Genomic DNA, 501975 nt, shown 5'->3' with positions numbered 1-501975 from the left:
ACTTGTGTAACCCGAGTACTTTACCTTAGTTAATTAAATTGGTATATAGGTACTAAAAACCAAACATGTAGGAACCTCATTAATGGTAACTTCGATCAGCGAATTGATTCAATTGAATCGAGTGGTTGAAGATATATAATTATGTGTACAAGAAAATGTTGCAAGAAATGTACAACGCACTTTGTTTTTTAGTGCGTTGAAGTCTATTCAAGGGCGCATACATTTTCACAAAACACTTCCCTAGAAAGGCTCTCTCTTCATTGTAGTAAAAGGAATACACAAGTGTCGAAGACTCGTTTTATAAAACTAAATAAAAGAGAATCGTATATTGTATATACCAACGTAAAGTTTTATGTTAAACGATTTAATGAAAAATTCAATGGCTATCGAAGGCAAATTCAATACCACTACCAAAAATACCTAACACTAGATTTATTTCTACACGGGTTAGGTAGCGGTGGTGCGAAAAACACGATCACTAGTGAATCGATATGGAAACTACTGATTCATTAATAGAACAACACTAATTTTACTATATATGTACGATTATAATAAACACAATACATAGAAGGTAAAACAAAAATATTTGAAGAAGGCTAAAGTAGAAAACATATATTTGTTAAAAAAAGCTTTCAGTATTTTTGAATAAATCATTCACATCAAATAGTTTACGACACTCAACTATCATTCAACTTATTTTTTTATTTGTTTGTGTACATACCATAAAATCATTTTTTTTAAAGATTAAACCTCTGAAGAACATTATTAATTAAGAACATTATTTGTAAAGTCGGCAATCAAATAATGAAAACGGTGTAATATTATTATAGTACCTATCTTGAACTGGAAACGTCCAAAACTAACAAAAATATTGTACTATCAGAAAAAAATAACACTAAACACGTGTAACAATCAGAAAAAAATATTGACGTGAGCGGAACTTAGTATACAGCACCCATACTTGAGGCTGTAGGTGTATCCTCACATTATATATGTTTCCTACTATGTATATTTATTAACTTCTTATCTCAAAGCGATACCGAATATTTTGATTTTGCTCCTGTGAGAAAGTTGCTTTTTCTTTTTTTAATCATATTTGTCTTCATTTCAACCAATGGTACTGCTAAAAAAATAGGTACCGTAAAATCAGGTAACTAATAGTCCTTAACTATGGTCCATTTTTTAACGTTGGTTCTTAACGAGCCATTATCATTTGCACTCGTTACATTTAGTTTGGAGCTTAGGTACACAAAATGCTCTTTCTATACAGGGTGTTTGGTAGATCGTTTGCCAAATTAAAACGGCAGATAGGTTGAGTCATTTGGTATCTATTTAAACAACACTACCATTATTGTATGTTACAAATACTCAAAAAAAGCTATTGCTTGTCCATTGTGTAAAATAATGTTTACCTATTTTGAATAGGTAATAAATATGTTTTACAAATTTTTAGGTGTAAGTAGTAAGTAGGCTCGCATAATTGAATTGCATGTGTGTGTAACTACACGTGTCGTTTTTTTTCATATAGGTACATAGATATCGTGTTAATAACAGCCGATATGTTATGTTAAATCATGACCGAACGTGCTCGAAGCATCAAGTTGCTAACAACATCCTGGTAAGATTTCATATTAACAAGAATATCACCAGCAAATAAAATTTTATTTCCTTGTGGATTGGATGCGCAGGTACTTTGCATTGCATTTAAATTTCAACGCAACGGCATCCGGGAGCCAATCGGTTTATTTTTAGTTATTTAGGTGCGTGCACATTTCACTTTGGTACAATTTGAAATTTTGAATTATTATAGTAAACAGTCGAAATATTTAATTAGATTTTTTTTATTTAGTTTGTACAGCTTATCTTGTAAATTTCATCTGGCAATATTTATTTAAGTATAAAAAAAAAGAACCAGTAGTATAGTGTTCCAGAGTTTAAAAAAAAATCATTTATAGGTAATTATACTAAATTATTAGAAAGTTAGGTCAACGCCTACGAGAGAAAAGCGGCGACCCCAGGTCCGGCGCATTTTTAATCCAGCGTATTTCGTGCAAAGAGGAAACGCCAGCAGCGTGCTAGGTACATTTAGCCGGGTACCTATGGCCTAATAGCATATAATACCCTTAAATTTTATATTTACCTAGTTATAAGTTTGTAAATTTCTGTACCTATTTACATTTCATTTAGTAATAAAATTATACTATTTATTCATTGTAGCGTATACAATGCAGGTAGGTAAGTTGTACATACATACATATAATATTAAAAAAATGTTGTACAATATATATTTTATATTTAGAAAGGTGTACTTTTCTCAAGCCTAACTGACACTGGTCAGATTTGCCTTGAAGTAATATCCAATATCATATTATCCTAAATTTTTACTACGGTCCTTAGGTACCTATCAGCAACAATTAATTTGACCAACTACGAGTAATACTAGTATTCACAAGTAATACAATGTTTTAGGTGCTTGAGAAATATACGTAGTACCGACTGTTTTTGCATCCATCGCAAAACAATCGCAGTGCAGACAATGGACGTACAGTCTGCTGCAATGAATTAATGGAAAGCCATTATTCCCTTTCAACTAGATACACTAAGAGTAATCGATTCCAAATAAAAACAACTTAAACCATTCATTCCTGTCGAATTAAATTGACGTAAATTCAAAGTCGTGATTATTTCGACCTCATTCACACGAATGTCATTTTTTTAAACCATAGAATGCAGACAATAATTAGCTACGTATAGGTATTAAGTTAGCAGACGGACGACCGGTAATTTGTCAAGTCACACAAAAACAATTATGAACACCAAAAAAGTCGACGATATGATTCACATTGCAAATATTCGAATACCTACAGTCTGAAGCGGGATTCGACTTTGTTTTTTGACATCGAATGTTGTGACGTGGCCCTGGTATTCCCAAATTGGCGATATAACCACTTCAACTTTTTATGATTTAATGCATTTTAAATAGCAAAACTTAGATTGTGCGGGTAATATCCCCAATCGTATTGCCAGTTACCACTTCTTTGCTATAAGGAGGTGCTAACAGTGCGTCAGCTAAAGATTTTATTGAGGATGTTTTGATTTCAGAACAGAAGCATGTTATGTGATGTGACGTCGTAGTAAAAATAAACGAAACCAAAACCACTCACTGGCACATGAGATATTACAAAATCATTAGTATCTACATGTTCTTTCTTTAATTAGCTCAACAAATGTCTCGTCGTTTATACTCGTAACGTTTAAATTCAGCTCATTACTAGGAATGCGTGGGCTTTATTTCCTCGCTATCCCTAAAAACAGTCCATTCATCAAATGAGGCGAGTGTTTATTTGGCAAATGAGAACTGACCAATAGCAGTAGGTCGCAAATTGCGAATTAAGTTTACTGTAATTTCGAACCTTCAGTGCACGTATCAAGGACGAATTCCGAATGGGTTTTTTTACGAGATGGGAGATTGCGAAGATCGTCCCTGAATTAGTTCTACAATACGTTTAGACTGGCGCTGGCGGTATGCGTGCGTAGGAGTCCCATTCAACTTTTCCACTAGCCGGACACTTGCACACAGAGTAACTTATACAGATGATCCACTAGTCAAAGTACCTATTGCTTCTAGTCTACATGCGTGTGTAGGTACTCTATGCTACTGGCCAAAAATTTCTTACTAGAGGGAGGAAAGATAAAGGAGGAGGACAAGAAAGAAAATTGCTCTTCTATTTCCAAGTACCTACCTGTAGTATATGTTGCCTAAATTCATAGTAGAAATTATGATATTCGTGTCAAATAGCGACCGCTGCTCGGCAGTGCAGTAGATACTTAGATAGTAGCATCAGTAGCATGCTTGGTCCATAACCTATTAAAAATATATCTCGAACCTTATTTATAAATAGAAATTTATTACATAAGATTAATACATTTCAATTAAAGTCAGTACAATATATTACAATATATGATCGCCAGTTCTAACTACGTAGTAGTACCTACTTAGTACGTATACAGTCAAGAATTCCTATGTCTAACTTAAGTTATTTATGAGTTGACATGTGTTATATGCAATTAAATAAAACATAAAACCGGTAGGTACTATTTTTTCAACATCATGAGCTATTACAGATATAACGTATACCGGGTGTGGCCTGTAATATGAGCAAAAAATTTAACTGTAGGCTGTACTCCTCGTACTGACCAACATTTGTTCAGCGACTTTTAAAAATAGCTTGTCTTTTGATTTTTAATACACTTTAAAGTTTATTCCAAGACGCAATGTATTGCGAATTTTGTTTTATTTAAGGCTTGACAAGCAACGTCAATCACAATGATATGGCGTGGCGATGGCGTCCATTGAAGATAATATTTATTTTGTATGAAAAATAGCGAGTCTAAATACTTCATAATATTTAAAAGTTGTTGAACAAATGTGTCACCGTTTGAGGAGTATAATCTATGTTTTAATTATTTGCTCATGTTACAGGCCACACCCGGTATAATATTCTAAATAACAACTGAATCAGACATCATCGAGAAATAAAAAAAAATTAGATGAGACTCGTACATAATACGATTATCTTATCTGACAAAGATTTGATGCAGTGGCAAATTATATCGATGAGATTATGCATAGTAGGTAGGTGGCGGAGTTTATTTTCTAAAACAAAAGCCAAACGGATAGTGTCGCGGTCCCCGTTCGCCATAAACTAGCCAATACCGGCCATTAACAAATTCCAAGAGACTTAAACAGCACAAATATGCGGGCGAGCAAGCCATGCCAAGAATTTCGTCGATTCGACTTTACATAGCACTTGTTTACCTCGCAGCTATTTTCGAACTGTCTTTGCTACAATATTGCACAGAAAGTGGTATCAGCCTGGGTTTTCCTTGGGAAATAAGTCGTTTCAATGTACGAAGGTATTGTATCGGCCCAGTGGGTTGGTTGGTACCGTTAATTTGTGAACACCCTACCCTAACTGGATCGCGCTACAATCACCGCAACAGCTAAGCGTACCTACGCGCCGATAAGATATTCAATAGTAAAAAGGGCCTACCGCGAACCACCTTCGACGTGTTGCCTCTCTGTCGCACTTATAAATTCGTACGTACGTGTGACAGGGAGGCAACACGTCGAACGTGGTTCGCGGTAAGGCCTCAAATGGCGAGATGGCGACGCCTCATTTCGTATGCAATTGTAAGGCTTGCCAATGACATCCCTGATAAAACTAAGTCATCCTAAAGTAGTATAATTGTACTTGTTTGTCAAATTTATTAAAACATAAAAGGCATAGATTTAGATTTTAGATAATAACTAGGTACATAAGTAGTATGTATAATCGCAAAAACTATGTGAAAACTGTGTAATTCTATCGCGAAGCGACACTATTAATTTTTTCCTGTCAATATATTTTCAGAATACCGCCTGATATTCAAAGAAACTGATTTATATTTTATCTTTATTCATATACGTATATTCAATGTACAAAATTAAGCGTACATATAAATTGTAATACTCAACTTAGGTACCTACTTACCATACCACCAAAAAATTACTCAGTAAGTAGGTACGTAACCATTTCGGAGTTTTGCACACGTACAAAGTAAAAGCCTTTTCTATTTTGAATTGAGTATGTGGGCATTCATAGCACTCCCCATTAATGCCTCCAGCCAGGCTCTTCGTAAATTTCCCAACGAATAGATATAGAATCTGGAGCTCGTGAGAGGCAATTTGAATAACTTTGCGCGGAAATTACGACTTTGTTTATCATGGTTCCTCTACACGATGGGCCAACGCCGGCCATTCCAAGGGACGCTGCCATGCGGTAGAATGAGATAGCAATATCACTTGCTCCCTCTAACGCATAAATGCGTCCCTTGGAGTGGCCGGCGTTGGCCCATCGTGTAGAGGAGCCATCAAAGTCGCTTAGCGCGTCCATATTAGCGTAGTGTGCAATGCACGTACATGTATGTATGTAGGTATTCAACGGAGGTTATGGCGGTTTCATTTAAACAAACATAAAACTGGAGTTTAATTACCTATTTTAGTACCCTACTAATTTGAGTAGAGTTCTAAAAATGGACCCCAAAAACAAGAAACAGGGTAAACTAAATAAAAACCGTAAGAACCGATTTTATTGCGCTAATCAATTAGAGATACCTAAGTACATACTAAAATTCCCATTATATTCGATTTCATGTGTTTGCAGAAAAAAAAGGTTTTATTTATAACAAAACTTTTTTCTGCAAAGGCGATCACTGCGGCTGTCCGAGTCCCCATAAAAGTTGAAGCTAAAATGCCCTTTGCCGAATCCTATGTTTTCTTATATGTATATGTATTAGGTACCTCATATAAATGAATGAGTCAAATGAGCAATGCCGAGGTTTTGACTAGAGACTATACCTGGTATGGGGTTTTTCAAAAAAGGAGATACAGGTTTTTAAAGGGTCGGCAACGCGCATGTAGCACCCCTGTAGGCGTTCATAAGCTACGGTGACCACTTACTATCAGGCGGGCCATATGCTTATTTGCCACCAACGTGGTATTGAAAACATTGGAAATTAATATTGAAAAGATAGTGGTGGACAGTGAGGTAAGTGAGTTTGTTAATGATAACACGTAACCTACCCTACTTATTATTAGCAATTAGGCTCACTTTTTTAAATAGGTCAATTAAATCAAGGAAAAATATAGAGCCATAAAAATGCCAAATAAATACGCCCTTTTGCTTGTATATTTTTAATACCTTATAGCATTTAATAAACTGGAGTCACCTTTATGAGCTTACCCCTCTGCCGAAAACCTTGCACAGTTGTGCAAGCTTTTGTATGGACTGACGTTTATCTGACGTTACACATTTGCACATTTGACATGCCTCCTTCGCAAAAATTGGCAGACTATTTTGTACAGAAAATTACAACCAAGGCGTGTCCAGTTACTAAATGCTCTAAGATTTTTACGCGCTTCGCCGGTTTTTTTTTGGTATCATACTTTTGAACAAACATCATGCATTATAAAAAAAGTATAAAAACAATAAAAAATCCTTATAGCATATAAATACAGCTCCACCTCGCTATCACAATGACATAACGTTCACATTAAAGTCATGAAGCGTTCGTTTTAACGTTTTGTTTATTTAATGGCAGCGTGTAATGCACTCAAGAGGTAATTAATATGACAAGAACGAACGTAAAAAGGATTTAGTATTAGTATTCCATGTTATCTATTACGCATTTAGCGGTGATTAACTCTAATTTAGATGGCACACAAATGACCCACCTTTCCGTTAAAAAAACTAAACGATTTTAGATGTTGGGTTTCGAGATTTTTATGACTCTATTTAGGAGAGGAAGCGCTCGTATTGTTAAAACAATACACTCTTTTTTTGGTCGTGTAAAAATTAATGGCCATCTTTACCTTTCAGTGTCACATGGGCGTAAGGTGAAAAATGTATTCAGTATTCATTATTTTTTTATTTTCAATAGTTCTTGTAGTAACGAAACGGCCAAGCCACATATTTTGACTAAGGTGTAGAGTTTGTGAAGTTAGGTTTTAGAGAGTTCGAAGCTTGGTTCTACAAGAGATCTGATAACTTTTCGTCAGTGCGAGCTTTATGCTTTCGTCTTGGCAACATTTTGCATGAAAATGTTTTTGGTAGGATATATATTCGTCTCTTTACTTCGTCAGCAGAATGCTCTGCTATAATAAGAACTAGCCCTACACAAGTTCTAATCACTGACCCTTATGAAATTTATTAAATATAAGTTTTTCTCAGAATAATACGATTAATAAGTAGCTAGTTAAAAAGCACCGTATACATTTTGATTTGACGCTGACTGGACTATAGCCCTGAGTTCTAGAAAATAACAAATATTGATCAGTTTTGTTTCTCAAATGATGAGTAGGCGGCATTCAAGTAGTCGCATATCGATGAAAGACATGACATTGTAAACATCTTTGATATGAATGCGGATATTGCGGATACCGTGGGCGCGGATATGTATAATTAAACAGACTAATGCTATTCACGACACGTGTAACAATAATAAGTAGTTCGGCAGCACGTTTCGATTCGGTAGATCCCTCAAAGGGATAAGTTCGCCTTTGTACTTCTTACTAATTTTATGTTATTTTTAATGTCTTTTTGTACAGTAAAGAGTTCACTACTACTACTACCTACTACTACCATTCCGTACACAGGACAGAGCGTTCAGAATTTATATGAGAAGTATTTATTTCACCTTTATTTTTAGGTTTTGTTTTAATCGCTTCCTTAAAATCGTGAGTACCTAAAGACCGCTTTGAAATCGGCTCTCAGGAACATCTAACACGCGGTAGTTAACATCCGCATCCGGGCAACACGGTAGCAGCTATATGCTCCATGTAAACAGAGCAGACGTTCATCAATCGCGTCTGTAGAAAAACGCGCAGACGCGCGGGCGACGCAAAAACCAGCCCGGCCGACACGGATGTGCGCACGAGTAAAAAACTAGTTGCATCCACTCGCCGGGGTTGCCAGCCGGCCGGCTCGGAAACTTGCCGGTTTACAAGCGTTTCATAGAGTCGGACCACTGTAAGTTTTAATGCCAAGTGCTGCGTTAAGTATGGAGCTTATAAAGATATACATATACTGGCTTTCCATGCTTCATCTGCAATACGGACCTTTTCACCAGAATGTCTATTGGAATTTCAGATGGCAATGTCCTTATTGCAATTGAAGCATTAAGCTCCCTTCTATGAGGGAGCCACATATGCATTCTTACTGACAAGTCTGTGCAATATTAGCGTGGTCAGAGTCAAATCCTGTCCACGCGACGAGCTACTATAGATTTAGTAATTTGCTATATTTTAATTGTAAATAACATAAATGAGCCACATAATTATATTTAAGAAATGTTAGATAAATTCAGGTCTGACAAATAATAATTAGAAATCAATTCTGTTGTATTAATTTAAATCTTTTCGGGAAGTCCTTATTTAGGGAACTTATTATGCAGCGCCACTTGCACCATTCCACTAACCCGGGGTTAACCAGTTAAACCTGGAATTACCATGGTTACCAGTACAATTTGACACTGGCTTAACCGCTTAACCCCAGGTTAGTGGGATGGTGAGTCCCAGGCAAGTGGCCTTAAGGATTTTTCTAATGTAAACCTGGTAACCCTATTCCCACTGAGCGCGGCGCGCCGGACGCCGGCCGGTCCCAGGCGTCCGCGTGGCGTAAGAATTACTACATCTAACCATATCTATACAATACAGGATTTTGTAGCCGTTCATTCACAAACCATCTACTATCTATAGCTGCAAGAGTCGCGGAGGTGGGTGCCAACTCGCGTTTTTAAAATATTTGTGTCTTATACAAATTGCCGGCAGCTACTAGCCAGCTGTAAAAATGTATCTTTGAATAAATATTTTACGTTTCAGATATGTTGTGGTCAAAAAATTTGATATTTCATGATATATTTTAGAATTGACCACTTCATGGTTAGGTAAGGTTTGACTTCTTCATAATGTGGGCAACCGATAACTTCATAAATAAATGGCCACAAGATTTAGCCACGACATATACCTACATCAATTCCTCGATGAAATAAAATTAATCTGAGATATAAAACTAATACGTTATATACATACTTACTTACACAGGTACAGGGAAATCAGAAACTATGATGGGTACCTAGATACACAGGTATTAGGTACACTTTTTGTTATGATTCACAAGAGTGATTTTATAATTCAGATAAACTGCGTTTAGAGACTTAAAAGCTCGTAATTCAGGTCAGGGAATCAAACCCCATCAAAACTGTCAAGTAGTTGAAATGAAACTGATGTAATCAGTTATTACGAAAATTAGTGTTAGCTGTAAAATAAAACTATAGGGACTGGAACCAAACCTGAACTTTATAAGATATTTAGGGAAATAAATGACCTTTAACTAAAACCTACTGGGTTTTTAGTGCTGTTACCTCGAGTGGTTTCTTTGCCGGTTTAATCGTGAATTTAGTCTCGTTACTTTCGCTTCAATACATTCAATTGCCGGAGGGAGCATAAATTTTGCACGGTAGCTACGTTTCGTTTACATTCTACTGCAGTTCAAGTTAGACCCTTCACAAGGCTTTGGGAACTAACGGCTTTAAGACGTAGACGTGCTTTGACACTAAGTTACCACTTACCATACAATAAAAGAGACATTAATGTACCGTGTCCGTGTAGGTTCATAATAGTATGTAAAAAGGTATGTAAATATATAGGAATATTTATTTGCTAAGTACGAGTATTTACTTGAATACAAGGAACCCGTAAATAGAAGGTAGGGTGTAGCTTGTAGAAACGTATTTTAAAAGTTAGTGAGTTTGTTAACAATATAATAAAAGTTTATGATAATAAACATTTTAAACAATAACATATGAAGTCGTATAAAATAATTACATGTAGATTGTCTTTTGATCTATCTTAAATATATTAAAAAAAACTGTAGGTATACTTTAGTGGGTTTTATGATTTTTATCTGTAACCTTGGTACTTCACATATTTTGCTTTATTTACTCGTTATCCTCTTTTGTAATTCCAGTCAAATCTATTCTTATTGGTCGAATGTCATACACCGTTCAATGCCATTATTCAATTTTAATTTCCATTATTGAAAAAAAAATTGTTACTTAATTGATCGTAATTTAAAGTTTTGTGAATCTTTATTTGTGAAATACCTTTTTTTTTTTGAAATACCTAATTGAACCATAATGTCTTTACAATATGCTTTGCTGATTGGCTGGTTTGGTATATCATTTATGTATTACATATCATGGATGAAGTTTTAATCAACGAGTGTTAAGGGTTCGTTCAATAAAGTACATTTCAACCGTCATCACTACCTACTCATCGAATTCATTCTGACAAAACCAAATCAATTAACATGCGGTGTTTTATACTCATACTTCCCAAGGTCACCTTCTAGCTCCAACATCGGTCAACTCAATATCATCATAATATTGCACTGTCACCAGTCTTTGTATATGTAAGTACAAATACCAAATTTCCAAGATTATACTAATTATCATACGTACTTACTAACTAACATAACACGGCAATTTCATTAAAATTTTGAAAAATGGGCACCTTATGTACTTAGGTACCTAATACTTAACTTACTCCTCTGGCGCAGCGACCCAAAGTGTGTCTTGGCCTCCAACACGACTGATGCTCGTCACTGATCCCGGTCCTGTGCCGGGACTGGCGAGAAACGGCCTTGTCGAGGACTAATTTGAGGTTTTATATGTTGTTTATACTTTTTATACATTTTGTATATGTTTTTATGATATTTTGTTTTACCTTGTTTTTAGATCAGTTGTCATTAAATGCTATGGTGAAAGCCCAGCTTTTTCGTTGCTCCCGATTCGAAACCAAGTCGAGTTTGTCGAAGTGTAAATTGTCCTGGATTTCGGGACAGGCCTTATGTAATAACTAATACTTATTTGTTACTTATTGAATTCTTGTTAGGTTAGGTTAGTGGTGGCGAGATGGCCAATCTCATCTCGCCACCTGGTAATGACTCAGCAAGTTTAATTGCGATAAACAGTTTTTTACAATAGGTACGGTATTTATAGCGCAAGTTTTTGCGTTCATAGACGAGTCAATAGTCTCCCATCACCCAAGACTAACTTCCTCTAACTCTTTGTATGTGTTCAAAGCAATGAGTCGGTCACACGACCCGTCTGTTTGTCGTTCGCCGTTTCTTGGATACAACGGTGTAGTGACTATTTACCAAACATATTTACTAAATCATTTCTCTGTACGAGCATGTGAAATACAGCGGCCACTTTCTGACGGAGGTGAATTAGACTTGCAGGCCAATTCGAACGTACACTGACATCAAAACGGTATTTAAATGATGTCATTTAGTTATCTTGCCCGCGCCAATAGAATGACATCATTTAGATGTCATTCTGATATCAGTGTACCTACATTCGAATTGGCCTGTCGATCTACCATCCATGCACATGCAGCAAATACAGAATTTGTCCAAAAGAGTCCAAATAGGATTATAAATTTGGCCATAACATGGAAAAAAAATTGCGATGTATTGCCACCGGCTAAAAATTATAATTTACAAGATTGATCACAGTAGGTACAGTTAAATTGGCAAGTAGCAAAAACCCTTCACGTTATACGTAGCAGATAAATGACTATAAGTAGATATATGTATTAAATAAAATTTAAGTCAACATGTGGTAATTTTAAAAAGAACGTAGTGATGCAAACTTATTTACAAAACAACTTAAAGTGACATTCCATTTCCAACTGCAGCTGCAATACTGTTCATTTTACTATGGAAATTGACAATGACAGCGACGCGTTTCCATAGTAAAATGAACAGTATTGCAGCTGCAGTTGGAAATGGAATGTCACTCTTATACTGCAAAACGTAATTCAAGACCAAAAAAAGTGAGACAATGTTGCCATTGCAATAATTTGTTTGTAAAATTGTAAATTCCTTTTGATAAATAATCACGCTAAGATAATTTATTCATTAGTAATTTTACTCCTACTATTTAAAAAAGTACTTTTATTTATTTATTTGTACATAAATACAAGACGCGCTAGTAAAAAAGTGGCAACATTTCTTACTTTTTTTGGTCTTGAATTACGTTTTGCAGTATAAGTCCTATTTAAACTGCATTAAAATTAATCTGAACATGCTCATGACCCAAAACTTTATTCCCGACAGGCCATGGAACCATGTCATTATTTTGCCTCATAAATTATTAATAACAATCGTTTGGTTTCTATTAATTGCCACTAGCTGATCTAAATCTTCATCGATGTTGTTTATTACCTCCAAAATTGTGCCTCGAGGAACAATTTGATCACATTACTGAGTTATGGGAGCAAAAACTAGCCGATTTACATAATATTATTAAGTTAGTTATGCGGACATGACAGAGTTTTTTCCGTGTATTACATATATATATATATAAATAGGCACAGTACCTATATTGATGTAGAGTTTATGCAGAAAAATATAGGACAGGTATTTATAACAGTATGTATAAGTATGTATAAACCGAGTTTTTATTCCGTTCCGTTAACTTCGGGGTATGGTTAAGTACGTTTAATAAAACTAAAGGGCATAGTTAATTTAAAAAAAAATTTTTTTTTTTGCTTTTTTTTAATAATTAAGTTTAAAAAGTAATTAAATGTAGCATATAGCGTTGTTGTAATACGGACATTAAATTTAACTCAACCAAACAACTGAAATCTGTGACATATCAATATCATTTCAAACATCGATCGACCGAGATTGTACTTAAGTTTAGTAGCAAATGTATGAACTCGTTCTAAACACTAATCAATATGTAAACCGGCCTTAAGGCAAGTGTACACGCTTGTAGAGGCCTTACAAGAAAAAAATAAATTATTGATTATCTGCGAAATGGAGTTAATTAGAATATCGGTGTCTTTGGGAAAGTTACTTGATTTAAGCTCAAAAATGCACCCTTGACATTAAAGGAAATTAAAAAAAAACACGGTGTATATTGTACATGTCGTGGCCACACGCTCATGCTTCACCTACCTACTTGTTTCCGAATATTTAATAGAATTAAGATCGATATGTGTAAAATGGACAAGTCTAAATTGTAGACTTATTAAACAAAAGCGGCTGCAAATATGCCTCCATATTTGCAGCCGCTTTTGTAAAAATATAAAAATATAAATAATATAATAAAATGAACAAAATTTCTAATTCCTTTCCTCCTTTCATAGATTTGAGCTTGTTAATAACACACTGGCAGGCAACAAAAAGTAGGAATCCAGGCAAAAAGCCCCGTGTTATCAAATCAGGCTGTGTATTGTGCAATGCAATGGCTTGCGGCACGGAAGCGATTCATACGCTTATGAGAACCAGTGTAACTGTGACCTTAAGGTGTGTAAAACCTTTGGAATCTTAAAATGTACTTAGGGCTTGTGCACAAATCACGCGAGGTTCGATGGGGGCAGGGGGGGTAACGAAAAAATCACGATAGATCACGTTGGGGGAGGGGGGTATAAGGAAACCTCACGTGTATTTTTCTACAGTGAACGAAACTAAGAAAAAAAACCTACCACATGAGTAGAATATTTTCTCTCGGTCGGTTTTTTTCGGTTTCTTCACTCTGCACTTCAAAATAGCCAGTATATTTAACGAAAATAGAAAAATAACCAAGATTTTCTATACAATACTATATATCTTAAAATTAGGTCGAATGAAAAAATTTCAAAAAATATACGTGAGGTTGTGTGGGGGGAGGGGGTAGCCAAAAACCTCACTAAATATCACCAAGGGGAAGGGGGGTAAAAAAGTAGCCGAAAACACCTCGCGTTATTTGTGCACAACCCCTTATACTGGTCTTTTCAAATTTTAAACTAAGTTGCGCTCGGTGCGTGATTGACTGAACGCCACGCGCGCTCGCCGATTTTTTGTACGTGCATATTTCGTGAACAGAGGGCCTACTGCGAACCACGTTCGATGTGTTGCCTCCCTGTCACACTTACGTACGAGTTTACAAGTGCGATAGAGAGGCAACACGTCGAACGTGGTTCGCGGTGGGCCCTCTGCTCCGGTTGAGGATCTTGTGGCACAGATACCTACTGAATACATGAATCATTGGCTGATTGTTGCTAGGCAGAGTTTTTCTATGGACGATATGACTAGATATCCTTTTGAGTAATAAATATAATATTATAGGTAACTTGTTTACACTGTTAATATATTTCACAATAGTTACTGTACAATCATTCTACAAACAACGTATCTACGTCACGTAACGTATCTACGTCACGTAACGTATCTACGTCACGTAACGTATCTACGTCAAATCATGGGATTAGTTGTCAAAGCGGACCCCAGGCTCCCATGAGCCGTGGCAAAATGCCGGGATAACGCGAGGAAGAAGAAGAAGAAGTTACTGTACAATCATTATAGGTTATAGGTGAATCATGCATCATAGTTTATAAGTATAACTATGAGTATATAGAGGATGATTTTGTTTAGGGATCAGGTGCTAGGTAACTAGAGGGTTCCATTGGAATTACGTAGCATTTTCCGTAGTCGGCGTAGGCGTTGCCAAAGACGTCAAAACGAATCATGCCGACGCAAAACATGAACATCATCAGTGCCATGAGAAATGAAAACGCACCGATCTGTTTTATTACGTTGTGTGTAAGTGTATAAGTGCATGCAAAAAATAAGCAAGCAAGCCTAATTGGCCAACATGTAACGTTGTAAATATGTAAAATACAACAAAAAAACAGCCCAAGCCGAAAACTTCATATGAAATGTGTTAGCTCTACAATAGTTAGATTATTTTAGAAAGCATGTAACACTATGGTTCGATTATTTTAGAAAGCATGTAACTCATATAATACTAGCAACTGAGGACTTGTCTTTAATTTTGCAAAATAATATTTTTAGAGAATTTAATAAAGGTACCCTTATTATGCCCCGATTTTGCCTAATGAAACAAGTAAGTATAGGTATGTTAGTATGTTAAGATATATATACCGGGTGTGGCCTGTAACATGAGCAAATAATTAAAACATAGATTGTACTCCTCAAACGGTGACACTTTTGTTATACAACTTTTAAAAATTATGAAGTATTTTGACTCTCTATTTTTCATACAAAATAAATATTATCTTCAATGGACGCCATCACCACGCCATATCATTATGATTGACGTTGCTTGTCACGCCTTAAACATAACAAAATTCGCAATACATTGCGTCTTAGAATAAACTTTAAAGTGTATTAAAAATCAAACCACAACTTATTTTTAAAAGTCGCTGAACAAATGTTGGTCAGTATGAGGAGTACAGCCTACAGTTTAATTTTTTGCTCATAAGTATTACATGCCACACCCGGTATGTAAGGACTCATTTCAGTAGATACTCAGCAGACTAAAACAAACAGTCCCTGACAAACCCTGTCAAATCATCGCAAAATTGATGTGGATTCGAATAATGACCGTGAACGGCGTGAACAAATGTCGGATGTTTACTCACCACGGCTACAACCTCAATTAGGAATGCACCAAAGTTCTTAAAAGTATAATAATTAGGACTATATTCGTTTAATTCGCGCTGTGGATATACTGGCGGAGCGCGTCTAGACGCGATGACATAATGATGTCTGTCGCACGCACGCTGTGCATCATGCATCGGCATACCTGCCTGTCTGACTGAACCCACGAGCCCACATCGCGGCACGCACCAGAGACAAACGAATATAAACCTTAACCTCGAGAGCGAAGGCTCATTTTATACTCGTCACTGTTTATTGTTTCTTTTTAAAATATTCCAGCCAAATTTTAACACATCATATATATTAACTTTGAAATTGGAAACAGACTAAAAAGTTACACTCGTAAAGGCATACAATGTTTTAAAGTTTTTCTGTAACAATAAAGTTATCCACTCATATATATGTATGTGCCAGCTAAAATTGGCAAAATGAAACGTTCATGGGATCTTTTCGAAATTTGGACGCTGTAGGTACGGTCTAAAGTATTAGCTTATGACCCATTTCGTACCTTGTCACAGTGACAATCAATATGAAAGTCGCTAGAGACCTCATACTATTGTCGCTGTGATACTGATAAGGTAGGGAGACTAGGTCGCAATAGCGCGCGTTTGTTAGTTCAAGTTACGAGCTAACAAACGCACACTGTTGCGACCTAGTTTCTAGTTAATAGATTCCAAAAAATCGACGATGTCACAACTCTCCTCTGTCACAACTAACCTCGGTCTCCCCTACAAAATGGGTCATAAATTAAAACTTTCGACTTTACCTCCAAGTCCGTAAGTCATTAGAAATTGTGTCTTATGGTGACATTAATTCGGATGTCAACTACTGGTGCATTACTGTTGTAATCCAATATTATAGCGGCGGCGATGATACCGCCGCGCGCCGGGCCGCCGCAGTGTGTCACACCACTCACACCAGTAATGCAGCTGCAGTACATCTGCATGTCACCTTTAAAATCACCATGCTACATATGTGCAGTCGGTCGGTATCGTCATTCACTGTAAGGTCCCTACCTTTTAGCTGAAAGTGTAAATAAAAACCGGTCCGGTGTAATCAAGCCTATAAAAGCGCCTGCGATGTCCCACTTTATACATAATAAGCGGCCTTTTTTCACTATGTTTCTTTTCAGCTTTATACATAAATCTCTTAGGTACCTAATATTTGAATTTATTACATATTTTTAAAATAATCTAAAGTTATCTATTAAAAGAGTTGATTAGGTTGGATGCAGCCAGCGTAGGTGTAGTTCCATCTTCCAAAATCCCCAGTTTAAAAACCAACTAGCTGTAAGTACTGCAGACATGAAATCACAGTGTATGAGGGCATTTGTTTGCGAACATGATATCTGGGTACTGTTTCGGTAATTGGCATTGGGCAGCAGAGCCTAGGCAGACTCTCGTCTAGACAGCCGTTGCGAGATCACGTTTCAGCGTCGAACATGCTAAGTGCACGTCTAGCCGGCACCGATACAATACACGGATGTAGGGTGTTGAGAAGTGGCCGAAAATGTAGATTGTAGACATGTTAATTTATTTTTCTCAAAAATGGACGGCAAAGTGGACTTTGCCATCTAAAAAATAGGTCGCGAAGCGCGGAGTTTATGGTCAGTCAAAAATTAAAAAGTTAAAAACATTGCAGTCTCGATTTTAGGACTGCAATGTTGCATACAAATTCCATTATTTGTCGAGTTTCAAACTTTTTAAAAGTTGTAATGGCCATATCAAATGAAGGCACAGGCCCATTAAACAGCCAAACAGATGGTTAGTACCGCGACTATTTAGCTGTCTCAAATAGGTTGGCGTATTTTCGGCAGAAAAATACACTTCTATTTTTTTATAAAAAAAAAAAAAATGGTGGCAAGGGCTTTGTTCTGTGAAAATATATACGTAAGAATGTTGCTTTTGTAAAATATTTCTATGATATTTATATTTCTTGCACCATTTTTGAGAAAAGCACTATATATGACTCGGCTGGAAGGCTACTTGCTGGCTTCGGATTCAATTAAACGGACTCCCAAGGTCGTCCGTTTAAAACGAATCCTCAGCCTGCAAGTAGCTACTTCCGAGCCTCGACAATAATGTACTATTGTGGCTATGTGGCTGGTGTTCTCACGTGCCGTCAATGTGCGCGGGGGTTCACCGTAAAGATCAGCTACGTCAGCCGTATTCGGGCGCACGAGCGCCGAGCTAACTAGGAGTCGAAGTGGTCGCCTTGGTCGAAACCGGCCGGAAGGATCATGATGATCAATTTATTTTGAGTTAGTGACAGTATGATGTGTTAGGTGACGTACATAATTTGAGGAAAGATTTTGTTACCACTACACCTTATAAAACAAAGTCCCCCGCCGCGTCTGTCTGTTTGTATGTTCGCGATAAACTCAAAAACTTCGGATTTTTGTGCAGTTTCCACATATCAATAGTGATTCTTAAGAAAGGTTTAGGTGTATAATTTGTTAAGATTTTGTGTAAGGAGGCGTAAGATCTCAATAGAATTTGTAAAGTCATTGAAACTCGAGGGTCATTCTTAAACCTTCCGGGAGGCCCGGGAACGCTCCTGGTCAAAAAAGGCCAAACTTTTAAAACATTATCTACTTATTCGAAATTGGTAGAGACTAAGAGACCATGTGCGAGGTATGTAATACAAGTTTGATAAACCTGTACAATATATCCATAGGAGTATAATGAAGGCATTTCCAGCGCATAGCACGTTCAAGACAGTCTCGACCGTACATAGAGACAGTACCACAAGCATATAGGCCTAGACAGCACACAAAGGCCTCTGATTGCTGAGACAGTTAAGCGACACAACACCGTGACGAATGATCGTAATTACATAGCAATTGAATACACATAACGTCGGGTGACAAGCAAAAGTCATTAAGTACTATCAAAAAATTAAAGTGACAATGCACTTTATTACACTTGTAACACGGTTTATAGTCCAATAATTTGAATAGTGTTAGTTAGTGACTTTTGCTTGTCACCCGACGATAATGGGGTATCGAGAATTGCCTTTTTTACGCACTAACATTGAAATGACCTAGGTAGCCTAATGAGGATTGTATGAAAGTCATGCGGTTCTGGGAAACGTTAAATCATGCTTGCATTGATAGAAATACGGAAAATGTTTGACTTTAACAATACCTACCTCCGGTTACATCGTAATCGATCATGATGACATGATATACAATCAGAATGTACCTAAATAGTAAAAAAACTTGCTCAGAACGGGTTCGACGAAAGGGATAGAGTCCCTACTACTACAGAGTCGGGGTGGCCGACGTATATTCAGGGTGGCCAAAAAAGTAGTGCATTCCCGTTGCCAAGGAGGTTTTGAGATTACACTGAGCACTATGGGACCTAATGCCCTCCCTTAGAAAATGGACCAGCCAAAATGTATGAAACAGCCAAATTTTTTTTCGCGATTTCGGGGTTGGTCCCATAGTAAGACTAAGACTTATAATCCCAAAACCTCCCTTGCAACAGGAATGCACTTATTTTTTTGCCACCCTGTAATTAAAATATCTTTTAGGTATACTGGGTACCTACCTACCAGGAGCAGCATATTCAAGCAAGTTTGCACGTTCAAGGTTTATGAGACTACAGGAACACAAATGACTACCTGGAAATTATAATTTTATATCATATCAAGAGATCACACGTTCGATTTAATCTTTAACACATTCATAAGTCCATTAACATTATCTTCAATGAGACCGTCTGTGGATTTTATAATAAAAACTTTACGGGCGCACAAATAACTGCCGACTAAACAGTCTGGGCTATAACCGCGATAATCGAAGTTCGCAAATTGCGGGGATCTTTCTCTTTTACTCCAATGACGGCGTAATTAGAGTGACAGAGAAAAATCCCCGCAATTTGTGAATTTCGGTTTTCGCGGTAGCCCCTCTGGTGCAGACATTGAGCAGGTGCCCGGCTGACCTCTGGGGCTGTGTCTAACATCGACAGGAGTAAACAACTTTATGGTCATACGACTTATACCTACCTACGTTTGCATCCTTTATTTATAGAGCAGGATGTTATTTTGGGTGAATTAATTAAAGTGGTAGGTAAAATAGAACTAAAACTGACAGCAGTATAGGATTTTACTACAATATATTTGTTTACAAGAGGATAGTGGAAGATCGCTTCTCCAAACAAACGTGGTCCTCATTTTCCTCCCGACGTTGACATTATCGAAAAAAAAATGCTTAATTTGATGTGTATTAATTATAGCTATGCCCCTTCGTGTAACTTTTTTCGATATTTTCATTTTTATAAAAGTTAGAGGCAAAAACTTACAAAATACATTTTTTAAGAGCTCCTAACCCTAACTCTTATTGATGCGAAATGCAGACATAGCGTAGACGGACTCTATTTGACATTTCTTTTTTTACAGCCTTTGGCACGAAGCCGGACTTGGTCATGACACATGCCTAATAACAACGTACAGTCACCTGCAATAATATGTTTCACAACGAAGGCCGCAAAAATATCTGACACGATCTTATTTGTAGAGCCATAAAAACGTGTCACATATTGTTGCGGCCTTCGAAGAGTAACATATTATTGCAGGTGACTGTACCGCACTACAGAATAAATAATAGTTGGTACTTATCCGGGACTACTGCTTGTGAATTGTTCCAATATTCTCTTAAGTATATAATTCTCAATATTGAATCCCTTCAATCTAGCTAGGATAAGATAATAAAGTAAAGGTGTGATGTCTATAGGCGAAACATACATTAAACATGATTCCCGTTAGCTTGCTTTGCACACTTGTCAGCTAGCCATGCATATTTACTAGGTAGCTATGCGAGATTTCAAAGTCCGTGCTAAATATTCATATCATATGGTAGAACGGTAACCTCACATCTCACTCTTGTCCGTAAAATACAATTTTAACGTTAACTAATACTGTTAATAATCGCGATTCGATCCCCTGATAATCTGGCGTGGGATGCGAAAATATCGATTAAGAAACCGTACTAAAAACTAAATATACATACAGCTCCAGAAATAGCAACACTCTAAATATAAATATTATTAGGACTCAAACACAAACAGCTCAGTAATCCCAAATATAATTTCAACAAACAGATAATTGACTTTATTGCACTGACAAAATATTAAATTACATAAATTACTAAAAGACATAAATAGATGTTCCTATTTACTAAACTAAAACTAACTACAATTAAAATAACTATAACTAAAAATTAAAAAAACAAACACATATATGTAAGTAGTACCAAATTAGAGTGGTCCCAAAATGCATTCACATTGATACCAGACTAAAAATAGTCTATAATTAAGACCGAAACACACGGATCTGGCTTCCGTTTCCCCAGACAGTCCTGCAATTAGGCACCGATGCAACAGGTGAGTCAAGGTCGCGGGGCAGACGGCGGAACGCGCCCCGGGCGAGCTACTCGCTTAGCTATGCCCAATTCAGACAATACTCTTCGCTTTATCAAAGATTAATTGATTGTGTAAATGTAAAGTATAAGAATAAAGTCGTGCCCCCGGGTTGGGTGTCGATGAGACACATAACTGCATACCTTATTGAAACTATATATATTTAGCCAATATCTGGACTCGTAACAAATGTTTAAAATCCCATCAATATGTAAAAACATATTAAATGTGAAGTGAGAGCCAAGTTCAATAGAATTCTTGATTTCGCCGGATAAATAATTGAAGTTCTATAGTTCAGGATTTGAGTTGGCTTTTACCTCCAGCTTACAATTCCTAAAAAAACACTTAGGCACTAAATATACACGTCTCTCTGAAATTTCCAAAAACAAATGATAATACCTACTAGAAGCTTTTTTTTGGCTGGCTGTTTTCTTAAATATGCGAAAACTGGGATGCTCAGATCAGTCTAAAATTAGAAAGGAGACGAGCTGACTCGATTGTCTATGCGATGTAACACGATCCTGCGAAAATTTTAATTGGCTCATAGTCCATGGGTTCAAAAACTATGAAGTACTTTCCTCCAATCATAATAGGCGGGGAATAAATATACATATGCAAATGCCTTCTTATATTTGTAATAGAACTTTATAGTGCGATGGTGACCTTTCGTGCATTCATGTCGCTTGTCATTTCAGAGACAGTCCCTAATTACAAAGAATCCTTCTTCGATGCAATAATTTTCAAATACATTTAGCGCGAGCCGGAGCCAGACGACCTTCGGATAGAAAGTCGCCCGACTGGACAGTGTGGACACAGCTGGTTGCCCCTTGCTCCTGATATAAAAAATAATTTTGCTACAGAATGGATCCCTGGACTGTATTGCATATTGTAGCAAGTAAAGGTCAGTGCGACCCCGGCAGGTGGCGCCTCCGCCGGGCATTAGTTATGCGCTGGCGGCCGTCTGCGCGGCTTCCTGGCTGTATTCCCATCGCAAAGGTGACCCGTTTTCTTTCACCCTGACATTCGAACATGGGTCTTCAACTTTCGTTGGAACATAGCGTCAGTGTCATCTGCGGCGAACGTTTAGGTTTTCCAGCCTTATACATACTCCAACGCACTAAATGCTGCAGCGCGCTTTTCCACCCCGAATCGTAGGCGAAGTCATGATATGTCCAAGGAAAAAGTCTCTTGACAACATAGTCTTGACTCACGACTTGCGAGCAGTGTGGTGCACTCCTTACCATACCTACAGCATAGCGGAATACAAAGCCTTGGCTGTGCCCACAAAATGCAGCAGTTTATTTATTTAAGGTTCATATGCATGGATTCGTACTACTACTAACAACGGTGTTGCTTGAGCATTCATTCGACCAGACCATTCAGATTCAGTTTTTAAGCAGTTTCGGAGAGTTCTTCGACGAACGCTAGTAGGTGCTAGTAGCTGGCATCTTTCTCACTCAACGAATAAGCGTTGCGATTCAGCAAGGAAATGCTGCCAGCATCTTCGGCACTATGCCTCAGGGGCCATATTAAGATTTCGATTTTTAGTTTTTTATTAGATTTTGTCTTATAACATATATAATATCACTATTTCTTCTGTTTACGAGATTGATCAAATCTATCAACACCTTTACACATATGTACACTGGATAGCATGAGGCAGTCCCTCGGCGAGAAATAGGAATAGCCCCGCACCCTCACAGTTAACACGGCTTAATGGTTGGTGGTTTTTGCACGTCAGGTGCTTGTCTGGCCCTGGCTTTAAGGATTCCGAGGGTTATTATGAAACAATAACGTGGATATTTTGGTTTTTGGCAATTATCGGCCGACCGAAGGAGTCTTATAGCCATCAAAATGTGCAAATTGCATTTAGACTGTTTTATTTTAGAAAATTTTGTTTCTGTAGGTACTTACTTATATCTTTAGTAAATACTACCCCACCATGCATAACAGCCATTGAAAACCAGGTAGGTATTGAAATGGTTTCTTTTTTCGCGAAAATATGGTAATTTGTAATTATTGGTGTCATATCATAAGAGTTATTGTTTAGGTAGTCATGGAGGGGCATTTTAAGTAAACACAGTTGTTGATTTTAGTTAAAATTAGCAAAAATAAGTTTGCCAACAAAGAGATTAAGCGATAGACAAGATTAGGATTGTTACAATTGCTGTACGGGGGGGACAGAAAACCTATCATACTTAAGATTATGGCCCCGATTCGGATTTTGAAATAGACATCTATTAGATATCTTTTAGACATCACCAAGATACGATAACGATATGTTTAAGATCTAACCTGTCAAATTTGACATTTGTGCGATTCTTGAACAATTTCCTCAGGATATGACTTAGAGATCCAATTCACATCTAATAGATATCTTACTCTATCCAACGTAAAAGTGACATTGGATGCCCAAATTGCGCTGCAAAAGAGAACTAGTTGATATCTAACCTATAACGTATCTAGAATGGATCTATTACGTGTCGTCTCTTGTGAATATCTTGAAGTTCGAATACGGCAGTATAAGATTAGTTAACACACAGAAATGGCAACATGACTTTAAGCATTGCTCTATAGAAGTAGTATTAAAAGTCCGAGACCGCATGGCTCCCAAGCTCTTATTACGTGCGTTGTTACCGCACCACCGCAAACCTGGCTTTTTAGAGTTCCGTGTCAGGAGGAACCACCATTCCCACTACCAGTGTCTGAGGGGCTACCGCGAAGACCGAAATTCTCAAATTGCGGGGATCTTATTCTTTCCAATGAAGGCGTAATAAGAGTGACAGAGAAAAATGCCCGCAATTTGCGAACTTCGATTTTCGCTTTTATATAGCCCTGGTCAGATAGATCTCAAATACACACGGGTGAAATCACAGCGGCTTAACCAAGGTGACAATAGGTAATCGTAAACGGCAATCAAAAATTCAAAATGTATCAATATGTTGTCTAGGTAGGTAATGCATATTCAAATTGGCCTGTAAGTATATTGGCCCATCTCTACCGGCAATGCTTGTAGGAAGGGGTTTGGAGCGAGACATTGTACTTAATACAATACAAATCACCCAATTTAAAATTAGACTAAAATATATTCAGAATTCCATAAGCTATCGAATCCCACACACGCCTGTTTAGTCATTCTGTGTATTAGGATCGGCGCGTGACCACCGGTATGGAAAGCCGCCGTTTCCGGCGCTAATGACAAGGCTGCCAGGAAAGTGTACGTTCTTGGAAGCACTTTTACTTGTTTTTAGCACTGTACGTACACTAGCCTATGGTGAGACGCCAACTATAGTTCGTCTTTTTTAGCATTAGAAAGAACTTGCAAGAAGGTAAGCGATCTTGACATGTCTTTTAATTGAAAAACGCTTGTTAAAAATCAAAAACTATGACTTATGAAAGCAGAAGAATATAAATGATCGTATTAGATTCATTATTCATCATTTCTCTTAGGCTAGGGTTTTTATAATATGAATATAAAAGTAAAATATAAAAACACTTACAAAACAATAAAAAATACATATAAACACATTATAAAAAACCTAACCTAGGGTGCCGCCAGCAGCGGGGCAAGGCCCAAGCTACCGGTGGTCAGGGCTGCAGAGAGAGGAACCGACGTACTATCCGCGCCGTGTCCAAGATCACCGCAGATTCATTATTGTTACATATTCGCCGTAAGTTATTTTTAGTTAAAATGTGTTTTTCAATTAAAAGACACATCAAGATTGTTTACCTTATTTCTAATGCTAAAAAAAACGAACTATAGTTTTGATGATACATTGCGAACTTACAAGTCTTTTATGCCAATTTCCTACCATCTTGAATATTTTACAAACAACGAAACGACAGAAAAATGATATCTAACTACCGAGCCCGCTCAAAGTACAAATGACAATCGATTGAGAAATGGGAACTGCAGAGAACATGCGACCCGGACATACGAAAGCATTAATGCCTAAGCTGAAATGGAGACCTTCGCTAACGCTTAATAATTCAGCCTATATACGTCCCACTGCTGGACACAGGCCTCCTCACATGCGCGAGAGGGTTTGGGCTATAGCCCCCACGCTAGCCCAATGCGGATTGGGGACTTCACATACACCTTTAAATTTCTTCGCAGATGTATGCAGGTTTCCTTCACCGAGAAGCTAGTGGTAAATATCAAAAGATATTTCGTAGGTACATAAGTTCCGAAAAATTCATTGGTACGAGTTCATACTCATCCCAGGCCATCCAGGCATCCAGGCTGGCTCATGCCAGGATTTCAACCCGCGACCTCCGGATTGAAAGTCGGGTCGGGCGTCATATCCACTTAGCCACCACCGCTAACGCTTATTCAATTAGAATTGCTTGCGGAACCTAACCACAATCGAGTTTTTTTAATTTAATACACTCTTAATTGTTAAGTGACTTACGGACGGACAGACAGACAGACATAATAAAACTAATACCTATAGGCCTGTCGTTTTTGCTATTTTGTGTACGGAATCCTAAATAGCGATTACTCTGAAAAGAAATACACAAGAATCAATTGTAATTGTATCGAAATGACAAACAATTCATTTAATGACGGATGCTAGCATAAGAAACTTAAGTAGAAAATTACAGTAATCGTACATGCATTTGCATGTTTTTTCTTAGTTTCTACGAATGCTGCATACGATAGGGATATGCAGTCCATTTGCAAACTTTACTGGGTAATTCTATCAACTTTATTACTTTAGCATCTAAATTCTAAGCTATCAACCAGGCAACCTCCATGTCTTAAGTATTCAGACATAAATTGGGTCATGTTTAGACATCACCTACCTCACCGTCCTCAGTTTATTGCTCAAACATACAATTTCTTCAACAATTACATACATAGTTACACCTGAGACTAGGGGCCTGTTTCATGAAAGTTCCTAGCTTGAAGTACAGTTATCACACGGGATTGTTATGCCATTTAGGGTTCTTGCTAAATTGAAAATTCTACTAGTATAGCGCAAGAATCGCCGAGCGTGATGGTACAAAGGAAACCCCATTATAGTAAAAGAGATTAAGAGACATCCGCTGGAACTATAAGTTAGAAGCTTTCATAAAACGGAGTCCAGCAGAAGCAGCGTTTAAATTAACTCATTCTGAATCCATCACCTTGGAGTTCACTATTTATGCTTCACACCGTCATCGTAAATCTCGAGAATGGCACTAATATTGACACCTAATAACAGCTGCTGGTACCTGTCAGCCAATAAGCCTGTTGTCAAGATCCATTTGCCTCCTAAACACTCGGTAAAATCACTCATGCGTGGGTTTGTATTGACAGCAAAATTACCGAGCGCGAAGCCGCGTTTGCACTGCATTTTGCTGTTTCTAGAAAACGTAATGGAGACCGGAGTCTGTATCATTTACTCAGTTCTGCGAGTTAGATTAATTATTACCTTTCAAGCAACAAGACAGCTGGCTAATGCCGAGTTTCCTCAATTTACCTCAATTATTATTTTTATACAGTACTAAGAATAAATCATTAAGTGCCGCTGGCCATGGGCAACTTTTGTCGCCGAGTCGGCATTTCGTTTTCTTTCATTAGGGAGGATTAAATAATATTTCATAAATTATAGTAATAAAATATAGTTTATTACCTTAAGTTAAATTGGATAGTAACAGAGCAACCTTCTTTAAGTAAGTCATTCGGAATTAACTACATAGTTTAGAACTGGTAGCTATTCTATTTATTCTTTCGCTCGACGTTAAAACTACGAGTAATCTTTTAAATGGTATTAGGTATAACATAAAATATCAATAAATACTTAATTACATTTTTACAGCATACGTGCGACCGTGCGTGTTAACATTTTATAGTACAATTATGTAGCATAAATTCGATATCACTTTTTCATTTTTGACAAAGTAACTAATACACAAAGTATTACAGTTACTTTGTCAGAAATCCACAAACAGGATATATCCAGTTCAATACTGGATTTAATTGCATTGTATTGAAATTTATTCGACTGCAACCACTTTTAAGAGCACCAATAATAAGTTATTCATCATCCCCGTCATCTTCCTCTGGGTCTTGGAAGGCTTTAGCGGGAGGTTGAAGCATCTTTGTCTTGGCAGCCAGCCTCAACGTGGAGGCGCCGAGGAGGTTCTTAGGAACGAACTTGGGGATTAGTGAAGGGGCAGCGGCGGCCCCCGTGCCCAGGCCGGATGTACCCTCGTTGCAAACCAGGGGAATCTGAAACAAAGAAATAAATATAGTTTGTCTGGTAGAGAATGTCATGTGGTATTAAATTAAGTCGGCCTTTTGACACTGTATATTTTTTACTGTGCGATTCAGTTTAAATAAATGAATAGTTAACAATATTGAAATAGATATTTAAGCTTATTCTAGTTTACATAAATCTTTGTATTTACTGTCAGAAAGTTTAATTAAAGTAATACTAATTCAAATACATTGATATAACGAATAGGTAGGTGGGATTCGTTAGGCGATATTGGAGTGCTGATAAAATAATTATTTAGATTTTGGTACTTTTTTAATAAAATGCCCCTGAATTGTTCTGGCGTGAGATGTCAAAGTACCCTTCAAGTTCTCCAGGTTTATATATGTACATATATATTTTCTTATACTCGTACTTGCCAACTCGGACTTGCCAATGTCACAGACCCGTGGGTGATATATTTGGATATATATGCATTTGTTTGTAGTAATTAAAAACTTCGATCGATTTCATCCTACTGTTTCCCATAGCTAACAGTTTGCTATCGTTACAGAGTACATGATCACTAGACCGTAAAAGGCAGGTAACTACGCGCCCATTACGTCTAACGACAGACAGACAGACAATGTGTTATTACCCAGTGTTTCATTGTCTAGCCGGGTGAACAGCCTAGACGGACGGAAGTCCAGATTTCCTGTGCCGTAGAAGATGCTCTTGCGCCGGCTTTGTGAAATAGTAAAAAGGTCCTAAGTGTGACTGTGCTTGGACGAGTATTACCCCTTTTTATTACGGGAGCATAGTGATCTATGAGGCCAATGGCACGGATCAAAACAAGTCCATGTAGGGACTGTCCAATGCCGGCTAGACTATTTTTTGTGCGTCGGCCGTTTGGCGACAGTGATTGTGAATGGGTCCCGTGTAGTTGCTTAGTCATTCGCACATTTCAGCCTTTAAATAGAATATTGACGATAACTTGTTTGTAAGGATGAGCGTCTTAGAATACCTATCTTTCTTCAATCCATAAACTCTGGTTATAATTTAATGGATCCCCTCATACTTATGTATCATCGATACTGCCCTAATTAAATATTGAAAATAGCTTTGACAAATTATCTACTTACCGATTGACGGGATAAAATTATGTATTACAAATTTTATTTAGTAAGTAGGTACTGTATCAAGTACCAACCACCCTCATGCTAGGTCAACCTTGTGAGGATTGGAACTTGCATTCTGATCTTGCAGTTGCAATGATTCAAGAAACGTACCTACACGACCTACACTACACTTATATTGGCATGCTAAAAACATGCTAAGAATAAGTCAGTCATGTGCACTAAGTGTTCTAGAGTATTGTAAATATTTATCACAACTATATTTACACATAATTTTAACCCGTTTTAACCGTTTTTGACGGAAAGGCAAAGAACAGAACTTAAAAATAAGCTTGAGGGTTCCAGGGAAAAATTTAATTAATTTTTCAATTCACATTATATATACAGTATACGTATATGTAGTAATGTTTCTACTTCAAAGTAAACATATCCAAATATTTAAATAAATATATTATAAGTATTAAATGGACTCTTATCGGTTTCCTTTGAACTCTTCACTTTTATTTTTATTGTAAATTTAATTTACATGAAGCGCCTGCTTTAGTTATTGTTATCTCTTAATCGTCGATATTTTAATAATACCAATTATCGATTCGAGCACGGTCATCCTTAAAGTACATTTGGTCCCCGTATTTTATACTGGAGGCCAATTCAAACGTATAATTTGATACCTAAATGATATAATTTACTTATCATTCCCGCGTGCATTTCGTTCGTACAATATCCGTAGGGTGCGTTATAGAGTAAATTTTTAATTGAGATGAGCAATTAAAAATCTATAAAGCAAAATACAAAGTTTGAGGAACCTTTCCTATTCCTTCGACAGCACTTCAGTACCCCGGCCGCACAGGCTTTAGTTTAGGTTAGTTTTCGCTCATGTCGTCTCGGATATTGCTGAATATGCACTGAATGCATCGACACCATACTCACCCATATCGGAGACGACATGAGCGAAAATCGATTTCAAGAAGACTTCATTCGCTGGCCGTTAGACTATAAGGCACAAATAAAATAAAATATACATATATGTATAAATATAAATAATATATTTTTTATAAATATAAATATCTAATAACTATAACGCACCTTACACGTATTGGCACGAGCGAGGCGTACGGGCGAGTGATAGAAAATAACACCATTTAGATATCAAAATGAAAAGTCTGAATTGGTCTCCTGATCATAACGAATTTGTATTCACGTTGAATCATATTCATTACCATACTAGTCAGGCGCCTAAATTCCTCAAGACATTTTTTTTCCTTATAACGTCAATGACTTTTTGTCGTTTCCTAAAACACATATAGCAAACGATCATATTTTTTCTCTGAATACTCGTCATCGTTATAAAAAAAGATTTTTGCTCTTTAGATAACTCTAAAGAGCAAAAAACGTTCTTTTGAATTTTGTAAATTGATTTTAAACTCTTTAATATTTTTAGTATGTACATAAATTTCAAATTAAAAATATATATATTTTGCTAATCTGCGGAATAATAACGTACTAGGCAATCAGTGCTAACCCGTTAGACTAACTTGCGCATATTTTGCATGCAATTAATGTTCTCACCCTCAGCGCGACAATAAATACTTAGGTAATATCAATATTAATATTACCCAAGTAATATTAATTAGGCTTACGCGAGTGCAGTGCAGCCCAACAATCGCTACTGCTCTTGTGTTAATACAAAAACTAATCGGCCTCACCTCTCCACACTTGATGATTCATCGCCAGTCGAGGTTTCGTCCACATATATTACGAGAATTCATACTTAATATGGGCTTAAAGACAGTTGTTGGTCGTAAAGAGAGCCGTAATGAAGCGATGCTCTGCGCAGGCGCGCGATGCAGTTTAGATAGCCGGTCGCGCGCTGCCAAACGGCACGGTACATTTTTCAAACTTAAAACGTTCGCATAAATCATTTAATAGTATTAAACAATCAATATTTCAATCTTACAGAGTGATTTATATTTAAATGACATGAAAAGTGTTTTAAAGTGAATAAGCTTTTGTAAGTTATGTATCTTTCTTTTGGTATAATTTTACGACACGATACATAACATCCAGAGCCAACAAGAGTGGTCATTTCTCCATACAAACGTACTCGACTGTTTCCTCCGTGGGTTTTGATGCTTAAGCAATATTTTTTTCAACACAGATTAATATTGTCAATATCTGTGTCGGACCGTTTTGCTTTTTTTGATATTTTTGTTTTTTTAAGCGCTAGAGCCCTTCAAAAATGGCCAAAATGGCCTAATTGACTATGCCGGAATGAGAGGCGTAGTATTCAAAACTGATATCAATTAGCCAAAAAAGCAAAACGGTCCGACACAGATAATTTTATAATCATTTAGATTTCCAAGTTTGGTTAGGATTGGTTAAGTTTTGGAGGAGAAAACAGTCGAGTACGAAACCTCGATATTTAAGATTTTTACGCAGGATTTTTCGCCTTGTCCTTTTCGCACTAGTTTTAGGAGCCGCTTCCGTTAGCGAGACGGGTATATTTACCTTAAATATTTAAAACTCAGCTCCTGTTTCGTCTTAAGGCAAGTTACTGTAAGGTCCTCGTAGAACATTAATTTGTGCCTCCGCCTTTTTTCCTAAATGTCATGTATAAATATATAGTAAACACCTAAAAATCTGTATATTTATCAGTGTTTTTGTGAACAAGGATATCCGTAGGTGGCCTACATGTGCGCACAATACAACTACCGTACCAAGTTGTTACATAGTAAGAACGCAAAAAATCTTTAGATATAAGTACGCAAGCATCGAAGAGAAGTCGCTTAAGTCAGCATCCAGGTGTTTGTTAATACGCGACTCGGACCAAACAATGACAACATGACGAGACGAGATCGTCTCACAAGTGCAGATGCACTTAAGATACCAGCTGATGTACAACGTGAAATTTAAATTAAAACTCTTATTTGCATGCCGGTACTAACTAGATGTGTATGGAGACGGTACCTACATGAAATGTTATGCTTTGTTTTTCCAACCTTACCGTCCGTACAGTATAGAAAGTAATATAAATTGTTCATAGAGCAATTCCATTATGGTTTTATAATGACATCCGTCCCCCAAGTTATAACACTTTGCAAGACTATAGGTACAACATAAGGCCTTTTCTCCAAATGTGACAGATCACGTTGCTTAATTTACAAACATATTAAGTGTTTGTAAGAGTGTCTGACTTTTGAAATAAATTAGAATGGTACCAGAAACTGCTGAGAGCTTAAACTACTATAACCTGTAACCAGAACGAACACTGTGTGTATCAATATATTATCTATTTATCAATAAAAATTGTATTTATTAATACTTTTTATCAAGACTAACTGCGTTTAGCTTCAGGCAAGACGGCATAAGGTGATATTTTTTCTTCAATTCGTTCCTCGTAGGCGATTACGTTCGTTAATGCGACCCATTTTCAAAAATACTAAGAAACTGTATATGTAGATAATTACGACAATTTATTAAATTGCGATACCGGTCGTGAGTTTCGCGAATTCACCATGACTAATAAAGTCCTTTGAGTCCACTTATTAATATTAGTAACGTATCTTGATCAAGGCGTCTCCGAGATCTGACGTAGGCATTTTGACTCTCATCTTTTACGAGTATCTGTTACGAATAAAGGAACGCAAATTCCACATTGTTTTTCACACCTCGTGACACTTATGGGCGTTTTTAGAATTAGAGTCCGTCACGTAATGGAATTCCACACACCAAAAAAAAATTTTTTTTGACTAAAAATGGGTTGAATTAAATCTACTATTTATATATTTTATGAAAATGTTACTTTCTTTCTATATAAATTATTTATATTCCTAATAAATCACTTTAAACTGAATGACAGCGAATGTGACGATCCATTACGTTACAAGTTTTAGGCAGGTTTTAAGTGAACCAGTTTTTATTTATTGAAATACAAAACAATATTAATTTTCTAAAAACGAATAACACCTGCAATACTAAGTATTACAATAAAGTTATTTAAAGAAGTCTTTCCAATACGTCACATTTTTCGTTTTAATTGTTGCTTTGCAATCATTTTGTTCTAAAAAACGTAAGGTAAAGGTATTATAAAAAGTTGTTTTTAATAATTATCATATATTATTCTTGCAAATGAGATCGAAATCAGTATCAATTATCCTAAAAATTAATATAAATTCTAATAAAATCAATCACAGCCACAGTAGGACAAAGTGACGTTATGGACCATAATATCGCGTTTAGGAACTACACGAAGGGTTTACATGTGCGGAAAATAGCTACTTAATTTAATACCTACTTAATGTTGTACTAAATTAAATAATTTAGTAATTAATACCTATTATTATAGTTTAACTTAACAGATTTTGAAATTTCCTGCAGTAATTATGCTTTCGACTGCAGCAGTATTGCAGCACGATAATACTGCCGACTGCATTACTGCTACAAAATCAAAATAGATGTTGGTGCCCAGTTTTTTGACATTTGCAGTTAGCAGTATTGTCGTACTGCAATACTGCTGCAGTCGAAAGCATAACCTGCGCCTGCCAGCGTTTCTTAGGTCGAGCCGCCACTGGTGCTAAGTAATTACTAGTAGGTCGAGTAGTTAGAAGAATATAGCTAGAATAAAATTATTTGTGTGTTTTTAATATCACTCTACCTACTATATTTTGGCAACTTAAACTGACGGCATGTAAACCGTGCATTTTCATTCCATACGTCACGTTTTTTTGTTCCACTAATACATCACGTAACGTTTTGGATGTGACGTAGGCATGCCGGTTGGTTAATAAAGCGAAATAGCGGTCTGATCGTTTGAATTTTCTTAATTATAATTATTTGATATCATACAACACATAATAATCTAACGTAATTCATAAATATTTAGTCAATAATTGACTCCTTATCTTCAGTTTAATTCAGTTCGTTGTGGAAAACAAATTTCTGCACATCGTGACGCTCAACCTACACTAGCTTTTTTCGAGCCCAATTGCCTTGTAAAACCTAAACACCGGGTAATTATAGGAACATAATGTTACGATCATGTAAAAATCCGTATGATATTAGTAGATTTTTGCTACTAAGTTGGTAAAAACTCCGTGACGTTGGTGGAAATTTCCACTACGTCGATATTGAAGGACAACAATAAATTAAACTTTAATGCATATTTTTACTTTAGGTGCTAAAAAATAAGGTTTTTAATAGATTTTGGCTGGTACGATCTTATCACACAACAACCAGGTTCGGGCCTAGAAGGAGGCAGATATATAATATTTGGATCCAAAGTATGCAAAGTGTGCATGGGACACTCAAAAATCATCTCCCTTTCTTCAGTTTTTGTACATTTTCTTTACTTTAAAGTACCATTTAATCAGTTTTTTTACCATAAATACTCAGATAATAAATCACTTTACAATTTTTGTATACGTGTAGTACACTTTAAAACAGTATTTGACGGTAAAAAAGTATACCAAAGTCGTAGGACAGTGATATTTTACCCAAATATTTTTTTCCGAAAACGCCCTTATTTATTTATTTAAACTTTATTGCACAGTAAAAATTTTTACAAAAGGCGAACTTAATGCCAGAAGGCATTCTCTACCAGTTAACCCTCGGGCCAAACATTGACATTGTAAGTCTTGTCTATTTTATGACTATTAACAGCAGTAAATACTTGTTCTAAAGAGACAGTCCTCAGATGACATAGCAATCAATAAAAATGTTTAGTCAAAACTGCTCAATGTTTAGTTCTCACACATACTTGACATACCAATTAAAGCCATTTTTGACAAATGCAAGTAAAGGGGCCCACAGATTACCAGTTCGCCGGACGATATCAGTCTGTCAGTTGTTCGGAGCTGTCAAATTTTACTTTTAACTGACAGGCCGATATCGTCCGGCGTTATCGGTAACAACAGGCACCTTCTGGGCGAGCTCGCTCCATCGTAGGCCACGTCTACGCCTCGGCTAGTCTGTGGCCATGAGTAAGCCCATTCATAATAATAATAAAAAAACGTTTTAATTTCTATAATCTAAGCTTATTGCTCTCAAGCTTGCACTCGTAATATAATGTGCAAGTTACAGTTTACTACGTATATCAACATGATAACCACTTATGAACCTAAGACCATACAACTTTAAGGTATAGAAAGGTAATCCTGAAAGCTTTTGTACTGAGTTATATGGAGATTATTCCAAAAAGCACATTTGTAGGCTTACCAACGCGCGCGCATGCGATTTCAAAACTGATATGTTTTAGTAAAATGGTCAGATTCGAGAATATTCAAGCAAATCACTAGGCGTAGTGTAATAAACAGGTTCCGTACTACTTCAGAAAATCTCTTTTTCTTACGCTAAATATTTCGAAAGTGTTTCGCAGAGCTCGGGAGTCAGTAAGACCTCTTAATTATTATAATAATATGTACTTTAAGCACGACAAGTCACATATCAATCACATAACATAAGACAGAAATGAGAACAAAAGGGTAACGAAAAATATACTAAAAAAGGTCACTAATTTGTAGCATAGCATGTTAAACTGCGGCCACCATGTGACATCAGAACATCTTCGTATATGGAATAATATTGCATTGGTATTTCAGCTCAATCAATTACTGATTAGAACCACATAAATATATAGGTTATATAAGTTTGGATTTATAAGATATTCATCCAACAAATATAAACGAATAAATATGTAAAATATATAATACAGTTAAGCTAAACCGTATAAAATAGAAATAAAGAGAAAACAGACATTTAAAAACAGGAATGTGCATTTTATGAAGCAGGCAAAATACGCCAGGAAGGCATTACTTAGCCTGGTTATAGAACCCTAAAAATGCAATAAACTTTGGCACAAGTTCGCGTGGTGTCGCCACATCAGCATGCGAATTGCCATCAGTTTAATGCTGAACGAGTGGTCACTGCTTACTGCAGTTAATATACAAAGGGACTTAAGAGTTAAAAGTTACAGTTGTCCGTGAAAACATGTATACAAGTCTACGCCTAATTACTTTGACCTAAAGATTAAAATTGTTCGGATTGTTTAACTGATGTAAAGACATGCCTTTAATGCAACACGGCACTCGATGCATTTTGAATGTCGGATATTCAAATATAGTGCACTGCACTGAATGATTGCAGTCACGATTCTAATGAGGCGCTGCACAAAGAATTACATTTGAGTCCCGTGGCGACTTATTTACGTGGTAAGCTTGCTTTTCGAATTGGAACTATGAATAACAATCACGGGACACGTGTTCTAAGCTTCATTTGACACAGGTTTCGAGGTGACTTGACTACAAAGTAGAGGGTGCTGTCTTAATTTCCCGGGAATCTTATAGTAACAAAAGAACAGGTACTGATGACTTCATCAGCTTCATCTCGGTTCTCCAGGTTATGTGTTTAAATTAACATCTAGGTACATTCCAAACTTTAACAGAGTAAAGTAGGTATACCAGTTAGGTACAGGTAGACCAAAATGTCCATTTTAAATTTGTTTCTCTGGAACACAATTCACCTCAAACACAAGTCACCTAAGCAAGAACTGATCCAATACTTGACAATTCAAATTCAGTAGAAAGTTTATATTCGGAAAAGGCGAGGCGTAAAATTGTATTTTATTTAAACATAAAAATATTCCAGGTAAACAATAAAGAGCTAGATAATCCCAAAACGAGCGGTCAGTCCATTTGCACGGCCGTATCGGGCTGTTTACGCATTAAACCTTTACAGTATAGATAAAGAGACCACTAAAGTATGGATTTAAATGGAGCAACCTTACCCTTGGTTCTTTTCAGGAGATGGATTTAAAGTAGAGGTGATAGAGAGAAGGATGGCGATAAGCGAAAGCGATTAACTACCCGATTCGAACTTCATGATACGTCAATGAATAGATCTAGAAACGATATGGATTAGATGTGTCAGTGTCAAAAGTGACTTTATTGTTTGAAGAACTGTCGCACTGACATATCTAATCCAAATCGTTTTTAATTGACGTATATTAAATTTCGAATCCGGCCATCGGTGTCTATTAATTACCTAGAATATTTAACCCTTAAATGCATGAATTTTTCTTTTTGCCCGAAATTAATATATGTGTTACGTAATTGTTTGCCGATTGTGGGAAAAATGGTAAAAAAAATATAACATCGATTTTCACTGCGAAATCAGTGTTAGAAGTTGCATAGGCTAATTCATATTTATGTAAATATATAGTTATCAGGAAGAGATATATGAAAAATCTTACTACTACCAGAAAGATACACTATTTTAGATACACCTATGATAAAGTTTATAAATATAAAATAATTAATAACCCCAAAAAAACGTCCAAAATCACATACTTACTAAAAATCATCAAACTCTATTTTCATATTTTCCGACATTTCGTCTTAAAACGAATGTAATTTTTATAAATTAAAATATTGTGTTAATTTAAGTAAAAAATCAGAAAATGGATTGGTTTTACTATTGAAATAATATATAGGAATAAATAGATTTTATCTAATTATGTATAAAATTAGATATTTTTGTATACGCTGCATCGTACACCATGCATTTAAGGGTAAGTAGGTAACTTTTGGAAGATTACTGAGGCAGTAAATAGTTCAATTTTAGTGTTAATCATTAGGGATCAGCCTCGTATTGACGCTTGTTCTATTCCTTTTTTTATTACTATCATTAAAAAAATAGGTACAATTGTTCATAGCATTTTTTGGAAAATTCGCGTTTTTGTTCTAGACAGACTCATAAGAACGTAATTATAGGTGGGTAATTAGTTAACTTTCTCAGAATATGAAGTTTGATCAATAAGTAAACAAAAATTATATTATTTTACCTATTAAAAACACTATTATTTATACATATAAGTATTGTGATCTAAACAAAATCCTTACTTTATCCGCACCTTTACGAGTATAGGGCGTCGCACCTTCGTTTCGCAGACCAAATGGCCCCGACTCGCTCGCCATTTAGAAACGGTAAAATATTCATATTGTCCATGTTTGCGGCATTTAAAAACAGTAAAATACATAAGTAAGTACGTTTATACGACATACTCGCTGTTTAAAAACAGTAAAACGTGAATATTACATTTCATGTCATCGCCACTCAGGAATAAAATTCAAAACATTGTACCTATATTTTATTGTTTTTCACACTTAAATGGCTTACAGTCGAGTAAAAATACATGTAATTTTTAAATACATGTAAATGTAAGTACCTATAGTCATTCAGAAAAATGCGAGGATTCTTATGGAGAAAGACTTAGGATAATATTCAATATAAGTACTTAGTCGTTTGGAGACGTAATTGAATAAACGTGTACGCATTCATATCGGCACTACTTTGGAAAAAAAAACTCGTACCTTGTTCTGTCAATCAAAATAATGTGGTATCTATGTATGGAATACACAGAGTTACTGCCTTTAAAAACTTCGAGTAGGTAGCAGTGTGAGATACGAGATTTTTTCAAATTAGTGCAGATATTGAAGTTTTTTAGAAACGAAAAAAAAATATTTCTAGAGTGAGATCAAGCTAAGTTGGCAGCGATTTTGATAGTACAGACTGTGCAAGTGTTATTTTAAACGCCAAATTTCTGTTAAAATATGACGCTAAATAACACTTGCACAGCCTGTGCTATTCAAATCGCTGCTTAGCTTGGTCCAGGTCTAGGTACCTACATTTCGAATAGAGAAAAATGTAGCAACTATTACTTGGCTAAGGCTTTTGCTTGCTTCTTGACACCAGGAGCAACAACAATTAGTTACACTTACCGTATTGTGTGGATTTTGCGGTTAACAAAATCAGCAAAAAAAACATTTTTGATATAAGCTTTTATCGCTTACTGTAATCTTTTTTCCACAGGCAATTAATACCTACTCAATCCGACAATTCTAATAACCCCAAACAGTATTTTAAGTTGCGTTGTTTTGTCACAGAGTTAGAATGACCTAATGCACCGAAAAAAGCTTCATTGCTAACCCGGAAGTGGGTCAAATTTAACTTGCTAGATTTGACTAAAGACAGACATCCAGACAGATAACGGGACAGGTGGTTTCACGTAAATAAAAATTTGTAAAAATTATAAAGGGGCCCACAGATTACCAGTTTGCCGGACGATATCAGCCTGTCAGTTGTTCGGAACTGTCACCCTTTGCGATTAACTGACAGGCTGATATCGTCCGCGCGAACTGGTAATCTGTGGGCCCCTTAAGGGTAGGTACCTATAAGGTATAACAGCAGATTATTAGTGAAAGATGGAGATGGAGTACTATTTGTAAAGGATTTTGTCTCATTTACCTATTCAATATCCGTTAATAGACTGTTGTTGCTCCGGACAAGATTGCTTAAGCCAGTGAAATTCGCTACACAATAAATCAAGCAAAGCCCATAGTGCATGCATGAAAGGAATGCAAGCAAAGCATGCAGCGGGTGTGGTCATTGCAATTTGCATCCCGCCGTCTACAGCCGCATCAATCTCCGAGTATAATTCAAATATACTTACCCGAGTTACGAAAATGGTGAGGTAACAGTGTTTAGTATGTATGTATGTATGTGGGAATGGCTGTCTTTAGATCATAAGTAGAAGGATTTTGACGTATAGCTTTGCAGGCTTTTTTAAAAACAAATGACAAGTGTTTCGTGCTGGAGCATTCCTAGGAGACTAAAATGCGGAACATTATTAAATATTTTGCTATTCCCATTAGCTTTTCTCTTCGCTCTTCTGATAGAAAAAATACATTGCTGATGATGGAATCATCAAATCATCATACTTAAGTTGGATAAGTTACATAGCTGATATTTATAGCCATAAGCAGACATAGGAATCCGCGGGGCAAATTGTGAATTAATACTTTATGTTTGGCACTTATGGTACTAATTACAACAAAATTTAGGCTGGTTTAAAACGGTTAAGCAATTAAAAACAAATTTTTAACTATTTTGTTGTATTTAGTACCACAAGTGCACAAACAAAAAGTCTTAATTCACAATTTGCCCCGCAGATTCCTATGTTCCTATGTCTGGCCATAAGTCTTTTGTATTTATTTAACTATCCGAAATATTTCTATTTGTATATCCGCAATTTCAAAAACTTTCAGTCGGCACCTTAGTATCCGACGTTTCGTTACAATACAAAGTAGTGCATTATTTATGGGTTCTCTCAGCATAGCATTTACGCACTCGATAAATGCATGTTTGCAAATTGCGACTAATTTCAAACTAAACGGAACAGTTGCATAAAACGAATGCGACAATTAAATAGACGTCAAATAATATGTAATGTACACGTTTAAGAAGCTGGCACTTAGTAATACGGTTCAAATTGCTCACAATAAATTAGATGTTACATTAGTGTCAGATTTATGTATACAATCGTGCACCTTACTCCGTTGAAATATAGAAAAAACTGTATACTTATTTAAAAGCATGAGTATGCTAAATAAATTATATGTTGTAGAAACTCCAGACGAGGTAATGTAATACCTCCTTTGACGCGAGATCGGGTTTGCGTCTGGGATGCCCGCAACATTGTAACAAAATTACATTATAAGAAACTTGGTGTGTTACTAAGAGGGAAACCGCAGAGAATAAGCGGTAGCTATGAACATAAATTATACTCGATATAAGTACCCAGTACACATAGAAATGATAAATGATACCGTACAGCATCTCACCAAAATTTCTTAAGTAATTTTTTTGTTACATAGCACATATATATAAAAATAACAATTACAGTCGTTACAAGTGAGGCAAAGAGCTGGAGCCCGTTTCTCAAAAGTCTTTAACTTGTAATACAGTCAGCAGCAGAAGTCGCTATACACTCCAGGTGCTCAAAGAGAGGTAAACGTTTAAACTGTCAAAAAGTTGTTGACTGTAATGGTAGTATTTACTTGTGAGCGCTCAACGTGTCACAAATATGTTAACAGTCGCTATTCATTAATTTCTACACTTACAACAAGTCATTGGTACCTTAGCTGTCAAAAAACCAATGGTATCTAAGCGGTCAACGTGTCAAATATATCTGAACAATATGGAAAAATAGACTTTAAAGCATATAAGTATGGTCGAATATTGAATGAAAGATAGCCATGCTAATTTCAGGTAAAGCGTTTTGACAATCATCGAAAGCAGTACAGTCTTGTCATCACATACATCTATCTCACGTTTTGCCCTTCAACCATTTGACAGGAGCCTCTCGGTCAACTTACTGCAAACTATTTCTTTTAACAGAATCGTCAAGACGAATGACACATAGCAAAAGCTAACTGAAGCTGAATTTAGAGCCAATTGTCAAGGCACGTTGTGGGCTCAGTAACAGGCGTTTGCTTTTCAAAGCAGAGACCGCGGGTTCAAATCTCAGTGGTACGCACCTAGAGATCACAGCTTTTTATTTTTTTTTTGGTTTCATTTCTATTATTAATTTGTGTCTTCTGGTTTTATGTTAATTTCGCATTAGTTTATATAATTTTTGAAGATATGTCAGATGTAGCCTAATATGTACGACTTTCTATCAGGACTTTGTAGGTTTGAACCCGCAGTAAGCGTTACTTAGATTACTCCTGTGCGGAATGCCATTTGATATTTACTGCTAGGTTGGATATGTTTAACACCTTTGACCCGTGCTCCTCACGTGGGGCCACGGCTAGCCTCTATTACAAAGCCATAAAGTTTACATGTCAGATTGGGACAGTGAACGTGTTACGTTTCAATTCAATTATTTTCTCCTTCGTTATTTGATTCGGGGGATAAAACACAAAAAAAGAAAAAAACTGGGCAAGTGCGAGTCGGACTCGCGCACAAAGGGTTCCGTACCATAATGCAAAAAAGGCAAAAAGAAACGGTCACCCATCCAAGTACTGACCCCGCCCGACGTTGCTTAACTTCGGTCAAAAATCGCGTTCGTTGTATGGGAGCCCCACTTAAATCTTTATTTTATTCTGTTTTTAGTATTTGTTGTTATAGCGGCAACGGAAATACATCATCTGTGAAAATTTGAACTGTCTAGCTATCACGGTTCGTGAGATACAGCCTGGTGACAGACGGACGGACGGTCGGATGGATGGACGGACGGACGGACAGCAGAGCTGAGTCTTAGTAATAGGGTCCCGTTTTACCCTTTGGGTACGGAACCCTAAAAATGCTGGTCTCTTCGAAAACTTACTAAATTAAATTAAAGGACATGAAAACAATGCATTTTATTAATTTTAGACATCATGTTTCATAGTAACATTTATTGCTTAAGACCTACACAATCGATATCTAAATAGAAATAGTCTTAGTTTTATTTTTCAAAACGTTCAGGGTTCGATTCCCGAGCTGAGTACACATTTTTTTTAAATGTATGAATGCAGTATTTCGTGTTACTAAAATCGATGACATGATTCCTAAGAAGAGATCGGTGTATAATCTTATTATATATATAGTATCAGATTTTCCCATACTGGCCGATCTAAATGGGCCACCCTGTATAGTATATTTTAGTACAATAAGCGGGCTAAATAAATATATTAACATAGGTATATAATATGCTCTAAGGTTTGGAAGAACAGCCGCATATGACAGTTAAAATAAAAAAAACCGATCATTCTCGTAGAACCTACTTATTTATTGTCTAAGTTTGACACTTAACGATAAAATACTTCTTTAAGAAAGGAGGTGTCAATTCGTAGTGCTACAGTATTTATTTTAAAGTTAAACAGATAAAATGTTGATGCTTAGTTACCATTGAAATAACAACTGCTTAGCAACTGGTGGCACCCTGGCTGCTGACGTACGTGATTGGCAGTGCGTGTAGGTATTAATGACAGCAGCTTGAATTTGAGTGCTTAGTTACCACTGACGTTTTAACCGTTATTGTCATTATGATTAAATAAGGGTGTATGTGTTAAAGAAAAACTCAGATGTTAAGGTATATGTGACGAACTGAAAGCCTACGTGAAAATGACAACTTAGATGTCCTTATTTTTGTGACGATTGAAGTGTATATGTTTTCTTGGACACCTTGCCCGCTCAGGTATATCTGCTGCTGACTGTACAAGCGGATGTCACTTTTTGACAGCTTTTGTTAGAAAGGGACTTCCACTTTTGATAAACAGGGCACTGATAACGAAAAGAGCTGATAACCTTGAAACCAGTCAACAATTTTCATCTAAACATTTCACATCCTCAATCGAGACGTCAACACCATTCGACAAAATAAAATATTATACAACTGTGATCTAAAATGCTAAAGACATAACTGTAGGGTTTTTGGTATTTAACATACTTAACTTGTTTTTAAAGTTAAGGGTAGTTTGAAATTAAAGACTGTTATTGGTTGGGTATAAAAACAAACGACACTCGGCCGACGGCTCTCAGTTGTTTTGGAGTCGTGGTAGCGGTTGCAATAAGACGAGATTATTGTGAATTTGAACAAGACAAGAAAATAAATGGATAAATATTATCTTCAAGGCTGTTGTTATTTTACATAACAGTCATAACACCACTCTTTTTGCATAGAAATTTTGTTTAATTTACGTCGAAACCAGTAGTATAGTCTATCATTGTGTGGCAGTACCATTACGAGGATGTAAAATACCGCACCTAATGAAGTGTTCAAGTCCTAAATGCGGTTTAGCTCAAATTGAGCGCTCTGCCCGAGCTACGTACGAGTTTACAGGCTTGCGGTAAGCTGAGCAGCTATTAATGAAACCTCCGATTTTGACTTAAGGAAATGCAACAATAAAGGCCTGTGCACACCGGCTGCGTGTGCGTGACGTGCACGTGCGCGTGCGGCGTTGTAGTATACAGGTCCTTATGAGAGACGGCACACCGCTTGCGTGACGTGTGTGTGTGCGGCTCCAACATTTTAGCGCACGCGCACGTGCACGTCACCATTATTCAAGAGCGCCGACTTATGAGAGTTATGATGAGCATGGACCTTATTCTATTTGAACGATTTTACGATTGGTATTGCATTAATTAGCAAAATGGGGAATAGATTGCTATTACAATCGTAAAAAAATAAACGTTTTACATTACCAGGTGCTGAAAAAAAGCCTGCCAAAAAAGAACTATACGACTAAAACCATGAGTTTAACACTGATATATTCGATAGCGTAATTTATTTTCTACGGATCTCGCTCGTACTCGCATATTAGTGCGAGCAAGATGTATAGAATTTAATTACCTACGCATATAAAAGTGGAAGCAGCGCAGCGGCTCGGCAATTAAAAACCTCAGTGGTAAGTTAAAATTAAATAGGCAAGACAACCGTTTCGACAGTGTGCCCATGTTTTAAGCCCAACTTTCCTGTCGTTTGAAACAACACTGTTGTAAGTTTCGTCTAGAGATGCAAAGTTTTTAAGTCCTTCAGCTTAAAAAAGACATTAATTTAAATTCTACTTGCACCATTCCACTAACCCGGGTTAACCGGTTAAACCTGCATTACCATGGTTACCAGTACAATTTGACACTGGATTAACGGTGTAACCGCTTAACCCCGTGTTAGTGGGATGGTGCAAGTGTTACTTAAGTAAAATCTACAATACTCGTATCACATCGGCTATAAGCCTGGCATATTACACGTAAGTGTAGGCTGGCCACAGGCGACAGTGACAAGACGGCCGGATGGGCAATTTTGACTGCCTGCTACCCCATATCACACCCCAGCTCATCAATGCAATAACAACTTTACCTCACAATAAACAAGGTTGCCTTTCCAATAACTCCCTTTAAAATACGAGAACATGACTGAAGGCACGATTTGTGAAACTCACAGTTGTTAAGGCAACATTGTTGCAAACTGAAGTACGCCAAGTAATACCACTTCCCCAGTTCAAAATTGTATGTATCTTCAAAATATTTGAAACAGAAAAAGGGACTCTGTTACTAACGATTTAGGGGTGGTTTTGATAAATAATAAATATTAATAACATAACAGTAAAGAAGTCACGCTGCGATATTTCTCATTACATTAAAATTATGGATTTCATTTCATGCCATGATGCCAGGGATCCAGAGCGACGGAAATTTAATACATGTAGGTAAGCATTAAACCAAAAGCATACAAAATTCAGTCAGGACGTTTGTTTAAAATATTTGTATGAGACTGGGGATTTAAATTAAAAGGTATTTTGTTCTAAATCCTGCGAAAGACAACCAAAATATTGTTTTTAGTCAAAATGCGACTGCTTCATAAAGTAATTGTATCAACGAACATAAATGCCTTTTAAGGTGAGGTATGCCCGGGGAAAATTTTCAGATTCTGTCAAATTACCCCATTTCACACACAAGCACGCGTCACGCACACTACCTCACTTTACCGGGACAGGTCAGTGACCCATCCTGTTTTTTTTAAGATGCAAATGAGAGTATTTTGAGTTTCGTCTTAACCACTAGCCTCCTTTGAGGAAGAGAAACTCTAAAAAAGTTCCATTGAAAGAAGGAAGACAAAACAATATATTTTATCTTGTTCTCCTTGTCTGTTCATGTCACATGTGACGTACTTGGGTCTCTATTGTTTCCCAAATAGTTTTAAGTCATAATGTATTGTTTGTCCGAATTTTCGTTAGTCATAATTGGTTTTTCTCAGAAACGCGTAACTTTTCAGGATTGCCATAAAACAAACCTAACCTAACCTAACCTATCTATAGAATAACCTTAGGAAAATCCTGAAAAGTTAACGGTTTCAGTTTTATGACTAACGATAATATGACGAACAATACATTATGGCTTAAAACTTTATGGGAAACAAAGGGACCCCGACGTACTTAAATGTAAATTAACTAAATAATCGAATTCATTAGATACTCGAACTAAATAAACCGAATAAATACAGAAGTCGTCAAATGAAAAACGTTATTTAGGTACTACTCTAATCAATAGGGCTTTCGATAAGGCACAAATCAATTCAATGACAATTTCATTAAAATCATACTTATGTGTATTCCGATGATGTTATTATTATATAACTTACCTTAGCTTAGCTTCAGTTTGTATATATTTAGTTATACTACCTAGCTACTAAGAAAAAATTGCATGCTTCTTCAAGTGAAATGTAGGGGAGAGCGGGGACAAAAGTAACTGCGGGTGGAAAGTAACTATTGCTCTGTAGGTTTATCTAATAGACAAAATACCACTCCGCTGCTATTAAGTGATAGACAGTGGTGCCCCCTTCACTCAGTCAGCGCATTCAGTCGAAACGGTCGCCACGTGCTATTAGGTTGTGTGAGAGGACGCAACGTGATTTTTCGAATCTAAAGTACGTTTTTTGACTTTTAGTTATTTGATGTTTATGTTGTATTAAAATTCATACATTTTCTGAATATTTGCATATCCCCTAGAGTGGCATTGTCTGGCTCCCAGTCTCTATGGTGGCGGGGAGCCGGGAGACGGACAGTCATAACAAGCCGTTGAATGGCGGCGCCTCAGATTTAACGGTGGCTTGAGGTTGAGTGGCGCGGCCAATTTAGAAAAATATACGTCTAGTGGCGTGGCCTCCATGGGTGGTCATCGCGAATTTGGCGTGTGTTAGAAATATGACCATTTCTTTAAAAATATGTATGAATGATATTAATTATGTATCATTGAATTCAGCATAAAATGGCTTATTTGATTGTATACCAATGAATTTCATTATATTTATGTGAATTATGCTGGACTTGATCAAATCTCATAATACCAATTTTTTTTTCTTTCATGTATAAAAATACGTATAATTAGGAAATAAAACAATTGATTGTAGAAAAAGCAGCCTTTATGACAAAACATTACATTTAACACGATTCACACAGTTTATTTCACTTTTTATCACTGCGTATTCCATTTGTATACCTTTGTAAGGACAATGTTTTTAGCAAATTAATTTCTGGTTTCTAAATGTTCGCGGCTCGAGAGTCGGGTTCCGTAACTCAAAAAGAAAAAACGGAACCCTTACAGGATCACTCGTGCGTCTGTCTATCCGTTTGTCACAGCCAATTTGCTCCAAAACTACTGGACCAATTAAGTTGAAATTTGGTATACATATGGAAGTCTGCTACCCAAAGACGGACATGTAATATAAACAAATGAATTTTAAGTATAGGCGGCTATTTTAAGGGGAATATGAGTAAATTAGAAAACCAAGTTTTGCAAACCATATCGTGTTACATAATAAAAGGGCTTATTTTGAGGATCTATATATTTTTTTTATAATTTTATATGAAACAGTTTAAAAGTTATTTAAGAAAATAGGCAAAAAATGACCGTCCCCCCCTCCCTCTTATCTCCGATAAAATTGGGTCTAAAATTTTGAAAAAAAATACACAACCTTCTACCTCTAGATGACAGGAAAACCTATTAGAAATCTAGAGTCCAGCGTGAGTCGGACTTAAGAAAAAAAACGCGGTTGGGCTGTTTTAGGGACACAGCCGCAATTGTTTACGTGAAACTGAAACGTGGTGCGGACAGCTAGTGCGAAGGTCGATGGCCAAGCTCTGCGTTGGGCCGAAGGCCTGAAGCATCCGAGAGAGCCCATACAACCATTTCCAGTCGCCGTTACGACGCGGTGTAGACACATCTTGTGTCGACACCGTCTGTTTCGGTCACAATTCCAGTCGCAGAGTCGTCGCCGTGTCGACACAGTTACCAGAAATGGGGAAGGGTCGACACATGACACAAAGTGACATAAAGTGTGGTCGCCGTGTGCACACATTGTTTCGAGTTTGCGACTACTTTATGCCAATATCATTCGTTCATTCGTTCATTTTGTTCCTGTCAAATGGAAACTGTCAGATGGAAAAATTGTTAAATAAAAATAAGTGACATTAATACGCCATCTCTAAAACGGATTACAAGACGTAATTATATATTGTTTGCATTTATATTACAATAGGACTAAAATTATAATGGGGAATTAAACTGCTCGAGTGATTTGATAAACTAAGTGTAATATAATCAACGCGCCACCACATTGTTTTAGTTTAGCCGGAAATGAAATTGTTTACTTCTCAGTGCCTGTGTTCATAACCATATTATTTGATGCATTTTTAGTACTTCGATGCGTATACTATACTTAAATAACAGAAGTAACGCTTTACATACTACGAAACTTGTTAATTATGATGTATAAATATGGTTTAAGACTGAGAAATATTGCAGTCACAAAGTAGTCGCAAATGTTTCGACTTTGTGTCGACTCTGTGTAGACACATGACACGCGCTGTCAAAAGTAATAACAAAGTTACTGGATTTGCAAAATGGCTCCTTGTGTTCATTTGTTTTCAGATATTCTCAAAGTGTAAAAATGCCGTGGTCAGAGATGGGACTTAATAGATTAACTGTTTATTCGACTAATTAATGGAATAAAAAAAGTTCATCCTCAACTTTTAATCGCAATTAGTTTAGTCGACCTATAGATAGAAATTGAATTAATCTGAATATTAATCGAATAAATCTCGGTTGGAAGTTGACAGGGGGGCATTTTTGTACGTAAAAATAATAGAATAATAGAAATGTCTTGCATGCAGATGGTAGCCAAACACTTTGTCATAAAAGTCGAGATGGGTGTCGTTTTATACGTTTTAGGGGGCCCCAATTTTGAAAATGATCACCATTTTGGAATCCAAAATGGCGGCCATGCACTATGTCATAAGAGTCGTCATGGATGTCGTTTTATAGGTTTTGGGGGGCGCAGATTTAGAAAATGATGACCATTTTGAAATCCAAAATGGCGGCCATGCACTATGTCATAAAAGTCGTCATGGGTGTCGTTTTATAGGTTTTGGGGGGCGCAGATTTAGAAAACGATGACCATTTTGAAATCCAAAATGGCGGCCATGCACTATGTCATAAAAGTCGTCATGGATGTCGTTTTAGAGGTTTTAGGGGACGCAGATTTCGAATATGATGGCCATTCCAAGGCGGCCATGCACTATGTCATAAAAGTTGTCATGCGTGTCGTTTTATAGGTTTTAGGGGGCCCTGATTTCGAAAATGATGACCATTTAGGAATCCAAAATGGCGGCCATGCAATATGTCATAAAAGTCGTCATGGCTGTCGTTTTATAGGTTTTAGGGAGCGCAGATTTCGAAAATAATAACTATTTTGGAATCCAATATGGCGGCCATGCACTATGTTAAAAGTCGACATGGATGTCGTTGTATTGGTCATGGTCATCATTTTCGAAATCTGCTCTTCCTAACACCTATAAATCAACATCTATGACGGCTTATATGAAAAAGTGCACGGCAGACATCTTGGAATCCAAAATGGTCATCATTTTCGAATTCTGCGCCCCCCAAAACCTATAAAACGACACCCATGACGACTTTTATGACATAGTGCATGGCCGCCATTTTGGATTTCAAAATGGTCATCATTTTCTAAATCTGCGCCCCCCAAAACCTATAAAACGACATCCATGACGACTTTTATGACAAAATACGTAGCCGCCATCTTGGATTATAAAATGATCATCGTTTTCGAATTCTGCACTCCCTAAAACCTATAAATCGACATCCGTGACGACGCAAGTTATCTTTATTTTCAGATCTAACAAATTGCTACAGAATACAAAGGACAAAAAAAGGAGCGAGGAGGTAATGAAACAAGCAAAAATACAGATGATTCCTCAACGCAATTGGATGCTTCTTAAATTGTGTCCAGATTTTTTTGTCATAAAAGTTTTTATTTTTCACATATTACTCTCACAAGTTCCGTGATATTTCGACCTTGTAATTTTTTAAGTAAATGTTTTTGTTTATCTATGAGAATCTCACTAGAATAATATAATCAAGGTATGTTTATATTTGATGATTGAAATAGTAACGCGAAAAAAAAATATATTTGTGTCTTATATTCCTGCCGAAGACTTTTATTTTTCCTTTTCCTTATACACAAGTTTGGCCAAGTAATAAGAATTTAGGGCTCTCAATTTTATTTTGACTTCTACAACAGTAAAGCTACGAGGCCATGTTTGGTATCGTTTTCGTATAAATTCGCAGTACCAAATTTAGTTATGGTATCACATTGACACCATTCCAAAGTAAAAACATATAAACTTATTAAAATACTTTCTTTTAAACTCCTCTTCACGCTTAAACTGCTGAACAGTTTTAATTTAAATTAAGTAGGTACACATATATTTTGAGTCCCGAGACAGGACATAATAAGTTATCTCAAAAATCATCTTTTAAAGGTGTGAAATGAGGTGTAGGGGGGAATTCAGAATTGACTTCTTAAAGTTAATACTGTTTAAGTTTAGGTTTGAAGTCATGTTTTTTTTATCATTTTTAACTAAATCAAAGATGTAGACCATCCCAAATTTCATATAAATCGGTTCAGCGGTTATTGATTTCCCGTACAAATTTCCACGCCACTTTTCACACCTTCAAAAGATGATTTTGGTTATAAGATCTATCCTATGTCCTGTTCCGGGACGCAAACTATTTCTATACCAAATTTCAACGAAATCGGTTCAGCGGTTAAGCGTCAAAAGGAGTTTTAAAAAAACCGGCCAAGTGCGAGTCGGACCCGCGTGTTAAGGGTTCCGTACATTAAGTCCGACTCGCGCTTGACTGCACATTTCTAATAGGTTTTCCTGTCATCTATAGGTAAAGAACTATTTTGTGTATTCAGACGGACAGACATACAGACGTACGAGTAATCCTATAAGTTTTTTTGCTTTTGAGGTACGGAACCCTAAAAAGATTTTTTTTAATTTTGTGGAATGGTGTCAATGTGATACCTTAAATGGATTCAGCAACCCAGATTTATACAAAAACGATACCATACACGGCCTAGCACCTTCACTGATGTAGATATATGAAGATAAAATTCAGAGCCCTAAATAAACTTTCAAGAGCGGATATCTCAAAAACTATTCAACATATCGAAAAAATTGACTGAATAAACTTGTAACAAAACTTAAACTTGTGGAAATTAACTTTCATTTTGTATAAATGGCCATGTCGCTAAGATGCATAGTTTCCGAGATATAATCGAAAAACCGGAAAATGGGACCTTCAAACAAAGCCCCCTCTCTTCCTCCCGCTCAAGGGCTACGGCCGGGGACTTTTGATATGTTCACCTCCTAACTTGCCCAAACCAAGTTACAGAGTCAAAAATTGTGTTCCGAGCATTTCCCTCTACAACTTTTTGGAGCATTCGTTGGCTGACCTAAGTAGCTTATTGCATTTCTTTAAAAACTTTTCTGTAAAAGGTTGACGGGTGTTGGGTGTTTATATGGTTTTGGTCAATTATTATCATTTGCATCGCCCATGATGACTTACTAGAATTACTTACGAGCACACGAGACACTAATAGTAGTTTGACAAACCTTGGTTTTCAAGAGGTATTTTATATTGACATTTGCTGTCACAAATTTGCTGTCAGATTTAGTCGCAAACCGCACGCAAAGTGCACACAAATGTGTCGACACCTTGTTACGGAAAAGTGTACACACGGCGACGACACTTTGTTTCGAAACAATTCTAGACACATTGTGTGGACTCTGTTACGACACATCTGACATTTAGTTACCACTTTGATGATTCTGCGACTGGAATGGTTATATGGGAGGTGCACCTCCACGCAAGGTCGAAGCATGAGCTTTAGGAGGTTAGTGCTCAAACAGAACAAATAATTGGTTTAAGTACGAGTAACTAAGTGAGAAGGCTGAACTGCCGTATATCGCGACCATCGAATTTCGCAAATTGCGGGGATTTTTCTTTTACACCAATGAAACCGTAGGTAATTAGAGTGACAAAGAGAAATGCCAGCAATTTGCGAACTTCGATTGCCGCGGTTATAGCCCTGTTATCTTGAATTAACAGAGATACGCCTAACAATGAAAAAAAAATGTAGGCACTATGCTTAACATAATACTTGAACAAAAAAAAATGGGTAACTAACTATCCTAAGATAGCCAGCCGTGTGTGGACGAATTGAATAAATAGTTGAATGTACTTAAGAACTTCGCTTTGCTCGCTCGTTCAAAAATGTGTGCAGTACTGAACCCTTGGGACGCGAGTTCGACTCACACTTGACCGGTTTTTATTTTGATTTGATATGTCATATTATATTAAATTACAGCCCACTGTGTCTTGTTACTTTTGACCCACAACGTGTTACTTTCTGCACGCCAACGGGGTCATTAGTAACAAAAGACGATTTTTTTAAAACAAAATACACAATTATAATGTTAGTCAAGACGTTAATGTACAGAACATGCACTGACGTTATATAGTTATATACGAGTATGACTACATTAAACTCATCAAAATAATAATGGTTAACCAGAAACTAAGGTCAAAGTACATAGTGTTACGTTTCTCCCCGCTCTACCCTACGCATCCAAAATTACTGTCCACCTATGTTCATCACTATATTTTTTGCAAATAAATATATCTTTTTTTAATCAATAAATAAAGTCCTGGCAGGGTGGAAATTTCATTTTGGCGGATTCTTTCTCTCTGCATCTGACTGTACCTACAGCTATTACGGCATTTTTTTGGTAAACTTACGGTTATATGTTCAGACTCTGAATCTCTATAGTTAATATTTAAGATATATGGACATATCGGTATCGGCATATTTAAGATATATGGTCCTTGAACTACGTCCAAAGAGAGGTATGGGAATGGGAACTGAGAATGACATCTCGCTTTGTGTGGTAGGGCACAGCACAGCGGATGTCATTCCAGATCTAGAGCAGAGCTCAACCTTACAGAAATCTGCAGCCAAATAACACTAGCACTAGACCCTACTCATAGTGTCCTTCCTGCCGGTGAGTATGGTTGCCAGTTATCAACGAGGGGTGCGGAGTGTTAGACTCGGCAACGCGCATGGAGTTGCAGGCATCCAAAGGCTACGAAGATTGCTTATCATCAGACGGGCCGTATGCTTGTTTGTCATCGACGAGGTATAAAATTAAATATGCACAGAATATCATTGAACGAAAAACTTTGTTTTATTTTATAGTAAATTAGTATAACACTCGATACATAGGCAATTAGGCAATCACAAACCAGGCACCGCAGTGGTTTTGGGCTGTAAGCCTCGTAGGCCAGTATGTATAATGTATATCTCGGCCTCACAAGCCGCAAAAACTCGCTGAGGCTAGACCATAGCCGTTTATTTATTCTTGATTTCATGAAGGTTTGCAGAACAGCACGTAACCGCATTATACATCTATCTTAGACGGACCTCACAACAACAAAATAGGTGTACCACTGCACGATTTTCAAGTAGTACACGAAATATTTACATAATGTTCCGTATTAATAGGTAATATTTGAAGATCAAAAGTTCTCTAACATAAATACAAGATCACAACATTGTCATCACAGTTCATTGACGTTGACGTACAAAAGTACGTCAAATAGGTATGCAATATTAATACCAGCATAATGAAAATTAATTCCAATCAATAAGTATGAGTCTTCAAACTTTTTTCATTCTAAGCCGGGTTTCAAGGAGCAAATTACTTAAATGATATTGGAATCGTATTGTTTTAAGATAGTTTACTGCGTTTTTCAACCATTATGCCCCAACAAATCAAATCTAAGATGAGACTCGAGCTCCATGTGATGATAATTATTTACCCTGTTTTTTTAAATACTATTTGTCTACTGGTATACTTTTTCGTATATGTATATGACTTAATGTCGAAATAAATGCGAAAACCAACTGTCATTTTAATTAAATTCGCGATACGTGTGCTTTGATCCGAGCCCAGCGGGCATCTGATCAAAGAAGTTGCGTGCACGGAACCGCTGATATCATATTTTCGAACTTATTTAGTGAATGTGAAATTAAAAAAAAAAGTAATCCTGGTAGTCGTTCAAGCATACAATTGCGCGTACATAGAAGCAGTTTTCATATTTCTATCTTTTGTGCACAAATTGTTACGAATCTTTAAAGTCCGTTTTAGACCTATGTTCGTGATCGTTTTCTATCGAGCAAAAGTCAAAAACTTAGGATTCTAATCACTCCACTCACTAGAAAAAGCCCTCAAGTTTGCTAATTGAATGTATGGCAGCCGTATTGTGATCCAAAAAAGAGCTACGGCTTTTAAAAAACTCCGTTTTCTGAACTCACTGCACCTTAAGAATAATCTAGCCAAAATTGTAGGTCATATAATTCGAAGTGCAGGGAGTTATTGTTGAAATAAATGTAGGTATTGAAAGTTGTAAAACAGTTTGTAAGGTAAGGTGAGTGTCAAATGTTGACACAGCTCTCGCACAAGCCCGGAATGTGCTTGAACAACTACTGCCAATGCCAACACTAAGGGATAGGTAGTGCAAGCTACTGCACTGTGCATATTGTGTACATTATGTGCGCTATGTAGGTACATATGTATATGTATTATCGATCTCTAGATCTTATCTCTGGGAAAACACGCATTTTTGAGTTTTTATATGTTTTCCGAGCAAAGCTCGGTCTCCCAGGTACTGTACAGTCGACGTCAAAGATATGTTTACACTTTTCGCCTTATTACAAAGGAGTAAGGTCAAAAGTGTAAACATATCTTTGAAGTCGACTGTACAAAATACGAGGAAAGGGCGTTTTGATTCACCAGGAATTTGCGATCTCGAAGTGATTCACCAGGAAATAGTAAACTCCAAGTATTTCGTCCAAGAACCGCCAGCCAGCCTAATCCGCGAACTCAACGGTGAAACATTCTAAACTCGTTCACGGAAATCCTAAAGCTCTAAAAATTAGTGATGGACCATTCACAGGAATGAGTAAATATTCCTATATATTTGCGATAACAAAATTCCTGGCGCAAGGGAATATTAGCGATACTTTAATTGATAAATATAGAGGATATTCAACAAAATGATACCCTTATAGTGGCTCTTTTCATTCTTATTATTAATAAAATTTAATTACAAGCAATCATAGTACCCTCATCTCTTTAGATGACAGAGTTAATAAGATGGTTTAGGTCGAAATCATAGCATAATGACTTTAGGGAAACGTCAACATCAAAACCTCAATGAACCATGAGATAGCAATTTGCGGTATTCTAACATGGAATACCGCCTTGTTAGGAATTATTTCTGGGAATAAAGGGATTCTCGTATAAGTGAGACTATTCCTGGGCTTAAACTAATAACGCATAGACAGATAGTCCCCATACGGTGAACCTGTCAAAAGTGAAGCCGAAACACGATGGATGTGTGCGTGCGACGCTCGTGTTTTACGCTCAGCAAACACACACATATATACAAAATATGTTGCCAGTATTCATTTACATCTCTCAAAGTAGGGGATTTTTAACAACATCCTCACTTGGTTATTAATAATTAGGAAGTGTGTAGATTCGATTTTGTAGCAAAAGCTTTTTGTTTATTTTGGGATTTATTGCATTTCTGTACTTTGTGAAATAAGGTTTAAATAAATAGCTGATAAGTTTTTACTATTTTATTTTTATTCAAAAAAATAAAAGTGCATAAAATAATAAGAATACATTTATATATGACAGAGCATATTCGACTGTGTTTAGTCGGTTTCCAATGTTTCCATATTGCGTCATTCCGATTTAGTCTAATTTTTTTCCTTCCATCTCGCAGACAGCAGATCAGTCAGAAAACTGAAACGAACATTACACATAATAAAAATAAGAAAAAAACTAAGTACCTAAATAATTAACTTAATTATAATTTTCTACAATTATACAATGAAATTCAATTGAGCGTATTTATTTTAGAATGTAGACGTCATGTCCCATTTGGAGGAAAAAATATTCACTACACTGGCAACATTTAGAAGAAATGGCAGCTGACGAAAATTTGGATTTTTGTATTTACGATTATGTAAAAATATCACTTTAAACTCGGTACTTACGCGTGAAATGTAATATCGGGCGGTTTGTTTTTATTATATGATGTGTTGTGACACCCATTCACTGTACAAACAACCATTTTTCCTGTAGTTTTTGATTTTTAAACGGGAGGTGTACACACACCGATTTGACTTTGAGTACTGCGACGGCCGTTCGAATACGACGATACGAGTGTGACGAGACGTCGCACTTGAAATGGCTTCACTGGGGGTGTACGGACTAGGGATCTATGCCTTATAAATCTATGTTCCTGGGAACCAAAGGCTATTCATGGAAAGGAGTATTCCCAAGGAACATCACTAGCACTAATAAAAGTGAAATTCGAGGAAAGTCGAAGAGTTACATACAAGGAAACGTCTGAATCTTGAGTCATCCATAAACGCTGGCATAGCAATTTGTTGACGTAAGCCTGGCCGAGACTAGGGGCCCGATTCGGATTTTGAAATAGATATCTATTAGATATCTTTTAGACATCACCAAGATACGATAACGATATGTTTAAGATCTAACCTGTCAAATTTGACATTTGCGCGATTCTGGAGATACGCTTGAACCATTTCCACAGGATATGACTTATAGATCCAATTCACATCTAATAGATAATATATCTTACTCTATCTAACGTAAAAGTGACATTGGTTGCCCGAATTGCGCTGCAAAAGAGATCTAGTTGATATCTAAACTATAACGTATCTAGAATGGATCTAGTGCGTGTCGTTTCTTGTGAATATCTTGAAGTTCGAATACGGCAGTAGGTGATAAATGCAGCCTTTAGGCCAAAAAGTTGGCATGTTACGATACCTAGAAATGGCTATTTTAATACTTAAGCTTTAGTAGTAGAACTAAAAGTGAACGGTTTTTAAGCAATACACAGCTAGTACAACTGGTGTCAAAAATGTAATAAAAATCCTCTCGAAATAAGATAAGACGGTTCTAATTTAGTTTAACTAGAGTCATATTACAAATACTTCTAAGTAGTTCTATATAAGGTGTGTTTAAGTTTACTAGAGATTAGTTTCCAGATGGTTTACTCCTTTAAGTGTTACTAAGAGCGCTAACTATCGCTTAATGTGCGGAGCGAACATGTAGAAGCTACATGGATTTGGGCAGAAGCAGTACATTTAGATTATTTTTTTAAGACAGCAAACATACATACTGACTGTGATTATTCTACTAGTGTCGCTTACAAATGCTTAGGTACTATTTTAATAGGTGCTTCAGAAAATACTAGAAGAAATGCATATTTTTGAGCTGGTGAGATTAATCAATAAATTATTAACTACCCTATTGATCCGAAGGTCAAAACGTCAATCACTACTAAGCCGCCAAATCTAAGAGGATAAATTATTGCTATCAGAGTTGCTATAAGATACTCTAGTGACAGATGCATTTTTATTGATCCAAAGTCCAAACAAAAATTAGCATTGGTGCACAAATAACAGACAGACCAAAACGATACCTTCAAGTCAAATCAATCAATCCGAAATCGACCATAAATTTCAATCTAAACTACGTTTGTGCTCGTTAAAACTTGCTTTATGAACAATGACAGGGAATTCGAAATATTTTGACTTCGCCATTCTATTGCTTTATCGCAAATCTTGCAAGATCTAACGTGTCATCATGGACCATAGATATATATCTAATGTAAATAACCAAAAAACTACTTCACGTGATCGCGTCATGCTTTTTTGCTCTTTCTTCCTCTGCAGTCTGCACGTTTTCTATACTAGAGATCCGATTTTAGAAGGTCTAATCTTTCTCATTTATTGTACCTATAGTCTAGCTCAAATCAAATGTTAATACAATTTTAAGTAACGTCTTGGTCCATCAATACCTGGGTATCCACTGAACGATCCTGATGCTCGTTCTGAATGGACGCGACAAGAGGACGATGCAATCAGGGGTCGGTGTAGGTACCTGACACATCCGTACATACATACCCACTATACCCAGGTATCCAGAACTTTCCATAATGAATCGCGGATCACCAATTCAGCAACAAAATATCCTTGACATTGACGGGAAATACTTCAATAAAAACTGCTTCACATGCGACGTCTACGAGCATTTAGATATGTATCTACGTCCCAGACCGACCATCCCCGTAATCTAGCATAAATATAGCGATACATAAATCTCAAGCCCATCTAAATACCGCTGGAGCCGTCTAATCTCGGGCATGTAGCGTTCTCCATAAATAACTAATATCGGCTTAGCGCCTTAATGATGCATAATGCTGCGTTCCTTCCTGACCACGTTGGCTGTTGCTTTAGTTGCGTGAGCGCATGCGAGTCGGGTTCTGGAGCAAACCAAAGTAACATAATCTTAACCTCTAGCCGCCCATACGTGAAACCTTGCCAAGCAAAATGAAATTTTATTTTGTCAACTCAAAGTTCAAATTAGAATGGACAGGAGACCTTTATATAGGTCTCTGGGCGGCTAGAGGTTAAGAGAGGGTTTTTGATGTCATGATACTCTGGTTTGCTTAGATATCAACGGTTTAATTTTCAATTGTTTTGAACCCGATGTGATTTTGCGACATTTTTTTTATTTCATCGCATTAAATAGTTGTGTTGAAAATATTGACGCGAGAAAGTGTTGTAAAATTGTTAACACGAAAATGGCCAGCCCCATTTCGTTTAAAAATATGGTTGCCAGGTTAAGGTCTTATGAGTCTTATCCTAACGATCTTACTTAGCTATTGAACAAACGAGAACTAAAACCTAGTACCTTACGAACCTCACAGTACTAGGTAATCGCTAGGTAATTCCTGCGAGAGTAAGAAATAGACCTATCTGACATGAGAAAGCTTCCTCCCGCTTTTGCAGTACCTACTGAGACTATGACCGAGTTACTTGAGCCATCGCCTCTCCAATGATCAGTAAGCAATCGTAATCACATGGCTCTGCTTATTGGCGAATGAAATATGACGTGCAAAAGGTTGCAACAATGTAGTCGGGCGTCCCGCGGCCCTCCGCTGACACCCGACAAATGACTAAATTGCCTCTCAACCAATAACGGTACGATACTTTATGTGAGAATATTATACAGGTTTATTCTGGAACGTATTGAAATTACATTAAAAATGTATTGGTTGCGTTGCGTGAGCTAGATCGAAGTCCGAATCCAAATCAGCGAGCGCGAACACTGATAATGTGAGGTAGGTACGGCTCCTGCCGGCTGCATTCGGCGTCCTCTAAGAACCCGTGCCGTGGTCCACTTATCAGACTTATCATATATAAGAATTGCCCTAGATGTGAATAGCACAATTTTTTAAAGAAGTAATTAAGGTGCATTGGGGTAATTTCGAAAGCGGAATAATTTTGATAATGACAAATATTTATAAAACCACTTAAGAAGCACTTTATAATTTAGCAACACACTACTGTAACGCTTACCAAGGCTTTATCTCTTTATCTTTTGCTGTAGTAGAAAGTGCTAAGCTATAATATATGTTTGCCATTTTCATAATTATCCCGCTATCGAAGTTATTAGGGTAACTTCAATAACGGGCACCTTACACCTTCCAAGTCTTCCAGCACACAGGATAAACTAGGCCTTATTGGGATTAGCCCGGTATCCTCGCGATTTCTATTTCATAATGCGACTGTTAAATATCAAGTGACATTTCTTACATAAGCTCGAATCAAGCCGCACGCTTCGCTGATAGTCTACCAGTGCGAAGTACTGATAGTTAATTAGTCATCATCATCATCATCATCATTCTAGCCTTCAGTCGCCCACTGCTGAGCATAGGCCTCTCTTCGTGTACGCCACTTATCCCGTCTTATTACTTAATTAGTCATAATGCAGTTGATCAGATAGGTGTACCTCAATGTATGAATTTTAACAAGTCGACTCAATTTAACAAGAACGTCTAATGAGTCATGATCGTGATTCTCGTGGCCCTTTTTGAGTGGTGAGCTGATGAGTGAAAAGGCCTCTAGTCCCAGCCTAGGTATGAAAAATCAAAAGCACGTATTGCCATTTTGTTTCAATAATGTATTCTTCTCTAATCGAGTGTCTACAGTAAAGTCAAACTTCTATAACCCAATTCAAATTTCGACTCAAGTACAAGATTCAAATGTAAGGGACTGAGGAATACAGGCACTTGACTTGAGAAATTTGTAACTTCAATTTATGTTAAATTGGTTTTATATTGGTACCTAGTGAATTTCTGTTCCCAAAAAACAAGCTCTGAGATTTCACCACGCATTCAATATAGTAAATTAGTTTCGCATATCTGAAAATCTTTTATCATTTGTTTAATTTTGTAACTTTTTTTTGATGCCCCGTCATTCCCGGCACATACCGCATTATTGCATGTAATGGTATATCAGAGGGTTTCAATAGCCCTCAATGGTGATGCTGATTTCTATACAGTGACAAGAGAATGGTGAGAGCCGACATTCGCTGATTGCGGAACGATTATCGTGCACAATGAAAACGCGAACGATAGGAAACATTACATTTTATTACTTGTAAAGATACGGTGCCTGCGTCGGACTGTTGCGGGTTGCAGTTAAATAGTAGATCCGAATGGATTTCACGAGGCGTAATGGGGAGAATGGTTACGTGCATTCGTGCCAATCATTCATAGATATCGATACGTTCTATAGGCATAATGCTTTTGTATCAGGCTTGCATTCATAGAAGCGGCTGGTACAGTCACCTGCAATAATATGTTACTCTTCGAAGGCCGCAAAAATATGTGACACGCTCTTGTGGCTCTACAAATAAGATCGTGTCAGATATTTTTGCGGCATTCGTTGTGTAACATATTATTGCAGGTAACTGTACAAACCTATATAGGTTGTCAGCATATTTGTCATTTAAATACAAACTTCAGCAGGTGCAAACTCCCGACGTTTGGGGTACTCCTTTGTCAATTAGTCAACATAGTCATATTTAAATAGGTAATTATTACTCACAGACCTACACTTTCGTAGACTCTACAAATCTCAATCATCACTATTTAAATTGCTTACAATCTATAGTTTTAACAATTACAAATACAGACTTAATTTCTTGAGGAGTTAAATATCCTATCTTTGATTCAAGACTTGGATGTGGATTCAAAAATCGTAACATAGGATGCTCTGTCATTTTAATATAGACATGTCGCTGGTAATCGAATTTCACGGATGCTCCTCTACTGCTACCTATAGAATCATTAACAACGAAGTCGAAATTCATAAATTACTGAATTTATATATACCCGGGGGGTATATAATGGCAACCGTTGATATCTCTAAACCCTTATTCGCTCCTAACTAAACTACAGCATTACCTCAAATCCGAAGTATAGTGATGACTAACTACCATAATCCCTTACCTAATTGGAAAACAAAATATCAAATTCGCCCTTGTTCCTTGAAATTAAAACTCAAAATTCGATGATTTTTAAAACCTGTAGTTACGAAGTTTCGAAAGCATATGCAACGCACGCCCTAAGCGTCACCGCCTGAGCACAAATTAATGACAGGCCATCATATCTCCGAGCCTAATGCGAGCCGCCACAGAAAAAAACGAGTACGCAAATTGTTTTAAATGGGCAGGTACAGATTCACCTTCTTCTCTGTATTCTGAAAAACCTTAAGCCAAAGTGACAGAGTCGATTTTCGCTTGGCTGGCATCAACATACGTTTGCTGGGCTGCAGACGGCTGACCTACAGACAGCCTGTTATTGCCAAAAACGAAAAAGCCTTTTTGAGCTTTTACGATTTCGTGGCAAGGTTAACGATTCGTCTGGACTAATTAGTCATGTCAAGAGCGGAGGGACTGCAATTAATTTTGTAGGTTTTGCCAATATTGAAGATGATAAATGGCTTTATACGAGTCGCCACGATGAGATATGCTCCAAGAGCAAGCCTATATGCAATAAAAGTCCTTGGCTTTATGTCAGAATAGAAACGCATACAAATATTTGTATACACGCATATACGTAGATCTGTACATTAAGAATTTTAGATATACGTTTATATTTTACATTCAGCTCCGATGTGTGGCTTACGCAAGCATTTATTAATATTACTAACATAACCACAGAATAAATAATAGTACTAGGTGCAGAAGACTCACTCTCTAACAAAACGCGTCTGTTACGATTAGCACAGATATGGCCGCTAGGAGGCGACAGCGCCACGCGAGGCTTATGGCTTTCCCTAAAATTGGGGCGGAATGGATGTACTTTTAGCTACCTGTAGCAAAGCGACGAAATCGCGGAGTGAGCCACGCCTGACATAACAAAGGGCACGGAATTATTGTCAAATATTTTTGCTGAACCGACATTGTAACTTTCTCGAATAGGGGGCTGTCCAAAAATTACGTCATCGATTTAGATATCGCCCCTGGATATCTCGAAGCCACGAAATGTGTTAATAAATTTCAACTGTAAAGAATTCCCGTACCCGTCGATTTTAAATCGATTTGAGTAGTTGGTTGGTGATGTCAGTCTAGTCACCCGATTAAAATGGAATGACTTTTTATGCCATGTTATGGCATGTACAGAGATGGTAGATTGGTTTCTGACCGTTTTGACCCCATGCGGCGACAAATACATACATCCTAAACCTAAAGTTTTACGATTACATTGATCTAAATCACAAGAGACTTTTGGTAAGAATAATGTCGTTGTGTACTCACCGGCTCGGTGTCTCCTTGGCTGTCCTTCCCGAGCCCCTCGCCCTTCGACCATCCCATCTTCTCCAGTAACTTGAAGCCTTTGTTTTCGGGAGCTATAAACCTGTAACAACGGCTTATTTAAACAACTTTGTCGCTCGAAAATAGGGTTCTTTCCTTCATAATTTTCGTAAAATTGGTAATGAAATCTGCGGCGCTAACTCTGCGGCGAATATTTCAATCATACACTAGTCATATTTTTCATACATGTCTTAGAGGGCCACTCAGTGACATAGCGTTCTTTTTTGGTCGTTTTTACTCAAAACAGAGCGAAGACAGTTTATTTATTTAGGGCGAAATATTGTTTATTGTGTGCATAAAAACTAATTCATTTATCTCAAACACGGATTCGATTGATTTTGTTGTGTTTTTGTAGAGGTATACGTTTATTACTAAAACATACGTGAAAATATAATCATATCTAAATAATAAAATCTTAAAACGGAACGGAACCCTCAAACGCATGAAATGCCGCATTTCTTTCTTTAAAAATCTTAGTACGTAACTTAATTTTGCAACCAAGTAACCAGACACCGTTTTGCTTTATTTGGTAAGCTAATTTTGGACGGTGTAGGTATACAAGCATGCACATATACGTAGGTTTTTAGGATTCCTTACTTTTGCAACGGGGAAACGGAATTATCTGCATATCTATCTAGAAAAAAAGTATCTGGCACGATTGATTTTATGTAACTGACGAATGATTTTAACTGTAAGCTGTACGGAACAAAACTTTGTTTAACATAGTTGAAGAATATTATCCTTGATACACAACTTAATACAAAATGCGGCACACAACTGTATTTTTTTTTGTGAGACATTGTTTTTCTTTTTAAATCGATAATCCTTGTGATTCTGAGTTTCTGAGTAAAAATAACCCAAAAGCTCATGGTTTTCAAAAAAAGTAAATGGCACACTTAAGTGAAAATTCCCATGAGTAAATATAATTTAATTTCTAAGTTAAGGCCCATTTACTGTCTTCAAGGAACCCTATGTTCCCAATCAGAATTCAATCTTGATCTTATTTTTTATCTCAGAAATGATTCCTCAATTACGCACCGAATCAAAAAGCCATTAGTGCGTCTACGTCTGCGTCATGTTGGGCATTTATTTTGTAATGCAGAGTCCTGCTGATATTTCCATGTTAGCTCGCGGAGACGATGATATTTTACATTTTAGCCTTGTTTTTGAGTCAACGACTCTTAAGCGATTTATAACAGCCTGGCGAATATGGACGTTATTTTACTGCCTTAATTTTTTTCTGCATTTACACCACAAGAGATTATTCCACAGTTAAAATATAGTCTCTAAATGCACAGCGTTTTAATACAAGGATCTTTATACTGTAAGTATGTATAACTACTACACAATAAAATGTGCTGAAAAATATTGCAGAAGCTTTAAGTTAATGTTGAACAATATTTTAAGCTTTGAGGACAACTCATAAGTCATGTTTGATCAAAAATTTTACTACTTAAGCGCCTGGCGTCTGTTGGCTCGTTGCGTGGATGACATTCGAAAAATCTCGGGGCACTTTCGGATGAGACTAGCCCAGGACCGGGATAAGTGGCGTACACGAAGAAAGGCCTATGCTCAGCAGTGGGCGACTGAAGGCTAAATAATATATTATGATGATGATGACTACTTAAGCACAATCCTGTCAGAGAATTTTCCCAACGTTCCACACAAAAAGACACTTGGCGACCGTTCTTGCATTCTAATAAGGTTTATGATGACGCGTCATGTATAAAATAGGCTTGGCGTTCAAAAGTTAATGCGAAATGTACTATATATCTATATACTTGGAATGTGAGAGGATCTGAAGAGGGCGTTCTTGGTACGACCGACTGGTAGCCGTCCGGTGGGTCGGGACAGGTGGCACGCTCTCGTTTCGGAGGCCAAGATTCTCTTTGGATCGCTGAGCCAAAATAGTTATATACTTACGTATCCAAATCGGCACTCTGCGTTTTCTCAGAATGATGCGAGGATCCAACTTTGTCTCTCCTCTCCTTCGCCCTGTCGTTGTAGGCAGTTTCTTCTATAGCTAAAGGCTTGGGCGCGTATTTGTTCTTGAGCCGTGCCAGTTCCAACTGGTGCTGTTTCTGAACGCTACACGTTCGGGTGTAAGCGGCTTTCTTCTCTTTTTCTTGGGCTGTAAGGTAGAATTCAGTTTAGCACTAGTTTTATTTTATTTTAAGGATAGCGTGTAGTATTTTAGATGGAATTTAAACCTTGATAATATGGGTAAACGGTTAAATCTTCAATGTGCATTTTACGTATTTTATGGGCGTCGCGTATAAAATGTTAAACAAAGGGTTAAAAAGGTACCTTTTTGAAGTTTTTAATACTTACTTTCCATGACGAGACCGGGTTCGCAATGCCCGCAAGTATCGATTCCAGGGTGTATGTGGCACAGCAATTTGGTTTCACCCAGTTGTAGAGTACTCCCATGCATTACCTAAAAATATTGTTGCTTTTAAGCAAAAATGAATGTCTAACATTTGACTGAGTTTAAAATGAAGTAAATTAATGTAGATTTCATTTTTCTTTCAGGAGGGTCCAGATTTGGAAAATATTATTTACACTCAATTTACAATAGCATGCTACTATATATCGTAGGTACTACGTAAGTGGCAAAAACTACTCTTGGGTATTCCATGAGTAGTTTTTTAAGGTCTCTATCTCACTCGAACATACGCGGCTTAGTCTCTAACGGAGCAAAAATTTACTATATTATTAGTATATTTTCTTGTAATCCACTTCAGTGACTTCTAGGCAAATATTCAAGGTTCTACTTTTCTCAGAGCTCTTAATAATATCACAGCCAAATTCACGAAGTTAAATCTCCAAAATAATTGCTAAAATTCGACAGATCAAAACAACTATCATACTCACTTCAACTGGCTCGCTAACAATTTGGCTCTCCGATATCCTCACGCCGTTGAGCGTGGTTCCATTCTTAGATCCTAGATCTGTAACTGTGTACGCCCTTCTGTTTATGTCGTATTTGATGTCCAGGTGATTCTGTAACGAATACAAAGATTGTATTGTATTGTAGTACGGGCGATTTTCCGCAACTCGACGTCTTGCGCCTATTTTGCGTGAATACAAAGATATTGATGTCGAGAATTTACTTTAGGTTCCTGCTAAAGTTATACCAAGAAAAATGTGCAACGATTTTACTAGCATACGCAGTGAAAATGTTATTTATTTATACGTCATAAATTTTTTCATAGAATTCAAACTTCTAAAGCGCTGGTGGCCTAGCGGTAAGAGCGTGCGACTTTCAATCCGGAGGTCGCGGGTTCAAACCCCGGCTCGTACCAATGAGTTTTTCGGAACTTATGTACGAAATATCATTTGATATTTGCCAGTCGCTTTTCGGTGAAGGAAAACATCGTGAGGAAACCGGACTAATCCCAATAAGGCCTAGTTTCCCCTCTGGGTTGGAAGGTCAGATGGCAGTCGCTTTCGTAAAAACTAGTGCCTACGTCAAATCATGGGATTAGTTGTCAAGCGGACCCCAGGCTCCTATGTGAGCCGTGGCAAAATGCCGGGATAACGCGAGGAAGAAGAAGAAGTATAAATAAATAACATTTGCACTGCGTATGCTATCAAAATCGTTGCAGACTTATATTGGTCTAACTTTAGCGTTAAATGGGTGTATGGGATATTTAGAAAGGAGATTCAAGACGAATATTGGGATAAATACATTGCTGGTAATTTAAATGGGTCAATACGGCCGAATCCATTGCTGGTATTTTAAATGGACTGTTGGACACAGTAGGTAGATTGACCCAATTTTGACAGAACAGTACAAACTCGCGTCAGCTCTTATAAATCAACCTGTACGTTTATTTATTATAGGTACATACCCTCGAAACATTGTAATCTTCTATAAGGATAGTATGAGTGCTGCCCTCTCTGCCGACAGTGCCGCCATCTTTGGTGACCAGGAACAACGTTCCCACCTTCAGCTTGGGCAGGTTTGTCTCTCGCACGATCACGCGCATGGAGGGCGGGTGATGCTTAGCGATCGAATCTGATCAAAAAAAGATGTATGTTATAACTACTCATAGACTAGGTACATATAGACGATTCCGTTCGGATCTTAATATGTTCCTACACAGAAAACCATGTAAATTGGTCGATCGACCAATCATATTATTCCGTAGACACAAAATGTTGTACGGTTTCTACCTCATTGGCTGAATGATAGATTTACTGCTTGGTTTTGTTAGTATGTTAACCGAAATTTAAAATAGTACCAATAAATGTACAGTCAGGTAGGTGCATAGCAGTTTATATGCAAAAGTGTTAAGCGAATATTATTGCTGACTGGCATAGACTAGGAATCCTCCAGACTGAGCATAGTCGCGCTACCCCCTCTGCCACGCATACGGTAATTTTACTCCATGTTCGAGTCGAAAGTGTCTTTGTGTGACGTCCGTGTCTTTGAACGGACCAATCACGGCACGGGACTTCGCTCACCTCGTCCCGCGCACCCCCGCATTATTGGCATCATCGGTTGCATTAAATAATTGCTCTAAACTTGGTCTAGAGGATTCCTAGTCTATGCTGACTGGACATAAATATGAGTAGATTCATATTTTTTTCTGGTTTTCGTTCATTTGTCGACATAAATGACAATTTAAAGAAACAAAAGGTAAATATTTTCTTAGCGTCAAACCAAATTGTTCAAAAATAATTAAAATACCTACATGATTTACCAACTTTATCTTGAAAGGATATTTCCTACTCTATTTTATTCAAGAAAAGCATAATAACGGTATCGTTTTGGGTCGTCCCATTCGTTTTTCGTCAAGTTCTTAAATTAGTCTTATTTTGCTTTCGTCACCTATTCTACATTCATCACAATCGTCGGTGGCTTTCAAAGTAGAATGAGTGACGAAAGCAGAACAGGACTAATATAAGAACTTGACGAAAAACGAATGGGACGACCTAAGACGATACCATAATAAAATAACACCTCCACGCCACACTTTATATTATTAATTTACCATCATCATTGCTAATAGTAGACATGCTACCAACTGAATCATCAGATTCAACTTCTTCCTCCTCCATTTTGTCCTCTTTTTCATCCTCCGAATCGCTGCATTCCCCCTCTTCTAGATCTTGACTATCCTCTGTCTTCTTTTCCGCGTTTTCCTTGATATCAGCATCATCAAATATGTCACCTTTCTCAGGTGATTCTTTTTCTTTACCAATTGCATTTTCATCTGCATTAGCTTTATTTTCAGATTCTTTGATATCACTGTCACCATTTAAAACTTTCTTATTCTTCTTTCTTCGCTTAGCTTTGCTTCCTTCCTCTTCTTTCCCCTGTAATACAATATTGACTTTGGTATTTGGTAGTTACTTTTTATCATTGAATTACCTAAGGCGGTTTGGGCTCGGAGTGAAACCTGGGATAGATTTTTCGTCAGGTTATCAATATCAGCTTCTTCGCGTTGTCTTGCCTGCAAAAGAAATTATAAGCTATAGATTACATTGACTACACTGACTAAGGTTTATTTAATATTCACTATAGATGAAAAACTTCGGAACACATTAAGAGGCATTCCTCATTAGTACTAACTTAAGCAGTTAATTAATATGGTAAAAAATAGAAGTTATATGAAATTTTATTAAATGTGTTATGCTAACTATGTTTATGTGAGCTTGGTCAACTATTTAAGTAGGTAGTGGGTGCGCTACGTGTACACGCACACTCCCTTAATTTAGCCCTATATAAGCTTTTACATTATGTTATTCTAGACATTATAGATTGATACTCCAAGCAAGTCCTTCATTCAACGTCCCACCTCACATGGCGACCCTGCGCAAGTCCACACTGGCGGCGCCAGCCAGAGGACGAAATCCAGCAAATAGAGGGAAATATTAAAACAAAATCAAAGTAAATATTTAAGTAACCTTCTTGAGTTTCCGAGCCTTTCTCTTCTCATGGGCTTCATACTCAGGGTTGACAATCTTGCTTCGGTCAGGATAGGAGTGGAATTCAAATGTTTGTTTATCTTCTGAGTAGCGATAATAGCATCCTGTGTCAGGATGGTAATATAGACCAAGGTCCTGGAAGTAAAAAAAATATACTGATAGCATGGGGCCATATATCAAAAATCATTTGCGTTTATATGTGTGCACGGCACGTCTGTACACGCGTCATTGTGTATGTATGGGTAAGTCGCTTTACTGAGAGGAAGCCAGATTCATGTCGCGGCCAGTCGCGGGGCGAGGTAATGCGAGTCGGGGCGGGGCAGTGTAGTTTACTACAAGCAGAAGTCTCATCTTTTCAAATAGAGTTCAAATAGACAATTTTCCGGGTATTAGGATATAGATGACCATGAAACAGCGGCAAATTATTTTTCGGTAAATTTTAAGAAAATATAATCAATTGTATGGGAATTCTTACTGAAGACATACGTTACGAAATACGAAAGCCATCACACCCAAAAAAAATCACAAGGTAAGATCACACTGCTAAACGCTAAACTATATCCTCTGTACTGGTAAGTGGTTGACAAAACAACACAAAAATGATGTTGATGGGTGTTTTCTAAAATAAATATTGAAAACCTGATTATTTCAAATCTGGACATTTTTGGGCTCATATTACTCGGAATCAACAGCATTATCGATCTTATTATTAGTAAAAAAAAGCCCCAAAATGTCCATTCCATTACGTCACGATTTAGTGTGAAATTTTTTTTCACTTGTATGTGCGTGACATAGTGGAATGTACAATTTTCATACATATTTATGGGACAATTTTTTTATCATCAGGATTGAATATGCTAATGATTCTGAGTTTAAAGAACCCAAAACACCAGGATCTGTGAGAATCAGGTTTTCAATATTTATTTTAGAAAACGCCCGGTATACCAACTGAAAGGATGTGTCTGCAATGTTACTCATTCATGTTTACAAATTAGATTCGGTTATTAGTATACTTACGGCACTATAATAATACCCAGTCTTATAATCATAGTACATTCCTGCCGACTCCACAAACACCATCCCAGACTGCTGCATGGCACTCTGTGCTGCTTCTTTCACCTGCTCCGCTATGCTCTTCTCATTCTCTTCACTATTCAAACTCCAACCACTATTTTTCTCACTGGTAACATTAGAATTTTCTGTAACTGAATTTTCTCCATCTTTTATATCTTGATTTTCATTTATTTTATTTTCTAATTTATCTCTTTGGAGTTGGTCTGTTTGTGTAAAGACATTCTGGTATTTGATGTTGTCAGCTTGTTTGAAGTCAGAATTATTATTGGTTGAAGGAATGTCTTGGATGTTGTCATTTTCGCTATCTTCAGTCTGTGTGCTTGCATTAATAGTTGTGGTTGTGGAATGGATCTGAAATTACAAAATTGCTTTACAGTCAAAGTCAATAGTTTGTAACTCTTTATGTAATTAAAGTATAAACATTGACATTGTTAAATAAATATTTGAAAGTACACAAGAAAGAATTTTTTAATACTCTAGAAATCACCTGTACGTAGGGTTGCCAGGTCAAAAGGCGCTATTTTCGGGAAAAAATATCAAGTTTTCGGGATTTTGGGACTTAAGTCGGGAAAAAAGAAACATTCAAATTAAAGTAATTGTATTAAAAACAATGATATATTACATCATTGGCACTACATCAGCTGCTCTGCCCAATCCCTCACTTCGGAACTTGAAATTGTTTTTTAATGTGAGGCTGTTGTTGAGTGAAGCTGTTTTTCGGGACAGTTTTCACGTTGTCGGGAATCGGGAACACATGCTAGAAATCGGGAGAATCCCGCCAAATCCCGACCATCTGGCAACCCTACCTGTACGCCGTTTTTTGTTATATTTTTATGATATAACTACCTGTGTGGATGTTTTTTTTATAAATACCTAATTAAGTTTAGGTATTTAAGGTAATGACTGATAAGACAGAGAACATGTTTAGGTATCAAGCAAGCACTAGTAAGGTTACATACCTGATATTTCAATTGTTGCTTCATCACTTTGATAAGCCGTGTTTTTTTCCTTATTTTGTGCCTCATTTTCAACACTAATTTAAATATTTTGGGTCTGAATTTCAGAGATAACCGGAGACTTCGTAAGTTGAAGGAATTTTTATGCATTGTTGTTTTTGCCTCATTATTAAGGTCTTTGATTTCCATTTTTCTAAAGGAAGATGTGCGTGGAGAGTTAGTTAGGTAATTTTCAATAAACCTTAGTTATCCTAAAAACTTAGTTATTTATTTATTATTGAGTAAATTTAATAGTAATGACTATTTTTTACAACGATAGACACAAGCAAAGCAAATCGTGAATGACAATTAGGTATTTTGACATTTGACAGTACAAAATGGTTTACGGAGGTAGCTATTCATAAAATAAATTCTGCCGTACCATGATGGACACGGTCTACCGCGAACCGTTCCGTAATGCCGGCTACATACGTAACGATAAATCGTTGCGATAAAACTGTGCAGTCCGACTGTGCAGATAAATCGAACCGTGTGTATGACAAATCGTTGTCGATTATCGTAACGATTTGTCATACACACGGTTCGAGGTTTGAGGAAACTTTGAGGTTTGTGCATTACGGCTCCTCTACACGATGGGCAGCGCCGGCCACTCCAAGGGACGCAGCCTTGCGGTAGAATGAGATACCAATATCACTTGCTCCCTCTAAAGTCTAACGCATAAATGCGTCCCTTGGATTGGCCGGCGCTGGTCCATCGTGTAAAGGAGCCATTACGCATTTTGGCATTAAGCCCCCTCCAGACTATGTGCGTGAATCGCGGGCGAAGCCGCGAACGCGAGTGTGGAGTCGATTTCGCTGTCTGCGAAAATCGACGCCACACTTGCGTTCGCGGCTTCGCGCACGAGTGTGGAGGGGGCTTTACTCACACAGACTTCATTGTGTTGAAAGGGTTAACCCTTTTCCAAGCATAGTACGATATGGACCACATGCGTGTCAATAACTTTTCAACCTTAGTCTTCCTATTTATGGTTCAAATTAGATTGAACTCACGCAAAAATCCACTTGTCTTCAAAGTAATCAAGAAAACATTTATTTGGAATGTATTTGGATGTTTTTGGTAAACCGTGGGTAAACCTAAGTTGGAGCGGCCTCTGGAAAAGCGTTAAGGCATCAAATGCAATAACACTACCAATCGTATTTGTAGAAAATTTATTACAATACTTATTCTGTGTCTGAACACTGATGAGTTTGATGACTGATATAATTCATATTTAGCATACATTAGAGATTACCAATTAGGAATGTCATTTATTTGAAACACATAAAACAATCAAATGATAAACTCTGAATATTACTCTCCAGAATACTTATAGATTTTAGAAACTTGGCAATCAATTATACTGAAACACACCCAACTAGTCAGTAGAAAAAGGCGCGAAATTCAAATTTTCTATAGCAAGTCAATAGCACCTACCTACATTTTTTAAATTTGCCGCCTTGTTCTACCGACAACGCCGCTGTGCCAGAGTATAAATAAGTATAACTCAAAGAAATCTTTAGACAAATATACATTTTATCTTTTAGATTTTTACACTATTGTAGTCTCGATACTCACAATTTGTTTTCTATGCATGAAGTATCTGCTATTTCAATTAAAAAATGTATTTGACGATGCACGATACTTCTATTCACTTCAAATATAACGACTGTTATTTTAGTAATGGTGATAGTCTGATAGTACTGTAATAACTGAAAATTTGTTACTACTATTATACTACCTATATAACACTAATTTGAAGTACATAGCAACTTCAGTGTTTTTTTTATTAAAGTACAGAATACAGGCGGCCTAGCCAAGGTGACGATCGCTATCGCTTCGCCATCGAATCGCTTTGTGTCTCTCTATCACTCTTCCATATTAGTGTGACAGTGACAGTTGCGTTTCGTTCACTACGGAGCGTTAGCAATTGGCATGTTGGCTACGGGGCCAGATATGCACTTCCTACTTAAATAATTATTATACATACTAATATTTACTAGTTACTAGTATTTTACATTGCGATTTTTATACCATAGTAGTTTAACGAGTTACCAATGCTAATGAATAGAAATATACAAAAAAATATTTTAAGATAACGTATTTACTGACTATCTTTAAGCAAATTAAAGTACTTGGAGCAACACACTTAACTTTTATCATTGCAATAAAGTTTACGTTAAGAATGATCAGTAAACTGTGTTGACGATGGTAGGTACGTTTATAAATCACAATATTTTATCCAATTACAGCTTGGCAAAAAAGAGTAGAAATTAAAAAGTGGCAACACTGTAGCGTCGTCCCTTTCAAACCAATATATATAAGAAAACGGGACGACGCTACAGTGTTGCCACTTTTTAATTTCTACTCTTTTTTGCCAAGCTGTAATTGGATAAAATATTGTGATTTATAAACGTACCTACCATCGTCAATCACATATTCACAGTAACTCACATATTACTTGAGAGAATATAACATCCATCCGCAAATTGGTTGATATTCTTTATAAATACTATGAATGATACACTCCTAGAAGTAACTTTGTGCTAAGTATAACTTTACATATGAATGTCTGCATAATGAAATGTTGAATATGGGGAAGAAAAATGGAAGTACAGATATTTCTTTGTCATAATAATAATTTCTTCTGCTTTAATACACAATTTACAATAATGATACGACAGGTATGTGAAAAACGGCTCGTAATGGTATAAAGAACAATAGGTTTTTGTTTTAAACTATACTAGCTCCGCACGGGTTTAACAAATTATACACAAACCTTCCCCAAGAATCACTCTATCGATGGGTGAAAACCGCATGATTTAGTTTATCGCGAACATACAAACACACAAACAGACGCGGGGGACTTTGTTTTATAAGGTGTAGGTAGTGATTATAACTCCTATAGCCAGCCATGCTATTTAGAAATGGACAACGTTAAAAGAATTCACCATTCTATCGGCTTTTTATTCTATCAGCCATGTCTAGCCTCTATTACAGAGCCTACGGAATAATTCATATTTCCGACTTTGAATTAAACAAACCATGTTCGTTTCTCGCAAAACTTTCGTAAGCAAAAACTTCGTTGCCATGAAACAGCATATGACAAAAACACATTAAACAATTTGTTCTGAAATACTCTTATTTACAATGCCAATCGGCCGAACCAGATCAAAGCCTATAGGTCAGCGGTTCTTAACCTTTTTCTATCCACGGACCCCTAGGAAATAAAGCACATGTCCAAGGACCCCTTAATAAAAAAAACAGCAATATAATTCAGACCGGTGAGAATAGGTGAGACTGCGGCGGACCCCTGTACGTACATATACTAGTAGAAGAGCCGGCCGCAAATTTTCTAACCGACTTGATACCACGATGAAATACACAATGGGAAACCATAAAAGTGATGCTAAGTCCGAATTCGATAGTCTGCCACGGCGGAACTTGCCGAAAGTACGAAAAAGAAGGCCACTTCCGGTGCGAAAAAAGGGGGCTGATTTAACCCATCTGATACCGAAATAATAATTATGGCAGCAGTTAGAAATTTACATGTAGACACATAAAAGCGAAGTCTGCCAGTATTTTTTTAGCCGGAAGTGCTTGGCAGACGCTCTCAAAGGTGGCCAACGGGACCCCTAATTTAACCCATCTGATACCACCATGAAACCAATTCCAGTCGGTAGGTATGAACCCTCATGTCAGGAATATATAAGTCTGCCAAGGCTATTCCTGCCGAAACACCTTGGCAGACGAGATTATGTAAGCAAGGTCGGCATCGGTTACCCTACACTAACCCATCTGATACCACCATGAAACCAATTCCAGTCAGTAGGTACGAACCCCCATTTTAGGAATATATAAGTCTGCCAAGGTTTTTCCTGCCGAAACACCTTGGCAGACGAGATTATAAGCAAGATGACCATCGGTTACCGTACACTAACCCATCTGATACCGCCATGAAACCAATTCCAGTCGGTAGGTATGAACCCTCATTTCAGGAATATATAAGTCTGCCAAGGCTTTTCCTGCCGTAACACCATGGCAGACGAGATTATGTAAGCAAGGTCGGCATCGGTTACCCTACACTAACCCATCTGATACCACCATGAAACCAATTCCAGTCGGTAGGTATGAACCCCCATTTTAGAAATATATAAGTCTGCCAAGTTTTTCCTGCCGAAACACCTTGACAGACGAGATTATAAGCAAGATGACCATCGGTTACCGTACACTAACCCATCTGATACCACCATGAAACCAATTCTAGTCGGTAGGTATGAACCCTCATTTCAGGAATTTATAAGTCTGCCAAGGCCTTTCCTGCCGAAACACCTTGACAGACGAGATTATGTAAGCAGCATCCGCATCCGAGGGATCCGTATTTTGGAAATATACAGATTACGGACATTATTAATAGCTGTAGGCTTATTTATTACTTTATGATTATACATATTTGTATATTATTATGTTATTAATAAAATATATTTATAATTTATTAAACCTAAACTTAATACATTGGGAATTCATTACCTGCTTACGGCAGTAGTAGGGATTAGTGGGTGAGTTCTGGCTCACTGAGCCAGACCAACAGTCCCTCCCCCTTTTTTCCCTCGTTGAGGCCCTGCAACCTTGCCTTGAACCCAAACTAATGTCATTGTAGCTCGAATCTAACCTAATCTATTTTTATTGCTTTTAAAATATTTCAATTATCTACTTTTGCAAAATTAAATGTTGTAATCTCTTTTTCGCAAAATGGAATTTTAATGTGACTTTAATGTATGTGCACTGTGCAGTCTACTTAGTAATTGGGTTTAAAGATATAAAAACACACATTTTATTTCCTATCCTAAGTATCCTATCCTAAGTTTATTCAAATAATATTCTGAACATATATAGTAACATCATTACTTATTCTGTGTACAGTGGAGAAAACGAATGAAATCATGCAATTTGATTTTGCTATTTTTAAATAAAGAGTAACCAAACAGTATTTTCCACAGTTGTTGGTAATGATACCATCTCTTACAATTTCTCTTCATGAACATTTTATGATACCTAACCTTCCAGTTTTCGCCCGAATTAATCAAAAAATTCACCAACACCATACCACCAACACCACCAACCAAACAAACACCACCACACCAACCAAATAGAAAACGGGTCCGTGTCCGAATTCGCGATCTCGAGTCCGGGTCCGCGTCCGGGTCCAGGTTCAGGTAGAAGTCGAATTCAAAATCTTGCTTGTTTTGCCAGTGGGGTAACTTGCTTAACAATCAATTAGAAAAAGACAAGTCGTCGAGGAGTTACGTTCTGATCACCACCAGCAATACCACTTCATCAAATGCCACTGTTCTTAATGTAAATCCTTGTTTGCCTGATGAAAATACAAGAGTCACTATACAATGCCATTCAGATTTGTAGAGTTCCCTCGATTCCTTATCTATCCCATCATTAGAACTTGAGCTTGACGAAAATATGACTTAAAAACCTAACGTGCTTAACAAACATAACGAAGAGGACAAATCCTCAAACATGAGCTATGCGTCGTTGAAGAGTTCCATTCTGATCATCATCACCAGTTTCACTTCATCAAATGTCACAATTTTGAATGTAAATGCTTGGTTTGTTTATAAAAACACCAGTATCACTATATGTTAGGGTGGTTCAAAAAACATTTTTTTTTCCTAAGGGGCCCTTATTTAGTTTCGTAATTTGTCCCAACTACAAGGGGGTGCTTCACCACGTTAAAATTTTGTATGTTGTTTGAAACCCAAAAAATAGAGTATTATTGTTCAGAATTTTATTTAAATATCTGGTTTCACACTATTTGCACATGTGATGTATAAGTTTTGAAGTAGAAAAAGATTTTCTTTCAAAATTATATCTTTTAAATCACACTTTCAAATAATGTGAAAACTACTACTTACATAAAAATCTAAAAAATAGTAACTTATTTTTTTTGGATTTCATACAATTTGTCAAATTTCTAAGTGTTTGAGCACCCCCTTGTAGTTAAGATAAGATTACAAACTTGGTGTATTTTGTCAACATAATAAATGTAACAAAATAAGGGGGTGCCGCTTCTTCTAGCTAGAGTTTGAATTTTTCCCATACAAACGTGAACCACCCTACTACTATATGCAGCACAACGTCCGGAGTGGCGCAGGCTGGTGCATGACAAAGTGCGCGATTTCGAGAAGCAACGTAAAGTTGACCTCGACACTAAACGCGATGATCTGAAAGCGCGCCAGCCTGCTTCCATTCACTACCACTATGTGGCTGGTGTTCTCACGTGCCCTCAATGTGCGCGGAGGTTCACCTCCAAGATCGGCTATGTCAGCCATATTCGGGCGCACGAGCGCCGAGCTAACTAGGAGTCGAAGTGGTCGCCATGGTCGAAATCGGCCGGAAGGATCATCATCATCATTTCATTCACCTAGAAGATTTGAAGAGTGCCCTCGATTCCTCATAAATCTCACCATCAGAACTGGGTTTTGACAAAGACGGAACCAATCTGTATGTATATACTTACAAGTTACAACTCAACTAAAAAAATAATTTTCAAAATGGATCCCGAAATGACGGAGATATCAAACATTAAAAAAACCGAATTAATACCTCCTTTTTAGGGTTCCGTAGCCAAATGGCAAAAAACGGAACTCTTATAGATTTGTCATGTCTGTCTGTGCGTCTGTCCGTCCGTATGTCACAGCCACTTTTTTCCGAAACTATAAGAACTGTTGAAACTTGGTAAGTAGATGTATTCTGTGAAACGCATTAAGATTTTAACACAAAAATAGAAAAAAAAACCGGGCAAGTGCGAGTCGGACTCGCGCACGAAGGGTTCCGTACCATAATGCAAAAAAAAAAAACAAAAAAAAAAGCAAAATCAAAAACAATCACCCATCCAAGAACTGACCCCTCCCGACGTTGCTTAACTTTGGTCAAAAATCACGTTTGTTGTATGGGAGCCCCATGTAAATCTTTATTTTATTCTGTTTTCAGTATTTGTTGTTATAGCGGCAACAGAAATACATCATCTGTGAAAATTTCAACTGTCTAGCTATCACGGTTCGTGAGATACAGCCTGGTGACAGACGGACGGACGGACGGACGGACGGACAGCGAAGTCTTAGTAATAGGGTCCCGTTTTACCCTTTGGGTACGGAACCCTAAAAACAATAAAGTTTGGGGGTCCCCCATACTTAGAACTGAAACTTAAAATTTTTTTTCATTAAACCCATACGTGTGGGGTATCTATGGATAGGTCTTCAAAACAAAAATGATATTGAGGTTTGTAATTTATTTTTTTTCTAAACTGAATAGTTTGCGCGAGAGACACTTCCAAAGTGGTAAATTGTGTGCACCCCCCCCCCCCCTTCTTCAACTTCTAAAATAAGAGAATGACAAAACTAAAAAATATATATGATGTACATTATCATGCAAACTTCCACCGAAAATTGGTTTGAACGAGATCTAGTAGGTAGTTTTTTTTTTAATCGTCATAAATCGTAAACCGCAATTTTGTTATGTTACTTGCTGCTACGGAACCCTTCATGGGCGAGTCCGACTCACACTTGGCCGCTTTTTGGGTTTGCTTTATTATTGAAGTGAAAACTTCTTTAGCGGCGCTGAGCACTTTTTAAGGTGGGGAAAAAATGATAAACTCGAGTCGAGACAGCGTAACGCGTAACACGCTGACGTCATGGGTGACGGACAATTTTCATCATCATCATCTCAGCCATAAGACGTCCGCTGCTGAACATAGGCCTCCCCCTTGGACCTCCATTCGTACCGGTTGGAAGCGACCCGCATCCAGCGTCTTCCGGCGGCCTTAACAAGGTCGTCCGTCCATCTTGTGGGTGGACGCCCTACGCTGCGCTTGCTAGTCCGTGGTCTCCACTCGAGCACTTTTCGACCCCATCGGCCATCTTCTCTGCGCGCAATGTGGCCTGCCCATTGCCACTTCAGCTTGCTAATCCGGTGGGCTGTGTCGGTAACTTTAGTTCGTCTACGGATCTCCTCATTTCTGATTCGATCACGGAGAGAAACTCCGAGCATAGCCCTCTCCATAGCTCGTTGAGCGACTTTGAATTTTGAGATGAGGCCGATAGTGAAAAACTACGTTTCGGAGCCGTAAGTCATCACTGATAACACACATTGATTAAAGACTTTCGTCTTAAGGCACTGAGGTATGTCGGACAAAAAGACCAAAAAGACATTACGTAGTTTCCCGAACGCTGCCCTACCGAGTTGGATTCGGCGGTTAACCTCCTTCTCGAAGTTGGACCTACCTAATTGGACTACTTGTCCTAGGTAGATGTACGAGTCAACTACTTCGAGTACCGAGTTCCCAACAGAGACTGGGATGGGCACAACATTGGCATTTGACATAAGTTTCGTCTTGTCTTGTCCATGTTCATTTTCAAGCCCACCCGTTGTGAAACTCGGTTGAGGTCATCGACCATCATGCTGAGTTCCTCCATCGACTTTGCCTTACTTACGCTTTACTACGATATCGTCGGCAAACCAAAGGTGAGTGATGTATTCGCCGTTGATGTTGATGCCAAGTCCTTGCCATTCCAGGTGCTTGAAGGCGTCTTCCATTACGGCAGTATACAGTTTCGGAGAGATAACGTCTCCCTGCCTTACACCTCTTTGCAATAGAATCGCCTTCGCACTCTGCTCCTGACTCGGACCGACATGGTGGCGTAACTATACAAACACTTCAACACTTCGATGTACCGATAGTCAATATTGCATAGCTGAAGAGACTCAAGCAGTCTAGAGGCTAGTTTAGATCTCGTTCAAACCAATTTTCGGTGGAAGTTTGCATGATAATGTACATCATATATATTTTTTAGTTTTGTCATTCTCTTATTTTAGAAATTAAAGGGGGGGGGGGGTGCACACAATTTACCACTTTGAAAGTGTCTCTCGCGCAAACTATTCAGTTTAGAAAACAATTATATTAGAAACCTCAATATCATTTTTGAAGACCTATCCATAGATGGGTGGCTTCCAACTTCCAACCGGTACGAATGGAGGTCCAAAGGGGAGGCCTATGTTCAGCAGTGGACGTCTTATGGCTGAGATGATGATGATGATGATGATGATCCATAGATACCCCACACGTATGGGTTTCATGAAAAAGAAATTTTAAGTTTCAGTTCTAATGGGTATGGGGGACCCCCAAAATTTATTGTATTTTTTTTCTATTTTTGTGTTAAAATCTTAATGCGGTTCACAGAATACATCTACTAACCAAGTTTAAACAGTTCTTATAGTTTCGGAAAAAAGTGGCTGTGACATACGGACGGACAGACACAGACAGACAGACAGACATGACGAATCTATAAGAGTTCCGTTTTTTGCCATTTGACTACGAAACCCTAAAAAGGAGGTATTAATTCGGTTTTTTTTAATGTTTGATATCTCCGTCATTTCGGGATCGATTTTGAAAATTATTTTTTTAGTTGAGTTGTAACTTGTAAGTATATACATACAGATTGGTTCCGTCTTTGTCAAAACCCAGTTCTGATGGTGAGATTAAGGAGGAATCGAGGGCACTCTTCAAATCTTGTAGGTATACATATAGTAGTAGGGTGGTTCACGTTTGTATTGGAAAAATTCAAACTCTAGCTAGAAGAAGCGGCACCCCCTTATTTTGTTACACTTATTATGTTGACAAAATACACCAAGTTTGTAATCTTATCTTAACTACCAGGGGGTGCTCAAACACTTAGAAATTTTCAAATTGTATGAAATCCAAAAAAATTAAGTTACTATTTTTTAGATTTTTATGTAAGTAGTAGTTTTCACATTATTTGAAAGTGTGATTTAAAAGATATAATTTTGAAAGAAAATGTTTTTCTACTTCAAAACTTATACATCACATGTGCAAATAGTGTGAAATCAGATATTTAAATAAAATTCTGAATAATAAATACTCTATTTTTTGGGTTTCAAACAACATACAAAATTTTAACGTGGTGAAGCACCCCCTTGTAGTTGGGATAAATTACGAAACTAAATAAGGGCCCCTCAGGAAAAAAAATGATTTTTGAACCACCCTAAAATATAGTGATACTGGTGTTTTTATAAACAAACCAAGCATTTAGCAAGTGAAACTGCTGATGATGATCAGAATGGAACTCTTCAACGACGCATAGCTCATGTTTGGGGATTTGTCCTCTTCGTTATGTTTGTTAAGCACGTTCGGTTTTTAAGTCATATTTTCGTCAAGCTCAAGTTCTAATGATGGGATAGATAAGGAATCGAGGGAACTCTACAAATCTGAATGGCATTGTATAGTGACTCTTGTATTTTCATCAGGCAAACAAGGATTTACATTAAGAACAGTGGCATTTGATGAAGTGGTATTGCTGGTGGTGATCAGAACGGAACTCCTCGACGACTTTTTCTAATTGATTGCTAAGCAAGTTACCCTACTGGCAAAACAAGCAAGATTTTGAATTCAACTTCTACCTGAACCTGGACCCGGACGCGGACCCGGACGCGGACCCGGACTCGAGATCGCGAATTCGGACACGGACCCGTTTTCTATTTGGTTGGTGTAGTGGTGTTTGTTTGGTTGGTGGTGTTGGTGGTGTGGTGTTGGTGAATTTTTTGATTAATTCGGGCGAAAACTGGAAGGTTAGGTATCATAAAATGTTCATGAAGAGAAATTGTAAGAGATGGTATCATTACCAACAACTGTGGAAAATACTGTTTGGTTACTCTTTATTTAAAAATAGCAAAATCAAATTGCATGATTTCATTCGTTTTCTCCACTGTACACAGAATAAGTAATGATGTTACTATATATGTTCAGAATATTATTTGAATAAACTTAGGATAGGATACTTAGGATAGGAAATAAAATGTGTGTTTTTATATCTTTAAACCCAATTACTAAGTAGACTGCACAGTGCACATACATTAAAGTCACATTAAAATTCCATTTTGCGAAAAAGAGATTACAACATTTAATTTTGCAAAAGTAGATAATTGAAATATTTTAAAAGCAATAAAAATAGATTAGGTTAGATTCGAGCTACAATGACATTAGTTTGGGTTCAAGGCAAGGTTGCAGGGCCTCAACAAGGGAAAAAAGGGGGAGGGACTGTTGGTCTGGCTCAGTGAGCCAGAACTCACCCACTAATCCCTACTACTGCCGTAAGCAGGTAATGAATTCCCAATGTATTAAGTTTAGGTTTAATAAATTATAAATATATTTTATTAATAACATAATAATATACAAATATGTATAATCATAAAGTAATAAATAAGCCTACAGCTATTAATAATGTCCGTAATCTGTATATTTCCAAAATACGGATCCCTCGGATGCGGATGCTGCTTACATAATCTCGTCTGTCAAGGTGTTTCGGCAGGAAAGGCCTTGGCAGACTTATAAATTCCTGAAATGAGGGTTCATACCTACCGACTAGAATTGGTTTCATGGTGGTATCAGATGGGTTAGTGTACGGTAACCGATGGTCATCTTGCTTATAATCTCGTCTGTCAAGGTGTTTCGGCAGGAAAAACCTTGGCAGACTTATATATTTCTAAAATGGGGGTTCATACCTACCGACTGGAATTGGTTTCATGGTGGTATCAGATGGGTTAGTGTAGGGTAACCGATGCCGACCTTGCTTACATAATCTCGTCTGCCATGGTGTTACGGCAGGAAAAGCCTTGGCAGACTTATATATTCCTGAAATGAGGGTTCATACCTACCGACTGGAATTGGTTTCATGGCGGTATCAGATGGGTTAGTGTACGGTAACCGATGGTCATCTTGCTTATAATCTCGTCTGCCAAGGTGTTTCGGCAGGAAAAACCTTGGCAGACTTATATATTCCTAAAATGGGGGTTCGTACCTACTGACTGGAATTGGTTTCATGGTGGTATCAGATGGGTTAGTGTAGGGTAACCGATGCCGACCTTGCTTACATAATCTCGTCTGCCAAGGTGTTTCGGCAGGAATAGCCTTGGCAGACTTATATATTCCTGACATGAGGGTTCATACCTACCGACTGGAATTGGTTTCATGGTGGTATCAGATGGGTTAAATTAGGGGTCCCGTTGGCCACCTTTGAGAGCGTCTGCCAAGCACTTCCGGCTAAAAAAATACTGGCAGACTTCGCTTTTATGTGTCTACATGTAAATTTCTAACTGCTGCCATAATTATTATTTCGGTATCAGATGGGTTAAATCAGCCCCCTTTTTTCGCACCGGAAGTGGCCTTCTTTTTCGTACTTTCGGCAAGTTCCGCCGTGGCAGACTATCGAATTCGGACTTAGCATCACTTTTATGGTTTCCCATTGTGTATTTCATCGTGGTATCAAGTCGGTTAGAAAATTTGCGGCCGGCTCTTCTACTATACTATACCCCAGGGGTCCGCGGACCACAGGTTAAGAAACACTGCTATAGGTCTAACATGTGTTGAGCTGGATAGTAAAGTTTTGGGCTGACAACCGTAATGTGTCGAGCCCTGTTCATCACTTATTAAAATACGTGTTGCATTCACAATGACTTAATACTTACAAATTACCACACCATATCACATCACTCACTGTATCTATAACTAGTTTATCCCTCTTATCAGTCAGAGTCTTCAACATCTTGCTGCATAGTTGTTCTTGTGAACAGTTCTAAAGTCAGAGCGCTAAGGAACATGGGTATGGACCTGTGGTGGTGTAGATGTAACTCGACCAGGTCTTCCAATGTTGCCGAATAGTCTGTGTGCACCATCTCGATTCCGTCGTCGCATAGAGTAAATGTTAGATATTCTTCTGCAGATTCGGCGTACATGTTAGATATTCTGAAAAGTAAACAGAAAAATTGAGTCAGTCAAAGCAACAAGAAAGCCCCACCCCAAATTATAACTGGTCGACACGGTACCGTATGGGTCTCGACTGTCAATATTATCACAGAATAAATAATAGTACTAGGTACGGTGTACCCTTGTTTTGCCGACAAACTTTTCATCGAATATTATTTCATCGACAACGATTCATCGAAACGTTAGTACTAGTAATATTGTTTGGAGTTATTATGTTGCATATACTATTTATTTCAATTTTTCTTACTGCGTAGAAATACTATTCTACGAATATTAATTGATCGCTGATTCGTTTCAAATTATTTCAATTGGCATAACTACTAAACAATGTAATTCATTTGTTCGACGTATTACTTTAATACATTTTTATATGTCGTACTACACTTTTATATACATATTTTTCTGTTGTAATAATTTTAGATTTACGTTAGGTTAGAACTGCGACCCCACACAGAATTGAACGGCTATCAAAGTCGGTTTAGGTTAGGTTAGAACTGCGGCCCCACACAGAAACGAACGGCTTTCAAAGTGGGTTTAGGTTAGGTTAGAACTGTGACCCCAAACAGAAACGAACGGCTTTCAAAGTCGGTTTAGGTTAGGTTAGAACTGTGACCCAACACAGAAACGAACGGTTTTCAAAGTAGGTTTAGGTTAGGTTAGAACTGCGACCCACACAGAAACGAATGGCTTTCAAAGTCGATTTAGGTTAGGTTAGAACTGCGACCTCACACAGAAACAAACGGCTTTCAAAGTAGGTTTAGGTTAGGTTAGAACTGTGACCCCACACAGAAACAAACGGCTTTCAAAGTAGGTTTAGGTTAGGTTAGAACTGTGACCCCACACAGAAACGAACGGCTATCAAAGTAGGTTTAGGTTAGGTTAGAACTGTGACCCCACACAGACACGAACGGGTTTCAAAGTAGGTTTAGATTATGCTAAAACCCTACCCGCGATCTGCGACCCTATACAGTAATAAACGGCTATAATCGCACAGAGTGAGTCGACTGACGTGACTGCTTTTAGTTTAGTTTCGATAACGAAATATTACAAATTGAAATAATTTTACGCGTGATAAATTTTATTAAATATAAACCAAAATGAAATAAGAAAACCCGTAAAGAAATACCACGATATAAACTATATTTAAAATAACTCAAGTACCAATTAAAAGTCCCCGATTTAAATTTACTAGTATCGATTCTTCGACGCAATAACTTGTCGATGAAATGAAAATACTTGAAGCGTTGTCTTCGAAATAAAATTCGATGAAATGTCTGTCGGCAATTCAAGGGTAAACCACTAGGTACAGAAGACTCACTCTCTAACAAAGCGCGTCTGTTACGATCACCACAGATATGGCCGCTATGTGGCGACAGCGCCACGCGCGGCTTATGGCAAACCCCAAAATTGGGGCCGAACGGATGCACTTTTAGCTACCTGTAGCAAAGCGACGGAATCGCGGAGTGAGTCACGCCTGATATTATCGAGACACTCCCGAAGCATCCAGTATCTCCGTAATTGTAAAAGCATATTTTGTGTCCTCAAACGCCGATCCGCGTACAAGGAAACTATTCGACAAAAAATCCCGGCACATTATCTATAATCCAGTAAGACTCGACTAATTCCGTTTTTATATTTTGTACATTTTATAATAGATATGTGGATGAAGGTTGCAGTAGTGGGGCATCCATGGATTCCCATCGGCTTGCCTATTTACGACAACTTCACCTTACCCTACAAGTGACAGAGAAAAAAAATGTGACCGCCACAGGTAAGGTAGAATAAATAACTATGGAACGCCCCAGTATCACAGTAGTATGGTGATACTAGGGCGCTCCACGGGTTACTTACTTACTTACTGCTGTGGCGCAACGACCCGAAGTGGATCTTGGCCTCCGACACCAAAGACCTTGCTACTCTGTCCAAAGCCGTTTCTGTCCAGTCGACGGCGCCGAGTTCGCTAAAGTCTTTCTGCACTTCGTCTCTCCAGCGGTACCAGTCATCCAGATGGCCTTCGGCCACTTGGACCAGAGTACGCCCTCCAGACTGCGCGATCTTCCCCCATCCGGACTACGTGCCCGAGCCATCGGAGACTAGCTCCACGGCTAGGCTCTAGGGTTCTGGCGGTAGGGCTCCACGGGTTAATACAGTGGTTAATTAAGCAGTGTCACTTGCCTATAATTCTTATGTCCAGTCCTGTCGACCTTGTAGCCCAGCAACATGTAGCACACGTCCCTGTACTCTTGCGCCGATGACATGAATTCTTCTTTCATTCTGAAACATACATGATCACTACAATTAATACTTGGTTCATACCTAGATGAACCATAGATTATTCATAGAAATAACAAAAAAAAAATACTGACATTAATTTGGGCCTATTTCTCGTTTCCATCTGTCCAATGGGGTTGGCAACTGTCAAAGGTTTGCATAGATGGCGCCATCATAGCTTGCCCCTTTTTCTATGAGATTTGGCTTAAAAGGCTGGCATCCAGGGTATTAAAAAAAACAAAAAATTGACACAATTCCAGGGATTGACAGGGCAAGGCGGCAAGCTATGATGGCTGAAAACTTCGACCGGCCAACCCCATATCTTGGTCCAATGTCTGTGCTTCACGCATCAAGACACATTGGAGAAAGAAATTGGATAGGTAGAATACCACCCTTGTATCGACAAAAATTGCTTTTGACGTAGTTTTGGCTTTTAAAATTCTAAGAGAGGGGCTGCGCTGGTGCGTTGCGTTGCGTCGCGTCGTCGCCCGTAGGGCTTTTATATTATACTTATTTATAGATAGTTATAGTATAATTTTTTTAAGCTTATTTGATGGTCTATGTTTATTTTATAAATATTTATAGACCGACCGCTTAAATGAGTCCTCGCTTGCGCGGTACGGGGGCGACGGGGTAGGACGACTAAGGACGACGGGGAAGGTTCGGGCGCCTTACGCCTGCCGCCCGCACCCTGTCGCCGTCGCCCCTGTATCGCGCAGGCGAGGACTCATTTAAGCGGTCGGGCTATAGTTGTATAATATGTAAATAAATTATTGGGCATGTCATAAAAAATATATGCAAAATGTGACAGCGTCGACACTGCGACGAATCAACGCAAGGCAACGCAACGTACCCGGAGCCGGTGGGCCTACCGCGAACCACGTTCGACGTGTTGCCTCCCTGTCACACTTACGTACGAATTTACAAGTGCACCAGAGAGGCAACACGTCGAACGTGGTTCGCGGTAGGCCCTCGGGCCCAAAACCGTTTTTTCCATCATGTTGTCAACTTTCGAAAACATGACAAATAAGAACCCAATTCCTATTGACCTCGTGGGACCCGGTCACTTAATACATAAAGAATAGGGTGGTTCAAAAAACATTTTTTTTTATTTTCCGACGGGGCACCCCCTTATTTTGTTACACTTATTATGCTGATAAAATACACCAAGTTTCGTAATTTTATCTCAACTACAAGAGGGTGCTCAACCACTTTGAAAATTTTGTATGTTGTATGAAAACAAAAAAAAACAAGTATTTATTATTCAGAAATTTATTTAAGTATCTTTTGACATTATTTGCACATGTTATTTATAAGTTTTTAAGTAGAAAAACATTTTTAATTCTATTTTTTATAATTTTTCAAAAGTAAGATTTTTAGAATTTCACCTAAAAAAATCATACAACTTTGAAACATTTCAAAGTGTTTGAGCACCCCCTTGTAGTTGAGATAAGATTATAAAACTTGGCATATTTAGTCAACAGAACAAGTGTAACAAAATGAGAGGGTGCCACTTCTTCCAGCTAGAGTTTGATTTTTTCCCATACAAACGTGAACCACCAATAAAGAATCTAAGAGCTATGTAATATTCTAAGACGTGGGGCCACACGAAGCCAAATACAAATGATTAATACTAAAATGTTAAACAGAATACATTTAACAATTAAAAGAGTACATAATATGCCATTCAATACATTTTTACGCAAAATTATGGTAGGTATATTCAATGCAGCTACAAGCAAGTATTAAAGATTATAAAGTAGTTCTAAGTTACATAGTAATTTAGTAGGTAGCGGGTAATTACGTGATTAATAACTGTAGAGTAATTATTCCATAGCTTTACCTGTAAAAGTGCAGTGTCTTTTGAATATAAAATTACCCGCTAAGAACTAAAAGATGTCAATATTTTGAAGTCAAATTCTATTGTGGAAACCAGATAAACTTATAATCCCTTTGTTAAGACAAGTAATAGTGTATTACAACACAAGTGCGAAAAGTAGGAAATTCGCAACGAGTGGCGATAAATTGAAACATGACCGAAGGGAGTGTTTTAAATCGACATACGTTGCGAATTACCTTTTCGCACGTGTATTGTACAACGTTTTACAGTACACATGGCCCTTTAAATTTTTGACATAGGCACGTATTGTCCTTAATCCCGCCCTAGAGGGCGGTAAAGTAGCACCATATGTACTTTAAATTAATATACAATAATGTTTCCGCACTTCAGTAGTTTTCATGCTTTCATGCTAGATTTGATGTTATAGAAAGAGATATCGCAAAATCTATCACCATTGTTCTAAATACAGTAGAGTCCGGTTAGTACGACTCCGCATATAACAACCAACCACTTATAACGACGTAAGTATAGGCACTTGTTTGGTTTTAGTACAAGCTACTATGAAAGCACAACCGTTTATAACGACTCCGCTTATAACGACCGATCGCTTTTAACGACGGAAATTGACTCAAAATCCGTCCGTCAAGTCCGATTACAACGACGAGCGACGTAGTTTTTACAAATAAATTGTTGGTAAGAAGCTTACTCCGTCCCGCGCACCCAACTCTCCTCCCCCTTTTGCATATTGGGAGCAAGATGAAATAGATAGTCATGCGACTTTTCGTAATCTTGCAAATTAATAAAACAATTCCCATTATTCGATTGAGCTTAAACTTCACACACATAATAAAAAAAATAAGATTAATAAGATATAATTATGTAAGTTGGGTGACAATGCAATATTTTGGTAGGTACCTTCGAGCTGATCTGTCGATGGACACAGGAGGTGGCCACAGGAACTACGTGATAAAACAACGTCATCTTGATTAGATCCCCAAGAATTACGACTTTTTATTTTACGGGATTCGAGTAATTTGCGGATGACGAGTGAGTACTACGCGTACCTTGATGAAAAGTGGCTTCTTCTAAACACGCAAGTCTCTCCATTTAAGACAAGGTGTCGTAATACTAACGTAAATATATATTTTAAAAGAAATGTTTCATTTCTTTGATTGTCGCATAAGTATTAATAAATACAAAATGATGTAATTAATTTGATTAAAAAATAAATTAAAATTGGCGGCTCGTTTTGTACGACGTCCGGTTAGTACGACGTAATATCAGCGGTCCCTTGAATGTCGTTATAACCGGACTCTACTGTATTTATATGTGCTGTCAATAACAAAGATTCAGGAAAATTACTGTGGCGCATAATCTAAAATAACTAGAGGGCCAAGCTAAATAAAGTAAACATGAACTTAAAATTAAGAAGATATAAGTACATATAGGGAGCAATTCTACGTTTGTATTTATGCAAGTACCGTTATTATCCGCCGTCTCAGGCAGATCGGCATCGCTCCTGCCGACGTCGATAAAAAAAACAGTATTTATATGCGCCTTTTGTGTTTTTATATAGTTAATAACTACTTTCGCTTTAAAACAGCGGTCGGCAACCTGCGGCCCGCGGGCCGCATGCGGCTCGTGAAACTGTCACTTGCGGCCCGAGTGCCGCCTTGGCTATTTTGTATGTAATAGTGACAAACGACAATGTCTCATAAAGTCATAAATATCAACAAAGTCCGGCCCGCGTCCACTTCGTTAACTGCTACGTGGCCCTCGGCTGCTAAAAGGTTGCCGACCGCTGCTTTAAAATAACAAGTATTATTAATATTCATTCTCTTCATTTGTAGATATCTAACCTCTAGCTAATATTTTGCCTGCGATCAAACGTGAAAGTGCCATTACCATAATAATATGGGACACAGTAAAAACTTCACTTCTTCTACACTTCACTCAGTAATTAAAAAGGCGCGAATGTATATGAATAAAACCACAGAATAAATTATAGTACTACCGTACAGAAAGGACACTTCCTACAAAACCGAAGTTTGACAGCCATTCAGGGACGAATCATGCTATCCCTTTCTAATGTATGGCACTATCCCTTTCGGCTATTTAGGGTTGTCAAATTTCAAGTCACTATCTTATCTGTGGTCGTGCACGCAAAAGGACGTCAAGTGGTGCCAACCCTAATAATTGCTGAGCGGAACGGAGCCGAGTTTACCCGAAGTCGGGAGTGTCTCCCCACTGATAAAACATACCTCTGCAGTTTAATTTGGCTGTTCTCAAGTTGCTGCCTCAACTGTGCCAGCTCCTCAGGGTTGCCGCGCGACCCGCCTTCGCGTAGAGCTGCCTTTAACTTCTTTATCTGAACCAAAGACGATTCACGAGTTAGTAATGCAAAAAATAAGACGCTTTCGCTGGAGATCTCACTTTAACATTAGATTTACGACATCGTTTAACAACAACAAGCTGAAATCTATCTTTATCACGCGTCAAAAAAAAAATTACTGATAGTGAAAAATATAAAAAGCCGGACAAGTGCGAGTCGGACTCGCCCACCGAGGGTTCCGTACTTTTTAGTTTTTGTTGTTATAGTGGCAACAGAAATACATCATCTGTGAAAATTTCAACTGTCTATCACGGTTCATGAGATATAGCCTGGTGACAGACAGACGGACAGTGGAGTCTTAGTAATAGGGTCTCGTTTTTACCCTTTGGGTACGGTACCCTAAAAACGTAATGTATAAGGCACCGCTTTACAAATAAACAGTAAGTTTATCAAATCGTACCTCTTCATTGGCTGCCTCTAAGTCACCCTGCACTTGTTTATGCGCTATGGCGGCTGGATTATCAGCCAAGTGTATCACCTGAAACAATATATATAACATTTTACTTGTACATATATATATTGCCCGTAAAACCGATGGCCGTTGGGGCGGAAAGGTTCTCGAGTGGCGACCATGTACCGGAAGGCGCAGCGACTTTCAATCCGAAGGTCGCGGGTTCAAAACCCGGCTCGTACTCAATGAGTTTTTCGGAACTTAAGTATGTACAAAATATCATTTGATATTTACCAGTCGCTTTTCGGTGAAGGAAAACATCGTGAGGAAACCGGACTAATCCCAACAAGGCCCTAGCTTCTCCTTTGGGTTGGAAGGTCAGATGGCTGTCGCTTTAGTAAAAACTAGTGCCTACGCCAATTCTCGGAATTAGTTGCAAAGCGAACCCCAAATTTCCCATGAGCCGTGGCAAAAAGCCAGGATAACGCGAGGAAGATGATGATATTTATCTTTGTATACGTTATTTATCAAAGAATAACGCTCACATCGGCTCCATTCCACTACCACCGTATGTAGGGGGAGGGGGGAATGTTACCTTAGTGGAGGGAACGTTCAGCCGCTCGAGCTGCGCCTGCAGGTTGTCGCGCTGCGCGCGCAGCTTGCCGGCGTCGCGCCGCGCCGCCTCCGCCTCGTCGCGCCACTTGCTCACTTCGGCTCGGAGCCCTTCCACCACTGTAGCAAAATGGGAATATATATCATATAATGACATGAGAAAAAAAAGCCAGGAAGTATCATGCGCTGGAAAATTATATCGTGAAGGGACAAATCAAGTGAACTATAGATTGAGAAGTTTTGGAGGATTATTCCGTATCCGGGAAGTCGTTCATATTTGTAACATATGGATGACGCTGACGACTGTGACGGGGTTGGGAGCAGGGCTTGTTAACGTTACCAATTCACATTATAAAGTAACGTTACTTAACGTTAAAATCATAAAAATACCTTATTACCGGTAGTAAATAGTAACGATACTTGATAACTTAACATTATTATAACGTTAGCTAGTTAACGTTAATTTTACCGGTAATTTTACTTTTTATTGCAGGGCTTGTTAACGTTACCCAATTCACATTATAAACTAACGTTACCAAACTAACGTTAACACTATCATTCATAAAGCTGATATTTGCTTGTAATTTCATACACAATATTAAGGCCAGTAGACCTTATTGACCATAAATACGGCAGGGCTTCTGGCAAATTGAAATAGAATCAGTCAAAATACATTAAAGATAATTATGTACGTTAGTAAAACTCAACTTTAATTCTAGTAGTTAGAGTTCATAGTCTTTTGTCATTATTCTTTATGTTTATCAAATGAAAGAGGTGGTATTCTACTTGTTTAAGATCTTTGTCCAATATGCATTGTGTCTCACTCTCTCATTAAGCAAAATGTGAGACGCAAATACACATTGGACCGATATTGGACAGATAGAATACCACCCGGCTGTGTCGGAATATATATATGCCAAAATAAGGAGGTTACAAAACGTCATAAATTAGTTTGTTAAATATGATGGTATAGCTAATTCGTTACTTGGTCGGTTTATATTAGGTACAGGCGTATTTGATATAATATACGTCAAGATTATATAGATTGGATAATGTCTAGATTTATTTTGTGAAATATGGAGGTTTTGCTGAAATGTAATTTAGTCGGATTATATTAAATCACCTATTTATTGATGTTACTGCTTGCTTGTAAATTGATTCAATTAAAGATAATTATGTAGGTACCTACGTTAGTAAAACTCAACTTTAATGCTAGTAGTTAGAGTTCATAGTCTTTTGTCATTATTCTTTATGTTAATCTAGAATGGTGAAACTTAAATTCATATTTGAGACATTATTACATGCTTCGAGCAACACCGGCTTCCGACACGTCGGAAGGGAGGGGCCCAAGCGATATCTCGCCGTACAAATCTTTCTGCCATTTTTCGCGGGGGGAAAGGTGCACACAGTCGCATTTCGCATACACTTACATACAAAATCCAATCTGTAATGACGACACAAATACATAGAAAATTGCACACGTCAAAGACAAATCTTGCAAACCTCGATCTCTTTTTGTGTACGGACGAGTGACTAGTGTCACAACACGCACACTAACACATTTTCGTATACACCCTTATTTAATCACAATGACAATAACGGTTAAAAAGTCAGTGGTAACTAAGCAATCAAATTCAAGCTGCTGTCATTAATACCTACACGCACTGCCAATCACGTACGTCAGCAGCCAGGGTGCCACCAGTTGCTAAGCAGTTGTTATTTCAATGGTAACTAAGCATCAACATTTTATCTGTTTAACTTTAAAATAAATACTGTAGCACTACGAATTGACACCTCCTTTCTTAAATAAGTATTTTATCGTTAAGTGTCAAACTTATACAATAAATAAGTAGGTTCTACTAGAATGATCGGTTTTTTTATTTTAACTGTCATATGCAGCTGTTCTTCCAAACCGTTGATCATATTATATATCTATGTTAATATATTTATTTAGCCCACTTATTGTAGTAAAATATACTATACAGGGTGGCCCATTTAGATCGGCCAGTATGGGAAAATCTGATACTATACGATATACACCGATCTCTTCTTAGGAATCATGTCATCGATTTTAGTAACACGAAAAACTGCATTCATACATTAAAAAAATGTGTACTCAGCTCGGGAATCGAACCCCGAACGTTTTGAAAAATAAAACTAAGACTATTTCTATTTAGATATCGATTGTGTAGGTCTTAAGCAATAAATGTTACTATGAAACATGATGTCTGAAATTAATAAAATGCATTGTTTTCATATCCTTTAATTTAATTTAGTCAGTTTTCGAAGAGACCAGCATTTTTAGAGTTCCGTACCCAAAGGGTAAAACGGGACCCTATTACTAAGACTCTGCTGTCCGTCCGTCTGTCCATCGACATCCGTCCGTCCGTCCGTCTGTCACCAGGCTGTATCTCAGGAACCGTGATAGCTAGACAGTTCAAATTTTCACAAATGATGTATTTCTGTTGACGCTATTATAAGTAACAAGAAATACTAAAAACAGAATAAAATAAAGATTTAAGTGGGGCTCCCATACAACAAACGTGATTTTTGAGTAGTAAATATCAAATGGAATTCCGCACAGGAGTAATCTAAGTAACGCCCACTGCGGGTTCAAACCTACAACGTCCCGATAGAAAGTCGTACATACGCTACATGTGCCATTATCTTCAAAAATTATATAAACTAATGCGAAATTAACATAAAACCAGAAGACGCAAATTAATAATAGAAATGAAATCCAAAAAAAAAAAACAAAAAGCTGTAATCTCTAGGTGCGTACGACTGAGATTTGAACCCGCGGTCTCTGCTTTGAAAAGCAAACGCCTGTTACTGAGACCACGACGTGCCTTGACAATTGGCTCTAAATTCGGCTTCAGTTAGCTTTTGCTATGTGTCATTCGTCTTGACGATTCTGTTAAAAGAAATAGTTTGCAGTAAGTTGACCGAGAGGCTCCTGTCAAATGGTTGAAGGGCAAAACGTGAGATAGATGTATGTGATGACAAGACTGTACTGCTTTCGATGATTGTCAAAACGCTTTACCTGAAATTAGCATGGCTATCTTTTATTCAATATTCGACCATCCTTGTATGCTTTAAAGTCTATTTTTCCATATTGTTCAGATATATTTGACACGTTGACCGCTTAGATACCATTGGTTTTTTGACAGTTAAGGTATCAATGACTTGTTGTAAGTGTAGAAATTAATGAATAGCGACTGTTAACATATTTGTGACACGTTGAGCGCTCACAAGTAAATACTACCATGACAGTCAACAACTTTTTGACAGTTTAAACGTTTACCTCTCTTTGAGCACCTGGAGTGTATAGCGAATTCTGCTGCTGACTGAACATTCGCTCGATTGTCAACGATGATGTTGATGACATCTATCAGTGAATCTAACGGTAAATAAGCAGCTGTTAACGTTACCTACTAACGTTAACAATGGTGTATCGATACCTTTGACTAACGTTAGCACATCTGCTAACGTTACCATTTTGTTACCGGTAAAGAGTAGTATAACTAACGGTACCTGGTTTAACGTTAGTTACAACTTAACGTTAAATATGTCACCTTGTGGTAACGATACCAACTTTTTAACGGTATTTAAAGCCCTGGTTGGGAGTGTGGCGAGTCACTAACGAAATTTAAAAGAGTGGGATAGAACAAGTAATCGTCACAAAGGTACACCAATTCGTCACAGTCTTGTATAGTTTTTTTTTTTCATATAGCTTGGATGTGATGACAGCGGTCATCCCTTATGCATTTTTAAGTTATCAGGCACACGAGATCGTATGTTATGTGAAGGCCGCGCTGGAATGTGTCTCACCTGTGGCGTGCGCGGTCTGGTCGTGCATGTTGAGCAGGTCGCGGTAGCCCTGCAGCGCGCGCTCGAGCTGCTCCACGCGCGCGGACAGCAGCGCCGCGCTGCCCGTGCCCGCCTCGCCCGTCAGCGTCACCGTCAGCTCCTTCTCGTAGCAGTCTAGCTGTTGTCTGAACAACAATCATTTCAGGATTTTAGAACACTGATGTAATGAGCTTTAGACGGTCCACGCGACGGTGGGTGAGATTGAGCAAATGCGAATAAGGGACACAGACACTGTTCGTAGTGCACGCGCGCCTTAAGCCCCGTCTCCATATTGCGCGGCAAACCATCGAACATTGGCTTGCGCGGCAGCCGCGCGCAATGGATGCCGGGCTGCCGCGCGAGCTTTCGAGTTGGTTCGCGAGCGAGCCCTGTATCCATTGCGCGCGGCTGCCGCGCGAGCCAATGTTGGTTTGCTGCGCAATATGGAGACGAGGCTTTAAAGATCGGTTTTCATAGGATAGCGGTGCCGTCATATAGCGGCCGTCTCCATACTAAAAAATACGGCTAAATATGGATGTCGTAGTATTTGTATGGAGACGGCCGCCATATGACGGTACCGCTATCCTAGGAAACCAGAGCATTAGCGAATCTTTCGCAAACACAAGTGTTCGGCAAAGTGTCACTTTTTAATATCAAGCCATTGAAAGAGACGAATACCATATCCGTACCGAACTGGCAAATGCGCCGCTCGCGCAATAAGTGCGAACCACTTGTACAAATCGCTCTTTTTGCTAGCGACGCATTCGCTACATCTGGACTGGACGCAATTTGAACATTAAAAACGGATATTCTTCTTCTTAACGTGTGAAGGGATCATAACTAGACAATTTTACCAAAAGGGCGCGCTGGAATGTGCCAGAAACTAAGATATTGGCAAAAACGGATACCTATTAACCCCCTTATTCATAAACGTTTACTAAAGTTAACAAGCCAATAATAATCGTTTGTCCCTTTCCGACGTATTGGTATGATGGAAAGGGACAAACGATTATTATCGGCTTGTCAACTTTAGTAAACGTTTATGAATTAGGGGGTAAGTGATTAAGTTAAAATTAAATAAAATAAAAAATCTTAACATGGAAGGTAGTGGTAAGGGTAATTACCTGTAACTGTCTCTTTCTCTGGTGACAAGTAGCAGCCGTTTCTGCAGCCTATGGATGAGGCTTTCTTGCGTCTTGCGGACGGTCATCAGGTCGTTCAACTTCGTAGTCGCCTTGTCTCTCTCGTACTTCAGAGTTGCTACATCCTGTTGTATGCAGAATTCTGATAATAAGTATCAAGATTGACAAAATAGGTATTGTATACGTACGTAAGGGCTGGTTTACACATTGGTTAGTGTTAAGTGAGAGTTCACACATTGGCTACTTGTGTTTAGTAGCAAATGTATGTACTCGCACTCAACACTAAGCAATGTAAGGAAAAAAGTGAGTAATTCTTACCCAGTTACGAAGGAAGATTATTGGAATAATGCAAGGAATTCAAATTTAAAATGATAACATACCTCAGTGACCTGCGCCAGCTGCGACTGCGCCTGCGACTGGCCGGCCACGGCGGACAGCTGGCCGGCCAGCGCCGCGTCCAGCGCCGAGCGCAGCGCGCGCGCTGTCTCTGCGCCGTGAGCGCGCCCCGCGGCGCGCCACTCCGCCAGGGACGCTTCTACTGACGCTAGCTTCACCTGCCATCAACAAGACTAGTATATTATACAATCGTGATATAATAGAGAGCTTTTCAGTCGAGTACCGTGTGTTGCTGAGTGGCCTAAGTAGATAAGAGATTGAAAAGGTTAATTATATCACGATTGTATACAATACTTTTTCTAAGATTCAACTAAAATTAGTTTTTCTACTATAAAACCTAAATAATTAAACAAAATTAGATACGTATCTTTGCAGATAAAAATTTAGTACAAAAGACATCAACGCGTTTTTTATTTTTTAAATAGTAGCGCGTTGATGTCTTTTCCTCTAGACCGCCGCGGCCACACTACAGTTAAATAAAGCGTTTCGAAAGAAGTCATTATAGTTGAGTTGGGAACCCAAAGAGAAAAGTATGCGATTACAGTATGGTAAACGAAGTCTTAATTCAACCATTAAAGTCGATGAGGTAAAAAAACGTTAAATGTACAAAGCTCAATGCAAATGTCCCTGCAGTAATAGTTGGCAAAACCATGCTTATTCAAACAAGACAAACCTTAGCCTCATGCAGCTCCTGCTGGGCCGGCTGCAGAGCCTCAACTCTGCTGGTCAGCTGATGCACCTGCTCTTCAAGCAGCATCTTGTTACCGATGGTATCGCGCAGGGAGCGTTCCGCCGCGCGCAGCCGAGCAACTTCTTTTTCTAATTCAGCCATGTTGCTTAGCCGTTTTTGCGCCGTCTGAAATGTAGCTGAGGTTAGAAGGATGGTGTTAAGCAAAAATGTGTCAACCCATATTAATTTTTCAATAAAATTTCAACTTTAAGCGTCAGTTTTTTGAGTCGACATCTTATTGCAAAATTAATGTGGGTTGACACATTTTTGCTAAACACCATCCAGAAATGGTCAATCGAATGTTTATTCTAATGAGACTTACAGTGAAATATAAATAGACTGTGTTATAATGAGATGACTGTAACTGTGTCATTCAAGACAAATGTAACTTTTTAAAATATTTGCGGATCTAAATAAATATGTGTGAAATTACATGGAAAAAATTTACACGACAAAACACCTACAGGAACTGAAGAAAGGCCTAATTTACGGACCAATATATGCATATTTATACAGTGATGTTATTGTTTTAAATTACATGTGTTTAAATATAATCATAAAGAAATTCTATTCTATTTCAAACTAAACAATTATTTAAATTTAACTTTACAGCTAGGTGTATAAGATCCTACAAATATTAGTGTCAAAAATTACTCTAAAATACCTTAGCCTGTTGCTGCCAATCCTTATAAGAGTCCTTCTCATACTGCAGCTCTTTCAGCTTGCTATTGGCCTGTTGCAACTCAAATGTCTGCTTCTCCAACTGGGTCCGGAGATTGGTGCACTGCTCCGCCCGGCTGGTCTGTTTGGCTAGCTCTTTCTTTAACATTTCTACTTCAGCCTGGGCACCTTCTAAGGCCTGTGAAAATGGTACAATGTAGTTATTGATCAGTTTAACATTTCAATAATTAATATTAAATTTAAATGATTTAAAATTAATAACAATGGGGAGAACCAAAGTTGTCGACATAGCTCAGAGAATTGCCAGGCTTAAATGGCAGTGGGCGGGCCACATTGCTTGCAGAACCGATGGCCGATGGGGCAGTAAGGTTCTCAAGTGGCATACCAGATGATGCAGTGTGGAAAGGCCCCAAACTAGATGAACGGACAATCTGGTTCAATTTGTGGGAAACCATTGGCCGAGGGCAGCGAATAACCATTCGCTGTGGAGATCCTTGCGGGAGGCCTATGTCCATCAGTGGACGACTTTTGGCTGATATGATAAACAATTATTTAACAGCAAAATTACTGAGAGTAACGTGTAACGCATTTACAAATAATGCCATTAAAGACCTTAATTTAAAGTTTTACCTGCAACAGTTCATCCATGTCTTTTTTCATTTCCGAGACCTGGTCCTTGTTGCTCACATTGGCCTCCAGCAGCTTGTCTTTCAGCTCCGCTATATACCTCTGGAGCTCTCCTTTCTCTAATTCCCATTTTGCTTTGCACTCCTTGTGTTCTTTCACTGTCTGAAAGTGAAGAAAACAAAATATGTTTTAGCTACAACACCCTACCTCAGAACACTGATATGTGATCGGTAGGAATATATGATAGTCTGTTCGGAAAGAGAAGATTTGTGGAATGTATGGGGCCCAATACATTCCACGGTTCTTCTCTTTCCGCACAGACTCTACTACCAATTTTTTATACATATTATTTGGGTTTTACAGTAAAAAAACGAGGATTTTGGCAGATTAAAAAAATTTATAAGACCTTAACACATTCACTGCCAGCAACCCGCTTGGCAGGTTCTCGGTTTGTAACTTTGTAGGCACTCTTTGCTACATCAGGGGTGTGAAACTCTTGACTTCGGCCAAACTCAGCTCAGCTCGTCAGCATTGCTTTTGTTTTGTAGCAAGTTTCTTTTCTGTATGGCAGTACTATTATTTATTCTGTGGCTATTATTGTGGTCCCCTATTAATGGCTATGCTTGAAGAATGTTGCTCATGCTGGCACTGAATGTGTTAATAACTTGGTACTTTTTATGAACACCCTATTCTCCATAATTTTATATTATACAATTGTTTTGTAAGTTAATATAATATGGCTCATAAAAAATACTCACTTCACACAACTCATCCTTTAACTCCTGCTCCCGTCTTCTGATAGTGTTTAGGCGGTCCTCCATGTCAGACAAAGCCCTTTCATCCCTTTTATGTTGTTCCATCAGTGAGGCCTTCTCCTCTTCAAATAGAATCTGCATCTCTTTGCGAATTGTATGCTGATGGTTCACTCGGGCTTCCAGCTTTGTTATCTGTAGTTTAATGGGACTAAGTATATGTACACTTGCCATTATGTATATACAATTGCTATAAATAGACTTGTGCCTGCTCAGTCACTACAGAGAGCACTCCACTCTCGGTCAATCAGTCAAACTAACTAGTAGTCTTTTAGTTCCTTTAGTTCAGACAGTTCAGTTAGGTTGTTGAGCGCGGGGAATGAATTGGTTTTTTACAATCTTTGGTAACTGAACTGATATTAAAAGTTAAAACACCTTAACACAATAAAATAATCAAATATGTAAAAAACTATTTCCTATTTTACAGGTTTAGGAGTATCACGTCGTTCATTGTCAACCGTTTCGTTCCATCCATTTACCTCAGTCAAGCGCTCTTCAATCCCACTGAATTAAAGAACCTAAAAACCAATTTAAGAGTCATATCTAGATCTCGATCCCCTTTGAACGTGTGGTACCTCGACGACGGGACTCTGGGGGGTAGGCCGGAGGAGGTCGAACAGGACCTGCTTGTGCTTCTTCCACTTTTTCGAGAGCTGGGGCTCGAAGTGAACTCCGGTAAATGTGAGTTTTTTCCTTGCAGTGCCAACTCACAGCCTTCTTTCTCTTTGTTTTCTGCCCTACTCCCTGGCCTCAAGGAGTTATCTACCCAGAATTTTAACCTTTTGGGTTCCCCGATGTTCCCCGCAGCTATACCTGAAGCCTTCAAGGTGAGAGAGCAGCTTCTTAAGTCCGCTGGTGAGAGGCTGAAAAAGCTCTCGGCTCATGTGGCACTTACTTTGCTAAGGTCCTGCTTTGCCGTTCCCAAGGTGATGTACTTTCTGCGTACTGTACCTACCTGGCTGCACCCCGGCCATATGGACTCGTTCGACCTGGTGGTGAAGGAGTGTGCTGAGGGTGTGCTGAATGTCTCTCTAAATCCAGACCAGTGGGACTTGGCTTCGTTGCCTATACGGAGTGGCGGAATTGGCATACGGCGCGTGCGGGATGTGTGTCTTCCGGCTTTCCTGGCGTCGGCGGCGGGGGCCGTGGACCTTGTCACTAAGATTTTATCGTTAGATGGTGGCAAGGCAGAAATACCTTTCGCTTCCGATGCGTTGTCGGCCTGGGAGGCTCTCAACCCGGGTGCGTCAGTGCCTGAACAACCGTTCCGTCAGCGCTTGTGGGACGAGGTCGGGATTAAGCGTTTGTTCGACTGCCTTTTAGGCAAAGCTTCTGGTGCGGAAAGAGCCAGACTGAACGCGGCTTCGGCGCCAGAATCTGGGGCTTGGCTGCACGCCCTTCCCTCCCCGAACTTAGGCACCCTGCTCGACGACGACTCGTTGCGGGTGGCCGTTGCTCTTCGTCTGGGCTGCGATGTTTGTCAACCACATCTATGCATCTGCGGGTCCATGGTGGAGAGTAACGGGCACCACGCTTTGAGCTGTTGCCGATGCGCGGGGAGGTTCCCACGCCACCACGCGTTGAACGACATTGTTCGAAGGGCGCTGGTTTCAGCTAATGTCCCGTGTGTGCTGGAGCCGCCGGGCCTCAGTCGGTCAGATGGCAAAAGGCCGGACGGTTTGACTCTGGTGCCGTGGGAGAAAGGAAAGTGCCTTTTGTGGGACGCCACCTGCGTCAGCACATTTGCCGCCACGCACCTTGGCCGCACTGTGAGGTCGGCAGGTGCAGCCGCTGAGCAGGCGGCGTCCCTTAAGAGGGACAAGTACTCGGGGTTAACGAACTACTTGTTCGTTCCCTTGGCTGTGGAGACATCGGGGTGTTGGTGCGCGGAGGCGAAAACCTTTCTCGGGGAGCTGGGGCGTCGCCTGCGGCAGAGGGGTCTCGACCCCCGCTCCGGGTTGTTCCTGGCGCAGAGGTTGTCCATCGCGGTTCAACGCGGTAACGCGGCAAGTGTGATGGGCACCTTTGCGCCGGGGGCAATGCGGGGTGGGTTGTTTGAATAGTTTTTTAGGTTAGTTTAAGTTTAGGTTTAGATGTAATTTATAGTTTTAGATTTAGTAGTTTTTAAGTGAAATTAATGTTTATTAAATTTATATGTTGTGTTTATAATTTAGTATATGTATAACAAACAAGTAGATAATATTACATCGGAATATCCATTTCCTCATCAATAATCAAATATACCTAATAAATAAATAATCATTTCGAAATTTAAGAGTGTGCAAAAGGATTTAGTTCCTTTCGGTGCTTCACGGGATTTCATTCTTAACTCTTTCTTAGTTCATGACCAACTCAAGCCTAGCTAAAAATGTGATTATAAGAAGTTGCAACTGTAAACATGTAGTACAACCCATTTAAATAAGTACCTGAGCCTTGGCTGCTATCAAGTCTATCTTCATCCTCTTAGCTTCCCATGGTGACGGAGGAACTGACGTAGAGCTGTCGGTACGCTGACGCTTATCAGGTGTGGCTTCTGCAACGCTCATACTGGACTTCCTTTTACCCATCGACAATAGGTTAGACAAGCCTGTAAACAAAACATAATTTAACTAAATCCTTTACAAATAAACGATCTATACATCTAACTAACAATACCTTCTTTAATAGATTGATTACTATCCGTGAAGTTCATTTTTGTAGACGCCGACAACTTCTCTTTTGGAGGATCGGTGTTTATCACGCGCCTGAACGGCTCCAACACATCTTGGTAAAGAGACATATCGCCTTCTTTAGCCATTTTAGCTAATTATGTGATAAATCTAACGAAGAGAATTTGTTAGAACATCATTAAGATTATTAAGCACAAAATAAAATCACGATACGCTACTCCGCGCCGAGCCAATTTTTCCTTTTTTTTTAACGCGTGCCACAGACTACAAAATACAACATATAAATGAGTGAATGATTGAATGGAATGCTAGTGGTGTACACGGGTTTCGATATTGGTTTCGTCGTTCATAATCGATTAGTCGTCCGTATATGAAATCACCGCAACCAAATCAGCATTTTAACCAGTGACTTAAACAATCGTGAAACAATGTAAATTTGACATTTCTTTTGATTTTGACATTTTGACAAACATACCAAAACATTGTTTGGGTCGGAGATGTTTTTCGAATATAAGGGCATGGATTTCAAGATTTTAATCTGAATAATCTTATGAAGGCTATTAAATTTTATTCATACTATACTTGATTGAGAAAAATTGCTGAAAAATGGATATTCAAGAAGATTACTTTTGCAGCTACGAAGATTTCGAGGTTACCTTTTCTATTAAACTTTTTAATTCTTTAAAATCCTTAAATTTTCCATAAAAACCTAATGAAATATGTTAAAAATCAGGTTCACAGGTTAATGATTGACGATGAGCCTCGAACGCGTGCCTATCAGAAAGCTATATTGGACAACAAAGCCTACTTCAAAGACAAAGTTGTTATGGATGTGGGATGCGGAACTGGAATCCTTTCAATATTCTGTGCCCAAGCTGGCGCGAAGAAAGTATATGCTGTTGAAGCAAGCAGTCTTGCTAATGTAGCCAAGGACATTGTTAAGGAGAATAAGTTTGAAGAAGTTATTGAGGTAATACATTTTTCATAATTTAACATAAGCTATGCTGTACTTACCAATTGAATTTAAACTACGATTGAGCAGTACGGCTATTTACCCTGAACACCGCCGGCTAGCATGTTAAGAATGGTTTTGATCAAGCCTCTGCTGATAAACAAACATTGGGATGGTCCCCCACTAATCAGTGGTAATCACTGTAGAACATTTTCATGTCCAGATTTTGGCATAATGAAAAATCAGTATAAATATTTTTTTATGTGAAATATCAATGACTACCATCAAGCAATCTGTTATTCACTGATTGTTGCCTGTCACCATTTTTTTTATTTCTTACTTACCTTTTATGTGTTAGTTTTGATGACTATAACCAGGGGTGCGAAACTCGGCTCCGCTCGGCTCAGCATTGCTCCAAGCAATTATTAGGGTTGGAACCTTGACTTCCTTTTGCGTGCACGACCACAGATAAGATAATCACTTAATTTTTAACAACCCTAAATAGCCGAAAGGGATGGTGCCATATATTAGAAAGAGACAGCATGATTCGACCCTGAACCGCTGTAAAACTTCGTTTTTGTAGGAAGTGTCCTTTCTGTACAGTAGTACTATTCATTATTATGTCCTATAACCCCATTTAACAATTCCAGGTAATACACAGTAAAGTGGAAGATGTAATTCTACCCAACAACATCAAGGTAGATGCCCTGGTATCTGAGTGGATGGGCTTCTACCTACTGCATGAGGGCATGCTGGATTCCGTGCTTTTTGCCAGACACAAGTTCTTGAAAGAGGGTGGGGAGATGTTTCCGGAGACTGCTACTATTTATGTAGCTCCATGTAGGTAAGGCAGTATGGAATACATTCATCTTTCAATGGGGTTGGCCGGCCGAAGACTGACTTGAAGTATTTAGCAGATGGTGCCAGCATAGCTTGCCCTTTCAACCCCTAGAATTGGATTTTTTAATGGGGTTTTATGCCCTGGAGGTCAGCCCTTTAAGCCAAATCTCATAGAAACAGGGGCAAGCTCTAATGGTGCCATCTATGCAAACCTTTGACAGTTGCCAACCCCATTGGTTCATATTTTGATAAATCTATTAGAGATAAGGATTTTTTACTTTTAATGTAATCTAAATATATTACAAAAATCTTCAAATCTTTTTAAGACTAAATAGTTAATTTTGTTTGTTTTTGTGACTTAACTACTTACTATTGGTTCTAGGGTTAGACTATCAGTAGAAATAGTGAGCATTAAGTTCCTAATTTGATCCAAGAAAAACATTTCAGTGTTAAATCATTGTACCAAAAATGGGACAATGTGTATGGAGTCTCCATGTCAGCATTTGGCAAGCAGCTCCGAGCAAGCAAGTGCAACAAGCCAGAAATCCTGACCATTGGAGCTGATGAGCTCCTGGGGGAGGAGGTGGCTATGGCCTGGATCAATTTGAAGGAAGACATGCCTGAAGACTTGGATTCTTACAGCATACAGCATGTTGTAGGTATGTCTGCAGAATAAAGTAATGTATATTTTGTACACTTTTACTGTTTTTTTTCTACAAAATACGCAGAGTTGTTGGCCCTAACTGTACAGTCAAGTTTACAAAAACAACTTTACAAGCCAATGTTCTAAAAATACGTTATTGTCGAGGCTCAGAAGTAGCTACTTGCTGGCTCAGGATTCATTTTCGTTATAAACGGACTACCTTGGGAGTCTGTTTAATTGAATTGGAGGCAGCAGCCTTCCAGCCGAGTCATAATTATAGTGCTTTTCTCAAAAATGATTTGCACCACCTTATTGTCAGTGTCTTAGGGTGGTATTCCATCTGTCCAATGTTACTGCGTCTCACTCCATTAACCCTTTGTATGTCTAAGCACTGATCAGTGCGAACAAATTTAAACCTATTGTATTAAATAAAGGATTCTAATTCGTGCGCACTGATCATCAGTGCTTAGATAGATGAAAGGTTAACCAAATAAAATACAAATTGGACAAAGTAATTGGACAGGTGGAATACCACCCATAGAGATAGAGGTGTGTAAATATATTTTCTCAAACATGCAATGAAATATTGATGTTATGTTCCTTATAATAGGCTGCGAAGTATGACGTTTCAGGTGCGGCTAGGACAAAAGGTCGTTAATGGAATTTCATACACATCTTGCAGGCCTAGGCCGGCAAAGTCCTCTTTTTTAATTTTCATTTCACAGATATTTGTGACACAGCATCGTGGCATTCATCCATTAAAAAAAACTAGAGGCAGTATTTGCTTTATGGTTCGTAATGACACTCTGCCACTACGCGTATAAAAAAAAAAACAAAAAACAATGTTTGCTATAATTTGCAGTTTTATTTGTATAAAATCAACATGAACTTAATAAATAATACATTCTATAATTTTATAATTTTAAATTATAAATTTAACTACACAAATAAAAACATTTAAAATATTTAATCTAAACGTTAGCGGTAAAAAGGTCTACTCAAACACGCGTAGATATATTTTTTAAATTGTAATGGAGGTAAAGTTGAAAAATATTCATTCTGTTTTATTGGATTTATGGTGCGTTGTTGATTTATTGACTTTAATATGAGTTCCGACGAAATAATGAAATTAATATTAATTGTAATCGTAGGTGTTGGAATTGGCAGCGTAAGCAGAATTGATTTTAAATAAATAACCGCGCCAAGTCAAAGACGAAGTATGTATATGGTTGCTTATGGCAATTTTATTATTTGAGAAACTAAGAAAAACGGCTTACAGTTTATTAGAAACAGTTTTGTGGCATATTTTAAATGAATGTAACTACAAATTCGTCAACACTGTGGAAATTATACTTATTTACTCCATGCGTAAAGCAACGATGTATGTGAAACATGATATCAACATGAAAGACTATGTAAACTTATGTGACGAAAACGACAGTCAGACGGATACAAGGCGAAAAAATCAAAGATACATGAAAATATACGGGTAGTAAAAATACACGACTCGTGTAAAACATACGCGTGATAATGATATAGGTACGTGTTGGTTATATTTTGGGTGTAGTTTACTTTTAGTTTTTTCTATAAATAAAACTTGGGTTTCGTGGATTTTTTATTTTATTTATTTCATTGCATGTTTGAGAAAAGCACTATACATACCTCGGCGGGAAATGGGGTTGCCCGCGCTCAGACCTATCCGGCCTCGCTTCGCTCAGCCGTCTATATGTCTTCGGCCGGCAACCCCTTTCGTCCCGGCCTCTGTAGTAATGTACTATTATGGAACATTGGCTTGTTAAAATGTTTGTGAACTCACCTGTACCTTTTTTATTCTAATAAATTAATAATTGATATGTAATCTTTACAGCGGCTAACAAAGCAGGTTCCTACCAAGGCATCTGCGTCTGGTTTGACTGCACATTCCCCGAGCTATCCAGCGAGGTTGGAAGGGAAGTTCTAAGCACCAGTCCCTCAAGCCCAGAGACGCATTGGAAGCAGACCGTTATTGTGCTGCCGGATCAACAGGAGGTGGAGGCTGCAGAGCCTATTGCGTTTCAGTTGGATATGAATAGGGACCAGTTGAATGGGAGAAGGTCAGTGAAATATTCGGTACTTTACTCTGTATCTTTAGGTATTTAAATAAAAGTAAACAAAATCTACCCTCAAATGGCTCCTTAAGCTAGTTATCAAAAAAATAAAGTAACAATGCACTTTATTAAACTTGTAACACGGTTTATTGTCCAATAATTTCAATGGTGTTAGTTAGTGACTTTTGCTTTAGCAGTACGATTGGCCAATGGTTACCTAAGTCCATCATTATTTTGTACCAATTTTGTACTAAACTGACAGATTGGGTGGACAAATTGGGGTAATGTGATTAAGTGGCTACCCCAAAACATGACGCCGTTATTACGACGTTGCTATCTACTTTAGCTGTCTAATTATCACATTATCACCTACAATATTTTGCCCTAGTCATTGAAGTGTATAGTTGCACTTCTAAGGTTCTAAGTATTCCTTGGCCAAAAGCAAACCCAATTAATAATCATTCCCATTATTACAGATACAATCTCCAGCTGACAATGCAAGACCCCAACGAGGTGGAACACCCCCTGCCATGCTCCTGTGACATGACCAAATGCATCCTGATAAAGACATTCATGAAACAGTCTGAACAACAGGCTGCGGAAGCCAAGGCGTCTGATGGTTTAGTGGAAGAGGATATAGAAGATGATATGGAGGCGGGAGATAGCTGAAATAAAAAGGTTTTGTTATAAATACTTTTTTATTTTAGTAACAGTTACAACCACATTATTTCTTAACTTTATAACTGTAGATAATGACATTAATGACTAATCCCCTTATTCATAAACGTTTACTAAAGTTAACAAGCCGATAATAATCGTTTGTCCCTTTCCGACGTATTAGTATGATGGAAAGGGACAAACGATTATTATCGGCTTGTCAACTTTAGTAAATGTTTATGAATAAGGGTAAGGTTCGCCCGGATCTGACGAATGCGCTATACGCCTACGTATTACAAAGACGCACGCGAGCAAATAGCTCGCTAATGGTTCGCCAAGGGCACATTCGCCAGATCTGCACGCACGTTTAGAACGCCAAGTTGGGCACAGAATATAGTGCATAATTATTTTCCATCGTATTTTCACGGAAACGTACGAACGTGTCTTGCTATTTCAGTCAGTCTCGGTACAAAAAGTACTGAGGTTGACTGAAGTAGCATGACAAATACGAACGTTTCCGAGAAAATACGATGGAAAACAAATATGCACCACATCTGTATGTACGTAAATCATTAGCGTTAAACAAGTCAGAGAATTAATACATTCAATATTTGGCAGTAATATGGCAGTGTTACTATTTACTAGCATCTAGTTTTGAGTTCAGTACCATCATTCCTCATATAATCCCAAGTCCCCAATCCGCATTGGGCTAGCGTGCCGAAATACCGAAGCCCTCTCGCGCATAAGAGGAGGCCTGTGCTCAGCAGTGGGACGTATATAGGCTGAAATGATGATGAATGATGATTCCTCATATTAGTTGTCTCCACGCCATTCCTAAGCAGATGCATATTTTTCGACCATATTGCGAATCGAATGTTAAGTCGAGTATTTGTAATCATGAGTCCAATTTGTTATTAAGCTGTTGGTGTATAATATATAGCCTATTATGTTCAGAATGTTCGGATATAATTATCGTAGCATATTGGTGAGAGACTGCGTGAGCTGCGCCTCTCCGCTTATCCACCGGTTGTAATCCAGACGCATCAGTAGACGAGCTAGGTAAATGCCGCAAGGCCGGTCTCGCAGCGACAGGAGAAGTTGCATTAGTTGCTTCACTAATTTGTTGAATCTGAAATTAAAGAAGAATACCATATAGCTACTTCCGCATATTTGATAACCGCAAATAAATAAATAAAAAATAAATAATTTAGCCTATATACGTCCCACTGCTGGGCACAGGCCTCCTCTCAAGCACGAGAGGATTTGGGCTATAGTCCCCACGCTAGCCCAATGCGGATTGGGGACTTCACATACGCCTTTGAATTTCTTCGCAGATGTATGCAGGTTTCCTCACGATGTTTTCCTTCACCGAAAAGCTAGTGGTAAATATCATATGATATTTCGTACATAAGTTCCGAAAAACTTATACTCGCAAAATTGAGTCTACCCAAAATTGATCCGCACAGCAGTTTCAGAGAGATTTCCTTTCGTAAACGCTTCAGCAGGGACTTCTTCAAAAAAAGGAGTGTACAACATCAATTTGACACCAAAGCTTTCTGAGCCGAATGGTAACCGATTACCATTAGACATGTGTACATGGTCTGTATACTCTGTATACTACTAAGACCCACTTGCACCATCTCCCTAGCCCGGGGTTAAGCGGTTTAACCGTCAACCCAGCGTCAAATTGTACTGGTAACCATAGTTACTCCAGGTTTAACCGGTTAACCCCGGGTTAGTGGAATGGTGCAAGTGAGTCTTAAAGGTATAAAAATGCTCTATACTATGTACCTCTCAGAGTATCCCCTGATGTAATAGTCCTCAGATTCTCTATCAGTAACAGAATTGCTCATGCTGCAGAAGGAATGGCACAGTTTGAGCAGCTCCATAATGTTGCAGAAGACGGGGTTGTTGATGGAGTCTGTTGACTCGGAGCCGGAGTACTCGCTGTTGGTTGACTGTAACAAGTTTTAAATGAGGTTGGCCGGTGGAAGTTTTTAGCAGATGGCGCCATCATAGCTTGCCCTGTCAATCCCTACAATTATGTAAAATTTTTGTTTTTTTACCCTGGATGCCAGCCCTTTAAGCCAAATCTCATAGAAAAAGGGGCAAGCTATGATGGCGCCATCTATGCAAACCTTTGACAGTTGCCAACCCCATTGATCAAAAATTGCGATATAATCTCAAGGAGGAGACAGTCTTGTACGTCGGTACTAAATAGTCTGGTGGTGATCGGTGGTGGCAATACGATCCAAAAGGGAAGTCCTATAATTTTACTTTTGAACATTGTAAAAACGTTAAATAAGACACGGAAGTAATAGGGGGTATTACTGCAATGTTCTGCCGCCAAAGTGCAGTACTAAGCTAGCTAGTAAACCATAGAGTAACTTATACATTCTGTGCCTTAAACTGGTTTTTGACAAGTTTTCACAGACAATAAAATATGACCTTGATGCATTGGGAAACGCGAAAATCGAAATTTAGTTATCCGCCTCTTTATCGCTCGAATATGCAAGAGTGATAGAGAGGTTAGATCACAAAACCTCGATTCTCTCGCGGTAGACCCCCAGATTGTGATGGATTGTGGAAGTAGCGCCCCCTACGCAGAGTTTCGCCTAATATTCCCTGTTGTCAAAAACGCTAGCGCATTCCTCAGCATCTAGAATCGTTAATCGGTATCGTCTTGGGTGGTCCCATCCGTTTTTCGTCAAGTTCTTAAATTAGTCCTATTCTGCTTTCGTCACTCATTCTATATTGAAAGCCACCGACGATTGTGATGAATGTAGAATGGGTGACGAAAACAGAATAGGACTAACTTAAGAACTTGACGAAAAACGAATGGGACGACCCAAGACGGTTCTTCTTGACAGAGTTTTAAAGAAGAAGATTAGACTTACAGAAGTAATCGTCAAGAAGGACTGGCTCAACACATCGGCGAGGAATATCGCGTGAGCCTTCCTCAGCTTCTCAAAGTCGTTGGTCTTGGTGACGGCGTCCATGAGTTTGGAGTAGGACGTGTCCAACACGTCGGCCTGCATGTAGTGCTGCAGGTTGTTTATGAGGAACATCAGCTTGTTGTGGAGCTGGCACATGGCGAAACTATAAAAAATAAGCGATTTTGACTTATTCCACAGAATAAATAATAGTACTAGGTATAGAAGACTCACTCTAACAAAACGCGACTGTTACGATCAGGACAGGTATGGCCGCTAGGTGGCGACAGCGCCACGCGCGGCTTATGGCTAGCCACCAAAATTGGTGTGGAACAGATGTACTTTTAGCTACCTGTAGCAAAGCGACGAAATCGCGGAGTGAGCCACTTATTCACAGTGTTAGTAATGGTACTTGCCATAACTGTTCCAAATTTTAGGTACGTACATCAAACGGTCTTTGAGAAAAACGCATTTTACCGATTTGCAAGACCGAAGTGATCCCATAAGATCACCGTGAACATTTTTGTGCGGTGCTCTTAAAATGGATTGTATTCTGTGCTAAGTCTTTCATTCTCACGTAATGAGACTATGAGACAGCTCGAAACATCGTGAAGGTGTATCCAGATATATCGAAGTTTTAGATGAGTTGCTATTGTATTTTAACCGAACGAGCGAAACGAGGCTTTAGGCGTAACTGGGGGTGTACACCGTGTACATTTCATGTTTGTAACTCGAAATTTTATATATTCTTTAATCAATATTCGTAAAATTTGGTAGTGTACGTAGTCTGGATAAATACAATTATTAAATTTGAGTATGAGAAGGACCGGCCAGGGGGTTAAGGAGTTAGATGGATCAAAATATAAAGTAACTCGAGGTAAACTAATACTAGTTTTAGGGCCAGTTGCACCAACCACATTTCACAGACTGATCAACGTCAGCCGGCGCGCCCCGGCGCGCCACTATGAAACATTCCATACATAAAAATTTTGCGAACTCTTTAACGATACGAACAGTTTGGTGCAACCGACCCTTAATGTATGATGTTGATGGATGGAAAGCGGACGGTAGACCCTAAAAACGATCGATGGATTGTGTGAAAGAGGATATAAGAAAGAAAGGAGTAAGTGTTGAGGTGACGAAAGACATGAGAATGGAAGAGAAAAATACGTTGTGCCAACCCCACATAACGTACAACACAAAACGACAAGGATAGGAAGGAGGATATGAAGGGAAAAGAAGAAATCCTTACTTTGAAGACTGCTTATAAGTCTTCCACAGCGAGTGTAGATCGTGCTGCGTCTTCTTAATCCTCAGCAGCAAACGAAACATGTCGTTGTACCGTGCCAGCACTTCAGGGGTGAAGAGCAAATGTAAAGGCCACTTGAAGTCGTACTTCAGGATTAAGCTGGACCAACCGTCTGCGGCTGCAAAGCAAAATTATTGTGAATTCAATCGCGATCTACTGCGTGGTTAAGAACCTTGCTCTCCAAAGAGAATACATTTATTTATTGCCACAACACAACATATTACATATAGAAAAGAAGACATACAGACATAAAAAAAACATTTTGGACGCTAAAATTGGACCCCCACTCAGCATAATGCCGCGGTAATCCGTGGCCGTGGATTTCAATGGGAAACGGTTCGGATTTTGCTGATTTAAAGTACCTACCCGTATTACTATGTGACAGATAGCTGACTGGCCAGCGGCGACAAAACGACTATCGAAAAAATACGTTCATACAGATTACATATACAGGGTGTTTGGTACATCGTTTGCCAAATTAAAACGGCAGATAGGTTGAGTCATTTGCTATCTTCCCAGGCCTAGTAATTTTTAAATTTGCGCTAATCTTTTTTTCAGTTCTATGGCAGTTTTTCGTAAATTTCAAATTTTTACTTGAGCAGTAGTAAAAAAAACATGGCCAATTTTTTTTTCTAGACATGAGCAGATAGCAAATGACTCAACCTATCTGCCGTTTAATTTGGCAAACGATGTACCAAACACCCTGTATAGATCGTTTATCACTTCTGCGTGAATGTTACCGAAGAGAAAACGCTCGTGAAGAAATAATATCATTGGTACTCATAAAGTAAACCAACTACTAACTAGTTAAGAGCCACAAAACCAGAAAAATTACCTGAATAAGATTCTTCTGTCACTGTAGAATTTACAGACGTGTTCGGCTTCACGTATGGCAGTTCAAAGCTGAACTTTTCAATGTCCGCACTGTTGCTTAGAAACACGGATCTCGCTGCCAATTGAAATGCATGGTTCATATCTGTAATCAAAATAATAGTTAATATTAATATAAGCTTTTGCCAATAAGTAATATCTTATTTATTGCTGTTGTAGTTTTTACCACATGGAACTAATACTCATCGAGACAATTCTAAAAACCCCTAACACAATTAGCTTGCGTTGTTTCACCACAGGGTTCCTGTGGTCACCTCCTGTCTCCATCATCTGATCATCTCAATGTAGGGTTGCCAGATGGTCGGGATTTGGCGGGATTCTCCCGATTTTTAGCATGTGTTCCCGATTCCCGACAAAGTATAAACTGTCCCGAAAACCAGCTTCACGTTATAAAACAATAATTTCAAGTTCCGAACTATCCTCGAGCTGACGTAGTGCCAATAATGTAAAATATCGTTGTTTTTAATACAATTACTTTAATTTGAATGTATTTTTTTTCCCGACTTAAGTCCCAAAATCCCGAAAAATTGATATTGTTTCCCGATAATAGCGCCTTTCGATCTGGCAACCCTATCTCAATGGTACCATAATATTGCATTGTCACTCGACTTACATAGTTATATGTACATGCAAAATTTTCATCTCAATCGGATGTCGAGAAGTGGGTCTAATAGTTTAGCTTCCAAGATTTGTCCCACACTAATTACCTAACAAACCGACTAACATATATACATAGCTACTAACAGGGCAACTAAATAAAAGCTGGTAAAATATACAATACAATTATATACAGGTTGGCCAAAAAAATAGTGCATTCCCGTTGCCATGGAGGTTTTGGAATCATACTGCTGAGCAACTTTTAATAAAAGACCAATCCCGAAATCGCGAAAAAAGAATTTGGCTGTTTCATAAATTTTGTCTGGTCCATTTTCTATGGGAGGGTAATTTTTTTTTCACCATTTCGTGGTGAGTCCCATTGTAAAAGGTGCTCAGTATAATCCCAAAACCTCCCTGATGAGGCTGATGACAAACGGGGATGCACTTATTTTTTGGTCAACCTGTATATAATTGATTTGTGCTCAGCTAACGAGCTCAGCTAGCTCAGTTAATTTTTGAAATAGTAAAATCACGTCACCGTTTTATGACGTCATCTGCTGGAGAAATGCCACCAACATGATCAGGAGTAGGACAGATAGTGCTTTATTCTCATCAAACTAACAGGGTTTACCCTATTTTAAAGGTGATATTTACCTCTGATGATGGCCGATCGTGTCGAAAAGTGAGTGGAGACCACGGACTAGCAAGCGCAGCGTAGGACGTCCACCCACAAGATGGACAGACGACCTAAGGTCGCCGGAAAACGCTGGATGCGGGTCGCTTCCAACCGGTACGGATGGCTCTCCAAGGAGTAAGCCTATGTTCAGCATTGGACGTCTTATGGCTGAGATGATGAAGATGATTTACCTCTAGTTCCAGTTCGAGTTGTAGGTTTCTCTAACATATGCGCAGTGAGCCGTAACAGTTCCAGGAACAGCTCTCCTCTGCCTAACAGGTAGAAATCCTTCATCAGTCGCAGCTCGTGGATCAACTGTGCCTCTTCCACGGCTACTGTCCAAAGGTGCTGAAAATAAGTTCATTTAATATTGAATCAAGGATATCGTTCTGTACTCAATGACTTGGCGTTACTATTATACCAGGGTGACTAAAAAATAACTGCATTCCCGTTGCCAGAAAGGTTTTGGGATTATACTGAGCAACTTTTACTACGGGACCAACCCCGAAATCAGATTTCATAGTAGCTTCACTCAATATTTGCTCGCGACCCACCAATGGGTCGCCCATAGTTTGGGAAATGCTGATCTAACCTTAGTAACACACTCGTTAATCTCCCTCACTACATTTCTTAGGTTATAGATCTCAAATAATTCAGGATCTTTAAATTTCTGTAATTTCTCATGGAATTCCGCTTCTTTATCTTCCCAAATTGTAAACCTATAAAAAAAGGAAACTTTAATTGTCATGTTTAAATAGCTCAAAATATTATACATTTTACCTTTTTATTTTGTTAAATTACCTTCTTGAATCTCCAAACTTTTTTAAAGATAGCATTGGCCGGGTTTTCATTGAAGTACCCTTTTTCATCTTTTGCGGATCAAAACCAAATAAAATTATGGTTTTACCGATAAATAGTATTTCTTGAGCGAGGGAAAGTGGCATAAAATGGGGTATCATTTTAGGGTTTAATATGAAGCCACAGTCCAGAGAGGCATCCTGCAACTGCAATTATACTAATTTAAACAAAAAATACCTATTAAATTACATCATAACCATTATTCCAAAGAGAGTGTATAAGGGAGAACACAGACTTAAGGGAGTATAAGGGAAAAGTAGAAGCAGGAATTGGAAGAGGTAGACCTCAGCAGACTTTCTCTGATCAGATCGGGGAAATCCTGAAGAAAGGCCAGGTCAAGAGCACCCTAAACCGGCGAGCGTGTATGAGGAATGTTATGAAAGTGAAGGAAACAAACTGAGAGATGTCAGGATCGTAGCAAGTGGAAATCAGTGGTCTCTGCCTACCCCTCCAGAAAATAGGCGTGAATATAATAAATAATAAATAAATAAATAATAAATAAATGTATGTATGGTATGTAATAACAATAACCATTATTTTTAAATTGCCATAATACATAAGTAAAAAATAGAAAGTGATCCAAGTACTCAAGTACTTACACTGTTCAAAAGAGTCTTATCAGTATTAGAGCTTGATGGAGTGGTGGACAGAAAAGTGTCAGAAGTCTCATCTCTACTGCATATGATTATAAACTCTTGGTAGGGATCTCTTAGTTCTCCATACAACAGCCAGGTGCAAAGTTGATTCATGAATACATTGTTTATGTATGCAAATATTCTGAAAAAAAAAAACAGTTATACAGTAATGTTAAACACAAAAGTATGAAGGTGTTGTTGTTTGGATTATGTAGTCATGTTGAAAAAAAAAAGCTTAGAATCAGTGGCGGATTTGCAGTATTTGCCGCTCTAGGTCCCCGCCCAGTACCGTCTCTACCATAACGGCACACGGGGCCTGTACCCAGGGCCCCCTTCATCAGGGGGCAATGAAGGACAGACAGTAACTGTATATTTCATTACCCATAATAAATAGAGCGAGCGCAAATCTGCCACTGCTTAGAATACATATATGTACTTACTTAATTATAGCATCATGAACCATTTCATTGCCATTCAATATATACTGATGAGTCAAACTCAAAATCTGGCATCCATTCAGTCTTCTTTCCTTAATAGTAGAGATCAGTCTGTTCAAAGTATTGAAGAGGCCCTGGTATTTTTCAACATAACTATAGACAAATGACAACGTGTAGGTATGGTTCCCCATCACTAGTCCTTCCACTTCAAGAAGAGTTTTCTTGTAGGATTGGAGCACTTCAGTGATGCCCTCACTCAAAGCTTGAGCGTAAAGACCTGTTGTACGGGAAGAGGCTGAAAAACAACAGTACATTACGATACACATGTGAAAAGTAGGAAATTCGCAATGAGTAGCAATAAATTGAAACACAACCAAAGGAAGTTACAAATTACCTTTTCACATGTGTATTGTACAACATTTAACAGTATGTATGACCCTTTAAATTTTTGACATACACATATTGTCCTTCATTCCGCCCTAGGGAAGTAAAGTAGCACCATATGTACTGTAAAGCCTTGTCTGGAGACGACGCTTAGAATTATTTCAAGCTCGTAATTCTGGTTTGTAAACCTACATCACCAGGTGAGTCAACAACTCCACACAGAACAAGCTACCTCACTAGAAAATTTTGTAGCAAAACAGCTCTGTGCGGTTTCTTGGTCAAGTCTTGTCTACACAGACCAAGTCATATCATATTTATTCATCAACAATACAAAATTGTGTTTGAAATGCTCAAAGTTGTATGGATCTGCCTATTATTATAATTATTGAGTTAGTAAACTTACAGTTTTTAAAAATGAAACATCCAATGCATACCTGAATGTGATTTTCTACAATGAAAACTCATGCTATCCACAAAGATTTGGATCCTGTGATGGCTCTTTGCAATTTCGCATATCCTATGGTAGACATCTGAATCTCCTTGATTGGCATAATGCTGACATTTGGCTGTCTGAAGTAATATTAATTTAACGTACAGTATTTACATTACTTTATCAGATAATTAATAATTATTATAGTTTAAATACAAGGATGACTTTTACCTCTTCTGTTACTTCAGAACAATCCCACAAAACTAAAAGAGCGTCGTGAATCATGTTGGATTTAAAGATTTCAGGCATAGGAAACTATCTTAATAATTTGAAACTAAGAAATAATAATATTTTGTCTAAGAATATCTAAACTTTAAATTAAATTATTTAACAGTTTTATCCTTTAGTTTAGCAGGTTGGGTTGACAGTTGACACTGACAGCTTGTTGTTGACTAGTGAGGTACACAGATTGTACGAATACTATCGTGTACAAAGAATGAATTTTGAACAATCGACTGTTTGCAACCGATTTATTACTGGCCAACACATATGATAAAAAATATACATCAATCACTCAATTCATTTGGCTGAATGAATGAAATGAACAAAATCAGCGTGCAGCGACCTGCGCCCGCGCCGCCCTACCGCAACCCGCTTGCTATCCCATCCCACTACCTGGATTTGTACCTTGGGGTTATTTTATAACTGAAATTAAGTATTTTTACTGACTCTAAATGTTTGTTCAATAATATTCGTAAGATGGCCGAGGTTTGTAGGCTCGGTAGTTATAATTCACAAAGAAAAACTGTTAACGACCAAGAAGAAAATGTTTGTTTATTAAATGTTTTGTGTGTGTTTATATCGTTGGTAACCATACTTGCCGATTTGACTACAGGTGCGTAGACAACACTTGTTCATGAACAGTTCTTAAATTAAATCGTTTAAGTAAAATACTGATTATAAAACCGAATTTTATTTTCAGATGTATTGGTTTTTGTTGAATATTGCAAAAGTGGATATCCATACTGGGCACTGACGACTTTAATTTTTATTGTTGCGCCTAATATTATGATAAACGTTTTTTCATTGAGATGGTTTGTCATTGATCAAAAGTCCGGCATAAGACATTGGATCAGTCATGGATTTCTAGTGGGATTGTTAGAAAGGTAAATAAGCAAAATATTTTTAAACGATAATTGAATAGATACAATATCTTACAAGTTTTATGTTTCAGGTACATTATTTTCATGCACAAAGTGTTTGAATGCAAAAATGTGGATTCAATAAAAGCACTAAAGCTATTTACTCAAATAAATGATCTCAATTTATTGCATTTCTTATATGTTTTTATCGGAACTATTCCACAAATTATTTTACAAGTTTACGGAATTGTTACATTAAATGAAAACTATCATACAAAAGGTAAACATTTTGTGTTAAATGGCTGTCGTGGAATTGAAAATATTTTACGTAAGTAATTAAAACGTAATTTTTGACCTTTCAGCATTTGCCCTTTGTGCGTCGATTGCATCAGTAGTATGGGGATGCGCGAATTACATTTACGGGCTTTCATGGTTTGGCAGTGAAAAATTCCAATGGACTGCATTTTTTCTGAAACTTGTTTGGCATTTTGGGATGCTTATCAGTCGGATTGCCGGTATTATATTATTTACCATTATCTTTGGTATATGGACATTAGTGCCTTTAGGTATGTTTTATTCTAATACTTTATTTTATGGATTTAAAACTTAATACACTACCATGTTCGGGTATGACTAATATAACCATTCTTAATTTTTAGGCCTTCACTGGTCTGCTATGACCTTTTGGATTGTAACACAAAAAACTACGTTTTGTCCCAATAAACTAGAGGAAACGTTCTATAATGTCATAATGGGGCTCGTATATTGCTTCTGTTATATTAATTTACGAGAAGGGCATACGAGATATCGCCTGATGATGTTCTACACCTTAATGGTGACACAAAATTTCGGAAGTTTATTTTTGTATGTGTTGATATCTGACTCGGAAAGGCAAAAGAAACCCTGGTCTATTGCAACTTCTACATGTGTGATTGCAGGTACTATAATAGGTAAGACAAAATTGTACATATTTGGAGAAAGGAACTACTTCGGAATCAAATCTTGTTACAAGTTTTAGAATATCATTTTTAATAAACCAAAATTGTATTGTAAGATTTGTAAGAAGTATGTAGTAAAATTAAAAAAAAAATGACGTGTTTATACGGACAACAAAATTATAATAAATTATCTTGAAAAATCGGTATTGTAAAACTATGCGCAGAAATCTTCACGCATAAGTCAAAGCTTTTTTTATAAATAAGCTGTTTTTGTTTTCAGGCATGTGCGCTATGATATTCTATTATAGATATTTTCATTCTAAAGGACCTATACCATGGAAAAACGATAGCAACGATATTGAGTTAAATAATAAAGTCACAACAGCTATGGAAAATAAAAGAAATAACAACAAAGGTTTAAATTACGTTAGGTCCTTCAAAAGCTCTCAAAAGATAAAAGTTACTGAAGAAACTTCTGAGAGGTACAAACATGTATATTTTTTCTAATCAAACTAAAGTAAGGTTACCTACTAATGCACAGACTAAAGAAATTCGCTCTCTTTCATAGTGGTGGGACATAAGTATGATAGGTGATTATGACTTGTATTTGTATCTTAATAAGGATCTTCCATTTTTCAGGAAGAATTGCGCTCAAGTACAACCAAGCGACATTGACAATGCTGATAAAAAGTTTCTACTAGACCATTGGATTGCAAGGTCCGGAACTCCAACCTTTACATCAGCTCCAGTTGGTGATAATAGTATAGATGTTTCTAGCGTAGAATTTCATACCGTGGAAAACACTCCTCAAACAGTTAGCAAAGAAGACAATAACTTATACGAAAGGGGTAGGGTAAAAACTCTAGTTAAAAAAGGAAAAGGAGCACAAGTGTTGGATCCAAGTGAGTTGACATCAAAGATATCTGCGTTTGAAAATATAGAAAGCTCTATAGATATTATCACTGCAAGTAACCTTAATTTACAAAAACGTCGTGGAATTTGTTCATCTGATGAATTAAGAGATGATTTGACAAATGAAAATTTGGGTGTGTGTGAAATGGTTAATGGAGATTTTATAAAAACCTCTAAACCAGAACATGGGTCTGAATTTAGTCACGATACTGATGGTTCTAATAAGAAGACATCCTCCGATTCAATAGACATGGATTTGGATTTGAGTTTCAGTGATATTAATAGTTCAGATATAAACACTTTTAACGAAAATATCGTTCAAAAGTTGTGCTTAAGTGCTTTGAGAAATATAAAGGTTGGCAATCAAGATGCTGATATTGAAAATATACAAAGGATTGCTTTAGATATTTTAAAAGAAATGTACACTCGAAAAGGTAAAAACAAGAAAGTTATGAGCTGTGAGTCGTTCCCTTCGAAACAACGTGATTTAGATACACCAACTGAAATATTGTCTGTCCATGATTATGAAAATATATGTGCCGTTAATATAGCACGTGAAGCGTGGGGCCTAAGATCTTGGAATGGATATTCGGATATAGAAAATTGGCTTCACGACGGCAGTGTATTTAGAGATAGAAGACGTGATACATTAACTTCTGGAAGTTCCGAAATTAGTAGTTGTATATCTCAAGATTTAAAAACAGCAATTTTAGCGGCGCCACCTTTCCCGAAAAAAGCTCCTACCTACTCCAATGTCTTTGTCAAGTTTGACCCAAATAACCAAGAAGAATACGTTGATTCGATCATTTGCCAAACTAACGATGACACTTTTCTTGCCAAACCATGTATGGTTGACACTGGGAAAGATTATTTAGAACCAATTTTGGAAGAGTTAGATGATTTAGGTGATTTAGATCCATCAAGCAAAAAGAGGCTTAATTCAGAAAGTTCCTTAGTAGCGACTATAGATGAAATACGAAAAGCGACAATTGCCAATTCGCCTAGAAATCTATATCACAATCGGAAAGATCTACATTGGTACTCTCCTGACGAGGATGACTCTTGTAAAATGGAATGTAATCTTAAAAAAGCGTTGTGGAAAGAACCATCCAAGTTTGATTCAAGTAACATAATGGAATCTCTACCAGAAAAAGAAAATATTCTTAATGATTTCCATGACTCCAAATTTGATTTACATAAAAAAGGATTAAATTGTACTATGACATCATCGTCGGATACTTCTTCTCTGGAACATACTGTTAATGGTCGGAGAAATGCTAGAATCCGGCAAAAGACAAATGTGAGCAATCTTAAAACACAGTACAAAAGAAATTCTATAAAACCTGATCAAACTCTTCAAGATTTGTCAAATAAGGACATTGACTTGCTATGGCAACTGGTTACGGATAATTCCATGCCACTTAGTTCTACGGAAGACCTAGCTTCGGGAAGATTAACATCTTCATTACAATCACTAATACAAAAAGACACATCCACATCAAATGTAGATTTACCACCTTCTAAAATGATGAACATGAAAAAAAACTTAAGAAGTAAACCCAGACGTAAATTTTCCATTCTTAGAGAAAAGTTTGAACCAAAATTAAACATACATTCTGACGAAGAATCTTTATTTCATTCTTCAGAAAAAATATCTGCATCAGCCGAGTCAGTTGTAGTAAGAAATAGACTTGATACTAGCAACGAAAACATCGAAAGTATACCAGAAGATAAAATAAATAATGTAGTATCTACTGAAGCTAATAATTCAGAACCATTTAGATCCGATTTGATAATGTCGGGAACTATGAAGGAAAAAAGATCTTTGTTTATGAAGCAAGTGCTGAGCCCTCCTAAATTTAATACAAAATTAAAACATAAGGTTTAATCAAGCGAAATGGCAAATTTTACATTTGCTACTTTACCGCCCTTGTGTGGTAATTGGCACAATACGTGCATATATCGAAAATGTAAAGGGTCATAGGTACTGTAAAACGTGTTGTACAATGCACGTGCGAAATGGTAATTCGCAACTCGTGTCGATTTAAAGAACTCCCTTCGCTCGTGTTTCAATTTATCGTCACTCATTGCGAATTTCTTACTTTTCGCACTGTATCGTAATGTATTCGGTGTGACAACAGATTGAAGTCATTTATAACACAGATCTCATCTTTGGTGTAGTCAATCTATTTCAATTGCATATGTCCATTAAATGTAATTATAAGCCTGCTTCAGACTTACTGTGCGTGAATAGAAAGCGATGATAGTAAAATTGTCGCCTTGTCGCAAAAATGTTCGGATAGAACTGCCTCATTCAGGTACAGTATACACGGTGTAACATGAGGAAACCGAATAATTTTATCAGTGTATTCCTGATCATATTTAGAGACAAAAATGTCCTATAAACTTTTTTGAAATTCGCCTAGTCTCAGAGATAATATTAATAAAAAAAAACAAGTTTTTATTGTTACATAGTGCAAAAGGCCTTTTTGATGGTGATGTTGCTGCTATGGGACGTAGTCTAAATATCTTTATTGATATATGTAAAAAAGTGACAAGTAACACTTTGCAAAAAGTAGGTTTTACGAAAAAAATATGTAAAAATCAATTTTAAGTGACAAGTTTACCAATAACATTTATTTTTATGTACAAATACACTCAAAAATTGAAAAAACAAAACAAAAAAATTTTTTTGGCGTAATTGACCTAAACTCATATTACAATTTTTCCTTCTTTTGACCTCAGAAATGCGTGGTTAATATTATTCGGTTTCCTCATGTTACATCGTATGTACATAGTTAGTAGGGTGGTCTTATTTAGTCGATTTTAAATTTTTCTACTAGACAACCGCTTAACGTAGCGTCTACTACTGAAAAAAAAATTATGGCGTATTGTGTAATAATTATTTGAAAAAGTGATTCAAAAAGACAAAACTTATAACTGTGATTTGAGTGCCTTCTTTTAAACTTCAGCCAGTATTACTTTTTTTTACTCATGAATAATATACGTAATGAATTTTTTTATTACAGTTTTATATTGAAACAAGTAGTTTTATTGTCTTTTGGTATATCGATAGCCCTCTTTTTGTTTCCACCTATCCTCCAATTTTGTTTACACAACATGACTGCTTCTGGGTCAGTTATTTTAAACAAGAGGAAAAAACATCAGAGACGATATAAAATATAAGATTTATTAAAAAGAAACATATTTTGTTGGATTTGGATAGCGTTATTTTATAACACTTTAAATGCTAACAATAATAAATAATTATGTCAATCAATGACACTAGCAGCCAATATCACATGTTCTTAATTTAATACCTATTAGATGAAACAACCATTACTAATAATCTTACGTGACCTTAAGGATGTAATCTAATATGCACTGTCTCACTTGATCTCTATCTGACCTAATGTGCAGTTAAGTATATAAATTTAATTTTGTTGTATTAAATTAAACTCTAATAGCATATATATTTCAGTTTATATTAATATGGTCATAATTGATATCAAGCGATTAAGTAGTCTTTAACATTATTTTGTCATATACTTGGTATATTTTTTTAAATTTTGGAACAGCGATACAAACAGTGAGTCGTAAGCTAAAAGCCCCAAAATTACAAACGTAGACAAAAATAAATAAATTAATATAAAAATATACCTATTGAACTAAACTAAGCTGTCAAAGTGAACTGATTTCAGCGGTATACATTATTATTATCTAATTTGAAATAACTTATACATATTTCATGGATAACGTGTTGAATAAATTAAGCAGCTTATCTCTTTTTTTTTATGAGTATGACAAATGATTCACGATTCACTCCTGCTTTACAAGTCGGTCGTCATAACTGGAACCGTAAGCATGCGTATACGGTGAGCATTGCAATTTTTACATAGAATGTGATCATCAAGTGGATAGCACCCACGTCCTTCAGCCTCTGAAGACAGTAAGAGCCCACAATCTTCACATCGGTAGCATCGAACATGAAAACTGCGATCAAGTGCAACAACACGAACAGTTTCTTCTTGACCTTCTTCGGGCATTATTGGTAGTTCGCAAACACAACACCGTGGGGCAAATTTCTTATGAAAATCTTCAATACAATGAATTTGATTCATTGCATCAACTGTAAATGGAATGCCATCAAGACTCTTACCACATACTACACATGTAAAGCAAGTGGGGTGATACGGCTTGCCTGTTGCCCTTAAAATCCTGTCTAGGATTGGTTTAGTACACACGGAACATTTTTCCAGAGTTTCATAATAATCTGTTTCGCAAAATGGGTGGCCTTCAACGGCATAAAAAGGTTTTCCTTGCAGATTTGTATTACAACGATAGCAACTAAAACACTGGACATGATACATATTACCCATAGCTGTGCATCCCGAACTCTCACCGACTACTTTACCGTCGCATTTTATGCAAATACCAAAAACATCCAAATCCTGACTGTCGGATATAGACTGTACTAACATGTTTGTTAGGGCGTCAACTTCCTCTTCCTTGGGAAGCGGAGATTTTCCAGGAGTTGGTACATTATTTCGATAGTTATGGAACGTGTTCTGTCCCGAAAGACTGCTGTGTGGACGCGGATTTATAGGTTCATATATGGCGTACTCATTTGATCCTTGTGACGCACTATAGTCACCAAATTCATTTTGATAAATAGGCGGATAATTTTGCCTTTCCTGGTTATAATTCAAATTTGCTGTAGCCCGAACTAATTCACTGTAGTTTGAGCTGACTGGAGATGGAGGAGGCAAGTATTCTTCATGACTGTGAAGTGGTGGTGGAGGTGGCGGCGGCGGAAGACTGTCATTGTTATTTCGGTATGGTGGCAGGTTACTGTATGTCGTGTTATAAGTTTGCGGTGTATTGTGACTGAAGGAAACACTAGGCACATTCGAATGGCTTACATTAGCATAATCGGCTGCTGTCAAATGCATATTGCCGAGACTTTGAGTTTGAGTAGCAGCATTATTGTTCAGTACCGGTGATATTTTAGTAGAATATGATGGCTCACGTAGGGTGCTGACGACAGCACTGCGAGGGACTTGAGGTTGAGCTTTCTTTTTTGGCGGCACTACTGGTGGGATTTTTTTCCCCTTACTAATAGAACTGAATTCCTTATTCGTCATTTGTAAGTCGGCTAATTGTTTTTCAAGTGCATCAATGTTATCAAGGCGTGACATTCTTGCTTAATACCACCTGTGGCCTATTTTATAAAGCTACAAGTTACAATTTACAAGCGGAAGTCTCGTTCTAACACATAGGGTTAGAAAGAGACTTCGGCTTGTAAATTGTAACTTGTAGCTTTATAAAATGGGCCACTGGCCTGATTAGATTAACACATCACTGACTTTAAGTTAACTTGATAGGAAATTTCCTCTTTAAAAAAAAAATAATTTCACTACACGTTCAACTCTTAGTACAATTTCAATAACTGTTAACGGAGCTTATATTTTTGCAAATACATTGACGAAAACTTGTAACACCTAATAAAATTAGATCTCGGGCTTCTAATTTTGTTAAAATACAGAAACGGAGAACTCTGTAGTCTCTAAAGAACTAAAGTCAATGACACAATAAAGAGAATGTTTCGTGTCATGAATCATCACCTGTATGTCGCAATGTTTAGTTCGTCGGTGTATATCAATAAAATCGATGTTTTATTACGTTAATTAAAATTAAACATTATTTTTTGCATGATGGTGTTTTATTTTCTTTAAATCAATAAATAAAATCAATGGCACAAAAAAATACGAGTATTAAAAAAAAAATCGATTGCTAAATGTAGGGTAGATTGAATCGATTGGTAAACTTGAAATTACAACACTAGGTGTCAAAATAAAACCATTCATTTAGTTCGTTCATTTCATACCATCATGATCATTCGAATCATTGAAATCATTCCATGTTTTATGGAGAAGTTAAAAAGCGTGTGTTTGCGTTTATAATAAATAAATTAGATTACTTACGTATCCGTAGTTAAAACTGATATCTTATAATATTTTAATTCGTGTGTTCGTAATTTGTGTTCTGTTTTAGTAAATCACCACCATGTCTATGCAGTGTCAGTTATGGATGGGCAGTGTAAGTTCAAGTACTTTGCCATTTATTTCATGCCGGTTTTAACATGATAAACTTATAAAAAAAAGTGGTGTTACTTAACATATATTAACTAAATCAACATTATTGAAATTGTTACATTACCTCTCCATAGAACAGAGGTGCAGTGAAAGTTGTTATCATTACGATTTATATTTTAAATGTTTTTTTTGTTTTTTAGTTGGAACCGAATATGACAGAAAGCTTTATTGTAGCAGCTTTTCATCGTATGGGCCAGCGCCCGCTAACAGTGAAGGTTATGAGGAACAAGTTTACAGGAGAGCCTGCTGGTTATGCATTTGTGCATTTTCAGGTATGCCTATGAATTTCTTTGTTTGATTGCTGATGTTGAAATGAAAAAAAGAACCTAAAACCACATTTTAGGAAAGAAATTAATCCTAGAACTACACAATCAAACCAGAAAACTTAGTTAAAATCGGTGTTGGAGGTACAGCGCTTGCACTGTTATGTAGTCTCGGTACAGACATATATGTTGGAAACTCACCTTTACATTATTACAGCATTTTACAGCCCTCTGATTCTCTAAAAAATTCAAATAAAATAGTGTTGTATTGTTTTCTAACAAATTAAAGCATAATCTTATCCAAATATAGATTGCCTTTCAATATTTTCAGACGGATGAGGAAGCTATAGACGCAATGCACAAACTGAACGGCAAACCCATCCCCGGAACATTCCCAGTGGTCCGCTTCAGGCTAAACACAGCATCTCGCGAGGCCCGGGCTAACATGCAATCGGAGAGAGAATTCTCTGTGTGGGTTGGGGACTTAAGTTCTGATGTTGATGACTACTCGCTTTACAGGATTTTTGCTTCAAAGTACTCTTCTATCAAAACTGCAAAAGGTATACTTTGATATGTTTTTTTTATTAAGTAATTTGTTAAGGCAATCGACAGTGGCATAGCTAGTCGTGGGTGAAGCGGGCCGTCGCCAATGGCCCTCGCGCCCCTAGGGGGACCTCGGGCGAGGCCCCTTCGGGCACTGTGAAAGAAAAGGGCCTCGCAGATGCAACTACCTCACTGCTTGATTAGTTCACGCTACGCCACTGGCAATTGATGTTACACATACAGGAAAAACTGGAGGGGAAATTCAAAGAAATTATTTCTGAATTTTACACTATTATTTTTCAGTAATACTGGACAGTTCAGGTTACACAAAAGGCTACGGTTTCGTAAGATTCGGAAGCGAGGAAGAACAACGTAATGCCTTATACGCCATGAACGGATACACAGGTCTCGGTACTAAGCCATTGAAAATCTGCACCGCAGTGCCCAAGCCTAAAGGGGCTCCTACTGGACAGAACCAATCTGCTCCCAATGCTGCAAACGCCCCCTACAACAGCGGGACGGTATGTTTAACATTTATATTTTAACCTTTTGACCACCACACATTAAAACAATGGAATCCGGGAAAAGCCAAAGACAATGCTGCTAATAAATTGTAAATTTCAAGTACACTCAAATCTCACAAGAGAAAAAGGATTTAGCATTTAACAAAGCTTGGTAAAAAAACTCCCCATGGAAAAAAAATATGTACAATATATTTTAAAGGACTGATTTTCATATTTCACCAGATATAAAATGTGTGTTTTTTAACAAAACCATCACATTGTGTACCTACTTGTCAGTTGATTGAATATTTGGCATTGGCACGTAATTACAAAAAAAACATTTACTTATCATTTAATATTGATTGAGAAATTCGTATCAGAAGTATCAATAACTTTAGATAATGTGTTATACATATCCTGGAGGTCAAAAGGTTAATTATAGCTTGCTTTGCGATATTTATACAATTTTTTTTCTTGCTAGAATGTGAATGAGCTTGAGAGTTTGCTGTTGCATATAGCGCTACGCTGAGGAATGCTCGAGCCACACTAGAGTCTGTGCGAAAAGAGAAGAGTCGTAGAATGTATTGTGTCCCATACATTTCACGACTCTTCTCTATCACAGACTCTAGACATAGTGATATAGCTATGTATCAACTTGCTATAAATGCTACTTAAGCATTGTGCTCACTTCATAGCAGTTGTTTGAGATGCTTATTTCATTATTGATTTTAATTGCTATACAGTTTAAAAAATGTTTTAATTACACGTAGTGTGCCTGATGTCCACAGAAGCAAAGTTTAAAATAGATCGCGTTAATTTAAAGAAGATTTTATTTTTATTTATTCTAATGTATAAATTTACTTATTACATAGGCAAGAATTTAATGAAACGGATGCGGTATGAATATTAATTAATATTAAGATGTTTAAAATAATATGTTCTGAAGTATATGGTGCTTTATGGGGCCATATGTAACATAACTCAATTGACAAAATGTGTAGTGCATGACAACCATTGACAACCTCATTACTGTGAAGGGCCGTACCAAGTCCGTACAGCGTCATATAAGTACTTCAGCGGTCAAATTCGCTTACAATATTTTCCTCTATTTGTTATACTGTGGACTTAGATATGTAATGGCTCCTCTACACGATGGGCCAGCGCCGGCCACTCCTAGGGACGCAGCCATGCAGTAGAATGAGATAGCAATATCACTTGCTCCCTCTAACGCATAAATGCGTCCCTTGGAGTGGCCGGCGCTGGCACATCATGTAGAGGAGCCATAAGTTAATGTTAGTGAAGTTGCAGTTAGGATAGAAGTAAACCGTTGTCTTTAAAATGTTACTAAGTCCCAAACGCTGGTTGTCATTGAAAATCGATCACTAGCTGTATTGTCATACAGCTCATTTTGCAATGAACCCTACAGATCGATGTGACCACGCTCACCGTGCAGGCACAATCGTACGCACACCGCTCGGAGCCCGATCATAATCGTGGCTACGATTCCCCTGTGAGACCTTACAATAGTTACAATTCGAAGTTTCTATTTTATTATTGCCATTAGTAGTAGATTTTCATTAATTTATAGAATAACTTTAAAGAATATAGACTAGAATGTCGTATTGTAGATACCTACTTTAAAAAGAACTGGTCATACATAGATTTAGGATAGGATAGTTAATACTCTGTTCCTTATAGTATGGACGGGCATGAATATTGACACAAACAAAAAAAAAACGAATTCAGGAGCAGGCGAGTAAATTTCGACTTAAAATCACGACTAGAATTGCATTAGATTAGATATTCGTAGACTAGCATTTAACCTAACTCCATCATTAGTATTAGTATCCATACTAATCTCGTCTCCGGCAAGCTAAAACTCAATTTTCGTTTGCCTAGACGTATCATTTTCATTAGCTATAGCTGCGTATGCCTAACATAACTGTTTGAGGCTTCAATACAGCGCTTCTAATGCTATATAGAATTAGACATTGACGGTGTATTGACGAGCAGTTATGATTATAGGAGTACAACCAATATTATGATCCGTCAGCCTATTGGCAAAATTACTCAGCGTGGTCTGGCTACTATGGGCAGGGCGACCAGAGCGCCGCGGTCGCGCCGGCGGCGCCGGTCGCGGACGCCTCCGCCACCGCGGCTGCGGCGCAGGCGGCCAAGACGCAGAATGACGATTTGCAACTTGTTGGTGAGTATTTCTAAAGTGATATTTAGAATTAGACCCCCAGTTATGGTAGCGGCCAGGGTATTAGCGTGGTCAGGGGTCATTGTCTGTCATCGTGGCACTCTTTGGGGGAGGCCTTATATGTCCAGCAGTGGACATCCTCTGGCTGATATGATTATGATTTAAAATTAGAAAGAGTATCATTTTTATTTTCATGGTTCTTCTATTTGTCATAAAATATGTTCGCGATAAAAGATAAAATGTGTGTCCTAAAATAAATTCTCAAACCGGCCAGCGGCTTCATTTGTTAATCCGTGGCCTTACTCTTCCTAATTCTGCTTGTAAATTCATACGTAAGTGTGACAGGGAGGCAACACATGTGAACGTGGTTCTCGGTAGGCCCTCTGAATATCATAGCTGATTTTATACTACGGCTACAAGCTATGACGTTACCGATGTTTTCGTTTTAAACTATACATATGTTTTTAGAGTAGGAGTGAATGTTTTTTTTTACTTTAATTATTTGAGCGTAATCAGTGTAATCACGTCCCCTACAGTTCTAAGCTGGTAACGGAATGCGCTGTAACCGTTTCCCTTGAATTATACTTACGCCTTAGTTAAGTGATATTCCTCATTACCTGTCATTACTAACGTGCAGCAAAACTTGTCTGTGACGCCTTACGTGACGCGCCAAATACGATTACGAGTACTGTCACAAGGGGGCGTTGCATTGCATTGTTTTCTATGTTACTCCTCACCGTTATCTAAAAATTCTACATTTCCAGAGCACAAGAAGACCATAGACATAGACGAGCTAAACCAAGAGTTCCTGGAGCCCGAGCTGTCGCTGTGGGACGGCCTGGAGTCCTCGCAGTGGTTCCCCAACGAGATAGTAGAGGCGCACTGATTCTAGTCTTCAGACCTGTTTTATATAAACTATTACTCTGATAATCGTAGCCACAGGGCGGACACGCCATACATCAAAAATCATTTGCGTTTATACGTGTGCGCGGCACGTTTATACATGCGTCATTGCGTATGTGTGGGTAAGTCGCTTTACTGAGAGGACGCCAAAAGTCCGCCAGATTCATGGCGCGGCCAGTCGCGGGGCGAGGTAATGCGAGTCGGGGCGGGGCGGTGCGTGGCCGTTCTGTATGATAATACTATTACTTATTGTGTCGTAGCAGATGTTAATGAGATAATAATCAAACAATGAGCTTTATTTTGAAGATAACACCGAGTCAGAGCGTTTCCTAAAAGGACAACAAACAAACAAGATCATATACAAAAGTTGTTGAAAGTTGAGCAGATCCTGAAGCGAATTGATAACTCGACCATATAAGTCAAACGGGATTGTCACCTTATTCAGCTGCCAGAATAACGCCACGATAGGATTTTCTAGATTTGCGTGTAATAAAATGATTCTGAAAAGGTCGAATGAAAAATGAGTACATTTACAAAATTAAAATGTCATGTTATTTGTCTCGGGAATTTGGAAAACCGCTATGTTATTATCAGACTAATTTTTTTATATGGAATAGGTGTCAGGGGCAGAAAGTCTTGGTCAACACAGGCCATGATCGCTTTTTACTAGTGATCCAAACGACTCTAGCCCTGTGAGCTCTTTTTTTAGGGCTCGCCTCATCTCTTGACGCCTAAAAGCCTATTTTACTAATTAAATAAAAAAGGCTTTTAGCCTTTTAGGCGTCAAGAGATGAGGCGAGCCCTAAAAAAGAGCTCACAGGGCTCGAGTCTTTTGGATCACTACTTTTTATCGGTCAAGTGATCTGGGCTTTCTGGACAGTCTGCCGCTGGTAGTATAAGTGACATATTAAGGCTGTAATTACTAATTATTATATTAATAAATAATGTATAAGTTAAACTGTGTTTCTTTTGACATAACTGGTTTCAAACAAGGGTTTGTATTTTGTACGCATGAAACTGGGAATTTACTCGCAGAAGAACGTAAAACAACGAAATTAGGTATCAATAATTTATGTACTTAAAAAAGATACAATAACAGGTAAACGTTTTACACATATAATAATAGTTAACACTATCTGACACTATCAACAGTTGCCATTATGAAATGCATAACTTACATTATGTAATATTTACATCATCATCAGTTTTATCATACATTGAAGCTATATAATTCCTAGATTATTGGGTAAAATTATCATTATGCGACGTCCTGGAGTCTGCAGTACTGCGCCACACAGCATAACTACTGTTATGTACAGTCAGCAATCAATCAAGCAAAAATCAGTCAGCAGTCAATTCGAGCATTTTGCATACAAACTTCGACGTTTACCTTTTCGCCGCAGCTGACTGTACCTGGCGCGTCGAATGATGGATCATCATCTTAACCCTTACGTCAAACGGCGCATCCTTTTGCCGTGCCACTGACGCCACGGGGGTAAAATTTAGTTTTGTGAATAAAGAATGCCAACCTAAAAGTGGGATGTTTTTCAGTACATTTTCATCAAAAAACGATCGGCGTCAAATGCCGTCTTTGGCGCCGTTGTCACGATGTTGCGTTGACGTCAATTGCCGTCTGTGGCGTTCAAAAGGTTAAGTCGTCCAAATCTCTTTGTTGGGCTTAATTTAAAAATAATACATATTTTTAAGAATTATATAAATGTTGCATTTCTAAATAAATTATTGAGCTATTTAAAAAAAAGAACAAGGTGTTTAAATGATTTGAACACTTCTGTTGCTGGCTGCAAGTACAGATATGAATTATCTCCTGTCATGTAGGTATCTGTTTCATATTATACAAAAAGATCTCATGTCTTTCCTAGCTAGGACCAAATAAAAATGGTAAAATGAACATTAGCAATAAAATCAAATTGCATGATAATATTCCTTGCATTCGGCACTATTCGGTAGGTAATATTTAAAGTTAAAACATGATCACGATTCCGTGTACACAAAATGTTATAAATAGTTAAAAGCAAACAAATTAAAACTTAATACTAAAGCTGCGTAATAGTATACGAACTGTGTCTCTGTCTCTTATAAGGGCTCGGATTCACTTGTATAACACTAGTTACATTACTAGCACTGGTTCTACTATCCGCACTGGCTACACTAGCAGGTGACAACAGGGGTGACGAAGCCGACGACACGTTGCTTCTAGGCGTACCTTTCTTCACATAGCCCATGACAGAATTAAGTAGATTAGGCGGTAAGGCTACTGGAGTTAACTGGCCCGCGCCACGGGAGATATAAGTCTGTAGCATCTTCTTTGTGGGTGATTTTGGATCGTTCACTGTTAGGACCACTAATGAGCCCGCCTCGATGTTTGGAGGTACTTGTGATGTTGGCGGGTCTTTGGCGACGTTGGTGAGAGGTGGCATTGTCGGGGTGTTTTTTAACTGACTGTCCTGGTTGGGGGTGGCGGTCGGGTCGGGAGTTTTGCGTTTTCTGCGCGGTTTTGAGGCGAGCGCGTGCTGGATAAAGTCGTCGGCGGTGGTGAGCTCGCGAGGTGCGGGTTCCGGAACTATTTCTAGAGCTTTTGCTCCACGACCTGGAAGAATAAATTAGGGTTAGTAGGTAGTTTTTTGATTAAACCAAAAACAGATTGTACTAATACAAACTACTATAACTATCCTTCGGTACGGTAGACCAATCACGGATCTGCTTTGCTAGAGCTTAACTTGCTCAACAAACATAATGAAGAGGACAAATCGCCAAACGTGAACTACGCGTCGTTGAAGAGTTCCGTTCTGATCATCATCAGCAGTTCCACTTCATCAAATGTCACTTTGAATGTATATGCTTTGATTTATTGATAAATACACAAAAATCACTATATGTATGCCTTTAATATTTGAGGAGTTCCGTCGATTCCTCATGCATTCCATCATCAGAACTGGATTTTGACAAAAACGGGACCAATTTGTATGCATATACATACAATAAAAAAAATTACAAAATCGGTCCAGTAATGATGGAGATATGGAGTAACAAACAAAAAAAACATACAACCGAATTGATAACCTCCTCCTTTTGAGATTTGGAAGTCGGTTAAAAAACAAGTACGCATCAATTCTTGAGATTAGAAACCGGCTGTTTCTCTGACACGCAAGTCCCGGTACATTAGACTATACACTCACTGTTCCTGACGCGCATGTGTTGCAAGGCCCTTGTTCGCTCCCGCTGCGCTCTCCTCGCCGCTTGCAGTTGTTCTCTCTCGGCCTCGGCACGGCGCGCGGCGGCCTCGCGTTCCCGTGAGAATACGTCTTCGAGGCCTACGGCGTCCCAGGCTGTTTGCGAGCGCAACGCTTTGTCTACCTGCGCGCCGTTCAGTCTTTCTTCTTTTTTGAACTGAAAGAAATGGTTTAAACTTATAAAACTGATTTGCCTTTAGGGTATATTGAGGGGGTTATAATACGTTTACTCACACCGCTCTATGACCTCCAGGGCCGTCTAAAAACTATGCTGGGGCCCTGGGGATGAGGGCTCTGGGCACGGGCCCCGTGTGCCCTAATGGTAAAGACGGTACTGATAGTATAGAAGAAACAACAAAACATATCCTCCTACACTGTAAACAGATAGAAGTATACAGGAACCAATACCTAGGGACTCCACGCACACTGAAGGAGGCAGATAGCAACCTGAAGACACTGCTAGGTTTTATGGAGTAGCTGGGGTGGCTAGAGTAGTGCAACCTCGTTTTTACGCAAAATAGGCACAATGGTTGTCGATTTGCGGAAAATGCCCAGTATAACTAACTAACGGTACTGATAGATTTATCCAAGATTACTCACTTTTATCTTAAGATCTCTCCTATTCCTGTCAGGAAACAGCGGCGCCATGAGCGTGAAGTCTGTCCCAACAGCAGCGAGCGCTCGATAAAAGCGTACGGTCTCGGCCTCGCTCCAGTCCGCCGTGCGCGCCGAGCGCGAGTAGCGCCCGCCGCCGCCGCCCCACGCGCCCTCGCGGACCACTGATGATGATAGCTTGCGGTTGCTGTCGGTTTGTTTGATAACCTGCGAGTGAAAATAGAAGTTAATAGGTATAACGTCAATATATAATAAACATCAACTGACGCGCGCGGATACAGCCCAATATGAACCTTCGTGCAATTCGACAAGGTTCATAATGACGCGCACGATAATCGTGGGATTCAAAGGGATAAAATGGTTTCGAGTTAGAAATTCGACGGAATTTAGACGCAGATAGAAATCTGTAGAAAGACCGAGCAATTTTATTGAAATAAGTATCACAATTTTCAATAAAATTTCAGGCTGTGTTTTCCAGTTGGCTAACTACTAAACCAACACCATCTGTTAAAGGGCAAATCTGACTACTTCATCTGTTAGAGTAGCATTTCCAAACTTTCTATCCGGGTCCTATAATAGCAATTCGAGTATGAAAGGATGTTTGCATTGGCAGTAATACTAAACTAATTACTTCTACCCACCCCAAACTAACATGAGTTAGAGGATATCGCCATTGGTCGTTCTAGTCTCACCAACTCTGATCATCCAATATGATCTCCCCATTAGGGCACAGTCTCAGTTTATTCTACAGGACGGGAGTAGCGTCCGGCAGTGGGTCGTCCGGATCATCCGGACCATCTACAGGCGCTTGTTGAAACATGTCTGTACTCACCAAGCTCTGTTCATCCAACATGATCTCCCCGTTAGGTCCCAGTTTGATCTGTGGTACTGGCGCGGCGTCTGCTGGCGGGTCGTCTGGATCATCCGGATCTTCTTCGACGGGCGCTTTCTTCCTCTCTTCTTCGTCCTTCTGGTTGGCCTCTTTGGCTTTCAGCTCATCTTGGTCTGGGCTGTAAGAATTTGCATTTTTTCTAATGAGCATTTAACAATATGTTTCCTCCCTCCTTGTGTCGTAATCCTCAGTGATGAGGGTCGTGACCTCCCTTCTGAATCACCTTCTCTCTCACAATCTTCTCCATCTAACAATATGTAGGCATGTTTATATCCATTTAAATAGACAACATTATACAATGTCATAATAATTAAATGGGCCAAAAGCCAAGCTGGTACAAGATCCACTTAGTTTTAAAAATGTACTCATAGTACTTCCGAATCGACTAATACTTGGGATTGAAGCAACCTACATATCGGTCTAAGAAGAGATCAAGATACTTATTTAATTTTAATCAAGTGAATATTATTTTTTGCACATTACACATGTTTAGAATTTTGTGAGATCCGAATTGTAACGTAATTCTTATTGTGTAACAGCTGGATTTTATAATATTGAACGAAGGGTACCCGGTACTAAACCCAAGACAGGCGTGGCTCACTCCGCGATTTCGTCGCTTTGCTACAGATAGCTACAAGTACATCCGTCTCACACCAATTTTGGTGGCTAGCTATGGCGGCTTATGAGCCGCGCTTGGCGCTGTCGCCACCTAGCGGTCATATCTGTCCTAATCGTAACAGACGCGTTTTGTTAGAGAGTGAATCTTCTATACCTAGTACTATTATTTATTCTGTGCCCAAGGGTAAATACTTACACAATGGGGTTGGTGGTGGGGTTGTAGAATATGAGGTCGTACATGGTGAGCGCGTCTCGCTTCACCGGGTCCCGCCGTCTGCGCATCGCGGCGATGCGGCGCGACATCTCTTGACGACGGCATCTATCAAGCCAAATACATTAATTCAAGTTGAATGTTAACGATTAACCCCCTTATTCATAAACGTTTACTAAAATTGACAAACTGATAATAATCGTTTGTCCCTTTCCAACATACCAATACGTCGGAAAGGGACAAACGATTATTATCGGCTTCTCAACTTTAGTAAACGTTTATGAATAAGGGGGTAAAAATTTGGTCAATTATTATCTGGTAATTTTGATATATCTAGCCATATACTGGAGTCAGTTATGTAACGCTGCCATACATGACCCAAAAAAATTTTATTAAGCTATGAGCTTCATCACATCTGATATTTGAGTAATTCTAAGCATTTCTAGCGTGAAGTGGGGGGGAGGGTGGGGTACAAAGACGGCCGCCATCCGTCATCTTTAAAAAAAATCTACTCTGATCCTGGTGGGTACTAGGGCAAGTTTGGTATCATTTTCGTATAAACCAAAGACGTAGAATTCATTGCTGATATTTGTTTTTTCAATTTCATAGTAATTTTACAAGAAAAACGTAAAAAGGTGAAAAATTTGGTTGGAGATTTTTGCTACGCGGAGCCGAAACTACAAAAGATAGAAAGTTGAAATTTGCACACTAGATTACATTTATAAAGTGTACAAGAGATAAGAAGCGATTTTGAGAAATTCAACCCCTAAGGGGGTTAAAAAGGGGATGAAAGTTTGTATGGGGTTCAAGTTTTATTTTAAGCTAGGAATTTGAAACTTCGTAAAACGATATATTATTAAAATACAAGAAAACTAATTTCAGCGTTTTTGAAAATTCATCCCCTAAGGTGGTGAAAAAGGAGTTGAAAGTTTGTATGGATATCAAAAAAAATTTCGAACGCGGGACTTGAATCTTTGTATTTGGGGATATTATTAAAAGACAGGAAAAGTAATTTCAGCGTTTTGTAAAATTCATCCCCTAACAGGGTTAAAAAGGGGTTGAAAGTTTGAATCCATTACAAATCCGAGTAGACACACATTTCTTATTGGCTCCCAGGCTTGAAATGCTTAGAATTACTCAAGGAACATATGTGATGAAGCTCATAGCTTAATAAAAATTTTTTGGGTCAACTTTATAACTGCTTCCGCTAATACTCTGGGAGGTGGATACAGCTAAAAGTCACACTGAACAACTTACAACTTAGCAAATATGATTCCAACCTAGAAATCACGGAAAATATAGAAAACATTCACATTCATTAAAAGTTATTCAGTATTGCCGTCACATTCACCCATAACATTACGGCTATATAACAAAAAAATATATTATACGATACAGTAAATTGTTAATCATTTTAAGAATGCCTTATAATTGATGTACAGTTGCCTCCAGAAACTCGCGAACTAAATTGACAGGTCAATGTGCACAAATGATACCACAGTTTGGCCAGTGTTGTTCATATCGATATTTTAAAAAAAGTTTGAATTAGTGAATGTCGGTATTTCCAAAATTGTGCAATTTTATAGTACCTAATAGAGACAAGGATATTGAATAAACATATTGTAATTAAATACATATTTTATTATATTTATTTTGTTTTATTTGTTAGGAAAACTTACAGCTAGAGTAACAATTAAGTTGTAGGTGATAACATAGAAAAAGTGATTTTGGCTCAAAATACAAAAAAGGCCGGCCCAGACGGGGAAATATTTCGTATAATGTGATTAATTTCTCTTTTAATTCGAGTGGTGTGGACGCAAAAATTAAATCGCCTCGGTATCCCTATGGCTTCGATTGTGAAGACCAGTTCCTAAACTGGACGTTTAAGTTGACAATTAGGTCAAGATTTATAGATGGTCAAGCAAATCTTGTCAGTAGACAAAGGCGCGAAATTCAAATTTACTTTGAGACGATATCCCTTCGCGCCTTCATTTTTCAAATTTGCCGCCTTTTTCTACTGACAAGATCTGCTTGACCAAGTATAAATAATTATGGATCAATCTCATCTACCGGCCACATGTATAAAATTAAATCACCAATTTTAGATTTATGGCGACAACCGAGCTCTTGAAATAAAGAACGGCAAGTTGTTGCACACTAACATGACACTGAAATTTGTCAGTTTCTCATCCGCACCTCCTGATTTGATTGGTAACGACACAATCTTACAATCGAATTAACCACTTTTCTCGTCAAATTCATATTAATCGATATCGTTTGTGACCCCTTTATAATTATGACATGGGTAGTAAGTGCAATATTTTACTTATCGATATCATTTTATCGACATATACCCGTGACTATTTTTTCTTTGCTATTCCTGGTATCATTTTATTTGTCAAACTCATGTCAATTTAGTTCGCGAGTTTATGGAGGCGACCTTAGGTATTAACAGGATCTTTGTCATTGCAGTCATCATCATCATCTCAGCCATAAGACGTCCTCTGCTGAACATAGGACTCCCCCTTATTCATTGCAGTAGGTAAAGTTTACTAATCATCACATCACAGTGGACAACGGTACAAACTCTTTAGCCCTTACTTAGTAACATGGCGCTCTTTAAGCGGCGATGCGGGCGGCGGCGCTGTGAGCTGGCTCACACCTGAGCACACAGAATCGTTCCGAACGCGGCTGACCTCCCTGGAACAATACAAACAGCTGTAAACCATCTTTATGTTTAGCCATAGTGTTTGTTATGTGATGCAATGGCATTGTATGGAGTTGCGGAATAATCGAATGAAAGGACTTTTCAAATAAACAGATGTCTAGTAGGCAAAGGTAAGGTTATTCCACTAGAGTAAATTATGGTAAGTAAATTATTAACCTAAGTTACTTAACCTTATACTAAGGTATAAGCACAGATTATATAATAGTTATGTATAAGGTTAAGTAACTTAGGCCGCGATTTAAAATTACAACTATTAAATACATAATATTATTTATTTATTAAAACTTTATTGCATAAAATATATACAATAATGTACAAATGGCGGACTTAATGCGAAATTGCATTCTCTACCAGTCAACCATAGGGCCAAACAGAGATACCTACAATTGGTGCAGACTATTATGTAGTTTGGTACTTATAAGAATTTTGAAATAATTCCTTGTGATCCAGCAATGAAAGCATAGGTACCACAAGATTTGTGTCTAAAAATTTAAAGGTTTAGCTAAACAGTATTATACCAAAGGGTGTTTAAGAATTCTCAGAAAAGTCTAAATAGATTACTGATATTAGGATGACTTACCTATTAGGTAAGGAATGCAGGGTACTATGCGAAGTGTGGGAGTCGTGTCGTTGCCGTGTCGGCACCGTCATCGGCGCGCCGCTGTTGAGCAGCGCTCGTCTACTCTCGTCCTCAGACTCACTCGCACTACCCTAAAACAATTATAGTCTAGCTAGTGTCTAAAGTACATTACATCTATGTGTACAACTGTGAAGAAATTTATCATATTGAGAAATCCCATTCCGCTTTGGGATAGGACAAACCCTGTTGTACAAGACTCAGTATCATCACTCAGAAATTGGAGGTAATTGTTAATTGTTAGCTAGAGAACTACTTTAAAATTAGCACAATCTCTATCTTGGCAGTTATGGCAGGCAGTAACCCTGATTTTAAGTTCATGCATTGAAAGTTTAATACAGTGTAAACTCTATACAACAACATTCAAGGGACCAGTGTAAACATATAACGACACCCAAGGGACCAGACGTTTTTTGATGTTATATAGAGAGTTTTCGTTATATAGAGAGAAATGGCGCTGGATCGGACACGTACTCCTTAGGCCGGACAGCCATCTGGCCAAGCAGGGTCTCCGCTGGCATGCAGCCGGCAGTAGGCGGTTGGGGAGGCCTTGTAGTACGTGGAGGCGATCAGTTGAGAAAGAGGCTGGCTCAACTGGACTCGGCTGGAAAGAGCTGGAAGTACCTAGCCGCTCAAGATCGTGACAAATGGAGGATTCTTCTGCGAGCCCTATGTCCCTAATGAGAGATAACAGGAATGCATCATCATAATCTGAGAGAGAGGAAAAACAACTATAGCCGACAAATTTCGTTGTTATAGGGCGACGTATATCGAGTGACGTTATATGGAGTTTACATTGATTTTGAATTTTAATTTTACATACCTGTATACTATTCCTCCTATGTGGTGCGAGTCTAGGCGCAGGTCGAAGCTTAGGACGCACTTTGCTTGGAGATGGTAGAGGAACTATCGGATCAAACAGCACTTGAGCATTTTCTGATATGATCTCATTCTTCAGCAAATCTAGAGGTTTGGGTGCACTGCGGGTTGGTTGCAGCGGAATGATACCATCCATGCCTGTTTCGTCTGTGATGCTCTCGGGAATGCTAGGTGGGTTGTAATCTGGAAATACATGATTTATAGAAAATTACTTATACATACTAATTGATATCCTACATGCAAATAGTTATATTCCATGTTTTTGGTGCAATATTTAGTTTACTTATAATGAACACTACCTACCTAATCATTTATGTGTGTGCCGCTGTGTGGTGATCAATCATGGGTTTTGAATAGGGCATGCTCCCGGGAATTCCCGAGACTGATTTTTCTCGAGAATTCCCGGGAACGGGCACTTTCAGCCAGTATCGGAACTGGAGACAAAATTCCCGGGAAAATATCGAAATTTCGGGAAATTTATAAATGTTATGTTATATCGATTTATGTCTAATTGCGAATTGGCTACAAGCCAAAATTATGTTGTACATATATATATATATATATATATATATATATATATATACATATAACAACAAAGTATTGTTTTAGGAAAAAATATATATAATATACATATATATATATTATATATATTTTTTCCTAAAACAATACTTTGTTCAACAGAGCAATGGTATATGAGTACGTTTTCTTCGACTGGTTACATTTGTAACAGATTAAGATCCAGTTTAAGTGACAGAGTTTAGATGCGATCAGTTATTTACCGTCAGTGTGATCTGTCCAATTCACAAAAAAGGCTCGAAAAAGAGATGCTCAAACTATCGAGGAGTCGCTTTACTCACTACAGCGTACAAAGTTTTGTCCAACGTACTGCTCAAGAGGCTGGAACCATATTCTGAAAGAATCCTTGGGGATTACCAATGTGGTTTCCGCAGAAACCGCAGCACGACGGACCAGATTTTCTTGCTCAAAGAGATTATGAAGAAGTGGGAGTACGCCCAAAGCGTTCACTCTTTGTTTTTGGACTTCACTAAGGCCTATGACAGCATAGATAGGGACGCTCCGTATGCCATTCTTGTAAATTTTAATATCCCTAGAAAACTAGTAGTACAGCAACAAAAGAGTGTAGGATGCGTGTCAGGGTAGGCGGTGAGCTGACCGAGGAATTCAAGGTGATGACCGGTCTAAAGCAGGGAGATGCCTTATCACCCATGCTCTTCAACTTAGCCCTTGAACATGTTGTCCGAAAAGTGTTAACGTTGGACATAAGGCTGGAATTGAGCGGCAAGCACGAAGTGATAGGGTACGCGGACGACCTGGCTCTATTAGCGGAAAGCCGCGATGAAGTAGTACAGGCAGCCAGTGTCTTCGAGCGAGAGGCCCCTAGGATAGGTCACAGGATTAACCAATCAAAAACTGAATACAAGAAGCGCTACAAAAATACATGAGTTCAGCGCGGAAGTCTCCATGTTGGGGGTAGGAGGAGATCAATATTCGCATTTAAAACGCCATGCGATGCAGCGCAGTCCTCCATAAAGTGTTGATGTCCAGGCTTCTCAGCAGAAATACCAATCCTTATGTATGGGTGCGAGGCCTGAACACTAACACAAAAAGAGGAAAGTCAGCTCCTGGTAGCGGAAAGAAAGATCTCTCGCATGATCCTGGGACCTATCAAAAGAGACAACGGCACGTGGAGGATACGGGAGAACCCCGAAATCGAGGAGTTAGTGGCTGGACCCAATATCATCGGCGAAACGAAATTCCACAGACTTCGCTGGTTCGGTCACCTATTAAGAATAGGAGAGGATCGGGCTACCAAGAGGGCATACCTGGGAAGACCGACTAGTGGCCGCCCGGTAGGTCGGCCCAAGTACCACTGGGGAGACAGTGTGGAAGCAGATCTGCGTCAGCTTTAAGCCGATAATTGGCAGGAAACGGCGCAGGATCGGGAAAAGTGGCGTGCTTTCGTTTCGGAGGCCAAGACCCTCTTTGGGTTGCTGAGCCGTATTAGTTAGGTACTTAGTTAGTTGATTCTTAGAAAACGTCTGAATTTGAATATTGACATTATAGATAGGTATATTTTAGTCGAAATATCAACCGTTAAGTATGATTTAGTTTAAAAACTAATAGAAATATTAACTAATCATTTGGTTATAATATTTTCAATCAAAATGTTAACTTTATTAATTTTCCCGAAATTTCCCGAATTCCCGGGAATTCTCGGAACTGGTCCTGACCCAATCCCGGGAAATTTGAAACCTTTCCCGAGACTGACATTGCATGCTCTAGTTTTGAACTATAGCTGTTTAGTAATGAGCAAAAAAAATTGTTTTAAAAAAAATGACTAAAAATTCAATCATGAGCCTTACAACTAAAAACCTCTCAACAACTAAAAGACCGAACTACTTTGTTTGACCAATTGACTGAGAGTGGAGCACTCTCTGTAGTGACTAAGCAGGCACAAGCCTATTGACAACTTATCACTGAATTTGAATTTAGTTTATCGAAGATACATATATATGACATAATGATACTTGTAATTTTAGATTCATCCATACCTTCTGTAGTTTCAAGCTTCTGTATAACATTCTTATGAACCACTTTTTCCATTGCATTAGGAACCACATTATTTTGTTTTTCGGTAGCATCCGGATTGCTTTGAACACAGTTTGGAGAATCAAGTCTCTCGAATGTGACCTCGGTAATTATTGAAGATATTCTGGGTTGCGGAGAGTTCCTGACTGGTGATGGCACAGCTTTTCTAGCAGGGCTGGTCCATCGCAATGGTGAGGCAAACGTGTTTGAACACTGTCGTGATATTGAGGTGATAACAGGCACTTTTTCACTGCGTTTTGGAGTTCTTATAACATCTGGCGTTGGTAAGCTTTGAGGAGGCGGTGATAGAATGGGCTCTGCATGTTTTGGAGTATCTGTTTTAGATTGTTCTTGCGGCGGTTGCACAGGCGAAGCAATTTTATTCGCGGGAGTTTTTATTTTAGCAGGTTCATCTAGTAAAGCCTGTGGTCGTGGTGTTTTTGGACTTTTAACAGGCTTTTCATCTTTAAATTTGCTATCCGCATTTTTTCGCCTCACCGGTAGCGAAGCTACGGCTTTTATTCTAGCTCTTCGTGTAGACATTGCGAATCTTTGTAAGCACTTTTGTTACTGTGTTATAACCTTTTTGTGTTTGATACCGTGCATTTAATTTATTTTGTATAATCACTATTAAGAAATTACACTGTATGTATCAAAAACTTTTTCTTGTAAAAGCGCATGCTTGATTGAAGGCAGCTAGAATCTTGATTCGACTCGGCTGACAGCCAGTATGCATTGGCATTGAAGCCTTTGAGTGAAAGAAGTGACATGTGATGTGACAGCGCATCGCATTATCGTTTCGCGTTTCGAACATGCAATAGATAGTAATATGTAAGTTAATGTAATTTTCTTTATTAATTATGATCGTTTTGTATTTTATTTAAATAAGATTCTTTTTTACAGTATAATCATAGTTAAATCCATAACCAGTAAATGAAATATGGTCAGAAAATTATATCATACATAGCAACACTATGCAATAGTGGCTGAATAAGAAATAGTTCATTATAGTACTTTTGCTACTCCCCTCTAGATGGCGCTACAAGCTGCAACCAAAATCAAACTAGAGATTGCTAGAGAGTAGAGTCATCGCAAAGATAATTTGAAATAGAGGAATATTGTCAAAGTAAATTATGTAGTCGGTACATTTACTGCCATCTTTTGAAACAAATTATTAAAACTTTTAGATCGCATTTTGACTTTGATCCTTATTTTTTCACTGATATGTGTTAAATTTGTTAGATCGCACTACTAAGCGAAACAGAGCCAGCGGGAAGTGTAGGGGGCAGCACCTGATTAGAAGCGTGAATTGTTTTTACTTTCGATCTTTCAAAGACGGTAGACCCTCCAACACGCACGGCCTCTATACCACAAAACAGATAGGTACAGAAATCAATCTACATACAAAGCGCGCTCGAGCAACGCACACATAGACACTGCTCACGGACACGATATCTCGGACCAGTTGGGACCAGTGCGAGCGCGAGTGCCATCCGCTTGAGACACGCGTCTGTGAACTTTTTTGTGCAATAATGGAGAAACAAAACAAAAAGTTATTATAACTGTACAGTGGACGGTTGTTTAAATTCAACATTAAACGGTGAATTGTCGTTTTTTAAGCTACCAGTGGTTTCAGAGATAATGCGTATGCGAATTTATTACATTGTACATGAGAATGCGAATTTATTACACTTAAAAATATATCGTGTATTTCGCCAATCTCGGAATCATCGCAAGATATTTTCTGTGGCAAATTTGTAATATAACAATAAAATTAAAATACCTATTTGAGTTATTAATGTTATTATTAATTTATATTTCCATACTTCCCGTTTCATTCTCAACAATAAATCAAACAACTAAATACGAGATACGATATGATTAGATACGAGTGCCACTACCACGATAGTTTTTTGTGCATAAGTCATAGTTCGCAACAATCGCAACCCTAGAGCGACCGCCGAGCGTAGGTATGAAAAGTAAAGTACATACATGTGATTGACTTCTGTACTTATCTATTTTGTGTCTATACTTACATTGGTCAGACAAAAGTAAAATAATAAAGAACGATGTAATAATTAACGCGCAACGTTAGATTTCTCGGATGGCAAGAGTTTATTGCTGCTTACAGTGCTACTTACTCTGCAATGTAAACTATTTTAACGCCATCTCTCGCCAACTTTGGGTACCTACTTACATTCGTAAATAAGACTTGTTTTTGATTTAGCTGAAAAAGGTTTTTGTAATGAAAAACGTACACAGTTTTCTTCATTCTTTAATGCATTTTTTCTCTAATTTTCTTGACAGCGATGAGCACTTTTGGTGAAAATAGTTAGGTACCAGAAATCAGTAAATATACGTACGTATAATAATATGTGGGTATTAAAATAACAGTTTGGATTTAAAATAATTATGTATAACTTCTCTTTTATACAGTAAGGTAGCTCAACTTCACAATAAAAATAGATCTCTTCTATAAAATTTATAATCATTTACAAAAGCAGTAATAATGCCAGTTAAAACAACAGTTAAATGCTCTGGGAATAAAACGCAATATTTATACTCTTTTAGTTAAATTGACAGATATTCACTCTGCTAAGACCAATTGTATAAATATCTTACGAGTACAAAGTAGGTATCTATTGGTGTTAGTCGCCAAAATGAGACCTAGGCTGCGTTCTACAAGTAAGCTACTGCGCATTGGTTCGTCATTCATTATCTATATTTTGGCTAAAAAGTCAACATTTGCAAAACCGTCTTTACAAATTGTCATGACACTATAAGAATAGTCAACGACGTTACTTTCCGAAGTGCGCCCTCCAGCGTTCGGCTCGATCTACCCGCTCCTACGATATGTTGCATTTGTATTACTAATTATTGGGACTCTTAAACATATCATTAACTTAGAAGCGGCCACATTAAGTTGCGTCTAGATAGCGTTAATGAAACCACTACGTAAATGTAATAACGCTAAAGTGATCGTTGTCAGCAAAAAAACAGCGTCCAAGTTCTAAGCAATTCCTAGAGTTCCACGTACTTACAATTCACAATAAAAGGGACTTTGCGTGTTCTCATTGGGCGATTAAACACACTATCCAGTCCCGTTACTATCGCTGGGAGCTGTCGCGTTGCTAAAGTCGCCAAATATGATCACGCGCGAAGAAAGCAAGCGCTTGTGCCAGAATATCGTTGTATTTTATTGGTTGGCAAACATGACAGTAAGCGCCCACTTCTAAGCCCTTTTGTTGTGATTATCAAATTGCCTATTATCAGAGGCAAATAAATAAAAAAGACTGATAATCTCAATATAAAATCGGATGCCCAAAATGGCAGATGGCACCACTTTGCGCAACGCCATCTATTCAGCTCACTGAGAGATTGCGATAGTCAGATCAATTTTAACTTTTATGCCTGAACCTTTTGCAAGTGGCACCATCTACAATATCTACATCAATGATGTGGCACCCGACTTCAGTCTTCAATATTTGTTGATTTTTGCTTGTACTGTTACACAAGTTAAGTCTATTTGAACTACCTACGCAACTGGTGCCGATGGGTCGCAGAGCCGGCGGCTGGGTGGCGCAGCAGCTTTCGCTGCTCTACGAATATCACAAAACGTAGTTCAATCGAATTTGTTATCGCTCCGGCCTACTTACTTCTACGAAATGATCTCTATCGATAATAAATTATTTACCCTAGAAGTAATAAAAACAAGTTGTGAAGTGCGAAGGCATTGCGCCGGCGACGGCCGCGGCGCGCCGGGAGCGACTACGGGCCCGCTCTTGAAAGGAACTGTTGCAATTGAGATACTTGGAGATTTCCATTTGATATATTACCTAGATGTTATGCTCGGGGGCATAAAAAGTATCTACGATGAAAGTTGCCCAAAACTTGTATTTTATGATTGTATTAAGTCTGTATCTTTAAGGTATTTAAAAAAAGAGTAAACAAAATCTACCCTCATATGGCTTCTTAAGCCAGTTGAGGGTAGATGAAAACATTACATGAAATAATGTAGGTTAAAGTCAGGTCGTTCAGTGACAGATCCAGGCGATTTTGTATTTGGTTGGTTAACCCTAAATGTTATATAGTCAGACCGTAAAAAGTCTGCAGCGATTTTGATAGCCCACGCAGTGCAAGTGTTATTTTAAACGTCAAACTTCTATGAAATTATGACGTATCCATAACACTAACACTGTGTGGGCTATCAAATCCGCTGCAGACTTTGTTTGGTGTGACTCTAACTACCCGAAAATTTACAAATTGTTTGTTTAATTTTATTTAATTAGGTACCTAAAGATAAAGATGTATTTAGACATTTTGCCGATATCCGCTTCTATTGAGGCAGTATAGCAATATCTGTTCCTGATACGGCGTCTTAGAGTTCTTACTTTACATTATACGAGTCCATCCAATATACGAGTGGTATGGTTAGTCGCTGTTAGTGAACAGTAATGTCTTCGAAGTTTTTCTTTGCGATGATTGAAATAAATAGTGCCTATTTATTATTGCGTTACGCAACAATAAGTAGTTATTGTATCTATGTAAGTACTAATGAATTATTTATATAAAAACCACGACCGCAATTAATCACAAAATATTTCTTTGTGTTCGATCAGTGTGTCAATGCTACAATAACAGTGCGTATTATTGAAAAAAAGATAACAAAAAGTGGCGACATCCAAGTGCAGCATTGCAAAGGGACTTCCAAGATCACTACTGTTTTTAGTCAGAAAGGCTTATGGTTGTTGAAGCGGTTAATCAATACTTATGGTGGTATTACGCAAGCGGCGATCATACCGCGTGACGCGTAACGCACAAATTAAAGGTTGCCGAATGCTGTCGATTAGCAATGAAGGCGATTAAAAGGTGTCTTTATTGTCCTCCCTGGCTAAGCACTCAAGTCCGGGCCCGAAGTGCGGCGTCGCGATCGCACCGAATAATTGACTGGGCCGCCGCTCGGCGCTCCCGTCCCACCCCTCCGGTCCTCCCTCAAAACAAACCGCGCTAAAGGCGAATCCTCGGTAATACAATATTTACATAAAGAAAGGATCTCGAAAATATCCGAAGCGCTACTGATTCACCTCTAATTAGGAAACCGAGAGAATTGTCTTGCGCTAATTATATCGATTATCGGTAGATATGACTACTTATAATTAAAATGAAGAAAGCAAAGTGTGTGCTTATTGGAATCGCGCGTGAGGCTCCGAGGCTTCCGAAGCCCGCAAGACTTCTGCGGCCCTCCGGTCGTTTCGTGAGCTATTTATATTTATAAACAACTTCAAATCCTATATAATCATCTCCGAATCGTGAACAACAAGAACGTTTTATACACTTTGAACGTTCGCTTTCCACCGTATATTCGGCATCCGTCAACAATAGAGGTCTATTTTATACGTCAACAAAGCATAAAATAGTGATATCTTTACATCTCAGTCTAGTCTATATAATTATTTTCTCTTTTAATGGCAAGGTATCTCTATAAAGATTCAATAGTATCATTCTTCAATATATAACAGGTATATCTATACAATCGGAATACGTCGCGTATTTGCCGATTCCTCACAGCGTCAATGATATAAAATTTAACCTAAATTATAACACAGGAGAATTAAGTATAAGATCACAAAATGAGATTCAGCGGGCGGCGCCTCGCGGGCGCGCCCGGCGAAGTCGCAGCTATAATACTCGTGTCTACGCTACAACTAGCGAGTGTCGGCTCGCACTAAGCCTAGTATTGCTATCGGTCGGCGCTCGGCGGCCCGCGGGCCCCTAGCAGACGGTGCGGCGTCAGGGCGCTATGCCGGCGTCGGACTTGTGGAAGGCGGCGGAGGCGGACGTGAGCTGCGTCTGCTGCGCGGAGCTGAAGTCGTGCTCGGACTTGGGCCGCGGCAACGCCGCCGCCACGCCCAGGCCGGGCAGCGCCACGCCCGCCATGCGGCACGACGCCGCCTGCAGCGGCTGCAATGCCAGCCCCAGCGAGCGCTCCGACAGCCGCGCCACGCTGTCGTCCGACAGGCTGACGTGCTCGGCCTCGGCCGCCAGCGCGTTCACCACCGCGTTGATCGTGTTCCCCTCCGACGTGGTGTCGTCCTCGCGGTGCGCGACGAGGTTGGGGTTCTTGCCGATCTTGTTGAGCCGCTCGGCGGCCACGCTCTCCATCGTGCGCCGCATGAGCGGGTACTGGTCGAGCACGGCGTTGAAGTGGTCCACGGACAGCGAGAACAGGTTGCAGTATGTTTCCGCGCGGACGGACGCCACCCGCCGCGCGTTGGTCAGCAAACAGATCTCCCCGAAGTATGACCCGTCGGAAAGGCTTGTTGCTACTTCGCCGTTCGCCATTACTATATCTACTATTCCTTCTTGTATGAAGTACATCTTGTTTCCAATTGTTCCTTCTTTTATGATGATATCGCCTGAAATAGAAAATCAAAGAGGTTAAGTAAAGAAATACGAGTATGTCTCAGTAATATAAGTTACTCTATGGAGTATACAGCTATTTAGTGTCAAATTGACATGTGACGGGCGTAAATTTCTTTTTCAAAGTCATTTTAACATAATATGTTTAGATATATAATGAATAGGTATTATATTGTATAGAAAAATATTTGCTAAGGTGCTATCTTTAAATTACCCAAGGCAAATTACCTTGAAAACCTATTTGGCTTTTGAAAATTTATTACACAATACACATTGTGATTTTATTTTGTGACAAGTGCAGTGAGGGTATCTAATATCTTTTCATTCTAAAATAAAATGTATTAAAATTCTAGTACACATTTTACTGGGTGTGTTATGTGTCTTCGTGAGAGATCTGTGTTCTTCGTGAGTGGTTCCAAAGGATTCGAGACATTAATTGCAAAATGGGTAAGGTAAGTCCGAACTACGGCAATGTTTCACGTAAGCGTGTAGGAGAGACGCTAAAAGCTTTCGTCCTTACCAGGTTGGAAGACTTCGTAACGTAGCTTAGTGACGACGTCGGACACGAAGTTGGAATCTGCGTTTGCGAAGAAGGGCACAGAGGCCACCAATGATCTGCAGTTGTAGTTGATTACGTCTTCTCGGAGCTTCTCGCTCAGTTCGCCAAGAATCACCTCCTCGTCGAAGAACTTGCCCTGATACCGGTGCTCGAAGTATTCCGTGATGCGCTGTCTCATCTCACGCGGCAATTTTCGGTAAGCCATGTATTCTTCTACTTGTTTCACCTGAAATTTAAAAGGAAAAAAATTAGAGATAGCACTAAGACTACCTATTATGTACCCATACCGAATATATGACGTCTCACGAAACATCGTATTCGTCATCCCTTGCAGTTGATTTGCAGAAGCACAGTGCGTTAAATCCAAAGATACACTCACAGGCTTCACACGATATAAATGGTGCATTTTATCTCATGCTATTTTTATGCCCTTACTACGAATCTCGGCGTTCTTTTGCCGAATGCTTCTTCATTATATTTTTCTTGCGTTACAACTATCAGGTAGCTACGTCACGTTAATTTTGGTATTGTTCTTTCCGAGGTTCGCAGCAAGTCAGGGATTAGTATAATAGCACCAATAAGATCTAATAAGTGCAAGTATAGAATAATTATCCCTGTATCATAAAAAAGTATATATTAATATAAATAGAAATGAAAATGAAATTGTTAGAAAGACCCTTGGAAAGAAAACTGTTTTGAACACCCGTTAATGATATTATTTATGATATGATGAATTGATTATTTATAACACCAGTTACAGCGGTATATAGGTAGGTATGTGGTGGATAAATGCGAGTGTGACCTGAGTTAGACTAACTATATAATTATCGAGAATAGTCTGTATAACGACATTGACACACGAACATCTACTCGGTACTCACGTCTAATCTCTGAAACAGGCAATGGAGGGTTTAGTAACTGGCAATGGTAATGTTGCAAGGAATTGCAGGATGGTATCATTTTAAACATGAACGGTTTTGTGAGTTAACTATATAGTATTAATTACATCATGGGCATACATTAAGAAAATGCGAATTTAAATGAAATTAAACTAGTTTTTAGTTCAACACAGCATTAACTGTAGGTGTTCATAACGGTTTCAAGTTTCCATAGCGCAGGGACTTTAGGTTCCAAATCTGTAAGGAAGAAAGAGAGTAAAGAGTAGCAGTTAGTATCAGTTTTAAGAAATACCTTTTCTCTGTATTGTCTGCGGGAAGAGTCGAGGGACTGGATGAGATTGGTGGCGTGGCCGAGGAAGAGAGCGTAGCAGGTGGCGCCCGAGATCATGGACAGCATCGTGAGCCACATGTCGGTAAGTGACTGCGGCGGGAACCGTCCGTACCCGATGCACAGCATGTGTGACATGGCCTTAAACAGTGCCCACGAGTACTGTTCTAGCCAGAATGAATCCTGCATGACAGACATGAACAAGCGGTGATTACTAAAATCTTAGCAAAATGTTTATTGACAGTAAAAATAGAAGCTGTAGTATTTGTTACCTGCAATTCGTTTATTGCAACCCAAGAGTTCGCCGGGAACCCTTGCAACATAGGAACCAGGAATTGAAGGCATCCGGACCAGTGGCCGATCAACAACATCATGCAGATTAAGTTGAATATCCGCATGAACACCGATGCCATGTTGAGGAACTGCAAAGAGAACAGAAAGATCAACGTTGTTCCACAAGTCAGCTTCGCCTCTAAAGGAAGCCGTGCGGACTGCGCGCGACAATGACGCCCGAGGTCAAGCATCGCGATGATTCTCTACCGATGAATTCGTAAAATAGTAGTGAGAAATAAAGTATGATCGCGTGAGACGATTTGTGTCGAGCTCGCATGCGTGAGGAGGCAGTCAGGAGGTCGCGCGGCCGTGGCCGCCGCACGGTCGCGAGACCCCTGCTGCCTCGCCGCCTCGCGCGTCCGCCCGCGCGGCCGCCGGCGGGACAGGGTCGGAAACAGAAACGTAAGAGAGGAAGCGAAGCGAACGCAGCGGACTAGGGCGCCGGGCGGCGCCGGCAGCATGCTAAGCGGGCGAACGAGCACATGCGCGCCGGCTCGTGCCGACCCTGGTTACCTTGAAGATCAGATTGCTTTTGGTGTGACCCTTCTTTTTGGCAACGTCGGAGCTGAGACGTCCCCTTCGTTCCGTGCGCTTTTTTTGAAGATTCTGCAAGATCTAGAAAACAAGCGAGAAACACAAGATAGTAGGAAGAGAGCCAGGCGCGCCCGGCGTGAGCGCGGATAGGTTTGGCGGGCAAGGTAGACGCGGAATAGCGGGCGGAGCGGGGCGGGGTACTAGACGCGTGCGGGTAGCAGCGGACGCGGGGCACATACAGGATGCACTAACACCGAGACGAACAGGACGCGGGCTAGGCCCCTATGCTAGCTAGGGGACGGGAGGGCCACGGCATGCAGAAGGCACAGCAGCACCTGCGTGACGAGGTCGCGCGAGCCGGTGCTCTCGGCGTCGCTCGGCGCGGCGCGCGGCTGCGGAGCGGGGCTCATCTGCACACAACACCGTCACTGCGAGGACGCCAGTCTGCCTCCACCCTCCCCGTGCCTACTCCACTTCTCTCTGAATCTCCGCTTGGAAACCAATACCCGTATCCTCGAGCTTGTGACGTCGCAACAGATTTTGGACTGGTCTTTATGGTCTTTATTGTTGCAGCCCAATTCATGGTACTTATGAATTCAATAAATTAGAATAATCGATATATTGATTTTGGCTGTTCTGGTTTAACACTATGCAAGCATGTTTCTATAGGTAATATTTATGTTTTACTTTTCATTTTTGTTTAATTTTGCCAAGTAAAAGTTGGAGTGTTTTAGTATGTCCAATTGTTCATACAATACAGGTGATATCGTTTCTGTGGTTTTATTAAAAAAGCTCTAGTTTTATTTATTAGCTTTATGGGAGCTACATCTATTAGGTCGCGTATTCGGCGTCAGCGCATCTTCTAGAGGCTCCGGAAAAGCGGCAACAAAAATGTATGAAAAGTATCGCAAATAATATTGTCATGTTGGCGAGCGATGGACGGGGATCGTCGACGGATGCTCGGGGCGCGGGCGGGGCGCGGGGCGCGGCGGGGCCGGGGCTCGGGCGCGAAGAAGTGAGAGAATAGACGTCACGAGTGAGAGCGTGCTCAGGCAGAAAGAAGCTTGCAGAGAAGCAGAAGAGAAGTGCAGAGCGGGACGTGGGGCTTACATACAGTGGGGGGGCGGGATCGATGGTATAATACAGGATTACAACACTCCATTTACTTGGGACCACTACTGGCTAGAAAATTTTAAAATGTTACTCATTAACACATTATAATTATATCTGTGCATTTTAACCAAATCGTTAATTATTATACATTTTTATATTATACATTCTTAATCCTGAATTAGGCTTGCATTAGGCTGTTTAGTTATGTCGTGTTAGTAAATGTGAGCGTAATGTGTCAGAGCAGTGTTAGTAGGTAAGTGGTAGAAAGTAGGCGACCCATACGAGTGCGTGTGGATCAGTAGAGATGATGGCTTACATATACTTCCTCCCATTGCGAGACATAGCGGACCAGCCTGGACAGCCGCAGCAGCCGCACCAGGGACAGCAGCTTGGCTAACCGGAGTATCCTTAGTGCACGACCCGCGTGAAGAATTTGAAAGCTTTCACTAAAGTCCTGTCAACACAACCAAAATAATTCAAATGCCAGTATTATTGCAGGGTGCCCGAAAGATTTTAACAGAATCTTAGGGGCACCCAGGAAACCACTAGTTGGCAACGTTCTTTATACAGTTTGAAGTGTAGAAGACATGCAGCTTTGCTGATATTGAAAGAGTAAGTATCAGCCAAAAAAAAGTGCTGAAGCATAACAACGAACATGTCATGTTACAGTTAAGGTTTGTTAATTTACATTCAAAGTTGCAGGGGACGTCTGATGGGCATTAGTGGAGGGCATCATTCTGCTCATTTACACGAATTTGTTAGTTAATATAACATAGATGGTGCGATAGTTCAAGAATAATATTTGTTTATTAGAAAGGTGACTTTGACACACTTTCAAAGTGTCCTATTGTTAACAAACAGTATTTAAAAGGGAATGTTTTAAGCAAGGTGTTAGGGTCAAATATCGATCAATATAGCTCATTTACCTAATGAGCTTCACAGTCTTGTTCAAAACTACTTTATTAAAGAGAAGAATTGAAAGAAGTGTTTATTTTTACAATTCGGTCGTGTTGTTATGAAATAAAAATAATTCAGCCATATTTATTTACTCGAACAAAATACGAAAACTACAATTTAACAGTAACTTGATATATAGGAATACTAGTCCAAAACACTGAAAACATGCTGTGTATGAAAAAAGGCATGTAGGTATAAAAATAAAATGTTATACCTAGTAGTAATAGGAAAAGAGAAAATGGCGTGCATGGTACCATTAATAATTGTATTTGAAGTAGGCAGAAATATTGTCAAAAGTATAATTATAGTATAGGTACAGGTACAATAGAATTTTTAAAAGTGCGCAGTTAGAAAATGTAATATATAACCAGCCAGTGCACTGTTCGAAATTGCTGATTTTTAAAGAAGGATTCCATAACCAATAGAAAAGGATTGAGTATCCCATACGATCCAAGGAATGTCAAGATAAACCAGACCACCTAATAGGACGAAGAGTAGAAATGCTTCAGACAGGAAATCATATGGGTTACCAATGATGCGTGCAGACAATATAAAGGTGTGGACAATATTGAAAATATGAAGAAACATGTAGTTGGTACTGAATCTATAGTGATTCCATCAAACCTTTATTGTTCTGTTAAACCTTAAAACGAGATATTATAAATCGAAACACGGTGTCGCCTTGGAAGCTCTCGTGGCAGTTGGGCAAGGTCACAATGAGAAACAAATATCGAAACAACAAAACTAAAAAATTCTAATGGAACAAATGCTGAAACAGAATATCAAAACAACATAAAAGACAGTTTAAAACTACAGTAATAAGAACAACACGGCCAAATTGCAACGTACGTTTACCTGATTGAAGATCAAGAATATATAATCTAGTGGTATACTAGAGATGAGGTCAAGGAAGAACCATGTCCTCAAATAGTGCTTCGCTATTAACTTGGGATCTAATATCACTTGTTCTGCATTATCTTGCTGCATTATTCCTGAAATAGAACAAAAAGCAATCTTTGGAATATGCTTAACATAACTTGAATAGTTTCAAGAAGAAGATATTTGTCTCAAAAGTTCGTCCTCTACAAAGCTCTTTAAATTGCTGTTTGATTTAATCTATGATTTATTTCACTGTTCTTATTCCAGCTAACAAAACAGTGTCAAATGATATCGAGCTATTGAAAAACCTTAATCGTAATAAGTAATAGCAAGATTGTATAAAAATGATTATTTACCTGTCCTAAAATTAACAACGATATCTATAAGGAAAATTGTGTCCGAGAGACAGTTGAAGGCTATCCAGCGCGTGCTGAGGTCGTCGTTGAAGAAAGAGATGGCGACGGGCAGGATGATCAGGTTGGCCACCAGGAGCAGCAGCATACACAGGTCCCAGTAGAATCTGAAGACAAACAAAATATACTTGATTATAAAGATTACAGAAAACTACTATTGGTAGACTTCGCTCACTACACTATGTTAGCCTAGCCCACCTATCCGGATGCATGCGATAGACGTGGCCAGCCTAATCCCATTTGAGCCTGACGGTTTTGACATTGGTTTTGGATTGGCATTGGAGCCTGGTTGGTCGGCAGTGTCGGCACCAAGTGGATGCCGACTAAGAAACGTGGGCGGGGCAGGCCCAGGCGGAGATGGCGGGACGATTTTGACGCCTTCCTTAACAACTGGCCGGAGGAAACGCTAAATCGGGAGTGATGGAGAAGCAGGGTAGAGGCCTTTGCCCAGCAGTGGGACACACAAATATGCTAAGGAAAAAAACCGACTAAGTGCGAGTCGGACTCGCAAACGAAGGGTTCCGTACCATTATCTATAAAAACGGTCACCCATCCCCGCCCGACGTTGATTAAATTCGGTCAAAAATCACGTTTGTTGTATGGGAGTCCCACTTAAATCTTTATTTTATTCTGTATTTGTTGTTATAGCGGCAACAGAAATATATCATCTGTGAAAATTTCAGCTGTCTAGCTATCACAGATCACGAGATACAGCCTGGTGACAGACGGACGGACAGCGGAGTCTTAGTAATAGGGTCCCGTTTTTACCCTTGGGTTACGGAACCCTAAAAAAAGGTGTAGCAAACGTAATGTGATTGAACGATTAATCGACTTACTCAACTTGGGTATATTTTGGCAGTTCAATGCATTTTGAGTGGAGCCAAAACCAACAAAGTATGAGTAAGTATCTATGTGGAATTTGAATTATTCCTCATAAGATATTCTAAAGTTTGTCAATAAACTTTCAGCGATGACGGCTCAAGTTTCATGGTGACATAGTTTATATGCGAATTTGAACAAGAGATATTTTCGAACAGTATTATATAGGTACATACATCAACCTATAACTTACTTATCGTTTTAAGTAAAACAGTAATCATGACTAGGTGTTTACATATTATTCATATTTACATGACAAACATCCATGTTGTGATTTGATAATGATTTATACATAAACTTGGATGGTTAAGCGCAATTTTTTTAGGAACGCGTCACGCTTAATTTCTTTATAGATAGGTACTTACCATTAGCCAGACATTTTTTTTGAGGAAATGGTAAAAAGGACTCGTGTTTGTGGTGCAATTTTTATTAATTACTAGTATCATCATTTCTTCAAACAAAAACGTCACTTTTGACACTTGTTTGACACTGACATATCTAATCCATATCGTTTGAATGTCTAGTATTTGACGTATCTCATTGTTCGAATACGGCTGATAGTAAAGATAAGTCTTCAATATTTCATATCTAGTGAATATCTTATCCATTTCCCGAATCGCGGCGCCAATCGCCATAAGGTACCTTTTGCAGTGGAAGGTCACATATCTTTACTATTTCATATCTAGGAGTCTCTAATTCATTTCCCGAATCGAACCGTAAGAAAGCGCAGAAATTGAAATTGATCGAAGTGACATTTTATCAATATTTTGACATTTTTCTATTAATTAACATTATTAACTTTGATTACTGAAGCAGTGTACTTGTATGCATAAGTACACATATTTATTCAATTTAATGTTCTAATATTTATTTTCATTTAATCAAATGGTTATTGTTATATTATATTTTGATTTAATAATTATTTCTTTTTAATTTCAATTAATTTATTTATCTCTAATTATATTTAACATGTGTAACAAAATGACATTGTATAGCATTATAGAGCATAACACTAACAATAGTTTATAAGTCATAGTCGTAAGTACTAACAAAAATGATCTCATAGTTGGTCCCTAAATAAATGATAGTTGAAATTGTAATATTTTTATGTCTGCTCTGGATTTGCGATAGGTACTACTTCAGGTAGAGGTAAACATTATTGTTGTAAGTCGAGGCAGTAACGCATGTCGGTACAATGCTACAATGCTCAGCGCTACAAAGACACAATGAACACAAAATGATCTCATCGGTCATTTTATTTGATTACACGATTTGTGATCTGACTCAGAGTGCAAAACTGCAACTTGCATGTGGCTTTTTGTTTTCGATACAGTATTAAAGTACCATTTTTTTCTGAAGCAATATTTATGAAATAGATATGATCATTATAGGTTTAGTATATTATAGACTTTAAGATGTATGTACCTATGCAATTTGACTCGATATTTGTAAAATCAAAAAAGATGAAGCTACTTAGTCGTATTTTTGCTTCACTTTTTAGCAGGTCGGCTTTATGGAACTAGGTGTCTAGACTAGCCTTAAATATTCTTTAGGATATGTTTAATGTTTACCCTTTGCTTAGTACTTTTAGTAAGTAGCCACTGGGGTCGAATTCCTTATGATTTTATCTGTTACCCATAGAGGCCATAGAATTACATGTGTGAGTATTTCTGAGAGAGTCTGTGAGTAACTAATTATATTTATAGTATAAATAATAAAACCTTTCAACCCTTTCATGTGTATCTAATCGTGCGATTGTTTTGCTTTAAAAACCGTAGGTAGTTTTTTCTCTAATGCCGCTTAAGTCTAAATAGGTATGTAAGTTTATTGTTTCACCATTTCGCCAAATCGCAAAAGTGTGCCTTTAATTTGCAACAATGAGCCGGAAATATCTGCACAATATGTCAGTGACGACTGACGACTGAAGTACCTACTTACTTTGTAACCTTTTCGACTTTCTTCAACATTTTACGAGGGAAAATGAATCTTAAATGTACCTTTATTTTTATCCGTAACATTGCCGTTTCGTAAATCATACACAACGTCAGTCAATTATAAAAAGGGAGCGAAGGGAGCACCGAGCACCAATTGTAATAAAGTAAGATAAAGACGTGATTAAATGGATTTTAAAATTCATAAGTTATTTGAGTTATTTCCCAAATGGCGTGCTTTTTGCATTTGACTATTTCAAATGGAAGCTATTTATGTGGCGTGAAATTCAACGAATGCGCCTTGCGGGAGTCGTTTATACGAATGGTTAACGTAGGCAGAAAATTTACCTAAGTTGTCTATTTCTAGTACATATTTTGTAGGGAATTTTAATTAAATCTGACTCCATACTATTTCTTTTAACGAAAACCTACAATTCCTGATATAAAAATAAATCGAAAAAGTACCCTGATGGCTTGTATTGTGAACCTAGTTGGTATAAGTTTTACTTATGTACCTAAATAAATCATCTCAGCACATTGTGTTTAGTAGGAATCCAAAGCACTGTTTGATCAGAAATTTCAAATACCTAACTGCATTATCTATTTTAGCATGTTTTGAATAAGTTATTACCTACTTGCAAAGTGATGTCAAAATTAACTATTCTACGGTTCTACCCCTATAAACTTTGGACTAGTTTACGAGTTTCTAACCATCCTCGGCTATTATCATCTTGATAACTAAGTAGACCTGTAATGTGTATTTCAACACTTGGTCATATGGGTCTGTGCCAAGCTACACACTATTTTTGGCACGACCCACCCTAAAATCATTGTGTGGGCCAATGGAGTGTCTTGCAACTCATTTTAAGCTTAGAGTATTTTTTATGAAAAGCAGACAATGTTAGAAAGAATGTTACACACGTCATGAAGACATCATAAATAAACAAAAAGGAACTTCTCATAGTGTAGAATCATAATTCGTTCGTTATACCTATGTACAGTAGCAAAAATAATAAGTATCGCCTTAAATGAAATACTCACGGAAAAGTTTTTGCAAGCTTCAGTAATCTACTAGAAACATACAGCCTGGCAAAAAAGAGTAGAAATTAAAAAGTAGCAACACTGTAGTGTCGTCCCGTTCTCTTATATTAATTGATTTGAAAGGGACAACACTACAGTGTTGGCACTTTTTAATTTTTACTCTTTTTTGCTATTGCCTCTATTACGAGTATGTATAAAAAATTAAAAAAAATTCACGCGGAATTCACGCGGGATTTTACACCCAAAAAGCTTCCTTTGCATTAAGATTGCATCTAAAGTAATCAATTTCATTATTTGATAGTTATCGTCACTTTGTAGCTGGTAATCCAAAAGGGTCAGTATCGATATGCGTAGTGTGGGTAACGTAATAGAAATATGAATTTAAAAACATTTATAAATTACTGCTTGAAAATGGCTCTAATGATTTCAATTGAGCTTATAAAATGGGTGAGAGGGTACGGGGTCGACAGTTGATCGAGCTTGGTGAAAAATATAGCATTGTTTGTTTATGTACAGGTGTGGTCGGAAGATAGTGGATAGCATAATGTAAATAAAACATAAAAGCGGTACAATGGAACTCTTCAATGTATAACGATGCTGACTGACTGCCAAAGCAGCCAACGACAAAGCGCGCGAAATTGTACGTTTGTACGGCCATGACATATAGTCGTACAATTTCGCCGTATAATTGTATATATATGAGATGGCGCCCAAATGTTTCAGCGACTAACATTTCTCCCGTTTTATGGGCGAAGTTGAATGCAATTTTCATTTTTTTTATCAGCAAATGTAGCATTGGTGCGTTTGCAGTTTTTGAGAATATTTTCGGCAATACTTAGATTAAAAGATACTAAAGACGAACCCACAGTTACGCGCCAGATAATAAAATTGGTCTATTAATATAACTATCAAATTCAATCTATACTTACCTTGATATTTGGATGTCATGTTCACATACTTAGTACCTACACACCTACTAAATTAGTAATTTATGACTGGTCCCTACTAGTTAATAATACATAGTTGTAGTAGAGGTTGTAAAACTCGATAGCTCGTTCGGGTGAGGCAGTAAAGTATCGGATAGGTTATAGCTGCATTGAATTCGGGCGCTGGCCGCTGTTCTCTACAGCTAAAACAACAATGTGAGCTTAAGTACTATTTTTACTTTTATTACATAAAAATAGGTTTGTTTAAGGCTATACAACTTAGTATGTTTTGAAGTAAAACAATCAAAGTGTTAAGATTTTTTGTATCTTTTTTTTAAATAAATTATGGTGGCAAAACTACACTTTTTGATTGCAAATGCAGAGCTGCTATAAAGATTTAGCTTGGTCCTATAACTCTGAATTGTATGTTGTTCTATGAATCTTTGATTTGACATTTCTGCCAATAAAAAGTTATATCCGCGGTATAATACTCCATTGACTCGATGCTAAAAAAACCGGGCAAGTGCGAGTCGGACTCGCGCACGAAGGGTTCCGTACCATGATGCAAAAAAAGCAAAAAAAAAGCAAAAAAAAAAACGGTCACCCATCCAAGTACTGACCCCTCCCGACGTTGCTTAACTTTGGTCAAAAATCACGTTTGTTGTATGGGAGCCCCATTTAAATCTTTATTTTATTCTGTTTTTAGTATTTGTTGTTATAGCGGCAACAGAAATACATCATCTGTGAAAATTTCAACTGTCTAGCTATCACGGTTCGTGAGATACAGCCTGGTGACAGACGGACGGACGGACGGACGGACGGACGGACGGACGGACAGCGAAGTCTTAGTAATAGGGTCCCGTTTTACCCTTTGGGTACGGAACCCTAAAAAACATGATTGATAATTTTCATTTACGTCAAGTACCTAACACTACCTTCACCGTCTGATAACTGTGTCAACTTGTCATGTCATGAAATCTCACTTTAAAAATTAGATCAATGAAACATGTTTTAAACCTAAACTTTACCTTGTACCTACTGAGTAGCCACAATCTTACCGTTAAAAAAGTTGCTTTGTAATTAATACCTACCTACTAGGTACCTTTATATAATACCGTATAGACCATCAAAACATATTTGCAAATTGTTAATCACATTAACACTATTATTATTGCACCGTAGAGAATAAAATCATTCGAGCCATAGAGCGGACGATCAAATCACAACAAACATACGAGTAAATGGTCATTGCTTTAATTAACCTTAATTCGATGCACTTATTAGGTACCTATTGCGCTGCATTTAAATTGCTCAATAACGTACAATACCTACATGTAACTCACGGAATGTTTATTACAAATTACTGCTCTATTATAAAGATTTACATAAGTTTTTTTTTATCGGCGATTGGCCCTAGTCACACCAAGTTTTTTTCGGGGGGTGATGCGACATAGGAAGACGCGAAGATTTATAATTTAGAAGACGCGATTTAGCTTCCAATATAGCATTTCTTTCAGAGCACCTAAAATGTTCTCAGAATTTGAACGTTAAATAACGTTTATCTCAGAACGTTTTATCTCAGTTCACATACCTATATTATGTTTTCGGTGTGTATTGTTTAAAAAACAATTGATTAAGTTAGCTATATCCGGTTTGTCACGTTCTGTTGCAGCTGCAAAGATTTAATCGTATTAAAAGTCTTTTCTTAAATCTGTTAAATTTCGTCTACGGGTCGAAGAAAGATAAGACCTCTCAGCGCTTTTCTTGCAACAATGCTTAAATCTTCCGTGAGATCCTTCGAACAACAATTAAAACCCGTTTTATAGGTCATACGGAGACTTAGTCGGTGCTATTTTGTCATTTTGTCTGCTGCTTACTGCCCTGCTGTAACTATGGATTTGAACTTAAAGGGGCCCACTGATTAACAGTCCGCCGGACGGTATCGACCTGTCAGTTGTTCGGAACTGTCAAAATTTGTTCTAACTGACAGGCCGATACCGTCCGGCGGACTGTTAATCAGTGGGCCCCTTAAAGGGTATTAATAATCGAATAAAGACTAGAAACTCTGTGCGGAAAAAGATTGGAATTGGAATTGGAAAGATTGGAAAAGTATTGGAATATAAGGGCCTGTACATTCTATGACTCTTCTTTTTTCGCACAGAGTCTAAGGCTGTAATGTAGCGCTTAATATGGAGAGGTACGGTAGTTCACTGTTAAAAAAACGGTCTACAGTGGTATCCAGCATAAAGCCCTATTTAGACGATGCGAGAACTCGCATGCGAGTTGTATTACATTGCGGTTTTTGATCGGTCGGTTGAATTGGACGTAACCAACAATCCGCAATGTAACTAAAATCGAATGCGAATGCGCGCGCCGTCTAAATCAGCCCTAAATAAAATTGAGTAAACGAGGTTTCTTTATCAACTAATACATATTCACAATTGACTGTAGTATGTAGTATGTATAACTAGAGGCCGACTAGGAATGTCGTTTAGTATGTTTGAAACCGGTCATCTCAGGTAATACCCATACCTAATCACAGCGTAGTGCTCTATAGAGTGCTAATACGCTGTGGCACTGAATAAATACGCTGTACAGAAGACTCACTCTCTAACAAAACGCGTCTGTTACGATCAGATATGGCCGCTATAGGTGGCGACAGCGCCATGCGCGGCTTATGGCTAGCCACCAAAATTGCAAAGCGACGAAATCGCGGAGTGAACCACGCCTAGCTGTGGTACAATCGGCTCAATACTTACTTGTAAAGTAATGCCTATTAGTCGTTGGAAAACTTATACAACATTATTTTGTTTGTCGAATTCTTGGAATCGAAATCATTTCTCTCCGCATTCAAATTAATTTTCATATGCTACGGCTGATACGGCTAGTATACGTCGTGAACAGAGTTAACTTAAAAGTATAAGTATAGATAATACTCGTAGTTCTAACACCGACCGAAGCATCACATAAAAAAAAGTGTATTCCGAACGAAAAGAAAACCAGTGTGTCGCTTTACTGCGAAACGATACCGGTCGTTAAAGATTATTACAGGCGTTAAACCTGAAAGAATTTTTAAAACACGTAATTGTCCATTCCGGGAATCGTTAACGGGAATAGTTCATTTCGAGATGAGTCGTTAAAATGCGCTATCGGTAATTAAGGATTTTAAGTAGTTGGTCACCAAAAGATTGCTATAAAAATAACCTATTAAGGGAATTAAGGATCTGGGGAATAGGGGTACTAGTAAATACTCGTATTATCACTTATCAGCTCTTTGGGTATTTAATAACTATTGATATAATAATACTAATAAAGTTTAAAACAGCTATGATATTTATGCCTTTTTGATTTCAGAAATACTAACTTTATTCAGTTAAAAAAGTTTAATTAATAAAGCAGCAGACTTTTCCTTAGACTGAAAATAAAAGCATAATGAAGAATGAATAAAACCGGCCAAGTCCGAGTCGGACTCGCGCACGAAGGATTTCGTTCCATTACGCAGAAAACGGCAAAAAATCACGTTTATTGTATGGGAACTATTTGTTGTTATAGCGGCAACAGGAATACATTATCTGTGAAAACTGCCTAGCTATCGCGGAAATACAGTCTAGTACAGACAGACAGACGGACAGCGGAGTCTTAGTAATAAGTCCCGTTTTTACCCTTTGGGTACGTAACCCTAAAAAGAAATATTTCACAATTAACTGCGCGTCTTGAACAGAGTAACGCATATTCTTTTATTTCTCTTAGGAAATTATGTTAACAAGACTAAATTTAGGAATTGCTTTTAGGAAGAGCTTTTTGTGATGCAAATGGACTTAACTCTGATTAAATCTAATCATGTATCTGAATTTCCGCGCAGCTGCTCTCATTTCACGTAATTAATATTAACACATCATCTCCATATATTATTAGGCAGATATCGATCGCTTAGTTCCACAGAGCTGTATTTTATACGTTACGTACTGTCAAAATAGGCCTTATTTAATGCAAGGTAAAGTTCATATTTAAGTGTAAATTTATGAAGAGATAGGTGGTTGTGAAAGTGATAAGTTAATATCCGGGTCGCATGTGTCGGATGCTGTATCAAGATCATATGCATTTGTGCAGTGACCCGCTATCAGTATCAGTAATGATGCAACTGTAGTATGACGTCTGTCTGCTTGCGGTGTAGTGTTTAGTGGCTTACGCCACCGTACACTAATCGCCACTGGTTTTGACTGGTATGTTTAAATGAAGCATGGGAGCGTGATTCTCATTACTGCAACTATGTATGTGTAAATAGTTTAAAGTTAACCCTTTAGCGGACCGTTGCATTGTTACGTTATTCATTATCATCACGCAACATATATAACAGATTTCCGATTTATGATTAACAGTGATCGGGGATTTCTATGCCACACCGCGGGATATCAAGTCGAAATGGTAATATGGATACGCCGCTTGGCCCGCGATAGGAATTAAACTGTTCGAAAAGTAAACGCTATTTCGGTGTTGGTAATTCGTTTATAAAATAAAGGACTGTAAAAAAACGGTGTTGGTTATGATTTAAAGAAAAAATATTATTCAAAAAAATATTAAGTTATACAAACATGTTCTTATAAGTACATATAATAATTTAAGTAAAACATTTTTAAAAAACCGTACATATGTACGTACGTATTTCTATTTTAACAGTTATGTCGGGATGTTGTTTGTCATTAAGACACGTGGTATTTTTGCACTTAATAATATAATGAGTGCAAAAAGCAGCTGCAGTGCGGTTTGTATTTACAATGTCATTCTACGGTGCTAATAATTAGTAGATAAGATAAGCGTTTGAAGAAGTGATTCAGTCGGCTTAGATAATGCATGATTAATTGATTAACAGTAACATGCCAAAACACTCCTATATCGCACACGAATCCCGGAATCCCGCGGCATATCCATACTAGCATAATGATTGAGGTCATTCACCCCAAGTGGCATAGAAATCCCCGATCACTGATGATTAAGTAATTACTTGAATCGAAAAATCATATTCTTTTCCAAGGCTTTAACTTTCAGGCTTTTGCGTGAGAAGTATTAGACAACATGACATCGAAAATCAAAAAAGTACTATTTTTACACAATTACACATCTCAATCTCATTTCATTTACAATTAGTCCATTAATTGTCATACATACATACATACATAGTTAAGGTTATAGGTTCCAAGTAATAGACAATTTGTGTTACCTATACGATTGTAGCGAACGTACACGGGTATCGGCGTTATTTCACCAGCTCGGGTCTCACATATAGCACATTAAACTTAGTTTGTCAGTTGCCCGTCTGTTTCCCGCCCGATTATCAGTCTGACGCGGCGGTAAACTCGTAAACGTCAGTTAAAATTAACCTTCCGTACTTGGCAGTCAAGTTCACTTTTTAATCGTATTTAATGCGCCTTAGTGTAATTTTAACCTTGAACCATTCTGAAATAATGACCTAGCCGTATTATTTATATTGAAATTTACGAATACCTAATCTCTAGATGAATAAAAGTAAAATACCTCTTTTACTATAGGTATATTTTAAAAAGGCGGTCTATTGGTTACCGAAACAAGTGACTGGCAGGATAAAATATTCGTGAGTTAACTTCAAGATTTCAAGAAATCAATCAAATTTATATGTTGGAATTTTTTTATGTTATTGGTATATTTAAGAGACACTATGAATGTATTTTTATATTAATTTAATGCAGGTAGGTATTGTATTTCAAAACTAAGTAGTATTTTGTTACTATTTAGTAACGAAATGCTTTTGTCCGCAATCCGCTTATTAAACAAGAAACTATCCTCAGCTATTCGTCTTAAGTAAATCTGCTTTGTTTCGTTCCTTTTGTGACCGCTGTATTCATCGCGAGCGCTGGCCAGCATTATGCACGGCGGTAACTAAGTCGGTATTGTGCGGTCATAATAAGCACAATTTATACAAAGCTTTGTGTAATGTTGCACTTCGCATAAAGGGTGATGCAGCATAGTGATTTACATTATGCTGTAAACAACTGGTATTATTCGCTGTTACACCGTTTAACAAAGCTGATTCAAACCGACATTTCAATGATCGAACGAAAGCCTGGACCGTGTAATTTGGATTTATTTTATTTTATACGAGGGACAATATTTGTTTGCATCTGTGGTACATAAAACTTGGTTGATCGTAAATATCTTCCCAGTAGGTGGTAGAATAATAGTTTTTCAGAATTGGGTGTGTATTAATATAAAATTTATTTTCTTATCATTTCTATATTTCGTGTAGTAGATTTTCAGCATTATTACCTCCCACGGCCAGACCATTGAATGTCAAGGCGGTTTCTCCTGACCTTTTCTACGGGCCTGCGAAATTGATGTCAGAATATGCAAATTTCGATTACAGGCTCTAAAAATATCTTTTTCTATTCAACGGTCTGATGCATAATTTTACGTGACAGTGATAGGCAGATATTGATGAATACTGTAAATGTATGTCAAATAATAATTATACGCTTCTTTGTCACTCAAGCAACTCGAGCAAAACAAAAAGTTCTGCATTTGTTACTGAACCGCAGACAACTGTTTATTTCAGATAAGCGGTAGACAACATGTAAGTAATCCGATGCGGAGACCAGACATCTTGTATCTCTTCCAAAAAAACCAGACGCTCTATTGGCATTAATCTTTCTTTGTAGCTTTCTATCATTTAGCATAGATGTAATGTAGTACTTGTATTCTACGTCTTAAGGTGCCGTAGGTTCAGAGAGTGGAGTTTTTGAAAAATAGTAGTGTTGTATTCGGTTGCCTAAAATTTAATTAGCAAACTTCACGCCTTTCTCTTGTAATTTTTTCAATTCGAAACCTGATTATTTGACTTTTGCGAGGAAAATAAAAAACACAACCAACAAAACATACCTAAAATTTGGGAAAAGAGTTGAGACGAGACGGCATACGATATGGACATGTAACGATTGAAATACTGGCTTGCACGCTAAGAAAATGAGCTTTTAAAACAATGTCGGCGAAAGAGATTCGCAGTGTAGTCACCAGTGAAATTAAATAGGGGTATTTGAAGGGATATATTATTATGTATAGGGTATAGGTACCTAAGACTAAAGGGGCCCACTGATTACCAGTCCGCCTGCAGTCTCTGGCCTTATCGGGCGACCTGCCGTCCTAGACCAATAACGTCCACAAACATAAGCGATTATTGCCGGCCGGCAATGGTCTGCTGCCACCTCTGCGACTACAGACGAGTCGTCATTTTCCCACCGTACGGCCGCCTGCCGGCAATAGTCTGATATAATTTTGACAGATCCCTACAAATTGACAGTTCGCCGGACGATGTTAGCCTGTCAGTTAACCGCAGCAGGCCACACATTAACAGTTCTATTTCAGATTTTGGACTGACGGCTATTCGGACTACGGCTCGTCGATTCCGGTCAGCGTCGACAGATATCTGCCGGACAGTCCGTGGCCTGCAGGCCAATTTACACACACATTATCAGATAGCCGGCCGGTGGCCTGTTGGCCGTCATCTGTTGTCAGTCGAGAGCCTTCAGTTTCGTGTTTTTCAACTAGTTTAATTTTTTCCTCAAAATGGACTGTCGACGTCAAAGATAATGTTTACACTTTTGGACCTTATTCCTTTGTAATAAGGCAAAAAATGTAAACCTATATTTTACTACTACAGTGAAACCTGGTTAATTGGTTACTTGGATAAATGGAAAACCTCAATAGTTGCAACCAAAGCTCTGGTTCTGGTCCTTTGGAACCAAAGGTCCTCTATAATTGAAATTATGAAACTTTTTTAGTTATTTTATTAGTTACATGAAATTTGATTTTGATGTTTTTCTTATGTTTGCCTACGTAATTAAACAGATTGCATAAAGTAGTTACCTACTCTATAATTGTAACAGTTCCATTGTTTGGTCCTATTTATTATTTCTACTAGTAAAATAGGATGTACTTTAAATATTTATTTATTTCATTATTTCATACTTTATTGCACAAAACAAGTTAAAGGTACAAAAGGTGGACTTAATGTTTTAAGTTATTCTTTACCAGTCAATTACTGGCCCAACCAGAAACTATTTTACAAGCTTTTATTACCTAACTGACTTTCAAATCTGAGAAGGACGAAGGTTATCAATAGGGAATATTACGCGTAACTCTGCGTAGGGGGCGCCAGACCGTTAAAGAAACGAAATACTACCAGAAAAAGGTGACGAAGTGGATTACTATATCTGGTGATGTACGTAATTTTTTTGTTTGATTTCTTGTAAATTATAAAAATCTATTACAAGGTATCAAACAAAAAAATCACTCGTAAACCGCCCAAGTGGACCTAATATTATGTAGAAAAGGTTTTAAAGAGTAGAATGAATAAAACAAAAACATAACAGTAAAGTATTTTCATTTCTTTCAATTTGGTATACAAAGATAGCACCTAAATAAGAGCCTGTGTAAGTAAAAGTAGGTTGAATCCACCGCTTGCAGCTTCTAACTCCATATCCTTTTTTTGTAATAATTGTCAAATAGTAGGAGAATTGCAGGTAGGTAATATCGCCACGCCACGCTCTGTAACGCCGAACACAGTTTGCTCCAGATATTCTTTTAACTTAAAACGGAATGAATTAATGTTGTCATAATTCGGATCCACCTTGTAGCTGAAGAATTTCAGGCATAGATCTTATCTCTTGTCTAAGCAGGTACTTCGGTTAGGTTAGGTGAGGTATCTCCATACTTGCGCTAGTGTTCCTACCACGTGTCTTTATAGCGTACTTTATAGAATCAAATCGCACAATTTTTGCAGAATGTCAGTCATGAAAAAAATCAGAATTGTGATATTATGTTTTCGATTTTCTTATAAAGGTATTTTTCATAGCTAGTCTTTTCATTGCTAGCTGCCGTGAACGCCAACGATGGTATACCTCCCGGCGTTATCTTGAGAACTATAAAAATTTTAACCAGTGTTTTAGGTAATATTGGGAGGCTGATTTCCCTATTTGAATCTTTCAATGCTTGCTCCTTTTTTTCTCGGTTACACTTCCAGCAATCAATAATCATGTCTGTATTTTCGAATATATAAGCCACGCAAATACAATATGTCACATTTAAAATTAATAGAGAAAAAATAAGGTTTATGTTATAATTCTCTTTACGACATTTATTTTTGACTGACAGTAAACAACAGTTGCGAGGTAACAACATGATAAATAAAGAAAAGTCTTGACAAACTAGATACATGCAACCTTCGCATTGTTGTATTCAGGCCTTAAAATTGTATAAATTTTATACTGACATCTGGTGACGTAGTTTGCACATTCGGAATAATTTTATTTCAATTTGACAGAAGCCCTACCGTATTTAAGATTAATAAGGTCTACTGGCCGTAAATTGTGTATGAAATTACAAGCAAATATCAGCCTCAAAGAATTAAGTATTGGATCCGTGATGTTCGAAGACAAAAAGTCGTATGCTTATATTGCTTATTAGGGACTATGAACTCTTAAGTATTAGGAATAAAATAGAATTTACTAATGCTGTAACGTGTGTCGATCGCCGGCCGGCTACCTCATCATGTGTGTTTGACTGGACTCGAGGCCACGGACTGTCCGGCGAATATCTGTCGGCGCTGACTGGAATCGTCAGGTGGCCACACACGATCAGTTCGTGTAAGTCGTCAGGCCGAAAACTGACAGAAAACTGTTAGTGTGTGGCCTTTTGCGGTCAACTGACAGGCTGATATCGTCCGGCGGACTGGTAATCAGTGGGCCCCTTAAGACAAAGTTAAGTTTCAAATAAAGCCAATCTATGTTACATGAAACTTAGCTTTCATCCGCTAAAGGCTAACAGTAGGGTTTAAACCCTACCAAAGTCGCACAAGTTAGTCAAACTACTCAAACTCTTGTAAAGTGACCTGGGAGGATTATCTCAACTTTGTTACGTCCAACCTAAAATAACATACTTGTATGTCAATTGAGGCAAGAAAGAGTATAATTAATAATTTCTTAATTAATAAGTTTTCGTCTGATGTAACGTACCTACCCGAATTCCAATTTATTTAAGAGGAGTGTACAATTTACTTATAACATTTTAAAATAATGTCAAGCTTAACACATATATTTTTGTATGTGCTTTAATCAAATGAAGTGGAAAAGTTACACTTATTCAAAGTTCTGTAAGCAAGTAGCTTCAATAAAGCTTTCAGCAAATCACTACTACGAAGGGAAATGAAGTGGTTTAGTATGGACTTAGAAATATATCATTTTTATGATTTACACGAGCGATGGCTTTGTGGAATATTAATAGAAATTTGATTGAAAACTGGACCTTATGAAGGTATAGGTACTTTTGCGACCTACCTCGTTTCCTACAATGGCTTTATTTCAGACCGCCAGTTGTTTTATTCAATGATTCACTTGCTTTGTGTATTTGAAATTCAGGTTCACGGTGAAATTGTATCACGAAATTCAGTTTCGACTTTTTATTATTTCGTATTCGGATAATTTGTTTACATGTTTGTTTGCTTTCAGATTTGAAAGGTACTAATTCATTCAAGCTTGCGAAATTGAGTTACTTTATTTGAACAAAACTTTTTACTACATAGGAAAATGTTATTTATTGTAGTTTGTGTACAGAGATGTAGATAAAAAACAGATCCGATTCTGCAGGTTATTTTCCGTTTTATGTAAGTAGTTTTGTATATTTTTTAACAAACTCGCTAATCTCAAATATTTATCATCAGATTAGCTACCTGCTCATCAAAGGTTTTGAATTATAGGAATAGGTACCCGTATATTCTGAGAAAGTTCTTAGTCCCGGCAGGCTTTATCACGTTTTCGAGGGTCCTTCTTTAGCGGAGTGTCTCCATGATCAAAAGACAGCCGCAAGCCGTCTAACGTTAGCTGCCTGTAATGACGTTGACTCGATGGTTTGTGAAATGAAATGAAATTTATTTGACACGTCATATATAAATTTTGGTTGTTCTTCTATTCTATGTATTGTCCTGCCTGTATTTATTTTGTGTGATTATAAAATACCTAATATAAAAAAAATATATGTGAAGAGACAAATTCTTTTTTGCATTTTTCCTCGCTCGTGATTCCACTTCCTCGGGATTATAAATTAGCACTCGTAGTGATAACTAACTTTGCTCTCTAGTTACACGAATTACTAATTACTCTGATTACATTTATTCAATTCAATTCAATTCATTTATTTAATTCAGACATACATATCCATAAAATTGTTAGTAATTACATATTTACAAGACTTATCAAGACTTATTTATTTATGTATATCTGTGCAGTTTTTATATAAAACATACAAAGGAAGATTCAGAAACAACCGGCTACTTTATTACTCAATGCAGTGGAAAATTTACACGGATAGAAATTATTTGCCATCCGCCCCGGGCGCTCTGAACTAGTTTGCTTGCTTTTAAAATGTAAACTTGAATTCTCAATTTGATCGCAGCAAGCCTTTCATAGATAAAGGCTCCTTCTAAATACGTAGATAAAAAAAAAAAAGCAAGCCTTTCGTTTTGTACTGCTTACATTTCCTGTGCGGTCGGTAACGTTATAATTTCTAGTGCTATAATTTCTATTTGGATATTATTGAAAGCTTTCAAGAAGATTTCTGGCAGCTGACGAGTCACGTCATATTCCGGTATCTAGAAACTTTTGCCAAAAACATCGAGTATTGTAAAATCTGAACGGCAGAGAAGGCAAAAATTGTTCAACGTGTTCGGGTGAGCTCGAGGGCCTCGGTCGAGTGGGCAGACACTCGAGCCAGGGTTGTCCGGCTCGGTCGCCACCTGAACGTGTCCCGGACGCCTTTTTACAGCGCCTCAGGTCTAGCTCTTTGTTCAAACATTTACGAAAAACTCAAGTGTATTTGAAACATTGATTCGAAAAGTTAAGAGAAACTGCCTTTGAAATTCTATTTACGGTAAAGTACGTGCTTATGCTTCGATGCATTTTCCTTTAACGGAAAGTTAACTTTTAGTGGCCGCGGCACATTTCGCAAACACTAATTGATTACGGGCGCGCAATGTGAATGCGAAATGGAAATGTGGGCACAATTTTAAATCCTGTATGTATACAGGTAATTTTATTTCGAAGGCTGCAGCGGAAAAATCGGTTAAATAAATTGTGACAAATTGACAGTACAAATTTGCTTAGTGACTGTCCCTAGTTTGACGACTTTGAGCAATTTGTCACACACATTAACTTGTGTTCGTGACTTGCGATTTAGAGAGAACTCGTTAAAAATGGAATAAGGTAACTATAACGGAAACGGCTTGTATTTTGCGCTAAAAGCAATGAAGCGAACGATACGCGAAAATCTTTTATACTCTATTTAGTCAGTTAACGGCTTAACGTACAATATTCACAAAGTGGGAAATATACCTAGTTATTAGATTATATAATTCTTTATTCTAAAATGTAAAGTCTCAATAATCACACACTTATCAAATTAAAACTACGACGAGTAAACCTAATTATTTTAACTTACGGGGTCTACATATATCTACCTACATATTTATTTGCATTTTTATAAAATATTTCAGTAAAATGGTTTATCATAGCATTATCATACACCCTCCAACCCGATGGGAAATACACAGAATCACAGAAAATACGTATTTAGCTATTGTTAAAACGCGTACAAATAAATGAATTCACTCGCCTTAAGGGCATTTTGTAGGGCGATAAGCAAGAGTAATGGCCGAATAGGCTCTCTGAGTAGCGTGTGAGAAATGGATTGAAAATGGGAGAGAAAATAACTTGGTGCTTACGTCATGGTACTTTATCTTTTCCCTGGTTACTTGAGTCTGACCACATAAAGAGTTGGTATGTCGGTATTACTACAAGACAGTATGCCTTACCTACATTATTTTAGCAAGATGACACACCTACATATTTTGATGTCTGCACTTGATATCAAATACAATACAGATTAAAATCCAAGACCGAAATGGTATTTCAAAATAATTCATAATAGTTAATATCACTTAGAATGTTAATTACGTTTTGTCCAATATTTTTGTACAAGTGCTTATTTTCTTTATTTATTTTTCATCTTAAGTTAGGTTGTTTATAACTTGAATATAAAAGTAAAATACAAAAGCACATAAAAAATCAATAAAAACTACCTACATATAAACACATTATAAAAAACCTAACCTAGGGTGCCGCCGGCAGCGGGGCAGGGCCCAAGCTGCCGGTGATCAGGGCCGCAGAGTGAGGAATCGACGTACTATATAAGTGCTTATTATTCTTATTAACAGCAAAGACGCTTGCAAAACTTTTCCACACAGTTTTACGATATCCTAAGCCGAGAAGTATTTATTAGGATTAGGTAGCTATATGTATAATAGGTACATACCACCTACATCTAAAAACATCTGACTAGTATGAAGTAAAAACGTAATTGACATTCCTCTCACGTAAAACGAGGTGTTACAAAATTTTATGTCATACGTTCTCAAAATTCGATCGATCGTTAGGCAATTCTACGAAATTGGAATTATTCAAAACACATACTTTACAATGGAATCTTACGTGTCGAGCAAACGTTCATCATATCTATTTGTCCGCGGCTTGCGAACGGCTTAATTTATATTCTGGATTCAGTCCACGACTTTGGTCTAGCGAGTACAGGGTGGTACCAAGTTATGACTAGCTTAGAATGGTGGCATTAGAAATGATTACGTTGGGTACGATACTTATATGTGAGTTATATGTTATAAGTAAAATTCCGCAAATTTTGGCGCATTCTTGATGATATGCACGAACGCATCAATTTCCATTGGATTGCGTTACATAATTTCACAGACCTTAGTAATAGGTAATTATTTAGAAACTCTACAAATCGTTATCTAACCTTCTGTGGTAATCAAGTTAACCACAATGTAATGAATAATAAAGGTACAGATTTAAAAGAGTCGCTAGAAAAATTGCGCCAACCTCCGCTGTGGCTTACCGGATTTAGTCAACAACAGAATCCGGCACATATGTATGGATGATGCACCGCCGTTCTATTCGTATTTAATCCGCTTATAAGTTTATGCCGAATGAGTGGACACGAGTAATTGCAGACAGTAAATTCATTCAGTCCAATCGATGGCCATAAATTTTGATCAGATCATGAATTCAATTTCTGCTTTATTGCATGACATAGTTACATTAATAATTATAAATCTCAGTTTAAGGAAACGTTTTTCATACCCTTTTGGGGTCCATGAGGTACCTACTTGTATAAATGTTGTAACACCTCTTGTTTTTACCATGGTGCAATAGGTAAATGATTGATTTATATATAATTTTGATGACAGTTGTCGGATATTATTTGTTAGGCTATCTGTGTTTCTAGTTAGTTGTCTCAACTCTGCTTTCTTTGACTTGATGACGATAGCCATTAGTCAAGAAAACGAATAGAGAGAATCTATTAATTGCTTATTATAATTTCTCATAGTAAGCAATTAACTGATTTTTTCTACTCGTGACCTTGCTGGTTGCTTCATTTAATATTGCCGCCCCTTTTTTGCGAGAAGGTCAATGCAGAAAGGATACTTCTAATGTCATGGTAAATCGACTGTACCTTGTAGTTATGTCGCAGTACGGTCTACCTCAAAAGTGTGTGTGTATATAGATGTTCTCTCTTATTACAGTGAAATAAGGCACTAAACACATGTTATTGAGATCGAGTCATCGAGTCATATCTCATATAATATGATATATATATCACACAAGCACTAAGCAGGGCCATGGATTTAATTACTTATTCCCATTTCACTAAGTAAGATCACAAATTAGAAAGTATTGTTTTGGCCTTTATCATTATAAATTTCTTTAAGGCTATAGATATTTGCAGATTATTTTCTAACCACAGTAAAGCAAATCATAACCCTCCTTTTGCGTTGCCGTAGTCGGGTAAAAAAGGCTATCATTTTAGCAGTCTTAACATCATCATCTTCCTAGCGCTGTCTCGGCATTTTTTGCTTTACTTACGCTATTACATTATACAAATTTACAATTCCAAATCGACATGATTGATGCGATCAATGCACGCTACTTACCCACTGCCGTATTCGAACTTCAAGATATTCACAAGAGACGACACGTACTAGATCCATTCTAGATACGTTATAGTTTAGATATCAACTAGTTGGTTCTCTTTTGCAGCGCAATTCGGGCAACCAATGTCACTTTTACGTTAGATAGAGTAAGATATATATTAGATGTGAATTGGATATCTAAGTCGTATCCTGTGGAAATCGTTCAAGACTATCTCCAGAATCGCGCAAATGTCAAATTTGACAGGTTAGATCTTAAACATATCGTTATCGTATCTTGATGATGTCTAAAAGATATCTAATAGATGTCTATTTCAAAATCCGAATCGGGCCCCTAGACTAATGTTGTAGGTGTATAAATAGTGCCTGTAATGCCTGAAGCCTCATGCGGCTGTTTCATGAATTTCGGGTCGCTGCGCTGGTCACAAACGCGTGCCGTGCGAATTACACTCACGTTCATGATTTACTTATACCGAATTGGATTTATTAGCACAATGGAATTGGGTCAAACAAACTTAAATTTATAATTTATCCTTTTTGTTCCCGAAAGTTAAGATGATGAATAAAATGCCTACAATTTTTATAGAGGAAAAAACTAATTCGGGAGTTGCGAATGACTCATTCATTATCTAAGGAGCGGGTTGGAAGTGGTACGTTTCGACAATGGGGAGTCCAAGTGGCGGTACTTCTAATAAATACATTATCTTTTTACATTCATAGTAGGTACCTATAGGTTTTTTCTTTGTTAGCCTATGTGTGTGTCCCGTCCCACTACTGGGCAAAGGCCTCCCCTCTCCCTTTCCAATCCTCCTTTCACTGAGCAAGATCCCGCCAGTCCCGTTGGAATGCATCCAACTGCCGTATTCGAACTTCAAGATATTCACAAGTGACGACACGTACTAGATCCATTCTAGATACGTTATAGTTTAGATATCAACTAGTTCTCTTTTGCAGCGCAATTCGGGCAACCAATGTCACTTTTACGTTAGATAGAGTAAGAGATTAGATGTGAACTGGATCACTAAGTCATATCCTGTGGAAATCGTTCAAGAGTTTATCCAGAATCGCGCAAATGTCAAATTTGACAGGTTAGATCTTAAACATATCGTTATCGTATCTTGGCGATGTCTAAAAGATATCTAATAGATGTCTATCTCTTTCTCGGTCTGCCTCTGCCACGACTACCCTGCGGATGCCAGCTAGTGGCTATTTTGGCCCATCTATCATCATGCATCCGGCAGACATGTCTAGCCCAGTCCCACTTAGCCTGGCGGTCTTCACACCAACATCGACGACTCAGGTTTTGGAGCGAATCTACTCGTATACGAAGTTGTTAAAACTACTGTATTCTCGTAAGTGGGCAATTTTTGCTGTTTTGAATTTGGAACATTCTTTTATTTCTTATATGTGACGTTCCACGGCAAACGGCTGGCGCTTACGTCGCATAGCGCGGCAATAATATTGGAACGGCGTTATTAATAGCGTAAGCGCTAACCGCCATAACCGCGATACCTTTTGCAGTGGAACGTCACATATGAGTTCAAAACTCGAATTTATTTTGTACTTGTACAAGTACCCGTGTACTTGTACGTACGACCTCTGTACGGGTACCTATATTTCTACAGGGTTCACATCGGATAACTGATTACTATTTAATTTTAGCTCGAGAGTACACGACTAAGTGTCGGTCACCCCATTTCATTCATTCATCGACCTGGCACGACTTGCACGAGTGTACACAAATAACGTGTTAAAATATTTCTGTTGCACTCACGCGACTTTCCTTGAAAGCATTTCCAGCTTTTATCAAGTCGATGTATGTAATATAAAATTGGTCGCAAAAAGAATAAGAGCGAACTTGAGTGCTGTAAAAATGTCTCCACTTTAAAGATACATCTTTTCCGTATGTATTGGATTTAATTATCATGCAATTTATTAACTCCTGATTCCTTACATAAGTACCTAATACATATATGCTTGCACCTCGAGTTATGTTGGTTCGAGAACGTATGCAGTTCGGCGTGCAGTATATTTAATTCATTAAATACATATACATAGCAGAGGACCTAAGAATTATATTGAGATAAATGTTTCTTAGAAATACAATTAAAATATTACTATACAAAATAATTTGGCCTGCAATGTAAAGCAACACACAAGTTACGAGATACGACCTTTTTTTTTAACGCTTTTTGACAGTTTACTGAGTTTACTATAAAAAGCTCTCGTAATGTCATATCATGTATGTCTCGTAATGTTTGCAGTATTTACCTACATTGCTGCTTGTTAACTTTTCAAAAATTAATTACAGGGTTATAATTAAACGTAACTTAATAAAACTTCTTAATTAATAATTTAATTACACGGATTAATTCTGTCTGTTTTAATTTACCGTCCGTATTGTATATTCTCAATGTATTCTATTAAAAATAAAATTAAGCCTTTATAATACAGTAAAATGTTATTCAAACAATATGCTCGCGTGAATGACAGGATAGTTACCTAACTGATAGGAGTGATATGGGTAGACAGTAGCTTTATGGATCAAAGGTTAAACGGTTCTTTTACAGGAACCGGCTTACCTACCTACCGTTAAACATTATATTGCTTTATTATCCTGCAAGTTTTTAAATTAACATGCCTAATATTCCACATCCATTGTACGATCGAAAAAATCATAATCAAATTGATATAAAAATAATAAAATCATTTATTCATATATATATATATATTTTTTTGATAATTTTATAAGTTTTCATTTTGAGTTTTAGTCGTGTGTCGATAGATGGCAATAAATTTACTGTGACTACAAAATTTACTTTGACAGGACCCCTCTATACTATCTATACTCTTTGATAGCAATAGAATAATCAGTTAACACGTTCACTGCCCCTATTCAAAGTCATACGTCCAAGTGTGCTTTCACTTTGATGTTGTGAACCCATAGTGGAAGCACGGAATCTTGAAAAACGCTTCATGACCTTGGGGACACCCGGACGGGAAACGTGTTAAAATCGATTCTTGTGCGTGTCGATAATGACCAGGTTTGTGGCTCTCTATCAAAATCTTTTCCGATTCGTATATAATGACCGTGTTTACATTATTACGTGGAATTGCAAAAGCTTGCGAGAATAATAACTTTTACCTTTGTTTATGGGTAATATCTAAAAGTCTTTATTTTGTTCTGACGAAACGAAATATCCTTGAGTACCTATTGAATAATTTTACGGTTTAGACTCTCTTGTTTTAAGTCACACGCGCGACATGTTTCGGAGAGCCTAGGTCTCCTTTCTCCTCTCCGTAATTAAGTCTTTTCCGTAAAATTATCAATTATCCTTGAGTAAATTATACAAATCAAATGTGTTTTACGCCACTGGATCAGTGTGCTATCAAATTTGTTGATTTTTACATTCTTCAGTTTAGAACAGCTATATCTAAACAAACTAAAATAGACAGCAAATTAGGCCTCATTGTTTACATTTACCTAGCGTGTTTGTCGAAAATTGTTTTGGGTGTTTGTAGTGAAAGAAAAACTACAAAAGCTTTGTGCATGTGAATTTGCTTTGTGCAACGAACACAGTTCAAACGAAAACAGTTTATAAACTAAAATTTGCACACTTTTTATCAGAGATAAGTAAATAATAGACTGGTGATCTCCATACAAAGTCGTATGTCTCACCATATATTACAATAGAGTTGTCCCGTTTTTTTGACGCGTGGCAAGTGGCAACATGAAAAACCGTCCGTATTAGGTATTACGTACAAAGTTTTCCCTAACTTATACGGCATGTTTCTTCAAGTTGTCATAAACCAATGCAAGTTTTTACACTCAAAAAGGCGCCATCTAATAAAAAATGCGTGTTCGGATATTAACGGTCTTTACGATTAACTTGTCTCGGAATAAACTTATGTAGCAGACCGCTCGGGTTGATTATGTTATTTTGTATTGTAGAAATGTAAAACATTTTGTTGAAAACTTCCTTGAAACAGTTGTGGCATTCAATATTATTAGTAACACGTCCGAATGCATTCGAGAGTTTCATAAAATTTTGTTAAATGTGGCTGAAACTACGAACGAAGTGGCGCATAAACTGTAAACTCGTACGGCGGATATAGAAATGCAAGTTTCCAGGCTGTTATGCTGTATAACATGTGCATAATAAATAGTTACACTTCTTAGTAGGTTATTTTGATATTCCGCTCGTACCCAATACGTGTAGTAGGTTACCTGCAGACCAGATCATACCTAATAAATCCGTAATTATTTTAAGTACACAAGGAAATTGTAATTGTAATACTAATACGTAATATATTGTACAATATATTACAATGTATTTGTTGTGTGTATAATATATTGTAATATTTCTTTAAAATTACTAATAAAGGCATGCAGTAAGTATATAACTATATTCACAAACATTTGATTCTCAATCTAATATATTTTACGCAGTAATCATTAAAAAGGTTATCATTTGTCACAAACGGCGTGATTCGGGAAATGAATTAGAGATTCAATAGATATGAAATAGTAAAGATATGTGACGTTCCACGGCAAATGGTACCATTGCCCCGGCTGAATATTGGAGCAGCGTCAATAGTTATAATAATAGCGTAAGCGCCAGCCGCCATAAGGTACCTTTTGCCGTGGAACGTCACATATCTTTATTATTTCATATCGAGTGAATCTCTAATTCATTTCCCGATTCGCGCCGAAATAATCTAAAATTGGTCTCCATTCATCCAACGTAAACTGTGTCAGTATTCATAAGGCAGGTTTGTCATTAATTTGTTATCAAGCGAGACTTCAAAGGCAGATTGTAGTGTCAATATTTAAACGGCTCCACCCCTAGCCTCACGCCTAAGTAACTAGATTTGACTGTCGCTCGCGCTCGCGGTTTATCTAGATTCAAACACATCTTCAAATGTGCGTTGTGTGGGTTTTTTAAACTAAATAAGTACCTATGTTACATATGTACGTACGTAACTAGAAAAAAAAGGTTTCATGTGTAGTTTACTATTAGGCATTATTGCATCTATAAAAGAAGAATATTTTATTGTTTACGATATTTCACTTTACGTTATTTTTAGTTTTTTAGTGCCTGATGTTATATTAAACATACCTACTATACCTAGCCATTGTGACTGTAATATCCAATCTGTATTTTCACATCGTTCGCAAACAAGCTACAGCCCGTCTATTAGGTTTCTAAACTGAATTAGTTTTTAAGAGGATAATGTTCGAAAATTAAATCTAACTGAGCTCTTAGTTAGATTGACATATTTTTTTATTGCTGTATTTTTCCTCCAAAAATCAGTAGTTGTAAATTGCACAGTAGTAAACGGTTCCCGCTGTTGTACTTACTGACCCAGTTAAAGTACCAGCTACAATAATGTTTCAATATATACACCGTGTTTTTATTGAATTCCGTTAACTTCGGGGTATGGTTAAGTACATTTAAGATAACTAAATGACATTTTAAAAAAAAAAAAAAATTTCTGTTTGTTTTTTTTTTTTCAAAAAAATTAAGTTTTATGAGTAATTAAATGTAGCATATAGCGTTGTTATAACACGGGCATTACATTTAACTCAACCAAACAATTGAAACCTTTGACATATCAATGTCATTTCGAACATCGATCGACCGAGATTGTACTTAAGTTTAGTAGCAAATGTATGAACTCATTCTAAACACTAATCAATATGTAAACCAGCCCTAAGGCAAGTGTACACGCTTGTAGAGGCCTTATAGGAAAAAAATAAATTATTGATTATCTCCGAAATGGAGTTAATTAGAATATCGGTGTCTTTGAGAAAGTTACTTGATTTAAGCTCAGGGATGCACCCTTGAAATTAACGGAAATCAAAAAAAACACGGTGTATAATACAGGTCATAGTACGCTATCACCGGCTCTGATCGCGAGCCTAAGAAAGGGGTCCGTTCACTAACAAAGAGGAAAGATGAACGCGATATTTCTGGTAGTAGCAACGTATTTAATTAAAACTTTGTCTGCATACACGCCATTAAGCGCCAAGAGCGTGGACAAAATGTCGCTATACCTACAGTAAGACAAGTATTATGTATTGTTATAGTGACGAAATTGGTTTGGAAACTATGTGTGCAAAAAATATTTTGAATTAATTCTTTTTAGGGTTCCGTACTCAAAAACGGGTAAAAACGGGACCCTATTACTAAGACTCCGCTGTCCGTCCGTCCGTCCGTCTGTCCGTCCGTCTGTCCGTCCGTCTGTCCGTCCGTCCGTCCATCTGTCCGTCCGTCCGTCCATCTGTCCGTCCGTCCGTCCGTCTGTCCGTCCGTCTGTCTGTCACCAGGCCGTAACTCATGAACTGTGATAGCTATCAGACAGTTGGAATTTTCACAGATGATGTATTTTTGTTGCCGCTATAACAACAAATACTAAAAAGAAAATAAAATAAATATTTAAGTGGGGTCTCATATAACAAACGTGATTGCCGGATTTTGCGATTCCGACTAGCACTTGGCCGGTTTTTTTCAATTGGTATGTTATATTGTACTTCAGAAATAGGGAAAATGTATAGAGTATGTATGACATAAAGCGATGAAGCTATACCGACGTCTTAGTAGCTAGACATGGTTAAACTATTTAAAAATGCGATTAAGTACATGTAAAGATTTCTCGTATGAAAGTAAATTAATTAAAAACAATAATCTCAAATAATAGCTTAAAGCGATATAGTAACCTCAGAAATAATACAGAAAAAACGCTTCTCATTGTTTCCTTTCAGAACAATGGCCGCCGCCCGGGCAATTTGCTTCTGAAATAAAAGAGGATCTGGTACCGGGGCGTTTTGTATGAACAAGGTAAGGTAAGGTACAATACTAAATATCTACTTAAGTAGGTACTTTTTTGCATAGTCGAAATCTGGTCGGGAGTCGGGTAGTACAGTCACGGAATTTAAATTCCGACCCATTTCGTACTTTGTCACAGTGACAACCGTATGAGGTCTCTAGCGGCTTTCATATTAATTGTCACTGTGACAAAGTACGAAATAGGTCGGAATTTAAATTCCTTGACTGTACCTATTTAGAATATATTGGTTATATTACGAGAACAGATAACTTACTTGTGTCAAAAAGAATAGATAGTATAGAGGGGCCTGTCATAGTAAATTTTGAAGTCACAGTAAATTTACTGCCATCTATCGACACACAACTAAAACTCAAAACGAAAACTTATAAAATTAACATAAAAATGTATATATATGGATAAATGATTTTATTATTTTTATATCATTTTGATCCATGTCCATTCACTGATATCTATGTCTTAAAATTGTTAAATATGAAACGTTGTCGTCACGCCATCTAGCCGAGAATAGGCTAAAGGTCTGTGCGGCATCTATCCGAGAATGACTTTTTCTTGATTTCCGAGGCACGTTTTTTTCTTAGACTTTATTCATCTTATACGAAGTTACATATGTCTTTGCTTGTGTAAAAGCATCCGCTAAACACAGTCGGGTTAAAGTTCATACTTGTGTTGTAATAGAAAGATTAATAATCGCGTAAAACTTACGTTTAATTTTGGCCTGACGTATCAGACGTACCAGAAATAAACATAAGTTTTAAGCGATTAAGTTCCGTGTTAGTCATAAAAGTATAAGTGAAAATCGTGTTAGTTTCAATCAATATAAGATTAATAATATTTGGTAATAACATATATTAAAGCAAGCGTATAGCGTTAACATCTCAAATAATTGCAGAATTTAATAAAGTTAGTACTTATGTTAAATTAAGTTACGGGCTGCAGGAAAACGACTGCCATAAACACAACATTGTTGCACAAAAATTTATAGAGCTTCGACACATTGTGACCAAATAAACTTTACGGACTTTTTACAGCATTGCCGAATAGAAATAATTATTTTTATATTTGATTGATTTAAATTTTAAAGACAGACGGTATCTGGAGTTTGGAACGGAAAGAAAATTACAATTCGTTTTACGTTATAAAAAACTAATTTCTTTTGGTGAAAGCAAATGTTCTCTTAATTGAACGTATATTTCACGTTTAAGAAGGCATGAAATTGAAAAACCAGGCTACAATGTCTACAGTAAGTTTATTAAGTTGATTGCATAATCTAATACCCCTACCGTCTACCGTAATACCTGAAATCGTCTAGATAGGAAATGATTATGCACGTGTAGAGTCAGCAAAGGCTCAGCAATATACCTATAGGTTATGATATCTGCTTGCAGTAAGGTATGCTGTTCAATAAGGCAATAGACAATTTCCACCAGCTACTGTCTAAACAAATGTTAGGCCGAACCTTCGAAGTCAGTCTGACCTTTGTACTCCTACAGCACAGGCAGACGCGTATATATATTATGCAGAAACAAAACTGTAGGGCGAGCGAAACAAGAAAGTCGATACAAAAATATGTAACATAGCTCATGTAATATTGATCTCGAACTTACAAGGAACATTGCTAAATCGTGCCCGTCCGTTCGTTTCATTTCTATCGGAGAATAGTTGGCTAGCTATGTCTCCATCTTTATAGAACTTTGGGGACGTTGGTTACAATGTTTCGAGAGGATTTCAGTGTTCAATTCAGGATTGCGTTTCCGTTTTCTGAATAGCTATGTTCAAAAGTTAAAATATCTATTCATTTAATCCGTTCTAGAATTTCTTTCTCGCTGGTTCTATGGCTCGATGACGTATTCGCAATATCCAGTTTAATTAATATCAAAAATATTAGTTGCTTTGCTAATCACGCACGTATTTAGCACGTTATCTTTTCGCGGATTAGCAAAGTAACATTTTTGCTTTTAATTAATATGGATATCCGCAAAGTAACGTCTGATTCTAACGTGTTATTTTTCTTGTAAAACAAAGTGGCAAGGCAGCTGATAATTATTCTGTTTAATTTATAGCCGATGTGTATCTAATGTAGTGGTCTATAACTTCATCAAAAGGAAATCCGTTGTGATTAGGTATACTTATGGGTACATTGTGAACCGAAAAATACGTAAAAAGTCTTAACTATTCAAGAGAACTCTCTCTTAAAGTTATACTAACATCACAATTGATTTAATAGACTCTAATGGATTAGATTAGACTTTTTATCCGTAGATAAATGAAATAGGTTGGTGCGTACAAACTCGATCGTTCTTGTCTACGCTACGTGACAGCGTGATAATACGGTGTCCGTCACTTTCTATCCCATGGTGTTAAAAAGTGACAGTTATTTTATGACGTGGATAAAGATGGATAAAGCCTTCCATAATACGCCGGCAGATCAACTGCAATACGCATTGTCAATGTGTCGCATTGTAAATTCACTCCTGCGAAAAAAGATACTTAAGTTCGAGAGATTTTTATGGGTATTTCAACAAAAAAGACAACGTGGACTATCAATTAAATAATTAATGAATAATGACAATGACCCTGCTAAAACTATGAGGACGTAGGTAAATTAATACTGTCCATACCAACCAAATCAACTCAAAATCAGTAAACTGAAATGATATTCACGCGCCCAGGCTCGGGGAAGGTTCAAATTACCTAATCGATATAGTTGAAGCTGGGCCGTCGGCACCGGATATGAATACTTGAACAGCTTGCAGTTGGATTGCAATATACGAATAAACATGCATTACGACGCGAAATATTGAGATAGTTAAATGACAAAATTTTCAGAGCAATAATACTAATACCTAATATTTTAAATTTGGACAAATGGTTGGAAAAATTGGTAGCAAATAACCTTGTATTATGAGCTAGTTTCTGATACTCAAGTAATTATTTTAAATTCTCTTCATTAAAGTGAATGATTGTGATGATAAAACACTAATATATATTCCTTTGCCAACTTTTCACCCTTAACCGAACTTCTCTAAATTATCACGTTAAGTTGTACTAACTACTAATAAAATATAAGGTATAACCCAAGCCCTGAAGGTTGCGGCAACGCTCGAGTTCCATTTTTGCCAGCATTCCGTGAAAATTGACGGTCATCATACACTGCATTTTCCGCCAGAGTCATTACGGTACGCTGTAAAATCAACACGTTTACAAAATTACGATAATGGCTCCACTTTTATGATGCTCGCAATTAATGTTCAGATTGAAATATCATAATTGCAGTAATTTCAGCCATTATATATTTCAACCATAAAGGTTATATTTTACTTGTAAAATCAAACTATAAGTTTAATCAAATCTAATAGAGTTAAAAATATAAAAGCCTAGTGTTTAATGTTTACTATATTGTAACTTTATTTTTATTCTTTATGTGCTAATTTGATGGTAATTATATTCTTAAAATATTAAGAATCCTGTTAAATTATTCTTGGTCTTTAGCAAGTTTCATATACGTCGACACAATCGTTATTGTTAGGTTACATTTCTTTTGCAATAAATCATCGAATGAATGATTCACGCCGTTCGTATTCAGCGCACTGTTTACATAACATTCCTTTCTCATGTGCCCGTAGCATTACAATATTGATAAACCCTCTATTTCATTGCATTTTGTACTCCCATTGTAGACTCTGCAGTTGCTTAGAACCTGGTTTTGTTTATTCAGGAGTGAATGACTAGATTAAGATTATAAGTGTTTTCGAAGAACATATTAAAAACTGCTTACATATAGGTAGTTAACGAAAACGCGACGCACATTCTACATTTTCCTGCGGATATGTCGCATCAAGCTCCAGTGTGGTCAATCCTTTAGTTTAGATTTGATATATATGTACCTACCTATGCAGCAGGGGTCGGACAAAAAGTGCGGATGACGTAAAAATGACGTAATCTTGCACACAGGATGATGTTTGAGTTTGTATTCAAACTTCCGTGTGACATGTAGTAACAAAATAATCGTAAATAAATCCATGGAATTAATAATACAGGTGGTAGGGTGATGTAGTGAATAAAATTAATTTCACGAATATGTAAATGTCTTTTAATATTGCTTACCTTCCTTTGTATATCTTGATTACAGCAAGAGCAGTATACGTGTTTGTCACGTACCTCCAAAAACGGAAAATTGCAACAATATTCGAGTAAAGATGACATTTTAGAGCGTTTTCTTATACATTAGTAAATATAAATTTTAGCTAAATATAATCGTGAAGATACAATAGCTAAACAATAACGAAGTCAATTTATTGTTCATCTGATTGACAATGTGTCAGTCAAAAAAGTACTTACTCATTTCAAGTGGCGATATCGTTTAATAAAGGGGTTGATAAATGATAAGTGATAATTGTTTATGAAAATCAAAAATACTACTATTTGAAATCATCCTATAAGTGGTTTGACGTCATCCGCACTTTTTGTACGACCCCTGTATGCAGTTAGTACAATCTCACTGGAAACATACATTTTAAGGACCCCGCAGCAAACATAGGGAAAAAGTGGTTTCAGTTAAATCTCACGAAATTTTAGTATGATGTTAATTTGGCTCTCCTGATTATTTATTTGTATGGGCACAATCCTCTCAGAAGTATACTTTCAGAAATATTGATAAGATGCCAGATGTCTCATACGTCAACTTATATTTAAGTCTACTACTTAACTAGTGTACCAAGTGTATATTTCGTTTTCCTTATACCTAGGTAATTAAAACCACTGTTGTTGATATTTGCAATTTAGATCAAATGTTTGAAATTTGCTTATCATTACCGAGTTTTGGGATTACTGCTGAATTCGTATAATAAATTTGCGGTCGAAAAAGGGTAGTCAATTTTAATATTCGGGTACACAAACCGATTTGTTGTCAAACACAGTTAATTGATTTCAGATTTCATGTGAACCGTTTCTGTATTCCGACTCGTTACACAATGAATATGAATAATCGATAGGTCGAGTCCTCCGTCGGTGTTAGCCATTTTATTGTTCGTTTCGATTGTGTTATTTTTTTTTAAAATACTTAATGAAGTTACTTAATAAGTGTCGCACCGTCGATTTTGCGACATGCACTCTACGGTCAGATTGCTCATTGCTCAAGATCTCAAAAACGTCGGCATTTGATTAGCTTTTATATTCGATATATATTATATATTGAGAAGTGATTTAAAATGACGTTAATACGATAGGTAGGTATAATTAATTACATATGTAGGTATTATATTACTTTTTGTATCTGGTTATTGTAAAGGAAATAAACGGGGATAATGATAACCGTATTGTCATGTTTGCGTCTAAACGAATGAACCGATTTCATGATTCATGATTTCCATGACATGACGTGATATGTTTCGTACCGGGATTGTACCTCGAATAATATATTAATAATGACATTACAACTCAAGTACCTTTATGCACGTCTCGCGGAAATATTCGATGGAATCCAGCGGTATCGGGCGTGATTCTACTATTGATATTGCCTTGCGTACGTCGAAATCAATTTTCGCTGTACAGCTGTGACGGTGACATGAATGCGCAATCATCTAGCAAATGGCACCCAGACGCGGAACTCGAGTGTTATTACACGACTTAGCTCGAGCCAGATGCTACCAGGTGAGGCCTACAGGTATAGTCGAGACCAGAACGTCTTAGTATACGTATAGTATATGTATATAATTTAATTTATTATATTTTGGTCCCCACACGTGTAAAACAGAGCCTAAACTTAACCGTCGTAACTGTACCCTCGGTTCGTCAAAGAAATTGACCATCTGTTGGCAACGCATTGCAACGCAGAGTGCGTTCACTCTCATGAGGAAGAGCCTCATTGCTTAACTTAAATATATCCAAACCAGCGATCCTACTGTTTCACATAGGGGGCCACTGATTAACAGTCCGCCAAACGGTATCGGCCTCTCAGTTAGAACAAAATTTTGACAGTTTCGAACAACTGACAGGCCGATACCGTCCGGCGGACTGGTAATCAGTGGGCCCCTATTTTATCTCGACTGAACTTTGAACTGAGGAAACTGAAGGTTTGCACTTACAAGCTGGGTTTTTTTTTGACAATAATGCTTTTTGGTGAGGGTCAATCGGTCCTCGCTAGGAGTACGGGCGGCCGATTGCCTTTAAGTTTGTATTATTTATTAAATGATTTTAAATTATCTATTACGTATTTAGTATACCTTAAAAAAGAGCTGGTAGCCAAGACGTTTTTTAAACAAAATACAGCACGTTCCCTATCATTCTAACTAGTCCTTTTTTTAGGGTTCCGTACTAAAAGGGTAAAACGGGACCCTATTACTAAGACTTCGCTGTCCGTCCGTCCGTCCGTCCGTCCGTCCGTCTGTCTGTCACCAGGCTGTATCTCACGAACCGTGATAGCTAGACAGTTGAAATTTTCACAGATGATGTATTTCTGTTGCCGCTATAACAACAAATACTAAAAACAGAATAAAATAAAGATTTAAATGGGGCTCCCATACAACAAACGTGATTTTTGGCCAAAGTTAAGCAACGTCGGGAGTGGTCAGTACTTGGATGGGTGACCGTTTTTTTTTTGCTTTTTTTTTTGTTTTTTTTTTTGCATTATGGTACGGAACCCTTCGTGCGCGAGTCCGACTCGCACTTGCCCGGTTTTTTTGGGCAAACATGCCGCGGTTTGGCCGTTGTAACAGCTACTCTAATCAACTCAATAGTATGTAAGCTTTAATGCGTTCGTCGTCCACACTTCGTATTATTCTCACAAAAAGCCCCCCAGGACGGGTCAGGCTTTTGGCCAAAAAAATCATATCCAAAATGTAATGATAAATCCTTAACCAAATGTATTATAAGTAGAACAGAAACGTTCTTCAATTATTTCAGACATAATTAATTGAAGTGTGTTAAAATCGAAATGGGAACAGTTTTCATTGTCTGATTTTACAGTCGGGTTTTAAGGCTGACCTACTTATCAGGACACGTTTAACAAAGTATTACGAAAGTTTCTGAATTAGCTTTAGCTTCGTCCTTTCTGAACTAGCGATAAAATATCTTCTTAGAAGTTTGGTGTGACATTTAGGATATTTTCGCTTGAATGCTTCCAACAAATGAGGTCAAAGGTTTAATAAAAATATTGGATTTACATAATATGTTTAATGGAATAAGCATTTTTGTAATATATAGATGGATAATTGGATTCCAACCAGTACATAAAAGTGAATTGCGAATCGATTTTTTTTAAACGAAATGAATAAATTTAGGAAATAGGAATAAATAACTGTAAAGGACTCCAATGCGTATATGCGTGACTATAGTGGTTACTTTAGTAATTATGTACCGAGCTGCACGAAACTGACCGCGACACGCACAGTTGTCTCAAGTCGAAATGCGAAAGTCACCGTGAGTCTCTTTTAGACATATGACTTTTTGCCTTGAAATGGTAAATGACCGAGAAAAGCTCGAATAAAATAAAAAAAACTTATCGTTTCGGTTGCGATGAGTTAATTTTTGTATACAAAATAAGTGAAGCAAAATGCAGCATTCTTTTATTCAACATACATAAATATACCCATGTTACAAGCATTAGGATCGTAATTTCATTGTGCCGGCACAACCATTGGGATTACGATAATGTATTTTTTTGTATTTCGGATTAGCGATTTTGTACAAAAATGCGGCGGAGATTTTCTCTTCGTTTGTATGTACATTGTAAATCAGTTACATTAAGGCGATAATCTTGCGAAATAAGACGAAATACTTGTATCTACTTCCGTCGTAATGTTATTTACGACATTTATCAAAGTCAGAAACAAATGTAGGCTTAATACAGACGAAGACATCGTAAACCTACGCCTTAATAAATAAAGTGAAACTTGACTCTTCGTCGTATCGTTTATCGAGGATTTAGGTCGTATTCAAAGATTGAAACTTAGGCTTTTCAATGCTATGTTTCTAATCAGTCTGAGCGTGGTTAGACATAAAGTTGTTATTCCAAATTTTAAAACTAGGCAAGTGCACTAATGATTCAAATCAATATGATATTATATCATATACTGCACATACTCTATACGCTGCGCTTTTCAATTTCCAATGTTCTCTGTGCTCGGCAAGCAAGGATATTAATTTCATATTATACATAAACAAGGCCTGCACGGGCTGTATTTAAATTTCCGAATTCTCGTATTAATCATTAACACAGGGGATGAGTAAGCATTTATGGATCACATAAAAAACACGTTGCAAAATCAATAAAAGCTTTTGTCATCGAACGTACGTATTGGGAAGACTGCGGGACCTTGCCTCGATGTCACCCTTGACATTGGACAATTTGCCTCGGCAATCTCAACTGGTTGTATCTCCTTCTTACACGCATTTCCTGAGTCTTTATACTGTTATTGGATAATTGATAATTGTATTTGCATTGGAATAGGGGCGTGCGTCTTTGAGATTTTATTGTGCGTTGCGTACTCCGCATTGTTCTGCCAATAAACTGCAATGAGTTTGATTACTTTGTTGATGTTTGTTAAAATCACATTGTTAGTGTCGCGTTGCGGCTATATTGAGTAGTGACGGACATTAGCATGATACATTTATTATTACAACTTCAAAGCATATAAATTCGTTAATTGTTACGGTCATCTACATACGAGTAACAGAATAAAAGCCATGTACTGGTATTTTTTTTATTATAGTAAATTTTTCGTCATCTTAATGACAATAGCTTTAGTACTACATCCGTACATACTAGCACCATCAGGTTGGTAAAACAATACCGATCACATATAGCAATCTGATATAAAAAATCAAATATATATTGCTATAAATACATTACGTTACTTTGGTGTACCTACATGCAATGCATGGTTGGCTGTCTATAATAGGTATTAGAGCAGCTATCCTAGGGCTCCGCAAAGCTTCTATTCGGGCTTCGCAAGAATACTTGTAATGTTCCGTCAGCTACAAACTTCCCAACTACAAACAGCTCTTCCCTGAAATGTCAGTGATCACTTTTTTCAAACAAATCAGGTATAAACTCAATCCTTTATATTATGTGTTCCGGCTGGTATCTAATCGAGACGGAGCCAATCGGGCGGAAGCTGTCACCCCGCCGCTGGCCGATAGACAACGCGATTTGCTCTATACTATAGAGCCTATAGAGTCTATAGAACGGAAGTCATAATAAAATGTAATTAGTACAGTCATTATAGATTTTGACCCGTGAATAATTAGTTCTTGGATTTTTTTTTCGTAGGTCCCTCGGGGGGGTCACTGGGAGTGTAAATTCAAAAAGTAGGCTTAATCAGGCTCCTGCGTATATTCAAAAAATGGTTTTTTTTCCAAAAAAACGGTTTTTCTTCAATAACTCGGCCATTTTTGATTTTACAGTAAAACCGTGAGGACAAAAAGTGTAGGAAATTTGATTCTCTACAAGTTAGTCTAGTCATTATATCCAACAAACCGACCCTTCCCGTGAATAATCAGTTCTTGGATTTTTTTTTGTACGTCCCTCGGGGGAATCACTGGGAGTGTAAATTCAAAAAGTAGACTAAATCAGGGTCCTGTGTATATTCCAAAAACGGTTTTTCTTGAATAACTCGGTCATTTTTGATTTTACAGTAAAACCGTGAGGACAAAAATTTTAGAAAATTTGATTCTCTACAAGTTTGGTCCTCACAATTTTTCTTCTAGGATCGATAGTTTGGAAATAAAATTTGAAAAAAGCGACAAATTCAAAATATTTTCAACATCTCGTTTATTTTCAACTTTATGACATAAATGAAGAGGACTAAACTTGTAGAGAATAAAATTCTGAACAATTTTGGTTCCCACCTTCTTTCCCCCAAAATCGATATTTCAGAAATTAAGCCTGAAAAGCGCGACAAATTCAAAATATTATCATTATCTCCTATGTTCCACGCTTTACGGCATAAATGAAGGGAAACAAAGTTGTAGAGAATCAAATTCTGAACAATTTTTGTCCTCACGGTTTTACTGTAAAATCAAAAATGACCGAGTTATTCAAGAACAACCGTTTTCCAATATACACAGGACCCTGATTCAGTCTACTTTTTGAATTTACACTCCCAGTGATTCCCCCGAGGGACGTACGAAAAAAAAATCCAAGAACTGATTATTCATGGGAAGGGTCGATTTTTTGGATATAATGACTGGACTAACTTGTAGAGAATCAAATTTCCTACAGTTTTTGTCCTTACCGTTTTACTGTAAAATCAAAAATGGCCGAGTTATTGAAGAAAAACCGTTTCTTTGGAAAAAAAACCATTTTTCGAATATACGCAGGAGCCTGATTAAGCCTACTTTTTGAATTTACACTCCCAGTGACCCCCCCGAGGGACCTACGAAAAAAAAATCCAAGAACTAATTATTCACGGGTAGGGTCGGTTTTTTGGATATAATGACTGTACTAAATGGATTCTATGCGGTTCTTAGAATATCTATCGACGTAAATGAAAGTGGTACCACGGAAGCCCGGATATCTATTTGTTTTAATGGTACTAAATCAAGTCAATTACAGGTTTTGAGGGTCTTCAATTAATGTAAAATGTAGGAGATTAGATAATTTTGCAATACACAGATACTAAGATACCTGTTTCAATAAAACGGAAACTTAAGTGCTAACTTGTCATAAAACTATTGAATTAGTTTGAGTAAGTGTAATTATGTATGTGTGAGGAAGTATAATCTTAAACTTACCAATGCATTGTATTTATGAAATCATCTACGTCATCATTATCAAACCTTGAATTCATCATAGATCTATTGATAAAAAAAATTAAGTAAGTACATATAATTTATATGAGATGTTAATGTATAATTTTAGTAAAAACATCAAAATGTATGTGATGAATGAAAGCAATTAACCCGTTATAATTTAACGCAACGTCATTAGCGAGTCAGCGTAATTGTGTAGCATCAGAATAGTTAACAGGCTTGGCGCTTAAAGGAGTTTGGGCTGTTTAAGTTATTTAGGAATCGCGAATTAGGGGCGTAACGAGCTCTTTGTGAGTGCCCGCTCAAACGCTGGTGGCCTAGGTAAGAGCGTGCGACTTTCAATCCTGAGGTTGCGGGTTCAAAACTTCAAACCCCCGTAGCAATGAGTTTTTCGGAACTTCAGATATGTGCGAAATATCATTTGATATTTGTACCAGTCGCTTTTCGGTGAAGGAAAACTTCGTGAGGAAACTGGCCTAATCCCAATAAGGTCTAGTTTACCCTCAGGGTTCGAGTTTATACCAAAAAACTAATTATAAAAGTAACATAGAAGAAATAGTATAGCGTGTACGTAAAAACTAGACAAGTCAAATCCTGAACTATAATTACACCCCAAGCAAACTAGAACTTGGCACCTATATAGATCTCAATTATTTTTCCGGCGAAGTCAACAACGATGAATATTCTTAATACTGAACTTGGCTCTCATTTCACATTTACGTTTTTGAAGGGATTAATATTTATCATATCTACTTCAGTTAAACTCTTTTCTCTTTTATGAACAAATTCAATGAGAGGTAACGCGTTTACAGCTATATATAGGTACTTAAACGAGATGCACCGGCATCGCGCCGTAAAGGCTTGCTACACGGTCGCCGACAAGCCTTCTAACCGTCTGACCTTGGTCTGCCCTTGGACAGTTTTGGTCAAATTTTGTTGGTAACAACTGTCTACACGGTCCGGGACCGGCCAAGGCCACGCGGTCTTGGTGCTTGTCGGCGACCGTGTAGCAAGCCTTGTAGCCGTACAAAGCACGTTCCACATTGCCTGCCTTGCAAATGGATTGATTCGATAGAGCTCCCGTATTACTTCCATTCCTCTATTATTGTCTATGCCATATAGAGGAATAACAATGAATGTCCGATGCCAATTCTATTTCACACCGGTTGTTAAGTCTTTGTAATTCACTAGCAATTGCCCGCGACTTTGCACGTGTGAGTTTCGATAATCGCATTCATATACAAATCTCTCCATCGTATTTTATATTCGAGGGAATGATTTTCGGGATGAAAAGTATTATAGACATTGTACATCATATACCTACGTTATGTTCTAATCTAAGCTATAATTTTTTCCGCGTTCGAAATTTTGAGCAATTTACCGTGATTGAGTAATTTAAGGTACCCAAACATTCATTTTGTACCATTGTTACAACACAGTCCGTGAATTCTGTTGTGATAAATACTATTAATCAGTCTATGTATTTAAATAATATTTGTGTAAATGCACGTGTAGGTAGACGATAAAAAAAATCTATATAATTACATTCTTGGTTTTGTAGTAAACTTAAAACGACTAGGTACCTAGTACGTATTATCTACAATCCTAAATTACTACTTATTGACTACTATGAGTTGACTACGCCGAAATATGAACTGTTTATTTAAAGTATGTATGTAAGTATAACGGATGTCTCACTATTTTGTCAAATAGTTTTATGCTAGTTTAAACCATTAAATCTGCTACAGCTAACCATTACTGTGAAAATACGTGATTGCTCTGGTTTTGGCAATTATACTAATTTAGCTACTCCGAGTACTCCGACTGTGAATTTGACTTCCGGCAAAATTAAATGAACGTTATTAATGTGGATTGGAATAGGCACAACACGAGTGATTTAAAGCGCAAATTAGATTAAAATATTGCTTCAAACAACTACTACTACTAATACTTTAAAACTACTTAAAATACCTATCTGTGTTTCTGATATTTGTATGTTTGTCTGTAGTCATAAAAGGTCGCTTTTTAAGAGCTCTAAGTCAGTAGCAACTTACCTATTTTAAAGGGATAACTATTGCATTTTTCGGCTGATTTTAAATTATGAATATTGTTATTCTTTGAAATAGGTACTTACACCTGCCTGCATGACGCTCAATCGTCGTGTAAAATATTATTGCAGTTGACTATAATATAGTTTATAGACTTCTATTGTAAAAGCAAAACTAATCGTTGATGGACTAGTCAACGCGGTAGCGACCGCATGTTAATACTGCCGTATTGCAGTAAAAGGTCATATCTACTAAATCATTACTGGAACATATGCCCTTCAGTCTAGGACGGCAGATTTGCTCAATAAATCCAAGTAATCATTTAGTGACTATGAGTATGAGTGGCTACGCAGGCCTGTAATTATACAAGCAGCATTTATGTACTTTATAGACTCAACGGTCAACTTTATAAACGTTTTATGGCAGCTACATTTTGCTAGCTTAGCGGTTTCTGACACAAATTATGCGGTCCGTTGGGTAAATTGACATCGTTAATTAAGATCTAACATTGAGTTAAATTATAAAATTTATCATTTTATCCTGTACAAATGAAAATTTTGATAAATAAAACGGTTGCCAGCTAATTGTGTGTCTAAGCAAGCGTCATTGATAGGTATTATTTGGTTAATAGTTAATAAAATTATCCACTCATTGTATACAAAGTATACATAATAATAAATATCGGGAGCTTGATAACAAAACAAAAGGTAATCACGGTTCATATCCCGGTCGATATAAGTCTAGTAATAGTAAATTTATTTGTAAAACTGTAATAGTACCTACCTATGTAGAAAAATATATTAGAATAGTATTAAGTATTTCAAGGCGATGAGTGCGGTAAAGTAGGTAGTACAAATGAAAACTTGAATGCAAACTGGAATATGTTTAAAAAGGGTATAAATAACTGATTAACGTTATATAATCGTGACTAACAACATCCTCTCCTAACAACTTTCAAGAGAAAGGCTGTTGCATGACGAATCTATAATTGTCACTAAAATACGAGCAAGAACAAGGTAGGTAATTGCTACACTTCTACTCGTATTAGTCATAGAAGTATGACGTAATAAAATAATAATATATACTTATTATGACACTGCGTTCAGTAGTCCGTGATTGTAGTTATTAGTCCAAGATAATTTTCGGGTGTTTGCAAGAGTGCGTCTTTTTACTACAAATTAAAAATGTGCGATGAACGATTTTGCGACAGATCGCTCTTAAGATAAACTGTTGTATGATGATGATATCCTGTTATCCCTCATCACGGATATAGGGATCTCAGGAGGGATTTCTATTTTTCGCGGTCCAGCTTCGCCTAGTCCATGAATTTAATTTCCGACCCATTTCGTACCTTGTCATGGTAACAATCGATAAAAAAGTCGCTAGAGACCTCATACAATTGTCATTGTATATTTGAACAGTTGTCTGGACGACATCCGATTTATCTTGAACTCTGTAATTTCATCATTTGGAAATCTATTAAGTTAGTTCGTTTGTGCTCCTGTGTTGTAACTTCATAAGACCCTCTAGACCCTCTTTAATAGTATTCTTAAATATAAATAATAGTACGGATGAATCTTCAAAGACATCACTCACCTGAAGCTACTGCAAGGATGTATGACCCAGTGGCCAGCCGCCTTCTGCCTGATGCGCTCCTTCATCAGGGCCTTCTTGGAGCCGAAGAGTTTCATGGCGAGCTTGTTGTCGGTGGGCTGGAAGAGTGCCTGGAGCTGGTTCCGCAGGAAGCCCTGCTTGGCGTCGGACACCGGTGGGGCGGGCTCCACTGGCGTGCCGTACAGGGACACATCGTCCAAACCACCGAAGTGGACTTTGCCGGTGCCGCTGCCCTGCTTTAGGGCCATATCGGCGTCGCCTGGAAGGAAAATGGAGCGTTAGCGTTTGTTTACTGAGTATCCACTCTGGTGGATAACCACTAGATATGACGCACCTATGATGATGACGTCAGGTTTATATAAGATGGCTGTCAGTTACATTAGCTTGTAGCTTTAGAGATGTTGTATTCGACAAAGTGTAACATTCAATCGCATGAGAAAATCTTAATTTTGCCATCATCAGAAATGTAGTGTAGAATATTGATCGTACTCAGAGATGGTACACCGTACACCGTGGTACACCGTGGTATGGTACGTGGTGGTATGGTATACCGTGTACATTCTTCAAATAGATCAGTAAGGACAACTGCTAGATCCCATGTCGTTATGCGAAAATGACCTTAGTAGGCCATCCTCTTCTTTTTCATTCATCATAATGGCATTGCATTGGGATGGTGTTTAGCAAAAATGTGTCAACCCACATTCATTTTGCAATAAGATGTCAACTCAAAAAAATTTACGCTTAAAGTTGAAATTTTATTGGAAAATGAATGTGGGTTGACACATTTTTGCGAAACACCATTTTTAATTATTAAATTACGGATGACATCCTAAAATAATGTCCTGCAGTGCGGGTTCTAACAGCTTCATTTACGGAACTATTAAACACTCCACCTATATAAAATAAACATAACGATACGACCTTGAGAAAAATGGCCAGTAGACTATTTCTAGACACATTGTTTAGGGATTCATTCATGTATGACCACGAGACTACGCTAATAGTAGTTTGTGGTCAGGCTATTTCTTTAGATAAAACCGGCTTATGGCATATCGGGTCATCCTTAGTACAAAGTTCAATAAACATATTTTTGTAGTGACGGGTCTCGAAAATATTCACTCCATAAAAAATGGTTGCCTGAATGCATCCCTTTGAATGAAATAATAAAATGTTAGTCTGTGGTTTTTCTAGGAAAAGGTGTTTGACCTGAAAAGAGGTCTTCCTTCTCAGCTCGTCGTCGTAAATTTAAGAGTTGGACTCTTGTCGGTGTAGCTCTCTCCATTTGACTCTATCCAGGGCCGCCTCCTTGATTTCCTTATACGACATTACAGCTACCTTTTCTTTTATTTGTGTTATGTAGCTTATCCTCGGCCTTCCCCTTCCTCTCTTGCCTGCAATCTTTCCTTCTATTATGTTATTTATAAAAGCGTCATGTCGTATAAGATGACCAATCATTTTCCCTCTCCTACTCTCTATTGTCCTCAACAATTGCCTTTTCTCTCCTACTCTTTTTAACACTTCTTCATTTGTGATTCTTTCTGTCCATTTGATCTTTTCCATTCTCCGCCAACACCACATTTCAAACGCTTCTAGTAGTTCTCTGTCTTTTTGTGTCATGGTCCATGCTTCGCATCCATACAGCGCTATGCTCCATATAAAACTTTTAATGAATTTTCTCTTGGTTTTCCTCGATATGTTTGCAGTCATTAAATATTTTTTATTGTAAAAAGTGTGTTTTGCTAAGCCTATTCTAGATTTTATGTCTGGCGTACATCTTGAGTCTGCTGTTATGATGCTGCCTAAATATTTAAAACTAGTGATATTTTGAAGTGGAGTTTGGTCTATTACTATGCTTTGGTATGGTTGTAAGCCTGATTTAGATGTTGTTAGTACTTTCGTTTTGCTGATATTAATTTTGAGAGAGAATTCTTTAAATATGCTGTTCATTGTATTGAGTAGCAGTTGCAAATCGCTGTGTGTTTCTGCGACTGCGGCAATGTCGTCCGCGAACCGTATGAACTTTATTACTTGGCCATTGAATTTCACTCCTACGTCGGTCGATTCCCAAATTTTCTTTATGGCAACCTCTATGAAAGCGTTGAATATGAGTGGGGATAGTGGACATCCTTGTCTAACCCCTTGTCGTATTTTCGCCCGAACCTTTTCCGATGCTAGCTCTATTACGGTTTCTTGCTCTTTATAGATTTCGTGTATTATCCGTCTATCTCGGTAGTCTAGCCCTATGTCCTTCAATGTTTTCGTCATCTTGTTCCAATCAATCTTATCGAACGCTTTCTCTAGATCCACAAAAGCGATATGTGTACTTAGTCCTAGATCCATTCGTCGGTCTATTATTTGTCTTAGAGCTAGTATGGCCTCTCTTGTGCCCTTCTTTTTCCTGAATCCGTATTGATCTGTACTTAAGGTGCTATCTATTTTTCCTTCTATTCTATTTTGGATAATTTTGAGTAATATTTTAGATACATGTGAGATCAAACTTAGGGTCCTATGCTCTTCGCATTTTAAGGTATTGGCTTTTTTCGGCAAGGTCACAGTTTTGGTGAGTTTGAAGTCTTCCGGTATTTGCCCTGTGTTATATACTACTTTTGTCATTTCGAATAATAAGTGAAGTAAGTTCTCGTTAGAGTATTTGATCAATTCTATAGGTATATCATCATATCCGGCTGCTTTTCCATTCTTTATGTTTTTGATAGCCAGATCAAATTCGTCCTTCATTATATCTGGCCCTAGATTATCTTGTTCCACTGCTTTTTCTTCTTCTATATCATCCTCTGTCAACCCGGGGCCACTGTATAATTTTTCTATGTACCTTTTCCATCTGCTTAATATATCCGTGCCATCTGTTAATATCTTATTATTTTCGTCTAATATCGCTGAGGTTTTTGTTTTCTTATTTCGACCTCTTTCTAAATCCTTAATCACTCTGTATGCTAAATCAGGTTTCCCTTTACTTCTGTAGTAGTCTATTGTATCACAGTCTTTTTCCATATCTATTTCCTTCTGTTTTCTACATCGTAATGTTATTTGGTTTGTCAGTCTACGGTACTCTTTAATACTCTTTTCATCTTCCTTATTACGGTATTTTCGTCTTTCAAGCATTAAATCTACGATATCTTTACTTAGCCATTTCTTTCGAGGCTTAATAATTTCTTTTTTTATAGTCTCTTCTGCGCTTGTCTTTATTACGTCTCTAATATTGCACCATGTCTCATTAACATTATTAATATCTACACATTCATATTGATAATAATCTATCTTTTCATTTAATTTATTACTATATTGCAGTCTATCACAGTCGTTTCTTAACTTTTTGAGATCAATTTCTTTGGTTTTATGCCTTCTATTCTGTTTCTGGATTTTGATGTTCCAAGTACTTACAAGTAGGTTGTGGTCTGTATTTAGGTCTGCTCCTGGGTATGTTTTACAATTAGTTACCAAACCATTATATCTCACCCTCACAATTATAAAGTCTAATTGATATCTGGCTATATTTCCAGGCATTTTCCAGGTATATCTTCTTCTTTTGGGTTGCTGAAATTGAGTGTTCGTAATACTCAAGTTGTGTTGCTTACAAAATTGTACTAATTTGGTACCTCTCTCATTTCTATTACCCAGGCCATATTTACCGACCATACTTTCATCTTGGCCTTCTCCAACTACCGCATTGAAATCTCCCATCAATATGAGGTTATCAGTTTCCTTTATTATGTCCATAAGAGAGTCTAGTTGTTCATACATCTGGTCTATATCTTCTTCTGGGTAACTTCCTGTTGGCATGTAGACCTGTATTATAAACATGTCTACTGGTTTTGATTTAATTTTTATTGCGGTAATCCTATCACTATGATGTACTGTATTTTCTACATATTTCCCCCATTTCTTGTTTAAAATTATTGCAGTGCCATTTCTACCCTGTTTTTCTCCTGTATATATTACTCTGTAGTCTTCGGTCCAGTAGTCTCCACTGCCCTCCCATCTCACTTCACTGAGACCCAAAATATCCAGATCCAACCTTTTCATTTCCGATTTCAATTCTTCCAACTTACCTGGCACCAACATGGTGCGAACGTTCCAAGTTCCAATTTTACACGGGTTTCGCAGGATGACGACCTGGGTAGCCGCGTCCCTACCCCTGCCGGACTCGGACCGCCACGGCATGTTACCTCGTGGAAGCCCGTTGTCAAGGACGTTTCTCTCATTTATTCTCAGCTTCTCAGCTAATTAGTGCTAATGTCCTTAGCACACGCATTTAACATTAACTAACAACTCGCAGCTTACCTTTTCAGATAAACTATATCTTTCTAAAATACTTTCTGAGTTCAGTTTGAATAGTTACTAGTTTATCCTCCTAACTTATTTCATCACAAGTTAGAACTTTTTCAGATTCAAGTTCAATCTCATCATAATAAAATTGATTCGTTTCGGAAATAGAATGAGCATGCTGTAACAATAGTCGAGGTCACTAACTTATCAAGCAGCAATATGTAGTTCAGTCGTCCCAAAATGTATGGATGTGTGGACACTGAATACAATAGCGCGCTGTGGAGCCGGTGTTATTGTTCTTTCCACTGCATACGCTTCCACTGTACTGTTTAATGTAAAACGTTTCCTGTTTATAGTGTGAAATAACGCCCGCACTTCATGCTTACACAATACTTTACTACTTGAGGTTATTTTGATTACAAAACAATTAAGATTAAGGTGACCTGGGCATATTGGTTAGGTCAAATAGACACCTAACCAATATGCCCAGGTCACCTTAATCCGACTAGGTAAGTGTCTTTCTTTGTCTTGAAGTTGAGTAAGTAATTTTATATGAGATTTGTAATAAAGTAGATGTTCGAGAGCTCGTCACTGTCCCATGGCATCTTTAACCATAATAGTCGTTGGCCACAGACGGGAAGGGATTTAGGATGTTTACCTTAGTTGTTGTTTACAGTTAGACCAAGAAAAGTCTGCAGCGATTTTGATAGCCCACGCAGTGCGAGTGTTATTAATACGTCCCAATTTCATAGAAGTGTGACGTTTAAAATGACACTTGCACTGCGTGGGCTATCGCTGCAGACTTTTTTCGGTCTGACCCTAAGACATAGTTTTCGAAATAAGTAGTTAAAAATTTGCTTTGCAATTGCTTTGCACCTAGGTAGAGGGTCTGGTCACAACTTATTACTATATTACGATACTATTAACGAAACTGTTATGAATAACTGTATTTTTTTAAATAATTATTAGCATTATCATAAATTATTACATAAATACATAAGCTGGTAATTGAAAGTATATACCTATTAGGTTCATTTCTAGAAAAACTCGGCCTAAAGTATAAAAAAACGGAATGCTCTTCAATTTAATGTGCTTCAAGCTACACCAAGTTTTGATGCCATAGCATGAAATATGGGGACAATATAACACAAGCAGTAGAGCAGGGTATGCTGAGTATGTTCATTACAGCTGATAAAACAAACGATTAAACAATGAGCCAATGGCACTTCATTGATTCAGATGGCGTCAACGATGTAACAGGAGACCGCCAATCAACTGACTCAGTGTGCTACTGTTCTAATGATAAAATGGTCGCACGGTAATACGACCAATCTTGCGTTTACAAACTAATCTGTATATGTATCATTATAAAGTCTATAAACAAGTATTCATTTTCTCGTCTCTAGTCTTGTGGTTGATAAATTTATTTCAACTCACCGATCATTACAAAGCTCGTCTTGTTTATCCGACCAATATAATATCATCAATATATTTCTCTTTCCGAGTAACAGCTGTTACAAAAGATAATTAAATGTCTGTCGAGTTTGACTCCAACTTTGATTAAACGTCATATTCCATTTTAAATTAAATTATCAACAGAAAGAACCATTATAAAAGTATCCGTTCAAATTGAAAATTTCATAAAGCAGCTGTAGCTAGTTTACTCGATTCCCGTATTTAAACGTTTGAAATTTGCGAATAGTCAGAGATCGGAATTGTTATATCCCTTGATTGTTTGTTGATTGGCAGTAACCTTAAACTTTGTGACTGTCTTGCCACGGGACCGGGACACGTGAGCGCCATGCTATCCACCTCCGCACCAATTAAAAGCTTCCAACGATTCACTTAAGCCTAACACACATAGACTCATTTGTAGAGGGACATGGTAATTTAGAGAAGAAACTCGAGGGAAATCTCGCTGTAATATCTTACGGCACTTCCACCCCGAAATAATATGTTTTACTTACTTAAAACCATATTTGTTTTACCAATAGGTTGTACATTTTGTTCCACATACGATCGCACAACATCACATACCATATGAGTGGCCTATGCAAAATATTTGATTAATTTAGCCAAACCCTTTTCCTACATCTGCATTTTGCGGTTTATTTGACCCGATATCCTTGTGGGATTTCCATAAACTATGTTTGAACAATGTCGTTGGTCATCGTTCCATCTTATTATCGACTTACCTTTTGGCATCGTGTAGGTTGTTTTAGTGGTTTCCGCACAAATGAACTATGTGGTTAGTGATTACTGTCGTAATCGGGTGCCACGTTGCCCCATGCAGTCTCGAGCCGACATCACAGCACAACACAACACAGAAAACACACAAATACCACAAAAATGTTAGCTTCCAATTTTAATGTAGCTCATACACTTCACTTACCTACCTATGTACAATTTAATAGACTTTGTATTCTCAGTTTGTTCTATGCAATTTAATTTTGGCATTAGTTTTGGCTGAAATTCGTCATATTATTTTTAAATTCTTTACGAGTAGGTAGGTACATATATGTAGGTAGTTTACTAGCGGGCTGTCTTTAATCTTCCAAAAAATAATGTAGACTACATACAGACTCATTAAAATACCAGTTTGTTACGTAAGTTCGGTAACTTTTAAGAAATGAAGTCACGAGTGCTCCCAAGGAGAAATCCTTGTAAGTTTGTAGGATCGGCAGCGCGCGTGTAACTCCACTAGAGTTAAAAGCGCCCATAGGCTGCGGTGGCTGCTTAACATCAGGCGGGTCGCACGCTTATTTTTGCCACCGTCGTGTTAAAAACATTTTTTAGTGAATATGTTCATGGCATTGTTTTTTTACGTATTTTAGTTGCAATCATAATAATTCAAAGAATTGGTATTACGTGATCGTTATCCTTAACCTACGTAACTGCTTATTTCGTAGAAAATAGATCGGGTAGTAGCATAGCGCTACGACACTGTAGCTAACAAAGTTAACCCCTCACGTCCAGTTGAGGAGTAATTTTAAGACAATCGTAGGTGCAAATTGTGTCTTAGAATAGAAACGAGAACAAGTCTGAGACAATTACGAGCCAATTGAGACAAAAGGATAATGTTTGGCCGCGGTGTCAAGGTTGACGTTATTTGTTCAATTGAAAATAAAATTGACATGCGAGATTTTGTTCTGTTTACTTTGGAGCTAAAGATCTTTGCGATACAGCACGTACGTTGAGGTTGAGGATCTTGCAGCGGTTCCGGGGGTATAAAAAATTCGATACGCCTAGCAGAGGTAGCGTTTTTGTTGTCGGCTATTTAGATGTAGGCAGATTGTGGACGATGTAGGTATTGCGAGGTAAGTATTAAGCGGAAGTAAAATTAAATTACTCCAAATTTTTTTAGCTTGGTGAATTGGACTAAAAATATTTCGAGTTTTAGCTTTTTTTATGAATTGCGATGCATCCATGCAAAAAATGATATTTGAAATCTGACAAGACTTTGGTTAGATATCAGGAGGTAAATAGGTATGGGTTGAGCGAATAAAAAAATACCTAAAGATTCTTTGTTTATGTCTAAGTTATCGCCTTCATAAGTTGTAGGAAGCTGATATTAAGCCATTAGTGGGGTCAAACCAAGGGTCATATCGATAGCCTTCCTACATCCGCTTCAACTTTAGCAGAACTGCTTTAGGGAAAGGGATTTTAAGAGTTCGTTTCGATAAAGTTACGAAAAAGGCCGTATTGAAAAGTACATTAACCTTTCGTATGTTACCTACTGTAAAATTTAGGCTGTTCAATACGTAAACTTAATGTTGGCATGCTTTAGTTGAATGAAGGGACACAGGGACGCTTACGTCATAAATATGCAAATTAATTATATCCATTACCTGTATATAAATAAATAAATTACTGTATTACAAAATAAAGTACCGTACCTATTCAAATTATCAACATATTTGTATAGTTAGGTATACCTAATAATCGCTACATAAACTATTCTTTTACGTATTTACTAAACAACACATATCCTAACCCAATACATATTAATAATCAATTGGAAACACACACAAAAAATAGTACCTAACTAAATTTATTCTGTCTTAAAAATAACATTTCGTACTTTAATCCGCAGCACACGTCTCATTCCCCGATACACCAGACCTTTGCACCAATAAAATTTAGCTAAATATGCCGGTCGAGTCAGGACCTATAGGATCAGTTTTTCACACGCACGATCATTAACATATTGTACGATAACTAACATCTCTATAAAGCTTTATCTAGACAAAAATATAGTAAAAAATTAAGTCAACTAACTTAAAAACAGTCTCCTTGTGTACAATCTTTCAAAGGCCGGTATAAACCAAATAGGCATTAAATTAGAGCCCTCGTATGTGTAATTACCCGGTAAGCAGTGAGTGTTGACAGCTACAAAGAACTATTATACCTACATTACCTACACGTGAATATCTTGTAGGTAGAACAGCTCATTATTCTTTTTGCATCTCTTTAACCAGCGTCTATTCTTGTCGGAGTAACACCAATGAGGACTAGAAAGTTGTTTCTAGAAAAAGTTGCGTTAAACTTCCATGACAGACGGCGACTAAGATATGGAGTTAAAATAAAAACAAATGAACGCACATGTGTCGCTGTGTAATATCATAAATGTGCGTATCAAATACGATCATTCAGCGTATATATGTTGGAATTCCTTATGAATATTGGCTACTATGTTATAAATAGTTGGATTACATTAAACATTAAACTTGACTTTGATGATTACTTGTTATCGGCAAAACATTGACCGTAAACATATGACCAAGAAAACGAACGCATCTTATTTTCTAACCGATAACACACAATAGCTACTCACTTTCGCGGCTCGCAAATCCACATGTGTACTTCCTCAACTTGTGGAACAAGTAGTTGGTGAATCTCGCACAACACATTGTGAACGTTTTTGCTAATTTGCTAACTACAACGGTACTGAGTCAGTCATTTTGTCACGCGGGAGTGCGCGGGCGCGGCGAGAGCGGGCGAAAGGCGCGCGCCACCGATCGACGCCCATACCACTATGCAATTGCTTGATTGAGCTTGCCGGACGAACTCCGGCGCCCCTAAAATAATACACTCCAAGCTTATTACACTATACACCATGCGGTATACGCAGCCGCGACCGGCGACTGGCCGTGCCTACAACACACCATGCACTGATATTTTTCCCGCACCGACGAGCAATTAATGTCAATGACTGACGAAACAGATATAAAGCAGATCACTATTACTCAAACTTAATAATTACTAGTGGGTAACGTTAACTATATACGATCGGCTTATGCTATACGACTCTTAATCTGGCAAAGTTTACGATGTCGACAGACATTTTCTAGAAACACTTCAAATTTAAAAGGAGGAAAAGAAATAACTCATTCTGTCATCACTTTACTTTTAATACCTTAGATATATTGGCATGAGTGAAAACCTCTGCGTATTTATTAATTATCGAATTCGCCTTTGATTCGTTACAATAGAAAAGTGCTAACGACTGAAAGTTTTCAAAGGATGTGTACTATTAGTAAAATAAGTGACTTAATAATCGTTGTACCTGATCACAAACTATTTTCGAGGAAAATATCTAACTTTATAACTAAGTACTTAACCTATATTTAAACTATGTGGTAAGTACTATACATAAGTGTAGGTACCTATAATAATACAATTTACTTAAGTCGTTAGTTATCTCAGTACATAACATGTTGTAAACAATATTTAATTACCTAAATTAAACAAAATTAATTGCGTAAGTACCGAAACTCCTAGACTGCCTGACGAGGCGAAAACTCAAATACCTACCCAGTATTGACTTATTATTGTGTTCAGTACCTACTTGCGTAAGTAACTACAGGAAAGATTTTGCTAAGACTGCTCGCTTCGTGTCACAATATTGTTAACGTTAGGTATTATTAGTTTTACTGCATATGCTTATTTTTTACTGCGTTTACAAGTCTGCTATTAAATATGAGATTTCTTTAGTAGTAGACAATATATTGATAGTTATTTGATAAAGACACCATGCAAACTACATCAGCCACCATCAACATATTTGGCTCATGTACATTTTATAGTTGTATATCTCGTCGTTCGCTTCTTTTCTGTAGACATCGCAAAATGATGGGCATCTAAAGTTATTACGCTCAGCTTCACAGAAGGGTGGCGGGATCCATTTTTTCAGTAGTAGTTAAATTGAGGTTTAATTAAGAAAATCGGGATGGATATTTAAATATGTAAGTTGTACCAGAGTAGTTACGTTTTATTGTATTGTAATTGTAGTAGTAGTAAACAATTTATTGTACAAAAATCAAACCATAACAGGAAAAATAAAATCGTCATTAGTACAAAGGCGAACTTAACGCCAGGGATTTCTTCCAGTCCACAGAAGTGGGATTTTTCTAATTCACAATTTTTACAAATTAGCCCCGATTCACCTTTCTGAACCCACTTTTGGGTAACACGTTAACGACGAAGATAAAAATATATGATAACGAGTTTTTTTTATTCTACGTTAAATAGGTACAAAACAGCAATGCTCAACACACGCAAGTAAATAGCACCGACTAGGAAGCAGGTAAACGACATACTTAACACCAATAGGAGTATACTCAGCTTAACGCAATAACAATTGACTTAATGTATTCACAGATCGACTTTGCATTATTCTTGAGTAATACGTGACACAAGATGACAAGAGTTGACATAGTTCAACGGTAATTTTATAATTGCGATCATTGGCAGATTTGCGTGATTAATCTATTTCCGTTCTGATGAACATAAGTGGTTTGCTAGGGTCATGATTAGGTGTGTAATCGAGGTTGTTTTTTTCAAATCAGTACAATACATTTTTTTTTAATAATACTCAATTACTTGTAATCTGATACTTATTTCAGAATGAGGAAAACTAAACCGACCATTTTTTTTCGTCCTAGCGTTCTGTCACTTGTGTCCCGGCTTATGTAAAATGAAAATTTTCTTATTTATAATATGGCAAATAATGACATGTTTATATTGTTTATTATGACACCTATCAAAGGCGAATACGAATGTACCCGGAAAGCTGCAGTCCGCGACGAATGGCGCCGTATTAGCAAGATCATCACTCATCGAGATTTACAATGATGACCACGACCACTCTGGCAAGAGTGTACCGACTAAGAAGAAGAAGAAGATCAAAGGCGAAGCAAAAAATATTTTACAGTACATATGGTCCTATTTTTCCGCACTAGTGCGTAAAATAGCACTTTTCGTGCGATGTCAAAAGTTTAAAGGGCCATATGTACTGTAAAACGTTGTACGATACACGTGCGAATAGGTAATTCGCAACTCGTGTCGATTTAAAACACTCCCTTCGGTCGTGTTTTAATTTATCGCCACTCGTTTCGAATTTCCTCTTTTTCGCACTTGTATCGTAAATAACTATTCACAGGCAAACTGGAACTAATTTGTTTTTTCTTTTCTTCATAAGCTGTAGGAAAAGTGTTTAACCAACTAAAAACTATGCAAGACAAAGGCAAAGAAAAGCAAATATTATGCGATCGCAATGACAAAATACATTAGGTGTGTATTAGTGGTGAATATACATAAAGCGAGTCTGTAGTTGAGCTTAGTGAACAAACAGAAAGTTGAACCCTGGGCTGTGAGATTACGTCGCAAGGTGTCACGCGTCTATACCTATGTTAGATGTTATCTCAGGTTGCCGGTTAAGTACCTACTTACGACCTAGGTAACATTTGGAAGGCGACTGCATTAACGTTGCTGTTGCGGTTTTATTGCACCAGCTGCTTGCTGGTGAATATACATAAAGCGAGTCTGTAGTTGAGCTTAGTGAACAAACAGAAAGTTGAACCCTGGGCTGTGAGATTACGTCACAAGGTGTCACGCGTCTACACCTATGTTAGATGTTATCTCAGGTTGCCGGTTAAGTACCTACTTACGACCTAGGTAACATTTGGAAGGCGACTGCATTAACGTTGCTGTTGCGGTTTTATTGCACCAGCTGCTTGCTGGTGAATATACATAAAGCGAGTCTGTAGTTGAGCTTAGTGAACAAACAGAAAGTTGAACCCTGGGCTGTGAGATTACGTCACAAGGTGTCACGCGTCTACACCTATGTTAGATGTTATCTCAGGTTGCCGGTTAAGTACCTACTTACGACCTAGGTAACATTTGGAAGGCGACTGCATTAACGTTGCTGTTGCGGTTTTATTGCACCAGCTGCTTGCTGGTGAATATACATAAAGCGAGTCTGTAGTTGAGCTTAGTGAACAAACAGAAAGTTGAACCCTGGGCTGTGAGATTACGTCACAAGGTGTCACGCGTCTACACCTATGTTAGATGTTATCTCAGGTTGCCGGTTAAGTACCTACTTACGACCTAGGTAACATTTGGAAGGCGACTGCATTAACGTTGCTGTTGCGGTTTTATTGCACCAGCTGCTTGCTGGTGAATATACATAAAGCGAGTCTGTAGTTGAGCTTAGTGAACAAACAGAAAGTTGAACCCTGGGCTGTGAGATTACGTCACAAGGTGTCACGCGTCTACACCTATGTTAGATGTTATCTCAGGTTGCCGGTTAAGTACCTACTTACGACCTAGGTAACATTTGGAAGGCGACTGCATTAACGTTGCTGTTGCGGTTTTATTGCACCAGCTGCTTGCTGGTGAATATACATAAAGCGAGTCTGTAGTTGAGCTTAGTGAACAAACAGAAAGTTGAACCCTGGGCTGTGAGATTACGTCACAAGGTGTCACGCGTCTACACCTATGTTAGATGTTATCTCAGGTTGCCGGTTAAGTACCTACTTACGACCTAGGTAACATTTGGAAGGCGACTGCATTAACGTTGCTGTTGCGGTTTTATTGCACCAGCTGCTTGCTGGTGAATATACATAAAGCGAGTCTGTAGTTGAGCTTAGTGAACAAACAGAAAGTTGAACCCTGGGCTGTGAGATTACGTCACAAGGTGTCACGCGTCTACACCTATGTTAGATGTTATCTCAGGTTGCCGGTTAAGTACCTACTTACGACCTAGGTAACATTTGGAAGGCGACTGCATTAACGTTGCTGTTGCGGTTTTATTGCACCAGCTGCTTGCTCAAAATAAATGTATTTATGTAAACATCTATTGTCGGTTTCTGGTATCTGGTGTCGGAGGCCAGGACTCACTTTGGGTCGTTGCGCCACCGTAGTAATAAGTAAGTATGTAGACATACCTAGTAGATTAGGTACCCCAAATCAACATTTTAAGATTATATAATTATGGTCAATAAATTACAGCCACCTAATTACTTATTCCATGGTTATTTATTACGCACTATATCCGTCCATATTTTTTATAGAATTAAAACGTTTATATTATATTACGTCTTAGTTTATAAGGAAAGTTTTAACTGTGTAAATAAAATATTTATATACCTCGTCGCCTGCGGGCAATACCAAGATATACCTAATATATAGTGATGAAGTTTCTAGAATTTCTAAATGATTTTTTAAGAGTAATCGCTTTCATAATGCGAAATCGATGAACGTGTCATAAATCGAAATCTTTTCTTAAATGCTGAGATTTAATTATTACAGTACGTCACTAATGGCTGATTTTAACTAATCGAAGGCTATTATTGACGTACGATGATACACTCATACGGCGGTAAATTTAATAATTAAACTATGAAATTGAAGTCGGTTAACAATAGGTAAATACCTACTTTCAGATCAATTAAAAAAGTGGTTGGTTGAGGTTACTAAATGGCTTTAGTGATGATAATAGATAAATAGATAATTCAGCCTACATACGTCCCACTGCTGGGCACAGGCCTCCTCTCGAGCGCGAGAGGGCTTGGGCTATAGTCCCCACGCTAGCCCAATGCGGATTGGGGACTTCACATACACCTTTGAATTTCTTCACAGATGTATGCAGGTTTCCTCACGATGTTTTCCTTCACCGAAAAGCGACTGGTAAATATCAAATGATATTTCGTACATAAGTTCCGAAAAACTCATTGGTACGAGCCGGGGTTTGAACCCGCGACCTCCGGATTGAAAGTCGCACGCTCTTACCGCCAGGCCACCAGCGCTTTAGTGATGAATGGGATTAAAAATCTTGATCTTGATCAAAGACGCGTTTTGTTAGAAAGTGAGTCTTCTGTACTTAGTACTATTATTTATTCTGTGCTTTCAGTTAGGTTGCCAATATTCCCATGACAATTCATCTATTTCATTGTTTTGATACCAATAGCAAAAAAGTTATGCTGTGTTGTCCTGAACCGCATTAGAGAAGAGGCCGGCCCAAGAAGCGATGGCTTGATGTCGTCAAGGAGGACATGCGTGCCAACGGACTCACTACCAGGGATGCCGAAGATCGGGCAAAGTGGTCACGAAGGAGTCGGAAGGCGGACCCCGGGTCCTCGCGCCCCGCGCGGGGGCACAGCCGGGATTGACGCCAGGATGATGATGATGATGTTGTCCTGGACCGCATTAATTACGAGTTAAACGTACCTATAAACTTGTAACTAAACTTAAACTTTAGTAACTGAGACGTAGAATCAGTTTGCAAACGTACAGCGTTTTTTTATATCGATAAGTTTAAAGATAACACACACAGTAATTTTACCTAATGCACATTGTTAAAGAGCTAGCTGCAATTTTTACGTGTGCCACAACTGACTAGATTCCATTAGGTACTTGACATTGGATTCAATGACCAGCAAGCAAACATGCATGGCACGCTGATCGCCTTATCTTAACGCGAAGGTGTCGTGTCATGTGAAATGCTCCCTAATGCAGAAAAATGACATACGTACACAAAAAGAATGTGACGCATAAGTCTTTTTTGAATAAGTGTGGCAGGTCGACTTCTCATGGGCCCACCAGAGGTGACACACAATCGCCTGACCTTAGATGACGCACGATAAGCCTAGGGTCGGTAACGCGATATTTCAGATTATCTGAAGCTTGAATCGAGAAAGGTTGATGTGGAAGTAAATTGTACGATACATTTCCTTGTTTCGGATCAGACTGGTTTGATTATTCGAACTCTTCAGGGTTTAATGTCGGAAGGGATGATGACAAATAATCTGATACGTATCAGAGAGTTTTTGCCAAATTATGACCTGATATAGACCATACATCAACACTAGGTATTATTAAATATTGCACAAAAGCACGAAGGAAATTTAAAATCCATAGATCTGCAGCAAAAGATTATGGTGGTATAATCGTTTGCTGCAGATCTAAATTACTCAGAATCAACCTTGGTCTACAACTTGAACCAAATAAGTAATACCAATTGATTCTAAGACTGAACTTATTGAAGTCTTAGAGAGTCCCATTAAGTCTGAAGTAAGTTTTCTGCCGGTGTAAGTCCCTAACTCGGAGAGAGTTTTCATTTATTCATTGAAGTTAAACAACTCTGGCGAGAGGAAGGAAGCTTCGCAACCTTGCGCACGAGTGGCCGTGGCCTTTAACTTGAATTATTACGTGGGAATGTATATCAACATGTATTTTGGCAATGTAATTTATACTAAACGTTTCTTATTATATTAATAGGGGTATTCGGTGAAAAATGTGGTTTAACGCCGCGTCATGGTCACGGTCAAGTTTTATGCTGGAGATATCGAATTTATACAATACGGATTTCAATAAAATGATTGCATAATCTACTCTTATTAGATTTAATGGAAAATCATATCTAATATTGACGTATTTTACGCATGTGACATAATGTAATTTGATCAGAAATTAATTAATATAAAACCGTGTTGTGATTCAAGTAAGCAAAATCAAGAAACCCCTTTTGAACTCTGCACACAACCGAACAACCTCCTCGATCGAGTTGTATCATCCGCCTTTTAAATATTCAGGGGGAAGGACACGGTCAGAATTGGGGCACCAGGTACTGTGGCTTGCATTAGCAAGGTCATGCGTCGGGAGTTTACGACGGCCCACGGCCTTATTCTGAATGGGAATCGCCAACGTCATCGATTAGGAACGGAAGCGAGATAAGAATGGGGAGGTCCCGGAATTTAGGCCAGCTGTGGTCTGCAAGGGCATGCGACCGTCGACACCTAAATCGAATGACGTAGTCAACGTCTAAAAATATGGACTGAGGATAATAAATTGGAAGGTATAAGGACATTAATGGAGTATCTACATACGATTAGACACGGGTATGTAGAACATGATACATGACATTATGTCGTTTTAATATGAAAAAAACTTAGAAACGTAAAAATATCTTCGAACCTTGCATAGGGTGTATCATCTAGATATAACAATATGTAACTGTTTTTGATTTTTACCACAAATTGGCCTCATCTCGCAACTCCTAAAACACATTTCCCATACTAATTGTATAGAAAACATAAGATTCAGATATCATCATACCTCATTTGTATAAGACATCCTGTGTAGTAAACAAAATACCTATATATATATATTAATGATTAGTTTTGACGCGTGACATTATTTCAAATAAATTGCCGCTATTTGTTTTGACGAGATATTTAACCTTGGCGTTGCCAATTTAACACATGCTGTTCATCATGTAAGTTAAACACAAAATTAAGTTTCTAATTAAATCAAGGAATTGGGAAATCATGTATTAAGCTACCCAAATGATTAAGTACACGACATGTATTAACGTATCTACATTTATCCTCGTATCCAAGTAAACCACATTTGCTTGACAACAGTACTTAAGTATGCAAATTAAACAAAACATTACGACCGGCAAAAATTGGCGGCTACAATAACCAATAACATTAGGTTTTTAACCATTTTTGGTTCTAATAATTCTTATTCAGATGTTGTCTTAACAGGTATTACAAATCGCAATTATAAACCGATAACGATGGCAAACTCATGGTCGTAAAAAGAAGTTTATCATTTAACCTTGATTTTCATTTAAACGGTACTACTTTTTCTAATATCGCTTTTACACAATTTTTTGATATTAATCAGCAACCCATGTTAACAAATAAATTACGGGACTTAATCACATACATTAAATTAATTTGCTATTAGGGATAAGCATCATCACTATCATTACATTCATTATTGCTTAGCATTAGTATTACAACATCGCCGGTTAAAGTTGAAAACCTCTTAACTCCCCCGAAAAAATATTGTAACGCTATTTTCGAATAAAAATTAAATGAATTTATACATGTATGTAAACTACCGTCACTGTTGTTTGTAGGTATTGTATGATATGTAAGAATGTAAACTTCTCGAGGGGACAGGCATTGCCTATTGTGGAGGTCTAAAATCACTGTAACTTAACTGATTTTGATTTCAGTTTCTATGTATTATATGATAGCAATTTAGTTCCTGAACTGGGCAGCTAATCGGTATGCTGCGCAGCCTCCACGGCCGTCGCCCATTAGTTACGTTTAATAAGTTATGGAAATATCGCGGCTACATACGTCAACTTACTAAGTAGCAAGTAGCAAATCACCTAACATGCCGATAAATCTTTCCAACTTATACCGCTGGTCTGTATCGGCGGTTACATCAGCGTAATTTCATTATAATCACAGAAAAAACATCCTCCAGACTGAGCATAGTCGCGGTACTCCCTCTGCCACGCATACGGTAATTTTACTCCATGTTCGAGTCGAAAGTGTCTTTGTGTGACGTCCGTGTCTTTGAACGGACCAATCACAACACGGGACTTCGTTCACCTCGTCCCGCGCACCCCCTCATTTTTGGCATCGCCGGTTGCATGAAATAATTTGCTCTAAACTCGGTCTAGAGGATTCCTAGTCTATGATTATAATCTTTACTATCTATCTATCTATCTAATAGGTACCTTTAAACGACCAATTCTTGTTTATTTATTTATATGTATATATATTTCGGGGATCTCGGAAACGGTTCTAACGATTTCGATGAAATTTGCTATATGGGGGTTTTCGAGGGCGACAAATCGATCTAGCTAGGTCTGATCTCTAGGATAACGCGCATTTTTGAGTTTATATGTTTTCCGAGCAATGCTCGGCCTCCCCGATATTATTTAGGGCTTGTGCACAAATCACGCTAGGTTCGATAGAGGGGAGGGGGGTCACGGGGGGGGGGGGGGTGACGATAGAAAAGTAGCCGAAAGCACCTCGCGTGATTTGTGCACAACCCCTTACTGATGCAAGTACATAAATACTAATAGCGAAAGAGGTGATGATGACCACGCGGTCTTTATTGCTTATGCTATGAATTATTATCAAGGAAACAATTGTAGATAATATAAATATTGTTTTGTTTCTATTGAAAAATACGCTTAGGTACTTACGTCTTATTTTACATTCGTATTTTGTCATAAGTGCCATAAGATCATAACATTTATGTTATGATTTTATGAAATACTTCAGAAATACCCGTGTTTACCAGAACAGTATTTCTGAAGTGCAAAATATCTTTTAATTTATTGACATACTTAACTTTCCTATTTGATTAACAAATAATGATTAACAATGCAATTGGTGAATTATTTTTCATAAATTCAAAAAATATATACCTACCTAATTGTAAATAATTGTCGGGGTCGCAATCACTTGCAGTCGCAATATGCAATTGTAAGGGTAAGTACCTATTATATAATCAATTGCCTATCAAGTGGGTAAATGCGTCACTGGAAGAATGCGATCAGGGTTGCCAGCTCCAATTTTTTTTTTACCCCTAGAGCTCAACTTAAAAACCCTAAAACTGTACTATTATTTTGGAAAACCCACTAAATAAAAAATAAAAGAAATTATACGTTTAATTAATTCTTTATTTATACATTTTCCAGAATTTAGTACATTATTATGATTTTCAACCGGTTCGACATTTTTGTGATCATACATACATATGAACGTTATAGATGGTCAAGCAAATCTTGTCAGTAGAAAAAGGCGCGAAATTCAAATTTTCTATGACATATCCCTTCGCGCCTACATTTTTCAAATTTGCCGCCTTTTTCTACCCTAAAAAAAATCCCTAAAAAAATCACTAAAAATATTTAGCCCCAAAAAACCCCTAGCTGGTTTATTTCCCCCTAAATTTAGTGGTAAAACCACTAAGTTGGCATCCCTGAATGCGATCTATTGACCTAGGTATGTAACTTGTTATTCGTTGATACCTTGTTACTCGTATTTATCGTTCAAAGTAAATTATAACATTTATAACTAATCAGAATCACATTATATAGGTACATCATATTATCCTTTACGTCATGTTTTATTTATTTATTTATTATTTATTTAATTTTGTTGTTATCTTTAAATTTACTATGTTACGTGTATGTACGTTCGTTTATTTTAGTATGTTGATTAAAATCGATTACAGCAGTAAATTTTAATTTCATTTTGATTAAGTATTGAATTGCGCTTATTGCGTTTATATAAGGCTTGTACCAAATAATAGCACAATTAACGCTTGGTGATTGGGTTAATTTTTGATTAAATAGGAACATTTATGCAAAATGTAAATACTAGCCACCTTATTCATAAACGTCTATTAAAGTTGACAAGCCTATAATAATCGTTTGTCCCTTTCCTACGTATTGGTGGAAAGGGACAAACGATTATTATCGGCTTGTCAACTTTAGTAGTCGTTTATGAATAAGCGGATTAGTAGGTAAGCTTTACGCCGATGCTTGCTTCTCTCTTTTCTTAAGATATTATCAGATTATTTTTCCTTCCGGTAATAATGAAGGTAGAAAATGTTTTTCCTTTAATCGATAATACCTATATAGCAAGGATAATTTTTCCCATCCGTATTAGATTAGGTATGGCACATTATTCTATAATTTGTACATTTTCCTTTTTATTATCGGTAGGTACTTAGGTAATTAAATGTTGACAGTTTTATTTATGATTGTTTGTCAATGCGGTTGTCCTTATTGCCGGTAGGTAATATCCTAAGGGCTGATTAAAGCCGACCACTGACTAACAGGTCGCCGGACGATATCGCCCTGTCAGTTAAGCCGATCACTGACTAACAGTCCGCCGGACGATATCGGCCGGTCAGTTGTTCGGAACTGTAAAATTTTTTGTGTAGTTTCATAATGTCAAATTTTTGTTCTAACTGACAGGCCGATATCGTCCGGCGGCCTCTTAGACAGTAGTCGGCTTTAGAACAAAAATTTGACAGTTCCGAACGACTGACCGGCCGATACCGTCCGGCGGACTGTTAGTCAGTGGTTGGCTTTAGACGGCGCGTGAACTTGCATGCGATTTTATTTACATTGAGGACTGTTCATCATCATCATCTCAGCCATAAGACGTCCACTGCTGAACATAGGCCTCCCCCTTGGACCTCCATACGTGCCGGTTGGAAGCGACTCGCATCCAGCGTCTTCCGGCGACCTTAACAAGATCGTCTGTCCATCTTGTGGGTGGACGTCCTACGCTGCGCTTGCTAGTCCGTGGTCTCCACTCGAGCACTTTTCGACCCCATCGGCCATCTTCTCTGCGTGCAATGTGGCCTGCCCATTGCCACTTCAGCTTGCTAATCCGGTGGGCTATGTCGGTGACTTTAGTTCGTCTACGGATCTCTTCATGAGGACTGTTGGTTACGTTCAATTCAACCGACCGATCAAAAACCGCAATGTAATGAAACTCGCATGCGAGTTCTCGCATCGTCTAAATCAGCCCTAACGCTTCTGAAAACGCAAGTTCAGGTTATTTTATCCCACTATTCCCACTAGGTACCTCTTTCGGCGCGCCGCTATACAATATTAGTAAAAATATTTTTTAAACTATTTTTAATTACTACTTAAGTCATTAAAGGCGCGATTCGGACAATAAATTAGAGATTCACTAGATATGAAATAGTAAAGATATGTGACGTTCTACGTCGCATAGCGCCGCAATAGCGTAAGCGCCGGCTGAAATAATAAGGTACCTTTTACCGTGGAACGTCACATATCTTTACTAGGTATTTCATATCTAGTGATTCTCTAAATCATTTCCCGAATCGCCGTAAGGGTCTAGCTGTAGGCTAAGAATTACGTGGCCTTCAGTATGAAAAACTATAAATAAACTATAAAGACTACACTTTTTAAAAATCTCATAGATTAACATATGCAATTCTCTCGTAGCTCGTGACCGTTACCGGCGCGAGGTTTACATCGAGTTAACCAGAGGTGGAGTGACGGGTCAGGCTCCGAAAATTAACTCTGTGCATGTCCAATGAATGTCAATTTGGACAAACAAGTGACAACATATTCGTTTTCAATATTTTTTTTGTTCTTTTTTTGTAACTGTGTATGTTGGTTTTGCATTTAAATATGTAATAAGTAGTACCTATGTTTGGGTGTGTTTGAGCGCCACATATATACACATATAATATGTATATCGCCATACAAGGATATAAACGAATTGGTGCATCCATGTCATTCCATGTGAAATTGAAATATGTATTTATCCTTTTGAAAATATTATGATTTTATTATAATCATCAATCAGAAGCATTAGGAAATAAGTTTATCTAGTTAGATTGGCCGCAATACGCGAGAGGGCGGTATTGTATTAGCCAATACCTACGCTCTGTTTGATTTGAAATATTAAGATTTACCGGAACCCTTGCAAAATACTCAGGGAGGTAGATATTACCTGTATAAAACTATCCTTTACGTTTCTTTGAAAAAAAAAACTGTATATTTATTATCATAAGGTTGCTTTTGATTTAACCAAATAGAGTAAGATAGAACAAGGAGAGGGTAAATCGACTTCCCTTGGGCTACGCCTGGTCCGGACATGTTAATCTTATTTGTTTGTTTGGACCTCTTATTTTGACCAGGTTTCACTTGAGTTGGGTTGGCTTTTTCTCAAACTGTCGGGCCTCTGATATAGGCTTAGGCAATAATGTGGCCCTGTGTAGAAATTTATTCATTTTATCATTTATTATGTGTATCAGTTCTTATTTGTGTATTTAGTTGATTGTCATTTTCTTCGTTTTTGTCATTTTCATTTTTTTTTGGCAAGGGATCTTATAACTAATAAGCATGTTCCTAATTACAAACGAATTAAATAATCCACTAGTCGTCACAAAGTACTCGAAACATCACAGAAATTACAAAGTTAACAGGAAAACTACTTAGATGGGCCAGACCATTCATTTTGAAACGTGAGTAATTATCCTCGAACTTTTCTTTCCTGACCGTACATAGTCAACTTAGTCAGCGATCGAACATTTGGAATTCGGGACATTTGCTATCTGGCCGCAGAGTGCTATTTCAATCGCTTGCAGGGTAGGCGATTCAGATACTCCGGCTAACCAGCATCAATTCGTTCTCGAATTCTGCATATTTGTTAGATACTACAGGCCACTTTAGCCCTGGTTCACCTAAGCGTCGATTCGCCTGTGCTGATTAAGCTAAGGGAATATTAAGGCGGTTGCACGGGTGCCCGTCGAAGTTCGTGCCATCTGATCAATAGTTTCTTGTTTCCAAACTTATCGCCTTTGTATCCTGATCTAATGCGGTCCTATTGCGGTATTCACACCTAAATCAAGAGCATAGCAACATTAGTCTGGAACCTAGTTACCTACAACAATGTCTTTATAATTAACATGAACACAGATATGTTTATCTGTTTAGATAACTGAAAGATTTATTGCAGAATATAAATAACAACAATAACATTTTGATACTTATTACAATTTCTTTTCTACTCGTAATGTTAGGTTGGATATCTTCTTCGTAATTTTGTAACACACATCATGTCTCAATACGTCTACGTTATATCATTTTTAACCTTATAAAAATTATTTACTTTATATTTGCCAGCATGTTTTTGTAATAAAACTAGGTTTAAATAAATATTTGGGGAACATTAACTTTAATCTTGTAGGATAAGTCTTTTCCAGCCAGTGTTTTACGAGTAGCTATAGATTTTATAAAGTAAACGTTGAAAAAATAATATTTTAGTAAACTATACCTATCTTGGTGTGGCTCTTTATCAAAAGGCTACTAATACCGTGAAATGTGACATCTAAGTACGTGGCACAGAGTATCATTGAGATAGTAATTTGTTTCTGTATCTTACTATGTCGCTAGCGATTAGTAACTGTATCCTAATTGTTCGGTGGAATGAACCAAAAAAGTCACTTTAGCAGAAGAGTCAGGTAAACGTCCCGTACTAAATCATGATAACGACATAAGTCCCGAGCAATTCATCATACCTTGTACAATGCTCGCGGGACTTTACTTTCGCATTTTGGACATAAGTAAAATAAGCAGTGGCTTGTAAAAGGGGGAACACTTTAAAACACATCATTCCTTATAATATCCGCTGTTACTTAATACTACCCAATTGTTCGTACATTGTGATATTTCATCAATTATTAATTAGCTTTTGGATTAATTTCATTAGAAGTAAATTAACTAACTCTTATTATACAACCGGACAAGAGTGTCAAGAGTAGGTAAGTATGTCGGGTCATGCCCAATGGGATTCTGTAGTTACCCGTTCGTCACAATAGACACTCTATGCAGCCTTAAAATGGGGCTATTAGTTGATAATATGTATATAACAAGCGGCAGGGAGCAGTACGTGTTTTTACTAAGAAGGAAATACATTTTGCGAAAACTCAAAACTGACTCATTCGATCATGTTATCATTGAAAGTCTTTATTAATTTTTTTTTGTAGCCTACTGAACCTACGGTTGAAGCGAGAAAAATACACCACCTTACGTGTTAACTTTACGTTACTTACGTTGTAGGTATACCTTTCTTGTAGTTTTTATTTTTATCACTTAGTCGGCGTCATTGATTTATACATAATTATACTACTACGCACGGTTTAGTAAATTAAACCTTCCTCGAAAGTTGCTCTATTAATAGGTGAAAACCGCATGAAAATCCGTTCGGTAGTTTTTGAGTTTATCGCGAACATACAAACACACAAACAGACAGAAGACGCGGCGGGGGACTTTGTTTTATGTGTAGTGAAATTGATACCCATGCCAAATGCAGCTTTCTAGCACTAATGGTTCAGTGAGCTAAGCCACGGGTGGATGGACAGTCAGATAAACCGGTTCCTCATTCACTACGGGACCCTAAATGGCCTAAATATAGCTCCATTCTCTTAATATTTTTCCGACCACTAATCCGAAAAGTTTCACAACTTATCAGAAAACAAATTGATAAAAACAAATACATTTAACAATTTAGTATATCAAATACAGTTTCGCGTTCCCGGCGATTTGCGATATCATCCCAGCTTTGAGATTTGAGACTTGCAAGTCATCTCAACTTCTTTCGTAGTTTTTTCAGGTGTTAGTGATGTCCGACCTTTACTGAAGAATGGGCTACCCTTACAGGCTTATTTGTCAACACGTAACCTTTATTTAAGTTAAACAAATACCTGCTGAAACCCCACTTAGAGGTCCTGAATGTTGTTTTAGTTTCTGTAAATACTCAGTGCAGCTGAAATGTACAATAAATTAAGCAAAACTACAAAACATAAAACAACAGGATTCTATATGTTTAAATTTGACGTTTTTGACGACCGGTCTGGCCTAGTGGGTAGTGTAGTGACCCTGCCTGCGATGCGGATGGTCCTGGGTTCGAATCCCAGTAACAGCATGTATTTGTGTGATGAACACTAATATTTGTTCCTGAGTCATGGGTGTTTTCTATGTATATAAGTATGTATTTATCTATATAAGTATGTATAACGTCGCCAAGCACTCATAGTACAAGCTTTGTATAGTTTGGGGCTAGGTTGATCTATGTAAGATGTCCCAAATATTTTATTATAAATAATTATTTTTTCACCACACCAGCTCGAAAAGGCTTACTTTGCACTTCAAAAATTGATAGCAAAGTTGCATTTTATTCACATGTGAGGCAAAGTAATCAAATGCAAATTTTGAGTTTTTTTCTTATGTTTGCTGGTAGAATTGACTTTTAAATGATGCTTTCGAATGATAAATATTTAATAACATTCATTTGGATTTGATTTAGTTTGATATTTTACATTTAATATTTGTTTCGGGTTGGTGTGGTGAAAAATTTTGTGTTTCACTCGGGGGCAATTTTTGTTTAACCCTCGTGGCTTTGAAACCCTCGCAACGCTCAAGATACCTTTTTCGAACCACTCGCTACGCTCGTGGTTCAATTTCGGAATTTTTCGCTTGCTCGGGTATCAATATTAGCACGAGAGCTTAAACAACTACTTTGCCCCCTTGTAAAACAAATAACTATTTCAAGTTTTTTTGAAGTAAAATTTAAAAATAATTTTCTAGGCAATACTAGGTACTTATAAAATCTCGCTTTGAAAGATTTTACATACTTACTTACATATTCATAGCTTAAAATTGGTAACTTCGAAGATAGATAATCGCGTGTGTTGCTGGGAGATAATTTTCATTGCTTTTAATGATACAAAGACTGCCAAGTCAAACTAGTGCAAAGTCATTATAAAACAGAATTTCAATACAGTTATCAAGCTTTTGTGTCGTTAGCTTTTATGACGGCTTGGTAATACGATACTAAATTGATGTAAATTAATACTAAGAAAAGTTTAAAGAGGTACCTACTTCGCTCTAGGTCATATAATAGATTTATAGCAGGATACTCATTTTAATTAAATACATAGGTATTAGGGGATAATCGTACCTACACTAATCTAGCTAACCACTGCAGTCTCTTTGTAGCGCAGCGTCAGATTTTATCATTTGTCTTTTAAAAATTGCCATTCCCTTACTTCGGGTGATAGCTACTAGGAAACCTCTCAACTGGACAATAATGTTTCGATTTGACTTTGAGTTTTGACCAATAATTTGCAGTCAGAGATTTATACTGGAATATATTATATTTTTTGACGGATACTTTTCAATAGAGTGTCTTCTGTTTTGCATACATATACAATAGTATGTAAAATACGTGAATCTCTTTTTTTCCGTTCAATATATTGACTAAAAGAAGATTCAAAGTGACATTCCATTTCCAACTGCAGCTGCAATACTGTTCATTTTACTATGGAAACGCGTTGCTGTCATTGTCAATTTCCATAGTAAAATGAACAGTATTGCAGCTGCAGTTGGAAATGGAATGTCACTCTCATGATGAACCTTAAGTCAAAACAATAATATGTACTTAGTTACAATATATTTGAACAGCGAATTTAAGTTTAAATATTGTTCTGTGCTCTTAGTTTTGGGTGTGGTGACGGTGTCATTATGTTGCAAATCTTCTGACAGTCGTGGAGAATTCTGAGTGATAGGTTTCGTTCCGTGCCGCGGTGTTGACGCCACTCGCCGTCAGGCTTTATTGTTCGCGCTTTACGCTTAATACATACGAGTAGGTAAAGCTCATTGTGCTGGGCCTAAATATGAGCGCCGCGCCGGCGCGCCGCCGCCGCCGACAAAATATTCGCGCCGCCGCCGCCGACGCTGCGCTATCGGCGTGGCATCGGCGTGACCTTGTTAGATACTACTACTTTCAGAATCAGATTTTATCTAGTTTAGATCTTTAACGGCGCCACTCTGAATAGCTTATAGACATTCAAAAGGTAGTTTAGGTCCATATAATTCAAAAATATCGAAGGTAAATTCAAACTTTTCTGTCTGGTAACCGCGCTACTAGTCTTAGGACAACGAAATTACAAATTTTGCCAGATGGTTAGGAAATCCGTCATTCACCGCGAAATTAACCATTGCAAGCATGGCTGAATGTTTTTAAAATGTGTAAAAAGGGGTTAATTTCAGATATTAAGCGTTTTCACGTCCAAAGGAAGGGCGTCGGAAACGGAAAAGGCTCTCATTTAAACTTGGCCGTTGTTCAAATTTCAAACTTTGCTCTCTCGAAGCTCAATCTTTGAATCTTTGGCCTCGCATCGCTCGCATGGATGTATGCCGCTATCTGAACCACCAAGTTTTCGGCTCTGTTTGGAGCTCAACTTTCGGCCTCGCATTTAAAATGTTTGGATCTCCAAGTTTTTAACATTAAGGCCTCTGTCTTTATCGGCCTTCGGACTTGCTTACACTGGACCACTAGTTCACTTCTAAGCTCTGCTCTCTTGCAGCTTGGTCTTCGGCCTTGCACAGAACCGCACCGCAATCGGCGCTCCAGGCATTCGGCCGTCAGCCAAGCTCACAATTGGCTTTCGATTCTAAGCTGTATGCTTAATACCAGCAGCTCAGTCTCTGGCCTCGCATGCTCACATGGGAAGGCGTCGGAATGAGGTCTTCGGTGTTAGGTGGAGCTCGGCCTCGAGCCTCACCTTTAGACATAAATCGGTTTTGTTGGGTTGATTTTGGTTAAGGACAAAGCTTGATTTTCCTCACTTCGGCTCTTTAGAATATCGACAAGACGTTTTCCTGATGATACAGTCAATCCGCTACTGTTTAGTTAGCACAAAAGATAAGGGCCTCGCAAAGATCTTCCGGCCAGGGCCTCACCAAGATTAAGACCGGCTCTAATGCAGCACGATACCGTTTATGCGAGTGTTTATACTATATAAAACTATTTTCGTACGTTTACGCAATAAATTATCCTTGAAGTTGAATAATGCACTTATTTTATAACTTTCTTACAGCAAAAACATGTTATTTTGGTAAAATTTCGGTTTTAATTATTTCTTCATTAATCAAAGGTGTTTCAAGGCCACGCCGCCGATTCGCCGCCGCCGCCGACCGATTTTGACCGGCGCGCCGCCGCCGGCTAAATGCCAATCGGCGCTCATATCTAGCTGGGCCTTGATCTGGCTGGCAATGTCTTTTTACGTGCGAGACCAGAAGTTTCGATCTGAATACCTCTTAAATAATTCACTAATAGCATTATAACTCGGAATTTTCACTCGCGCTTTAAAGCTCGACTTATTTACGTTATGTTCACCAAATGTTTTTCTTTCACCACAAAACTATCATAACACTCTTTACATTTCTCAAATCGGATAGGTATCTGTAATTAATTCTCTATTTGTTAGATATTATCTGATTATGTAACTAGCTAACCTAACTACAAGCGTATTTAGTTTGGGTCAGAATCTCAAGTACTTTTATTCGTTTACATATCTATATATAACTAGGTAGTAAAGCTGCGAACGGACAGGCGCGTGAACAGACGTGTTCTTTGAAAGCGGCACGAGGCCGCAACCGTGAAAACATTTATTATATTATAAAATATTACTTAATTTATGATTAAACAATACCTTTTTGTTAATAAGACGTGCCGCATATCCTTATTATCCTGTAAAATGTTCTATTAAAAATTAACATTGCTGCAGTTGATCGAGTCAAGCTCAATATTCCAGTGGGAATATATTCACAATTCCAAGTAGGTACCTAAATATTCATCACCGGTGATGTATCTAGTACATAATAGATAGACACAGAATATGATTTCCATGGGATTGCCTATTCAAAATCATTTGAGCGCATTTGGGCACAGGATCCACAATCCACGAAAAAAAAAATGATTCGTCACGATAGCTTAGGGTTCCCCTAGATATGTCGACGCGGAATCGGCAAAATACGATAGGAAAAAGCTTTATGTCCGCGCAATAAGAGCGAAAAAGTCGTCGTTTGGCTCGGCTCGCGACGGCCGACGACGCCGGACGCGTCGACCGGTTTTTCGCTCTTATTGCGCGGACATAAAGCTTTTTCATATCGGCTTTTGCCGAATGCGCGTCGATATATTTGGGGAGACCCTTAGGCTTTTGTCCGGATAGTCGCACATGACGGATATTTCACATGAAGCGATTTTGTGAGAGCGTTTCCAAGAGAAAAAAAGGTTTTGCCTAATTGCAAATACATAGGTAGGAACAGTCACTGAAAAAGTATAGGTATATAAATGTTTTTGTTTACTTGTAAAATGAATTTCTTTATTATTTGTAGTTGGTAATTAAAATTGTAATTATGAGGGTTCATTATTAACATGTTCAACTGAATACATTCGCTAGCAGTTTGGAAAAGAAGTATTAACGTTTATTGCTTTGATCTCCCGCTCGTAATGTACAAGTACACATCGGTAACTCGTGGCATTTAGGTAGCACTTAAAAGATTAGTTTCATTAATTCCTTTTTTTTGTGGTTTCTTTTTCTCGACTCGTATAGGAATATGTGTTGTTTATTAATTTTTAACTTTGTTTAATATTATTAACTAATTAACACAAATAATAATTAAGATTAATCTTTTAAGTGCTACCTAAATGCCACGAGTTACCGATGTGTTACAAGTTAATAATATTTTTAATAGATACTGTACTGTTTTACGTTACGTCTTTGACGCTAGGTACTACACACAATCATGTGAATTTAAAACTTTTCTGCAAGTTCATATCTACACGTAGCGTGTAGTGTACATGTATGTATGAATTTCGACAGCTATATCCACGCCAGCAGAGCGCGGGGCGCTCTTTCTTTCTTCCGTGACGCCAGCTTTCGTGAAGCAACCTATAGGTAATACTAACCTGACTATAGGACTAATAAGCCTCGTGCTGTTTAGAATCTTGTTATTTGTCATAACTAACCATTCTAATACGTGCCTTAGTACGTAAGTATGTATATGGATCTACAGTGTTTACAGAGTACACCCGATCACATCCTATGGAGTTAGGGTATGATGACCAAATTCTAACAAAGAATAGGTTCCCATGAATACTCTGGATATTTTTCTGAGAATGTCTCCGCCACTAGGAAAATTGCAACTTTCAATATATACGGAACAATATTTGAATTGCAAAATGTTGCCTTCAAGTGTTGCTGCATTTCAATATTAGATAAGGACAGACATACAAATAGACCCACTACAAATAAAATGGAAGAGCTTTACTCTACTACATATTTAAAAAAAATGCAGTTCTATGCAATTTTGGTTCTTGAATGAACATAAATATTTACATACATCATAGTAACATTATTTTACTCACTAATATCGTCAGATGACAACCAAAATTCACTAATTACCTACTAAAAATAATTAAACAAAAATCTACCTTATTCCAGTACTAATATGGTTCACTATGGCTATTAACTTGTGGTGGTAATTAGTGAGTTTTGGCTGTCACACTTGTCACCTGACGGTATCATAATACAAGAATTTGATTATTTCGAACAGACGCAAGAAATGTAAAAGCTCCAAGAGAAAACTTTATAGTAAAAGTTTCCCTGGAGTTATATCAAAAGTTATAAAAATAAGGTTTCATTATCAACGAAAAGCTAATAATTTGTTATTGTAATGTTCCAAGTTGGACGCGTATATTGTTGTCGATATAAATAACTTGTATTCCTAAAAGAATACAAGTTTTAACGAAAATTTACAAATTATACAGAACTTTTAGCTGCAAACTTGTGAAATATTTTTGGCTAATATTGAGTAAGTACCAGTAAATTTGAAAGTAGCATGACATATTTAATAATTTATGTATTGAGCTATCTGGGATATATAACTTACATTATTTGAAAAAAACATGATATTTGTCGAGGAGCACAGAATAATCATACTATAGTTTTTTCTAGGTATTTTATCAATGTAAACAAAAAAAAAACACGGGTGACTCGGTCGGTATGATAGGCCAAATAAGAGTAAAGTGGTTTTGTTAGTATTTTTAAGCACCGTTAAAGGAAAAGGGTTAATTAATTATCAACTTTAGCACTATGGTATTTAACACTTAGAACAAACTGTCATGCAGTTTGGCAAAAAAATATGTGTAATATTATGTTGTATATTTTTTATTGAGTAAATAAATGAGTTATTGCATAGATATATGACTCGAGTGTGGGATACTTATGAACCATAATATATTGTCTAATAACGGCATTAAAGAACGGACCGCCAATGCCACTAGCAACTGATACCACTTTTTCTTACAAAACGATAAGGGAGACAGATTAAGCGAAAACATGCGTGTTTTTGCAGCTTGGAAACACATGTGGCCGGGTCGGTATACGAATACGACAGTCATTTGTTTTTGCTACGGTTGAGGTAGGTAGAGGCTGAGAAACGGTTTTGTAAGACGCCGTACAGCTTGGCAAAAAAGAGTAGAAATTAAAAAGTGGTCACACTGTAGTGTCGTCCCTTTCAAACCAATATATATAAGAAAACGGGACGACACTACAGTTTTGCCACTTTTTAATTTCTACTCTTTTTTGCCAAGCCGTAACTTACACTATGACACTAGCATACATTTAAGTTACTTGTCCATCCGCAAGACTTGAGTTATGAGCTTATGATATAAAGATACTACAGTAGCTTTGTGGTTACCAGTGGCGGCGCGTCAAACATATAACATAAACAAGCCGGGGCTAATTTGGCTTACATATTTCGTTTACAACTCTGCTCAAACGTCCAAAAACAGGCAAGACGGTGGGAATCGGCTTTTGTGGACGCGCCGCCACTGGTGGTTACATATTTAGTGCAAAAGATCGTACAGAATTCAATAAAATATCTATTATTTTTGGGGCAAAATACAAGGTCGAAACGTAAATAATTTATCTGCTAGTTGGACCGGTAGTCTACGTTATAACTACCTAAATGTAAACCAACTTGACCACAAAATATGATGACAGTTGATTTGAGTGAAATAGCGTCATTAAATCTCCTATTATAATTGTTCCTTTTAAAAAAACAATCTACAAACGTAATATTATTAGTTTTGTTCATGTTATAACTACCTTCCCGTAAGTTAAGTATAATGTGTAAAATATACAAAAACAATTGTAACGTTTGTAATTTTTTCCAAATTCCAGTTAAATTATGTAGGTATTTGTTCAATAAACACATGCGTATAATCTATAATCTTACCTGAATAATAATTTGGCAATAATTTGTACGCACACATTACTTTGCATAATTTATTCCATGTGGAAAATAACAGAATAACACAGCACCTGTACCGCACTGTAACATTATTTTTAAAACGGGTACTTAAACTAATTAACTTACTTGGTGAGTACTTCGCGCTGGTTGTTACACATTTCTTTCCCGCGCGATTTAAGCGTTTACTGAACGACACTCTTAAACTTTTCAAGTACACCATGATCGCGTCATTGGTTTTGGAATCTCGCGTCCGAGTCGGTAGGCAAACAACTATCGATCGACAGGCACGACATGCTTGTCTCAGATAGAAACTAATACTGAGCGGTAATTATTACCTGTCTTAATTTTATAGTCAATCAGCAATATGCAATAACTAAGAAAACGTTAGTGGACAAACACGTGCCATAGATTTATTAGTAAACTCAATTAGCGTTGTCGATATGCCATAATGCCACTACTTAGTTAGTTTATTCTCGAATACGTTAATGGCATATGCCGATTTTGATTACAATCGTATTAATATGGACTTTGGATGACGACTGCAGGAGCAGTACTGTTGCAACTTTGACGCAGGCGCTGTAGGTATCTGTAAATTTCCTAGATAAAATGGGTGACGTTCGCTGCCGCATTATTGAAGTCCCATTCAATCTGTCACTCATTTTATAAAGGAAATTGACGGATACAGTGACGTTGTTGATGCCGCAGCAGGTATGCAGCTGTAGTTGACATCCGAATGTCAGCTTTACTGTCGCAAATAGAACGTTAAATCAACCATCTTATTCTATCAAGTATAGTCTGTATCTTTAGGTATTTAAATAAAAGTAAATAAAATCTACCCTCAAATGGCTCCTTAAGCCAGTTGAGGGTAGATAAAAACATTACATGGTCAAATAATGTAGGTTAAAGTCAGGTCGTTCAGTGATAGATCCAGGCGCTTTTGTATTTGCTTGGTTAGCCAATGAATGTTAGAGAAATTTACAAAATGTTTGTTTACTTTTATTTAAATGTCTAAAGATACAGAGTATAGCTTGACAGTGACAATGCTCGCGTCAAAGAAGCAGCAGTAAAACCGCAATAGTTAGGTACGCGCTGCAGTCGTAATCCGAATGTCACCTTTAAATGAATACATGAAAGCGAAAGCAGGATAGTTTAAATTTAAACGACTTTAAAATTGAATTGTTTGTTAGATACTTTAGGAATTCATATCAGTCGCTATTGTAGATCAACGCTTAAATCCAGTGACAACAATCTCTATAGGTACGAACTTGATTAAAAGTCAATCTGAATATCAAAGCGTACTCTCACACATTCATCTTCCAGCTTGTACAGTCAACAACAGAGCTATGAATACAGGCAAAGTGTCAAAAATATGTATACAGGACTTTATTGCCTGTACATTAAGGTCGTGTATACATATTTTTGGCACTTTGCCTGTATTCATAGCTCTGTTGTTGACTGTACAAACTAGCGCATACAATCAGATTGACTCCAATCTCGGTAGATCACTAGGTATTGCAATTTAGAATTAGATCCAAAGTTCGTAATCGTACCTACTACGAGTATCTTACAAAGGAATTCAGGCAGATTAAGAGCTGTTATTTTAGTAAATGCTCGAAATAATATATATAATTAAGTACAGTAATCAGTAATAAGTAGTTGAAGTAGTTCCTCAGAAGAACACGCTCCAAATCATCTATATCGTTTAGCACTTTGTTCGCGTATTCTGTATCCACAATATCCACATTAGGTATTATAGCAAATTATAATTACGAGTGTATATAAAAATCGCAAACCGTTACATAATTCGATCATCATCCATAATGATAGGTATTAGTTACCGGGAACCATTCACGATGCAAAATCAGAGGATGTTTGTCATTTTACTATTAGCGTAACCGCATACCACTCATTATCAGATTCGGTCAAATGATTATCGCGCGTGGCCAGCGTTGAGCGTATGCTCGAAATAAATTGAATTGGACCTAGGTTGAGTCTGCAAAAAAAGGCAATTTGTGTGTCCGCAACGCATTCGCAGGTTTCGGTTCGCCACTGTAATTTGAATTGTCAATGACAAAATTTCACTGAAAAAGCAGGTACACACATGAAGATTATCAGTTTGGCGGCTACTACCTATTAATATTTTTTTCTTAAATTGTACTTTTGTTACAATATCTAATTTAGCTATTGTTTTGTATTTTAATGCCCGCTTATTTGAATATCTAGGTTTACATCTTTAATCTTGAAAAAGGCATTATGAGTAAGTGCTAATATGCTGGAATACGGCCAATTTTTATGTTGTTTCATCGATTGTAGGATTTCAAAATCTATTTATTTTCATTGTCCGCGATACGATAGTGATCAATATTATATAAAATGTTCGCTTGCGTAGTAAGATTTATCAAACGCGATTTTTAGATTTCGACCATTCATGTTTACAGAAAACATAACATATCTTTGTGTTTAGATTGTGTGACACGTAGGGATTTCGGGCTCGCTTATATTTGTAAGAAGAAAATAACAAAAATTCATGGAATCGGGTCAGACGGCGGAGTAAAATATCACGGTGTTATTTTGGTAAACTGTTGCATAGTGATGGTGACGGATAATAAAAAGAATTATGGGATTTATTTAGTGGAAAATTAAACGTGCAACGGATTTAGTCAACTTTTTTTGCCAAACATGTAGGTATGTATTTAAAATATTCGGCAACGCATTCCACACGAGATGTTGTAGCAACAGAGATCCGATCTCTGTACGTCGTACGATATCTAAACGTGAAAAGAATTCATATTGACAGTACCTAAATAGTATTGATGACAGTAAATTCAATTCCGAATAAGTAAATGAAAAGTTATTAGACAATGTAATATTGATTCGACACGAACACTACCTAATCATATTTCCAGTGTGAAACTTTATCAGCCCGTGACAGTTGGCAACCGTCAGGCAGGCATGCCGGCTGTCGATGGATTATCAGCGTTTCAGCAGTAGTTTACAACATTGTGTATCGACGTCGATGTGCCTCATGTAAATACGCCTGTTGCTTCGTGCGAGTAAATTGTTTGTTTGAACGTTGCCATTGCATTTAGTGTGTGTTTGAGCCGATATAGTTTGATGTCCAAATTTCCTAAGAGATGGCGCTGTTACAAACGCAAACTAGGTAACAGTAGTTCATCGTAGAATATGTACTGTCAAATATGAGAATAAACGATTGGTATTGGTAACTTAGCAACTTATTCAAATAGTGTGTATGGTCAGTTCGTATATGACGCTTTTACGAGATAAGATCTTATCGACGACTCATATAAACTTTTTTACTCTTATGTTTGAATTAAAATATTCACGAGTTCCCAGAATACTTATTAGATCTTGCTTAAATATTAACTAATTAATTAGGACAAAATCAGCTTAACTTACTGTAATAAGCTTCAAAGAGGCTTAGCTATTCTTTAATTTATCTATACCGTACTTCGTAGTGTTCATTTACTTTGCGGTTCCATCATTAGCCAACAGGCCTACTCTCACGAGATGGTTTGAGCTAAGTGAAGTCCCCACGGCCCACGCTAGCCTAATGTGGATTAGGGGCATCACATCACACATAAATTTAAATTATTTCGCAAACGTCAGCAGGTTTCCTCACGATATTTTCCTTTACCGAAGCGTATCTAGTAAATATCGAATGAATTTTGTAAATAAGTTCTTCAGAAACTCATTGATACGAGTGATGTGGTAAATATTCTTCTTCGAACGTATTCAATGCGCCATATCATTACCATTATCGAAGCAGGTAGGTAATTACTCCAGTAACTAATTCAGAGCCAATATCGATAGTCATTCAATTAGCTATGTTTTGACAAATCTTCTTGAACCATCATGTGTTCCTTAATAAAATTGTAACAGCTATGTACCATGGTTCGCAATAAATAATATAAAAAATAGCACTTTTGTCTGATTTCTCTACAGAATGCTTGCGAGTGCAACCAACACGATATAGTCAGACCGTAAAAAGTCTGCAGCGATTTTGATAGCCCACGCAGTGCAAGTGTAATTTTAAACTTCAAACTTCTATGAAATTATGACGTATAAATAACACTTACATTGCGTAGGCTATCAAATCCGCTGCAGACTTTTATTCGTGCGACTCTATTAATCCAATCTTAACACGCCAATAGCACATTCATGGCGTGGAGTTCCCAAATTTGATACTAAAACGATTATATTTTTTATGATACAATTTTTTTAGTCAAGCTCTTTATCTTTCTAGTTTTGTGACTAGTCTTTTTTAGAAGTGACTCAAAAAATCGATTCTATTATATAATACAATTGACTAAAAACAGTTTTTATCTCAGTAGATAAAAGTTTGGAAAAAAAAAACACCGCTTTCCTCAGATGTTGTGTACTCGTACCTAAATAGCGAATTTGAGAAAACAAGGCTCAACTATTTATTTATGTTATTATTTCCAGGAGATAAGTACACGTTAAGTAAGTATGTTGTAGCAAATATAACTAACCTTAGCCTAAGACTGTCATAGAATGTACGTTTTCACCACACCAGCTCGGAAAGTCTTACTTTGCACTTCAAAAACTGATAGCAAAGTTGCATTTTATTCACATGTGAGGCAAAGTAATCAAATGTAAATTTTGAGTTGTTTTCTTATGTTTGCTGGTAGAATTGACTTTTATATGATGATTTGGATGATAAATATTTAATAACATTTATTTGGATTTGATTTGGTTTGATTTTGTTTGATATTTTACATTTAATATTTGCTTCGGGTTGGTGTGGTGAAAAATTTTGCGTTTCACTCGGGGGCAAATTTTGTTTAACCCTCGTGCTTTGAAACCCTCGAAACGCTCAAGATTCCATTTTTGGAACCACTCGCTACGCTCGTGGTTCAATTTTGGAATCTTTCGCTTGCTCGGGTATCAATATTAGCACGAGCGGTTAAACAACAACTTTGCCCCCTTGTAAAACAAATAACTATTATTGAATTTAAATCCCGTAAAAACATACAAGATACAAGATATTTATTGATAAAAGTCAATGTTTTACAAGTCAGTCAATAATAAATTAGTAATAATATGTAGTAGGTAGGTACAGCATTTGCACAGTAATTTTTTTATATAACTATTAAATAAACAACATGTTTTAAGCGAAACAAATCAAGTACCTAAACAATCAGTAAGTAGTCAAATAGGGTCGCATATGGCTGAAACAAACATAAGTTATTAAATTATTAATTTCATAAAGTGAGTACCTATACATTGGTTTATAAATTTATAATTGTGTATAAGTATGGTAGATTACTTAGGGTCAGTACACGTTTCGACAAATTCGTCGACGCTGTAGCATGCCAAGTCAATTAAATTTTTTGTAAGTGGTTTTAAAGTAACATGGTTTTAAAGATTGACCTTGGCAACACCAACACTGGTAACGTATGATAAGAAAAGTGGATTGACCTAGTAAACAATTTAAACTTCTCTGGAATAGACTTGAGTCACAGAAGACTAAAATTTATAACTAGCTTAAAGGAACTCCAGCTTTGACTGAAATCGTCGGGGTCTTAAAAACCGGCCAAGTGCGAGTCGGACGCGCGTTTCAAAGGTTCCGTATATTAAGTCCTACTCACGCTTGACTGCAAATTTCTAATAGGTTTTCCTGTCATCTATAGGTAAAGAACTATCTATTTTGTGTTTTTATTTCAAAATTTTAGTCCCATTACTCTTGGAGATAAGGAAGGGGGGGGGGGGATGGTCGGACAGACCGGCAGATTCCGTTGTTTTCTTTTGAGGTACGGAAACCCAAAAACTGAGTCATGTCTTACAGACGCAGGCTTACACTCTATTAGTATTTATGTACACGAAGTTCTTAGCTGATTTAATCCTGGCAAACACAAGTATTGGTTACATCTAATTGACATTGTAGTGTTATTAGTTCAGTCACGTGTTGGGCGACGTACGACGATTAATTCATATTTATCGAACAAATTAACTATACAACTCTGTGAGCGACATTGACATTACTCGCTATATCTGCTTACGTAATTTGACATAGTAATAGTTGACATGCGATTATAGATGTTTGCTATCAAGTTTGTGGAATTCTATTTTGCTAATTTGTACACAGCATTTTGCTTACTTACTGCCGCATGCCGAATGACTTATGGGTCAAGATAACCACGGAGTGGGTGCCCCATGAGTCGAACCGGAGATCCGGCAGACCTCGTCGGCGATGGCGGGAGAACTTAGACTCCTTTTTGAGAGACTGGCCAGATGCAGCTCAAAATCGGGAGGAATGGAAGAAGAGGGGGGAGGCCTTTGCCCAGCAGTGGGACACAATAGGCTCGCAATAATAATAATTAAAAATGTGTTTTCCTCATTGTTTTATATAGGTACTTATGAAAAAAAAAATATATAAAAGAGTATAATTATGTTAGTAGTTAGCTAAACAATGAAATATGTGATACAAATAAATAATTTGCCTGTTGAATTCTGATCTAAAAATCCCTAGGTACTTATACTCGTACGTTTATATAGACCAAAAAATAAGTGTGTAGATACCTACCTACATAATATGTCCAATTGTCCACGCATATTGCTTAAAAACACTTTAGGTAAATAAAAGAAGCATCGTTCCGCGGTTGCAAAATTAATATTTATGGTTTTAGGAAGCCAAAAATCGAGGGACGAAATAATTATTATAATGTATAATGTAATCATCTCTTAGGTAATAACTAACCTTATGCTAATTGCCCCAAAAGTTAGAAAAGGATTTTTTGGTAACAAGAGTTTGAGTAATAGAGAATAGAGAGATCTTTGAACATTTTTATGAAAATCAACCGTACCTCGTACCTCATTTATGCAATTTTATTTTAACTGTCCGGTGATAATTTAATCATTAACGTATTCCGATAACACCCGTTGACTCATTTAAGTCTTTCAATTCATGTTCCGATAGGGGATTACAGATATTCATTATATGTGAATGTTTGTCTTTTCAAGCTAATACCTATTTTGGCAAATTTGTTTGAAAATTCGTTCAAACATACATAGAAGTAAACGTTTTGAAGCATTTGAAGTAACTGATTTGCGCCAGAAAGTCACGGCTAATTCTTTCACGCGCATAACAATAATACTGTTAAAATCTCGACAATTGTCATCTGCCGGCTTCATTTGAATACTCTCTTGTATTTATTTATATTTTTCGTAAAGAACATAATACTTTGACGTCACTTATGCATAATTTAAAGGCCGCGCAGACACTTCTAGAACCATTTCCCCATTAAATAGTTACCTTGCAAGAGTTTGTAGTTTGTTTTGGCAGTGCACTCGTATCATTGGCCCTACTTGGCAACGATGGAATGAGTACTACCAACTTAACCCAGTTTGCGCCTAGTAAGCTTTTATTATCACGCGTTAGTAGACAATTATCACTAATCCTAAACACAACATCTTGTCGTTAATAATAACTCACATGCGATAACGTAATACCAATTTATGAATATTATCTAATATCCTAACGCTGATTAGTATATTATTTTTAGCCATGTTAGAAAAAATATTAAAAAGTTAAAATATATTAAAGAAATCTACAGTAAATTTATAATCAGCCATATTTGTTAATTTAAGTAACTCTATCGCTACTTCTGATCTAATTTTCATACCAAAGTGTTTGTTAGACCCATCAGATGACGAGCAATAAAGCTCTTCAAACATTGAAAAACAACACTAAATCGACACTGAATAAATTAACTACGAACGTGAAGATGTTCTGTTTCCATTTTGTAGATTATTCACTAGTTGACACTGCACTAGAGTTTCGGTTTGGCGGGTTTTCGCGCGGCGAGCTTGAGCTTAGTCAGTGTAAGCGGTGGGGCGGCACGCGACATGTCATTACTCGCGGCTGGGCGGCGGAGGACTGCACGCTAGGCGCCGAAGCGCTGCGCAGCGTTCGCTATCATGCTAGATTTACAGACTGGGATTTTTTCTACAGGAGCTCACTGAGTTGGTGGAATCCTCTTTTTCTTCCTCGATCATTACTCATACTCATTATTTATTGGTAATAGATAATTACATGTCAGCTTACATAACTAGTACAAATATTACTCACGCACGCAACTCCGTATAAAGATTGAATTGCTGATCTGCCGGGGCTCATGTGGTGATCAAGTGGTCTTATAATATTAATAATATATTGTTATATTTTAACAGCGATTACCTTCTGTCCGGTATCTTTTGGATAATTTTATTGATTGTGCATTAAACTTAGCCTGACATGAATTTACACTGTGAAACTAATGTCCTTTGATAATACATAAAGGTTATCGTCATTACCTACATTTGATGTACTTATTTGCATTGCATTACAAAGTCAATTTATATTCAGACTGTTAGCTAGACTGATCTCTGTAGCCCATTGGTAATTCCATTATTATATTACGTTATGCCTAATTAACGTCTTCATACCTACTTTGCAGTAATCATTATCGACGTTTTAACACATTCACCCGACGCACATGTGCGTCCACCGTCATACAAGTTTGTTTCTACCACGCCCCCTGGCAGTGAATGCGTTAAATAAATATTATATACCTGTTTTATTTTGACGTTAGTGATGGATTTTGGTAGGTATTTGTAATAAATGTTTTTTTAGGTGATGATTGCGACTTGAAATTGAGTCGTTCCCTTCCGTGTCTGCGTCGCTAACAACTTGATAGCAAGTTCCTGTCGCCCAAATTTACCTTCTTTGCGAACACTTGACTCAAATTACGTCCCTAAACTCAACGAAATTATATTTCCGCTTGCTAGCTGGGGTTCTAAGGTCCACCACCTTGCATTTTGGAGACAAAGCAAACCGCTTGGAACAGGTGTTCCTGGGGATGATCTGAGCCGATTAAGCCCGGTTGCCAAGAAGTTCCACCCAGCAGGTGGGCAGGGGAGGGGGGGCAAAAGTGGCTCCGGCGCGCCTCACTCTAAGCTATATATCTGCATACATCTAGCAAGTATATCAAGTTTGGTGTCTTTTTCGTGTAATTCGAGGATGAAAAATTCATTTCTGTGACTAAATTTTCACTCTTCCATACAAAAAAATCGAGAAATTAAAAATTCCAAAAAAATCTTTTCACTTTTTATTTCGAAAATCCTCTACAAAATTAAAACTATGAGGATTTGCTCTAGAAAAAAAATACCTGTGAATAGCCCAGTTATCCTACTATATAGAATAGTAAACTTGTTAAACATTTTTTTTTCATAACTCTGATAAAAAAAATGTTTTGTGTCGCGCGGCGTACCTGCATTGTAAGAGCGGTATGCAGCGTTTAGGATTTTTAAGTATGTTTCGATGGTTTCTGATAAGTTGTTATTCTTCTGGTTGTAGAAAATTACTTCTGGACGTGATATATATACAAATATAAATTAAATGTATAAATATAGATGTTGGGAAAACTTTCGCCAATAGAGTTATTATAAATGTGATAAAATTAACAAAGCAGATATTTGATTAAAATGCGGGTTAAAATACGAGTAAGATATATATTGTTCGCAATTGCCACTATATGCCCATGGGTCCGTGCATTTTAGTTTTTTCTTAACGCAGTTGCACCTCCCTGCGCATTTTGTTTTGCAGCGGCAACGAATAAGCTCTAAACAAGCAGCAGCCGCCGCAGGTATGTAGGCTTGTACATATGGGCTCCCAATAACCATTTTGTTTGGACCAGCTCCAGTGAGCAGGACATGGAAGCTGTTGCTGAGGGGCTATAATCTGTCCCCAAACATAGCCTCCTTGGTAAACTGCACGGAGAATATGTTTACGTAGGTAGCGCATCTTCCATTGGAGGCAGATTCTCTAACTGAAGATTATTTTTTGTAAAAAGTACTTTTCGGCACTCTTTTACACTTGTACTTGTACCTGATCCGAACACTGTAACACAATGCATAGTATCAAAATAATGTCTAAGGACCAATTCACATCTCGTAATTCAAATCTGTTCAGATTTAATATTGTAAGACTCTTACTTGTCATACAAGACAATAACATTTTTTTCCAAAATTGGCTGCTCAATGTTGTTTTGTTTACCGTATTTAAATCCCTCCGGAACATTACAAGGACCACTAAAACCAGGATTGTCAGATCCCTCATATTTCCCACTTTTCTGTATGCTGTATGTCTCACATGGACACTAAGGGCATCCGAAAAACAGAAAGTGAATGCACTAGAGATGTGGTGCTGGAGACGAATGCTGGGCATATCATGGACTGAGCATCAATTATTGAGGAGCTTGGCATTAAAGAGCGGTTGCTTTCTACGGGCAAAACTCGGTACTCAACTTCTTTCGACACGTGTCTCGTCGAGACGGAACCTCGACAGAACGTCTAGTTGTGCAAGAAAGAGTAGGAAGTGACAGGGCTAGGGGAAGATCTCTAATGAGATGTACTGACCAAACCAAATCAGTGTGTCGGTCACAGTAAGCGAATGCTTACGGAAAGCAGCTCTACGGGAGGAATGGCGACGTGTCGTTAAATGAGTCGCTCAAAAGTTTTCATAATGGCCACGACCACTCTATCAAGAGTGTAACGAAGAAGAAGGCCCTCCGTTACAGCAGGATATGCGCTTTAAGCTTGAAATACGCTTTTTTTCCCTTTCCACACACAAAAGAAACTGTGTTGTAACCTGAAAAGGCGTGGAAGAATGGCAAGACTACTATCCTTTCTGGTCCTGTAAAATAAATCATATATCTATGAGTTACAAATAAAATCATATATTTAAAGAATGTTTGCAGCACGTGACCATTAGCCCAGTTGACCTGTCTCTTATTGCGGTGACATATTTATTTATTTTATTTACAATTAATGGAAGAACTACAAACGTTAGCTTAAGAAAATGCAATAGCATGGCACGAGAGGAACAGGTGATTCTTTCCTGTGCCAATCCTCCATTAATTGTAAATAAAATAAATATGTCACCGCAGTATACGAGACAGCTCACCAGGGCAATTGGTCAAGTGCTGCAAACTTTCTTTAAATATATGATTTTATTTGTAACGCATAGATATATAATTTATTTTACAGGACCAGAAAGGTCAGAAGTCTTGTCATTCTTCCACACCTTTTCAGGTTGCGACACTGTTTCTTTTCTGTATGGACAGGGAAAAAAGCGTATTTCAAGCTTGGAGCGCATATCCTGCCGTAACGGAGGGGTTTAAATACGGCAAACAAGGCAATATTGAGCAGGCATTGCCAATATTGATAAAAATTGTTATTGTCTTGTATGGCAAGTAAGAGTCTTACAATAGTAAGTATGGACAGATTTGAATTACGAGGTGTGAATTGGCCCCTAGACGTTATTTTAACAAAATGCATAGTATTTTGTTACTGATTTTACGAGTACATCAGGTACAAGTACGAGTGCAAAAGAGTGCCGAAAAGTACTTTTTACAAAAAAAAATCTTCAGTTAGAGAATCTGCATCCAATGGAAGATGCCCTACCCACGTAAACATATTTCTCCGTGCAGTTTACCAAGGAGGCTATGTTTGGGGACAGATTATAGCCCCTCAGCAACAGCTTCCATGTCCTGCTGACTGGAGCTGGTCCAAACAAAATGGTTATTGGGAGCCCATATGTACAAGCCTACCTGCGGCGGCTGCTGCTTGTTTAGAGCTTATTCGTTGCCGCTGCAAAACAAAATGGGCAGGGAGGTGCAACTGCGTTAAGAAAAAACTAAAATGCACGGACCCATGGGCATGTAGTGGCAATTGCGAACAATATATATCTTACTCGTATTTTAACCCGCATTTTAATCAAACATCTGCTTTGTTAATTTTATCACATTTATAATAACTCTATTGGCGAAAGTTTTCCCAACATCTATATTTATACGTTTAATTTATATTTGTATATATATCACGTCCAGAAGTAATTTTCTACAACCAGAAGAATAACAACTTATCAGAAACCATCGAAACATACTTAAAAATCCTAAACGCTGCATACCGCTCTTACAATGCAGGTACGCCGCGCGACACAAAACTTTTTTTTTATCAGAGTTATGAAAAAAAAATGTTTAACAAGTTTACTATTCTATATAGTAGGATAACTGGGCTATTCACAGGTATTTGTTTTCTAGAGCAAATCCTCATAGTTTTAATTTTGTAGAAGATTTTCGAAAAAAGAAGTGAAAAGATTTTTTTGGAATTTTTAATTTCTCGATTTTTTTGTATGGAAGAGTGAAAATTTAGTCACAGAAATGAATTCTTCATCCTCGAATTACACGAAAAAGACACCAAACTTGATATAGTTGCTAGATGTATGCAGATATATAGCTTAGAGTGAGGCGCGCCGGAGCCACATTTGCCCCCCCTCCCCTGCCCACCTGCTGGGTGGAACCTCTTGGCAACCGGGCTTAATCGGCTCAGATCACCCCCAGAAACACCTGTTCCAAGCGGTTTGCTTTGTCTCCAAAATGCAAGGTCCCCTTAGAAAACAGGACCTTAGAACTTCTGCTATGCGACAACTGCTATTGAATCAGAAGATATTACATTGTTGCTAGCGCTGGACTGTGGATTGTGAAGAAACAATTTGTTTAGATCAGGGGTTCCAAAAATTATTTTCGTCGACGCTCTCATGAGGCCCCGATGATAAATGATTTAATGATAAATGATATTCATATGCGTTGAATGAATTCACTTGCAAAATTCTTTACCTTACTTCAAAATCCGAATCGTCTTCTGGCCCGATTCGGATTTTGAAATAGATATCTATTAGATATCTTTTAGACATCACCAAGATACGATAACGATATGTTTAAGATCTAACCGGTCAAATTTGTAATTTGCGCGATTCTGGATACTCTTGAACGATTTCCACGGGATATGACTTAGAGATCCAATTCACATCTAATAGATATCTTACTCTATCTAACGTAAAAGTGACATTGGTTGCCCGAATTGCGCTGTAAAAGAGAACTAGTTGATATCTAATCTATAACGTATCTAGAATGGATCTAGTACGTGTCGTCTCTTGTGAATATCTTGAAGTTCGAATACGGCAGTTATGTACTTATGTATATATATAGGTAGTGTAAATATGTGTTCGAGTATATTACATGTATGTTTATGCATCCCATTTCTTTTTTTTTCTGTTAAGTCTTAAGGCTGATTGCTAGTGCCGTGTGGCATTAAGTCCACTTTTTGTAGTGTAAGATTTGCATTTTTGTACAATAAATTTATTATTTTGGTTAGATATTTAAATATGACCCCACTGAATTCTTTCCGATGTAACAGATAATGTATTTCCGTTTTCTATATTGCCTTACTCTAAGAGGCCAAATTTGTCATTTCAGCGCGCGCTCCTCATTATGTATGTATTTTTTATAAAAGTAGCCTTTTTTACTATTATTATGAGCCCATATTGTCCTACTGCTGGGCAAAGGCCTCCCTCTTATTTCTCCATGTATCCCTATCCCCTGAAGTCTCCCACCAGTCTCTGTCAAAGGCGTCAAGCTCGTCCCGCCATCGCCGACGAGGTCTGCCGTGCCGCGACGCTTATTATATGAGATATTTTAAGCTTACTTCCAGAATAGTTGAACGTTGAATATGAAACGTCTGTTTACCAGAAGCAAAGCTAGTAAAAAAATACGTAATCATGCTACGGTTGATTTTTTCTCGGCTCTTGCACAATTTCTTCAATAGTTCAATATCGCCGCTCAATCGACGACATAAGAGGGTGTTTCCGCTCGAGCCGAGGTTAGAGTAATTACCGTAGGTCCCACAGGAGTCTTTCGAGCGAATACCTAGACTGGATCGGAGACGTCTGCCTTTCAAGAACTCACGCAGGGTAAGTGGTTCCTCTAGTAGAAAATGCAAACAGACTTTGACTAGGCAGAGATTTTAAGCCACATAAAATGGCTTGACCTAGTCCTTAAACAATTTAAGCGGCCAGTTCACGATTAGGTACAGTTGTTTATCGGATTTATCCGAAGCGAGGAAAGCTTCTGGAAACTAGCCAACAAAACCACTTAAATCAGTAAAAAAAGTTCATTATAAACCTTTTATGGCAAATAGATAGAAAAGGTCACCTTATATAATTCTAGACCTACTGTCTACAATAATGACACAATGATCTCAAAATTGCTAATATTTTATCAACTCTAATTATAAAATTCCCATGACAATCGAACATATTTAAATTATCTTAATGGGGTCACCCACGTATTACAAAGTCGAAAAAAAGCCGAAATTTTGGATTTTACAGGTCAGCTATGTAAAATTATACTCGTATGTACAGTCAACTGTAAAAATATGGGTGCACAAATCATCTCAAAAATATGTCCCATAGCTCTTATGTCAGAGAATTAAGAACTATGGGACATATTTTTGAATAAGTTGGCTACACCCTTATTTTTACAGTTGACTGTACCAGCAACTACTCATACACATTCATAATAAATAGGTACAATACAAAGCTTACATGCCAGCAAGGTTTAATCTATAAATAGATTACCTACAAACCAGGAACTATATTGTCATGGCTTTTGTGGTCACCGGATCGTAGAGGTTTGTTGCGATTATTAAAAGCCATAAAGCCGCCATTGTTACGCATTTTATAGCTTTTAATAAGTGTTATTCTATTATTAGCTAGATCAAGTATTTCTTAAGACCTTACGGGTTAGTTGATCAATAGCTACAGTATTTGCGTAAAATGTGTTTCAGAAACTCTAGCATTGTTCTGCCCATGCACTTTCAACTATACTTATTGTAAACTTAAGGTGTCTGTCTGTACTATGTTCTTATACATACCGGGTGTGGCCTATAACATGAGCAAAAAATTAAACTGTAGGCTGTACTCCTCATACTGACCAACATTTGTTCAGCGACTTTTAAAAATAACTTGCGGTTTGATTATTAATACACTTTAAAGTTTATTCTAAGACGCAATGTATTGCAAATTTTGTAATGTTTAAGGCGTGACAAACAACGTCAATTACAATGAAATGGCGTGGCGATGGCGTCCATTGAAGATAATATTTATTTTGTATGAAAAATAAGGAGTCTAAATACTTCATAATTTTTAAAAGTTGTTGAACAAAAGTGTCACTGTTTGAGGAGTACAATCTATGTTTTAATTATTTGCTCGTGTTACAGGCCACACCCGGTATACATTGCCCTACTATCTCAAACAGATTGGTATAAGTTATGCGGAAGCGGTGCTAAAACGTACCTACCAAATTATACAATTTCGTAGTTAAACTTGAATTATATTCGATGACAAGCGCACTGGGCTTAAATATTCACCACGACTACCAACATTCAGGTCCAGATTGAATATGCAAATTTAACTCGTGCAAAAATCTAAGGATCTCATATCCGGGTCAAGTCGGGATTCAACAGATGGCCAGGGGGAGGGCAAAGTTAATGTTATTATTTATACTCAGTCAGGACAACCGCCGATTTAAGGAAAATGACAAATAAAACAAATAATAAGGAGTTAACGATGGTTATGGGTCGCATTTAATTGCATGGGATATAATGACACAATAAATTTGTTTATTTTACTAAATATTTACTCTAATCACGAATCATAACGTTTGTTAATAGCCCAAATTATTAATCCTGCAGGTACCTAAGACACAAATGCTTACCTATAGCAAAAATAATAGATAGTATAGAGGGGTCCTGTCAAAGTAAATTTTGTTGTCACGGTACATTTACTGGCATCTATCGACACACGATTAAAACTTAAAATAAAATTGAAAATGTATAGATTAATCAAAATATATATACGGATAAATGATTTTTAATTTTTATTGTTCCATACTGACCCAAGTTCTTTCACTGATATGTGTTAAAATGGTTAAATATCAAACGGTGTCGTCAACGCCATTAGCCGAAAATAGGCCAAAGGTAATGGAGCCACATATTTCCATTTTCCGAGCCACGTTTTTTTCTTAGACTTTATTTATCTTTGCCTATAGATACCTTCTTGCTCACTTTTAGTTCAATGTCATACTTTTTTTAACATTGATGCATTTAACGTTTCGTTGTTCGATGCACTGAGAAACATTATTAGTGAAGACGGAGCCATGCATTCTGTAGTAAAAAGAGCCGGAAGATCTTATAAAATGACTCAGTTGCACGCGACCTTGCAATTTTTGGCACACGTTGAATGCTGAGTTTCGAAAATTTATAGCCGAGTTTGTGTCAATGATGCATTTCCGAGATTAACTATTTTATAAAATTTAATCGTTAATATTTTTACCGTATAGTCTGGCAAGTCAATTTTGTCAGTACAGGGGAATAAATAAAACTACTTATATCTATACTCCTCTATTTTTTAAGGATGCAAATAAAGTGAGTAGGAACCAAAAAATTAAGGAAATATGGTTTGTTCGATTACAAAACAAAAAAAATGCAACTCTGTTCTAATTTAAAATGTTTAAATCATAGATATAAGAATATATACAGATGCCTTCCAAGCGAGCTGTCAGTGGGACCACTTTTTGTTTAGTGTACGATTAACAAAGCGACCCACTTTGCTGTAGCCATGTCGATAAAGTCATATCGATAAACTACCGACATTTCTTGCAATTTTAATTTTACTTCAAAGGTTTAACTATACCTAAAATGAACAAAAACGCTTTTTTTCTTTATTGTGGTTATCAGATCACAATTTTGTAGTCACGCCCCAGGAGAGAACTAAGGGAAAGTTCAGATATTTAATTAAAAAACATAAATACCTATTAAAATAGGTGGTCCGCAATAATTGAATTATTTTATTACATTATAATATATTCATTATCCATTAGCATTTCAATTATGTTTATGTTTAACGAAGATATTGAAGCTTCAATTAATCGCTATTTCGTTCCGCTGTGTAGCGTTTATCGATATATAACATGATTAAAATCGACTTTTCACATCCCTAAAAGAGCACACATATACGTTTTTACGCACACATGCACAACCCGGGTCGCCTAAAAAGGGGCCACTTGGATTTGAAGTCCATCTTGTCAACAGTATAGTTGTCCTTTTTTGACAAATGGCATTTTAAAAGAGCGAGGAGAGAGAAATGATACTAGTTGCTGCGCCGTCAAATAGAACAATAAAGGTAGGGGCCTTGGTTTAAATTTACATTGAAGTAAGGCCTTACGAGGATTGACCGGGCCATAGCTGCAACGTCGGAGGGCCTACCGCGAACTACGTGTTGCCTCTTTGTTGCACTTGTAACTTCGTACGTAAGTGTGACAGGAAGGCAACTCGTCGAACGTGGTTCGCGGTAGGCCCTCTGTGCCGTAACTCTAAAAGCGCGCGTCGAGAACCACCCTTAGTTTTGTTCGTTAAGTTCAGAGAAAAAAGGTGCAATTTAAGTGCGATCGTTTGATATCAGGATGAACAAGTGCAGCGCCACGTGATGGGACGTTAATGACCTTTACTGTCCGATTACTCGGAGGCCGATTCAAACTAACATTTTGGTGACAAAATGATATCTAAATGAAGTGATTCTGTTAGAGTTAAGCCACGAAAAGTCTGCAGTGATTTTGATAGCCCTCGCAGTGCCAGTGTTATTTATACGTCATAATTTCATAGAAGTTTGACGTTTAAAATAATACTTGCACTGCGTGGGCTATCAAATCCGCTGCGCGCATGCATTTCGCTTGCACTTGTCCGTTTATGTACCTATTTGCGCAAGCGACATGCACGGGCGAATGATAACAAACTGACATCATACATATATCATTTTGACATCCAAATGTTAGTTTGAATTGGCCTCCAGAGGACAGCAGCAGCAGCAGCAAATATAATGACGATGCGGCTAATTGTTACAGGAAATGGGTTTCATATCCGTATAGCATTCAGAACCATTTGACATAAAGAAGACACAATTTAACAACCCGTTGATTGCGTATATCTACGAATCACCGTATGTAAAGAAACTTTCATTGTTTCCAAGTAGGATCCTAATACATAAATGCAATAAATAAAATACTAAAATGATTTTTTGCCTTATATGTAGGTATATGTTTTGGAAACCGTGGCGTTAATGTTTGGAACTGTCTGGTTTTCCGTGGCACCTTAGCTTTAGAACATTCGTTTCATGTATACTTTTATTGTTTGTATTATTTTTGAAGACTGTGCTAGCATTGACGAAAAAAATGTACAGTCATGGTCATAAATATGCATAAATATTTTCAGGTGATAAAGTGACGTTGTGGCCTTGACTGTCCGATTTCGAGGTTGGGCACAATCCAGCGGCGGCTGCAAATTTAATGCCGACCCGACTAATTGTCAACGGAAATAGGTTTCATATCCGCAACACCCCGAAACATGACACAGAACACTTTTCTCTAATAACCAGCGGTTGCATAGATTTTTTTGGTTAAATAAAATAAAAATGTTTCGATTTACGCTACAATTACACTTGTATAGCATTAGGGGCATATTGGGGGTATACTGTACGGCCCTGTCTAGCCTAGCGTAGATGAAAACACTGAAGACAGTGACAGTTTGAAAACAGTGAAGTTTCCTCTACTTAAAATAAATTATTTCACACCGTGCCCGAAATAAAACACCAGATAATTATTTGAGAATCATAGATAGCAGTTACTTTTAAATACAATTTATATTTAATAAATCGGATAGAAATATAAAAAGTAGGTGAGTTGACCGTGACGTCACTATACTCGTTTTCATATAAATTGGCGATATCATAAAACTACTGGTATTATTTCAGAGTCATAGTTATGTAGGCATACCTATACAAGAAAATAAAATAAAGTACCTAAAGTTTGGGTTGTTGCACGTGAAAACTTAGACTTTATACGAAATCTCGGCGACTGTGCGCTTCCGTCATAACGCTTTTAATTAAAACCTTAAAGTGGACACTGTCCCTGTTCATTTCATAACTGCACCGGATTCATCTCGTTATTCCTAATACTTTGTTTGTCAGCTTATTCATGTACATAACCGAAATTGAGTTTCGAGGCTACACCTAGGTAAGGGGGATTTACACGCAGCCCCAAAATTGGATGACGATTTTATGAATGAATTCTTTTTTTTTTTATCCATTGCATGGTCTGCACCTACATTAGTCGTTAGTATATACGAGTAACTAGAGTAACGGGTACTACTGTAGTGTTATTCCAATATAAAAAATATATTCTGAAAAAGGTTTGATATTCGCTTCACCGCATGTCGTTCACGTCAATATACGCGGGACGTATTGATATTGACAGATTATGTATTTTTTTACATGTCAGTCATGTCACGACATAAGCCATGTCATAATGTAACGGGCATTCAAAAACAATGTGGACGCATCCCCAGGTGGGCGGGCTCACTTCGCGATTTTCGGCCGAAGGACGATAGCAACATGTCCGTGTCATGGCTCCTCTACACGATGGGCCAACGCCGGCCACTCCAAGGGACGCATTTATGCGTTAGAGGGAGCACATGATATTGCTATCTCATTCTACCGCATGGCTGCGTCCCTTGGAGTGGCCGGCGCTGGTCCATCGTGTAGAGGAGCCATTAAGGAGAAAGGGGACGGCCGGTTCTCCATACAACCTTAGTCCCCATTTTCCTTTCAGGATATTGACATTATGGAAAATATTTTTACATAATTTGGTGTACATATATTAACTAAGTCTAGCTTTGCCCCACGTTTTACTTTTTCGATTTTTTGATTATTGTAATATTTTTTTAACGCTCCTACTCTTAAAATAGTTAATCATTCTAAATAAATTTAGGTTATAGGGGCGTTTGATTTTTGGCGTGCTGAACTAAACTAGCTGTGATAAATGTGTTGATATACGACTACATATGTGTGTCAAAATATTTTCAATAATGTTAATATCCAGAGAGAAAAATGAGGACTATGTTTTGATGAAAAGGCGATTTCGCACAGGCCCTCCACGTTCGTCTTAATGACGTTAGTATATAGTGAACTTGAGAAAGATCCATTGCTTTACGCGCGTTTTTGTTTATATGACATGATTCATAATGTAGCAATGCGTTGGCAGATCCGTTCTGAATCTGGCGTCAGTAATTCCTTGCCAGTAATTTCCTGTGGAAACTATGTACTTATAGTATTTTCAAAGTGTTAAAACATTTTATGTCCATTTTTATATAGCCTTTTACTGTTTTTTTACTTCAGCTTGTAAAATTAATTCTCATTCATGACAAAGTTACTAAACAAAAGCATTTTAGTACCCGTGTTCTTTGTTAATTTACTGACTGGCGTACAGTAACTCTGTGGTATTGTAGAATATGTGTTGCGGCTTATTTGAGTAATTTGCTACGGTACTGCGACAAATTAAGTACTAAAATGTCCAGCGTTTGTGAATAATACAGTATTTTCTAAATACTCGGGAATATATGTTTTTTACGCATTTTAGGTAGCATAGAAAGACCGCCCAGCCTAGCGATTTTTTGCTAAATAAAAAAATAATAATTCCTGGTTAAAGTGTTAATTAGTTATCACTTTGATAGGTCAATTTCATTGTGAATTGGTAAATTAATTAAGGACCATTTGCTAATACACCATTAAAACGCCTTTACCAGCATTTTATGCGATCTAAAAACAGCGTCTTAGGGTGCCCTGTTTTCAAACCCACTTGACTAGCACTAGCACAGTTACTGGAATCAGTTATGTATCGCTGCCATACATGACCCAATTTTTTTTTATTAAGCTATGAGTTCATCACATCTGATATTTGAGTAATTCTAAGCATTGCTAGCCTGGGAGGCAAAAAGAAGCGTGCGTCTAGTCGGGGAGGGTGCGGTACAATGCAAGTGTCCTGACTGACTGACTGATTCATCAACGCAGAGCGAAATTACAAAAGATAGAAAGTTGAAATTTGCACTCTAGATTACATTTATAAATTGTACAAGAGATAAGAAGCAATTATGAGAATTTCAACCCCTAAGGGGGTTAAAAAGGAGATGAAAGTTTGTATGGGGTACAAGTTTTATTTTAAGATAGGAATTTGAAACTTAGTAAAAAGATATATTATTAAAATACAAGAAAACTAATTTCACCGTTTTTGAAAATTCATCCCCTAAAGTGGTGAAAAAGGGGTCGAAAGTATGTATGGATATCAAAAAAATTTTCGAACGCGGGACTTGAATCTATGTATTTGGGGATATTATTAAAAGACAGGAAAAGAAATTTCAGCGTTTTGTAAAATTCATCCCCTAACAGGGTTAAAAAGGGGTTGAAAATTTGAATCCATTACAAATCCGAGTAGACGCACATTTCTTATTGCGTCCCAGGCTTGAAATTCTTAGAATTACTCAAGGAACATATGTGATGAAGCTCATAGCTTAATAAAAAATTTTTGGGTCAACTTTATAACTGCTTCCGCTAAGTTGACTAAACAATAATAAATATTTTGGGATCATTTAAACATAAGCTCAATAACGGCCTGATTTTAACTTTAAGATACGTCAGTTAATAGATCTAGAAAAGATATGGATTAGATATGTCAGTATCAAATGTGACGTTTCTTCAAACAAAAACATCACTTTTGACACTGACACATCTAATCCATATCGTTTCGAGATCTATTAATTGACGTATCTTAAAGTTCGAATAGGGCAGTAGGCTTCTGTTGTAATTACACAGGTAGGAACTAGTTTCTAATTAATTACAAATACAAACATGATCATTCAAGCGCATGATCTACTTGTCTAGTAACTAATTTATGTACAAATACGGTTACGTGGTTCCCAGAAGACGTAAATCAGAACTATCCACCAATAAGATATTACATTTTGGAAGCTGGGCTTTGTCGGAGGAGCCGCCACAGTTTGGAGCTACATTATTACAGGTCCCCAGGTACAGCAAGTCATGTTTGATCATGTCCGAAAATGCTTGAAGGCCTGCTTTGCATAATTACTGCTTGCATACACAATTACATTCCGACCTGGGTCTGGACTCTGGAATGTTCGAGTGAGTGAAGCATTAATATGGGAATGCTAACGGAATAGAGGACATATTCAGCATATCCAGATAACTGTTCGTTTTGTTTTTTGACTAATATACCCATATTAGAATTCATTTACCCTCTAGCCGCCGAGACATCAAAACTTGCTAGGACAAATGCAATACTCGTATTGATTTGTCAAGATAACGATTCAAATTAGTAGAATGGAACAGGAGACGGTTAATCGTTGCACTTAGTTTAACCAACTCATATTAAGTCTTGTATGACGGAATATCTGAATAGGTAAGCTGCCATTGTTTTTAGTTCTCTCCTAGACAACATGAACTCCAATATATATTCATGATTCGTCGGCGTCAGCTTAATGTAGGTAAGTATTATTGATATTATCGATGGAAACAAGCTCTGAGTGCCGAAAGTCACGTCTTTATTCAAAAGAGTCGCTGTCGTTGCCATGTTGCGACTAGGATAGCAATTCAGGCCCCGTAAACAACATGCCAATCGCTAACGCTACGAGCGAACGAAACGCAACTGTCACTATCACACTAATATGGAAGAGTGGATAGAGAGAGACATAAAGCGTTTCGATGGCGAAGCGCAAACGATTGTCAACTTGGCTAGACTTGCGAAGCTTTACAGCTACCAACCCGTTGTAACATGGTGACAGAGGATTTGACGACTCCCATCTCTGAAAGCTACCGATCATCGGCCTATAACCAGGCGTGGCTCACTCTACGATTTCGTCGCTTTGCTACAGGTAGCTAAAAGTACATCCGTTCGACCCCAATTTTGGGGTTTGCCATAAGCCGCGCGTGGCGCTGTCGCCACCTAGCGGCAATATCTGTGCTGATCGTGACAGACGCGTTTTGTTAGAGAGTGAGTCTTCTGTACCTAGTACTATTATTTATTCTGTGTTATAACTTACCGAGCAGTAGCGTCTCGTCGTCGAGGGCGGTGACAAGCGAGTCGGTGCAGCAGGTGTTGGTGTTGTCGATGGATATGCGCACGGACGCGCAGTCGGCCGGCGAGTGCGGCAGCTGTTCCGCCGACTGAGCCGCCACCCGCCCGTTGGCGAGCCGCAGCGACGCCGCCCGCCCGCCCGTGCCTGTCGCAGCGCCGCCTCCACCATCCTCGCATCTGGAACAACGGGAAACACATCATAAGTTATGCTAATTAGAAAGATGATACATGACATGACGATTGACAATGTCTTTCCAACAATTATTCATGAGTGTAAAGTGGAATAAGTTTTTGGCAATAATTTCATTTTGGTACAAGCTTTTATCGCCGATTGTCCTTTTTTTTTCACAGGCAACTAATACTCATCGAGACAATTCTAAAAACCCCAAACACAATTAGGTTTCGTTGTTTTATTACAGAGTTCCTATGGCCACCTCCGGTCTCCATCATCAGATCAGCTCGATGACACCATCATATTGCATTGTCACCCGACTTACGTATGTATGCAAAATTTCAGCTCAATCGGAAACCGGGAAGTGGATCGAATTTAACTTGCAAGATTTGATTACACACACACAGACAGACAGACAACGGTCAGGTGAAACTAAATAAAAGCTTGTAAAAGAACTTTGAATGCGTCAAAAGTATTCTCTATTAAAAGCTTTACAAAAAGTTAACCGTGAATTGTGGAGATATATATACTTATTTCTTTTGTAAGACTGTTATGGGGTGGCAAATACTTTTGAAACAATGTTTTGGTACAGTCACCTGCAATAGTATGTTACTCTTCCAAGGCCGCAAAAATATGTGACACGCTCTTATAGCTCTACATATAAGATCGTGTCACATATTTTTGCGGCCTTCGTTGTGTAATATATTATTGCAGGTGACTGTACACCGTTTGCATCTATACCTACTTAGCTCGGTCCAAGTACAACACAAGTATATTCATAAAATACCACAACACAATTAACTTCTTCTTCAGATTATAGGTATAATTATAATTTATTAGTGCTTTTGTGCGCTCTGGACGGGCAGCACACTGGTAAGTATCTCCTCGTGGGACTGAAAACAAGCCTCATTATTTCCCTCGGAAAGGGTAGGGCTATTTTTGCCGCTAACTACTGCCTAAATGTCACAGTTTGACAAAAGAATACGAGTATGCCCGCGATCCCTGTAGCTGTCTAGTTGTCTATGTAAATCATTACTATCATTAGTAGTAGGTTCTTTGCTTTCTACAGTTGCCTCCAGAAACTCGCGAACTAAATTGACATGAGTTTGACAAATAAAATGATACCAGGAATAGCAAAGAAAAAATAGTCAGGGGTATATGTCGATAAAATGATATCGATAAGTAAGATGCACTTACTACCCATGTGATAATTAATAAAGGGGTCACAAACGATTACGATTTGTATGAATATGACGAGAAAAGTGGTTGATTCGATTGTAAGATTGTGACTTTACCAATCAAATCAGGAGGTGCGGATGTGAAACTGACAAATTTCAATGTTATGACGAAACAGGAGCTGAGTTTTAAATATTTTAGGTTAATATACCCATCTCGCTAACGGAAGCGGCTCCTAAAACTAGTGCGATAAGGACAAGACGAAAAATCCTGCGTAAAAATCTCAAAAATTGAGGTTTCGTACTCGACTGTTTTCTCCTCCAAAACTTAACTAATCGTAACCAAATTTGGAAATCTAAATGATTATGAAATTATCTGTGCCGGACCGTTTTGCTTTTTTGGCTAATTGATATCAGTTTTGAATACTACGCCTCTCATTGCGGCATAGTCAATGAGGTCATTTTTGAAAGGCTCTAGCGCCTTAAAAAACGAAAATATCTAAAACACAGATATTGACAATATTAATCTGTGTTGAAAAAATCAGTGCTCTAGCATCAAAACCCACGGAGGAAACAGTCGAGTACGTTTGTATGGCGATATGACCACTCCTGTTGGCTTTTAATATGCAGGTTTGGGGGCAAGTTTTTTATACCAAGAGCTCGTGATTGTCGCCATAAATCTAAAATTGGTGATTTAATTTTATACAATGTGAGTGGTAGATGAGATTGATCGATAATTAAAGTTAGACCAAAAAAAGTCTTCAGCGATTTTGATAGCCCACGCAGTGGAACTGTTAATAAAATAAAAAAATAATATAATATAATTTCATAAAATTTTGACGTTTAAAAAAATACTTGCACTGCGTGGGCTATTAAAATCGCTGCAGACTTTATTTGGTCTAACTGTATTTAAATTCTGACCTAATTCTCAACTTGAATGTCCAGTCCAGTTTAGGGACTGGTCTTCTTTACAATCGAAGCAATAGGGATCACCGAGACGATTTAATTTTTACGTCCACACCACACAAAATAAATGAGAAATCTTATCTTATTTCCCCGTCTGGGTTTTGAGCCAAAATCACTGTTTCTATGTTATCACCTACAACTTGTGACTCTAGCTGTAAGTTTTCCTAACAAATATAATAAAATATTTATTTAATTACAGTAGTAACATTTGTAAAATAATTTAAATTACTTAAAGATACATTTTACATGACCGCGCAACAGTAGCGCCACTAGCGGTGAATTCTCGCGATATTCTCTAATTCAAACTTTTTTGAAAATATCGATATGAACAGCACTGGCCAAACTGTGGTATCATTTGTGCACATTGACCTGTCAATTTAGTTCGCGAGTTTCTGGAGGCAACCTTAGTGTCACTGAAGTGATGGATGCGGCTTGAAAATTATATGTTAGTATAGGACCGACGTTGCAAAAAATGTTTATTAGTGAACTTTCAGATTATGAAATGTTATTTCGAGTGCTGAAGTTTTGATTGTTAAAGACTAAAAAGCCTTAAAGTTCATAATGAGTACTGGAAAAATCATTTATTTACATACAAGATATACTTAATGAGTAATGGTATAGGTACAAGATAATAATATTTTAATTTAGAACCTAAAAATATGTACGTCCCTTAATGAATTCTTTAAACCTTGAAATGGTAATCACCATATTTTGTCACGCTAGAGTACTTCCCCAGCGCTAATTTTATGTGACACACGCGTACAAAACACTTAACCTGTGATGATGCGTATTTCGTGAGAAAACCTGAACAAACAAAAAGATTAGATGTTTTAATGTTTATAATCCAGTAGACTTCTCGTGTTCGCCACTTAAAAGTCAAGTTTACGTACAACTATCATTTCAATTAAAATGATAAATATGATATGACAGGTGACGCTCTTAAAATAATTAAGAGCTCTGTGAGAGTCTTGCTATGTGGTAATTTCTTCAAATGTAATTTAACTAGTGTAAACCGCTATTGTTTTTCTAAAAGATAACGGGAGCTAATAATAATGTTCTGCTAACTCTTATTTGCACTCTCCCAACACAAGCCTTCGGGTTCGCGGAATAATAAGCTATTATAGCCCACGCATGTCACGTTTTGACGTAACCCTATCAATACCAACTTCTAAGTATGCAAAGTGTACCCCCAAGCGTGCTCTAGCCTTTCCGCCATCACGACGCCAAAAGAGGGATACCTTTTGAATCTTAACTATATGAAATTAAAGCTCGTTTTAGTCTGTAAAGTGAAATACTGTAATAAAATGTTAAAGAGGACTTGTATGTAAGTATTCCTATTACAAATGGAGTAACAGTAATATTCATAATAAAAAAAAGATTCAACGTTTTAAAATCACCTTTTTTTATGAAATCTCATCTAACCCCAACTATGAGGGACTACGGGGTGAGGAAGGATTTTGTGATTATAGTTAAAGTTATGAAATGGAACTACCTAAAATAATAAAAAAGAAAACTAAAATACAAACGACCGGAACATTTATTCATAAAATTAAGTTTGCATAAAATGTAAAAATAAAATGTTATCGAGGTTTGAATGTCAGTTTTGTCCCTACTCACCCCATTTTACGGTATCGTTTACCACGGGCATCTTAAAACTTTGGTAGCACGCGATACATCTAAAGGGATTGGGTGACACCGATTGGCTATCTCTAATGTAGGTCAATGGTTGATTGACTGGTATTTTATGGGAGCGTAGGGATAGGAGAGCTCTTGTCATGGCGTGGGCTGCATAATAGTAGCCAGGAACAATACAAGTGGACAAAAAGAGGGACGAGCTTTAACTTATTTTTGAAAGTTACGAGTTAAGAAGTCTTTAAGCAGCTATCAAATATGCGCCATTCCATGCGAGTAGTTTCAATTTTGCACTACTTCGTATATGCTAGCGCTGATACTTTGGCTATTATTATAAAATTATTTTCTATTAAAAATATTGTGAGACTAGATCTCTTAGCGTGCGAGACCGACTCGCACTTGACCGAATTTTTTCGATAGCTTTTCTTCGTAGATAATTCAACAAGCGATTTAAATAAATCTTTTATATATTTACACCCCGCCTTAGGTCGTTAACATAGCTTTAACAGTCGCAGAAGCCATTTCAGGCATAAATCCAATCGGAATCTTCGCGAATATAAAAAGGCTATTCGTAACAAAATATCCGACGATTTAATGTCTTGGCTACAATTTAATTTCTAGAGAAGGTACAAACATAAAGAAAATCTGTGCAGAAGTTTCATGTACATTCAGCGTCATATAGTAGGTAGCATCCAAAGAATTCAAATAGTTCGGTTCACAAATCTAAATATTTCATAAAAATAATTGTATACGTTCCCAATGTTGTGTAGGTACACATTGATACAGTTTGAATATTGCTATATTTATTGATTTGTCGCTTGTATAAATCTTAGTAATTAATTCTCCTTGTTTGTAAATAACCTGGCAGTGGTTCCCCCGAGTCTACAAATAATTATTGTCCGTAGGTGATAATAATGCATTTAATGGTTATAAGTATATCCAAGGTACATACAAAAATAGTCCTGAAACTCTATGGAATAAAGTTTGAAACTCAAAAGCATAGAACTTACAACAATGGATCAAAATAAAGCTCGAAACAATGACAGGAATTCCACTAAGTATACTATGTATTAGGATAGAGTTACCTAAGCGCTTTATTATGTGGCTACCTACATAATAAATATAAGTGTATGTGTATATGCAAGTCTCCTTGGTGATGGTAGGCTATTGCAGCGTGACCAGTGAAATATATCCGTATTTGACTACCTCCTACTAAGGTTGCCTCCAGAATCTCGCGAACTAAATTGACAGATCAATGTGCACAAATGATACCACAGTTTGGCCAGTGCTGTTCATATCGATATTTTCAAAAAAGTTTGAATTAGAAAATATCGCGAGAATTCACCGCTAGCGGCGCTACTGTTGCGCGGTCAGTTAAAATGTGTCTTTAAGTACTTAATTTAAATTATTTTACATATGTTACTTGGTATTTCCAAAATTGTGCAATTTTATAGTAATAGATACAAGGATATTGGATAAACATATTGTAGGTAATTAAATAAATATTTATGATATATATTTTATTTTATTTGTTAGGAAAACTTACAGCTAGAGTAACCAGTTGTAGGTGATAACATAGAAACAGTGATTTTGGCTCAAAATACAAATAAGGCCGACCCAGACGGGGAAATAAGATAAGATTTCACATTTATTTTGTGTGGTGTGGACGTAAAAATTAAATCGTTTCGGTGATTCTAAACTTGACATTTAAGTTGACAATTAGGTCAGAATTTAAATACAGTTAGACCAAAAAAATGCTGCAGCGATTTTAATAGCCCACGCAGTGCAAGTATTATTTTAAACGTCAAAATTCTATGAAATTATGACGTATTAAATAACAGTTGCACTGCACTGCGTGGTCTATCAAAATCGCTGAAGACTTTTCTTGGTATAACTTTAATTATCGATCAATCTCATGTACCGGTCACATTGTATAAAATTGAATAACCAATTTTAGATTTATGGCGACAACCGCGAGCTCTTGATATAAACAACTTGCCCCCAAACCTGCATATTAAGAGCCAACAGGAGTGGTCACATCTCCATACAAACATACTCGATTGTTTCCTCCGTGGGTTTTGATGCTAGAGCAATGATTTTTTCAACACAGATTAATATTGTCAATATCTGTGTCGGACCGTTTTGCTTTTTTTGATATTTTTGTTTTTTAAGGCGCTAGAGCCTTTCAAAAATGGCCAAAATTGCCTCATTGACTAGCCGAAATGAGAGGCCTAGTATTCGAAAATAATATGAATTAGCCAAAAAACGAAACGGTCCGGCACAAATAATTTCGTAATCATTTCGATTTCCAAATTTGGTTACGATTGATTAAGTATTGGAGGAGGAAACAGTCGAGTACGAAACCTCGATTTTTGAGATTTTTACGCAGGATTTTTCGCCTTGTCCTTATCGCACTAGTTTTGGGAGCTGCTTCTTTTAGCGAGATGGGTATATTTACCTAAAATATTTAAAAATCAGCTCCTGTTTCGTCTTAACATTGAAATTTGTCAGTTTCACATCCGCGCCTCCTGATTTGATTGGTAACGTCACAATCTTACAATGGAATCAACCACTTTTCTCGTCACATTCATACAAATCGAAATCGTTTGTGACCCCTTTATAATTATCAGATGGGTAGTAAGTGCATCTTACTTATCGATATCATTTTATCGACATATACCCCTGACTATTTTTTCTTTGCTATTCCTGGTATCATTTTATTTGTCAAACTCATGTCAATTTAGTTCGCGAGTTTCTGGAGGCAACTGTAGTGACCTTGCCTCCTGCCTGCGAAGCAGGGGGTCCCGGTTCGAATCCCGATGAGGCCATTTACTCGTATTTGTGATAATAATCGGTTAGCAGTTCTGTTATTTTTACATTTGTGTGTATGGTACAAAATTTAACAGAAGTTTGCTAAGTTTTATCAGGTTTTATGAATTAGCCTAAACATAATATTTAGTTTATTATATATGTACATATAGGAAGGGATTAACATCAACTCTGTCTGGCTTTACCGTTGTTCTTATGCCAATAACAGATACATATACAAAGTTAATCTGAATGAAAGTCTGTAAAAAAGTTAAAGCTAATTTCATTGGTGATGGGTGCTTCCGTCGTAACGATCGCTAGGACGATATATCACGCGGGTTAGAGAGCAGTTAGCGTCAATGTAGCGCGGATTCCGTTAGGCGCATAAATAAAACATGATGTATGAGGTTTGCCTTTTACTCTCTATGGGGATCAAAATCTAAAAAAAGTATCGTGAATAAAAGGCCAAGTCACTATTAATAAAATATATAGATAGCTGTGTAATTTTTCAAGTGGCATGGACTAGAAGAACAAATAAAACTACATTCCACGAAAATATTTCAAGCATTTTATGTTATTTCAAGTAAATACTACTATTTGAAATATAAACCGAAATAAATGTCATATACGAAGGAAAAAATGACCAAGGCCTCCAGTTTCCATAGAGCTAGGGTTTGCAAGACGGATCCGAAATGTATGACAAGATCCGCGGATCCGGATCCAGATCCGGATAATTTCATATATTTCGGATACGGATTGCAAACCCTACATAGAGCTGATGACCGAGCTGTGACCGAATAGCCAAGAGGTCTAGGCATCTGTCACGTAAACAGAGGACGCTGGTTTGATTCCAGCTCTGGACCTGGAGCCTTGGTGGAATTGCGCCTCCAAAGAGCCAAGCCAACTCCCGGACTAATCGTACTACCTACTTGTAGTTCCTGTAAGTATTTGTAATTTTGTTCTGATGGTAACACTCCATTTCTACCCGCAGCTGCACTCCTAGTACTGAACGCGTCGCTGTTATTGTCAATTTCCATAGTAAAATGAACAGTAATGCAGCTGTCGTTGGAAATGGACTGTCACCTATAATAAGTTAATGTTTATACGAATCTAAGTACTCCACTACAGTTGTGAACATACAATCGATGTACATATATTCTTATTAAACAAGATGGAACCAATATTAAATATTTTATTATATTGTGCAAAGCCAACTTACATCACCACAAATATGAATTTTATTGATTATCTGGAAAATACTAAAGACAAATTAAAAACTTATCAGAGTAGTATACAGTACACACGAGTCACGGTTCCCAGTATTTCACGTTTCTAGCTATATTTCCGGGAACATTGAGTGTTCTCAACTCGCGGCCCCGTAGCTCACATTACTCACTCCGCCAATATAGCAGCTTTACGGCATCGACTGGAGCTCCTTCATACGTTGCCCGGCTTTATTATCGATATTAAAACTTCCCTCTTAACTTTACAACTTTAGCGCGACCTACCAACACCTGCATGTGTATATTCGATTTTAAAGATTTATTCGTTTCATGGCCGAAACGGTTGAAATTAATTTTGAAAATATTTAGAAAAATGTGTATTCATAATACTTATATAAAATTCAGTACAGGCTTTCTAGCTTTAAATTGGTCAGAGAGATAGGTAGTTTCTTGCACAATACATGATTGAGAATAAATAAGAATAATCGATATTAAACTTTCGTGAGACATTATTTTAAATTGTTTATACGACAACGGTTTCACTCACTTGAATTTTTAGTCGTAATTGGCGACATGTTTCGGGCCCGTCGGGGGACTAAAAATTCAAGTGAGCGAAACCGTTGTCGTATAAACAATTTAAATAAGAATAATTCTAAATTAATTTTGTATCAAGCAGAAACGTCTGCGAAGAATCCTATTAAGCTTAGAAACAAATTAAAAGTGAGAAAAAAACACTGTCTTGGGTGAGACTTGAACCCACGACCACTGGATCGTTAGCCCAGGCAGTGCTCTGCCATCTGAGTTTTGCCATCCAGTATTTGTCGGTTCAAGTTTCACCCAAGACAGGGAATTTTTCCATTTTTAATTTGTATCTAAATAAGTTTAAAAATAATTCTGTTTATTTTATACGCAAAGGCAACAAGTTGCCGTATTCAAAGAATGATAAGAATAATAAGTTAGTATTTGTATAACTATCTATTATTCCGACAAAGAATATTAAACGGAACCAACATTAATTACATGCAAGAGCAATCAGATTAAAATGCCTTTATCATTTAATTTGATGATCATGAATACATCTTGTACGTTTATTAAAAGGGCTGTAACGGCTATGTAACAAGATATTTAATTTGCCTTAGATAACATAAGCGGCTTCAATTAATTCAGCCTCTTACATCGCAATTGTGAGCTGTTTCATCCGTGTAACGGATTTAATTTTCTTCAAAACGAACAAGAATTTCGTGGGGAAGCTCCGTCTAATTGGTAAAACGTGGCTAATGTAGTATATCAAGTATAATTTCAGGGGCATTTAGTGTGCGACGTGTTTACTCCGCGTGCCCAGAGGGCCTACCGCGAACCACGTTCGACGTGTTGCCTCTCTGTTGCACTTGGAAATTCGTACGCAATACGCAAGTGTGACAGGGGAAGTAACATGTCGAACGTGGTTCGCAGTAGGTCCTCTGGGACGAGAACTGTCGGTGTGCATGACGTATGGCTGCCGCTCTCCCCCTAACGAGGGAGGCTTGATACCGGGAATTCTCTTTACTATCACCAGCTCAACCTGACCCCCTTCAGAGCGGGTTCAGCTGAACACTCACGTCCGAACGAGACTAGTTAGATTAGAAGCCCCGAGATCAAACAGCAATGGGCGCTCTCAGACGGACGTTTCCACAAATGGACGTTTGTATAAATTGTCTAATGTGTTTTGCACTGAACTGCGGTTTCGTCGGTAGGCGTGTCGCAATTGTTTTTTATCTGCAGTAAATTTTTAATTGCTCGAGTAAAAACGGATAAAATGCCAGTCGGTGAAATTTTAGAGGCTAATTTGCTTTGCTGTCGAGTCTCTCGACTTTCAGAAACTCAGTTAATATTTTACTTTTTATGTAAAATGGGGTTAACTTTACGGCAAACTCAATATTGTGACTGTTTGAGGACTGGAAAAGTCATCTAAAGATAATCTCATAGGTAAAAAATATAATGGCAATCGTGTAAAGCGAAACAGATAACTAGTTGAATTTACTAGTTATCTGTTTCGCTTTACACGATTGCCATTATATTTTTTATTTGGATGTGGTGGATATTTAGGTAAGCTTATGTAACTACCTATCAGCCCGATTCGAACTTTCAGATACGTCAATTAATAGATCTAGAAACGATATGGATTACATGTATTGTGTCAGTGTCAAAAGTCACGTTTTTGTTTGAAGAAACGTCACGTTTGACACTGACATATCTAAACCATATCGTTTCTAGATATATTAACTGACGTATCTTAAAATTCGAATTGGGCCGTATTTCTCTGTGCAATGCACAGCCTCTCGATCTCAATTACCACCGAGACCGTTTCAGATGTCGGCTCACGGCTCTCGGGAGCACCCAAATGCACACCGGATGCCGGTCGGATTGGATAAACAATCAATGCTCCTAGTTATATTGATTAAATAAGCTAAATTGCACGGCAGAAGCTGTGCTCATGCATATTTTTACTATTTTCGAGAGTTAATCGAAACTAAATTTTTGTACTGCCAATTAATTCGTACCTTCCTTCTTCCTCCCGTTATCCCGGCATTTTGCCACGGCTCATGGGAGCTTGGGGTCCACTTGACAACTACACTACCAACCAATACCAATACGAATGAATTTGTATACAATACAATATCATTTGTCGTCAACAGATAGTTACTTGTCGTCGCTTCTCTTAAAAATTCCATACCACAAGGAATGTCCGATCCTATAAGTTATTAAAATGGCTTTTCTTGGCGATTTCGATGAAAGTGATTTACAATAAATGGAAACGAAAGTCGATCTATGTAAATACATGTCATTCTTGAACTTTGTTATCTCCACATTTTTCGTTCACTGTTATACAGTATGTAACTGAACGAAAATCAATTATTACTCAAACCCGTTAATGTTTAGGTCATAATAAACAACTTTTACTACGGGAACAACCCCGAAATCGCGAAAAAAAAAATATATGTAAAAAATTGACTCTCCCATAGGAAATTTCAACATCAGACCAGCAAAATGTATGAAACAACCAATTTTTTTTTCCGCGATTTTGAGTAATTGCTTTTCGTTCAGTTACATGATGTATACTACATACATAGGCGTTTTAATTTTACAAGATTTGCAATGACTAAATATATTTACACCAACATGTTCACAGCAAAATCTAATGTAATTATGATTTGGTTCCGTGAAATATTCAACGCTACCGTCGCTACCTTCATTACTCGGCTGAAAACCTAATGAGCGAGTATTAATTGCACGTTACGAAGATCGATACTGAAAGCAAAACCTACCGCTTGGGGTTGCATCATTACGAAATCATAATAATGTAGGTACCTGAGTATTTTATTCATCATACATACATACAATATTCGTCTCTTTTTCATATTTGAAAGTCGCTGAAATAACGACTGAAATTAGCGACTCTCAGAAAGAGAAGATAGTTATTTTTTATTCATTTTTTTACACCGGAGAAGGATAGGCTAAACCAAAGAAAATAAAAATATTTTGATCGCCTAATGATACATGTACTAACCTAACAGATCGACCTACACGCGTATTCGGGAAACGAGATAATCACAAGATCTAGAAACGATATAGAGATCAACTAGATTTACATTAGATATCGACTAGATGTGACTTGGATGTCTAAGTGATAACTTGTCGAAATCGTTCAAGAGGGCCTCCAGAATCGCGGAAACGTCAAATTTGACATATCTATCTTACAAATATCTTTAAATTATCCATATCGTAACTTGTTGAGATCTAGTAGAGATCTAATACATTTTCAGAATCGAGCCGCTAGTCTCACAGTAAGCTCAGTATTGCTCAGGAGCGTAAGCTCAGGTTATGTTGTGGGTGCTACACGACTAAACAAAAATATATATAATTACAGTTGTGGGCGTTGTGCTATCAAAATTATACGTCTGTGTTTTAAAATGTATAAGTAGGTACATTTCTTATCCGCCAGGGAGCTACTCTACTTATTGTATGTTGGTTCCGCATACGTTTGTAACTGTGACTGTTATGAATATACGTAGTTGCGCCATGCAACTGCTGTTTACTTGTGCATAATGTATGTACGACCCGGTATTTCGGTTGGGGCGCACCTTGTTAAAAATTTCATGAAACTCGTGTATGGGCGCTGTCAAGTAATATAATGTTCTGTAAACGGGTCATAAAACTTGTAACATTTTAAATTAGTTTGGGGTTTATATCCGTAAGTTGCCTTTTTGTAAAAACATGATATTCGTATTTCGTATCTCTACTACCGATGCGGACGCCTCATTGTGACCAAGACCAAAGACATAATTATGTAACTTCGTATAAGATGAATAAAGTCTAAGAAAAAAACGTGCCTCAGAAATCAAGAAAAAGTCATTCTCGGATAGATGGCGCACAACACCTTTGGCCTATGCTCGGCTAAATGGCGTGACGACACCGTTTCATATTTAACATTTTTAACACATAGATATCAGTGAATGAACACGATTCAAAATTATATAAAAATAATAAAAGCATTTATCCATATATATAAAAAATTTTGATAATTTTATACGTCTTTATTTTGAAATTTAGTCGTGTGACGATAGATGACAGTAAATTTACAGTGACTACAAAATTTACTATGACAGGACCCCTCTATACTATCTATTATTCTCTTTGCCACGACAGCTCTGTCACGATGCCTCACGATATGACAGAGAAGAGAATAAAGCACTATGAGTTTAATTACAGTGAAGACGCCTCATTTTGTTTATTTTCTCTTAATGAATGTGTTAATTATACAGAATTTTGACTCTTGGGAGACCCTATACATCTCTAAGGTTAATTTGATAAACTATATAATCTTATAGTTCTGACACTTAGAGACATTTGCACCTCTAAGTATATTTTTTGTGTTTTTGTATCTGATTTTTTTTATATATATTTTTTATTAATTCGACATTAAGATATCATATAAATTTCTAAGTAATTGTATTACGTTAGTTACGTTAGTTTAAATTTGAGACCTACTAGTACCCTCGTAATATTTAAATCCCCATGAATCCGTGTAAGATATTTCGAATTCGAAAGAGCGAAACGTTTAAAATAATCGCTCAAAGTGCTAAACAATCTACTCCGATTAACGAACGGAATCAAACAGCTTTCACCTTGGCAAGTTAAAATTGTAGTGCTATATATAACTGGCAGTAGATAGTCGATCTAACCCTAGATATTCAGGTAGGCCGACACGCGACCTCCGGCAGGTCAGGGTCGATGCCACTTTATGGAAGTATCTGGTGATATAGTTGAATTTTGCGAACGGTCACGGCACTGCATTATTCTATCGTTAAGTATTCTTGAAATGTATTTTTTTAGCTATTACCTGCGACTATTTGCGTTTGATTTGATGAGATTTGATACCTATATATCTACATTATATACCCACATTAACTTTTTTTGTTTTTATAATTCTATATCTTACTTAAAATACTACTTGGTGTACGGACAAAGCAATATGGATTGCTTAAAGGTTCTTAAGACAATAAAAATATTCAGATATGAATTGATGACGAGGTGTCTACTTTTTACTCTAATTAGCTCTGTTAGTATTTTAGGAGTAAGTACTTAATAAGCAGCTAAAAATCTGCTACGAAATGTCTTTTTCTTTTAGTTAGAATAAGGGGATCTTACGCTAACGGCTAACAAATATTATTCAACTGGAAACATGATTGATTTGAATATTTGAATATATTTAACCAGACTATAAGAGCGCCATCTAGCGTCGAGTAGTGACACTCAGTTAAGTTTTGCAGTAAGCGCCATCTATACAATGCCGCTGGCACTAAGCTGCACGGAAAACTTGCCGAGTCTGAAACTGCTGAGCAAATGGCACCACTGTCTCGAACTAAGTTTGCAGGTTGCCGGTTAGTACTGAAACGTAGGAAATGGTAATCAATGATCATAATGGCTACATTTTCTAGCAATTAGTAAAAAGAGTCACATTTGCGTGTGAGAATTATATCAATCCTAACTCATACTCCGACAGGTAAGTTGTTGTGGTCATTGAAAAATGTACCTATACTATATGGGCAGATACGAAACGGAAATGTATGAAACAGCCAATTTCAAGACTTACTGTATAAATATTGAACAATTATTTTCGTCGGCATCACTACACTTTACAAAACAAAGTCCCCCGCCGCGTCTACGTCTGTTTGTGTGTTTGTATGTTTATTCGCGATAAATTCAAAAACTACTGAACGGATTTTCATACGGTTTTCACCTATTAATAGGTACAGTGATTCTTGAGGATGGATTAGATGTATAATTTGCTAACCCATGCGAAGCCGCCGGTCGCTAGTATGCGATACGATTCGCTAGCGATTTAATAGCGATATCGGTGTTTATAAAAATAAAATTCCGCGGAAACCCCAAATAATACATGTGGATATAAAAGTGTAAGCCTCACATTGTTTGCGTTCATATATTATCCAGATTCATATTGTCCTCGACAAGCGGTCGTTGACCCTCTATTTGTGTTGTTCTCTTGTTATATCTTGCGTAGTAATAATTGCACGACCCATTGTCTCTCGGAGCGGGAAACTTCGCCGCGATGTCCCGCCAGATTAAATAACTCCCTTACTGTTGCGCTTCTTACGAAGTTGGGACTTTTATAATTGCTTGTGATACTTAATTAAAAGTTTTTCGTGGAGTACCTTATTCAGAAAATTTAAGTCGTCGGTTGTTTGAAGAGACGGATTAAGAGCCCATCAACATGCGCACGTGATTATACGTAAACATTTTAGTAATCGCATTTTATGAAACTTTTTTTTAGAGCTAATTTGAAGGATGTCGGTGTGGGAGTAATTGAGTCTTCTTGGTTTACGACGCGTTTTACGTATTTGCCGTACCCGCGCCAATGCGTTTCATATTGAAAATAGAAGATGAGTCCTGGAATTGCAGTATCTCTCATTTAGCTGATTATTATTACGCTGCACAAACTTCTTCAATGATAAATATTTACTTGTAGTAGGCGTAATATCATTCAGCCTCTGGCCATGTTAAGTATTCAGAGTACCTAAAAAGTTAAAATTTCTCAACGAGAATTCAAAATTTTGTATCAGATTTCTGAACGCATAATCGCGCCCCCGCGCGCGCGCCGCTTCTGTCGCCCTCATTGTCGTTTTTCATCAGCCGCGGCCATTACGTCCTATTAAAATAAAAAAGTGTTTTTAGGACGAAATATGTAAAGAAGAAGATAAAATAAGAAGATTGGAGAAGATCAAGAGCATACGCGTTACATACTGATCGATGGGATCATGATCTTGAACCTATTCTGCATAATCTAGATCCCTATCTCCGCCACCGGCGTCGAGAAGTAGATATCGCTCGGTATCCAGATGTAAGCCTCGCTCTCCAATAGTGCCAGCATTCGATTAATTATTTAATACACATAATATTCCGAAAAGGAACATTAATTATTATCAGGTAAAAAATATGGTTTGTTTATGCTATTTCTATCTGGTGTTAGTGCTGTGCGTTGGAGTGTTATAACTAGCCAACTCTGGTTGCTGATAGTATTGTGCTGTGCATATGCATTCTGGAGCGCTATTCAGTATCTGTTTCTAATTGCATAAAATGGCTGTGCTAATCATTTTGGAGTGTTAATCTAGACATCTCTGTTTGATATTCGCACTTGGCAACCTTGGCGTACTAAGTACACTAGGTGCGTTCACTGCCAATAGCCAGGGGATATTGTCACATATTCCTTGCCAACAGCACTGAGACATTGCTGATGTCCTACCTGATAATAGGGTGCATTATAAGCCACCTACAAGTCTTGCTAGATAAACTTACCTACTGGGTTTTGTGGCGTGTTTGACTAGACACCGCTCTTAACCTAATGAGTTAATCATGTGGTATGCCAGATTAGGCCGTCTCTTGATATATACTCATCTTCAAGTAGGTGAAATTAAGAAGGTACTTATTCTAATGTCAGCAAGCGAAGAATTAAGCGAGCAAACCTTGACATTGTCGGAGGGACGCACCAGAATTTTGGATATTATAGGAAAAATCCTTATAGGATAGTGTTGTTGTTTGATTACAGATAAATAATTAAGAACATTATAAAAGAAGTATGACCCGGACAAGATTACAAAAAACTACTCTGCGCTGTAAGAAATTATTGGTCCTCCGAAGATGAACCCAGAGACTTAAGCTGCAGCTGGCGAGATTATTGCCAGTGGGGAACGAGGCTAAGTATTGAAATGATACAAAATAAAGTTTCCTGTTCTCTAACTGTGATGATTTAGCTCTCAAAAATTGTGTACTGTACCAGCTATAAGAAGGTATTGTCACTTTTAAGTGATTCTGTCCATTTTTTGAAATTAAATACTGAATCATAATAAATGGCATAAGAGGTTTATTAAATCTTTTAAACATGCTGTTGACAAGTGATGTTTTAAGAAAATCTAGCAGAAGAACTTTAAACTCCGGCAGCCCAGCCCGTAAGCCTGGCACTTTAAACTTCAAAGGCTTAACTACCAATCATATTTTCTAACGTATGACTTGCTGTTGTATTTGTTTCATACAATAAAGTATTTATTAAACAACAATATACAAAAACCCCTGGTCAAAAGCAAGGAAGAGGAAGCAGAGCAAGACTTTCCTCTCTGCAGTCACAATTTGGTCGCCACAGTGGTCGCACACAGCGACATCACAACAGCCTGTGTTCATTTAGAACAAATTCTTAAAAGCTGTGGTTTACTTAATTGTATGTACCTAACCTACCTTTTTTCACATATAAGGATTTTGTCCGGTCTATCTCATACAAAGTTCCTTTTTTATCTGTGCCAACACCTACAAGTATTCCGAAATATGATCACTTCTGTGAAATTGATAGTCGAATACTAGAAAAATATGTGACTGAGGTATATACTGTGTGTAGAAATATATGCCTATGATGACCTTATAAAATAATGTTCACTTTATAGGTGTACCTATAGGCAAGATCTATATATTAATATAAGCACATTTAGGTAGTGCAACTGAGCGCTTTTAAGTTAACAAGATATTAGAATTGCCAGAAACTAAGAAAACAAAAAATTGTTAAATGAGCACTAGCTCCAAGATGTTTTTACTTGATTTCTTGAATGTAGAAAACATATCTGTTTCATGTGGAAAGATGAGATTTCAGTTTTTAGTCTTAACATACCTAGACTATTAAACTAGATATCTTTCTAGCTAGATATATGTGCCAGACCTTTTATGAAGTGTTTAAGATCACATACACACACAGACTGTTTAGATGATAGATATATCTATTGTTGATACTCCTTATAACAAATGTTATACTATGTAGGGTAGGTACTTATACAGGACACACGTAATTATAGTCTTGGTACCATTACCTATGTGGAGTTATAATCAAATAGAACTAGCTTCTTAGTACCTCACAAAGCTGGCTAATATATAGATTTATTTCTTTACCTACTAGGGAAAAAATTCAAAGTTAATCAAAAGATAAAGCCCTTTATAAATTGGTACATTGCTAATATAAATTGGTTGTTTGTATAGTTATAGGATAAGTTTGGCTATTTGTATGTTTACACAAACGCTTTAAGGGTTAAAGAGCTGAAAAGCCAAAAATACACACTTAAGTATACTAAATTCAATATATTTTAAGGAAACATAGTGTGACATTTTTTGGTGGCTCATTAAAATAAAGATTTATAAATATACTTTCTGCAGATATTTACTTACTTACAGTAATAGTTTATTGACACGCTGGGGCGGCAGATTACAATGAGTTAGCTGTTGGATTATGGAAGGAGTCAAGAAGAATATATATTACATTAAATTTGTTCAGCTTATGGTGGTCTTTTATGTTTAAAGACCTTCTTTCCGGTTTAACAGATTGTGAGATGCTTCTGAGAGCACAGCTTGACAACACAGCTATCGCAATTATTTATAAACCGAATAGGGAGCATTCTACGGGACAACGGTAGACAATTTCATGGAATGCTCCATAGGTGAAATTAAATCCTGTATTTTTATGTCTAGGAACATTTTGCAGTGGTGCGAAAAAAGACATTACAATATTCTACTTAAATGATATATTTGTGCTATAAAGCTATTAAGTGATAACTTGGGATTTTAGAGTTAATACAAAGTTTTAATACAAATTTGAAATGTCTTGCAACATTTTGCAACTTCATATACCTATAGAGTTATTGGTAGCCGTGCAGATGAAATATGTGAACGCTATACATATATCCCGGTGAAGTAACCCAGATGTTTTTTCTACATAAGTAGATGCTTTCATGTTTTCATGAATATAAAAATTATTTTATCTACTTATGCTTTTCTTTAATTTGAAATGAAATCTAAGGTATTAAAGTTATAGGAAAACCAGAAGGCACGGTCACTGAAACTACTCAGTTGTACAAAATATGAGTATATGTTACATTTAATTGTAAAGATTAGAGCCCCAGCTCTCAATCAAATAAACTTATTCTATTAACCGATTTCAAGTTTCAACAGCGTCTTATCCATGGTTATCCCAGTGTTATCCGGGGAGTGCCATCAGCCATCTCTGAACGAGCAGGGAAGAGGAGGAGGAGACAGGAGGAACTTCTGATTGGTGAGGCCAACAGTATGGTGTAATCCCTTGCGCCCAACACCGTCAAGCAGCATGATACCTAAACACTTGAAATACTGGTGTATGTTTTGTGAAAATAATTACATTAATTATTTTATGGTATCTGTTCCAGAAGTGCTTGCCGTTTTAATAGCATTACTTATGCTAGGTATAGAAGTGTAATTTTCTGTATTTTATTGGGGAATCTCTCTCAAATGATACAATTGAACATTTTAGGAAGAACGTTTTTTAGATTACACCCACCTCAACATTAAAGTGTGAGCTGATACCTTAATCAGTCTTAAATTACTTATCAACAATGTCACCAACTAATGAAAATATTTCATTAGGTACAGACAGAAAAAGTAAAAAATTACTTTATTCTTTTATTAGCCATTGTGATTGTACGTAACGTGCAAACCCTGTAATTGATAAAATATGAAACTTTATTCAGATTTTTGATAAAGACCTATATGGCTTTATAAATTACAGTAACCTTTGCTACCTTCAAAATTAATTTTTCAAGATAAAACTAAATTGAAATTGAGTAAGGTTGCTTAAGCTAAACATTGGTTAGCTATATATAAATGAATGATAATATTCGTGATGGTAGATTATTAAATTGTTAGTGATTATATATTATTGCCTTCAAAAACCTCATGCAAAATTGCATGTTAACTCCTAATTTCTATAAGTACCTACTACAACTCGAGCAATAAAATTCTATGTCTATTTCATAGAAAAAATCTCTTCCCAAACGATTTGTAGATGGACTAAGTCCTACTCTTAAAAAAATAGTGGTGTTGATATTTTTTAATCTCACCACTCATTTAACCCATTATGCGCAGCCTGACAAGGCTGCTCAGGCTGACAAGCAGCAAAATCGTTTAGGAGTTAATATTGATGGAAGAAAAACATTACACTTCTAATAATTTTGCTCAATTTAATAATCATAGTTCCATCTAATTCTAATAATTATATAAAGATATATCCTTACTATCTAGTTAATGAGAAAATAAGTGTTACCAAAGGTTGTAAGCAGCAACACACTCTCAAGAGTTGCTTATAGTTGTTGAATTCGTTAAAAATTGCATCTCATGCTAACATTTGATTTCTTTGATAGTCCTATAATAATTGAGTTTTAAGTGGTACTTGGTGGTACTAATGAAATACCTATTAATAAGAAACAAATTAATTTTGTTTCAATTATCATATGACAGGCAGTTTGATGAAATAATGATCTCTATATCTATAATGATCACTAGATCTCTAAATAATGTTGTTAACTAAATATAAATATATACTGAAAATAGTTGATGATAACTAAAAAGGTACCTACTTTAAAAATGAAATCATAAATCATTGATTTCATTATTGTAAGTAATACAAAGCCAAAACAAACTTTGAATACTTATGTCTAAACATCTACAAGTAAATATTTATCATTGAAGAAGTTTGTGCAGCGTAATAATAATTGGAAATTAAACGAACTTACCTGTAAGTGAAGTTCTATTTCAATTATATTAGCTGCACAAACTTCGAAATGATAATCCCTCCCGCCCAGTACCCGCGTTGTCCTGAGACAACCAGGGATTTCAATAGTGAAAAATCCCTGTCAAAGTTTAAGATAATATTGGCTTTGCTGAGTTGCGGGCCAAGCTGTCATATCAGTTGGCATATTCACTGCCAGCGCGAGCTACGAGCGAAGCTGATAATATGCGTTTTCCGCTTTGTAGCGACAAGCGCCTAAGACTAGAGAACCTGCCTAGGTAGCGGGTCACTGGCAGTGAAAGTATTATATCTTGGCTTGTTACTCTAAACTAAATGAGGGCGACAGAAGCGGCGCGCGCGCGGGGGCGCGATTATGCGTTCAGAAATCTGATACAAAATTTTGAATTCTCGTTGAGAAATTTTAACTTTTTAGGTACTCTGAATACTTAACATGGCCAGAGGCTGAATGATATTACGCCTACTACAAGTAAATATTTATCATTTCGAAGTTTGTGCAGCTAATATAATTGAAATAGAACTTCACTTACAGGTAAGTTCGTTTAATTTCCAATTATTGTAATAGCGATAAACATGGAGATTGTTATTAGCTTTACTTTTTAACAAAGCTTGCAAGATCTAAGAACGGGAGTAATGCCAGGAAATATACCTATATTATACCTATACCTATTATATTATACCTACTGCTATGATTGACGAATAACAATATACAACTGTAAGTAATAAAAATTAGGCATGTTCTCATGATTTATTCTATACAGTCAACTTTACCCTTTTGAGACTTTGGTTAGAGCCTGTGCTTGCAAATATAGTAGGTATAGTTTCCGTGTGGAGTTTTTCATAGTATTTGTCCTTGATTAAAATGTGTAAAAATCAATATAAAAACTACAATTATGCGTTAGCCCCTTCTGAATAGTCTGTCTTATTTAGTTAGGAAAAGGTGGTTTCAATTTAAATTGATGTGAATAAATTCATTATGAAATGCACCAATTATATTAATCAGGGCATTAAAGTCTGATAAATAATTTCCAGTCCATCACATTTTCCCGACACTAGAGGTAGAGACGCTAATTCTGTAATAGACATGCCTACTCGTAATAGTCCTGTATACAGGAATCATCGTAGGAGTTTTAACGAAATACAGATATGTAAGTAATAAGGGGGAGGCCTATGTTCAGCAGTGGACGTCTTATGGCTGATATGATGATAACAGATATGTACTTAGGCGTTATGATTTATGATATTAAATTAAATCAAAATAAAGATATCGGACATAACACGAAAGTCAAAGCTGATTTATTTATTGAGGCGTAATAGTGCTAGCCATTTTTCCATCCGTTACTAAAATACTTAAGACCGAAACCTATTAATTCCAAGGTCCCAAACTTACCTCGATTAATAACCTGCGCCCTCTTTTTAAAAACATTAGCTCCTTAAGTGATCAGATTCGCAGAAACAGAGCTGGTCTAAATATAGACGGGTCAATACGCGACGATCGCCGGCGGCGCGGCGGGTTCAGTCCCACCACCCACAGCCTTTACAGCCATTGGAAAACACACTCGATTGTGTACCGTATTCTAGTGCCATAAATCTCAAATTGAAATTGCTTTTCCAAAGGCTGTTAGTACCGTTATGTGTGGTGCGGCAGTATTCGCATGAGGCGCTACTTCTTCTTGCCAGCAATTGTGTTGTTCATGTAAGTGATATAATGGAATTTTTCCCGCGATTTAAGGATTTGCGCATTTTATGTACTTAATCGTCTACAAAACAGATATGGGTCTAAGAATATCAATGCATTGCAGCTGATGTCCACGAAATACTATCAAACAATGCACTGACTAGTTATTTAACGAACATTTTATCCAGCGACATCGAGGATTTTTTTTAAATCATAATAATAAAGGAACTTAAACTTAACTCGTCGACGTCACCATCCCCCATGAGAATCTCGTGAAAGCTGAGAAGGACAAGTCCAGCAAGTACCCAGACTTGGCTCACGAGATAACCGCCATGTGGGATGTTGACTCGACGATCATTGTTCCTATAGTCGTGTCAGCGAACGGTCTCATAGCGAAGAGTCTCGACCAACACCTAGAGAGACTCTCGCTGGATGGTTGGATCAAAGGTCAGATGCAGAAGGCGGTAATTTTGGACACGGCGCGTATAGTAGGTACGTCGGTTCCTGACGGCTCGATTCTGAAAATGTATTAGATCTCTACTAGACCTCAACAAGTTACGATATGGATAATTTAAAGATATTTGTAAGATAGATATGTCAAATTTGACGTTTCCGCGATTCTTGAGGCCCTCTTGAACGATTTCGACAAGTTATGACTTCGATATCCAAGACACATCTAGTCGATATCTAATGTAAATCTAGTTGATCTCTATATCGTTTCTAGATCTTGTGATTATCTCGATTCCCGAATACGCGTGTCACTCTGCGGCCCTGACCACCGGCAGCTTGGGCCCTGCCCCGCTGCCGGCGGCACCCTAGGTTAGGTTTTTTATAATGTGTTTATATGTATGTTTTATTGTTTTGTAAGTGTTTTTATATTTTACTTTTATACTCACATTGTAAAATCCTAACCTAAGACCCTAATTGAATAAAGGAACTTAAATTATCATCTAGATAAAGATCAAATATTAAGGTGGCCACTGATGAGCCTTCCAACAGTCCAAATAGCGTGGCTGCAATCCAAATTCGGTCCGTGATGACAAAAGCGTACAATGTTTAATATTAGGATGCCGTCCATTTGGATGAATCCATTGTAACGGCATCTATTTGGAAGGCTCATCAGTGGCCTGCTTTAGATGTCATACTTACACGACTGGAAGCCACCTTCAATTCAACTTAAGTAAAGTACATAGCAGTGGAGACATGATAGATTTAACAGATTGCTATAAGCCCATGTTTGAGTTGTTTGGCAAATATGACCCAATATGTTATATGTTGTTGTATTCGGCGATCTTGTACATATTTGAATTAAAAGTTACATCCAAATCGATAAGTTTGATGATATTGTATGTAGTATCGAATATCTCACCTAATATTAATATTTAAGTGGTAATACTTATTTAGCAAACCTCTGTTAAATTTTTCTTACAATGAAATTCAAAATATGTGATATTGTCTTCGGTTACCGCGATAGTTAGGTACTCATGAAATAAAACTATTGAAACGGATTATATCGCGTACATTAAATTCATACTACATCCCGAATCCCGACGGTTCGAACCCTTTACAGCGTTCGTGGTCAACGGGTGACTGAGGAAAAACTACACTTTGCAAAAACTACCCACTTACAAAATAATCAGTCACCCGTTGACCACCACGAACGCTGTAAAGGGTTCGAAACGTCAGGATGTGGTATGAATTCAATATACGCGATATAATCCTTTTCAAAATTTTAAATCATTTATTTACATACAATATATATACAGTGGTACAACTAAACGAAATTAATAACTAGCTTACACCTAAAATAGGCCCCTGAGGCATTGTACCAAGGATGCTTTTCAATAGTTTTATTTCAAAATACGTGGTTTATATGGATAGTTATATATTTACATTTACGTTTTGAATATGCCTCCGATTTGTACTCGAAACTACTAGTAAGAATACCTGCCTTTAAGAGCAGCCTCGCGGACCCTCATAATGAAACGACATGGGGTTAATGGTCCGGAATTTGTACTGAACAATTTGGCTGAGATCTGAAGAGATTTACTACTGACATAAACCAATATTGCGTAAGGTAATACTAATAAATTACTCTCGCTTACAAATCATGCAAAATATATAATATAGTTTTCAAGGCTCGGAACCGGTTTTTTAGAAAAACCCGAAATAGGCCAATATTTTTAATTATTTTATGCTTTTTACGTAGGACTGAATCATGTATTTAGGTAACAATTTAGTATTATTAGATTGTCCCATTAAAAATGAAATAACAAACCAAAGAACGAAAAAGAACCAAATAATACCGGTATTTTTTGTATGAAGAAAAAACCGCTTCCGAGCCTTGATAGTTTTAGATTAAACTCGTTTTAAACTGAATACTTATTATCCTAAATAAGTTTCTGCAAGGATCGGTAATAATTTATTAGAGTCTGTGGGGAAAGAGAAGAGTCATAGAATGTATTGGATCCCATACATTTCACGACTCTTCTCTTTCCGCACTGACTATATACATGGGTTTTTATGAAGTGAACACTCTAATGTTTGACATTTGACGTATTCAGAAACAAAACTAATCAATAGATTTCATGATTCGTCACGCTGATTTCGAAAATACAGCAATATACTTTACGATTATGAATACGCCCCATAGGGACCCCTATTCGACAAGCGACGTTTGACGTATCGTGTTGATCTCCCGTTGACGTGAGAAAAATCATAAGTTCTCGAATACGTACATTCGTACAATGTCAAAATTTGAAATTAACAATCCACAGTTAGGGTGACAAGCAAACCAAACCGAACCACCCTTAGTTTAGAGTTGAGTTTTGGTTGTACCGAATGATATTATCCATCAACACTCAGTATGCAATAAAATCAACTGTTGATTTGACGTGGATGCGAAATCTGACAGTTGTACATGTCGAATTTGGCCCAGGGTCTTGATTATAATAGATAAAGAACCAGATGAATCTCTATCTGTTATTGGTTTTGTTGTAGGGAACCCTACAACTCGGAACCATATTTTAGTCGTAAACGCATTAATTCTGTCTACAGACAGGGTTTAAAAGGCAATGAATGCCAGACATCAGGGCTTTTACCTTGACGAGGTTGTTTATAAAAGCTTTTATTACATCAATGGGTCGGTAGCAAGTTTAAATTTGAAACGAAGAGTATCTGTCTAGTCATCATATAAATAATTAGTATTAATGTTATAATTAAATTTTAATTTTACTCATTTTAATTTTACATGGACCTGGTCTGAAATAAAGAATATTCATTCATTCATTCATTCATAAAAATAAATTATACTTTAGGGTGGCCGAATGTGGTGAACGATATAAGTAAGTAACAGCTCATTTTATTGCATCGTAAACTAATCAACTGGAAGTTTTGTATTCAAAAAACTTAATGAACATTGTCTCCATGTCATTGTCTGACTTGATGAAACAGCGCTTCTCTACCACTCAGTTATCAATCAGATAAGTTTATTCTATATGAGAATTTCTTCCACTACCTATTAGAAATTAGATAGGTACTTACATAATCAGTAGGCAGATGTTTGGTAGAGAATTGCTGTTTTTACAAGCCAGGTAATATCTGGTTTGGTAATAAGTAGGTAATGTTAAGCTACTGTTCGGTACCAATTGACGTAAATAAATGTATTTACTTTCTTTCTTTCAAATAATTCAGTAATTCCTGTAGTTTTACAAAGTGAATCTACGTGCTACAAAATTCCAAAACTATGTTTACTAAACATCTTGCATAAGGCAAACGCAACGTAGCACTTATTTTCATAAGCATAAAGTTCTATTTGGTCATGGCAGGATATTTGATTTCACTTTCGTAGTCGCGTGCAGTACGCGATAATCACTAAATCAATATTGGGCCCGTTGGCAAACTTACATGCAGTAAGTTCAAGGGTCCCAAAGAGTCAGGAATAAGGTATATTTTCCCTTATCTTATTTCATTGATAATTTTGTTGGCTCTCGAACTCGAGATTCCGGTAGACAAGGCCTCGATAAAATAAAAATAAAAACGTTTAAACTGTACATGATACTAAATACATTAGATGGTTCCATTATTAATCGAGATTTAACTGATGATCGGATGTCATTTCATTTTACTGAATAACCGGTTTAATACCTGTAATTGATTAATCACAATAAAAGCGTGTGCGTGAGTGATCTATTAAAGACAGCTTCCAGTTCCAGTTGGTATTATCTTAATATTTATATAGTTCCTTAATACCTATACACAATTACACTAAACAACAGCCTAATTTTGCGAAAAATGGGTCGCAATCATTGCAGAAAACATAGAGATGTTGTTACTATCTTAAAATGGAGCTAATTAAGACCCACGGAGCTATTTGGAAATGTACCTTCCCTACGTACTCGTATGTACCTTAACGGTGCATAAACTCGGGAGTATTCCGGTATAACATAATTGTTGGCCTTTATTTTACATTATATTCTGACGATTCTAGTACCAAATATCCTCCTGCATACATATATAAAAGTAGGTTATCTATCCTTTAACAGGATAATGCCGCAAAATACAGGTAGGTATATGTATCATACGTGCCCAAAAGACTAAAACCTACCCCACATGTCATGTAGGTACCTAAGAAAAATTTAGTTACGTTTCATTTGTTTTAAGTGGAAACAATGAGTTAATTTGTGAAAGTTAGGACTATTAATAATGCCTTTATGCCTTCCGTTATTTAAGAATTATAGAGATACCAACTTCAGAACACCTCTTTAAAAATATTACTCGGCCTGTGTTAACAATTCAAGCATTGCATCTACTAAAAATATTAAACGTCTGATTCAGACATAATATAGATTTATTGATATTTTAGTCTCAAACTTGTGAATAGCCCAATTTTACTGTACCTTTTACTCGAGGCAAATAGACGGCCGTTCGATAGTTCTTTAGAGCTCTTCGTAGACGGAGCTACGTGCTCTGCCTATAGGCTACGCCGTAGCGAAGTAGGTATATATACCTGCGGCTAGACATTATTTACGTAAATTTTTTTAGGAAACAGTCAGCATTAGTTACCTAAATCTTGGAAACACAATTTTATTCCATATTGTACTTTGATATTTTATGCAAAAAGTAATAATTATTATGACACTAATATACAGGGTGATTCAGGAGACGTGAGCAGGACTAAGACTGCGCCTTTTGTAAATTATAAGCAACTGTTTCGTATCAGTATTAGTGAGATTAACGTTAATTTTCTACTCGTGTTGAAAAAAAAAATTAATAAATTTATTTACGACATGCATGGTCACCCTAAAATTAGAATACTAAACTACTAATATTCTGTGTCAAATTGATTGTCATCACTGTCATCACGGTCTGGTTACTTTTGAAAACTCGTATCTCACTCAAGTTTGACAGTTTATTTCTTCGTAATCAAATGCTGTCATTACGGTTAAAGAGGTTTTATGGTTATTAATTGGGTCTTGTAGGGTAACCATGATTGTAGAGAATTAAATTTGCCCTCACCAAAAAGTTAAAAAATAGGAAAAATTGTGGTTGTTTCACCTAAATACGACGGTGATCGGTCAATTATCAGTTACTGAGTGTGCAGGATTAGTCCTGCTCACGTCTCATGAATCACCCTGTATATTTAGACTTAAAAGTAAATCTTTGAAGCTTAACCACATGTCAAAAATTAAACATAATATATTTCTGTGCGTATTGGAGCTTATAAGCTTGATACATTGAGGGACTGAGGGTACTCGTGCTTACCCGGTGTATTCTACCGAATCATGATTTGTGGCTCGTGTTAACATGCACGATTTCACCAAAGGTTAATACTCGACTATTCGCTTGAAGCATCGAGCTCAAAATTTAAATGTAGGGGAGACCGAGGTGAGTTGTGACAGAGGAGAGTTGGAACATCGTCGATTTTTTGGAATCTAATAACTAGAAACTAGGTCGCAATAGCGCGCGTTTGTTAGTTCAAGTTACGAGCTAACAAACGCACACGGTTGCGACCTAGTTTCTAGTTAATAGATTCCAAAAAATCGACGATGTTCCAACTCTCCTCTGTCACAACTCACCTCGGTCTCCCCTACTTAACGTTTTCATTATGATACTCACAAAGTAACGCTGCAGAGTAACGCTCGATACTGCAAGCGTGGTGTTGTGCGAATTTGCTCTATAAATTTTTACTAATACAAGCTTATAATAGGGAATATTACGTAAACCTCTGCGTAGAGGGCGTCACTAGCACAATCATAGGGCCTACCGCGAAACACGAAAATAAAAAGTTCCGTTTCTGCCTCTCTATCACTCTTGCTTATTCGATCAATATAGAAGCAGATAACGAATTTTTGATTTTTGCGTTTCGCGGTAGGCCTGTAAACAAACCGCCATGATGCTTCAATGTCATAGTGAAAGCTTGTCAAAAAACTGTTTAAGGCCTAGTGTGTATAAGTAATAATGGTTTACTATGTGCTACGCGCGGAAGGGCTTGTACGCATTTTGTCGCTTTTTAACGATATGTTAGATTAAGCAAACGAGCACACAACTCGCCTGATGGTAAGCAAATACCGTTGCCATGGACACTTGGACAGTTGCAACACCAGAGGAGTTACAAGTGTGTTACCAGCCCTTCAGATGAGAGTACGCTCATTTCTTGAAGATCGTATCGCGTGCAATCAGTCATTTTTAGGGTTCCGTACCCAAAGGGTAAAACGGGACCCTATTACTAAGACTTCGCTGTCCGTCCGTCTGTCACCAGGCTGTATCTCACGAACCGTGATAGCTAGACTGCTGAAATTTTCACAGATGATGTATTTCTGTTGCCGCTATAACAACAAATACTAAAAACAGAATAAAATAAAGATTTAAATGGGGCTCCCATACAACAAACGTGATTTTTGACCAAAGTTAAGCAACGTCGGGAGGGGTCAGTACTTGGATGGGTGACCGTTTTCTTTTTGCTTTTTTTTTTTTTTTTTTTGCATTATGGTACGGAACCCTTCGTGTGCGAGTCCGACTCGCACTTGCCCGGTTTTTATTTGTCATCGTAGGTGTAAATACATTAGTACAGGTGATAGAGCGTTTTTTCAATGCAGCTGCTATAATGCAGACGATAATATCGTTTCAAACTAGAATTTTCTCTAGTATTCTAGTTTGAGAGCACTTTAGGGTTTGAAGCGGTAGGTAAGTTATAGTTTCACTGTCATTAAATATTGCTAACGGTACTCGTGATTTTCCCGGCGAAAGAACTTTGATATTGAATAAGTTTAAAGCCTTGAAAACTTTACGAAGAACAAAACTTTAAAGAGTTGGTAGTACCTATTATATATTTCATATTGAGGAATTATGGGTTAAAAAGGTAATAAGTTGTTGACGTTTGCACCATCCCACTAACCCGGGGTTAACCGGGTAAACCGTTAACCCAGTGTCAAATAGTACTGGTAACCATGGCAACTCCAGGTTTAACCGGTTAACCCCGGGTTAGCGGAATGGTGGTGGTGAATTTGTATTGACGCTGCATAATCTAGCCACATTTTATTATAAGTAACATGTGTGTAAATATAACATTAATAAACAATCAAAAATGATATGAGAATTTATGCCTACATGGCAAAGCCTCAACGACTTTTCCTTTATAATTTATTTTTGATGAATATAAACTTTCCTTCAAAGGCAACACATTTTTCACTGCCTATACTAATCTAGAATTCTAGATTGTAAGAAAAGACCTACTTTTTGTCATAGAATTTAACAGGGAGAACTTGGAACGGGGGCTTGGGACGTGTTTCGACTAGCAATGAACATGTTTCTGGCTCAATATTCCCTTTGCTTACTAAGCGAACAAGTATAGTGCAACTTCAAGATCCTTAAGACGAAACAGGAGCTGAGTTTTAAATATTTTAGGTAAATATACCCGTCTCGCTAACGGAAGCAGCTCCTAAAACTAGTGCGATAAGGACAAGGTGAAAAATCTCAAAAATCGAGGTTTCGTTCTCGACTGTTTCCTCCTCCAAAATTTAACCAATTCTAACCAAACTTGGAAATCTAAATGATTATAAAATTATCTGTGACGGACTGTTTTGCTTTTTTGGCTAATTGATATCAGTTTTGAATACTACGCCTCTCATTGCGGCATAATCAATTAGGCCATTTTGGCCATTTTTGAAGGGCTCTAGCGCCTTAAAAAACAATAATATCAAAAAAAGCAAAACGGTCCGACACAGATATTAACAATATTAAACTCTGTTGAAAAAATCATTCCTCTAGCATCAAAACCCACGGAGGAAACAGTAAATTACGTTTGTATGGAGAAATGACCACTCCTTTTGGCTCTTAAGAGCTGTTTGTTTCAGGGATCGACTTATATTAGTCTCTCTCGAATGTAATTCGTGGTTGAGGCAAACGCGGCTTAGAAAGCATTATGAATGGCAACGGGCTGTCCGGGCTCTTCTTATATAAAATATAAGTATTTTAGGAAGCAAATCTTCACAGTGAAGTCTGTGAGCGTAGAATAAGGCTCCTTGAGAATATTTTGCGAGAAATTCTATTTCGATATACGAGGTACGGTTATGTATTATATTATATAATATTATTACAACACGTGTAAAATGGTACAGTTATAACAAATGCTATAGAAACCTAGATTAGTTGTTGCACTTATCAACAGATTTCCAAATATTCGTTTTTTATATAATTCAATACAATATTCTGAGTTAGTATATAGTCTGACAAAAAAGAGTAGAAATTAAAACGTGGCAATACTGTAGTGTCGTCCCTTTCAAATAGTTAAATTTATATGAGAAAACGGGATGACACTACAGTATTGCTACTTTTTAATCTCTACTCGTTTTTGTACACAAGTATATTTATAATTCTAGACAGTCACATAAAAATCGGGCACGGCTTCATCCAAATATATAATGTGATTACTTTATTATGAAACTTTCCTTTGAAGGTCAGGGCCACACTGGCGAGAGTCATGCCATTAGGTTAATTTTATTCTCGTACCTCTATTTTATTCATTGTCATAATTAGTCTGCTGTTGTAGTGGTGATTTGTTCTACAGTTAATCATCATCATCCTTTACGTTTACCGGTTTTTAGAGTTCCGTAAGCAAATTTGTTGTGCAATTTAATGTTTATCACTACGCTTTATATAGGTAAAACAAAGTCCCCTGTCGCGTCTGTCTGTTTGTTTATTCGCGACGAACTCACAAACTACTGAACGGATTTTCATGCGGTTTCACCTATCAATGGAGTGGTTCTTGAGGAAGGTTTAGGTGTATAATTATCAATTTGTTAACCCGTGCGAAGCCTAGGCGGGTCGCTAGTTTCAATATAAATACTTAACTTGAAGAAATATTGACTACAAATCTATTGCAAAAGAAAATTATTTTTTTTAATATTCATATAAAATGAAGATGTCATACGACAGGAATTTAATAAAGTAGGTACTTACTTACTTATTCTGACCTACGAGCACTATTAAAATATTCCATGTCATATGAGTTCAGCATGACCTCATGACTTACCCTGGAGACTGAATGGCCTCACTTAATTAATTATAGGGCATTAAGTACCACTTATTACCTATATATTAACTTTCTCAATTTACTGTACAGTATAAAAAACAAAACTAGTTATAATTCATTTAAAGGTTTTTGAAAAATGATTTTTAAATTGTGATTACATTATCTTTTAAAAGTAATAACGAATACCTTCAAACTAACTTATTTTCATTTCATACTTAAATATTATTTCATACTTAAATCTCTGATATTATGATGCTAGTTGCTTTTACATAATACGATCTGAGGTTTCCATGATTGTCGTGTGCTACTCTGCAGCGGCGTCACCATAATGAATACCAATTAATTATATGGTGAAATGATGTACCTAAAAAGTACATCATGTACCTATAATGTTTATGGCTGTACCTGTGATAGGAAACGAAATAATCGGCATTGAAAGTGGCGCCGCTGGGGAGCATACTCCCCAGCGGCGCCACACAGTACTCATAGATAGAAATGATATTAGCTATTTTTTTCTCGCCTCCGGTGCGTACATAGTTTTTGATAGACTCCTGGCTAGAGTCACACCAAGAAAAGTGTGCAGCGGATTTGATAGCCTACTCAGTGTAAGTGTTATTTATAGGATATAATTTCATAGAAGTTTGACGTTTGAAATGACACTTGCACTGCGTGGGCTATCAAAATCGCTGCAGACTTTTCACGGTCTGACTCTAGTAAGTCTAATTTTGTTTATTGTAGTAGGCAGTAAATGCAGCTTGATGATTTTGGGTGATGTAGTTATTGATAAGGCAGCATTTGCTACAGTACTCCGTACAGTCGCCATCCAATTTATCGGAGCGGCCAAGGTGCTCACAAATATCCGAACACGCCTCTATTTTAAATGAGTTAGAGTGCGTGTTCAGATATTTTTGAGCACCTTGGCCGCTCCTATATATCTGATGGCGACCGTACATAGTATTAGGTTAATTCTCCGTTTTCAATAGCAGCTATATAGGTATAAATAACCAAGTTAGCTTGCAATCGTATAGTTTTATAAATGATTATAGTAATCGGTTATAGGTGAACTATTCTATTGATACCTACTGCTATAACCATAATAAGGACCGGAACCAAACCAACACAACGCTGTTGACTTTTAAATAAATAATCAATGAAGTGGATTGAACCGGGCATTTATACCGTCTGTTATTTCCCTTATAAATATCGGTTTCGGCCAATGAACTGTCGAACACGCACCCGTATAATAGGTATGTACCTAATAATTTACATACCCTAATGATATAAGTATCGTGTAGAAAGGGCTAGGCGTGGGAAAAACCTCCAGTCACACGCTTCTTTATAATTTAAAAATTATAGCAATTTAAGACATATATACTAGCCTCAGTCCGTGACTTCAAACGCGTAAAAGTTAAAGGATTTTGGGTCATACTCAAAATCATGTTCAGGTCTTTCCTTTGGACATACTCAAAAGTTAAGGCCTATAAAGGTTAATTTTCTTATTTACCCTTATCCACATAAACCCTTTCATGGAATTCCTTTTTATAGGGACTGAATTATTCAGTCGACACATCAAAACAATTTGATCACACTTGCGTATAAACTGCCATGCGTACTGCTACAATATGTACCTACTATACCTACCTATAGAATCTATCTGTATTTGTTAATAGCATTAAACTATATGTACCTCGAAATAAATTTAACGACACACGACAATTGTTGATTGGCTTTTAAACAATTACGTACGCAGTACATGATGACATTGATGACTATATACAACGAACGCTCGTAGTTCTGTAAGATTAGTATATAATGACAGCACATCCCACGTAGACTATAATTAAACACAGACAACCATACATTTTAGTGCAATCTGATGGATCAGTCGCGCTTAGCATACCTACAGTATTTGTATCTGAGTCTGAATAAAAATCTCGTTCAAATAAGTACCTTAGCGTACGGGACACAAGGTATACAATGTTTTGAAATCCACATACAGTGGATATGCTAAGCGCGGCTGGCGTTACGTACGCTGACATTAAGTATCGATTGCACTTTTAAAGGCACGTCATCACATTCGGCCAACGAGCACTTCTGCATCCGCGCAATCTCGGCAGCGTGCCAATGTGTAAACGCACCATAACACTGAACTACCACATAAGCACATACAGGTAACATTGAACGGACGCTGTCGGTGGACAAAGCGCAAAATAAAACAACGATTGCGAGGAAACATTTATTGTGGTCGCTCCAGCTGACGCGGCTTCGTGGAATGGAAAATATGAAAGAAGGAATGTAAAGCGGAAAAGTGAGCATCTGGCAAGCAGCGGAAAACAAACTTAATAAGAGCGTACGAAAATAGAACCACGCAAAGTTGACTAGACTCTTGCTTAGCAGCTTATTTGGCTTTTATTGCGAGCCCCCGTTCTTTGTGGCGAATAGGCACTTTGGGCTTTGCTTTATGTGAACTGTGAGCTTTAAACGCGCAAAATTCTGCAGTTTCACTCTTTAAAAGAGAAAATTGTGTAATGTAGTTTTTTAACTGTAATTAACATGATTTACTGTGTTAGGTTTTTTAATGAACAGTGCACTGTTTAGAGTAAGCAATCAGATTTCAGTTGTTTTGGATTATGTAGATAGCTGTGCACTGAGTGGCCTTTCATTGATTGTTTTTTTTTGCAAAAATAGAGGAAAAAAAAACAAGGTAAATACATGGAAACAGAAGCTTGGAAGACAGAACATGTGAAGAGACAGAGAAGAGACATACAGGTGGTTGGACTGTTCGTGGTCATTGGAGTTGTGCGCGGGCTGCGAGCCGGAGCGCCGCAGCCGCCAGATGGCGTGGCGGGCCGCCACCAGCCGCGCGAAGCCGTGCCGAGCCACTCTCGACGTCTACGCGCTCATGCCGCTCAACAAGTCCTCGGAACTCGCGCTCACCGTACGACCCGACGGGAAACCAGGACAGGACCGCACAGGACAGATCAACAGGTAGGATCAAACCCCACTCGGCGACCAACGGCGGCTTGGACGCTTGCAGCTCCGTTACATACACTATTGTGCGTTACAACTTGACTACACTACGAGCAAAAAGCTGGCCTAAAACGAATATCACAACCGAATATCACAATAAAGCGGAGGCAAGCAAAGCTTCGTGGACGGCGGCTTACGTAACGCTAACTTATCTACGCGTGTAAAATGTGCAAAAATGTATGGATCACAGAAAGAAGCCTTAACACTATGAGGTTATAATGCCCCTGGAATGATGTTATGTAACGGAGCCGCGTTCTGTGTGGAGATTTGAAAGGGTTCGGCGTAAAGGACATGCGCGCGGGCTAGGGGCCGGGTGAGCACTGGCGGCTGGCGGGGCTGTACGTCCGCGCCGCCCGCCCCCCTCCCCGGTACCTGACTCCTTTCAGTGACATAACCTCTGTCAGCTTTTGACAAACATTCCATTGCCTTCCTATCAAGTTTGAACATATTTCAATAAACCGGCTCTAAATAATCAAAACACTTTTAAAGAATGTATCAGTTCACGGAAACTGTCGCTAGCTTCTTTCTCCATTGATTATGTATGCCTGCTAAGTATCCTGTAACGTAAGAAGCTGTAAACAGAATTCAATAAATACCTACATTACTTGCGAGTAATAAATCACAGTGTAATAAGAAAACACTATGAAATAATATTTTTCTGTAAAATAAGATATTTCACAACACAATAATAAATATGAATACTGCCTATATCTAAGGGTGGTATTCCATCTGTCCAATATATTAGTCCAATGAGTATTCTGTCTCACATTTTGCTCAATGAGAAAGTGAGACGCAATGAGATTGGACAAAGAAATTGGACAGGTAGAATACCACCCTAAGTGGCTTAATGATATGAACAGAAATGCAGCCTTGACATTTGTTGTTTCATTAACACTATAATAATAGATTGAGCGAGGTCATTTTATTAGTATTTTTTGCAATGTGTTTTTCATTTGATGTTAGCTACTAAAACAACAATACTCACAGACAGAGTAGGTAGATAGGTACATAAGGTCTATGAAAAACATTTTTTTAAGCCTCTATTGTACTTGTCTAATGCTATAATTATATTCTATGTTTTGTTTACTACTAAATTGATTACGTAGCTATTAATAAGTGACCAAAGACCATTTAAATAGTACCCAATAAGGTAGTAGTAGTAGTAGTAGTAAAATACTTTATTGTACAAAAAGAAACATAAAACATGAAAGAACACACATCATTAGTACAAAGTTAAGTTGAGTTGAGTAGTTGAGTTGAGTTGAGGTTGAGTTGGTTCTTACTCTGAACGAAGCGAATTTTATAACTCTCTTGAGTAATTAATTTAATGCACGCAACGAGATTGAATGTTAACAATTTGTTAATATGAAATCGCCAAATTACGCCCATGTACCTATAGGACACAAATTCAACTTGAGCGTCTCTAACGCCATCTCGGCCACCGCGGGAGAACTACGATATCAGCAAGGTCTGTTACAACTATTATTTTATCGCCGTATCTTTTATGGGGCACTTCAGGTAACGTCGTGACGGGCGAAACGGGGAACGAGGGTTAATCTGCAATATCGGAGGCTATACAAACAGTTAGCCTTCGATAGAAGGGCGCGGCGACCTTGAGCACTGCTCTTTGTAACATGCACAAAAGAAAATGCCTTCTTTGTAGGCGACGGACAACAATCGTCTTAGTTGTATTATGTTTTGTAGACGTTCTTTCATGTGAGTAGACGTCATTTGGCTACTTCGGCGACACAAATAGGTACTGAAAAAGTTGTTACCTACTTGGTATACTTTGTAGTTAAAAACAATGCATGGGATTGACTGTTTTTTTAAATATATATTTAACATTTTACTACGATTACATTGAATATTGAACAAGAGAGTTAACTAAGGAGAGGTGACGGGACGTTTTCGTGGGTTGTGACACTAAAACTTGTAACAAGTCGTCAGTCAGCGTTTAATTACTGATATTTCATGGTCAGTTTGTGTTTGACACAGAGTTTTAAGCTATTTTTGATTTTCTTCTTTGACTGATTTTTAAAACGAGGTAGAAAAATCAACTGTAAGTACTAAAACAATTTGTGAAGCGCAAACTGATAATATCACTTTACAAACTACGTCCACAATACTTACTTCCGAAATAAATTTTAATTCTATTAATAATATTTCTATCTCTAACGCAATTTAATGTCTCACGCAATTTGCCAGTAAACTTTTCCTTGCTAACTTTTAAAACAACTTTGCTACTCGACAACAGATGGCGCTGCAATACGGATAGACGCCCACCGTTCAACGAATACCTCTCGAGCTAAAGAGATCGTATAAATTAAATAAACATATATAGACCTACTTAATTTGGATGGTCTCTAGTTCTCTCAATATTCATATGAATAATATTAATCAAAAAAATATAGAAAACGTATTAGTTGAGACTATTTTCTAGCTCTACTCTAGAGCACAATTGCAAGCACTGATATTCATATAGAGTGTGTTATTTTGGTATTCCATTTTCGTCTCTGAATACAGCTTTACCTAGGTATTTTTTTCGTAAACTGAAACTTTCCACCTCCATTCAGCGGCACACAAAAGACTGTTCGGTTCGTTATTCATTTAGCTGGCTGTATTAAGGTTGACTGGCCCCATTTAAAGTCCACGTACAGCTTGGCAAAAAAGAGTAGAAATTAAAAAGTGGCAACACTGTAGTGTCGTCCCTTTCAAACCAATATATATTAAAAAACGGGACGACACTACAGTGTTGCCACTTTTTAATTTCTACTCTTTTTTGCCTAGCTGTAGGAGGTTTATAAATTGTATGCAACGAGAACTAGGTACTTCACATTGAATCATGTTCAGATAATTGAACAATTTGAACATAAAGTGCAATATAGCGGAAAACTATCCTTTGACTAGATTAGGATATAGTAACCCCATTTTTATTGCTCTTGAGCGTAATTAGGTATAGAACATTAAATGTTCCATATAATTATGAAAGATGTAAGAAAAGTGTATCTTTTTCTTCACTTACAGTCAAAATAGCTTCGTAATAAGGTTTTCTATAAGAATAGTAACAAAATACAAGGTCACAGTGGTATATAATGTTTTTTTTTTAAGTGGTAGCTGTTTTATTATTAAAAAATAAAATAAGAGGTATAAATTTGTATTAGCATTAATGTAGGTACTATAATTATGATGAAAAAACAATTCGACTGGAGTAGAATAATATCATATTTGATTTTCTTACATATGAAAGTGGTTTGTTTGTATTCCGAAAATTCGCACGGTTGGGACCGATCAGACTTACGATAGACATAGTGATAGATTTTGTCCGGTGTAGGTATATCTTCTCAAGTTTACCATTGTTTATTCTCAGCGGTTACATAAACAAGCGAACAGCATTAATTTGGAAACCGCCGGGACATCCTTCAGCCGTCCTATATTTAGGCTTCGCCCACGGTGGACTTTGTCAATACAAAACAATAACAAACAGCAACTGACTGCCGTATTCGAATTTCAAGATATTCACAAGAGACGACACGTACTAGATCCATTCTAGATACGTTATAGTTTAGATATCAACTAGTCTCTTTTGCAGCGCAATTCGGGCTACCAATGTCACTTTTACGTTAGATAGAGTAAGATATCTATTAGAAGTGAATTGGATCTCTAAGTCATATCCTGTGGAAATCGTTCAAGAGTATCTCCAGAATCGCGCAAATGTCAAATTTGACAGGTTAGATCTTAAACATATCGTTATCGTATCTTGGCGATGTCTAAAAGATGTCTAATAGATGTCTATTTCAAAATCCGAATCGGGCCCTTAGATTTTTGTCCGGTGTATATTACAAAACAATAATAAACAGCAATTGAGGCCTCTGTTCTACGGTTGCGTAACGCACTATTGCGTATCATATTTAGGTATTAGGGAATTAAGATGATTCGATGTCAAAACAAAACGTTTCCTTGCTTTTACGTTACATAAACAATTATTTAAATACGAGTTCTTCTTCTTAGTCGTGCACTCTTGGCAGAGTGGTCGTGGTCATGTCACGGTCGATTTCTGCGCCACCGCAGCTCTTGCGATCCGTCGCCATGTGGCTCTGTTTTTGGTGGGGTGGGAGCAATCGTTGACTGAATTTCCTGTGATGGACTTAATGAATAGGTACGATAGTAGGTACCATGAAACTGTAAGTACTCTGATTTTACAATTTATTAAAGTTTCGATACGACCAACCTTGACATTTCGCGTGCGCCAATTAGCGCGAGCGATTGGATCATTTTAATATTAAAACATCAATACATATTTTAAACTTAGATTGCCCACTGTTGTTGTTGACCATTTAGTAAAATATGTATGTTCATGTTTTGTGATCCACAAAATAATATATAGAACAATCAAATACTGGTATTCAATTGGTAACATTTGTCGGGAAAAATTAATGCAATTAAGTTGCATTGAATTTTCCCTTGAAAGGTAGAGGCTAAACATATAATCCCTACTAATTGTCTTTATGTCTTTTCCTCTTCACACTTAAACCGCTGAACCGATTGAGATGAAATTTAATATGAACCTAGTTTGAGTAACAGGGATGTTTTTATATAGGATAGTTTTTACTACCATCATCATTCTGCGCAGATAGTCACGGGCAGAACCAACCAATATATGAGTGCAGGCCAAGGCGCTAGTTTAGGACGCATTTATTTGCTACGGCGTAGCGCGTAGCAACTACTCGTAATTCTCGTATGAAGCGGAAACTGATAGTCGGCCCGATCGTTTTATTACTTCAAGTAAAAACGTCACTTTTGACACTGGCATATCTAATCCATATCGTATCTAGACGTGATATTTGACGAATCTTAAAGTTCTAATCGGGCCGAGTGGCCCAGATAGACATGTATAAAAAAAAATTATACATAATATGTACATTATGTCGTTGTACACTGAGATATATGCGCAATTCAGTTTCGAAAATAAATACAATATAATGAATGTTTACAAGAACATTCTTGTTTCAAACGTTAGTATGATTCAGCAATCATTACTAGCGGAGCTAATAAAGTAGGATTCGTAAGAATAATATAAATATGGACCATAAATCCCCGCCGTAGTCCCCGCACCAATTACGAAATTCATATTTAAAATATATTCGACGTACACTCTTCACTCACTCAGTCGACCATTAAGTAAACACGAATGTAATATATTTTTTGCCTTTCACCCCATTCAAATCATTGGAGCACGTTTGCTTTTGTTCATTCATTGTTGTTTCATCTTTTCATCGATTCATCGTTCATCATAATGTTTGTTTTCATTGACTTTTATTCTTTGAGCGTGAAATACCTGTTTGGTGCTTGTTTTGTGAATTGTATTGATATTCACTCAAGTTAATCAATCTTACGTCAATATTGGTGAATCTAAAAAGTGAGTCGTGTACATTGTAAGTACATTACAGATATTTTTAGGTGTCTTACTTACAATTGTTTTTAATTGAGATTATGGGTGACAAGTTTCACAATAGTTAAAGGGTATTGCGATGCTTTGATCTGAAAATTTTATATTTTCCTAAAATCTTTAGGAAATATTGCACAGTCATTTCTGAGAATTGATGTAGACGAAGACAAATAGATTCCAAAAAATTATTAACATTTTAATATTCAATTTATAAATAAACTTAAATTAAAGCACTTTTTATAAATGCCACTTCCAAGACTTTAATCTTTAATCTTAAGGTGGCCACTGACGAGCCTTCCAGCAGTCCAAATAGCGTGGCTGCAATCCAAAATCGGTCCGTGAATGTCAAAAACGTACAATGTTTAATATTAGGATGCCGTCCATTTGGACGAATGCATTGTAACGGCATCCATTTGGAAGGCTCGTCAGTGGCCTGCTTTAAGACACAGGGCGGACACGCCATACATCAAAAATCATTTGCGTTTATATGTGTGCGCGGCATGTCTGTACACGCGTCATTGTGTATGTGTGGGTAAGTCGCTTTACTGAAAGGACGCCAGAGGGGCTACCGCGAAAACCGAAATTCGCAAATTGCTTTTACTCCAATGAAGGCGTAATTAGAGTGACAGAGAAAAATGCCCGCAATTTGCGAACTTCGATTTTCGCGGTTATAGGCCTGAAGTCCGCCAAATTCATGTCGCGGCCAGTCGCGGGGCGAGGTAATGCGGGGCGGGGCGGTGCGTGGCCGTTCTGTATGATAATATTGATAATACTATATTATTCTGTGGTTAAGATCTAATCTGAAATAACCATTATTTTTACTGGCGCAGTGACATAGGTTAAGGATGGCGTGCCAGGCTGACCCCCCCGCCCCCGTGCTCGTCAATCATCTCGTCTCCTGCCCGTGGCCTTCCTATTGTTTCCACCTCCGGCCAAATTGATGCGTTTCCACAAAGAAAGGGTAGCCATTGTGATGCCTTCTTTCTAATCATGGCGGCGCTGTTTTTGCGAACGTGATTAATACGGTTTTTAGATTTGTGCTAATTTTTAATGAGGGTTGGTTTAAGTAAAGTAATTATATTTAATTATGATTAGTTTGAAAATAATTATTCATTTTTTTTTAAAGTTGTAAAATATGTAGGTAAGTATATCAATGCTACTTGAGTTTAGTAAAAAGTAATAATTATGTATGTACCTCCCTACCAATTAAACATGTAGATTAAACGTAATCTCTATTTGTATGATACATATTTATTTTATGTCAGTTTGAGAATGCCTCAAGCCATTATCTTTCTGAATTTATTTCTGTAGTTTGCTGTGCAATAAAATTTTAATTAAGAACTAAATAAATGGTTTGGTTTTAACAAGCCAAATAGGCTAAAAGCCAAGTTGCTAGATTTGAACAAACCAGGTTCACTCTGTAATAAAAGAAACCCACTTTAAAACAATTGAAACGGACATTATGCAGAAATAATAATTAAGTCAATTAAAAGAGTAGGTATCCCATTAGTGAGGTCTGAGTAAACGCCCCAATTGCGCCGCCGTGGAATTCTTGTGAGCTTTCCTAAATTAAAAATCCAATTATGCTAAGTTAGACGTTAGCTGAATTCCGAAGAATACTTATATGTCTAGAGGATTCTATCAGGCGACATTGTGAGGGGGCAGATGATGGAGCCTCACTTGGGATGATGGAAATCAAAGGCAGATACCAGGGCCAAAATAAAAATATGTTTATCGATTGAAGTATTGGATCGAACTGAAATGAAAATCATGGAATGGAATTTGAAGAAGGATTTGAATTTAAAAAGGGAATTTATAATATGGATGTACCAGTAACAATAGGAAAATTGGTAGTGTAACGTTTCGTTACACACAACGTTATGGGGCTCACTGTTTAACAGTCCGCCGGACGTTATCGGCCTGTCAGTTGTTCGGAACTGTCAAAATTTTGTTCTAACTGACAGAGTGTTAATCAGTGGGCCCCTGTACAGACATCACACAGCGAACTTCGTACCGTCAGGCAATGAACGTCGTGATTCTGGTGTTCAACGACAAAGCAATGAATGCAATGGCTCAGACATTAATGGCTGTGTCACTTTGCTATTTATTCCTTATTTTCCCTTTATATCTATTCAACTAATCAGGGCAGAGACAAATCCAACATATTAGAAAACGATTAAAATCGGTTAAGCCCGGATTATATGCGAAAAAACAAAAAAAAAATGCTATTATATTTGTAAAAGTTTTAGTTTTGATCCGTAAATAATATAAATAGCATTTCGCTGAATATAAAGCTTCGCTTAACTTAGTGCCATAACCGTAATTTTACCTTGATAAGTTCGGTGTTAGATAAAACATTTATCTACGTACGTTTGTACTACATCTTGCTAAATACAGCTTATTGGTATGTACAGATGGGATCCGGAATGGTAAATAATATTTTCCGCTAATCTAAGGAACAAAAATAAAAACATAATATAGTATATTTACAAATTAGGAAGACAAAATACCTAATATTTCGCCGAGTTCGCATCATGGTCGCTTACACCAATTTTAACGTTTCCCGCACAGATAAGATACTGAATGTTTTTGCTTGTGCTACTATGTATAGAAAGCTATGGACATGGATGTATCGCTTTAGGAGGCGCTACCCAGTCCCTTGAATAAATAACAAGACGACGCCTTAAGCGTTGGATTAAAAAGGTATTATTTTGACGAAATTCACCTCGAAGTTACTAATGTTTGATACTTTTAATACTTTAAATGAAGCCTTCATTCTACTAAGCGTGGTATTAATTTATAACGATGCAAAATAGTCCAAAGAATAGACATTATATTGTATAAGGTTATCGTCCAAAAAAGATGGGATTAGAAAATCATGTGAGATTGAGTCTTATTAATAATGTTCAAAAAGACGTAATTTACTGACATGTTCTGACACTCGACATGTTTGAGAAGCTTCAAATGCACTACAATTATCGTAAATATTTTATTGCACTACATTAGTGAGTCTGATTAATTCCGATCATGTAGGTATTGTAGGTATCAGGCGGTCAATACGTTATTTATATAGGTAATCAAACTTTGAACATAAACAAATAGGTAGGTACGTAGGCAACAAGGTATTACAAAGCACATGTGAATATTACCTGCTTTATTATAAACACGTGAGTACCTAATTAATTCAAATTCTGTTTGTTTCCAGTGATCAACATGATGACTTATAAATACTATACACCTACACATCTACATTTCCTATGCCCTTGTTATGCTATAGTAAGTAGAATAAGAGAAACGATTCGTACACTTCGTAATTAGACAATTAATATCACCCGAAATACAAAAGCCCATTCCACCACTTAGTTGATTAGAGTAAAAAATCTGGCCATGTTTTATACTTCGTTTTTTTTAGCATTAGAAATTAGGTAAACAATCTTGACGTGTCTTTTAATTGAAAAACACATTTTAAAAATAAGTTACGGCAAATTTGTAACAATTATGAATCTAATACGATCATTTATATTCGTCTGCTTTCATAAGTAATAGTTATAGATTTTTAAAAAGCGTTTTTCCATTAAAAGACATGTCAAGATCGCTTACCTTCTTGCAAGTTCTTTCTAATGCTAAAAAAAACGAACTATAGTCGCAATTGTACATGAACGGTTCCATACGAGTATAATCGTAAAAGATTGTACGTAAGTTTAAAAATTCCGAAATACGTAATTAAACTTATCTTCTTTAGCCGTATGGGATGGGATCCCTTTAATTTAAAATAATTTTTTATTACAGCAATAAAAATATGCTACATTCTTCACTGTACTACATTTAACTGTCTACGTACTTTCTCCGTACTTAGTCCATTCCATAACATGCAGATTGTACGTGGACATTTATTAATAGGGTGCTATTCTTTCGAGCACGTAACTTTCAAAATCAGTAAAAATATATAAATGCGTCATAATATTTTATTTGCGCATAACGAGGCTTGGGCCGTGCCACATTATGAATCATTAAAGGGCTCGGCTAATGGCCTTCCCTTAATTCGCGGCCGATTTGGTGAACCCATGTGCTCTTGAAAGCTTATATTTCGCCAATATTTGGACATTACTCTGTACTTATAATTTAGGGGTGTGTAGGAAAATAAAACAGCTGTGAATGTGATGCGCAGTGAGTTTTGAATTACCTAACGCTTTGTTAAAAGCTTCTAAATTGTACTATGACTATGACAAACGATCAAATAATTACCTACGCATTGTCTCTCTATGCTAATTTCTTTGAAGTTGCTTCCGTATCTTCAAAAAAGCAAAGTTATAAAACGTTTTAGAATACTATTAGGTACTTATTTATAATTTATTGTCAGTTTGGTTATTGATAATGATAAATCACACATTTAAATGTGTCCACCCATTGGGCTGTAGAGAGTTCCAAAAGACGAATATTCCGACATCAATTAGTGTTTAAAAACAAGTGTTAGTCGTTAAAATACAATCTACTTGCCAATTCAGCGACAAAACATTTTTTTCTCAAACATGCAATGAAATATTGATGTTATGTTCCTTATAATAGGCTGCGAAGTATGACGTTTCAGGTGCGGCTAGGACAAAAGGTCGTTAATGGAATTTCATACACATCTTGCAGGCCTAGGCCGGCAAAGTCCTCTTTTTTAATTTTCATTTCACAGATATTTGTGACACAGCATCGTGGCATTCATCCATTAAAAAAAACTAGTATTTGATTTATGGTTCGTAATGATTCTCTGCCACTACGCCTATAAAAAAAAAACAAAAAACAATGTTTGCTATACTTTGCAGTTTTATTTGTATAAAATCAACATGAACTTAATGAATAATACATTCTATAATTTTAAATTATAAATTTAACTATACAAATAAAACATTTAAAATATTTCATCCAAACGTTAGCGGTAAAAAGGTCTACTCAAACACGCGTAGTTATATTTTTTAAATTGTTATGGAGGTAAAGTTGAAAAATATTCATTCTGTGTTATTGGATTTATGGTGCGTTGTTGATTTATTGACTTTAATATGAGTTCCGACGAAATAATGAAATTAATATTAATTGTAATCGTAGGTGTTGGAATTGGCAGCGTAAGCAGAATTGATTTTAAATAACTTGCTGTCTCTGTCGCCAAGTCAAAGACGAAGTATGTATATGGTTGCTTATGGCATTTTATTATTTGAGAAACTAAGAAAAATGGCTTACAGTTTATTAGAAACAGTTTTATGGCATATTTTAAATGAATGTAACTACAAATTCGTCAACACTGTGGAAATTATACTTATTTACTCCATGCATAAAGCAACGATGTATGTGAAACATGATATCAACATGAATGACTATGTAAACTTATGTGACGAAAACGACAGTCAGACGGATACAAGGCGAAAAAATCAAAGATACATGAAAATATACAGGTAGTAAAAATACACGACTCGTGTAAAACATACGCGTGATAATGATATAGGTACGTGTTGGTTATATTTTGGGTGTAGTTTACTTTTAGTTTTTTCGATAAATGAAACTTGGGTTTCGTGGATTTTTTATTTTATTTATTTCATTGCATGTTTGAGAAAAGCACTATACATACCTCGGCGGGAAATGGGGTTGCCCGCGCTCAGACCTATCCGGCCTCGCTTCGCTCGGCCGTCTATATGTCTTCGGCCGGCAACCCCTTTCGTCCCGGCCTCTGTAGTAATGTACTAATGTTTCACATCGATCCCCAGTTATGTGACCCCTATTTCATTAACCGTAGTTAGATATCTGTTTTTTCGAAATGAAAACATCCAAAAGTCTCAATCAATTCAAAGACAAGTAAAACAGCACACATACGGTCTATTCTCTCCCCACTACACGTGCAAACAAACGCCCCTCCGCCCATTCACTACCCTATAACTTCCTTTCCATTACGCATACAAATTGAGTGTCAGTTCTTTTGCTTTCACTCCAGTGTTTGCAGCGTCTTCTAATTACGCTGCCTCTTCAGCCGAGCGCCCTCGCGCTGACGGACTGGGACCCTTGTGTTCTGTGTAGCTGTATTTGTATACGGCCTGCTTACAACGGGGAAGGTTGGATTTGGGAGGAAATAATTTTTAAAACGACAGAATGTGTTTCAATGACTATCTATTTTTGATAGTTAGGGACAAATTCTGACAGAATGGAATTTTTGTGCTTGTGTGTATCTTGTACTTAGTTGTGTACAAAAAACTGAAACGAATCTTATTATTTATTTATTCATACCAAAATACATCAAAACCTCGTCACATTACAAATCGTTTACAATAAATACCTATAAACTAACTTATATACTAAAACATTATATATTATTTATTGTATGGCATATGTACATGTCACTGGATTACAATGTCAAAGTTAAGGTAACGAATCTAATCATTACCGTTATATATATATATTCAAAAACTATTTGATTAGTTTTATTTATGTTCAGTTGAACGTACTTATTCTATGTGTTTACTGATCTTATTGCTTTGTATTTAATAGCTTCTAATATTAATTAGCTGTTATGTAATCGCGACAATTCGGTAGAGACAGTCAGATCTTTATTGCTTAATATGTGATAGAGCGTGTTTTAGATCAGATGCCTCAGATATCTAGACACGCGGCAGCGTGTCAAGCCAAGTTCAAGCAAAGGAACAGGCTAGCCAGCGCCAAGTGTAATATTACACGAACCACTTGATGCCACTTTTGACCCTTCTATAACTCAAAACATCTTTTTCTACTCGTCGACTATAATTCTTGAATTAAGATTTCTTATACCAAACTTCAATTGGGTATTTTTAATGTGTGGGCTCCTAACTCAACTATAATATTCATTACGATACAGTTTAGTCAACTATAATGACATTGGCCAATCACAGCTCTCCGCGATCAACAGGACGAAACAACACCATAGCTCAAATTAATTATTTATTTTAGGTTGTATAGTAGAAACAACCCATACAACCATTTCCAGTCGCCGTTACGACGCGGTGTAGACACATCTTGTGTCGACACCGTCTGTTTCGGTCACAATTCCAGTCGCAGAGTCGTCGCCGTGTCGACACAGTTACCAGAAATGGGGAAGGGTCGACACATGACACAAAGTGACATAAAGTGTGGTCGCCGTGTGCACACATTGTTACTAGTTTGCGACTACTTTATGCCAAAATCATTCGTTCATTTTGTTCCTGTCAAATGGAAACTGTCAGATGGAAAAATAGTTAAATAAAAATAAGTGACATTAATACGCCATGTCTAAAACGGATTACAAGACGTAATTATATATTGTTTGCATTTATATTACAACAGGACTTAAATTATTATGGGGAATTAAACTGCTCGAGTGATTTGATAAACTAAGTGTAATATAATCAACGCGCCACCACATTGTTTTAGTTTAGCCGGAAATGAAATTGTTTACTTCTCAGTGCCTGTGTTCATAAATATATTATTTGATGCATTTTTAGTACTTCGATGCGTATACTATACTTAAATAACAGAAATAACGCTTTACATACTACGAAACTTGTTAATTATGATGTATAAATATGGTTTAAGGCTGAGAAATATTGCAGTCACAAAGTAGTCGCAAATGTTTCGACTTTGTGTCGACTCTGTGTAGACACATGACACGCGCTGTCAAAAGTAATAACAAAGTTACTGGATTTGCAAAATGGCTCCTTGTGTTCATTTGTTTTCAGATATTCTCAAAGTGTAAAAATGCCGTGGTCAGAGATGGGACTTAATAGATTAACTGTTTATTCGACTAATTAATGGAATATAAAAAGTTAATCCTCAAATTTTAATCACGATTAGTTTAGTCGACCTAACATAGATTGAAATTGAATTAATCTGAACATTAATCGAATAAATTTTCGATTAAATCTCGGTTGGAAGTTGACAGGGGGCCATTTTTGTACGTAAAAATAATAGAAATGTGCCTGCCTCGATGACGGTGTTAACATTGTTATGGCAGGTGTCCGGACCTCTTTTACAATAGCCCAGTCTCATAGTCCACCCAAACTTCAATCCATAGACCGGTATACTGTTCTCTTTTTCTACAATAGTCCCAATGCCTGCTGAGACCGGTTCACGGGTGTCTATTGTTGCACCTGTGAACGGGTTCCAGCAGGCGTTCTACATGACATAAAAGCTCTCCAAGGGGCCTCTACGTGTTGGATCTGTGTCCCCACGCAAGCCTATCAAAAAACCGGGATTATAGGCCCGTGATATCCAAGGAGATACAAATAGAAATGTCTTGCATGCAGATGGTAGCCAAACACTTTGTCATAAAAGTCGAGATGGGTGTCGATTTATAGGTTTTAGGGAGTGCCGATTTCGAAAGTCTGGCTTGACAACATAAAAAAATGGACGAACATGGATAACGCAGCCACGCTGGCAAGAATGGCCAAGAGCAGGAGAGAGATGGCAAAGGTGGTCGCCGACGTCCGTTAGGGCATGGCAAATAAAGAAGAAGAAGATTTTGAAAATGATGACCATTTTGGAATCCAAAATGGCGGCCATGCACTGTGTCATAAAAGTCGTCATGGATGTCGTTTTATACGTTTTAGGGGGCCCCAATTTTGAAAATGATGACCATTTTGAAATCTAAAATGGCGGCCATGCACTATGTCATAAAAGTCGTCATGGGTGTCGTTTTATAGGTTTTGGGGGGCGCAGATTTAGAAAATCATGACCATTTTGGATTTCAAAATGGTGGCCATGCACTATGTCATAAAAGTCGTCATGGGTGTCGTTTTATAGGTTTTAGGGGGCGCAGATTTCGAAAACGATGACCATTTTGGATTCCAAGATGGCGGCCATGCACTATGTCATAAAAGTCATCATGGATGTCGTTTTATAGGTTTTAGGGGGCCCCGCTTTCGAAAATGATGACCATTTTGGAATCCAGAATGGCGGCCAGGCACTATGTCATAAAAGTCGTCATGGGTGTCGTTTTATAGGTTTTGGGGAGCGCAGATTTAGAAAATGATGACCATTTTGGATTCCAAAATGGTGGCCATGCACTATGTCATAAAAGTCGTCATGGGTGTCGTTTTATAGGTTTTAGGGGGCGCAGATTTCGAAAACGATGACCATTTTGGATTCCAAGATGGCGGCCATGCACTATGTCATAAAAGTCGTCATGGATGTCGTTTTATGGGTTTTAGGGGGCCCCGATTTAGAAAATGATGACCATTTTGAAATCCAAAATGGCGGCCATGCACTATCTCATAAAAGTTGTCATGGGTGTCGTTTTATAGGTTTTGGGGGGCGCAGATTTAGAAAATGATGACCATTTTGGATTCCAAAATGGTGGCCATGCACTATGTCATAAAAGTCGTCATGGGTGTCGTTTTATAGGTTTTAGGGGGCGCAGATTTCGAAAACGATGACCATTTTGGATTCCAAGATGGCGGCCATGCACTATGTCATAAAAGTCGTCATGGATGTCGTTTTATAGGTTTTAGGGGGCCCGCTTTCGAAAATGATGACAATTTTGTAATCCAGAATGGCCGCCATGCACTATGTCATAAAAGTCGTCATGGGTGTCGTTTTATAGGTTTTGGGGGGCGCAGATTTCGAAAATGATAACCATTTTCGATTCCAAAATGGCGGCCATGCACTATGTCATAAAAGTCGTCATGGATGTCGTTTTATAGGTTTTGGGGGGCGCAGCAACGACACCCATGACAACTTTTATGACATAGTGCATGGCCGCCATTTTGGATTTCAAAATGGTCATCATTTTCTAAATCGGGGCCCCCTAAAACCCATAAAACGACATCCATGTAGTCGCAAATGTTTCGACTTTGTGTCGACTCTGTGTAGACACATGACACGCGCTGTCAAAAGTAATAACAAAGTTACTGGATTTGCAAAATGGCTCCTTGTGTTCATTTGTTTTCAGATATTCTCAAAGTGTAAAAATGCCGTGGTCAGAGATGGGACTTAATAGATTAACTGTTTATTCGACTAATTAATGGAATATAAAAAGTTAATCCTCAAATTTTAATAATAGAAATGTCTTGCATGCAGATGGTAGCCAAACACTTTGTCATAAAAGTCGAGATGGGTGTCGATTTATAGGTTTTAGGGAGTGCCGATTTCGAAAGTCTGGCTTGACAACATAAAAAAATGGACGAACATGGATAACGCAGCCACGCTGGCAAGAATGGCCAAGAGCAGGAGAGAGATGGCAAAGGTGGTCGCCGACGTCCGTTAGGGCATGGCAAATAAAGAAGAAGAAGATTTTGAAAATGATGACCATTTTGGAATCCAAAATGGCGGCCATGCACTGTGTCATAAAAGTCGTCATGGATGTCGTTTTATACGTTTTAGGGGGCCCCAATTTTGAAAATGATGACCATTTTGAAATCCAAAATGGCGGCCATGCACTATGTCATAAAAGTCGTCATGGGTGTCGTTTTATAGGTTTTAGGGGGCGCAGATTTCGAAAATGATGACCATTTTGGAATCCAAAATGGCGGCCATGCACTGTGTCATAAAAGTCGTCATGGATGTCGTTTTATACGTTTTAGGGGGCCCCAATTTTGAAAATGATGACCATTTTGAAATCCAAAATGGCGGCCATGCACTATGTCATAAAAGTCGTCATGGGTGTCGTTTTATAGGTTTTAGGGGGCGCAGATTTCGAAAATGATGACCATTTTGGAATCCAAAATGGCGGCCATGCACTATGTCATAAAAGTCGTCATGGATGTCGTTTTATAGGTTTTAGGGGGCGCAGATTTCGAAAACGATGACCATTTTGGATTCCAAGATGGCGGCCATGCACTGTCATAAAAGTCGTCATGGATGTCGTTTTATAGGTTTTAGGGGGCCCCGCTTTCGAAAATGATGACCATTTTGGAATCCAGAATGGCGGCCATGCACTATGTCATAAAAGTCGTCATGGGTGTCGTTTTATAGGTTTTGCGGGGCGCAGATTTCGAAAACGATAACCATTTTCGATTCCGAAATGGCGGCCATGCACTATGTCATAAAAGTCGTCATGGATGTCGTTTTATAGGTTTTAGGGGACGCAGATTTCGAAAATGATGGCCATTTTGGAAACCAAAATGGCGGCCATGCACTATGTTATAAAAGTTGTCATGGGTGTCATTTTATAGGTTTTAGGGGGCCCTGATTTCGAAAATGATGACCATTTTGGAATCCAAGATGGCGGCCATGCACTATGTCATAAAAGTTGTCATGGGTGTCGTTTTATAGGTTTTAGGGGGCCCTGATTTCTAAAATGATGACCATTTTGGAATCCAAAATGGCGGCCATGCACTATGTCATAAAAGTTGTCATGGGTGTCGTTTATAGGTTTTAGGGGGCCCTGATTTCGAAAATGATGACCATTTTGGATTCCAAAATGGCGGCCATGCAGTATGTCATAAAAGTCGTCATGGCTGTCGTTTTATAGGTTTTAGGGAGCGCAGATTTCGAAAATAATAACTATTTTGGAATCCAAGATGGCGGCCATGCACTATGTTAAAAGTCGACATGGATGTCGTTTTGTTGGTCATGGTCATCATTTTCGAAATCTGCTCTTCCTAACACCTATAAATCAACATCTATGACGGCTTATATGACAAAGTGCACGGCAGACATCTTGGAATCCAAAATGGTCATCATTTTCGAATTCTGCACTCCCTAAAACCTATAAAACGATATCCATGACGACTTTTATGACAAAGTGCACGGCACACATCTTGGATTCCAAACTGGTCACCATTTTCGAAATCGGCACTTCCTAAAACCTATAAAACGATATTCATGACGACTTTTATGACAAAATACGTAGCCGCCATCTTGGATTATAAAATGATCATCGTTTTCGAATTCTGCACTCCCTAAAACCTTTAAATTGACATCCGTGACGACGCAAGTTATCTTTATTTTCAGATCTAACAAATTGCTACAGAATACAAAGGACAAAAAAAGAAGCGAGGAGGTAATGAAACAAGCAAAAATACAGATGATTCCTCGACGCAATTGGATGCTTCTTAAATTGTCATAAAAGTTTTTATTTTTCACATATTACTCTCACAAGTTCCGTGACATTTCGACCTTGTAATTTTTTAAGTAAATGTTTTTGTTTATCTATGTGGATCTCACTAGAATAATATAATCAAGGTATGTTTATATTTGATGATTGAAATAGTAACGCAAAAAAAATAATTATATTTGTGTCTTATATTCCTGCCGAAGACTTTTATTTTTCCTTTTCCTTCTACACAAGTTTGGTCAAGTAATAAGAATTTAGGGCTCTAAATTTTATTTTGCGTTCTACAACAGTAAAGCTACGAGGCCATGTTTGGTATCGTTTTCGTATAAATTCGCAGTACCAAATTTAGTTATGGTATCACATTGACACCATTCCAAAGTAAAAACATATATATAAACTTACTTTCTTTTAAACTCCTCTCCACGCTTAAACTGCTGAACAGTTTTAATTTAAATTTAGTACACATATATTTTGAGTCCCGAGACAGGACATAATAAGTTATCTCAAAAATCATCCTTTAAAGGTGTGAAATGAGGTAGGGGGGAATTCAGAATTGACTTCTTGAAGTTAATACTGTTTAAGTTTAGGTTTGAAGTCATGTGTTTTTTATCATTTTTAACTAAATCAAAGATGTAGACCATCCCAAATTTACTATAAATCGGTTCAGCGGTTATTGATTTCCCGTACAAATTTCCACGCCACTTTTTACCCCTTCAAAAGATGATTTTGGTTATAAGATCTATCCTATGTCCTGAGCGGCTACCGCGAAAACCGAAATTCGCAAATTGCGGGGATCTTTCTCTTTTACTCCAATGAAGGCGTAATTCGAGTGACAGAGAAAAATGCCCGCAAATTGCGAACTTCGATTTTCGCGGTTATAGCCCTGTTCCGGGACGCAAACTATTTCTATACCAAATTTCAACGAAATCGGTTCAGCGGTTAAGCGTCAAGAGGAGTTTAAAAAAAACCGGCCAAGTGCGAGTCGGACTCGCGTATTAAGGGTTCCGTACATTAAGTCCGACTCGCGCTTGACTGCACATTTCTAATAGGTTTTCCTGTCATCTATAGGTAAAGAACCATTTTGTGTATTCAGACGGACAGACATACAGACGCACGAGTGATCCTATAAGGATTCCGTTTTTTGCTTTTGAGGTACGGAACCCTAAAAAGATTTTTTTTAATTTTGTGGAATGGTGTCAATGTGATACCTTAAATGGATTCAGCAACCCAGATTTATACGAAAACGATACCATACACGGCCTAGCACCTTCACTGATGTAGATATATCAAGATAAAATTGAGAGCCCTAATAAATAAACTTTCAAGAGCGGATATCTCAAAAACTATTCAACATATCGAAAAAATTGACTGAATAAACTTGTAACAAATTAAATTAACTTTCATTTTGTATAAGTGGCCATGTCGCTAAGATGCATAGTTTCCGAGATATAATCGAAAAACCGGAAAATGGGACCTTCAAAGCCCCCTCTCTTCCCCCCGCTCAAGGGCTACGGCCGGGGACTTTTGATATGTTCACCTCCTAACTTGTCAAAACCAAATTACGGAGTCAAAAATTGTGTTCCGAGCATTTCCCTCTACAACTTTTTGGAGCATTCGTTGGCTGACCTAAGTAGCTTATTGCATTTCTTTAAAAACTTTTCTGTAAAAGGTTGACGGGTGTTTATATGGTTTTGGTCGATTATTATCATTTGCATCGCCCATGATGACTTACTAGAATTACTTACGAGCACACGAGACACTAATAGTAGTTTGACAAACCTTGGTTTTCAAGAGGTATTTTATATTGACATTTGCTGTCACAAATTTGCTGTCAGATTTAGTCGCAAACCGCACGCAAAGTGCACACAAATGTGTCGACACCTTGTTACGGAAAAGTGTACACACGGCGACGACACTTTGTTTCGAAACAATTCTAGACACATTGTGTGGACTCTGTTACGACACATCTGACATTTAGTTACCACTTTGATGATTCTGCGACTGGAATGGTTATATGGGAATTGGTTCATAAGTCAGAAACGCGCATGTGATACTCTTAAAATAGCAACATCCATAGACTACGAAAACCACTTAGTGTTGCTTGTTAGTCTCCATAGGCTACGGTGGCCAAAATCGAGAAAACAACTGTCTAAAAATTTAATTTAGCGCAGAGCAAGTACCAGGGCCTCATGAGTTACGAGAAGGTGTCGTTGACCAACGCGCCGGGCGCGGCGGCGCGGGGGCGCGTACCAGTATGAAGGTATCGCGGCTGCTTGCGTATCTTAGCTGTGTATACTTTTGGTTTGGTTTGTTTGTATGATTCTACTAGTTTAAAGTATTATTTTTGTTGGCTCGTAGAAAAAGTATTGTATACAATAGTGATATAATCAAGCTTTTCAATCTCGTACCTGACTTAGGCAACTCAGCAAGCTTCGTTGCCTAAACACGGTACTCGACTGAAAAGCTCTCTATTATATCACGATTGTATAAAATACTATTAACGTAAACACATAAAACTACGTGTGTTTAATTATATACCTGACAGAAATCAGTGTGTCAAGTTGTCAACGTAGAATTAGAATCAATGATAAACAAAGCACAGTCACCTGCAATAATACGTTACTCTTTGAAGGCAAAAATATCTGACATGATCTTATTTCTAAAGCCATATTTTTGCTGCCATCGAAGAGTAACATATTATTGCAGGTGACTGTACCCACCCCTATAACTACTTATAGTTCATTTTTTTAGCATTAGAAAGAACTTGCAAGAAGGTAAGCGATCTTGCCATGTCTTTTAATTGAAAAACGCTTTTTAAAAATCAAAAACTATTAGGTACTTATGAAAGCAGAAGAATATAAATGATCGTATTAGATTCATAATTGTTACATATTTGCCGTAACTTATTTTTAAAATGTGTTTTTCAATTAAAAGACACATCAAGATTGTTTATCTTATATCTAATGCTAAAAAAACGAACTATATTGTTAAGTTGCATGGGTTAGTTACTAAGTAGTTTCCAAGTACCCGACAGTGTCCAATATCGCGCTGTTGCGACATGTTTCAAACAAACCCGCGATATATACCGTGAGAAACAACACGTCTTGGAAGCACACTTCACTAAGAGCCGGTAAAGGTCCAAGTTCGTACTCGTATAAGCCGGAAATCCCTTAAAGCCGTCAAAGTAATCTGTAAGACTTACAGCAGAGGTCCCGGAATAAGGCCAAATGAACTGGAGTAATCAGAATACCGTGTACGCTTTAAAACCATTGTTATATTTTATTTTATGAGAATTTAAGAGCCTTTTTGCCTTAAGGATTTGTTACGTAATAAATTAAAAATATAAAAGATTTTCCTGTATTTCGTATTTCATAGACGTTGTAAAAAGAACGGAAAGGGAGAAATATTGTTTCGATTCTTAAGAAAAAACCTTATGATGAAGATTATTTACCTAAGTATAAAACTGAAATTCACATGAAAACCGACTTCTTCCGTTAGAAAGTTATTAAGAATAAATTTATTAATTTAAGATTTCTTAACACCTTAATGAAGGATTAATTATTTAAAGATGACATCCATAATTTCGATAGTTTTTAAGGTCATGTAGTAGCATTAGCATATATATTTTAATTCTATATCTAATCGTCATTCAAAATAACGTTACTATTTAGGCCCCACCAGTTTCTGCCCTTTTACCCTATTAGGCAGGTTAGTCACCAGAATTATTTGAGCAATTAGCTCGAAACTAATCGCCAAAGGTCGAGGTCAAAGAAGACCGTACTCGTAACACACCCGTTTGGGTCGCTTATTGGTTGCACCCTAAGGGCTTACCGCAAACCAAGTTCGACGTGTTGCCTCCCTGTCACACTTACGTACAAATTTACAAGTGCGACAAAGAAGCAACACGTCGAACGTGGTTCGCGGTAGACCCTCTGAGGGTCTGTCACAAAAGGCGAAGATCAAAATTACCTACGTTATCTGCCTCTCAATCGCTCGAATATGCAAGAGCGAGAGTGATAGAGAAGCATAATATAGGGGTGTTTTGATTTTCTATGTTTGCAGATCCCTCTGACTCCTTTTCTGTTTACATACAGTGTAATACGGGGCTTTAAGCTTTAACCGTAGGCTGTTAGTGTTGCTATATCCTATGAGGGAATCCCATTAACCCGAGGTACCTACTTAAAAATCCATCCTTTCTAGTTAGAGTATTCTCTAGAGTTTATTAGGCATGTACCCACAGTTATTATTGCGTTACGATTGACGACCAGTCTGGCCTAGTGGGTAGTGAGGTAGTGACCCTTCCTGTGAAGCCGAAGTTTCTTCTAAGTACATATAAATGTATTTATCTGCATATATATCGTCGCCTAGCACCCGGGCCGTAGGTACATGCTGTGCTTAGTTGGGTCTAGGTTGATCTGTGTAAGATATCCCCTAATATTTATTTATTTTCAAGTTAGGAAAAGATACAATTCCTAACTTAGGTTACTAAGTATAGGTAGCTACCTGTAACCTGCAACGTTTTAAACGTATAACTGGTCCTTGGTCTTATTAGTAACTTATTTTGTGAGCATATTTAATTACACAAACGGGTCTACCGCGATATAATTTCATTGTTTTTACCTTTAATTCCTGGTGCAACTCAGCTGAAACGTCGGAATTAAAGGTAAAAACAATGAAATTATATCGCGGTAGACCCGTTTGTGCAATTAAATATGTGTACAAAACGCGAGAGTTAAAAGTGTTATTTTGTGATCTTAATGAATGTACACAATAATCAATAATGTGTACATTAGGTTTAACCAATATAAAGTATGAAATATATATGTTAAAACGCCCTTTAAAAGCGAAGTTATCTACAAAGTTGCTCGCGAACTTCGAAAACTAGTGAAAAATACACAAGATTGCAACTAGCCTTCGCCGGCTAAGTTTATTTACTTAGGGCTGGCCGCTTAGGTGCCGGGGGACGAACTTGGCTAATAGGTGGGGAAACGGCCTTCTGTAACGTCTCACTTAATATCCTCAAAGTTAACTGAAACTTACTTTTGAAAACAACTACATATGGGTAGTTAATTTGTATGTAAATGTGTAGGTATGTCTACACATACCTTAATTGAATGCTACATTCAATCTATATTTAGGTAAATTGTAGTCCAAATACCTTGATACGAATAGACAAATACTGTATACGAAAATTTCTCATATATTATTAATATTTTACATCCCATAATAAAAAGTTTTAAGTGCTTAAGAGCCCATCAACGTGCACACTAGCGCCACTGCAAAATAATCGTGATTATTTAACTTTAACGAAAGGTATTTTAAATACTGGGCCGCTGCGTACTGTATTTTGTATTTAAGTACCTTTTGAATACCTACATCAAACTAGTTTTTATATGTTGTTGGATTCATCGATCTAAGAACTTAAAACAGAAACGGCCGGTTTAACTTTGGACGAATCCAGCAACATAAAACCAATTTGTGCAAAAGGTGCAATTTAAATAATCACGATTATTTAGCAGTGGCGCTAGTGTGCACGTTGAGGGGCTCTTAATGTTATGGGTATCACTATAAGCATATTTATAATATAATATAATTATGTAGTTTTATAAATATAAGTATTATTTAATAGGTATATCTTAAAAAAAAAAAAGTGTTTTTAATAGGTATTGGTAGATCCAGAAAATCCTAACTCAGGTACCCATAGGCTTATTTATATGTATCGTGTGTGTGCTTTTTGATTAAACTACACAAGGGAGTCATCGAATGTATTGACATTTAAGTTAAGTGTGCATTCCATTTGACCTACTTACTGTATGTATGTGTATGCACAATATTTTACTTCTTACGATTAATCGATTTCTACGAAGTGTCATTTTTTAATCCACTAAAATGTAGTAAATACCTACTTAATACTTTTTGTCAAAGATGCTTTCAGTCTTTGACGCTTGTTACATGAAACATTTGCATTGCACATAAAATGTATACTTATGTTATGTATTAATGAAGAGCCATAAAAATACTTCTTTTATCAATCAATCAACTTATAAAAAGAGAGTTTATAAATTACTAACAATATACCGGGTGTGGCCTGTAATATGAGCAAAAAATTAAACTGTAGGCTGTACTCCTCATACTAACTAACATTTGTTCAGCGACTTTTAAAAATAACTTGTGGTTTGATTTTTAATACACTTTAAAGTTTATTCTAAGACGCAATGTACTGCGAATTTTGTTATGTTTAAGGCGTGACAAGCAACGTCAATCAAAATGATATGGCGTGGCGATGGCGTCCATTGAATAAGATAATATTTATTTTGTATGAAAAATAGGGTGTCTAAATAATTCATAATTTTTAAAAGTTGTAGAAAAAAAAGTGTCACCGTTTGTGGAGTACAATCTATGTTTTAATTATTTGCTCATGTTACAGGCCACACCCAGTATACATTAGTTGTGTATTATAACTATTTACGAATTTCACCAATGAACTTACCAGTTGTCCTGTCGCAAATAGTATCTCTAAAGCCAACAACAGAATTCGACTCATATCATGCACGATGTAAGTTTAGTCCCTATCGGGCACAGTAGGGCAGGATCGAGGCACTCGAATAGATGATCACGACTTCGGGTCGCTCCGGGAAAAATCGAGAGTCATTTGTTTTGATACCGAGCTCCAGCTCGCGATTTAAAATGGACGTGCAATTTAATGATGCTCTATAATAATATGTACGGTCAATGTATTATGTGAACATAAAAATGTGTACTTTTTAGTAGCAGAACATGTTTAAAAGGACGCAAATTGTGATCCTTTTCTGACATTACATCGCGACGCACTGATATTGATATCAGATTTGTAGCACATTAAATGTGCTTTTAGGTCTTTGAAAATGCTTCCTGGCGGCGCAGAAAACCTCTAAGTAATATTGTAAGGATTGTTATTATATATATTTCACATAAAAAGGTATGGATTATACAATTTTGCAGAGACACTGCAATATACACAACTTTGCATTTTAATAAATGTTAAATTAAATGTGTTAAACTCAAACCCGATATATTGACTTACAAGATTGTATCATAGCTATACAAGTAACGTCCGATATCGTATTATAGCGACGGGGAAATCGTTAAAAAGGGATTGATAACAATTGTGGAAAGACCCTAGTTCGGTCAAGCCTGACATTCCTTCCTTTTTCAACCTGCTCCTTTTCCGCGGACAGCCGCGTCCTTCGCAGGCTACATAACACTTGAAAAACGACGCATTATTCGCTACAACCCTAAAGCACTTAAGACCTTTTAGACTAGACCAGCGTATCTATTGAACGGCTACCAACCGCCCAAGAAATCGAAACACATGAGGCAAACAAATATCAACTGTATACACACGATATAAGGATGTTAACACGTGTCAGATTGAAATTGGTGATACGTACATACTAAGCTGAATATAACCATCACAGAGGATATAAAATTTCGATTGCTTACATAATACCCGCAATCTTACCCGAAGAGGACTGAGGGATTTGTTGAGTGTTTGAGGAAGCTGAGCTTACAACTAGTTGTAACTAGTAGTAAAACAGCTATAAGTAGTTGTTACATTGTTAAGTAGGAACTATGTAGTTTATGTAAGTATTAAAAACGTGGGTATACCTATATCTAGTGGGAAACTTACACGAAATTATCAAGTTAATTATAAATAATATCAGTATTTCAATCAGAATTTTCACATTACTCAACTCAGAAAGCAAAGCTCAACTCAGCAACAAATATTATAACATTATTACAAGTGGCAGCTCTGCACAAAAGCTCTCACATCACAATTTTACATGTAGCAGATACCTATCCGTGACACTGCATAAATACATATTCATCTGAAAGGTCGGTAGGTTGCAAAATTTAAGTTATTGCTTAATGAAAAAATACTAAATTTTCATTTCGATTAAGTACTATGCACAATACAACGGACTACCCCCATTAAATGCCGAGTGAATTCTAGGTATTAGATTCGACTTTCAACATAAAAGAGTTTGTTTCAAGCACTTTCACTGCAACCTTTTCATTTTTAGGCGCCGTTTGAATAATATAGGCCCAGCTGTGCGTGCCGAACGGCAAAGTATCCATTACACCGTTTCATTTAGTGAGTTAAAAGTGACGCGATTGAGAAAAAACCGGGCAAGTGCGAGTCGGACTCGCGCACGAAGGGTTCCGTACCATAATGCAAAAAAAGGCAAAAAAAAAAACGGTCACCCATCCAAGTACTGACCCCGCCCGACGTTGCTTAACTCGGTCAAAAATCACGTTTGTTGTATGGGAGCCCCACTTAAATCTTTATTTTATTCTGTTTTTAGTATTTGTTGTTATAGCGGCAACAGAAATACATCATCTGTGAAAATTTCAACTGCCTAGCTATCACGGTTCGTGAGATACAGCCTGGTGACAGACAGACGGACGGACGGATAGCGAAGTCTTAGTAATAGGGTCCCGTTTTACCCTTTGGGTACGGAACCCTAATTACCTGCCGTGATGTAGACCTGGTTAATTGGTTATGACCTGGGTTCAAATCACATCCAGGGCAATTGTATATTTGATATCACAGGACTCCATCCTAGAAATTGGAGAATTTATGAACTAGGTACTATGAAGGGAATAATACCTTGTAATTAATCCTGATAGCATTTATCCAACAATTCGCAAAAATAAAAATAATGGCTATGAATCGAATGATCCTGGGTTCGAATACCGGTATGGGCATATATGTATGCATTGAGCACAGATATTTGTCGTATCGAGTCGTGGGTATTTATTTTTATAATGTTAAAAATTTAAACTGAATTGAGACTTAATCGCATGTATTCACGATTAAAGCCCGGTTAAGTTTTAAAATTATAAGTGGTAATCGTGTTAGTTTAAATCATGATATGGTGTTTTCCTTGTATTATGTATTTAAATATGTATTCGTCGTCAATTTGTGTTGAACATGTATTATAATATTTATATCATTAATTTGTAGTTAATCAACGAAACGAATAATAATAAACTATCCGAAATTAATCACAAGATTTAGCAATTGCAAAAAGTCCTTTGTTTGGTCACAGTCTACCTAACTAAGGATAGTTGCTTTTCGCTTAGAAGTGGAGACTCAGAAACTGTTATAAATTCTTTATATTTATTAAATACATAAAGGTTAATTACGATTCATCAATTTCCTGTAAAACCTTTCTCCGTGTTTGTTGTTGTCGTAAACATGTCTTCAAAAGTACCTACCGTGATTAATTTACCGAGTTTTCCTAACTTTGCAACTTCTCGAACTTCATTTTGTGATGTCTCACGTCGAAACCTATTATTGTCTCCTTATTGATTCCCTGAGTGCCTACCGCGAACCACGTTAGACGTGTTGCTTCCCTGTCACACTTACGTACGAATTTACAAGTGCGACAGAAAGGCAACACGTCGAACGTGGTTCGCGGTAGGCCCTCTGTTTCAGAGAAGTTGAACTCTTTCGCCGTGTGATTACGGGCCCCCACGCTCCGTCGAGTTTGCGTGCCGCCGCCCTTTGTTTACATTCCATTTTATGTGTGTTTTGTCGTGCGATGTTCGGGTCTCGACACTTGCCCTGCGTTTCGCTGTGGCTCGACCACGTGACTGAAGTAATTTTGCCCCAAAACAATACATTATCAGTTTATAATAATACACATTCAGGTTTAATCTATTCTTTAGACGGACATAGCCAAAAATCTCTCTAGTTTTCCTATCCCATTTATTTACTTAAAAAGCTTTTAACCTTTTGGACGCCAATGATAGATAAATGTAATAATATATCCACACCGTAGCGTAGGTCCAACGCCAAAGACGGATTAATGCGTCACATACCACAGAGCAACATAGACCTACGTGCATATGCATAAAGTGCATTTCAGTTTTGACACTTCGGTGATGTGGCATCCAAGTGACAGCTTTTGTGTTTGACACGGCGTCGAAAAGGTTTACGCTTCGGACGAGATTCCAGTTATCGAGGTATATGAATCAATACACATGTTTTTTTCTGACGTATACAGGGTCGTTTTTGAACCGTTAGCCATATTGTGCGAGGTGATTACTTGATTAGGTATTAGGCCATACTGAACAACTTTTTCTATGGGATCAACCCCGAAATCACAAAAATTTTGTTGGCCGTTTCATACATTTTGGTCGAGTGGATGTTGACGTTTTCTATGGGAAAGCCAAATTTTTTTTGGGATTTCGGTGTTGGTATGACCTACCTATGTATAACTATAATCACCTCGCACAATATGGCTAATTGTCCAAAACTGACCCTGTATATTAAGGAGAAACCAGAATTTTTCGAAAGAAAGAAAACGTTCTCGTCCATCGATTTCACTAGTCTACAATCCCCACCCGTCCGTGTATCTGCCGTGTCAACGCCAGGAGCGGGTGTTGAAATAAGATTTGTTTTCCCCGCGAGTGTTAGACCAGGTACGGTTTTTGCTGCGTGGCTGTTTAACGATGCAGGTGCTAGAGTTTTTATTCAGCAAACTGCGACGTGGATATTTATTATTCAACTTGTTTGCTTTGAGCGTGGCACGGTACATGTTTTTTATTAAAGTGACTAATTTTTGAAATACTCTTCAAAAAATACCTCACATGACGGTTTAGCTTGATTCAAAGAGAATTTGAAATGTCTAAATTATCATTGGCTTGATGTATGAAAATTAAGTTACCTGTTGAAAATATACAAGCTGCAAAATTGCATTGACCATTTTTTGTAATTTATTTAGCCCGCACATACAAAATTAAAGCAACTGATCTTGAAGTGAAGCACCTGAAATGGAGTTCTTCTTTTAGGTAAGCTAGTTACTGAAGTGTGTATAACATTACACAAACACACGCTACGTTAAATTTATACGCTAGCGATGCATTTCTCTGAAACCGCTTTACAGTCTTCTATTTGCCTAGTAGCTTTCCTCAACTCTGAGCCATTTGATACACTGGAAAAGTTCACTCCGTCGGTTCTAATCGCCGGTGGCTTGCACAAGTCACGTTGCAGACATAAAGTAATTGTCACACAGCAGCAGTAGTAGTAGTAGTAAAACACTTTATTGTACAAAAAACAAAACAGGAAAAATAACATTCGTCATTAGTACAAAGGCGAACTTATCCCACACACAGCGACCGTTTTATTGATCACTTTAAAAAATAGATGGACTCTTGTGTGTTTTAGTTGTTTTTAATTTTTTAGGACATTAAATACAGTGAGTATTTTATAAATAAATAGCATTTCACCGTTTTCTACAGATTTTCGGGTGGCAAATTCGAGCGCTCGAAATTTCTATAATTAATCGGTCCCCAGTAAGGTACCATGAAAACCCGCGTGCTTGCATTAAGGCAAATTATCATGATATACACGACTTTACTTCGGGGGTTTATAGTTTGAACATAAACTATATAGAGTCAGTTGCTATATAGTCAGATTAGATAATATGTATAAGGTGCAGGGGGCCATTTCGACTGCGGGTTAATTTCAACTAATCTTCCATGTTTTTCATTATTAACTTATGCGAATATAGATGCAAACTTTCTTAAATATCTTCCTATCATCTATCCTAAATTTTCTTCCTATACAGCATATCTACTACTACGTACTACTTAGAATTTAATCTGTGTCTGCACTACAGAGAAATGGAACGTTGTGCGGAAATTTGTGGTTGCTTAGTTTGAATGTAACGTGAAAGGAAATTAGATAAATGCTTTAGCGGGAAGATTTCCTGTTTGTTTTGGTTTCTGTATAAATAAAGATAACGCGACAATGTTTTGAAATCAGTTATTATTAAGCCTCAAGCAGTCTCGAGGAGGCCTATGTAAATATCGAACTACCCAAGATGATATTTTAAACTTTAGCGTTTTGAACACATCTACCCGCGCCGTTTTCGCGTTAGACCCGTCTATAAATGTGAGTTAATACCCAAGATGATTTTTGAAGTGAAAACTTCTTTAGCGGCGCTGTGCACTTTTTGTGATGGCGGAAAAATGTTAAACTCGCGAGAGCGTAAGACGTAAGACGCTTCGTAAGACGAACAAGTGACCTGATCGAAAAACTGTTACAAAGTCATTAAGTTTTCACTTCTGCCGGCACTCCCGGAGTGCAACCTGTTGTTTTTTTAAGGAATTGTAGTATAAGTACAGTGATGCCTAATAATACCTACCATATACCTACACAACACACTTCAAGCCCGAAGTGTTTTTGTCCTTTGTAGCGCGTAGCACCGTCAGTAATAGGTAAGTAATACAATTTCGTAGAACCGCGTTCCCTCGAGACGTTTTCAGATATCATTCAGATAAAATACATCAACGGCAAGAATAGTACCTAAACTACTTCTGATTCCAGTAGATAAAAGATAAAAGATAAAAAAATAGTTTATTCAAGTAGGCATATTACAATGCGCTTATGAACGTCAAATAAATTTACCGGCTCCAACCGTACACCTCTGCCCCGAGAAGATTTAAATCCCCCCTCAATTGGAGGAGGGTATCCCAATATGGGACCGGCAACAAACTCGGCGGGACACATCTTTTCAAAACATTATTACATCTTATAATTAACATGCATTACGAGTAATTAATACAATTTAAATTACTATAGAATTCATGCAATTATACTCAGTGAGTACATAACTTTATAGAATTTGATATAAAAAAATAAAAATATATGCACATGAAATCACAAATACGTAGCTCTTTCAGAAAACAAATCAAATCTTACAAAAGGAAAAGAAAATAAAATCAATAAAAGAAATGAGAATACATATTATATGAATCTAACTGATTGTTATGAGATGCTTTCATACAATTTGATGTGCTTTCTTACCTGAGCTGAGTCACCTTTAACTCTATACATAATACAATGTTTTTAATTGCTACTTGTCGTTATTACAGTTTCTGGTTTGGACCATGCATGTTTGTCTGTCAAGTAGTCCTCGACTCCGTAATAAGCCTTCAACATCAATGACTTTTTTAAGTAATTCTTAAAAGCTGGAAAGGGTAATCTTAAAGCATCCTCAGGTAACTTGTTATAAAAATGAATGCATTGCCCAACGAATGACTTCTGTACTTTACGAACACGAAACTTTCTGATAGCAAGCTTATTTTTATTTCTAGTATTATAGTTATGGACATCAGAATTCTTAGTGAAGGAGTCTAGATTCTTAACAACATAAATAATACTATCATATATGTATTGGGAAGCTACAGTTAAAATATTAATTTCTTTAAAAAGTTCTCTTAATGATTCACGCACCCTTAAATTATATATAGAACGAATGGCTCTCTTTTGTAAGACAAATATAGTCTGTATGTCAGCTGCTTTGCCCCAAACCAGAATACCATATGACATTACACTATGAAAATAACTATAATAAACAAGGCGAGCTGTCTCAACATTAGTCAATTGTCTAATTCTCCTCACAGCGTAAGCGGCCGAACTTAATTTGTTTGCTAGTGTTCTTATATGAGGACTCCATTGTAGATTTTTGTCCAATGTTAAACCAAGAAACAGTGCTTTATCTACCATCTCTAAGCATTCATTATTCAAAAGTATCTTAGTATCGACTGGTTTAACATTCGGCAAAGAAAATCGAATGCATTTAGTTTTCTTAGCATTAAGAAGCAAATTGTTCATAGTAAACCAGTTTAGTACATTAACGAGTGTGCTGTTAATTACACTGTAATCGGTAGATTTACGATCAACCTTCAAAAGTAATGATGTGTCATCAGCAAAAAGAACAATTTCACAAAGATTTTCTACTACACATGGCAAATCATTTATATAAACCAAAAACAGGAATGGACCCAAAATAGAACCTTGTGGCACTCCTAATTGGACTACAGTACCGCTAGACCGGGTTTTGTTTACAACAACTGTTTGTGTTCTGTTGCTAAGGTAAGAAGACATAAAGTTTAGGGCATTTACTGACAGACCATAGTGTTCTAATTTCAAAATGAGCGTTCCATGATCCACACAATCAAATGCTTTAGAAAGATCACAAAATATGCCAATTGCATCACAAGAATTTTCCCAAATATCATAAATATGTTTAATAGTAAGTAAAATATCCCGACAGAATCTGTAAAAAAACTGCTATCTCAAATTGTTTTATCCCTAGTGAAATGTGTAAATGACTAAGGACCTGTTGTACCAACCCATATGATACCGGCAAAATAGTTAAATAAAATTGGCTCGTATAAAAAGTTTGAACAGTGTTCTATGAGATTAAGCTGCTACCGACATTATTAGCGTTGATCAGATCAGTTATGTAACCCCCCTAAATGACGGCAATGGAAATAAGCTCTATTTTGGAGCAGATAATAAAATAAACATTAAGCGTTGTTATAATAATTATGTAGTCGTTATGGCGAGGACGAGATGACCGTGTTATAAGACGTTAGCCACAATCATAACCCTCTGTGTTCTTGCTATCGCTTACGAGTACGAATAGGTACAGTCAGCTGTATAAATATGTCCCATAACTCTCATGTCAGTGAATTAAGAACTATGGGACATATTTTTGAGTAAGTTGTTTACATCCATATTTTTACAGTTGACTGTACATGACCGCAGTCACTATTTATTACGTGGGGATGATGATGAGATAATTTTGTACACATTCGGATTATAAATTTTTTTGTTCTAAAACTGCTATGGATTTCCATCACAGGTCATTTCTGAAATAAACTGTTTGCCCTAATTCGGATTTTGAAATAGACATCTATAACCCTAAAAGATGAATAGGGTTGTCTATTGTTTGTCCGAAAATTATATAAAATAATACTCATATGCCCGAATTTTATTTGCCCGAATTTCATTTGCCTGAATTGTTTGTTTACCATAAAAATGATGTGACATACTCTTTGTTTACCCGATTATTAGATCCCAGAACGTACGAGTGCCATACGTGTTGTTGTCCATATTATTAATTGTAATAATACTATTTAATAGAATATTTAACCTCACCTAACCCACTTTTCCAGTAGTATTTATTTTCTGTAAGGGTCGCAGTTCAAACCTAACCTAACCCATTTTTCTAGTAGCATTTGGTTTGTGTAAGCGTCGCAATTCAAACCTAACCTAACCCACTTTTCGGATAGCATTTCTTTTCTGTAAGGGTCGCAGTTCAAACCTAACCTAACCTACTTTCCTAGTAGCATTTATTTTCTGTATGGGTCGCAGTTCAAACCTAACCTAACCCACTTTCCCAGTAGCATTTCTTTTCTGTAAGGGTCGCAGTTCAAACCTAACCTAACCCACTTTTCCAGTAGCATTACTTTTCTGTAAGGGTCGCAGTTCAAACCTAACCTAACCCATTTTTCTAGTAGCATTTGGTTTCTGTAAAAAAATTATGTTATGGCTAGTGATAATTATGGCTTACAATGATGATGACAAATGATATTATTGAAATTGATTTTATGGGAAACAAAGTTTCTGGCACGTGACTAATATAGTAAACAATAAGTATTGCATATGTAATTAAGGGAAACAGTATAATAGCTGTTGAATATTATGGCAAATGAAATTATGGCAAATGAAATTCTGGCAAGTGGATGTACCTACTCTTGAACGATTTCCAAAGGATATCCTTTGGAAATCTATTAGAAGATATCTCTAAGTCATATGACTTAGAGATCCAATTCACATCTAATAGATATCTTACTCTATCTAACGTAAAAGTGACATTGGTTGCCCGAATTGCGCTGCAAAAGAGAACCAGTTGATATCTAAACTAGAATGGATCTAGTACGTGTCGTCTCTTGTGAATATCTTGAAGTTCGAATACGGCAGTAAATCAGAATCGGATCCATTGTACATGATTCATCATTAACTGAATCTCGTTGTTTAAATACATTTAGTTAACTGTATAGTCAGTTTTGTATCTAAATTCGTACAGTTTAGCTACTGGAGGAATTCCTATTGTATTACTGTAGGAAGACAAAGCAACAATAGCAACCGAAGCGAAACTGCGGAATAATAAACGCTTTAATAAAATAATGGCTCCATTCATTCCGGATTAAACCATAATAACGTTATTATTAGTATTCATATTTTTCTAAGTTATTAGAAATTTAGTACCTTCTATGTATGATTTTAAGGCACAGTGCCTAGGTATGTGTACTCGTATTCATTTTTTACCTATACCATACCTAGTTATACTTAATATTTAGTAGGTCACTGTGATAACTGTGAATGTAAAATGCATGACAAGTATGATTTTAAGTGTTTAGTAATACAAGTAGGTACCTAATGTAAATGTGAAAAACACATTTGAATAATTACCAATCTAACATATTCGGAATACAATTGGGAGACACCGCTCTTCCTTAGGTTCTTATGGTATAATCCTTTTTATAAACGCTATTACCTACATAAATGCATACAAATAGTTAAGTGGCTCATAATAGTGATTATTATAACCTTAACAGGCAAACATAAGATTTATATTCCTCATTTACCTATAGCTAGCTGGGATTAAACTGAAATCCCGCTCCTCTCTCCATTGCCGTCTGGCCATGCTATCTTGCTCTTCAACGGGATGTTTATGCAATTTATTCATTGAAACCCCTTAAAGGCCCGTAGAATCTAAACACTCTGCTTACAACGTAATTCACACTTCCTTTTCGGAATTTGATTGCTTTTCTTTTTTTTATCTTACTTAGACAAATAGAAACTGGGCACATTGGTTTTCAGAATACGTCACTATTTCATTCTTAAGTGATACATGTAATACATTCGATATTTGACGTAATCCCTTGGCGTTGGTACCTACACGACAAAAAAAAGTGAGATTTAATATGTTGCCATAAATGGCTCGTGATTCTAGATAGAAAATTGCTGGCTAATTAGGAGCAAATGAATCCAATTGATCTAAATATCAATGGCCGAAACAAATCACAAATGGCATGCGATTAGCGGTGACGATGATGTTTCTAGAAGCCATTACGGGCTTACGGCAAAAAATGATGATGGAATTTCCTTTTGCAGAATTGGATTTTTGACCCAAGGAGGAATTAATTAAAGCCAAAGCCAATCAAATTTTAGATGCAAAATATTAACTTTAAAGCGGGCGGCAAAAATTTTATTTCGGTATGTGTCTATGCCTCTGCAAGCTGCACGCTTAGCTATCTCTCTGCAACAGGATATTCCATCTTTCCATCATCATTATTTGCCGTATAATTAAGTCTTGTACACCACGGGTAGGCAAAATATGTATGTATCTACCTTAAAGAGGTATCGACTTGTTGGTTGTGTTGTTCGATTTGAAATTAGATTTCATATTAATAACGATGTCACGTAGGTAGTTATTAGACGGTAGGTACGTCTCAGCAATGCTGATTGAGTTCGTCGAGTAAGGTACTTGCGCCTAATAAGGCCCACTTTTAACTTAATTTTTTATTTTTTTCATTTTTGATATGAACTTGCAATTTTGTCTGTGGTGCTAACCAAACATGGGCGAGAAATTTAAACTCATTTACACTTATAAAAGTATGAAATTTAGAAATTGAGCGAGCTTTAAAACTGGGCCTTATATTAGGTGCAAGTACCTTATCAAGATAATTTATACGTGTTGCGTAATTTAGTATTATAACAACATTATTGTGAAATATAAACCAGTTACCAACCAGTATATTATAAATCACTCACTTTATTCCTATAAAACCTTTAGACAGGTGCTTAATAGTTTTAATACGCAGAGGAGACTTACCTGAAACAATAAGAAATAGTAGTTAATAATACACTTGTTGTAATGTGTTATAAATTATTATAGACTAGTTCATAAACAAATTCTAAACAAATCGTTTCTTCGTACGTTTTTAATCCTTAAAGAAATGTCGTTTTTCTTTTAGATTGAAACCAATATTGTAAACGAATGTTGTATATTTCATTGTTGCTTACTGAGTTCGAAATAACTATTTTTACTTATAACAAATAGCAACTGTTAACATGAATCACGAATCTTATCGTTTTAATAAGGCGTAAGACAATTCAAACATTTTTATTACAAAACAAATCTTGTCTTCTTAAATTGTTTATAAGTATGATTCCAGATTTCATTCTTAATAGGATCGGGAAGATTGCGAGAAAAAAGGTAAATAAATTCATCGCAATATGAAAGGGAAATTCCAGGCGCTTATTTCCATCGTCTACCGAGTTGCGCCAAGTCTCAAACCAGTTTAGGTTTGAAATCAACATCGATAATCCTATGCGTTATCACAGATCGACTTATACTTGTTAGCCACGTTCGTCTCGGTCTGGTACGCAATGAAAACAACATTTCAGTTTCCAAGAACCGTCTCCCATTATAGGTAATTACTCCAACAAAAGGCATGAATTCGCCCTTTTCTTGTTATGAATCACCAAAATGGTTTTCATTGTGAACCTCGTACCTTTACATAAGCACCCAATATCTCGAAATGAAATTAGCATAGCAATTTAGGTAGAGTTAATACAACACTCACAACGTATATCATATTTTTTTCTACTTTGTATTTTATCACCACGGCTGATTAATTAAGATGCTTTACAAGTTCTAAAATCACTCAAATATGGTGTGATTCATGTAAATTCGCACACAGCACAAACTAGTGTCCCTTATTTTAGTGTACATAGGTATGCCACAAGTTATAATACCTATAATAAAGACATTATATACAGTCAGCAGCAGAAGTCGCTATACACTCCAGGTGCTCAAAGAGAGGTAAACGTTTAAACTGTCAAAAAGTTGTTGACTGTCATGGTAGTATTTACTTGTGAGCGCTCAACGTGTCACAAATATGTTAACAGTCGCTATTCATTAATTTCTACACTTACAACAAGTCATAGATACCTTAGCTGTCAAAAAACCAATGGTATCTAAGCGGTCAAAGTGTCAAATATATCTGAACAATATGGAAAAATAGACTTTAAAGCATACAAGTATGGTCGAATATTGAATGAAAGATAGCCATGCTAATTTCAGGTAAAGCGTTTTGACAATCATCGAAAGCAGTACAGTCTTGTCATCACATACATCTATCTCACGTTTTACCCTTCAACCATTTGACAGGAGCCTCTCGGTCAACTTACTGCAAACTATTTCTTTTAACAGAATCGTCAAGACGAATGACACATAGCAAAAGCTAACTGAAGCCGAATTTAGAGCCAATTGTCAAGGCACGTTGTGGTCTCAGTAACAGGCATTTGCTTTTCAAAGCAGAGACCGCGGGTTCAAATCTCAGTCGTACGCACCTAGAGATTACAGCTTTTTATTTTTTTTTGGGTTTCATTTCTATTATTAATTTGTGTCTTCTGGTTTTATGTTAATTTCGCATTAGTTTATATAATTTTTGAAGATACTCGTAATGTCACATGTAGCGTATGTACGACTTTCTATCAAGACGTTGTAGGTTTGAACCCGCAGTGGGGGTTACTTAGATTACTCCTGTGCGGAATGCCATTTGATATTTACTGCTAGGTTGGATTATGTTTAACACCTTTACTGCAGGTGCTCGTCACGTATGGCCACGGCTAGCCTCTATTACAAAGCCATAAAGTTTACATGTTAGATTGGGACGGTGAACGTGTTACGTTTCAATTCAATTATTTTCTCCTTCGTTCTTTGATCGATTCGGGGCATCGTATTTTAGTACATACAGGGTAGCCCATTTAGATCGGTCAGTATGGGAAAATCTAAAACTATAAGACATACACCAATCTCATGTTAGGAACCATGCCATCGATTTTAGTAACAAGAAAAACTGCATTCATACATTTAAAAAAAAATATGTAAAATGTAAGTATTGAAAATAAAAACCGGGCAAGTGCGAGTCGGACTCGCGCACGAAGGGTTCCGTACCATAATGCAAAAAAAGGCAAAAAAAACGATATAGTCATCCATCCAAGTACTGACCCCGCCCGACGTTGCTTAACTTCGGTCAAAAATCACGTGTGTTGTATGGGAGCCCCACTTAAATCTTTATTTTATTCTGTTTTTAGTATTTCTTGTTATAGCGGCAACAGAAATACATCATTTGTGAACATTTCAACCGTCTAGCTATCACGGTTCGTGTTTTTCGTGTTACTAAAACCGATGACATGATTCCTAAGAAGAGATCGGTGTATATCTTATATAGTATCAGATTTTCCCATACTGGCCGATCTAAATGGGCCATCCTGTATATATTTTACTACAATAAGTGGGCTAAATAAATATATTAACATAGGTATATAATATGATCTACGGTTTGGAAGAACAGCCGCATATGACAGTTAAAATAAAAAAAAACCGATCATTCTAGTAGAACCTACTTATTTATTGTCTAAGTTTGACACTTAACGATAAAATACTTCTTTAAGAAAGGAGGTGTCAATTCGTAGTGCTACAGTATTTATTTTAAAGTTAAACAGATAAAATGTTGATGCTTAGTTACCATTGAAATAACAACTGCTTAGCAACTGGTGGCACCCTGGCTGCTGACGTACGTGATTGGCAGTGCGTGTAGGTATTAATGACAGCAGCTTGAATTTGAGTGCTTAGTTACCACTGACTTTTTAACCGTTATTGTCATTGTGATTAAATAAGGGTGTATGTGTTAAAGAAAAACTCAGAAGTTAAGGTATTTGTGACGAACTGAAAGCCTACGTGAAAATGACATCTTAGATGTCCTTATTTTTGTGACGATTGAAGTGTATATGTTTTCTTGGACACCTTGCCCGCTCAGGTATATCTGCTGCTGACTGTACCTACGCTTTTCATTTTCATACACCCAACACAGAACTTTAAATAACAATTGGAATATTTTTCCGACACATTCTGGGCTAGTCATTAAGTCCTCAAAGACATCTAAATGAAACAGTTCCGAATAGCCATGCTACGTAAAATGAGACTCTTTTTACAATAAAAGTAGAAACCGCTTGTTCATTTAATGTCGTGGTTTTTATAGTAGGTTGCCCGTTTTTAACCCTTAAATTGGCAACAAGACAGAAGAGTCATTTAACCTCTGCTCGTCTTTTTCCTCTTTTTTTAAACAGAATAAGTAGTACGGAGGCTTGAACTCACGACCTTCCACATTCTTTGCCAATTTAAGGGTTAAACACTCCATTGTGGACGGCCATTGGTCCAAAGTATATTATTTAGTTTCATATACGTGTCCGTCAACACTCTCCTCTAGTGTGTCACTAAACTCAGTAAGTGAAGAGTCTCATAGATTTGAAGAGCAACCCTACCTCGCCCCTATATTAAAAGAGGGTGCGAGAGCCCTTCTGTCCCTCATATACCAATATTAATATGACTCAACTCGAGGAAACAACTCTAAAAGAGTCGACAGTTTTAATGAAAAAGCCTAGGCGACATTTTTTATACGATTAACAATCTTTTGTGCGAGTCTTGCGGCGACAGGAATTGTTTTCCCTTTTAAGACATTCCTTTCTGTAAATCGGATGATCCTCTAATGCGGCTGATTTAAGATCTACTTTTAATTTAACCAGATTTTCCATTGCATTGATATGATTGTTTATTTCCGCTTTTTGCAGTATTTCCGTGTTGGAACTTGAAATAAAATTTACTTGTCTATGATGAAGCGATTTTATTTTTATTTTACTTAGTAGTACTATAATTTTCCATTATTGTCTTGTCATGACATGATGACCTAGTTAATTTGTAATAGTTATTATTTTAATAACAATAATACCCAATATAAAAATGAACGTTTAATTCATAAAACAATAATTTTCAATACATCATTAACCTATGTAATAAAGTAATAATTTGTATAAATCGAACGAAGTCATGAATTCCTAAAATAACTTATTACTTAATGTTTGTCTAAATTCTTAGCAACATAGAGTTGGGACTTTAGTTTATTCTAAAGATTTTATTAATAAGTTGTTATGGTTCTACCATAGAGTGATCCTACAGTATACAGTAGCCTCTATTCCAAAATACATTCGTGAATTGATAAATATTGTCTGTAAACAAGAGCATATACGAAAATCATATGGAGTTAATATGTGACGTTCCACGGCAAAAGGTACCTTATGGCGGCTGGCGCTTACGTCGCATAGCGCCGCAATCATATTGGAGCGGCGTTATTAATAGCGTAAGCGCCAACCGCCTTAAGGTACCTTTGACCGTGGGACGTCACATATTATTATTATTTTATGTATTCCAATGACCCAGCTTATCTAACTTGAGCCTGATATCGCTGCTAATGGGAACTTTATACCATTAGTGGTTGATGTTCGGTACATTACCACGTGTCACAGCGTTATAGTTTGTAGCATGATATCTGGTACCAGATATCTAACCTAATGAAAATGGGTTAGGCACATGTCAGCACACGAGATAGGTATGTGCAGAAATCGTGGGTTTTCATATGTTATCCACTTGTGTGTGTGTCTTTATATAGTTTAACTTTATTGCACAAACATAAGTATACACAAAAGACGACTGCATATGTGTGGGATAGACGGGGGACAATTAAAACACGTTGAGATTGAAATAACTCACTCGAAAAATACAACTACTTGTTCAAATATTTGTGATCACCTGGACCGCTCCGATATATCTGACGGCGACTGTATATATACATTAGCAAGGAAATATGAATACGCAAGGGTAATTTCAATTTCCCATTATGATATCAAAATTTTGCTTCTCGATAATCGTTTCGTTCGGTAAATATTCACGGCGACGACTCGTATTTACGCTCGATGTAACAAAGTACCTACTTATAATACGTACTTAGATGCGTGTAGGGTGTAAGGTTGTTTGTTTACATTTGTTATGAGTTTTATTTGTTTTTTTTTTTTCATATAAGTAGAAGAAGCTACGCTATAAAGTATCTACAACTGAAGAGTACAAGGGCGTATTAAATGAATATTTGTAAATTGTAAATAGGCATGACTTATTTAGATAATAATGTAACATTCAGACACAATTGTATTATTGTTTATGAATAAATGAAATGAAATGAAATATTATTTCGATAACCCCATTAACACCTAGTATCATATTGTACATAAGTAATTATTTTTTACTTCAACGGGACTCAATCTATAATCTTTAAAATTACTTCGGACGTTTTGAAGAGGCAATGTCCTCTTGTGGTCCTGAAGAAAAACTCATCAACATCTAGCCGCGAGTTTCTTGAACTACCCGCACTTGGTCTTGTTTATCCACTAGAACGTTTTGCATACTAAGAGTGTCGTCTACAAAACGTTGGAGGTAAATTTAAAGCTTAATTATACAAGACTAAGTCCGTTTAAATCACCAAGTTATACTAAGAATTAGCGGGCATCTCGCTCGTTTCTTCCCAGAAAGTGCAGAATGTGAAATTACCTCCTATTTTCGTTGTGCTATGACATAGGGGTGCTTCAAGAAGCGGGTATACAGAGTTCTCAAGGGTCGGCCATGCATGTCGCTCCTTCAATGTTGCTTATGTCCGTGGGCGACAATGACCGCTTCCCATCAGGCGGCTCGTCTGCTCGTTTGCTGACTATTACATAAAAAAACAGTATCTTACACAATGTATTCGTCGTATCTTCTTTTTCCCAAGCCACCTTTAATTGGTTCCCTTTCATGTGTGACGTTCCACGGAAAAGGTACCTTATGGCGGCTGGCGCTTATATCACATAGCGCCGCAATAATATTGGAGCGGCATTAATAATAGCGTAAGCGCTAATCGACATAAGGTGCCTTTTCTTGTGGGACGTCACATATGGTCAGTCCTTAACCATGGGCTCAACCGATCAAACACCAAAAAACTGTTTCAGGATGTAAAAATAACTACCCGGTACCCGGTACGCACATCATTCTTCTCGGACCATTAACCTTTTCCTTACACTTGCCATAATATGGGCATGTGCCCAAACGCCTACACCCATCCTACAGTTACATATGAACATATAGGTAGTGACACATGTTACAGAGTGGGGTTAACCGTTGCAAACGTGACGTGCCAAACCACCGTACCATATTAGCCGCACCCGCGCGTCAGTCCGCTACAACTGGTCCGAAAATAGCAAACATTTTACTACAATCTCTGGAATTAAACAATTTAGTAAAAGTTTATGTTCCACAAGAACTTTTAATCTTTAGAAATGTATTACTTGGCTTTTCTAGAAGTCCTAATAAAATTATTTAAATAGCTACGCTCGCTCTAATTAATCAAGTTATTATTTGATTTATCTTGGGACTCTTGTTGACCTACGGCCCTATTCGAACTTTAAGATACGTCAGTTAATAGATATAGAAAAGATATGGTCGATATGGATTAGATCTATTAACTGACGTATCTTAAAGTTCGAATTGGGCCGCTATTCCATTCGTGTATTTGCTTGTAGATTAGTAGTAGTAAATTCTTTATTGTACAAAAACATATTAAAGATAACATATAATTAGTAAGAAGTAGGTGCAAAGGCGAATTTATCCCTTTGAAGGACCTCTTCCAGTTAACCTTTGAGTAGATTAGTCACGTTTATACTTACATATTTTATTATGTACCTGCCGTATACCTACTACAAATATTTTAGCATGGGTATGGGCGCAGTCTTGATGCTATCATAGAGGGCTATGGGGACTCAACTTTCAAGAGTCAATTTTATAAGATTTAATGTTTTTCGTCACGCTCATTAAGCTCCTATGTTAAGTTACCTTTCGCATTTAGGGTAGACATGTTGAACCTCAGACTGATTTAACCACATAACCGCATTTGACCAAAAAAGTGAATATATAGGTAATCGTTGTCTCATTGTGGTGAAATACTGACGTGGTAGTTTGGAATCGCGCCATGCAATACGCCGCGCACTTATTCGCCACCCGGTCGCCATTATTTCACACTACCACTGTACCTATTCCTCCCAAGCAAGCAGTTAAGAAGCAGCCAGTAGGTCATAAAGCTACATGATTAGTTGGAAAACTAAGAAGGAAATTGTTTATTCACTCGACAATTGTCGATGCACGGAGGAGTTGAGTCAGATATATGCAAATGGGCGTAGATACTCGTGTTGTTAACGTAAGTAGGTAGGATCGAAATAAATATTATTGTAGCGGGTACAGTCAGCTAAAGCAGCGGAGAAAGAGGCTACGGGAAGTATCTATAATTTACTAATTACTTTAGAAATACAAACATACCTATATAGACTGAAAAGATCTCTTTACGATCTCTTCTCTAAAAAACATGACATAGGTAATCTACCTACTTAGGTATCTACCTATGTCATGTTTTTTACGCTACTATTGATTTTGCTATACAACTTACCTATCGTTGTCACTATAATTGCAAAAATATAGACGCACGATACCTTCTGTTGCCCCGTGGACACGCCCACGAGAAATAGGCAAGTTATCAAGTGAGTTGTCTACTGTAGTTTTGAGCGCTATGACTGAATGCCCGCAGTGCTGCTTTAATCACAGCATTTGTCTCCGAAGCAAGTTATCAATTTCAACTGCTCCTTTAGTTTTTTAGTACCCTAATTGCTCAAGGAGTTCATTGTTTTGTCTTCATAACTTCCTCGAAAACTTTTAGTTTTTCGAGATTTTAGTTTTAGTAGGTAGGTACTTAGATTGATTGTAAATTAAATTTTTAAATATTCAGGTTCAAAAGATTAAACACATTGGATTTATGTGATATTTGATTATCATGCCTTTGGTAATCTATGAGTAAGTCGTAGTTATTTATTTCAATACAAAATGAAAACATTAAATATTTCGGTTTGAAAATAATAAATAATTATGAACATCACTACTCAGATAGGAACACTTTTAATACTACGACAACTTACCAATACCGTACACATGGAAGGTGGTAAATGAACAATTTCGTGGAAATTACACTTCTTTTATAAAAGAAAGATATTTTCTAGAGCAAAGCAATAAATGTCACCGAAAGAGGCCATTATTTTTAGGTGTGTGCGAAATAAACTTACCAGTATTCTTTAAAACTACCCCTTTTAATTCACCAGTGGGTTGCATTGGAAAATGTCATTAACAGGTGTAACTGCAATTTTAGATAAAAAATTTAATGAATAGAATAAATACATAATTATGTCTTAAGGGGGACAGTAAATCCAAGTTTTAATTTTATAACAGATATAAATTTCACATATTCATACATTTCTTTACTCGTCGTTTTCTTCCGCTTTTTTGTGTTGATGAAAATGATTCGTTTAAACCCAGTATAGACCATTAATCATCAATGCTTCTTCTATAGAAGCATTGATGATTCCTATAGGAAGAGAAATTAATCCGTTTATTTGCGTGAGCTTTGATATTTCTGGTTTGCTATACCTAATAGGCAGAGCTAAACTCCCGGCTAACGCCGTCAATATTTACCTAAATCTCTAAAGCACTCATCCAGATTCCGCCAATCGGTCGTCAAAAAATCTCATTACAGCTAGCTGAATGGTTGAAAAGCCGTAGGCTGCGCGAAGGGGCAAACACTCGTGAAAGTTCAAGCTCCTGCATTCTGCACGAGTTGCGTTGACTCGACGAGGACTCTTGTTTTACGAAATGAATGTACAGTTACACCCAAAGTGCAGGACGCCGCGAAATGCTACACTAACATAGTTGAAGTGCCGTGTGAATGCAAAGTGAATTGCATGTAGTATGTATTTAAATTGTTTATATGAGAAGACTACAAAGAGAAGTAAAAAAAAAACCGGACAAGTGCGAGTCGGACTCGCCCACCGAGGGTTCCGTACTTTTTAGTATTTGTTGTTATAACGGCAACAGAAATACATCATCTGTGAAAATTTCAACTGTCTATTAGCTATCACGGTTCGTCAGATACAGCCTGGTGACAGACGGACGGACGGACGGACGGACGGACAGCGAAGTCTTAGTAATAGGGTCCCGTTTTACCCTTTGGGTACCGAACCCTAAAAACATTATTAGTCTAGGCATTGGGACCGTAGCCAAGATGACAATCGTTTAACGACAAACGCCAATTAAAAATTTAAAATGTATCGAGATGACGGATGCGAACGAAAATCTCGTGATTGTTTCCAAATTGCATTGAAATAATTTTAATAACAAAACTTCCGTGAGACACAGACATATTAAATATATTAAAAACGGGTCACTCACGTAAACGCAAGCTCCTGATGACACTTCTCGGTAAGGAGTGAAACATGTCGAGCTTTTTCGACTTAAAATACGTGAGTGACCCGTTTTTAATATATTTAATATGCATTGAAATAAGTTTCAATTGGTGCTATTACTCAGCTTGGCCCCTGTAAATAAGCACTGAACACATGTATGTGAATCTGTATAAAAAAAGTGGCCAGTTATTATTGCTCATTCGTTTTGAATGTAAGTAATATTGTAAAAAAGATATACAAACACGCAAAAAAAGTACGGTTATCAGAACAAGACATCAAATATTCAGGTGACAAAATGACGAATGCTTTTTTACCCTTTGCGATAAGCCCGATTATCACATTGTCATTGTTGTTGGGTCGTCGTTGGGTGTAATTTTTAAATTTATGCAACAATCTCACACAATGATGAAATGCAGATAATATGGCGAAATTATGGCATCCAAAAGTACAGTACACTTGCTAAAAATAAACCATGAACGAACAAGTTGTATTTTTGTGAAAATTAACCTCTTCGTCATCTAAAATGTTTTCGAGGACGAGTGAAAAGAATAATGTTTCGAGGCGTAAATTCAACGTTATATTAGTTTTATGCAGTGTTCCCGTGTGTACACATAGTTACTAATTAAAATGTGTAATTAAATAACAAAGCTGATATGAATGTTAGTAATTAATTACGCTGTAGTTGCACAGGTTTATGTTAAAGCAAGATTATTTTAAGGCATGAAAATAATAATAAGTATTTTACATATTTATAAAAATAAGTAACGTTTACAACTCGACGCCTAGTCGCCTTACTAGACGCCTTAGACAAATCTAACGTCACCTGCCACGTTATCATTTGCAATAATATTACTTACGGTACCTATCTCTTCTTCATCAACCGGGAAAACTAAATTAGTATATTTTAATATTTGTTGATAAAAATCATATAATATCTTTTTTAAAATTTTATAAAATAAAATAAAGTCATCATTTTACATTGATAAATCGGCTCCTACTACTTTAGACTATCCAATTAGGAATTTAATCTTAAACCGCTAATGGTACGCGTTTATCTAGTCATGACAATTGAAATAATAATAAATTATATAACAATGAATTTTGTGAATTTGATAATGCTATTGGGATTCATTTCGATGATGCTATCGAGTTTCGCTGCGCTGCGTTTTGATAGCGTGACCGCAATTCGGGCTGCGAATTTCACGGGATGCTCCGAAACTCACGTAGAGCGCTCATTCCCTTGATCGAATTATAGACGATTGGCTGGACGTGCAACTGAGCAATCAATGCTAATTTAAAATAGTATTTTCCTACTCAGTAAATGTTAACAGTTGCTGCAGTAAACCTATTTTAACAAAAGGAGGTTATCTAACTACTTACAGGTAATGGGGAAAAGTGTAATGTAGTTTCTTAAGAATTATATGATAAAACTACAGGAACTGAAAGTAAACTTTCGGAGGTTAGATGGTTCAAATTTATACAATTTCAATATAGAGAAAAAAACTTTTATTGCTGTTTATTGTATACCGTAATACACCAGTAAAATATAACTCATAAAGGTACTAATACATACACACAATGAAATGTATGTTCAGCTTGACAACGTTAGGCTGTAGCTAAAACTAATCTAGTAAATGCATTTCTCTTCACATATCTCAGACTCCGGGCAAACCTAAGATTTTTCTCCAAGATAAGCCTTTGTTGGTACAAAATTCTAGCTTTATGGAGCAGTGGAATAGAATTCATTGCGTTTTATTCACTGAGGTATGAAAATGCTGGGTAAAAGCTCTTGTTAACATTCGAAATGAGCCGTGTCTAAAGATTCTAGGTTTTAGAAACATGAACCTACTATAGCTAAAGTATCCTTTTGACATTGACATTTTAAAAGTTTTTGGGACAAAAATTTTATCATTTTTATACATGATACAATTTTAATTAAAACAACTACTTTACAAACTATTCATAAAATTAAGTATAAACCACTAACTAATCTAGATTACTGACTAACTTATACTAAAACTAAACTAAACCACGAAAAAACAAAAATTAGTGGCCAACATATGAGTTTTAATAATAACAGTGGCATTATAGGCTTAGTACAAACTGTAATAGAGGCTTAATGGGATGTAGATAATTAAGTACGTACCTACTTATTTATTAACAATTGGATGTTACGTTTACTCAACGTCGTGTTAAATAATTGTTGGAAAAAAAATAACTTAACTTTCTTTCTACAATATGTCTAAATATAAATATAAGTAGCTGCAGATGTAGCATAGAGTCCCAATTATCTAATATTTTGATGTGTGTTTTATAAATTCACGCATTATATTCGCTGGATAAAAATGTAGATTCACAAACTGAATTAAAAAGAGAAAGTACAAGTCTTCTATTTGATGCTCTTACCATTAGATGAAGCTGGCGTTAAACGCCACCTCATCCAATTTAAAAGGGCAATTCTAAGCTACAATTATACCAAACATCGTTTCCCGCTGAAGCTCAGCACAAACGGCCACTTCACTTAAATTAAACATATGCCTTCCGATTACACCAGCTTCCTTCATACGGGCCAAATTGGACGTGTTACAAAAACTCGTGTCACGATAGCCATATGGCTATCTGCGTGTATAATATTACCCCTTGAATCGTTAGGGTTTGCAAATTATATAAATTAGATGACACCTTCAAGCTGGATAGTGAAAAACTGTGGGTCAATGCACCTAGAAGTGTATTTAAGACAGGTAGATACAATTGAACAGGAAAAACTATTCTGTGGTCTGTGACTGTGTCCTGTGCAGTGTATAATGAGCGTCGTTTTCAAATTCATGCTCAATTTGGGTACAAAGTAGCCTATTTCTAATTTATTTAGTCGTATGGGATTTATACTATTCATGGTCGCTTTACAAATTAATATCTAGGTTCCTCACCCAATGGGCTGCGTTTTCTTGCATATCTTTAGTGTGCATCTCTTGTAGCAATAACTAGGACATCCACATGGTGTTTCGTCAGCGTTTTGTGCAGGACTTCGCACTTCTATTGTATTTCTAAGTAATGTGTTTATACAGATGTATAAACACAATTATTAAAAATACTTAATTTAGTTACTTTATCTCAAAGTTCATTTAGAAATGAAGCTCATCCGTTTACGTAACATATATGGTAATCGACGTATACATGTAGTAAACGAAGTTGCCACCGCAAAGCTCTGAATATCTCACGACAAATAGCTACTAAAACGTTTCAAAAATGGGCTGCACTCACTCTGCGGCGACAGCCCTAATCCTAGTAGTGTCCACTTGCATATTCAGTTATCGGGAGCGCGTTCCCATTGGCCCGGCGCCAAATTGGCCCACACTATGCACTATGCACAGTGTACAACTGTACATGCCTAGGGACTACCAATTTACTTGCGGTACGAATCAAGGCATTATAGCCTTTTTTATCAAAGTGTTAAGGACCCAGTTACATGAATGTCTACTCGACGGACTAGTGCACTCGTACAAGCGACATAAGCGTTCAACGGCTGATAAACATGACATCGATTTCGTTCGTGATACTCAAACAAAGAAAGCTTTGTTGTGTAAATTATACTCTGAAATGAAAAAGGTTTTGATAGTGTGGAACTGAAAAGGTTCGGTAATTTCACTATTGTACGCGCTGGCTCAACTCTGACTTTTGACCTATTTTAATGACGGTTGAAATGAGAGAGAAATTTAAAACGCTTGAATTTAAGAAAAATCAATTGTCTACTCTACTGCATTATACTGAAACAATCGTAGATGAAATATAGACAGGAGTAGAGTAGAGTCAAAAATGTACCTGAAACTTTTAATATATTTAATTCTGAAATTACGAATGTCTGACATCTACTGTAATAACGACTAGTAGCAATTAAAAACATTGTATTATGTGTAGAGTTAAAGGTGACTCAGCTCAGGTAAGAAAGCACATCAAATTGTATGAAAGCATCTCATAACAATCAGTCAGATTCATATAATATGTATTCTCATTTCTTTTATTGATTTTATTTTCTTTTCCTTTTGTAAGATTTGATATGTTTTCTGAAAGAGCTACGTATTTGTGATTTCATGTACATATATGTTTATTTTTTATATCAAATTCTATAAAGTTATGTCCTCACTGAGTATAATTGCATTAATTCTATAGTAATTTAAATTGTATTTTTCTTAATTACTCGTAATGCATGTTAATTATAAGATGTAATAATGTTTTGAAAAGATGTGTCCCGCCGAGTTTGTTGCCGGTCCCATATTGGGATACCCTCCTCCAATTGAGGGGGGATTTAAATCTTCTCGGGGCAGAGGTGTACGGTTGGAGCCGGTAAAGGTTTATTTGACGGTCATAAGCGCATTGTAATATGCCTACTTGAATAAACTATTTTTTATCTTTTTTATCTTTATCTTATTTTCATAAGCAAACTTGATAATTATTTGCACTAGATATAAGTAAAAATTTTTATGTATTAACTGTAACTAGGTATATAAAAATGTACTACTTATTTAATCGCTCTTAACATAATGCGTAAACGTGGAGTCACGGGACAGGCTTAGCCTAGTGTGATCCACAAAATTGATATACCTATTATGTAATTGCCAGATTTCAAAAATAAAATTTTACTTTACTTTACTAATTTTTTTGACATAGATTTGTTAAAAAAAAACCGGGCAAGTGTGAGTCGGGCTCGCGCACGAAGGGTTCCGCACCATAATGCAAAAAAGGCAAAAAAAAAACGGTCACCCATCCAAATACTGACCCGACGTTGCTTAACTTCAGTCAAAAATCACGTTTGTTGTATGGGAGCCCCACTTAAATCTTTATTTTATTCTGTTTTTAGTATTTGTTGTTATAGCGGCAACAGAAATACATCATCTGTGAAAATTTCAACTGTCTAGCTATCACGGTTCGTGAGATACAGCCTGGTGACAGACGGACGGACGGACAGCGAACGGTCCCGTTTTACCCTTTGGGTACGGAACCCTAAAAATGGACTATCCATACAAAATTAAGGAACTTGAAAGCAATAAAAATATTATGTAGGTACTAATTATAGTTAAGGATGAAGTAAAGTAGTAAAGGATAGTTAAATATTCGTAGGAAGTACATAGGTAGATGTTTTCCAGAAACGAAACCTATATTCATGAAAGGCAATATGAAAAATGCAATATCAGATTTTATGACAGAAACACTTCGGAATCCATCTGTTCTGCAGTTGTGAGTTACGATTGGAAAGACGTTTATAGCCAACGCGAATGCCATCGCCGGCGCCGCACTTGGCACGGGTCGACAAATATTCGAATATCTCATATTGAACCATTTTGTTATTATTTATATAGTGGACGCTTCTCCATACAAAGTTCTCCACTTTCCTCCCTGAATAGTGGATATTGGCATTATGAGAAATATTTTAAGACAATCATTGTGTATTATTAAGTATAGCGACATATGCTTATAAAAGTGCAAGTTGTGAATGGGAATGACTTTGCGATCATAAGTTTGAGAGTTGACACAGGAATAAGCGCGTGTGTGTGAATGTAACAAACGTATGAACATGTCAATCAATAACATATAAGCCATGATAGGTGGTCTAAACGCCTTAAATTTATTCGTATATGAGTATCAGAGATCGAATACACAAATTTAACAGTGTCGCATTCGCATCTCTCATGTAGCTTCGTAACAACGTTACAGCATCATTAACCAATCAGAACACGGCGACCCGATTATATCACCCCTAATGGAGGTCATGATGCAACATACACCAACACGTACCTATTGTATCTATGTGTAGGTATATTTAATGATTAATGTTTTCTAAAATATGAATAATTAACCGATTATTATGAATATTCTTATTATAAATCACCTTTATTATACCCCCAAAAGCTTCAGCGACAATATATTATTTCGTACATAATGAAACGTTCTAATTCAATAGCGCATTGGATCCTCCGAGCGCCGGCTCTTGAAAAAAAAAGAATAATGATGGCGGAAGCGAACTGCGAGCGCAGAGCGCAGTTGAGAGTCATCGATACGAAATACACAGTCATTAACTACGACCTCATTAAGGGGGCAATGCGCTGCTGAATTCATTAAGACCTGAAATCCTGGTCTATGAACGCGTTATCACTTCAGAATTTTTGTAATTATCATATAGGTCAAGAACTATTAAAGGTGTCCCTTCGTTTTAACGGAATTAAGTACTCGTGCATTAAGTTGCCTGAAGTAGCATGACAACTACGAACGTTTCCGAGAAAATACGATGGAAAACAAATATGTATACACTACATATGCTAGACTGGATAGACGCTCTAACACGAAGCATCCCGTTCTGGAATGCATAACACTTTAGACTAATTGTCACATACAATCGTCATTCAGTCAGACAAGTCCAGTCAATAAACTCCCGCAACTCCCACGCTCTGCATAAAGACACTTGAATGCCCCCGCCCGACACGCCACGCGTGAGCAACGCTGGAAGCGTTTTTCCGATGAAAGAAAAGCAATCTGCCCGTAGGAGCGCAATATTTTGTTCGAGCTTGTTTCCAATATTAAATCGCTCTTCTCCAAAACTCATTTTAACTTGGAGTTTGAAACGTTCTGTTTCTGTGACTTATAGGCCTAACCGGATGATAATATAATTAGTTTTTGGGCAAAATGCAATCAAATTGATGTTTCAATGAACCATGTTTTAATTAGGTACTTAATAGGAAAATTAATTAGCTCACCAATAGCAAGGTGTAGTGTAGTAACAGTAATTTAGTTTGCAATGAATCGGTTTATTTATGTTTTCAAAATTATTTTTTAATAAATATATACTGCATAATAATTTCATAGTATTCTTCCCAGCCCGTAAAATACTAGGTAAGCCACTCAAAATATATTTTACGAGTAGTGATCTTGGGTTTTGTTACCCAGTGAGTGATTTTATGAAATGGATACGAATATTATGAGAAAAACTTAGTGTCTCAGAGTAATTTCAGTGAGTTTTTTCTGATAGGTATTATATGGTCTGCACTTCTTAAAAGGTCATAGTTACCTATTTCGATGTTCTTCATAGGAATGCCTTTTGATTTAAAAAAAATAACAGTGCTTGTTACAATAAACATTTGTGTGAGTTCATAGCAAAAAGAGGCCACTGGAGCAACATAGGCTGCTGTATATAAAAATCATCTCTCCGACGAATCTGCCACAATCACGAAACGCATCCACGGTCAAAAGTCAACAGGGAGCAATTGAAAAATGTTTTTGCTCAAAAAATACACGTATATTTTGCACAAACCAGCCATGAATCGTTGGGTAACACGTTATTTATTCATAACTATGTCTGCCCGAGGCAGCATTTTCGTCGTGTATTCCCTTAACTTAGTATACTCATGCAGCGATGTGATGTGACTGATGTGCCGATTTATAAATGAGGTATGAACGTTTCCGAAATTGTTACCTAGTTAACAAGATTTTTGTAAGCGCTCGTAAAAATAAAGCGTCATTAAGTTTTCATATTTATGCTAAGCATCCTAAGCAAATCGTTTTTCCTTACTTCCTAAATAGGTACCTACATATTTTAATGTTGCTAATGTAGCATATTTTGTTGTGAATTATAAGTATTGTAACTTGTGTTTGTGTACCTCGTTTGATATATGTGTATCTGTCATCATCATCATCATGAACCAACTCAAATATATGGTAGGTACCTAACTACAGGAAAATCTATACTTTAGCTGTTATGCTTCGCGAAATAGACTACCTAGGTAGCTTCAGCAATCATGTCACGGTTTGCTATAAAACCTCGTTTGCGCTTGGCGCTTTGTGCTGGCCGGCTGTAAAAATTTAAAAACATTTTAAAATAACTTTCGGAAATCTGTCACATTGGCGCCCAACGTGGGGCCAATGAAGTACTAGTATAACTTGAAAACAACCTAGGACACACGTAGATAGAACCATTAAGTTCTCCGCGTGGCAAGAGTTAAAATAGTAACAGATGTAGTTTCTATACAAACATGTAACTAATCCTAAGTTAAATGCGTTGCGGGCAAGTCTCAAGCCGCTAGCGATGCGGCCAACTTGAAATAGTTCAACGAGTTTAAGGTCTACTAAGCATAACAGAACGAACGTGTGCAGAATTTTCCACTTTTGCTAATCAATGCAATCCGCTTAATTGCTCAAGCTATGGAGATAATTTGGGTCCCGGGAAAGATATGGGATAAGTTTAGGGAAAGATATAGGTTAAGTATGGAGGTGATATGGAAATGCCAATTCTGCGCATAAGACGTTGGGGCAGAAGCCAATACTTGGATCGCATTAATAAGATCGTTGAATGTAACATTACGAAGCTTATAGGAGGGCTCCTACTAACAATGTTAATGTTTTGTACTGTATTAAAGAAACTTGCCATTCACGTGTTGAAACAAACAACATGAAGTGCCTTTTGTACTTAAGCCAATTAAGTATAGGTACTTAAAAATTAGGAGCTGTATACGCTAATTCAATAGGTAACTGTTGTTCTGTAATTACGTCCTTTGTCATTAGTTTGAATTAGGGAAACTGGCGCGTGCCAAAAGATGGATCGGTTCCGTTTCCCGCTATGGCGATAACGACGCAGATTTTAATGTTGTTTTCATTTTAATAGCACTTTCGTTTGTGTTACGAAGAGCATCGTTTTTGCAAATTTAGTTTATATTATGTAAAATGTTTGTTTAAATATTGGATGTTTTCTTATAATTTGTTAGACCAAGTAGTGAAAACGTTATAGTATTTCATATTATATTGGTAATCTACTCACAATGTCCTTTCATTTGATATCCCACATGATAAATTTATGTAAAAGAAAAAAAAAATGTTTAGGTAGTTTATGACACCACAGTTACTACTCCATCATTTTCGCACTTGTCATGTTATACATATATTTATATTCAGAACATCATACTGAATGCATTGATACAAAAATACCCAATTCCGACATGACGAATGAAAATCGAGTTCTAGAAGACTTAGACAAAATATCGACTGACTACAATAATTACACAGCTCGACTAACGACTCCTCAAGTGAACCAGAGTTAATTGGATATCTACTCATAATTGTTCCGCAACAACCATACCTAATAGGATATGACACTAACTTCTGACTCGGCTAAGATAGACTCCGTGGGCAGTTCAAGGAACCTAGCCAATAACAATATTTTATTTATGGAAATGATCTCATCACTTGTCGTTCCCATCGACACAGTATATTTATTTTCTGATTGGCGTTTGAGGGTAAACTATTAAATTTTTATCTTGACTACGGTCTCAGGGGCCGATTTTTGAATCTCAACCGCTCGATTTCGTGTATGTCGTTCAATAATATCTCCAGTTACCGGCATTTAAATTTAAATTCTATTCAAAACGAGTGGTCAATACCACGTGCTACTTGTAAAGTCCAGCTATCGCTTTAGAAGAGCTAATACAATCACCGTACACTGCCTTGTATTAACCGTACCTACAATTCTGGTCTGGACTGAAGCCATTGTCTTAAGAAGAAGAAGAACATTAGGATGAGAACATTTTTGAGTGGCCAACTGCAACTGCCGTATTCGAGCTTCAAGATACTCACAAGAGACGACACGTACTAGATCCATTCTAGATACGTTATAGTTTAGATATCAACTAGTTCTCTTTTGCAGCGCAATTCGGACAACCAATGTCACTTTTATGTTAGATAGAGTAAGATATCTATTAGATGTGAATTGGATCTCTAGGTCATATCCTGTGGAAATCGTTCAAGAGTATCTCCAGAATTGCGCAAATGTCAAATTTTACAGGTTAGATCTTAAACATATCGTTATCGTATCTTGGTGATGTCTAAAAGATATCTAATAGATGTCTATTTCAAAATCCGAATCGGGCCCCAAGTCGTCTTACATTCTCCATCTAGTGTGCTCGTGCTCCGTGGTCGGGTATAATTCCCATTCGGCGGTATTTACTCAGCTTCAGCCGCACAGTGTTTGCCATCACCTTCTAACTGCCGAGCAAACTCACTGTTCCCTACAAACTAATATACCTACGCTAACGTATTTTGATATGGGTTTTGCGCGTTTTATTTCCAGGCGGTGTGTTTACTCTTACAGAAATAGCCTAAGAAGAAGAGAGAACTAATTAAATATTATCATTAGTGCTTTAGTCAGAAGTTGCGTTGTCAGTAAGTCCTTTTCTCTCACATTTCATGGAAATTTATATAAAAATAGAAGTAATAGCGATAATCAAAAGTAAACGAATAAAAGTTATCACCATATCACAAACCAGTAATTAGCTTGGGTAATTAATGTCACTTTTACTTCATTTATCAGAAAGAAGAACAAATAGCTTTCTTTTAAAATGACCTTCTTTTTAACCTTTTCTTCACTTTCTGATCTAGTTTTCTGAACGTATCTTTTGGTGAACAGTATGGACAATGTTATATTTTAGCCCCCGCAATATCTATAGTAAATTTCTAGTTAACACCGGCTGGAGCGGTATTTGGTTTTTAAAATATTTGTACTAGTCCTGTTTATCTAGATTTACCATTAAATGTACCTATGCATATTTTTGCTGATCAAAATCACAGTGGGTAAACTTAGCTCCAAAAGCGTAATTTGAATACTATCTTCAGTTAGCACTTATGTTCAACTAATAAAATTGTAACATAACATAGAAAACGCTAACGAACGAACGTGCCCAAGTCGACGCTTATCATGAATAGTGGCACAACTCAAAATGAAATGCTATTGCATTTAATATTCTATCTTTTACTGGTTAGATTTAAAATCGAACGGCATTTTCAATTTGTTTTATGCCATTATTCATGATAAGCGTCGAAGTGTCCAAGAGTAAATATATGTTATTTCTAGGTTCAAATAGCGCTATAAGAGCAAATTTAGCTCTTAACTGAAATTTAAATCAACAGAGATAACTGAGCTCTTTTCGAAAAGTTCTTTTTAAAACGCATTCAATTCAAGCACACCTCTAAAAATATGAGAGGGTGCTTTTTAATTAAGTTGTGACGGCAAACGATATATTAAGTACCACGATATATACCAGTAATCAAGCGAGAGTAGACCTTTTGGCATTGCCATAAGGGCCTGGACGCATGTCGTATCATCGTGGTTTTGATGTAGCTAAGCTGAATGGCCGCTAGTCATTTGTCAATGGCGGCCGTTCTTCCGCAGGATTACTGCAAAATTGCCACTGAGTCGATAGTGTACAGTTCAAAATAGGTAAGTTTGCAGATGAGAATTGGATTAGAGAATTTTTAGCATCAGTGCGAGATAAACCTTTGCGAAAGATGATCTCTCACAAAGTCTCATCTCACATTGTTCAAATGCTGACTTTGCCTACATTTTACTCTAAAACCATTAATTTTAGGCTGAACATTAACCCCCTTAACGGGATAAGTTCGCCTTTGTACACATTTACTGTATTTTCTCTGTGTTATCTACTTGTTTTGTGCAATAAACTACTACTACTACATTAATGGCGTAGGTACAATCGGCAGCGTTTATTAATTTCTAGAGTTCATCTCTGCAGACACATTGATTATCTGCTTATAGTGTTTTTGCCATTTAGTAAGATATTAATATATTTAAAAAAATAAAGCGGTTATTCTTGATCTTACTTACAACTAAATACATGAATTCTTCTGCCGAACTACAGAGCGGTTTATTGACAAACGAGGCTCCTATAAGTTTATGTAAGTATTAGGAAGTTTATATGTAACTTAAACTTATCTACTTAACCCTTTACCGTATGCGTAGTCCTATATAGCAGTTATAATATTAAACTCTATTGATAGCTATTAAAGTTCATTTTTAACAAATACTTTTGTATTTATGGCATGATGTAATGGGTCAACTCTATAATCTGAACGCATCTCTATAAATAAACCACGGTTATCTACATGGAATAACTCGAATAACCCTCCTGTATCGAAAAGGTGTCACGACCTCGTCGCGAATTTAGTTATCATCTTACTAAACAAACTAACTAGCTAGTATCAACTGTAACAAGTACCTATACCTACTCGTACATAGTCGAAAGTCAACCTTGTGGCTGTTAAAATAAAGTTAATATTCTAAAACGGCGCTAAGGAGAGATATGCGGTAATGTGCCCCTATTTGTAAGTCAATTAACTACAGCGCATGATTACCTTCCGGAAAATTATCCTACATCAACATGAATTTAGCTAACTCTTCATAATGATTTATTGTAGGTCGAATATGAGGTTAGTTATTTGCATAATTATTATTACCAGGTTATTATTACTTATATTAATAAAAACATCGTCATGCTAAATATGCGCGCTAGAATCGTAAACAAAATATGTACTGGGGGCCGATTTTTGAATTTCGATCGCTCGATTTCGTCACTCGAAAATCGGTGGAAAACGGTGATATGCAAGTTTTTGAAATACGAGCGATCGAAATTTGGAATTTAGTGGTATTGACCACTCGATTGCAATTCTATTAGTTGAATTTAAACGCTTAGTAGTGGAGATATCATTTAACGAAATACACGAAATCGAGTGGTCGAATTTCAAAAATGGCCCCCAGGACCGATAAGTTTGTCAGTTATGATTGGAGTACCTTTGTGCAAAGCACCAATCGGTAAATTATTCAGACCACTACCTAACTAGTGACGGCGACGCTTTTGTATTTTATGAAGCACTTTGTCGTACTATTTCTATGGACCTCTTTGTTTAGTTTCTCTGTGACTTTTAGTTTTGTTTTATTCTAGTTATAAATATCTATATATATATATATATATTATTGTATATTTAATTTAACTGTTAATAAGTGTAACGCCCTTGTGACAAAACGTATATTTTTTTGAGTTCTAATTAGGTATCTATCACCCCTTGGGTACTGAACACTAAAAATAAAATTGTGAATCAAGTACCGAGTAAGGTAACTCGAAATACAAGTATCTTGATGTCATAAAATACTGTAATTTTTAATATTTTATACGTCATATTATTTAGATCCTTACTGGGTTACTCGAGTATTTAAAGCCAGAAAATCCATTTCCCTGAACAGTGATATTGGAAGTATAATTTTCAACGAGCGCCCACAATCCACATTAATAAAACGAGATTTTATGAATCGTAACGACGAGATTTATGCGAAGGAATAAACAAAAAGTTTGCCGGCGCTCTACATATTGGGGGATAAACAATTCTCACGGATAATACCTAATGTTTAACATTTAGGTAAGTATTTTTGTTTTCAAGATATTAGCATCGGGATTGTATCACACCCTTATAATTTTTTTGTGCATGATCACCTTATTAAATTATAAAGCTTAATCTGAATTAATGTTTTTTTGGCGATGTAGTTGTTATTATTTCATATTAATAGTTCAAAGTAATATTACTGTGTAAGTGTGTACTATGAACTTTCGCAAAGTAACGCCTGATTCAATACATTATTTCCTAGCCAATGAAGTTTGCTACTGAAGTGTCATATCGCTGAAATAAAAAATGGTTTCCGAAAAATAATGTCAAGCCAGACAGTGGCAAAATCAACAACAAACAACTTTTAACACGGAGGCGGCATTAATAAACAAAACATTCGTAAACATTGTGCCACGAGTTCACGAGGGCCATATTAAATGCAAAATCGTTATTTATAAAATATTTTTCGGAATAAATTTTTGGTTGTCGTGCGAGGTGAGCGTTCCCCATGGGACCGACCTTTCCATGGTATTTATGTTGCTTTGTTATTACAACACACATTCCGTGAACACGATATGAACGGGACAGACACTGCCGTGTAGCTCCAATCATGCAAGGACTGGGAGCAGTGCATAATAATTAACGGTTAAATGTGTGTAGGTATAACTTACCATCACTTAACCCAGTAGGTGACGGGCCCAAACGCACTGTGCGAAATCCTAACAACGAAGCTACACAAGTATTCACACTGCTATATAACGGACGAGGCCCTGGCGACCGTATGTGGTCACATCGGTCTTTCAATCGATATTTAAGAGGTACTTTAGAAGAAGACTAACAGACAGATAGAATCCAGGCGGTTGTTAAACTCATTATGTACTAATTTATCAGTCCTCCACCATACGTTCATTACAAAACAAAACATTCAAAGTATAGGTACATATTATTAAATTATATGGTTGTCTGTATTGAAATCTATTGAATACATATGTTTGAGCCGAACTATTTATTGAAATTATATTTCAACGAACTTAGTTGCTGCGCTTAGGATAACCGTTTGGGCTGTAGAGCGCAAAATTGAACCGCATTTTCAGGTAACGATGTGTTAAACTTTATGTTTTAGACTTCATGTTGACCAACACTACAGAAGACACCTTCCTTATTGTGACAGTAGTATTGCCACAAACTAAAGCTTCCATTTTGGCGTAAACGCTATGATAAAATGTCCTTTATGACATTCCTAGCTGCAGCGATGTAGTGTGCAGTCTTACTGCAAAGAGCTTGGTGAAATACTTTCAAGGCCACGCTCATAAATACTCACAGGCAGTAACTATTTATTAATCTGTGTCACAGGTAAAATATTTTCAGCTTCTATGATTGGTCTACATCATAAATGGCGCCAGCGTGCGGTGCTCACTCACACATGAGTACCTTTGATATAGCGCTGTGGATTGGCCCACGGAAGAGTAATATCGTGTTTCGTCAAGTGTAATAATTGTTATTTAGGAACTCGGTCGTGTTTCATACCTTGAGGTTTATGTACTGTACACATGTAAACCTTTGATGTAAATTCATAAAAACGAAGAGTACAAACATAAAGATAATTATGTAGAAATTTATAATACTGCTTGGTTCTAAATAGATTTGCCTAAGAACGTTTACGCCTTCTATTTATTTGAGCCCGAGCCAGTCGTTTCGGCTAGATATATTAATTTTACATTTTTTTAACAACTTGGAAACGCCTTCGAAAAATATTGCTAATTAAATAAAAGCTAGTTAAACACAGTTTTATTTCATTAATATTTATATAAGTTTTAAGTAGTTGAAGTATTTAATGCTAGTTAAGTTTTAGTTATTCCTGTTACCTACGTATTATGTAATTCAATAATGTAGATCTTTTAAAGTGTTTTAAATAAAAATACTCGTATACTGCCTATAGTGCCTATAAAATACAGGATTTCAAAATCTATACCCATAAAACGCGGTAAATTTAGTAATTGTGTATATTATGCTTAGTGTTTGATACTAACTGGGTACTAGACATGAATAGTTCCAATTTAAGATTCAAATTGATGTAACTCATGCATTCACTATACTAGTTCAGTTCGGATTCATTTACTTAGTTCTTTACTTCAGCAGTTCAGCAGGTCTTGTCATTTACTTGCTCATTCGCATAGATAGTGAAATTATTTATGAAATCCTTCATTCAACGATATATGTATGCGCGAATGAGAGAAATGAAACCAGTACTGTTGATAAAGATGGATCTATTGAGCTACTGAACTAGTGAACCAAAAGAGTGAAGTACTTACTTCACAGCGTACGAAAGATGCATATCAATCTTTTCTTTTCAGTGATACATTTCGCGCATAACTACTGGGTACCTACTCGCAGTTGTAAATATACCTTTCAGTGCGGCCAACCTAAGTAGTCGTGTAAATGTTTAAAAGCTGCTTTTCTAATTGAGTCGTAACTCGCGTGCCTGTAAAGTGTTTACATTGCAATGTAGTGTAAGCTATGTAAGCATGTCGCGGCGAGAGGTCCCGCGAGGCTCGCAAAGAGAATTGTTGGCCCGACGGCTCGCTTGATTTGATCAGCCAGTAAGTGGTACTTGGGTGTGTTTATAGACGATATATGTTTGCTTGGTGATCGAAAAAATATTATTGTCAATTTCCGTCCTGGCGTTGCGGAGCTGTCAAAGCGCCTCATAGAGGCTTCCGGTGACCAGATGGCTGGCCAATATTTTACCCAACGGATCCCGCATTGCCATCCAGCGGGGCAATGCGGCCAGCCTTCTGGGCACCCTACCGAGCGACTACGACTTAGGTAATTTTTTTTATTTATAAGTTATAATAGTGTTTATATTATGTTATAAAAATGTCATTGAGAATATATGTCCAGACGACATTTAGAACAAAAAATTGTTATTTTTAAAAATAGTTGTTGTTATTTTTAACTAGAGAGGTATATTGCTATTACCCTGATATATTGCGTGTAACCAATAAATACCTATACTTACATAGTATTAAACAAAAAAAAAACAGAATGCCACATCTGATTATCCAGTGTTCTCCACTTCCAACTGGCAACCCATTTTACGCACCAACTCCAAGGTCAGTTGTGCCCACTTCTGCCATCCATGTCATCTACCTACCAGTGGCGGCGCGTCCATAAAAGCCGATTCCCATCGGCTTGCCTGTTTTTGGACGTTTGAGTAAAGTTGTAAAGGAAATATGTAAGTCATATTAGCCCCGGCTCGCGGCTTGCCTATGGATGTTTGACGCGCGGCCATTGCTACCTACCCAATGCATCTACCATAGCATTACGATCAGAGTATTCAGAGTAAGCCTCATGGCCAGTTCATTTCAAAATGCTTACAAATTAATAAGAATTTCTTTTACCATCTGCTACGCCGTAGCACGTAGCGCGCTTCTGGCTTAAAATATACTCTTATGTAGCAGAAAATGCAGTGTAACGCCTTAATGCGCTTACTCATCATACCTACTTGAAACGTAAGGAATGAAAGTTTGTAATTAGCGACTAATGCGAGTAGGAGAAATTACTCATGTAGGGTATGTACAGCCAGCCGCGTAATTACCATACATTGGGGTTTTCGGGCCGCAAATGATTTCGTGTAAGTATGTATAACTTTGTTTATTGTAAAATAATTACCAAACTATGAATTAAACGTAGGTAGAAAAGTCCAAATATGCTTAGAAATGTTATGTTAGTATCATTTTTTACAGTGTTTACCTGTTATTTGGCTAGTGTAAAACATTCCCGGCCCGAAAACCCCGATGTATGGTTTCCCGTGGAATTACATGGGCAATGCATGAACTTTCTTCATACTTGTAATATGTCCATGCAGCTATTTTGTAGGTTTTTCATACAAATCAACACTCCAATCTGATCTTTCATACACAAACAGGAATGTCATTTAAAGCGTTATCATTGTTCTAACATCGTCTTGCTCGTAATGACTGTCCCAATCCCTTCAAAAACATCAAATTAGAATTGCAAATCTTTCAAATCCACGCTTCAGCAAAGATATCTGAATTAATACATATAAATGTTAATATATATGTGCATATACCTAATTTTATGTATGTGGGCATGTAAAAAATGTAGGTACTGAAACTATTAATAACGAAAAGTGTTGGTCCACACCTATTTAAAAGTATTTACTGTTGATGTAACCATAGACGTATCACAATCGGATGATAACGAAGCGTAGCCTTGATCTTTTGGTAACCTCTAAGCAAATTGTTTTCCAGTGTACAGTTTATGTAGTTGCAAGTATCAAGTTTTCTAAATTCAAAAGTACCCAAAAACTCGTCGTCGTAGTCGTCCCTGCGGTGCCTCTCATCACAACATGCAAAAGAAAGATTCAGACATGTAAAACTAGCCCCAGAGGCCATTTAGAATAGAGAATCTAGTACTTCTCATTTCACGGGGTACAGGTGATGTGGTCGGCATTACGTATTCAGTGCGCGTTGACGTTGACTGATCGCCGGTCGATGCCAGGCCTGGCTTACAGGCCTCATTCTCATAACTGACTACCAAACCTAAACTAACCAGTGTTATCTGGTCTCTGATCAAGTATAGACACCACGCATCAACAGGTCATAGTTATACTGGTATTTTGTAGCAATAGTGAGGTTAGGAATAGCAATCAGGAACGCATTGCTCGAGACATCGTGGGGCTTACAAGTCGGTTAACTTGATGGCTCCGTAATTGTGGATGTTACTTCGTACTCGTGATAAAATATGGTCATTTTGCTAGAAGAATCATAATAGTCAGGTGCGAATTTATTCTCTTGGAGATAGGATTTTATGACTTTGCTGTTGTCTGTGGTTAGGTATACAAGTAGGTTGCCTTGGTGAGCGCTGGTGGCCTAGCGGTAACAGCGTGCGACTTTCAATCTGGGTTGGAAGGTCAGATGGCAGTCGCTTTCGTAAAAACTAAAGTCTACGTCAAATCATGGGATTAGTTGTCAAGCGGACTCCAGGCTCCCATGAGCCGTGGCAAAATGCCGGGATAACGCGAGGAAGAAGAAGAAGAGGTATGTATTTATGTATCGTAAGTTAGTCGTTGTAGGTTGCTGCAAACTCAAGAATGAAAACCACGATTTTTGACCAACTTAAGTAGTTAATAGATACTGCGCCATTCCATTGTTATAAGGCGAAGGCCTCTGCTATTCAGGGCATTTTCTTTCTTACGATACTCGGGCACCTTCTTACAGTTTTTTTCAGCAGCCTTTCGTAAATCGTCACCCCTCTCCTAGTCCGGCGTGTTTCACACTACATTTGTCAATCCATAATCACGCACCCTAAATACAAGACCACATTTCAGACATTGTCAGAACTAAAAAGGCCACAACTTTGCAAAACCTTTGTGTCCCATGTACGATATTAAACACAAACATGTTGAAAAGGGTAACATTTTGAGTGACAGGGAGGCAGGTACGAGTTCCGTTAGCACTTCTGACAATTCTCAGTTTTACTGTTGTGACAATTGTAACGGTCAAATCAGTAAACAAAGAATATTACTTAGAACTTTAACCACTGTTAGTGAAGCTTGGGATCTAAACCGTTGTAACAGCCCCGTATAAGTTTCAGCTGAAGTAACAACATAGAAGCTATAGCAACATAGAAGTTCCAGTTCCATGAAATCGAGCTGCACCGCTGTTAGTGTAAACAGCGCTTCAATGTTCCACATCACGCTCCAAACTTTATCTGAACCCAACTAGTTCAGCTCCAGTTTTAATAATAAGTTTTTAACTATAAGCACACAAACTGCACCTATGAACATACATATTCTAATTAATTTATTGGTTTCACTCAGTTGGCTCTTGGAAAAATAACAATTTCTTCTTCTTATTCCGTGTAAGGAATTTAAAGTAAGTACTACTTATATAAATTGGTACGTAAGAGTCAAATTCCTTTGGCTTTACACTTGGGCCCCGCTTAAACCGTGGGAGCATTGCTTACGTGTAGGAGCGACATATCAAGTTGGATTTTTTAAAATTAGTTACCTAATTGTTCCAGAATCCACTTCGCTTACATACAAACAAAGTAAACTGGTAAGTTTGTATTTTCTGGGTAAGTTTATAAAAATTTAATATACGTAAATATAAGCGGACCGTCCGCGTGATGGATCGTCTTCTAAATTGTGTCCCGACAGGTGAGAAAAATATTACCGGCGATACTCCGTTCATTACAAGCACGTTGGACGACATATGTGGTATTATCTATGAAAAGGGACCTTATTGTCGATGGCGCTTACGACACTAACATCGATGAGCACAAAACGTAGTAGTTTAAAATTGGAGATTCTGGCCCATTTTAGTTATTTTGATTTACAATTTAGCAATAAAGTTTCTTTGATTACTGGAACATTAAATGTTTCTGTCTATACAATGCGGAGGTCAATTTATGTTATGTGACGCTGATGAACTGATCAGTCATCGGGTTTAACGGTCCCTTTGTAGTTTTTTTATAAATAACTCGTAAACGGTGACCTGTAGCAAAAATGTTCTGATACATAAGTAATCGTACTTGCCGAACGTGTGGGTGCGCACCGACAGTCACCACCAACTTCTGAGGCTGGGAACACCCCAAACGTTGCTGGTGGACCCGTGCTGCAGCGAGCGTGCGTCCACGCCCACTTGTAGTACGACTCGCCCGCCGAGGTCCTCGCACCGATTTATTGAAAGCTGCGCGTATTCGCCGTGCAGTCGACACTTCGGACTTTGGTCTGCCGGGTAATCCGAGCAGGTTTTACGTTAGTGAACGGTTAACGAAACAAAACAGATCGCTTTTTTACCAGACCCGACAAGAGTGTAAGCGGCTAAACTGGCAATATCACTGAACGAGAGACGGGCGAATATACGCTCGTCGTAATAAGGATTCTGCCGTACGACGCATTAAGTCGGAAATAGAGATCAAACAGGTTTTTACCAGTATAATTGTTGGCTGAATATTTTGAATAAATATATTGACAAAAACCAAATTAGAAAAATTATATGTTTCAGCGAATGTTGCCGGATGTTTTTATGGTTTTTCATCTATCTCTCATTCTATCATCATCTAGTTATAAAGTCGTAGCCATACATTGTAGTATCCGTAAATCCTGTAGCATAATAATTTTCGCCTCTTTAATGAATACCGATATATATATATTACCCATGCTCATTGAACAATCTTAAGATAGCGAGTGGTTGATAGTTCTTCAAAATAGCGGTCCGACTCCGTATGTATACGAAATAAATGTCAAAGAGTAATTGTTTGAAGTTTGGTTTGCTATGTGAGGTCCCTAAACACAGGTCGAGATGAACTTCTGGGGTTGGTTCTGCGGCACAAACTGGACATTCTGGCTCTTAATGAAACATGGATAAAGAAAGGCGCCGAAAAAACCGCACCGTGCCTACCTGGCTACGTATTAAAGCTCGTTCCGCGATCCGACAATAGAAGCGGTGGCGGTGTAGGTTTTTACGTGCGACGAGGTTTAAAGGTACGAGTGTGCGCACACCCTGAATCTGCGTTAGAGCAGATGTGGCTTGAGGTTACGTTGCCGGGAGCGCGATTATTGGCACGGTGTATAGACCACCCTCGTTAACACTTACAGAAAAAATATTTGGCACACTGAGCGAATCTATAAACTTCTTTTCAGTCTGTAACTTCACATTTCTCTTTACCTTTCTCTTTGTTGATTTAATGCGAACCCAATCGGTCAGCTCACGTAAACTTTTGTCGTTTATTAACCAACATAATATGAAACAATTAGTAAGGAGCCTCTAGAGGAACTGGGTAGAGTGAGTAAAAACACCGTTGACTGGTAATCTTAGACTGATTTATTCAAACATACCTAAGTGTTTTATATTTAATTAACGCGTGCTCAAATCCATATCAAGTTATCGACACGCGTTGATAACATTTTGCTGACCGCCATAGTACTCCCCCCAGTCCCCCCTTAGTCAACCGATAGGGTTGACGACCAGGTACTTCGTAGGAGCTGTCCTGAACAAGATTATGATTATAATTTCACTTCCACGACATTATAACTTCAATCACGGTTTCGCGACCGTGAACTTGAAAATAACGCTGACAAAACACATTCCGTCCCGTCCTGTGTCGATAATTCCGGCGCGCGTCGAGTGCCGCGCATTCTGCTTACCTACGTGCATTTCTGAGCGTGGCTTGAAAACAATCAGTCACATTATATTATTAGCTGATGACATGACTTCTTTTAATTTATTTGCAATATGGCGTGAATTCCCTTGAATATGCTCCTTTTGCGTTGACACAGTCTTTACCGTCGAACTTTCCTAAAACTTGTCGTTCTCGGATGAAACGGAGACGTGCCATAATGTCTTCTTCATCTGGGCGGACGTTAGAAGAGTGCAGCCAGGGTGCTCAGAGCCATTGTGGCGAGCGAAAATGCTCCCAGCCGACAAGGCGAGCGTAGAGGGCGACGACTAGTAGGGGCGCTGCGTAGAGTAGTCCGTCGCTATTAGGTTTGCTGCGTGCCACATCAGGATTAATCAGGATCCTCTTGCCATAGAGCGTTGCATGATGCTTGATGTCTCGGTGGGTCATGTCACGCTCTTTAAAATTATCTCTTCTTGCTTTTAACGACATTCTGTGGTCCAAGTATCCGGAAACCGGAATATAATGGAAGGTACCGCTGTTCTCCCGCCATGTTACTTGCAGTGTCGGTGATGTCACGTGATGGAAGGGTGGCGAAATCAAATTGAGGCGAGATCACTTTGTCAGTCCTTCTCGACCAGCAATTGAGAGTCGCAATCACTTACTTCCGAGGCTTCTTCACTGGAGCTCTTCGTGTAGACATCTCAGTAGGTGCGTGTTCCTTCGGCGGTTACCACTATAAGGAAAGTAGCAACCGTGCACGTTGGTCCCCGTAGGGACCCCACTGGGGGTCACCACTCTAGAGGAACTGGGTAGAGTGAGTAAAGACACCGTTGACTGGTAATCTTAGACTGATTTATTCAAACATACCTAAGTGTTTTATACATCTTGTTATCTTTACGACACACACAATATCTCAACTGAATCAACGCGTGCTCAAATCCATACCAAGTTATTGACACGCGTTGATAACATTTTGCTGACCGCCATAGAGCCCAACACGCGTTTCCGATACGTCTCAATCGCTACTAGACTTGGTTATAACTGATTCCCCTAATCGGTTCTGCGACCCGGAAATACATCACAACCCACTTCTAAGCAATCATGCTCTTGTTATAACAAATATAAGTATTAGGAAAATCAAAATTCCCCCGCGGTATTTAATGACTAGAAACTTAAAAGATATTGACATAATAACTCTGGAATCCTATATAGTTTGGACCCAGTGGCATAAGAAACTCGAAGAAAGTTATGTAAATAACATGGTTTCAATGTTTAATCGTTTTCTTCTTGCAATATTTGATAAGAACAGCCCTCTAAGACGCAAACGTATTGCAGACGAAATATGTCCATGGATAACTGATAATATCAAATTCATGATGTTACTTCGTGATGAAGCATTTAAAAGAGCGCATAATTCTAATTTAGACAAGCATAAAAACTATTATAAACAGCTGAGAAAGCTGGTTACCTTAAGCATTGAACGCGAGAAAGAAGCATATTTCACCCACTACGTAAATAAAAACAAAAAAAAACCTAAATTGTTATGGTCACATCACATCTAAAAAAGACGAATATCTTCAGTGATATAATATTTAAAACTTACAGTACTAACTAACTTATTTACTTGCTTTTTAATGGGACATCAGTTAGCCGCGACCATGACCAGTGAAACCTGTGTCGAAATGTCGGTAAATAAAGGTAATTGAATAATTTCTTCCAAGAGAAACCTGAGCACCTCATAACCTACACGAGTGGGTTACACTCCACCCAGATAGACTACCTACTCATAAGTCATGAGTGACTGAGTCATGGGTGTTTTCTATGTATTTAAGTATTTGTACAAGCCTTCTTGAGCTTACTGTGGGACTTAGTCAATCTGTGTAAGAATGTCCTATAATATTTATTTATTTATAAGAAGGAGCCAAATCAGCAAAGTATCTAACTGCAAAGTTATTCGAGAGGTGGCGTAGCTACTTTAACGAGTTACTGAACACGCAACACGCAAATGTGTCTCCTCCGGAACTGCCCCCTAATCTTGGACTTGTTGCCCCTATTATACCAGACGAGGTACAAAATTGCCTTCGCAACATGAAAAACCGAAAGGGCCGTGGGCCCTGACGACATACCTATTGAAGTGTGGAAGGCGATAGGTCCTCGTGGTGTGATCATACTTACCGACCTTTTTAATCGCATCCTCATCAGACGCAAGATGCCCAACTCATATAGATTGAGCATTATAACACCAATTTATAAAGGCAAAGGTAGTGTACAGGACTGTGGAAGCTACCGCGGTATTAAGGTCATGTGTCACACCATGAAACTCTTCGAGCGCGTAATCGACTCAAGGCTCTGGCAAGAGTGCACTGTCTCGGAATGTCAGTATGGGTTTCGTCCTGACTGTGGCACTATAGATCCCATTTTTGCCCTAAGAATGCTAGTCGAAGCCTACAGAGAAAAGAAAAAGCCCTTGCATATGGCTTTTCTGAATCTATACAAAAGGCTTTTGACTGCGTACCGTGCCAGGTAATCTGGTGGGCTTTGAAGGAGAAGAATGTGCCACAAACCTATGTTGACATGATTCGAGACATGTACCACAACTCGGAATCCATAGTAAGGACCGCCGTTGGCGATACTCTACTCACCCATTCCCGATCACAGTTGGTGTTCACCAAGGCTCAGCCCTGAGTCCTTTTCTGTTCAGCGTAGTGCTAGACGACAGTTTCAGCGAAAGTCCACGAACCATCTCCATGGCTTATCATGTACGCTGACGACATTGCACTTACAGATGAGGACAAACAGAAACTGGAGCATAAAATGAACCAATGGAAGGGTGTGCTAGAAAACGACGGTCTAAAACTAAATGTTGCGAAGACCGAGTACATGGCATGTGGCGGCACAGACCCTGACCCCATAAAGGTAGGAGACGAATTTGTCGTGAAAACGAATAAATTAAAATACCTTGGGTTCATGCTGCACCAATCGGGTGAAATCGATCACGACGTCCAAGCCTGAATTAGCGCTGCTTGGGCAAAATGGCGAGAAGTAACCGGTGTCCTCTTCGACCCCAGGATACCAGTGAAGCTAAAGGGCCTTGTGTACAAGAGCATCATCCGACCAGTCTTTATTTATTTATTTAGATATTTAATTCAGGCAACAAGGCCCATATTACAAATACCAACTATATGGTAGCGAGACCTGGCTTGTCCTCGGAAGGCATGTCCAGCAGCTTCACGTCACGGAGATGAAGATGTTGCGATGAATGTGTGGCGTTACGCGACTAGATTGCATACGTAACGAACACATCCGTGGCAGCCTCGGAATCCGTGACGTAGTGGATAAGCTGCAGGAAAGTCGCCTCCGATGGTATGGCCATATACGCCGTAGACCAGTGGATTACGTCGGAAATAGATGCCTTAACCTCACTGTCCAAGGCCCTAGATCACGCGGCCGTAGTAGGCCTAAGAAGCGCTGGCTAGACGTCGTGATAACGGACATGGAAGAGAACAATCTCATACCAGAGGATGCTGAAGACCGGACGCTAGCTAAAACGCTAGGTTGAAGAAGAAGAAGATTGATCCTAGCGAAAAACTGTACAGAATACTTAATGTAGAAAATTTTATGTAGATTACTTATGTATCAGAACATTTTTTGGTACAAGCCACCGTTTACGAGTTATTTACAAAAACTATTGACAATTGATCATAATTAACTTTTCACCTTAAATATTTTTTTAAATATTGAACCTAGCGAAAAAGTGTATAGAATATTTAATGTAGACAATTTGATGTAGATTACTTATGTATCAGAACATTTTTTGCTACAAGTCACCGTATACGAGTTATTTATAAAAAAACTACAAAGGGACATTAAACCCAATGACTGATCAGTTCATCAGTGTCACATAACATAAATTGACCTGCGCATTGGATAGACAGCAACATTGAATGATTCAGTAATCAAAGAAACTTAATTGCTGAATTGGAAATCAAAATAACTAAAATGGGCCAGAATCTCCAATTTTCTACTACTACGTTTTGTGCTCATCGATGTTAGTGTCGTAAGCGCCATCGACAATAAGGTCCCTTTTCATAGATAATACCACATATAGCCAATCAAATATACATTCACGATCATCTAGTTTACTTTAAGTCAAATATCTTATAACTTATACTGACGATGCAATTAAATTACTATTAAGGGCTGATTTAGACGGCGCGCGAACTCGCATGCGATTTCAGTTACATTGCGAACTGTTAGTTACTTGCAATTCAACCGACCGAATGCAAAAGCCGCAATGTATAGGTAATGAAACTCGCATGCGATTTCTAGCACCGTCTGCATGAGCCATAATACTGCCGTATTCGAACTTCAAGATATTCACAAGAGACGACACGTACTAAGTAGATCCATTCTAGATACGTTATAGTTTAGATATCAACTAGTTCTCTTTTGCAGCGCAATTCGGGCAACCAATGTCACTTTCACGTTAGATAGAGTAAGATATCTATTAGATGTAAATTGGATTTCTAAGTCATAACCTGTGGAAATCGTTCAAGAGTAACTCCAGAATCGCGCAAATGTCTAATTTGACAGGTTAGATCTTAAACATATCGTTATCGTATCTTGGTTATGTCTAAAAGATATCTAATAGATGTCTATTTCAAAATTCGAATGGGGCCCAAAGTCACAATAAGCGCGTCAGATTTCAGATACCTACGTCGAACATGCATCTTCAGGTAATATGATTGCAAAATCAAAAAGTGGCTATCGAATATTTTGAAACAATGCTCAAGTGTCGAACTGCCAGCTCAAATAAACATCACTAGGAAGATATCAATCCAATAAAATGAATTCTTGAAGTAAATTCCGAGACAGATGAATAAGTCGTTAAAATGTTTTATTGCGGAACATTTACTTTATTTCACATTGTCGCTGTTGAAATATAGCTGCATTGTGTCTAACTGAAACTAAAGTCCATGTTTAATGACTTATGAAAGGCTAGCAAGCAACGTCAAGCACTGTTTAGGTGTCCTAGGTAAGGGAGAAAACAGTTTTATATGGAATGAAATGCTCCTCTTATGACTTGTAGGCGTACGAATACGACAGACATTATAATTTAGGGCTATCCGCAGATAGTCTAGAACGCAAAATGACTAGTGTGTTGTTTTGCCTAAATCGCAATTATTCTACATCGCAAACGGTCTAGAACGCAAAATGCCCACTTTTTATATCACCACATTTTACATAGGTAGGTTAGGTTCGTTAGGTATCTTCAAATGGCCGAAGGCCAAACAGCAAAGAATAGACCGTCGACATCACTATAAAGTTAAGATAAAACGTAAAAAATAATTCAGGCATTTTGCGTTCTCGACCGTTTGCGATGTAGGCAAAACAACACACTAGTCATTTTGCGTTCTAGACCAAGCTCATCAGTACAATAGGTCTTCGTAGGTGCATGACACCCTGCTAGGGCATACAATACAGGACATGTTACTTAATAACTACATTCTAAATAAAATTTACAATTACACTAATTATTATAGTATAATAAATGATTTAAAGTAATTATCATGCAATATTAGGTTTAAACTAAATTTAACGTTTTATAATATACTCGTTGATCTTGTACATCATACAACGCAAACACTGTCACACGATAACGAAAATCAATAGCCAACCGCGTAAATGAGCCAACACTTTAGCGAGCGGTTAATCCGATGAAGGACTAATTCCCAACTTAATTGGCACCTATATGAATGCTCGACGCCAACAACGGCGTATTTACACGAGTAGTAGGTATAGGGTTACCAGACGGCAGGGTTTTTCCGGACATAGCTTATAGGATATTTGTCGACAACAAATGACACTTAAAGGCCCGATCCAAACTTTAGGGTACGTCAAATATTACGGCTAGATAAGTACGACATGGATTAGACATGTCAGTGTCAAATGTGACGTTTCTTCAAAAAAAAACGTCACTTTTGACACTGACATATCTAATCCATATCGTATCTACTATCTAGACGTAATATTTGACATATCTTAAAGTTCGAATCGGGCAGTTTAAGCCTGACCAGGAATATATATGATCACGCGTCATGTTGCGGAATTTCACAAGAACTAATTTTTGTATACTATACTTACCTGTCATCCTTTACATGAGAATAACAGCGCCCTGTTAACAATGATCATATATTACTGGTCAGGATTTAATATTTTTCTTAAAATTTAAGCAAAATATTAATTATGTACCTAATGAAAATTTTACCTAAATTTTAGGAACAATATTATGTGTGATTTGTGGTATTGCGAGGCGTGGCTCACTCCGCGATTTCGTCGATTTGCTACAGGTAGCTAAAAGTACATCCATTCCACCCCAATATTGGGGAAAGCCATAAGCCGCGCGTGGCTGTCGCCACCTAGCGGCCATATCTGTGCTGATCGTAACAGACGCGTTTTGTTAGAGAGTGAGTCTTCTGTAGGTACCTAGTACTATTATTTATTATGTGGTATTGCCGACAAATTCATTATTAGAGATGGTATCTTTACGTCACGTCTGTACAGCATCACTTGTATGGGAAGATGGCAACCTTTTTAAAGGAAATGACGCTGCACTGCACAGAGTTTATATCATCACTAGGAGACCATATTCTTATTGTCGGGTAAGTCTATCTATGCGACACATGCGACACAACTGAAAACCACCGTGTCGCCGAAATAATTTTTAGCTTGTACGATTACTATTGTATGTCTGTTAGTTTGTAAGGTATGTTTATATGGGCTTCAGTTGCCTGATAATAAATTATAAATGATTTACTTGAACTTAAGATTTATTTTATATAAGATGTAAATAACTGGTAACCCTAGCTACAACTTAGCCAGCAAAGTGGAGTAGGTAACTAGTAAGCGGTAAAATACAAATAAAACCGGTCGTAAAGGAAGACCGCGGGATTGCTGGCCGCTTTATCAACTGCTTACTAACGGGAAGACGGGCAAACAAACTTTATTCATTATAACGGAGAACATTTAAGATTTTAATCTTCATTGCTAATTATATTTTTATAGGAAAAAAAATATGAATAAACTTTTTTTATAAAGTAAAAAAGATCACTTAAATTAAATCGAATCTTAATCTGTTTAGTTTTTATAAACATTATGTTTCAAATGATATAAGAAACGGTACTATAACTACTGTAAAAGGTAATATTTCTATCAAAACCTAAATATAACTTTGCTAATCCGCCAAAAGCTTTTTGCGGATTAGCAAAGTTATATTTTGGTTTTGGTTTGGTGGTGGTAATAGTTTGGTTTTGGTTTTGATTAATATATATTTCCGCAAAGTAACGCCTGATTCTCTATTCAATAAGTCTATACCTATTTGTGATAAAAAATAAGTTACTTAGGGTTAGCTTGTAGACGTGTATTTAACCTCTTATTTATATATTAAAGATCCTCATTTAGCCTTTAATAATGGTTAACTTATTTTTTTTTTTTTCAACTTTATAGTGCAACGTAGGTAAAACGAATAAAAAGTACCAAAACTTTAAAGGATTTTCAACCAATGCTTGAACTTTTGCACAAGACTAAGTACTTATTATAACTTCATGGAGCAGTAGATACTTATTCAGATTTAATCATAAAAAATAGAGAAAATATTTCCAAGGGTCTAAATTATTTTATTGGAACTGTACAGAATATTAAATATCTAACATATCTAATCCATATCGTACCTACTATCTAGACGTAATATTTGACATATATTAAAGTTCTAATTGGGCAGTTTAAGCCTGACCAAGAATATATGATCACGCGCCATGTTGCGGAATTTCTAAGAACAAATTTTTTAAGAACTAATTTTTGTATACTATACCTAACTGTCATCCTTTACATGAGAATAACAGCGCCCTGTTATTATTTATTAAATATGTGTACAAAACGTGAGTTTAAAGTGTTATACTAGTTAAGTAATTATATCGTACTTAAAAGTTGATCGATCGTCATAATATAATATGTCAACCATACCCCAACACAAGGTCTGATATCACTAACTGAACCAACAGGGTTAATCTAAGCTGCCATCAACATAATTTTGTTATAGATCGTAATGCAATTGCCCTCTTTTACTATGATTTCTTAAATTACCTATAGGTACTAGGGAATGCATTTTTCGGTGAAGGAAAACATCGTGGGGAAACCGGACTAATCCCAATAAGGCCTACTTTACTACTACTGGGTTGGAAGGTCAGATTGCAGTCGCTTTCGTAAAAACTAGTGCTTACGTCAAATCATGGGATTAGTTGTCAAGCGGACCCTAGGCTCTCATGAGCCGTGGCGAAATGCCGGGATAACGCGAGGAAGAAGAAGACGAAGAGGTGAGGTACCCACCTAAAAATCTAGACCAAAGCAAATGGGAATTTAATTAGGATAAAAACAGGTGTGTTTTCCGCCACGTCACCCCGGCATATAAACGAGGAAACAATCTCAGTTCCGTCCACATCCGTAACCACTAGGAATGTACCATTCCGGGAATATTCCCGACTCAAGAAAATTAATACCAAAATATTAACTCACCTTTATAGACGGGGCTATCGCGAATTTATTTTTACCTTTATTTACTGATGTTAAAACTTGAAGGTGAGTCGTCTCTAAAGGTGAGTTAATATGTGTTCAAAACGCGAAAGTTTTAAATATGAATATATACCCAAATGTCTTATAAAAAGATTTCATATGAATATCAACAATGTACCAGCTGTCTCTAAATCAGTTTTTATATTGTAAAAAAAAATGTTTAAATAATTGTAAAATATATAGAAGGTTCTTACCGTCTTATTTTGTCGGCTACGTTTACCTATACATACGCAGCAACATATAAATTCTACTCCAGTAAACGTTCTAATTCTAACCTTACCTAATAAATACTATGTAGGTACTTATGCATACTTTGGGCAGCTGTTTGGTCTCGTGATACGAAAATTTTGGGCGATAGAAGTTTAATTAAAATAAACAAAATATACTCAAATACTTATATTTTACTATAACATAAGGAGATTTTGCGTCACGCAAATCGATATCGTCATATTAATTATTATCTTGAAATATTCCTTGGAATGTACCGCGCACATCACTAGTAACCAGCCAACGTTATTTTTCTTCATTCCAGAGCAATTCACATTTATCTTAGTTGTTCCGTCTTTATCGCTCTCCGCCACGCGGATGCTCGTCTGTCTCACTCACTCATGCCTAGTAAAACGACCAAATGGAGGAGAAACCTCCACCTTTTTACAAATTGAGACTTGGTTTGGGAATCTCGCATACTGAGTTTCTTAATTCGCCGATTGAAACATTTCACTATGTACCTTCGGGAAAAGGTTACAATGCTTCTTTTATTTCAGCTGTCACTCTGCCTGCAATTTAGTTCGTTTAACTCAGTGTTTTTCAATCTGTGGCTATGGGGGTCACGAAACTTCTATAAAGAGGTCGCGGGCGCTCGAAAAGTTTCAATAAAAAAGAAGAAAAACTTAGGTTACTACCAGCTGAGGGCTGGGGGTCGCGACAATTTTTTGATGCAAAATGGGTCGTGTAAAATTTTCAAGCAAGGGACGTGTTAAGAAAATGTTTGAAAACACTGATTTAACCTAAATAAAAACATAAATTGTTTGCGTGTTTAGCAACTATTTAAAAATACATAACTACGACTCTTTAATTACCTGAAAACGTGATAAGCAGCAGTAATTACAGATTAATTTCAACTTTATATTCGTACTTCCGTAGAAAAACTATTCACCAATAGGGAATGCAAATCGGTTATTTTTTGTATGGAAATAATCGGTTATTAACCGAAACCGCGGTTATTACCATACAAAAAACAACCGATTTGCATTCCCTATTCACCAACTAACTACATTTTACATTACGTGGCTGTAACTTCAGCACCTCTAGCACATCTTGCATCCGCGACTTAGACCGCGACTCGAGTCGCCATTCCCGCGGCTGTCAAATCTGTCGATTTCCGTAGCATAACTTGTACCCGCGACTGCAACAGCCGCGTAGAGAACTCAAAGTCGCGGCGCGACTCGTCAGTGTTACCCGGCGAAATCAAAGTCTAAACAAATCGATATTTGCAAGTGGCAACACTGAATCGGAAACCAGGGATGCGCTAAATCATTCGTTCTTTGGTGGTAAAAAATCTGGTTTTTTGTCGATGGTTAAGTTTTTCCTGTCAAAGTCAAGGAACTTCCAAATTTTGTCAACATTTAATTACGGGAAAAATATGAAAAAAATTTAAGTAATAGAGCCCTATATACTTAATATTGATAATATTCCTTAAAATATATATTGTTTAAAAATTTCTGTTTAATAAACCTTTTAAATAAAATATTTTTGTAAGTAACTATAATTAATGGAATTGCTATTATTGGTTTTGTTCTCATATTCCTGTTGTAAATAGTGTTTTTTTTTTCAGAATAAGTTCAGCATTATCCTAGACACGATTGATATCCCAGCACCCAAAGGAAAATATTGTTAACAGGAACGTGCCAACGGGACCCGAAGTGGAGAGTCAGGAAAAGAAACACACTAGGCAAGCTTGTAGGTTTCAAACATGGAGCTGTCCCCTTTTCTAAATTAACTAAGATCTGAGAAGCGCTTTAGCTTTAAGAACACCACCGAGGAAGTGAACTATTAATAATAACCCTAATGGTTATGGCATACCTATCTAAGCTGCCGCAGTAACTCTCAAATAAGTTTCATATAGTTTTTCTTGTGCCAATAATGGATTGGCATGTGTGTGTGTGTACTGTGTAACTGTTTATGATTTGACAAATTGATATGAAAAGCTTATTTCATAGTCCTCGATGAAGTCATGACCATATTTTATTGTTTTGTTTACAATACAAACCAATTTTTTTTCCAGGGTGATATTTAATTATCCTACGCCGCATGTCGAAGAAAAAGGAAGAGAGACAATACTTTTCAAAGGTAATAAAGAAGATTCTTACAATTTCTCTATTGTGGTTCTAGATGTTAATATATATTAGGTTTAATAATAAGTCGAATATTGCAAGAATATATAAGGCAAAGCAATATATTATTAATTTAAATATTGTTTTTTTTTTCTCTCCTGTATTTTTACCTGAAAAGAAACAAAAATAAAGTAGGTAGGTACCTAGAACTCCTAGAAGCCATGATTAGCTCCCCAAGGCCCACTTTATACCTAATGCTGACAACAACGTATCATAGCATGATCGTATCAGGCTCTGTCAAACATGAAGTGAAACATCTAGAACACGGGTATGATCTAGAGGAGTTTCAATATGATAACCGTACCTATGCTACGCAGACTATGACATGAGCGTAACGACTCCTTCAAATTATTGTTGGTCGGCTCGGTCCAGTCACGTCACGGTATGGTGTTGGCAGGGGATGGAATGGTTTAGTGGGTGATGACTGATAATATTTCATACAAAGCATGATTTTGAGCCGGACATGATCCTGTTATAGCCACGTATTACATCATTCTGTTACAGTACGATACTGCGGGCACAGGCCACATGTAGGTATGTTTTGTTGAAGTCGAGGAAGGTTCCAAACGGTACCTAAATAGTAAGAGATTGTTGAAATTAGACATCTAACCGTGATCCTAAATATTACTACTAAGACTAAGGCTTACTTAATAAGTTGGATAGTTTGTTTTGAACATTTGTACCTACCCACCTCATCGGCTACGTTTATGTACAAGCAAGCGGGCTCCGTTGTTAGGTTGATGAAAGTTTTGTGTAAGGAAGTCTTAAGATTACTTTTATAAACTTACGAACCTGAATTGAAATTTAAAAATCATACATATGTAGCTATTTACTTAATTGAGTACCTACATGCTAGCTGTTTGAAATTAAAGTTGTAAACATGATGGGTGTGTTGTGGTACTTGTAGGTATCACCGTGCATAATCATCGATAGAAGAGTGCGTAAAGCGCATGTAGTGACTGTTCCACACTTCCTTATTCCTTAGGGCAATAAGTAATTATACAAATTATATTATTACATAATATATGAAACTTGTTTTTAAGTTATAATTATCATGAGTTTAGTTAAAAAAGTACAAGCAAACCACCCGCGAGAGCGTGTCGCGTTATAAAGTCGCGTAGACTTCGACTCGCGGATTGACATAAAGACGAGAGAATATTTTGTCTCTAAATAGGCAGTTGTGCTACGGATTTTAGTTCAAAGTCGCGATCGTTGTCATTTTCTGACAGTGACACCTGATCGCGAGTTTGTCGCGGCTCTCGCGCGTGAGTTGTGCTGCCAACACGCGACAAGCCGCCAAGTCGCGCCGATCTGTCACTTCTCGCGCCTGTCGCGGCCAGTTGTGCTAGAGGTGCAGGTCAGTACATTTCATATTCTCTAACCTATTCCAGTCTCCGTACTTGACAAGAAGACAAGTGAAATGCAACAGCAAAATTATATTATTAGTTCAGTACAAGTTAATTTAGTAGGTCAGTAGGTCTTATTTCCAACCGAACTAACTCGAATGTATCATTGTATGTACTCCTACCTTTATCAAAAAGGGCGTTCTTTACCTATGAAGGATTGACTATGAAAAGAAACAACCAGTCACAAATAAAGCCAATATATTAAAAATAATCCCGAACCCTTATATACAATCCCTATAAACATTTCAATAGCGCGATGTAGAAATCGCCACTGACGGTACAGCGCCATCTCGCGTGTTATTCGGTAAATATCTTTGTATGAAACCTATTCCATATAATAGAAGTACGGACGCGAACAATCATTAGGAATAGCTAATCGTTCCAGTGAATGAGCTATTATTTCTATGAGACGGGTTGCGACGAGATGGCCCTGGGTAAATTACCTTATAAAGGAAATTTGATGTAGTCACTTCACGTGATTGATGGACTACGGATCTTCCTATATTATGTGTAGTATAAACAATACATTAAGTTAATTGTTTAGTTATTTATAATCAATTTTATTTATTATAAATCAACAACCTTAATGATGGGGGTAAAAGGAAAAGCGTGACTTGATTAAAACCAGAGGGATTGCCGAAAGAAAAGTGATTGATTATTAGAGTTATGAAATTTTAATGTATCTTTTACGTGTTCTAAGATATTTGATCTTAAAACGAATGAAATTTTGAACGAAGCACAGAAGTATTAGACGTAAAGGTCATATTCCGATTACAACTGCAGCTGCTGCTGATGCGATATTACCGCTGCGGCATAGACACCAGCAGTAATATAGTCGATTTCCTTGATAAAATGAGTGATGGATTGAACGTTCTAGTCGCCCCAGAGGGCCTACCGCGAACGACGTTCGACGTGTTCCCTCCCTGTCACACTTACGTACGAATTTACAAGCCTTACAGAGAGGCAACACGGCGAACGTGGTTCGCGGTAGCCCTCTGTATTACTGCGGCTACAAAAACGTAGTTAACGCCGCAAAGGACAAATTAATCTTTCCAATTCTAAATATTACTTAGTTCAGCATGGAAATTAGTTAATAAAAACGGCTAGCTAACGGGTACCCTCGAGATTTGGTCATTTTTACAGCCGCCCTGTACTGCTTTACTGTGATTTTTCATTAGATATCATTAAAAAGTCTGAGTTATAACAAGATTATTATCACGAAAAACACCGAAATAACTTTATAAATGCGGGCGAACAGAGTAGCTGACGTCGTAATAACAGATTTAATTATCCTAACAGCCTTCTGCCCGTCCACACCCGAGTTCTCGTAAAACACGAAGTAAAATCCGACTATAACTCGAAAATGGGTTTTAAATGGATGATTAAATTTTTATGTAAATAGCTTGTTCTGATTTGGATAACAGAAACTACTTACAAGTTTCTGCGAAAACGTGGTCGACATAACGCTTTAATAATAGAGTGTTATATGTGTGTATTATGCGTGCTCAGTTACAATATACTAAAGTTAAAACCTAAACAAAGGTACATATATATCGAGAGCATAAGTAAAAAACTGCCATCAAACTCTTGCAGTTTGGCATTACTTTTAAAATGTACATAAATACCTATTATGTCATTTGTCATATTTCTTATGACAAAGAGCATAATGCAAAAATTAGATCATAAGTAATGTGATTGTAAATTTAATACTGTGCTTGAGACTTTATTTATGTTCATACTTAAATGAACAATATGAACATGGCCGCGTTGTTGCGAAACTTCCTAACTCATTAACTCGTGTCGTCTGTAAGACGACGCCAAGTTTCAGAAGGCCGAGCGTATCTACCTACTTATGTTACCTAATATTAATGACCGTCCACTAAGTTCCCTTTGTAGTGTAGAAAACATATTTTTATGCCATTAAACATTTACTTTTGGCACTTGTTTTGGAATCCGACGAATTACGAATTTAGGTAATATTTATTACAATATATATTTACATAGGTGCTTCATCAATTTTCGACGAAACCTAATGCCACCTAGGGCATAGAACCCAGGACACTGGCCGCATTTCCCCGCTGTATGGTTAATAAGCTCAGCCTTTGGGCAAAATATGACCCTGCTCGTAGGTCGCCAGACACCCCAACATTAATTACTAATTAACTATCAATACCTAAGGAGCAAGCGCGGTCCAAGCGCAGCGTAGGACGTCCACCCACAAGATGGACGGACGACCTTGTTAAGGCCGCCGGAAGACGCTGGATGCGGGTCGCTTCCAACCGGTACGAATGGAGGTCCACGGGGGAGGCCTATGTTCAGCAGTGGATGTCTTAGGGCTGAGATGATGATGATGACCTAAGGAGAAATCAGAAATGATGCTGGACATATTGGCCTCAAGGATATCCACAATGGCCGATCGTGCGCATTCTTCATCCAATTAAGGTTCCCTGCGATCTTGACCAGCCGAGATGAAAATCGTACATCGACAAATTCCAAACGAAACGAAAAAATACCTATATCGGGCTGACACAGATCCTACGAATAGTCCCATTTGGTATTTTATTTATTTAAATTTAAAAATAAGTAAAAATTAATAATTTTAATAATAATTTTGATTGGTATTTCCTATCAACGACTATAATCTTGGCTAGGCGCCCGAATCGTCGGACGATGTGGGGGGGCCTTCGGCGCGATTCGGGAAATGAATTAAAGACTCACTAGATATGAAATAGTAAAGATAATTATTGCGTCTTACGGTTACGCGGTGCGGCGCGGTGCGACGTAGCATCAGCCGCCATAAGGTACCTTTTGCCGTGGAACGTTACATATCTTTACTATTTCATATCTAGTGAATCTCTAATTCATTTTCCGAATCACGCCGCTTCTCTGTTTCAATACACTTCTCACTTCAGTTCATATTGAAAAATTCGTTCAGAATATGCAGTTGTTTCAAAACAAAATGTTACGAAACATACTTTTCATACAGCAAATTGATTATGAATAGCGGCAGTATGGAGTGCTGAAGAGTAAGCATGCAAACATTGTTAATAAAATATTCTGAGCACAGACGGAAAAATATCTACGCTTTCGGACCTAAGTCCGGGGAGTACGAGTCAAAATTGTACAGATATTTTTGAATGCGCCAGTATAGCGCCAGCCAGTACAAATTACCACCAAATAAACGGCCGGTCATTTGCGCACGTTTGCAAGCCGACGTGATTTCAAATATCACGTTTTGCTCCTACTTTGTATGTGTGTATGGGTAAATAAAGAACCGTAATAGCTTGCATGAGAAATAGCAATCTTATTTTGCAATCTGTTGAAACCCTAAGTAGTATAAGGTACGTTTCTATTCTGCTGGTAGTTATATTGCACTTGTAAAAGAATGAAAACTTAATTTATATGTATGTTTTTAGACACACAATTTGCACTGAAATGAAGAAATTATTTCGATTCAAATCCATAGCGCTACGCCGTAGCGTGAAGGTAGGCACCTACGTAATGGCTCCTCTACACGATGGGCCAACGCCGGCCACTCCAAGGGACGCACGTATGCGTTAGAGGGAGCAAGTGATATTGCTATCTCATTCTACCGCATGGCTGCGTCCCTTGGAGTGGCCGGCGCTGGCCTATCGTGTAGAGGAGCCATAATGCGCGGTATAGTAGTGGATGAAAAATGCAATGGAATGGAATCGTTAAGAATCTTCTTCTTCTTTTTATAATAGTTCTAACACAGTATAAAATCTTGGTTAATCCGCGTCCCGTGCATAAAAGGCATTAATTAAAATATTGCTTGATATACTCGTAATGTTAAATCACAGATTTCCGAATATTTTCAATTAAATATAGGCAAGCTTGGATCAGCATCAATTCAAACTTAATCTCCCAACGGCCCCACCAGCTGTGTCAATAGAAGTTGCTCGTAACCGAACCGGCAAGGGTGTTGTCGGCAACTATTATTTATATATCAGTCATGCATACATTCATGAATCCATGAGTCAACAGGATTGTTGAATCATGCATGCGTCTAGGGATCATGCTGGCATGTATTATTGATACAACGCCAATACAGCGTGTGGCCTATACCATAGGCAAATTAGCGAACGGTATAATTAAGGTCTGCTCCGTAACTAATTAAAAACCTCCAAATTAAAAACCCTATTAATGGTACCGAAGCTGGCTGGGGCAAGATTTGTTTTTCTATAAGTTCTTGAAAATTTGTTTAAAAATTATTAGTCATTAGTAAATTCATCATTCTTCATTTCTCCCCGCTCCTGTCGTAAGTTTTTGTGGTATGCTCTCCATCATACACTGGACAGTGTCTCTTTTGCTTATCCGTAGGTTAAGGACCACGCAATAAGATAAAATGCTAGTCAAGAAAACAACATTTTCTGATTACTTTGCCAGCAATTGAATTTAAAAGTTGAGTAAGTAAGTATACTATACCTATATCTCCTTGAAAGTATTATGTATATTGAATCACGCCTAGCGGCTCCGACCGCTAAACTTGCTCGAGTAAAATAGGTTATTCTTGGTCTCACTTTAAACACTGTTATTTTTACAAAATAAGTTATAGTTGTATCACTCTTGTTACAAGCTACACTGTGTATAATCTCTAATTGACACACAAGCTAAGATATAGTTCGTATTTTTTAGCATTAGAAATAAGGTAAACAATCTTGATGTGTCTTTAATTGAAAAACTCATTTTAAAAATCATCATCATCATCTCAGTCATAAGACGTCCACTGCTGAACATAGGCCTCCCCCTTATTATTTGGGGGGTGAATGCCATAATCGCAACGCTTGGCAGGCGGGTTGGCGATCGCAATCGAATATACCGAATTTGATAGACGCGCTGCTGCCCGTCCACCGGTGGTCTTGGACGTAGTTTAAGGACATACCCGGGTCCAAATTTTAAAAATAAGTTACAGCAAATATGTAACAATTATGAATCTAATACGATCATTAGGGTGTTTCATTTTTCCGAATTTTCGATTTTCACCTGACTTTGCTCGAATTCTTGTTCTAACTGATAAAAAAATATTATACGTTAAAAAAAATGAAAATCGGTCAACATTTAGAGGTTGCACAACATCAACAAAGATTTTTCAAATAACCAAAGACACACATCGGAGGGTAGAAAATGGTTTAAGCGGCTACCATCAAAGCGGAGAGTAGTGTGATACTGAACCTTCTACATATAAATAAATTTTAAAATTAGTAGTAAACTTGGATTTTGGATAAATGTTCTAATTAAGATTTTTCAGTTTTTCCACCTGTTTCCAAAGGAAAAGTGCTTTTATCGTGTTTTAGACGCAAAATTCAGTTTTCTCATTCGATTTCAGTATCAGATCAGTATATTTTGTCATTTTAGAACATAGTTCATTTTCAAGCAATGTATGGGGTTCTCACTCTACTTTTTCAACCTCTAAACGTTATTCGATTCTTTTGAAAATTGAAATAGATAGTTTTTAGTGTGGGGAGACTCCATTGGTGAGCAAAGTCATGAAAATGAAAAGTGAATCACCCTAACGATCATTTATATTCTTCTGCTTTCATAAGTAATAGTTATTGATTTTTTAAAGCGTTTTTCAATTAAAAGACGTGTCAAGATCGCTTACCTTCTTTGAAGTTCTTTCTAATGCTAAAAAAAACGAACTATAGGTATGATGGTTTGTAATGTACTTTATAAAGCACTCGAACACTTAGATTACAATGTTATGGAGAGCTTTTCAATAAAACCACCTGATATTAGATATTATGCCTAGAGCCCTAGCGATAATACTAAAAATATGCACCACTCCTACGCTGTTTGCTTTTATAACTGAACTTAAATGTAAGAATAATTAAATACGAGTATAATACAAGTATTGTTTAATATTTTTATTGTACTTCAGTGCGAGTAACATGTTATACAAATTATTTACATTTGTATATATATATATATATATATATATATATATAGATGTACGAGCGTCCCGAACCCCGCATCCACTCGCGGCCCTCGGGCGCTCGTATACAAATAAATATATGTATATACTTTGAAGTCGTCTGTACCTTATACAAGTAATTCATACCTAGATATTCTCCAAAATAAAACAACTATTTCAAGAATATGTGTTTTTTAATATAACAAAAATAAATATAAATATAAAAACATGAGTATGAATTACTTACGTCAAGATTACCCAATTAAGCTATATTTCCCTTACAAAATTTTTATTTAGATATACATATAATAAAATCGCCATGGAAGCTGAAGTAAATGAGACTCTTCAATCCGCGATTACGTGGGACGAGGAAAAACGCAATTACGTATAACAGAGCTATACGAGTGCGGTTAGGGTTACCATTTCTCAGTACTTATCCTAACATGTCAGAAAAGGAATCGTTATAACAGCAAACATCAACATTTATTCAGCATATAAGCCACAAGGATACTTTTACACGTCAACATGGAATTTGCATACAAGCAAAACAAACACATCAAAAATTATAAAATACATCTAACTACAAATATCAATTCAAACTAACGTATTACAATTACTTAGAGATGTATAAAGTCTCTAAATGTCGAATTACAAAAAAATAATAATAAATATGCCCGCAGGGCAGCTTGTGGCGAGCTGTTGGGGAGTAACGACCCCACGGACCCGAGTGCTCCCGAGAGTCGGTCAGGGTCTCCGTCTCCGGCGTGTCTTCGTCGGTCGGAGTGGACCCCAAGGAGACCCGCAGGACTCTCAGCTCTGGCTTGCCTTCATTGGCCGTCCAGAGAGGAGTCGCTAGAGCTATATGCTCCAGGGGTGGAAGTGTTAAAGGGCATAACGCCATAAACTTAAACCATAGACCAGTATTCTGACCATATTCTTTACAATAGCTTCCAATGCCTGCTGAAACCGGTTCACGGGTATTTATTGATGTACCCGTGAATGGGTTCCAGCAGGCGTTCTACATGACATCAAATCTCTCCAAACGGCCTCTACGTGTTGGATCCATATCCCCACACACGCCTTATAAATGACCGGGCTCGAAAGACCCGAGAGTTTTAAAATGGAGATACAAATAATAATATTTAAAAAAAAACACAAACATACAAAAGTCTAACATTTTAAGTATAGCTGTACTAGGTATGCAGGAATGAATCAGTTGTTAGGATTTTATTTATATTAAACTTCTTGTAGTAACTATATTCACGTGGAATTTTACCTAAAATGTTATAACTCTACAAACTTTCAACCTCCTACATACCTACAAATAAAACTAAATGTAATTAAAATCATTACGATACAAAGGGATGAATTGAATACTGTCACATACTTAGAAATACACTGTTCATTTGAGTAAATCTTGAGTAACATTCTATTACTATTTCAGGCATAGTAGACCAAGTAATTTAGACATAAAGAACTTATTGCGACTTAAATCGTCCTTAAAACCTACTTATTATAGTACGTACATACGAATATATGTCTTATTTTTTAATGCTAGTTCGGTTAAAGAGCTACCGAATTATACGCCTGTACAAAAATAAATAAAGTCAGAATATTGTACAAAAAACCAGAAATGTATCACGATTTTTCTAATTTGTATCAGGCAACCTCGTACAGTTATACCCTCCTCCCTTGTCAGCAATTTGTCAGCCACACCATCGCGCCGAGTGATTAAACCGTTGCCCGCTTTATGGCCCGTCGCATTGACACCGTTTGCGGCAACATAATAAACTTAATTTTTATGATCTGATACAACCGTGTTCGCAGTTTTGTCGTCATTTGTCGACGTAGGTAATTCATAGGTATGACAATTAAGATCGTTTTATATCTGTTCTAAGTTTTATTGTTATTACTTAGATGCAGTTATCTGAATGTTGTTATTATTGTGAATAGTTAGTTCAAGTTTATTTGCGCAGCGTTATTATACAAACTACGTAAAGGAACTTTACGAAAATAATCATAATTTTATTGTCAGTATAATTTTATTGAATGATGATATGGAACAATATCCGAAGCCAATTATCGAGAAACGGTGTTTGGCATTCGACAATAACACCGGCAACTAGATATTTGCAACGACAAAACGGAACTATTGGAAAATAAACATGCGGCCAATATCGCCGCTAGCCAGGCGGAAGCGACTGAAAAATAAAGTAAGGAAAAATAAAATCAAGTGAAGTTTGTGGAATACAATTTGAACTAACTAGCGCTGCGGACGCGGCTCGGCGGTGACTGATGGTCATCTAAAAGCGTTTTATTGCGCAATTTAGCGACAAAACTGTATTTACGACCTCATTTACGACACTAAATACTTTTAGTAAATTTGGCCTGATAATTTCAAGCCTCGTGGTTCCGTGGAAGCGTTTTATTGTTGGTAAGAACCCACAAGTGCTAGTTGCATTTGGATTTTGTACATATGTATTTAATATTATGATTATTATGAAGTTTAAAGTGGTATGGAAATGCCTCCAATCTTTACCTACATATTCACCAGTTACGAGTATAAAAATATAATGACAAAATGTAGCGGCGATGTGTTTTATATTTGGACCTTCTAAGTTTAAAAATGTAAAATTAACTAATTTTGTTTCACTCATTGCTTCGCTTGTGTTTATATTAGTCGAGATAAATACGTACCAAGATTTGGCCGATTTTGAAAGCCTGCGACAATAATTGAAGGCCGCATGTAAATGGCAGAGTAGGTATATAATATAACACAAGGGGTAACCGCCACTGTATCATGTTAATGTCATGGGCAGGCTCCTAACACGGGCTCCTCCCATTCAATGTATAATGTACCCGCGTCCATGGGTAAAACATCAACATTGATTTCTTGAAATTAGAGTTCTTGAAGAATCTGAACTGGGAGTTATGCTTTAGTATTGTACTTCGTCAAAAGCGGGTTGAGCGTGCCATTAGTTTAAATAAAAATCCTTAAGACCATTACATAAAATCTACGCAACTTTTATGCTCATTGATCAACTTTAGTTAATATTTAAAATAAACCTAGTACCTACTTACTTTAGATTACATCTAACATACTTATTCCCATAAGCATTGCAATTCAGCGAGATAATGCTGCCGGCGTCTACGGCACCTTGCCGAGGGGCGATTTTTTATTGTAGTTTAGGTTTTATTTTTATTAATTTAGTATAATTTTAGTTTATAAGTTTTTAAACAACATTTATACTTATTCGTTGGCTTCGTTGCACGTCAGCACTTACAACGTTATTGGAAAAATATTTCATAGACTAATGGTTCATAGCGCGAAGCATTCATCTTTCAATTTAATTAGTACTAGAAATCATAAATGAATCCACATTTCTTGCCTATCCTTGAAAGTTTGGTTTATCAAAACATTAATCTGTCTTACTATACGAGTGAATTGCAAAAAAATTGTACATAAAGCACTTGTGTTACGACAGTTAAGCCATTTCTATTTAAGTTAGATGCATGAAAGTGTGTTAGCGTATGCTATAGACTTATATTTGTACGAATTGAGTACAAAAAATACAATACAATACAATTTACATAGTCAATTTTTGTAACACAAATTAATCAATTAAGTTAAGAATAATCACAGCTTCTTAGCTGCGCTTAGTTACGTGCAATTTTTTTGCCATTCTCCGAACTACATGCATTTATGCAGCTCTACATAAACCCTGTATTCTCGGATACAAGCAAGCACCCTCGGGACACAATGATGGACTCGAATGAAACTTTTCTTACATAAAGAGACATTTATTCGACTGTTTTAGAGCACTTTGCAAACCAGTGAACTGTTTGTTTGTACACTTGGGTGAAGTTGTTTTGTGATTTATTTTCTGTTTTAAGTTTGTCAATTGACAAATAGCTTGACATAGCACTATTCTACTTAGGGCCGGGTGCTCCACACCGTCTGTTACCGTTAAAACGTTCGCTAAATTTTATTGTGTGGAAGTTTCATGAATAGATCTGTGCTGCTTGAGGTTGATCAGTCTGCTGTGGCGCAACTGGCCCTTAATCGTAATAAAAACTAAACGCATTCACATCAAGAGGTCAAGTAAATACGATAGGTAATATTTCATCTAGGTACCTAGTAGGTATTCTAGTAGAAACACGTGGATATGTTGTATATGTATGATCTCCTAATCAATGCATTTTTGCACATCAAAATGTACAAAATATACCGGTGGAGTTTCGTTTTTAATTAATATATTTGTAATAGCTATATCAAAATACTGCCTTGAATCGTTAAATTAGAATTTAATTTTTAGAGCTAAGTCCAGAGGGCTTGCCACGAACCACGTTCGACGTCCCTGTCACACTTACGGACGAATTTACAACTGCGAAAGAGAAGCATCATGTGGAACGTGGTTCGCGGTAGGCCCTCGGGGTCTGATTTATTATAACTGTACGGAAACCAATGTCCTCGATAACCAATGAATGGGCACACTGTTAATCGACGTGTACTATTACCGAACGGGATAACTGCCCTTAATTAGGGCCGGGGAGGGAGAAGAAATAGATGGCCTCCGTTACCTCGGGGCAGAGACCAATAAATAATAAACACTGTACAAAGTCACATAGGCACCTCATTATCTTTGTTAAATATGCCACTTAGACAGGACTCTGGCCGTCTCTAACGATCAATGAAAGTACACTTCACAAGCAGTCGATATTTTTTGACATTATATTAATAAAAAATAATTATTAGGCGACATCTTACGCACATCAACCTAGCCCCAAACTAAGCAAAGCTTGTACTAAGGGTGCTAGGCGACGATATACATATACATACGGTATACATACATATTTATATATATAGAAAACACCCATGACTCAGGAACAAATATTAGTGTTCATGACACAAATAAATGCCCTTACAAATGGTCCTGGGTTTGAATCCCAATTCGAACCCAGGACCATCGGCTTCGCAAGCAGGGTCACTATTACCCACCGGCCAGACCGGTCGTCATTTATTCGTGTTATGCTTGAAGCAATCTACAAAAATTATCATTAACGCAACTTTGAATGGAAATGAAACGTCTCTATTCTTAGTTGTCTGTATTCGGAGCCTAGTTCAGTAATTCCAGTTAGCGGCAAACGGCGAGGAACTTGGACGTGCTTAATCTTGGCCGGGCACCCTTTGCGGACCTCTATTCACTATATAAGTACGTCGCTGACTGTACTAGAAACCAGTTCATAGCTTGCTACGATATTTGTGATAATAATATATAATCAAAGGTCACAATAATACTGGTTACTCCAGATATGTATATCTTTCTTGTATATAAATAATGAACCTATTATGAGTATTTATTTTGGTTATTGGTAGTGTGTTAGCAGTTAGGCTAGTAAGAAAAGATACAGGAATAATTCACACATTAATATACTTGCATTCAGGCGTTAGTATTCTGGTAGTACCCAATGAAGGTACCTTAGTAAGAATGGCTAACACGCTGTATTTTTTTTACAGTTTTATTTAGCTTCACTTCGTATATTTGTTATTCCGATAAGGAAGGAATTTCAATTTCTTTATTATTCAATTTAGGCATTAACACAATGCACCTATGAAGGTCAATAATATGCTAATATGGACTTTATCTGATGATACTATTGGAAGGTAACCCCAAAGGATTTCCACGGTGGAATATCACTATTAACACTTGGAGTTTAGGCTCATTAGAAATGTCTCAAGAAGTACTTGATAGACAACACTCTTTATTGTACAAATTGCATTATTTTATAAAGCTTTGCTAAGAAAATCTACATAAAGAGAGCTTATTTTATTGCACAATCAAGAATACCTACTTATTAATAGTACTAATCTACCTTCTTTGTATATTTACTTCTTCTTTTATATATTTACTTATTTACATTAATTTATACTTGAATGAAAGCAAATGCCGGAACATTTCTTGTAACCAAGAAAACTTATTAAATTTAGATGATTGACAAAGATGTTGCGGAACTTTTGAAAAAGAATGTTTATCTCGTTTTCCTGAACAAACTTGAAATATTTCACATTTTTCTTTCAAGGAGCAGACAAAACTCAATTAAGTTATTACAACGGGCGACTTCATTTAATTATAAGTATTCCTGGCCGGCCATTTCTATAGCCTGCCTAGACGGGCATTACTTTTAGTAAATCCAGTACAATAGCAACCTCTAGATCCGTAAAGATTGTGCGTAACATTGAGGTCTGATCTTACTGGTTTAAGTATCTTTATTAGGAAGTCATCGGAATTCGGGACCTGAAGATGGCAGACGTCCTGTTAACTGTTAGGAACAAACCGGGAACTGTCCGTTCCATCGGCTCTTTTTTCACTTTTGGACGCCTCATTCCTGTTTTATACTGTTAAATATTATTAAATTTAATTAAGTCAAGCCGGCTAAATTAAGATGTTTTGTCGGTACGTGATGTCCCTTTCGATAAGACTGATTAAAAAATTTAAATATTCAAAACACATCTGCATAGGACATCATGAGAAGACTAGGAATATATAATCTTAGGTTTCCCATAATAACTAAATTTTTTATCCCAGCCAAAAGGCAAGATGTATCTTTTTTAGTCACAAAAGCAGGCAAAGAGAAATGCATAAATGACGGAAGATATTATACGCTCCCGTATACTTAATCTGAATTTATTATGGATATGATATGTGGTCCCCCGTAAACGTTACTTTTGATACGACTGATAATATTTATAACAAATCAACATCAAATTTGCAATCAGAACCTGCCGTAGGGCAAGAAAAAGGAAACTCATTATTTTGCCATAGCCATATTAGGTAGGTACTACGAGAATGCTTTTAGCTAAATCAGAAAAACAAGTGCTAAGGCTGGCGCGCCGAAGTTTGCAGATTTGGTTCGTTTTGATCGTAGTATGTGGAATGTGGGAAGAATTTTTAGCGGTAATACATTCAAAGGCATACAATACCTCGGTTTATAAGTACATAGATATTTGTTTATATGGACAACTTGTCAACCTTATCATAACAATTAATATAGTTTATATTTATTACGTAGTATTTTCAATCTTTATAGTTTATCTTCAACACTTCTTCATGGCAAAGAGATGATATCGAGATCACTGACTGAATGTAAGTAGGGTGCAGTGGCGGCGCGTCCATAAAAGCCGATTCCCACCGGCTTGCCTGTTTTTGGACGTTTGAGCAGAATTGTAAAGGAAATATGTAAGCCAAATTAGTCCCGGCTTGCCTATGGATATGTTTGACGCGCCGCCACTGATAGGGTGTTTGCTTAGTTGGAAGTAAAATATTTTATATAAGTAGGTACTTATTTATTTTTTGTTTCGTTAGTAAAACGTAGCTAGTAAAATACCAAAGAATAATGAGTAAATTCATCTAAAGTAAAACCCCCTACGTATTATTACTTACGTAAAAACTTACGGACAGCCTAATGAACTTGTGTCTAACGAATATTACCGTCGGACGGAAACTTTTCTCGTATTTAGCTGGACCTTTACGTAGGTACTTAGTAAAGTACCTACAGCGTTTTAGAGTACTGGAGTTTGTAACTCTGCAGCTCCTGTTCAACAAACTGCTTGCTTGGTCTAGGTTACAAATGGAGTTACATTCGGAATATAGGTAACAGTAGAGTAGAGTACCTACTTACCTACTCGTACATACAGATACAGAGATATACTGGACTAGTATTATCACATTCCCGATTGCATCCTAAATTAGCAAGGGATGCGGTTGGCAGGTTAGTCCACGCTACCGTCTACCTATCTATGTAGTCTATAAAAACGACTACCAATACTGAATAGACCTAATTATTACAAAAATATACCATTAGCGTGTAGCCAAACTTTTAACCACTCAGCCAGCTATAACAACTCCTCACTAAGCATCAATTTTAAGTGGTAGATCTATCCCCTAAGTGGGTCAAACTTCCGCGGATAGGTGGGGCTTGTTTACAAACGATGTGGCTAACTCTAAGAAGAATAGCAACACAAACACATAAATCAAATGACCCGCTCATTACAGGACAGACGAAAAAAGTAGGAGGAATTATTCTTTGTGAGCATACCTGTGCTAACTTGGGGCACGAACATTAAAGGGGCTATTCATAAATTACGTCATTTCAAATTAGGGGGGGGGGGTCTGGACATCGGATGACGGTAGCATGAAGTAGGAGGAAATGGGGTCATTTGAAGCATGATTTTTGGATGATTATAGGGGGGGGGGGGGTCAAAAATCCTCAAAAATCGATGACGTAATTTATGGACAGCCCCAAAGTGATGGTAAGTATTAAAGTATTTTACCTTAAGAAGCTATTAGTTCATGTTAGATTAATTCGTGTATGATATTGAACTTGTATAGTAATACAGGATTTCCAATAAGTAAATGCATAAATATACGTCAATAAACTTTAATAATAAAAATCAATTAGTATTCGTGCCCCGCACAGGTATGTTTGTCAGTTTATTTCATCAGTTCCTCGTATTGCAGTCAAAAAGGAGTATGGACTTATCAAACAGACTGACGGAACTTAAGACGAAACAGGAGCTGAGTTTTAAATATTTTAGGTAAATATACCCGCGTCTCGCTAACGGAAGCGGCACCTAAAAGTATTGCGATAAGGACAAGGCGAAAAATCCTGCGTAAAAATCTCAAAAATCGAGGTTTCGTACTCCTCTGTTTCCTCCTCCAAAACTTAACCAATCGTAACCAAATTTGGAAATCTAAATGATTATGAAATTATCTGTGTCGAACCGTTTTGCTTTTTTGGCTAATTCATATCAGTTTTGCTCTAGCGCCTTAAAAAACAAAAATATCAAAAAAAGCAAAACGGTCCGACACAGATATTGACAATATCAATCTGTGTTGAAAAAATCATTGCTCTATCTTCAAAAACTACGGAGGAAAACGAGGAGTACGTTTGTATGGAGAAATGACCACTCCTGTTGGCTCTTAAAGATATATATATCTACATTAGATTCATGATTGATTTCTTTTGGTTGTGCTTAAATAACTATCAAATAGGTAACGTTGTTGCACGTATTTCTCACTTTATGATATAGGTACTCTATGGTATAAGTTCGCTTTTTGAATTTCAATAAAACAAATGGTAGGTAATACGTTTCCTGTATGTTAGACTTTAGACTTAATAATTAGTAAAGTCTGTGCGGAAAGAGAAAAGTCGTGAAATGTATGGGAACCAACACATTTCACGACTCTTCTCTTTCCTGTGTAATAATTACATGTGGCGATAATGTTGTGGTGTGGTGGTGATTTTGCTTGCAGTTTTGTTTTTATTATTTCAGAAATAGATATTAAAAAATCTTTAACATAGATCAAGCCAGATATACAGTGTGGAAAGATAAGTCGGGCCCTGGAGGGAAACTACCTTAAATCTTTTAAATAGCTGGCTCATTTTACTTAAAGGAGACATTCCTTTATTTTTAAAAATAAACAAAAGTGCATTCAAAGAATTTTTCTTTTTTTCTTCAATTTGGCTTGTCTAAAAAATTGTTGAGTACTAAATATTAGATTTTATGGATATTTTGTACGACAGACGAGTGTGTGAGATACGTAGTATAAAAACAAAGATTACACTTACATTTTTACGAGATGGTTCACTTTTGCTAAGCTAATACGTACTTATATCGAAATAATAAGTTAGAACTGCTGTTCAATAACACAACTACCCTCCATGTATATTTCTTGACCATAACTGTCAGAACATAAGTAAGGTAAATAAAGTATTTATAATAATAAGCCATGATATTAAATTTGTATTAGTTTGCGTTAATTATTCTATAATAAATTAAACTAAATGCAGCAAATACATTTGTTGAATTGAATTATTATAATAACCGGATGTGCAGGAAACATCTTACTTGTTATTCCCACCAAGAAGTGGTAGAAGGGGTGAAGTCTAATCGAATATAAGCGGGTGTCTGACAGTTGTGGGTCACTTCTCAGTTGGAGAGCTACGACGACGAACGAAGTTAAGTGTCAATTTTATTTAATTGTGATTTTATGACTTGTTATAAATTTCTGTATGTTTTCTTTGTGTTATAGTCTGATGGTATGTACGTTACAATCTTTAATGTGAATATAACCCTTTGATGAGTTTTTAATAGTTACTATGTAACGTATATTCCAACTGATTACGGTGTAATACATCATGTGGCTTATTGCTCGATCTATATTACTATTTTAAACTATGCCAAGTGTGTACGTTAAGGTAGCCAGTACTAACTATTAAGCCACCAATATTTATTACGCATAAAATAATATTTTTGTGAATGATGTGATAATAAAGCCGATTAATTGTTCCGTAAATCTACAATATACTTTTACTTACAATCTGCTTATATAAATATATTACTTAAATAATGTCTACCATTTTTCATATTCTAAACCTTGTAGTTGTCGCTATAATAAATACATTACTTTGAGCAATAATTAACTAGTCTTAATTAAATACTGCCTTACATCCTTATTTCCTATTTTATCAACGAAAATATTAAAGTAAATCTGACATCAGAAGTGGGATGATATTACACACATTCTATGCCTACAAAACTAATGTTTCAGGAGCAGTACGAGTATAAGGACTGCTTATGCTAGTCAACAGCGGGACGCCATCCAACTCCAAACAGACACTGTAAGCCGCGCTATCCTGGACACAAGGACACTGGTGTTTCACTTTCAGTGAAAACCCCAGGTGAAACAAGATATTTGGTATACTAAGCATGATGCTTTTTATGGAGAACCGCAGCAAGCAGCTCAAAAGTACTTCACAAAACAGAAACTGCCGCACCTGTGAGACGCTGCGGAGTGGCGCCTGTCTGGAAGGATGACTGATGAATGATGTTGTTTCTGGTATGTTAAAATTTGGTTACACTTAAAAATAGGACTGTATAGGTATGTTTAGATATCAAATCACATCGAATAGTTACAGAGTTAGATAAACGTAAACATCTGTCCTTTTCATAACCTGTTATGTAACCATAATGACGCATAAATAAATATTTTCTAATCTATACTATTCTAAATGACGACTTAGTTAATGACTGAATCGAATAATAATAAAAAAAAAGAAGCTATTTGTGAAATTGGATTTTAGAAAAGCAGTTTGGTTTGAATAAGTTTCCAAACGTTGGAATAACGTTATTTATGGCCTGGATAAATATTTTATCGTGATCAGTTAGCTACAACTCGAATCTCATTATAAGATTTTGAGGTCTGCATTAAAGACTACGTTGGAAATTTTAGGCGGTTAATAACAATGGGCATTTTAATTGTAACTTACCGCGTGTCTTAAGTTAGGTACGTTTATCAAATCAGGTTCAGCTGTCGGTTTAGTTACGAATTTGATACTTAATTTAATTGTCGCGGTTATGATATTTGTCGTCAGATTTGTGACTTTTCCTAACCGGCCGTTAACGGTATACAGTTAAGTGGAAATACCCTTATACGTCCTTTGAATTTTTTTAGTCACATTATTTCTTATTTTTGTTACGATTGATACGAATAAATATTTATATAACACCAGTTACTTAGGTTCAATAGTCTGATATCGAAGGCACATATCTTAAAGATTCTATCTCACCGATCAGGATCTTATCAAGGAACTATTTCAATAAGTATAAAACAGTAAACAATATTAAACTGTCAGGTCGTTTTAAAACTGTAAAGGATAAAGTCAACACGCTTTTGGTTTTCAGTTACAAGCCCCTCGTAAGCTTATCGATATTAAACCAGTCGGTGGTAGTCGTGATACTTTCATAAATAGTAATAACGGCTATTTACAATTTTGCACCTACAGTGCTTATTGCGAGTTCTGTGTACAGATAGTAATACGCGTTTGGCATAAAAGCGTTTTTGAAAGTATGCTTCCAATTTGATAAATTTACTGATTGATGGATATTAAATGACTATAAAAAAAAAGGATATCTCAGTGACAACCTTAGACAATTACGTCATACAAAATAGTAGACTAGTCAGTATTATTCTTGTGGTAATCAGAGGTAATTCAAGTCCCGTGTTAGTAAATTATGTTTTGAAACCGTGAAGTTGAAAGATTTTTGCATATGCAAATTAGTCAGTAAATAAAAAGCACATATTCTCTTGGTAATAAAAATACTTTACAAAAAAAAGGGGTAAATATACAACATAGAGTACAATAAATGTGTACAAAGTAAACGTATTCCTTTAGGACCATTCATCTAGGTGACCTGTAACTGGGTTGCCAACTTTTTTTTGGTGGAATATAGTATTTTCCAGAATAAGGCATCAAAAATATAGTACATTTCAAAAAAAAATAGTACTTTTAGATAAAATACTAAACATGAGTGTAATATACTTTTTATCGGAAATATAGTATTTTAGCGTACTATATATTTTTCCAAAAGTATATAGTACAAAGAGCCGAAATATAGTACAATACGATATAATATAGTACGGTTGGCAACCCTACCTGTAAGGAATATAAAAAATATATACACGGTGTAACATGAGGGGGCCGAATAGTTTTAGCAGCGTATTCCTGATTATATTTAGAGACAAAGTCCTTTAAACCTTTTTGAAATTCGCCTAGTTTCAGAGTTCATTTAATACAAATACAAAAAAAAAAAATTAAAAAAAAACTAGTTTTCTTTTTGTCGACGATGTTACTACTATGGGACGTAGTCTAAATATCCTTATCGATAGATGTCAAAAAGTAACAAGTAACACTTTGCAACAACTATGATTTACGAAAAAAAAAATTTGTAAAAATGCATTTTAAGTGACATGTTTACCAATAACATATACTTTTTAATGTACAAGTACATTAAAAAAAAAATTTTTTTTTTGGGCGAAATTGACATATACACATATTACATTATTTTCTCTCTTTTGACCTCAGAAATGCGTGGTTAAGGTCTTTCGCATTCCTTGTGAACACCATGTATATACGATATTTTAAACTGTTATATACTTTACCAGTTCTCGTAGTAAACTCGCATAAGCCCTTGGGTATATGTACCACCATTTACCTGGTCTGGCGGTAATTAAATATGCTGCGGTAATAAAATGCCTATAACAATGGCAATTTTGTACCTATGATCTTCTGGTTCATTTTAATGTTTGTTTTAATTTTGGTACATACAAGAAAACATAAGACCACCGGAATACTGATAAAGCCAAGTGGAATAAGTTAAGATTCAACTGGAAGAATATCGCGTTATCTCCTGCGGTTTAAGGACAGTTACGATGGAAGCTCCAAAATACCATTTCATAAAAAGAAATACGTTGCCTATTATTTGTAACCACATTTTTATTTTGCCACCGAAGCTTCAGCTAAATAAAAGATAGATATATACATATTGAATACATTATAGATAATACTGATCACTGACTTTTAAAATAGTTGTTTTGTGGGATGGCCGAACGGAGTTTAAAATTCTGTTACATTAGGTTTATATAATTCATGGGAGTGCCCAACGTAGGAAGTTCTAATGGAATGAAAAAAAAAAAAAAAAAAAAAAAAAAAGAACGAAAAAAAATGATAAATGTTTATTTCTGTTAAACGATTCAGGTTAATTTATAAAATTATTAGGATTAAGAAGTTTTATATACTTAAGGTAATTCATGTATTAAAAAAAAAAAGAAAAAAAAGAAAAGTTTATAAAGTTTACTTATGTGAATGAGACATGAGTTGATTATCGATCGATTGAGAACTTCCAGTGTACATCATTCCAGTGTAGTTAAAAAGCTTATTTGACAAAATAATAACCGATTAATAATTGCTGCCGAGCCTGCGAGCTCTCGCTTGATGTAAGTGAAAAAGTAGCAATATAGGGACCTGCTGCAGAGCCTGTGTGCCCCACTTGATGTTATAGGTGGACCAGTAGCCAACTCAGGGCGATACATGCTACCGAGGCTGACTTGATGTGATAAGTGCCCGTAGCATGGTGATTGTAAGTAGGATAATTGCTGCCGAGCCTGCGAGCTCTCGCTTGATGTAAGTGAAAAAGTAGCAATATAGGGACCTGCTGCAGAGCCTGTGTGCCCCACTTGATGTTATAGGTGGACCAGTAGCCAATTCAGGGCGATACATGCTACCGAGGCTGACTTGATGTGATAAGTGCCCGTAGCATGGTGATTGTAAGTAGGATAATTGCTGCCGAGCCTGCGAGCTCTCGCTTGATGTAAGTGAAAAAGTAGCAATATAGGGACCTGCTGCAGAGCCTGTGTGCCCCACTTGATGTTATAAGTGGACCAGTAGCCAACCTAGGGTGATACATGCTACTGAGGCTCACTTGATGTGATAAATGAAACAGTAGTATGGTGATTGTAAGTAGGATAATTGCTGCCGAGCCTTCGAGCTCTCACTTGATTAATGTGATATGTGATATAGTATCTGACTAATAAAAAATAGTAATTGCATATACTAAGTTTAATATAATAAATAAATAATAATAAATATAGAAATAAGGTACTTCGAGAACGAAGCACCTGTCAGTATGGCCGTGTGAGATACGTAGTATAAAAACAAAGATTACACTTACATTTTTACGAGATGGTTCACTTTTGCTAAGCTAATACGTACTTATATCGAAATAATAAGTTAGAACTGCTGTTCAATAACACAACTACCCTCCATGTATATTTCTTGACCATAACTGTCAGAACATAAGTAAGGTAAATAAAGTATTTATAATAATAAGCCATGATATTAAATTTGTATTAGTTTGCGTTAATTATTCTATAATAAATTAAACTAAATGCAGCAAATACATTTGTTGAATTGAATTATTATAATAACCGGATGTGCAGGAAACATCTTACTTGTTATTCCCACCAAGAAGTGGTAGAAGGGGTGAAGTCTAATCGAATATAAGCGGGTGTCTGACAGTTGTGGGTCACTTCTCAGTTGGAGAGCTACGACGACGAACGAAGTTAAGTGTCAATTTTATTTAATTGTGATTTTATGACTTGTTATAAATTTCTGTATGTTTTCTTTGTGTTATAGTCTGATGGTATGTACGTTACAATCTTTAATGTGAATATAACCCTTTGATGAGTTTTTAATAGTTACTATGTAACGTATATTCCAACTGATTACGGTGTAATACATCATGTGGCTTATTGCTCGATCTATATTACTATTTTAAACTATGCCAAGTGTGTACGTTAAGGTAGCCAGTACTAACTATTAAGCCACCAATATTTATTACGCATAAAATAATATTTTTGTGAATGATGTGATAATAAAGCCGATTAATTGTTCCGTAAATCTACAATATACTTTTACTTACAATCTGCTTATATAAATATATTACTTAAATAATGTCTACCATTTTTCATATTCTAAACCTTGTAGTTGTCGCTATAATAAATACATTACTTTGAGCAATAATTAACTAGTCTTAATTAAATACTGCCTTACATCCTTATTTCCTATTTTATCAACGAAAATATTAAAGTAAATCTGACAAGTGTAAGACCTAATCTTTTTTGGAGAAATGTTATCATTAACATTAACTGTATCGACTAGTAGAATAAAATTACGAATTTTAGTTTTTTGGAATTTTTAGTCGGTTCGAGTCCCGGGCGAGGCAAGTGAGTTTTAGAACATCTTTGAATGCAGTTTTGTTTCTTTTCAAAAATAAAGGAATGTCTCCTTTAAGTAAAATGAGCCAGCTTAAGGATTTAAGGTAGTTTCCCTCCAGGGCCCGACTTATCTTTCCACACTGTATTTAAATACTTAACGTTACTCGTGTTTACATAAACATGTACTTAAGAATCGAGACAACTTCAGTGTTCTCAGTTCTCAGGGATACAAAATAGGAAGATCCCTGCGTTAAACTTAGATCATATTGAATTTCAATTCGTATAACAAATGAGATCGGTAAATAATACTCCCCACTTACACTACTTTTCGCGGGCACAGGCGATTTCTTCGGGATCCCCGGGATGCCGGCTTACTCTCCATCAACTCCCTCAAAGCCTTCACGTTATTTTAGGACCCCTACGACAGTTTACTAACATTTTGTTCGGAAATTGTTCGTTTTGTTCGGATTAAATAAGATACATTTAATTTTTTAATAGGCACGCGCTTCAGCCGGAAATAGTTAATTGAAAAAGGTAATTTATTTCGCGATCGAGCCGTCAGTTTGATGAGTTTGTATAATGAAGGCCTGCTGTAAATACTTGTGTCTGAATAATGAGGGTATTGTGTTGACATAAAATATTATAAGCGCTGGTGGCCTAGCGGTGAGAGCGTGCGACTTGCAATCTGGAGGTCGCGGGTTCAAACCTCGTACCAATGAGTTTTTCGGAACTTATGTACGAAATATCATTTGATATTTACCAATCGCTTTTCGGTGAAGGAAAACATCGTGAGGAAACCGGACTACTCCCAATAAAGCCTAGTTTACCCTCTGGGTTGGAAGGTCAGATGGCAGTCGCTTTCGTAAAAACTAGTGCCTACGTCAAATCATGGGATTAGTTGTCAAGCGGACCCCAGGCTCTCATGAGCCGTGGCGAAATGCCGGGATAACGCGTGGAAGAAGAAGATAAAATATTATACGAAAATCATACGTATTGAATGATGGAAAACGCTATTTATGATCACATCAATATCATAATATACCTTTACGAAACGCATGAAAATATTATATGCGTTACCATTTTCAATGTTTTTTCTCTTTGTTGTAATACCAATTTGCCAGGCACATGTACGAAAACTAGAATATATCTTCATTTGTATACCTTCAGTAACGGAGAGCTGTTATGGCTTAATCCAAGTCCGAGTTGGATTATCAACCTTTCAGCACCTGGCCGGAATTTATGGTATAAGTAGGTACAGTGCTTAACCGCTCTAAATATGTACAGGTCACATAATCAACTATGTGTAGTGTACGTAGGTACAGGTAGGTAATATTGTCCTATTATAAACATAAACGAGAATCAGCTTATCTGAAATAGGGTAGTTTGCTAATTATTACTTTCGATCAATAATACCACATTATTTTTTTGTATTGCGTAAATACCTGTTAAAAAAGGTTTTATATGATAAACATCTGAATTTTAATCCTTAAATTAAAAAAAGATTCCTAAATGAGGTCTGAATAGGGTTAAAATTACCCAGACAATTACATGAATTACAGAAAGCATAATGGTTTTTTTTTCTTAAACTCGACTGTGTTAATTAATCTGCCTAAGTACATTATCAAGACACGAGCTTTTCCCAGCAGTTTCAATAACGATCGAGTATAACGCTGCCCTCAACCAATGGTTCCTTGCTATGTTAACCAGCTATTATGGATGGCTTTATCCATCTTTATCCTCGTGATAAAATAACTGATACTTTTTAACACCGTGGGATAGAAAGTGACGGACACCGTTTTATCGCGCTGTCACGTGACAAGAACGACCATCTTATCCGTCCAAATCCGTCGGCGTCAATACGCAAACGCATACTTTAGTAATGTACTTTTGTTAGACAAGTGTCGTCAGCAGCGGGATCCCCGGGATCTCGGGTTGACGAGCAATTAATCAATTATCGCGGTTCATTAGGCAAGTCAGCTTGTCGCCGCAACGAGTTTTGTCACGGTTTCATTTGATATTTGACGTTTTAATTATACTCGGAACGGATATTGTAAAATGTACCATATTCTTAGGTAGTAGGTAGGTACATTAAGTATGTGATCTCATTAGTACATTTCTGGCATTTTTGTTTTAAATCAACATTTTATTAATATTTTTTATGTTATCTTATAGTAAATATATCAATAAAAATGCATAAAATAGGTACATACATACAGCAACAGCTACAGTACCTACAGATTTTTCTAAGCACATTGTGTTTAGTAACTAATCGAAGCGCATGCTAATTGCACGTATGTTCATTGCATCAATTTCATTAACTTATTTTGACTAAATTAGATACCCAACAGATAAAAACTGCTTGATCTCTTAAAGCGGAAATGAATGAGACGAGACCACAGTTTCATTCGATTTCTTTAATCCCACGGACTGCGCTTTGTCGTTAGTTTCCTATCGAAATTCGCTCCAATCGAGCCCAACTCCCACATACAGGGAATACTCTAGTTACACTGTGTTCTATACTTCGCCGTGTGCCTGCTACACTGCCACATCTCAAAAAACCGTTTTTTCGAGAAATCGCGTCTCAAAGTTTTGAGAGTATAGTTCAGGGTGTTTAATAGGATCTTACTCCTTTAGTTTTAGGTCTATGAATTTAAAATTTAGTTTTTTTTACTCGGAATGATATAACCTTCCTTATGACCACGCCACTTTTTAAAAGAAATGTATATTTTTTAAGACACAAGGCCCGAAAGACAGGTAGGTATTTAGAGTTGTGGCCGTATTGCAGAAACGTTTTTTAAAGATTTTGAGATGCGGCCAAATTTAAACACAAAATTATTGGATAAAGGTTACCATGCAAATATAAATAAAAACGCCAAAATAGTTAAAATCCCTTTATTTTTACCCGACTACGGCAACGCAAAAGGAGGGTTATGATTTTGACCGGTATGTATGTGGGTATGTATGTATGTATGTATGTATGTATGTTCATTTGTTCCCTCATAACTTCTAAAGTACACATTATAATTTGACAAACGATATGTCATTCGAATTATCTTAATCGTCCGCTGGTTATAGGCTATATGAAGTCACAAAAAATGAACAAGGCGTCCGCTAGAGGTCATAAAGTCACGAACGAAAAAAATAAAAATAAGTAATGATTACGTGATGTATATCATTTGAAAGAGCTCAGTTAGCACATTTCAAATATATAAATATTGTTAGCTTTTGCGACCGGCTTTGCTTGCATGCACCCGATGAAACATTAATTTATCGGGTAGGTAATTCGAACTACGAATCTACAAGCGCTCTGGATTCTATCCGCGTATTACCCGACTACGGCGATACAAGAAGGTATTTGCAAAATAAATTTGTTTGGCCGCCATAAACATAGTGTTTTTTTTAATGACCTGCAATATTTTATAACGTGAATAGGTATAGAAGTCCAGATTAGCCAAAATGTATGAAACAGCCGTACAAGAGACGTAGGAAGCTCGCTGTACGCGTTCCAAAGCCGGGCGCCTTCGGCGCCCTCATACTAGAGGAGTCGGGCGTAGCCTGACGTACGTGGCGCGCTGCAAGCAGTCCAAAGCCAGGCGACTTCGACTTTCTGATACTAAAAGTGTCGACATACGTGACACGCTGGACGCTTACCAAATCCGGGCAAATGCATGAAACAGCCGTACAAAAGACGTGCGGGCACGCTGTACGTGTTCCAAAGCCGGGCGCCTTCGGCGCCCTCATACTCAACGCGTCGGGTATAGCCCGTCGTCGTACGAGGCGCACTGTATGCGTTCAAAGCCGGGCGCCTTGGGCGCTCTTATACTAAAAGAGTCGGGCGTAGCCCGACGTACGAAGCTCGCTGTACGCGTTCCAAAGCCGGGCGCCGAAGGCGCCCTCATACTAAAAGAGTCGGGCGTAGCCCGACGTACGAAGCTCGCTCTACGCGTTCCAAAGCCGGGCGCCTTTGGCGCCCTTATACTAAAAGAGTCAGGCGTAGCCCGACGTACAAGACACGCTCTACGCGTTCCAAAGCCGGGCGCCTTGGGCGCCCTCATAGTAATAGAGTCGGGCGTAGCCCGACGTAGGAGGCGCACTGTACACGTTCCAAAGCTGGGCGCCGAAAGCGCCTCCATGCCAAAGGATAGCGCAGCCCGATATATGTGGCGCTCTGCGTGTATTTCTGTACTGGGGATGCCCTCGAAAAAGTAATATAAAGTGACTTCGAATAGGTAGTTAGTAACGAAGTCATGACCCCAAAATTAATTAAATAAAAAATAAGTTCAAAAACTAAAACCCGACTACTGCAAATCGCGCTCTAAAAGTATGAAACAAGATAGAATTCTTATCTGAAGTTATCAAACAGGAAATATTATAAATGTTATAATTTTTTTAATAAAAAAATACAACGTAATATGTATAATTTACTACATTATTTATATTTTTACAGAGATTCAGAGGATAGCTGTGGTCGTATGCCACTTTACCTTAAAGTTTATAATCGTGGCATACGACCATGCACGGCGATCCTTTGAATATCTCTGTAAATATATCAAAAATGTAATACATTTTATTACGTTGTATTTTTTTACTAAAAAAATTATAACATTTATAATATTTCCTGTTTTCGTAATTAAAAATGTGTAAAAATCGTAAAAGTTTCATCATAATAATGTCAAATCATAATTAATATTGACAAAGAATAATTAAGTAAATATAAAACATTAAATTAGCTTACAAATAATAATACAAACTATCTCTAAACTAAATAAACTTAAAATAAAAGCCTATAAATAAAAAACGTCCCCCAAGTCACTGCCGATAGGCAGTGTGCCCAGAAGGCTGGCCGCATTGCCACGTTGTATGGCAATATTTGTTTGATAACTTCAGATAAGAATTCTATCTTGTTTCATTCTTTTTAGAGCGCGATTTGCAGTAGTCGGGTTTTAGTTTTTGAACTTATATCAACTTTGATAGGAACAAGATCACTGTACGCGATAATAATAATATGTGTAACTCAGCTAATTAATATTTTCTAGGACGCAACTCAAAAGCTTCATTTAAAACGTGTGCTTTATAGCCACAACTCAAAAGTGGCTGTATTGCAGGGAATTGTCTGACAATTTATGGTCAAATGCATAAGGCCACTTGTGAGTAAAAGGCTCTTAAAGACCTTTTTTGCTATGGCTCTCGAAATAAGGTCGTAAATTGAACAATTTTGAATACGAATCTGCAATAATCCAGAAAATCAAAAATTTTGAATTGTGGCAGTATAGCAGGCACACGGCGACTTGTCTCTCGATTATCGCTTTGTGTATCGATTTAGTTGCGATTTCTAGCTAGCCTGTATAGTCGAGTCGTGTTGCAGGTCGCGTTGTTTTAGTTGCACCACTGAAAGGGTGTTAATGTCGTGTTTTAACTTCCATCCTTAAACGAGGCATAACACAATAAAAACGGTCAAAGCTTTTGCGTGACTAGTGGAGTATGTGTAGGTACTTTACCTAGTTTTTAGTGTTCCGTACAAAACTTTGTTCACGGAACACTTATGGGATCACTTCGGTCTTGCAAATCAGTTAAATATTTCTAATGTGATGACATAATAAACAAGACTACTGTGATGAATTTAAAATTGTTATAATATATACAGAATCAGTCTCATTTTAAGTTTGCTTAATCTAGTCATATACCGAAGCAGCAACACTTCTTACTGGGCATACTTATTTATTGGAAAGTAGCTACTCATAAAACCGTTTTACAACCCTATGGTGTAAAAACGTACTCTAATTTAATGTTTAACCAACTCGCATTTCAAAATCATCATATTTATGTATATTACGGTCAATAGTAGGTGATGTTTTTAGGGTTCCGTACCCAAAGGGTAAAACGGGACCCTATTACTAAGACTTCGCTGTCCGTCCGTCCGTCCGTCCGTCCGTCTGTCACCAGGCTGTATCTCACGAACCGTGATAGCTAGACAGTTGAAATTTTCACAGATGATGTATTTCTGTTGCCGCTATAACAACAAATACTAAAAACAGAATAAAATAAAGATTTAAATGGGGCTCCCATACAACAAACGTGATTTTTGACCAAAGTTAAGCAACGTCGGGAGTGGTCAGTACTTGGATGGGTGACCGTTTTTTTTTTTCTTTTTTTTGTTTTATTTTTGCATTGTGGTACGGAACCCTTCGTGCGCGAATCCGACTCGCACTTGCCCAGTTTTTTTATAGCCGGACAGCGATTCTTATCTTTAATTTAAGTACAGTCAAGGAATTTAAATTCCGACCCATTTCGTACTTTGTCACAGTGACAACCGTATGAGGTCTCTAGCGGCTTTCATATTGATTGTCACTGTGACAAAGTACGAAATGGGTCGGAATTTAAATTCCTTGACTGTACCTACCTATTTCTTCATAATTCAGGTATTTACGCTACTTTATAATATGTTAATCCGCCCACAAACTGTAGGAGTATTGTTCTGTTTCAAAGGGTATCTTATAAGCGTGTTTTACGTTTATTTAACCTTTGTAACGCTTCTCGCAAAATATCGATGTGACCTTTAGTGCCTAGAAACCGTTTTCGAACTAATCATTTTCAACTTGATTTGATATTTACTTGACATTACTTGCATCTCGCGCGTGTCAATACACGACGAGCGAGATGCACTGTGAATAACGTCAATCCACGTTGGATTTTCAAAGTTCGAATTCGGCTTTAGGCTTTCATGGCGCTACGAAAGCGTACGTCACAAAAAAAAAACTATTATAAACTTATTATCTTACAGAAGGTCAGTTAACAATAGATATTTTATAAATAACTTTCCATTAGATGTACAGAATAATTTGGTTCTTCGTTCGTACATAATATGTTTTTCACCACACCAGCTCAAAAAGGCTTACTTTGGACTTCAAAAGTTTCATTTTATTCACATGCGAGGCAAAGTAATCAAATGCGAATTTTGAGTTGTTTTCTCATGTTTGCTGGCAGGATTGACGATTGACTTGAATTGACTATATGATGATTGGATTATAAATATTTAATAACATTCATTTGGATTTAATTAGGTTTGATTTTGTTTGATATTTTACATTTAATACATATTTGCTTCGGGTTGGAGAGGTGAAAAATTGTGTTTCACTCGGGGTAAAGTTTGTTTAACCCTCGTGCTTTGAAACCCTCGCAACGCTCCATTTTTCGAACCACTCGCTACGCTCGTGTTTTAATTTTGGAATCTTTCGCTTGCTCGGGTATCTATATTAGCACGAGCCGTTAAACAACAGCTTTACCCCCTTGTAAAGCAAATAACTATTTCATGCTTGTAAGCTGTATTGTCAATTTTAAACCCCTCTTCAATATCTATTTTAGATGGGCTATTTAATAGGTAAATCACGCAACCACACCTTCTATGCATTCCAACAATCATGTTCTGCAGAGCACGTTCGATTGTGGTCAATTTGCCGGTTGTGGTGTGGTTTTTGCCCGTTGATGAATATAGGATTTTCTTAAAACGGTTAACTTTCTCATTTGTCCGCCTTGATTCGATATAAAATAAAACTCAACCGGTAAAAAATGCTCAAATTACTATGAAAGTAACTGCGGTAAATTAACGTCAAAGATATAATATAATATTGATTGATCATTGGTATGAAAGTAACAGCGGTAAATTAACGTCAAAGATATAATATAATATTGATTGATCATTGGTATGAAAGTAACAGCGGTAAATTAACGTCAAAGATATATAATATTGATGTAAACAACATTTTTCTGCTGTACTCCATTGTAATAAGTATGTAAACTGTAAACATGTCTTTATTTATTTATTTTAATCTTTATTGCACAATACATGATGGTACAAAAGGCGGACTTAATGCCTTAATTAAGGCGTTCTCTACCAGTCAACCAATGGGTCAAACCGTTGACGTCGATTGCGTAGTTTTTAATATAATAAGACATAATGATGTCAGTTCCGCAGATTGCAAACTTGGTAGCCTAATGTCAGTTTCAACCTTGCACACCTATAGCTGCTTACATATACTTGGTCAAGCAAATATTGTCAGTATAAAAAGGCGGCAAATTTGAAATATCGCGGGCTAGCAACACTACATTTGAATTGTTCGAAAATCGCGTGTCATTTATATCTTATCTCTGGAGTTGTTTTGTTTACATTTTATCGTAGTTCGATGTACATTGCTGCTTTTTGTTCGTTTCCTAGGGATATCATACTTTAGTTTGCTTTACATTGCTACTGACATATCCGGCTTGACAGACTATCACGCGTATTCGGGAAACGAGATAATCACAAGATCTAGAAACGATATAGAGATCAACTAGATTTACATTAGATATCGACTAGATGTGACTTGGATATCTAAGTCATAACTTGTCGAAATCGTTCAAGAGGACCTCCAGAATCGCGGAAACGTCAAATTTGACATATCTATCTTGTCGAAATCGTTCAAGAGGACCTCCAGAATCGCGGAAACGTCAAATTTGACATACCTATCTTACAAATATCTTTAAATTATCCATATCGTAACTTGTTGAGGTCTAGTAGAGATCTAATACATTTTCAGAATCGAGCCGTATATTACCTTCGTACCTATATCTTCTGCCTGTAATTCTAGCGCGAAATAGATTCTGTCTAACAACGAGCGACTTTGTACAACCAACTACTTTATCATGCTACCTCATGCTGCGAGTTTTAAATAATGTAATTTACCGGTTAAAGGCACTAGTATTATACAAAAGTACTTTGTATCTTTTGAACAATGTAGGTTTAGGTAAATTGGTAAATCTTTTATTTTAAAAAATATTAGCTATTTAAATATTAGCTTCAACGTGGCGCCCACCGTAACTTGCCTCTAAGTTAAGGGTAAGGAGTTAACAAATATGTATTTATTTTTAAATAATCTATGCTGCATATTAGGCTAGTTATCATTAAGATGACATTCGGGTCACGATCACAGCAGCATTACTGTTGCAACGTTCCTGCTGCAGCGTTGACGCGGGCGGTGTCCATGTAATGTCAATATACCTACTTGTTAAAAAGACTGACGGCGCGATTCGGGAAATTAATTAGAGATTCACTAGATATGAAATAGTAAATATATATGTGACGTTCCACGGCAAAAAGTACCTTATAGCGGCTGGCGCTTACGCTATTAACTATTATTAACACCGCTCCAATATTCAGCCGGGGCAATGGTACCTTTTGCCGTGGAACTTCACATATCTTTACTATTTCATATCTAGTGAATCTCTAATTCATTTCCCGAATCGCGCCGTAACGATCCATCCATCACTCATTTTATCATGAAAATGGTCAGTTACGTCGTCCGTATCAACGCTGCAACAATAACGTTAAACCAGAAACACTGCTGCAGTCGTCTTGCGGTATCTTAAAAACCGGGCAAGTGCGAGTCGGACTCGCGCACGAAGGGTTCCGTACCATAAAGCAAAAAAAACGGAAAAAAATGCAAAAAGAAAACGGTCACCCATCCAAGTACTGACCACGCCCGACGTTGCTTAACTTTGGTCAAAAATCACGTTTGCTGTATGGGAGCCCCACTTAAATCTTTATTTTATTCTGTTTTTAATATTTGTTGTTATAGCGGCAACAGAAATACATCATCTGTGAAAATTTCAACTGTCTAGCTATCACGGTTCGTGAGATACAGCCTGGTGACAGACAGACGGACAGACGTACGGACGGACGGACAGCGAAGTCTTAGTAATAGGGTCCCGTTTTACCCTTTGGGTACGGAACCCTAAAAACCCATAGGAAGCAGGTGTCATCCTTGAAACCATTTATGTTACCTTCCAAAAACAACAAGGACATTATACAAATTATGTCGTATCAACCAAGCAAGACCCTGAGGCCGCAGAATAAAAGTAGCATTTCCACCACTGGCCTGTATTGCGCCACCTTTGTCACTGTCATCCCGCACCGCTCATTTCTCCCCAGACAAAACTAACGTATTATCATAAACTCTACATTACTAACTTGGCTAACTATAGGCACAGAATAAATAATAGTACTAGGTACAGAAGACTCACTCTCTAACAAAACGCGTTTGTTACGATCAGATATGGCCGCTATAGGTGGCGACAGCGCCATGCGCGGCTTATGGCTAGCCACCAAAATTGGTGTGGAACGGATGTACTTTTAGCTACCTGTAGCAAAGCGACGAAATCGCGGAGTGAGCCTCGCCTGCTATAGGAGCTTGTCACTAGAGCAAACGGGCACGCTTGTTTGAAGGTCGAACCATCCTTTAGTGTTGCTATAGTTTATAAACACGCCGAAGGTGGCGCTGCACTGAGTATTTTATGACGAGCCAAAAGAAACGTAATGTGTATCAAGAAACATACATATTATGTATGGCAGCATGCTTTGTAAGTAACATTAAGCCATAAATCGTGATTTTTACTGACTCCGTTGATACTCTTTGCAAACCTCACATACAAAAAAACAATAGAAAAGAGAAAAACAATAGTTTCTAGTTATAATTTTCAACTGCGGTTCTAGGATCGATTCCATGAAAATAATGTCACTAAACCAGTATGAAATTGGAATAACACCCCAAGCTTTATTCTCGTATATCACGGGTGAACTTTCTCTCCGGGCTATAGCCCGCTCTGGCCCCGATCCAGGGAAAACCAACCACGGAACATAGGTATCCAATAGAATAGAGTCGACAATTTAGTGCTCTCTGCTCCTGAAAGATATACGCTGCGACTATAAATTTGTTGAAAAGAAAATGAAGTGTCTTGAGAACTGTACCCGTCTAAGTCTGTGGTGTGTTTTTATATTTATAGTTTTATTAATTACATTATTGAGCCACCATTATGTGAGCCATTATTGGAGGTGAATTACTTATGATTTGCAAAACAAGAGAGTACTTTGTAATGTATTGTACTCGCAATTTTTTTTATCTAAGTACAGATAAAAAACAAATAAAGATAAAATGTAATAATCGAGTTCACCTATTCAAATTGATCTCAATCAGTTTCTTAATAAAGCGAAAGCCGATAAAAGTGTATGCAAATATTATCGTTGAGCAAACTTCAAGTGCCTTCGATGGCTATTATAAGATCTGCATAATCTGCCTGTGATAGCACAGGCCCTCGATCTAGTGACTAAAGCTACATAGTTTAAAAAACATTTTGTAATAAAAGTAAACTGTTTGAGTTCAGCCCAATGGTGATTGTAGAGATCCTTAGGAAAGTATTTCCTAAGTGGAAAGACAGGTACGATAAAAAATCACTAACATATTTTATGAATAGTTGAATACCTACGTGGTCGTGTTAATATAATTAAATCACAAATACCACCCGAATCTGAACTTTTCTGACTTTCGTAGATGATTTCGTCGGGATAATTTATGTATTCGTGTCAAGAGAATCGGCCGCATATCAACCATTTACCAATATAACGTTACCAAACAACCAATTCAAGTGGTTTGATAATTAAAAACTGAATATTGGAAATCGGCAAGCATTTCACTCCATAGTTGGTAGATAACACGTTTTGGCCTCATGCCAGTAGCTGCATCTAGGTCGTGCGATAGTTCGCCAGTATTTTTATACAATTCCACTGAGGTAGTGGGCTTTCCATCAAATTAATGACAGCTGGAATGCTATATGAAGCCAAGGGTCTCTTTGATATTCAGGTTTCCGTTGCTGCATTGCCACACCTGGATAGTTTTTGGCAACGTTTATTGTCCATATTAATGTTATGTGAAGCAGTTTATATACAAAATGTGATGTAGGTAATCATTTCACCTGGGCTCGTTTCATGAAAACTTTTATAAGTAGTACATATGTTGTAAGTAAAAGTGTCACTGCGTCAGTATTTTCTCAGTAAGAGACAGAAACGACTAAGTAAACGGTCGAAGTGTGTGTTTACATGCATTTTTTATTCTCACAACAATAAAATATGTAGGTATTATGATCATTTTGAACACCTCGTCGGATTTGTTACTTTTGTTTGTCCTAACTGAATCGCAATTAATAAGACGCCATGATACGGGCCCCTGTCAAAGTCCGAGTATTATAATTAATAATTTTGTCGAGCCTTAAAGGTTCAATCCGTCAAACCTGGCAAGGCTTCTGACGCTTCTGTAGCCTGTAGCTTACTTTAGCTTTCAGACTTTGAAGGATTTCAAGCTTTACATAGCTGAATTCACGTTTCTCTTTGCACTTTCATAACGCTAAAGTTGTCAACCGAAATTAAATTCAAAAACGATTTTGCTTCGGGAACACAGGGACATCTGATTATTTACGAGGTGCCGGGCGCAAAAATCATTATAATAACGTAGTTATCTCGGATGTAGCCGACCCCATACCCGTTTGGGAAAAGGTAATGTATGACGAAAAATAACGTCAACACGGCGCAGTAGGTGTACCTAATGGTGGGCCCGTTAACTTTTGCGAGCTTGACCCTGCACTTTCACAAATTTATCGTTTTCATTTGCTGGACCCATGAATATTTAGAAGCGACTTTCGGCTTAAAATTCATATCTCCGTAACGCCGGCCAAGGGTGACCGGAATGATAAGTTAAGTGAGTTTTCCGACCTCATGGTAAGTAGGGGAGACCGAGGTGAGTTAGAACAGAGGTAAGTTGAAACAACGTCAATTGAGATATCTATTAACTGTTATCGAACTGGAAAAACCTCGTTTAGCCTCGTCCCACCGTCCTTGCCTCAAGACGATTATAAATACCGGAAAATTTACATTGTTTCAACTTACCTCTCTTTTAACTCAGCCCGGTCTCCCCTTGTAACTTTTTGGCTTTGTATGGAGGGTTGGCCAATTTAAACGAACTGTCCTATAGAAAAATAATTATTCGCTTCACAAAAACTTCTATTTCTTCCTAATTAGAACTCGATTCCGAATATGCCCTAAACGGATCCCCAGAAATTTTGCTACACCTTGTGTATTTCGTTCATTTATCATAACTTTATCATCAGTAATTATGTTGGGGAGAGGAAAGTGGCATTAAAGAAGCCATAATTGATGACGAATTGAATTGAAGGCGATTAAAATTCATTTACGGAGACGGAAAATCCGGAACTCCAGAAGTATTCGCTAATAAAAACCCTTGCCCTATTTCTTGCGCAAAAAATGCAAGTTGTTTTTAATTGCTCCTTGAATAAGCGATACCTACCTAATTATAAGCATGCTGCTACTGAAACTTAAATAAAATGTAAGTATGAAAACATATTTAAAGGCACTTAATCGTTTTTGATTATTTAAAGCACTTCTTATTTGTATTCCCGGCTGCGAAGCAAAAATGTTTAGTTAGAATAGTATCATGGATTACCTACCTTCAATTATACTCGTCTAAGAAGTACCTATGTACAAGCAAACGACCGTGTTCTACTTACTTTATGTACAAATACACCTAAGATTGAACGCTTACCCTAACAAGATGTCCCCTTAACCTTCTCTGAAGAATAACATCGGCGGTCCCTTTCATGCACGAACTTAATCCACGTCTCGCCATCTCTCTTCGTATTTACACGGAGCGAACTGACGGGTGAACAGCTCCTATGCTTAATTTCGTTGGTAAATTAGACTCGATGGAGCCAGATTTTTCGTAATATTAAGACGTAAGTATTTCTTGGTTAATAACTTAGGTTAACGAGAGTTTTACTTTAGGTTTAGAACTTTTTGGAAGACTTTTGTTAAGGTAGGTACCATTTGGATTCTGACTATAAGTTAATCTAGGGTGTTTCTGATGGTTATAAATTGTATGGAGATGGCAGCTGTCACCGTAACCAAGTAATGCGACAAATATTACGGTGCGCCAGTGCGACACACGATATAGTTTATTCAAAAATTTCTCTCAGGCTATCATACATAACTATTATTAAAATTGTTGGTCTCTAATAAGGCTCTTTTTAGGGTTCCGTACCCAAAGGGTAAAACGGGACCCTATTACTAAGACTTCGCTGTCCGTCCGTCCGTCCGTCCGTCCGTCCGTCCGTCCGTCCGTCCGTCCGTCTGTCACCATGCTGTATCTCACGAACCGTAATAGCTAGACAGTTGAAATTTTCACAGATGATGTATTTCTGTTGCCGCTATAACAACAAATACTAAAAACAGAATAAAATAAAGATTTGAATGGGGCTCCCATACAACAAACGTGATTTTTGACCAAAGTTAAGCAACGTCGGGAGTGGTCAGTACTTGGATGGGTGACCGTTTTTTTTTTGCTTTTTTTGTTTTTTTTTTGCATTATGGCACGGAACCCTTCGTGCGCGAGTCCGACTCGCACTTGCCCGGTTTTTAAAGCTAGCTTCCTTACTTAATAAAATATTTAAGTGAAATGACCGCCTCCGGCAGGGAGCTGTGATCATTTTATTTTATAATAATGTCACCGAGTTTTTGCTGTAAAGCATTGCCGCTGGATTTTCTCGAGTTGACTCTGCCTTTTTCACTGAGACTGAGGTTAAATATTCTGAATTTAAATATGCCTTAGCGCACTAAAAAAGCTAAAGCGCTCTAACTTGGAAAATAACTCAATAATATTTTATTTTAAGTACAGAATTTATTTACGCCGGATAAACATTTTTGGTATATACAGATAAAGAAGAAATGAACGTATTTTACAGAGTAAAATGTGTTATGGGCCATGCAGTACAAAAATGAATCGCTTACTTTCGAAGTCAAACTCGTCCCTCAGGACTCGTAGCACGGACAGCGGGGACGAGAGACAATTATTCATTCCATACAATTTATTATCAATGCCTACTATATCTACCTGCAGGCTAAGTACATTATTCTACTCCATTTAAAAACTGAGCCATATGTATTATTATGTATGCTAAATTATAGTTTTTTTTTAATTTGGCGTATTCCGTAAAATCGTATTCGACTTACTTAACATTTCTTCAACCAAAAGCGTTACCTTTAATACCGACAGATCAGTATCGAATCGGAATCAGATCGCATAACTATGACTCGAATTGGCCCGATAACAATTATATTGGCAGCTTAGAAAATGGTAATTAAACTTATAGACATTGTGCCTTATTAAGCCAATAGTAATCTTAGCTATGATAAGACACCAATTGTTCTTCGGAGACACATTCGACATATGTAAGTATACTAAGTATAGTAGGTACACGGCATTTCAACTGAACGTTTTGGGTCACATCTAGATTGGCAAGGTCACGTGACGTCACGGGCGGATGACGTCAGCACTATTCTCACCGGCTGCAGCGACTGCAGGCTATTTTGAAGATTGTTGAATGACGCCCTTGTTTAAACTAAGTGTCTAGCTAATATTAGGCGAAGAAAACCGGGCTTTGTTGTATCAAGAGGTTTGAGCGATACGCCGCGGCCGGGCAAGGCCTCTAGATATATCGCCATATTTATGCTAAGAAAGGTTTCTCGTTTAGTAAGATATATTTATAACAATGCGCAAATTTCTCAAATTTAGGCTGTACACTCTTATTATAGGTACTTATTTCCACTGATTTTCTTTGACAACAAGTCAATGAAATTATTTAAATCAAAAACCTATGAGTATTTTATGGCTCCTCTACACGATGGGCCAGCGCCGGCCACTCCAAGGGACGCATTTATGCGTTAGAGGGAGCAAGTGATATTGCTATCTCATTATACTGCATGGCTGCGTCCCTTGGAGTGGCCGGCGCTGGCCCATCGTGTAGAGGAGCCATTAAGGATAGTTAGTTCAAACTGAACCTAACTGCAATTGGTACTCATGAAATTCAAGTAAAAACCGGCCAAGTGCGAGTCAGACTCCCTAACGAAGGGTTCCTACCCATTACGCAAAAAAGGGCAAAAATATCACGTTTGTTGTATGTATGCCTCACTTAAGTATTCATTTTATTCTGTTTTTAGTAATTGTTGTTATAGCGGCAACAGAAATACATCATCTTTGAAAATTTCAACTGCCTAGCTATCACGGTTAATGAGATACAGACAGACAGTCTGGTGACAGACAGACAGACGGATAAACACACGGACAGCGGTGTCTTATTAGTAATAGGGTCCCGTTTTTACCCTTTGAGAAAATTGAACTTTATGAGAAAAAAACAATTAATTATATTTCCTTTTTCTTTATTCTTTCATAAGTAATTGCTATTATTTTAAGATTGTATGAACTAAGGGCAGGGATATGGGGATGCAACCCATTTCAAATGATTGAAATACAATTATATATATATAATATATGCAACCGAAAAGTAAAATGTACCATTGCGAAATTCTCGTTCGAATTTAGTTTCGTATCACGTTTTGGGCGTCTTGACGTTGTTACAGCAATTTTGATCGGCTGAAATGAATCGCAATTTAGTACTTACCAATTGTTCTTCTTCTTCCTGGCGTTATCCCGGCATTTTGCGACGGCTCATGGCCTGGGGTCCGCATGACAACTAACCCCATGATTTGACGTAGGCACTAGTTTTTACGAAAGCGACTGCCATCTGACCTTCCAACCCAGAGGGTAAACTAAGCCTTATTGGGATTAGTCCGGTTTCCTCACGGTACATATTTTCCTTCACCGAAAAGCGACTGGTAAAAATCAAATGATATTTCGTACATACGATCCGAAAAACTCATTGGTACGAGCCAGGGTTTGAACCCGCGAATACTTACCAATTGTTCAATGTTCAATTTATTATTTGTTTGCATGTATACATACTTAGCACATTATAAATCAGGAACGATACGATAAGATAGTAAATATTCATTTCAAGTAATATGTTTGTTTTCAAATTATTTTAACAATGAATCTTAATTGATACAGTCAGAATAAAATAAGTCGATAATTTAAACTTGTCAATCAATAATACTATGGTTCTTGGAATATTATGATTATTCTGATAAGTAATTTAGAAGAACAAAAATGAATATTTTAAAAACTATTTGTCTACTTCAAGTTATAGGTATGTTAGTACTATCTACATAGGGACTTTACCAATTAGGTGTTCTGTTGAAATTAACGGTTTAAACAAACTGAAAAAATACATAAATCTGTAATATTTTTACTTAAACAAATTAGGTCCTTGCTCATTGTATTTGTATTACGGAACCACAAACTTCGAATATCTCGCAATGAATAAAACGAGACACGTACTGCAAAATGTTTCTGGCTCACATTATTAGCAGCGGAGTGTGGGCGTAACACCTAACTGGGTTAAACACAACAATACTCTTTGCAACTACAAATGCTGTACATAAAGCAACAGAACACAATCTATGTGGTTTGAAATCCACTTTGTGGTGTGACCCCTGCATGGCCTAAGACTTAGTAGGTACGTTGTAATATGATCCATGGTAGCGTGAGAATATGGTTGGAATTTCAGTGGCGCAGTGCAATCGCGAACGAGAGCACGGCGTAGACACCACAGAATCCCCTACGTGACGCCGAAGTTCCAATTTCCTACAGTAGGTAGATATGCTATTGTGGAGCGCAGCTTTTCGACCCACGTTCATCGAGTCATGCTACACCGCCGTCGATTCATTATGAATTGGCAATTTTGGTATCAGTTTTTCATATGTTGGGTTATTGTGAAACTGTGTTGTTTAAATCCTACTCTGCTTACTCGAAACTGTAATAGATACTTACATATTTTATATGACTTATATTTTACAACGTAAATAATATTTATATGATTATTCCGATTTACACTGCATCACATGGATAATTGACTTGGTGTTGTTGCCGCTTTACTGAAGCGGCAGAAACTTTGAATTAGGTACATTGCTTGTTTTATCATTTTTTTATCCAAGATACAATGGTATACCTACCTTTTTTGTGATTTTTATGGAATTTAGAGATAGGGCCTCTATCGTATCCATAGGTTTGACGCCGGGATGTCCTATACCTACCAATGATTTAAGTAATGTTTTACAACCGGAATGAAACCTATAATAGTACCTGCGTGCCTAGTGTGCCTTTCTGTACAAAAACACTTGTGTATACTTATTAAAGCCTGTTGGTTTTAATTGATGATACATAAGTCTATTTAAACTAAAACTGCAGGAATATGATAGTCGTTCTTGTCTACGTGACAGCATGATAAAACGGTATCCGTCACTTTCTATCCCGCGGTGTTAATGAGTGACAGTTATTTTATCACATGGATGAACGTGGATAAAGCCATCCATAATACGCCGGTTGGATTGTCATAAACACAGACTTAAATGGTCATAAAACTGTAATCAAATCTATAAACACCCAGGAAGATGTGGAAGTCTTTAATTTCGTAGTGTGGAATAAGAGATTTCCGCAATTAAATTCAAATTTTTGCAGTTATTCAGAACGAGGGCTGCACATGTAATTAAGTTCCCTCGGGCGTTCTAACGTAGTGCCCACAGCTGCAGATAAACTACAACGATAAATGCAGCAAACATTATTTTCAAGTGATGAATGTTTAATTTAGATTGTGATTTTAATTTTATGTTGCTTTGTCCCAAACCAACTCATGTTAAATTCCAAAAAATGTTTAAGTACTGTTTACTTTTCGTCTTACATGCAAACAGCAACATCACTCTTAACTGTCCATCGGTGGACCTTATGCCTTTTGTAATAAGGTTTACCAACCGTCAGTTAACGTGTGGGCGATGTACTATATTCCACCCTAATCCAAGATAAATACCTATACATGTACGATATACTGAAGGCCCTTTTATATCGGAACAATCCGGAAATAACTAACAAAAAAATGCTGTCTCATAAAAAACTTTGAGACATAATGGGCCACAATTTTCTATGGGTCAGTCAAAGTATAAATAAAAGAGGCATTCTTTGCTATTTCGGGGTTGGTACAATAATACCCGTAACAGCTGTTGAGTTAAACTAATAATATTGGTATAAGTTCACATAATTTCGATAGAAAATCAAAATCAATAATGTTAACAAATCAGTCGCCGCCCACCACCAGACCAGAATAAAAGATATTCATTTGTGGCAATCACAATGTACGAACATGCAACAAGAGCAGAGAAACGGAACATTAAATAAGATTATAAGTACGCATTACGAAATTGACTCAACTCGGTATAATGAAACCAGTAGGTAATATCGTTAATAATAATAAGTATTGCCTGCCTCGATGACGGTGTTAACATTGTTATGGCAGGTGTCCGGACCTCTTTTACAATAGCCCAGTCTCATAGTCCACCCAAACTTCAATCCATAGACCGGTATACTGTTCTCTTTTTCTACAATAGTCCCAATGCCTGCTGAGACCGGTTCACGGGTGTCTATTGTTGCACCTGTGAACGGGTTCCAGCAGGCGTTCTACATGACATAAAAGCTCTCCAAGGGGCCTCTACGTGTTGGATCTGTGTCCCCACGCAAGCCTATCAAAAAACCGGGATTATAGGCCCGTGATGTCCAAGGAGATACAAATAAGTATTGTTAATGCTAGCAGTAAAACAAGTCAAATTCAGACAGCTTCTAATCAATTTTTTGAATCTTTATCTGTGAGTCATTACAGTGTTTGTACTACAAAAAAAACTAAGCTTAATCTGCACCAACTAGCTCTCGAAGCCTGCATTCGAGATTAGCCTCAGGCACTCTTCCCTCAGGCCATGGCGATGCCAATTTACATACATTGAACGCCGATTAACGACCCACTAATTCTGCTCGGAACAGGTACGGCAGAAACAAATAGGAAAAGGAATCTTATTCCTTTAGAATAAGGTTCCTTGTTCTACTAGTCGTGCTAGATTTTATGGCTCTGCGCTTTGGATTTAGGCGACGTAATTGAATATTCGCATCTCGATGGCTGGCCGTTCGGCATTTGATGATTGTCGTGGGGACGATCACTTTTTTATTGAGCCCCAAAAGGAAAGCAAGTGTAGGAACACGAGAATAGACACGGTTAATATAGTTTGAGGCCTAGTTGGAATGTTATTGCTTTAGTTACGATGCCGAAAAGTAACTCTAAACATACGCTCTTAGGTAGGTAATGTAAATAATAGATATATGTATATTAATTGGACTGCATGACCGCTTGATTTAAAAAAGGACAACATTTTAATAAGTAACCAAGTCCCAAAGATGAAGCATTATCGTCTTCATCATTCAGTCATTTGTCATAAAGCTGTTAAACGTAATATTAGAACTAAGATAAATACCGTTACGTCAAAAAATGGTAAAAGAAACTAAGACTCACGTGTTATTGGCGGATGATAGCCGCCGGTGCAGACTGCGCAGCGACATGGCGTACCCCTAGCAGGGCGGGCTGCCGCTGCCCTTGCCGCGCGGCCTGCGCAGCGCGCGCGCCCCGAAGAACGCGCCCTCCTCGTTGCACGACTGCGACCGCTGCGAGGCCAACATGCCGGCCGCGCGGCCTAGCGCGTGCAGTGGCCTCACGCGCGCCCGCCGGCCCCAACCGCACCCGGCCACCACCTCAATCTTGATTCTGGACTTCACACCCTGGACTACCGACGCATCGACGCCCGCACGAGCTCCGCCGCACCACGCACTCACGACTTACTACACGATACTTTAACTAGCTAAAACTACGCTATCCACGCTTGGCACTTGTGTTCACTAACTATATCTTATGCTAACTACTTGTAATTGATAGTATCGGTTGAAGGCGCTTCGTTCGATTTGTTGTTTGACTTAAATAATTGTTGTCAGGTCAGATTTTTGACTGAAGGTGGAGACCTGAAACAAAAAGTATCAATGAGTAAAATCATTTATTAATTACCTTATTATTTTGAGGAAACTACTACATGTAAATTTTAAAAATAGCAATCAACTCTTGGTTCTATATATCAGATCTATATATTTGTAAAAATCTTAATATTTTTTTTGTAATTAACTATTGCACAAGCAGACCCGTTCACAAGATTACGATCAATCAAATTAGTCGTCAAAACAAATGATACCTAGTATTGCTTAACCGTGCCACGCCGTAGCCACGTAAAAACATAAAACATCAGCAGAATCGTAAACTTTATTAGGTATTAATATGTTACATAATTAAATAAAGGCAACAGCGAGTTGTACTGAGCGCGTACTTAAACGAGTCACGTAATTTTTGTTTTCATATTAAAATTAAAATGGACAAGGGCAGAGCAACTTTGATGAAACGGTCAGCCGGAGGTCTGCCCCAGTTAATCCTTTGAAAGCCTCTAATCTCCACACTTAGACATATAAAACAGTGCAGAGAAGACTTTTTACATTGTGCCGACTTCCTTCATAAAATATAGGTCAAGAGTAATTCAGACAAATGACGGAACGTAGCTTGCTTCCTCGCAGAATATTTATCTAGAGCGTATTATTTCTAGGCTGGGGCTAAATTGCTGCATAAGAAATATTATAATAGGTACCAATTACGTTTTTAATACAACTATTGAGAAAAAGCTGGAAAGACAGTCGAAGTAGCAATAAATATTTAGGTATCTAAATTGGCAAATTTTTATGAGTTCTAATAATCTTAATTTTCTACTTAAGAAATTCGTTATTTTTAACCACTTATCGATGTAATTAATGTCTTTCTTTTCTAATATATTACACAAACTCACAAAACAAATACGATAAATTTAAATTAGACCACATTAAAATGAAAACACAAAAAAAAAACATGATCACGCTTTCCACTGCGATTGGCGATTACGCCCCTGAGATTTTTCATTAAAAGTTGGTGTTTGGAGTTTGAGATTTATTTTAGATTTGTTTTTTTTTTCGTTACATCTAAGGCCGCTGTTTTCACCTGACAATGGGTTGTGTTAGGTTAGATCCAGTTTTTCATGAAAAAACAAGATTTTGTCGCCTCACAAGTAAAGGATAAATTGTCCGGTGAAAACAACAAATTTATATATAAGCGGCCTAACGCTGTTTTTCAGGTGTTTTGTATGGTCTATTTTTTTACTTGCTATTTGCAGCAAATCTAATCTTTGTCTATTTATGCAATTACTACATTATTGTACCTATCTCACACAGAATAAAAACAAACACATCTTTCGCGCATTCAATTTCAAGACTAAGTAAAGTCCATTGTAAAGTGCTCCGAACAAAATAAAAGTTGAATTCGGCGCTCTGCATGTTATCATGTTTTCATTCACGTAGGTATTCTCATGGAAAACAAGCATGACAGCCTTGATAAGCTGTCTCTCCGAGCGGCTCTAAATACAAATTGTTTCATGTTAGAAACATTTTTATTTATACACAAAAATGACAGGATAAAAATTTAAGAGGTGTGAGGTATGGTAGGATGAGGCCGATATGTCAAACTTTCGGTTCGATTTCTGCCGAGTGAACGTTATATGATGTGATAATAGATTATAGACTGGTATGAACCTGAAACTAGACGTATAAGTATAGTCGAAGTAGGTACTATTCGTTAACTTTTTCACTCCACCAGCCCAAGCCGGAGAGATTACTAAATGTAATGTGCAGAAATTCTTATTACTCATATTGATTATGACAACCTAACCTAACAACTACAATCCGATTTACATTCCCAGCTAAAATCCAAAATCCACCCGCAGCGACACCCACGCATTCAAATTTAAATCACTACGCCTATTTATCTCGCCCAACGAAAAGCCTGTAATTAATTGCTTCAAGATTTAAAACATATTTCGCAGTCGAGTGGCGGCGTAGACGTGTAAATCAATGAGTGAACCCTGCCCCCATGATTGATTCGACGGTGTTGGCCCTGATTGATTAATGAGCCCGTGGAAGATGGGGACTCCACCGAATTCACTTAGCGGTGTGTTAGAGCTGCCTACTGCCTAGGGAACGAATGTGTCGCATCTGCTGGAGGTGTTACGTCTGTTCACTTCAATGTCTTCTAATTTCCAAGAGATAGCAGGTTTACCGAGTGTGCCATTCCGCTGCCATACCAGGGCATGGCAGATACGCGATTTGTATGTATTTATTGATTTGTGTGCAGAAAGTCTTGCCAATTATAAGAAATAGGTATGTATATATATAATGTATTTGTTAAGACATTGGTCTGATGATAGCGTTATGTGATGTCTGCAGACAATTCTATTTGTTTTTCATATAATTCCGTAATGTTAAATGTAAATAAACGATAATTAACTGTTAGTGGGCTACCAATGAGTTTTGTTTTTATACCTATGTACTTGATTGCAGTTTGAAAAATTAAAATATTATTGGGAAGATTATTGAAGGTGAATAGTGAGGTAAATATAGGACCGAAAGAAACCGTCGTAGGTAGCAGGGATTTTCATGAAAATTACCTACTTCAAACTCGATTTTGAAACGTTAATCATCATGAAATGTGAGACTCGTATCCTCAATATAAGTTAAGGAAGGCACATACAACCACAGACACGTATTATGCTGGAAAAGTAATAAAAGTTGACACAATTTCAAAGCGGGCGCCCGGCTTCAGCATCTCGGAGGTACCGATTTTTCGTTAAGTCTATTTTCGAGGCGTCTCAACCTAAATACGGGTATTGTTGCGCTTCGGTGTTGCGCCGGAGGCCATTGTTGATTTCCGCGTCGACGCTTACACTTAAAGATATTATTCTGAAAGTATTCAATGTCTTAGGAACCCAAAAAACACGGTTAAGTTGACATGTATTAAGGTATAATAATTATGATCATTCGAAAGGCGTCATTTCGTTTTTCATTCCTTGAAATAAATTTTGTGCATTCTTAGCTAGATTTTTAGCTAAATCCATACCTGCATCAAATTATTGATATCAACGATAAATGTTATTACAATTTATGTACGTACTCCAGGCCGTCAGCATAAATATTTCAAAATATTAAAGGACACGACCTGATAAAAATATCACAGTGGGTACTCGAAACAAGCTAAATAGTTACGTATCTATAGAGCGAAGTGCAAAAATGATGTACTTATTAGAGTGCCTCTATATATATTGTATAAGTTATATTCATATGCGCTTCACACGTACAAAGAACACGTCCTGCTTGTAGTTTATTTATTCGCGTAGGTCGGTGCAGCGGACGAACTCATCGCGCATTTACATGACAATGCAAGGAATCACATTTACTAACAATACCCGCTATCATGCGATCAACGAGTATGCAGCATAACAACAAAAACATTATCCTAAAGGATGACTCACGTTAGACTGGGCCGTGTCCGGACCGGAGCTTCCGGAGCTTACTGTTCTATGACATGACAGGTGATCACGTGATGCTGTCCATAGAAAACGATCCGCCGGAAGCTCGGGGCCGGACACGGCCCGGTCTAAAGTGAGTCATCCTTACACGTACTCGGAGGACTTATTTATAGTTGGTTAAGTCACACTGACATGGCAAAGAGACTAGGTACCTACCTATCATTAGTTTGAGTCAACGCATACAAATAGTCATGTATAAGAAAAGACCAGCTAAAATATTAATATATGTATAAAAGGGGCTTAATTGGACCACCACCATAATTATAGACCTAACTTATAACGACATTAGTTGCTCAAATTGAGGCCCGTCTTTAATACTAAGTGAAATAGTTGCGATTTTACACTTATAATGACTGAGTAATGTTCTCCTCGAATATATACTTTGCAGAAATTAATAGTGCGATTCATCGCCCGCGGATCAGCTACTAATTAACTAATCGATTTTAACAGCTTGCGTTAACTTCATTAGATCACATCTTGAGGCGATAGTACCCTCAAAACCAAAATGTTGTGAGCGGCAAAATAATGCAGTAGTAAACTAAGCCTTATTATGAATCCAGGTAAGTCGAAAATCCTTTATGTTTAGTAAACGCGAACTCTCTGCCTGTAATCCATTTTACAAGCACCTTAACCGGGTAATCCTTAATTTGCGTTAACGCCAAGACGGTTCAGCATTTCCAACTGGATAACTTTGTGACATGACATACTACTCTTATACCTAATTTTGCTATATAATCTTAAGAAACTGGTAGTTAAATAGCTTTTGAGAAGAAGAATCTGAAGATATCTAGAGAATATATACGTTTCTAGCTAGATATAGTCTCGATCGTCAGCAAAAATAAATCTGAATCTGTATTTTTTACAAACTCATATCATAATAATGCAAAGTTGCGAAATCTTTATGTGAAATGTTTATTTGATCCTATAGCTATAGCCAAACAATAGATTGGAATCACTAAAAATACAAGTAGTTAATAAAGAATTAAAATATCCAGGGTGATAAAGACGTGTGTGATGTGTTTCTTTATACTTTGAATTTTACAATTTTCCGAAAAAAATTGACAATGTTAAGTATGATACGACCTCGACATCATGACAATAAATCCGAGCGAGATACCAAATGACAAGACTCGCAGCGCATTTCGCAAGCAATCGCATTATCATATCAATATATTTTATTTAGGTTAGCACGGATATTATGATGGCCGTTCTTGTCTACGTGACAGCGAGATAAAACCGTGTCCGTCATTTTCAATCCCGCGATGTTCAAAAGTGTCGATTATTTTATCACGTGGATAAAATCATCCATAATACGGAGGCACATTTTAAAATCAGAATACCGCAACTTTTTTGTTTTATCTATTGGATTTTTCTTGGCAATAAGCAGTAGAGCAGTACGTATATGTATATGTTCAAATCAGACGCTGACTTGTACTTTCCGGATTCTGTTTACTTCGCTTTCGTTTGTTCTAAAACACGACGTGCTTTGAGAGTTTGCGGGTTGAAGCCACTGCCTCACGTTTATTTGATTTGACGTCGGAAAATTCCTTTCCTTTTATAATATTGTTTTCTAGAGCCAGACTTGCTTATTCGATTCTACAGTATTTTACCTGATAGCTCAATCAACGTACAGTAGGGCCTCGATAATTCGTTCTTCAGAAAAACAACCCCTGTTCGGAGTCACGGAGCGTTCGGATTCATAGTATGTTAGACATTTTTGTTACCGTACCGTAATAATTTAATATGGACAACGCATCGTTAGTGGTATATTTCCAATATGACTTAGAATTCCGGTAGCCGCTTAAGAAGTGTAAGATTCTTACGGTAGATGTTGCTAGAGCTCCCGTATGGCTCATTTATTTTGTCCCATCAGCCAGAAGACAGTACCATAGTTTCTTAGAAGAGCTGCTGTACCATATTCGACAAACGAGCTTAGTAGATGTCCCATTATGGAAAAGCCTTATAACTACCAAAAAAATTAAGTTTGGTTCATTTGAATACGAAATAACTAGTATTTTAAGAGTGACCCAGGAGACCGTAACCATGGCAACTAGTGACAAGAAAAAGTTGATTCACCCACAAAATTAATATATTTTTATTTATTTTTGGCAGCTTCTTGTCAAATAACCTCTAAAATTAAAAATAAACACAGGTACCACAAGGGTCAACATCTCCGTTGATTGGCCTACGACGGGTAAGCTTATCATCGTTTGCTCGGATCGCAGCTGAATCGATTATCGTTTGATATTTCTTGCGAACGTGATTGGGCTCGCCCCGGAGGACTTGCCTCTAACTGGAAAGTAACTGGGGCACAAAATAATGTCATGAAAGATCAGAGAGCCATACTGTTGGAATGTAATTGACGGGCTTCAATCAAACTGTAGGCGGGTTTAAACTGTAATATTTGCTCGCTTCTCTGGTATCGTCTTGGGTCGTCCCATTCGTTTTTCGTCAAGTTCTTAAATTAGTCCTCTTCTGCTTTCGTCACGCATTCTACATTGAAAGCCACCGATGATTGTGTCGAATCTAGAATGAGTGACGAAAGCAGAATAGGACTAATTTAAGAACTTGAGGAAAAACGAATGGGACGACCCAAGACGATACCGTTTCTCTTAAGCGTTATCTTAGGTATAATACAGAACGTTCTTTTTTTTATAATAAAAAATATGGTTGTCTGTAAAGTCGGTTTACGGACGATAATTTTGCGTGATAACGTCATAAGACTCATAAGAAGACACCGTGGCCGTAACGTCACCATGAACATCTGCCCACAACGTTACCATGGAGATCTGTCCCCAACGTGACACTTTTTCGTGCATGCTACCGGTGTTCATCGATTTATAAGACGTTATCACGTCAAAAGAAAATATTTTTTTCTAAAGCCAAATTACAAGAACCGATCCCCCCGTAAGTTTGTTGATAGACCACGTATCAACTGCTGTGGGTAGGATATATATGGTGTTTGTGTTATGTCGTTATGTGTAGCAATTTTACGTTTCATTTTTTGGAATGCTTAAGTCTGAGTTGACTACATAAATTACACACTATTAAAACCTTCACAAATTAAAAGCTTCGTTCAATCAAGCGACACTCTTCTCTGTCCATCGGTGGAGCTTATGCCTTCTGTTTAAGATTTACGAACCGTCAGTTTACAGTGTGGGCGTTGGTATATCGGCTTACCTACATACAACATTATGTCAATAATTACCTACGACCGTTTTAACTCGATCCTCTCAAGCGTCAAGCGGACACAAAACAAAGTTAGGACTTCAAACACCGTCCTATAGACAATTCGTCCGTAAAGTTACTCGGCTAAGCTTCCAGATAATTAATATTCAATTAGTTTTTGAAGTTATTAATAGAAAATTCGTTTAACACAGACAGCATATTCAAAACCTTATAAATGAGGATTCTGGAGAAAATCCTCATAGTCGCTCCGGTGACATAATTATCTGTTTAGGAGAACTAAAGATAAATACTAATTTGTCATTTTTTTGAAGATAATAGTGGTGGGTTAAGTTGCTGGTTTTCTAGGAACAATACCAGTGTAGGTACCCCAACGGCGTGTGCATACCTCAATTATAAAAATATTGCCTCTGCACTCTAACTTATAATTAAAAGAAAAGCTAGCAGCATAACCTCAACATAATAAAACCTAATAAAAAGACTGACAGCCCTTATACAACGACTCGAGAATGGTCAATATTTTATATGAGATTAAACATTATTTTTAACCGACTTCCATTTCATAGAAGGAGGAGGTTCTGTATTCGGTTGTGGCTATTTTTTTTTTCTATGTACGTTCACCGATTACTCCGACATCCGTGGTCCGATTTGAGTAATTCTTTTTTTGTTTGAAAGGAGCTACCTCCGAGTTGGTCCCATTTTAATTTGGTTCTGTTCTGATGATGGAATCCATGAGGAATTGAGGGAACTCCTCAATTTTTAAAGGCACATGCATGGTGATTTGGGTGTTTTCTTAAGCACCTCGAGCATTTTCTCCCGAAAACCACCACTTTGATGAAGTAGAATGAATGAATGAATGAATGAATGATGAATGAATGATTGTTTATTTGCGGAATATGGGTTACAATAAGTTGTTACAATATTAGTTATATAGTCCATCATACTCTACTTAATTAAGCATGCAAATATAAAATCTAGATTTCGTGGCTGGAAGTCACACAAAATAAAGATGCCTTATTACTAAAATAAATGTAAATGCTTACATTAAACTACAACTAGCTCCTATTACTAAACTTAGCATTTAAAAGACCTTAGACCTGATGATGATGATTGTTTTGATGATAATGATGATGATTTTTTGAAATGTAGTATGTTCAGCGATTACTTCGACACCTGTGATCCGATTTGAGTAATTCTTTTTTTGTTTGGAAGGAGTTACCTCCAAGGTGTTTCCGTATTATTTTTGGTTCTGGTCTGATGATGGAATCCATGAGGAATTGAGGGAACTCCTCAGTTTTTAAAGGCACATGTAAAGTGATTTCGGTGTTTTCTAAAGTAACTTGAGCATTTGCTTCCGAAAACCGCCAATTTGATGTAGTGCAAGTGTAGCCCTACCACGAGTTTGACATTGACATATTCGCTAAGTTAGCGACGCTAACGTCTTCGTAACTTACTTTTTATGCATCTCACTCGTACTAATATTACGCCAGTACGAGCGAGATGCAAAGAAAGTAAGTTACACACACGCTAGCGAATAAATCAATGTCAAACTCTTGGTAAACTGGTAAGGCTACTGATCGGGGGTTAAAGTTAGGAGTTAAGGGGTCGGGGATTAAGGGGTCGGGGAATGGCGGTTGAAGGGCTGCTGGTTCAGGGTCGAGGGGTTCATGGATCAGGGGTTGATGCGCTGTGAGGTAGAGTGATCGGGGGGTTGAGGGATTGGGTCAGTGGCGGGGCGGAGGTTGGATTTAGTGTAGTGACAGGAATTATAATTTCCCAGACGGACTCGAGAAAATTCCTGATTACATATTTATTAAAGTAGGTAAGTACACGCATTTAATGTTAATCATGATGTTGTTGTTCATTCATGCGTCGCGCTCTTAACAATGTATTAAAACTAAAAATGGAAAAATAAAAACTTTTTACGAAAAAAAAGAAAACCGACTTCAAAAAGGATGAAATAAAATATTATCCTTTTTAAGTCTATGCGTTACCAACTGATATGTTTGAAGTCGGTGCCAAGCCAGGTAGTAACAATACCCGTCAAAAATAATCAGCTTTATGACTATAAATCCCATTAGAACTGTACTAATAACTTTTATAAATGTGTAAGTAATTCTGTCTGCCTCTTTGTCGCCTTTTCATGGCTAAACAACTGAACCGATTTAGGAGAAATTTGGCAAGAAAGTAAATTCCTTGAATTGTTTTATATTTTGAAATGTAGTCCTCTGAATAAGGGACGGGAAATAACTCAGTCCCAATCCCACGCTTGCGTGCCGACAAACATGGTACGGACTGTGCCAAGAAGGTTTGCTCGTGTGTTCTGAGGTACAGTCGACGTCAAAGATATGTTTACACTTTTGCACCTTACTCCTTTGTAATAAGACGAAAAGTGTAAACATACTTTTAACGTTGACTGTACCTACAGAAAGTACGTTCATTGTCGTCGTGTAAGGCAATCCAACGTACATCCTTATCGAATCGCCCCAAAATCATGGTATGCTTCAAAATTTGGCTTGGCACCGACTTCAAACATATCAGTTGGTAACGCATAGACTTAAAAAGGATAATATTTTATTTCATCCTTTTTGAAGTCGGTTTTCTTTTTTTCGTAAAAAGTTTTTATTACATTTTAATTTAGATATTTCATCGAGTGCTGACCGTATCGAGATCATCACGAGCGTCGCAAGGGACTTAAACGTAGGAGGTGTAAATAACTTTGAACTCATGTTGCACATACAACTTTTCGCCTTGTTATGTAATCGTAAACTTAAAGAGCTTTTCTTAAGTTTTTTCCTTGTAGTTTATAGTCCTGTCGTCTGGTTGCCACGCACGCTTAAAGCTACATTACACGTCGCGTTCGAAAACGTCCCCTGCGAGATTAATGACAGCCTGCAAACCCTTTTACGCGAGAATAAAACGGTTCAAACTCGCCCGGCACAGCGGGATAGGTGCGCATTTACTTTACCAATATGTAGGTATATGATTGCAACCTCGGCCCGTGACTTCGGCCGCGTAGGAGTCGTAATACCTCAACTCCATTTTCAACCGCTGAGGGATTGTATTTTCTTTTTTTTTATAGGACATTTTTTACACAAATTGACTATGCCCCACGGTAAGCTCAAGAAAGCTTGTGTTGTGGATACTCAGACAACGATATATATGTATAATATATATAAATATTTAAATACATAGAAAACAACCATGACTCAGGAACAAATATCTGTATCATCATATAAATAAATGCCCTTACCAGGATTCGAACCCGGGACCATCGGCTTCATAGGCAGTGTCGCTACCCACTAGGCCAGACCGGTCGTCAAGCATTTTAAATCATTTCTTAGTAGCTCAGCTCTACGACATAAAAAAATATAGGTAAAGTGATAAAATTTTAATATTGATTGAATAGTGATATTCAATCAATATTAATGATGTAATAGTGATATTCAATCAATATTAATGATTTAATAGTGATATTCAATCAATATTAATGATTTAATAGTGATATTTTCAACCGTTTAGGCTGTGCGTTTGTCTGTCAATATATATCTTACTTGGCACGTTGCATTTCTAGATGTCCCCAGCGAGACTAGTGACAGCGACAAAACTTTAACGCGCGAGAATATAACGGCTTTGTGGATAATGGTTTGGGTTTAGTAAATAGAACTACAAAATGTCCCTGTACCCGGATATGATGGTCGTTTTGTCTACGTGACAGCGTGATAAAACGGTATCCGTCTCTTTTTATCCCGCGGTGTTAAAAATGACAGTTATTTTATCTCGTGGATAAACGTGGATAAAACCATCCTACGCCGGCAGATCAAACCTACTAAACATTTTCGGGCGCGTGTGAGTAGGTGAACCCATTTCTTACAAAAAAAATCATTTACTGTAACATTCTCTTTATTTTAAAACAACAGCTCTAAGTTTTGTCGCGTATAAGGTATCACTGCACTTCTCGAGAAACAAGGCACTATTAATCTTACGCACATACTGTTCTGACCCACAGCTTACAGTCTCATATTGACCAGTGTAAATTGACATAGTGTATCCATAACAACATTCTGAAATCACAGAGAACACTTAAACTGGTTAACCTTAAGCACTGCACTGTAAGCGATAGGAGCGAGCCAGATACGTTGACGACCTTTTAATGGTGAGATCTTTGCCATTCTGCTTCGGCCACCCACCACCCGTTTTATGCCACCTTAAGGATAATTTAATGGAACATTTCGAGATAACGAGCGGTGGCCAGTACATCTGGAGTGTCGAAAACAGTCGAAAATGATAATTGTACCGTGTATATTTGACCAACGTAATTTGTAATTAAACAACTGTACCGATATTCGGAACTTAAGAATAATATTGAAAGTGGCAACACTGTGTTGTCGGTCGTATTGTCCTTTTCTAGCATAAGTACAGCTTATTTATTCTATAAAATAAGAACCGGTTCCATAGATCAATGGAATACCTATACCTACCTATTTTGTTAACTTTAGGAACCATTTTGTCAAAAGTTAAGTTTAGCATCATGGATCATGGTATAATAATATACTCCGCCTGGTACTCTCTTCCCGTCTTTTCTAGGTCACCTGACTGACACAAGCCTACGTCATCATGCGACAGCGCTATATGATAATATGCGATAGCGCTATATATAGCGGCCATGTTATTGTGACGTAGGCTTGTGTCACTCTGGGAAGAGAAGACCATATTTTATGACTATGATTTAGCATAAACGGTTAATGGAGTTATTCATAAACGCTTTACTGGTCTGAATTAGCTATGAATTGCTTGTCTTTATCTGTCATTTTGATTTATGCATTTGTAAGAAAGGGATAAAACATAATTTAACTAAACCAGGGCCGTAAAGTTTAACGAACAAGGGGTATTTATAAACAACAAACGAAATGTTCCGTTACGTCTCGGTGATCAAATGGAATTTAAAGATATAAAATGAGGAATATATAGTCTGTGGCCATGAGTAAGCCCATTCATATAAAAAAAAAAGTTGAGTTTTTATTACTTAATTATTAACGTTTTTATTTTAACGTCATAGTTGTCCGTAAGTAATATATAATCCTACAAAATGTATTTATACCTAAAATCTTTTCTGTCTAGCCTAGCTTGACCTCGACTATCGTTCAAAACTATTAATAGAATATTGTCAATCAATTCTACCTAGATATTAATTTTAATAATACTTTATGCATCGAATCCGTGACATTGGCCCTAGTGAGAAGGTCGCGATGACCTTGGTTTGTTCAATATTGAGGTTTAATCTACAAAACAGTGCCAATCAATAATAGACCGAGACACCTAGCTTGTCTATAGTGATAGTGAACGACATAAGCGTCGACAGGGACGTCTCTGTATTTCCATTTGTCGAGCATCTAGTCGAAAGACCAGTATATTTACCTAATTGTGATATCAGGCCGCGTAGCCAAGATGCCGATCGCTTACGCTCCGTAGCGATCGAAACGCAACTGTCACTGTCGCACTAATATAGAAGTGTGATAGAGAGACATAATGGTTTTCGTTGTCGAAGCGATAGCGATTGTAACCTTGGCTAGGCCGGCAGGCTTCGCATAACATACTGCCGTATTCGAAAGTCAAGATATTCACAAGAGACGACACGTACTAGATCCATTCTAGATACGCTATAGTATAGATACCAACTAGTTCTCTTTTGCAGCGCAATTCGGGCAACCAATGTCACTTTTACGTTATTTATAGTTCGTTTTTTTTAGCATTAGAAAGAATTCCACAGAAGCAAGCGTGCAGTTTTTATCAGGCTTGTTATTTGTTAATAATTATTGAATTATCTAATGTAGCATGGTCAATACATATAATTTACTTCAAATTATTATCGCTAAAAGTACCCGATTTGGAACCACAAGCTTACTTCTGCGAAGTTCTTTCTAATGCTAAAAAAACCGGACTATAGAGTAAGATACCTATTAGATGTGAGTTGGATCTCTAAGTCATATCCTGTGGAAATCGTGGTTACAACTAACTGTGGAAACAGGCCGCGTAGCCAAGATGCCAATCGCTTACGCTCCGTAGCGATCGCAACGCAACTGTCACTGTCACACTAATATGGAAGAGTGATAGAGAGACATAACGCTTTTCGTTGTCGAAGCGATAGCGATTGTAACCTTGGCTAGGCCGGCAGGTTAGATTTTAAACATATCGTTATCGTATCTTGGTGATGTCTAAAAGATATCTAATAGATATCTATTTCAAAATCCGAATCGGGCCCCTAGTTCTTTCGGACCTCGAGATGAAATTTGACTAGAGACGACCTTACATTCAAGGCTAAATGTTTTGTGATGGACGATAACTTACGGATAAAAATAGCGACGCTATCATTTTATTTGCTAACTATTTAAATACTAAATAAAATAAAATACATTAAAGTATGCCGTGCAACGAGTCGTCGAGATTTCTGTTCGAGACGAACCTACGTATTACAGGTACAGAGCGGCTACCGCGAAAACCGAAATTCGCATATTGCGGGGATCTTTCTCTGTCACTCCTAAATACGCCTTCGTTGGAGTAAAAGAGAAAGATCCCCGTAATTTGCGAACTTCGGTTTTCGCGGTAGCCGCTCAGTATAGGTAAGTAGATACATATAAATTTAAGAAACGTCAATTTTGTATAAAATAATTCTGAACTTTTTCTAACTATTAGCCGGGGTTTAACTTTTTGTAATTACTTTGTATGGCTTAATTATCTGCAAAATTGCGATAAGAACTAGACAAGTAGTCACTGCGTGGGATGTTTTCCAATTTACGATAGCTAAAAGTAGACACAGATATTTCTAGATACACAAATGTTTGCTTAAATAAACATATTTGAGCCGTTTGTGCCGTTCTATACCCACCTGGGAAATAAAGGCCCTTTCAGATATGTCACGTATCTGTTATACCTGCTAGAAAATGATTCCCTCTTATTCCCAAAATCCCAAATTCCCGAAATCGTTACCCTAGCTACACTTACGTCACTACTACTTAACTGCCGGCCTAGCCAAGGTTACAATCGCTATCGCTTCGACAACGAAAAGCTTTATGTCTCTCTATCACTCTTCTATATTAGTGCGACAGTGACAGTTGCGTTTCGATCGCTACGGAGCGTAAGCGATTGGCATTTTGGCTACGCGGCCTGCTTTCGGTCGAACTAGGTACTTACTTCATTGAACGTCTTAAGTTATCAATTCTGTAATTAGTTACTGTTCAAAATAATTATATTTTTATCGGAATTGATTCTTCTAAACTTTGAAAAGATTGTATTTATTGTAAATCTGCATTTATGAATAAAGCACAAAAAAATAATACACATATTTATTCAAAAATACACTAGTTACGCTCCTTTGACTCTTTGGTCAGTCGATAAATAATCAAAGTTTTATAAGGTAATTAGAAAATCGTCATCGACATTCTGGTTTTAAAAATGCTACCTATTAAAAATCACTATAAGTGCCATATTAACATTTCTAAAAAAAATATGATATTTACATATATTACATTATTATACACCTTAATATGAGAAATATGACATTTATAAGTAAATTCAAGGGCCCCAAGAATGTAATTTCCGTTGTGGCTGGATAAAAAGGATAGTTGGAAGCAAGGAGGAATTAAGGCACTTAGTGGCCGCGGCCGCCCGCAGGCTCTGAGGGCCTACCGCGAACCACGTTCGATGTGATGCCTTCCTGCCACACTTACGTACGAATTTACAAGTGCGACAGAGAGGCAACACGTCGAATGTGGTTCGCGGTAGGCCCTCTGGTTTCTTCTGACAGGGATTGATTCTGTCCGAACGCTGTAGTGTGTGTGCCATGCGTTACTAGGACATCTAGATACCGCATTATGTACAACGTGTGTAGTCAAAGTATAATTGTATTCTTTGTAGTCAGATTACATTTCAATCTGAACCTTTTCAATAATACAGCTCAATCAGGTAATATTGATGTAATCGATTATTTTATAAATGGCGGACTTTATTCCAAGTGAAATCACATTTACTGTCTATTGTTCACAAAGTATTACTGCCGTAAACATGAAATTTCGGCTATATTGGCCACTAACTTGCCTGAGTGGAGTGAGTAGTTTCTTTTACCTAAAATCGTCATAGGTAATATCTCAAAATTTAATTTAAGGCATGGCCATTTCATCATTCCTACCAATCCTAGCAATAATCGATTATGACTCCTCTACACGATCGGCCAATGCCGGCCACTCCAAGGGACGCAGCCATGCGATAGCATGACATAGCAATATCAGTTGCTCCCTCTAACGCATAAATGCGTCCCTTGGAGTGGCCGGCGTTGGCTCATCGTGTGGAGGAGCCATTAGAAAGAGATCTAGTTCACAAAATAATACTCGTAATTGAACACTGAAAACTCTCCCGTTTTGTATACATATTTAATTACACGAACAGGTCTAGCGTGATATGATTTCATTGTTTGGTATTCATATCGCGGTAGACCCGTTCATGCAATTAAATCTGAATACTGGTAATAGGTATTATAAAATTAGTCAATAAAATGGCAGCATACTCGGGACGTCAGAAAATATTTGCATTTATAAAATTGCATTATAGGTAGCGCTGGTATCCCTAGTACCGTAAATGCTGTCTCATCAAGACAAATTTTAAAAACAAGCAAAAAAATTCCATCCAGCTCGCTAAAAAGAGATTCTTTTCTAATATTGTCTTAGGAAACGTCGCATGTTTGCCGTTCTATTGTACCGTTCCATCTAGCGTGTTACGTCCTTGCCCTCCCTGCCAATTTGCTGAGAGCTTACCGCTCGTTATGGCTACGGGAATGACAGATTCCCTCTCATTTTAAGAACCTCATATCTGAATTCTGGTATTTTCTAATGTAGACCCTATTCCTATCTGAACAACGTCGTATTTGACTAATTTACCAAGGTGAATACTAGTTTCGCGGAGTGAGCAGGAGATTTTCTGTGTACTCTTGCCACTTTTTACTGCAGCGTGTTTTGGTTTGAAAGGTTCGCTCTCACGCAAGCGATTTCTGAGTAGATACCTATTCGCATTTGTCGAGTTAAGTGTTTGTTCATTTAAAGACCGTACATACCTATCTGACGCCGCACAAATATTTTAAAGTAATTAGTCCGTGAAATAATAAGTCCAGCGGAAATAAAAAGTTTATTCCTATTAGTTTTCTACTATAACGATAAGAAAACATAATACAATTTTACTAATCAGTTTTTTATGTAGGTACCTAAGTAAGTACGATTTCCAATTACTACATTTTTTTTTATTTGACTCCCATCTAATGTGTATCTCTACTGAATAGACAGTTAGGTATTAAATTATGTATAGATAATTAAGCGTTGTACGTAGATCTTTGCTCGATTACAGGGTTTACTCTGTATAGCAACACTGCATGCAAGGCCTGCTTCATGCATGCGAAAAAAATTCATAGCCATTATGATAACTCGATGAACTGGGCTGGTAAGCTGCCAAATCCACAGAAAATATAAGAAATTCTCTACTTATAGAAATCTACCTAAACTTACCTCTACACCGACATCGTCGACTTATAGTCGAAGACTTACGTAGACCAATCATAGTAGAAAATTGTAAGTTTTTGCTTGTTCAATATACTTACGATAAAAAACTCAGCTTTGTAATTTTTTATAGTTATTACCACGACATTTTCCGCATAAAAACCCTTGTGAGCGAGCTTTTGCAAGGAACTCGTAAAAATGATCGCTCTGAAGGATTTTGCGTCTTAATTCCATTTTTATCGCAGAACATTAACGTTAAAGGCACGTTAAAATTAAACGGCAAGCCATAGATTTTCCATAGAATGGGAGCTTTCATATTACCGTTTAGCCACCAGACTGCTAACCACGTTACAAGAGTTGGTACATAAATATTATGAAAACGACTGCAGATACTTCATTTCTTAATTGCAAGAAGCTGCTTTTGCAGGCCGTATCCTGAAAGCTCGGATGCGTAATGTTATGATGAATAATTTACTGTATATTTTATAGAGAGTCGTGGAGAGGACAGGGCCAGATAGCCTTTAAAAGCTCCTTATTACTGGCCGCATGGAAAGGAAGCGTACCTAGGGGTGGACGTATGGCCACGCGTTGGGCGGACAGAATAACGTCAGAGACAAACTACCAGTGCAGGCTAGCATGCACTGGGTCCAAGACAGAGCGGCTTGGAGAGCGCTGGTGAAATGTGTCCACATTCGTCACGTCCCTCAGCCATGAGGATACAACAAAGAAGAAGAAGGTCGTTCTTGAGAAGCCCAACATTCACGCGCGCTCTTACTTACATTTTACTTACATAAAAGTACAGCGGAACTAAGATGATCGCGGTTTTTAACCGACTTCCATTTCATAGAAGGAGGAGGTTCTGTATTCGGTTGTGGCTATTTTTTTTTTTTTTTTCTATGTACGTTCACCGATTACTCCGACTCCGATTTGAGTAATTCTTTTTTTGTTTGAAAGGAGCTACCTCCGAGTTGGTCCCATTTTAATTTGGTTCTGTTCTGATGATGGGATCCATGAGGAATTGAGGGAACTCCTCAATTTTTAAAGGCACATGCATGGTGATTTGGGTATTTTCTTAAGCAACTCGAGCATTTTCTTGAACCACCACTTTGATGAAGTAGACCTGATGATGATGATTGTTTTGATGATAATGATGATGATTTATTAAATGTAGTATGTTCAGCGATTACTCCGGCACCTGTGATCCGATTTGAGTAATTCTTTTTTTGTTTGGAAGGAGTTGCCTCCAAGGTGTTTCCGTATTATTTTTGGTTCTGGTCTGATGATGGAATCCATGAGGAATGGAGGGAACTCCTCAGTTTTTAAAGGCACGTGTAAAGTGATTTCGGTGTTTTCTAAAGTAACTCGAGCATTTGCTTCCGAACACCGCCAATTTGACGTAGTGCAAGTGTAGCCTTACCACGAGTTTGACATTGACATATTCGCTAAGTTAGCGACGCTAACGTCTTCGTAACTTACTTTTTATGCACCTCGCTCGCACTAATATGCCAGTACGAGTGAGATGCAAAGAAAGTAAGTTACACACACGCGCTAGCGAATAAATCAATGTCAAACTCTTGGTAAGCTGGTAAGGCTACTGATCGGGGGTTAGGGTTAGGAGTTAAGGGGTCGGGGATTAAGGGGTCGGGTAATGGTGGTTGAAGGGCGGCTGGTTCAGGGCCGAAGGGTACATGGATCAGGGGTTGATACGCTATGAGGTTGAGTGATCGGGGGGGTTGAGGGATTGGGTCAGTGGCGGGGCGGAGGATGGATTTAGTGTAGTGACAGGAATTATAATTTCCCAGACGGACTCGAGAAAATTCCAGATTACATATTTATTAAAGTAAATACACGAATTTAGTGTTAATCATGATGTTGTTTTTCATTCACGCGTCGCGCTACGAGTATTAACAATGCGTTAAAACTAAAAATGGAAAAATAAAAACTTTTTACAAAAAAAAGAAAACCGACTTCAAAAAGGATGAAATAAAATATTATCCTTTTTAAGTCTATGCGTTACCAACTGATATGTTTGAAGTCAGTGCCAAGCCAAGTAGTAAAGAATACCCGTCAAAAATAATCAGCTTTATGACTATAAATCCCATTAGAAGTGTACCATTAGAACTATTATAAATGTGTAAGTAATTCTGTCTGCCTCTTTGTCGCCTTTTTATGGCTAAACAATTGAACCGCTTTAGGTGAAATTTGGCAAGAACGTAAATTCTTTCAATTGTTTTATATTTTGAAATGTAGTCCTCTGAATAAGGGACGGGAAATAACTTCAGTTCCAATCCCACGCTTGCGTGCCGACAAACATCCGGTACGGACTGTGCCAAGAAGATCGATCGTGATCGTGTGTTCTGAGGTGTGTTCTTAGGTACAGTCGACGTCAAAGAAAGGTATTATACACTTTTGCACCTTACTCCTTTGTAATAAGACGAGAAGTGTAAACATATTTTTAACGTCGACTGTACCTACAGAAAGTACGTTCATTGTAAGGCAATCCAACGTACATCTTATCGAATCGCACTAAAATAATGGTATGCTTCAAAAGTTGGCTTGGCACCGACTTCAAACATATCAGTTGGTAACGCATAGACTTAAAAAGGATAATATTTTATTTCATCCTTTTTGAAGTCGGTTTTCTTTTTTTTGTAAAAAGTTTTTATATCAACTGTCATACCCGTCCTCACTTTTTAACAAGCATGTAAAAGTATTATTCAGTTATGATCCCTTCACATGATAAGAAACAGAACAAGCGTGTAATAGCGAGAGAGGTACATGACACAATAGAATAGACGATAAAAATAAGTAGAGTAGTAGAAATAAATACTATCGTCACTGGCCTACATTTACTTAAGTCACCGAAAGCCTTCTTGATAAAATAATAAATCATTCCTAGTCTGAATATGTCATCTGCTCGCGTTTCGTATACAAAAGACTTGTCTCACCCGATATTACTGGCATCCCGACAGCCGGCAGCTGGCAAATACCTATTTGAAACGGGTGTATCGAGCATCGGGCCGCGTCACTCACCGGAACGGTTCATAAACGACGTGACAAATGAATGATGCTGCCATTAAGTTTCTGTTTTAAACTCGGGAATGCTAATACAGGGCGGTGCGGTGAGACAACTTGAGAAACTTACTCTACAAGTTTAATGTAAATAATTGTTAACAGCTACATATTTGTTGCTAAATTTCAAAGCTTTATGGCTTTATTGATCTTAAACTATACTCTGTATCTTTAGGTATTTAAATAAAAGTAAATAAATAATTTGTACATTTTCGGGTAGTTATAAAATTTATTCGTTAACCAACCAAATACAAAACCACCTGGATCTGTCACTGAACGACCTGACTTTAACCTACATTATTTGATCATGTAATGTTTTCATTTACCCTCAACTGAGAGCCATTAATTTAAGGGTAGATTTTGTTGACTTTTATTTAAATACCTAAAGATACAGACTATAGGTATAGTGTAAGTCAAACATACAGTGCCTTATTTTAAACATCCTATCTGAATATCAAGTATGTAATTGACTAATAAACGAAATGGATACGATGATCGAAACGGAATAAATTATTTTTCCCTCCCCCGAAACTTTATGAAATCAATTTATGATGGAACCCCGAATATATCTCGCATTTTCACTGCCTTCTCAACGCCCGTAATTCGATGAAAGGGCGTCAAATTAAAATGAAAACACAACAGCGAATGACGAACAAAAAAGTTGATTGCGGGGAATTATTAAATCAAAATTCCATTTCGTCGCCTTTGAGCGTATATTCTTTTCACAGCCAATAAAATTAATCCCTATTATATATACACAGAATCTGTAATCTGACAGAAACCTAATTTAAACAAAGCAATAGTAAGCTTTGTCTTAGTTTTAGCCATTTTTCGCAAAACATTAATGTACTTACATATAACCTATAATATCGTTAGGTTTAATTTAATTAATTGAAGAAATGCAAGTGTGTTAATTTAATTACGACTAAAGGCACTAGTAACTTAATATCCAACAATATTCTTTAATACACAATAAAAGAAAACAGCCCACAACCCAACAATATACATAGTAGACAATTGGCGATCTTAATGATATTAAATAATAAATAAAATAAATAAATAAATAAATATTATAAAACATTTTTTTTTACACAAATTGACTAAGCCCCACGGTAAGCTCAAGAAGGCTTGTGTTGTGGGTACTCAGACAACGATATATATTAATATATAAATACTAAAAATATAATAAAAAGCAATATTTTCTAAATAACCAGCTAAAAAACTAGCCAAGCCTTCTTCTAAACAAGTTTTAATAATGTTTTATTTGCAATAAATATTCCTAAACTTAGGTTTTCTTTCAAGAGTTACATAACCATGCTTTTGATATGTCTATAACATTGAAAACCATTTGTCCAAACGGCTTGTTGAGGTCTCTGGGGACAAAAGAGCAGGCAGCTTCCTCGCTCAACGCATAAGCGTTGCGATCCAGCGAGGAAATGCTGCCAGCATTCTTGGCACTATGCCCCAGGGGTCCTCTCTAGATATATATTATTAGGTATTTTTTTAAGGTTTAGTTTTAGTTTTGTAGGTAGTTTTAATTTTAGGTTACTTTTTATTCTAAGATTTTTTAGATTTAAAGTATGTCATGAAAACCATAGTTTGCAATTTTATTTGACCATTTAATCTACGGAACCCTAAAGCTACGCTAAGGTTTGCCACGCGGCCACGCCGTATTCACACGTTCTCGCGGATCCAGTTTATGATAGGCAAAAACTAGTCGGCTTAATCGGTCGGCCTTGCTAAGACACCGATAGTTATATTCTTATGGTATGGCCGTGCGAGGGAATTTATCTTCGGACCACCCATTACCGAATACATGCAATAAATTAAGTCTTATCACGGAACGACGTCACTTGCTCGGTATTTTATTCTTCTTGGAAATAAAACCAACATCAGCAACAAACATTAAGCAAATATCGAGTATATATTACAATCGATATATATAGATATATACAGGGTGATTCAGGAGACGTGAGCAGGACTAACACTGCGCATTTCGTAAATTATAAGCAACTGTTTTGTATCAGTATTAGTGAGGTTAACGTTAGTTTTCTAGTCGAGTTGAAAAAAAAAAGTTATTAATTTATTTACGACATGAATGGTCACCCTACAATTAGAATACTAGACTACCGATATCCTGTGTCAAATTGAATGTCATCACGGTCTGGTTACTTTTGAAAACTCGTATCTCACTCAAGTTTGACAGTTTATTTTCTTCGTAATCATAATGCTGTCATGACGGTTAAAGAGGTTTTATGTTTATTAATTAGATCTTGTAGGGTGACCATGATTGTAGAGAATTAAATTTGCCCTCGCCAAAATGTTAAAAATTAGGAAAAAGTGTGGTTGTTTCACCTAAATACGACGGTGATCGATCAATTATCAGTTACTGAGTGTGCAGGATTAGTCCTGCTCACGTCTCATGAATCACCCTGTATATATATATAGGACGGACCCGCGCGACTCTAAAAATGAGGTTACCAAAATTCTTAGGTACGACATTTCTAGTTTCTTTTTCTCTTGTTTGTTTTTGAGGTATTGAACCCCTAGCATGGTTATGGTTATTGATTAAAATTGGTACTTTGAAACTTAAAGAAAAAACCTATTTACAAATACTTGTACGATACATTTTGAAACCCACAGTGAAGTAAACACATGACAACATGCATAATTAAGTGAATGTGATGCCGGGTGTGGTATTTAAGTTTAAATCCATCCAATCCAAATCCAATAGTCGCTTAACAATTGTTCGTTAGTTTGAGGATTACAGCCTACAGTTTAGTTTTTTGTTCGTGTTATAGGCCACATCCGGTATAATAACAAAATATGTATTAGATGAATACAACAACAAAACACTAGTGTGATCTTAGCCCTAGGCGATCAATCCCTGCCATGTAATTCGGAACCCATTAAATCAAGTGTATAGTTCTGCCCAAGCTGAAGGTATTGAAGGTAACTCGATATGGATCCATTTATATTTATATAACCGTTTATATTTATATACATATTTCGAAAGATATAGCCAATATTAGTTTATTTATCTAACTTTTTATCGCTAAGGCGGAGCCTTCTAAGAAACAAAGACCGGGATGATTGATTGCGAGTTCTCGCAGAAAGGTATAATAGCATTGTCTGTTTTAGCAATATAATATTATATTATTATTTCGGTTTTCGCGGTAGCCGCTTAGGCTCCCAAGAGCTGTGGCTAAATGCCGGGACAAAACGAGGAAGATGAGTATAGGGTAGGTATAGATAGTGACGTTAGTTACTCATCTATTTTACCAATTTAAAATATTAAAGTAAGATATCTATTAGATGTGAATTAGATCTCTAAGTCATATGGCTCGATTCGGGAAATGAATTATAGACTCACTAGATATGAAATAGTAAAGATATGTGACGTTCCACTGCAAAAGGTACCTTATGGCGGCTGGCGCCGCGATTCGTGAAATGAATTAGAGATTCACTAGATATGAAATAGTGAAGATATGTGACGTTCCGCGGTAAAAGGTACCTTATGGCGGCTGGCGATTACGTCACATAGCGCCGCAATAATTGAATATAGCGTAAGCGCCAACCGCCATAAGGTACCTTTACCCGTGGGACGTCACATATCTTTACTATATCGTGTCTAGTTAATCTCTAATTCATTTCCCGGATCGCGCCGTAAATCACAAAGCTTAGGTTAGATCTTGTACTTTGTAAATGTAAAGAGGTTGGTAGCTAAACATAATTTCACCTCGCACAATGACCTTTTTCAGAATTGTGCACAGTACCTAATACGTCTAATCTAACTAACAGCAATTCACAATTACCTATTGCTATTTAAAATATACAAGACTCTATATATACAATTTTAATATCCTGTAGACAATATATTTCAAGATAGCATAATACCTATTATTCAGAAACACGTCCGCAAAGCTGGACAGTTTTACCCTCCATGGGAAATGACCATCGTATTTCACATACCTACATAATATATCTTCATGAACATGATATATCTGCCCTATTCGAACTTTAAGATACGTCAATTAATAGATTTTTAAACGATATATGGATTAGATGTGTCAGTGTCAACAGTGACGTTTTTGTTTGCAGAAATGTCTCATTTGACACTGACATATCTAATATCTAATCTATTAACTGACTTACCTTAAAGTTCGAATTGGGCCGATATTCTCTTACTGGATCTAGCTGTCTAGCTTTCAGTATGGCCAAAATTATGTTAAGAATTTTTAAATACCTACTAACATATTTTTGCAATAGTAGAAACAGTCAGAGTACCTGAATTGTCACAGTGACAACGAATATGAAAGTCGCTAGAGACCACATACTATTGTCTCTGTGACAAAGTACAAAATGGGTAGGATATAAAATTATTTGACTGTAGGTACCTATTGAAGGTCTGTCATTGATGTCTTATGTACCTAATTGAGATCAGATTGAACGCGATCACTTAAGAAAACGAAGGTTGTAATGAATTACTTGCGTTAATCACTTCTAATCGCGTAATTGCTAGTTTTATGTTGCCATATAGCCGCCGAACGACAGTGTTCGCGCAAGGTTCGCGCGTTTTATGTATTGCCGGAAATGCTACCATAAAACGTAAAGTAACGGCAACCCAGACCTCATTTCCCGGGGTAAGTTTTACATACTTAATCTTTTACATAGTTGGCTTTAAGTTTCCTAACTCCTTCGTGTTGTTCTCCAATGGACAATGCAAATAATACATTGTCCATTGTATATGAATAGGCACGAATCGTCATTAACACCGTCTTAAAGGCTACAATCTGCTACAATGGACCGGGAGACCGCCATTGTTACGAACGCCTAAATATTATTATACACGTAGTCGGTGAATTTAGGAGTTCATTAGCAGAATAAATTGATGGGATGAATGTACAGACAGCTGCAGAGAAAAGTGACCCTCCCTACACAGAAGTTTGTATGCAAAAGTGCTAAATAGGTAAGTAGTATGTCTTTTCAATGTTTTGTTTCTGTCCCTAAAAGAAGTAACGGAGTAGTCTATTTTGTTGTATATGACAATGTGCTGTGGCTATTATTATGATTGGTAGTTTTTGATAGATATGTTAGTTTTTTTAATATAGCCCTAATCACCCATTTTCCATTAACGTTTCTAATACATAAATAATTTCAAAGCTTTCAGTCACCGACTGAAGCTTGCCGATGTAATGTTTGATAAAAATATCACTACACGTGGTATTAGTATGTAGTAATACTACATCTTGTTCCATCAAAACATGTTCCATTTCATAAACCCCGGCATAGCCAGACCCAACTATATCGAGATCTTCTATTTCTTAAACGAACGGTCTGTAGGTCGCTTCTCAAAAGTATAGATAAAGCGACGTCGCTTTTCTGTCACCAGCAGTATCATGATAAATGGTTATTTTCCTCGTCTGATTTTTTATCCAACTGTCCTTCTATCTCTCCCATAAATGTACTAAAAATGGACCATACAAAACATATTCTAGAACATAATTATTATTTGTAAAAAAGATACCTACCCGTACTATTATTTTGTTTTTATTGTGTAACAACAGAACTTTCAAGTAAGTAGGTACCTATTTCTCTCATATTCGAAGCCCAAGTCGAGATTTTATCGAGCTATACAAGAACATGGACAATTTTGTCGAGCTAGATGTTCGCGGGAAATCTCGTAAGATTTAGGTCAAGTAAGGCGGGAATAACTAAACTAATATTGGTACATGTACAACAGCGTAGCTGAGTTCCTGTTCTGGTTTGTTTAACAAAATTGATTAGTAATTAAACATCCCGATCGCAGAGGCTTACCATGAATAAAAAGTGTTAATTGGAGGAGTAGTTTCGATCGTATTTTAGGTAAATTAAACGGTGGTATCGATTTGTAGAATAACAAAATAGTCCATAGGTACTTATGGCGCAATCTACGTAGGTTCGCTATTATTGATAATCTAGTTTTAAATACATCATTCAAAAGTCGTCTACGTAAAGTAAAAATCATCTTAATAAAAACCGGAACTCTGCCAGAACCTTCCACGAGCGGGCAGAATTCTTCGCATTTGACCTTCCAATTAGGGAGTGCATGTGAACCTTTTTTGCCTTCCGTCCCTCATTACACGTTTTTGAATAGACCAGTATAGCAGCAATTTTGGATCTAAGAACTAAATAAAGCTGTTCAAGGCAAGGTCAAACAAACATCAACATTTATTCAGAAAAATGTAATATTTATGTTTTACGTATAAACCGCGATGTAATGAAACTCGCATGCGAGTTCTTGCATCGTCTAAATGAGCCCTTAATTTTATAAGATTTATGATTCATTTAGATGCTGTCATCGAAAAATGAAAATATTTTTACAGAATCGGTTTCTCGACCGGCGTATCAAGCCGCTAGCTGTCTCGAGTCCAGGCTCGAGTCCCGTTACATAACGCACCTGCCGCATGCCAATATTCGCACTCGTCGATCACCGGTACTTACTGCATCGATTATGTCACCTCTCCAGCTGACGATTATTGCACAACGAACGTGTTAGCCGAACGCGCGATTCGCTATCGAGCCACAACGCGATCGCGCGAACGCACGCGCGATTTAATCGGTGTTACGTGGGGTTGGTGGAGGTTAGAGGCAAACTCACCGTGTGGATGGTTACATAAGTCGCGTGGCGGGGACGAGGACACGTGTGGCCCCTCCGGGGCTTGTGGCGCGACTAGCTCGGGCGCCGCCCGCGCCCATTGAGGCTCGCGGGGCGCCCGCCGCCGGCCACCCAGACGCGATTAGACAGCCTTCACTTCACGTGCGCTCTCAGCCGAGGGGCTAATAAACCTTACGCATTCTTTCCACCATTGCACTTTATCGACAAATACAATCAAATACATACATAATATTATATGTATTTTATTATTATATATAACAATTAAAATAAATCCGCTCACAACTGATTTTTATCTATTTAAATGAACTTATCAAAAAAATTACTTACATATTGCAGCTTAAATACTTAAGTGATTAAAGAATGTTCAAAAAACCGGCCAATTTACACATGTCAAAATAGATACAAAGAACTAACTTACGGTACTTAAACCTAAACATCCCAGCCGGCCTACCCAGGGTGAAAAATCGGTTGCGCTACGACAACGAAACGCATTGTGGCTCTCTATAATAATCTCTATCACTCTTCCATATTAGTGCAACTATGACAGTTGCATTTCGTTCGCGACGGACCGAAAGCGATTGGCATGTTGGCTACGCGGCCAGTGCTCGACATCCTAATTCCCATTAGCATTCGAACTTTAAGATACATCATCAATTAATAGATCTAGAAAGATATAGTTGGTCAGTCAAACCCAATTTGTCAGTCAGTAAGAACCAGGCCCCCTATTTCACCAACGTGACAGGTGCGACAATTCGACAAGTTTCATAGTTGCTGACGTCACAGGCATCCATGGGCTACGGTTATCGCTTACCATCGGGCGGGCCGTATTCCTGTTTGTCACCATCATTGTATTATTTAAAAAAAACTTTATTATATTGGCAAAAAACAGGTATTTCTCTTGCGATGTTTATGATGACAATGATGACAATTTTCACAAGATTTCAAAGAACTTTCGGTAATTCTTGACAGCAAATGAGTTCTGTGTCGGAATTTCGTGACGATTGTCGTATTTCTTGTGACAATTGTCATTAGCTTCGCAAAATAAATACTGGCGATATAGTGGAGTTTTTTTTATTAACATGTTGGTGGCAAACAACCACACCGCTCGTCTGATGGTAAGCTATTACCGTAGCCTATGGAAGCCTGTGACGTCAGTAACAGTGATGTCGACAATTGTCAGACCTGTCACGTTGGTGAAATAGGGCCCAGGAAAGCTGTACTCATCTTTTTCTTTTGGGTTCTAGTACTAGTGTAAGACAAAGATAGTATGATTCTCTCTGTCTATGATTGAAATGAGACAGTCCTTTGACAAACTATGTGCCAGTGTCAAATGTGACGTCTCTTCAAACAAAAATGTCATTTTTGTAACTGACACATCTAATCCATATCGTTTCTAGATCTATTAATTGACGCTTAAATTTCGAATCGGGCAGGTCTGCTGAAACTGTGCTATCACCTATATTGAGCTGCTAATGTCCTAATGACATACCGGGTGTAGCCTGTAATATGAGCAAAAATTTAACTGTAGGCTGTACTCCTCATACTGATGAACATTTGTTCAGCGATTTTTGAAAATAACTTGTAGTTTGATTTTTAATACACTTTAAAGGTTATTCAAAGACGCAATGTATTGCGAATTTTGTTATGTTTAAGGCAAATGACAAGCAACGTCAATCACAATGATATGGCGTGGCGATGGTGTCCATTGAATATAATATTTATTTTGTATGAAAAATAGGGAGTCTAAATACTTCATAATTTTTAAAAGTTGTTGAACAAAAGTGTCACCGTTTAAGAAGTACAATCTATGTTTTAATTATTTGCTCATGTTACAGGCCACACCCGGTATAAGTTTATATGAAATGTAGACCAGGTACTAGGAAAAGCCTGACCAGGAATATATGATCACGCGCCATGTTGCTGAATTTCACTGGAACAGATTTTTTTATACTATACTGAGCTATCACCCTATACCATCCCTATACAATGAGAATAACAGCGCCCTCTTCACAATGATCATTTACCATTACTGGCGGTGGTAAGGCTTAATGTATATTGGGACAGTGACAAAAATGACGATTTTGGTTGAAGAAATGACACTTTCTACACCGACAGCTCAGTATCTTGTCGAAAACAGATCGAATAACTAAAATTCGAATACACCTGCAAGTCAAAATATGTACTAATTCATAATTTCATTAATTTTTACGCAAGGATGTCTGTTAAAAACTGGGCACGTGCGTGTTAAGTAGGTACCTACATCTAAAAATGATGGGTATTCTATTATTGACGCCTTTCTAATGGAAATTGGTCGGCGAAACAGTGCGGATTCGGAATCATCCCTGATATTATTTACGGCTCGATTCGGGAAACGAATTAGAAGAAGAAGAAGAAGAAGAAGAAAATAAATTTATTCAGGACGCTTACAGTATTGCTTAAAACTAATACAAAACTTTTATAAGTATAAAACATAAACGTCACTGAATAGGTCTCCCCTCAGCTTGATGACAAGTTACCTTTCAGGTATCTTGACGCTGGTCTTCCGTGGAGACCTGTCCAAGCGATCGCGTCAGCACGTAAACTTAACTAACATTGGTTAAACTAAATCGAGATCAGAACTAAAATCACAAATAAATATTACTTCAATTTGACCTATTAAGTATATATAATGTACGGCTTATTTAATAACATATTAAATTTGTAAGACTTAGAATTTATATAACTATTTGTATAAACTATTGCATTAAATCATTCACTGAACTAAACTTATGATTATGACAGACAAAATTGAAAGATCAGAGATTGGCACTTAGGCGTGATCTACTCTTTGAGCAGATTTCTGCAAATTCAAAATATACTTTTTGTATTTTACTTTAAAAGACAAAATAGAGTGAGAGTTTCTTATGGGCGGCGGTATGTTGTTCCAGCATTTCGTGGCAGAATATCTAAAACTACCACGAAATGCAGTTGTATTGTGCCGTGGGCAGATAAGACGAGTAGCTTCTCTAACAAGCCGCTGAGAGAATTGCAATTTTTTAGATAAATATTGGGGTGTCAATGACTTAACAATGCCAAATAGCATACATGCGAAATGCAAAGAACGACGTGACTCCATGTTCATCAGCCCGTTGTTATTAAGGTAAGGTGTTATATGAGTTCTGGGCGGTATAACGAAACAAAATCGAGCACATGCGTTCTGCACTCGCTGTATGAGCTTTTTTGTTTTGTGTAGAAGGCATCTTCCTATAACCGTATCTGCATAATTCAGTTTTGATAAGACTAGAGATTCACAAAGAGCAATTCTAACATCAGTTGACAAATATTTACGAACTTGGTATAGTATTTTAAGTCGATAAAAACAGATTCTCGAAATATCTATCACATGGTTATGGAACTTTAGTTTACCGTCCATAAGAATGCCTAGGTTTTTAGCTTCTGTGACCTGATCAATACTGTCCTTGCCGATTTTAATAACAGGGTTACAATTGATAATCTCACGTCTTTGCTTATCAGAGCCTAATATTATGAATTTTGACTTGAGAGGGTTTAAAACCAGACCATTTCGGCTGGACCACTTAATTATCCGTTCCAGATCGTCATTGATTTTATCGACTACACTAGGAGTATCTATAGGCTTGACAGGCAAATACACCTGCAGATCGTCAGCATAAATATGATATTTACAGTTCTGAATAGAATTAATTATATCTGCACTATATAGAATATATAAGATTGGGCCTAATATTGAACCCTGGGGAACACCATGGGAGACAAGGGAAGCTTCAGAAGTCTGGCTAGAACCACTCTCAGTATTTAGTTTTACTCTTTGCAGCCGACCGTTTAAATAACTAGAAAACCATTTCAGGGTAAGAGAATCAAAACCATAAAAAGCCAGCTTGGAAATTAATAGATTATGGTCTATGGTATCGAATGCGCGAGAGAAATCCAGTAATACCATGATTGTCCCATTTCCTGCATCAACCTCTGCTAGAATATCATCGATTACATCTAACAGGGCAGTTGCAGTACTATGACCAGCCCTGAAACCTGATTGCTTGGATGGTAGAATGTTGTTAGCTTCCAAAAATTCAGTTATCTGTTGGCACACTACTTTTTCAATGATCTTTGATAGGAAAGGCAAGATGCTTATAGGTCGGAGATCTGTAATTTCTAAAGGATTAGTTTTTTTAGGGATTGGTTTTATCAGAGCTTCCTTCCAGGCTTCAGGGAATACTCCTGACAATATTGATTGATTTATTAAAGCCGTGATTAGCCCGAGGGTTCGTGGAAGCGTCAAAAGGATCATATCACGCGTGATACCATCTATACCTTGAGCGTTACATGAAATTTTTGTAATTATTTTACAGACTGTATTCTGATCAACGGTTTTCAAGCTAAAGGTTGCGGAACTGTAACGATTATGTTCAAAGTAAGTAAGAGTTGATATTTTAACACTGGTTTTGGGAATATTTAAAAATTCTTTATTAATTAAATTTGGGTCATTGAAGTGACAAGGCAGACTGGATTCTTTACTTTTAAAATCAGCTATACTATGTTTAATATTTTTCCATAATTTACGAGAGTCTTTAGGTAATATTTTATTAATTTTTTCGTTAAAGTAAGCCTGTTTCTCTGTAAACATGGCTTGGTTAACTATGCTTTTTAATTCCTTATAATATAATTTATGAGAATCTAGGCCCGTGGTGCGGCTCCTAGTATGCGCTTCGTCTCTTAACTTTATCATCTCTTTAACTGTAGGTGTTACCCAAGGATAACTTTGATTTTTTATACGACTTTTCTTTACAGGAGCATATAAATCAAAAACATACAATATATAAGAATTAAACGCTGCTAATGAGTCATTAATATTGTCGCACAAAAGTCGTTCCCAGGCAGTTGATTCAACAAGCTTGTTGAATTCTGTCAGAGGAATATCTTTGAATGGTCTATAAGTGATCCATATAGGGCATGGCTTGGGTTTTTTGATGTGTAAAGTACAAGAAATGAACGCATGGCTACTAAGCTCAGGGATATAATCTATGTATACTTGAGATAGTTTAATATTACTGCAAATAAGATCTATAAGGGTTTCCGAGTGCTCAGTGAAATGAGTGGGTTGGTTAACATATTGGTCAAGATTCATGCAACGGAGAAAGGCTAAAAGTTTTTTTGTATTCGGTTCACTAGGCGATTGTACATTAATATTAAAATCTCCCAAAAGAACAATATGATCAAAAGTGGAGAGCGAACTAACAGACTCGCTTAGAGCGTCAATAAAAGTATCTACATTAAGCCAGGGCGGTCGGTACGCAGTGCCAATGGCAAAACTAAGCCCGTTGAGTTTCACACTTAGCCACATTTGCTCAACTGAAGGTGAGGGAGGAGGATGGAGTTGCCGAGCATAGAATTAGAGACTCACTAGATATGAAATAGTAAAGATATGTGACGTTCCACTGCAAAAGGTACCTTATGGCCTCTTGCAGATTCGGGAAATGAATTAGAGATTCACCAAATATGAAATGGTGAAGATATGTGACGTTCCACGGAAAAAGGTACCTTATGGCGGCTGGCACTTACGTCGCAATATAAGAGCGGCGTTAATGATAGCGTAAGCGCTAACCGCCATAAGGTACCTTTACCCGTGGGACGTCATATCTTTACTACATATATCGTGTCTAGATAATCTCTAATTCATTTCCCGAATCGCGCCGTTAGTGTGCGTTTGAGCATGGTACCGGAACCATACTGGAACCCCAAACCTAGAGATATTCATCCAGGATAGATAGGAGTCTTCCGCGCGGTGACGTAGTCAAAACGGTTGTTAAAATTGGGCATTTCACATACAAAGGTGTAAAAATACATGAAAAAAACTAATAATATAATTATTAAATTGACTGAATGAAAATATGATTGGTCTGTCATATATTTCTAAACCAGTTTTTTGTATTCTAAGTTAGCCAAATGACCTTACTCCAAATGTGATCCTAAATTCAGTCAAGTTTTCATCATAATGAGTACAATATTATGTGTAAAATTGAACTTTACTTTGTTCAGTGTGATTTCGCTCAGTTCGAACTGTTATGTGATATCGGACAGTACGTGCAAGTTATTTTGTCACCTCGCATTGGAGTTTCACAGAATTATTCAGGACATTCTGGCATGCAGCCCGGTGAAACTGACAGTGTCCCCTATTCCGAACTTTTCGAGGTTTCCAAGCCGTAAGTAGGTTACGTACTCGTACCTACCTAAATGGTAAAGTTTTATTGGCGTTTTGTATCTCGCTTTCAAGGGAAAGGTTTCGTGGTGAATTCTTACTTTGTGTGACAATTTTGATGTGTTTTGGCTGCAAAATATAACTTAAATTTATAGTGACGCCTTGGAAAAGGGTTAATATTAAAATAAATTGCAAATGCCTGCAAATCGAACATTCCTAAAAATTTAACCAAGAACAAACCTAAAAGACGTAATAAAAAAAAACAGAGGGAGGTATCCGCCGATACTTATTTTTATCTTATATATTTAATTCACCATAAAAAACAATATCAATGTATAATAATTGTGAAAAATAAATACCTTCTTAATATTTGATTCACAATAGATGCTGCCACACTATGCTGAAATAATATTGCACCGCCATCGTTGAGAAAGGCTCAGGTTAAATTATTCCTTAAACAAATTAATCCGTGAAGACCATCCTACATGGCCAGAAATTAGCCCCTTACTGTATATAATAAAAAAATATTTGTTGAAAATTAATAGCTGTCAATAGTTAAATATCATATCGGCCATGCGGCATATGCGGTAAAGGGTTAAGAACCGGAAACTCTATGATCAATTGATCACATAATAAATATTCAGAGTAGAGGAGTCTATGTCTATGGTATCTGATTTTTCACAGAAAACCAGATTTTATTCCGTAGGATAAAGATTTAGGTTATTAATTTCATACCGCGTGGGATGCGCCTCAAGCTTCACTTCACCGACTCACTCGTAACTTCTCATTTCTACCCAACTGTGTATGTAGTATATATAGTACTAACTGTACTCATGATATCCTTCTCATTAGATTTTAGTCTCTACTCTCTGTTCCAGTAATTATATTATAAGTACTTTGTTTTAGCCAGTTATTAAGGAGACTGTACTGCCTCCAAATCCAAAGAGAGTTAATTATCTCCATTCCTATGTACGCTTCATACCCCCATAATCTTTTAAAGCGTTCCGTGACGATGCATATTTTTTGTTACGATAACACAAGTGGCTCTTTACATGATTATTCGAGTGAATCAGATACATTACCCTCATTTCCCATTCTCTTGTTTACGCGCAAATGTGAGCTTCTCCGGGAAACCGGGCGTCCTGTGATGGCGGTTATTATGGACTTAATCGAAAGTAACATGTCAATGTAGAACCGTGTATACTAGTATAGGCTGATTGCGACAATATTTTTTCAGGGTGTTCCTAAATGGTGATCTGATTTTGATTTATTTTTACCTAAGTACTTACCAATCCGAACCATTTCATAATTAGGTACTTCATATGTTATATTTATTTCTGTATCCTATCATTCCTCTTTATTCATTATTCCTATATTTAATTATTGTATCATTTTAATTATTGTTATGAGCTCAGATTTTTTAAACACTAAAATTATTAAGACTGCATCGACCGTCCCGTTTTCACGAAAGTTCGCAATTTTTCGAGCGGTGCAAAATTAGCACAGGGTCTTTCGCAAACTTGGATATACGGTACTAATTAAGTTTTAGCGGTCAAAAAAAAAGTCAGAACTAGCTGTTAGTTAATGATAGATATATGACTGGCCTAACATGTATTGGCGTAGTAGAATTACGTTTTGCAGACGTAGTTGCAACGCCATCTAGCGTCGAGTAGTTGAATTAATTTTCACGTCCATGAAAAATAGCTACCACTTGAGTCATGGGATAGTATTTTGTTATTTTAGACAGATGTCGTTTGGGAGCTCGAGTTCGAATCATTACGAACATAACATAAATATTAATTTCATTATTAATTAATATTTAATGAAAGAACTCTGTACAACCCCTTAATAAATAAATAGTCTTGACTATCGCCTACTTATTCAGTACCTACATGAAAATGTTTTCTATCTATACCCAATAAGTAACTGAAACATACTCACATACATACACACGTAATTTCACATAAACACTTTTACTTACTTAACCTTTTTAACCGACTTAAGTCCTTTTGTACTCAGTTGGATTAGTGATTTATTCAACATTCTTAGTGTTCATTTTAGTGTAGTTTTAATAATAATTTGTATTTCGCTTAGATCCCCACGTCACAGGCTGTAAGCCTAGTGTGGGGATCACTGTACTGCCCCTCTGTAAAATCAAGTTATGAATTAAATATATATACTTTTTTTTGAACCAGCTTACTTCGATAAATGTGACGTTCCACGAGTAAATATACCTTAAGTCGGGTGCGCTAACTATGCGTAGCATCGCATAGTATTGGAGAGTCGTTGATAACAGCGTAAGCGCCGATCGCCAAGGTACCTTTACCTGTAGAACGACACCAAAACTCAACAAATTCCATAAAATAGAAGGGTAGTAGGCCAAAGAAAATGCTATTCTGAATATATTTTATTGTTGCCAATAGATTCTAGTTAACATTTTTTCACATAAAATTATACAATTGAACAACATTCAGAAATATTTCCAGTACACAAATAAATTACTTTTTGACACATTTACAGGTGGGTAAATAGATGACCCATCTTTAACAATTTAAATTTACATTCGTAATTTTACTCTATCTTTCTTTCTCACTCTCTCATCTCTACGAGTTCTTGACTGATATTCCATTTTATTCTAGCCCGGTTGGTCTAATGACTATGATTAAATCCTCAGATCTCGTGCGCAGATTGCACTACATACTTTTAAATGAACTTAAGCGCTAGTAAATAAGATGTTTAAACTAATCGGTACCTTTTTAGGGTTCCATAGCCAAATGGCAAAAAACGGAACCCTTATAGATTCGTCATATCTGTCTGTCTGTCTGTGTGCCCGTCCGTATGTCACAGCCACTTTTTTCCGAAACTATAAGCACTATACTGTTGAAACTTGGTAAGTAGATGTTTTCTGTGAACTGCATTAAGATTTTCATACAAAAATAGAAAAAAACAATCAATTTTTAGGGTTCCCCATACATAGAACTGTAACTGATTTTTTTTTTCATCAAACCCATAAGTGTGGGGGATATGTCTTCAAAAATGATATTGAGGTTTCTAATATAATTTTCTTCTTAACTGAATAGTTTGCGCATGAGACACTATTACCAAAGTGGTAAAATGTGTCCCCCCCCCCCTGTAACTTCTAAAATAACAGTATGATAAAACTAAAAAAAATATGTACATTACCATGCAAACTTCCACCGAAAATTGGTTTGAACAAGATTTGGTAAGTAGTTTTTTTTAATACGTCATAAACCGTAAACCGCAATTTTATTATGTTACTTGCTGTTACGGAACCCTTCATGGGCGAGTCCGACTCGCACTCCACCCCTCCACACTTCGTTCTATAAAAGTCGGTACAGAGATTGCTTGAGTTTGATGTATCTCGAAATCCGTACTATTATGGCCGCCCAAAGCACTAAGAGTAAATGTCATACATTTCAACTATAGTTTAGTAATACCTAAGTATAACTGGAGTGCAAGGACTCGTTTCTCGAAACCTTGTAACTTGTAATACAAGCGGATGTCTCTTTTTGACAGCTTATGTTAGAAAGGGACTTCCCCTTGTATTACAAGTTACAAGCTAGAAACGGGTCCCTATCTCTATGCTTATTTTTAACGAGGTTTATTTAAAAATATTCGGTTAAAAAAGACAGTTGAAGGTAATAAATATAACATTTTAAAATCAGTCTTCATAACACGTATCAAGTACCAAAGTTTGAAAATATATAATTTATAATTATGTATGTCGAGATATTATTGTATCTTTCCCAAATTTTAATTAATTATTATATAATTGTAAAAACTCACAGTTTTTATCTAGGCAGCACATTATAAAACCTATAAGATTTCGAAATATTTTTTTTACCATAATTGACAAGAATGTGTAGGTACAAGTTTCATTCATATAAAATTGACATAACTTAATTCTTGCTTAAATACATACATAATCACAATATAGTAAAAACGGCTAAAATAATTAACAACCCCAACATTTTAAGGAAGATTCTGCTATTCAATTGCAGATAAGTGGCATCACTACCCTATTGATGAACTTGTATAGTAGACGCAAACCAAACTGACGACTGGAGCCATATCACTATCTCTCTCACCCTACCTACGACCACACGAGTGTGAATGACAAGTTTTACGACCACAGTAGTCAGTTTGGTTTGCGTCTACTATAGTAAGGTCCTACCTACCTCCTCCTAGGCTTTACCTATGCTCCAGAATATAATTTATAGAATTATATATTATATTTACATATAGTTCGTTTTTTTAGCATTAGAAAGAACTTGCAAGAAGGTAAGCGATCTAGACATACCTTTTAATTGAAAAACGCTTTTTTAAAATCAAAAACTATTACTTATGAAAGCAGAAGAATATAAATGATTGTATTAGATTCATAATTGTTACATATATATTCGCCATAACTTATTTTTAAAATGTGTTTTTCAATTAAAAGACACATCAAGATTGTTTACCTTATTTCTAATGCTAAAAAAACGAACTGTAGAAGGTGAAATTTTTATCACAAGCCATACTCTGCGTAGTGTCTTTATGGGTCATATAGAACAACTTTTATGATGTCGAAATCGCGAAAAAAAATTGGCTCTCCCATAACTCGTAATAATCAGCGGTATCACATCAGCCGGAATGTATAAAACAACCAATATTGGTTTAGTGGTTCCACGAGTAAAGGTACAGTCGCCATCAGATATATCGGAGCGGCCAAGGTGTTCACAATATCTGATCACGCGCTCTAACGCCCTGACAATAGAGGCGTGCTCAGATATTTATGAGCACCCTGGCCGCACCGGGCCAATATCTGATGGCGACTGTACCTCATGGCGGGTGCGTTAACGTCGCGTAGCATCGCTTTAGTATTGGAGCGTCGTTATAGCGTCGTCGGCATTTGTCCTATAGGGATGTTTCCTCTACTTAAAATAAATTATTTCACACCGTGCACGGAATAAAGCACCAGATAATAATTAGAAAAACATAGACAGTAGTTATTTTTAAGCACTATTTCTATTTAATAAATCGGATTGAAATATAAAAAGTAGGCGAGTTGACTGTGACGTCACTACATTCGTTTTCATATAAATTCCATATTAGCAAATTGTTTTGACAGTTCTAAAAAAGAAGCTGATTTGACTAGTAGGAATGTAGCCTATTATAAACTTTATTCAGCATGACCTTTGAAGTCACTATTACGCGGAGTACGGCTCGTGATAAAAATTTCACTCTATGATGTCTTCTTAAACAAATAAATAATACTTATTTAAAAATTAACTCTTACTTATAACAGTTACAATATAATAAAAAATCCATAGCATTAATTAAGATTACATTTGTGATATTTTAATGGTAATACCTGTAAGTAAGTAATACTTTCCCTTGCGGTAGTTACTTAGATAAAAAATTTGCGTTGCACTCAATAGCAAAGTTCATTCACCTCTCGTTTCTAGAAACCCTCGCCCTTTCCCCTCGCTTGCTGATATTTGTCTTGATATTGATCATATTTGATAATTATAGTAGGTAGGTAAATTTTGGTTTATTGTGTTGAACCAAAAACTAACTGGACCAACATACCACTCAACTTATTTCAAAAATTATAAATGTTGTAATCATTCAAATATTTGTATAGGTATGTATTGTATGCATTTAGTTAGGCAGACAGACGGAAAAACAACCAGGAGAAACGTTAAGTTGATTAAAAGCCTGTTTCTAAACCTACCTGCATCTCCCGTTTAAAAAATGACAAGAAATTACGAACCAAATGAAACACAAATCTGAAACTATCCAACTTGGGCCTGGAGCACAGACCAAGTAAATATCGTCACCCATAAAACATAGAGCATTAGGATTTTGTAAGTAAAATAAAATAATAAATCAAACTTGTTGTATACCAGCACTGTCCTTTCATTATCATTGTACCTATTGTTTCAATACGCTTTATCCTCCATAACAGATACCTATGAAGTGAACATATTGACAGTTTAACTTAAGGTAAAGTACCTACTTACGTACAAATTTATTGTGCCGTTACAGTTACGTACAGTGCTTAGGTACTACAATTGAAGTTATGAGCACGTAGTTAATGACTAATGAGCCACGGCTATCTGCTATCTCGGCAATCTGCCTCACGAACATTTACGGTAAAATGAGATTCTACTTCTAGTGGACAAAATACATTACCAAAGATTATCTTTATGCGTAACTACATAGTTAACTGTTGTATTTTTAATCTGTATTGTAATAACACTGTGGGCTTAAAACTATATCCATGAAACAACATTCGAATAAGTAGGTAATTCACGTATTAACCTTTTAACCGCCAGCAATTTTTTATCGAGCGTGCTCACGTCGCCACCGACAGTAATAGTACCACGCAGAGTAAGGTTGGCATAGTTACGGGAGTTATAAATGTGATGTAAAAACCAAATCAGATCTTTGTCTTATTTATCAGACTGTGGCGGAATGAGCTGGATATGTAATGTCTTATATATCAGACTCTGGCGGTTAAAGGGTTAATCAGATATTTGGCCCATGACTGTTCCTACTTACGAAAACAGCATAGAAACCCCCAGAGATACCTTGGAGCTCTGACCTTAGTTTTTAAGGGAGATGACGTGGGCAGCTTTTGGTACCGTGGCTGTTGATATGGTATTATAAGTTCGAGTACCGAAACGTCGTCTTCATCGGAAGCGGTGAGCTCGATTTCGAAGAGTGACGGCGAAACGCGCACGGAGCGCTCCGCAAAGGACCGGTTAGGGTGTTGTGCACAATACGGAACGGGCATTTCGATCTCGACGGTGACATCGCTTTCTTCGTCGACACTGTCCTGTAATAGTAAAAATATTGATTTTAATATAGTTACGGGAACAAAGTTAAGAGTGACATGGTTATTGCCTACACGGTAAGATTTGTTGAAGTGGAATAACCTATTGGCTTGGTAGTGTAGTCGTTTTTTCCGGTAATGCTGCCAAATAATTTTAGCTACCTTATTGACTTATACTCATCCCATCCTAGTGCAGTTATTTTTACTATCAATATTGCTGCCAAATCTCTTCAGTCATCTCAGTCTCTTAAGACACGGTCATCTCGACTTTGCACTTACTCATTCTAGTCTAATATTCGCTGCAGCCGCCGATGTTGCTGCCAAGTATCTTACACAGCCTTTCTGTGGCCGCACTTCGTTTTGCTGGCGCTAGGCCAGCTCTTGTACACCGTAACTGTGTGCTTACCTCATTCTGGTATTAGCGGTCGTGGGGCTTACTGTCTTTACCAGATGGATTAGATGGGTTCACGTCCGCCCAGACTGGGGCCATCCTGATTTTGTACTAGCCTCCTTCTGGTGATGTCCTCGTTCTGACTGATGGTGATGACGTCTATCGTTGTAAGTACTTATAAATAATATTAGTGACTATATATATACCGATAACATTGTCAATTGCGTCGCTCGCTGTCCATCACGTCACTGTCAGTGCCGCTGTCTACCAGACAGCAACAGCAGCAGCTCACCATCTTAAGCTACCTAGGTAGCATAGCTAGTATCTCTCACAAATTCATGTCGACTATATATACCCACCTCGTTCTGCCGTGCTTGGCGTCCGCCGCGTCGCTCGCTGTCCGTGGCGTCACTGTTGATGACGCTGTCTGCCGGCTTCTGTGCCGGCAGCACCCATGAGTTATAGCACATTCAAACGTTAATATCAACTATACCAACTACCGACCTCGTTCTACCGCGCTTAGTTCCGGCCACGTCGCTCGCTGTCCGTGGCGTCGCTGTCGATGCCGCTGTCCACCGAGTCCTGTGCCGGCAGCAGCAGCTCACGCGTCCACGCGGACTGTATACCGATCTCGTTCTGCCTTGCTTGGCGCCGGCCGCGTCGCTCGCTGTCCGTGGCGTCGCTGTCGATGCCGCTGTCCACCGAGTCCTGTGCCGGCAGCAGCAGCTCACGCGTCCATGTGGACTGTATACTGACCTCGTTCTGCCTTGCTTGGCGCCGGCCGCGTCGCTCGCTGTCCGTGGCGTCGCTGTCGATGCCGCTGTCCGCCGGGTCATGTGCCGGCAGCAGCAGCTCTCGCAACTCGGGATCCGCCAGTGTGAACGCTTGCACCTCTGCTGGAAATTTAAGAGTCGTTTTATAAATAACAACATTTTAACAAGAGGGCGATACTGAATTAAGAATTAAATTAACAATCTGTTAAAATTTTTATTTATTTATGATAAGACCTTGATTCGAATCACAGTGCATTTCGCGTGTACTAATTAGCGAACGCGAGCGTCAAGATGGCATCGTAACACGATTAAAACCAAAGAATCGACCTTCAACTCAACAATATAAACACTTTTGAGGATTTTTTCTGTCTTGCCCGTTAAATAGCTTAAATTTAATCTTATTATTTGGGATGCGCACCTTAAATAATAAAATCGTAAATAAAATAGGAACATATTGCTACACCATATATATATAATTCTGGCATATCGCCAATTTCTTTAATCACAATAACAACACAGCACTGCGATGACCGTGAAAACCAGGATTCCTATTATATCTTACAATGCCGATATACGTCAATAGTAATTCTTTAGTTACTTGCTAGAGGTACACCTAAGCAAGTTCAAAATAAATTAATTAAGGTTAACTGATGTAAAATAATAATACATACATTTTCCCTGCAGTTCGCTGTAGCTTTTAATCGTTCCACAGACACGCGTGAAGCACAGTGGATTGTTACGAACGGGCTACGTCCCGGCCACGTCTCATGTAGCCCCCGTCCTTGGTTGCCATAGCAACCGGCGTGCGCGCGCAACCCATTCTGACGTTGTGTTTTGACAAAATTGTTTCGAATTTGTCAAACTTTTTTAATCGCTACGAATTTTCTGTAATTTAGTGTTTTTTAAGTAGACAAATAAATTGAAATGCCACCGAAAAAGGTATGTATTATTGGAGTACTTAAAGAATATATTATAGTAACAATTTTACTTAGTATGCTAAATAATTTTGTAAATTAGACAAAGATCAGTAAGCAATTTTTAAAGTAATTCCTCAGGCTTATTTTATTATTAGTTATTTAGAAGTATATTGCTAAACTGATAACTATATAGTACCTACAATTTGTCTTTATTTTATTAAGGTACTAATAAAAAATATGTGATTATGTAATGCATCCATCACATTGATCAAACACATACCACGTTGCTACTCCACGACCCTCACTACTAGCAAGACACGTAACAAACTACGTCATAACCTCACTAATCCCAAACAGTATCCCGCTAAGAATTACCTACTTACACTAAATTTCCATATTGCTACGTTTACCCATAAACTCTAGCCCATAACTTTGGATATGATGATAGTAAAGCCTTGCTGTGCTAGGGGAAAATTACATCAGATATTTTTGGTTAGTCTTAGAAATTGGTAAGTAAAAATGTATTCCTCAGCTCATTTTACTATACAGTTAGGCAGTTATCTAACCAGATTCTCAATAAACTTTGGTCTTACTATTAATTCATGTAGAAGGTATTGTTCTTACACTTTCTACTAACGTGGACGAGACGATATTTCTCGCAGCAATAAACATTTTTACCACCGAGAAACTTTTCGACTGTTTGCCGCACCATGCCTATCAGCAGCATTTCCCCTACTGTGTACTGTCAATAATTGGACTTTATAAACATACATGTTTCTAGTTAATTCATTGTTGAACCTAGTAAGTAGGTAGGTACTTGTAGCTCTGCAAGAACTCCAAGGGAGCTAAATGCCAGAAAGAGAATGTAATGGACCGACGGCGCGATTCGGGAAATGAATTAGAGATTCACTAGATATGAAATAGGAAAGATATGTGACGTTCCACGGCAAAAGGTACCTTATGGCGGCTGGCGCTTACGTCGCATAGCGCATAAGATTGGACCGGCGTTAATAATCGCCAACCGCCATAAGGTACCTTTACCTGTGGCCGTGGGACGTCACATATCTTTACTATTTCATATCTAGCGAATCTCTAATTCATTTCCCGAATCGCGCCGCGAGCGTTAGCGAAGCGAGCCACTATTACCTATACATTGGTACCTACCTTGCCTTACGTTAGTGCTAGAAGGAATCTTCCTCTACCTAGAGAAAGATTCCTTCTAACAGTAACAGATAGCAAGACAGCGAGTATGTAATGATCCAAATATATCGCCCCTAAGAAATTATTTTTGGTCTAGCAAGGTTTAGATGAAGATTATTTTAGTAGCGTAATTGTAATTAAAAACGCGGGATCTATTAATTTTCTTAATTAAACCACACGTCATTATGATCTGAAGAAAAAATACAGTTCCAATTACTGCATGTTAAAGTAAGTACACATTACATTTTCGTAAAGTATAAATAACCAATACAAAAAACATTGTGTCGCTAAAAATATTACGCAACAGATACTGTCACAACACAATAACTGAGAAAACGACACAAGAAAATTGTATTAACGATTTTAATGATTTGCTTAGCTCCCTACTCTACCAGGGATGAGTAAGCAGGGCTCGGTAAAGTTGCCAGAGCTCTGGCGAAATAAGTCCAAGGAGAAATCTCTTGGGATGCTACTAAAGCGTCTAACTGTAAGTATTGAGTCAATATGACCCGATCAGTCATGTCTAGACGCTTGTGCTGACGTCATAGTGTAAATACGTGTGTTATGTCTGTCTATGTGTGTGTATGTCCTTGGCTTCTGGGATGTCCGCGAATATCATAGCTTTCCACATGTTTGAGTGACGTCACCGGCTGCCAGCATTGCGACGAAAATGCCTGTTTGTGTCTGTTTCGCATAAAAAAAATAGTTGTTTCATTGCGTGAAAACGACCGGTTTGTTTAATTTTGACCTGAGTTTAGCATGTCTGTTCATAGTGTTTATACAAGGTGGCCCTAAATAACCTGCTCAACTTTAACCATGACTGTTGATAAGTGAATATTAGGAGTTTACGCTCTATTCAAAATCTATTATTTTTCCAAAATCGACAAGTCATACCTAAAAATTGTAGGCATACTCATTAGTTCTTATCGATTGTCATAAGCCAATCACTGTGTTAACTGTCAATTGTTATTACCTTGGTGCGTGAAGATGACGTTAACAAAAATCAAAAGTAAACCTACCTATTGAACGAAATTATTACAGTAATTTTATTTCAAAACAAACTTATCTAAAATAAAACGGCAAAATGGGATCAAAGCTAATATAACATTATTTATAATATCATCATATATCATATCGTAATATCATCAGGATACCGTGGTTAAAGTTTATCAGGTTATTGGGGACACTTCATACAATATTTTTAGTCAATAACTTGCAATGTGAATGTCCTATCACCATGCGACCTTTAAATATTATATCTAGGGCCTAATTTAAGATCTTATTTGAATAAGGTAATACAGTCAAACGATTAAAGAAACATTAGTTAAATAAAATGTATTTTCAGTCTGCGAAATGTCGACCTGAACACTAAATAAACCTTGAAGCGTATTCTGATTGTAATAAAAGGTTAAAAATTTGATCTGGATTTATTACGGATAAGTTCTGCCAGTGCCAGTTCAAAAGTGACGTTCATAGTTGAAGAAATGTTACTCGTACTTTTGACTCAGCCAGGTCATTTCAATAAAAAATCCAGATCAAATTCATAACCTTTTATCACAAGCGGAAAGGGTAATTTGACTGTACTTAAAATAAATTATTTTACACCATGCATGAAATAAAGCACCAGAAGATTAATAGAAAAACGTGGACTGCAGTTATTTTTAGACACAATTCCTATTTTTAAACCCGAATAACACTATAAAGAGTGGGCAATTCGATTGTGACGTCACATCATGCTAATGTTTCATATAAATTCCATAGTATCAAAATCGTTTTGAGAGTTCGAAAAAAGAAACTTATTTGACTAGTAGTCAAATACCCTATTCACCCTGTCTGCTTATTATGGATAGCTTTATCCATCTTTATCCTGTACGGATATGATGGTCGTTTTTATCTACGTGACAGCGTGATAAAACGGTGTCCGTCACTTTCTATCCCACGGTGTTAAACAGTGACAGTTATTTTATCACGTGGATAAAGATGGATAAAGCTATCCATAATACGCCGGCAGGTGATAAAATAGCCGTCACTTTTTAACACCTTGGAATAGAAAGTGACGGACACCGTTTTATCACGCTGTCATGTAGACAAGAACGACCATCATATCCGTACTGCTTAGATAAACCGGCGATAAATGGATATGCAGACGTAGCTTAAATTTCTAAAGTTAAAGCCTTTCAACATACTAAAAATATTATAATAGTTATTTGTTTTACAAGGGGGCAAAGTTGTTGTTTAACCGCTCGTGCTAATATTAATACCCAAGCAAGCGAAAGATTCCAAAATTGAACCACGAGCGTAGCGAGTGGTTCGAAAAATGGAATCTTGAGCGTTGCGAGGGTTTCAAAGCACGAGGGTAAAACAAAGTTTGCCCCCGAGTGAAACACAAAATTTTTCACCACACCAACCCGAAGCAAATATTAAATGTAAAATATCAAACAAAATCATAACAAATCAAATCCAAAAGAATGTTATTAAATATTTTTTATCCAAAATCATCAATTTAAAGTCAATTCTACCAGCAAACATAAGAAAACAACTCAAAATTTGCATTTGATTACTTTGCCTCACATGTGAATAAGATGCAACTTTGCTATCAGTTTTTGAAGTGCAAAGTAAGCCTTTCCGAGCTGGTGTGGTGAAAACCAACTTACCTTCCAAGTCCAATGTAGAAATTTAATGCATTGTTGTACACGACTCGACCGAAGGGCGAAACATTCTGGAATGGAAAGTTAAAATGGAGTTCAATCGTTAAATCGTATTATCTCGTTACGGTTATCGATATCAGCGTTATTATCCCATCGATCGCCTGACTGTCATTGTTCATTCATCAGAAGCACGCGAGGGAACTCGGAAAGGACACCCGATCATAAAATTTTATGCTTATATCAATAAACTCTCATTTGTATTTTGCTTCACCCGGTCACGGCACGATTGTAAACGTTTGTCTGAAAATAGCCATAAATAGTTTTTACTTTCTTGGTCATGTTCCCACTTTTTACAAACAATTTAATGAGTTATTCTTTATAAGAAGTTGTACTATCGGGTGCAGCGACGGTTGAGCATCCTACAGTTCGATTTCAAATGCACCCCAGACGCGGTCACTTATTTACATTATCCACCAATGGGAACAGTCCAAAATTTTTGACCAGTAACTCTAAATTTTTAATATAAACGTAACGTGCCTAACAATACGGTACAATTTGCAACGGATATGAAATCGAAAGGAGTAGTTTTTTTTTTATAAGTAAACCACCAAGAAACATCTGGCTAGTAACACTTAAAATTGAATGCATTCTAATGACCCAACTCAAATTCCTTACCTCGCAGTTTCGGTTGTAAAATTAAATCTCTTGACGACTTTCCTTTTTTCTAGACACCTTTTTAGGGTTCCGTACCCAAAGGGTAAAACGGGACCCTATTACTAAGACTTCGCTGTCCGTCCGTCCGTCCGTCTGTCACCAGGCTGTATCTCACAAACCGTGATAGCTAGACAGTTGAAATTTTCACAGATGATGTATTTCTGTTGCCGCTATAACAACAAATACTAAAAACAGAATAAAATAAAGATTTAAATGGGGCTCCCATACAACAAACGTGATTTTTGACCAAAGTTAAGCAACGTCGGGAGTGGTCAGTACTTGGATGGGTGACCGTTTTTTTTGTTTTTTTTTTTGCATTATGGTACGGAACCCTTCGTACGCGAGTCCGACTCGCACTTGCCCGGTTTTTTATCTAAGTCTCAAAAAAGTTGAGTGCTTAACGAGTTCAACAAAGATCAATAAATAATACTATTGATGTGTTTAATTTATATTATAATATAGGTTAGAATAAAATATACTTAACTACTTTTATAATAAATATTTAAGTGGGGTATCCCATACAACAAACATGACTTGTTTGCCGTTTTTTGCGCAATGGCAAGGAATCCTTCGTGCGCGAGTCATAATAATTCAGTTGCCAAATAAATAATTGGTAGCTTGCTCATATTGAAATATTTTAACGCTTTTGTTGCCAAAGTAGGTATTCATTTTAGTACCTATTTCTATTTTTTAAGCTACTGAAATCCGATTAATTAGTTGACCGGTTAAATACGTGCTCCAAAAAGTAAGGGCGCGTTAAACAATTTAAGATTCGTTCAAGCGGGCAGATGTTAAGTTAAGACGCCGCACGGTCGGTCTCTGCACGCAAAATGCGCAAAATTTAACAATTCTGGACAAACATTATGGCTATTAAAAAAAGTTTCCACGTATTCTTGGTCGCACAATTGTTTTACGGGCACCAGATGTGTAATCTTTCTAACATAGAATGCCCTTTAAAATGCAACTGATAACGATGGTCAACACATGTTTGGGTTGGTCAGGTAAGAACCCAAAAACAATATCGATGCAATATACTTAAGGCACGACTGTGATTGGTTGTAATACTTGTAATATAAGAAGGCGTGACGTTTTAAAGTTTTGGGTGCAAGCGATTTTCGTTGAGAAATGCTCAACCGTCGCTGCACCCGATAGTACAACTATGTTTTATATGACATCCGCTTAGTATGACGTATTTGTCACTTCCCGTCGATGTCATTATAAGCGGATTCTACTGTAGTTGAAGCAAGCTACAGTACAGTATTTCTAGTGTAACTTGCTCGTACTCAAGCAAAACCAAGTGATGTCAAAATGTGGTCAATTTAAAATAAAGAATGCCGCTTTTGGTTTCCTTCTTCAATTTTGATTCATTTTATACTTATAATTTTATTATAACCCTTGAATAACCCCTTCAGGCTTTATAACTCTGCTACGAAGTGCTACGCCGTAGCTTGTAGCAAACTAAGTAAACTTCGTTATAGTGAATGATGTTAAAATAAGAAATTCGTTAGCATTCTGTTTTAGACTAGATAGAGATTTTAAATGATTCTGATTTAAATGCTGCAAGTAAATTTGCATGAATTGGAAGACTATGAGTAAAGTATTTAAATTACAAAAACAAAATAATAAATCACAAAAATCAAAAACCCACTCGCAAAAACCAATCAAGTCAAGTGAAGGTTTTTTTCTACAAACGCAATATATTATAAAAACCTTTACTTACCAAGCAATCCTAACTTACCAACATACGTGAAGAGGAAAATTTATTCAATTTTCTTTGTTATCAGTAATCACTGCACGTCTAAACAAAGGCTTATCACTATTTACAGATAACGTTTATCCTTTAGAATGTCCTCAGTTTGTAGAAATGCCAACGGGTGGTATGCTTGATAGCGAGCCGGCAAGTCCCGATGTCGTGCCGTCGCAGTACTAGCTGATGCCAGACACGGTGGTAATTAGAATTTGGTGACACGCCCGGCCCAGGGACTCATTTGCGAACTTAGTACCGTTTGCAAATGATACATCATCTCAGCCTATATACGTCCCACTGCTGGGCACAGGCCTCCTCTCGAGCGCGAGAGGGATTGGGCTTGGGCTATATCCCCACGCTAGCCCAATGCGGATTGGGGACTTCACATACACCTTTGAATTTCTTCGCAGATGTACGCAGGTTTCCTCACGATGTTTTCCTTCACCGAAAAGCGACTGGTAAATATCAAATGATATTTCGTACATAAGTTCCGAAAAACTCATTGGTACGAGCCGGGGTTTGAACCCGCGACCTCCGGATTGCAAGTCGCACGCTCTTACCGCTAGGCCACCAGCGCTTATGATGATATGAAATGATACAATTCAATGTTAATTAATATAATATTGCCGTTAAGAGGAGCGTTCCAATCAGTAGAGCAATCATCAGCCGAGTTTGTCCACTTTATTTTTGATTAGCAGACAGTAGGTGTGTAGATGTGGCCATTGTCCGCCGCTCCAGCAATATTTATTATACTTTTTTTTTTTTACTTTTTAAAATCACGCATTATTATAGTCAGGGTTCGCGAGCTTTCTTTGTTCCGTGTTTTAATTTTTATACAATAATTAGAAGCTATTCCTTGAAATCTTACTTCTAAATATTTCAGAGCTGCTATATAATTGAAGCCCAGTCAGATTTCAAGTTATTAATTACAGTTTTTATTTTTAAGAAAAATCCGACTTTCCGTGTAACTAACTAGCAATTTTATTATGGAAAAAGTACCTACTTACACTTGGATAGGAGAAACATTTTTCCAATAATCGATGAACGATCGATTACTTTCAATAAAAAATCCTGTCATAAGTTTCCAAGAAAAAAAAAGGATTTGAAATTAGTAATATTCTAAAATTCGAGTCTATTTGCAATGTTGATTTACACTTTATCGACATTAAGTAAATCGTATTTATAACCGGGTCCATCGCGATTTTATTTAGTTTACCTTTATTTACCGATTTTATTTATTTGCTACAATTATTTATTTTCTACTTAAAGATTCAGTTCGCAATACAAATAACGACATTTCATTAACATGCTGTCGTTACTTGCAGCTGAATTATGGTATTAGTATGATACGATTTACATTACGGTTAATGTTGGTAAGTAAGGAAGTTAAACGCTATTAGAAACAAGTTACTTACAAAGTTGCTTAGTACAATGCAGCAAGCGCGTTCGCAACGGGTCGCACCGCAGTCGTTTTTAACCGTACGCCGAAATAATACGTAAAATAATTTTGTAGCTAATAAATAATGTCTTTCGAAACGGATAGTGACAGTGACGTAAGTATTTATAAATGCTTTATACGATAAAAATAGGGACGCTGAATTAACCGATCGTAACGTTTTTACGTATTTAGTTCTGTTCGCGAGAAATTTCTTCTAACCATAGTAGGTACTTATTGCGTGACGTTAACTTTTTAATATTCATTTCATACCACAAAACTACCATAAAATTAAATTTATTGGTTAACAGTAGTTTATTACCGCCATTAATACTACTGCCATAAAAAATAATGGGAGCTATTATAAAACCACTTGTCAAAAAGACAAAATGAAGCTCCTAATTCGAAATGTTAAGTATATTTTGGTTTTTTTGTGTTTACTTAGCGACGTCGCTCCAAAGCTGCGTATGATAAATGAAGTTACGAGTACTTACTTAGATTAGTTGTACCTACTTGTGTTTTGGCAATTTAAAAAAAAACAATTAAAATTTGTTTATTTACGTGACTCGTGCGTTCTCTTATGGATTTTATCATGGAAGACGCCGTTTATCTTGTTAATATCAGACTATGTAACCGCGAATTGGGTGAAATGGGTTTATTTTTTGGTAGTTATATATACATACACATAAATATTTACATACACATTTTATTAAAAATTGCTCGAAGTGTTGTAAGCATTGAATCGTTCCTGTTGATATTGTGTAAGCATCGCCTCCTTTGGCCCTTCTCCGTCCATAGTCCATGAAAGGTTATATAAAAAGTATAAAAACTCTTTCATAAAATAAAATAAAATAACAATATCAAGAAAAGGCTTGTTATGTTATAATAGATGCTGGTCTCGTAAATATTTGACGACTTGGCGATTTAGTAATTTTTACACGTAAGTATTTACACAATGAAATTATCGATAGGTATAAACTTTTAACACATTTACCTAAAACCTTTTTCAGAATATATGTACATTCATATCTTATGTAATTATTAGTAACATGTTTGTGAACTCCACTGTACTTGCCTGTCTTAAACTTAATACAAAGTTTCTGAAATACCACTTCTATGTAAAATGCTGCAATATATCAGTCACACAAGTCTAAAAATGAAGAATTAAGTATACAAGCACGCAAACCTCTTTAATAGTTTGTTTACGCATGCGCTGCTCGAATTAAGTATGTTAGCCATATTTTAATAGTCTATTTACATGATCAGCCCTAATAAAGACCTAGGGGAGCGGGGGGCTTGTTGTAACAATTTTAGGCGTGTATTGTCTAAAATATGTATAATTTTATGATTCTGAGTATGAGGGTTTGTAAAGTATTTATCTAAGCACTAATTCCGATAACAATATAATTTTAAATGTTTACGCATCTTTTACACCAGCCACTTTTTGAAAAACTGGGAGTTTTTACAACTTACCCCGTAATTTTTTTTCAATACCTGGTCAGAATCAGAGCTCGTATGCTCATCCACTCGCTTCGATGTCTGGTAGGGCAATGGGGTGTTTACGTTATTCTTCGAGTTATAAAAGAAAGTCATTCTGCAAAAAAAAATGGTTTAATTCCCCGTCAAAATTGAGCGTTACTACTTACCCCTATTACATTAAACCCCCGGCTCCCCTACAACGAATGCCATGCTAATTCGGTAAGCATTTCAAATTGATATAAACCTGAACAGTCTCGGTTTTGTATCCGACCAAGACTCGCGTGTCCCGACGATTTGTTTACGAAAAAAGATTTCATTATTTTTCCATCATGCTGAGGGCTATGATTAAACGTGCTCTTGACGGAGACGAACAAAATGCTCTTTTAAATAAGACGATTAACGTTTTAAATGTATGTTGTTCATAGTAATGTGTTGGAATAATTGTTTGGTTGTTTAACCCTTTACCACGCTTTCTAAAATGACCATCGTCTCTCAGTCTTAGTGATCCAAGAGACTCGAGCCCTGATAGCTCTTTTTTTAGAGCTCGCCACATCTCTTTAACAGGGCTCGAGTATTTTGGATCACTAGTCTTACTTGAACATATAACACATGTTTGAAGTGTCGTATGTGGGAAATATATATCCCTTAACCTGGTAAAGAGTTAATGGTTGATTTTGTGACAGAAAGAAGCGCAGAAGTCGAAGGGCAACTTAACTGAGGGAGAGGACGCTCTAGATTGGCTGAAGCCGCGGACGCTTATCAAACCGGACGACCAGGAGGACATTCCGGAAGCCGTAAGTTTTGTTTAATTAAATAGCATTTTTAGAAACAAATCACTTAATCTGTCTTCTACCTCTCCTCTTCATCTTAATGTCTCAGATATAATACCTAATTGGGTCGCTTAACCTGAAACTCAGGTAAATCCATCTGTCAAATTATGTGATTTTAGTATTAAGAAAAGGTAGGGTAGATATTTGCTGAGAGGGTCGAATGGATTTACCCGAGTGTGAAGTTAAGCGACACAATTATGGGTTATACTGGTACTTGTATACCTACCTAGATACTTTTTATCAGTTCTTAAAAACGACTCTTCTTCGACGACGATCGATTTTAATGACATTTACAATATAAAAGAGTTACGGACGAAAATTCAATTTAGCTTGCTTTGCTTCGTAGGAATTCTTCCCGTGCATCCATCAGACATTTCATAATGTTTTAAAAATTATAGACCAACCGCTTAATTTAGTCCCCGCCTGCGCGGTACGGGGGCGACGGGGTAGGACGACTAAGGGTGGTGGCACAGAATAAATAACAGTACTATCGTACAGAAAGGAAACTTCCTACAAAACCGAAGTTTGACAGCGGTTCAGGGTCGAATCTTGCTATCCCTTTCTAATATATGGCACTATCCCTTTCGGTTATTTAGGGTTGTCAAAAATCAAGTGATTATCTTATCTGTGGTCGTGCACGCAAAAGGAAGTCAAGTGGTGCCAACCCTAATAATTGCTCGGAGCAATGCTGAGCCGAGCGGAGCCGAGTTTGGCCGATCTCAGGCGTTTCGCACCCCTGGTGGTGGGGAAGGTGCGTACGGCGCAGGCGAGGAATCATTTAAGCGGTCGGTCTACAGTTTAATAATTATGATCTCCTAGGACCTTGAGGAAGATGTCGGTCGGATCCTGACACAGATCAACCCGCAGTGGGTCGCGGATGAGGTCGCGTACCACTACGGAAAGGCCATGTTCACGTATAAACCTAAGCCAACGTTCGGGAAGGCGTACCCGCTGTTCGTCTACCAAGGCACCGCCATTCGTAAGGATTCCGACGAAGCCAAGGCACAAATTGCGGCCGGTTATGGTAAGTTGATAAGATGATAAGTTACGATATTTAGACATAATATTCTAAGTGTTGATTTTTGTGATATAAATGGTTTTTGATATTTGGGTAATAGATTAATTATCGTTTTACTTAAGAAACCAAAGATCTTTTAATAGTTTTAACACACTAAGCGCCACTTGCACCATCCCACTAACCCGGCGTTAACCGGTTAAACCGAGAACCCAGTGTAAAATTGTACTGGTAACCATGGTAACACCAGGTTTAACCGGTTAATCCCGTGTTAATGGAATGGAGCAAGTGGCCCTAAGTAATGTAGGTAGGTTTTTTCTTAGTAGCAACTTGTGCCACCGAATATCTTTTTGTTTTGTAACATGCCACGTGTTTGTAATATAACTTCATTCTAAATAATTTCTCAATAAGTATTAAGTTTTATGTCAAAGAATGAAAGCAGAATGAAATCAACGATGTTAATCAATATTTGGCACCTATTAAAAGATACGGTAAATCTTGAAGACCTACATAATTATGTAAGTATATATTTATTTTTTGCCATTTTTTATATATTGAGACCTTTTTTGGCACTTTTTGTGTTATTTCTACTCAGAATCACGAGCTCTTGCGATCCTAATGAGATAAAAATGTCCCAGAGTTTTTTTCCTATTTATTGTGTTACCATTTCTCCGTATACTTTGTATGGCGGTAACAAAAAGGAAAGTTTGAAAAATGTACCTATGGAAATTTAAGGACACTTTTTTTCTCCTATAGGGATGAAGAGGGCTCTCGATCCTGACTAGAAATAACACAAATGTGGTAACAAAGTCACAATATACACCGTGTTTTTATTGAATTCCGTTAACTTCGGGGTATGGTTAAGTACGTTTAAGGGAACTAATTGGCATAGTTAATTTAAAACAAAAAAAAAATTTTTTTGCTTTTTTTAAAAAAATATTTACGTTTAATAAGTAATTTAATGTAGCATATAGCGTAGTTGTAATACGGGCATTACATTTAACTCAACCAAACAATTGAAATCTTTGACATATCAATGTCATTTCGAATATCGATCGACCGAGATTGTACTTAAGTTTAGTAGCAAATGTATGAACTCATTCTAAACACTAATTAATATGTAAACCGGCCCTAAGGCAACTGTACACGCTTGTAGAGGCCTTATAGGAAAAAAATAAATTATTGAATATCCCCGAAATGGAGTTATCAAATATCAAATATCAACATTTATTCAGCAAATAGGCCACAAGGGCACTTTTACACGTCAACATTGAATTTACATAAAAGCAAAAATAATAACATCAACAATTTTATAAATTAAAACTAACAATTCAATCTAACGTATTACAATTACTAAGAGATGTATATGGTCTCTTAATGTCGAATTACATACAAAATACAGATAAAAAAACACACACAAAAAATCTATAATATTTAGAGGTGTAAATGTCTCTAGGTGTCAGAACTATAAGATTATATAGTTTATCAAGTTATCCTTAGAGATGTATAGGGTCTCCAAGAGTCAATATCCTGTATAATTAATACATTCATTAAAAGAAAAGAAACATACGAGAACAGAATGAGGCGTCTCACTGTAATTAATTAATAAAAGTTACTAAGTATAATAGCTCGTGTTAGCTTAACAGACCAGTCTCCACAAACAGCACCCGTTCACGAGTATGACGCGTATCTCAGCCATCGCCTCCCTCAACCTTCATTCGGGAAAGTGGCGACCCGATCAACAACGCCACCGTAAGCAAAGACTTTTAAGCGAGCATGACATGTTCAAGCTACCGGCCTATATTAATATTAAAATAGTAATAACATGTAGCTGTAAGACACGGCATTTTGTGCTCATATGTTACATAAAAAGACAGTAATATAGCTTCACATAATTACTAGTCTAAGTTGACTTAGAGATGTAAAGGTCTCTAAGTGTCAGAAACATTAAAAATATAGGTAAGTATGTACAATCAAAAATAAAAATCAAATAAATAAATATGTACTTAGAGATGTATAAGGTCTCCAAATTAATTAATGAATATCTCCGAAATGGAGAATATCGGTGTCTTTGAGAAAGTTACTTGATTTAAGCTCAGGAATGCACCCTTGAAATTAACGGAAATCAAAAAAAACACGGTGTATAAAAGTGACAAAAAATAAAAGAAACGCTCTAATCAGGTATGGTGAGTTTCGACGACGCGGGGCCAAAGCGCGTGAAGGTCAAAAAGACGAAGGAGGACGCCGAGGAGGAAGAGGAACCCGAGCCCGAGGCGCCGCCGCCCGCCGCCGAGGAGGCCAAAGTGGAAGGTCATACTACATTTTACAACTATCTATTCTTACTAGCTTTTACCCGCGACTTCGTCTGCGTCTAACTAAAACTATCCCTATGTCCTTCCCCAGGACTCAAACTATCTCTATACCAAATGTCAACTAAATCGGTTCAGCGGCTTAGGCGTTAAGAGGTAACAGACGGACAGACACACTTTCGCTTTTACTATGGATTGTACTTTTATGTGACCATAATCCCACCAAAAACATAAATGTAAAAAAGGAGAGCCAAGTTCAATACAAAAATTATGCTTGGCTGTGGGGCTCGCCGCAAAAAGAATGGAGATCTAAATGAGATCTAATTTCATTATATCAATCATTTTATATATATTGTAATTCTGATAAAACCTGGCCAAGCCAAATCTAACCTACTTTAAGATCTCACATTTTTCTAAATAACAGCAATTGTTGTAGGTATCCAATAAAGCAAAGAAATAGAGTTTAATACTTGTTTATAATGTTATTTTGTTCCTATAAATACATATTTGGATTTTGCATAGAACTTGGCAGTGGCACTCATTTAGATCTCCATTCTTTTTGCGGCGAGCCCCACAGCCAAGCATAATTTTTGTATTGAACTTGGCTCTCCTTTTTTACATTTATGTTTTTGGTGGGATATCAATACTTTTTGTAAAGAAAACTAGGCAGGTATTGAGATTTAATGTTTTTTCTTGTGTTTCCGCTGTATGGTTTTTACTTCTGTTCTTTGTATAATTATGTGGTACCGCGCGCCGCCGACGACACACCGTTGGCCGGTTGTTTAGAGCTTAGTACAAGTTTTTTGCATGGGGACACCACTTATTTTTTGACTAAACTTTATTTTAATATAGCAAATATAATAATACATATATTGGGGTAGTTTCAAATATCTGCTTGTAACGGTTCCAACGCTACAATAAGAAAATATTTTTTTGTATGGGGACCCCCCCTATTTTTTAACTTTTTTTTATTTTTAGATTTTTTCCTACGCTTACACACAATAACCGAGCTGGATTCCAAATTTCATCCTTCTAGGTCATCTGGAAGTAGGTTAGGTTTAGGTACTTATATGTCAGTCCCAATAAAAAATGTTTTTTTTGTATGGGGACCCCCCCTATTTTTAAACTTTATTTTATTTTTAGATTTTTTCCTACGGTTACACACAATAACCGAGCTGGATACCAAATTTTATCCTTCTAGGTCATCTGGAAGTAGGTTAGGTTTAGGTAATTATATGTCAGTCCCAATAAAAAGTGGTTTTTTTGTATGGGGACCCCCCCTATTTTTTAACTTTATTTTATTTTTAGATTTTTTCCTACGGTTACACACAATAACCAAGCTGGATTCCAAATTTCATCCTTCTAGGTCATCTGGAAGTAGGTTAGGTTTAGGTACTATAAGTCATAAGTCAGTCTTAAAATTTACGACTTTTTGACCTTCATACCTTTATAACCGTTTGAGCTAGCTTCATGAAATTTGGGCTTCTAGATATCCTTATGGATATAATTAAACACACGTAGTTTTATGTGTTTACGTCAAAGATGTTTTGAGTTATAGAAGGGTCAAAAGTGGCACCAAGTGGTTCGTGTAATATTACACTCGGCGCTGGCTAGCCAGTTCCTTTGCTTGAACTTGGCTTGACACGCTGCCGCGTGTCTAGATGCTAAAATTGTGAAAGAGGAACGCTAGTGTGCTTAGAGTACCAGCACCATACCCATACCAGGATATTCATACTACATTAGATTTAAAACCAAATTACTTTGTCTTCCCCATACAATGGGACATAAATTGACCTTATCAATTAGATATAGATTGTATTCGTGAACGAAATAAATGCAATTACCTAACCTAATGCGCGAAAACAAAATATACTTAAATACACAAATAAATATAGGTAACATTAATTGCATGTACAAAATACGCAAGTAAGTATAACGGGTTAGCACTGATTGACTAGCACGTTATCTTTTCGCGGATTAGCAAAGCAATATTTTGGTTTTAATCAATATGGGTATCCGCAAAGTAACGCCTGGCGGTCTAGCATAAGTTTGTGTTCTCGCGTGCCATCCAGTCCCGCTTGATGTATGGAGTCGCGCATATCATGCTAGACTGTCTGATTCTATTTACTATTTGCTATTACCTAGTTAAATGTCTAAATATAGAGGAGCAAAAGCCGGAGCCAGAAAAGAAAAAGGCAGCGGGGGACCAACCAGAAGTGGCCGAGGGCGAGCAACTAGAAGGAGAGGCCGGTGATGAGCAGGCCGAACCCGATGAGGGTAAGCATTAGGTTTCATAAATTTTCTTTTTTAAAGGAATTTTCTTGGAAACAATTATCAGGGTTTTCCTGCCTGAAGTAAAACTTTAGCACAGCTTGGTCAAGACAATGACGCCATGCGTGTGGTTGGACAGAATTTTATGATTTCGACAGTAAAATTTTTTGGACTAACAAAAATTTAAGAAATTTACTTAGTCAAGGAAAGTGGAAAACTGTTCAGGGCTAAATATCCTTCCTAAATTTTATGATTTTTTGTCAACATCATAAAAAGTTATCATCGAAGGACAGAAATTTCTCATGTCCAACCACAAATATGGTGTCGTTCCACAGTGGTCAGTTGGCACATGACCACAATTGATAAACTGATCAACGTCACTCACAGTGAACTTAAACTTCCCATAAAGTAAAACTATGCGAACGTTTCAACGGTGACAGATGACCTGGTTTGTTTCTGACTCTAATAAGGAAAGGACACATAAATAACGAGACCCGTATTGAGGGGCAAATAAAAATTTTATTCTTATAACGGATTAAGTATCTACAGAGAACTAAGAAAACCATACCAACCCCCAACTTCGTTCCTATATCTTATGTACCTACAGTCAGCAGCATAAGTTGCTAAGCGGGCGAGGTGTTCAAAATGTTCTTGACGCGACATTATTATTAAGAGAATAAGAGCGTGTCAAGGTAATTTTGAAAACCTCATCCGTTTAGCAATTTCTGCTGCAGACTGTACCCAGGGCCGTCTTAAACTATGCTGGGGCCCTTGGGCACATAAGAATTTGGGGCCCTTTTGGAAGGTAAAGAAATCTAATTAAACTAATATTTTTAAGAATAAGAATAAGAATAAGAGATGTTTATTAGCACAAATAATAATAACTAATAACATAAATATTATATATTACAGGGTTGGGCAGATTAAGTGTCCTAGTTTTAAATAACCATAAAATTAAAACAAAGCTTCAAATCTGAATATTAAACTTGTTTTTATTTTAAGCATATTCTATATTTAAATATTTTCTACTGTGATGATCTTCTATTTATCATGGGTAATCAAATACATATACTGTTACTGTCTGTACTTCGGGGCCCCCTGAGGATGGAAGCCCTGGGCACGGGCCTCGTGTGCCCTTATGGTAAAGATGGTATTGACTGTACCTAAGATGACTCCACATTTTGACCACTCTTGTCAACATAGCCGAGGAAAAGGGTGCGGATGCCGCACCGCCCGCAGGAGACGAAGAGATTGTGATCAGGCCCCGCGTCAAGAAGCTGGCCAACCAGTTTAACTTCTGCGAGCGGGCTGCTCTCACATTCAACAACCCTCGACGTGTGAGTCCTGTTTTTATTTAAATCCATGGAGACTCCCTAGGTACAGTCGCCATCAGATATATCGGAGCGGCCAAGGTGTTCACAATATCTGAACGCGCACTCTAACGCCTTGACAATAGAGGCGTGTTCGGATATTTGTGAACACCTTGGCTGCTCCGATATATCTGATGGCGACTGTACTAGGTACCTCAATATGGCCCGTTGTTGCTTAATATGGCCCGAGAGCTTCAATGAGCTTACATTCGGAAACCTGGCGTCACCGCCAGCAAAATTGCTTACGCAAGGGCGATATAAATCGTACAAGGAATCTTATACCACCATATGAGTTTTCTAATGAGTGAGCGTTTAAGTGGTTTTCGTATGAGGTTATTAAGTTGTTCGTTTTTTTAACATTAGTAAAAGACTACGCGATCTTGACGTGTCTTTTAATTAAAAACGTTTTCACGCTTTTTAAGAATCAGTAACTACCTACCTATTACATACTATATACTAAGAAAGCAAAAGAATGTAAATTATCGTAATATATTATGATTCATAATTGTGTCGTTAACTTCAAACTCGGGTAAATCCATTGGACCCTCTCAGTAAATATCTACCCTATTACGTTTTCTTAATACCAAAATCGCATAATCTGACAGATGGATTTACCCGAGTTTGAAGTTAAGCGACTCAATTGTTACGTATTTGCCGTGACTTATTTTTCAAAAGTGTTATTCAATAAAGAGACACGTCAGGATTGTTTACGAGTACCTTTTTCTAATGCTAAAAAAAACGAACTATAGGATCTTAACCACATGTTCAGTCGCCTTCCTGCATTTTAATTAACGTTTTCTTTTGGTGTACCTATACAGACTGACCAATATTACTAATTTATTTCGTCGGGTGACAAGCAAAAGTTACTAAGTACTATCAAAAAATTAAAGTAACAATGCACTTTATTACACTTGTAACACGGTTTATTGTCCAATAATTTAAATGGTGTTAGTTAGTGACTTTTGCTTGTCACCCGACGATTTATACTATTAAGCTGTTATTTAAAAATAAACGATTATTATAACTTCAGTCAGTGGAAACTCAAACGATACCACCGGCGCGAGCGAACTTCAGCGCCGTGGCCCTCCAGAGCATCATATTCGACTTCTACCAAGAGGACTATGCCAGGAAAATGAAAGAGAAGGAAGAGGAAAAACCTAAGAGAGTAAGTATAATTACGCTAAGCATAATATAAGATGTTAGCAATTAAAATTTATTCTTCGTAGTTAACGCTTAGTTCTTAATTCATACAAACGGAACATAATGTAGATCCATTTCCATTTCTTGCGTTCCATTTGTGTGAAGCAAAGACATATGTAACTTCGTATAAGATGAATAAAATCTAAGAAAAAAACGTGCCTCGGAAATCAAGAAAAAGTCATTCTCGGATAGATGCGCACACACCTTTAGCCTATACTCGGCTAGATGGCATGACGACACCGTTTCATATTTAAAATTTTAACACATATATATAGTCATATGCCTTATGGGAATATAGTTCAGAGCCGGAAACCGCTACCAACTTTTAATATGTTGTTGGGCATGGCATTGGGTCTCCAAAACTGCCGGGAGACGGCGGCGCCGGCCATCTACTTCAGCGGAATGACGTCATCAAAATGACTCCCGTTTCGTTGCGAACATTGCATATTGTACCCAAACTATGCATGGCACATAATTGTGTGGGGTACTGAATGAAAGCCAGTTAAATATGCTATATTTCATTTATACAGTATGTACCAAAATATACAGCCGTTTAAGAGCCATTTGCAAAAGAATCAAAATGATGTAAAAAAATATTCAACTATTTTGGTTTTACAACCAAACCAAAAGTCGGACATTAAAGCAATGTACTACAAAATTAAAGACGACGTCTGACGCCATACGTTGATATCAATCAAGTCAAAATTGGGCCAAATATGTGGAAATGATGCATCAAAATGTAGATATTAGCCCATACAAATGCATAAAAGTTAAAAAAATCCAAATTTGTCATTTTCAGGATAATCCGCATAATCTTCTAGTATGTTATTAGCAATATGACCTGGATTCTAAAACTGCCGGGAGACCATGTCTGTTGTTCCTCAATTACAAATAATGACGTCATACAAATAATCACTGCCGAATTTCGTAAAATGTAAATTATAGCTATACCACGAGTCTCACATACACGTGAGTTACATGTAATGAAAGGTTATTAAATTTAGTATGATTCACCTAAACATTGTTTGTAAAAAAAATGTACGGTTTAAGAGCTAGAAACAAAGAAATACCACTTTTTATGGAAAAAGTAGATGTATATCAATTTTATAGCTAAACTAAAATTGTCAATAAAACGTTGCATATAACATTTAAAAAACCAGTTATTCAACTATACATCACAGTTTAAATTTTACATTTCCGATAAAAACTGTGGAAGTTGTGGAAAAAAAACTAAAGCGCCCCAACAATTCTACCTTAATGCGCTCATATTATGCAAAGAATAGTTCTAATTATCGAGTATTAAATGAATGAACATTACATAAAATACATGAAAACGACATTTTCGAATGGAACCATAATTAAAAAAATAATAATTTACTTGATAAGTAAGCAAAATACTGTTTATTTAAGTACCTAATCTCCTCCTTTCAAAGTCGGTTAAAATGTAGCTTTTGTGACCTGGGCTACAAAGACAAATAAATTGACACCTCATTTATCAAAATCAGTTCAGTTGTTTCATGTAAAAAATACATAATTACATACGTAGACAGCAGTTCCTGCTGTAGTCGCGGTAAATATTAATATGAAATAGACTCTTATTGTCATGGCCTAACGCTACATTATTAGAGAAATGTAAAGTTACATGCCAGTAAGTAGGTACATGCCTAATACAAAATGCCTTATCGAGGTAAATGCCATAACAGTTCACTTAATGCGATACATAATTATATATTTAAGCCTCGATTATCCTTATACATACGTACATCACTGGCTCAGTGACCCAAAGCAAAGAGGATCTTGGCCTCTGACACAAAAGAGCGTCACTCTGCCCTATTCTGCGCCACTTCGCGCCAGTATTCTTATAAAAGTGGAATCTTGAATGGTGCAAGGGTTTCAAGGCTGAGCTGAGAAGGCTGGCTGAATTTTCCCTCTGATCCTTTGAAATACAGGTCACCCCTCTGGTCATTCGAAGCCTCCATAAGGCATCTTGCTAACTTATCGAGGCGACGCCCGCTAGGCCTGCTAACATCTACGGCCTGAGGGTTTCATCGTTAGATGCCAAGCCACGCCAGGCCATAATAGTAAAGGTCTAATTATTGAATTTTAATTTTTTGTCCGACTACGGCAGAATTTGTTATCTATGTGTGCATGTGTAGGTACCGTTTGCATGAAACTACTGAAATGATTTTGATAAATGAGGTGTCAATTTATTTGTCTTTGTAGCCCAGGTCACAAAAGCTACATTTTAACCGACTTTGAAAGGAGGAGATTAGGTACTTAAAGAAACAGTATTTTGCTTACTTATCAAGTAAATTATTATTTTTTTAATTATGGTTCCATTCGAAAATGTCGTTTTCATGTATTTTTTGTAATGTTCCTTCATTTAATACTCGATAATTAGAACTGTTCTTTGCATAATATGAGCGCATTAAGGTAGAATTGTTGGGGCGGTTTAGTTTTTTTTCCACAACTTCCACAGTTTTAATCGGAAATGTAAAATTTAAACTGTGATGTATAGTTGAATAACTGGTTTTTTAAATGTTATATGCAACGTTTTATTGACAATTTTAGTTTAGCTATAAAATTGATATACATCTACTTTTTCCATAAAAAGTGGTATTTCTTTGTTTCTAGCTCTTAAACCGTACATTTTTTTTTACAAACAATGTTTAGGTGAATCATACTAAATTTAATAACCTTTCATTACATGTAACTCACGTGTATGTGAGACTCGTGGTATAGCTATAATTTACATTTTACGAAATTCGGCAGTGATTATTTGTATGACGTCATATTTTGTAACTGAGGAACAACAGACATGGTCTCCCGGCAGTTTTATAATCCAAGTCATATTGCTAATAACATACTAGAAGCTTATGCGGATTATCCTGAAAATGACCAATTTGGATTTTTTTACTTTTATGCATTTGTATGGGCAAATATCTACATTTTGATGCATAATTTCCACATATTTGGTCCAATTTTGATTTTATTGATATCAGTGTATGGCTTGAGACGTCATCTTTAATGTTGTAGTACATTGCTTTATCGTCCGACTTTTGGTTTGGTTGTAAAACCCAAATAATCGAATATCTTTTTACGTAATTTTTATTATTTTGTAAATTTCTCTTACACTGTTGCATATTTTGATACACTTTGTATAAACAAAATATAGTTTATTTAATTGGCTTTCATTTAATACCCCACACGTGTATGTGCTATACATAGTTTTGGTGCAGTATGCAATATTCGCAACGAAGCGGGAGTCATTTTGATGACGTCATTCCGCTGAAGTAGATGGCCGGCGCCGCCGTCTCCCGGCAGTTTTGGAGACCCAATGCCATGCCCAACAACATACTAAAAGTTGGTAGCGGTTTCCGGCTCTGAACTATCTCTGCGATCGTTTCCCATAAGGCATGGCACTAATATATAGATATCAGTGAATGAACATGGGTCAAAATTATATAAAAATAATAAAATCATTTATCCATATACATAATTTTTTTTAAATAATTTTCGTGTTTATTTTGAGTTATAGTCGTGTGTCGATAGATGGCAGTAAATTACAGTGACTACAACATTTACTATGACAGGACCCCTCTATACTATCTATTCTTTTTGGTGTGAAGTGAATATATTTAATTTTATATATTAATAATATATTAATTAAATAAAAAAACTATTGTCTCCGATCGATTTCATAGTACCTAGCTGTTAAGTAGGTACCTGTTAGCAAAACTATTAGCTTAACAAACCCGCATACAAACTTGTATACGTACAGGGGTGCTAAGCTAAAGCTACAGTCAAATGTTTACGTCGCTTTTGATGCATTTAATTATTTGATGGAATGTCGATGACAAAGCACCATTAAATAAATGACAAGACCTTATAAGCAATTCGAGGCATTCTACCAGTGTCGCTTACAAATATTATTCTTTAAGACCCACACTATTCTTATGTGTACTACTTCTGAAATTAAAGGAAAAAACGGAATGCAGCTTTTTAACCTCCTCAGTGACATCGCTAGATACGCGTGTACTTTCATATACAAAAATGCCTTTATTAGATATAGTTTGCTGCTTTCACTGTATAGTTTTGTGCCTGTGACAACGTTCAGCCGAGTCCAATTTTTCTTTTCAATGTTGAATAATATCAGTAAAATTAACTGTCAGACGCAAAAAACTAATCTAAAAAATATAATACCTAAATAGATAAGAGAAGTCAAATACGTACTTACATAAAAAACCTTAGTCGAGTACAAACTCAAGCTCGTTAATAAAAGTATTTTAAATGGGAGACAAAGTTAATTCAATAATTGTACGTCCAGTTGCGAAAGAAAGCGGCCAAGCATGCAAAGTCCGCGCAACAGATTCACGACGAACAACTCGCGCAGCGCGTTCGCGAGGCTTGGGCCGTGCTAGAGCGGCTGGTCAACCAGAACATCTATGACGATATTGGTAAGGCGACTGCAGCTTATTTCCTACACATTTTTAAGCATCCGTACCCGTACCCGTTTTTCTCCCAAGTAGATTGGTCTTTCAACTTTACTACCTATTTCAACGGAGGAGGAGAAGAAAGAAAGATTACCAAAGCATAATTTTAACCAACATTGACGATCTTTTTCTACAAATCGCACATAAGAAACGTTAATAAATATGTATTTCGCATTCTAATATCTCTAACTACTTATCCTTATTCTTATTCGACATCTAACATCCGTTGCGCTCCGTCAGCGTCATACATCTTAGAGACAGATGTATGACGCTGATCTGTGGATGTCTTGAATCTGTGCTGCCCTCAGCGGGTCAGCGGTGTGTAGTTTACAAATTACACGTAATATAATATCATTTGATATTTACCAGTCACTTTTCGGTGAAGGAAAACATCGTGAGAAAACCGGACTAATCCCTATAAGGCCTAGTTTCACCTCTGGGTTGGAAGGTTAATTCTTGGGATTAGTATGTCAAGCGGACCTCATGGGAATGAGCCGTGGCAAAATGCCGGTATAAGAAGATGTCATGATGTGTCCTCAGCTCAAGACTACCGCTATTGGGACGACCCGTCGGACGAGTTCCGTGAAGGCATGGGCTCTCTGCTGCCGCTTTGGAAGTTCCAGTACGAACCTATGCGGAGCCACGCAGTCTGCGAGGTCGCCTGGAACCCGCACTATCAAGATTTGTTCGCTGTCGCATATGGATCGTGTAAGTCTCATTATGTGAAGCTTCTCTGGACTGGGCAAGTTATAAGAAAATATTAGCTAGCGCATGTTCGTAATTTCATGGGAAGTAGGTAAGTTTTGCAATGATAGCCGCTACATGTACAAGACCACTTAAGTTGTATTGGAAAATGGAGTTGTATTGGAAATGCAGGGACTCGGAACCAGGCAATCAGTTATACGTAGGTGCAGTCACCACAAGGGATTGTTATGCCATTTAGGGTTCTTGCTAAATTGGAAATTCTATAGCTTAAGTATTGAACTAACCAATTTAGCTAGGGGTGTCATTCTGAATCCCTAACAACGTTTGTCCTAAAGTCACTTGCCCTAACTGGTTTGTCCTAATGGGCACATGCTCTAACTATCAATTGTCATAACGATTATTTTCCATAATGTAATGGTTAGCCTAAGACTCATTTGTCCTAAGCATTTGTACCATAACTATCAAGATCCCTAAAGTTTTTTACCATATTCTTCGAAATCCCTAACAATGTTTGGCATAAAATAACATGCTCTAACTGTTTTGACCTAATGGCTATTGCCCTAATGATCAATTGTCATAACAGTTACTTTTCCTATTGATCAATTATCATAACAATTAGTTTCCATATGAATGGTAACGAACTGTTGCCACAGAAGTGGGTTAGGTTAGGTTAGAACTGTGACCCTCGCAAAAACGAACTGCTGCCACAAAAGTGGGTTAGGTTAGGTTAGAACTGCGATCCTTGCAAAAACGAACTGTTACCACAAAAGTGGGTTAGGTTAGGTTAAAACTGTGATCCTCACAAAAACGAACTGCTGCCACAAAAGTGGGTTAGGTTAGGTTAGAACTGCGACCTTTGTAAAAACGAAACGAAATAGGGAAATCAAAATTAGGGCATACGAGTGTTAGGTCAAGTAATGATAGGCTAAGTAAAATTAGGTAACATGATGGTTAGGATATATAACTTTTAGGCCTGACAATAATTAGGCGAAAAAAGAATTATACTACATAACATTAGGATAAATACTCAATATGGAAGGTGCCATTAGGCAAAAGCATATTAGGATAAAAAAAAATCGGCCATTCGATAATAGGGAAACCAAAATTAGGGTATACGAGTGTTAGGACAACTGATCATTATAACAAACAGTATTAGGGAATGCAAAGATAGGAGAAAAGACTTTAGGGATTCAGATATAGATCCTTTAGCTAGGACCCTAAATGGCGCAACAATCACGGAGCGTGATGGTATATTGGATGGACCTATAAATTGCTCATTGAAATATCAGCCTGAGCATGATCCGCAGGGTATCCGAATTATTTTCTGATTAAAGTTACACAACGAGTAGCATTACGAATGGGTACCTACTTAATCTTCTTCTATTACTCGCGTTTTGTTCTTCCAGTGGATTTTACCAACCAGCAAAAGGAGGGATGCCTGTGCCTGTACAGCATCAAGAACCCGGCATACCCCGAGTACGCTGTGGTCACGGAGTCCCCGCTCATATGCCTCGACGTCTACCATGAGACTCCTTACCTTATTTGCGTTGGTAAGAATAAATACGAAACAAAATTTAGAACTTAACCTTTTTGACGCCATGTCAAACACAAAAACTGTCACGCGGACGCCACGTCACCGAAGTTTCAAAACTGAAATTGAACTTTAAGCAAGCATGCATGCATGTTCTGTGGTTTGTGACCGATTAATCAGTCTTTAGCGTTGAACCTGCGGTGCGGATATATCGGTCATTTGCGTCTAAAAAGTTAAATATATATAACTAATTTCCCTAACGTCCCAAGCCCCCTCCAGACTATGCGCGTGAATCGCGGGCGAAGCCGCGAACGCGAGTGTGGAGTCGATTTCGCTGTCCGCGAAAATCGACGCCACACTCGCGTTCGTGGCTTCGCGCCGCGATTCGCGCACGATCGAGTGTGGAGGAGGCTTCACAGCAGTAATATTTATTTTTTAGATAAATACAATACTTAATACCTATGTTTCCTTTATGCAGATCGTAATGTGAGGGGCACACTGAACAATTTCTTAGATTTGGTAGAATGTTACAGTTTTCTTGTATGACAGGCCGCTACGACGGTAACGTGTGCGTTTACAACGCTCAGTTGACGTTGGAGTCTACTTACCAGTACAAATCGGATTCCGTCAAAGATAAACACACCAGTATTGTATGGGAGGTAAATTGGACAAACTTTTTTATATTTGATTAACCTTTCATATGCCTTATCCCCGTATAGGACCGTCCCAGACAAATTCGGATTGTAATTTATAAGTAATTTCAAAGCTACAGGCATAGAAAGGGTTAAAACGAGGACTAATTTTATTTACTTGCTCACCTTCTCGTTCCATTAAGTATTAATCCCTCATCATCAAGTTTAATAATGACATGGACATAAAGTTAGGCCGTAAAAAGTCTGCAGCGATTTTGATAGCCCACGCAGTGCAAGTGTCAAACTTCTATGAAATTATGACGTATAAATAACACTTACACTGCGTGGGCTATCAAATCCGCTGCCGACTTTTATTTGTGCGACTATACCAAATAAGTCCATCCTTGAAAGGTGTCTTTCTTTAGCCACTGAAGGGTTCTATCTAGGTTTACCATGGTACCACTACCACCTAGCCATTTCAAACTTGTATACACCTGTTATCTGAACTTACGCATGAATTATAGACCTTTTTGCGTTATAATTCAATTAAAAATATGACGTCCCGGACATGCATTGCGTTCTAAAAGTCCGACAATGATTTCATATCATTAAGATCCGCTGGGGTCCCCGCCTGCTCGACGGCGAGGCCTCCTTCTTCTCTATATCCGGCGACGGTCGCGTGGTGCAATGGGCGGTGATGCCGGGCGAGCTGCAGGCCACGACCATCATCACGCTGCAGTCGCCTGTAGCTCCGATCCCTGGACCAGACGGGACCATGCTCACCGTTAACAGTAACTACATTATTTTATTCTGTAATCCGTTCCGGCGAGCGTGCATATTCAGTATTCCTAATCAGTTTCACTAGTGAACGGAAGTCAAAGGAATGTTTAATAGGCATTGTAATTACAATTACCAGACCTCGTAAATTTTATAGCATTTTTGGTGCAGCGGTTAACGGAATTGGTATAGATAATACTAGGCCAAGCAATAAGAAGTTATAGAGGGAAATGCTAGGAACACAATTTTTGACTACGTAACTTTGTTTGGACTAGTTAGAAGGTGAACATATCAAAAGTCCCCGGCCGTAGCCCCGGTGCTGGGGGGTAGAGGGGGGAAAGAAGGTCTCATTTTTCGGTTTTTCACTTATATCTTGGAAATTTTGCGTCTTAGCGACATGACTACTAAGACAAACCAAAAGCTGATAAAATTTGTTACAAGTTTTATTCAGTCAAGTTTTTCGATATCTTGAATAGTTTTTGAGATATCCGCTCTTGAAAGTTTATTTAGGGCTTTCAATTTTATCTTGATATCTACATTAGTGACGCTGCTAGACCGTGTTTGGTATCATTTTCGTATAAATCGGGGGTGCTGAATTCAGTTTTGGTATCACATTGACACCATTCCTAAGAAAAAACATATAAACTTTAAACAAATACCTTTTTTTTTAAATTCCTCTTCACGCTTAAACCGCTCAACCGATTTAATTGAAATTTGGTATACAGATATTTCGAGTCCCAAGACAGGACATAAGATACTTTTTATCTCAATAATCATCCTTTAAAGTTGTGAAATGGAGTATGGGGGGAATTCAACTTCGTCGACGAAACTGAATTCATGAGGTTAATACTGCTCAAGGAAAGGTTTGAAGTCATGTTTGGTATCACTTTCATCTAAATCACAGATGTATTCCGTTCTAAATTTCATCTAAACCGGTTCAGCGGTTATTGACTCCCCATACAAACTTCCACCCCACTTTTCACACCCTCAAAAGATGCTTTTGGTTATAAAAACTATCCTATGTCGTGTGTCGAGATTTAAACTATTTCTATACCAAATTTCAACGAAATTGGTTCAGCGGTTTAAGCGTGAAGAGGGATTTAAAAAAATATTTATTTTTAAATTTTGGTTTTACTTCGGAATGGTGTCAATGTGATACCATAAATGAATTCAGCACTCCCGATTTATACGAAAATGATACCAAACATGGCCTAACAGCTTCACTGACGTAGATATCAAGATAAAATTAAAATCCCTAAATAAACTTTCAAGAGCGGGTATCTCAAAAACTATTCATGATATCGAAAAACTTGACAGGATAAAACTTGTAACTAATTTTATCAGCTTTCGGTTTGTCTTAGTAGTCATGTCGCTAAGACGCAAAGTTTCCAAGATATCAATGAAAAACCGAAAAATTCGACCTTCTTATCCCCCTCTACCCCCCAGCAGCGGGGCTACAGCCGGGGACTTTTGATATGTTCACCTCCTAACTAGTCCAAACAAAGTTACGGAGTCAAAAATTGTGTTCCTAGCATTTCCCTCTACAACGTTTTTTGAGCATTCATTTCTTGACCTATACCAACTGAATTAAAATTAATATTTTATTAACGTAATTACCGCTAATAAAATTAATCATTAGGGTTGAAATTGTCTATAACAATTCCGTTAACACCACTCCGTTGCACCGAAAATGCTACAAAATGTACGATGTCTGGCAATTACACTTAAAATTTGATGAAATAATTCCGCTTGAATGATTCCTGCATATTACTTTAGATCCGTCACTCCACTTTGCTTGTAGATATTTGATCTCATGCAAACGTTCAATTCAGCGAGCATACTTATCGGGGATCTTCTTTTGTCCAGGGCGTTAAGGAGAAAATAATATTGGAAGATACCTAGTTTAATTTAGATCCTTAAACTATGCACTTCTAAATTTTATTAAAGGTTGCGGCAGCTGTATCTGCTTCCACCCCGAGAAGCAGGAGATCTTTATGGTGGGAACGGAAGATGGCATGATCCATACTTGTTCCTTGAAGTACAATCGTAACTACGTGCGCTCTGTCCAGGTATTTTTTTGCATTAGACTATAAAAAACCTGTAAGAAGCTCTTAATAGGTTCATTGTTTCTTAATCCCTATACACGTTGGCCAAAAAAAGAACTGCATTCCCGTTACCAGGGAGGTTTTGGGATTATACTGAGCAACCTTTACTATGAGACCAACCCCAAAATCGCGAAAAAAAAATTACCTACCTATCCATAAAAAATGGACCAGCCAAAATGTGTATGAAACAGCCAAATTTATTTTTCGCGATTTCGGGGTTGATCAGTAAATATAGGTAATAATAATATAGCCAAAGTAGAAGCTGAACGAACCCACTAGTATTTTTCTTCCAGGCCCATCACATGCCGGTGTACAGAATCAACTACAACTACTATAATAACAGTATTTACGCGTCTTGTTCCGGCGATTGGAGGGTTAAGATATGGGAAGATGGAAGAGAGTGAGTATTTAATGGAAGAGGTCACATTAACACGTTCCCGCGTGTAGCATTTTAGGGTAGATATGATACGTGCATGCACCACTAATGATGCACGACCCCATATAAACTTAAAGTATTGCCAAAATTTACACGTGTGAGCTAGGTCTTTTTTATTTGCATGCACATACTGGCTATGAACCTTTGATAAAAACCACGTTGCACGTGAGGACTCAATTTCTGGTTCCTAGGTACACAGGGAACGTGTTAATCCAATACATAGGAAGAATAGGTTCATTAGGTTGCTTCAGATGCCCGAAAGGCAAACTGTCCAGAAATATGATCCCCGCGTAGCGAGGCTCCGTCGACTCAGGGAACGAGCCAAATATTTTCACGTTTCATACGTCTAGGAATTTCACGATATGCCTGATTTTACGATCGGCCGCCGAGGTAATTATAAGCGGTTGTTTATTACAGTGAGCCTCTGTTCATGTTCGAGCTGGGCGCCGCGGTGGGCGACGTGAAGTGGGCGCCCTACTCCAGCACCGTGTTCGCGGCCTGCACTGCCGAGGGAAAGGTAAGATCCTTTATATTATATCCTCCTAAGGCCCAAGGGCTTACCTATAGTACTTATTCAGTTCAATGAAATTTAAATCGTATTCCATTGGAGAGTTGCTTTTGCTTTATTTCGTTCAGTTATTGAACAACGCAAAATCAACTCTAATTCCTACACTGCAGGTTCAAATTTAAGTGGCACATTTTGCATTTATCATTTGTATGGCTGGGCCTTATATCATTCTTTATTGCAACCATGGTATTCATACAGTTCTTAAAAATAGAGTAATAGACTATGTCATGGACAAAACATGGACTATATGTCATGGATGGATGGCAAAAGCATAGCAAATCGCTGATAGGTATACGCTGATACGGAATCACACGAGACAGCTCTACCGTTCACTCTGAGTTCGACGTGTTGCCTCTCTGTCGCAGTTGTAAATTCGTACGTAAGTGTGACAGGGAGGCAACACGTCGAACGTGGTTGGCGGTAGGCCCACTGATGCGAATCCGCAGGGACATCACACTCATACCTACTTAGGTAGAGTCGTGTGGCTTTGACGTAACTAATGTGAACAGGTGACATTATAATAAACGTCGTATAATGACGTAATTGGCAATTATAATTTCAGGTGTACGTGTTCGACTTGAACGTAAACAAATACCGACCGATTTGCGTTCAAGCCGTGGTCTCCAAGAAGACGAAAAAATTGACACGACTGGACTTCAACCCGCGGCTCCCTGTCATTGTCTGCGGTGACACTAAGTATGATATTGATTGATGTCTACAGGGCTATAACCGCGAAAATCGAAGTTCGCAATTTGCGGGCATTTTTCTCTGTCACTCTAATTACGCCTTCATTGGAGTAAAAGAGAAAGATCCCCGCAATTTGCGAATTTCGGTTTTCGCGGTAGCCGCTCAGATTATAGGCCCCGTACATGAACTATAGGCAGCATAGGAACCGTCTGATTTTTGGCGCGAGGCCTAAATGCGTCGTTTATGCTTCCGATGTAGCCCACAAGATGGCAGGACCTACTATGCACAAGGAAACGTACCGACGTGAGCCATAGATGGTAGCACTTACTTTGGTAATGTAAATGTGCACATATGTTTCCGATTTAGGCCACAAGATGGCAGACACTCCAACGCGCACGGTCCCTAATATACAGTTAGCAACAGAAATAGCTATGCGAATGAGGTGATCAAAATGATCTACGAGGTAAGTAGGTTACACGCACGGCTCTACTTTAAAGACAAAGTTGTGTTAAGATCATTTTGAATACCTACCTCGCTCGCTTAGTTACATTTTCGCTGATTGTATAGTTTACAAGTAAATTATCTTGACACCATTTTTTACGATATTTAGTTTGATAAATTATAATAATTCTACATCGTTTTATATCTAACCAAATGGGAAGCCCATTTCGACGCAACGACGTCACGTTGTTAGTAAAATGGATGCGTAGTTTCTAAGTCAATATTTCGCCCGCTCTCGCATCGCCTCCATAGCTCAGGGGTTAGAGCACTGGTCTTGTAAACCAGGGGTCGAGAGTTCAAATCTCTCTGGGGGCAGGAAGTTAATATTTCTTTTGTTTTTTTTTCTTTGTTTTATTGTTAAAAATATTATGTTTTTAGGGGAACCTGTCACGTAGTAAAACTGTCACCGAATTTGCGAGTCATGTGCAAGCCGCCTAAGAAAGCAGTTGGTGTTGATCAACGAACGCTTCAGGTAAGAACATTTTTCATTAATTATTATTGTTTAAACAAAATTATATTGACAAGTTTTAATAAAATTCTATATCGTAATGTACCTAATACATAATCCCGTAAGTACATTTTTTTATCATGACATTCATGACTAATGGACACAGCTATTTCTTGTTTCAATGATAAACTTTTGTCGTGAGATATTATCTCTCCAATTAAGTATCAATATTCTTTGTAATGGTTACTTTATGCATTTTTTTTTCTTTATTACTCTTTTTTCTTGATTTTCATTGATTAGTACTAAGTGCGACTCACTGCCGTGCCGGCCTGTTTACTACCAATACCAATAGAACATTTGCTAGTAGTAGTAAATAAACGGGCCATTAAATACTTAAGGTGAAGGGGTGGGCAAAACCGGAAAAAAGAGGTGTCTTTGTCGAAATAGTTTGGTCGTATTATGGCATATGGTGGTCTGGAAAGTGATTATTCCTGTCGAAAATACACTCTAGTATTGGATAATGTAATCGTTATGTGTCTGTCTGTTATAATGAAGGCTAGAAAGTACATTTAAAAACTAGTTTTAAGAAATACTTATATGCATTTTATTCCATCCGGACAGAATTTTACGACAGCAATTTTTTTAACTTACTTGTAAGACCTTTGTCTATTTTCTAATAGTGCAGTTTTCTTCAAAATAGTTGTATTATAGGTTGTAGACCCAAAACCACCTAGTGCCTACGAAATCGTCGCACTTAATCGTCGGACTACGATTGCTCTGTATATTGCGCAGGCGCTTTTATAGCGTAAAGATAAAAATATTACACGAATATATACCATGACATAGAATAGAGTATACTCTTTTAAAGAAAAATCTAATATAATGCGTAAATTATTCTAAAAAAAAATTAAAAATGATCTGAATTAATTTAGTGAATTACGTGGATTTGAACATACTTTGTTTTTAAAATTATTAGATAAAGGATTTGTACCGTTTGTAGCAAAGAAAGAAAGCGACGTTGCAAGTTCGTGCATTGTTCGAAATCGCCACGAGCGCTTTGCGCTGCTGCCAGACTGGTTCGTTGTTTGTTGTTTGGACATTTAGAAAACTTGTCAATCTTGCTTGCCATTGTGTTGTTTATAGCGTTCCGCGATTCTGTATGAGTTAGCGTGTACTCCTTATCGTTTTATTCCTGTTACTTGTTATCATTCGTTGTTATTGTTTTGTTTGTTATTGAACTTAGTGTTTTGTGTGGTACAAGTCGTTTCGTACTAATAACGTACGTGTGCGTACGTACTTTATGTTTGAAAATCCCTTAGAATGGGAAACAAGAAAGGACGAAAACCTAGTGCATCAGTGAGGTTGAAGCGGAAACGTATAAGCAAACATGCTCTGGAATCTCGTTACAACAAAGCCGCTGCACAGTAAGTACCTACCTACCTATAATAACAAACTTACCTCTCGTGACATAGATCCGTGCGTGAGAGTATTGTTTTTATTTTTATTATAAAGGTTACTTTCAATGATCAGACAGGCCGAATACTAGGGGTTTAGTCTAGCAGACCAATAAAAGCCTGCAGCGATTTTGATAGCCCACGCAGTGCAACTAGTGCAAGTGCTATTTATAATTATATTTTCATAGAAGTTTGACGTTTACTGATACTGATCAATAACTAGGTACAATAGAATAATTTCCTTATTTTATTATTATTGCCTAACAAAATAAGACTAATGATCTCGTTAATTGGATGGAATCTTTATAGTATAGCTCACGTACACTGTATTTTTCTTCTAGGCCACCTGATCCACATGACCAAATTGACAGTGAAGTGTGTCATTCTGTTCAAGAAACCACAAATCAACCTGAACCGTAAGTGTTATTAAATTTGGATGAGTAATAATAATAATATTAAGTAGGTACTTATGTTTAATTTTACCTCACAGCCAGGTTAGCCTGCATTTATGCTAGCTGGAACCAAACTGGTGGTACATACCCGCACCCGCAGATATTCATACATGTCAATATTTAACAAATTCCTTCCAGCATGGTTACCATTGGAACCATATTTAGTAAGCCTCTGGTATCTATTTCGAAAGCAGTATGTCATGAACTATAATATGTTGGTATTTGAAGTTTTCAATGCGTTTTTCTGTTGTTACTTACAAATGGTAATAAATTGCATTAGGTACCATAGTGTCTGTAGTCAATAAGCATACCCCGGCCGGCGAGAGCAAAAATGCGTTGACAGCTTAATAGTGCGTAGAGGACACACACTTTGGTCGATGTCAATAAAAACAACACGATGTACTGGACCACCGTTATGATATGCAGAAGTATTAATTATTGTTGTAAACAAAATTAAAACCAAGTGTTTGTATTTATTCAGTATTTTATGTAATTTTCGTAATATACAATTAGCATTTTTTCTAAATTTTCTGATTTTAAACTCCTTCGCCTTGCCGATAAAATCCATTTCATCCAACTAAAGGACCGTTCTAAATCTACTGTAGTAATCGGAGCAAAACGAAATAATTCATAGTGATTATGAATTTGTTCTGTATTAGGTAGTTCCACTTCTCTGCCAGATATCAATTTATTTAAATTGTTTAAAGTTAAAATGCCAACGTTCTTCTTCAACACATTCTGATACTTATTGTGAATAACTTTACCTTGAGGATGTAACCGTAATTTTGACAAGTGCACTTTCAACTTGTGAACTATATTTAAACTGGCTTCGAGACTTAAATTTTGATTTTGTAATTGTTTTATTGTATTAGGTATTATTGAAATAGAATTATTTATCCATTTAAGGTCATTCAAAATATGTCGATAGAATAGTCGATATTTAATTAAGCACTAGGAGCAGACGCATTTTTGCTCTCGCCGGCCGGGGTATGTCAATAAGTCGGGCAGCAGCTCAAAATTTCTGTAAAGCAGATACAGATGGACTGCAACCTAACTGCAATTTGTGTATGATTTGCACGCCAACTGCGATGTCAGCATGCAGTTTCCATACAAGTTGTAGTTGGGTGCAGTCCGTCTGTACCGGCCTTAAGCTGCTCATTTTAAGTAATACAAATAAATAATTTTGTGAAATAGGTCCTGTGTCTGGTGTCCATGTCCCAATATATATCTGTAATTTAATTGAGTTGACTTGTTTTAAGCAGGAAATTGTAAATAAGTCAAAATACAAACATGTTTTTCAAACAGGTTTGCCATACATGGAGTCGGTCACATAATGGAGCATGATGGTTACTTGTTTAATTACAGCTTATTTATATTTTTCATTGTTACAGATCTTCTGCTCATGGAGATAATTTGAGTGAAGACACTGAAGGCAATGATTTTATTATAATACCTGAAAATATACCTACTGGCCCTGAACAGTAAGTAAAGATTTTATTTTATATTTATTACATGAGTTGAAAACATTGACATATATCTAAAGATGGGCCTTACGGGCGTTAATTCGTAAGTGACACTGCTGAACTAGCATCATTCTTAGTGTAGTGCCTGTAAGGGTCCATATATTTCAATGATTCAATAGCACTGTTCAATAGTTATTTGTTTTACAGGGGGGCAAAGTTGTTGTTTAACCGCTCATGCTAATATTGATGCCCGAGCAAGCGAAAGATTCCAAAATTGGAAAATTGGAACCTTGAGCGTTGCGAGGGTTTCAAAGCATGAGGTTTAAACAAAATTTGCCCCCGAGTGAAACACAAAATTTTTCACCACATCAAACTGAAGCAATTATTAAACGTAAAATATCAAACAAAATCAAACCAAATCCATGGTAAAATAAAAACTTTTTACAAAAAAAAGAAAACCGACTTCAAAAAGGATGAAATAAAATATTATCCTTTTTAAGTCTATGCGTTACCAACTGATATGTTTGAAGTCGGTGCCAAGCCAAGTAGTAACAATACCCGTCAAAAATAATCAGCTTTATGACTATAAATCCCATTAGAACTGTACTAATAACTAATTATAAATGTGTAAGTAATTCTGTCTGCCTCTTTGTCGCCTTTTCATGGCTAAACAACTGAACCGCTTTAGGTGAAATTTGGCAAGAAAGTAAATTCCTTGAATTGTTTTATATTTTGAAATGTAGTCCTCTGAATAAGGGACGGGAAATAACTTCAGTCCCAATCCCACGCTTGCGTGCCGACAAACATGGTACGGACTGTGCCAAGAAGGTTTGATCGTGTGTTCTTAGGTACAGTCGACGTCAAAAATATGTTTACGCTTTTGCACCTTACTCCTTTGTTATAAGACGAAAAGTGTAAACATATTTTTAACGTCGACTGTACCTACAGAAAGTACGTTCATTGTCGTCGTGTAACGCTACGTCTTACGTAGGCGAACAACGCGCGAACGCGGCGCGGCGCGGCGCGGCGAAATCAATCCTTTGATGCCCATAGAAGTGTCCTACGTAAGCGATCTCGTTGCGAACGCGGTGCGGCGCGATTTGCACGCGAATGTCAGGCGGCGCGGCGCGGCGCGGCGCGGCGGCGGCCGCTTTCGCCGCGCCGCGCCGCGCCGCGTTCGCGCGTTGTTCGCCTACGTAAGACGTAGCGTAAGGCAATCCACGTAGGTACATCCTTATCGAATCGCACCAAAATCATGGTATGCTTCAAAAGTTCGCTTGGCACCGACTTCAAACATATCAGTTGGTAAAAAGGATAATATTTTATTTCATCCTTTTTGAAGTCGGTTTTCTTTTTTTTGTAAAAAGTTTTTTTTTTAAAGCGTTTTTCAATTAAAAGACATATCAAGATCGCTTACCTTCTTGCAAGTTTTTTCTAATGCTAAAAAAACGAACTATATATTGGTGCCAAGTTCTGTGCTGTGTATAAAATCCTGTAATTAAGGAACTTGGCTTTGATTTTGTAGCCTAATGAAAAAAGGGAACCTATTTCTTTCAAACTACTTAATACATTTTTCTTCCTAACTCTGTATAAGATAAGGCGGGTGAGAACCTTTAAGTTTTTGTGATCTCTAAGATGTGCCTATGACTCCCTTCTCCCAGTGAAGCGATATACATGTGAAACTGTATTTAATGAAATATTTCTAAAAGTTTATTTTTAAAAGGTAGTTTTAATTAATTTGTTGTTATTTTATTAATAATTTTCTATAATTTCAGTGGCCATGAAACAAAATATGGCAGGAGGATTGTCAATGTGGCCCAGTTCTTTGACAAGTTACAAGAAATATCTGCACATGGCCCTCTCAATTGCGGATTAAAATCAGTCCAGATCATATCAGAAACACGAACTGGTCTTATCTCACTTTACACATTAGAGTGCAAAATGTGCAATATGAGGTTTCATATTCACAATGACAATGCTGCTGATACATTGGACTTGAACATTAGCGCAGTGGCAGGCACAGTAGCAATTGGGTGTGGCTACACTCAACTCACTGATTTAACAGCTGCTATTGGCATACCTCCAATGTCAAAAAATATATTTTCTGCCAGAATGGCGGTTGTACACAAAAAGTGGGAAGAAGAATTGTATAAATCAATGACCCAGGCTGCTGAAGAAGAACGCGAATTAGCTATAAAAGAGGGAAGAGTCAATTCTGAAGGCATTGCTATCATAGATGTGATAGCTGATGGATGTTATTCCAAAAGGTCCTATAGAAAGAATTATTCTGCTTTATCAGGTGCAGCTGCTATTATTGGCAAAAGGACTAATAAAATATTGTATGTAGCAATAAAAAACAAGTATTGCTCAATTTGCTCTGTAGCACAGAGTAGAAACATAGATGCAAAGGAACACAATTGTGGAAGGAAAAAATGGAAAGGCAGCTAACAGAATTTTATTTAGATTGTCTTCTGCCCGAAATTATTGACCCCAGGCACACACGGAAAATGCCGATTAGAGACCCCGCCTACATAACAGAAGCCATTAATGAGAAAGAGAGGAAGAAAACCTCTGCGCCACCAAGAAAAAGAAAACTAGCTGAAAACAGTGAAAACATACCACCGCCCCCCAGCCGTCGTAGTCGCAATAAATAAACGATAAAAACTGTTTTATTTGTATTATTCCAAATATAACATTATAGTGTTCAAAATTACACGAAGAAAACCGAGATGTTGGTTTTTATTTTAATTCTACTAGGTAATGCAAAAATTGCTTTTATGTCTATGTGTAATTCTGAACACTAGGAACTTTTTTATTTTATTAATTACCTTTCCATGCCCAGTGGTGAATTTGCAGTCTTGGCTGCCCTAGGCCTCAGGCACTGAAGTAAATACAGTCACGGTTTGTGATTGTTGAACCATTTAGACTCCTCACTAAATTGCTTATTCAATACGTACGCTATGGAATGTCCAATTTAGCTAGAGCCCTAAATGGATCAACAATCACGGAGTGTGACTGTACTAGCCACCTCTTTCTCAGCACCTACCATATTATTATAAACTGGCCACCCTAGGCCCGGGCTTTAGGGCAAATCCGCCACTGTCCATGCCTGATATAGGGGATAAATGGGGATATTATTATTCTCATCGGTCACCTACATAGGGCCGAAAAAAATATGGGCTCTGAAGGGACTCTACCTTGAAACGTTGAGATAGAGTTGAGATCTCTCTGCTTAGCCTTAAGGTTGACTGGTAGAGAATGCCTTATGGCATTAAGTCCGCCTTTTGTACTATAAGATTTTTCTATTGTAAATAAATAGCTTGCTCAACTTATTATAGGTACAAGTAGAAAAAAAACTTAATGCAGTTTTACTATAGGTACATATAGCAAAATTAAAAGAATGTTTCCTTTTTACGTAAAATAAGCTAAGTATTATTTGGTATTATAAAGATTTAAAAGGTAGTTCCAGGGCCCATAGAATTTTTCTATCATGTATAGAGTTGACCTAGGGAAGTCTGCAACGATTTCGATAGCATGCAGAGCAAGTGTTATTTTATACGTCATAATTTATTTCATAAAAGTTTGACGTTTAAAATAACACTTGCACTGCGTGTCCTATAAAAATCGATGCAGACTTATCTTGGTCTACTCAAGTTGTTAGATCAGCAGTCGATGTGGAACAGAAACTTTATTTCACTTGTCTTGTCTTGTCATTTATTTATATTATTTTACCTGTATAAGCGCCATCTGTTCGTTAAGCCGCGCGACTGTTCAACGATAGTCGCAATAGCGCTATGGATCTTAACTCTTGAATAAATACAGAGATGGCGCGCAAATCAAAACCAATCGATACAGACATCCAAGGGCACTTGCTTTACTCTACACCTTAATTTAAATTACCTGTTTGTGATTATAATTGTCATTATTATTTTTTTCTTTTGTTTTCATAATCGTGTTTATTTCATTAACAAATATGTATAAAATCTTGCATTACAGATAATGAAGTTGGATAAACTGTTGACTTTAGTTCGCGATCCGCCTTACAAAGTGGGAGTCGTGGATGAGAAATTTGAAGACGACTAAAGATTTACTTTCCTTTTGATAATTTATTTACGATATTATTGCTAATAAAACTATTTATATTGCAAATAAAACTACAAAAATATTTCTAGACTCTTTATTTATTGCTATTAAAACTCTGAAATAAAACAAATAGGGCTAAGTCTATGACTACATTAGTTATTTGTAAACTCTAAAAAACAAACAATTCCATTTTCAATGGCTTCCAAAAGTCACATACATGTTTAAAATAGAATTAAAGACACAGGTGGATAAAGTTTTTTTGTCATTACCTGGGATATTAAAATACTTAAAACGGGTAAACCTTTGTAAGTAATTGAGGTCGATTTTTTTACATTATTAACACATTTTATTATTAATTAATTACAATACATGAGTTACCATTATTTGAGCTATAGATTTTATATTACGTCGAATGCCGGAACGTGGATCCAAGAGCCAACGTGGATTGAATTCTAATTAAATCAGCGTTCAATACCTATATTGAGCTCTAGTTTAATTAGAATTCAATACTTACTGCGCGGATCCACGTTCCGGCATTCAAGGGGCATGGGACGAAAATATCCCTCACATTTTTTTAGATTTTGGAAATTCTAATTATTATCCGCGCTCCACTTTGCCGCAAGTGAGCATGGTTCTTTTACATAAAATTCTGATACCTTTGCCGTATACTGATACTTTAGCTTCTATGACAATAATGGAATCTACTTGAATCTAGTAACAATACAATATAAATACATTTTCTTGAACACCTCAATCCAAGAAAATTATACGTATAATACAGCAACTCGACCAGTGGGGTCCATATTGGGTCGCATAATAATTGATTGTCCTAATGTAATGTTACGCTTATGCTTATGCTTATGCTTTATGGAGTTTTATAACTCATTTCGCATAATTGTTATTGTGCTGGAAATATTAACAACTCTGAAAAATTATAACACAAACCTAACCTAACCTACCCTGTTCTACACAACCTATGCAAAATATTTTCGAAAACACTTTCTGTTTCAGCTGGAGAAAAAATATGCGAAAAGAGATTTATGCGTAACATTACATTATGACAATCAATTATTATGCGATGAGATAGGATCCCCGACCAGTGGTAAACAATAGGCAATAGAATTTACTAACAATTTATGAATGAATTGGAATAGTTTTTGTATATCTGAGAATCTAAAGTGCTCGTGATTCTGAGTAGAAATAACATACTACATCCAAAGTAAAAAAAAGTGAAGGGGTTATTAAAATATACCTCAATATCGGTTACAATAAAATCTCCCTATAGTTCGTTTTTTTAGCATTAGAAATAAAGTAAACAATCTTGATCAGTCTTTTAATTGAAAAACACATTTTAAAAATAACTTATGGCAAATATGTAACAATTATGAATCTAATACGATCATTTATGTTCTTCTGCTTTCTTAGGTAATAGTTACTGATTTTTGAAAAGCGTTTTTCAATTAAAAGACTTGTCAAGATCGCTTACCTTCTTGCAAGTTCTTTCTAATGCTAAAAAAAACGAAGTATAGTAGGTTCGATTCCCTCGTCCCTAGTATGATTGTCATTATTATTTATAAACCTCGTATACGTGCACGGAATCTGTGCTGAGACAGGTAGGTGTAGGTATTTTGGGCATTCCACAATAAGTTTTTATCGCGGACGTGACGCGTATCGCAGCTACCTTAATAACCAGCAGAAATCTGTATTGTATACCTACCGTTGAATTTTAAGCTAAGCCATCAAACGTTACTATGCCAAATATCGGTTTCTTAGCTTTATCAGAAGTGTTAAAAAAATTGCGTCACGTACCCGATACTTCTGGAATGCCCCATTTATTACTTTTTGTTTTGTAACATGACAACCTTATCCACAAAAATCTCCATATTTTTCTTACAACATATGAAATGCTTTAGAGATCAAAACGTATACTAATCAAAATCTAAACACATCTCGTTCAAGGCAAGCATTATAATTATCTAGTAGATTCAAAAATACTGTTAAAACTTACTTCTAATTTCTTTGGTCGCGGTGAAATCATGACTAGACAGACATGACATGAGATCATACTCGTACATAAGGATGCTTTGATCTCGGACTGTCTAGAACACAAAATGACTAGTGTAATATTTTGCCTATAACCCTTTTAGTCTACATCGCAAACGGTCTAGAACACAAAATGACCACATATAGGTAGGTTAGGTTCGTTAGGTTTCTTTAAATGGCCTAAGGCCAAACAACACAGAAATAGGAGCCGCGCAGCAGCGGGGCTCCGTCGACATCGCTAACGTAAAGATAAACCGACGAAATGTAGGTAAATAAAGGTCTAAATAATTGTAGTTATTTTGTGTTCTAGACCGTTTGCAATGTAGACTAAAAGGGATTCAGGCAAAATATTACGCTAGTCATTTTGTGTACTAGACAGTTCGAGACCAACCCATAAGGATTAGGGATTTCATATTATTTTTAAAACTACTTAACTACACGCGTATTGTGCCTTGTCTATTGTTATAACGAGCCCTTATAGCATTTAGAAACTGGAGATGTCATCGCTGTCATTTTCTTTGCGAAATAGTCTGCCGATTTTTGCGGGGGAGGGGACGTCAAATGTATTGCTATTTCTACATAATTTGCATGTAACGTACAAATCAGCCATGTCAGCCCATACAAAAGTTTGCACAATTGTGCAAGTTTTTCGGCAGAGGGGTAAGCTCTTAAAGGCGACTCCAGTTATTAAATGCTCTAAGAACATGCCTCACAAATAGACCTTTCATATTTGTATAGATGGTCAAGCAAACCTTGTCAGTAGAAAAAGGCGCCAATTTCAAATTTTCCATGGGACGATATCCTTTCGCGCCTACATTTTTCAAAGTTGCCGCCTTTTTCTACTGACAAGATCTGCTTGACCCAATATATTTAGTCGTACGAGTAAATATCAGTTCTGAACACTTCTTGTTCCTACATTCTTCACAATAAATTTTGTTTGTAGCAGGTTTTCATTTGTGGCAATCTAAAATGACCCTTATGGGTATAACAGCTTGGGTCCAATCCGGTTGCACCGCTCGACGGCCGCGGCGCCGAGCTTGAGGTCTAAGAAAGCGCTTGCGTCGTTTGGCGCCGGCGCCTGGCGTCCAGCAAATTGTATCTACGAAAAAAAAAATACTATTGTAAAAACATAAAAACAGTTGGTTTATTCATATTCCATCACATCCTCATACATGTTCTTATAACCCGGCAACCTTCAAATCAAGAGTGAACAGGCACCTTCTGGGCGAGCTCGCTCCATCGTAGGCCACGTCTACGCCTCGGCTAGTCTGTGGCCATGAGTAAGCCCATTCATAATAAAAAAAAAAAACCTATACATATCTATAGTAAATTTGGTTTACAAATAATGGCTTTGTTTAGATTTGAGGGATAAGTTTCGCGAAGTGCTCTTTATCGATTTGATGTTGATGACAACCACATAACAGAAAAATTCCAAAAAATAATCCTTTCATATTTTTCTGTAAATTAGCCATTAGTGAGATAACTATTTAAAATGTTTATTAGAGTCAGACCAAGAAAAGTCTGCAGCGGATTTGATAGCCCACGCAGTGCAAGTGTTATTTTAAACGTCAAACTTCAATTAAATTATGACGTATAAATAACACTTGCACTGCGTGGAGTGCGTGGGCTATCTAATCCGCTGCAGACTTTTCTTGGTCCGACTCTACTGCGATTTCTTTGATGGGTATAGTATATTAGTAGACAGGCCTGCTGATTTAGAAAAAAAAATGTTAGTGTTATGTTTATTTTTTAAGCGTTACGATTTTAAAATGCCTACCCGGCTTAGCATAGATATATTTAAAAGCGATTGTACACCTACAATATGTTGCTACCAGAGATTTTGGCTACCAAATAATTTCTAAAGCCCTCTACCTGCGCAAGTGGAGCAAGTGCCTCTCCGGGAAGGGCTTCTGATGCGCCAGCACCCAGTCCGCGGGCCACATGGTCCCGTTCTTGGCCGCGAATGGGAGCACTAGCACGTACACGTTGTTGGTAGCAGAGTAGGCCACTAGCCACCAAATAATCAAACCCTCTACCTGCGCAAGTGGATGCAAGTGCCTCTCCGGGAAGGGCTTCTGATGCGCCAGCACCCAGTCCGCGGGCCACATGGTCCCGTTCTTGGCCGCGAATGGGAGCACTAGCACGTACACGTTGTTGGTAGCAGAGTAGTCCACTAGCCACCAAATAATAAAATCCTGTACCTGCGCAAGTGGATGCAAGTGCCTCTCCGGGAAGGGCTTCTGATGCGCCAGCACCCAGTCCGCGGGCCACATGGTCCCGTTCTTGGCCGCAAACGGAAGCACTAGCACGTACACGTTGTTGGTAGCAGAGTAGGCCACTCTGTGAACGTGAAGATACAATTCATAGAATCAATATTAGCACTTCCTCTCGTCATCATTTACCAAATAAATTTTGCCCGAGGTCCGCTGATTAATTACAAATTAGTTTAGGCCTTCACGTTTTCCTTTACCAAAAAGAAATGAGTACTTAAACAACACAAATTCCAAGAAACTCAATGGCAGTGGCGGCGCTAGGCAAAATGTACCATATTATTTTCCAGTTCGGAAGAGTTTAAAGTATGACTATTTTTTCGGCTTCTAGCTTTTTTGGAACTTCCTAGAAGCGCGAGACCGTCAACGGTCACTAACGTCAAGCGACGGTAAAAGTGCACTTTTGTAACAAGCCGTTTAACCTCCTATTACCGCTAGAAGATTTGTTACTAAGACGCTACAGCCACAATAGACCTTGCCGCGCGGTTATAAGGTTCCAATTCGCCTGTTAAGCTCACCTATAGTAGTGTCCTTTAGTTGCGCGTTCCCACACATAGCCCTCAGGGTCTGCGCCACCGCGCTGCAGCCACGGCACGCGCGGCACGTCGGACTCGTGGATGCCGATCTCCACATGCTCTGCCCAAGGTAAGAGATCTCCACTGCAACATAAAAGTGTGGATTGTAGTCCTGGCTTGTCATAATTATCGCCTGATGAGAGGCTATAACTGGGTCCATACAGAGCGAGCATACCCGCGAGGTTTCCTCGCGCACAAAACGGCCAGTATAGACGAGCCTCGCGCGCGCCGCCTCGACCGAGTCACGTATACACTGGCCGTTTTGTGCGCGCGTATGCTCGATCTGTGTGGACCCATCTAATGGCGTGTGGCGGTGACACAAATAAATAAATATTATAGGACATTTTTACACAAATTGATTGAATAAGCCCAAGAAGACCAGACCGGTCGTCAATATGTATAAGACACAAGATGTACAAGTAGACATACCGCACGACGGCGCCCAGCAGCGACGTGGTCTCTAGCCAGCAGCGCGCGCCGGCCTGCGCGAGCGCTCGCAGCACGTGCGCGGCGCTCCGCCGCATGTTGCGCCGGCAACATGGCGGCGTGTTACGGTGGGATAGGATGTATGAAGGTGTTCCTTGCACTGATGGGAAGCAACGCTAAAATAGATAAGGAAATCAAACTTAAATTTCTTTGGCAAATAACAGCTCTGTTACTAGGCTTTTCTGAAGATAAATACGACTCCAGAAGATAACTATTTAAAGATTTTACAAAACTAGTAATACAAATGTTTTCATTCTAATTTTGTAAGTGTTGGTAAGATGCTGATGTAAGAAAACTATGAAACTTCCCAGACAGACAGTTTGGTGCAACGGACCATTAATGTAATTACCAGATTCTTGTACCTTACTTATAAAACATTATAATAAAATTCAAATTTGCAGCTTTACAGCTTTTTTCCAGTTAGATGCTTATATCTTACTTGTGTTTCCCTTTTACATCCAAACCACTGCACCCTCCCATCTTCCCTAATCATAGCTTTGACTCCCAACATCTTGTAAAGAGCAACTCTTGCATCCCTCATATGGCGTATGGACTTCTGTCTTGCAGAGGGACTTTTCAACACTCCTCTGCCTCCCCCTAACTTTCCTTCAAGAATTTGTACCTGTAATATGAATAATGATATCAAGCCTAAATTAAATAATGGACAAAATGAATCTAAATTTCAATGCATATTCAAAATTTTGTCACCTTTAGATCTTTTGCAGACATTTGCAAATAGAGTGACTCAGGGAATGGCAATGCAAAAGGTTGTGGGAAGCTGTGCAAATATGCTGTCTTAATTAATAAGGCATGCTGCCCGTGAACTGCATCACAGATCTTCCCAGACGCATCCTTATTGTACTGAAGAGTCCAATCGGCATAATTCCACTTGATATGTTGGCAAATAAGACGCGCGTTTGCGACTCCTATAGCTACAGCAGGGGCCGAGGGCGCCGTGGCGGCGATAGCCGCTTGCTGCAGCACCCGCCGCGAGACGCGCGTCGAGTCAGGTACAAATAGCACATAATCAGTGTGAATATACGTCAAAGGATCCAATTCTTTTGGCGCAGCGTTGAGCCGCAGCTCTAATGTTACCACCTTCACGTTCCGAAGGGTCTCGTTGCTAGCGGAGAATGGAAAAGGTGGGTACGGCGTCGTCTCGCAGACCACAACCACTGGCACGTTAGGGAACGCCGATACGAACGACTGCACGCTGTCCGCGACGTCATTTTCGAAGTCTTCAAATTGCCGGAACACTACAGTCAGCAATTTTGATATATGGCGGGACGTTCTGGGGTGTGAAGGGCTAGGAGCTACAGTCACAGGAGCAATCGGATACAATTTAAACTGCGGACACAAGTAAACACATAGTCCAGTAGCAATAAATATAGTTATTAATATAATGCGACATCGCAAAACGCGTAAGAGCATTATTTTCATTCATGCGCTTGAACATTTCATTCACGACATTTTGTAGGGCAATTGAATTTCTAATTTTTGGACTAATAACTACAATAATTAATACACTTTTTAGTTAGTTTATATTCCCGTCAAATGGTAATAAGTGAATGATTTGAATGATTTTGAATGACAGGACTGGATAGAATGAAATGAACGGACTTGAGAGCGAACGACGAGCTGTTCCAGGCAGTTAAAAAAACTCTTACCTTGGCGCTGCGATCTTCTTTTTCTCCAACTTTCATTCGTTCATTGAAATGTCATTATTTCTAAATCATTCAATCTCAATTCCAGAGATGATCAATCAATCATCATCATATTTCATTCATTGTCAAAATTTCTAACACTAAATTTTATTGCACTAGATACTCGTATGTTGCCGCATGTTTACCGCTTTAAATATTAATTTGACTCATTGCAATTGTAATCATGGGAGACAATCAAGCTTTAGATGTGTTGGAGCCCTCTCTACGTAATGTTATAGAACAGACCTCCCTGCGATGGATATTCGTTGGAGGAAAGGGTGGTGTTGGCAAAACTACGTGCAGGTAATATAGAAAGTCATTGTAACCTCTTAAAACAGTCGTGTTTTTAGTATATCTGGCTATGTGGGCAATATATTAAGCTGATTTGTGTTTTCAGTTGTAGTCTTGCCGTCCAACTATCGAAGGTTCGGGAATCGGTACTCATTATTTCAACTGATCCGGCTCACAACATATCAGATGCATTCGACCAGAAATTTTCTAAGGTAATTATAATTAACAAGTGCTGAAGTTTCCTCAATCAACTCATAATTATATACCAATCTGACTTGAAAAATTGTTTTAGGTCCCCACAAAAGTAAAAGGGTTTGAAAACCTATTTGCAATGGAGATTGATCCCAATGTGGGATTAAATGAGCTGCCAGAGGAGTACTTCGAGGGAGAGACGGAGGCCATGCGACTGGGCAAGGGAGTCATGCAGGAGATTGTTGGGGCTTTCCCTGGCATAGATGAAGCTATGAGCTACGCTGAGGTACTTACTTAGACCTAGAACTTGGACACTTAACACATTCATTGCCATCCAGCCAAACAAGACGTCCGCGCCAGGCCACAACAATTTTGTCATATAAAGCAGTAGTACCACAATCCTGACTATCATGTAGTCCGGCCTGGAAACGAAATCATAAAATACCCGATAGTTGGGTTTTCGGCATTGAAAGCGTTAAAAAAAATTGTTATTTCTTGTATTTTACTGGTGCTAATTAATTATCTATGAATAATCTATTGCTTTTTATATTTCATTTGTTAATATTATTACACAAACTGACAGCATATTTTGGTCTTTCCAACTATCATACAATTATTTATTTGTTTTTAAAATGTTTGTGGTTCCCAGGTAATGAAACTAGTGAAGGGCATGAACTTCAGTGCTGTGGTTTTTGACACCGCGCCCACGGGACACACCCTACGTCTGCTGTCTTTCCCACAAGTGGTGGAGAAAGGACTTGGAAAACTTATGCGGCTCAAATCAAAGGTCTGTAACACTAAGTACATAATCTATGTTCATATCTCATTTTCAACATGTGTAGAATAGTGATTGCCAAATTATTTTAGGTAATAAATCAATTATTGTTCACTACAGGTGGCACCCTTCATCAACCAAGTGGCAGCCCTCTTTGGATTGGCAGAATTCAACTCGGACATGTTCAGCAACAAAATGGATGAAATGCTCTCAGTGATCAGACAAGTCAATGCACAATTCAAAGATCCCAACCAAACTACGTTTGTTTGCGTGTGCATAGCGGAATTCCTCTCCCTGTATGAGACTGAACGGCTGGTCCAAGAGTTGACGCGCTGCGGCATTGATACTCACAATATAATTGTTAATCAGTTACTACTGCACGCCTCCGCGCCTTGCCAGCTCTGCGCCGCTCGTCACAAGGTCCAAGAGAAATATTTGGAGCAGATTGCAGACTTGTATGAAGACTTTCATGTTACAAAACTACCGCTATTGGACAAAGAAGTCCGCGGGGCAGCCGCCGTCACCTCTTTCTCAGAGTACTTGATCCATCCCTACACAGTCTCACCTTCCACATCCACATGAAGTATTTATTCATAAAAACCATATCAAAGTTTGTTCCAAATGTTGTGGTGGTCTCAAAACTTCGGTAGGATTTATTTATTACTTAATTATGTCTTCTATATTCAGATTATTTTGGCAAAAGGTGCTATCCCTAACAATGGAGATTGTTTATAAGTAATTTGTTTTTTCATAGTTGTACCTAGTGTAATGTTTGGAATAAATAATTGTCTACATATTTATACAAGTGAGACTTCAAACATTCATTAGTATATAGAGCTGTCTATCCTAATAAATGTACATAACACCTGTTTCTTTATCTTTTTCTTGAAAAATTAATCAAAACCCAAGTTTAATTGATTTATTTAAAATTATAAAAAGAACAATTATTCTCATAACGCCAAGATAAAAATATAAACCACACAAATTAAGACACTACTTTGGCTTCTCTTTAAAATACACCAAAGACCTTATGCAAGGTGTGGCGGATTGTAAGGCATGACGACTAGCTTACATAAAATATGGGGCCCCTTTGTCTCACATAAAGTTTTAAGTCATAATGTATTGTTTGTCATATTATCATAAAGGTTTACTCGGGTAATTCCGAATGTCGAAAACTGTCGGATAATTCCGAAAAGAGACTTTTATTATGATGGAATTAAGGGTGATTTTCATCTGAATTTCGGAATTATCCGACATTCGGTATTACCCGAATACACCTTAGTCCTAAAACTCAACCCGTTAACTCTTCAGGATTTTCGTAAGATTATCCTATAGATAGGTTAGGTTTGTTTTATGGCATTCCTGAAAAGTTACACGTTTCTGAACCAAACAAATTATGAGTAACGAAAATGCAAACAAATAATACATTATGACTTTAACTTTTTGGGAAACAATAGTGACCCTAAAATACTGATGGTACAATCTACAACACAAGGTTGGTTCTCTACATTGCTACAAGGACCACTATAATATCACTGTCATAATAAATTCATCCCTATTGGATCTACAAATTTTTTGAAAAAGATTTTCAGTCTAACCGCACAATTTTGTCAACATTAAAATACAACATCATTTAAAATTTAGTAATGAACTATAAAAGCATCATGGTCATTTATTGGCAGTGAATCAGTGATGTACTTATATAATTTACATAAATTAAATATTTCATTTCACATTATCTTAGTAAAATATGTACACATACCACGCCCATTAAACTGGTAAAGACAATCCGGTTTGTGACGACAATTGTACTCTCGATAGGTAGGGTAAATCGTCTATTAAGTACTATGACGATTCACCCTACCTAGGATAATATGATACAAGCACACAACGAAAAAATACTTCTCAATCTCTGAGCACCAGCGCCAAAATGGGCGCAAGGAAAAACATTTCGAGTTTTGCATATTGTTAACCTAAACTTTTAAATGCAAAACGATTCTTGATATATAACAATAAAGTTCATTTTCACATGTAATTTAAACAAGTTATAATGTCAATTTTTAAGCAACAATTTATAAATTCGATTTCACGTCATAAACGAATACACAATTTAGTTCACTTTTCTATTAATTGGTTCTGGCAAATATCACGAATCACAAGCTGGGTTTCTAAAATAACAAAAATGTAATATTATCCTTGCAACAATATCCTTTCAGAATTTCAACAAACAAGCTCTACGGCAGTGTCAGTTTACAATCTTATTTTACATTAAATATCATAAAAAATGTATAACTATTAATACTATTACGGCAATTTCTAGGAGTCCCAGTCCTCAAGACTAGACCACATTGAAAATTAAAACGACTTATTGCCAGTTATCGTTACTAAGAGGAACTGTCCAAAGGACTATTAGATATTGCCACATTTGACAGTAAATGGGTACAATCACTAACCGCAACTCAAACCCATATCCCAATGGAGTTTTTAAATTGTACCAGCCATACAATTTAAAAATTATAAACATTCCCAATAATGTCATTACACCTCCATTACGACACGAAATGCTAAAAATGCAAAAACTAGTATTAAAGCTATATCGTACATAATGCCACCTACCAACATTGATCCCTCCCCCCCCCCCTTAATCTCTGAAGCTACTGGGCCTAAAATTTTGTAAAAAATACACAAAATAGTACTTTACCTATAGATGACAGGAAAATGTATTAGAAATGTGCAGTCAAGCGTGAGTCGGACTTATGAAATGAAATGAAATTTTTTATTTCAGGCAACTAACTTATGTACGGAACCCTTGGAACGCGAGTCCGACTCGCACTTGACCGGTTTTTTCCTTTTGTGACTCTATTCATAGACATAAATTATTACATCGTTCGAATTTACCTGTGCTTTCCAAAGTAACTCGGATCTTCAGAACAAAGAATATTTTACAATGTAAAACAAACATCCTACGATAAAAATAGTAGTATCACTAAATGGCATCCCTAAAAAGCCCATTCAATCCATATATACTAAATGCGAGACAAGAAGGCCATCTAATATACTTTGACTTTAGCTCCTCCTCTCACTAACAAATCGATCACAACTCGCAACAGCCAATACAACGTCCAGTAACCTATCATTTGACTCATGGTATAATAATATACTCGCCTGGTACTCTCTTCCCGTCTTTTCTAGGTCACCTGACTGACACAAGCCTACGTCATCATGCGACAGCGCTATATGATAATATGCGATAGCGCTATATATAGCGGCCATGTTGTTGTGACGTAGACTCGTGTCACTCTGGGAAGAGAAGACCATGTTTTATTAGAGTATGTATTTGAGTCATCGTTCCTAGGTTGAATGTTTGTGTCAACTGTTCCTGTGGTGGGCGGGCGCGTGGCAGGCGGCGAGGGCGGCGCCGGCCGTGGCGCCGAGCAGCGCGGCGCCGCACGCGCCCGCCTCGAACAGCAGCTTCGGCGTGAACACGCCCCAGATCATCAGGTGCCGGCAGTGGATGGTGGCCGACAGGGCGCACACGAACGACTGCCACAAATGGTACAAGAGTTAAGGGTATCGTCTTGGGTCGTCCCGTTCGTTTTTCGTCAAGTTCTTAAATTAGTCCTATTCTGCTTTCGTCACTCATTCTACATTGAGAGCCGCCGACGGTTGTGACGAATGTAGAATGAGTGACGAAAGCAGAATAGCACTAATTTAAAAACTTGAAAAACGAATGGGACGACCCCAGACGATACCGAGTTAAGTGGTATCCAGACGGGCCTGATCAAATCGATCGATTTGATCAGAAAAATAATAGGCGCCACTCACCAATTTTAGATTTATGGTGATATTAGAGCCCTCTAAATTGAACAAATGCCCCAGAATGAAAATACTAGCGTCACAAATTAGTATTCTTGCGTCCGCACCTCAATTTTATTGGTAACATCGGTCATTATCGGCGGTTGAATTCGGCGAGCCAAATTGGTGTTTGCGTCCGCACGTTCCGATTCAATCGGGCAATTTAATCAGATGGCGAAAAATTTACTAGTCTGGATACCGCTTTACTAATTGCCTAACGGTTAACACGTTATAAATAACGATGTAAGGGTATTGCAGTTACTGATGTGCCGATGGAAAGTTTTCAGATTGTTGAAACATTAAAAAATAAAACTCAGAAAATCCTATGGGAAATTTGTGGACGGAAACAGTTCACGGCAAAAAATCTTAATCGTAATCACCAGTAGGTATCTATATGAATACTCGCTTTGACTGGAATGAATTCATTTACAACACTAAGGGTCGGTTGCACGAAACTGTTCGTATCGTTAAAGAGTTCGCTAAATTTGTATGTATGGAAAGGTTCATAGTAAAGCACCGGGGCGCGCCGGCTGACGCTGAGCAGTCTGTCAAATGTGGTTGGTGCAACTGGCCCTAATATATTTATTTGTGTTAGATTAGAAGACAGAGATTATAATGTTACCCTGATAGCGAAGCAGAGCGCGAACTTGAGGCACACGAGGAAGACGGCCGTGAGCTGCGCGCGCGCGCCCGCCGCGCCGGCGCCGCGCCACAGCGCGAGCAGCGGGGCGGCTGCACCGAACAGCAGGGGCATTCCTACAAAACAAATTACATATAAGGTTGTCTGGAAGAGATCGCTCTTAAGCGATAAGACCGCCTGTTGTTACCTCTACTGTCTTTGTTTATGTTATTGTCCATTTATTGTAAACTACGTGTATGTGAGGTGTGCAATAAAGAGTATTGTATTGTATTTTATTGTATTGTATAAAGTCCATTCCAATAGAACTTGCTAACTTTGTAAACAAAAGACGTAACTTTGTTTTGTCACTGTTTCTCCTTGAATTTTCACATCATCTCATCAAACACCATTGAAACACATACACTATACACTATTAAAGCGGTCGTTACCGTAAAATACAACAATATATAACTGTATCTTGGATATTTCATTAAAAGTTTAAAATGGTTTCATAAGTTAGGTTATTAGGCCCTGATGTAATGACGTTTTTGTTTCTTTTACATTCTACAATTGTCTATGATGGGTAGTGTTGTGACTAAAGTTGGTGATATACTCGTAAAGCCGCTACACACTACGCGACTCACGGTCTGTACCTGCCAACGCGGTTATATACACTGCGCGGTAGTTTGAAAATTTTTTTTTCCTCTGATCGTGAAGAATCGTGATTAAACAAATTAAAAATAAGTATCTACTTGTTTTTTACTTTCGGTATTTAATTATTCGATATGGTTTGACATAAAAACCGGGCAAGTGCGAGTCGGACTCGCGCACGAAGGGTTCCGCACCATAAAGTAAAAATAATTTTTAAGAAAAAAAAAACCGACTTCTATGGGGGCCGGTGAAAGATTATTGTAGATGGTATAGGTATACTATGTAGAAAAGGAGGTAAAACCACCCACTTTTCTACTTGCATTTCGCTTCTGTAAGGGTCGTAGTTCTAGCCTAACCTAACCCACTTCTCTGATAGCAGTTCGGTTCTGTGAGGATCGCAGTTCAAACCTAACCTAACCCACTTAACGGCGCATGCGGTGCGGTGTACGGGGGTTTAAGCGGGAGGGGCTAGTAAGATTGGCATCATCATACTTATATACTTACACATTTTATGGTAGGTAATCATAGTGGTTTATTTAGTTAAGGTATCATAGTGGTTTTCCGGGTCAAGGTCCGGGTCCGAGTCCGGGTCTGAGTCCGGGTCCGAGTCCGGCTCCGAGCCCGGGTCCGAGTCCGGGTCCGGTCCGGGTCCGAACCGGATCCGGGTATGAGTCCGGTTCTGGGTCCGAGTCCGGGTCCCAGTCCAAGTCAAAATCGAAATTCGTAGGTAATCACCAAATGTGTACTATGCGTTGTTGAAGAGTTCTATTCTGGTCATCATCAGCAGTTCCATTTCATCTAATGCGACAGTTTTTAATATAAATGCTTGATTTTATGATGAAAATACAAAAAAATCTATGCGTATGCCTTTAATACTTGAGGAGTTCCCTCGATTCCTTATAGATCCCATCATCAGAACTCGAGCTTGACAAAAATGTGGCTTAAAAACTTAACTTGCTTAACAAACATAACGAAGAGGAAAAATCGCCAAACGTGAACTATGCGTCGTTGAAGAGTTCTGTTCTGATCATCATCAGCAGTTCCACTTCATCAAATGCGACAGTTTTTAATGAAAATGCTTAATTTTCTGATGTAAATACAAAAATCTCTATACGCATGCCTTTAATATTTGAGGAGTTCCCTCGATTCCTTATGGATCCCATCATCAGAACTCGAGCTTGACAAAAATGTGCATTAAAAACTTAACTTGCTTAACAAACATAACGAAGAGGAAAAATCGCGAAACGTGAACTATGCGTCGTTGAAGAGTTCTGTTCTGATCATCATCAGCAGTTCCACTTCATCAAATGCGACAGTTTTTAATGAAAATGCTTGTTTTTTTTATGTAATTACAAAAATCTCTATACGCATGCCTTTAAGATTTGAGGAGTTCTCTCGATTCCTCATGGATCCCATCATCAGAACTCGAGCTTGACAAAAATGTAGCTTAAAAACTGAACTTGCTTAACAAACATAACGAAGAGGACAAATCGCCAACCGTGAACTATGCGTCGTTGAGGAGTTCCGTTCTGATCATCATCAGCAGTTCCACTTCATCAAATGTCACTTTTTTGGATGTATATGCTTGATTTGATGATAAAAACCCAAAAATCACTATATGTATGCCTTTAAGATTTGAGGAGTTCCCTCGATTCCTCATGGAACCCATCATCAGAACTGGGTTTTGACAGAAACGGGACCAATCTGTATACATATACATTCAATCAAAAAAAAAAATTTCAAAATCGGTCCAGTAATGACGGAGATATGGAGTAACAAACATAAAAAATTAAAAAAATAAAAAAAATAATAAAAAAAAACATACAACCGAATTGATAACCTCCTCCTTTGGGATTTGGAAGTCGGTTAAAAAAACGGAAAAAATGCAAAAAGAAAACGGTCACCCATCCAAGTACTGACCACGCGCGACGACGTTGCTTAACTTTGGTCAAAAATCACGTTTGCTGTATGGGAGCCCCACTTAAATCTTTATTTTATTCTGTTTTTAGTATTTGTTGTTACAGCGGCAACAGAAATACATCATCTGTGAAAATTTCAACTGTCTAGCTATCACGGTTCGTGAGATACAGCCTGGTGACAGACGGACGGACGGACGGACAGCGAAGTCTTAGTAATAGGGTCCCGTTTTACCATTTGGGTACGGAACCCTAAAAATGGTAACACACTATCGCACCGCACCACGACCTTGGTGCGTCGCACCCATAAGTGATATATAGTTCGTTTTTTTAGCATTAAAAATAAGGTAAACAATCTTTATGTCATTGTTTTTGATTGAAAAACACATTCAAAAAATAAGTTACGGCAAATATGTAACAATAATGAATCCAATACGATCATTTATATTCTTCTGCTTTCATAAGTAATAGTTACTGATTTTTAATAAGCGTTTTCAATTAAAAGACATGTCAAGATCGCTTACCTTCTTTCAAGTTCTTTTTAATGCAATAAAAAAACGAACTATGGATGCGACGCACCAAGTTCATGATGCAGTGCGATAGTGTGTTACGGCCTTAAGTAAAGGACTAAGTAAGACTCTTGCCCATCACTAGCAAATTCATCATTCAGAGACAATTTCAATATGGCGGTTTGTTTACATAGTTTGCAAGTTCTATTGAAATGGACTTTATATAGTCTATTTTCTTCATATAATAGTTCCTGGATATTTGGAGGGCGTACGCAGTAGAAAAGTCCACTGCTGGCGCTATTACCACAGAATAAATAATTTTATTTCAAACAAAACAAAATTTTATACAGTCTGACAGTATAAGGGTCAATTTCACCAAACGAGCATTTTTGTCTAATTTCCATGGAATTTTGAAATACCAACATTACACAAAAAAAAAGATGCTGAGAATTTGATAAAAAATATAATAAATATTAATTTTCTTATGGGATAAAAATATTCATAAAACTATAAAAGTTATTTAAATTTAAAATTTTGGTCAGGGCACGGGAATTAGTGTGTCCATGGAAATTAGATTTTACTAGGACGGAAATTAGAACACGGCACGGGAATTGTTTTCTTAACTTATTTTGGTACTTAAAACTATTATTTATGTATATTTTAATCTACAATAATATACTGCAACCATACTGAAGTGGCATCGGACATATTTACCTTCTTTAATTTTAGTTTCGAACGACAAATCTACGAAAGTATGTTACACTAAAAACTACGTATTTGACTAATCCTTTCCTTTATTTTAATGGCAACTAATCTCTCTTTCTTAGTAAAATGTACATATTTCAAAACAATACTTTGAGTAGTTTCGTAAACTTGTCCGCCTTTACATACAAAACTATTCATTAAAAAGTGTCATTATGTATCTGCATGTAGATAGGTACAAGGTGTATGATCTGGTATATGGTCTTATAGGAAATTATACTAAGAAATAAATAGGGGCACAGTGAGAAGAAGTTATTGTGTAAGTTAATCTGAAGAAATCGAATATGCTGCCTTCATAAATTAATAACCCAAAAAATTGTTTGAACACATATGAGGTAAGGTGCGGTAAGACTATCACCGGGGTAAGACTATCACTTGT

At 37.3% G+C, this 501975-nt stretch overlaps 15 protein-coding genes and 1 non-coding gene across 31 annotated transcripts in view; 7 read left to right on the top strand and 9 right to left on the bottom strand.

Moving 5' to 3' along the window:
- Nucleotides 1–27068: 27068 nt before the first annotated feature.
- On the bottom strand, nucleotides 27069–70610 carry LOC134671981 (angiogenic factor with G patch and FHA domains 1). 2 transcript variants are annotated; one of them, XM_063529878.1, is made up of 11 exons: nucleotides 70279–70610; nucleotides 69263–69670; nucleotides 68225–68380; nucleotides 67717–67770; nucleotides 67309–67633; nucleotides 66163–66329; nucleotides 65183–65311; nucleotides 64640–64745; nucleotides 64232–64439; nucleotides 62252–62351; nucleotides 27069–27692 (listed from the first exon to the last, which is right to left on the bottom strand). In XM_063529878.1, exons 1-11 carry the CDS (start codon nucleotides 70462–70464, stop codon nucleotides 27498–27500), a joined length of 2034 nt encoding a protein of 677 aa, XP_063385948.1. In that variant the 5' UTR covers nucleotides 70465–70610; the 3' UTR covers nucleotides 27069–27497. The 2 variants fall into 2 exon arrangements, with proteins under 2 accessions (XP_063385948.1, XP_063385949.1); XM_063529879.1 differs by lacking the exon at nucleotides 67309–67633 and having other exon boundaries at nucleotides 67689–67770; nucleotides 70279–70609.
- A 12181-nt stretch (nucleotides 70611–82791) lies between these two features.
- LOC134671980 (mitotic spindle assembly checkpoint protein MAD1) lies at nucleotides 82792–101828 on the bottom strand. Its single transcript, XM_063529877.1, has 14 exons — nucleotides 101560–101828; nucleotides 101331–101491; nucleotides 98851–99039; nucleotides 98096–98254; nucleotides 97449–97643; nucleotides 96728–96910; nucleotides 96039–96212; nucleotides 95641–95783; nucleotides 94499–94662; nucleotides 90651–90787; nucleotides 90065–90142; nucleotides 89534–89640; nucleotides 85337–85435; nucleotides 82792–83140 (listed from the first exon to the last, which is right to left on the bottom strand). Exons 1-14 carry the CDS (start codon nucleotides 101699–101701, stop codon nucleotides 82921–82923), a joined length of 2151 nt encoding a protein of 716 aa, XP_063385947.1. The 5' UTR covers nucleotides 101702–101828; the 3' UTR covers nucleotides 82792–82920.
- A 204-nt stretch (nucleotides 101829–102032) lies between these two features.
- Nucleotides 102033–106817, top strand: LOC134671966 (uncharacterized). The gene is made up of 6 exons (XM_063529849.1): nucleotides 102033–102224; nucleotides 102307–102543; nucleotides 103176–103369; nucleotides 103813–104024; nucleotides 105876–106101; nucleotides 106572–106817. The coding sequence occupies exons 1-6, from the start codon at nucleotides 102180–102182 to the stop codon at nucleotides 106762–106764; spliced, it is 1107 nt and encodes a 368-aa protein (XP_063385919.1). The 5' UTR covers nucleotides 102033–102179; the 3' UTR covers nucleotides 106765–106817.
- A 178-nt stretch (nucleotides 106818–106995) lies between these two features.
- Nucleotides 106996–116322, bottom strand: LOC134671965 (gamma-tubulin complex component 4). The gene is made up of 12 exons (XM_063529848.1): nucleotides 116134–116322; nucleotides 115907–116042; nucleotides 115092–115383; nucleotides 114616–114793; nucleotides 113960–114162; nucleotides 113751–113877; nucleotides 113350–113506; nucleotides 111830–111970; nucleotides 110938–111112; nucleotides 109650–109851; nucleotides 108544–108710; nucleotides 106996–107881 (listed from the first exon to the last, which is right to left on the bottom strand). The coding sequence occupies exons 1-12, from the start codon at nucleotides 116209–116211 to the stop codon at nucleotides 107722–107724; spliced, it is 2016 nt and encodes a 671-aa protein (XP_063385918.1). The 5' UTR covers nucleotides 116212–116322; the 3' UTR covers nucleotides 106996–107721.
- Nucleotides 116323–116564: 242 nt separating this feature from the next.
- LOC134671964 (uncharacterized) lies at nucleotides 116565–121561 on the top strand. Its single transcript, XM_063529847.1, has 7 exons — nucleotides 116565–116797; nucleotides 116885–117068; nucleotides 117137–117324; nucleotides 117407–117610; nucleotides 117704–117994; nucleotides 118263–118464; nucleotides 118622–121561. Exons 1-7 carry the CDS (start codon nucleotides 116662–116664, stop codon nucleotides 120780–120782), a joined length of 3366 nt encoding a protein of 1121 aa, XP_063385917.1. The 5' UTR covers nucleotides 116565–116661; the 3' UTR covers nucleotides 120783–121561.
- Nucleotides 121562–122070: 509 nt separating this feature from the next.
- Nucleotides 122071–124130, bottom strand: LOC134671962 (lipoma-preferred partner homolog). Its single transcript, XM_063529846.1, has one exon. The coding sequence runs from the start codon at nucleotides 124090–124092 to the stop codon at nucleotides 122725–122727; it is 1368 nt and encodes a 455-aa protein (XP_063385916.1). The 5' UTR covers nucleotides 124093–124130; the 3' UTR covers nucleotides 122071–122724.
- Nucleotides 124131–124792: 662 nt separating this feature from the next.
- On the top strand, nucleotides 124793–130422 carry LOC134671961 (tRNA selenocysteine 1-associated protein 1). Of its 4 annotated transcripts, XR_010099289.1 has the most exons (7): nucleotides 124795–124993; nucleotides 125190–125321; nucleotides 125644–125872; nucleotides 126159–126376; nucleotides 128384–128564; nucleotides 129326–130156; nucleotides 130260–130422. XR_010099289.1 is itself a non-coding variant. In XM_063529844.1 (6 exons), the coding sequence occupies exons 1-6, from the start codon at nucleotides 124961–124963 to the stop codon at nucleotides 129445–129447; spliced, it is 843 nt and encodes a 280-aa protein (XP_063385914.1). In that variant the 5' UTR covers nucleotides 124795–124960; the 3' UTR covers nucleotides 129448–130422. The 4 variants fall into 4 exon arrangements, 3 of the variants coding, with proteins under 3 accessions (XP_063385915.1, XP_063385914.1, XP_063385913.1); XM_063529844.1 differs by having other exon boundaries at nucleotides 128456–128564; nucleotides 129326–130422; XM_063529843.1 differs by having other exon boundaries at nucleotides 129326–130422.
- Nucleotides 130423–130601: 179 nt separating this feature from the next.
- On the bottom strand, nucleotides 130602–142625 carry LOC134671977 (uncharacterized). The gene is made up of 9 exons (XM_063529873.1): nucleotides 141869–142625; nucleotides 139240–139478; nucleotides 138360–138490; nucleotides 137653–137751; nucleotides 135037–135159; nucleotides 134163–134340; nucleotides 133316–133537; nucleotides 132662–132872; nucleotides 130602–132072 (listed from the first exon to the last, which is right to left on the bottom strand). The coding sequence occupies exons 1-9, from the start codon at nucleotides 142446–142448 to the stop codon at nucleotides 131519–131521; spliced, it is 2337 nt and encodes a 778-aa protein (XP_063385943.1). The 5' UTR covers nucleotides 142449–142625; the 3' UTR covers nucleotides 130602–131518.
- Nucleotides 142626–144164: 1539 nt separating this feature from the next.
- On the bottom strand, nucleotides 144165–431391 carry LOC134671975 (potassium/sodium hyperpolarization-activated cyclic nucleotide-gated channel 2). Of its 11 annotated transcripts, XM_063529872.1 has the most exons (13): nucleotides 431243–431391; nucleotides 404839–405338; nucleotides 250358–250569; nucleotides 195442–195718; nucleotides 154284–154447; nucleotides 153904–154040; nucleotides 152408–152545; nucleotides 151314–151388; nucleotides 150958–151059; nucleotides 150384–150533; nucleotides 150076–150294; nucleotides 148846–149110; nucleotides 144165–148321 (listed from the first exon to the last, which is right to left on the bottom strand). In XM_063529872.1, the coding sequence occupies exons 2-13, from the start codon at nucleotides 404883–404885 to the stop codon at nucleotides 147696–147698; spliced, it is 2412 nt and encodes an 803-aa protein (XP_063385942.1). In that variant the 5' UTR covers nucleotides 404886–405338; nucleotides 431243–431391; the 3' UTR covers nucleotides 144165–147695. The 11 variants fall into 11 exon arrangements, with proteins under 11 accessions (XP_063385942.1, XP_063385931.1, XP_063385934.1 ...); XM_063529861.1 differs by lacking the exon at nucleotides 151314–151388 and having other exon boundaries at nucleotides 153898–154040; XM_063529864.1 differs by lacking the exon at nucleotides 151314–151388.
- Nucleotides 431392–439866: 8475 nt separating this feature from the next.
- Nucleotides 439867–446299, bottom strand: LOC134672228 (uncharacterized). The gene is made up of 3 exons (XM_063530129.1): nucleotides 446224–446299; nucleotides 445463–445602; nucleotides 439867–444318 (listed from the first exon to the last, which is right to left on the bottom strand). The coding sequence occupies exons 1-3, from the start codon at nucleotides 446297–446299 to the stop codon at nucleotides 444034–444036; spliced, it is 501 nt and encodes a 166-aa protein (XP_063386199.1). The 3' UTR covers nucleotides 439867–444033.
- On the top strand, nucleotides 446286–485031 carry LOC134671958 (dynein intermediate chain 2, ciliary). Of its 2 annotated transcripts, XM_063529839.1 has the most exons (19): nucleotides 446286–446418; nucleotides 447976–448083; nucleotides 456303–456413; nucleotides 457269–457473; nucleotides 459646–459774; nucleotides 461937–462050; nucleotides 463248–463381; nucleotides 464445–464579; nucleotides 468942–469071; nucleotides 469648–469815; nucleotides 471219–471362; nucleotides 471893–472002; nucleotides 472589–472766; nucleotides 474700–474821; nucleotides 475151–475257; nucleotides 475711–475810; nucleotides 476424–476557; nucleotides 477428–477521; nucleotides 484863–485031. In XM_063529839.1, exons 1-19 carry the CDS (start codon nucleotides 446404–446406, stop codon nucleotides 484947–484949), a joined length of 2325 nt encoding a protein of 774 aa, XP_063385909.1. In that variant the 5' UTR covers nucleotides 446286–446403; the 3' UTR covers nucleotides 484950–485031. The 2 variants fall into 2 exon arrangements, with proteins under 2 accessions (XP_063385909.1, XP_063385910.1); XM_063529840.1 differs by lacking the exon at nucleotides 447976–448083 and having other exon boundaries at nucleotides 446288–446418.
- Trnat-ugu (transfer RNA threonine (anticodon UGU)) lies at nucleotides 477292–477364 on the top strand. Its single transcript has one exon. It is a non-coding gene; the product is annotated as a tRNA-Thr (tRNA).
- LOC134671960 (uncharacterized) lies at nucleotides 478512–483533 on the top strand. Its single transcript, XM_063529842.1, has 4 exons — nucleotides 478512–478921; nucleotides 479293–479367; nucleotides 480795–480884; nucleotides 482642–483533. Exons 1-4 carry the CDS (start codon nucleotides 478818–478820, stop codon nucleotides 483312–483314), a joined length of 942 nt encoding a protein of 313 aa, XP_063385912.1. The 5' UTR covers nucleotides 478512–478817; the 3' UTR covers nucleotides 483315–483533.
- Nucleotides 485032–486765: 1734 nt separating the features above from the next.
- On the bottom strand, nucleotides 486766–491893 carry LOC134671959 (ribitol 5-phosphate transferase FKRP). The gene is made up of 6 exons (XM_063529841.1): nucleotides 491032–491893; nucleotides 490763–490945; nucleotides 490267–490439; nucleotides 489781–489921; nucleotides 489194–489332; nucleotides 486766–488091 (listed from the first exon to the last, which is right to left on the bottom strand). Exons 1-6 carry the CDS (start codon nucleotides 491761–491763, stop codon nucleotides 487969–487971), a joined length of 1491 nt encoding a protein of 496 aa, XP_063385911.1. The 5' UTR covers nucleotides 491764–491893; the 3' UTR covers nucleotides 486766–487968.
- A 219-nt stretch (nucleotides 491894–492112) lies between these two features.
- LOC134671957 (ATPase ASNA1 homolog) lies at nucleotides 492113–494153 on the top strand. The gene is made up of 5 exons (XM_063529837.1): nucleotides 492113–492329; nucleotides 492424–492529; nucleotides 492610–492795; nucleotides 493159–493296; nucleotides 493405–494153. The coding sequence occupies exons 1-5, from the start codon at nucleotides 492211–492213 to the stop codon at nucleotides 493864–493866; spliced, it is 1011 nt and encodes a 336-aa protein (XP_063385907.1). The 5' UTR covers nucleotides 492113–492210; the 3' UTR covers nucleotides 493867–494153.
- Nucleotides 494154–494626: 473 nt separating this feature from the next.
- Nucleotides 494627–501975, bottom strand: part of LOC134671956 (uncharacterized) — a 21393-nt gene continuing 14044 nt past the window's right edge. Inside the window, exons 11-12 of the mRNA XM_063529836.1 lie at nucleotides 497762–497895; nucleotides 494627–496827 (exon numbers count right to left, since the gene is read on the bottom strand). Coding sequence (XP_063385906.1) covers nucleotides 496654–496827; nucleotides 497762–497895 — 308 coding nt within the window. The 3' untranslated portion in view covers nucleotides 494627–496653. The remainder of the gene's footprint in view (nucleotides 496828–497761; nucleotides 497896–501975) is intronic.

Source organism: Cydia fagiglandana, chromosome 16, assembly GCF_963556715.1.
Source record: "Cydia fagiglandana chromosome 16, ilCydFagi1.1, whole genome shotgun sequence".
Classification (NCBI taxonomy): domain Eukaryota; kingdom Metazoa; phylum Arthropoda; class Insecta; order Lepidoptera; family Tortricidae; genus Cydia; species Cydia fagiglandana.
This window is presented reverse-complemented; position numbering and strand designations above follow the sequence as displayed.

Bases quoted from the DNA above. Each gene is read 5' to 3' on its own strand.
- LOC134671965 (XM_063529848.1), bottom strand. From the start codon at position 116,211: ATGCCTGAAATCTTTAAATCCAACATGATTCACGACGCTCTTTTAGTT. The intron at 111,113-111,829 runs GTAATTTTTCTG...TTTGCTTTGCAG, and splicing joins GACAGAAGAATCTTATTCAG to CCGCAGACGGTTGGTCCAGC. The intron at 109,852-110,937 runs GTAAGGATTTCT...TATTTTTTATAG, and splicing joins ACTTATAAGCAGTCTTCAAA to TTTCGCCATGTGCCAGCTCC.
- LOC134671964 (XM_063529847.1), top strand. From the start codon at position 116,662: ATGGCCGAGGTTTGTAGGCTCGGTAGTTATAATTCACAAAGAAAAACT. The intron at 116,798-116,884 runs GTGCGTAGACAA...TTTTATTTTCAG, and splicing joins ACTTGCCGATTTGACTACAG to ATGTATTGGTTTTTGTTGAA. The intron at 117,611-117,703 runs GTATGTTTTATT...CTTAATTTTTAG, and splicing joins ATGGACATTAGTGCCTTTAG to GCCTTCACTGGTCTGCTATG.
- LOC134671980 (XM_063529877.1), bottom strand. From the start codon at position 101,701: ATGGCTAAAGAAGGCGATATGTCTCTTTACCAAGATGTGTTGGAGCCG. The intron at 98,255-98,850 runs GTGAGTATTTTT...CTTCACTTTCAG, and splicing joins TAAAGGATGAGTTGTGTGAA to ACAGTGAAAGAACACAAGGA. The intron at 89,641-90,064 runs GTACGATTTGAT...TCTTTGGTTCAG, and splicing joins TAGAGGCAGCCAATGAAGAG to ATAAAGAAGTTAAAGGCAGC.
- LOC134671981 (XM_063529878.1), bottom strand. From the start codon at position 70,464: ATGGAAATCAAAGACCTTAATAATGAGGCAAAAACAACAATGCATAAA. The intron at 69,671-70,278 runs GTATGTAACCTT...TTGTAATTTCAG, and splicing joins AGCAACAATTGAAATATCAG to ATCCATTCCACAACCACAAC. The intron at 65,312-66,162 runs GTATGTACCTAT...TATTCGTTACAG, and splicing joins AAGATTACAATGTTTCGAGG to AATCACCTGGACATCAAATA.
- LOC134672228 (XM_063530129.1), bottom strand. From the start codon at position 446,299: ATGGGTTGCGCGCGCACGCCGGTTGCTATGGCAACCAAGGACGGGGGC. The intron at 445,603-446,223 runs GTTCGTAACAAT...TTAAATTTCCAG, and splicing joins ACGTGGCCGGGACGTAGCCC to CAGAGGTGCAAGCGTTCACA. The intron at 444,319-445,462 runs GTCAGTATACAG...TTACTATTACAG, and splicing joins GCCAAGCAAGGCAGAACGAG to GACAGTGTCGACGAAGAAAG.
- LOC134671959 (XM_063529841.1), bottom strand. From the start codon at position 491,763: ATGAAAATAATGCTCTTACGCGTTTTGCGATGTCGCATTATATTAATA. The intron at 490,440-490,762 runs GTAAGATATAAG...TATCTATTTTAG, and splicing joins GATGTAAAAGGGAAACACAA to CGTTGCTTCCCATCAGTGCA. The intron at 489,922-490,266 runs GTATGTCTACTT...TTTATGTTGCAG, and splicing joins CTGCTGGGCGCCGTCGTGCG to TGGAGATCTCTTACCTTGGG.
- LOC134671975 (XM_063529872.1), bottom strand. From the start codon at position 404,885: ATGTCGCTGCGCAGTCTGCACCGGCGGCTATCATCCGCCAATAACAC. The intron at 250,570-404,838 runs GTGAGTCTTAGT...CCGTTGTTCCAG, and splicing joins CTATCATCCGCCAATAACAC to ATGCGAGGATGGTGGAGGCG. The intron at 148,322-148,845 runs GTAAGGACGAAA...TTTCTATTTCAG, and splicing joins TTACGAAGTCTTCCAACCTG to GCGATATCATCATAAAAGAA.
- LOC134671977 (XM_063529873.1), bottom strand. From the start codon at position 142,448: ATGTCTACACGAAGAGCTAGAATAAAAGCCGTAGCTTCGCTACCGGTG. The intron at 135,160-137,652 runs GTAAGGGCTAAA...TTGGCTTGATAG, and splicing joins AAAGAGCGCCATGTTACTAA to ATGCCGTCGTCAAGAGATGT. The intron at 133,538-134,162 runs GTGAGTACAGAC...TTTCACTCGCAG, and splicing joins TGTTGGATGAACAGAGCTTG to GTTATCAAACAAACCGACAG.
- LOC134671966 (XM_063529849.1), top strand. From the start codon at position 102,180: ATGGATATTCAAGAAGATTACTTTTGCAGCTACGAAGATTTCGAG. The intron at 102,544-103,175 runs GTAATACATTTT...TAACAATTCCAG, and splicing joins AGTTTGAAGAAGTTATTGAG to GTAATACACAGTAAAGTGGA. The intron at 103,370-103,812 runs GTAAGGCAGTAT...AAAACATTTCAG, and splicing joins ATTTATGTAGCTCCATGTAG to TGTTAAATCATTGTACCAAA.
- LOC134671960 (XM_063529842.1), top strand. From the start codon at position 478,818: ATGGGAAACAAGAAAGGACGAAAACCTAGTGCATCAGTGAGGTTGAAG. The intron at 479,368-480,794 runs GTAAGTGTTATT...TCATTGTTACAG, and splicing joins ACCACAAATCAACCTGAACC to ATCTTCTGCTCATGGAGATA. The intron at 480,885-482,641 runs GTAAGTAAAGAT...CTATAATTTCAG, and splicing joins ATACCTACTGGCCCTGAACA to TGGCCATGAAACAAAATATG.
- LOC134671962 (XM_063529846.1), bottom strand. From the start codon at position 124,092: ATGTCACGCCTTGATAACATTGATGCACTTGAAAAACAATTAGCCGAC.
- LOC134671961 (XM_063529843.1), top strand. From the start codon at position 124,961: ATGTCTATGCAGTGTCAGTTATGGATGGGCAGT. The intron at 125,873-126,158 runs GTATACTTTGAT...ATTATTTTTCAG, and splicing joins TTCTATCAAAACTGCAAAAG to TAATACTGGACAGTTCAGGT. The intron at 126,377-128,383 runs GTATGTTTAACA...TTATGATTATAG, and splicing joins CCCCCTACAACAGCGGGACG to GAGTACAACCAATATTATGA.
- LOC134671958 (XM_063529839.1), top strand. The intron at 469,816-471,218 runs GTAAGTCTCATT...TTGTTCTTCCAG, and splicing joins CGCTGTCGCATATGGATCGT to TGGATTTTACCAACCAGCAA. The intron at 472,003-472,588 runs GTAAATTGGACA...CATATCATTAAG, and splicing joins ACACCAGTATTGTATGGGAG to ATCCGCTGGGGTCCCCGCCT.
- LOC134671957 (XM_063529837.1), top strand. From the start codon at position 492,211: ATGGGAGACAATCAAGCTTTAGATGTGTTGGAGCCCTCTCTACGTAAT. The intron at 492,796-493,158 runs GTACTTACTTAG...TGTGGTTCCCAG, and splicing joins AAGCTATGAGCTACGCTGAG to GTAATGAAACTAGTGAAGGG. The intron at 493,297-493,404 runs GTCTGTAACACT...TGTTCACTACAG, and splicing joins TTATGCGGCTCAAATCAAAG to GTGGCACCCTTCATCAACCA.